Source organism: Bubalus kerabau, chromosome 17, assembly GCF_029407905.1.
Source record: "Bubalus kerabau isolate K-KA32 ecotype Philippines breed swamp buffalo chromosome 17, PCC_UOA_SB_1v2, whole genome shotgun sequence".
NCBI classification, from domain to species: Eukaryota; Metazoa; Chordata; class Mammalia; order Artiodactyla; family Bovidae; genus Bubalus; species Bubalus kerabau.
In genome coordinates, this window is record NC_073640.1 from 21,021,433 (window position 1) to 21,588,482 (window position 567,050).

The 567,050-nt window shown below is 49.6% G+C and overlaps 1 protein-coding gene and 1 long non-coding RNA gene across 3 annotated transcripts; both read right to left on the reverse strand.

Moving 5' to 3' along the window:
- Positions 1-81,192: 81,192 nt before the first annotated feature.
- Positions 81,193-427,231, reverse strand: ZNF423 (zinc finger protein 423). Of its 2 annotated transcripts, XM_055554096.1 has the most exons (8): positions 426,862-427,231; positions 369,408-369,467; positions 319,687-319,887; positions 227,429-230,643; positions 217,144-217,228; positions 114,679-114,810; positions 112,916-113,031; positions 81,193-81,889 (listed from the first exon to the last, which is right to left on the reverse strand). In XM_055554096.1, exons 1-8 carry the CDS (start codon positions 426,899-426,901, stop codon positions 81,860-81,862), a joined length of 3,879 nt encoding a protein of 1,292 aa, XP_055410071.1. In that variant the 5' UTR covers positions 426,902-427,231; the 3' UTR covers positions 81,193-81,859. The 2 variants fall into 2 exon arrangements, with proteins under 2 accessions (XP_055410071.1, XP_055410072.1); XM_055554097.1 differs by lacking the exons at positions 319,687-319,887; positions 369,408-369,467; positions 426,862-427,231 and adding an exon at positions 252,772-252,992.
- Positions 427,232-512,622: 85,391 nt separating this feature from the next.
- LOC129631986 (uncharacterized) lies at positions 512,623-547,041 on the reverse strand. The gene is made up of 3 exons (XR_008704252.1): positions 546,970-547,041; positions 544,821-544,976; positions 512,623-512,827 (listed from the first exon to the last, which is right to left on the reverse strand). It is a non-coding gene; the product is annotated as an uncharacterized LOC129631986 (long non-coding RNA).
- Positions 547,042-567,050: the final 20,009 nt, after the last annotated feature.

The window sequence follows — 567,050 nt, forward strand, 5'->3', positions numbered from 1 at the left end:
ACCTGGAAGCCGAGCTTGGAACTTCTAGGCTAGCACTCATCCTGGGACACCCCCAGTCCTCACAGTCGTACCTGCTCTTGCTGGAGCCGAGGAGGATGCATCATCGGATGTTCAATCACAGACCAGTTTATGCTTCCAGCCAAGGCTGCTGCACCTTGCTGTTATTGCTGTTTAGACTCTTTTTTGACCCCATGGGCTGTAGACCACCAGGCTCCTCTGTCCATGGGATTTCCCAAGCAAGAATACTGGCGTGGGTTGCCATTTCCTTCTCCAGGGGATCTTTCTAACCCAGGGATCAAACCCGAGTCTCCTGCATTGGTAGGCAGATTCTTTACCCCTGAACCACCTGGGAAGCCCCACGGTACTTTAGGAGAACATTATTTTCCAGAAAGTGAGGCAGGCGTTCTTTTATCTGTCATGATCAGTCCTCCTTCCCCTCAAGAATGTGGTTCAGGTCCAAGGCAAGGCGACGTTTATGCTTTCACCTTTCCAAGCCCCTCCAGGGTGAACCCCACCCCCACAGGCATCGAGTCTCCCCTGTAACCAGCCCAGAGGAAAGAGAACAAGTGTTTGATCCCTCAGATTCTTTGATCAAGTCTCTTTTTAAATTGTTTTAAATTTAATTTTTATTTTATATTGGGGGTATAGGGCTTCCCTGGTGGCTCAGCCAGTAAAGAATCCACCTGCAATGTGGGAGACCTGGGTTCAGTCCCTGGGTTGGGAAGATCCCCTGGAGAAGGAAATGGCTGCCCAGTCCCATATTCTGGCCTGGAGAATTCTGTGAACTGTATCATCCAGGGGGTCGCAAAGAGATGGACACGACTGAGCGACTTTCACTTTCATAGTTGATTTATCTACAGTCAAGTCTTGGTTCTACCAGGAAAAGTATTTCACTCCAGCAACCTCTGTTTCCCCATTTCTAAAATGGGGATAATACAAATATCTAAGTTATAGCCTTGCCATAGAGTTCAATAAGATCACACATATGAAGCACCTAGCCTGGTGCCAATGTGGACTAAGCACTCAAAGAGTAGCCCTTCTGCAGAAGGAAGTCCCTGCTGTGCATCTCAGCAGGACCATGGTGGTCATCATGACAAGGGAAGGTTGGCCACACAGGGCTGGGAGATGAGCAGCTGGGGAGCAGTGCCCCGGCATCGTTCCCCTTCTCCTGATAACTGCTCCCAATTTTATCAGTAAAAACCAACCCTCTGCCACTCCAGGGGAATAGTGGGCAATAGGTGAAACAAATTGGATCACTTGAGAAATATTTGTGAAGTTCTTCCCCCCACCCCAAGCCAACAGTAATGAATAGCTACTGTCTGTTGATCACTGAGGAAGGCTTTCTTATCTCTCCTTGCTCTTCTTTGGAGCTCTGCATTCAAATGGGTGTATCTTTCCTTTTCTCCTTTGCCTTTCGCTTCTCTTCTTTTCTCAGCTATTTGTAAGGCCTCCTCAGACAACCAATTTGCCTTTTTGCATTTCTTTTTCTTGGGGATGGTCTTGATCTCTGCCTCCTGTACAATGTCATGAACCTCCATCCATAGGTCTTCAGGAACTCTGTCTATCACATCTAATCCCTTGAATCTATTTGTCACTTCCACTGCCTAATCGTAAAGGATTTGACTTAGGTCATACCTGAATGGTCTAGTGGTTTTCCCTGCTTTCTTCAATTTAAGTCTGAATTTGGCAATAAAGAGTTCATGGTCTGAGCCACAGTCAGCTCCTGGTCTTGTTTTTGCTGACTGTATAGAGCTTCTCCATCTTTGGCTGCAAAGAATATAATCAATATGATTTCTGTATTGACCATCTGGTGATGTCCATGTGTAGAGTCTTCTCTTGTGTTGTTGGAAGAGGGTGTTTGCTATGGCCAGGCATTACGTGTGGCATGGTACACACGTTGCCTCCCTTAAGCACTATGCCTGATTAAGTGGAGACCATCAATTTTTTTTTAACTTTTTCTTTTGTGTTGGGATATAACCGATCAACAGTGCTGTGATAGTTTCAAGAGAACAGCGAAGGGACTTAGCCATACATATACAGGTATTCATTCTCCCCCAAACTCCTCTTCTATCCAGACTGCCACATAACTTTGAGCAGATTTCCATGTGCTCAAGATACTGTAGAACCATGTTGCTTATCCATTTTGAATATAGCAGTGTGTACATGTCCATCCCATACTCCCTAATGGTATCTTCCCCCTGGTAACCATAAGTTCATTATCTAAGTTGGTGAGTCTCTTTCTGTTTTGTAAGTAAGCTCATCTGTATCATTTCTTTTTTTATTCCACATATAAAGAATGTCATAAGATATTTCTCCTTCTCCGTCTGACTTACTTCACTCAGTATGACAATCTCTGGATCCATCCATGTTGCTGCAAATAACATTATTCCATTCTTTTTAATGGCTGAGTCATATCCCACTGTATGTACCACATCTTCTTTATCCATTCCTTTGTTGATGGACGTTTTGGTTGCTTCCAAGTCTTGGCTATGCTAGGTCAGCGCTGCAATGAACACTGGGGTGCATGTATCCTTTTGGATCATGTTTTCCTCTAGATATATGCTCAAGAGTGGGATTGCAGGGTCGTATTTTTAGTTCTTAAAGGAACCTTCATGTACTTAGTTGCTCAGTCATGTCTGACTCTTTGGAACCCCATGGACTGTAGCCCGCCAGGCTCCTCCATCCATGGGATTCTCCAGGCAAGGATATTGAAGTGTGTTGCCATGCCCTCCTCCAAAGGAATCTCCATACTGTTCTCCATAGAGGCTGTACCATCAGCAGTGTAGAAGGGTTCCCCAATGCAGACTATCATTAGCCCCATTTTCCAGACTAGAAAACAGGCTCAGAAAGAGAAGTGGCTGGCCCAAAGTTGCAGAGGTAACAGGGTGAGCTGACGGCCCCACCCAGCACTATTGCCCTCCAACCATCGGTGCTCTGTGGCCAAACAGGAGAGCCACAGAGCGGAGCAGCCCTCACCAGGTGGGCTGTGCAGCCGCCCCCCTCCTCCGCCTACCTCCAGGAGCGCTAATTCTGCCTTTACAGCTCTGACCTGCAGGAAACTCCAGGCAATAGACTCAGTCCTATCTCGCTGGTGTTCCTGGCCCCACTGAAAGCCACTGGGGCTCCCTCTGCCCATCTGACTACACAAACGACTTGCCTTCCTCCCCAGGGCGCCCGACTCCCCGAGTGGACAGAGAGAGCCTGGACCGCATCAGTTCCGGACCTCCATGACTCAGCATTGCGTAAGTGTGTGGCTCCGTGGCGCCCCTGCCCATCCTGCCCAGGCCAGGGCCCGTTTAGCCCACCCCATGCCTCTTAGAGCCCTGGTGCCATGGAGTAGGTGTGGTGTGGCTGCTGGACAAACGTCCTGAAAGCTTCACTGAGCCTTCCACCCTCCGAGTCTGCTCAACCCTGCTCAGCCACGGCACATCCTTTGGGAGCCATGGAGGGTGAACTGGCCATGGGGACAGGATACACTCACCCCACCTGCCCAGGCCCTGGTATGAGTGTGGCAGACGGGGGCTGCTTTTCAAGAGCATCAGCAGCAATGGTATCTGTCATCCCCCTCCAAATCCAGACTGCTCCAGTCGCCAGAGCTCTTTCTTACCTGCTTCTTCATTACTTTTATGCATAATTTTACAAGCTAATATTAGTAAGTGTGTGTCCTGTGCTAGGATGTGGACTAAGTGCATTCTATACACTATTCGCTCCCTCACCCCTGAGGTCAACAAGCGTGTTTAACTCTTCATTATGGAGATGTTCAACATCCCCTCCCCAGCAAAGAAGGAGAGTAATGTAATTAACCCACATTGTATTCATTTCCTAATTTGAATAGTTATCAACATTTGGCCATTTTTGCTTCATCAACTCCTATTTTTCCTTAAACTGGAATATTTTAAAGCAAATCCCAGGATGCCATGTTACCCATAAATACTTTGGCTTCTTTTTTTATTTCACCGTAACCTCAATAACACAATCACACTCAATCAAATTAACAGTAATTTCTTGTCTAATACCTAGTTCTTACTCAGTTATTCTCCAAAATGTCTTTTCACAGTCAGCAAGTATTTTTGAGCACTAACTACATGTGAGGTGCATGTGGGCAGCAAATAAGAAACAGAGTCCTCACCCTTGTGGGCTGCACAGCACGGCTGGGCAAGCAGACCACACCCTAGAGAATCCATACACACTGCCACTTCATATAGCAGCACAGACCAGGAAGGAAAATAAAGCAGGGACAAGACATGAGACACACGCATGGGCAGCGTGCCAGGCAGAGGCATGGCAGGTGCAACGGTCTTGTGCAGGAGTGAGCTCAGTGAATTCCAGGAAAGTGGCCGGAAGGACTATGGGTGGAGCCAGGGAAAGTATAAGTGAGGAGACAGGGTCTTACCAGCTGCTGTGAGTTGCTGCATGAGATGGAAATGACCGAAAGGTTTTGAAATGAGAAGGGCATCCCTTCTATTTTCTGGAAAGTATGGTCTGGTCACAGGAGAGGATGTGCACTTGGGTTCATTCCTGAAAAAGCAAGTGTTAGTCGCTCAGTCATGTCTGACTCTTTGCAACCCCATGGACTGTAGCCTGCCAGGCTCCTCTGTCCATGGAGCTCTCAAACACAGGCAACAAATTACAATGGTGTCCCCAGTCCTTGTGACTTTGTCACCAAGAGAAAGCACAGACAGCTTTCCAGTCATGCCACAGTTGTTGCAGATACATCAGAAAAGCATTTTTGCTTATCACTACTTCAAAAAGCATTGTTAGATCTGCCATATTACATAATAGGCCAACAAAAGCCCATCACTAGATAATAACTTTTAAAATATTTTCATAACTGGCTTTTAATATAATTGGCCGCCTTCGCAAGGCCATATCTTAGACTTTATGCATTTAAAAGCATCATTCTGAGACTGCCAGTGGATCCCTACCACAATAGAGGTTAAGAGCCCCACCTCCAATCGGTGCGTACAGTGCCTGATGCAAAACTGGAGTCTGAAAGGAAGGGGGAGGCGGGCGAGAATGTTGGGGTTGTGTGTGTTCCCTGTTATAAATGTAACATCCCCCCAGGCATCACTGGCTGGTCCTCTGCTCACGAAGCCCTTGGTGCCCCACGCCTCCCCTGACTAAGCATGTGCAAGCTCCCCTTCCTCCCCTTCACTCTGGGCTTTCCCTTCTATTTCTATTCTGTTAAAATTATCCGAGACTTCCTGTGCTGTTAGCTGACCCATATCCTTTTAGGAAAGTGATAGAATCTTTTTTTTTTTTTTTTTGAACCAAACTTGTAAAGAGGGAAAGGCATTTTTAACCTGATTTTACTCAGAAACTGACAGTCAGAACTTGGAATTGACTTAGTAAAGATCTCACATCAAGTAAGGACTCTCGGGGCCAGTGGTCCAGCAGGGGGAGTGGTTCTATGCACACCCCAACCACGTCCCACGGGAAGCAGAATTCGACTGGCTGCAGCCAGGGTCTAACTCAACATTCTCACGAGGGTTGGGGGTTCCAGAATGTCTGAGATGGGATCAGCCAGCCATTGTCCTCTTCTCCACTTTCACCACCAATTAATCCTCTTGCCACTGTCTGAAGATAAGACAGACACCTGGCTAAAGAGAGAGAGAGAAATTGTGTGTATGTGTGTGTGTGTGTGTGTGTGCACACACGCACACGCATGCATACACAGTAAGATGCTGCTGTTTCTAAATCATTTCCAACTCTTCAATTCAAGAAGCCGTTGAGATCTGACATCACCTTTTCTACTACTCTGGGAGCTGCCATAGCTCTTGCCACACTTTGGCCTGGACCACAATGGGCAGGGAGTCAGGCAATGAGGTTGATGGGCTGGACCAGAACAGGCAGAGTAAGACACCCTGAATCGCAGAAGCGCACCGTGGATGCTTAGGAGGAGAAGGGCAAACTTTATGAGGTGGCCTCTGAAAAGCTTTGACAATTCTATCTCTCTGAGCTCATGCTGGGGAAGTCTTCTATATTACCTAGATAATAATGTATTAAGAGAGATTTTGTATTTGGTGTATTTAATGAGCAAGCAACTCCCCAAAGACCTTTCAATAAAGCCAGTAAATTTAACAGGAGAAACGCATCAATTGACTTTGCTGTTCCAGCTAAGAGAGCTGTTGCTTTCCGCTTTTACCAACGCTGGCATGTAGTATGCTAAGAAAGCCCTGGAATCAATCTTGGAGAAGAGGGCTTAAAAAGTGGGTGCAATTAAGCAGCTAACATTCAGGTTCCACTACCCCAGCTAAAATGATGATTTTAATGTAAAAGCAATGAAGTTGATGAGAAGCCCAAGTTAGACAGCTGCCCACTTACCATCCGAATGTCCCCACTCTGAAGGGTCTCTGAGAGCAAGGTTATTCATAAAGGAAGGCCAGAGACCGAATCAAAGACTAAATACATTAAGGCATGCATGCCCCCAAACAAAGTGCTTGAGTGAAAATGACTTATGGAAAGCAATATTGTAGGTTTTGACAAGATGGGAGAGAAGATAAAATATTCATATCCATCATCTCTTCAGTGTAATTGCCTGCCACCTTGGTCCCCTAGTGGAGAGGATTGGACAGAGGATAGAGACGGAGGTGGAGGTTGATCAGGACTCTGCACTGGGGCAGAAGACACGGGTCTGGTCCTGTTTCTTTGTCATTGTTATTATTCAGTCGCAAAGTACTGTCCATCAGTTTGTGGCCCCATGGACTATAGCACACCAGGCTCCTCTGTCCTCCACTATCTCCAGAGTTTGCTCAAATTCACGTCCACTGGTTGGTGATGCTGCCTAGCCGTTTCATCCTCTGCTGCTCCCTTCTTTTGCCTTCACTGTTTCCCAGCGTCAGGATCTTTTCCAATGAGTTGGTTCTTCGCAATACTTTGGTGGCCAAAGTATAGGAGTTTCCGCTTCAGCACTTATAATGAATATGCAAGGTTGATTTCCCTTAGGATTGACTGATTTGATCTCCCTGCTGTCCAAGGGACTCTCAGGAGTCTTCTCCAGCACCACAATTAAAAAGCATCAGTTCTTTGGTGCTCAGCCTTCGTTATGGTCCAACTCTCACATCCATACATGACTACTGGAAAAACCATAGCTTTGACTATATGGACCTTTGTTGGCAAAGTGATGTCTCTGCTTTTTAATATACTGTCTAGGCTTGCCATAGCTTTCCTTCCAAAGAGGAAGTCTCTTTTAATTTCATGGATGTAGTCACCTTCTGCAGTGATTTCAGAGCCCAAGAAAATAAAATCTGTCATTGCTTCTACTTTTTTCCTCTTCTACTTGCCATGAAGTGGTGGGAACAGATGCCACAATCTAGTTTTTTGAATGTTGATTTTCAAGCTAGATTTTTCACTCTTCTCTTTCAGCCTCATCAGAGGCTCTTTAGTTCCTCTCCACTTTCTGCCAAAAGAGTGCTATCATCTGTGTATCTGAGGTTGCATTGCATCTGATTGCATCTGCAATCTTGATTCCAGCTTATGATTCATCCAGCTCAGCATTTCGTATGATGTACTCTGCATATAAGTTAAATAAGCAGGGTGACAATACACAGTCTTGTCATACTCCTTTCCCAATTTTGAACCAGTCTATTGTTCCATGTTTGGATCTAACTGTTGCTTCTTGACCTGCATACAAGTTTCTCAGGGAACAAGTAAGGTTGTCTAGTATTCCCATCTCTTTAAGAATTTCCCACAGTTTGTTGTGATCCACACAGTCAAAGGCTTTAGTGTAATCAATGAAGCAGAAGTAGATGTTTTCCTAGAACTCCCTTGCTTTCTCTATGATCCAACAAATGTTGACAATTTGATCTCTTGTCCCTTCACCTTTTCTAAACCCAGATTGTACATCTGGAAGTTCTCGGTTCACATACTGCTGATGCCTAGCTTGAAGGATTTTGAGCATAACCTTGCTAGCATGTGAAATGACTACAATTGTACAGTAGTCTGAACATTCTTTAGCATTGCCTTTCTTTGGTATTGGAATGAAAACTGACTTTTTCCAGTCCTGTAGCCATAGCTGAGTTTTCCAAATTTGCTGGTATACTGAGCACAGCACTTTAACAGCATCATCTTTTTGGACTTGAAATAGCTCAGCTGGAATTCCATTGCTTCCACTAGCTTTGTTCATAGTAATGCTTCCTAAGGCCCACTTGATCTCACACTCCAGGATGTCTGGCTCTAGGTGAGTGACCACATCATTGTGGTTATCCAGGTCAGTAAGATCTTTTTTGTAATAGTTCTTCTGTGTATTCTTGCCACCTCTTCTAAATCTGTTCTGCTTCTGTTAGGTCCTTACCATTTCTGTCCTTTATCATGCCCATCCTTGCGTGAAATGTTCCCTTGATATTCAAGTTTTCTTAAAGAGATCTCTAGTCCTTCTCATTCTATTGTTTTCCTCTATTTCTTTACATCGTTCAGTTACTCATGTCTTTACTCATAAGTAAAGTGGAGACTTAGTCAGCTGATTGCCACATCAGCTTCCAAGATCCAGTGGGAAGCTCTGGTGATTTGTGTGTGTATAAGTGTGTGTCTTTAATTAATAAACTTCATTTTTAGGGCAATTTTAGGTTCCAAGCAAACCTAAGCAGAGTCTAAAGTCCCCATACCCCCAGCACAACTTCTCCACCTGTCCATATCCCATACCAGACTGGTGTGTTGGTTCCAGTTGTTGAACCCACAGCGACACATCCGTATCACCCAAAGCCCGTCGCCCGTGGCATGTTTGTAAGTGAAATTCACTTATTCTTTCTACAAACACTTACTAAGCACCTACTACATGCTGGGCTCCTGTTCAGGTGATATAAAAAATAAAAGCAAATAAAAGGTACTTCCTACCCTTAAGTAGTTCCCATCAAGTAGACATCCCAAGAGGAAAGACTCATGAACTCTAACACAAACCTACAGATATATTGCTCATCGCTAGCAATTTCAATTATATAGAGTGTATTACTTGGGTTTTCCTACATAACAAACCACCCCCAAAGTTAGTGGCTTAAAATAATGATTTATTTAGCTCCATGATTCCATAATTTGGCACTCTGGGCTGGACTCAGCCAGGTGGGTCTTCTGATCTGGGCTGGGCTCCATCGTGTGTCTGTGGTCAGCTGCAGGTCAGCAGGGTGGAGGTTCCTGGAGGTGAACTGGCTCTTGGCTGGGGCAATGAGGAGTACGGAAGGGGGCAGCTGGACTACAGGTCTTTCATCACCCAGCAGGCTAGCCCGGGCTCGTGCACAGGTGTCTCTGGGTTCCAAGAGCAGGGAGATGGAAAGCACTTTTCAAGCCGTTGTGTCAGGTTTGCGCTTGTCCATTGATGACAGCAAGTTTCAGGGCCATTAGATTCAAGAGACAAAGAAAGACTCTCCTTGCAGGAGAAGCTATAAGATGGGCATAGATACTAAATTTTAGATGGGTATGAAGATGAAACAGGGAAGGATTTGGGGCACCTTTATGATCTGCCACATATATGCATTTGAGAGAAAACACAAAAGCAGGAGAATCAATGAAATCCCTCTCTTTTGTTCAGCATTTCTTTCCAGCCACTACCCTTCTTCACATTGGAAACTTCTCAAGTTGTTGTATGGCAGAAACAACAATCGGCACAATATTGTAAAGCAAACATCCTCCAATTTAAAAATTAACTAAATAAAGGAAACTTCTCAAAAAAGCAGTGGACACTCACTGTCTTTGCCCTGGCTGCTTCCCTGTCCTCACCGTGGTACAGACACCACCCTACCCAGCCTGACTCTATGAGGACAGTGGACAGCCTCCTGTCACCAAATTTGGACAGCGCTCTTGAGTCTTTATCACCCTGACTCTTTTGGCTGTGTTTTACAAGATGGATCTTTCGTTTCTTCTTGAAACTCTCTATTTGTGGTCAAGTGTACTTGTGGTTCAGGGTATCTGTGATTTCATTCTGGGGAGGATTATACTTCCTTGCCCTTTGGACCTCAGACTTGACCTGGGTCTGACTTTGGTCAATGAAATGTGAACAGGATTGATATCTGTCACTTTGGAGTGAAAGTTTCAGGAGACAGTACACAGTTTCAATGTCCCCTTTTGTCTCTGACTTGAGGCTGGTGATGTTAGAGGGACTGGCTATACTATCAGGCTGGGTCCTGGGAGAGGGCAGTAGCTGACCAGAGGTGATCAAGTAGCTTACACTATAAATCTGTTTGGGCAAGCCACTGAGACATGGGGCTTGCTTGTTACTGCAGCATAACATAACACATCCTGACCAATGCAGAATTCCCATGACTTCTATAGCTCCACTTTGTTTCCCACCTACCGCTCTCACTGCTCTTTCTTTCAGTCTCTTTCCCCCTCTTCCCCTGTCCACCCCAAAAATATTGGTGCCCCATTGTTCTGTGTTTAACCAATTGTTATCTCACTCTCCATGCTCCGTGATTTCACTCTCTTTCCAAAGACTCCCAGGTCCATATCTTCAGCCCAGATCTATCCCCTAAGCTTCAGTCTTCAAAGTTTAGTCATCTGCTGAGTATCCCACTGCCTGCTTCACAGATACCCCTAAACCTATCCCTTCTCCCCACTTGAGATCTCCACTTGTGGCTCTTTTGTCCACTTAGTCCTCAAGTTATCCTTGACTTCTCACTCTTCTATTGCATCCCAGCAATTGAACATTGTAGCACACTTGACGTCCCAAATCCATGCTCTCCTCCTCCCCGACTTGTCCCATTGCCACTTGCTTGGTTCTAGCCACCCAGCACTGTTCCCCAGATGTTGACCACAGCCTCCAAAAACCTTCAGTCTGGTTTTCCCACTCCCAGCTTCTGCCACCCAGCCCAGACCTTTCGGAAATGGTGTAAGAACTATCAGAATTTTACATCTGGCCATGTCAATCAGTTTATACATGGTAAGGTTTCCTGTTGCCCATATCATTATGCAAACTCCTCACCATAATATCCCATAATATCCCCTCATTCACCCCATCCTCCAACTGTACATGCTGGGACCCTTGTCCCATCACCGCATTGCCTCCATTGCTACTGCCCCTCTTTCTGAACAGTTTTTAACCAGCTCCCTCCTACCTGTGCCCTGAGTAAGTCCAACTTGCTTTCTAACACTCCATCGGATATCATCTCCTCCGAGAAGCCCTCCCTTGCCATCACCACTGCCAATACACACATACACACACACAGGTAGAGATTGGACATTCGTCCTCCACATTCCCCATGCAAATCTCCAGCATTGCACTCACCCCACTGAAGCCTACTTAAATGCCAAGTGTCCTTCTTGCCTTTCCAATCCTGAGTTTCCCCTGCCATCCTGGTATTTTCAATGTGTCTGTCATATGGCAACTAACTCACAGAGCTCATTAAATGTATGTCCGAGTAAGTGTATAACAAATAACCATTTTCTACAATGTCTGGCTTTCAACTCATCTGTGAATCCAGGTTTATGTCTGCACTTACTACTCTTTCCATACTTCAGGTTGTAGTTCCTGCAGCTGGTGAACTACTCACAGCATCCCAAATCTCGTCATAATAACTAGACCACAATACCTCTGAGCATCCTCACTTACACGACCACTGGCACATATGACCACAGACACAAAAGCCTGGAGAAGTCTGATCACACATGTGAGTCCTCCTCTGGACTGCTGGCGGGTTCTTTGTGTGCAGGTGCCCCGGTGTTGCATCCCCCATGAGTGAGTGCATGGTGCCCAGCTCCAAGTCAGGGCATGTATTTTGAGTCTTCTCCATGGGCAAATCTATGTGGCTTGTAATCCTGACAACAATCCATTGGCTATGCTGTGATTAGTCCCCTTTGACATGTCAGGAAAGGAAAGCACAGGGAGGTAACGTAGATTTCTCCAGGCCACACAGATTCTAAGTGTTTGAACTGGGATTCCAACCCAGGAGGTCTGTCTTCGGAGGCTTTGCTCTCACCCGCTTCACTGTGCACCAGTATGAGCACAGAAAATACCTGAGGACTTGAGTCGGGGATAGATTGATTGGCTACCTAGATGTAATCTGTCCCATCATTTTAGCCCAAAGCCCAGCCAGACTTTCTAAAAATTTGGCACCCCAAGATATGAGTTGTGATGAAAGGAACTAGGACTTGGGGTCAGAAGAACCAGCTCCAAGTCTTAGCTGGACTACACAGTGGTGTGATTAACTTCTCTGACCCTTGTCTCCTGACCTGTAAGATGGGCTGATGTTATAGATGCTGCAGGGGGAATTCTCAGAAAGGTGTCAGGAGTATCAGTGGTACCACATGCCCCATTCGGGGTTGCCCTGGGAGAACTTCCGCTCTCCACTTCCACTGGACGAAAGGCAGTGGCAAGTTGCCCTGACCTCACCTGAGCTTGTGACACCCAATACAATTACAAGGTAAAAGAGGAAAACAGTGACCAAGTGTTCAGAGTGCAGAGCGCTCTAAATGGCCTTGGCCGTTCTATTTCTTCCCTCAGCCAAAGTGATTGATTGTCCTGGCATCATGGGGATAACCCAGACTGGATGCCAAAGTATCTGATCGGTTCCATCAAACCAGGTGTTGGGCTGCCCAGCACCAGCCGCCGGCACTCAGGTGGTCCATTTCTCACAACTAGGTCGGGACCTGGTTGGCCAGTTGACTTCCGCTGGTAACCAGGTACAAACTGACTGTTCCACTGGAACCAGTTATTTTTGCTGTTATTTCTCCTTCAGTGACTGACTCTGTCTTGCATGAACAATTCCATGTCAAATGAAACCAGCTTCTTTCCCCAAGGAGCTCACATTCAGTGGGAAACTAAGCAAGTAAAATCTTGGCTGATGCGTAGACAGCAGAAAACATCCAGCCCAGCCTCGCCAGCTCCGACCTCTAGCTCTGACCCTCTGGTGTGTCCACTGAGCCAGGACACACCTGCTTTCTGCCCTCCCAATGTGTCCTCCTCCATCTTCCCAGAGCCTACTCCTACTCCCAAGCCCACTACCCATCAGAGCCTTCCTGGGCCCTGCAGCCTACCAAGTCCTCCTCCTCTGAACCCTTGGCACCCTTGGTTGGATCAGTCTCACAGGAGGGGACATGCACTGCCCTGTACCACAGGCTGTCCTGGATTAAAACAAGCAAACCTTTTGCATTAAGCCTAAGCCCTGCATGTGTACTGGATAATCTGGAGGCCACCTATCGCTGTGAACTTCTTGATGTCTTCCCCTCCAGTCTCTATTTCTGTAAACACAGGTGCCCGTGTGGATATTTTATTTGTGTCATGTTTCTGAACTGCTTCCCAAGTGCAGGGCTCATGACCCTGCCCCACCTTTGCACCTCCAGAGGACCTTGCCTCCAGCAGATACTCATGGTCCATTGGTGGCTATTTTCAGTGACAAGAGCTCACAGGCAGGGGACTTCTCAAGCCCAGGTTCATGACTAATCTGGGGCTCCAGATCCCTTGTGAAGGAGCTTATTTTGAGCAGGTTGCATTGGTTACCCCAGGGAGGGGCCACCCAATAGGCTGCTGAGCTTCAGCGGAATCTCACCAACCAACCAACCTGCTGCTGCTGCTGCTAAGTTGCTTCAGTCGTGTCTGACTCTTAGCGACCCCATGGACCTCAGCCTACCAGGCTCCTCCGTCCATGGGATTTTCCAGGCAAGAGTGATAACCTGAGCATCCGGACATGCCTGACCTCACACGGGAACTGGATGGTTGGTCCCTGACCACCTCCTCTTGAGGCACTCTTCTCTCACAGGGGACAAGGGAAGCTCAAAAAGGCAGGCCAAGTGAAAAGAAGGACCTTAGGTCCCCACCCAAGTAGGGTAATGGTGAAATTCACCTGGGAGTCCACCTTGCCTGTGGTCAAACCTCCTCCTCACCTTGATGTCTTACACAGCTCTTTTAGGACCAGATCTTGCTCATCTGTTTATTTTCATCCTACAGATGCTTACTCCTTGGAAGGAAAGTTATGACCAACCTAGACAGCACATTAAAAAGCAGAGACATTGCTTTGCCAACAAAGTTTCATCTAGTCAAGGCTATGGTTTTTCCAGTGGTCATGTATGAATGTGAGAGTTGGACTACAAAGAAAGCTGAGCGCAGAAGAATTGATGATTTTGAACTGTGGTGTTGGAGAAGACTCTTGAGAGTCCCTTGGACTGCAAGGAGATCAGACCAGTCCATCCTAAAGGAGATCAGTCCTGGTTGTTCATTGGAAGGACTGATGTTGAAGCTGAAATTCCAATGCTTTGGCCACCTGATGCAAAGAACTGACTCATTGGAAAAGACCCTGATGCTGGGAAAGATTGAGGGCAGGAGGAGAAAGGGATGACAGAGAATGAGATGGTTGGATGGCGTCATCGACTCGATGGACACGGGTTTGGGTGGACTCCGGGAGTTGGTGATAGACAGGGAGGCCTGGCGTGCTGTGGTTCATGGGGTCACAAAGAGTCAGACATAACTGAGTGACTGAACTGAACTGAACTGAACAAACGTTCTTGAAGTACTTACCACATGCCAGACAATTTTCTTGGCTCCAGGGACCCAGCTACAAGTAGCACAGGTAGAATCCCGCCTGCATGGTGCTTACGTTCTCACGAGAGAAGACAGGTACATACAAGTAAACGAATACGCCAAGTTCCACAAACTAGCATAAATAATAAATGGGGAGACAGGCTGGGGAATATGAAGTGGGAGTAATACAGAAGCTACTTTATTTTGTGTGGTCAGAGAAGGCCCCTCTGGAGAAGTAAAATGTGAGCTGAGGTCTAAATAATGGATAAGAAAGCTATGGTACATATACACAATGGAGTATTACTCAGCCATTAAAAAGAATACATTTGAATCAGTTCTAATGAGGTGGATGAAACTGGAGCCTATTATACAGAGTGAAGTAAGCCAGAAAGAAAAACACCAATACAGTATACTAACACATATATATGGAATTTAGAAAGATGGTAACAATAACCCTGTGTACGAGACAGCAAAAGAGACACTGATGTATAGAACAGTCTTATGGACTCTGTGGGAGAGGGAGAGGGTGGGAAGATTTGGGAGAATGGCATTGAAACATGTAAAATATCATGTATGAAACGAGTTGCCAGTCCAGGTTCGATGCACAATACTGGATGCTTGGGGCTGGTGCACTGGGACGATCCAGAGGGATGGTATGGGGAGGGAAGAGGGAGGAGGGTTTAGGATGGGGAACACATGTATACCTGTGGCGGATTCATTTTGATATTTGGCAAAACTAATACAATTATGTAAATTTTAAAAATAAAATTTAAAATAATAATAATAAGGATTAACCAAGCAAAGACTGGGGTGGAAGAAACAGCATGTGCAAAGGCCCAGAGGCTGGAACAAGCTTTGCATATTTGGGAATAGAAAGTAGGCTCCTTTGACTGGAGTGACTTGGATGAGGGGCTAGAGACTGGGTCAGTAAGTAAGGGCAGGAAGAGATATCAGAAGGTCTTATAGACATGGTAAGGACCTGGATTTTATACTGGGAAGCTTAGAACAGAACTGGAGGGTTTCTTTAACTTGGGTTTTATGAAATAACACATCTGGACCAGAGCTGAATGTGGCCCTAGGGTGAGGTCTGGATAAGATGGAAATAGAAGACAGATTGAACAGTACAGTTGGTTCTATGAATATCTTTATTTTTTTCTTAAGAATGGCACCATGGCTAGAAATCTATGGCACTGTCTTTCCAGAGCTACAAATGCCCCTAAACTCACTGTTTTCCACAGGGTCCCAATACATGGTTCCCTATTTATGCCTTCCCACAAACTTCTGTGTCACCCACCTTCACTCATCGCTGGCACAGATCTGGCCCAAAGGGCCATAGTTCATTAGACTGGTAAATCCATACAGACCAGACTTAGGGCAGGGGTTCCACAGTGAGAATACACCATCGCCCAGGACCTCATGAGGCTGTACTTTGGCAGGAGAGCAGGTACTGAGCAAATGCTCACATGCATGTATCATTTAACCTTGGAAGGGAGTGATGAAGGTGATAATGCAGCTTATCACGGGGGTCTCATGTAGATCACAGCTTGGGAAAGGAGACATCAAAGGCCAGTGGAAAGGAACTAAGAGAGGCTGAAGGAGTATGGGGGCAGGAAGGTCAGATTTCAGCAAAGAACAACACGTGTCAAGCTCAAGGGAGAGAATTTTTGAACTAGACATAATTGTTCCCTGTCTTCAAACCAGGAAGAATAAATGAATTCAAGTTCAATTTCAGATCAAACACAGAAGCCAGCACCCCTCCCACTACCATGGAGGCCCACAGATGGCCTGGGTGTCCAGGCCTGACCTCAGCATGAGCCAGTCGAGCTTCTTAGAAACATGTTTCTTTAAAGGAAAAAACGGGTTTGGGGAAGGCAGATAGCTGTCTCAACACTAAGACCACCTCGCTCAGGTTGGACACAGGAACTGTTGTTCAGACGCAGACTTCCTTCCACTCAGAAGATGGCCCTTTCTGGCCCTCAGTCTCCCCATCTTTCAAATGGACAGACAACCTGACCTACTAGGGACATTTCATGAGGACCAAGTATGGTAATAGCGTGAACACACTTTGAAAAGGCACACTTCTAACAAGCAGCCCAGCACTTGGAACCAGGAGCACATGGAAGCTATGCTGTTCTTTAACAGTGGGCTCCCAAACCCTCCTGCTGGTATTCACTGAGCAAAGAAACCCTAAGGGAAACAGAAATCATTGTAACACAGACCATCTAGGAGCATACATTTCAGAACTGGAGGAAGGTCACTTTGGGCAAATGACTCTACCTTCCTGAACCTCAGTTTCTGCATCTGTAAAATGGGATAGTAATGGTGCCTGTCCCATGAGTTATGATAAAGATTAAACAAAATTGTGCATATGGAACCTTAGCTTACAGTGAGGACTCATCCATAGTGATCACTATTATGATCTGATTCCCCCTAGATCTGACATTTCTGAGCCTGGCATAAGCCGGTCTGGTGCTAACAAAGTGCTCCTACCCCACCTCCTGCATCCCAGTGTAACAGCCATGTCAGGGATAGGGTGGGGGTTTGTGAGGGGTGGCAGAGGAGCCAAGGCAAGATGATTGCAAGGTTTTATCTTAAAGAGAACCCCCACTGTCCCTTATCTGGCTGAGCCTCACTGTGATAGCCCAGGTTCTGGGCTCCCCATGGAACCAGCCTCAGGCTAAATCTGCCGCAATAATTCCAGGAGCCGGAAATGGGAGGAAGATGTAGGCGGGGGCGGCAGCTGCGCCGGCCCTGGGGGCCCTGCTGAGGACAGTCTCAGCCGAGGCTGCAAGCGAAGCCCAGCCAAGGGAGCAGGAAGGCAAATGCAAAGACTCCAGGACTTGAGGTCTTGCTGTTTGTTACAATCAAGATAAGAAACGCAAAGGCTCTTTAAAGAGATGGCACGTGCTCTCCAGACTCGAGCAAGAGTTTCAAATACAGATGGTGCAAAGGAAGACATGAAACCTAAGGGGACGTGGGCCCGAGTTTGGGGCTTGAGGAGTGGGACTCTTCGTGTGATGAGTGTGTGTGTTGGTGTACTGGTATGTGCATGTGTGTGCATGTCTGTTCACCAGGAGGGTGTTGTATGTGGCAGCGAAAGAGAGAACTTTTCCCAAACACAGCCTTGGAAGGGGGTGCGTGCTTTATTTCAGACAAATGATAGGAGGCAAAGGGACCCGTCAGGACTCTTCACCCTTGACTTTCCCTCCTTGTTCTGTCTCCGTCTCTAGTATTTCCCTGTTGTCTGGCCCTTTCTGTGTCTCAAGGTCTTTTTTTCTCGGTTTCTTTTAGTCTGTCTCTGCCTCTCTGCTCCCCTCTCTTTGTCTGTGTCTGCGCGTGTCCCCGTCTCTCACAGTTTCTCTCCTTTGGACTACGTTTCTCCCTCCCTCCTCACATCTCTTCTCATCTCTGCCCCTAACAATCATCTTTTCCTTCATCCCAAGATAGCCTTTTCTTCCAGCCCCCCGGGCTGCTTCCTGCTCCTTTGTGCTGGGAGAGGTGCTGTCTTCCAACAGAGTGGAATCCTCGGGAGACGGGGGTTTCCGGGTCTGAATGCTTAATTTCACATTCCCGCTCCGCAAGGGCGAAGATTCCAGCCACACTGTATCCTGGCTTATCAGACATCCCCCACCCGCCCCGGAGAAACCTCTCTCCTCTCCTCCCCAGGTGAGGGCTTGGCCATTCCCCCTGAGAAGGGGGTACATTTCCACGGCCTTCTCAGTGGTTTTGCTCCCCTGAGAAGGACACGTGGAGGATGAGGCTGAGAAATTCCAGCAGAACCCTCACCCCCTCACCACCCAGAGTGAGCCTAGGCTCAGGAAGGGAGGGTCAGCTTAGATTTTCTGAGGATCCAGAAATGGCAACCCACTCCAGTATCCTTAACTGGAGAATCCTATGGATAGAAGAGCCTGGTGGGCTACAGTCCATGGGGTCACAAAGAGTCGGACATGACTGAAGGGACTTAGCATGCATGCACACGTCTTCACTCTTTATTTTGTTCTATTTTATTCTAAAAACTAGTATTGACTGGTTTCCAATTGTATTTTGTTCTGTTACAATTTGGAAAAAAAAAAATGAGAACCTAAATAAGATAGGGTAAAGATATTTGACTATTCAGGTGAATGAATACACATGTGCAAAATTCTAAGCAGTTGACAAATCTGAACAAATCTTCATTTTACAGATGAGGAAATTGTAGCACAGAGAGGTTAGACAGCTTGCCAAGGTCACACAGCCACCCAGTGTGGATTTGAACCCAGACTTCCAGCCCTGAATTCAGGCTCTTTGTGCTGTGCTCTGCCACCTCGCCTGCCCCTGGCCTGCCCTCTAGCCCACCCAGAGGGACACAGGTACCCTCTGTGCAGAGCCCTCCCTGCTCAGGATGACAGGGAAACTGACCTTGTCAGCTCCTGGAAGAGCCTTGCCTCTTACCTCCCTGGGGCTCTGGGCCTGGGTTCTGTTTCCCTCACTTTTCTGCAGGGCTCTTCCTCCTCAGCTTCTCAGGTCTTCCCTGAGCCCCTCAGTAAAGGAAACCTACCCCCTTCTCCAGCCAGGATGCCCAGGACATCACACTATTTATTTTCTTCAAATCTGATCACACTGGGGATTTCATTGCTACTTTTATATGTATTCTTGGTTACTTTCTTTCCTCTCCAGAGTAACTCCCACTATCCAGACTGTGTCAGAGCTCCAGAAAGACTGAGTAAACAAGTAAAGGCAAAAAGAGTGAGATTCTTGCTCATACAGATACAAAAAGAGATGTGGTCAGGGGTGTTGTGAGAGGAAAGGATGGCTGGGCAAGGGCATGGAAGTATAAAACCATGGGGCATACTCAGGCATGCAAATATTCTGTGCCCTATGCTTCAGGGCGTCGTCCCATCCTGAGTGCGAGGACTGGGACTGTAGACGTGCTGGAATTAAGAGCCTTGAATGCCAGGCTAAGCAGCTTGGGCTTTACCAGCAGGCAATGGGGAGTTGAAAAAGTAGCAGGATGCATGCTGTGATCTGGACAGAATAGACCTGCCAAGATGAGTGGGCAGTGAGAGGCTGGGGCAGGTCGCCCCATCTGACCTGGCTGAGGACTTTCCCTGGCAGGGGAGACCCAGGCCCTGGAGAAGAGGTGGGGGGCGGAGGAAGCCCAGGCATGTCTGTCGCCTCAGTCTGTGGGTGCGGAGAAGATGCCAGTTGGGCGCTGCAGCAGGAGCAGGACTGAGAGAGAAAGAACCTCCTGTGGTCTGAAATTGCGTCTTCTAAAAATCAACACCAATTGGGATCTTTGTTTTCTATTTTGCCCCTGCCCACTTCAGGGCAATGAGAAGCAGATTGTGTTTCCAAACACATCACGCGAAATCTGCAGTGGAAGTTGGAAGAATAACCCCAGGCTTCTTGGTCTAATTCTCAAGGTCAACTGATATCATTAGAATAACATGAACTCAATTTGAGTTACAGCAGGGAAATCATGTTAGGAATATGGGTCACTACATCACCAAGTAATGAAGCTGTTACCTCGCACGATCGCAAACGCGCTCAGAAGCCTGTCAGCGTCCTTGCCCCATGGTTCTAACAATGGGGCCAGCTCGGAACAATGGAGTCACCCACAGAAACCGAAGCCCACTGGCAGAGGGAGCCCCGGGATGGAGCCGGCCCGGCTCCAGCGCCTGCAGCCTCAGAGTCAGCCAGAAAGGCAGGGGTGTCCCGGGACAAAGGGCAAATTTCAGTCCTGTTATTTTTCCTCCAGATTTTTGAGATTTTCTTTAAAAGCCACAATGGGAAACAGGCAGAGGGAAGGGCCCTGGGGTCACAGAAGAAGCAAAACCCATTGTTCCGTCTGCCAGGGAAGACAGGTTAAGGCGAGCAACAGCCAGCACTTGCCCAGAAGTGTGGCTCCAACAGCAGCCTGTGTAGACAGTAACGTAACTCAAGTGAGGAGATGGGGGTGGCAGATCAGGTACGCGACAGTGGAGGGCTGAGGCACCCGCTCGGTAAAGGGGCCCCACTGCCCGGGCCAGCCCTCAACTGCACGTTGGACCTTGGCCTGGCTGTGAGAGATCTGCGCATGTTTCCATGAAAAGTAGAAACGGAACTGGATGGGAAGTCTCCTTGTTGGAGGATGGTGGCAAGCAACCTAAGATATTTTAGGGCTCTAGCGTCTACGCCGTAAAGCACGTCTTGTGTTGCCTGCTTATGACTTACAGGGTCCAGGGATTAAAGGCCCTGGGTTAGGAGATCTGGGTCCCCTCGAACTCCCACTATTGCAGTGAAGGAGCGGTGGCAGCTTAGCCCTGGAGCAGCCCCTGGCCAGGAGCTTGAGCCCTCACAGTGGCCGCCCCGGCGTGCCCGTGCCCCCTCCACGGCCCTCCACTCAGCCAACAGCTGTGAGGGGTGTTGGCACTCTGCTCCCTGCCGGGCCATCTCAGGGTGTCACCAGAGCTGAAGGAGACACTTCACATGTGGATGCCACCTCCCTGGGGGAGCCCACACTGAAGGGCTGATGTTGGGGGTGGTTATAGGACCTGGACTTCTCTGGGGCAACTCAGAGCATCTCTGAAGACCCACACCTGCTCCAGGGCTCCGAACAGGACCGCCAGAGGCCTTTGCTGTGACTGCATCATGGCCAGTTTCTACTTCTGCCACCTTTGTTCCCTTACACCCTCCAAGTGCTAACCCCTCAGGCTATCCCCCTCGCCAGGCTCCTCTGTCCGTGGGATTTCCCAGGCAAGAACACTGGAGGGGGTCGCCATCCCCTCCTCCAGGAGATCTTCCCAACCTAGGGATGGAACCCGTGTCTCCTGCTTGGCAGGCAGATTCCTTACCATCTGACCCAGAGCATGGGGGTACCCCTCCCCCGAAAACCCAGCCGTGATGCCCTGTTCAGCCCTCATTTCCTCACGTGTCCCATAGAGAGAATCACTCACCTTAACGTGTCCTGTGAGTTTGTAATGAATTGCTGGAGGGGGAGGTAGCTGAGTCAGGATGGCTCAGTGCATGCAGCAGGTGCTCAATAAATGCTCACTGTGCATCGTGGATTGAGCGCATAGGAGAAAGTGGTACATGCATGGCTACTGTTACTAACCTCATAGACTTTATTCCCTAAGGTAGAGCTTCTTCACCTCCCCACGACTGATATTCAGGGCCCAATCATTCTTTTTGGTAGTGGAGGAGGGGCTTGTTCTGTGTGTTGCAGGATGTTTAACAGCCTCTACCCACTAGATGCCAGTAGCAACCCCCAGTTGTGACAACCAAAAATATTTTCAGACATTACCAAACATCCCCTGAGAGGCAAAACTTCTGCCAGTAAGAGCCACTGCCCAGAACCATCAGAGTTCCTCAAGCCGCAGCTGGGGGAGACCCTAGCTCCAAAAGTTGACCAAGGGGCCTTTCCCAGGCCTTGTTTACAGGAAACAGGAAATCCCAGCCAGGGCAAGGGGTGGTACAGGACGATGGGAGGAGCCCACACAGGGCAGAGACAGTGCTTCAAGTCCCAGCAATTCATCATGCAACCCAGAAAAGGCGTCTCTTCTCCCAGCTGTAGGGTCCTCAGATGAAGAATAGAGAGGTCAGCTCATTCCTGCTGACCTCCCGGGGGCAGGGGGTATAAAAACATTTGGTTTGGTAGGTGGGAGAGCATTTTGACAAAATAAAGTACTGTGAGGAAGTACAATAAAATTGGTTCATACCAACGATCAACTTACCCTAAGAGAGGGACAGAAAGGCAGACAGAGGGGTCTTTATTTACACGGTCACCCTTCTCTTATCCCCACTGCCGCAGGAAAAGAGACGTCCCTGCTCAAATGCCCAAGAAACAAAATAAGTTAAATTCTCAGGACCTACCACGTCTTGATGATTAATAGGATTTTGAGGCAAATTTCACTTGGTAAAACTTACAGGTGATTTTGCCTTCTATGGCAACGCTCCTAATGTTGAGTAGAATGAGACTGGGCTTTTTTTTTTTTAACTCCAAAAAAGTGAATAAAAAGAACATATCAAAGAAAGTTATGCCAACTTGACAGGCCCATTCCACCAGCAGTGGGCAGCAGAAGCAGGAAAAGAAAAGTTTGCCTCTGAAACACCTGGTGGAAGCAGAGGCACACTGGCTCTGCCTTCCTCCCCTGCCTGCCCTCCATCCTTCCCTCCCTGGAACTGAAGGCAAGCAGCGAACGCCCGAAATAGCCTCGCTTCCAGCGGTGAGGCAGGAAGCCACCATCCCCATGACAGAGCGCTCTCACGCAATTGACACAGAGAGCTGACGCTGCCCTGCCATTCACTTCTGGGGGCCAGGGCGGGGAGGCTGGCAGGGGTCCACCAGGGTCCACTCCCTGGAGACATCCCAGGGAAGGCAGGGATCAGTTCTAGAACAAGGGGCTTCTCTCTACCACCAGAACCCCCCACCCTGGCTCTGCCACCCCAGACACAGGGACTCAGCTGGGTTGACCCCATACGCGGCGGAGTCTACAGATATTTCAGGGGCTATTAAATATGCTTGAGATCCAAGAAGGAAAAAGGAAAGGGTATTGATTCTAAAATATGAGAAGGAAACTGTAAGATCAAAATTACTAATAATTTCAAAAGCAAGATTCCAAAGCTCTTTTAATATTATTTTTTGTTTTGAACTTTTTATTTGTACTGGGGTGTAGCAAACGAACAGTGTTGTGGTAGTTTCAGGTAAACAGCGAAGGGACTCGGCATATCCATTCTCCTGCAAACCCTGCTCCCATCCAGGCTGCCCCATAACACTGAGCAGAGTTCCACGTGCTACAGTAGGTGCTTGTTGGTTATCCATTTTAAATACAGTCGTGTGTACATGAAATGAGACAAATGAACTTACTTCCAAAACAGAAAGAGACTCACGAACTTATAAAATACACTTACGGTGGCAGGGGCAGGGTCGGGGGCTGCTGGGGGTGCAGGGAGGGATAGTTAGGGAGTTTGGGATGGTTGTGTACACTCTTTTTAAGCAAAATCATTTTTGAAACAATTACATTCAGCGGAGTGAATTTTAATATGCTGATATGGAGGAGGGCCTCTCAGAGGTCTTAAATTGGCCCCTGAAACATATTTTTTTCACCTCCTGGGGGTGAAAATTCTCCTACCTTGTTGCATGTGAATGGGATATGGAGACACGAGGTCTCTGAGCCCACGCAGTCCTCCTCTCTCTGACTCTGCAGGATCGCCCCACAGACCCTAGGGTGCAGGCACAGTGGGAACCAGTGTTCTGGAGCTATAGAGAGTACAGACCTGAACTCCTAAGAGCATCCTGACCTGTCCCCCAAGGCATGAGAGCCTTGCCATCATCTGCCTTCCTGGGGCAAGTTTGGTGGAAGGTTCCAGATTGGGAGTTAGGAGCAGGGGTCTTGGGCCAAGCCTTGCCTCTGACTTTCTCACAGGCAAAGGATATGCAACCCTCTCTGCAGCAATGTCACACCACCCCTAGAGAAGCACAGGACAGACTGAGAGGGCCATTCGTATTAAATTAAAAATGGGAAAAGGCACATCTCTTTGTGAAAGAGACCCAGTTCTTTGTGAAAGAGGACGCTCTTCCCTCCGATTTCGGATGTAAGTCCTGGCTCCTAGTGACTCCTACTTCACTATTCCCCTCACCCGACCCAGCAAGCCCTGAACTGTGCTGGGTGTGCAGAGTCACTCAGTCACGTTTGACTCTTTTCAACCCTGTGGACTGTAGCCAGCCAGGCTCCCCTGTCCATGGGATTCTGCAGGCAAGAATACTGGAGTGGGTTGCCATTTCCTTCTCCAGGAGATGTTCCCTGACCCAGGGATCAAACCCTGCACTGGCAGGCAGATTCTTTACCACTGAGCCACCAGGGAAGCCCAAGCCCTAAACTGGGTGCTTCCCAACTCTGATACTGCAATTCTCCAGGGCTCTGGTGCCCTCCCAGAAAGCACTCATAGCCAGCCAAGGGCAAACGCCAGCACCAGAGGCGACCCCTGCCCACTGCATGCTGCTTACCCTGGTTGGCAGACAGCTCTTTTCCCAGTTGGTGGGCAGGGTTGTGTTTATTTCGCAATTAACAAAGAACAAAGATGTGGCGGGGGTGGGGCTTGTGGTTGGCTTTTGGGGACCAGAGTCCCTGCCTTGCCCCTGGTTCTTTGACTCCAGGTCTGGGGGTGGGAGGGGTGTCCACCCCCCCTCATCATTCACAGTGGTCTGCATTTCTTTGGCCAGATCATCAGCTGCAGCAGACGGGCCTATTCTCCAAGAGAGGCAAGGGGCAAAACATGACTCGAACAGACTCCAGGCCCACTCAGGTCAGGGGTGACAAGTACAGACTCCCCTATATTCATCAAGGGCGCACTGGGAGACCGAGAGACCAAGGCCGTGCAGGTCTCAGAACAGCCCCTGCTGGTTCTTTGTCGTGCCGTCTTCAGAGAGGGAACCACATCCCTGTGTTCTACGTGGAGATATGGCAGACACCCCCACTAATGAAAGCAGGGAGATTTGGGGGGCACGGGAGGTGTTGATACAACAGATAGAGCTCTGAATTACCCACAGTAAACAAAGCAAATTATATTGACTTCCACAGGAGTCTGAGATTTTGACAGCAAAGAGAGACTTATGGTAGAGTTGTTGCTGCATTTATATTTAATAAATTTAAGAGAGAGATGAAATAGACTTTAGCAAGGCTAGTGAAATATTTATAAAAGCACACCGAAGCCATGTAAGGGAGAGAGAGGGAAATAAAACAGCTCACATGTGGGATCAAATCGAGCAAGCCAGCTTTTAACCTGACAGCTCCCTCGCACTGCAGGCAGAAAGCTGCCAACGGGCCACAGATGCACCACACCTGAGCTAGCCGGGAAGCGGAGGGAGGTTTGGGGAGGGGAGGTGGGGTGGGACGGTTGTGTGTGCACAAGGCTCAGCCAGCTCCATGTGGTCCTGGGCATCTGTCACACCTGCCTTCCTGCTCAGGTGCGCCTGGCACCTTGCAATGCCAGCCAGAGCAGGTTCTCCTGCCCCTGGCCTATGTCCAGTCAAGCCCATGGCCTGGTAGGAGCATCTGAGGCCCCCAGGAGGCCTCACAGACAGATGGAGGCTGGACACCCCTGGGCTTCCATCACAGGGAGAGCGGTCTGTCTTCAAGCCATTGTCCCTGGAAGGTCTGGTTTGGGGATTATTAGACTGAGGGGAAACCAGCTAGTTTTTGCAGATTGGTCACATTTTTGAAATGTACAAGTAATATATAGTCGTGGTGGATAATCAGAAGAAAACAGATTGACAAACATGCAAACTCTATCACCCCTAATCTCCACCATGTGGGCATTTCCAGACTGGCTATGTACCATTTATCAAGGGGTGGTTTTAATATTATGTAGCTCTAACCCATGAATACTCTTTGGAAGGACTGAAGCTGAAGCTGAAGCTCTGATACTTTGGCCACCTGATGTGAAGGGCCAACTCATTGAAAAAGACCCTGATGCTGGGAAAGATTGAAGGCAAAAGGAGAAGAAGGTGACAGAGGATAAGATGGTTGGATAGTATCACCAATTCAATGAGCACGAACTTGGGTGAACTCCAGGAGATAGTGAGGGACAGGGAGGCCTGGTGTGCTGCAGTCCGTGGGGTCTCAAAGACTCAGACACGACTTGGTAACTGAACAACAGCAACAAGTTCTACTCCCCTCAGACATAATCTAGAACATACTGGCCATGGTATGTCTCATCCCCTGCTCTCAGTTTTGGGATGTTCCCTCTGCCCAGAACATTCTTCTTTTCCTATCCAAATTTAAACTCATCTTGGAGACCCATTTCAATCCTCCGGTGGGGCCTGCTGCCCTCTGGCCCAGTCTCTCCCTCTGCTGAACCCCCAAGTCCTGTTCATGTCGCCACACTGTGGTTCATTCTTAGACTGTCTTATTTCCTGGCCCTGTTGCCCGTTGACTTTTCCTGGTTTTCCATTCCCATGGAAAATCCTGCCTTATCCCTTTTTGCCTCTGTCTGCATCCCATCTGGCACCCCCAGCCCAGTGCAGGCCCAAGGCAGGCTCCAGACAGCAGCCCCAACCGAGAACCTCCCAGAACACCTTCTGACTTCAGCAGTTGAGTGGGAACAATGTCTGGATGTCTGCTCTCCCTCAGGAAATCGCATCAGTGTGAGCCACTTGCTCCAGGAGCTGCGGGCTGATTTGTAGAAATCAGGTTGTGGAAGAGCGGTTCGCCTGGTGGCCAGCCGACGCGGCAACGGAGGGCTGCTCTGGGAGTTTCCGTTCCCCATCTCGGATCTTCGCTCTGATTCTGCCACTGCTGTGGCAGGACTCGGGCTGTGCTAAACAGCGCTTGCTAAGTGCCTATGCATTCCCCCATCCCACCTGCCTTTGGATTTGAAATTGCTACAGAGAACTCTGCTAGGCCATGCCTAAGGAGTGTGTCTGCCAGTTCGCTCATTCAGCAAACTGGACTTATTACGTGAATTTTCCGCACATCAGCTTTTGTGAATCAACATAGATACCCTGACCGTCTGGGAAGGAGATTCTGAAGCAACACTGGAACCTGGTCTAGGACTCATCTCCCTGACCCCTCAGACCGTGTCCTCCAGCCTCTGGTCTCCTGACCCTGACACTTCAGCCAACAGCCTCCTTCCTCCAGGCCCTGCCTCGCCATTCTGAGCTCCAACTTCCAAGGGCAGGCTTATCTGAACATCTCCAGAGGGACTGAGAGCCACAGGAATGTGTAAGAAGCAGAAAAAGCAGGGTCATGGTGGGTCAGACCTGGAAACTGTCTGAAGCTTCCCAGAGACTCTGGAAGGAAGCACAGAATGTATTAAAAGCAGACAACAAGGGACCAAGAATCGCTTCCTGCCCCATTCTCAACTGCACTGAACCCTTCTCACTTCTTAGAAGTTCTCTCATCCTCACCTCCAGGTTTTACACAGGCGTTACACCTCTGCCTGGAGCACTTGTTCTCCTTCTTTATCCCTCACTATATCCCTTTTAAAAAACAACATTATTGAGGTATAACTTTGCTGTTGTTCCACCGCTTGGTTATGTTTGGCTCTTTGTGATCCCATGGACTATACAGCACACCAGGCTTCCCTGCCCTTCATCATCTGCCAGAGCTTGTTCAGATGCACGTCCATTGAGTCAGTAATGCCGACCATCTCATCCTTTGTCGTCCCCTTCTCCTTCTGCCTTCAATCTTTCCCAGCATTAGGGTCCTTTCTAATGAGTCGGTTCTTCGCATCAGGTGGCCAAAGTATTGGAGTTTCAGCTTCAGCATCAGTCCTTCTAATGAATATTCAGGATTGATTTCCTTTAGGATAGACTGGTTTGATCTCCTTGTGGTCCAAAGGACTCTCAACAACACAATTCAAAAGCATCAGTCCTTCAGCACTCAGCTTTCTTTATGGTCCAACTCTCACATCCATACATAACCACTGGAAAAACCATAGCTTTGACTAGACAGACTTTTGTCGGCAAAGTAATGTCTCTGCTTTTTAATATGCTCTCTAGGTCAGTCATAGCTTTTCTTCCCAGGAGAAATTGTCTTTTAAATTTCATGGCTGCAGTCACCTTCTGCAGTGATTTTGGAGCCCAAGAAAATAAAGTCTGTCGCTGTTTCCGTTGCTTCCCCATCTATATGCCACGAAGTGATGGGACCGGATGACATAATCTTGGTTTTTTTGAATGTTGAGTTTTAATGTTGAGCTTTTTTACTTTCCTCTTTCACCTTCATCAAGAGTCTCTTTAGTTCCTCTTCTCTTTCTGCCATAAGGGTGATGTCATCTGCATGTCTGAGATTATTGATATTTCTCCCAGAAATCTTGATTCCAGCTTGTGCTTCATCCAGCTTGGCATTTCACATGATGTACTCTGCATATAAGTTGAATAAGCAGGGTGACGATATACAGCCTTGATGTACTGCTCTCCCAATTTTGAACCAGTTCATTGTTCATGTCCAATTCTAGCTGTTGCTTCTTGACCTGCATAAAAATTTCTCAAGAGGCAGGTAAGATGGTCTGATATTCCCATCTCTTTAAGAATTTTCCAGTTTGTTGTGATCCACACAGTCAAAGGCTTTAGCATAGTCAATGAAGCAGAAGTACATGTTTTTCTGGAATTCTCTTGATTTTTCTATGTGCAACGGATGTTGGCAACTTGATCTTTGTTTCCTCTGCCTTTTCTAAATCCAGCTTGAACATCTGTAATTTCTTGATTCAGGTACTATTGAAGCCTAGCTTGGAGCATTTTGAGCATTACTTAGCTAGCATGTGAAGTGAGTACAGTTGTGCTGTAGTTTGAGCATTCTTTGGCATTGCCCTTCTTTGGGATTGGGTGTGTGAGTTCACTCAGTCATGTCCGACTCTTTGCAACCCCATGGACTGTAACCTACCAGGCTCCTCTGTCCATGGGATTTTTCAGGCAAGAATTGGGATTGGAGCGAGGTATAATTTAGACAGGATAAATTGTACCCATTTAAAGTGTACATTGTGCCAAGACTAAGATCTGACCCATGTATACACCACTGAAACCATGCCCATAGTCTCCATCACCATCCAAAGTTGCCTCCTGACTCTCTGACCCTTCCAACTCACCCTTGCCCCAGTACCCAGGCAACCACTGATTGGTTTTCTATCTCTGTAGATGAGTTTGCCATTTCTCGAGTTTTATATGGGCTTCCCAGGTGGCACTAGTGGTAAAGAACCCTCCTGCCAATGCAGGAGACATAGGAGATCTGGGTTTGATCCCTGGGTTGGGAAGATCCCCTGGAGGAGGGCATGGCCACTCACTGCAGTATTCTTGCCAGGAGAATCCCATAGACAGAGGAACCTGGTGGGATACAGTCCATAGGGTCACAAAGAATCTTATATACATTGAATCGTATGATATATACAATTTTATATCTGTTTTCTTTCACCTGGCAAGATTATTTTGAGGTTGTATTAGTAGCTCATTTTTTTCTATTGCTAAGGAGTATTCCAATGTATAGATACATCACATTTTGTTATCCATTCACCCAACTGGTGGCTGCCAGTCTGTTGCTATTAAACACAAAGCTGTAATGAACATTCCTGTTTAAGTTTCTGACTGGACATATGCTTTCACTCAGAGAAGGCAATGGCAACCCACTCCAGTACTCTTGCCTGGAAAATCCCATGGACGGAGGAGCCTGGTGGGCTGTAGTCCATGGGGTCGCTAAGAGTCGGACATGACTGAGGGACTTCACTTTCACTTTTCACTTTCATGCATTGAAGAAGGAAATGGCACCCCACTCCAGTACTCTGGCCTGGAGAATCCCAGGGACGGCGGAGCCTGGTGGGCTGCCGTCTATGGGGTCACACAGAGTTGGACACAACTGAAGCAACTTAGCAGCAGCAGCATGCTTTCACTTCCCCTGGTAAATCTCTAGGAGTAGAGTGGCCAGATTGTATGACAGGTATGTGTTTAAATTTTTAAGAAACTACTAAATTGTTTTTCAAGTCAACATAAAAGGGAGTTGTAGTTTTTCCTCATCTTAACCAACACTTGATATGGTCAGCCTTGTTCCTTGTAGCCATTCTGGTAGATGATTGGAGGCAGTGATTTTTTCATTTCTCTAATGGCAAATGATGCTGCACATCTTTCCATGGGCTTATTTGCCATCCATGCCTCTTTTTTGGTAAAGTTTCTGTTCAAATCATTTGTCATTTTCTACTGGTTTATTATGATTACTATTAAATTTTGAAAATTCTTTATATATTTTAGAAACAAATCCTTTATCAGATACATGATTGACCATATTTTATCAGATTCTGTTATTTGTCTTTTCATTCTTTTAATGGAACTTTTCAGAGAACAGTTTCGAAGAGCAAAATCCAATTTACCAAGTGTTTGCTTTAAGAGATCATGGCTTTGGTGCCATTTCTAAGAAATCTTTGCCAACCCAAGCTCACAAATTTTCTCCTGTGTTTTCTTCAGAAATTTATTATATAGTTAGATTTATGATTAATTTTATCTTAAACTTTGTATCCAATGAGAAGTATGAATAAGAGTTCATTTTTTTTGCATTGGATATCCAGCTGTTTCAACAGTATTTGCTGAAACAGCTATCTTTTCTCTACATTTGCGCCTTAGCCAAAAATCAGTTTTCCATGTTCTGGTTTCATCTCTTGATCGTTACATCAGTGCCACACTCTCCTGATCACTGTGGCTTTCTCGTAAGACTTGAAAGTCCCAACTTTGTCTTCTGCAAAGTTGTTTTGTCTATTCTGTGTCTTCCCTTTGCTTCTCCAAAGGAACTTTAGAATCAGCTTGATAATTTCAACAAAAAGGTCTGCAGGATTTTGAATGGGATTGCTTTGACTCTGTAGATAAATTTGGGAACATTTGACATCTTAAAAATACTGAGTCTTATGACTTGTAAACAAGGCATATCTATTTATTTAGTTTTTAAAAAATTTCTCTCAGTAATGTTCTGTGGTTTTTAGTGTATAACTATTGCACACCTTTTTGTCAGATTTATTTCTTTTTCAAATTTTTATACCACCGTAAATGACATTTTAAATTTTAATTTCATACTGTTCCTTGGTAGTATGCGCTGTGCTAAGTTGCTTCAGTAGTGTTCAACTCTTTGCAACCCTATGGACTGTAGCCTGCCAGGCTCCTCTGTGCATAGGATTCTCCAGGCAAGCGTACTGGAGTGGATAGCCGTGCCCTCCTCCAGGGAATCTTCCAGACCCAGAGATTGAACCCACATCTTTTACATCTCCTGCATTGGCAGGTGGGTTCTTTACCACTAGCGCTACCTGGGAAGCCCCTCCTTGCTAGTATACAAAAGTACAATTGGCTTTTTGTAAACTGATCTTGTTTCTTGTAACTCCACTAAACATTTTTATGAATTCTAATAGCTATTTTATAGATTCCATCAGATTTTCTATATATACAACTATGTCATTTGCAATAAAGATATTTTTACTTCTTTTTCCATAAAGGTCCCCTTGTTCTCTCTCTTCCCATCTTCCCCCTTCTTTCTTTCTTTCTTTTTCATTGTCTTTCCCCACTATTTTACTTCTAGAGCCTCCAGGACAGTATTGAATAGAAGCAGTAAGAGTAGACATCCTTGTCTTGTCCCTTCTTTTAGGAGGAAGGCCTTCAGTCTTTCATCATTAAATACGTTAGTTCTAAGTTTTTCAGGATAAAGTTCTCTTCTACTTGTAATTTGTGGAGACAGTTTATCAGGAAAGGATATTAAATATTATCAAATGTGTTTTCTGTGTCTTGTAAGGTGATCATTTTCACATCTGACCTTTATTTTGTTGGGGTAGTTTCCCTCTGTTCATAGGTTGCTGAATGTTCTTTATCAAGAAATGGTATTGAATTTTGTTAAGTAATTTTTCTGCATCAGTTGAGAGGATCATGTGGTTCTTTTCTTTCATTCTGTTAATGTGGTGTATCACATTGATCTGTTGTCACATGTTGGATCATCCTTACAATTCCAGGAATAAATCCCACTTGGTCATAATCTTTTTGATATGCTGTTGCATTTGACTTGCTAATATTTTGCTGAAGACTTCTGCATCTATGTTCATAAAGAATGTTGGTCTGTACTTTTCTTATAGTGATTGTCTGGTTTGGATGAGTTAAGAAGACCAGCCTCATAGAATGAGTTAGGAAGTGTTCCCTGTCTTCAGTATTTTAGAAAAGTTTGAGAAGTGTTGCTCTTAGTTCTTCCCTAAACATTTAGTAGAATTCACCACTGAAGCCACCAGGTCCAGGGCTTTTATTTGCCAGGAGATTTTTTTATTACTGACTTGATTTTGTTACCAGTTATAGGTCTATTCAAATTTTCTATTTCTTTCTGATTTAGTATTGGTAGGTTTGTGGTTCTAGGAATTTTTCCATCTAGATTATTCAATTTGTTAGTGTACAATTGTTCTTTCTTATAAGCTTTTCCTTATAATCCTTTTTATTTCTGTAAAGACACTTGCTCCTTAGAAAGAAAGCTATGGCAAAACTAGACAGTATATTAAAAAATAAACACATCACTTCGCCAACAAAGATCCATATAGTTAAAGCTGTGGTTTTTCCAGTAGTCATGCACAGATGTAAGAGCTGGACCGTAAAGAAGGCTGAGCACTGAAGAACTGATGCTTTCGAATTGTGGTGCTGAAGAAGACTCTTGAGAGTCCCTTGGTCTACAAGGAGATGAAACCAGTCAATCCTAAAGGAAATCAACCCTGAATATTCACTGGAAGGACTGATGCTAAAGCTGAAGCTCCAATACTGTGGCCACCTGAAGCAAAGAGCTGACTCACAGGAAAAGATCCTGATGCTGGGAAAGACTGAGGGCAAGGGGAGAAGGAGGCAACAGAGGATGAGATGGTTAGCATCACTGACTCAATGGACATGAATCTGAGCAAACTCTAGGAGATAGTGAAGGACAGGGAAGCCTGGTGTGCTACAGTCTATGGGGTTGCAAAGAATTAGACATGATTTAGCAACTGAACAATAGCTGCAACAACAAATCAGTAGTAATGTCCCATTTACATTTCTAATTTTAATAATTTGAGTCTTTTCTCTTTTTTCTTAGTCAATCAGAATAAAGCTTATCAATTTTTTTGATCTTTTCAAATAACCAACTTGTAGTTTCATTGACTTTCTCTGTTGTTTTTCTAATTACCAGTTTATTTGTTTCTGCTCTAGTCTTTATTATTTCCTTTCTTCTTCTGCTGCTGCTGCTGCTAAGTCGCTTCAGTCGTGTCCGACTCTGTGCGACCCCATAGACGGCAGCCCACCACGCCCTGCTGTCCCTGGGATTCTCCAGGCAAGAACACTGGAGTGGGTTGCCATTTCCTCCTCCAATGCATGAAAGTGAAAAGTGAAAGTGAAGTCGCTCAGTCGTGTCCGACTCTTAGAGACCCCATGGACTGCAGCCCACCAGGCTCCTCCGTCCATGGGATTTTCCAGGCAAGAGTACTGGAGTGTGCCATTGCCTTCTCCGTTTCTTCTGCTAGGTTTAGCTTATTCTTCTTTTTTTAGTTCCTTAAGGTATAAAGCTTTCTTGCTACAGTCCATGGGGTCACAGAGTCAGACATGACTTAGCGACTGAACAACAAAGGTGTAAAGCTAGGTTGCTGATTTGAGATCTTTCTCATTTTTTTAATGCAAGTGTTTGTAGTTATTCATTTCCCCCCTTAACACTGCTTTCACTGTGTTCCATAAATTGTGGAATATTGTGCTTACTTTTCATTTTTCTCTATGTACTATTTAATTTCATCTGTGATTTAATCTTTGATTCATTGGTTGCTTAAGAGAATGCTGTTTAATTTCCACAAATTTGTGGATTTTCCAGCTTTACTTCTGTTGTTGATTTCTGACTTCATCCTTGTATGCTGCTGCTGCTGCTAAGTCACTTCAGTCATGTCCGACTCTGTGTGACCCCTTAGACGGCAGCCCACCAGGCTGCCCACCAGTGGAAATGGCAATCCACTCCAGTATTCTTGCCTGGAAAATCCCATGGACATGGAGCCTGGTGGGCTATAATCTATGGGGTCACAAGAATGGAACATAACTTGGTGACTAGACCACCACCACCATCTTTAGTATAACCACCCCTGCTCTCTTTTGTTTACTATTTGTATGGAGTATTTATTTCCACTTTTTCACTTTCAACTTAGTTTCGTGATTTTGGACTTAAAGTGTGTCTCTCATAGAGTATATAATTGAATTATGTGTTTTTACCCATGCTTCCAATCTCCGCCTTTTAACTGGAGAGTTTAATTTACTCACATATAAAGTAATTACTAACAAGGGGGGACTTCTGTCGTTTTGCTTTTTGTTTTCTGGTTTGGGGGTGTTTGGGGACCCTCATTTCCTACATTACTGTTCTTTCATGCTTAGTTGATGTTTGTAAGATGTTTGGACTTCTTTCTTATTTCCTTTTGTGTATATCCTATAGCTATTCTCTTTGGGGTTACCACAGGGGTTTCATTCAGCACCTTAAAGTTTTAACACTCTAGTTGAACACTCCAGTTTGAATTCATCCCAGCTTAACTTCAGTAACACACAAAAACTCTGCTCCTTTCAACTCCATCTCTACCCCTTACGATTGCTCATGCCACAGAATTGCATCTTTAAACATTATGTGCCCCCAAACATAAACTAATAATTATTTGAAAGTTACACAGAATTATTCTTAAGTTACATAGAATACAAAATATGGAGTTATAAACCAAAGTTATGATAGTACTAGTTTGATAGTATGATAGTTTCTTAAAGGTATTAGTCTCTTAAGTCACGTATAGAAAAGTAGTCATAAAAAGTAATGCTAGTTTTTATAACTTCCCATGTATTTACCTTTATAGAGATCTTTATTTCTCCATATGGCTTCAAGTCACTGTCTAGTATCTTCTCATTACTCCTTGAAGCAATCCCTTGAGCATTTCTTATAGGGTAGGTCTAGAGAAAACAGAGGATGAGATGGCTGGATGGCATCACTGACTCAATGGACGTGAGTCTGAGTGAACTCCAGGAGTTAGTGATGGACAGGGAGGCCTGGCGTCCTGCGATTCAGGGGGTTGCAAAGAGTTGGACACAACTGAGCGACTGAACTGAACTGAACTGAGAGCAAACAAACTCCCTCACTTTTTGTTCATCTGGGAATGTCTAAATTTCTCCTTTGCTTTTGAAGGAAAGCTTAGCAGGATATAAGATTCTCACTTGACAGCTTTTCTTTTAGTGTATTGAATAGATCGGCCCACTGTTTTCTGGCCTCCAAATCTTCTGATGAGAAATCTGCTGATATTCTTATTGAAGATCCTTTGTACGTGATGATCCACCTCTTTTTTGCTTCTTTCTAGATTCTCTGCCTTTGACTTTTGAAAGTCTAAATACAGTGTGTCTTGATGTGGGTCTCTTTGAGTTCATCTTACTTTCAATTTGTTGAGCTTCCTGGATGTTCACACTCATATCTCGCATTAAACTGGGGAAGTTTTCAGCCATTATTTCTTCAAATTTTTTTTTCTGTCCCTTCTCCCTGTCTTCTATGTCTATTGATCTGTTTGATGGTGTTCTACAGGTCCTCTAGTCTCCCTTCACTTTTCTTCAATCTTTTTTTCGATTAGTTCCTCAGATTTGATCATTTCTATTTTCCTGTGTTCAAATTTGCTGATTCTTTCTTCTGCCTGCTTAAATATGCCCTTGAATTCCTCTAGTGAACTTTTAAGTTATTGTATTTTCAGCTCCAGAATTTCTTTTTGTTTCCTTTTTATATCTCTCTTTGATATTTCCACTTTGATTATACATCATTTTCTTGACTTTCACCACATCTTCCTTGAGTTCAAACTCTGTCTAGTAGCTGTAGCTGTTGTTGTTCAGTCTACTCAGTCATGTCTGACTCTCTGTGACCCCACGGACTGCAGCACTCCAGTCTTCCCTGCCCTTCACTATCTCCTGGAGTTTGCTCAGACTCATATCCATTGAGTTGGTGATGCCATCCAACTCATCCTCTGTTGCTCCCTTCTGTCTAGTAGGCCTGCCTTCCAATCTTTTTCAAGGACAGTTTTTGTTGACATAGTCTCCCTATTGAACAGATTATATTTTTCTTTTCTTTGTATGCCTTGTCATGTTTTTGTTGAAAACTGGGTATTTAAATCTAATAATGTGGTAGCTCTGGAAATCAGATTCTCTCTCTTACTCAGGTTTTGCTGAGGTTTGTTATTATTTACTTTACTGGATTTTCCTTTATTATTGTTGGCCATCTTTTTACCAATGATCAGCCTGTGGTGAAATTTAAGGTCCTCCCAGAATCAAGGTCCTTCTGAGCCTATGTCTTTCCCTAAGCACGTGTGGTCACTTTCTAATTTTCTCTGCATATGCAGCTGCTTATGAATGTCCTAGACTTTAATGTCTGGCTCCCAAAAAAGGGAAAAGGAAGAAATGAAAGTGGAAAGGGTTTTGGCCCTTTACGTCCCCTGGAAGTCACTTTAGCTGGAGGGGAAGGTGCTTATCACAACGCATGAGGGAGCAACTAAAACAGCTGCCCACCTCTTTGCATCTCTGTGATTAACTGCACCAATCAGCAGTCAATCAGAGCACAGATTTCATGTATTTGGAGGATGGGGTCTTTTATGCTCATCCTGAATCCCACAAGCTGCATTCAAGCTGCTTCAGGAATACATGCACAGCTGCATGAGGAAGAGAGATGGAGGGCTGCAACCATATGACAAACTGAAGCTGACCAAAATTAACTGCAGTTTACCACCCAAATCTTCCCTTGGAAGTTGCAAGCTTTCAATAGACCCCAGAATTCCAAAGTAATTATATCAGACAGATTCTGCCAATGTAATTATATTCTAGGTAGAGGAACAGATTTCTGGTGCTCCCTACTCCACCATATTTTCAGAATCTGTTCTCTATTTTGCCTCCATTTTTGAAAAATATTTTCATTAGGTAGAGAATTCTGAGTTGACAGTCTTTCAATGTTTTAAAGGTGTTGCTCTTATTTGCATTGTTTCTGGAGAGCAATCTGCTATAATCCTCTGTACATAATGTGTTTTTTATCTTGAGTCCTTAAAAGTTTCTTTTTAAGACTGATTTTGAACAATTTGGTTATGATGTGCCTTGGTGTAGTTTTCTTTGTGTTTCTTGTGCTTGGAGTCATTGAACATTTTTAGATTCATAGGCTTATAATTTTTATAAAATTTTAGCTACTATTCCTTCAACTGTGTTTACTGCACCCACTGTCTCCTTGCTGCTGCTAAGTTGCTAAGTCACTTCAGTCGTGTCCGACTCTGTGCGACCCCATAGACGGCAGCACACCAGGCTTCCCCATCCCTGGAATTCTCCAGGCAAGAACACTGGAGTGGGTTGCCATTTCCTTCTCCAATGCAAGAAAGTGAAAAGTGAAAGTGAAAGTGAAGTCGTGTCCGACTCTTTGCAACCCCATGGACTGCAGCCTACCAGGCTCCACCGTCCGTGGGATTTTCCAGGCAAAAGTACTGGAGTGGGGTGCCATTACCGTCTCCTTAAGGAACTTTAATTCCATGTATATTAGGCCACTGAATACTGTGTCACAACTCATTTATGCTATTTACAGTCTTTATTATTTTTTCTCTTTCTTTCATTTTGGAAAGTTTCTATTGCTCTGTCTTTAAGTTCACTGATCTTGTACCCTGCAGTGTGTACTCTCCTCCTTAATCCTGTCCAGTGTGCTTTTCAGTCTGAGTAACTGTAGTCTTCATTTCTAGTAGTTTGATCTAGGTCTTTCTCATGTCTTCCATTTCTCTAATTAACTGTTTGGACATGTGGGATGTCATCAGAACTGTTCTAATGTCCTTCCTTGATAAATCCAACACCTGTACCAGTTCTAGGTCTGTTTTGATTGAGTCACTTTTCTCTTCATCCTGGATCATATTCTCCTGCTTCTTTACATGGCTGGTAATTTGTAAATAGATGCCAAACATAATAAACTTTATCTTTTTGCATGTTGGATATTTTTTGTATTCCTAGAAATAATTTTGTGCTTTATCCTGGGCTAGGCTAGAGCACTCTTCACTCTGACCCTTTCTATGCATCTTCCCTGGGCCTCAATTACCTTCCCCACGTGCATGTGCTGACTGATGTTTTGCTAAATACTTAGGAGGGGCCCCTGCAGGTCTCCTGAGTTCTGTCTCTGTGCAAATTTCCCCTTTCAGCTTGTTTTTCCTGCAAACTCCAGCTGCCTTGGTCTCCCAGCTCTCAGCTCTGTCTTGTCAACATGAGGAGTCTACCAGTCTCCTCCAGGTTTCCCCTCCTGTGTCATATCCTGGAAACTCTCTCAAGGCAATAAGCTGGAGCAATCGTAGCGCTTTGTTCATTTGGTGCCCATCTCTCAGGGAAAACTGCCCTTCATTTCTTAATGTTCAGTGTCTTGCAAACCATTGTTTCCTGTATTTTGTCTGGTTTCTTGGTTGTTTCAGGCAGGGGGTAAATCTAGTCCATGCTACTCCATCTCAGCTGGAAGTAGAAGCTCCCTCACTAATGACAAATGAATCTTCACAACTCAGTTCAAATACCATCTCCTTCAGGCAGCCTTCTCGGATGGCCACAGACCAGGTTAAGCACTCCTGCTATGCCCCATCCCCAACCTACCCAACCCCAGCCACAATGCTTCTTAGTTCTTATCAATCTGAATTGTTATTGTTTATTTGCTCACCTCCCAGGTGGCGCTAGTGGTAAAGAACCCACCTGCCAATGTAGGAGACATAAGAGATTCGGATTAGATCCCTGGGTCAGGAAGACACCTTGGAGTAAGAAATGGCAACCCATTCCAGTCTTCTTGCCTGGAGAATCCCTTGGACAGAGGAGCCTGGTGGCCTGCAGTCCATAGAGTCGCACAGAGTCTGAAGCAACTTCAGTTCAGTTCAGTCACTCAGTCATGTCTGACTCTTTGCAACTCCATAAACTGAAGCACACCAGGCTTCCCTGTCCATCACCAACTCCCAAAGCTTGCTCAAGCTCATGTCCATCGAGTCGGTGATGCCATCCAACCATCTCATCCTCTGTCGTCCCCTTATCTTCCTGCCTTCAATCTTTCCAAGCATCAGGGTCTTTTCCAATGAGTCAGTTCTTCACATCAGGTGTCCAAAGTATTGGAGTTTCAGCTTCAGCAACTTGGCACCAGTTAGACTGTAGTTTCCTAAACATAAAAATCTATGTCTTACTAGACTTTATCTGGCACAGAACAGGTGCTTGATGAATGTTGAGATTTTTGAATGTGTCTTAGCTCCAGAAGACTGAAACACTGTGATCAGGGAGGTTCCTCTTGTGTCCAGTCAGATATGGGAGATGGGGAAGTTTCATCTAGAAAGGTGTGAATGTAAGGTACACCTATGTCCCCAGGGGCAGGGCACTTGTTCTTATCTTCAAGAAGTTAGAGTTGGTAGCCAGTTAAACAACAGTACACGAGGGGCTTCCCAGGTGGTGCTATTGGTAAAGATCCTGCCTGCTGATGCAAGAGACATAAGAGATGAGGGTTCGATCCTTGGGTTGGGAAGATCCTCATGGACAGAGGAGCCTGGCAGGCTACAGTCCATAGGATCGCAAAGAGTTGGACATGACTGAACCAACTTATCACAGCACAGCACACACCCTAGAGGCATTTCAGATGCAGAGGGAGCAGGCAGAACCAGGGACACATCTACACAAGGGCTAAGCTCCCCAAGGAAGCAGGGAGTCTGTCTCAGAATGAAATGCCTGCGCATCCTTGATGTTGTTTAGTCGCTCAGTCATGCCGACTCTTTGCAATCCCATGGACTGCAGCACGCCAGGCCTCCCTGTCCTTCAGTATCTCCTGGAACTTTCTCAAACTCATGTCCACTGAGTTGGTGACGTCATCCAACCATCTCGTCCTCTGTAGTCCCCTTCTCCTGCTGCCTTTGATCTTTCCCAGCACCAGGGTCTTTTCTGCAGCCTTGTGGTCCCTCCAAAACCCCCAGCTCCCCAAACCCTCAAGGTTCTGGAGAAGACACCATCCCACCCCAGCCCAGGCGTTAGGGAGTAAAGCAAGTTTGAAAACTAAAGGGATTTCAAGTCTGCACTTGGTGAGTGGAAAAAAAAAATCTCACTCTTTTACAAAGAATGAAAAGGCTTCCCCCACCCTCCCTTTCCTTTCCCTTCAATGATGGCATTTCCATAAGAGAAACTGCTTGATAGGCCTGTTCCCTTTAAATTATTTTCTAACGATCCAGGCAGTCGCACGCGCAGGCTGCCTCTCCTTGGCTCACCTTTCCTTTCAATTACTTTCCTTCTTAAGCTGAACAATGGCAGCGTCACGGCCCCTCCTTGCTGGGACTGCTGCAACTCAGCGCCTCTGCGGCCGGGTGCCCAGGCTGGGTTCCAGCTTTGTTCCCCTGACCAGACGGCCGCTGTTTCATCTTCCCGTCTCCCCTTTCTGTGCCATTTAAACTTTAACCTGGTAGTAACTTTGCTGCCTTGATTCCCAATTCAAAGGCTGGCAGATGAAAAGCCCTCCCCTTGGATGTGGCTTGAAAACTTCATTCCCAGTCTCTCTCTGTCTTTGAACTGCCTTGGAGCCTTTTTGCCCAAGCCGTTTTATTCTCCCTGGGCCTCAAGCTTTCAGGCCTAGGGGCTCAGGAAAGGCAGCAATAGGGGCTTCTCAGTTGGGGCCCAAGAGGACCCCAAGTGCCCAGAGTGGACAACTCCTGTGCCCCCCTGCACACACCACCTCCCCCTACCCCTGAGAGCCAGGAGTCTGGCTCAGGAGACCGTCTCTGGCCTTTCCGGGCCCAGTCCCTGCCTTCACCCAGCCCTCCCCCATCTCAGCTTCCCTTCACAAGCCCCAGACCCACAGCACTTCAAGGCTTCTAGCCCCAGGTGGGTCCTCCAGAAACTTTTTCCTTTTCAATGCCAGGCAGGCCACTTGCTGTTTCAGATATCAGGCAAGGCACAATGACAGAATTCTGCCATCACAGAAAAATTCAGGTAATCAAGACCAAATTCGACAGTGGGAAAATGAACCAGAGAGAGTGTTAGAAGTAAACCCCAAAGCAGACCTAACTTCTCCTCCTCCAAGCAGGCTCTACACATCCGGGTGGTGGCCACGTCGCTCAAGTCTCAGATGGATTTCCTTTTGTTAGATGCTCTGCGGTCTTGTTTGTCTACGAGAAAGGTTTCCCCACCACCCCTGAATCTGCTGACAGAACTAAAGAACAGTAGAGTGGGTTGAATCTTGGCCATCAAATCAGTATGTCCACATCCCTTCACTCCTGGAATCTGTTAACTGACCTCATTTGGTGAAAGGCTCTTTGCAGACATAATAAAGTTAAGGATCTTGAAATGAGGGGAGCATCCTGGATTAGTCAGGTGCGCCTAAATACCTTTTTGAGAAACACACAGAGGAGAGGAGGAGCCCATGTGATCTCAGAGGCAGAGAGTGGAGCAACATGGCCACATGTCAAGAAACATCCAGGGCCACCAGAAGTGGGAAGAGATAAGGAATGAATTGTCCCCTGGAGCCTTCGGAGGAAGCACAGCCCTGCTGACACTTTGATTCTGGACTTCTGGCCCCAAAACTGTGCAAGAATAAATTCCTGTTGTTTTAAATCACTAAGCTTCCCAAGTGGCTTAGTGGTAAAGAATCCACCTGCCAGTGCAAGGATTCACTAGAGATGCGTGTTCACTCCCTGAGTTGGGAAGATCCCCTGGAGGAGGAAATGGCAACCCACTCCAGTATTCTTACCTGGAGAATCCTATGGACAGAGGAGTCTTGGCAGGCTGCAGTCCACGGGGTCACAAAGAATGAGTTGGATGCAACTGAGCACACATGCAAAAAAAAAAAAAAGCTTATAGTAATTTGGTACAGCAGCCTCAGGAAACTGATATAAGTATGCAAAGATGTGGAAGGAAATTTTCATAGGTTTTCACCAGGGTTTGGTGCTATGGGGGAAATGTGCTGGGGGACTCTCTCTTCTTTTTCAGGGTGTGATCATCTCTACCTGCAACTCCACACAGGCAGCCTGAGGGTGATGGCAGGATAGAGGTGGAAAGGGCCTGCACAAGGCGTGGCAGGAATGGACAATGGTACAAGCTAGATTGGGATCTTAAAGGGACAATGAACCGAATCATATATCCCAATGAAAACCGGACATAGCTGGGTTTGGGGTAGACCAGAAGTCCACCTGCATGATGATTTACAGTAAAGAATCTGCCTGTAATGCAGGAGACCCAGGTTTCAATCTCTCAATTGGGAGGATCCCCTGGAGGAGGAAATGGCAACCCACTACAATATTCTTGCCTGGAGAATCCCACGGACAGAGGAACCTGGCAGGCTACAGTCCATGGGGTCGCAGAGTCAGACACAACTGAGTGACTAACATTTGAATATAATTCCTTCCTAAGGGAGAACCAGAGAGCCCAGCTTAGCCTTATAGCCAAGGCTTGAGCATGGGGCAGCGAGGGGGCCAGGATTCTAGTCTCTGGCTTGTAAGTTTTTCTCCTGACCATGCCCCACCCCCAGATTCAAGTTCCAAACTGGGATCGAGAAAAGCTGTCAACAAAAATTGGAAAAATGGTTTTTATTGAAACTCAAGTAAGACATTAGAACCAATGACAGAGAGAAGTAGAGATTGGGAGAAAAGGAAATTCTCCCCATTGCAGCTCAGGGCTAGGAGGACTCCAACATGTGGGAAGCCTTCAGCAGCTCAAGCTCAGCCCATCGGCATTGGAGACGTGGGCTGAGGGGTGGCTGTGGGGCCAGCAGATAGGATGGCCCAATTGAGGTGGTTGGACTCTGCAAAGGATCTAAGGTGTGTCCGGCTGACACCATGGTGATTAAAAAGGACCTTGGAGGCACAGAGAACAGGGCACTGGAGAGCAAGGCTTCCAGATGCAGGACCGGGTCACTCCAAACAGCTTCTCAGACAGACAACCCAAAACGTAATGGAGAGTCCTATGCCATGTGGTAACTGACAGATTGGCTCATGAGCCCACATGACACAAGCCTGAAAAGACCCCAAAATAACTGAGTGACAGTTTAACTGGGTTCTGGCAGATGCAGGTCACATCATTCATTAGCAACATCAATTCGAACCAGGGCTGGGCAGACACCCTGTGGTCCTCAGGTGTATATCAGAGTCACCTGGGAGCTTTTAAAAGAGACTCATCCCCAGGGTCCTGCCCCCACCAATGACACAGGGATTTCTGGACAGGACCAAGACTCGCATTGTTCAAAGCTGCCCAGGAGAGGCCACAGTGCAGCCAGTTGAGAACCCCTCCTTCCTGGAGCCCTCTGCCTACCCAGACAGGAAGCAGTCACTCCTCAAGTCCCGGCCTGCTTGCTGAGCCCTCCATGTTGTTCTGGGCCTGGATGGATGTGGGGAGAGACGACCCCCCCTCCCCAGGAGGCAGAAGTCACTTGAAGCCTGCTTGTGCACAAGCCCAGGAATTACTAATGGGCCTGCAGAGTCGTTAGGCAGAGGACAGAGTTTCCAGTAGTAACATCTAAACCCCATTTAATTCATTGATTTACAGATACTAGCAGATGTAAGTTCCCTCGACGCAAGAGAGTGATGGACCATAAGCACCTGTCCTCTGACCCACTCCAAGGAGACTGAGCTTTAATTTCAGGTGGAATCAGAGAGCTCTGGGCCTTGTGATGACCATTTGACAGTGATGATTACAGGCAGCCTGGAGGGCAGCTGGCCCCTTGCTCTTCTCGTGGGAGGCATCCCTCATCCGAAGGCTCCCGGGCACCCTGCAAAGATCTAAGTCTTCTTCCCCACCCAGTGCCCATGCTTCCCCACACAATAGAGGCCCAGGCATGGTGACTCTGAAAGGTCTCTGGTCCCAAGGCAGGATGGTGGCACCCAGCCCTCTGGAACAGATCTCCCCCTCTACCTGATGGGAGAAGTAGGGGTCCAGGGGTGGGGCTTGGCCCATAGCTCCAGGCCCACTTGGCAGGTCTGTAAGGAGCTGTGTGCCCACTGCAGAGATGCCTGTCTGTGGAGGTGGAGCCCACTAGCCATCTTAGAGCAGATCCCTGTTCACGAAGGGGCCTTTCAAGAGGCCCCCTTAGGAGGGCAAGCATCCAGCGAAAAGGAACCGAGGACTAGGGGAAGAGTGTGGCCACAACTTTGGGGCCTGACCAAGGCTACCCCTCCACACCCCCTGCTCCTCCATCCCCACCTCCCCCACCCCACAAGCCCCCAACTTGCATGCTGTGGACCCATTTGCCCTGGTGCCGGGGAGCCAGGGAGAAGAACTGACACTTGCTCTTGAGAGTGGCCCTGAAGCATACTGCCTTGAAACGGACAGGGCCTTGGCCATGATGCCTGGCTGGAAGGGATGCTGAGAGCCCCAAGGTGGCTCACCTCAAGAAAGTCTGGACTGATGGATGAGCTTTCACCTGTCCGGATGGTCGGGAGGGGTGGGCGTGTCAGCCTCATCATGGCCTGGACCTTCTCCTTGACCGGCTGCTGGGCTTGGAGGGTGGGCTTTGAGAAGCAGGGTGGGCATGGGGCAGGGTGGTAAGCCCAAGTGCTCGAACCAGGGAGGCCACACATAGGCAAAGGGGGCATGGAACACTCTTCTCAGATGAGTTCCTTCTACCTGTTAGGAGCTGGCACAGTGGGGGCCCCAGCCTCGGAAGGCAGGACACAGCTTCCCCCAAAACTCAGCACCCACCAGCCGAGCCTGTCCACCCAGACTGATTGGTCCTGCTGGCTCTTCTCTTCCCTCCACTGGGACCTGGGAAGACAGGTAACTTGTCCTATTTGCCAACACCTGGCATGTAACTAATGACTCGTAACATGGATTAAACAAACGAATCAACAACTTATCTGAAAGCCGTTTTCACGTGTGGATACACCTCGTTACCCACGTGTTCCCCACCCTGTGGGTTTCCCACAGCAAACACCTCCTCTCAGCTTCTAGCCCACTCCAGGGCCGTCCCACCCTCGCTGTCTGTGAGCTCAAGGATTACAAACTAATCCTAATATGTTTGCCTGCATGAAACCTAATTAGGAAGGTAAATCTGAAAAAAAGTAAAAGGTAAAACAATATAGAAACCCAAGAAGGGTGGCCCCCGGCCCACAGAGCAGAAGAGAAGGCGGTTTGGAATTCTTCATTCTCTGGTATCCTCTGCTCAGCTCAAATAAGGAGGAGACAGATCCCCTCCTTCTACCAGGCAGGGCCAATGAGAAAAGTGGAGGATAATTTGTTTAAAAAAGCACCTGAATCTGGAATCCCATACATAAGGGGCTTTCGGAGAAGGCAATGGCACCCCGCTCCAGTACTCTTGCCTGGAAAATCCCATGGACGGAGGAGCTGGTGGGCTGCAGTCCATGGTGTTGCTAAGAGTCAGACACGACTGAGTGACTTCACTTTCACTTTTCACTTTCATGCACTGGAGAAGGAAATGGCAACCCACTCCAGTGTTCTTGCCTGGAGAATCCCAGGGACGGGGGAGACTGGTGGGCTGCCGTCCATGGGGTTGCACAGAGTCGGACATGACTGAAGTGACTTAGCAGCAGCAGCAGCAAGGGGCTTTGGGTTTCCCTGTCTTCCTGCATCCAGGGCTTGGAGTTTCAGATTCATCAGAGGCTCTAGCAAATGGTTAGAAATGAAAAACCTAATTCCAAGTAGCTTAAGAAAAAAAAAAAAAGGATGGTAGTTGCACACGTGAGTGCATGTGCTTGTGTGTGTGTGTGTGTGTGTGTGTGTGTGTGTGTATGCAGATTTCAGTGACTCCGTAACTGAAAGTCCACGGATAGGTAGGACTAACTGAATACAGTGACTTAAAGAACTCTTTCCCCACATGGCCATCATATCATCCAGTCAGTCTGTCTACAAACTGTATCCCTTCCAGCAACTAGCTTCTACCCTCCCCTCTCTGTGGCCAGTGGCAGGGAGGGCATCTTTTCTAGGCTGTGGAAGGTGGTGATTGGCCTGATTGGCTTCTTTTGTGCCATGTGGGCATCCATGAGCCAGTCATATGGTCAGAAGGATTTGATGCTGCGATTGATCAGCCCTGATTCACATGTTCCATTCCTGGAGACAATGGGTAACATTCATCCCATCTAATATCCAAGGACTACAAGTGAGAGAGAGTGTGGTTCCCCAAAGGAAGATAAGCAAAAATCATAAGAATGTTTGATCCCACAAATGGGAAAAGAGGCTGCACAAGCAATGAGAGATGTCCACCATCAATTTGAATAGTGAGAAGGAGATGGAAGCCTTTAAAGTTCAATGAGCAGGACAGATAAAGACCTGGAGGTGGGAAATGAGCCACATGGGTTGGGCTGAGAGCAGAGAGGTGGGTTGATTGGAGAAGAGGGCTCCAAAATATAAATTCGGAGCTATCATGGTGTAGGTTTCACGGGCACATAAGCGGAGATGTTCCTGGGGCCCCAAAGCTGGATTTTGAAAGAAGCATCTGAATATCTTCACTTTGGGGAACACTAAAATGATGTGTCAGCTTTATGTTCTGCTTTTGGGGGTGATAAAAAGTAAGTGAAAAAAGGCGGGGAGGGGAAGGAGCAGACAAACCATCGGATGTCTGGCAAGCGACAGAGTTCTTACTGTGTGTGCATTCCCCAAAGTCACACCTACTTTGGGTTTCCTGGGGCAGCTGTGCTTACAAAACATAACCTCAGGATAGAGTGGAGAAGAGCCTTGGGCTCTAGGGCACCGGGGATTGGCTAAGTTGAGGGACAACTTTCAAGGAATGGGCTTCCAAGGACCACTCTTAATGCAATTCAGGGACGTTTATTAGGTACCTAGCATGTGCAAAAGGTTTTCCAGGTGGTGCAGTGGTATAAAGAATCCACCTGCCAATGAAGGAGACTCAAGAGATGGGGTTCCATCCCTGAGTTGGGAAGACCCCCTGGAGCGGGAAATGGCAACCTGCTCCAGTATTCTTGCCCAGAAAATTCCATAGAGAGAAGGGCCTGGCTGGCCACAGTCCATGGGGTCCCATAGAGTCAAACACAACTGAACAGCTAAGCACGCAGTGTGCAAAACATGGGCTGTATCCCATGGTGTCAGTGGACAAGAGGAACTTCATATGGCCTCTGAACTATGGGATAGTCAGGTCCATCACTGCCACGGCACATGTCATCTGACAGCATCACTTTTGCCTACAGATCTGTCTCATCTTTAATTCCTACAAGGGCGGAAATGTCCCCCATTCCTCTGGAGGTCTCCCATGCCTGACCCAGTGCCCTGTACATAATAGACACTCAATCTTTGCATCCTTTAATGAATCAGTGAATGAATGAGTTTCTCAATGATAACAGACATAATAAAGAAGATTACGATCAAGTAAAGAATTCTACAAACCCAGTGATCCTTCACTGATGGTAAGTTGTTTGTTGAGACCTGCTATGTACTTCTGCTGGAAACACAGCAGAGTGTAAGAAACAGCACTCTCTCCTGGAGCTTACGCTGCAGAGGGTATAGCCATCCCCATCTACAGATGAGAAAAGTGAGGTTCCAAGGGATTAAGGCATACGATCATGGAAGCACAGCGAGGAAAATAGGGAAGCTAGCACCTACCAAAAATTGGATTCTGTTCTGTATCTTCCTGCTTTCAAAGCCAAACCAAACCCACACTTCTTGCATCCCTGAGCAAAATAAAAACTGAATTCAATCATGCAACTATGGAAGAAGGTGTGATTACTACTTCTCTGGGTTGGAGGAAATGAAGGAAGATACCCCAGAGAAGGTGGCACTGAGCTGTCTCTTGAGGGATGGAGAAGGTTTCTGGGATGAGGAGAGGGTGTGGAGAAGGGCCCAGGGATTGGGGGCAGGGTCAGTAAAGATCCAGAATGGGGAAGGTGCAAGGTGAGGCATGCCACCTGGCTGGCACTTTGAAAGGAGCAGATGCTGAAGCAGCAGATGACGCTGGATAGAGAGCTAAGAGTCAGCTGTCTGAGGTCTGGGAGATCAAGGGCCTGCCCTCTTATAAAGGTACCATTCTTAATCCTCCATTCTGTGCCAGGCAGGCTCTGTGCCAGGCACTCCCCATGTGTCATCTGATAGCCTTACTACCTATACTGTGCTATGCTGTGCTTAGTTGCTCAGTTGTGTCCAACTCTTTGCAACCCCACGGACAGTAAGCCCACCAAGCTCCCCTGTCCATGGAGTTCTTCAGGCAAGAATATTCAAGTGTGTTGCCATGCTGTCCTCCAGAGGATCTTGTCAACCCAGGGATAGAACCCATTTCTCCTACATTGTGGGCAGATTCTTTACCGTCTGAGCCACCAGGGAAGCCCAGTAAGTACTTACTAAGTGCTTATTGCTATTATCTTAGAGTACTGTTACTTATAGTATTAATAAGTACTTACTTCTATTATCTTTGAGTACAGTTGCAATTCCCACCATACATATGGGGCAGCTAAGGTCCAAGTACCTGCCCCAGGCTGAAACTCAGGCAGCCTGTCTCCCACATGAGGTACTCTGCTGTGTAGAGAGTGGGAGTGCAGGCAAGGCAGGCGGGTGGGGGCTCTGCCTCTTTCTCCATCGCTCTGGCCCAGCTGGAGGGGGGCTGAAAAGGAGGCTGCTGCCCCAAGGCCCCCACCCCTTTCCAGCCAACGGGCAGAGCAAGGATGGGAAGTCGCCCACCCAGGGTCTGGCTCCAAACCTTCCAGAAACCTGCAAACATGAAACAATCCTAGATGAGAGGACGTTTGAAAGCCACCGTTTTTAAAATAAAAGGAAATCGCATTGTAAAAGCCCTGGCAAAGATGACAAAAAAAAGAAAAAAAACTTGTTAAGATCAAAAATGCAGCCAAACCTCAAAAAAGAGGTTTGGGATAAAGGGAGGGAGCAGGGGTTTTACCTGGGAGCTTCCAAGGGGGGCTTCTGAAGCAGGTGAGGGCGGGGCGTCCCAGCCTGAGCCCAGGCAGGCCTGCCTGTCTGGCCTCCCACCCACCCACCCCCCCCCAAGGCACCTTTTATGTCCCCCTCCCCCCAGGGCTGCGAAGCTGACAACGGAGCCCAGACGCTGGACACCCATCAAGTCTTCCAACGTGAAACTCATTTCTTTCCCTTTAAACTGAGGAAACTTGGAGTCCTTTCAAGACACAGAGAATGGCAGGGATTGGCAGGGGGCCTCCTCCCATCCTTTCCCCCCCGCTTCCCAACTCCCCCGTGCAGGAGGAGGGGCACTTGCGGCTCTGCCCGGAGAAAGTTAAATCTTCACCCAGAGGACCAAGGGCTGGCTTGGTGGGACGCCTGTGGCCAGAGTCATATCACCTGCTCCTCACAAGGGTCTTTCTTCTCCTCAGGCCCCTGGGGAGCAGAGGACAAGACAAGGCCACGAAAGCTCTAACTTAGGGAGGAATTCTCTGGGCATTTCTCAGAAATATCTTTGTCATCCCAACCAGCCAAAGAGGGAAGTTGGAAAGTTGGAAGGAAGAAGGTGGGCACCCTCTTCGAGGCCCCGCATCCAAGACTCAACTAACCTTTCAGAGTCTCCCAGCCCAGTCTGAGGGCTGGAGGGAGACAGGAGCTCCCTTGGCCTCATGCAAAGCCTTGCACCTACTCCGAGTGCTATGGGGCAAGACAGAGGGGTCCCAGAGGACACGGGATAGGAGCTCCAGTGTGTGTCTGCTGTGAGCCATTTGGGGTTCGTTGCTGGGGCTGGAGAGATGTGGCAGGATCCCCACCTCAGGGACTTGGCTACAAGCACCTACACCCTGCCCCCTGGACCACGCAGGCTGGGATTCTCATCCCGTTCCCCCCAGCCCTTGCCAGCCAGTGACCATGTGTGCATGACCACCCCTCAGCCTCCCCAGCTGGGCAGGACCAGCTCCCAGCCCTGCCTGCCATGTGCGATGATGTGAGGGTCACAGTGGGCCATTCTTGCTGGGCTCGCTGAGCCTGGGAGGGAGACTGTGAGCAATACACACTTTCAGAGAGCTGGGGGGACAGAATCGGGCAGAAAATGGGAGCTAGAGAGAGGAGATAAGCTAGAATATCAGAGAGAGACAGAGATCCGGGGAAGAGAGGGAGAGCAAGAAAGAGGGAAACAGAGACTCCCTGTGGGCCAGAGACAGAGAAACTGAGGCCAAGGCAGAGGGACACAGGAAGGGTTGGGGAGGGGAAGGATTCAGACAGAACCGCCCCCTACTCCCCACCACATGCACATAGAGACCGAGGTGCTGGCGCAAGGTGAACACACGCTCAGTGTTGTCCCTCTGCTTGTCTGCACCTGGTCAGGGAACGCTGGCTGATACTCACTGCCTCCAGGAGACAGCATGGGTCCACAGGGCCTGGACTCTGGTGAGTTTGGAAGCAGAAATAGTGCCAGCTAAGAGCACAGGCCCTGGGGTCAGATCGTCCAAGGTGGGGGGACCAGCAGAGGGCCCCTGGGCACATCCCAGAACCTCTGTCTCATCTGTGCAATGGGACTCATAACACAACCCCCCTTAAGGGATCACTGTGCGCTTCCATGAGCTCTGGGCTCAAAGCCCTCACACTGCTTAGGTCCCCTTGAGGGGTCATGGCCTTGGGCATCTGCCCTCCTCCTCGGGCCTCTCTGTCTGCTGATCTTCTCTTCATGAGGATCCCCTCCAGCTCTGGGATCCCTCTGCCTGCGCAAGGGACATAGAAGCATGCAGGTTGGCGGTAGTATCCACTCTGATGGACATCTGCCCGCTGCCAGTGATACCAAAGGCCTGGGACCCATGTTCTCCTTACTGGAGACTTCACCCACAGTAAGACCCAGGCCTAGCTCCACAGCACCAGCCTCTTAAAGTGAAAGCTGCTCAGTCATGTCCAACTCTTTGCCACTCCATGGACTGTAGCCTGTCAGGCTCTTCTGTCCATGGAATTCTCCAGGCAAGAATACTGGAGTGGGTAGCCGTTCCCTTCTCCAGGGCATCTTCCCAATCCAGGGATCGAACCCAGGTCTCCTGCATTGCAGGGAGATTCTTTAACGTCTGAGCCACCAGGGAGCCCTGCCTCATAAAAGCCAAGGAAATAAATGCTGAAACTCCTATTCCTTTCTTTAAGAAAAAGTCCTACATTAACTGCTGGGACGTGGGGGCGGTGGTGGGGCTGAATGGGGGCAGGTGGGCAGGTGGGTCTCACAAAAGCTGATGAGGTGCTTTTGCTCCTCAGGGACCACAGTGCTCCAGCCCTAAGACAGCTGTCAACCCCGTGACTCAAACCTCCTCAGACGCATGGCCGAGGAAAAGACCAAGAGGTCAGGACAGCGCAAAAGCAAGGCACGTGTTGAGGGGGCTGCAGGGGGCTGGTGACTTCAGTGTCACCCCCTCTGAGAGGCAGCCTTTCCTGTCCACGCTCCCGGGGGAGGCCCTGTCTGTGTCCTTGTTCAGCCTTTGGAAAGCATGCACGGGCTACCTACTTGGTTTTCCGTCTCCCCTGAATGACCGTGGCTGGGAACCCCAACTATTTTGTACAGTCTTGATGCTCCGTGCCTGGTACAGTGTGGGTGTTTTGCAATATTTTTTGGAAGGAAATCTCAGTTACTTCCAGTTAACAGACAAGAGGGGCTGGTGACAGATCGGAGGTGGGGTCTGGGAAGGGAGAAGGATGCGGAAGTGGGAGAGCTTTATTCTGGGCGGCAGGTCACCAAGGTCTCGGCTCTCTGTCACTGCCTGTGCAGCCTGGGAAGGTCCCCTCCCTCCCTGTGCCTCTGTGTTCCCACCTGTAGAACCAGGGGATGCACATGAATAAGGGTGAGTCACCGCCCAGGTTCCGTTCAGCTTTGGAGTTGGATGGGTGAGGCTGTCTCAGGTTCTGTATAATTGAAAATCAATATTATGTTGAACCAAACAAAACTGACATTTTCACGGATCAAAAATGGTCCAGTGTGGGTTATTTCGTATGGTTCAACCAAAAATAGTAACATTAATAATAATCGAGTGTTACAGGGACCTTAATAACAGGGTCAACCTGAGGTCCATTCAGGACAAAGACATGATGAGCTGGGTAAAAGAATCCCTAGGTTCCCTTTTAGCCCTGTCAGGGTTAAGGTATTGTGAGCCAGCCATGTGTGACACTAGTCACAAGTCACTCTCCTTCTGAGCCAAGTATAGATGGTTCAGCCACCCCGTTAGGTCCACAGGGCTGCTGCCAGGTAACAAAGGGGGACGTGCCCTGGAGACTGGAGGAGTGGTCCAAATGCATGATGGGATTATCTCCATCGAGTGCAGGGTGCTCCTAACCCCACCTCATGGGCAGGCGAAATCCTGGGGGCAGCCCAAAGAGCTGAGAAACATCCAAGGTGAACAAGGGAAGAAAGCGTGAATTTGTAGAGCAAATTCACAGACCTACATACACAGTCGCACCTGGGGACACACAAAGAAACAGAGATACACACACACGTATACACAGACACACTGACACACAGCCACGGACACACCGATACAATTGCCAGTTCATTGCGGTGAGCTGCAGGGTGTTCAGAAAGGAGAGGGAAAGCCAAAAGATGTAGAAAAGCGGTAGGCAGTGGTTGAAGGGGTGGCCTCATGGGCAGTGAGCTAATGAAGGTCAGGGTGGGGACTTCCCCAGTGGTCCAGGGTCTTGGCTCTCTGTCCCTACCTGTGCAGCCTGGGAAGGTCTGTGTTTTGTATGGATGTTTTTAAGCCCTTTGGACTGTTCCCAGAATTTGGAGGCTAAGACTCCATGCTCCCAGTGCCCGGGGCCCAGGTTCAATCCCTGGTCAGGGAACTAGATCCCACAGGCCACAACTAAGAGTTTGCGTGCCTCATCTAGAGATCTGGCATGCTGCAACTAAGATCCAGTGATGCAAATAAATAAATTAAAATGAAAACACAGGTCAGCATGACAAGAAGAGCCCAGGAGATTCCAGATCCAGGCAGAGAACCTGAGGAGAGACTGATTTGAGGGGAGCGGTGCTGAGAGGGAGGCAGCAGGGGCAGAGGTGGGGAGGACTGGGAGTGGGAAGTGGCAGGAGGGGGACTAGAAGGGCTGGAAAGAGCAGCCTGAGCATGGGGTACCCAAAACTGAGGGCCAGGCTCCATGTGGCCCTAGGCTTGCTTTCCAGTGCTGTCCTACCATCCGACACCCCTGGCCAGACTCCAAAGAGCCCCCTGGTGACTGGCGAGTCAAAAATACAAAACAGTAAAGCAAGAAATGACAAAGGAGAACAGGATTTTAATGGAAAGGGCCCCAGGGACCCCAATTTCCCCACCCTCATGGTGTATGACCTTGAGCAACTTCTTAACTTCTCTGACCCCCAGTTCCCTTACCTACAAAATAAGAATACAAATATTTCTTTTGCAGAACCCCCTCCAGCCAAAGAGCATCAAGAATGCACCCTTTGTCCAACAGAGTTGGTTTTAGGAGCCAGCTGCTATGGTGGAGAATGTACATCCCTAGGCATCTCAGGAGCTGGCCTTTACCAGAATTATTCTGGGACTTTGGCTCATGTTCAGTGATTTTTCAGGCTTTTTCTTTGGGTTGGATGTTGTTGGGAAATAGGGGAAGTTGAATGGGTATTAATGATTCTTACCTACAAGGCAGGGAGAACCAATGAAGTTACAGCTGCAATTAGCGAAGAAAGGTTTTAGCCAGGATGGGGGTCGTTTGGGCAGTTTTGTGGTTTGGATGATGCTCATCTTCTGTCTGTGTCCAGACATGATTACAGAGTGGTCCTGTCTTTGTTTTGACCCTCCATGGTCTTGCCTTGATGCTGGCGTTCTGGGGACCTGTCTGTGGCCAACAGCCCAGCTGACTGTCAGGCAGCTCTTTCTCTCCGTTCAGGAGGGTGATACTCAGAAACCTTAGGCGTGGCTTCCTCTCTGCTGGAGAGATAATGACCCGAGTCTAGCATGGTACGTGGCCTGTCCACTGAGGCTCGGAGGAGCGCAACGTGGGTAGGCGTACACCAGGCTGCTTCTAGCAGCAGTTAGGGCTTGAGCCGGGTTTTTAAGGATGAGCAAGAGTTGCCGAGGGAGGGCAGATGACTCCAGAAGCATCAGCGAGCAGAGGTTGGACTCATCCAGTGTGGTGGGCACGGTCCGTCTCTCTGCCAGAGACAGCAGCCTCCCCAGCCCCTTGGTTGACTGGCGGTCTGCCCCTCCCCCACCTCAGACACAGGATCTGGGTAGCCCCACAGGCACATGGCCGTCCCCAGCCAATCAGCGCATCCCACCTGGTGGCCGTGGGACTGTGTAGGTCAGGCCTGTGGTTGAGCCGGTCCAATCAGAGAGCATCTCAGTGCTGTCCTGGGGCTGCTGGGCATCTTTTCCAACGTTTTGGAGCCTGGAAGAATGCCATCCAGAGCTGCTTGTGGTTATTGTGTGAGCTTGAGGGAGACACTTGCACGTGAGAGGCTCGGGCCCAGGCCGAAGAGCAGGAAAGAGAAAGTGCCTGTGTGGTCGGTCACCAGCCGTTCCTGAAGCTGATCACCTCGGGACATTTCCTTCCCACGAGCTGGTAAATCCCCTCTGGGCTGAAGGCTGCTGGGATTGTGTTTCTGTCGCTTGCACCAGAACAGCCTAATTCATAGGCTGTTTACTTCAAGCATCCACACGAGACGCATTTCCCCATCCTCCTGTTTAGGGCCCCAGTTTCACAAATGGACCTTCCTCCAGCACCCGGCCCCCCACCTTCCTGCCTTCTTGGCCATCATGCTACTTTCCAGGTCTCCAGGAGAAGCAGCCCACATGGGCATTTGTGGAGATCTTTCTGGGTGCTTTTACTTTAATGCATCCTTGCAGCCATCCTGCAAGGAGGGAGAAGGAACCCATTTAATGGATGAAAAAGTAAGTGTAGGCTCACAGGTCCAAGGTCCTGTAGCCAGTTAAGTGATGAGGCCACATCCGACTGATTTCAGAGGTCTGCTCATTCCACCAGGCTCCTCTCTAATGCCAGCTTCTGATCAAGTGAATTGATCCCCAAGTTATCCACAAGGAATTGTCGAGTATCTATGATGGCCCCCAGGTTTGGGCCAGCCTCTGACACAACTCCTAGATAAAGGGGAGTAAGATTAAGAAAGAGACCAGCTTACCCACACAGGACACCTATCAGCATAACACCTGTGCCCAACCTCTGCCGTGCTGATAGCAGTGGAAGGGGAGCTTCAATAAGGCAAAACTGGGGCCTCTGCTTCACAGAGGGGCACCTGAAGATCAGGCAGGATTCGAGAAAGGGGAGAGAGGGTAAGAGTCTGGACCTCGCAGCAGAAACAGCACTGGTCTGGGAGTCAGGCACACATGGGGTCAAACCCATTGTTTCTTAGCTGTGTGGCTTAGCCTGGCTGAGCCTCAGGGAGGGTGGTTGGCCCCCTTCCTCCTGGCTGTTTATCCCTGATCCCAGCCCTACACCCAGCTGCCATTAACCTGCCAGTGGCGGGTGCCAAGTCCTCCAGGAGGCATTTGCTGGCTGATTTCCTCCCTCCACCCTGACTCAACCAACTCAGTAAGGCTTTAGGCGCTGATCTGATGAAGCAAGAACCCAACACAAGGACTGAGCTTGCAGTCCCCTGCAGACCCTCCCTCACACCTGCCCTAGACCACTCGCTGGGGTGCACAGGGGGGCGGAGCTTCTCGAGGGTGTGGTTCCTCCATCAATCCCTGAGTCTGGAGCAGGGTCTAGCTAAGAGTAAGCATTCCGTACTTCTTTGCTGAATGAAAGACTAATGACCCTCACCCCTGGCGGGAAGGGGCTCTGTAGTAAGATAAAGAGACAGAGGTGTTAGCAGATCTGCACACTGAGCTTTCCCATGAGAGGCCATTGTGAAGTGGCTTTGTGTAGATAACAGTCTTCTCTGAAGAACTTGAAGTTGCTAAAAGCAGAGAGCTGGAAAACAAGTGTCTTCAGAGGCCAGGCAGGTCCTGGAAAGGAGAGTGGGACCAGGCATTGCCAAGGCTGGGAGGGGGGGCTTTGGGCAGACAGAGACGGCCTGTCACACCTAAAGGTATTCAAACCACAAAAATTAACCAGCACTTATGCAGGGCAGTGAGAGCCATATCCAGCTTAGGGCCCCAGGAGGTGACATCTGAATCCTGTCCCCCTCCAAGCCTCGAGGGAGGCCCGCTAGGATGGAGCCTTTCATAGGCAGGGCAGCATTTCTGATGACACCCAGGGCCATCAGCAGCTTTCATGTTCCCCAAAAGCTCCCCACCTTCAGAGGAGGGATGGTCCCATGGTAAGACACGTGCACCCAGACACACACAGGTGTGAGCATGCAAGCACCTGCTCCCAAGCACAAACTAAGGGGCAGGCTCCTGGGCACCCACCCCTCTGGCCAGAGACCCCCTACTCCAGGGAGTCCTCCCTGACCACAGCCCATCACCCAGCACCCCAGATCTGCCCTCCATCCTCTGGACCTCCAACCCACCTGCATGGACTGGTGACATCCCCTCCTCTTGGGACAGGGACTGTGGGGCGGGCGGGAGGGTGTCTACAGATGACTCACCCCCATGCCCTCAGCACAGGCCTGGCACTGAGCAGTGGCTGCCAAGTGTTTACTGAATGCATGAGAGAGCATCAAGGAGCATCACAGAGGCAGTGCATTGTCCTAGTTTCAAATCCCAGCACCGCCATTGTCCAGAGGCAAGACTTGAGCAAGCTGCTTAGCGCTCTCTGCCCTCTGTCTCCTTGGGTGTGAGGTAGGGGCAACCACAGCGCCTCCCTCACCAGTCTGCTGAAAACTACATGCAGGTGAGTTGCTGCAGCGTGGCTGCAACTTGGCTCTACGTATGTAATTTCGCCACTATGGCTGCACTGGCTCCAGCTGGATGGGGAAGGAGGGAGTGAAGACAGGAAATATTTCCTGTGGCTTCTGCAGAGAGGCGCTCTGCTGGTGGGGTCAGACAGCAACCCCCCAAGTGTGCTGACCCGGCCAGCCAGGCTCCCCCAGACTCGGTATTGACCTTCACCTGTCCTGGGGCCCGTGGCCTCTTCCCTGAGCAGTGCATGTGGCGAGGATGGGCAGGACCTGCAGGCCGGATTGATTTTGAAATCTTGTCTCTTACACAGGAAAAGGTCATGTTTGCGGGTGGGCGTCCCGAGGCCTCTTTCCAGCGGGGCGCCCTGGCCGAGCCACGGGACTTCCATTAGCATTAACGGGGGGCTGTTGGCAGAAGGCTCCGGTTGGAGGTGCCGGGAGGGCCGGGTGTCTGTCATTGTGGAAATCATTCCTAATGAAGCTGCTCAGAGAAAGCTGGGCTTTAGGGAAGGTGGGGCCATGAGGGCAGATCCAGCCTCATCTGCCTGAGTGTGCCAAGAACAAGGAGGCTGGGAGGAGAGGGGCCAGTCAAAGATCTTCGGGGTCACGTTCAGCACCAGGTTCCTCCCACAAAGCCAGAAGAGAAGACTATCCATCCTTACATCCTCAGCAGGGCTGCATCCGGGGCTGCTGAAACCTGCCCGGGGCCAGGAGAAGTGGGTCAGTGGGAGAGATCAAGGTACCACTGCAGGAAGTGGGGTACGGACCTGCCCCTCTCTGCCCCCACTCTCCCCAGGGCGGGCCTGGGAGAGGGGCTCCCTGGAGACAGGTGTTCAGAACAGCCCTCTAGGACCCTTAGGCCCTTAAGTCAGGACCAGAGAACCCCCCTGGCCCTGCCCAGATCCTCACCCCTGAACACCTGACTCCCAGCTGCCCACTGGGCTTGGGGTCCATGATCAGATTCACGCCCCACAGGGACCTCACAGAGAGCTGAGTCCAGAGCTGCCAACTGGTTGCTTACAGGCTGGATCTGACCTGTCACTGAGTTTTGTTTGGCGTGAGGAGGGTTTTAAAAAAATATTTTTAAATTAGCTTCCAACACGTCAAAGTTGGAATAGTTCACATTTTAAAAGAGGGAGATTTTAGCTTTGCTTGAAACATGAGAAGCTCTGCTGCTCTGGGCCTGCATTTCCACACTGCCAGCCGGCTGCCTGCTACAGACAAGCCATGCTGCCCCTGCTCCCTCTCACGTCACTGACTCCTCTGGTGTCAGCTGCATGTGTTTCTACACTGGTGATTGGTTTCCTCGTGACTGCTGCCTGGAGTGATGGGCGCTGGAATTCATGATCCCTGCTTGTAACTGCAGTGATGGATTCAGAGAGGCTGACCCACGCCTGCCTCAGGGCCTTTGCACTTGCTGCTCCCTACACCCACGCCTGCCTCAGGGCCTTTGCACTTGCTGCTCCCTCCACCCAGAATGCCCTTCTCCAGGATGACCACCCAGCCACCCTCTCCTTTTGTTCAGATCTCTGCTCTGATGTCGGAGAAGCCATTGTGCCCACTGTCACCATTCCTCCTTTAGCTGTGACCCACTTTTTCCTTCATGGTTCTTGTTTCTTCCACACACATAATACACCCATCTGTTTATCTCCCCTTTGTCTCTACACCACTCCACCATTAAAACATCAGCTCCAAGAGAACAATGACTTTGTGATTTTATTCACTGTCTTGTCTTCAGCCACTGGGTCAAGAAGATCCCCTGGAGAAGGAAATGGCAACCCACTCCAGTACTCTTCCCTGGAGAATCCCCATGGACTGGTGGGCTACAGTCCAAGGGGTCACCCAGAGTTGGACACAACTGAGTGACTAACACTTTCACTTTCAGCCCCTGGGTAGGACTTGGTACTTGGTAGGCACGCATTTAAATGAATGAAAAGGAAAAAAATCAGACGTGAGGCAGGCCATGGAGAGCCTTGAATGCCAGTCGGAGGAGCAGGAATGGGGAAGCCTCCATGGTCTGCCTACAGGCAGCAGAGTCACGGGGTGGGGTTAACATGCTCAACGCTCTTCCCTGGGACCCGCCTTTCAGGCATTTATGTGGCCCTCAAGGGCGCTGCATTTCCATATTAGGCACATAATCTACGTAGCGAGAGCCATGATGTAGCCAGAAACTTGGGGAGGCAAAGGCCATGGCCCCTGCCCCCAGGGGGCTTCGGTATGGTTGGGAAACAGAATAAGGCAAGGACCACGACACGGGTGGGAGGGAGGGGAGAGAGGAGAGAATTCCCACTAGACTGCAACCTCTGTCAACAAAGGTCCCCTAAATCAGTCAACAAAGATTTGTTGTGCACCTACTATGTGCCAGGACCCTGATCCAGTGGAGCTCAGCCTGGTGATGGGACAGACATTTGTGCCACAAACACGTATGTGACCAAATACAAGTGGAGGGGGGCTTTGAGAAAGGAACGAGGCTTTGAGGGCCTCTGTCCTGCTCCTCACTGTTTGAGCACACGGTAGATGCTCGCATTGGTTTTCTAAATAAATGCAGGACTTTCCTGTAGAGCCGCTGAGAGGAGGGAGACCCTGCGGAACCACAGGAAGGGCACTTTAAGGAGGTGGAGGTGAGGGGTGGCAGAGTGGGAGAATGCCCCCACCCCAGGATGAGGGACTTGCCATTCCCTGCATGGGACACCACAGTGGGTGATGGGTGCTGGCCACTAGGCACAGGCAGGGGTCTCCTTGGGAGAAAAAGGAGGCCCTTTCTTCTTTTCAGGAATGTGCACTGCCCCTACCCCAACCCCAGGTGGGCCGGGAGGCACTCGGTCTGCCATTTTGATGCTCTCGGCAGGACCAGGATGCTGTAAACACCCATACGCGACTCTCCTGCAGGGTCTCTGGGTTGCCAGCAATCACGGCCATCTGCTCGCATGGCACCGGGCCCAAGCCCAGCACCCAGGGAACCGTGCCAGGCAGCGATTGGTTCGGAGGCGTGCCCCCTAAACCGGGCGGGGGGCCTCCACTTCTGAGGGGCCCTGGGGGAGCAGCAGAAGAACAAAAGACAGATTTCCCTCTCCTTAGAAAAGAAAAGATTGGTTTCACTTGAGACTTAGCACAAAACCAGGAGCAGGGGAAGAAATGGAGAAGAATCTCTGTGAGGGCCTGACTATTCACAGGCTGCCGCAGCACAGCTGATTCGCCGGGTGACAGGAGAGGCATCAAGGGTGTGCTCCATCTTTAAAACATCCTTTGAAAGTCTCAGGCACCCCATTCTCCAGCCATTCCCATGGCCTAGCCGCAGAAGGAGGAAGGCCAGTGGAGAAGCTACAGATGTTATAGCCCTGGACTGGGGGCCGGGACCTGAAATCCCACGCAGCCGGGCTATCGGGTGGCTTTGGAAAGTGCACTGAGCCTGAGTCCCCTGTAAAACAAAGGCAATGGAAGGGTTGTACAGATTAGATAAGACGGGAGACATGGTGGCATGTCTCTCGAGAGCATGGAAGGGTCGCAGCAATGGGAGGTCACTGGATGCTACGCGTGTCTTTGAACGTGTGCACACAATTGGGTGTGTCTAGTGAGCTCAGATCTATCTGCATCTCTGTGGGCAAACGTGTAGCTGATAGTGCCCCCGGGTGAGCCCATCTGTGTTTGCACGTGAGAGTCCAGGAAACCCTACCAGCCTGTCTTGGCTCCTGCCCACAAGTGTGCCTAAGAGTACACGTATGGAGGCTTGAGTGGGCCCCAGTGCACGTGTGTGACGTGAGGGAGTCGGCTCTCACCCCGGACTCGCCGCCTCTGGGAGCCAGTCCGTTGGTGGCAGTCGGGAGTCGGCTTCTAGCAAGGATTTGGACGCATGGTTCTTTTCCAGCCATGTCACCTCCGTCATGGCTTATCCTCAGCCTACCCCACCCATGGTCCAGCTGGCACACACCAGGGGCTGGCACATGTTTCAAAGTCCTCACCAGAAAGGGGCTGGCCCTGGGATAGCACGCTGGACACCCCAGCACCACCTGGACCTGGGTTGGGGGCTCAGGGGTTCTCCATACCAGGTCCTCGTCACCCAGTAGGCAACCTGCCCGGGGGGCGGGGGCTGGCTGGGTTCTGAGCCAGGTGCAGGGCAGCCGCATCTCTGTCCTCTGGAGAGGGCTGCAGAGGGGGGCACTTATCGCTCCAGAAGGGAGATGTGAACAACAGGAGGGGAGGGGAGGAGACCAAGCTGCCCCTGGGCACAGCAGCCAGCAGTCTGTCTGGTTCTTGGCATTGCAGAAGCCTGCTCCATCCTTGCCACCATGCCGGGCACCACAGCTGTCAACCCCATTCCACAGATGAGGCAGTCGAGGCTCAGAGCGGGGACCAAGATGGAACCATGATGTCATCCACACTGGATCCAAAATCTCACCTTCAGCAGATGAGCAGGCGTGACCCAAATCAGCTTTGTGGGAAAGTGCCACACGCACAGATTGTGGCTTAACTGCTGGGCCAGGTATGATTGTTAGCAAATCTGAGGAACACTGCTTTAGGAGCCAGGTTCATCCCCCAAGAAACCCATGAGGTGAGTCCTCCCATGACCTCTATTTTACCCATGAGGACACTGAGCTCACAGATGGGAAGAATGTCACACCAAGTCACACAGATAGCAAGTAATACTCATGCAGGTGGTATGAGCCACCACACAGGGCTCCTGCCTTGCAGGCTGGGGGCATCAGTGGCCCATTTAAAAGGAAAGAGAGGGAGGAAATGGGAGGCCTTCTTGCTTCCTCTCCCCAGGAGAAGTGGGCAAGTTGGCCGTTCTGCTGGACAGAGGGCCTCCCCAATGTCTGGGTACCCTTCCTCTGCCCCTAAGAGCCAGGAGGGGATTCCACCTCACTAGAGGGGAAGACAAGGGACTCCTAAGCTAAGGACACCCAAGGGTCTCCCAGGACCACCATCCCACTCTCATCCTTGTTCAAGGCCTGGCCACGTGGCCCTGCGGCCAAGGGGTCCTCTGCTGCAGGGTCCTAGGCCAGGAGGAGCATGGAGGAGAAGGGTGACGCTGAGACAGCCCTCCAGGCCCCCATCACCGGGCCCACCACAGCCGCCTCTGCCATCCCTGAGCCCGCGCTGGATTATTCAATGTAACGTTTAATTACACCGAGAGTCTAACGAACACAAGGAAAGTCAGATGTGGAACTCGCACCCCCCGCTGAGCCTCCTGGAAACTATGGGGGAAGGCAGGCTTGCTCCATATGCTGCCGTGTGGGTGTGTGTGGTGCGTGCACGTGTGTGCTCACGCACTGAGGGCCTGTCTCCATGTATGCGTGTGTGTCCAAGTGGACAGCTGGGTGTATGTGCCTGGGGTGTGTGTGTGGGTGACTGTGTCTGGGCTGTGCATGTCTGCGTGGGCCTCTGTATGTCTCTATTTGTCTGCCTTTGTCATGCTGCTAAAAGCAGTTTTGCCTCTAATGATAAACAGAGTTTTCCAGGCCCCCGGTTAAGAGAGGATTGGTCAAAATCATCATCTGACACAGCTTTGCTCTATAACATAGTCCAACAGGGGCCCCCTTGGGGCCTGCCAGTCACCTCCTGACCCCAGGAATCCCTTCTAGCCCCATCGTCCTGTACAAATCTTTGCAGGTGATCAAGGCAGGAGCAGGCTCCAACCTCTCTCCTCCTCCCACTTTCCTTCCTTCAGGGCTTCTCCCTCACAGGCCGAGACCTGGGCAGCCCTCTTTCTGGTCATTTTTCCACCATGCTCGTTCTAGAAGGTCACTTTGGATCCCAAGTTCCTCCACCGACTTCAGAGCCAGACCACCCAGGTCTGAATCTTACATCTGTCCCTCCCCACTGCTGTGTGGCCTTAGACCAGACACTTCTCCTGGCCCAGCCTGCCTTCCCACTGGTAGGGAGCCCCGACTGAGATGATGCATAGAAAGTGTGCTCTGTACTGCGCGGTGTAGCCAGGGGAGTTCTGTCGCAATAGGAAGCGGGCAGAGGAGGCACTGTGAGCCTTCTCAGGGCCGTGCCTGGGCGGCAAGATCAACTAGCGGAGAGAAGGTTGCATATTCTCCCAAACTGACCTCAGGGACTAGCCCTCGAAAAATGGCAGTCAGAAGGTGGCACCTCCAGGAGAGCAGGACCGGGCTGGGCCAAGGCCAGCTGAAAATTTTCCAGGGATCTGGGCTATACTATTTGCATAAGTTGGGGCAGGCTGCTTGGTCTGGGCCTGGCATGTGCTTCCTCTGGTTGGTCCCAGTCCAGCTTGCCCTCCCCCATTCCTCTCTTCCTGTCCCTCCACATGTTTCCCCACCAAAATGGTCTATAAGAACCAACCCACCAAGTGAAGTCCAATCTTCTTAGTTCAACAAATTCTGAAATTGTTCTTTGCTCACACCAAGGCATGTGTCACTTCAATTGTGTCCAACTCTTTGAGACCCCATGGACCATAGCCTACCAGGCTCCTCTGTCCATGGGATTCTCCAGGTAGGAATACTGGAGTAGGCTGCCATTCCCTTCTCCAGGGGACCTTACTGACCCAGGGATTGAACCCACAACTCTTACATCTCCTGCATTGACAGGTAGGTTCTTTATCACTAGTGCCACCTGGGAAGCCCCCTACCACACAGACCTATTAAACAAATGTATAATGTTCACTGCAGCACTGTTTGGAGAAGGCAATGGCATCCCACTCCAGTACTCTTCCCTGGAAAATCCCATGGACGGAAGAGCCTGGTGGGCCGCAGTCCATGGGGTCGCTAAGAGTCGGACAAGACTCAGTGACTTCACTTTCATGCATTGGAGAAGGAAATGGCAACCCACTCCAGTGTTCTTGCCTGGAGAATCCCAGGGACGGGGGAGCCTGGTGGGCTGCTGTCTATGGGGTCGCAGAGTCGGACATGACTGAAGTGACTTAGCAGCAGCAGCAGCACTGTTTATAACACAAAGACTGCAAACAACATAACTGCCCAACAACAGGGAATAGGTTCAATCAATGAGGATTTATTTATCTAACAGGAAACATTGGAGCCATTATAAAAGAAAACTATCTGAAGGGACTTCCACTTGCAGCAAGTTGGGTCAGACATTTCCCTCCCCCGTTTCTCATCCTAAGTTCAATTAAAACCCCTGGACATTTATGGTTTTTTGTGTTTTTTTTTTTTAAAGTACAGACTCAAAAAGGTGGAGAAGGCAGATTGACCAAGAACCTCAGGACCTGAAACAACACAATGGTGAAGTCACTGGGTTTACTTTCTGCTTCACATATCTCAGACTTGGAAACACCATCGGGCACAGATAGAAAAAAAATCCCCCCAACAAAAGCCTGAGTTCTCCAGCCAAAGAGTCAGTAAAGGAGCACCTTACCAAGACACAAAACTTTTCAGTTCAGTTCAGTTCAGTCGCTCAGTGGTGTCCAACTCTTTGAGACCCCATGAACTCCCGCACGCCAGGCCTCCCTGTCCTTCACCAACTCCTGGAGTTTACTCAAACTCATGTCCATCAAGTTGGTGATGCCATCCAACCATCTCATCCTCTGTCGTCCCCTTCACCTTTCAGTCTTTCCCAGCATCAGGGTCTTTTCCAATGAGTTAGTTATTTGCATCAGGTGGCCAAAGCATTGGAGTTTCAGCTTCAGCATCAGTCCTTCAAATGAATATTCAGGACTGATTTCCTTTAGGATGGACTGGTTGGATCTCCTTGCAGTTCAAGGGACTCTCAAGAGTCTTCTCCAACACCACAGTTCAAAAGCATCAATTCTTCTGTGCTCAGATTTCTTTATAGTCCAACTCTCACATCCATACGTGACTACTGGAAAAACCATAGCTTTGACTAGATGGACCTTTGTTGGCAAAGTAATGTCTCTGCTTTTGAATATGCTATCTAGGTTGGTCATAGCTTTTCTTCCAATGAGCAAGCGTTTTTTAATTTTATGGCTACAGTCACCATCTGCAGTGATTTTGGAGCCCCCAAAATAAAGTCTGTCACTGTTTGCATTGCTTTCCCATCTATTTGCCATGAAGTGATGGGACCTGATGCCATGATCTTAGTTTTTTGAATGTTGAGTTTTAAGCCAACTTTGTCACTCTCCTTCTTCTCTTTCATCAAGAGGCTCTTTAGTTCTTTGCTTTCTGCCATAAGCATGGTGTCATCTGCATATTTCAACATCTGCATGTTATTGATATTTCTCCCGGCAACCTTGATTCCAGCTGTGCTTCATCCAGCCCAGCATTTCACATGATGTACTCTGCATATAAGTTAAATAAGCAGGGTGACAATATACAGCCTTGATGTACTCCTTTCCCAATTTGGAACCAGTCTGTTGTTCCATGTCCAGTTCTAACTGTTGCTTCCTGACCTGCATATAGATTTCTAGGAGGCAGGTCAGGTGGTCTGGTATTCCCATCTCTTTCAGAATTTTCCATAGTATGTTTTGATCCACACAGTCAAAAGCTTTGGTGTAGTCAATTAAGCAGAAGTAGATGTTTTTCTGGAACTCTCTTGCTTTTTCTATGATCCAATGGATGTTAACAATTTGATCTCTGGTTCCTCTGCCTTTTCTAAATCCTGTTTGCACATCTAGAAGATCACAGTTCATGTACTGTTGAAGCCTGACTTGGAGAATTTTGAGCATTACTTTACTAGCATGTGAGATGAGTGCAATTGTGCAGTAGTTTGAACATTCTTTGGCATTGCCTTTCTTTGGGATTGGAATGAAAACTGAGCTTTTCCAGCTCTGTGGCCACTGCTGCATTCTCCAAATTTGCTGGCATATTGAGTGCAACACTTTAACGGGATCATCTTTTAGGATTTAAAATATCTCAACTGGAATTCCATCACATCCATTAACTTTGTTCATATGAGCAACTTCACTTTCACTTTTCACTTTCATGCACTGGGGAAGGAAATGGCAACCCACTCCAGTGTTCTTGCCTGGAGAATCCCAGGGACAGGGGAGCCTGGTGGGCTGCCGTCTATGGGGTCGCACAGAGTCGGACATGACTGAAGTGACTTAGCAGCAGCAGCAGCAGCATGCTTCCTAAGGCCCACTTGACTTGGCATTCCTGGATGTCTGGCTCTAGGTGAGTGATCACACCATCGTGGTTATCTGAGTCATGAAGATCTTTTTTGTATAGTTCTTCTGTGTATTCTTGCCACCTCTTTTTAATATCTTCTGCTTCTGTTAGGTCCATACCATACAAAACTTTTGTAAAATAACAATTCTACCCTAGCCGAACACTGCAGAAAAAACTGTGGCTCCACCCCCACAGTGTAGAGACCCTAACATTCCACTGTCACGAGCCGGTAATGACATTCCCCAGTGCTCACCAGCATAATGGGGAATCAGAGAAGCCAAGCTGGAAGATGGAGTTTCCATCCTTGCAGTTCAGTAACAAGTCCCTTTTCCTACTCCACTGTGCATGGGAACTTGGATTTCCACTGCCCAGCGGCAGTAGTGAGGCGCTTCACGGCCTCCCTGCCCACTGGGAAGGTTTCAGAGGAGGCCTAGTGAGAGGCAGAGCCTGTGCCTCTGTCCAGTAGTAATGAGGCCACCCACCCCTCTATGGGATCAGTGGAGACCACAATGGAGGCAGTAACAAGGCACTCCTGACACTCCCCATTCAGAGAGGTATCACTGGAAACCTGATGGGGAGGCAGAGCTCCACCTCCACCCAGCTGTAATAAAGAACCTGGGGTATCAGTGGAGACTTAGGTAACCCTCCTTAGGTATCAATGGAGACTTTGTGGGTAACTGAAATGCCACTCCTACTTAATATTAAGAAGACACTCACACCACCAGCTACCAACACAGAGGAAAAGAGCTAAAGGAGGAAGTTTATGTAATATCCAGAGTCTCATTACATAACATGAAAATGTGAAAATTTCAATAAAGAATAAGTTGTTTTACTGGGAACTAGGAGGATAACAAATAGAATGAAAAATGACAACCAATAGGTAGAAAATTGAGACGACAGATGTGTTCGCATTATCCGACAAGGATTTTAAAGCACCCATCATAACCATGCTTTAATGAGTAGTTACAAACTTGCCTGAAATTAATGGAAAAAAAGGAAAGTCTTAGTAGAGAAGTAAAAGATACAAAGATGAAACAATTGGAAATTTTAGAACTGAAAAATACAGTAAGTGAAATAAAACACCCAATGGGCTCATAAGCAGAAAGGAAGGGGCAGGAAAAAGAATCAGTGAACTGGAAGGTAGAGCAATAGAAATTAATCGATCTTAACAAACAAAAAATAAACTGGAAAAAATTAACAAAGCCTTAGGGATATATGGGACTATAACAAAACATTAGTGTCATTAGAATCCTGGGAAAAGAGGGAAAAGACGGTAGGGTCAAGAAAAGTAACTGGTTGGAAAAAAAAAAAAAAATCCCAAATTTGGCAAAATATGTAAACCTACAGATTCAAGAAGATAAGCAAACTTCAAACGGTATAAACCCAAAGAAATCCATACCAAGACATGTCATAGTCAAATTTCTAAAAACTGAAGATAATGGAAAAATCTTGAAAGCAGACAGAAACATCTTGCCTAGAGAGGGAAAACAATTTGAATAAAAGTGCATTTCTCATCAGAAATGATAAAGAAGGAAGGGGCACAACATTTTTCAAATGCTGAAAGAAAAGAACTGTCAACCCATAACCTTACAACCAGTGAAAATATTGTTCAGGAATAAAGGGGAAATTATGATATTTTTAAATGAAGGAAAACTAAGAGAATTTGTAGCCAGACAAGGTTACAAGAATGGGAACCTAAAAAGAATGGGAACAGGAAGTTTTCTAAACAAAAAAGAAATTATAAAAGAAAGAACCATGGAACATGAGGAAGGAAGGAAGGGGACATAAGCAAAAATAGGAATAAACAAAATAGCTTTTTCTTCTCCTCTTGAATTTTCTAAATTACACCTAATGATTGAAGCAAAAATTTTAATGTTGTCTGGTATGCTTGTAAATGTGTGTAAAAGAATAACTAATATACTATTATAAACAGGAGAGGGTAAAGGCATAAAAGGAGGTAAGATTTCTAAAACCGGTAAAATGACAATATCAGTAGGTTTAATAAGCTATGTATATATAATGTAATATTTAATGCTATTTTTAAAAAGCTCTGCAAGGAAATACACTCAAAAAAGACCATATACAAACTGAAATGAAATTTGAAAAAAAAATGTTCAGGGTAAGAAAGCAGTAAAAAGAAATCAGATAAATGAAAACAGGGAGATAATTACATTAAGTGTAAATGATCTACTGCATCAATTACAAGGCAGGGATTGGCAGAGTAGATGATATAACTATGTGCTACCTGTTTAAGATAAGAAACTTCAAATATAATGATATAAATAGGTTGCAAATAAAGGATGGAAAAATATATAAAGCAAATATTAATCAAAATAAAACACAAATGGCCATATCATTATTAGATAAAGTAGACTTTAGAGCAAAAAAAACTACCAGAAACGAAAAAGATATTACAGAATGATATAAGGATTTATCCACTCAGAAGACAGCAGTCCTAAACGTATATGCAAACATTAGAGCCCCAAAACATGTGTAGCGAAAACTATTTGAATTGAAAGGAAAAAATAGACACATCCACAATTACATTTGGACTCTTCAACAAGCTTCTCTGAAGAATTAAAAGAGCAACTAGACAGAAAATCAGCAAAAATATAGAAGAACTCAACCATATCATCAACCAACAGGATCTGAGACATTTATAAAACCCTCTACCCAATAATAACAGAATACACATTCTTTTAAAGCCCATGGAATTTATACCATGATAGACCATATTATGGGCCATAAAAAGAAATCAACAAATTTAAAAGAATTTAAAGTACAGAGTGTGTTCTCGCACCACAATGGAATCAAACTAGAAATTAATAACAGAAAGATAACAGAGAAATCACCAAACACTTGAAAATTCAGCAGCACTGCTAAATAATTCATGGATCAAAGAGAAAGGCTCAAGAGAAATTTTTTAAAATACATTGAATGGAATGAAAATGAAAATACAACATACATATCAAATATTTGGGAACACAGCCAGAGCAGTACCAAGAAGGAAATTTATATCACTAAATACATATATTTAGTCTCAAACCAGTAATCTAAGTTTCTATCTCAAGAACCTAGAAAAACAAGAGCAAACTAAATCCAAAGCAAGCAGAAGGAAATAATAAAGAACAGAAGTGAGTGAAATGGAAAACAGAAAAAGAACAGAAAAAAATGAAACAAAGCATAAGTTTTGGGGAAAAATCAGTAAAATTAGTGAACCTATGCTAGTAAAGTAATGCTCAAAATTCTCCAAGCCAGGCTTCAGCAATATGTGAACCATGAACTTCCTGATGTTCAAGCTGGTTTTAGAAAAGGCAGAGGAACCAGAGATCAAATTGCCAACATCTGCTAGATCATGGAAAAAGCAAGAGAGTTCCAGAAAAACATCTATTTCTGCTTTATTGACTATGCCAAAGCCTTTGACTGTGTGCATCACAAAAAACTGTGGAAAATTCTGAAAGAGATGGAAATACCAGAACACTTGATCTGCCTCTTGAGAAATTTGTATGCAGGTCAGGAAGCAACAGTTAGAACTGGACATGGAACCACAGACTGGTTCCAAATAGGAAAAGGAATATGTCAAGGCTGTATATTGTCACCCTGTTTATTTAACTTCTATGCAGAGTACATCGTGAGAAATGCTGGGCTGGAAGAAGCACAAACTGGAATCAAGATTGCCGGGAGAAATATCAATAACCTCAGATATGCAGATGACACCACCCTTATGGCAGAAAGTGAAGAGGAACTCAAAAGCCTCTTGATGAAAGTGAAAGTGGAGAGTGAAAAAGTTGGCTTAAAGCTCAACATTCAGAAAACAAAGATCATGGCATCCAGTCCCACCACTTTATGGGAAATAGATGGGGAAACAGTGGAAACAGTGTCAGACTTTATTTTTCTGGGCTCCAAAATCACTACAGATGGTGACTGCAGCCATGAAATTAAAAGACGCTTACTCCTTGGAAGGAAAGTTATGACCAACCTAGATAGCATATTCAGAAGCAGAGACATTCCTTTGCCAACAAAGGTTTGTCTAGTCAAGGCTATGGTTTTTCCTGTGGTCATGTATGGATGTGAGAGTTGGACTGTGAAGAAGGCTGAGCGCCGAAGAATTGATGCTTTTGAACTGTGGTGTTGGAGAAGACTCTTGAGAGTCCCTTGGACTGCAAGGAGATCCAACCAGTCCATTGTGAAGGAGATCAGCCCTGGGATTTCTTTGGAAGGAATGATGCTGAAGCTGAAACTCCAGTACTTTGGCCACCTCATGCGAAGAGTTAACTCATTGGAAAAGACTCTGATGCTGGGAGGGATTGGGGGCAGGAGGAGAAGGGGACGACAGAGGATGAGATGGCTGGATGGCATCACAGACTGGATGGACATGAGTCTGAGTGAACTCCGGGAGTTGGTGATGGACAGGGAGGCCTGGCGTGCTGCGATTCATGGGGTCACAAAGAGTCGGACATGACTGAGTGACTGATCTGATCTGATCTGAATAAGACTTATAAAGAAAGAAAGAGAAGACACAAGCACCAACACTTGGAATAAAATAGGGAATGTTACTACAGACCCTACAGACATCAAAAGCACAATAAGGAAATACTATGAACAACTTTACTCACATAAACTTCACAGTGAAAGTGAAAGTGAAAGTGAAGTCGCTCAGTCGTGTATGACTCTTAGCGATCCCGTGGACTATAGCCCACCAGGCCCTCCATCCATGGGATTTTCCAGGCAAGAGTACTGGAATGGGGTGCCATTGCCTTCTCCGTTAACAGCAGCTAGGCATATTATATTTACTTGGAGCTGGTATACTTGGTGACAGCCTTAGTGCCCTCGGACACGGTGTGCTTGGCCAACTCCCCAAACTTCTCAAATTAGATGAAATAAACAAACTCATTGAAAAACATAGACTGCCACAACTCACCCAACATGAAATAGATCACTTGAATAGCCTTACATACAACTTGTAAATATTGAATTTTTAACTGAATTTTTATTTGAATTTAAAATTGAATTTTTAGTTGAAAAACTCTTCCCCTCTCCTACCTGCAAAAGAATAAGATCTCTGTGTACTAACAAGGAGAGAAAGGAAGAGCATATTAATAAGGGAATTAAAAATGAGTTACAGAACAATGTGCTCAATAACATATTTTTGTGAAAGAAAAGATAGCAATATATACAAATGTATGCTTTCATGCGCATGGACTATCTCTGGAAGAAATAAGTCTGGAAGGAGTGTGTGTTGGAGGAAGGTTGATTTTTTTATGATGTTTAACTTTATTTTATATCCATCAGAATACTTTAAACATTTTTATATTATTATTTAATAACTTTTTAAGTTGAATATCCACCTGCCTTCTCTGGCTAGAGTCCAGCCTTACAGACAGATCACCAGGTTTCACGTCTAGGCTTCACCACTCACTAGCTGTTAGAACCGAGCCCTAGTTTCATTTACTGCAAAATGAGAATGAAGATAATGAGGATAACTGTCTGGGAGAATCAGGACTCTGAATTCAGCAAACAGCACCTTTGTGCCTTGCATTGTGCTGGGTGTTGTAATGGCAAGCCCAGCAGGTACCTGAGGGGAGGTCAGATGGTGGTTCTGTAGCTAAGCCCTGAAGGAGCTAAGCCCTGAAGGGGCTAAGCCCTGAAGGAGCTAGAGGACGGCTCGGCCCCAGGGGAGGGACGAATGCTATTACAGAGATGCCAGAAGGCAGCACAAACCCTCAATGCCTGGGGACAGGGCACCAGGGTGCAGGACAGAGTCAGGCGCCCTCAGGCTGCCAGAGCAGGAAGTTCGCAGGCCAAGGGCAAATCAGAACACTACCCTGTTCAAAAATCAGAAAAGTTAGGATATTTTCCACTTAATATTCTCAGGGTTGATATTCTCCACTGCTTTCTATGGGACTCTAAGAACCATTAGCTAATACAACCGTCCCCTGGGTATTTGACATGCCACCAAAGTGCTGCCAAATGTGGCCTATCCTCAGACTTTCTGCTCTCCCGCGTACAGGAATCCTTGTCCCCACTCAGAAGCCATTCTTGTGCCCTGTCCCAGGTCCCCAGCCCTCCCAAGAAATTCTCATAAACGTAGGAAGCTAAAGCCAAGATTAGCTTGGAGAGCTTCTGATTCAACGCTTTCACTTCGCAGATGAGGAAACCGAGGCCCAGGGTAGGGAAAGGACTTGACCAAAGTCACACAGGGCACTGGCAACAGACAGCAGCGAGTGTGGACTCCCAGCCTGCTGCTTGTTGCTCTGCACAGGATGCACACGGCCAGGCCCCAGTCCCTGTCTGCCTTGTGTCTCAGGGCCTGGCATCCCAGAGCTGTGAAATCCCCTCTGTTTCTGGGGATTTGTCTGTTTCACATCAGTAGCAAGATCATCCCTAAAAGGTTCAGGGACAGAAACTGGTTTCCACGTAGGTTCTTTCCCTCCAGAAGAGACTTCCAGGTGACTCTGGAGCCCCAGGCTATCTGCAGGCGTTGGGTGACCACCTGGTCTATGAGTACCTTACACGTGTCAGCAGGAACTGTGCTAAAGTCTACTATGCTATCTCCTCAAATTCTCACCACTCAAAGAGAGCCCCAATTATTTATCCCCATTTTATAGATGAGGAAACTGAGGCACAGAAAGCCTGAGGATCCAGCTGTACTGCTAGAAAGGAAAACAGACAAATCCATCCAATGAGAAGAGAGGCGGGGCTGTGATCTCCCACTTTTGCCTTCAGCCCGCCACCCCGGGGGAGGGGCGGCTAGCTTCCTTCAGCCTCCACAGGCTTTCACAGGCTCCTGGGGCAGTGACCTATTCCCCCTCCATTTGGTGCTGGAAGTTCCAGGGCCCATAGCATTCTCTCACATGCTCTCAAGAGGCCTCCAACTGGTAGCCCAATCACCAAACCTAGTCTCAAAAGTGTCTGCCCTGGCACACTTGTATTTTTTGTTTGGGGTTGCTTTTTTTTTTTTAATTAAACTTCTGAAGTAATTACCAGCACTGAAATATTGGGATTTTTCACAATAACATCTGGAGCTCCCCCTCTTGAAAGATTGGGAGATCTGACAACCAGGGTCTGCATTCTCACAGGACAAAAAGGAGCTGGACCTCCTTGAGATGGGCATGGACAGCCCCAAGATCCATTCAGCCCCGCTATGCCCAGCCTACTTCACTCATTCACCTGGACTCCTGCCCTGAGTCTGTGGCTCCTGCCGTGGGTTCTCATGCACTCATTCAACAAAAAGGAATTGAACATTTACTAGATACAAATAGTGATTTCACAGGGAGAGGAGGAAGGGAACTCTTCATTCAACTCATCCTATCAGAATCTCCAGGGGTGGCGAGGGTAGCTAGCAGGTAAATGCAGTTTGAAAAACAATTTTCTGTATTATGAGCTAATTTTATATTTGCAAAAACTTAAAAATCTGCAACCATTATACTAGTAGTAATAATAGTAGTAGTAATAGTGGAATAACTAGTGCATTCAGCAACTTTTATCTATCATTTATTCAACATCTGCTCATTTATTCAATGCTCAATATTTATGAGCAACTACTTTGTTCTGGCACTGTTCTAGGTGCTGGGGTTACAGCAGAAACAAAAAGACAAAACCAAAACTATGGCCTTTTTTTTTTTTTCTTTACCATTATAGTTTATTACAGAATACTGAGTAGAGTTCCCTGTGCTACACAGGAGGACCTTGGTGTTTACCTATTCTCTCTATACATACCAGTTTGTGTCTGCTAGCCCCAAACTCCCAATCCAACCCTCCCTCTGCCCCAGCTCCCCTTTGGCAACCACACACCTGTTCTCTATGAGTGTATTTCTATTTCAGGCATGCTAAATCAGTCACGTCCAACTCTTTGGGACCGACCCCATGGACTGTAGCCTGTCAGGCTCCTCTGTCCATGGGATTCTCCAGGCAAGAATACTGGGATGGGTTGCTGTGCCCTTCTCTAGGAGATCTTCCCAACGCAGGGATCAAACCTGCGTCCCTTACATCTCCTGTCAATGTGGGTTCTTTACCCCTAGAGCCACCTGGGAAGCCCCTTGTGTTTCATAGATAAGTTCATTTGTGTCATAGTTTAGATTCCACATAGAAGTGATAACATCCAGAAACTGTCTTCTCTGACTTACTTCCCTTAGCATGATAATCTCTAGATCCATCCATGTAGCTGCAAATGCCATTATTTCATTATTATTATTTTTTTAAATGACTGAGAACTCTACCCTCTTGAAGTTGAGGTTCTCTTAAGAGTCTTACTCCCTCCCCACAGCAGCCTGATAGACGCAAGGGTAGCACAAGCTCCAGCAGCTCCCTGGCCCTGCCTCTAAGCCCCATAGTTCAAGAGGGTGATGTGTGTGCCCCCCTCCCACCCCTAGCCCCAAGGGAAGTACAGCAGGGTCTCTGGGGTGTGGCCTCTGGGTGTGTGGAGCTTGAGATGCAGCAGGCAGGGATTTAGAAGATGGTGCAGACTCTTCTGAGAGTTCTGGAGCCTGCCATCCTGGGAATCCTTCAAGGGTGGGAGGCCAGAGGCATTGAGGATGAAGCTGGTGCCTGTAGCTTTCAAGGCTCAGAAGAGAGATGGAAAACTGGTGTGGGGTGGAGAACGGTTATCTGCTGGATGGAGGTCCTCTCTAGGCCTCCTGAGAATTCCCAGGCCCTAATACAGGGCAGTGGATCCCTCCTCCCAGGGACTTTGACCCAGGTTAGGCTGGCCTCTCAGAGGCTACCTTGTTCCTTCCCCTCAGCGTTTCCTAAGGTCATGGCCGGGCGGGCCGAGGAACAGTAGGGGACAGGCAATAAGTGGCAGGGCCTTTAAAGGACCTTTCTGTTTTCAGTTCTTTCTGGGCCTGGGGCTGGGTAGGGCCCGTGATTGGGCTTGGCGTTAAACTAGGAGCGGCCAGGGCAGGTGTAAATTATGCAAAGCTATTTCTGGAAACTTATCAGATTTCTCAAGAGAGAGAAATTAATTTGCCTGTTTGGGCAAATAACACCAATTTTTTTTTCCCTGCTTAAGGTCATTTTGTTAAAATAAAATTGATTAACGTTCTCTTTAAAGTTTAAGTAGAAACTGCTCAAACATATTTTTATGCACAGAAGCACGGTTTGCGCCCTTCAGTAATTAATAACTCCACAAATAAGTTCACACAGCACCCTGCTCGCGCTCAGCCCTGCTCAGCCCGCGGCCCAGGGCGGGCGCCGGGTGGGCGGGGCCGGCGCCGAGTCAAGCCAATCAGGGCTCAGGGGAGGGAGGCGGCGGGTGGAGCCGCGGCCTCCAACGCTCGGGTCAAAGGCTGGTCTCCCACCCCGCCCAGGCTCTCCGGGACCACCCAGGACTTGGGGACCACCCGGCCACGAGTTCTCTCCAGGCAAAGGCAGACACTGGGCGACCAACACCTGGAATCGGCTCCAGTGATGCGAGCATCAGAAGCCACCATTTCTGAGTCACTCTGTTAAAAAAAATGTTTCTGGCGGTCTGAGAAAAGGGCTCTGGAGCCTTAGAATTGGAATGTGAAGTAGCCTTGCTCTGCCTTGGTTTCCTCATATGTAAGGATATAAGAGTACCCACGTGATACTGTTGTTGTGTGCGGGTCTTAGAATAATGCCAGATAATGTTGTTTAACATCGTCATCATTTTTATCTCATTTCAACTTCACAACAGCTTTGTGAGATAAACGTTACTTGTTATTCTTCCCGTTTTACCTACCTGTGAGAACACCCATGCACAGAGAAGTTAAGTGCCTTGCGGAGGTCACACAGCTGGTGAGGTTTGAATCCAGGTCTGGCATGCACCTCGGTTTTAGACTACAAGATGTCTTCATATACATGTTTATCTTCCCCTGGACCTTTTCAATTGTCATTTATTTACTTTCTGTTTAATATCTGCATACAGTCACTAAATATTTGTCTGTTCCAGATACCGTGAAGGGTGCTGCATATACCCAGATTTACTAAGAGTCAGGCTTTGCTCTTGAAGAGATTATAGTCAGGGATGGGTGGAGGGGCAATGAAGACAGTCTGCGGTGGTAGCCATTAGTACAATTAGCCAAATCTTGTCAGTTTTTACGTCTACCAGTTACATGACAGGATTGCACTTCCTGGCTCCTGGTGATGGGGTGGGGCCATGTGAAAACTGTTGGCCAATTAATTGTGTGTTAAAGTGCTGTGTGTGTGTCTGTGTGTATGAGACTCCCAGGCAAGAGCTTTTAATTGCCAGCATGAGACCCTCCCAAGTTCTCTATTTCTCTTTGGCTTGGTTACTGACCACGTTTATGGTAGTCTGTTCTCTGAGCTTTTCCAAGTGACTGAGACTTTCCAAGTGACTACAATGAAGGATGACCAGGTCATCTGTGAGAAATAAATCATTATTGTGTTAAGCCACTATAATTTGGGGACTTTTTGTTATTGTGCCATAACATAACCTATCCTGGCTGCTACACAGTCCCAGAGACAGACAGCTATAAAAGTGTATAGATGTCTAGAAATAGACTTATACACCATCTATTATCCGAGTTGTTATTATCAGAACATTGTTCCTGTGGGAGGTCATAGTAGGTTGCCTGGAAGACAAACAGGATAATGACTAGGGTGAAATGAGTAAAGCATTTGCCTTGGGCACAAAATTTAAATGAATGGCAAAAAAAACTCAGAATAATACTTTAAATGTTTTTTAAAAATCAAAATAAATGCAAAAAGTCCACAGTAAACAAAACAGCAAAAATTTTAATAGTGACAGGATCCAATGGTGCATTTGTACACTTTTGCCTCACTTGCCCCACCTTAATCCCAGGCCTGTTGGCTGTAGTTTTTCAATTTGATTTTTTAAAAATATTGTGTTAAATATTGTTTATCTTCATTACTAAGCTTTCTGGTTCCCTTATATTTTGTACCCAAGGGAAGTGTTTTACTCGCCTCACTCAGTCTCAACCCTGAAAGTTAGACACTTGAACTGAGTTTAAAAGTAAACCAGGTGAAAAACAAGGGAAGGGCATTCTAGGAAGAGGCGCAGCATGAATGAAGGCGTGGAAGGACACAGCCAGGGGTGTACATGGCAAAGTACACCCTACGGTGTCTAACAAGACAGAGTTGTAAATGCTTGGCTTTTGTTAAGTGGTGGGAGTTTTTCTCTCTTCTGGGAAATTCAGGATGTCATGTATCTTTGCTCATACTCCTGTCAAGCCTGAGTGAACCAAAATCAACTGTAAATTGTAAAAATAGTGACTGTGAAATTGCTTTGATAACTAACAAGCAATTGGGTGGCCAGTTCTTTGAGGGTGCCTCTCTTTCCTCCAAAAGCAAGCCTAAAGTAGACCTCAGTTTGTTCATTTCCTAAGCTGTGGTCATGGATGGTACTTAATAACTACCAACAGGTTTTGCCTTGGGAGGAGAGAGGGAGGCCTTTCAGTTTTGTGGTAGACCAGTTGTATTAATGACCTTGATTCTCCATCCCTCCCTGAATCCCAGTTGCTGGGATCTTGCAGCTCTTCCCATTAGTAGGTGGGGTCTATTTCCTTGCTCCTGAGTCTAGTTTGGCCATGTGAGCAAACACCATGCACAAGCAGAGGTTTGAAGTTCTTGCACAAGTGGGCTTGCTCTGCTCTTTTCTCTGCCAATGCCGTGAGAAGAACGTACTCAAGCCACCCGGCCAGAGGATGAAACATGCAGAGCAGAGCTGAGGTGTGTCAGTCATCCCAGCAAGGCCATCCCACATTAATCAAGAGTCAGACACCCAAATCAGATCAGCCAAGCTAACAAAGCCCAGCCCATCAGCCCAACCCCATGAACTTAAGACCCAAATAGATATTGATTATAGTAGGTCACTGAGGTAGATTTCTTAGACTTCAGGTATTGTTAACTATCCCATATTCTTTCCTTGAAACTTCTAAATTTGCTGCTACTTGGAAGCCATTTATATATATATTCAATTTGTTGTATTTACAAATTGATTCAACTATAATGAAGAACCCAAATAATAATGGCTTGAATAAGAGAGAAGTTTATTTCTCTCTCAAGGTCAAGAAATCTTTTGGGAAGCAAGACAGAGTTAGTATGCATTTGACAATGTTAGAGATCCAGGCTCTTTCTATATTGTTGCTCAACCCATGTGAAGCTTCCATGTCTAGTTTACCTCATGGTTCAAAATGGCTTCTGGAGCTCCAGCTAGTGCATCAACATTCCAACCATCAAGAAAGGTAGGAGGGTGAGCTCATTTCTTCTCTTTAAGGACAATTCCTAGAATTTACATATACTACCATATTTTTACCCCATTTATAGCCCAATATAATCACCAGTAGTAATATGGCCATGTTCATCTTCTAGGACAGATAGCATATATTATTTGACTCTTCTCCTCTCCGAGGTAACGTGTGCTCAGATAAAAATCAGAGTTAATTTATTAAGCAAAAGAAGGAGAGCCAGCAGTCTTTCCTACATAGTATGTCATTTTGTTCATAATAATAATAATTATTCAATCAAATTTCCCTTCAACAAATAGAAATGGCTGCAGAGGGGAGTCAGACACCCAAGGCTAGAAGGCAAGACACCCAAATTATAGTCTCAGTTCTATGCTGAATTGTGTGACCTTGGAAAAGACTCTGAATTTCTGTGGGCTTGTTTTAATCCATCTAAAATTGAAACCTGGTATGACCTGAGATCCCTAAGGACACTTCAGCCATTTCCAGCTTGGGGTTTTTACACTCACTGCGCTCTTTTCCCAGTGCTCGTGGACGGCTGAGTTCCTTTCATTGTTCAGGCCGGAACACAAGTCACTTCCTCAGCTAGGCCTGCCTCTAATATGGGTCCCCCACGTACCTCACAGTCCAGCCTTTTCCCATCACAGTGCTTGTGAGTGTGCACTGCCGGTGTTTACTGGCATGCTCATTTATTAAATGACTGTCATGTGACTGTGAGCTCCTCGAGGGCAAGGATCGAATCACCCATCCATCCCTTTATCCCTAGCACCTTGTGCGATGCCTGGCGCACAAGAGCAGATCCGTAAGTGTCTGCTGGATGAATGAATGAAAAAAGTCTTGGTCCATTTACTGAACACTTGTAAGTGCAGACCCCACTCCTAAGAATGTACGTTTTAGAAGGGAATAAAAAAAACAAGCAGAAAGTTCAATATTAAATATACTGTGAGTTTAGAAGGAACACTCCATGACTGGGGCAACTTGAGAAGATTCTTCCTATGGTGGCTTCTCTACTGAGACCAAAACCCTTATTCACCTGCTTCCAGAAGCTCTAGGCAGGTACCTAATAGCAGGGATCGGTGGTCCCGGGGTCCTGGGCCATTTCTCAGCCTGTGCTAAATTTCTCCAGCTCATAGAGCCACTAGACTGATGATTTGCACATGTAAACCCAGCACCAGTGAAGTCAGGCCTCCAGTCACCCCACCTGTTCTCCACTGTCACGCCCTACTCCAGCACCCAAACTGCTCGCGGCTGATTCCTCACACCCTCTGCTGAAAGGGGTCCCTCCAGTGTGAGCTTCTCGAAGGCAAGCATCACATCACCCATCCATCCCTTTATACCTAGCACCTTGTGTCGGGCTTCATTGTCCTCCTAACAGTAACCGTGCCACTTCCGGCTCTTTCTCTGTGCTCAGCCCTTCTTTGCTGTAGCACCCTTTCCTATGAGCCTCCCAATGACTCTCCCAGATCCCGCAGAGCTGAGAGGTAAGGTGGCTCATCCTAGCTTTAAATCATTTGACTAGAAGAAAGTAGGGGAGGGTGGGGGCCAAAGCACAGGTTTAGAGCCCTGCACTACCCCCACCCCACACTGCCCAATGGTGACAAACACCAGTCCCAGCAAGGACCGCCCCATTCCCCCTACCAGCCCCCACCCCGCACAAAGTCACGAGGGGTTCTCTCAGCGGAAGCAGCGGGGGCAGAGCCAACCCGAGAACAATGGGGCCAGGGTGAGGGGGGAGTCGGTGGGGTTCCCTGGCTGCCTTGTCATCGCCATAAACCTCATTACCTCGCGGTCCCCTAGGCTGCCTCTCTCCTTACCCAAGGCATCCTCTGGCTTCGCTGCTGATTCCCACATGGCGTGAAAAGCTCTTAAACCCCCCGCTGTAGTTTTAATGGGGGCAGTGACTAATTTAGCCCTACGCCACCAACCGTCAAATCAAATCTTCTATTGGTACTTACTGAAGACTCACCTGGGTTCCATGGGGTTCGGGATAAATCCAGACTTGGGAGGGCCCAGAGACAGTGATCTGGCAAGCCCCGAGGACACGCTGATCCTGCCCACAGTCGCATCATTGTCCAAAAGGCAGGTTTGGCTAGGGGCTCAGGGAAGCCTACCCCAGCCCCAGGCTGTAGCCGGCCACACTTTGGGGAATACCGATGCCTACCGTGAGGTCTCCCCCTAAAATGGTCAAGTTTCCAGACGACTGAAAACTAGAGTTCACCATGTTTGGCTTCCAGGAAGTAGAAGCCCTGAAATCAAAAAGCAGCTGCTCCATTCTGTCCAATACTAGCAGAAGCCCAATCAATCTGAGATTCTCAGGCGTACAATACCTCTAGAAAAACAGCTCCACTCATGTCAGACGTTACATGTGGTGACAACACGCAGAACTCTTACAGAAGCCCCTCAATATGGGAGTCAGAAGATGCTGGGTATAATGGCTCCAAATTCCATGCCATGACTTAGTATTCATTATAATTAGGTGCAATCTGTCTGCCTGTTTCATTTCTGCTCTGCAGAGGGTAATAACCGATTTTCCTGCCCCTTGTGAAAAGTTAACAAGGAAGGGCTTCCCCATGCAGGTTCCGAAGCCCTGGCTCTGATTGACAAGTTGGCTGAGCACCAGCATGATGGAGGCATAGGAGGACAGACTTGTGGGAAGCTAAGGCTGCTGCGAGCCCTAGGGTGCCAGCAAGACCAAGAGGAAGTGAGGCAAGCAAGGCACCTAAGGGTGCGAAGTGTCAGGAGACACCCATTGTCCGGGCCCCTGAGAGCAGGCCCCCCTGAGATTTTTGCATCCTAGGTACTTCACTCGCCCCAGTAGAGTCTGGCTCCAGCCACTGGTAGCACCTTCCACATCCCACAGACCTCTGTGATTGGAAAACTGCTGCTCCTACTTGGAGCTTGCCTGGAGTCCTGGCTAGGTAAGGATGCACGTAACCAGCTGCATCCAGCATTGAGGAAAGCCAGACCCAAGGGGTAGCGATGAACGTGAGCCACCCTACTAACGTACTCAGCTTAGCCACTCACTTATCCCTGGGCATCAGTTTCCCCACCCATAAATGAGATGACCAGGGCAGTCAAAGGTGTTTCCTGCTCTGACTTCGGTGCCCCCTACTAGCTCATCTGGTCTGTGTGCATTAGGTTGCTATGCTTCTACCTTCTCAAGAGGAGCTGGGTCTAATGTGTGCAGGTTGGGTTCTATCTCTAGGTCGGGAAGATCCCCTGGAGAAGGAAATGGCAACTCACTCCAGTATTCTTGCCTGGGCAGTGGAGCCATGACGGGCAACAGCTCATGGGGTTGCAAAGACTTGGACATGACTTAGTGACTGAGTCCAAGCACACCCCATGAGCATGTGTGATCCACAGGAACATACCCTGTAGGTGACGACAGCCCCCACACAGCCCTGGGCTGGGGAGGAGAGAACCAGGCAGGCGGATGCTAATCGCATGGATTCCCTTTATTGAACTGTACTAGTTACTGCAGTCAGATTAAGTCACATTTAAAAGCAGACCATCCAGTTGCACTGAAACCGATTATATTCATTACATAGTTTTAATCACTGTCCGGTGAACTGGCAAATCCAATCAAAGCATTAGTCTTTAATTAAAAAAATTAAAAGGAAATATTCAGACAATAGCCAAGCAATCACATCACGATGCACAATTACCTAGAATTGCAATTAAAAAGTAGTTAACAGAAGGGGGGGAAAGAAAAACAAGAAAGAAAAATAAGAAGCGAAGAAAAAAAATCACACTAATCCTTTTTAAATAAAAAAAAACTATCAATATAATACATGAAGGAACAAAGGACAATCGCTTCCAAAAGCGGGTTTCTCTAACTCTAGAAATGTAGTCTGCGGCGGAAACTCTAAAAGCACACTAGCTGTAGCAGGACAATAAAAAATACTGAGCATGGAATACTTTTAATCTCTGCCATTAATATTCATTTCCAGCTGCTTATAATAGCAGCGCCTCATGGCCAAATCATTAGAGTTTTACATCTGGGTTGCAAATGACACTTTGATTGGATGTAATGTTCAAATGGCCCTCCCCACGGCGTCTCCGGCAAGCCTTCTGGAGAGAGGAGTCCTGTCGAGCGGTCCCTCACTGTGCATGCTGGCTCATCGTGTGGTTCTGCAAAGGCGAAGAAAGGAGACACGCATGAAGGCAGAAGAATGGAGAGCATGCCCGTCCCCTCCCACGCGGTGCATTTAAGCCGAGAGCCACAGAAAAGCATCTCGATTATGACAAAACAAAATGCAAGAACGAAAAAGTGCTCTGGCGACGCAGCTGCCAAGACGCCAAGTTGATTCGGGGCTTGGGGATGGGTTCCTGTTGCTGCCAACCTGGGCTCCCTGTGAATTTTTGTTTTTAGACCATTCAGGTCTTACCACGGGGACTGGCTATCCGGAGGGAGAGGGGAAAGGCTGCGCAGGCGGCGGGAATTGAAAAATCCCTGTTCACCTCTCCGTCTCCCTTTTGCTCTAATGATCAGGAGGAAATTATATCCGATCGCCTGCAGGCTTCCCCCAGATCCCCTCCACGGTCCTTCCGGGGAGATGCTCGGAGCCCGGTGGAGGGATGCAGCATGTGTGCCATGCAGCTCTTCAGCCAAGAAACGCCAGAGCGGCACTGATGTGCTCAGACAGGGGGCCGCCGCAGTGCCTATGGCGGAGGCAGGGGCCAGGTCACCCCCTACCCAAGCCGGGAGGGCCCGGGGGAGGGAGCCTGCATGTGCCGTCATATGACAGTGCTCTGGCCAGAAGGACCTTGTGTACAGTTCGAATCCGCCTGGGAATAGAGGGCCTGGGTGGAATCCTCTGGCTAAACGCTTCCGTCTCTCCATGGCCCAAGTCAGCTCTTCTCTCATGCCAGCCAGAGCAGAAAGGCAGTGTAGGTGTTTCCCCAGGAGCCAGTGGCCTGGGGCTGGGGTTGGCGTTTGGCCTCTTAAGAGCCTATCTTTTTATTTCTTTTGCAGTGGTCTGTATTCCAAATCCAGACCAATCTCATCAAAGCCTCAGGTGGTATTCAATCTCACGGCACCTGGAGAAAGGAAGCGGAATCCACCCAGGCCAGAGAAGCCCCGCCGTGGGGAGCAGCACAGGACCCCCAGCACAGGACCCCCGTACAGAAGCAGCTCCCCAAGAATGGACTGCCTCCGCAGACCTGGGCGCCCCTCCAGCGCAGCGACTCCTCCAGGGTTGGGAGCTGCTCCTGCAGTTCTGCCGATGACCACCAGGGGTCAGGCGCGGCTCTGCCTCTCTCTCCTGGGCTCCAGGACTGGACTGCGAGGGCGACCACAGGATGCCCGCAGCTTCGCGGGGAGGCCTGGGGCCACCCCCGCTTCCCAGCCCAGGGCCCCTGCGGCAGCCGCTGCCCACGGCGGGCATGGCTGCTGTCTCCTTGGTGATGTCGCCAACCCCTCCGGCAATCGCACGGCCCGGGAGAGGCAGCACCCTGGCCAGGAGAGGCAGCGCCCCGACCACACACGGCAGATGCTTGCTGACTCCAGCAGCTCGGAGCTACCAAGCCCTGCTGCCTCCCTTCTTGTGCTCCGGGGCACGGGCCACATGGCCGGACTCTGACCAGCACGGGTGCTCTGTGTGGTTGAAGGCACACCTCTTTCAGTCCCCACTGCAGGCTTACAAGGTAGGACATGGTAAAAAGGATACTGAAGCTCAGACAGGCTAAAATACACCCAGCCAGGAAGCAGGAGGGGGGTGGCAACGAATCCAAGAGAGCCGGGGGCTTGAGCGAGATGGCAGGGTTCCTACAGCACCTTTCCTCCCCATGGGCACCCAGTCTGTGGATCATCCAAACTCCTTTCCAGACACGAGCAACAACTCTGCCATCCTGGCCTGGCACCTCGGTGGGGGTGTCAGGGACCCAGAGGCGCAAGGCAGGTTGTCTGAGGCCACAGATGGGATGCGGCGGTTTCCATGGGAACGCCCACCCTCCAGCCGAGGCACCTCTCCCTGCACTTGTGCAGGGATAGCCAGCCGGTCCTGCGGGGAGCGGAGCCCACCCTACATCAAACCATCCTCCCAGCTCCCGGGCCTTTGCTCACTCAGTTCCCACCCCTTCTCTCCTCCCAACCATGCTCCTCTTGAAGTCCTCTGCTTCCCCTCCCAGGAGCCACTCAAGGCACCTCCAGCCCACCTCCCACACGTGCAAGTGCCTCCCAGGTGCCAGGCTGGCTGCCTCTGCTGAGCAGTAGACAGGGGGGGGGGGGGGATGGCATCACCTCTTCTCTCAGTCCCACCGAGTTTGGCCCAGGGCTGCTCACTGTGCTGATCGGACCCCTGGGCCCACCACGTCCAGCAGCGGCATCACAGGTGCAGCTTCCAGCAATGAATAATGTGGTGGTTTCACTCTCCCACCCTGCCAACAGCCAGTCAGTTAACAGTGCCCTGTTGCCCGGGCTCCCTGGGTGTGGTCAGGTCCTTCTTGATTTGCACGGGGTTGTGGGGGGGGGAGGGGGGCATTAAGGTAAACATGTATAGCTCTGACTTTGTTCTCAAATTTTGATTCTGAGGGTCTGATACCAAGTAGACAGTAAATATTTTTGCATCAGTGGAAGGATAAATAAATGAAGATGTGTACAGGGAGGATGCATGGTAAGGGGAGAGGACAGTCCAAAGCGGGGGCACAGCATAGAGGAAGGTATGGAGGCTGGAATAAGCCCGACCAGTGCAGGCACCAGTGGGGTGATCCCAGCACAGAGGTCATAGAGAGGACTGCCGGGAGCCCTGAATGCCCTTGAACGTGGACTCTGTTTCATAAGCAGCAGAAAACCAGATGATGTCTGATCTTCACAGACTCCTCAGGGCTACCCAGCAGCAACAAGGGAAAAGGTAGTGTCCGGGGCTCTCTGGATAATGAAGCAGCCTCTTGCCAAGATGCCAAGAGCAGGGCCGGTGTGACCCACGTGGTCCACAGCAGCTCAGCCAGGTACAGAAATCCTGGAGGTGGGAACCTACGCCTAGGACCACTGATGAGGACATTTCAGGAACAAATGCCACTTCTCAGGCGAAAACAACAGCAGCTTTCTCTCTTAAGGAGCAGGAGCTGGTGGCTTTTCCGTTAGACTCAAGGAAGAACTTCCTCAAAGAGGGTCCTGAGACAGTGGGGTGAAACTTCCTTTCCTGAAGTTCTCCAGAAACAAAAAGCCCAGGATGTCCCAGCAGATGGAAATGCTGAAACTCAATGCAGGGACGGGGCCAGGCACCAGAATTCATTCAGCACTGAGCTGTGAAGCGCCTGCTGGAGACTCTGCCCTGGGACGGGCATAGGGAAGGGAGGGGATGACTCCAGCTCGGCTCAGCCCACAATCCTGACTGCGGAAACGGGGATGTGCCAAGAGACACCCAGACTTGGGTGCAGTATGATAGCTCTGGTGGAGCCGGGTCAAGGCCGCCCAGTAATTATGGGGGTGGGGGTGCCGAGAAGCCCACATACCAGGACAAGCCGGCACCAGCTCCTCCTCAGGAAGGGCGGAGGGGTGGCGGGGACCGTCCCCAGGACTCACCAACCACTAACGCACCTGTGCGCTGAGCAGCTCCGCCGACGGCACAGTTCAATAACCCTAAAAAGCCGGGCTGCTTTCCCCCACGGCTTGGAGCTGCGGTCGGTTCCAGGGATGGGGGAGCTTCATCAAGTCTTCTTAGAGTTCCTTGCACCCGGCATGGTTCTCACAAGGGCATTTTGGCTTAATGTCTATTTCTCTGTTTATGCCTGTGCTATATTTAGCCCCTTCCGAGAAGCAAGAAAATCGTTTTTTAAAGATGCTACCGAACCGCAGAAGAACACTTTCCCGGCCTCATAAAGGCCGGGGCGAGGGCGGGGGTGGCAGCCGGCAAGGACGGGGAAGGTGCCTAGAGACGGGGGGCGTCTGGCATCCACACGGGCCTCGGTGCCTGCCAGGGAGACGCAGGTGTGGGCCGAGGAGCAGGTGAGAAAAATAAAACGGGAGAACGGGAGGGCGGTGGGTGGCCCTGGTTTGCGGCGGAGATCCATCCGCTCTGTGCGGCTCTGGTGGCGGAGGTTTCTGGAAGGGCCGGTGCCGGCTGCCTCTGCCTGGTGCCCCGACCTGTCAGCTCCCTGGGATAGAAGCGAGAGAGGGGCCGGTCGGGCCCCGGCTGGGGTCCTGGTGAACCCTGTGTCTGTGGAAGTCATCCCCAGAGGACTGTGGCCGTGGAGGATCCCTCGGTCACACCCTCACATTCATTTACATAGTTATTCATTCCTTCAACAAACCTTTTTACGAAATACCCTGCTACGTGAGAGCCGCCTTGTTTGTCACTAGGAAGTCAGCAGTAAAATAACCCGGATCCAGGGCCCAAGCCAGGGTATGGTCTGGGTAGTGAGGAAGCATCAGAATCATGGAGTCTGTGGCGGGACCGTCCTCCCCAAAGCGCAGACACACACTGGCACACGCCAGGTGGAGATTGTGGTGGGGGTCCTGTTCTGGCTTCATTGTTCCAGGAGGCATCCCTGGCTCAACACACCTCCAGGCCCCACAACAGGCATGCGTACGAATCATGTGCACACACACACATGCACACGCAGACACACACACACACACACACACACACACACACACTGGTGTGTCCCTCCCTGGTCGGGATTTCTTCTCCAGGTCGTGGTTCTGTTTTCTGTCCCTTGGTCTGAGACCCTGCTTGGTGTCCCTTTGATGCCCACCCACCGCAGAGTCAAGTAGAAAAGACTAGTGATGCTTAAACATGCTGGGTGCCTGGTGGCATGGAAAACTCTGCCTGCGAGGCAATGAGAGACTGCTCTGCACCCCCTGAGATGCACGGGCGTGGGCTGGAGAGGATTTCTCCGCACTGTTGGTCATTATGGGCTGCCCCTCCTGTGCTCCTGCCATGCTGATGACAAAGCATCTCTAAAGTCCTGGAAGGACTTTAGGACCTGGAAGGTCCTAAAAGGACCATCGCCTGGTCCTTTGCACGTGCCCCATTCGTGCTAGCCCCTGCTCGGGGGGATCGCAAGGCAGGCGGAGAGGGGCTGGCTCCTGGGTTTGAATCCTGGTTCTGCCACTTACTAGCCACGTGACCTTGACCTCTGGGGGACTTGGGGTGGAGGGAGCAGCAATAACCGACTTTGTAAGAGACTTTGTAAGGAAGGGAGGAGGCGTGTCCTCTTCTGGTCATTCACGCACCCCTTCCCACAGTCGTTCACAGAGGCCATGGACACACAGAGTTGGGGGAGCCCCAGCCTCTTCCTTGAGAGGCTCACAGCTCCACAGTGTGGCAGGGGACTGAATTCAAAGAGCCTCACTCCCAAAGTGCACAGAAGAAGTCCCAGGGCTTAGCCTCACATCCCCATGGCAGATGTAAGGCTGCAGGGACACAGCCCCGCACCCTGAGAACATCCCACCCGCCCACTCACCCAGCCCTACCTGCAGATCACAGCTGGCCTCACCTTGACCACATCACTTGCCTCTGGTTGGGGAAGAGGCTGTGGTCCGTCCCCTTTCTCCCCACCGCTGGGCCAGTCCCTGGTGGCTTCCGACCCAGTAGCTCTCACGAGGCTGGCTTTACAAAGAGCAGACTGCAGGAGCGGGGATCAAGTCCAAGAACCTGCCTTAGCCACGGGAAGATTCGTTTCCAGGAAAAAGGTAGATCCTTCGGGCTAATGCTGCAGGCCTGTTCAGGCTAAGAGAGGTTCTGGTATTGGTTCATTTAGCAAACATGGAGCCTGGCCGTGTGCAGTGGACAGAGACAGAGGAGAGACAGAGTGAGGCGTATCCTGGCCTTCTACCAGCTCATGGCTGAAGGATGGAGAGCTGATTTCTGATTGGGAGGAGTTTAACGAGAAAGCTGGCCTCCAAGCTGCCCTTTTGAGGATTGCTTAGGTTAGGATTTGCATTAGTGCGAGCGTGTGTGTGCGTGTGTGTGTGTGTGGGCATGTGCTCACTTTCCAGGGAGATGGGACCACCCAGACAAAGGCTGATGGTGTGAAGGATCCTGACAACAATCACAGCTAAGCCTCACGGCAACCCCGGGGACTAAATACTCTCTATCCCTATTTCACAGATGAGAAAACTGAGGCACAGCATGGAGGTCCCACAGCTGGTAATGGCGGTGCGGGGGCTGTACCCGTGCAGTCTGTATGCAGAGCCCACTCTTCAGCAGAGCCCTCGTCTGTCTGCAAAATGTGAAAAGTGCAGCATATGTTGGGGGAACAATGAATAATTCAGCTTGGCAGAAGCACAGGGCATGTGCCATGGAGACAAGCCTGGAAAGGAAGGCGGGGGCCTTATTGATGAGGTTCCTTGATGCCAGACGAGGCAGCTTGCCCTTAAATCTGGGCCATGGGGAGCCATCGAAGGTATTTGAGCTGTGGAGTTACACAAGAGTCAAGGAACAGGGAGCTGCACACACCTCCAGCCAGAAGGGTCCTCCGGTAGGACCTTCGTGCTCTCATCTCCCTCGGCCCTTCCCGTAACACCCCCTCCCGGCCCCTGGTACCCGCACAGTATCTTTCCCTTCGGGGAGGGTTCAGGCGCAGGCAGCCCGCCTCCCTCTCCGCTGCGCATCACCTGGGCAGCCCCTCTCTGCTAGTGAGCACTTATTTTTAGAAGCGTTTGACAATCGTCCAAGGGTCTAAGACGAACAGATGGCCTGTCTTAAAGGCTCGTATGTTCGCTAGTTTGCACTTCTGACAAACGGTAAGCACACTCGAGAGCACGCCATAAACAGAGCTGAATGAATACTCAGAACACAATTTAGCTAATGCACGTCATGAAAATTAGGAGTGAGTGATGGCCGAGGTTCCCTCTAAATGCCTGCCCGGTGACGCACTCGCTCTCCTGGGGGCCCCAGCTCTGACGTGTCTGCGCCCCACTTCCCCCGCTCCCGGCCCACCCTTCTGGCTGACAGCTGCCCGTCTGCACAGAGGGCGTGGAGAGGTTCGCTGGTGTGGAAGGGACACCATTCAGCATCAGGAGGGTCCAGAGTGAAGCTGGTGACCCGCCAGTCTAAGACAAAGCCCGAGATGTCCTACAAGGCCCAGGCAGCCCCTCCGTGCGTGGGGACGTGTGTGGGGCTTCCCTGGCCCTGCCTCCCAGACAGCCAGACGGGCTGTCGTCTGCCACTCCGGAACAGCGGGAAGTGAGCGTCGCACCCGTTTAGCTGGGGAAGTCTGTCTCTCGTGTGACTGCCTCAATTCATCCAGATCTCCTGGCATGGAGGGGGATTCCAGCTTCCGGGGAACAGTGGGGTTAGCTGCTCTCATCTCCCATGGAGGGGAGTCTGCCACTTTCTGGCAGAACCCCAAACAGGAGCAGTTTTGTGGACCTCAAGTCACCTGGGGGCATGTGAGATAGAGCTTTTGACCTTTGCTGCTGCTCGTATCCCCAAAGGAGCTGAACATCTACTTTCTTTCATCCTCTCCACTGCTCTAAGGACCTCAGGTGGGCAAGTGAGCACCCCCTCTAAACCTCTCTCTCCAGCACCCAGGACCCAAGAGCCCGAAGCAGGGAGCGTAACCAACAACCAGTCCCAGGAGCGGGAAAAATATCTTCTAGTGAAAATGTGGGAGAAAATGTTGTTGTGAAAAAGAAGAAGAAGAAGAAAAAAAAAAGCCCAATGAACTCCCAAGGGGTCAGGTTCTATACGGCTGTGCTTTGGAAATAAAACCCACTGGAGAATAGATTATTAGGAGGGAACTGAAGCCTTCTATTAGGAACTCAGCCCGTAAACAGGCTCCCATTCAGAGTCACCCAACAAAACAAGGGAGCTAATAATACCTGCCCAGAGGGCCCGCAGGCTCCTGGGAGCTGCACTTCAGCATGCAAATGGGCCCAGCTGGTCTGTTTGTGAGCACAGAATCACAGGCAAGCCACTAGACTTTTACCAACCAGCTGTGCAAGGGAAAACGAGGGTTTATGGCCGTGTCACGGGCAGAGGAAGGAGAAATCTCTCCAGGGCTGTTTACCAATCCGCCTCTCCTCGGCGACAAGCCTGACCCCCCGAGTCCAGAGTTAATGTGGCTGCCACTCTTGCTGCTTCTCGAAAGGGAGGTGGAGTCCCTCGGGGGCTGGGTACCCAGCACACTCTGGGACCAAGGGCCGAGAACCGAGGGTTTCGGCCATAACACGCCAGGTGGCCACGATTTCCCTGCGTGTGGACTCGGGCCCCTCCCAGGTGGGGACACCACGCTGGCCTGACAGTGGTCACCGGGAAGTCCACGCTAAACACAGCCTAGCGCCTGCTTGGAACGAGCTCCTGGGGTTCATCTCAAATACGAATGAGGCACGGCCCCCTGCCCCCAAAGTGTCTGAGTCGGGTGTCTGAAAGATAGGATTGCGCCCCGCGGGAGCAAGGTGGGAATCGGGTCACACAGGCCACCAGAGTGTGAGGAGAGGCGTAGGCAGCAGTGCTGACGCTCCGTTAAAAATGGCACGGGGGGACTTCCCTGGTGGCCCAGCGGTTAAGCATCCGCCTTGCAGTGCCGGGGTTGAGGGTTCGATCTCTGGTGGGGGAAGTAAGATCCCACATGCCTTGGGGCAACGAAGCCCGCGCCTCGCAACTACTGAGCCTGTGCACCAAAACTGGAGAGCCCGCCTGACGCAACGAGGAGCCCCGTGCAGCAACTAAGACCCAAGGCAGCCAGATAAAGAAAAGAAAACATATATATAAAAAAAAAAGGTGTGTGGAGAGTGGGCTCCCAAGACCACTAGAGGGAAGGGTGCTCTCCTCCTCCCTGAGAGCACGTCTGCTGGTCTTAGTGATGGTCAAAGAAGACCACACACCACGCACACGGAACACCCTATTAGTGGGCCCCAAGCTCACAGTTAGATCTTCCCTGTAGCTCAGAAGGTAAAGAACCCGCCTACAATGCAGGAGACCTGGGTTCGATCCCTGGGTCAGGAAGATCCTTTGGAGAAGGGAATGGCAATCCAGTATGCTTGCCTGCAGAATCCCATGGACAGAGGAGCCTGGCAGGCTACAGTTTGTGGGGTTGCAAAGAGCTGGACAGGACTGAGCGACTAACACTGCTACTGCTAAACTCACAGTAAGGGTTAATAAACTGAAACACAGAGGCTGATTTTGGGGAGACATGGCTGTGTGGGTAGGGCTCCCTGACCATATACAGCCACGCCCGGACTGGACCACAGCCTGCTGCTCAGGGTGCTGTGAGGTCCACCAGCAAGCCGGCCAGGTGCAAAGCTGTAAGGCACGGCAAGCACTGTGGCCTCCCAGCAACCCAAGCCTCACCGGAAAGAGCCAGCCCTCATGGGCTCCGGGCAATTGCGGTCCTGTGGGAATGCAGGCCCAGTGTGGCCAGCATGGCTGGTTCTGTAGGAAAAACTGAAAAATGGGAGATTTTTTAAAAATATATACAAAACATCTCAATGTGTAAAGCATGATCACCCAATGAAAACATGTCTGCAGGTCACATCTGGCCCCCAGGGCTGCCAGCTTGAGGCTGCTGGTATTCTGAGAGGCCCTCCCGACACCTGAGGTGTCTCCCGGTACACAGAGTGGCTGATGCCCAGGGCAGTGGGGAGGGCAGGCAGTGCTATTAGGTGGCACGTGGCCCATCATTAGGATGGAGGACAGAAGAGGAAGCTCTGCTGAGGCTGGCACAGTCCCCCAGGTCCTGGGTACCGCTGCTACATGGGTGCTTTCCAGGGGCGCAGCCTGAGGGTTTCCAGGCATGCCAGGTGGGAGCAAGTCTGGGAAACCCGCCTTCCCTAGGGTCACATTTTGAAATGCTAAAATGTCCATCTTTCCAGGCAGCCCCTCCCTCAAGCACTCTGAGAGAACAGCACCAGTTTGCCATGACCACCCGTTCAAGAGTCTTGAAGATAATCCCCCTCGTACCTCCCTTTCTTCTAAAGAAGTTGAGAATCATCCCAGTCATCACCCACCATGCCTCATGGGGAAGGAGAGGGCCGGGCATCATGGGGGGACTGCCCTTGGGGGCACTTATGAGCTCAGTATGGTATGATGGGGCTCCTCTGCCCACCCCCAAACACACACTCTCATGGATGCCCTGCACTCACACATCCAAGGAGAGGGGAAGTGGGAGATCTCTGCACGATCCCCCACTGGGTTCCAAACACACACACAGGTACCCCCAAATGAAATGTACACAGATACACACGTGTGTGCATGCATGCTGTCACTTCAGTCGTGTCTGACTCTTTGCGACCCTATGGACTGTAGCCCACAAGGCTCCTCTGTCCATGGGATTCTCCAGGCAAGAATACGGGAGTGGGTTTCCATGTCCTCCTCCAGGGGATCTTCCCGATCCAGGGATCAAGCCCACATCTCCTGTATCTCCCACACTGCAGGCAGAGTCTTTACCGCTGAGCCATCAGGGAAGCCCACAGATACACACACACTCATGGACAGCCACACACATACAGTCTCACAGATACACCAGTCACACACACATTCATGAACACCACCCAATCCCAGTGTGCTGGTGTGAACACACACACACACACACACAGACATTACACTGACAACATGCTGAAAATGGTTCAGGGTCGGTTATTGTTATTTTGGCTTTTTGTCTCCTCACATAGGTGGCTCAGATGGTAAAGAATCTGCCTGCAATGCAGGAGACTCGGCTTCAACCCCTGGGTTGGGAAGATCCGCTGGAGAAGGGAATGGCAACCCACTCCAGTATTCTTGCCTGGAGAATCCCATGGACAGAGGACTCTGGCGGGCTACAGCCCACGGGGGTCGCAGAGTCGGCCGTGGCCGAAGCGATTAACACATAGCGCAGCTGACCCGCCCTGACTCACACCACTTCGGGGACACACCTGCCAGCCCCCACTAGCCAGTGGCCCTGGTTTCCACTCTGGCTCCCTCTTCATGGCAGTGGGATGCTGGGAGAATAAAGAGCTGTGAGAGGCACGTCCCAAATTCTCTCTTCCGGGGAGCAGGGAGGCGAGATCTCTGCTTAACTCCCAGTGGGTTCCAACCACACCCAGAAGAAATCCAGGCCCTGGACCCCAGGCCTGATGGTCCTACAAGGTCTGGCGCCTGCTGGCCCTGAAGCCTCAACTGCCTTCTCCCGGCTCCCCAAGCAGGCCAAGCTCTTTCCCTGCTCAGCCCTCCTGGCAGCCACTCCACAGCCCCAAGGCTCCCTCCCGTCTCCCTAGGCTCCTCTGCCTCTGACTTGTGTGCCCTGGGAAAGCCCTTCCTGCCCACCTGATGAGAGACCCCTGTTTTGGTTCAGCTCTGCACCTGCACAGGTATCCCTCTAGCACTTTCCTCAACCTGCCACGACCAGGCTGCTTCCCTGGCCCTCCCTAGGCTGTGGGCTGCAGGCAGGGACCCTGTCTCTCCCTTCTCTGCTGGGCGGTGTCAGCTCCAAGCCTGTGTTTGCTAAAAATGCAGTAAGAACAGCCAGTGAGCGACGGTAGTGAGGCGAAGCCTCCACCGACAGGGTCAGGGAGAGGAGAAGAAGCAAGGCTGCTCCTCTTCCCCGTGTCCCCAGCCCCGCCCAGGGCATGTTATACTTTTCCCTTAGAAGTCGGGGGATCCTTTGAAGACACTGCGCTAAGTGCAACGAGCTGGTCACAGAAGGACAAAGACGGCATGACTCACTTCTATGAGGTTCCCAGAGACAGGAAGGAGGATGGTGGTTTCCAGGGGCTGCAGGAGGAGGGAGGGGAGTCACTCACTCACGGGGACACGGTTTCCGTTTGGGGAGATGGAAAAGATCTGTGGATGGTGGTGATAGTTCACAACCACGTGAAGGTACTTACTGCCACTGAACTGTCTACCTAAAAACGGTTAAGGACTTTCCTGGTAGTCCGGTGGTAAAGAATCTGCCTGCCGAAGGAGGGGACACAGGTTCGAAACCTGGTCAGGGAAGACCCACATGTCACAGAGCCACTAAGCCCATGCACCAACTATGAAGCCTGTGCTTTAGAGCCCATGCTCCAGAACAAGAGAGGCCACCGCCATCAGAAGCCCGTGAACCACAGCAAAGAGCAGTCCCCGTTCACCCACAGCAAGGAAGACCCAGCACAGCTGGAGAAAAAAAAAAGTGGTTAAAATGATAAATTTTAGGTAAGTGTATTTTATGTTGTGTGTTAGTCGCTCAGTTGTGTCCAACTCTTTGCAACCCCATGGACTGTGGCCCGCCAGGCTCCTCTGTCCATGGGATTCTCCAAGGAAAAATACTGGAGTGGGTTGCCATCTCCTTCTCCAGGGGATCTTCCCAACCCAGGGATTGAACCCATGTCCCCTGCATTGGCAGGCAGGTTCTTTACCACTAGCACCACCTGGGAAGCCCCGAGTGTATTTTACCACAATCTTTTCAGAAAATGAGTGGGGTCTTATTTTGTAAACAGGCAGATTGGGAGGGTGAGATTTTGCATTCTACAGCTAAGATGCCAGGGCCGATCCTGGGCTGTAACCCTCACCTATTTGGTTCTAGGGTTGGAGGTTGGAACTTGCATGGACTGTAGCTGTGGGATGCAGCCTGTAGAGGCCTCGGCTGGAGCTGCAGCATCTAGGGGACACATCACCGGCCAACATGGCTGCAAGACCAAGGCCTTTTCCACCCCCGTGGTGCACAGGGGTTCGTCTGCAGTGCCCTATGGCTACCACCAGTGGCCTGGCTCCAGGGGCCAGATCACAGGACAGAGTACCTTGTGAGACCTGTAGACCTTCATGCCCTGAGCCACACTGCAGACAGGCTTCCCCTGCAGTCACCGCCAAGTCCAAAGGACTGGGGCACTGACAATTTTCAAACCCTGCTGGATGGACGTGTTCCTCTGCTCCTTCAGTGAGGGAGATGGGAAGCCGAGAATGAGGTACGCCTATGGCATACTTTGCCATGTTGGGGGAAAAAGAGTGGGGGAGAATTTTTCCTTGTAATTTTTTTCTGAAATCAATCTGATGAGCAAACTCAGCTCCATAGATAGTCATCATATTTCACAAGCCCAAAAAATCAGGACAAATAGCCAACAGTTGGGACAAAATACTTGAAATCAGGACTGTTCTGGAAAATCTAGGTCACACGGTCACTAATTATACAGAACATGTATGTTCAGGTCCCTTAACTAACCCAGTGTTTTCAGGTCTTATAAATGGTATTTTAAAACTTTGATCATATCCATTTCGTCTTTCTTCCAAACTTTGGCTAACAGGAAAACTTTCCTGAATCCTCAAAATTTCTAGAAGATTAACGCCTGCAGAGGGAAAGCTATCCTGGCAGATTATTCTGAGGGTGGTCCTCCTTGGAAAGCATGGCTTATCATCCCCCGTAAATGGTTTCCAGGGCCACATGGCCCAGCCCCTCGCCGACAGACCCCCAGGCTGCAGGGCCAGAAGTTCTGAAGATGGACCTAATTTGCTGTGATGAATTGTGTGCATGCACCAGCGATCAAAACTGCAGCTGAGACCGATTATATTTAATGATCTCAAAGGTTCTTATGAAAACACTTGGGGGTATATCCTCGTCCATTTGGAGAGGATGTCCAGTCTGGCACAAAGCAGAGGGGTAAGGGTGACCTTTACTGACCTAGAAAGGCAGGGCTCCTTGGGATCTGGGCCTGCTGACAAGGTTGATGAACACTGTGGCCCAGCTTGCAAGGCCTCGTCTGCCCTTGTATACACTCAGCTTCCAACCGAACTGGGCATATCATCACTGCCCACACACAAAGTGGGTCTGCTCTTGACCTTGTAGGTCAGCCTTTTGCCTTCCCTTCCACCACCAGAACTTGCTGATTTCCATGAGGCAAACCAAGGACCATCTAGATCCCCAGTCTGTTCTGTTCCTCTCAACTCATCAGAGGGGTGTGTGTGCGTGTGTGCGAGCGTGTGTGTGTGTGGGGGGGACACGCCCAGCTCTAGGGTGAGAGGAGGGATGGAGAGCAGTTAAGCATGGAATTAAGAGTATATGAGAAAGGTGTCATGCTGCTGCTGCTGCTAAGTCACTTCACTCGTGTCCAACTCTGTGCGACCTCATAGACGGCAGCCCACCAGGCTTCGCCATCCCTGGGATTCTCTAGGCAAGAATACTGGAGTGGGTTGCCATTTCCTTCTCCAATGCATGAGAGTGAAAAGTGAAAGTGAAGTCACTCAGTCGTGTACGACTCTTCGAGACCCCATGGACTGTAGCCTAACAGGCTCCTCCGTCCATGGGATTTTCCAGGCAAGAGTACTGGAGTGGGTTGCCATTTCCTTCTCCAATGCATGAGAGTGAAAAGTGAAAGTGAAGTTGCTCAGTCGTGTATGACTCTTCGAGACCCCATGGACTGCAGCCTAACAGGCTCCTCCATCCATGGGATTTTCCAGGCAAGAGTACTGGAGTAGGGGTGCCATTGCCTTCTCCGAAACGTGTCATGAAAGCTGTGTAATTCCTAGTACTTAGCACTCAGTACTGATGGCTGGCCAGCCGGATGTGTAGCTAGATGGAAGGAGAAATGGATGGTGCATGAGTGGGTGAATGATAAATGAATGGATATATGGATGGATGAATGGATAGATGGACAAATGTGCAGATGAGTGGATGGGAGGAGAAAGAGGAGTGCAGAAACAAATAAGCGGGAAGGAGGTAGAAGGATCGGAGTTCAAACTCTGCTTTAGCCACCTAATATATGGATATGACCCAAGGCAAGTCACTTCACTTAAGTACCTATTTACTCATCTGAAAAATGGGACAAATAGCATCTACCTCATAGCCTTGTTATGAGTTTCAAATTAGGTAATATATAGAAAAGTGCTTACAATATGTGAAATGGTACACAGATGTTTAATATTATCACAGTTACTACTAATCACAAGGGTTTGCCATCGCTGTCAACATCAAAGCACGGATGAGCCCACGTTTTGGAGCTGGCAGCTTCAGAAAGGATGGGGAAACTGAGATGAGCCATAGAGGTGCAGCTACTGACCTGTGTGTCCACATCTGGATTTAGTAGGGGGCCAGTCACTGAGCTGCAGAGCAGGGAGCCCCACTTGCCTCCCTGTTCAAACACCCAAAGGCAGGTGGGTGGAAGACATCCCCTCTCCCACCTCAGGCCCCACTTCTCCCAGCTTTATTGCCCTTTCCCAGCCTCAGTTTTCAGGTCTGCAAAATGGTGAGAGTGAAGAATGCTTCTAGTGGTTCCCAGCTGTTGCGGCGCCAATGAGATATTTGCAAACTGTGAAGTGCTGCACCAGGGCCCCAAACTCAGAGCCTGGGTGGGTAATAAACCGGGTGAGGCTGACCACGTGGGGGGCGGTATTGAACGAGAGCTTACATTCCCGTGTCTAAAGAGGGCAGCTGATTGTTGCCATGCAGGACTGTGGTCCAGGGGCTGTCAGTTCTCATTTGCAGAAAAATCAAGAAATCTAGCAATTTAGTGTGGCAGTAAAGAGACAGAATCTGGGGCCGGTGGCCTCGGTCCAGCACTGACGAGCTCTGTGGCCTCGGAGTTAGTTAACTTCTCGGCGCCTCAGCTCAGTTATCTTAATAATAGAGGCATTGTGAGGATTCAATGCCTCAGTGTATGGAAGTGCTAAGAACACTGCCTGGCATGTAATAAGGACTATATTAATGTTAACCACTGTAATTATAGGAAATCTGAATTTTGAAACATAGACAACCCTTTCAGTTCAGTCCAGTCAGTCAGTCATGTCTGACTCTTTGTGACCCCATGGACTGCAGCACACCAGGCTTCCCTGTCCATCACCAGCTCCTGGAGTTTACTCAAACTCATGTCCATTGAGTTGGTGATGCCATCCAACCATCTCATCCTCTGTCATTCCCTTCTCCTCCTCTTTCAATCTTTCCCAGCATCTGGGTCTTTTCCAGTGAGTCAGTTCTTTGCATCAGGTGGCCAAAGGATTGGCGTTTCAGCGTCAGAATCAGTCCTTCCAATGAATATTCAGGACTGATTTCCTTTAGGATGGACTGTTTTGATCCCCTTACAGTCCAAGGGACTCTCAAGAGTCTTCTCCAACACCTCAGTTCAAAAGCATGAATTCTTTGGTGCTCAGCTTTCGTTACAGTCCAACTCACACATCCATACATGACCACTGGAAAAACCGTAGCTTTGACTAGACAGACCTTTGTTGGCAAAGTAATGTCTCTGCTTTTTAATATGCTGCCTAGGCTGGTCATAGCTTTTCTTCCAAGGAGCACGTGTCTTTTAATTTCATGGTGGCAGTCACCATCTGCAGTGATTTTGGAACCCAAAAAATAAAGTCTGTCACTGTTTCCATTGTTTCTCCATCTATTTCCCATGAAGTGATGGGACTAGATGCCATGATCTTCGTTTTCTGAATGTTGAGTTTTAAGCCAACTTTGTCACTCTCCTCTTTCACTTTCATCAAGAGGCTCTTTAGTTCTTCTTCACTTTCTGTCATAAGGGTGGTGTCATCTGCATATCTGAGGTTATTGATATTTGTCCCAGAAATCTTGATTCCAGCTTGTGCTTCATCCAGCCTGGCATTTAGCATGATGTACTCTGGATATAAGTCAAATAGGCAGGGTGACAATATACAGCCTTGACATACTCCTTTTCCTATTTGGAACCAATCTGCTGTTCCATGTTCAGTTCTAACTGTTGCCTCTTGATCTGCATACAGATTTCTCAGGAGGCAGGTAAGGTGGTCTGGTATTCCCATCTCTTGAAGAATTTTCCACAGTTTGTTGTGATCCACATAGTCAAAGGCTTTGGTGTAGTCAATAAAGCAGAAGTAGATCTTTTTCTGGAACTCTCTTCCTTTTTCAATAATCCAGTGGATGTTGGCAATTTCATCTCTGGTTTCTCTGCTTTTTCTAAATCCTGTTTGCACATCTAGAAGTTCACAGTTCACGTACTGTTGAAGCCTGACTTGGAGAATTTTGAGCATTACTTTGCTAGCATGTGAGATGAATGCAATTGTGCACTAGTTTGAGCATTCTTTGGCATTGCCTTTCTTTGGGATTGGAATGAAAACTGACCTTTTCCAGTCCTATGGCCACTGCTGAGTTTTCCAAATTTGCTAGCATATTGAGTGCAGCACTTTAACAGCATCATCTTTTAGGTCAACTGGAATTTTATCACCTCCACTAGTTTTGTTCGTGGTGATGCTTTCTAAGGCACACTTGACTTCACATTCCAGGATCTCTGGCTCTAGGTGAGTGATCACACCGTCTGGTTATCTGGGTCATGAAGATCTTTTTTGTATAGTTCTGTGTATTCTTGCCACCTCTTCTTAATATCCTCTGCTTCTGTTAGGTCCATACCATTTCTGTCCTTTACTGTGCCCTTTAAAGTCTCCAAAATCCCAGGGCCATGGGCTATGAGTTTTCACCCTCCACTCTGTAAAAATGTTCAACGTTACCATGATAATGACATTTCCTTCGATGTGAGGGGAGGCTGGATGGGACCCCTGTCCATCATTCTGATGAGAATGAAGGGGCTGGTATGCTCCCATTGGGAACCCCAGTCCCTCTCTCAGACAATTTCAGCATCTTGGTTCCTCCTTACCCTCTGCCATGCTTCCTACTAAAGGCATATTTTATCTATTCTAAAACCCCAGAGAGTATAAGATGCTCCCATATTTGATATATCAAAACAAGCACACAAACAAAAAAAAGACCAGTTACACTATAACACCCAAGTGAGGTATTCCAATGTAAGAGATGTTATAATGAGAAAAGCTGTGCATCTTAAAATATGTCAGTGGAATGTGGTAACAATTACCATATATTGAGTGCCTGCTATGTGCCAAAACTGGGCTGCCTGGTCTTCATACATTATCTTCACATGTCTCCATTGTCCCCATTTTACCAGGGCTCAGAAAGGCAAAGTAGGGATTTCCCTGATGGTCCAGTGGTTAGAACTCCACACTTTCACTACCAAGGGCCCGGGTTCAATCTCCAGTTGGGAAATTAAGATCCTGCAAGCCACGCATCACAACAAAAAACAAAACAAAAAATGAACAAAACGGAAAGGCAAAGCAGCTTGCTAAGATGCAGCTGGCTGAGCCCACATGGCTTGGTCCTAAGGCTCTCCTCCCGGCTCACTGTCCCCTGCCCACCCCACTCTGGTCCCTGATGCCACTGAACAGGAACATGGAACTGGACCTGCACCAGCTCTGGCCCCTACATATCACAGCACACAAGAGAATCCCCTGGCACCCCTGGACGAGCCCCAGGCGGTCCATGCTTGATTCTGCCTAAACTCCAGAAGCAGAGCTAGTGGGGCCACATTCATTATTGACACAGCAAAATTAATTTCTGCTGTCTCCTCCCTTTCACCCCACGCCCGGCCCCCGCCCTTCGCCTCTCCTGTGAGCGCTGACGCGCGGCTGCTGACTGGTGCTCCTGAAATGCCAACTTGCATTTCTCATCATTAATTTCTTTCTAAATGTCATTAGTAATTGTTCCTGCTCGACCAAAGAGCGCGATCCAGGCTTCCGCCGAGAGCACCGGTTCTCATCTTTCCGCTGGAGGGGGCTGAACAACTCCCCCACTGCCGTCAGACACCCAGACCCTGGCATCCTGGCAGGAGGCAGCCAGCCCACTCCCAACAGGTAGAGTGGACAAACCGAGGTACTGAGACAAAGCAGGCCTCATTTTTAACAAGTGTGGGGCTTTGCAACGGCAGAGAGCCTCCCACAGTATTCGGGCAGCAGTTCAACACTCAGGCGCCACAGCCAGACTGCCTGGGTTCAAATCCCACTACTGCTGACTGTGCCTCAGTCTTCCCCTCTGCAAAATGGGGGCAGCAGCATTGGCCTCAAAGGATCACCCTAAGGATAAAACAGGATGATCAGTGCAAAGGGCTCCCCGCAGTGCCTGGGGTTGTTGCTGTTTCTATTTTTCTCCACTCCTCCCCGCCCCTCGGGCTCTGCTCTGCCACCTACTAGCTCTGTGACACAGTATGAAGCCTCCCATCTGCAAAGTGGGGCAGTGACTTCACGGTCCAGGAGAGGCTGCATCGGCCCAGTGTCTGGTGAGTGATGGTGAGTCTCAGAGGGGAGGTCATATGCCAAGGTCACAGGGACCTTGAAGAAGCAGCTGAGATTCATGCCCCCTGAGCCCCAGGCCCTGTGTCTTAGAGGACGTCGAGCTGCCTCTAAGTCAATGAGGGGGCAGGGCTGTGCCCAGTGCCAACCTCTGGGGGCCTTGGACCAACACGGCACCCACTGTTCTTCGCATTTTTGTTTCTAAGAAACTGAAGGCATTTGGTCCCGGCTGGGAGAGCGCTGGTGAGGGGCTGAGCTTACAACACACACAATGGCCGCTGGCCTCAGCTCCTGGCAGCTCCCCCACGCCCATCTGTCGCCATGGCATGGTGCCCCTCGAAAGTTGGTTGGCCCCCCGCCCTAGGGCATGAATGACAGGCTCCGACGGGCAGACGGGCAGCCCGAGGCCGATTCCAAGTGCCATCTCTGCCCAGAGCCAGGCCTCCGGGGCACCCCCCTCCACCCCCGCCCAGTCCCCACCTGGGCCTCCACACACTCCATCGCTCATGCAGACAGAGCCCCGGGGCCATGAGGGCATCTGAGCACAGCCAAGCCTGACTCCTCCTGGGCCTGCCGCTCCCTCGCTCCTCTCTGCAGTGACCACGGCAACCATAGCACCCCCTCCCGGAGTAAGGCATCCACGGGCTCTAGTCACCCACTGGCGACCTCCGAGTCACCTTCTGGAACTCTGGCCTCCTGGGAGGTGAGGCCTACGCCCAGCACCCAGCACCCAGAGGCCTGCACTGCCCCAACCTCGGGGCCCAGAGCACAGTCACTAGGGCCAGCCTGCCTGTGTTCACAGCCCTGTAACTCCAGCAGCCATGTGATCAAGGGAGCCTCGGTTTACCCCTTGATGCCATGAGGGTCATAAGATGCCATACTCGAGGGGACACCGAGAGGCCTCAAAAGACTGTACGTGTGAAGAGATGGAGTCAGGCCCCCCGACAACGCTCAGGAAGTCTGCCTCGTTTTGCCTACAGTGGGGTGAGGGGCTCAGGCCTGTGTCCGGGCGTCAGAAGGACAAGGATGAGTCACTGCCCACCCCTCGGTCTTCTCCAGACGCAGATCCTAGATCTGCACACACGGCCCCTCAGGAGGCTGGGTCACCCCAAGTGGCGGCAGCGGTGACAGAGGACGGCAACGTGCAGGCAAGGCCTTGCGCCACCCAGGAGTAAAAAACCAAGAGACACAGACAGGCCTGCAGACACGGAGAGGAAGGGGCCACGCTCGGGCCTCCTGCGCTGTCACGTGGGGCCCAGCTGGGGGTTCCGCAGGGCGCGGCAGTCCTGCTCTGTGAGGCTCACACATGGCATGGCTGTTGTGATGCTGTGCTCTAGTGCGTGTATTAGACTAGGTTACCCCGCGAATGCGGAATCCGTACTCTGTCCGTCTGGCCTCATCAGTTCCCTATTTCTCTCTGGGCAGCACTTGAGAGACGTAGGCCTTTGTGTATCCCTAGACTGTGTACACACCTGGCGCATAGTAGGTGCTCAGCAAAGCTCGTGGGCTGCACTGAGCACATCCACGCATGACAGGCTGAAGGAAAGAGCCGTGAAGGAGTGAACCGAAGCCCACAGGTCACGACAGTGACAACAACGTGGCTGATGCTCAGCAAACCTGGACTCGGACCAGACCTGGGGCTGAAGGCCTTTCGGGCGCTGTCAGTACCCGCCCCACTCGCTGAGGCCCAGAGAGGGTCAGTGACTTGCTCAGGGTCACAGGGCCACTCGGTAGTGGGGCTGGGATTTGCAGCCAGGCTCTGTGGGCACCACCGCACCACATCGCCAAGGTGAATAGAAATCGGGCTGTGCTGGGCTCTGGTTTCCTGCCCTAGTGGGGAAGGCAGGGCTCATACCCTAAATGTGCTGTAATTACCGACAGGAAGCTTCATATTCTAAGTGCTCAGCAAGTGCTTTTCTGAAGAACTGTCCATCCTCACAAAACCCGAGGCAGTAGGTCCCACGCCATTGTACAGACAAGGCCACGGTACAAACCACTGTGCAAGTGAGGCCAGCAAGGGGCAAGCGTCTGCAACAGGAGACAATGGAGGAGGGGCAACCGGGGAGGGCTCCAAGGCCTGCAACAGGCATTCGCTGCCCGGGACCACGGCTGGGTGTCACTGGCACCTCCCTCTCACTCCCCTGGCCAAGCCCAGCCAGGCCCTGCTCTCTGTGTAGTGGTGGCTGGCACAGACGGGCCGTCTTTTAAAACAGGAAGGAGGAAGATGCTGCTGCTCGCGGAAAGCTCAGCCAAAGAGTCAAATGCTAAGTATATGCCTAGAGCACTTTCAGTTTTTAATTATTATTAGTTATAATTATCTGGCTAGATCTGATAGCAGCAGTGCAAAGAGGCAAGGAAACTGGCTCCTTGGTTACCCATCTTATAAGGACCAGGAATTTTAAAAATGGGCTCCTAGAATCTGCAGTTGCAGTTCTCCTTCTTTTACTCCTTTCCTTATGTGTGTTCTCTTCCCTTTGTTCCCTACTTTCCAGGAGCTAAAAACAAATATGGTGAAACATATGGTGGGTGGATGGATGGATGGATGGATGGCAGGCACAAAGAGGCTTCGCCCTCCCCAAACTCACATTAGAGTGGGAAGTCAGGTGTAGACATGCAAAGGGATCGGGGAGTTAAATGCAGGGTTGGAGAAGTCCAAGGAGGGAGAATCAGGGATGGCTTCTCAGAGAAGGGACCACTTGGACTGGGGCCTGAAGACTCAGGAGAAGGGAAGGGCATTCAAGCAGAAGGCTCAGCAGGGGCATTGCATCACAGAAGCTGAGAAAAGCACGGCCAGAAGAGTGAAGCAAGAGGGGGCCTTACTCCTCTCCAGCCTGACTGCCCTTTTCTCTGTTCCTCGGACTCCCCAAATCTGTCCATGCCTCTGAGCCTTTGCACTGGCTGTTCCCTCCCCCGGATATTCCTCCAGCTCTTCCCCCGACTGGTTCCTTCTCAACCTCCAGGACTCAGTGGATATGCCAGCCTTCCTTGACCCCCGATCTGATTTTTCAGCCATTAGTCCCTCCTCCTTGCCCCAACACACACACACACACACACACACACACTTCACTTTCTGTCCCAAAGCAGTATTTTACTTCAAAATTTGTCTTCAAAATTCTGCAATCTGGAACGACCTTGTTCACATATTTACTGACTTATCATTGGTATCTCTTGCAGAACATCAGCTTCGCGAGCATAGGGATCTATGTACCCGTTCACAGCCGCAGCCCAAGCCCCCATGATGATGACTATAACGGGTACTCAGTAAATGTCTGTGAAATGGAATGAGGGAAAAGGTCAAAGTCAGTGTTCACAAGGAGGGGTCCCCCTGGGGCTCAGACCACACCCTTGGCTCACAGACACCTCCCCCTGGCTGGGTACCAGGATTCCGTCTGGTAGGGCCCAGCTGGTCCCATCGGAAGGGCTCCAGGTTGCTAGTTAGAATACCTAGCTCTGCTTTTAATCAATTGTAATCATTTAGCTGGAAGCGGCGTGATTAGGCACACACAAGCAAACAGCGTGAGCTAATCCTTTAAATGTGCCTGCTCAACGCCAGGCTGGCCGCTTTGCTGCTGCGGGCCAGCTTGGGATGTGCTTCCTGCGGCCCCGGGCTTTTGTCGGTGACGGAGTCTAGATTCCAGGGCATGGGGCAGGCCCGCCACTCCCCAGTCCTGGCCCCATCGCAGAGGTCTGGGATGCCAGACATCCCAGCATCAGAGACCTTTCTCCGGCTCAGCCTCCTGTGACAGCACCCGGCAAAGCTGCGTGAGCGCGAAGATGCATCACAGGAAGCGTGAGAGCTGGTGAGGTTCCTCTCCCCAAACCTGGCCCCCATTCTTCCTCTCTCCCTAAGCCTGGCCTGAGCTGACTGCTCATTGCGAGAAAATTTGCAGGCTCCTGGCCTCAAGCTGCAGCCTTGCAAACACGGCTACATAGGACTGGCTCCGCAGAACAGTCCCCAGGGTGCTTCTGCTGGGGCCCACCCACGAGCAGGTTCTTCTGCATCCCCTGTTACTGCTATTTGTGCTACCTGCTTGGCCCAACTACTAAAATAGTTTCTGGGTCCCCTGACACAAGGCTTTTTATAGTTCAGCACCGCAGGCCTCATTTAAATCTATTAGCTCATATAAATGGCAATTCATTTAAACTTTGGAGGATTTCTGTTTGCCTTGGTGGCGAAGATGATTTGGCTTTGTCTGTGGCTCTGTCATGGGCAAGTGACCCTGGGCAAATCATTTAACCTCTCGGAGTCTCAGTTTCCTCATCAGTCAATGGGGAGAAGGAGAGCCTACGTCACAGGACCCCAGTGAAGCCAATCCTCGCAAAATGCTTAGAAGGGGGCCTGGCCCACACTAGGTATCCACCCAGGGGGCGGCTGTTACAACTACTTCCTGGCCAGTTCTGCAAGGAGCCTGTCCACCTGTCAGAGGCCTGCCGTGTATGGCTGTGAATCGGTGATCCCCCTTACAGACCCCCTTGGCAATAATGAAGACTGAGATGCTATGAGGCTCTCAGGACGGTGAGAAAGAGGTGCCGTCTCTGCCAGCGTCTGTGAGCAGAGAGGTGTCCGCAGGGATCAGAGACAGCTGGGCTGGGCGGGCGGAGCGCGCCCCTCCCCTCAGGTCAGCTCACCCCTGGCAAAGGGCCCACAGGGCCCCAGGCCTTCATCTGCTGAGGCCTGAGGCTGGAAACGCAAGGCCAACAGCCTTGACATTTTGGGGGTGTGCGGTTTACAGTCTTGTCTCACGTCCCCAACCAAATCTGCATGCCTCCCTCCACTGAGCCCCAGCACAGCTGAGGAAACAGTGAGGAAACAGGGTCCAGAGAAAAGGTCCGGGCCAAAGGCGCTTGGAAACATGTAGAAAGCGGGAAGTGATGGCCCTGCCTCAGGCCCCCACTCTGTGCCCTTGCCCCCTCGCCTCCCTGCTCTGCATCCAGCAACTCCCACGCCCCAGTGCCTGTGGCCTTGAGACTTGGCTGGGCATCACAGAGGAAAAGATCTAGTCTCACTTTATTCCACCTCAGACCAGAAATCATGAAATCACAGTAAAGCCCAAACAGAGGGGACCCTACCAAGTCATCTGAACCTCAAACGGCTAATGCTAACTATACAACTAGTAACACAACCATGAGTTAGCAAGAACTATTAATACCCACTTTACAGATAAAGAAACTGAGGCCCACAGCTGATAAATGATGGAGTTCAGTTCAGTAGCTCAGCTGTGTCCGACTCTTTGTGACCCCATGGACTGCAGCATGCCAGGTTTCCCTGTCCATCACCAACTCCTGGAGCTTGCTCAAATTCGTGTCTATGAAATCATTAATGCCATCCAACCATCTCATCCTCTGTCATCCCCTTCTCCTCCTCCCTTCAGTCTTTCTCAACATCAGGTCTTTTCCATTAGAGTTCTTCGCATCAGGTGGCCAAAGGATTGGAGTTTCAGCTTCAGCATCAGTCCTTCCAATGGATATTCAGGACTGATTTCCTTTAGGATGCACTGGTTGGATCTCCTTGCAGTCCAAGGGACTCTCAAGAGTCTTCTCCAGCACCACAGTTCAAAAGCATCAATTCTTTGGTGCTCAGCCTTCTTTATGGTCCAACTCTCACATCCATACATGACTACTGGAAAAACCATAGCTGTGACTAGACAGACTTTGTTGGTAAAGTAATGTCTCTGCGTTTTAATATGGTGTCTAGGTTTGTCATGGAGAAGGCAATGGCACCCCACTCTAGTACTCTCACCTGGAAAATCCCATGGATGGAGGAGCCTGGTGGGCTGCAGTCCATGGGGTCGCTAAGAGTCGGACACGACTGAGCGACTTCACTCTCACTTTTCCTTTCATGCATTGGAGAAGGAAATGGCAACCCACTCCAGTGTTCTTGCCTGGAGAATCCCAGGGATGAGAGAGCCTGGTGGGCCGCCGTCTATGGGGTCGCACAGAGTCGGACACGACTGAAGCGACTTAGCAGCAGCAGCTAGGTTTGTCATAGCTTTTCTTCCGAGGGGCAAGCATCTTTTAATTTCGTGGCTGCAGTCACCATCTCTAAGGCTTCAAATGCAGAGCCACTCTCACAAAGGCTGTGCTCCCTGCCTGCCCCCCTGCAGCATTTGAGACAAGTGCTCTGTTTGCACACCTCCACTGACAGGCACCTCAGCACCTTCCATTTATTCCACCTGTAGACAGTTTGCCCACATCGTGGGCCTCTGTGGTGTCTACCTGCCCAGCTCCCCTTCCCCTGCTGGTGCTCATTATCGGCCCCACTGGGGCCACAGTTCACCAGAGCAGGACTGGACAGCACACCTGAGCACAACCACCAGACTCCCACTCCAGGAATCTGTAACTTGTTGCCTGCACATTGGCTGTTGGCTGCAGTCACCATTTCTGGCTTAGCTGGGTGTTCCTTCTGGCTACTTGTGTAATGAAATCTGCACACTAAAGCCCCTCTGTTGAAATACCCAGGTGCGTCTGTCTCAGCAGACAGGACAGGAGGAAGTGCCGACCACCTTCCTCCACGTGTAGAGGAGCCTGGAGAGTCAGCAGTAGAGAGACAACACGCTCCAAGCCAGCAAGACGCAGAGGCAAGTCACTGCCTTGATCAAGGGCACGTGGTTCTTCGGAACAGGACCGCTGAAAACTCAATGGCGCTTTCTGCTCTTGGCATTCACAGTCACGCTCACGTCCCTACAATTTCATTCCCATCTTGCTCGAGCTAACCCCAGAGAGTGATGCTTGAATCATGATTGTCAGAGAAGAAAATCTTCATCCAGAGTCTCTGCCCACTATTGGAAGTCTGGGGGCCACCAGAAGCATGCTGAGGACCCCTCATTCCAGCAGAGCTTAAAACACTTGAAGGCAACTGTCCCCACACTCCCCCAGCAGTCCAGTCAAGCCTTCTCCTGGTGAATTATCCCTTGAAAGCTCCTTGAAGCCAGGCCGCATGCTCACAGCCTAGCACTCTGCCTGGCTGAGTGGGGCACGCGTGCTTGTGTGTGCGTTTGTGTGTTTAGATGAACCTTGTTCAGGCTTCCTCCTTTCTTTCCCCCAGCCCCAGCCCCTAGCCACTACTGGTCTGTTTTCTATTCCCATATTTTTGCCTTTTTCCACAGCATCATGTATACAGAATCACACAGTATGGAGCCTTTTGAGTCTGGCTTCTTTCACTGCCATTTGCAGTTCATACATGTTGTTATATGTAAGAGCAGATGCATTTTATTGCTGAGTAGTAGTCCACAGTATGAACAGATACCTGTCTGCTCACTTACCAGGGAAGGGATCATTGGGGTGTTCCAGTTTGTGGCCATTATAAATAAAGTTTTACATCAGTCATGTAGAGGCTTCTAGATGGGTATGTTTTCAAGTTCTCTGGGATAAACACCCAGCAGTAGCCTTGCTAGGTCACAGGTTAACTGTATGTTTAACTTTGTAAGAAACTTACAAACTATTTTGCCACATGGCTGTACCATTTTGCATTCCCCCAGCAATTTAGGAAAGTTCTGGCTGCTCCTTCATCTATGCCCTGGCTGGCACTTGTCAGTTTTTTGGTTTTGTTTTGGTCATTCTACTAGGCGTATCATGGTATTATGTCATGGTTTTCACTTGCTCATCCCTAATTACTAACCAGGGCTTCCCAGGTGACACAGAGATAAAGAATCCTCCTGCCAATGCAGGAGACGCAAGAGACACAGGTTCATTGCCTGGATTGGGAAGATCCCCTTGAATAGGAAATGGCCACCCACTCCAGTATTCTTGCCTGGAAAATTCCATGGACAGAGGAGCCTGGTGGGCTACAATCCATGGGGGTCACAAAGAGTTGGACATGACTGAGCGACTGAGCACTCACACAGTTATTAAATACTAACCATGTTGAACATCCTACATCTTTGGTGAAGTGTTGAAATTTTTTCTTTGCTGTTGTTGCTGTTGATTTCCCCCCTCATTACTGAGTTTTGAGAGTTTTTTAAAAATATGTTCCAGATACAAGTATTTTATCATATATGTGATTTGCAAATATTTTCTCCCAGCTTGTGATTTTTCAGTCTCTTAATAGTCAGTGACTCTCAAAGGCTAAATTTCTTAAATTAGGTTCAGGATATAAATCAGATATTATCTCTTCCCTGCCTGGTTCCCCATCACAGTGGGGATCGAATTCAAATGCCTTTGCTGTCCTACGAACCTTGCTGAGACCTGGCCTCCACTCCCAGCTCCCTTTACCACCCCCACCCCACTATGCTTCAGCTCCACATCACCTTCTGTCATCCCAGCAACACACCCAGCTCACAGTGGCTGCAGGGCCTTGCCACTCATGGCTCTTTTCCACACACCCTCTCTCCCTCTCACCTTCCGGGCCTCAGCTCAAATGCTACCTCCTCAGAGAGTAGCCCCTTCCTTACCACACTCACCAAGCTGTAACCAATCTCATCCCCCATTATGCTCTAGCCAATACCTGACTTTATTTTCTCCATGTCACTGACCACTGTTGGAAAGTGTCTATCAGTCCCCTCCAGAACAGAGGCCTTATGGGTGTTTCTCTGTCTCACTCACCACTGTCCTGTTGGTTTCTAGATCTAGTGTCTGTACATAACAGACCCTTCACCTCTCCACCTGCACGCTCTGAACAAATAAAGAGCAACGTAAGTTCCCTCTCATGCATCTAATCAATGAATATGCCCTGGTTTGTCCAAAGCCCTTTAAATTAATCTCGGTCTTTGGGCAAAGCCAGGTAAACTCAGAATCAAATAGGACTTGCACCTCCCTCTTTCTGGCAACTGTGTTCCTATTAATGCAACCCAAGAGAACACTCCCTTTGGAGGCAGACATTTCATTCTGTCACAGACCAAGCCTTCCAGAGCCCAAACCCACCTCTATATGCACAGCAGGAATTTTGCTCCAATAGTGAGAACAATTCTAGATTTCATATCTTCCCAAGACCTCTCAGTCCAGAGTCGCTTGTGCCTAAAAACATCAGCTGCCCTGGGTCTCTCCATAGCACTGACATGACATACAGCCTGGGGAGCCACTCAAGGCTTCAGCAAGGACCAGGCCCCGTCTTCTGTTGCACCCCCAAACCGCCACATGTCACTCCAGGGAAATAACCCATGTGTCTGCCAGCGCCAGCTTCAGTAATGATGATGAAATTTTCAATGCCTGAAAAATCCTCCTCTCAAAAAACCAGAAAATTGCTCTTTGAGTTACTTAACGAAAGCCATCATTTGCATACATTTGGCATTACTACAACACTTCCACATTTAAATGGTCTGTAATTAAAATCATTAATTGCAGAAAATAGTGACTTGTTAAGGCTATAATTTAGTGAGGTTCTCGGCATTTGAGGATCTGCCTTAAAGACCGACTGGGTGACCCAGGGAACCCCCAGCCCATACAAACTATTCTGGCGTCTGGGACGTCTGCAGCCCCAGGTGGGTGCAGTCGAAGCGAGACAAGACTTGAAACCACAGCTCCCTACATCTCTGCACCACAAAGCTGGTCTCTGGCACAGGGATGCTGATGAAGCTTGTAAAAGGCAGGACTGGGAAGTTCCTCTGGGGAAAACCTCTAAGCCAACACGTAAAACAGTCATCCCTCTTTTGGTGTTCAGGACAGTTGGGGGAACCAGAGGGCTGAATGAGCCCGAAGTTTAAGTAAATCACAGTTTATATGAGCTGGTGCATTTAAGAGAGGCCTGCCGTGTTGGGCTATGGGGCTTCCCAGGTGGCACTAGTGGTAAAGAATCTGCCTGCCAATGCAGGAGACGCAGGTTCAATCCCTGGGTGGGGAAGATCCCCTGGAGAAGGGCATGGCAACCCACTCTTGCCTGGAGAATCCCATGGACAGAGGAGCCTGGTGGGCTACAGTCCAGGGTTGCAAAGAGTCAGACACGACTGAAGCAACTTAGCATGCACGCCTGTGTTAGGCCATAAACACATGTGTGGGGACCTGGCCCCATCTTGGAAGCTGGCCAGGCAGGTAAGGCAAGTGGAGGTAGGGTACTGGGTGCTCAGCCCATGCACAAGCAAGGCTTCCCGGACACACACTGATCAGGGCTGGTACCAGCCCGCTTGGTCAAATGAGAAGAGGGGCAGTTAGCTGTTCCCCACAGGCTCAGCCCAGAGGTACACACTTAGTTTGTGGATCAATGGGGAGACAGTGGTGGGGCCCTGGGTGGGGTTGCAACCTTGCTGGTGGTCATTTGGAAGTAGAATCCCCTCTTTGGGCCTGGGTCTGTAATTCTCCCCCACACTGAGATAGGATAAAGGCTGTGTGAGTAATAGAGGATTTAGAGGAACTCAGAAGGGCTGCCCAAAGGCGGAAAAGAAATAGGCTTTCCAGCAAACCATCTGGCGCAGTTCAAGGTCAGAGGTCAGGCTTGTCAGCTCTGCCTGCCCAGCCCGGGTGCAGGGTCAGCCCATGGGAGCAGGACCTTAACTATCGGATGGCGAATCCCTCTTGTGCCCTCTGTGGGAGTATCTTCACTTTCTCTGGGCAATGGCTGTCAGGAGCCACATTGGCCTATCCGGGCCCGGCTGAGTGCAGGGGCTACAGCGTGGTGAAGTGGGCCACCCTGCGACAGGCATGGCTGCACCCCTTCAGCCCCAGAAAAGCTCCAGAAACATGATGACTCTGCCATGACCGCAGCCCTGTCCCCCTCCCCTGGGGTGGGGGTGGGAGGGTAGCTGCTGCGTGCAGGACCACCATCTGCATGAGTGTGCAGGCAGTGTGTGTAGGGCAGGCAGATACTGTGGGCCTCTGTGTGCCCTAGTCCTTGGGGGCATGAGGAAGCCAGCTCTCCTCTTACAGACACTGGGGGTTCCCTCCCTCGCTCCTTTGAAATTGGGCATGGCCACGTGATGGGCTCTGGTCAAGACAATGTGTGAATGAGATGTGAGTCATTTCCCAGTGAAGCTTTGAGAGCTGGCCTGTCAATTGTCATCTCCTCCTCTCCCTGCCTCAGTGACCACACAAACGTGATAGGAGATGGACCCACCACGGGCTGAGGTCACTGACTACTGTGAGCAGAGTCCCTCCCAGGCTATCTGCCTGGATATGTAATGTGAGCAGCAAATAAATCTTTGTTACTTGAAGACAGAGCTAGGGGATATTTGTTACTGCAGCAGAACCTAACCTGCCTCCCACCTGAAAACCGTGTTATCCCCAGTAGGCGGTATTTCCACGCATCTGTGTGTACGTGTGGTATTTCTGTAGACACCTGTGTGTTATTTCTTTTGGCGTGTGGTATGATGCTGTCGTGTGATGTTGTGCATTTGTGATGTTAACCAATGAAAATGATGTTTCTGCCTGTATAGAAATGTGCTTTGTGTGTGTGATGCTATTATATGGTGTATATATGATTTTTCTCTGTGCGTGCCTGTATGTGTGGTATTTCTGGGATGGCGTGTGGGCTCCCTAGTGTTATGAGAGTTTCTTGAAAAAAACCAGTAGGTGAGAAGGTGGTTTCACCTGGACACAGATATTGGTCCTTAAAAACCAGCAACAGGTTGGAAAGAGTCCCAGAGGACACTGAGGGAAGTGGCTGTGGGTATCCAGGAAGGGCCACCAGAGCATCTTCCCTTCCCAAGGCAGCCCTCTCAGCTACTATAGACCCTGGATGGATGGGGGGTGGGTGCTGAAGAAGCTGAGGGCTGTGTGCCACACTTGAGGGCCACATCAGCCTCGGGGACCCACGGCAAATATCCCTTTCTCTGAGTTGGGGCTCAACCCAGCATCCACTGCTCTCACTTTTCTGGCTTTCCTGGGCACACTGCAGGTTCCAAGACACCAGATCCAGCTTCTGGATGCTCACATCCCCAGGACTCAGCCATGCAAGCTACACGGGCCACCAGCTACAGACCCAACATTCAGAGGAACATCATCACGGAACACCGGTGGGGAAATGAAACCCGAGAGGGCAAGGGATTTGCCACAGAAACACACAAAGGTTAAAAGCCTCTGGCTCGAGTTCCGGGCTCAGCAGCTTCAGTCCGGCTCTGCTCAGAATGCTGGCCCAGCAAGGCCAGGAGGCCACACTCGCCACCAGCCAGCCAGGAGGGCAAGCACTGGCTCCAGACCCCCAAACACAAGTGCAGAGGGCCTGTTGCTTTTTCGGTTAGGGTGGGGCTGAGTACAAGACCCCACCATCGTGGATTCACCCCAAGACCCTCAGTGCCAGTGGGGGCCCCAAAGAGCACCAGGAGGGGTGTGTGCAGCGGGCAAGGGCACTCACCTGCAGCTCGGTCTGGAAGAAGAACTTCTGTGGGCACTGTGAGCAGTCGTAGATCTTGTCTTCCTGCCCGTGCACAGCAAAGATGTGCTGCTGCAACTTGTTGGCCTGGACGAAGACTGGACACGGACATGGACATGGACATGGTGTCAGAGGACACTGGGGACACCAGCCGGCCACCCACAGCAGCTGTCCCACACCACTCGCAAGTGGGGACCACCCAGGCATGGACACAGGGGCCAAGCAGTGGCCTATCTGGAGCATCACGGGCACCCACTGGAGAGGGCTCAAGCCAGTGAAGCTGAGCTCTGCCACTCACAGGCTGTGTAATATTGGACAAGTCACTTAACCTCTCTGGGCTTCTTTTCCTCATCTGAAAAACGAGGACCGTTCAAGTAGGCAGCTCACTGGGGTAGCTGGGAGGATCAAATGGTTTAATACTTGCAAAACACTTAGAAGATGGCCTGGCACTGAATTAGCCCAGTGAATGTCATCGTTGTCGTCGTCACCGTTTGCTGGTTACCCTCCGCGTGTGGAGCCCCTGACTACAGCACAGGCCTGTAAGGCAGGCGCTGTTAGGTATCCCCATTTGGTGGAAAACTGTGGCACCGGGAGTGCTGAGCGTCTTGTCCAAGGTCCCTCTCTGCAGGTGGCAGAACTGAGGTCCGTGTTAAATAAACTCAACACAGTGTCTGGCACAGGAAGGTGCTCAGTGGACCAGGTTCACTGTTCTTGCTGAGGCTGTCAGCATCCTCACGTCCCTACACGGTGGGGCCCGTGTCCTGGGTGGGCAGACCTGGCAGCTGGGGCCCCTTGGTGCCAGCCCCGACTCAGCTCATGGGGTGTGTTGGTAACAGATGGGTGGGGGGTTCCTGAGACTGAGGGATTGAGGGGAAGGGGCACCAGTGTGTGCCAAGACTCCTGGGAACCCCAGGGGGGTGTGAGTGTGTGGGGTCCTCCCAATAGCGGAGCCCCTTCCCGCAGGTCACGGCCCCCACCTCTCGCAGCAGGAGTCCACGAGGCGGTCCGGGCCCTGGGCACACACAGGCGGTGGCCCCGAAGCAGCTGTGTGTCTGGGAGGTGAGCCCTTCAGAGATCCCCTCCCACCAGGCGCCCTCCCCAGGGTGGGCTTCCCGCCATGGCAGACAACAGATGTCAGGGGGGAGGCAGGGGAAGGCCAGGCTCCCCCACGCACACCGGCTGCCATCTGGGCGGCAGGAGGGGGGCCCGGCAGAGCCCCTGAGACTCGCCTCGGGCCGGGGCAGCCGCTTGCCCGGGCCGGCAGCCAGTCTGGGGGCTGGGGAGTTTGGCTGGCAGAACTGCCCTTGACCCCTCCAGCCTGGAACACAGATGCAGCAGCGGCTAGGACAGGCCAGGGAGCTAGGGGGTGGGGTGGGCAGGAGGGAGGTGAAGGGAGAGCCCCACTGGTGCTGGACAGAGCTCGCAGCTCAGAAACGAGCCTGGAGCCCCCACTGCAGAAGGGCAAGGCTGGGGTGGGGGCAGAAGGCCTGGCAGCAGCAGAGTGGGAGGAGGGCTAGGAGATCACGCTGCAGAAGTGCAGAGGCTGAGAGTGTAGACAGGAGGGCCAGGTCAGCTGGGCACAGAGGAGGCACCTGTAGACATAGGGCTGTGGATCCCTTGGGGTGTCCCCCCATGAACTCCGGAGCCATGCTGTGCCAGGAACCGACACTGAAGGCCAGGGCTTGAAGGGCTGGGCTTCTGGGTCCCTTCCCTCTTCCCACCTGCTGCCCGCCCGGCATACCTACCTGTGAAGCACACGGGGCATTTGAAGGTGCCGCCCATGCCCTCAAAGCTGTGCTCGATGAGGTGACAGAGGAGCTTGGCCGGGGAGTCGAACATCTGGTTGCAGAGCTTACACTCATGGTTGATGCCTTCCTCTGCAAGAAGAACCACGGCCGGTCAGTGACCCTGTGGGCCACATCCTCCTGCTGGAGGCCATGCTGCCCCCAGGACACCCCAGGTCAGCTCTCCATGACCCACTGGAACCAGAGACCAGGGAGGGGCGCCATGGATGCTGAGACCCACCCCAGCTCCAGGTGCTCCAGCCTCCAGAGGCTGCCAGACCTGAATAGCTGGCTCTTGGATGTGTCATTTGCTATGACTTCTTGCTGGTCTAGCCATGCAGTGTGCGAGCCATGAGCAGCAGCTTGCGTCTCAGACTGTATCATAGAGGAGACGGGCCAGGATGGGATCGGCTTGGAGGAGGGAGTCCAGCTAGAATTTTTCAAAATCCAACAGACCATTTGTCGAGCACGTACTGTGTGCCAGGTACTTTGAGCTGGGGATTCTGTGGGGGAGATAAGTGGATAATGCACTTGTCCCCATTCCAGTGATGAGGAGACAGATAATAAAGATGATCAACATGTAACTCAGTGTCAAGAGGTGGGGAGGGAATGCATGGAGCTCCAGAGGTGAGGGTCAGAGCAAGGCCCTGATGTGGGTCCATGTGGGGCCACCTGGATGGTAGCAAGGGGGCGGGGACAGTAGTAACCCAGGGATGCACTTTAAGAAGGGCCTTGGTGGACATGGGAGGGCTTAGGGATTCTACTCTAAAAGGTCTGGGCAGCCACCGGAAGAAACTGAAAAACACAAGAAAGTGCTCTTCTAAACATTTTGAAACAGATGGTCTAACCAGTGCTCGCAGACAATGGGCAGACACTCCATGCTGCTTCCAGATCAGAACATGGCTCCATCCCTTCACCTGGGAGCTGCTATGACCCCAAACCTTCACTCAAAGGCGCCCAGAGAAGGGAGCGTGCCCCGAGGTCAGCAGAGCCGAGATCTGGTGCCTCTGCCCGGAACCAGCAGGATGGAGTTCAAATCCTGGCTGCTTTCTCCAGCCACATAATCTGGGCATCAGTTCACTCTCAGTAGATGGTGGCCACCTGAGTCCCCACCTCACAGGGCTGGGCAAGGATGAACGGGGCCGCACCTGTGACCAGCGTGGCCTGTTGGTCAGTGGGGGAATCGCCCCAGCTTGAGTGTCACCTCATCCAGGGTTAGAGTCTGACTCTGCCACTTACTGCATGACCTTGGGCAAGTTATGTAACCTGTCTGGGCCTCAGTTTCCTCTTTGCTAAAATAATAGCAGTTCTCCTTAACACTGCACACCTATGAGAATGGCCAAAATCCAGAAGACCGACAACAGCGAATGCTGGTGAGGAGGTAGAGCAACAGGAACGCCCATTCATTGCTGGTAAGATGCAAAATAGTATAGCATCTTTGCAAGACTGCTTGGCAGCTTCTTATAAAACTAAACATACTCTTACCATATGATAGAGTAATCTCACTCCTTAGTATTTACTGAAAGCAGCTGATAACTTAAGTTTACACAAAAACTGGTACACGGATCGTTACAGTAGCTTTATTTAATATTGCCAAACCTTGGAAGGAACCAAGATGTCCTTCAGTAGGTGAGTGGATTCATAAACTGGGACAATTCCAGACAATGGAGTATTGTGTGTGTGTGTGTGTGTGTGTGTGTGTTGGTTGCTCAGTTGTGTCTGACTTTTTGCCACCCCTTGGAGTGCAGCCCGCCAGGCTCCTCTGTTCAAGGAATTCTTCAGGCAAGAATACTGGAGTAGGTTGCCATGCCCTTCTCCAGGGGATCTTCCCAACCCAGGGATCAAACCTGGGTCACCTTCATTGCAGGCAGCTTCTTTACTGTCTAGGCTTCCCTCATAGCTCAATTGATAAAGAATCTGCCTGCAACGTGGGAGACCCCAGTTCGATCCCTGGGTTGGGAGATCCGCTGGAGAAGGGATAGGCTACCCACTCCAGTATTCTTGGGCTTCCCCTGTGGCTCAGCTGGTAAAGAATCTGCCTGCAACGCAGGAGACCTGGACTGAATTCTATCGGAGACCAAATGGATTCGATCCCTGGGTTGGGAAGGAAGGGAAAGGCTATCCACTCCAGTATTTTGGCCTGGAGAATTCTATGGACTGTTTAGTCCACGGGGTCGCAAAGAGTCGGACACGACTGAGTGACTTTCACCTTCACTTTCTTTACTATTTGAGCCACCAGGGAAGCCCGCAGTGGAATGTTATTCAGTGTTAAAAAGAAGACAGTGAGGAACCTTAAATGTATATTACTAAGTGAAAGAAGCCAATCTGAAAAACGCTACATACTGCATGATTCCAACTATTCTAGAAAAAACCATGTATGCAATAAAAAGCTCAGTGTTTACTGGGGGGTGAGTGAGTGGATGAATAGGCAGAGCACTGAGGACTTCTAGGCCAGTAAAAATATTCTGTGTGACATTATACTAATAGCTATACGCTGCCGCTAAGTTGCTTCAGTCGTGTCCGACTCTGTGCAACCCCATAGACGGCAGTCCACCAGGCTCCCCCGTCCCTGGGATTCTCCAGGCAAGAACGCTGGAGTACATGCATCCAAACCCATAAAATGTACAACACCAAGAGTGAGCCCCAGGGAAAATTATGGACTTCAGGTGACTATATTGCTTCACTTTAGGTTCACCTTTGCAAAAAAAAGTACCATCCTGGTGAGTGATGTTGATAATGGGGGAGGCTATGCATGTGGGGGGCAGTGGGATAGAAGGGATCTGTCTGTATGTTTCAACTTTATTGTAAACCTAAAACTGCTTTTTAGCGGACTTCCCTGGTGTTTCAGTGGTTGAGAGTCCTGACTGCCGTACGGAGGGACGTGGGTTCCATCCCTGGTTGGGGGACTAAGATCCCATACGCTGGGGCGCAACTAGCCCCACACACCCAAACTACTGAGCCCACACGCCTCACCATGGGTCACAACAAAAGACCCCACATGACGCAATGAAGACCCCGAGTGCCACAACTAAGACACGACACAGCCAAATAAATAACTTTTAAAAACTGCTTTTAAAAAACCTTTGAAAAAATTTCTTAAAAAAAAAAAAGTCAATCCCCGCCCCCATCAAAACAGCCTTCCTCTAACAGCTGATGTGAGAATTAAACGAGTTAATACTCCTTTAACACACGAAAAGGGGTTTTGACCGGTCTCTGGCACACAGCAAGCACTCAATAAGGTGTTTGTTGCCAAGCGTGCGGGTAAGGAGGAGAGTATTATCTGGGACAGCCAAGGACACAGGCTCCCCCTCGGGCTCCCCCTGGGAACCAGCCTCACCAAAGGTGCCAGGTGCTGCGATCTGCCCTCAAAGGCAAGAATTAGGTAGCAGAGGGGCTCTGCCAGTGGCAAGGCACAGTCACAGATGGGCTGAGGCTCCTGGCGAGTCCCTGGGTCCCCCAGGCCCTGGCAGGGGCTGGCGGGGACAGCAAGCATCCCTCTGGCCCAGCCATCCCCCACCACCCCCTCGAGGCACCCCATGGCAGAGGCAAACACACACACGTGCGTGCGCAGGTGGGCCTGCCCCACATAGCCCACTGGCTGCAATCTACTGGGTGTTTGTCGTGCCCCTGGAGCCCCGGCAACTAGGCCACATGCACCCGACAGAGACTCAAGCTGATCTTCCATTTATACCGACGGAAAAGGAATTCATTGACAAGTTTTGGGACACAGGGCAGGCTCAGCACGCTCGCCGCACAGGCCCTACGCACGTCCGCCACTTCCCTCGGGGAACTTCTCATCATAATTAGAGATGGCCTCCAGTGTGGGGGACTGCCTCAGAAGACCCCCCAGTGCACCCCGCCCCGCACAAACAATGCTTCTCAGAGCCTGGCGCAGAGTAGGGAATGAGTGAATGAGTGAATGAATGAATGAGAGATACCACCCTTATACACGCTCTCCCTTAGGATGCGGACATCGCCTGCACATTAATGAGGCAGAGGTTATGTGAAAATGATGACTTTGCAGAGGTTTTTTTTTTTTAATTGCAGTTAACTGAAGTTTAAGTTTATAACCAACTGAATCTCAGAAATCACCCTGCTTCTTGGGAAAATTTCTAGCCAAGAAAAAAATGGGTTCAGAGAATGAGACCATTTGCTGAGGTAACACAGCTAGCTAGGGGGTGGTACTCTGAACAGGATACAAAGCCCTCCCTATTCGTGCATATCCCACCTGCCCACCACCTCCAGGCAGCCTCCTGGACTATGCCAGCTCACACAGGTGGCCCTTCTTGGGCACAGGCAAGGTTCATCTGACACATCTTAAGAGTCTTCCTGATCCTGGCAACGAGGCTGCTGCTACTGCTGCTGCTAAGTCACTTCAGTCGTGTCCGACTCCGTGCGACCCCATAGACGGCAGCCCACCAGGCTGCCCCGTCCCTGGGATTCTCCAGGCAAGAACACTGGAGTGGGTTGCCATTTCCTTCTCCAGGCAATGAGGCTATGGGCACAGATAATGTCTTCTCCTCTGGTCCCCAAAGCATCAGGCTACACGTAGGCCCAAAGGAGGGGCTCAGAAAATACTCAGGGATGAGAGATGCCCTGGCCAGGGTCTCTCCCCTTGCCTGGCCAGAGTGGGTTCCCCGGGCTGAGACAGCAAAGGAGGATTTACAGTTCTCTGCTGAGTGGGGGCCTTTATCCACTTGGCTGTGAATGGAGACCTGCCCATCTGATACACAAATAGCGAGAGGACAAAGAAGGCTCCCGCAACTTATAAATCAGAGAAATCACGTCTGACAGTCACTTTCCGTTCTCTGAGCGCCGAGCAATTCATCAGCTGGTCCCCCCTGATTCCCAGACGCAGCTATAGCCTGCACCCACGTTCATAAATATGTGCACAGTCAGGCAGTCCTGGAGCTGCAAGCCGGTCCAAGGCCTGAACAGCCACCATCTGAGCAAATCGCAGCCCCAAACCAGCGCCCATGTGAGATTCCGGGATAATGAGATAAAGAGCCGGTAGACAAGTTGAGGGGGGTTGTTCCCTTTCCTCGCTCCCCATCTAACGTGCTAAAGTGTCCAACCTGGGAGACAGGAGAAGGCAGATAAAACAAACAAAAAGTACAAAGTGGGTGAAAAATAATAAAGCTTGAATGAAGTCTTCCCATAGACCTAGGAATCTCTCCCACGTTCTGATCTGTAAATCTTCCGAAGGAGAAGACCCTCTCCCCACCGGCAGGGGCTGGAGGTGCTCCCGGGGGTGTCCATTATGTGTATCTCTGCCTGTAAAACCATCCAAGAGAAGGTGGGGGGGCTGGGGGGCTGCCCTAGTTACTGTGCAAACACCCCTTTGCATGCCTGTGACCTAATACCATCCAGTCCACAGCAACAAAAATTCACTGCCACATCCCTCTCGCCCCTACCGGTGCCGGCAACCTCTCATTCCATCCCAAGTTGCGGGGTCTGCAGATAGAGGCACGCTCAGAGAGTTAACTTCCCTGAATTATATAAGATCACACAGGCTTGGCGATACCTCGGAGCAGAATGACAATGCTGTCTGGGAGCCCACGGGCCCCTTCGCCCCCGGCATGGGGCTGGAGGATTTTGTGAGTGAAGATGCACAATCGCTCCCTCTTTTTTTTTTTTTAAGAACACATGACCGACATCCATAAGAGAGACCCACGCAACTCAGGTGCATTATGCAGCCCTACTCATTTGTAAAGTGAAACACAGATTTCGCCTGCTCACCCTACTGGCTCTTGCCTCCCAGTCCCCCTAAGTCAGGGCTGGTGCAGGCAAATCTATTGATTTATTATGATTGAAAAAAAAAAAAAAAAAAAAAAGAAAAGAAAAACCCAAACTGCCAAACAAACAAGCCGGCAAGCACGAAAATCCCAGAGTCCCTCTCTCCCTTATATTTTTTTTTTCCCTCTGCTCAGGAATAATAAGTGTTAATTTTACACTTCATTTCTCAAAAAAATAATAGGATGTGCTTTTGCTTAAAACCAAGTCAGCCTGCTGGAACCTTTCAGGCTGAAAGTGTGTCAGCCCAAAAGAGGAGCGGAGGGCTTTGTGGAAGAGCATCGTGCCGAGATGATAGCTCCCTGTAATGTCCTCGGTACCGACTTTTGTCTCCAAAAGCATTTGATCCCTGGCAGACACATACTTATTTCCATACAGGTCTTGGGGGAAGCCAGGAGGAGAGAGAGCTGATTATCAGAATCCTGAAGGTGAAGCTCAGGTGGGCCCCACTGAAGTCAAAGGCAGGCCTGGGCACACACTCGGAGGCCATAATTTGCTGCCTGGGAGGGAGGGGCAGCCGGCTGCGGTGGGGAGGGGACAGGGCATTGTTCTTGGATTACAACGCACTGAGTGTGACCTGCTCCCGCCAGAGCCGTGGGCCCTGCCTGGCCCTTCTCTAAGCAGGGACCCCAGTTGGAAAAGCCACCATGAAAGCAGGAATGTTCATGCATATACCTCTCCAGGAAGAGAACCAGTGACTGCTGCCTGTTTGGACAGGGCACATAAAAAGACGTCTCCATTCAGGAAGCAGTGACGAAGGACACAAAAGTTACAACCAGAAACACTTGGGTTTGAATCCCATTTCATCACTCACTCGCTCTGTGTGTACTCGGATAAGTTCACGAACCTCTCTGAGCTTCAGCTACTTTTGCTAGAAAAGGGGAAGAATCATCCCAGGGTTTCGGGAAGGTGGCCAAGCAGGCTTGTTCTGCCACAAGACCTCTGCCCTCACTGAGACCCTCCCCCGAGACCATCTCCTCATCCCCCTCCCCTCACTGCATCCAGGGGTCTGCTCAAACGATGCCACCTCCAAGAGGCCTACCCAGACCCCCACCCCAAAACAGCACATGCAACCCATAATTTCTAACACCCTAATCACCTTGAATTTCCTTGAGAGTGCTTACCGCCATCTGGCATAGTACAGAGTTGATTGTGTGTGTTTTTTTGTTAATTCACTGACTATTTTTCACACACACACACAAAACACAGACACACACACACACACACACACACACACACACACAGAAAGAATAATATCAGCTCCACGCAGGTTACTTTGCTCACTGGTGTTACCAGTGCCTAGGACAGGGACCAGTACCTAGTAGGTGCTCAGTAAATAGGGAATTAATGACTTCCATAAGGCACTTACTACAGTGCTTAGAAAATGGGGTGGGAGGGCTGGTAAATGCCAGTTACCAGACACCGATGGTTCCCCCCAAACTCTCAGGACTGATGGCTTATAAAAGCTGCTCTTGCCTTCAGGAACTTGCTTTTTGGATCCTCCAAAGATGGCCTGGTCCAGGAGTATGGGCACCAAAGGGGTCCCTCAACGGACAGAAGAGGAAAGGAAGCTTAGAGGGCAGGGCCTTCCCAGGGAGGTGGCAGAGTGAAGCAGGGATGGGGACCCATGCTGGTCACCACAAGCAGCCCTCTCTGGTTTTAGACAATACCAAAAAGGCCACAGGACTTGAGACCTGGGACCCAGCAAGCTACTCTATGTTCCTCGATCACCCCCAAACTTCCAGTAAGAAGGAGAGCAGACAGACCCACCCTCCATGTTTCCATGATCGAGCTGGGCGGGCCCCCTCATTGGTGCCGGTGCCAGCTCCAGGTGATAGGAGCACTGGGGACTTTTCCCAGGTGAGGCGAGGAGGCAGGGCCCACAGTGACACAGTCTGGGCCAGCCCCAGGCTTTGGCATTGTCCCTGCCACAGCATCCTTGCAAACGGAAGGAGCTGCAGAGTGTGCACGGGCTGCTTGGCTGAGCTGAAATCCTCTGTCACCAGCTGGGGTAATGAACTTCACCAGACTTCAATCCCACAGCACCAGGCCCACCCCAAGGATCAGCTGCAGTAAAGACCCCTGAGGTCCTGGGGCCGAGGTTCAGTCCCATGCAGGGCACATGGTGATAAGGAAGGGGAGGGACACAGAGCCCAGCACTCAACCAGGCCAATGAGAAGGCAAGAGGAGGTCCCTGGGAGACTGACGCCACCCCCATAAATAACTAACCGGAAATAGACACCAAACAGGTAATAGAAACACGGGCTGACGGGGAATTCCATCCTTTGTTCTCTATAAAGAACAAAGACCTTTTGGCAAGAGAAGAGGGCAGGCAGATAATGATATCAGGGCAGCCAGATCAGGCTGTTTATCTATTGATGAGTCATTAAATACCACAAGAAATGAACCGAGGTAAGCCAAGGGGAAAGGGGAAGGGTGACATCTGGGCTGGGCTTGACAAGGGGCAAAGGAGGAAACAGGTCCAAGCGGGGCTCCTTCACCAGCGGCCAGGTAGAAATCCGGGACCCTGTAAGCAGGGTCATGGGCTGAACTTGGGATCCCCAGCCCCCTAGGTCCTGACTGCCCTGGAGGATCTACATCCCTGCTGGGCAAGGTGTGGTCCTGGCATCACCTGGGAGCTGGTCAGAAATGCAGAATCTCAGCCCCCACCCCCAGATGTGCAGAATGAAAACCTGCATTTTAAAAGCACCCCAATGATCTGAGTGTGCATTCAAGTTTAAGGAGCTCTGAGCTCTATGACAGGGTTTCTGAGGATGCTGACTCCTTGGAACCCTGTTGTCATGAAGCTGTAGGTTCATAAGCATCACACTGCAGCTCTCACCAGGATGGTATATTGCGGATCTCTAAAAAGGAGGAAGGTTTTCCAAAGTTGCTTTTGGTCCACGCTTTACAGAAGGCTGAGAAATCCTCAACAATGGGAAACACTTTCCTGTTATCATGACTGGGATGAAAACGATGTGGGTGAATTTGGAGGGAAGACTCTGCAGTGGGTGGGTGGCTGATAGACCCCCGGCTACCTCAGCACCCCCATGGCTGCAGATTCCCCAGTGCCAGGGTGCTCGGGGCTGCCCAGCACCTCCCATCACTCCAGAACATGCAGCCAGGGCTTGAAGGCATGAAGGCATGCCCCACCACCACTGCCCCCATTTTGGGCCCCCATTTTCTTAATTAATCCTGGAGGATGGCCTGTGCCCTTCCTCCTCCCCTCAGGAGCACCTTCCCAGGCCTCTCTGGCCAGGAGGGACCCATCCCACAGTCCCCCGTGTTTCAGAAAGGCTTATAAATGAGCTCTGGCAGCCTGAATCGGGGCCCCACGGGGGACCCGGAGCCTCTTCAAAACAGAGCCCAGACAATTAGGCAGTCTGAGTTTTGAAAGGCTTGGGATTGATGGCGTGGACAGTAAAAATATCACCTGGGGAGCTGGGTGTAGTCCTCTGAGGGTTGCCTGAGGTCAGTTGCCATGGCGACCGAGAATGAGCTCAACCTTGTAACTGACCCTTATCTTTTTTTGATCTGTGGGCCACTTGGGGCCAAGGCTTGAAATCAACTGGAAAATAATCTGGTCACATATCAGAAAGAAAACTATTTATACTTATTTACCCAGGTACCCACCAACATCCCCCTTCAACAAGGATGCTGACGCCACAATAAACCAATGTGGCATGTCCAAACGGAGGCTACTGGATGGCAGAAAAAGGAGAGGCTGAATTCCTCATCTTGGCAGAAGGAACCTCTGTCCACACGCTGGCAGGCAGACGCTGGTGGAAAGGGTTACCCTCCTTAGTGCTGCACATCATCCACGCTGGAAGCGTTGGGCCCTCTTGCCATCCAGTAAAAGTCCACCAAAGGAGTGGGACTCCGAGATTTCTCCTCTCATCTGCTACTCAGGCGTGTCATTTCAGCCTGGCTAGGTCACTAGGCTGCCTGGCTTTATTCCAGGGTCAGAAGAGGCGTGTTTCCGGCCTCAAGGCTGGACGGGAATACTGGGTAGTTGTCCATTGCTCTCTGTACCTAGGGGAGGTGTCGACATGGGGTCTGGGGAAAATAGGCTGAGGGGGGACAACTACAGGCCCTCCCTCCTCGCCCACGCCCCGGACAGACTGGCTGGCTCAGTCGCCCGTACACCCACCCCAGGGTTCCCGTGGCAAGACAGCCATCTGGCCAGGGCTCGTCTCCAGGACACTGCTATCCCACATTGCAAGAGCTCACTCACTCTCTCCTCCTCCAAAGCTCAAATCAGAAGACTCCAGATGGTTCCACTGACCGACTGCTCCCAGGAGCCAGGTCAGATGGATCTTAGCTCGGGGTCAGCTAAGCCTGAGCATGATTCTGGGTAAACTGCCCTTGAGATTTCCCATCACAGCCCACAGGACACTTGAGCTGACTTCCTCTGACCCACCCTTGTTTCATCAAGGTGCTTTTCTTTTGGGGCAGGGGGAACACAGTTGCAAATGAGGCAGCTTGGAGGATATTCCTGGCTCCTCTCAGACCCATGGGGTGACTCTGGGCTGAGCACGTTCCCTCCAGGACTTAGTCTCCCCATCTGTGAAATGGGGAGAAAGTTGCCTCCCTCACAGGGGTGCTATAAAGACTAAAGAAGGAGCAGGATTATAAGACCACTGCCAGCGCTACCTACTATCACTGCTATAGGTCTTTCCCATTCGATTTGACACTGAAACTCCACGCCCAAGGTCCTATAACACAACCCCTCTGCCAGGGTCAGTGGGGCAGAGGAATCCACCTCCACTGAATCTTTAAAGAGCCATGTCTGCTGCTGCTGCTGCTGCTAAGTCACTTCAGTCATGTCCGGCTCTGTGCAACCCCATAGACTGCAGCCCACCAGGCTCCCCTGTCCCTGGAGCACCTGGCAAATAGCAGGTATGCAGTCCATGTTACAACCACCCACAAAATGCCTCTGGGCCAATTTTCCTTGTCTCTATCCTCTTCCGCCTCCACATCACCCCCCATATTTGTGACTGCAAAGGCTGTGTTCAGACTCAAACCCTTCTGTTCAACTGTGGCTCACTGCGGCTTCCTGCTTCCAGCCATAGGAGTTCACCTCGCCATCCCTCAAATGCTCCTGCTACCAGAGTTTCATATTTCTTCCTGGTTCTTCTCCTAGTTCCTTTGTTTTAAAACTCAATGGGATATCTATGGAGGTCAAAGCGGAGCCTGAGACAAGGACATGACTCAGGTTCAGGTGACCCCCTCCTCACGGAATGGTCAGCCCTTCCTCATAGCTGGGCTCCTGCAGAGAGCTCCCCAAGGGCCCCATCGCTCCAAGTAAGAATCTCAAACAGAGCCTGGCCCAGCTGGACCGTATCCTCGATGAAAGGAGGCGCCTTCCAGGGCTAGGATCTGCTTCCAAGCTGCTAGGGAACCCAGTCCTGGATGGTTAATGAGAAAACGCACCACCTTTGTAAACTGGCTCTGCTTGCAAACTTCTTTGGCAAAAGAAAAGTCACCAACCAGGCCCTGGACAGGTCCTCCAAGAGACCAGGTGATCTCAGCTACTTTAAGGAAAAAAACTGAAGAAGTGAAAAGTGTTAGTTGTGTCCAACTCTTTGCAACCCCATGGACTGTAGCCTGCCAGGCTCCTCTGTCCATGGGATTGTCCAGGCAAGAATACTGGAGTGGGTAGCCAATCCTTTCTCCAGGGGATCTTCCTGACCCAGGGATTGAACCTGGATCTCCTGCATTGCAGGAGAATTCTTGTCACTGTCTGAGCCACCAGGGAAGGACGCTATAAGGAAAGAAAGCCAATATAACAGTGAATGATTAAATCAACCACAGACTAATGAGAACTCAAGGGAAAGAGAACTCTTGGAGTTCTAAAGAATCCAAACTTCTAGAACTTGAGACTTTAAGGGCTTGAAACATCCTATCGATGACGACATTCCATGGCCCGTCTCACACCCTGCCCCTACCTGCAAAAGACCAAGACGCTCAGAAAGTGAAGATTTGGCTACATTCCCCAGGGACCCGCTGGGTTAAAAACAAATAGCTTATTCTTCTTAACACAAAAAACACCTATTGATGTATATCCCTGATCTTCAGATTCAAGTTTTCCACAACAAGGCAACTGCTTAAAAATCCATCATGCTAATAATCCTCAGATTAATGGCCTCTAATAACATACAATTAACGTGACAGGCAGGCTGCAAAACCCTTATTGTCACCAACCCTGCCAGGGACACATGAATTACCCATGCTTCCACAACAAGGGTTTCCTCTGTGGCTGACATTGTTTTTTCCCCTACCGAGATCATTTTTAAAAAATGAACAGCAGCAATGCGTCAAAAAAACAGACAGCTACACACGTGCACACAAACCCAGGGCACCCATGCAGAAGGCAGGTATTGCCATTTTTTAAAGTTTTACATCCAGGTAGACATGGACTTGCCCCTGCAGCTCCTCATATGTAAAGCAAGAAGACCTAGTGTTCAGCCTGGAAACTGCAATTCACCACTTCCTCCCCTCTGACCATATTAGCCAGGCATCTCTCAACCTCAGCAATATCCTGGGCGAAAAAAAAAAAGTGACAAGAGTAGAAAGTAACGACTGATGGCTATTGCAAAGTTTTCAAAAGTATGCATCTGCTAGATGCGAGGTGTCTAAAACGGCCATTACTAGGCACAAGAGGCTATTTAAATCTAAAGTCACATAAAATTAAAAATTCAGTTCTGCAGTTCCAGTGCTCAGCAGCCATGTGGTCAGCGGCTACTACTGGCCAGCGCTGTGCAGATGGCAAGAGGGGCGAGGGCAGGGGCTCTCTGTCTTGTTCGACACTGTAATTCCAGAATCGACAACAGCGTGTGGCACACGGCAGAAGCTTGATAGATATTTATTGAGTTGTGATGTATGCATTCGCAAATGTTGTAAAGAATGCCTCGTCCCTTTTGCCTGACAGCGTTTATTACGATTGCCTTGCACAGCAAACGCTCCTTCTCTGACCTTCCAACTTAAACCTCCACTTGATAATTACGTGGTCAGCTTTCCTGGGACAGATAAGAAGCTAGTGAATGCAGGAACGTTTGAGATAAGAATACAGTGAACACAGGAAACTTTGAGACAGAGTCACGAGGTTTCCCTGAAGGGCACAACCCAGATAAGTGGGTAACTTTGGACCCGTAGGTTGTGAGGCGGGTCACTAACCAGGGGTCACTAGCTCATCAGAGGCCCATCTGGCATCCCACCACTGAGCAACCCACACCCCCTGCTCCCTACATCTCCCTGTGTCCCCCCAAGAGACCAGAGAATGTCAGTCGACAGAGGACACCTGAATGCCCGATACAGGGACTTCTCACCTTTACACTGGCTCAGCCCTGCTGCTCGGGGAGGAAGTGACTGCTCGAGACTGTAATCCCTAACCCAGAGCTGTGTGGTCTCCTGCTTCTGCTCCTACAGGCAGCATCCCGAAGAACCGGGTTTCTGCCGTGACCCGAGTAAAATGTAAACTGGACATTCAAAGGCCACGTGGAATAAATGATTGCATTCAAACAGACAACCCATTCTTCACCTCGTCACGTGATCCTATATCATACCATCGCTGAGCCATGCTGGGGGAGCAGTCCTGTCTTCAGTCGGGCTGAGAAGCCCCAGGAGATGGCTGAGCTCGGAGTCGCAGCCTGGCCTGCTTCTCTTAGGTGGGACTTCCCTCTGGCCCACTCTCCTCCCTGTTCCCTCTCTTCAACCATCAACACCAAAACAGCACCTTGCTGACGGCGAGCACAGCACCCCTGCCTTTCTTTCTCTCTCCAGCAGACCCAGACAGAGACTAAACGAGGCCTACTGGATCCTCCAGGCTCACATTTGACATTAACGTGGCTTTCTTCAGCTCCCAGTGCCGAGTCTCCCACACAGTTATCTGGGATGGTTTGGGGCCAGCACCCCGAGACCAGATGGGGGTCTGACATCTTTAGGCAGCTTACAAGCCACGGCCCAGCTCCCAGAGGCCGGCCAGCCTGCCTCTGCCCACCACCTAGCCGTGCCTTCCCTGGCCCACCAGGCCTCCGAAGCCCGGGGTCTGTTCCCATCCCACCCACCACCCCGAGCCCCAGAGGGCAGTTAACTGACATCGCCTGATGCCCCGCATCAGAAGAGCAGGGGACGGGGCAGGGGGCAGCCTGTGTGGGCGGAGGAGGCAGGCGAGCTGCTGAGAGGTTGGGGAGCGGGGGTGGGGGCCGCCCCCCATGCAGCCCTCCACTCTCCTCGCTGGCCCAGCAAGCGGAACAGCTGCCATTAAGCCGTGATGAGAGGCAGGCAGCCCGAGGCCCACGCACCTCGGCAGGAGAACGCCCCTCCGTACGGCTCTGGCTGGCGTCTAGCCTTTTTGCTTCTTGGAAAAGACAGCTTCATAGACACCCTCGTAAAAAAAGAAAAAAAGCACATCAACGCCTGGCAATTCACCCTTTGCTCCCCGCCCCTGCCCCAGCTCACCAGGCCTGCCCCAGTCTCTCCCCGCTTGATCCCACCCCACACACAGTGACCGGATAACCCTCCCCAGGCTCGATGGCCATCACTTCACCCCCTTCCGCGAGAGCCTGCGGTGGCTCCCTTTCTCCCCGGGGAAAGCGTGACAGCCCAGGAGACAGCCCACCTAACCAGCGCCCAACTTTCAGCCACACCCACCCCTCTGCCCCACAGGCCTCCTCACCCTTGCGGCCTGGCTCATTTCTGACTCTGCACCTTTATTCAAACAGTTCTCTGTGCTTTGTCTCTGTCCTTCCAACCACGATTTTCCAAGAGCAAGTCTACGCTGGCATTTGAGTCTCTGGTTCCACTTGCACCAAACCCCATCCATAGTTTTGTCAAATAAAAAATGGTCTTTCCAAAAATTCATTTTGCTTAAGCTAACTTGACTTCCTGTCACTTGCAACCCAAAGTTCTGGCCAATAAATTCTCTGTGGATGAAAACAGTAATTCTTTTACTTGTCGGCTTGTTTCTATTGGGCCAAACATCAGGTGCTGGATTAATGCTAATACTTCAGTTGGTTGATAGATTAGTACTGCCCCCGCCCCCAGGGCTCTGGAGGCTGCAGAGCTTGTACTGGAGCTTGCAGGCTAGGGGTTTGAGTGCTCAATGCCGTCCCAGATGTAGGAGCTCAGACACGTGGCCCTGGGCCCACAGATGCCCTCCGCGTGCCTAGGATCCAGTTCCCCAAGTATCTGCATGGTGACAGAGCAATACCCAGTCTGCCCTCTGACCCCCACCCCCACCCTAAGAAGAATGCTGTTCTTGGGGCTGGACACAGTCCTGACTTGCCAACTTGGTGCCCTCAGCCAGCACAGAGCCTGGAGAGAAGTCTAGCTTCAGAGTCAGGGTTCAAACACCCCAGCTGCCTCCTACCAGCTGTGGGGACTTGGATGATGATCAGACTTCCCTGAGCCACTGTCATCCCACCTGTGAAAGGGGGATCATCACAGTGCTGACCTCACTAGGCTGCTGTCATGGTGAACGGGCCTCGAAGCGCCAGTGTTATCATTATTATTACCACCACCACCATCGCTATTGTTGACTGTATCAGGTGCTGGGTGAGGCAATGGGGTTACAGGTCAATGAGACACGCTCTTTGACCCCCAGGTTGGCTTAGGGGTGAGGAGCTTGGGAGGTCTGGTAAAGGGACCTGGCGCACGTGATGATGCAGTCACCCAGAAACCCTGAAAACACTCCAAATCGGGTCCTAAAGAGGACCCCTGGGGTGGGGGCAGAGGAGTTCTAGGGGAGACAGATGGTTGGCGGCCTCTGTAGCTGGAGGAGCCGGCAGGAGTCAGATGTCCCACGGCCCAGCAGGCCGGTACCAGAGTCCTGGATCTTCCCCATGGGTGACATCACAGCCTCACCAACCCAGCACCCAGGATGCAGGAGCCATTCCACCAGAGGGCAGAGGCTCGGTGTGAGAACACAGGGTGCCCCTGCCATTGAAAGGCTTGGTCTGGTAAGATGACACCTCCATCCCCGCTGGGCTTGGAGACACACACACCAATCCAGAACCCATTTCCAGTTCCCACAAATTAAAGGAGATCTCAATACAGAACCTCCCACTACAGTAAAGGCCACAGCCCTAATTCCACCCACAATGTTAACCTCAGAATCTGGGAATGGGGGGAGAGACAAGAAATCCAAAGCCGATATATCTGCCTTCACCTCACCCTTTAATCACACCCTGAAGGTACAGAGGCCCAACTCTAACGACAATTTTGAAACCATAAGCTGGAGTGTAGCAAAGTACCTTGAATTCCGGTCCCAAAATCAAGAGCACGTCTCCAACAGGACAGTGCCTGGCCTGTCTGAGCCTCCCTCCGATGGCTCCCTTCTCCTAGTCCAGAGCTGAGAAAAGCAGGAAGCCCACACGCCTATGGGGGGCCATGTATGTGTCAGCGTTAATAGCTGCTGGTGCCCGACACATTCAGGTTTTGCTTTCTGGAGCCTTCAAATTTTCCCCCTCAGTTATTTTTGATCCCCAGTTGACTGAATCCATGGAACCCATAGATACGGAGGGTCAATCTAGTTTTTCTGCAATGAGCATGAACAGCTCTTGTGATAAATAGAATAAAAGCTTCTTTAATTAAAAAAATTTTAAACTATACCAATTAACAATTAAGACGACGGTGGCAATGACAGCGTCCCCTCTCTGGCCCCTGGGTGCCCATTTATGAGCTGAGGTGGGCTGGAGATTTCCACGGCCCCACTCAGGTCCTGGTCTGTGGTTTCTTCCCTCAGGGACTCAGGGCAGCAGCGCACCCTCACTCAGGCAGCTTCTCACTGCCTGCTGGTTCCTGCCTGGTCCCCGCTTCCCTGGGGGCAAATCAGACCCTCTCGGCTAGGCTTGGCTCCAAGATCTGTCAAGTGTGGAAGGCAGGCCACTTTCCAAGCTCAGGCTTTGCCATGGGGTCCTGGCAAGTCACCTATCTATGCTCCAGTCTTCCCATCTGTATAATGGGAACAGAGCCGCACAGGCATCTGCAGAGTTCTGCACACATCCCCTGGACTCTCAGGAGCACCAGCTCCTTCCCGTGGCCGTGAAGGCGCTTTGACAGGCGTGAGCGCCCCTCCATCCCCACAGAGCACATCAGGCCAAAGGTGAGCTGGCCAAAGGTGTGTTGCAGCCTCCAGGCCTCGGAGGTCAGGGCCATGTACCGGGTATGACTCACGACCACAAAACCGGAAGCCGGAAGGTGTGGGAAGACGGGAAGTGACGTTTCAAGTGTGCGAGAGACGCCGGGGCCTCCTGACCTCTCATGAGGAGGTGGCGTGTGGCGGCCCCCCACGAACGGTCAGCAATTCTTCACTGTGGCTGCCTCAGCCTGGGTCTAGGCTGGGCCCGGCCCGCAGGGGAGGCGGCAGCGCCAAAGGCTTGTCAGGCCAGATGCAGCCTGCCCATATCTGCGCCCTCCATGAGATTGAGGATGACAGGCTCCGGGGGGCCGGGACGAGCCGGGTCAGAGAAAACTTGGCAAAGAGAAGGGCGAAAGGAGCAGCTGGGCTCGCAGAGCCTTGTGCCCCACCCTCTGGAGGGCCTGGCAGGGGCCTCCCCTCAGCCCTCAACCCTCGGAGTTCCAAACGAGCCCCGTCCGAGGCCACCGTCCTATGGCCGCCCCTTCCCATCCCGCCAGCTTCCAAAGAGACAGCAGAAAGTGATCCAAAGATCCAATATTTGTATTTTGAATGCTAATTTGACAAAGAGGAGTGGGCATGGGGGAGTGTTTATAACCAGCACTCCAATAAGCCCACAAACGACGCCAGTATTTTATAAGCTTGTTAGAAACAAATCACCCCTCAGCTGATATTTACTTACTGATGAATCATAAAAGGGCTCAATACACAAAGAGGAAATCCAAAAAGAATGTCTTTCTTTGGTCGCATCTTCGGCAACAAGGCTGGAAAGTGGGCCTCGCCCAGCCTGAAACCCGCTCCCCACACTGTGTCGCCAGCCTCCCCAGGGTGGCAAAGCATTGGCACCATCTCTGTCTCTATGCCCACCCTCCCTGCCCCCCACCCATCGACTGGCCTAATCTGAGGCTCAACCCCGCGCTCCAGAGGCAGCCCCGTCCTTCTGCCGCCCCCCGCCCCCCTGCCCTCCCGAGTCCTCTGCAGGAGCAGAGCCAATCCAGCTCATTTGCATAATGATGAAGCCCTCCAGTGCGGGCTGGGTCTTAAGAGGCTCGGGAAGAAATATGCCCTGTCCTTTGGAGAGGTGCACAGAAGGCTCTGTGCAGCCCGGGAGGAATGGGGCGCCCGGCGGGTGGGCAGGGGCGGCGAGCAACCGCCGGCTCGCTCGCCAAGGACAACTCAGCTCTGTCGCCCGCTGAGCCTGTGTCCAGCTGGCCCAGCAGAGAAAGGACTGCCCAGGGCTGTAAAGCAGCAGGAAGTGAGGTTCTGAGTGCCAGCTCCAGATTCGGGCTGGACAGACCCAGGTCACAGTGACCGCCACTCACCGTCGGACTGACCTTGGGCGAGTCACTGACCTCTTGGAATCTCAGTAGGACCGGACAAGGCAGCCGGTAAAGCGCTGATGAGAAGGGGCTGGTAAAAGGCAACAACCGTCGGCCATTATTACAGTCATAATCATCACTACTCTCACCTCCGCATTACTGCGTCTATCCGTCCATTTGCTAATTCTGCAATGCCGGGTATGGCGCTGGGCAGGCCAGGAGGCACAAAGATACCCATCTCCCCTTTGCATGGCCTCAGTGACACAATCGCTCTAAGGGTCTGGAGGCAAGGGCAGTGCTTGCTCTTTGGGGGAGGCAGGGCTGGAAGGGGGCACACGGGAGCTACTGGAGGGCCAGTACAGGTCCTCCTTCTTGGTCTGGTTGTGTTCCGTTTCCAGAAATTCCTCAAGCTGTACATTTACAGTTTGTGCATTTTCCTGGATGTACATTATATCTTGATAAAGCTTTTTTGTAATGTTTTGTCTACATAGGGAGGGAGATTAGCCAGGTGTGCAGAGCACCAGGCAGGAAGGTCAGCTTCTGAGGAAGGATGGATGAAATATTTGGGATGAGAGCTGGGGCAACATCAAGAGGGAAGAGATTCCTTCTGTGAGAGGTGAGGACGACCTCAGCAGGTGTTGGGCATGGTTAGGGGTTTAATACCTTCCTGCTGAATGAGTGAGTGAGGAAATGAATGAATGACTTCTTTGCTGAAGAGGGGACCTTGCAGGAACAGGTGCTGAGATGCAGAAGCAGGGAGGGCATTCCAGGGGAGTGCCAGGGGCCCTGTGGTGGACTTCCCATTTTACAGATGAGGAAACTGGTTCTGAATGAACTACACAGGCATCATCCCAGCTTGGCCCACCCTGCGCCAGCCAGGGGAAGCCCCGCCCCCACCCCATCCACTCACTGGAAGCCCCGCCCCTACCCCACCCACTCACTGGAAGCCCCGCCCCCACCCCCCCCACTCACTGGAAGCCCCGCCCCCTACCCCATCCACTCACTGCCTCTGGTCCCTTGCGATGAGCAGCCACAGCTGGAGCAGTAGCTCAGGCTGAAATGAGTCTCCAAAGTTGCCTGTGAGCAGACACGGCTGCTTTAAATGGCAATTTTGCAGTTTGGGGTGCAAAATTCTTTTCCATGGCACACGGGGAGTGGGCAGAATGGATTTGCCCATGCTGTGTTGCAGTCCTGCAGCCCCAGCAAGCCCGCACAGACACTGGCCATGGCTGGGTTCACCGAGCCTTAGTCGCTTCAGCTCCCAGATGGGACAGGAGGCCTAATAAATATTAACATTTACTAAGGGCTGACTGTGTGCCACGCATCATGCTAACCACGTCCCATGTAGGATGAGCGGATAAGATCTGTAAGAGGAGGTAACAGGAAGTGGCACAGCCCAGGCCTTTCAGCCCTGAACTGTGTTCTTAACCGCCTGAGCTGCACTAACACTCTTACCATTATTAATGATTACCATTGGTAGAAGAGGTTATCCCTCGATAAAGGCAATTAAATTCAGTACTTAATTTCTGTTATGGCCAAAGCCTAGGGCCTGGGGTTGGGACGCTAAGCATGATAAGAACTAAACTATCTGCAAGGAGATTTAAATTGTTAAACCCATCAAGATTATTATTAATTTTTTTGTTAAGATTATTTTAAATGATCAAGCACCTGCTCAGCACATAGTAAGTCTACAGTAAATGTCTTCTAAGGAAAAAAGTTAACATTTTAAAAAAATATTTTAAAATTTTTTGGTTGTGCCAGATGGCACGTGAACTCTTAGTTGTGGCTTGTAGGATCTAGCTCCCTAACCAGGGATCGAACCCGGGGCCCCCCGCATTGGGAACACGGAGTCCTAGCCACTGGACCACCAGGGAAGACCCAGTTAACCTGTTTTTAGGGAGATCACATTTGCGTCCCTCCTGGCTATTTTCCATTCTATTTCCAAAAACCCCCTACATCCACTCAAACGGTGGCTTCCTCCACCTGCAAACGGTGATTCTTTGATGAAGAAACAGCAGTGTGTCCTTGGGTAAGTTGCTTTCCCTCTCTGAGCTCAGCATCCCCCTCTGTGAAAGAAGGTGGAATCATGTTACTCATAAAGTCCCTCTGGGTCTAGAGTACTAGGAGGCTAGGGCCAGTCCCCATCCTAACGGTAGAGGACCTTATCAGGCAGTTGCAGGATACAAACGAATAAGCATGTGAGAATTTCACTAAGAAGTTCAAGGTTCAAACTCGAGGGCACAACATCAGAAAGAGACACTCAGAGTGAACACACAGTAGCAGCCAGAGAAAGCGGCCTTGGAAGCTTGCGATGTCATTAGAAGGCACAGACTGAGATGCCAAAACCGGTAGGCAAAAAGCTGAATTTTAATGCTTTGAGAACATTCTCTGTAGTCCCCACCAATCCCTATTGTTTTATACTCCAGAGCCCAGCGTTACTGTCCTGGTCCTTGAAGGCCCTGTTAAAGAGAATTCATTCTTCAAAAGCAAAGCCCGAGGAAGGAAGGAGCATATCTGAGGCATGAATGCCCGATGCCGACAAGCTGTGTGCCCTTAGGGAAGTCACCTAAGTACTCTGAGCCTCAATTTCCTCACAGCCAATAGTGGGCACACCCCTGTATCTTTATTTGATATTCTTTCCAGGAAAAAAAAAGTCAACCATATTTCCAGCACTCCCAGCACCCTAAAGCAAATCATCAAGTTCGGGATCCCCAGTGGAAACCTGTATCAGTAAGGACAGGATAAGAAATGCCCAGTAACAAACAAGCCGCATATCACAAGGGCTGCAAATCACAAAGGTTTAGTTCTCGTTTGCCCTCCATGTCCATCGCAGGGGACTCGTCTCATGGAAACTGCTTGGGCACCACAAGACAAGACAAGAAGCACCTTTGTTTCTGACACTGAGAGTCCCTGTACCCCAAGGAAACGGAACGCTGGAGGGTTTCACCCGGGCAGGGCAAGGCTCTGGCCTGGGAGCAGTGCCGGGCACCTCCACTCACAGCTCTCTGGCCAGAATCAGCCACTCATCTCCCCACCCAAGACAAAACGGCCAGTCTGTGTGACTCCAGCACATTCCAAAGGACGCGAATGACTGCCACGTTCTCAAGCAGAGCAAGGAGGCCCAGCAGAGAGCTCCAAGAATCTCAAGACAGGACTCAGGAAGGGAAGAAAGCAAATGCAGCCTGGAAACTCACAGTAGTGACAAAGCTTCTCAGAGAACGTTCCAATCGCCCAGGGCTCAGGGTTCAGAGGAGCAAGAAATGTGCACCCTGCTTGCTGTCTCCCCTGGGTGAGCCCTGGAGTGGCAGGTGGGCCAGACAGAGACTCTCTGGGCCCCGCAGCCTCTCCTGAAGGCGGAGGGGGATGTTATCCTTCCGGCTGCTGGCTCTCCAAAGAGCGCCCAGGTAAATGCCAGGTGCTGTCCTGGGGCTTTCGGCAAAAGTCGCTCTTGATGATAATGGCTTTCAGAGGCGATGCGACTGCACGCCTGGCATCTGAACGCCGGCGATGGAGGCAGGTTTTGCATCTCTAATTAGGACGGGGATTTTTTTTTTTACCCCCACACAGAATTTACATAATTGGGAAGGAGGTTACGACATGGCCCCTCCCCACCGATTGTGTGTTTTGCTGGCCCTCCTTCCATTTTCCCTTGCACACTTCAAATCGAAGGGAGAAATGAATCGATTTGAATTTTTTGAAATTAATTATCATCCTTGCCATGGAAAATGTATCTGAGGCCTTCCATCGGGAGTTGAGAGAGGAAGAGGGGGGTGATCTCGTGCAGAGAGGAGCCCTGGGAGGTGACACACGTCCCCTTGATGCACTCCTAAAGCAAAACCCCACCCCTCCCATGACCTCGCCAGCTGGTTCTCAGAGCACCTCCCGATTGGGTCTGAGCATTCTTTAGAATTTTTTTTTAGCACCAAAATTAATGCTTTAAAATGTCACTTGCTACAGTAAAATTTATCAACATTATTATATACCATAGAAACTGCCATCCCAGACAAATGCACGACATTAAAATTTGGTCTAGAGCTCCCCAGAGGAAACGTTTGCGGCAATTTGTATAACAGTTTATATATTTATGCTATTTAATGGTACAAAGCAATAATTATGACTTCATTCACTGATAAGCAACGGCATTACATAAATCTGATGCGGATTTAGAACATGCCAGCCCTGACACCAGTGTACTAGTTGTAAATTATGTTGCCGTTAAAAAAAAAAAAAATCCAAGCAAATATGAAGGAGCAGCGGGAAACTAATAATGCATCTCCAGCTGTTCCAGTTAACCTGCAAATGTGGCCATCTGCACCTCGGGAGGAAGAGAAGGGAGAGGCGGGAGGCGGAGCAGAGAGAGAGGAAGAGCCGCCTCCTGGAAGCCCCAAGCCTGCCCCGACCTCGGACCCATGACCTTGCTCCTCCCGCAGGCAAACCCAGCCTGGATCAGGCAAAGGTCCCCAAGACCCAAGGGTCCTCCCTCTGCTCCTCTGGCGCCCACGCTCCTGTCCCCTCGCCAGAAAGTCTCGGGTGTCATCTTTCCTTTCCTGCCCTCGTAGGAGGCTGGGCTTCCAGCTCTGAGTCCTATTCACTGCAGCACCAGGCTCACCAGGCGGTTTCCTTTACAACTTTCTTTACTTCCTTTTTCTTGTCTTGTCTCTGTCTCTCTTGCTCTCTCTCTCTCTTTTTTTTTTTTTTTTTTTGAATTTTAGTACTTCTGCACAGACCCATCTTGCATTAAGAAAAGGTGGGGCAGTGGTGATGGCAGAAGGAAGTAGTTACAGTCATAGAGAAGAGTGTGCCCAGTTCACAGAGTTCCAAATGGAGCCGGGACATACAGGCTGCAACCAGCAGATGAGACGGAAATACCAAGACTGCAGGCCATGGTTCTGGGCACCCACCGCCCAGCGGGTTTCCCAGTGATGCAGCCAAGTGGGTCCAGTGCTGCCCAGGGCCCACCCCAGGCAGTCTCGGGGCTCCACTCTGGGGCAAGGACTTCTGGTCAACCCCATGTCAGCTGTGGCTCCTGGGCACTGTCCTTGGGCTCTGCTGACCATGACGACTCTCTGCCCTCCAGAGACTGGCAGAGGAGCATAGATCCTTTGATCACGGGCTGAACACTTCCCACGATTCCCTCATCTAATCCTCCTAACCACTGTGCTGGGGACTGAATTAGTCCCATTTTACAGAAACAGCCACTGAATCCAGGAGAGATTCTAGAACTCGCCCAAGATCAGCTCAGCTAGTGAACCTTGCTTATAAAACACAAGGTTTAGAAGAATGTTTGTAGGTCATATGACCTGTGTTTCAAATTTTTAAACTGCAACCCACAGCAAGAATTATATATACCATGACCTAGCCACACACTAACACATACACGGAATCGCTGCCCCCCATTAATGAAAATCAACTTAAGCTCGCTAAGTGTGATGTACTCAGGCCATTTCTTTCCTTTTGCTTTTCTTCCTCTCCTTTCCTTCCCTTCCTTTCTATTCTGTTCTGCTGCTGGACTCTGCTCCGTCTAGTTCCTCTCTTATTTTGTTGGCTGTGACCATCCAAGTTGACTCCATGATTTGCTAACGGGTTGCAGCTGACAATTTGAAAAACACTGGCTGTTTCAACTCCCTCGTTTTACTGAAGGAAAGCTGAGGCTCAGAGAAGGGAACCCATTTTGCCCGAGCCACACAAGTCTGCGACAAGTCAGAAGTCTAGCCCAGGCCTCCAGCCCTCTTTCCACCAAACGCTGTAAAGTCCACGTCATCCCAAGCCTTTCCTGGGCTCCCCAGCACCCACTTCTGGCCACAGTGAAGACAAGCAAGCTCTGGACCTGTCAGATCTCTGTTCTTAGTTGGGGACAGAGAGATCACTGTGTGTGTATGTGGTGAAACAGACGGGTCAAGGAGGCAGGGAGAGGACAGGCCCCCAAGAGGGGCTCCCAGTTCATTCAGTCAACAATTCGGGGGCAGGGCTGACCCAGTAGGTCTACCCTTGAAGGTGACAACCCACTGCCCCCCAACCAGAAGGGAAGAGTCAGGTGATAATCCACCGAGAGGGCTGGCACCCTGCCTGGCCCACCGGTATCCTCCACCAGGGGTAGTGTTCCTTCTGCTGCCTCCTACTGGAAGCCTTCCTGGCTAGGTATGTGGGGGAGCTGGCTATAGGGCTACAGACACAGAGGGAGGAGGGAGCAAGGTGATCCTTGCAGGACCACAGGCAAAACCAGCATAATCTCTCCAGGGCCTGACTCTCCCTTGGGATCATGGTGTCCCATTTCCGAGTGGGTCCCCAAAGGAAGGCCCTCAGGCTGGAAAACGAGCCAGAGGCATGGTTCAGTCCTTCTTCCTGCTCACAACTTCCTATCATTTTGGTAAAATGATTCCATAACTCAGAAAACAACATTTTTGGCTGCTCCAACTTTTGCAGATTTTCAACAATCCCAGTTCCAATGTCCGGCCATCAGCTTTCCCACCCCAAAGTTCCTAGAGCCTCTCCCTTCCTCCAACCCCAGGGACATCAGTCCCTTTGGCCAGCTGCATCTCAGAGTACAACTCTATCCGCTGCCCCGCACATCAGCTTATTCACAAGACACACTCTCAGTATTGAGGACACGGTCTTTTTATTTTTATGGTCTAAGCAGCATCAATTCCAAGAACTAGAAAAACAATCCCTCAGTGGGAACCTATTCAGCGACTCGCCCGGCAAGTCCTGCAGGCCGAGCTGGTAGCTCTGTCTTCTTAGCAGCACGAGGACAAAGGACAGTCAGGCCTGAGGGCTGGGGTCAGGCCTGCCCACACTTCAAAACACACAGCGCGCACCTGAGCTGGAATCCAGACGGCAGAATAGGTTAGGAAAAGCCGACACGTTCTCCACTGGCAGGGCGAGGAGACCCTCGGGAGCATGAGAAGCTGGGGGCGTGGGGGCAGACAGGCAGGCGGACCCCTGATTCTGGGGCAGCTGGAAGGGAGGTGCTGGGGCAGGTGGATGGACAAAGTGGCCTCTAGCTTTGGTCAGGGCACAAGGCATGGTCAGTATGACCCTCAGCCCACAGCAGTGGCTGTATTCTCTTTCAGGGGTCATATTATTTGGGAGATTTTTGTAATTAGTTGCCAACATTTAAAAAAAAAAAAAAAAGAAATGTTTGACAATATTATGAAAATCTGGAGTGTTGGTTTCTCTTGAAAACTCGGGACATCTGGGCTCCACAAGATACAATTTCCCAGGCAAGGCTGGACTCTCTGCGGGGTCACTGGAGCCCCCACTATCTCACACACCAGCTGTGTCACTTGCTTTTGTGACACTTGAACTACCAGGTGCTAAGAGGGAAAAGGAAACTGGGGTTCCAGCCCGCCCTGCGCCCCGACTAATGCCCTGTGTGACCTTGGGCCAGGTCCTGCCCATCTCTGGGCGTCAGAGAAAGCTGAGCAGTGAAGGAGGCAGAATGCAACCACTCGCTCCCTCGGTGCCCCCAGGACACAGTCTCAGGCGCCTTCAGAGGGGTGAGCCAGGTGCGGCTTCCTGGTGGGCAGCCAATCTGGGGGACGGGGCGGCCCCCGCAGCCAGCCCCACCGGGCCCGGCGCCAACCCCGAGGCGGTGCTGACGCCACTCCTCAGCAGCTTGATATGAATATTGTGTCAGAGATTGGAGATATTAAGAATGACAATGCATTATTACTGCAGCAGGGAAATCTCCTGAGTCCTAGAGATAGGATTTCGAAATCCTCAGCCAAAAATCAATAGTAATGCCCAAGAATTTATAAAAGAAGCACGTCAGTCTGCATTTGAGAAGACACACTTTCAGCTTTCTGGCTAAAAACCAAAGGGACAAGTGCAAGTATGTCATTCTGGAAGGGCAGGAAGCAAGACGCAAAAGCTGCACTCGACGTCCCAGGTGACGGAAGGCGCCCAGCAGGCTCTCATGCGGGGCCGAGAGGCCACCAGGCAATCAGAAACCCGCGGTGCCCCCCAAGGGTTCCCTGAGGCCCCTCCAAGAGGGGAGAAGGATGCAGGAGAAGCCCGCTTCCCCGATCATTCTGGGACGCGCTCAGTCCTGGAAACCAGTGTATATGGAGGAGACGAGAACAGAGAGGTTTAGCCTGGGATGCCAGGTCTATTCCGAGCTATAAAATGGGCAGAAAATAGTGGTCCCATCTTCCTCCTGGGTTTGTTACAAGATCAAAAATTAATTAAAAACAAACAAACATGCTTTAGGAAGCATTAAGACCCAACAGAAAGGGCACTGGCTCTGAAGACAGAGAAACTGGGTTAAATCCCGGCCCCACCCTGGGAAGATGATGGTAATAACACTTACCTTGCCTCATGGGGGTGTTGTAAGGTGTGCTGCCTCAATGTCCGGCACAATACTGAGTCTTGACACAGCTTCGATATTATGATCAGTATTACAAATATAAACAATTATCAAGCATTACAACATTACCATCTTACATGGTAACCACAATCACTCTTAGTAGATCAGCTGAGAGTGTTAAGTTTTTTCATAAAATATTGTCATTCACCGGTACAGGGCTCCCCAGATTACAAAATGCTTCCATTATTTTTTTTTTTTTTTCTGAGTGATGCTGACAAAATGAAGTGAGAGAGATTCCCCATTTGTCAGGACTCTGAAGCCCCCAAAAGTAATGGGACTGAACCAAGGACATGAACCAAACCAGCAAGAGGAAAGTGATGCCTCCATCCCATCTTGGAGGCAGGGAGGACCCCCAAACCCTCCAGTGACTGGCCCCCATCTCCAGTGCTCATTCCTGTTCTGCACTTCCACGTCCCCCCTCAAAACAATGACCTCTTCTCTTCTTTATTGCTGTCTCTGTAAGGGCTTCAGGTGGCACTAATGGTAAAGAACCCACCTGCCAATACAGGAGACATAAGAGACGGGGGTTCCATCCCTGGGTTGGGAAGATCCCCTGCAGGAGGGCATGGCAACCCACTCCAGTATTCTTGCCTGGAGAATCCCATGGCCAGAGGAGCCCGATGGTCTACAGTCCATGGGGTCACAAAGAATTGGATACGACTGAAGTGACTTAGCACAGAATAGCAAGATGGTAATTGGGATCTTAGATACTTCAATAAGAGTTTTATTTTCTTTGGTGTTTTCATGTTTCTTTCATATTTAATTGTTTAAAAAATTATGAGAGACCTCACGGACGCAAGGCAAACATGCTTACGTTAAAAACAGGGCAGATGCAGATATATGAGACAAGAATTTCCCCTAAAAATAGCAACAAAAACAAAATACACTGGCCATTTCATAATAGTCCTTACTGCCCACATCACAGGCCCCTCTTGCTGGAATCCCAGGCCTTGCTATGAGGCAGAAGCCACTTATTCCCAGGAAGAAACTCTCCAGCCTATGCTGGGAGCTCTTAAGGAGTTCAGGCAGAATCAGACTCACAGTGTTCCTCAGTAAGCAAAACCTGCATTTACTGAGTTCTCCCTGTTTTCCAGGTCCCAGGCCAAGCATTTTGCATGTACTATCTCATTCAATTTTAGCAATGTGCTTTTACTATCTTTCTCACTTTACAGATGCAAAGGATTAACTCACAGGTTGAGTAGCTCGCCCAAGGACTTAATGCTAACAAGTGATAGCTGTAGGATTTGAATTTAAGAAAAACCCTACGTTTAACTCCTACACTATAACATCTCACAGATTATAAATGGATATGTGGATGGATAGATGGTGGATGGACAGATGAATAGTTAACTGGATGGTAGGTAGACGGACAGACAAATGAGTGGACGATAAATGGAAGCTGAGTGAGTAAGTTGATGGATAGATAAATGTGTAGGTTAATAGGTAGATAGATGGTGCGGAGAAGGCAATGGCACCCCACTCCAGTACTCTTGCCTGAAAAATTCCATGGACAGAGGAGCCTGTTAGGCTGCAGTCCATGGGGTTGCACAGAGTCAGACACGACTGATGCGACTTAGCAGCAGCAGCAGCAGATAGATGGTGGGTGGATGGATGGATGGCTGGATGGTGGAGAAACAGATGAATGGATGGATGGAATGGGGGTGGATGGCAGATGGACACCAGTCATGCACCAGGCCAGGACTGCTTCCTTCCTTTAACCTGATGCCTCATCACAAGAAAATAAACAAGGACCCAAAGACTGCTCCCATCCAAACTTCAACAACCTGCTGCTTCCCTCTCATCTCATGTAGGAATTACCTTTACCCAACCCACCTAAGGGCTGAGTTTTCAAGCCCACCAGGCCATTGGCATCTCCCTGCCCCTGGAAGCTTTCTAGTTGTTGGGGGTAGGGGACTTAGAGGGCATTAAGGAGAAAGCAAGCCATGCACAGGGGTGGGGCAGCCGGTCCACCTTGCTCAGAATATTCACACTGAAGACTGATTGGAGGTTTGCTCATTTCTAAATATTCCCTGTGGGGTGCTCAGGGCTGGTGCACTGGGATGACCCTGAGGGAGAGGATGGGGAGGGAGGTGGGGGTGTGCTCAGGATGGGGAACACATGTATACCCATGGCTGATTCGTATCAATGTATGTCAAAAACCACTAAAATACTGTAAAGTAATTAGCCTCCAATTAAAATAATTTTTTTAAAAAACCTCCCAAAAAATAAAATAAAATAAATATTCCCTGTGGCTCTTCTCACCCTTCAAGACACAGCAGAAGTGGCATCTCTTCTCCAAAGTCCTTCTCTTCCCCAGGACAGACTCAGATGCTCCTTCTCAGCGCCCCACACACATCTTTCTCTCCTAACATCTCTCTCAATTGATGTGCTGGCTGTCCTCTTCCAAGGGATTACAAATGGGAGAGGGGAGATTTTGCCCCATCAACTCCGAGGCCCCCACGGCCCTCAACTCAGCACTCTGCACCTCGAGGGGCTCAATAACTACATGTGCAATTGACTCCAACATCCCAAATTGAGACTTTCAAGGACTCCGGCCTCCCTCCACCGCTCCTGGACATAAGTAAACAAGTCTGGTCACCAGGCTGCAGAATTAACCACCTGCAGTTACTTCTTTATCCACAAGAGAGCACAGTCTTGGAGTTCCACACAAATTCTTTTGTAAATGCCTGGTGTACTTACAGAACACTGTATAACTCAAAAATTATAATTAAAATGTCTTAGCTCCTGTATTTATAGTAACATTTAAACTACTGTGCTTTCTTGAAGTCAGTCATTTACTTGGGAACAGCACAGTTTATGGTGAACAGATCTTTGAAACAGTACCGCGGGGATCTAGGCCAGGCACATGTAACTCAATATATGTCAACAGCTGTAAAAATATTGGTGGGAGAAGCCAGGAAAAAAAGCCATGAGCCCAGATCAAGTGCCCTGTCTCTCACATCTGACTGTTTGCAGCAGCTCCCTCCTCTTCCAAATAATTGGGCCATTTTGGTGCCCGCTGTCACACAAGGCGGGCCCTCTTTGAGGCTGGATGATCAAAAAGGTTATAAATGAAAATGATTTCGATGTTGGTGGCCTGGAGAGTGACCAGGGCGTGCGCGGCGGCAGAAGGGCCTGTTCTAATCTTACCAACTGCACGCCGCCTTCGGAGAGTCTTCCTAGGGCGCGAGCAGCTCCCCAGGGCGAGGCCATGGTAAATTCCGCCTAATCCCTTCTGCATACAAATGAGCGCCTGGCAGGAGGAGTCGGCCAGACACTGCAGCCCAGCGCTTGCTCCTCCTTCCCGGGTTGGCTGTCTTAGCTGCACAAACAATTGGAGACAGTGGAGAGGTCGGTGGGCTGGGGAAACCCCAGGGCTGGGCAGACAGCACCCTGACACCATCGTCTGGCAGTGGGGACACAAGCCAGGATGTCAAAGGGCGGCATGGCCAGAGGTTGGGCCAGAGGATGGAATGAGATGTCCATCAACCTCAAGGCAGTGGGGGTGGGGGGGCGTCTCTCTTTCAGGGGCAGGGGAGCTATAAGACTATGTGGTGGTGCAGCGGGCACCCAGTCCTTCCAAAGACACTGGATTCACCAAAATGCGGGGCCTAATGTCCCAGAAGGAACACACGGGAGTCAGGGGCCTCATCTCCAACCACCAGATGAATGGAGGCCGCAAACAGGAGTTCCAGGGCAGGGCCCGAAGGGAGGATGTGCCACCCTGAAGCTTCCCTGAGCACCAGCACTCACGACCACCCAGACAGGGCCACCCTACAATGAACTAAGTCAAGGGCTGGATGCTAAATTTGAGAGAAGGGTCCCAGATCTGGGAATCTGGGAGGCCCAAAGCAGTAGAAGGGTCAATAATCAAATGGGGAGACGTCCCCGAGAGGGCATGGGGTGTGTGTCCGGTCACAGAGAAAGGGAACGGGTCAGCCAGGACCCGAGTCACACAGGGTCACTTGGCAGCGCGAGGGGCTCTTGATGTCGGTTTGCCTTCCGTAAGTGGGAAGCAAGAACTGTTCCTGAAATCAATTCCGAGCCCTGCGGCCCACTCAGAACTTGAGTGCTTAGAACTTGGGTTCTTGGATGGACCTCGGGGAGACAAAGCCCACATGTGCACTGCATTTGATCCTCACGACTGGAATGAGTTAACGTGTATACAGCACTTAAACTGCGCTTGGTTCATGGGCACCCGAGAAGTATTAACCAGTGTTGTGATGTTCACTCAGTGAGGGGAGAAAGTCTCACGGTACACTCAGGTTCACTGTCATCGCACCGAGCTGGTCTCACTCTGGGGTCCCTTCCCAACTTGGCTGGTCCCGGAAGAGAGAAGTGGGCTCAGATGGGGCCCAGGGAACACTTCCCAAGGTGGAGGGGACAGTATTCCTTTGCTTAACAGTGGATCTATCAGATTTGGGCACACACGCATATCTACACATCACACAAGTTATCAGTTGCCTAAATTTGCCTGTGGATTCACACACACACACACACACACCATCCCACATCCACGTCTTCCATGAAAACCAGCAGGAACTGCACATTTTGAGGACCCAATTAGGCTCAGTGTGTATTTGACAACCTTTCAACCTCCAAGAAGACATTTATTTTTACAACGCTCTCCAGCTGAGAAATTACTAGGTTCCCGCTCCTCCCTGAATCATCTTGGCATCAGGAGGCACCAAGGTGAACCCGGGAGTGAGGAAGGGGGACCCACTTGGTGAGGCTTGGCAGTGGCTGTCGTGACCACTTGGAAAGTGGGTCTTGAGAGCATGGACTGTCCAAGTCGGGGGACAAGTCCTGAGCTCCTTGGGAGCCTGGAGAACCCACTCCCAGCCCCGGCTGCCCACAGGATGGATAATTCTGGAGGACTACGCACGTCTTCCACTTTCCATCATCCTTCGGCCGCTTGCAGCCACCCTGGGAGGCAGGTGCGTGTCTGGGGTGGGGGTGCTGCCCATCTCATGGATAAGGAAACTGAGGCCCAGGCCAGAGAGGCCTGTGACCTGCCCTGGGACTCCACCTGGGACACTCCCACTTCCTGCTTTGCGCTGCCCAACTTGGTACTCTCTGTGTCAGGTCACCTGGAAAAGCGAGGCCAGTCGGGGAAGGAGTTTCACAGTTCGGGGACCAGGGAATGGGAACAGAGCATGGGAAACAAAAATAAAGAAGGCCTTCCTTGGTGATGAGGTAAGAGGAGCATGCGCATCGGCCCAGGTCAGACGGCTCGAGACTCCCCTGGCCTTCCAGAGAGGCCCCAGCCCACCTTGTCATTAGGTTCTGTCTGCAGACATTCTCTCATCAGTCACACCTCACCATCACCAGCTTACCTCTCTCCCAAGGGCTTCCTCTTGCCCTGTCTAAGAGACTAGGACTTCACATCCTTGTGGAAGAAAAAGAGTAGACAGTGGTATATTTTCCCATGGATGGCAGACCTTGACTCCTGGCACCGCTTACCTCTGCCAAGGTCCAGTATTTGTGCACATGAATGAGGTCTCCAGTATCAGGACCTGCGGGGCATTCCTGGGCAATGACACCAAAACCCCTGGAATTTCATGGGTATTTCATAGTAGGTCTCTCATTCACTAACATCTTCCTACACTGCATCTTCCTTCACTACTCATCTTCCTATGGGTGAAATCAAGGCACCGGTGGACCTTCCCCTGGAGTAGAGACAGTGTCTCTGATTGTAAGTTACAAGTGAACGACCATAGCTTCAACATCAGTCTCTCTCTGACCCTTGCCCCACTAAATATCATGGTGCAGTTGTCAGGGTGAAAGCTGTTCTCAGAAAAATACCACCCCATCACAGCCTTGGGATGGGGGTACCAAGGAGAACGTGTACTCTGGATGGCTCTGTCTGCACCTCCGACTCAGCTGCCTCACAAGCAGCAGGTTGGCGATCAGCAAAGTAGCAATAGGGTCGTAGCCGGGGACAACTGCCACGGTTGTGAGAGTGCTGACGTGGAGCGTCAAGCCCGCTTCTCCCCCCACCAGGGTCCCCGCGTAGGCAGGAGCTCTAAACATTTTAGGAAAACCTGGCCAATCACTGCCGTGAATCTTTACTGCCTGGACAGATTAAACCCAGACCCCAAGTGGCTTCCCCAGTTGACAATTTTTCTTTCAAAAAGGCAGAAGTTGCTGTGAGCCAAGTTCTTGCAGCCGAATTCCTGGATACAGTTTCCAACTATTCCAATCAGCCGGCTCTGCGGTGGGGCTGGGATTTCAAGCTTGCCACAGTATGAAGTCCAGTTTGGGCTATATTCCCTTCCCTCTCGCAGCGTGATGAAGGTTTCCCCGCAAAATCAAAAGGCTTACTGTCAAGTTTTCGATTGGTCTGGGCTCCGCACTATCATGTGTGTGGTGATGGGAAGGAATACGAATGCAGTGCCGGCTCTACCATGGGGCCTGGAGGCCTCGTCCGAGCCGTCCAGGGACCTTATGAAAGTGGAACGGAACTCTTTGCACGTATATTCCAACTAATGAAATTCCCCAGACGCGCCACAGTGTGCAAACCCAGTGTAAAAAAGAACAATGGCTGGATAAAAACCGAGGCAAGTCCACCAAGCATGCTGAAGACAAACCAATGCTGCTGATGCAAGGGGAGGCCAAGCCCAGAGTCTGCCCCCCCTCCACCTCTTCTTTTCTGTCTCTCTTTTCTCCTTTTGCACTTGGAAGCTAATGTAAACAAGTCACCATGTTTCTAAGGGAGGAGGGCTGCTCTTCACTTATTATATTTTATAATATATTGCAAGTTCACCCAAGAAGGCTGATGGTTTGGAAAAACACATAGGTGACACTCAGGCCCCAAACTGTTGGATGTTTTACGTCTCTTTTGTCCCTTTAAACCATGATCTGTATAGGCAGGTATATAAACCAGTGCTGTGCTGGAGCCAGCTCATATTGGCTCCTGAGAGCAGATCACGTGCTTCTCTTCCTAACCCCATGTTCAGTGAAGTCGGATTGGTGGGAGCATTCACACCACAGAAATTGGTGAACACAATTCCTTTTTTTTCAGACAGTTCATTATTAAATATTTATCAGTATATTCCATTACTGTGTGTATAGATGGATGGATAAATGGATGGGTGGATGGATGGAGATAAATACATAGACGGGCTTCCCTGGTAGCTCAGCTAGTAAAGAATCCACCTGCATTGTGGGAGACCTGGGTTCGATCCCTGGGTTGGAAAGATCCCCTGGAGAAGGGAACAGCTACCCACTCCAGTATTCTGGCCTGGAGAATTCCACAGGCTGTATAAACCATAGGGTCGAAAAGAGTCAGACACGACTGAGCGACTTTTACTTCACACATGTATATCTGTATTTTTAGATGGATAGACATATATGGGCTTCCCAGGTGGCACTAGTGGTAAAGAGTCCACCTGCCAATGCAGGGGATACAAGAGATGAGGGTTCGTTCCCTGGCTCGGGAAGATCTCCTGGAGAAGGAAATGGTGACCCACTCCACTATTCTTGCCTGCGAAATCCTATGGACAGAGGAGCCTGGCAGGCTATGGTCCATGGGGTCACAAAGAGTCAGACACAACTGAAAGACTGAGCACGCACACACACGTATGTCTATCTACAAAATGTATGCATGCATGCATATATCTATACACACGGACAGAGAAAGATTGCATGCACAGATTAACCACGAATGTCTGTTCCCCCGAATTCATAATTTCTCTTGAACTATTCTTTGAATGCAATACTAAAACCAGGGGTTCAAATGAATCTGTATGTTTTTATAATAAAAAAGAAAAACCAACCTGTTCTCCTCCAACATAATAGCAATAGCTAAACTGACTCCTTTTCGCCAGGCATTAACTTTCTCCTGACTGCAAATTTGCTGCACTTGTATTTTCTTCCATCCCCAGAATTAAACACACTTCTAATTTCTCACTTCAGGTGCATTAAGTGTGGTATAGGGCACAAATGAATAATTTTATTGGTAATAAATTTTATAATCCATGCAGCACTTGCTGAAATGGATGTGTTCTGGATGCATTCATTATTTCTCCTGATTTGAAGACCACGGGATTGCAGCCTCCCTGCTCACTGCCTCTGGTAATTGCTGCCTATTTTCTACTGGTTTGAGGCCCGACTGACAATTCAGGCACATGGCTCTGCTTTATGTGGATAAATTATAATAACCAGTTTATCCGATTATTACTTTTATTAATTTAAGAAACTATACAACATTGGTGAGTGGTTTCTGTCTCCTGCAGACAGAAGTTACCCTGCCAGCTTAATGGTGCCGTGAGGAACTGGAACATGTCGCTAAAAGGAACAGCTCAACACACTCTTCTAAAATCATGCAGATAAAAGGTGAATGGGAAAAAGCATGGTGGGGAAGTAGGCTGAGTGAGATGGAGAGAGGAGAAGCAAGGAAAAGACCAGAGAGTTCTCAGGACTTTCCTGGTGGTCCAGTGGCTAAGATTCTGCACTCCTAGTGCGGGGGGCCCAGGTTTGATGCCTGATCAAGGAACTAGATCCCACGAGCCACAGCTAAGAGCTGGTACAGTCATATATACATGAACTAAAATCACAACTACCATATAATCCAGAAGTTCCACTATAACAAACAACAGAAGAAAGACCAAAGGCTTCTCGGTTGGCTTTAAAATTGCTCGGAGAGTTAAGAACAAGGTTTTGAGATCAGACAGACCTGATTTTGGTTCCACCCAGCCCACTAGATCCATGTAATCTTAAGTCAACTCTCTGACCCTCTGTTTCCTCATCAGTAAAATGGAGCCAAAATAATACCTTCCCCTTAGGACTCAGGAGGATCAATGAGATACTGTATGTATTATACATACAGTATAATGTATGTATAATACATGATATTATACATGTTAGCATGGCAACTGCTAAGCACCCAGTGGGTTGCAGCTGTTGACCCTTTTGGGGCCTCCACACTGGAAAGGAAGCCAGGAAAGTCTTTGTATCAGGTAAGAACTATCAAAATGTACAGAGTTTGGAGAGAAGATGTCTGTGGTTGTCATGGCAACCAGGGGTGAGTTCCCCACCAAGGGAGGCATTTGAGGAAAGCTGAGTATTTGTGGAAGAGGCTCATGAATGGAGTTGTGAATGGATTCTAGGATCAAACTAGATGACTTGAGGTTCTAGGATTCTTGTCAATTTACTTTTCTAGGATTCTTGTCAACTGGAGTTTCCTGGTTGCTCAGACAGTAAAGAATCTGCCTTCAATGTGGGAGACCTGGGTTTGATCCCTGGGTTGGGAAGATCCCCTGCAGAAGGGAATGGCTACCCACTCCAGTATCCCTGCCTGGAGAATTCCATGGACAGAGGAGCCTGGTGGGCTGTACCCCATGGGGTCGCAAAGAGTCAGACACAACTGAGTGACTAACACTTTCACTTTCAAAGAGGAATTTGACCAAATTGCTCACATTCATTGAGTGCTTACAATTCATTGGATACTTATACAACCACTTGTAGTTGCCAGCATTTTACATGTTTTCTCACTTAACCTCTACAACAGCCCTATGAGAGAGATGTTCATTACCCTCATTTTATTGATAAGGACACGGGACACAAGAGGCACAAGGGAGGTTAAGCAGCCTGTCCAGGTCATGTGGGCAGCAAGAGGCAGAGTCAAAACTCAAACAAAGCGATCTGCCTCCCAGAGCCGGGTCCTGAGCCCATGAACCTGTCTGCATCACTCCCACCCATACCTGTGGACGACAGAGGATCAACCCACTGGTATTTGCCTGCACCCCAGCCTCCCCTGGCCTGCCACTGGACCCATCCATCTCACCAGCAAGGTCAACTCGGGAATCCAAGCAAACACCTGAAACCACCACATCTGCTCAGTAGCCTCGGATCACGCCCCGGACAACCCAAGCTCATCTCCCACCATCTGATGGGTGGAGGGAAAGCACGGCAGCTTTAGAAACCAGACCTCTTCCCAGCAGAGGACCATCCCAGTAGATGCGTGACACAGTGGTATTTACCAGCAGGCTCTTTACCAAGGTCTGCATTTTCCCAATAATTAAGAGCATCTGATACTTACACAAGCCCCCAACCTTTCCTGATACACACACACACAGCCAATGGCCTGCCCAAACGAGAATGCTGTCCATGTTTATCAAAAGCATGAATTCACTGGGATGTACCACATACACAAATGCAACTGGATTGTGGGCGTATCTGTCCTATTTATAATCATAATGGTAATAAGTGTTTAGTTGGATACCTTCCTTTCTTTGCAGTAAAGACTCACCTGGCCCTTGCAGTGGGAAGCATTTTGCTTTTGCAAAAATAAAAACATATCAAAAAGAAGGGGAGAAAGAGGAAGAAGGAAATGACACACAGATTCCTAACCTTGAGATTCTAAATTTTCTAATAATGGGGTGGTCTAGATGGACCCCCAAGTGGCCCACCCGGCTCCAGCCTTGAGTTAGACTCAGAGGCCAGAGCCAGACTCCTGTCAAGAGCATTTCTCTTCACAAGAGAAGACATCTCCTGTTGTTGTTCAGTCACTAAGTCATGTCCAACTCTTTGCAACCCCATGGACTGTAGCACGCCAGGCTTCCCTGTCCTTCACTATTAAAAGGCCTCAAAACTGAACTTTGAAAGCCAGGCCTCCGTGCTACAGTAAAGGGGAAACTGGTCCCAGGTGACCTGACAGCAAATGCTTCCTGGGTGAAGACGGGGCAGCCCCCAACCCCAAGAACCACCCTGTCACTTTAGCCAGGGAGCCCTGGGCGTGGAGTGGTGGCACTGAGCTCTTGGGGCCTTTTGTACATAACCCCTGGATGTCCTTACTCACCCGACTCCCGAGCCAGCTGTTTGGAGCAAGGCACAGACAGGGTTGGGACACTGAGCTCCACTCGGTGGCCCACACCTGCAGCAGCCTCTGTGCTCCTGGCCCCAGGAGCTATGGTTCTGCACAAAGTTTCTGGCCTGGGAGGGACACCCCCGCCCATCACCGCCTCCTCCTCTGTTCTAAATCCCCAGCATTCCGCCAGTCCCCCTCCCAGCTCTCCTGATTAACAGCCGGCCACCTCATTTAGAAAGCGAACTTTTCTCCGAGTTCCATCCTGTTCTTGAGGTTTCGGTTGGAAACTTGGCCTAGATGACAGCTGTGTGGGCCTCTCCCCAGCTCGACCCAGCAGGAGTTCTAATACACTTCATTCTGGGGCTGGTTGCTGCTTTTAATCTATCAGCACGGCGCCGCAGCTGCTGTAAGCTAGCTGAAAATTGTCTGCATACGGGGCGAACCGTTTGTAACCCTTTTCAGTGCAAGCGTGCACTTCAGCAGAGATGCACGGCCCGGATCTCCCATGCCTAGGAACTGTGCGGATCCAGAGAGGCTAAGGTCTTCCCCTCTCCAACAGGAACTTCCTCACCCTGAAAGCCAGCACACTTTCAGAAGCCTGAACCCATTGGCTTGGAAATTCTACCCTCCTGACTCAACTTCTTCACAAGCTTCGGCCAGAGCACCATGGAACCCGGTCACCAGGGCTGGACCCCAGGACTCCTCTGCCTGGTCCTTGGCTTTGATGCCTGGTGAGAGGAGGGGCTTTCCTCCCCAATGAAGCAGGTTCAGATTTGCGGGGGACCTCCCAAGGGCTGCGCTCCCTTAGACCCAAGGAGGCCAGGCCCAAGGAAACGCCACCGGGTTCTCAGTCTGCTGCTGCTGCCAACTGCAAAGCACCTCTCGTTGATCCCCTCAGTAGCGCCGGGCCCAGCGGGTTCCACAGACACGGCAGGGAGGCAGGAGTTGAAACACTTGCCAAATATGAATAGTTCCCATTCTTACAGAATAGCCAGTACCCGTCAGGCATTAAATACAATTTTAGATGTCCACAGGGAAAGAGAAAAAAGGGAGAGAAATAGGAAAATAAAAAGGAAAGGGGAAGGATGAGTGGGAGAGAGAGGAGGGGATGGGAAGGGTTACTAGAACAAGGAAGGTGGTCCCACCAGAAAGCACACCCACCCACCATCCCCCAACTCTGTCTCTACAGACCCCTCGGTGGTCAATGGACAAAGACCATCCCTCTCTCCATTTGCAGTGGAGACGTTCTAAGGAGCAGTCAGTCCCCAGCCCTCACCCCTAGAAATAATCGCTAAGGAGGAGACAGGCTCCCCAGCTTTGGCACCAGGCACAGAGCCCGGAGGGCATTCACAGCCCCTGCTCCCTAAGCAGGCACACAGAGAGGGAAGTCCCCTCTACCACCCAAGGACAGCCCAAGGCGGCTCCCTACTTGCTCATCGGCCATTAGATTTCTGCTCACAGAGCAGCACCCACAGGAGTCTGGGTCACCAGTCAGGGCAGTCCCCACACCCTGGGCCTGGAGCAGATGAGTGCAGATCACCCAGCCCCCCAGCCCCAGCCGGGCTCCAGCACTGGTTGGAGGAGGAGGGGCCCTTCCAGACGATGTGACTCAGAGAAGACAAGGGCTGGAGGGGGGGCGGGCAGGGGAGGTGGGTCCACCTTCCAAACTCAGTCCGGCTCAAAACCCAGTCTTCTCTCAGAACTGATACGGCAGCAGCTGTATCTCTTTCATTTGAGTAATTATCATATAATTAAGTGCATGAATTACAAGAGAGCCAAGGCATTAAATTAAAATATTTAATGCTTGTAAATCTGAAAATGATTACTGTGCTGATGCGCAGCCAGTGAGAAGTGAGGCTAATGGCTCAGCGGCCAGCACTGGGAGGTGGTGGCAGCGACCAGCTTCACCGACCAGCTTCACCTCCAAGGCGGGGTGGTGGCGGGAGGGAGGGGCAGGGGAGGGCTGGGGGGCGGAGATCGAGGGAGGGCGTGGGGGGAGGACGGGAGGGGTCAGAGATTGTGGGGGAGGCCCAGAGAAGGCTGAGTACTGAGAGGAAAGGAAGAGGCCTGGGTGGGGAGGGCTGGAGGGGAGGGAGAGGACTGGGGGGAAGGCTGATAGGGGAGAGAGGTGGGGAGGACTGAGCAGGGGGGAAGAGGGGTGATGGGAGGGAGGACTGGGCGGGGAGGATGGGGAGGACCAGGAGATGGACAGGGGAGGGCCCGGTGGGAGGCAGCAGACGAGCAGGGGCAGCCAGTCTACAGACCTCACAGCTGACTCTCCCAGCAGCGAGAAGTAGAAGCATTGGTCCTAAAATGAGGGTGACATGTCGTGAAGCCCCCCCGCAAAGGAAACGAGGAGACAGAGGGTAAGATAGAGTCAACTACCTGGGAAACGTCACAGGGTGTTTTGACGTCTCCAGGGACAGGAAAAAAATAGGACCAACCTTGATGACATCACTCAGATACACACCTCTACCTCTGGAATGTGTTCTTGCTCCAGTGGGGACAAACGAGGAAACCGAGGCACAGAAAGGAAGGGAGATTTATCCCAAGACCATGCAGCAAGTCAAAGCCTGGCTGGGACTCAGGCCAAGGCCTCTGACAACCTGAACTTCCACACCTGGGAAGCTGCAATGCGCTAGCTCACCTGGCTTCAGCTGGCTTTGATGTGACCCAGGATGGCATTAGCTGATCCTTTCATTTCCCAAACCAACCTGTCTCCCTCTTGGGAGAAAAAGGAGGTACAAAGCTCTCACAGCAATGCCCCATGATACTGACAAACAGTTCCACAAAGAGGGAACAGGGGTGAGCTTTAGGTTTCTGCCCAGAAAACACCATCCACTACCCAGACAGAGCCAGGCTAGACAGATGCCCGCAGGGTTCAAAAGGAAAAGCAAGACCTGCCATCTAAGTCACCGTTCATGGTGGCCAGACAGGAATCAGACCACTGGTGGCTTGGAGCAAAGCTCCCATTCTCATCCTGGAATGGTCTCCAGGGACAGCTAGGGAGGATGCAGAGAGTGGACATCCAGTCCAGATGCAAGAAAATCAATGCATGAGATGTCAGAAAACTAGACAGGATGAAGGGGCTGCCTCTGCCCACATGGTCTCCACCAGAATTCACCATTTCTTGACTCAGAAGATCTTTCTTTCCCTGGACCCACCCCTCTGTGGGTGGCCAGCTTCTGACCTCTCACTTGAGAGCTCTAATGACTCATGACCTGCAAGGGAGAGATGACCCTTACTCCTCTTAAAGCAAAGTTTGCTTTTATCCCCAGTTCGTGTCTATTTTCCCTTCTGGGAACAACTAGTCAGATGTCCTTCGAGGAATCGCCACCAGAGGTTGACCTTGACCCTACCCCCACCTCTACCTCCTAGCTCTGCCCTAAGTGAGCATGTGACCCAGGCCTGGCCAATCAGAATATTCCATTCTTCTGGATAAAATAATTGGTTCAGGGATGAGCATGTGACCCAGGCCTGGCCAACCAGAGCATTCCATTCTTCTGGATAAAATAATTGGTTCAGGGATGAGCATGTGACCCAGGCCTGCCCAATCAAGCCAATCTTCAGATTAAGGATAAAAGACTCTTGCCCCTGAGGTTGTTGACTTACAATGATGTAAGTCTGGAGGGACTGGTGGCCATTTTTCTCTTCCTGGTGAAGCCATGTCCTGAGAGTGGGCCCACCTGGGCCTTGAGAATTTCCCCTTTCAGGCCAGTGAGCCCATTTCCTTGGTTCCTTCTGAAGCCAGTATAAGGCAAGGTCCCAACTCTCAAGGTCCAGACAACTCAAAAAAGTCCTGACAAATGTGCTTCTCGAGCCTTCAATTCCTCCCAGAATCTGTCTCTTTCCCTCCCTCCCCCTGCCCTACAGTATCAAGTACAATGATAGACTCAACTAATGCCTGAATGAATACAACGTTCCCTGCTGAGGCAAATCCTTTGGGTTCACTGATGGTTCCCAACCACCTCCCACCCCCAGTTCTGTCCCTGATGGCCTCTCCTGAACAATGAAATTCACAACCTGCCAGAAGGTGGAAGAGCTGGTATTGGAGGTCACTCTGACTGAGCCCCTATGGGCCATAGGCCTCGTGTCCCAAAACATACAGGGAGCTCCTTGAAGGCAGGGACCTCATCACAGCCTCCTCCTGTAGTCCCCACAGATGGTCACAGGGCTTCCCATGTCCAAACCTTTGCTCTCCATGTCCCCTGTTGGAATGACCAGGGGAGTCAGACTGAAGAAAGTTTTTGCAGAATACACTCCCTCCCAAGACACTGCTCCCTCTGAGTCACTCCCCCAGCTTTTACTGTGCATACCACTGGTGAGTGATAATTTCTCCAGAACTCACTCACTCCCCTCCACCTCCACCTGCCAGCACCCCGCTTCAGGTACCATCTTTTCTGGTCTATACGACAACAGCCTCCTAACTGGGGCTATGAGCCTGTCCTGTATGAACTTTTATGGGCTTCCTGGAGAAGGGAGCTGCTAAGGGTAAGACTGCCGGTGGGGAGGGGCGGGGGGGTGGGCGGGGGGTGGCGAAGCACAATAGAGACTTTCCAGACCTGTGGACAATCCCATGAGACTGTAGATGAGAGCATGGTCGGCACAGAGCAGATGCCCAACAAGGGCAAGGTGGGAAGGCGTGCCTTCCTGAGTGCTGGCATGGCAACTAAAAAGAGAGTAGCCGTGGAGTCCCACAGGCCTGCATACAAAACCCAGCCCCCAAGTGTTCTGGTTCCCTATATGGCTTCTGCTGGGTGACATTGAGTGCCTCCATTTCAGGGTTTCCCTGGTGGCTCAGTGATAAAGAATCTGCCTGCCAATGGAGGGGACACGGGTTCAATCCCTGATCTGGGAAGGTTCCACATGCTGCAGAGCAGCTAAGCCCATGCGCCACAACTACTGAGCCTGTGCTCTAGAGCCCGGGAGTCACAGCTACTGAGCCCACAGCGCCCTAGAGCCTGTGCTCCACAACAAGAGAAGCCACGGCAGTGAGAAGCCCGTGCACCGCGACTAGAGAGTACAGCTCGCAGCAACTTGAGAAAAGCCTGAGCAGCAATGAAGACCCAGCACAGCCAATAAGTAAGTAAATAAAATCATGTTAAAAAAAAAAGTCCTCAAACCTTGACGATACAAGTAATAGTAAGCTTGTTATGACAATCAGGAAAAATGGGTGTGAAGTACCTGCTCCGGGCTTTCTATGACACACGGAGGCACCTGGTAAGAGGCAACTGCTATCATTGTCGTGGTGGCTGTGAATGTCCCCAGCCTGACAAGGGAAGTGACTACAGAAAACACCAGCAGTTTAAATGAGCCTTTCTAAACTGAAAACTTAAATACATGAAGAACAAAACCCAACATGTAATGTGTGCTTACTGTGTATCAGGTACTGTTTAAGTGCTTTCCATTTATTAAACTCACTTGATCCTAGGAGAAGAGTTGTAATTCTTATTATCCCAGTTTACAGAGAAGGACTTAAGCACAGGCCCACAGGACCCAGGTCTGTTGCAGGGGCGGCCAGGGCCGGAAGCCAGCCTGCGCGCTGCCCTTCCTCTCCTTCTGAGCTGTCTTGAGCTATGGACTGAAAGTGACAGAGAAGTGAAATACAACACGAGGCTCCTCACCCGTGCTCCCAGAAAATATGCTCGGAAGAAAGATCACTCTGAGATGCACTTGAGGCCCAGCCTTCTCAGGTGGCTCAGGCAGTAAAGAATCTGCCTACAATGTGAGACCTGGGTTTGATCCCTGGTTGGGAGGATCCCCAACCAGGCAACTCACTCCAGTATTCTTGCCTGGAGAATTCCATGGACAGGGGAGCCTGGTGGAAGACAGCCTAAGGAGTTGAAAAGAGTCAGACATGACTGAGTGACTAACACACACTTGGTAAAAATAAAAGGCCCTGAGCAATGGGACAAAATCATCCAGCCTCAATGTACCTCTATGCCATGGTGACCTTTAAAGAAAAGCTGCTGGGAACTATGCCTTTTCATTCATGATCTCATTTAATCCTCACAGCAGCCCTGTGATGTGGGTATTACTATCCCCACTTTACAGATGAGAAGGCTGAGGCTCAGAGAGGTTAAATGACTTTGCTGTGGTCACAGAGTACAAGAGAGTTGGAAATCAAAGCCTGTAATGGTTCCAGTAAATCATGCCATCTGAGTAAGGGGTTACTTGACTATTTATTCTTTTCCCTCTTTTTTTTTCAAGCTCATGGGGAGTCAAGCGAGGTGCCTGTTAATAAAGAATGAAATAGTTTGCTACAATTTGCTCCAAAACAGTATGCTTAATTACCACAAACTCTTCTCCAACCAAATCACTTAATTGAATTCAGATAGCATGTTTGATGTTATATATAATATTTTGCAAGTTAGCCCTCTTTGGGGAGTGTATCGATTGAGGAGGAAAACAGATGTTCTGGAAGATGTTTCCAGATTAGGGCTGGACCAGACGGCTGCAGAGTCGAAAGGATTATACAAGTGCAGGGGCAGTTGTGACACCAGGGGCCTGAGGCCCAGGCAGGCTTCACATTGCTTCTTATCCGAAAGCCGCACCCCCTCCGCATGCCCCGTCCCTGACCTGCACCACAACCGCGTCAGCAGCGGTTTCCAGGGCCACTGTTGTGACAGCTGAGCAAGAGGCAGGCAAGAGGGTCAGAGACACGGCTGTGCAAAGTCTCCTGGAGCTGATGGGATGAGCACAGAAGAGTTAAAAGGGCAGATACACACTCTCCCTTATCTGGAGGGGCTCTAATTGGCCAGAGCTTTCCCAGGAAGGCTCTGAGCATCCTTTAATAGTCACCCATTTGTTTATTCAACAAACATTTGCTGCTCCTTGGAAGAAAAGCTAAGACAAACCTAGACAGCATATGAAAAAGCAGAAGACATCACTTTGCCAACAAAGGTCCATATAGTCAAAGCTCTGGTTTTTCTAATACTCACGTACGGATGTGAGAGTTGGACCATAAAGAAGGCTGAGTGCCGAAGAATTGATGCTTTCCAATTGTGGTGCTGGAGAAGACTCTTGAGAGTCCCTTGGACCTCAAACTAGTCAATCCTAAAGGAAATCAAACCTTCCAATATTCGTTGGAAGGACTGATGCTGAAGCTGAAGCTCCAATAGTTTGGCCACCTGATGTGAATAGCCGACTCATTAGAAAAGACCCTGATGCTGGGAAAGATTGAGGGCAGGAGGATAAGCAGGCGACAGAGGGTAAGATGGTTGGATGTGAGCAAACTCTGGGAGATAGTGAAAGACAGCCTGGCATTCTGCAGTCCACAGGGTGGCAAAGAGTCGGACACGACTTAGTGACTGAACAACAACAGTAACTATGTGCCATTCATATATTCATTCATTAAACATTTACTGAAGATCTACTGCCTATCTTTTTATTCATTCATTCAGTAAGGAGGTATCAGAAGCCTGCAGTGTGCAGACTCTCGGTCTCTGCAGTGTGCAGAGAGTCTCGGAGGCACCTGTCCATGTGGAGTTCACAGTCCAGAAGAAAGGAAGACATTCATCACTGGATGCAATGAGATACCACCTCCGTGCAACCCGAGGGGTTGGAAGCACATGAGGGTAGAGAGAGCTGGCTAGAACAGCACCAAGCACACCATTCAGAGCAGGGAGGGCAGGTGCTAAATAGGAGGTGGGAATCCCCAAGGCAGAGGGACGGACCACCCAAAGGCCTGCCCCGGAAGAGGAGAGAGAAGGCCAGCGTGGCTGGAATGGGGACAGAGTGGGGGTGGGTTTAGAGACAAGCCGGTGTGCATGGGGCAGGGGGAGGCTGCTGACCTGGTTGGGCCTTGGGGCTGTACTGAGGGTCTCTACCTAAGGATGATGGGGAGTCACATTCAGAAGGCCTCATCAAGTCCAACATAGACAACAAGTTAGGAGTTGGGGGAACAGAATAATTACAGAAGAGCAAGGAGGATGCCAGGCTCTGTGCCAGGCGCTGGGGGTTCAGAAATGAAAAAGACCTGGCCCCTCCCACTAGAATCAGCAGTCACTCCAAACACACTAACAAGTCAGCAGGTGGTTGCATTCCTGGGAGACCAGTACCTCATGGGGCAATTTGGTTTCTGAATGTATAGTATTATTTCCTGCTTTATCTGGTCAATATTTATTTTGAAATCACAAACAACATTAAAGAGGAGGATGAACATTCTGGTTCATTCAAAAACTATTTAGTGAACACCTGCTGCTGCTGCTGCTAAGTCACTTCAGTCATGTCCGACTCTGTGCGATGCCATAGACGGCCCATCAGGCTCCCCTGTCCCTGGGATTCTCCAGGCAAGAACACTGGAGTGGGTTGCCATTTCCTTCTCCAACTATGTGCCAAGTCCTGTGTGTTCCATGGTAGAAACAACAAGGTTTAAGGCCTCTTAACCAAAGTCAGCCCCAATAGGCTTTGTAGGCCTTTCACTTGTAACATGGACTTTAGGCAAATGAAACTAACTGATGAATTTGTCCACTTCGAAAGCAGGACCTACTGTGTGTCAGGTCCCATGCAGCGAGCTGTGCTGAAGATGAGGCAGGCCTGCTGTGGCCTGTGACCTGCTTGAGCATGAGCCTTGCAAACAAGAGCCAGACACGTGATAATGTGAGACTAGAGACAACACAGAGTTCTGCAGAAGGACACCCCTCCCCAGTAGAAGGCAGAAGCAGATCTCATGAGTGAGGTGGAGCGGGGAGTGGGGGATACCAGAGCGAGGCACAGAGTGTGGGAAGGGTTTCCATGGAGGATTAAGGAGCATCGTGATGGTGAAGGCATTTTGGGCAAGGAGAACAGCATGTGCAAAAATGTGTCAAGGTGTCTGAAGACAGCAAATTACCTGCTCAGGCTGGAGCACAGGTTTGGAACCAGAGGGTCTTAAGGTTGATGAATACACTGGGAACAAGCATGGACTACAACCAATGGCAGAACGAAATTCTGGGCTTTGTGCTGCAGGCAGTGGGGAGCCGTTGGAGTCTTCTGAGTGGAGAAGTAGCACGATTCGGTGTGGCACACTTTCAGAACATCAGTCACCGCACAGAGCTAGGAGACTGAGCAGAGACCAGGGGATTTAGCGGTATCACAGCTCAGAGGGACACAGATGGGAGTGTGGATGGAGTGGGTAGCAGGAAGTCCAGCCTCCTCACAAGGCACAGTGGGGAGGACGCCTGGCACTGGAAGGGGAGGGAGAGGAGGACCCATGCAGAGCTGTGGGGGGCCTAGATCACTGTCAGGGTCGCATCTCAACAGTGTCTTGAAGAGCATGGCCAGCTCACGTGACCAGATATAAAATGATATGCAAACTTCTATGAGAATGACAGACAAGGCCTGGCACATGGTAGGCTCTTCATAAAGCTGGGAGTGTGTATGCATGGCTGTGTGCTCAGTCGTGTCCAACTCTTTGTGACCCCATGGACCACAGCCCCTCAGGCTCCTCTGTCCATGGAATTTTCCAGGGAAGAATACGGGAGGGCGTTGCCATTTCCTACTCCAGGGGATCTTCCTGACCCAGGGATCGAACCTGCAGCTCCTGCATTGGCAGGTGGATTCTTTACCACTGAGCCGTCTGGGAAGCCAAAGGGTGGGGTCAATACATGAGTGATGAAATGGAAAGATGATGAATGGGTGGGGATGGATGGATAAACAGACGAGTGAGTAGATGGCCACTTGAACACTTGGATGGATGCACGGATATGTGGAGCTTGAAGAGCTCTCAGTTCCCAAAGCCAAAGTGAAAGTGAAAGTCACTCAGTCGTGTCCGACTCTTTGTAACCCCATGGACTTTACAGTCCATGGAATTCTCCAGGCCAGAATACTGGAGTAGGTAGCTTTTCCCTTCTCCAGGGGATCTTCCCAACCCAGGGGTCAAACCTAGGTCTCCTGCATTGCAGGCAAATTCTTTACCAGCTGAGCCACAAGGGAAGCCCTGTCATGCAAAGAGGAAGGGGTTTAACACAGGGAATTAAGAGCTTTTCACAACTCTGGAAAAGCTGCAGGAAGGATGGTGGTTGGGATCTCTTTCAGGAAATCTGGAAGTACAGGGATCATAAGGAAGCTACAGACACTGATCTCAGCTGCGTTTCTGGAACCTGAAGTCCGAAATCAGGGAGCCAGGGTGAGAAGTGAAGGATGAGAGATGACAGAAGGCAGGAGGGAAGGAAGGGGGATAAGAGGCTGCATGGTGGACAGGTAGATACAGGGGTGGGTGGGTGGGTGGGTGCATGAGTGGGTAGATGGATGTGTGTGCTGACAGTAATTCCTGGCAGAACACAGCTAGTGGATGCTGGGAGACTCCAGACTGGCAAAGGTGTTCTGGGATGATAATCCTTGGGCCTCCCCCTAGCTTACTCATAACTTCCAATGCAAAGCTTGTCTCTCTGAACACTGCCCTCAGCTTTCAGAGAGACAGTCTAACAGAGAGATAGTCTAATCTGAAAGTCTAACATTCAGATTTCTGACTCTCTGAAATCAAGAGAGCAGTGTTAGTCGCTCAGTCGTGTCCGACTCTTTGCGACCCCATGGACTGTAGCCCACCAGGCTCCTCTGTCCAGGGGATTCTCCAGGCAAGAGTACTGGAGTGGGTTGCCATGCCCTCCTCCATGGTATCTTCCCAACCCAGGGATTGAACTTGGGTCTCCCACATTGCTGGCTGATTCTTTACAGTCTGAGCCACCCGGGAAGCCTGGCTGCTTACTAATTCCAGTTTTGCTCTGACTTGCAGTGAGCCTTACACCAGGCCCTTCCTCTCTCTGGACTTCTCTGTGTCACTCAGCACAACAAAGGAACAGGACTGAGTCTGGGATGCCTGCATGCCCTCTATCCTCCCCCCCCACCCTCTCTCATGTCTTATAAGCCAAGCCTCGCCAATCTACAAGGTTTCATTTGCAAGCTGAGCACTACTTGCCAGGTGACCTTGAAGGACAGTGGTTCTATAACTTTAGAAAGCACTGGAATCAGCTGGAGGATCCATCAGAACATAGATTGCTTGTCTTCACCCCAAAGTTTCCAGTTCAGTAGGTCTGGGTGGGGCCAAGATCCTGCATTTCTAGCAAATTTCCAGGTGACGCTGATGCTGCTGGTCTTGGAAACTCTTTCTGAGATGCACTTATCTAGGCATCCCTGTGGGCTACTTCCCTGACAGTCTGTGCTGAAACCTGGTAGGTATCCCACCTGGGGGCTGCTCACCCGGCCCCACGCATGGGGCCTCCTGGAGCACTGTCCCATTAGGGCACCCAGGGACAAGCTCAAGACAGGTTGAGGGGGCCGGCCACAGCCCTGCAGTCATCCCTGAGTCCATCTTCCCTCCACGGTGCTCCCGCCCAGCTCCCTCTTTCTCTCTCTCCGTCTCTCTCAGAGCCTGTGAGAGCACTGTGCCTTCTGCCGCCTGCGCGCTGCCTGCCCCTGCCGCCCTCAGAACAGCTGTGGGCTTAATTATCAAAATAACATTTTAATAGTCTCATAACTGAACTCCCTTCAAAACATGCCAGCGGAGGAGGCGGGAAGGATTCTTTTTAGCACCTCTTCCCGCCCGACTTGCTAATCGGAGGCATTTAAGCTGCCAGGAGGCCCAGATGCCCAGCCCTGCCCACAGAGCGCCTCCGCCCCACCCGTCGTGGGCGTGGCTCCCCCCACGTGGAGCACGCCCGTGGGAGTCCGAGCCAGGAGTCATCGCAGCCCCGCTGCTCCCGCCTTAGGAAAGGAAAAGCCACCGATTCCCGCAAACACAGCCATCACTCAGGAAAGTAGATCTGCTCAGAGAACTTAGGCAATTCATTTGCGATCACCAGGGGTTTTACTTGCTTTTAACACCTTTTTTTTTTTTTTTTTTTCAAATTAAAAAAAATTGCTATCACAAGCATTAACTCTGGCTTCCCCTTTCCCTGCTACTCCATGTAATAATTCTACAGGGAGTCCTAGCTGGTATTTAGCTCCTGAGTTAAGCTCCACTAAACAAGCCCAGTGCAAGAGTGGCGTCACAAATCATAGTGTTTTTTCCTTCCAGTCACCGCAGCCCCCTTCTCTCTCTCATTCTTAAAGCCAGCTAACATTGCGTTTATCCAGTGCCCACTATGCCTGGGCTGTGTGCTAAAGGGCCAAACCCACGTTATATGTTATTACATGGGATCCGTGTTCAGCAGCCCAGGTAGAAAGGCCCAACTATTAGTATGATCCCTGCTTTACTCAGGAGGATACCGAAGCCAAGAGAGGCTCTCCCCACCAGGTGCCCTGCCAGCACCAGGGAGATAGGCTGGGGAGCCAGGCGGGCATGCTTTTAGCAAGGGCACTGCCCTTCCTTGGTGTTGGCCCTGCATGAACTGTCTTCTAGGCCAGAGCTTCTCAAACTTGGTAAGTATGTGAATCGCCAGGGACTCTTAAAAACGCAGGTTCCAGTTCAGTAGGGCTGGGGTAAGGCCTAGGATGTTGTTTCTAGAACACTCCTAGGTGATCCAGATGCTACTGGTAGGGGCGAGGCTCTGGGAGGCAGGGCCCAGGGAAGGCCTAGGCCAGCGCCCCGCATCATTAGACCAGAGAAGCCAAGCGAGGCCTGAGAGTGCTGGGCCACCTCCTGCAGCTCAGTCTTGGGCTGGTGGCCCTGGCTCTCTCCTGTCCCTCGGACCATCACCCCAGGTGGTAGCCCCAACTCCCAGGAGAGAAAGAGGAGAGGGCACTATTTCAGAGACCAGTATTCTCACCCTACCCATCTGGCTTCTCAAATTCCATGCCCAGCCATAGAACAAGAAATCACCTTTGCTCTCAGAAGGAAGCTGTCAGCACCAGCCAATCCCAGGCTTGGCGCTCATCAGATTCCCTGTGGCCTGCGCTGAGCACCTACTATGAAGCAAGCCAGGCGCTGTGGGAACATGGGGCAGGATGTGGCACCTGTCCACAGGCACCGGCCGGCGGACAAGGGGGAACTGCTACCATCTAAGGTTCTCGGTGGACTCACCGTGGGGACCGGGGACATACAGGCAAGAGCACAAGCTGGGCTGGGCTAGGCACTGCCAGTCACCCTGGGCCCTGGGGGAATCAAGTCCATTTAATATTAGACACAGGGGACCCTTTATTATTTTATTTATTGTTTTATCCTGGACATGAGAGTGGGCTTCCCTTGTGGCTCGGCTCAGCTGGTAAAGAATCCACCTGCAATGCGGGAGACCTGGGTCCAATCCCTGGGTTGGGAAGATCCCCTGGAGAAGAGAAAGGCTACCCACTCCAGTATTCTGGCCTAGAGAATTCCATAGACTGTATAGTCCATGGGGTCGCAAAGAGTTGGACACTTTCACTCCTTAGGGTGGGCACATGTCACAAACTTGGGGACTCAATAGTCCATCAAGCTTCTGGCTAAAGGGACTTGGCCCATAGCAACCTCTAACCCATGGTCAGCCCTCAGTAAACTGGCCACCAGCCCATCAGAAAACCAGTTCTACTCAACACCCCCTGGAGACCACACAGATAGACTTTAAAGCAATAAGTGACTGAGAACCAAGCCACCCAGGCAGACAATGAGACCTGGGAGCAGGCCAGCTGAGAAGGCTCTCTGCCGGAGGGGCGCTTTGGGCCGTCTCCAGGGATGGGGATGATCTGTAGCCACCGCACTCATAACATCAGATCTTTATCCACTCACCACCACTCGGTGTCACACAGTTCTAAGCAGGTTCCTTACTTAGCTTGTTCAATTCTCAGGACCACCTGAAGGGGACAGTACCACCATCACCGCTGTCTGACCCCACAGAGCTTCCACGACTTGCCCACAGTCACCCGGCTGGCAGGTAGGGAGCAAAACAGAGATGCAAGCCCAGGCAGAGTCCATGTTCTCAACCATCTGGTTGTACAGAGGCCAAGGCCCCTAGAGGCCAGCATCTCCAGAAACGGAAAGGGAAGGCTGGTACCCTATGTGAGCTGTGCCGAGACCCAAGTGAAGTGGGGGTCAACGTGGGCAAGGCAGTGGTAGGGCAGTCCCACGCCTGGCAGATCGTGCAGCAGGTAAGAACAGGGGTCCAAGGCCCAGAGGTGACTGAAGGCTTGGCTGGAAGTCTTGTCAGCAGCCCCTGGCAGTCCCCAGCTGTCCTCGTTAGGGAGGGGGTTTCTTCTGTGCCCCGATGACGGCCCTGCGGTAGGAGCAGTTCTCTTTGTCCTTCCCCCATGGCGGGCAAGAGTGGCCCCTCTAAGGCATAAGGTCTCTGGTTTCTATTTGCCGGGAGAGACCCAGCTCCCAGCCACCCTGGACCAGGGCTGGTCCTGAAACTGCACTCAGATCACAGTCAAGGTCTCTACCTGCTTGGCCGGGATACGGGCCTTGCACAGACCATGGTGGGGAAGAGACAGCAGGAGAGATGGGGTCCCGACGCGGGCATTGGGAGGAACAGCATCAACATTAGGAGCTCGGGGAGGATAGGAATTATACAGACAAAGCAACAGAATCCCCAAACCCCCTGCCTCTCCGGGCAGGGAGCCGGGCATGCCATTGTCCATGGCCTGTGAAGCCACCCAGGAGGCACCAGTCCCAGCAAACAGCCCCTGGGACGGGACGGGAATCTGAATCTCTGTCTGCAAGTGACAGCCTGCCTGGGACCCCCCCACCCCCCTCAACCACAAGCCCCTATCCTCCCCCGGAGGAGGCCTCTCTCCAGCCCCAGCCAGGCTGCCCCATCTTGCTGTCTGAGCTGGGGAAGGGCCTCTTGCATTCGTGAAGCCTCTTCTTCATTTCCTCCACCTCCTCGCACGGCACTTTCCAGAACAGGATATTAAGGGAAGAGAAACCGAGGGCTTTCGGGGTTTTTCGTCTCCGCTCCAGGGAAAAACAGACACTCATCCTTGTCTGAAATTGCTTCACTCTGCGAGCCCGTGGGCCGCGGGAGCCCTCCCGCCACAGACAAGCAGAAAATAGAGTTTGTTTCTCCATCTCCCAGCCCCCTGCGCCTCTCCCCTGCCCTCCCTCCAGCTTCCTTGCTCCTCTCCGCCTGGCTCGCGGCTGGAGGAGCAGGCAGGGCAAGGTGGGGGGGCTCGTGGCTCCACGCGGCTGCCTGGTGCCAGGCAGCAGGGCAGGGGCTCCCACAGCTTGCAGCCCTGGACGGGAAGGAGAAGCAGCCAAAACCCCTCCGGCTGCCTCCCGCGCCCCGAACCACATGGCCTTCAAACAACCCTGGATCGAGGCCCTTCTCAGGAAAGCAGACCCGAGGACCTTTTGTTCCCCGAAATATTCAGGTTTTCAGGTCATTCTCTGGCCTTGCCAGGAGTGCGGTGTGCTCCTGGCTTGCACAAAATGCTCGGGTGTTAAAATATTCATCTGGCTTTGGTTGGGATGGAGGTGTCTGTATGTATGTGTGTGGGGGGGGGGTATGCGTGTGTGTGTGTGTTTCAGGGAAACAAAAGCATTGATTTTCACCTCATCCTCTGCTCCCCAGCCCACCTGGGAGAGGGTCCACCTTGATTTTGGCAACATTTGTTTAGATTCCACCATGGTTCCCAAGGATGCAGAGAGTGGGAGAGACACAGATGGATGGATTCAACCAGTTGTTGCCTCTCCAAGGGAAAGGGTGGGTAGAGTAGATGTTTTCTTGGAAGTTAATTCAACCCCAAGCTGGGCCCTGGGAATATCCTGTCCAAGCAATTAATCCCTGCCCCTCCTCCCACCCACTGCCCTACCTCTGCCATCAGCAAAAAGCCTGTCTACCTTCCAGAGGTGCACACGTGCTCCCTGAGTGGGCCCCCACCGGGACCCCTATTGGGCCACTGGACCAGACTGGGGGCCGCAGGCTGACTTAATTATCAGTCACTCCACCTCCTTCCCTTCCCTCCTCAGCCCCCATCACGGGAACCTGTCAAGCGTCCACCCCGAGGACAGGAAATCAGCTACCTACTGGCCCTGGTCTTTAACTAAAGGCTCGAGCTCAATTATCCTGCAGACCTCGGGGATCTCCAGAGTGGTGGCTGGAGGAAGGGCTGTCAGTGGGCGTGGGGGAGGGGAAGGAAGGGTCGGGCACACTGAGAGGAGCTGGGGAAACCGAGGCCAGAGAAGGAGTAGCATGGGGGCAGGGAGGCTGGGAATCCTGGAGGCCCCGCCCCATCCTTCCTGGGGGGACTGCCATGACCGGTTCCAAACTGTGCAGTGAGACGATGAACACCCTGGGGGGTCAGCCCCAGGAATCGAGAGAAGCCCCCGCCACGGGAGGACACGGGGGTCACAGGTAGAGGCTGACCAACTATAGGAACGCAGTGGCATAGAGCCATTCATGTTCATCACAAATTCCTGCCAGGCATGCACTTTACTAGCTGGTGTATCTGGCTACCTTTCAAAACGTGTCTTGAATCAGCCCCTTCATCTCGCCCCCTCGCTACTGCCATGGCCACCTTCTCTAGCCAGGACAACAGCAGGGACCACCCACCGGACCCTGAGTGTCCACTTGTCTCCCTGGTGATCTCATCTCCATCCAGCAGCCAGAACCATCTTTTTTTTACAATGTTCAAATGGGAAAATGTCATTTGTGACTTCAAGCCCTGCCCGGGTTCCTTACTGCAGAGGATAAAGTTCCTGTTCTTGACCACACCCATAAGGCCCCACACTGTCCAGCCTCTCACTTCGTTAGAGCCACAGTCCTGATCCCTCACCACCCTCCAAGCCCACACGGCAAGTTTCAGTGCCTGGAAGATGTCAAAGCATCTCCAGCCTCAGGACTTGTGTTCTTGCCCCAGCCTCTTTCACCGGGCTGGCCCCTTCTCACCCATTAAACCCCAGCGTAACTGGCATCCTCCCCAGTCTTTTCCTTCCCCACACTAATGACACATCTCTCCAATCGTGATTATATATTGACTTGTTTGTCTGTTCAGTCTTGGCTTTCTCATCCAGATAGTTGTTGTTTCATTGCTAAGTCATGTCCGGCTTTTGCCACCCCTTAGACTGTAGCCCGCCAGGCTCCTCTGTCCATGGGATTCTCCAGGCAGGAATACTGGAGTGGGTTGCCATTTCCTTCTCCAGGGGATCTTCCCCACCCAGGGATCGAACCCGCATCTTCTGATTGCCAGGCAGATTCTTTACCACTGAGCCACCTGAGAAACACCCCTATGCAGACAGTAAGCTTCATGAATGTGGGGGGAACACATTTTTTTCACTCACCAGAGCCCAGCACAATGCTTGGAGCAAAGCAGCCTCTCAGTAGATGTTTATTGGAGGAATCAGAGAATACATGGCTGTGAGTCAGCTCAAAGTGGAACTTCCATATAGCCAGAGATGAAGAAAGGTAGGGCTCTAACCATTCCAGCCGGGGAGAAGCGAACATTCTTCCACCCTGCCATGAATACCAACGTTCCCTGCTCCATCTTAATTCCTGATCACATTTGGATTCAGATATTTAAGAAGCTAGAGAAGCAAATGTTATACTGTGCCCCGAGAAAGCCCCTGAGGTTCTGCATTCAAGGATAGAAAAGTTTCACTTTCATAAAGCCTAATAAAATCTTGCTTCTACCGAGCCGGCAGCAAAGACGGTACTCAGCCTACGGGATGCTCTGGATCCTGAAACCGTGGATGCCTTGACTGTGACCGGAATACAGGAGTCCAAGGGACCTGCCAGGAGGAGGGCCTGAGGCCTGGCCGAGTCCCACACACGCACGGAGGCAGGGCCCCAGGAGTTTATAAACTGAGCAGGACTACACCCCGGCCATGATATTTATAACAATAAATGAGTCTCACAGTTGCCACAGCCCACCACAGTCCCCCTTAAAAACCATGGATGAAAAACAAACACATCTTCATCCCCGCCCAAAAACACAAAACAAAACCAAACCTAGGGGAAGACAGGCTATCTGTTCCTCCAGCCTTGCTGATGTGGGTTTACCCATTACTCCCATGTAATCAGAGAACATTAAACATTTCTAAAGTCTCCTCTTTTTTCCGTGGCTGATTAAGCAGTTGGGAGCAGAGACTTTACTGTGAAAAAAGCAAACAATTATGTGCTATCCGAGGTAAACATTACCTGAGGAATGGAGGCTAAGATGCGCAGCCCCATTGTCAGTGGGGATTATCATTATAATACTTAAAATAACATTTATAACACTTACTGAAATTACACGAACGAAGTCTGCAGAGACACAGAAATGAAATCAGCTCAATGTGTTTTTATAAGAATACTGAAATCTCTTCCCTTGGAGGGAAGTTATAGGCATTAACAATTTTTGCCGGGCCTCCATTAGCTGGTAAAATTTGAATACTGTTTCTTAGGTGAGCTCTAATCTTCTTTGAATCCTCCCAACACATTTTATCTGTAAAAAAATTGTAGTTAAAAATTTAGTTTGATGGAATGATATTTAAGTGCTTTTCCTCATCTAACTCCCTGAAAGCGCCCCAGAGAGTCGCCCTGTAATTTGTTCAAACGAAATAATATTTTCGTTTCCCCGTTTCTCTTTGTTGTCTTGTGTGATGAAAAGTAACATTTCTTTTCTTTCAATCCTATTAAGCGAGGCTCGAGGAATGCCAGCCACTCAATCCAAATGCGATCTGGCAGTCAGGCTCTCTGCTTAAAAAATGGGGCCTGCCAACCCGGGTTTCCTTCAGGAGTTGACATGTCACCGGGCGTTGGAGCCTTGCATTTCCAGAGCAATAACTGGGGTTCCCAGCAAGTGGAGTGGGTTTTTTCCTTCTCTCTCTCTTTTTCAGCTGCCACACTGGGCTCCTTGGCTCAAATATCTGGTCACTTGCACATCCTCTTGTCTCCCCGCACCCGTGCAGCTCACCATGCTCACGTTTCCTGAGCCTTCCCGACACTTGCCTTCAAACACAGAGGCTCTGGCCCTGTCTCCAACTGCAGGACTCCCTCCCTAGGCCAGTCCTTCCAGGAAGAAAGGGACATGAGATCTTGCTCTCGTTCCTTCCTGAATCCGCTGAGTCCCCTGATTCCTCTTCCCATCCTATGTGACCTCCCTCCACACTGCTGGCATCAACAAAGGCAGTTCAACTCACAAACTCCAGCACACTCTTCAAAACCAGTTATCAAATGTCACCTCCTCCCTGAAGCCCTCCCCAGCACCCAAAGGCATCCAAGCTTCTGTTACACTTTGCCAAGGCTTTGCCTCCATCCAGAAAGATGTGATTAAATAAATTATGGTGCAGCAATCTGATAAAACACTATGTATACTCTTTTATTCTTTTTTATGGCGTGAAATCAAATGAGCTGATATGGAAATGAGTCCAGAGTAAAATGCTAAATGTGACATAGGAAAGATGCATAATAACAATTATAGTTGATCCTATTTGAATAATACATGTACATATGCATAGAAAACTGGACAACACATAAAAATCAGTGAGGGTGGGGGGAGGGAGTGATTTCTGGGGAGTGGAAATTGGGGGAGGAGCAACAAAGAAGAGACAACATATATTCTTTCACACTGAGTCTTTTTTCCATGAGCAGGGATTTCTTCTCTGATTTAAAATAATAATAAAGTCCATCCATGTTAATGAAAAAGACTTAGTAGTGCCATTTTATTTTGTTTTTTGGCTGCATTTCACAGTAAGTATGTGGGATCTTGGTTCCCCAGCCAAGGATTGAACCCATGTCCCCTGCATTAGAAGTGCAGACTCTTAACCACTGGACTGCCAGGGAATTCAACAGTACCATTTTGAATTTGTAAATTTAACTCACTGGACCAAACACCATCACTTATTAAAAGTCTTATCACACAACCTTTGCAATGGACCACACTCCCTGTCTATATCTACACGCAAATGTTTCACCAACATTACAAGCACTAATTCACTAATGGAAACGCTCTAAAGATAAGAGTCTCTTAACGCCCTACTCAAAACTAAGCTCTGATGTCCACTCTCTACCCCTGGCTGGCTGGAAAACAGAAGCAAAGATGAGCCAAGAAGAACCACAGTGTGACCTCAGAGGCCATCCCTGAACTACGATCTCAGGGAACAGCAAAGGGCCTTACCTGATGGCCACAGTCAAGTTTCTGGAACATTTTGACTAACCTCATATCTTGTACGTTGCCACTCTTGGATGAAAGACTAGCTAGAACAATAGGGCCAGGAAAACTGTCAGGGCACAAACATTTAGATTCTCCAGATAAAGTTGCCATTTGATATTAGAAAAATACATTGCGATTAGTGAATTATACCCTAAATGGGAAAAAAGGCACAGTAGCACCGTTTCTGTTTTGTATGCATGTCAGTGGACCAAAATTATTGAAGACATTTAGGCACAGAAACATTAAACCTAACAATTTTATTCTTATGACAAAATTGTCTTAACAAATATGTATGTGTGTGCTTAGTTCTCAGTCGTGTCTGACTCTTTGCAACCCTATGGACTGTAGTCCACTAGGCTCCTCTGTCCATGGGGATTCTCCAGGCAAGAATACTAGAATAGGTTGCCATGCCCTCCTCCAGGGGATCTTCCCAACCCAGAGATCGAACCCAGGTCTCCCGCATTGCTGGCAGATTCTTTATAGTCTGAGCCACCAGGGAAGCCTCTTAACAAATATCCAACTTACAAAAGTGCTCACACACACTATATGCATTTCACACACACACAAACACACATGTACATACAGAGACATCTAATGCAACTCTAATGCAACTGTCCAGAGGGTGAGGTAGCTGAGGCTGGAGACTGCACCAAATCCACGCCCAGGAACACCAAGGTGGCTAGCATTGTGTGACACAGCACTAGGAAACAATCAGTAACATACAGTCATCATGTTCAGGCTTCCTGGGAACAAGAACAATTTGCCCAGGAGTTGAGGATTCAAATGATTTCTGCTACTTTGCTTTGTAAGTTAAAGGAAAATGAAAAATTTTTAAATTATGGACTAGAATAATGGGCCGGAGGAAGTTAGAGCCCGGGGTGCTGAGGGCTAAGTCCGTCCCATACCTGGCTTGTTCAGAGCAGAGACAAGGCCTAGAAGGAGGCTGGAAGGACCGTATATGAACAGGTGCATTGGCTTGCAAGCTTAGACAATCCTTTTCTTAGATACTGGATTGGAGGCACCAACACCCACATGCCCAGGAAAGTAAGACACAGGAATGCAATCATGGAAATGAGGCTGTGGATGGCTAGTGGGGGTGGGGAGGTGGGGAGGTGGCAAGAGGCCTCTGTGCAGCCTATTTCAAATAACAAAGAAGATGCCCCCTCCCCCCAGCAGCCCCCGCGTCCCTTAGTAACTAGTTGTGGGTGTCGTATGGCACAGGTCTGTTAACATCTGACATATTAGGACCTGGGTGTCTACCACAGAATGAACTCTGAGTGGTGCTATCTACTGCATAAGCCTGGGGCATCCCTGTCTCTGTCCTAAAACTATATTTTTCAAACTTGACGGAAGCGGCTGACCTTTGATTTTCTTGGACTTTTCTAGCAAATCCATACCACACCCTTCCCAACCCATTCTAAAGGAACTGCTGGGATTATCCGTATTAGTCAGCTCAGGTCGCCATAACAAAACACTTCAGACTGGGTGGCCTAAACAATAGAAATGTATTTTCTCACACTTTGGAAGCTAGACGTCCAAGATCGAGGTGCCAGCAGGGCTGGTTTCTTCGGAGGCCCCGCTCCTTGGCTTACTGATGGCCCCATCTTTCTGTGTCCTCACACGGCCCTCCCTCTGTGTGCACACATCCCTGGTGTGTCTGTGTGTCCAAATGTCCTCTTATACGGACAACAGTCATCCAGAATCAGGGCCCACCCAAACAGCCTCCTTTTAACTTGCTCACCTCTTGAAAAGCTGTCTCTAAATACAGGCACAGTCTGAAGCACTTGGGGTTGGAGCTTCAATATACAAATTTAGTGGAGCAGAAGACCTGGGTTCAATCCCTGGGCTGGGAAGATCCCCTGGAGAAGGGCATGGCAACCCACTCCAGTATTCTTGCCTGGAGAATCCCACGGACGAGGAGCCTGGTGGGCTACAGTCCAGGGGGTTGCACAGAGTCAGACATGATTGAGCAACTAACACACACAGTCAGGTCTCTGTCGTTCCAGAAGGAAGGAGGTCACCTCTTTCATCCATGTCAGCCCAACTCCCACCACTTCACCCACGAGATGTACCTTCCCCAGGCTTCTGCAGGTGGGCATCAGAAACAGCGGTGGATTTCCAGGGAAGGATGACACACATGCTACCCTCTTGCCCAAATTATCTTTTGACTGTGGCTGAAGCTACTTGCTATGGTTTTTCCAGTGGTCATGTACGGATGCGAGAGTTGGACTGTGAAGAAGGCTGAGCGCTGAAGAATTGATGCTTTTGAACTGTGGTGTTGGAGAAGACTCTTGAGAGTCCCTTGGACTGCAAGGAGATCCAACCAGTCCATTCTGAAGGAGATCAGCCCTGGGATTTCTTTGGAAGGAATGATGCTGAAGCTGAAAATCCAGTACTTTGGCCACCTCATGCAAAGAGTTGACTCATTGGAAAAGACTCTGATGCTGGGAGGGATTGGGGACAGGAGGAGAAGGGGATGACAGAGGATGAGATGGCTGGATGCCATCACTGAATCGATGGACGTGAGTCTCAGTGAACTCCGGGAATTGGTGCTGGACAGGGAGGCCTGGCGTGATGCAATTCATGGGGTCACAAAGAGTCGGACACGACTGAGCGACTGATCTGATCTGATCTGATCTGAAGCGACTTGAGAATAACCTCACCCAGCGCCCTACCAAGAGCCCCTCAGGGGACTTCCCCGGTGGTCCGTTGGATAAGAATCCGCCTTGCAATGCAGGGAACCCGGTTCGATTCCCGGTTGGGAGACTAGGACCCCACATGCCGCGGAGCAACTAAGCCCGTGTGCCACAACTAGGGAGTCCGTGCTCCACAACAAAAGGTCCTACGTGAAACAGCAAAGACCCGACACAGCCTGATAAATAAACATAACTAAACAACAAAAGAGGAGCCCCACAGGACAAACAAAGCCCACGTGGAGGAACCAGTGCAACTAGAAAGAATCTAATCGTGGTCAAAAGGACAGGGTCATGGGTGTCCCCAGATCACAGACATCAGTAGGATGGGAGGTCACTCAAGACAGAGGTAAGAACTCAGCTTCTCGGCTTCCGTTGTTTAGTCGCTCAGTCCTGTCGACTTTTTGTGACGCTATGGACTGTACCCGCCAGACTCCATGGGATTTCCCAGGCAAGAATACTGCAGTGGGTTGCCATTCCCTTCTCCAGGGGATCTTCCCGACTCAGGATTGAACCTGCATCTCCTGCATTGGCGGGTATATTCTTTACCACTGAGCCACCTGGGAAGCCCCCTGAAGGAGCAGTCAAAACCACCCCTCCCATCCCCACCCAGGTTCCCCTGAAATTCCCCATCCTCCAGACCCAGGCACCCACAGTCACCCCATCGCTCCTGAGCAGCCAGGCAGTGTTGCACAGTCAGGGGTGGGGGGGGGGGGCGACTTCGCCGTGGTTGGTTTTTAGTTGTAGGCATTTTTAAAAGTCTATTCACGTGTGAGATGCAGCCTGCCTCTGCCACGAAGGGCATGCTTCGCAATCTGAATCGGCAAATTTGTTAACTGACTGTTGAGTCTAATGTTATACCACTATTCTGCTCTCGTTAGCAACACAAATTACCGGCAATTAGCTGGCTGACTGTTCAAAGGCAGTTCAATTTCATGTATAAAGAGAACTATATAATGCTTAATGTATCTATCAAATGTAATAGCCCAAACAAAATTAATGATATGAACACAATGAGTGCTTATATGGGATAATTACAAGGTGTCTGTCAAGAGAAGCTGCCATAGCGTCAGACACACAATTCAGGCAAACAATCACCCAAGTTGTAGAGGCTGGTCTAGGTCACTCGGAGAGAGAAAAGTCATCGCACGGCCACTGTGAACCCCCAGGCTTAGCCTGCAACAGGGCAGGAAGGCCGGCCGCCACATAAGCTGTGGTTTCAAACATGGAATGAAGGAAGACCTTGGGCAAACGCCTGAGACTCCATTTCCTCATCTGTAAAATGGGAAGAAGAGCATCCGTCTCTCAAAACCCTAACCTAGCACAACACAAGCAAATCGAGAAGAAAGAGCTTTGCTGACTCTGCAGGCCTCACCCGGAGGAAGGTGGCGATTGCTGTCTCTGTCACAATTATTACGTCAGAATTTCCACAGTGAGGCCCACGTCACCGACGGAGTAGCGTGGCATGATACAAACCACACTTCCATTTAATTACCACCTTTTTTTTTCCCCCTCCGGTAACTAAACATTTTCCTCTGCTCAGTATCCCTGGAATGGCAGGGCCATTCCCAGTGTATTACTTGCATATCTATAATTAAATAATTAAGAATTGTTCAAGCCCTTCCAAACACAACAAAAGGCGATGATTATTTCAAACCCACTTTAGGAAAAGTCAAGCCCCTATTCAGCTCCATTTTTTGCTAATAGTTATGCAAGGCTGCACCGGCAGCATTCCCTCTTGCATGCCAGCACACCAATAAATTAAGATATTCCTGGCCGCATCTGCACGAGGGAAATTAGAGCATTACCTGGTCCCCGCCAGTGTGCCAGCTCGGAGCGGCAGGCGCAGCCCACGCTGGGCGACCAGCTGTCTGCGAATGTGGTGTGTGGATCACAGCTCAGAGCCAGGGGATCTCTTAGGACGCCTGCTCTAATATCACAACTGCCTCGCTGCAGGACTGTTCCCTTCACAGCACAGTATTCAAACACTTCTTCTGCCTCTTTCTTTCAGCTCCAGACCAGGGAGAATCAGGACCCGGGGCCTCTGAGCTGGTCCCCGGGTGCTGAAATGTGCATGGCTGATTTTTTTCCTGCTCGCCCTGAGCCCTTGCTGGAGAGAAGCGCGGTGAGGCACTTTGTCTTCTGAAACCCCAGCCCCAGCTGCCCAGGAGGAGGGGTGACCTCGTTCCTGGTGGGTGTAGCATCGCCAGGCACAGTGTCTTTGGCTTTGATGGGGACAGACGGCCCTTGTAGAGGCTTAAACACCAACATGATTCCAAAAGATGGTTCACACAGCACAAACTCACTGTCCCCAAAGAAGGCAAAGACCCAATTTCCCAGAAATGGATACAGGCTTCTGACCTGAGCTGCTAAGTTCAAGCATGTGTACAACTCAAGAGACCACCTTCAGCCTCCATAGTGTTCCTTTAAGTTTGAATCCCCCTCCCCACAGGGCTCCCCAGACCCTGATCATGACAGACAGGCCCCGGAAATGGTCCCTGGCTTTAGACAAACAAAAGCAAAGAATGGAGCGCCGCTGGCCTCGGGTCTCGCAAATGTGCAAGCCATCCAGGGTGCGGCCTCTTTGGCCAACAGAGCAGCAGGGCTGGACCAGAGCTGGAGCTCAGCTGGTCAGCTTACAAGCAATAGGGGTCCAACAACTGAATGGGTAGGGGTTGAAGGGATGAACAGAAGGAGCTGCTGCTGAGGCTGAGGACTGAGATGAGAGACTGAAGCTGGGGTGCGGGAGAGGGTAATGACACTCTCAAGCATCTTGAGCTGGATGGTCAGCAAGCAGCCAGCTGTGAGCATCGAACATGAAAGAGAAGGAATCTAGGGCTGGAGACCATAGATTTGAGGGTCAGATATGCATGAGGACAAAGCTCAAGGAGTAGTTAGCAGGATCCGGTGGCCTGATAGGACTACAAAAGTCATCAGCTTCCACAGTCAGGAGTCACTGGTGACCCTGGAAAAAGAGTTTCAAGTAGCATCATGCTTTCTTTAATGCCTCCAAGCTTTGTTTGCACTCACCACCTAGAATTATCTTTCTCTATTCCCTCTAGCAAACTCCTACTCATCCTTCAGAGGCCCAGTTTAAATGCCCTATTTCAAACCTCCACTGACCACTCCCTATCCTCATATATCTACTTTACTCATGCATAATTTCCCAACCCATTCATACTACTTAGGACTTTCCACATCTACTTCTCCCACTGGATTGGAAAGTCCCTTAAGTGGGGCGGAATGGGGGAGCTCTGATTGCCTTGGATCAGGGTCTCTGGCATTGAGTGCAAAGCCTGGCAGAGAACTGGCAGGTAAAGACTGCAGAAGAAATAGATTCCAAGCCCAGGTCAGAGTTTGAGATCTCACAGATCTTCCCTATGGCAGGGGTGCTACCTGAAGAGGTTGTGTCTGGTGTTGATTCTCCAAACAAAAGAGGTCAGTTACCAGAAGGCCACGGGAATCCTGCATAATGAACACCTTCCTACCCTGAGCACACCTGGCCTCTACCCAGATGGGTGGTAACCAGCTCCAACCTTGCCCACATGGGAGCTAAGCCTAACCACAAAAGGACAGAACTCCCTTAGGGTCCCATAGGGCCACGCAAAGTAAAAATGGGATTCTTCTCCCTTTTCCTATATCTGTGCACACTGGGCTACACCTTTCCCATGGTTTCATAGGTTGTTCAACTCCACCCAAGCTGGTCTCATCAGTCCTCAAATATGCTTCATCCTTCTCATTGTCTTTTCAGGTCACTCCATTCTCCGTATCCTCTTTCCTGATGAAAAAGCATACTCCAGCATTTAGTTATAAATTGCTTATAACATGAGATGTTTTCTGTAGCTCTGGCTGCATCCCAGGGGTGTCAGAAGGTTCCTACACCTTTCCAATATCTTCCTTGATCTCCAGGAGTACAGGAGTTCACTAAGTATAGTGGATAGACAAGTATCAGATAGACAGCCATCCCTCAGTATTCACCAAGGAATTGTCCCAGAACCCCTGCAGACACCAAAATCAAAGGATGCTCAAGCCCCTTATAAGATATGGCACAGTGTTTGCATGCAACCTATATACATCCTCCCTTTTACTTTAAATCATCTTTAGATTATGTAAAATATCTAATACCATGTAAACACTGTATGTGTATGTGTATGTGTTAGTCACTCAGTCGTGTCTGACTCTTTGCAACCCCATGGTCTGTAGCCTGCCATGCTCCTCTGTCTATGGGATTTCCCAGGCCAGAATACTGGAGTGGGTTGCCATTCTCTTCTCCAGGGGATCTTCCTGACCTAGGGATCGAACCTGGGTCTCCAGAATTGCAGGCAGATTCTTCACCATCTGAGCCACCAGGGAAGCCCAAATGCTATATAAATAGTTGTAAATACTAAGTGAATAGGTGGCAGTGCATGGAAAATTCAAGTTTGGCTTTTTGAAACTTTCTGGAATTTTTATTTCCAAATATCTTTGATCCACAGTTGGTTGAATCTGTGGATGTGGAAACCATGGATAAGAAGGGCCAACAAACAGGGCAAAGGCCGCCTCACAACCCATGGCAGACACAGCCAATCAAGTGCCTATCTGCTCTCTGTGATGAGTGATTCACTCAGGGCACTTGATAACTCCTGCCAATCTTACCTGGTGACTGCCCTCCATGCAAAACGGAAGGAGCGGAAATGCAGACTTCCAGGTGGCCCCAAGGAGGGACTGCCCAGAGTGCAATGTGCTCAGAAGGTGTCGCTTTCTGTGGCTCTCCCCAGCCCTCCCCTGTTGAAAGCTGACGAGGTCACAGAGAATCAGGAGAAACAAAGAGGACCACCATCCCATTTCTCAGCATTTCTACCCAGAGTCACTGCAGGACCTCCTCCAGCTCGACATTCTAGTTTTCAGCAGCTCAAAGTCCAGAGCACCAGGGGAGAGAGGACCCCATCTCCCTGGGATGTGCCCTTATCCAGGCTTCTGGCTGCCCACACAACCAAAATCAGACAAAGAGATAAAACGAAAGGTGGGGAAACTATGACGCGGTTCATTGGCTGTCTCTAATATTCATTTATAAACACTCTTTCTTCCTCCTTTGCTACTTGCTCTTCTCTGGGCTAGGAAACGCAGCTCAAGACCTGATCTGGGTATCACTTTTCAAATGCCCAAATCCCTGCAAAGGTTTAGTATCTAGCTGTGTGCATTTTGCTTCGTATTAACATGTTCAATGGAGTACTTTGATTTTTTTTTTTATCTAGACGCCAGAAGCTGGTGAATATATGCTTCATAGCTTCAGATAAACCTTTTGTTCTTCTGGGGCTGATCAGCTGGTAGAGCAGCGAGAGGGAGAAGGGGAGGGGAATTCACAGGGGCTCAGCGGTTTCAAAAAGTCAAATTACCTCTGAGCCATAGCAAGGCTGATAATTTAAATGAAAAAATATATATACAGGCTGCAGCACACAACACCGTCTCTGGTAGGACTTTTAATGAAGCCCCAGTTGTGATGACACTGAAGCCGGGAACGCTACAGTGGGATAATTACTTGGCTCCCACACAGCTGAGTTCCATAGATGCATTATTAACGGCACATTCCTCGCCATAACGAGAGCTGAACAGAGGTAAGCTCCGCAGACCTTGGCGTCCGCCATTAGCGGCCTGGCGCAAACACAAATGAGTGTTTTCACAAAAGCTTGCAAAGGTTGTGAAATTCCAGTGAATCCTGTGCTGGGAGGTGGAGATGGGGCAGGGATAGGGGGAAGGGAGGAGAGGAAATGTGTGTGTGTGTGTGTGTACACATGTATATGTACACACACACACCCCTATTTGGTCCACACAGACGTGACCAGAGATGTCACCTTTCTGTGCACAATGTACTTGGAGTAAGGCAACCTGGGAAATTATGGAGTCAGAACACATTGATTTTCCCGCAACAGATCCGGGCTGCAGCCCTGATGAAGATTTACAGAGGAAATACAATAACCTAATTCTGGCCAAGCCGCGCCCGCAGCTCTGAGTCCACCTGGCCAGGGCCCCGGGCCGGCGCCTCCTGGACTTCCGACTGGCACTGCCGGGCAGTGCCCCCTCCTCAACCCCGGCTCCATCCCTAAGACACCATGCTCACTCAGGCCACGTTCTTAGAACACGCAGGGAGAGCTGCTGCCTCAGAGTCCAAGGGTCTGCAGGAAGGGGGTAAGCCACAGACATGGGTATTCTCGCTCCCCGATCACCCCCATTGAAGTCGGGGACAAAGACGCACATGCTGTTATTCAGCGCCAGAGGGACCCTATGCACGTCCACACAGAGGCTCCCGGGCATGGGGGTGACTTAGAGGAGACTGCTGGGAAGCCGGGGCCTGGTCCTGTGCTTCCCCATGGTCTTCTCCTTGGTTGTGCTTCCCCTGGAAGCGTCTGTTTCAAGGTGACCCTGTTTCGCGAGTTAGCCCCAGCGTCCCCCGCCTGCTCACAGAACCAGGGGCCTCCCAGTAATTAACACCCGCACTTGATGAGGTCCAGCTGGCAAACTGAAGCGATGCCAGCATCCTCCACTCGACAACCTGGGCTCCTCCAGCCGGGCCCCAGCGAGGGCCCCTCCCTGCACGGCTGTTCTGGCCACCCCGTCCCCAGAGAAGGTGAAAGTCACCCATCATGCATGGATGTTCACAGGAAGTTGTTTATAATAGCGAAAAGGTAAAGTTTCAAAGGGGAATTTAAACTGTGGCACTTCTGAGAAGGGAACACCAAGTGGCCACCAAAAATGATGGTGTAGAGGTATACGTATGCTGACATGGGGTGTTATCACCATATCTCATTGGAGGAAATGGTTACAAAATAGCATGGACATGATACATCCATTTAAAACTAAACACGTGTACAAATAAATACATGGTGATTCCATTCGTATAATGGAACAAAAACAGGCACCACGGTCTCGGCTGTCTGAAGTCAGGATCATGGTTATTCTGGAAAGTGGGACTACAGGGGTCAGGAGGTGGTCTTGTGGGGTGTAGCTGACGCTGGGTCACGGATCCAGCACGGTCCGTGGTGATGGGCTCTGTCTGGGAGAATGCAGAGAGCTATACGCTTACAGCATGCGAGCTTTCCTGTGCGCGAGTGATGCATCAGTAACAAGTCATTACATATTTATTGCTATGTGTACTTCTCTGTGTAAATATCAAACTTCAATAGGTTTTTTAAAACAGTGTTTACATGTGTATGAACACAGAGTCAGGAATGGTAAACACCACGTTGTTAACAGCAGTTTTCCCTCCGGAGGTGAGGGTAAGGGTGATTGCTATCTCCCTTCTATTTATCAGCACTTTTTTTTCTTGTAAGGAAAAAAAAGGTGAGGGGAAAAAAAAAGAAAACAAAAAAGAGAGGTATGAGTTGCCCAAAATAATAAGGAACATCACCAATTAGCAAAATAAATAATAACAACCACCACAACATCCTTGTTTGCTTAACAAAGAAAAGACTCAAAAGCAGTTTGGGGCCTGTTCTGCCAGAGCCTTCTGGATGGAGGCACCCCTAGAAATACAGAGACAGAATTCTGCTGCAGAAGTCACTTGTGGAGTGAATTGTTTTTCCCTGGCCCGGCCCGGGAGCCTTGTGAACCAAAAGGTAAATAGGTGCCAGTTCCTCACTGCAAAGCTTATAATGGTCACCCACAACGCAGGAGCCGCCAAGTGTGACCGGAAGGTAGTTAGACAAAAGGCAAAGCAGGTGAGAAGTTAAGATCCATTCGGCAAAGGTCACACAGATGCACCCCCTCAACCAGGGCCCACCCATCACGGGGTTATCCCTTCCCCTCCTTGCTGATTTCAGATCATTGTCTAACAGACTGATCTCAACTCCTCTATTCCCCGGTTCATAAGCCCAATTTCCCACTGATGTTCAAAAACCAGGTGAGAAGACATAGAAGGTTAGCCAAGTTTTAAGACTAGACACAGTTTGTGGGGGAAGAAGTCGGTCATCCAGGCCAACTAATCATTTGCCCCCCGCAACCCAAGCCAGTATCCTTTAAATACCTAATCAAGATTTATTGAGGGGTGAGGGGAAGGTTGCAGTTGGAGAGTGAGAAGAAGCGGGGGACCCCTGGTAGCGGCTGCAGGCTCTCTGATACTGTCCCCAGCAATCCACTTCTGACCCCAGACTCATCTGCACACAGCAGAACAAAAGCTCTGGCGGGAGCAGCCCCCACCCCTGGGAAGTTGTTAGGGAAGCTGGTCCCTCAAGTCTGCTCAGATCTCTGTGGGCCCCTCCCTCCAAGAAGGCCCATCTGGAGAGACTTCTGGTTGGTTTGCAGCACCTCCTGCAGGTCGGCTCCCAGACTCTGCCCTGCCTCTGTGCTGGTTTCTCCCTGTGCCAAGTGGAAAAGCCAAATCGGAGCCCTAGCTCACATTCCTGGGTCACAAGGGGGCCTTGGATCTCCAAGGAGCTCCTGCCGGCATGCCGACATGCCACCTAGGCCACTTCCTTCAGAAAAGGGTGGAGATTATTTAGCAAAGCACAAGAAGAGGGGCGAACAAGAACTCTGCCAGCAGCTCAGAAGGCATCAATTTCTATCTGCGATGCCCTCCAGCATCCCTGGTGGAAGGGTGGTGATCTCATCACTGGACTCAGGCGAGGAGGGCCTCCCACAGCACCCGAGGAGCCCCCAGAGGCACCCCCCCACCTCTCCTTCAGGAGATCAGTATAAAACGTCCTAGATTACTGGGTATGGGCCAAGCTGGGAGAAGAGGAACCCACCACCCCCCACCCCCCAACCTAAGTCACTAGAAGCACAAGGTAAGCCCTTGAAAAAGCCCCTCTCCCTGCTGCCTGCCCTTAGCAGAGGGACGGGGGCCTTCAGGCAGAGGCCCTGGTATTGGCCTCCCCCAGCATGAAAAAGAGATATTTTCTGGATTAAGAACCAAAAGCAGCAGACTTCCTCTGGCAGATTGCTCTGGGTGTTCTGAGACCAGGGTCCAGTTGTCTCTCTCTTTATTAAAAATTCCACACTTCCCTTCCCTTTGGAACCTCTTCCCTGCCTCCTCTCTCCTCCCCTTCCACCAGAAAGTTTGATGCAAAGACATGTTCACACACCTGCACTAGCCCAGCCAGCAATCTCAGTGCTGGGAAGCCCCCAGGCCTCTCCCAAGGAAAGGGCTGGTTCCTCAACAGAGGGATGCTTGTCTGTCTGTCTCTCTCTCCCACACACACATACTCACAAACTTAGAAACATGCAGGTACACAGAGGGAGCTGCCTGTCACTCACTCAAGCACACACACACACAGACACACACAAAGAAATATAGACACATACACAGACAGACACATACAAAAACAGAGAATAATCCCCACAGATGCAAATACACAGAATCAACAAATACATAAGGCCACAAACATACCCACATCCAAAACACAGAAACAAACCCACAGAGAGCAAATACACTGACCCAAGAAACACACACACTAAGACACCAAAACTCATAAACTGAAGATGCAGCAGGAAACCCACAGGCATGCAAATGTACAGACTCAGATAAATACAAGCTACACACAGACCCTCAACAGCAAGTCAGACATAGAGAAACCAACAGCCAGGCTCAAAGACACACCCTCAGATAAGGCAGTCAATGTAGAAGTCTGGGAGAGCCAGGAGGTTGAAAGCAGGCTAGTTATTGTAAGACTGGACCTTGATCAGCTGTTCCATGCATACAGGCAAGACCCAGACAGGCTCTTTCAGAGCTCCTTGATGACCTCTTTCCTGTTTAGGTCCTTAAACTCCCCGTCCCAATCCGGACCATTTTCAGAGACACTTCCCATCACAGGGGCCAGTGGAGGACAGAGAGCGATGCAGGGGTGAGGTTGGGGGGCGACAGTGGGGAGAGCGGGTGGAGACTTCCTCTTGCATCTCTTGTTTGTTTTTTCTCCCAAAGACTGTACAAAAGGAGGGCTCCCTGCCACCCAGGCTCCAGATGGAGGTTCCCATGGGGCAAACCCACACCTCACTGACTACAGACAGAATGTGAGAATCAAGGTCAAATCTTCATAAACCACAAGACTAACCTGACCTCGCAGTAGCCTTGAATCCCACCTGCATCTGAATTCTGCTAAAGCACTCCAGAGCGTCTTCACGCCCTTCCTGCCCTCAGACCCCTTTAGCCTATCTGATCGGAGACTAGCAACTCTGATTCTCAGCACTCCACTGGTAGGATTCACAGCTAAGAATTCTATTTTAAAAATACAATATCTACCAATATCCCTACCCAACAATAGGCTGACAGTATTTTAATTTTTGCACTAGTCAGTTCTCAACAAATAAATGAGGGAAGGAACTCCAACACTGAACTCAGTTTCACCAATCTTGAAACATCCACTGAAAAGAGCACCAAACTTTTATACCCCACTCGCTTCCTGGAAAATAAACACATCAATTGTCTTTTTAAACCTCTATAGTATTTTGTCAATATTTTTTTTATTACAGCAGAGAATGTATAAATATTTTATTATAAACCAAAGGCCTAAAATAAACAGTTTAGTAAATAGTTATTACATTACAAGGAAAAACATCTGTGGAAACTGCTTTCCATGTAATTATTCTTGCTATTTTACATTAGCGCTCAACGTGAATTTCTTTGGCACTAATGTTTCACTTGTTCTAAATCTTCCTCCTTGTTGCTATTATTAAAATCTTAAAAAGGTGCCAAATCTTAAATGAAGAAAAAAAATGATTCACTAGAAATTATTCATATCACAGTGAGCCGCTACTAAACCTGGCAGGGGTGCAGTATTTTCGGTGAAATTAACATAAAATATACAACTGCAAATTACCCAGGAAATAGCTATGTTCTGTACGGCATGCTTTTACATTCGGAAAAAAAAAAACATGTTCTCCTTCTTGGTCTCTTCGTACAAAGCCACAAACAGCTCCATTCCGGCAAGTTTTAAAGGAAAAGTAATAGATTTGTCAAAGGAGTGAGGGCTTTGAGGACAGACTAACAAATAGCTCATGGGTGGATCAGCCTTAGGTAATTACCAGAGACAACGTCAGAAACACAGCGAAGGCAAGAAAAACAGCCTGCAGGTTTCTTTCCCCTCGATTCCAGAGAATGTATTTCCTCTCGCAGGCCTCAGCTCTTTCTCCTAAACACAAGAAAAACTGTAACACCATGTAAAATGCAAATCTCGCTGTAAATATTTTATAAAATTGTTGCATACATCCCAAAAGCTATAGGTCTTAATTGAGAGCAGGCGATTTTTCTAGTCAATATATGGAAATGGAAAATGCTAATTTGTGTTTTTCTACTTATGAAAAACCCTGGAGAACAGCAAGCACAAATGCACTCACTTTAATATTATAAATATAATTTGGCTCCCTCTTTACCATCCCCACAGCCCTGGCTTTTATCTCCCCGTGGCTGCAGGAGGAGAGATGGAGACACTTTCACAGTATCAGCCTGGGAAGACGGCCTCGGATGAAGGCAGGGGGGATGTCAGGCACTGAGCTCTGTGCACCTCCCGGGAAGGGGCAGAGAGGGGCCCCGTGCCAAGAGGCACTGCCCAGCTTTCTGTTCCCCGAGGCTGAGTGAAGGCAGGAGCCTTGGCCACGTGGTTTCTCTCTCCCCTGGTGGCCCTGCATGGGCCTCAAGCTCCCTCTGACCATCTCAGAGCTCCTTGTGGGCTAGGAGAGGCCTCTCTGAAGGCCGCCCGGGGAGCTGCCGCGATGAACAGGAGCGGCTGGCGAGATGGCCGGGGTGGGGAATGCACATCTGCAAACTCCAAAGAGAGATGAAGGTCTTTGCCAGAGATTCCCCAAGAGCCAGCCCCTCCTAGCAAAGGGACCCGTGCTCCCTCACAGGCCCACAGACCACACCTCACATGCACATCCCATCAGGAATACACCTAGATCTGCACTGGCCACATGTGCCTGCTGGAGCACTTGGAATGTGGCTTGATCCCAGCACAAACTGTACACCTGATTTCGAAAGCTTAGCATGAAAAAGCGAGTGTAAAAAACTCTCATTAACAACTTTTTAAGTTGATTTTACAGTACAATCATAATATTTTGGATATATTGGGTTAAATAAAAGTATTTTATTCCATCTGTTTCCTTTTAGCTCTTCTCAACGCAGCTTGTAAACATTTTAAAATTACACACATGGCTTGCGTCTTGTTTCCCTTGGACAGCCAGCAGCCCGTGTTGCGTTCACGCGTGTGAGCAGCTCTCTTCCACACCACGTGAGTAAGAGGTCCCCAGCTTTACAATCCGAGAGCTCTACAGTCCTCAGAGTCTGGGATGCTATGATTCCATAAATCCGTATGTCTATAGTTGTAAGAAAGCACTGTGATGCTAAGAGAGTCTATTACTACTGCTCCCCAGCATTTAACAAAGGCTTTACGACACCAATCCTCTGGCCTGGGTCTTGCCCAGTGCTTGGTCAAAAAGAGCTCAAGTATTTGGCAATCACAGCCCCCTTCCCCCACCCTCTCGGGAGGGGGAAACACAGCTCCCCTTCCCTGCTCCACGCCCCCAGGAGCCTCCCCCGCGACTCCGGCCTTCCCCAGCTCTCTCTGCCCAGAATGCAGAACAGGTCCTGTTGGGAGAGCCTGTCAATCACACACAGCTCTCACCCTGTGTGTTATCCGCCTCCTGAAAACCGTTCCTCAACTTCTCCTCAAACCTGTGCATTTGAAGAAAACAGTCAGGAAGCAGAGGGGGTGGTAAGAAGGGCACACTTGGAGCTAAGCGACCTAGGTAGAGGGGCTTCCCAGGTGGCTCAGTGGGTAAAGAATCCACCTGCAATGGAGGAGACACCGGTTTGATTCCTGGGTCAGGAAAGATCCCCTGGAGGAGGGCATGGCAACCCACTCCAGTATTCTTGCCTGTACAATCCCACAGACAGAGGAGCCTGGTGGGCTACAGTCCATGGGGTCACAAAGAGTCGGACATGACTGAAGTGACTGAGCATGCCCGAGCACGGCCTGGGCAGAACTCCAGCCTGTGCCATCCTCAGCTGTGACAGAAAGCTTTGACACATTACTGAATCTCTCCTTGCCTCAGTTTCCTGGTCTGTCAAATAGGAACAATACACCTAGTTTATAAAATTAGGAGGAGGGGGAGTTGAAATAGTTCAGGTAAGGTGCCTGGATATAGTACACACTGAGAAGGCAATGGCACCCCACTCCAGTACTTTTGCCTGGAAAATCCATGGACGGAGGAGCCTGGTAGGCTGCAGTCCATGGTGTCGCAAAGAGTCGGACACGACTGAGCAGCTTCACTTTCACTTTTCACTTTCATGCATCAGAGAAGGAAATGGCAACCCACTCCAGTGTTCTTGCCTGGAGAATCCCAGGGACGGGGGAGCCTGGTGGGCTGCCGTCTATGGGGTTGCAGAGTCGGACACGACTGAAGCGACTTAGCAGCAGCAGCAGCCACAAATAGTAGGTCTTACTATTTTCCCTGTTATTATCATTTTTTCATTTCAGAGCTGTTCCATGACTCAAAGTCCTTGGATACTTGAACCAGCATTCTTGAGGCAGAAGCAGGGGTGGGTAACTGGTTGCAAAGGCAGAGTGAGGCCTGTGCGGAGGAGAAAGTGGGGGGCACCAGGAGGACCTGACCTCAGTGAGGCCAGATTGCACCCCTGGGGAGAGGTTCCACTGCACAAAAAACTCAGGGAGGGGTGTCCAACCCTCCAGAGCCTCAGGGCCCACCCTCCTGGGTGTGCAGAGACACTCAGCAAGTTCAAAGGGAGAGGTGTTTGCTAAAGAAACCCACTGATTTACTTCCAAGCATTTTTGATCGTGTGTCGCCAGGGAAATAACCAGGGTGAGGGACAGCAATATTAGGATTCTGATGAAAATTGTTTAAAATCAGTGTGGCAACTTTTTGCTGTAAATGGTCACTTCCAGAGGGCCTTCAGATATTAGGGGGGCCATGTGAAACTGCCATTTTCTGTAGGTCAAAAATTGGATGTTCAACCTAATAGCTTTAAGACCTGAGAGCCAGGAGTCCCCCTGCAGGGAACACAAGGTCGCATTATTTTAAGGAAGCCCCAGTTTCCAAACTCTACCCTGGACACCTTGGGCTGAAAAGAAACCCCCCTGTGCACACACATAGACACACAGACACCCAGACATGCACACGCGTTAGTTCACTTGTCTCTGAACTCACCTACAGATTATGAATAAACAAACCAAGAAAGGAGGGAAGAAAAGAGGAGGGAGGAGGCCAACTCATCAGGCCCATGCAATGGCATACTTTCAGTGCACAAAGAAAAAGGCTGGGGCTCACCAGGCAGTCTTTAAAAAGCAAGTAAGCCCTTTCTCCATACACTACTCCCCATGGCAATCAGTGGACAGAAGTGCATGTCCAGGTAAAACCAACTGATAAAAGAAGAGGCTCCATCACCGAATGCTCCCTTGACAGGCCAAGCACTTGATGTTGGGTACATTAATCCTCTCATTTCACAGATGCGTAAACCGAGATCCAGAGAGGTTAAGGAACCCGCACAAAATCAGCAAATGGGTGGCAGGGCCAGATCTGAAGCCAGATCCCAAGACCTCAGAGCCACAGCTCACAAACAACACGCCAGGCTCAGGCCTGGAACTGGGGTCCCTGTCAGGGCTCATCACTCACTCTTCATACCTCACTGCCTCCACTGTCAGATGGAGACCATGGTCCTGACCTCATCCTCCTCATAGGAAGGTGGCTACAATGGCAAGACAAGACACACGCGGCATCTGGGTTTGAAAAGTTCAAGTCCATTCATTCTTCTTACCCATACATACTATGTGCTGGACTCTGGCCCAGGCACTGAACATACAGGCCAAAATGACATAGACAAGGTCCCTGGTCAACCTGGAAAGACAAATACCATGCAGACAAACACATGAGTAAGTGAGTGACTACAGATTAAGAGAAGCACTATGAAGGAAATAAGACAGAGGGTAGATTAGAGGGACAAGGTTGCAATGGGACTCAGTCCCGAGAGGTGACACCTGGATGTGAGCGCGGCAGTGGTGTAGGGAGCTAGAGAGGGACATTCCACAGAGAGGCACAGGCTGTCCGAGAACAGGACAGTCAGGTGCGGCCAGAGTGGTGTGAGCAGGAGGTGGGAGCAGAGGGTGTGGGGGCAGAGGTCGTGGGGTACACAGGACCTTGCGGGCAGAGGGTGGGCAGGTAGACCCGCACAAGCCCCCTGGAAAACTGGCTGTGTCAACTCCAGTTGAACATTTCCCCACCCACCAGCCAGCAGCTCAGGAACCTGCCAGCTATGAAAGCAAAGACGCGCATGCGTATGACCACAGAGAAGCCCTCTGCAGACAAGGCCCTCTGCGGATGGCCTCAACAGTGCTTATTCACAGCAGTACCCCCATCCAGGAACAACCCAACACCCCAACGCATAGGCCCCTGGAATGTGTTCGTACAGGGGCTTGAACACGGCAACAAAAAGGCACACACCCCCGATACGCAAACAAGATGAACCTCACAAATGTATTGTTAACAGTGAGCTACAGAAGCCAGACCCCAAAACCACACCCTGGAGGGTTCCGTTGAGGCAGGTCCAACCACCCTCAGGTGGTAGAAGTCAGAGGAGCGACTGCCCTGGGGAACTGCTGGGGGCAAGGAAGGGGGCTACTTGCTGATGTGCATGCAGGCCGGGCAGGCAAACGTAAAGGGCATGAGTGACACTCGGTATGTCCACGCCCTTGACTGTGTATAAATGAGGCCTCCATTCTAAGGGGGCAACATGGAGAGGTCGTCCCAAGGGGCAGAGACAGCAGAGCGCCTTCCCTTGGGGTGGTTTCTGCACCGGTCCTACGTCACCCATACCTCTCCACGAGGACGTGGACACCCTGCAGGAAGACAGCCACCCAAAACCAAACCAGCAGAACCAAGAGTCCCCAAACCAACCTCAGGTTTCTAAAATCTGGGTGAGTCAGACAAAATTCTGGGCAACTTCTCACCTCCGGTCTCTGAGCCAAGACAAGACGTGATTGCTCCACGGCCGTAGAGTCAAGGCCAGGCCTCTCGGAGGCCCAGCGGGCCGCCACACGCCGAGGCCCCCGCCACCCCTTCTCCAGGAGCAGGAAGGCAGCCGGCCGACGTTTATTACCCGCCGGCAGCGAGATTGACAGCGGGCCTCCTTTGCCCACACTGGGCCATTAGTGCGTAATGGCCCCAAAGGCTCCCTCGGCCACAGACCCAGGCCCGAGCTCGTGGGCTCCAAGACCAAAGATACTAATGACTACCACATTGCCGAAATAAATCATCATCGCTCAGAAGGGGCTCCGGCCGGGCTGGCGGCTTCCAAACTTCATTTTACGAACTTCCCCTTAACGTGCAGCTGCCTTGGTGAGGAGGTCCTTGCGTGGACACGCCATCGGCAAATTTCTCTGATACAGCGTTTTTATAAAGGAAGGATGGAAAGAAGAAGAATGGATGACTATTAATCTATGCAACACTGCAGGAGTCCACACTGGTGGAGATTTGAAGACTGGAGCAAAATCTCCATTGGAGATTCCCCCAGGAGTTTGACGGTCCAGAGCTGGCAGCCGGAAGTGCCCACGGAATGCATCTGGAAAGTGTGTTCCAGGGAACACTGCTCCCTGTAGACAGATGCTCCATTAAAAAGGGGACTCTATGACCGCAAGGGTGCAATTTGGCATGGCGCTTGAGCACATGGAGTCTGTAGTCAGATCACTTGGGTCCTAACCTGCCTCTGACTCTTGCTGGTTGAGTCAGAGTAGCCCTAGGCAGGCTACCTCGCCTCTTGATTTTCCCATCTATAAAATGAGAGAATAGAAGGGCCTCTCTGCCCCAAAGTTCTGGATCCCTGTCACTGACAGGGACTGGCAGACACGTGGATGGTGTTCCTGTTAAAACTTTGTGCAGTATACAACCTGCCCAACCACGCCCTGCAGACCTGAGTGCTGAGGGGTTCCTGCACTCAGTGAATCCTTCTGGGGGCTGATGTGAGAATTAAGTGGAACAGTTGATATAAAGTGCTTAAAACAGGACCTGGCACTTAAGTAAGTGCTATAGAACTGTCTATGATCACTATCATCACTGGAACCATCATCATGTTAAAACTCTGAAAGTTTTAACAGGAAGGAAGTCTGGTTAACGGAGTGGCATGCTCATTTACTCCATGCTCGCTTTAGTTATACAATGGTCAGAGTATGGTTCCTGGAAGGGGACATTACTTGCTCAAGGTCACAAAGCTCATGAGGGGAGCAATGACTAGAATCTAGGTCTCCTATCTCCCCAGCTGCTGCTCATCCCCATGGAGGCTCTGACCCCACAGCCTCCAAAGGCAGCACTCTCTACAAACATCAGTAAAACAGGGCTCTCTGTCCAGGAGCTATGAGCAGACCTGAGTCCCGGGGAGAGCTCCAGGCTTCTCTCTGGGCCTTGCTGCCCCATGAGTCCATGCTCAGACCTTGGGATCTAAAGGTGACACGCAGGAACACATAAGGGACTGGAAAGCATCCTTTCAGCCTGCCTGCCCTCTTGGAGCAGGGTGGAGCCAGGGTCTCTTTCCTTGAGACTCCTTGGGCTCTTCCCAGACCCTAAGCTGCCCTCTTCTCCAAACCCAACCTGCCCTCTTCTCCTTCCTCCACATCCCCTCCCATGGCACTCAACCCATTTCTCTGGTTGATCTGAAGATCTCACTCTGCAAACCTTAGCTTTGGTCATTGAGTACTGTTCTACCTCTCAATCAACTCTGATTCTGCCAGTGCTCAGTTATTATTATTTGAGTGGCTCTGAATTTCCAGGCCATAATACTCTCCCAACCTAGGCGCTCCAGGCTTCCTGTACTGGACTAGAGATGCTCAATCGTACTCCCTAGAGGCCTCAAATAATAGGGAGAGAGGTCATAGTCCAGTTCATCACTGCCTCTCCCAGGAAGCCCTCCCTGACTTCTCCAGGCTGCCTGTTTCAGTTTACCTTGAACACCATTCTCTCTGACAACCAGTCCTGCCAGCCTGCACTTTCCCTAACCACCCTCATCCCTGTCCCACCTCTGGGCCCTTGAAGGCAGGGTCTGATGAAGACTTGTTCATCTTTTCCCTCCCCTCCATCAGGGAGTATGGGAGGTTATCACAATGGAAGATGCCCAGAAGAGCCTCAGCAACCCAGGCTGAGGTTGGGGGCAGGGGTGTCAGAGCAGTTGTGCAGAACCAGGTGGGCCAGCTGGCAGGCCACCATGCCATCCTGCAGACCATGGCGAGCTCAGTGAGGCTCGGGTGGGTGCCATTCTCAGCAGACCCTTCCACTTCATCTAACATGGGGGCAGAAGCAGAACCCAGCAGCCCCACCCAAGTGCCCCCTGCCCAGGAAGACAGGGCCCCAAGGAGAAGGCTCCGCAGGCTAGGGTTGGACCAAATTCCTTCTCAGCGGCCATACATTTCCAGCATACAGGAATCATTCCTACCGATTCAAAACCAGGTCAGAGAAAACCGTCTCTCGTTTCCGGCAGGGGTGAGCGTTCCTCCCGGGGAAGGGCTCCGCAAAAGTCTCCAAACCGAGCACGAGAGACAAGTGGGAACCAAGCCTCATTCCCTCGGTGGCCCTGCGGCTGCCAAAATTACTGACAAACTGACCTACAAAGAGAGTTTCTATTTTATGAGCAAACCCCAAAGGTTAACAGCAGAGCCGCCGGCGGGCGATCCGCACGGAGGAGCGGAAGCTTCCCCAGCAGCGCCCGCGTGGAGCCCGGGCTCCTCAGCTTCGCGGAGAAACGTGTCTCTGAAATGCCAAGGAGAATGGGAGGAGCGAAGAAGTAGCTTCCAGAACCCTGGCTGGAGGGGAGAATCTGGGCGTGAGGACCCCAGCCCATGTTCAGGTGGCCTCTCTGTCCCAGAGCTGTGGGTCATGGCCACTGTCAAGGGCTGGTTGGGGTGACCTTTGGCAAGGCCGCCATGTGGGCCACAGTGTGAATGGTATTCCCCAGAGTTGTGCAGTATACAACCTGCACGACCATACCCTTCCAGCCTGAGTCCTGTGGGGTTCCTGCCATTCAAAGCATCTTGCTCCTATATAGTGCTGGTTTCGTGGGCACGTGACCGGTACAGTCGCCGAGGTTTGATATCCTGAGGTTGTCATCTTGAGATTCTTCATTTTTAGAAAATGAATTTAAAATTTTTTTTGAGAAAATTCGGGGCTCTGAATTTTCATTTTGCACAAGTTACAGAGCTACAGCTGGTCCTCCCTTCATGTTGGAGAGCACCAGGGCCACACCAACAGTGTGGACATAGAGAGAAAGGAAGAGCAATTATCCGGCAGATTCATTCCTGAGTAACTGATACAAAAAAGTAAGGAAATATCCAGCCTCTGTCCTTCCTCTTCCCACAAATCGTCCAAACGTGGGCCCTGCCTCTGACGCCTGCCACGAGCAAGGCCAAGGCCAGAGGTGCCCCAGTAATGGGCAAGGGCACACGGGTACTGAAAGCCTTAAAGGCTTGTGCCCTAATACAGGGAGAAGCTTTTGATAGCAAGGAACCCATCTGAGACTGAAGGCCCTTGGGTTTTTTTATATTATACTGACATCTGAGCTGCAAGAAAATCTGGTTTTTGGCAGAGGGTAAGTAACAAAAAGCAGGTCAGAGAATGAAGGCAGGAGTCAGGGCTGCTTCAGCAACCCACTGACTGGGCACCCAAGTCCCCCAACACTGACCCTCAGCCCAGACTTGAAACGTCAATTGCCACTGACATCAGATCTGCCGACAACCTGGACAGAGCATCCACTCCATCTAGAAGATGAGCCTGAGGTTCACAGAGGTCTGCAGAACCACCCAGAATCACCCACCAGGCCAGGCCCGACATACAGCTCTCCTAATTCCAGTCCTGGGGCAAGGTCTGAGGACGCACAGTGACCCACAGAGGGATAGAGCCTCTGATTTTCCCAGTGAAACCTTATACGAAACACCAGCTTACACAGAGGAAAAAAGCAGAGTTGCTCTCAATGCCTATGTCCCCCCTCTAGCCTCTCGCACCCAGGACATACCTGCATGCAAAGCCAGGGCTGCTCAGGTTGCAATCTGACACCCAGTCATCTAGCGGCCTCGTGTCTACCTTCCATCAACACTAAACACCTGTGTCACCTCAGGGGGTCCCTAAGTCTCACTCCGTTTCTGCATCCACATTAAGGCATACTGGAGCACTCAGTTCCTTTGATCACGTCAGCAGCCTCCTGGTCCTGCAATTTGAGATTATTTTCCCATCCTCAAGCCATAGAACAACAAGCAGCTATTCCCCTAAATCTGACCACCGGCACCAAGAAGCCTTGTGTATCCACCCCATCTCCGGGTGCCCAGGAAAGTGAAAGTTAGGCACTCAGTTGTGTCTGACTCTTTCTGACCCCATGGGCTGTAGCCCAACAGACTCCTCTATCCATGGGATTCTCCAGGCAAGAATACTGAAGTGGCTAGCCATCCGCTTCTCTAGGGGACCTCCCTGACCCAGGCATTGAACCTGGGTCTCCTGCATTGCAGGTGGCTTCTTCACTGTCTGAGCCACCAGGGAAGTCCCAGGAACCTTACATTAACTGGTTTGAACAAAGCAGGACCCTCCCCCTACGACTAATCCCCAGCTTCCCAGATTCCTAGGGAATAAGGCATTCTTAGTTTTCAAAAAAATTATTATTTTTATCTTGGACGCTGCGTGGCTTGATCCATGGGCCCCAGTGCCCACAACAGCCGACTCCTCTCTCACCTGGCCAAGAGTCTGGATGGTTCCAGACACAGTCCTGTTTCCAGGCACAAGCCACAGTCCCCCAGAACCCCAGCTCCAGAATTCTCATCAGGTTGAACTCACCACCAGCAGGTACAGTGTAGACCAGAATTTCCCAAACTTCTGATGATACAAATCTGGGGGATGGGGTTGGGGGTGCTTGTCAACTATGCAGCCTGCCAGGCTCCTCCCCTGGAAATTCCTACTCAAGAGGCCAGTTTGGGGGCTCCACCTGTTGAATGAATGAGTTGGGGCAATGCGAGTGGAGTGCAGACTCAGCGAGTACTTAACAGATGAGAGGAGAGACGGCCCCCGGTCATACACAGGCCTGGTTGGAGGTCACTCCAGTTTCTGGCCATCGGTGTGACCTTGGGCTAGTGTCTACCCGCCTCTAAGCCTCAGCTTCCTGATGAGTCAAATGGTCAGGTGGTTCGGAAGCTTCCAGCTCTGACCCCTTCGTGGCTTCTTCAGAACAGGGAGGCCCTCCCAGACGCTGTTTCCTAACAAAGAGAGGAGTCCAGCTTGCCCTCCCAAAACAGAATGCAGCCTGTCCCGCCTCCTTCCACTCCCCACAGTAGACCCTCGGGCCTCTCTCTGGAAGGAGTGGGGCCCAAGGGAGGGTGCACTAAGGGATCTTTAAATAATGAAGCCTCCTGCGAGCTGGGCGGGGTGCCTTCCTACAGACACTCACTCGTGACTAAGCTGCCATTCTGAAAACGGAGTCATTGTCAAGGCCAACGCGATTACTGGAGGACGTCACCCCTGATAGTAGTGGAAGCTAAACTCAAGGCTGACTGACAAGTGTCAGCTTTCAGCTCCCAGCTTAACACAAGCTGCCGGCTGTGAAACAAGGAGAGATGTGCTGATGACAAAACCTTCAGAGCTGGTCTCAAGGAAAACCAGCAGAGTGAGGAACAGAGCCTCCCGAAGGTGTTTCCTCAACCTCAACCCGGTAACGGGAGGGAGAAGGGAAACACCAGCCAAAGGCCGAACAGGGTCACAACTGCTCCCTGGAGATGCGTGAGGGCGCTGAGCGGGGTCCGAGCAGCACTCTGAGTTGGGGGAGAGGCAGAGGGCTGTGCTCACAGCTGACACGCCCCTGCTATTGTCATAGCAGCAGCACACGTGTCACAGAAGACCAGGCAGCTGCTTTGCAAGTGGTAAACAGAACAGAAACTGCAAAGGCATAAATGTGAGTAGCCTTTCTACAGGAAAGTCCCGTCACGTGGGGGTCAGCATGACAGCCATAGGAAAGGCCTCACATGGATCACCTCCTCACAGCAAACACACGGGCAGTACTCACTGCCGCTGGATAAAAGGGAGAGACGGTGGGGACACGGGCTCAGAAGTGGGGGTGTGCTCAGGGGGAAATGAGACGGGCCAAGAGAAGCTGGCTGCAGAGCAAAGAAGTAGCACACGGCTCGGATCCAGGAAACACTTGCTGTTGAGTGCAAAGGAAGAGAATGGGTACAAAATGCGTCAACAAGCAGGGCTGGGAAGCCAATGCATTAATATAACTGGTGCACTGGGACCCCCACCAACTGAATCATCCTGGGCTGTAGCCTGGTGGCCTTGACAGACCAGGAGTTTTCCTCCTGTGCTCTGGATCTAGGGAAGGGCCAAGGCTCCAGGCACAGGGGAAGATCTGTGAGCACAGGTTCAGGGCAGAAACTCTTTGCCAGCAGCTCAGGAACTATTTCAGTATTTTTAGCAACAGGACAGTGGTCCTGGTGCATACCATGTAAACATCAACCAACCCTCCCCCAGGTCCCTGGACACAGGTGCCCTGAGCTGGGTTAGGACGGGGTGAAGGGGACTTACCTGGTGGTCCAGTGACTAAGACTCTGAGCTCCCAATGCAGGGGCTCCAGGTTCAATCACCGGTCAGGGAACTAGATTAAATTAAAATCCCATGTGCCACAACTAAGATCCAGTGCAAACAAATGTTTTTTAAAAGATCTATTTAAAAAAAAAAAACACAGGGTGAGGGATGTGTTCTCACTACCGTTTTATGTATCCATTCATTAGCTTTGGGGAGCGATGTTCCTGCCTTGCAGAGATTTCCTCATGCAGAAATTGTGCAAACTCTGCAAAGGCCATTCAAACACGAGCAGGGTTCACATGGTAGGGGCTTCTGCAGGGGGTGAAGACTGCCAATAGGTCAGCAGGAAAAAGCTGGACTGCCCCAGGAGTGAGAGAGCGAGATACCTGATCCTGCAGATAGAAGCTCCAAAATATCTGACAGTGAGATGCTAAATATTTTTTTGATTGTTTTTGTTTTTTGTAAAACTGATCTTGAGGGCACGTGCTGATGCTGATAGTCGAAGCTCTTCATGCAGGTGATAGGTGAGGGGGTTGTGTGTGTCTGTGTGGGTATTTTTTAGGAGGCTATCCCTTATTACAAATCCTTTGTGATAAGTCACTCAGTGAAATGTTTTTGCAGGTCCTGTATACATGAAAGTGCCTTCTGTGGCTCACCATAGCCCTGTATGTGGAGAGCAGCCCACAGAATTCAGAGCACACGGACACAAGAAGATAACTGGGCCCAGAGTGGACAGATGACCTCACCCTCAGCATCTTCTAAAGACTCACTTTACCAGTAGAAACAATTATTCCTCCTAAAGCTATGGGTCCTTTACAGTGCTTAGTAACATGTGATAAGAATTCAACCCTAACCAAGATTCTGGGCACAGATCATCAAAACTGAAGTGGCTGCTAGAAGCCAAGTTTTTGCTAGTTTCTTGTATTTACTCCAGCTCCTAAAACTTTAAAGGAACAGGCCACGCCATGGAAAAAATCCTTTTTCCAGAGTGAAAGGGTTGGGCAGAGATGTTTTAGTCACCAAAAGGAAGAATAAGCCTGTTTCTTAATAGGTCCATAATTAATTCACACATTTGACTGTTAGGTCCAGAAATGTATTTGTGTTGACAATCTGCATTTGATCCTCCAAAAACAATGTCATGGTTTTATTTGCCTCCCCATCCCAGAAACATCACCACTTTCCAATATTCACCCAAGCGCTACAATTCCATTACAGTTTCCTGAGACCCTGCCTGGGGCAACAAGGGAGAGGACTCAGAATGCCTCCAGGTGAGAAAAGTGGGGCTTGTGCAAGAGCTGTATCCTTTGAAGGGACAGGACAACCAGATGACCAGTCAGATCTTGGTCTGACTCCCTCCCAGTTCCCACGACAGCTTCCAGCCCTCGGCTGTGCGGATTTGAGATCCTTCTACCACCCCACATGGGCAACACTGCATCACTGCGCCCCTCTCAGGCACTGGCACTGGCCCGCCTTTGCCAGCTGTGGGTTCACACCATCACTGCACTTAGGCGATACGCTCGGTAGGACCACCCCAGCTTGCCTCATCAGCTCCCAGCGAGAAGAAGAATTATTAGGGGGAAGAAAACGAGGCAAGGCCAGACACAGGAATAAGGTGTCATCAGTATCAACTTTTACATTGGGTGCTCCTAGGCTTGATTTATGACTGCCACCAATAGGTGAGTCAAGGGTCTGGCACAGCCCCTGTTCTCTCCCCTTGCAAAGGAAGAGAAGGGGAGAGAAGAAAAGGGGTCCTTGAAATGACCTTGGCCCAGGTCTGAGCTACAGACCTTCAGTCTAAGCTCCAATTTCCCCACAAGACCTTGGACCCAGCAACCTTGCATAAAAGTCACTGTGGAATAAAGCGATGTTTTCTAAATGTTCCTGAGACTCATAGTTGCCTATTCCGTTTCCAGATTTCTCCCCTGGACACAATTTTCTCTATTCCTCCAATAAGTACAAATATAAACCCTGGACATTATATATGAAAGAAACACAAGAATATTCTGTATGTTAAAGAAAAGAAGGCAGTACAGCCAGGGACCTTGGGATCCAGGAAATTACAAGGTGGTGAGTACCCTGAGTTTTCTTTTTGCTTCATGTATCTCAGAAAATTCTAAAATCCCCAGGGAAAGTCTTTAGCCAAAGGACCAGAAAAGGTATGGCCTGGCAAGACAGAAAACTTGTAGACAATAACAACTTGCTCCAGCCAAACGCACAGAAAAAGCTGTACCTTCACCCTACCCATTCAAGCAAAGGCTGAGCAGGGCATCTAGTTTTCCAGGCTTTTCAGGCTATAACAGGGCACCTAACACCCCCTCTCCATGGAACGCAGAAAAAGCCTAGTAGAGAGTCAGACTTTCATGCTTCCTGGGCAGTAACATGGCCCCTCCCCATGGTGTCACTAGAGACCATCTGGAGAACCTAGACTTTCACCTCCAGCAGTAGCAAGCTGCTACCCCCATCCTCCTGGTGTCCGCAAAAGCCAGGTGGTGAGCAGGAATAAGGCACGCTTCCCTCTACTCAAAGAGGCATCACTGGAGACCTAATAGGGAGACTAACCTGTAATTCTTCCCATTTCAATTAAAAGTCATTTGCCCCACCAAGAACCAGGATGATCTCAAACTGAGTGGAAAAAGACAATCCATACATAGTAAAACTGAGATGACTGAGATGTTACAGTTCTCTCAAGGATGAAGGAGCTGTCACAGAATATGCCAACAATTATAAACATGTGTGAAACTAATGGAAAAAGAAAGTCTCAGCAATGAAATAGTTTTGGCAAAGAAACAGAACATAAAAAGAAGCAATAAATGGAAATATTAGAAATGAAAAATGTAAAAAACAAAACTTTTCTAAAAATCACGGATGGGTTCAATATCAGAAGGGAGGAAACAGAGGAAAGAATTGGTGACCTGGAAGACAGAACAAAAAAAATCACCCAATCTGAACAAACAACAACAATCTGAACAAAAGAGAGCAAATAGATTTTTTTTTTTTTTATGAAACGAGCCTTAGAAATTGATGACATTTTAACAGGCATGTGATCAGAGTCCTAGAAGGAGAGGAATAAGGGGATAAACTGTAAAAGTAGTTGAAAAAAAAGACAAAGGAAAAAATTTGAGAGCAGAGAAAGAGAAATGCCACCTTACTATAGTGAAAAAATAATTCAACTGACAGATTTCTTATCAAAAACAAAAGAAGCCAGAAGAAAGTGGTACAATACTTTTCAAGTGCTAAAAGAAAAGAACTGGAAACCCAAAATCTATATCCAGCAAAAAATACCATTCAGGGATGAAGCAGAAATCAAGACATCCTCAGATGAAGAAAAACTAAGAAAACTGATCACCAGAAGACCTACTGTAAAAAAAAAGAAGAAAGACTAAAGGAACTCTAAATAGAAAGGAAATGATAAAGGAATTCTTGCAACTAGGAAGAAAAACACAGCAAGCAAAATTACGGTAAATATAATACTTTCTCTACCTCTTTTGAGTTTTCTAAATTATGTTTGATGTTTGAAGCAAAAATTTTAAACTATCTGCTGTGGTTCTAAATATATATAGGAGAAATATTCTAAACAGATCATAAATGGGGGAGGATAATGAAAGTTAAGTTTCTACACTTCACTTCAACTGGTAAAATGATGACATCGTAAGACTTTGCTAAGCTATGTTTATATAATGTAATGTCTAAGCAACCATTTTAAAAGTTGTACAGAAAGAAACACTACAAATTAACCAAAATGAAATTCCTGAAAATATTCAAGTAACACACAGGAAAGCAGGAAGAAGAAAACAGAAAAGAAAAGCAGAGAAAACTAACAGAAAATAAAATATAAAATGACAGGCTTAAGCTCTAACCTGTAATTAATCACATTAAATATAAATGGTCAAAATACAAACTTTAAAAAGACAAGAGTTTGGCACAATGAGGACGGGGAGTGGCCCACCTATATTCTATCTACAAGAAACTCACTTAACATATAACTATATAGTCAAGTTGAAAGTAAAAGAAATAAAATTACACTGCAAACAATCAAATGAGAGCAGAAGAGCTATATTAATATTAGATAGCCTTCAGAGCAAAAAAATAAAATACCAGAGATAGAGAAGGGCACTATACACTGATAAAGAAGTTCATCTATTAAGAAAACAAAGCAAACATAAATGTGTATGCACCAAATAATATAGTTGCAAAATATGTGAAACAAAAGTTAATAAACCTGAAAGGAGAAATAGACATATTCACAATTACAGTAGAACATTTCAACACCTCTCACTCAGTGATTCATAAATCAACTAGGTGTAAAATCAGCAAGGATAAAGAAGAAATCAACAATGCCATCAATCAACAAGATCTAACTGACATTGATTGAACATGTCACCCAAAAAACAGAAGAATATGCATTTTTTTCAAGTGCCCAGAGACAATATATCAATATTCACTATATCATAGGGCACGAAACAAATCTTAACACATTGAAAGAAAGACATACATAGTGTTTTCTCCAATCACAATGGAATCAAACCATATATCAAATAAAGATAAAAAGAAAACTTCCAAACACTTGGCAACCAAACAAGACACTTCTAAACAATCACAAGTCAAAGATGAAGCTCAAGGGAAATATTTCAAAAATTGAAATAAAATTAAACTACAGTATATTAAAATTTGTGGGACCTGGCTAAATCAATGCTAAGAGGAAAATTCATATCACCAAATACATATATTAGAAAACAGAAACAGTCTCAAATTAATAACTAAGCTTCCACCTCAAAGACCTAGAAAAATAAGAGCAAGATAAACCCAAAACAAGAAGAAATGAAATAATAAAGATAAAGGCAGAAATCATGTAATTTAGAACAGAAAACCATTATTGAAAATCAATTTTCTAAAGTTGGTTCTTTGAAAAGATCAATAAAATCAACAAATCTCTAACAAGACTGACAAAGAAATAAAGACAAAAAACACAAATTACCAATATCAGGAATGAATCTGATGGTATCATTATAGACGCTACAGACATCAAAAGGAAAACAAGAGAATAATACTACGAAAACTACATGCTTATAAACTTGACTAATTAGATAAAACAAACCAATTTTTGAAAATCACAAACTACCACAACTCAGCCAACATGAAATGTTAATAATTTGAATAGTCCTTTGACTACCAAACACTTGAAATCATAATTTAAAACAGCCTAAAAAGAAGTCTTCAGGCCCAGATTATTTTACTGGAGAATTCTAACAAATATTTAGAGAAAGATCAATACCCATTCTACATAATCACATAATTTCTTTCAGAACAAAAGGAGAACGTTCTCTATTTATTTTATAAGTCTAATACTGCCCAATACCAGAACCAGGCAGACAGAACAAACTAAAACTACAAACCAATATCCATCCCTCATAAATACAGAGAAAAAAACTTTAACAAAACATTATCAAAGATAATTCAACAACATATGTTAAAAAATTATATACCATGGTTAAGGGGGGTGTATACCAAGGATGCAATGCTATTTTCTTGGTTCAAAAACCAAGCAATATAATGCACAATATTAACAAACCAAAGAAAAAAAAAATCACATGGTCATATAGATTACTTTTAATAAATTGATAAAATTCAATACCCACTCATGATTAATAACTCATAGGAAAATAGAAATAGAGGAAAAGTTCCTTAACTCAACAGAATATCTATTTAAAAAACTTATACCTGTTCTTATATCTGATGGTAAAAGTCTGATGCTTTGGTCCTAAGCTCATAAACAAGTCAAGGATGTCCACTGTAACCACTCTTATTCAACAAATACTGGAAGTTCTAATCAGAGCAAGAAGAAGGAAACACAAAGGCACACAGATAGGGAAAGAATAAATAAAACTGTTCCTGTTTACAGATGACATGATTGTCTATATAGAAAAGCCCATGAAATCTACCAAAAACCTCTGTCAACTGAGTTGAGCAAAATCAAGGAGTACAAAATCAACATTCAAAAACTGACTGTATTTCTATATACCAGCAATGAACAAGTGAAGATTGAAGTTAAAAATATAAAATCATTTATAATCACTCAAAAATTGAAATATTTAGATGTAAATCTGTCAAAATATGTACAAGACTACAAAACAAAACTATAAAACAATAATGAAAGAAATAAAGGAAGATCCAAATAAATTGATTCACCGTGTTCATGGATTAGAAAGCTCAACATGGTGAAGATATCATTTCACCCCAAATCAAGACACAAGTTTACACAATTCTTATTAAAATTACAGCAAGAACATTTGTATATGTAGACAAGATTATTTTAAAAGTTCTGTGAAAAGGCAAAGGACCTAGGATAGCTAAAACAATTTTGAAAAAGAAAGGTGAATTCAGTCTACCTGATTTCAAGAGTTAAACAGCTCTAGTAATTAAGACTGCCACACTGACAGAAGGATAGACACACAGATCAATGGAACCTAGAAACAGATCTTCACAAATATGCCCAACTGATAATTAACAATTCAATGAAAGAATTACAGTCTTTTCTAACCACTACCACCACCTAGGAAGCTCCTTTCAAAAGATGATCCAGGCGCAGCTGGACATGGGGAGGTGTGTGGTACTCAATTCAAATTTATATAAAAATTAACTCAAAATGGATCACAGACCTAAATGCAAAACGTAAAACTTTAAAACGTTTTTGCAAAAAGTAGGAATAAAACCTTGGCGTGTTAGTGTTAGGCATAGAGCTCTTAGAGGCTTGGCAGTTGGCTCTACTGGTAAAGAACCCGCCTGCCAATGCAGGAGATGTAAGAGAAGAAGGGATCAGGAAGATCCCCTGGAGGAGGGTGTGGCAATCCATTCCAGTATTCTTGCCTGGAGAATCCCAAGGACAGAGGAGCCTGGCAAGCTAGGGTTCACTGGGTTGCAAAGAGTTGGACATGACTAAAGCTACTTAGCATGCATGCATAGAACTCAAACTGGGAACGAAAGACACAGAACCATGAAGGAAAAACTGATAATTTAGACTTCATCAAAATTTAAAGCTTTTACTTCACAAAAGATCCAGTTAAGAAGATGAAAAGACAAGCTACAGACCTAGAGGAAACCTTTGCAAACCTTACCTATCTGACAAAGGACTAGTATTTAGAATATATAAAAAACTCTAAAACGCAACTAAGAAAATGCAAACAATCCAATTAGAAAAGAGGCAAAAGATATAAAAATAAAAAATAGTGACAAACTAAATGCTGGCAAATATGTGGAGAAACTTGCTGGTGGGAATATAAAATGGAACAGCTATTCTGGGAACATTTGGCAGTTTCTTTAAAAGTAAAACATACATACAGCGTAAGTAAAACACAGGCCCAGCAACTGTATTCCTGGAATTTATCCCAAAGACGATGTAAACTTACGGCTGATTCCATTTATACAACATTCTTGAAGTGACAGAATTATGGAAGTGGAGAACAGATGAGTGACTTCTAGAGGTTAAGGAAGGAGCAGAGGCAGGATGGAAGTGGCTGTGGCTTTAAAGGGGAAGCATGAAGCATTCTTGTGGTGCTGGGAAGGTTCCGTAGCTTGAATGTACCCGTGTCAATATCCCAATTGTAATACCATCCTCTCATTTTACAAACCTACCGTTGGAGGAAACCGAATCTCTGTGTGAATTTACAATTATCTCAACCTTAAAAGCTTAATTTTGCTAGTTAAACATTTTGTAAGGATGAAAAAAGGACCATCAGCTTTAAAAGAAGGGGGTGGGTCACCACCGTTCTTCCCCAAGCTCAGAGGCTGGGGGAAACGGGATGGGCTGCCAGATAAAATACAGGATAGCTGGTTAAACTTAAATTTCACATAACAAATAACCTTTTAGTAACCCAGGCAATATTGGGGACACACTTAGACTAGAAAAGTTACTTGTTGTCTATTTGGAATTTAAATTTACCTGAGTTCATGCTAAGTCTCTTCAGTCATGTCCGACTCTATGCGACTTTAGGGACTGTAGCCTCCAAAGCTCCTCTGTCCATGAGATTCTCCAGGCAAGAATACTGGAGTGGTATTACCCTCCTCCAGGGGAATCTTCCTAACCCAGGGATGGAACCCGTGTCTCTTACGTCTCCTGCACTGGCAGGCAGGTTCTTTACCACTAGTGCTACCTGGGAAGCCCCAAATTTACCCAGCCATCCTGTATGTTTATTTGCTAATTCTGTAAAACCTAAGAGGGAAGAACACGACACAGGCATCTGGAACTGGCTAAGGGCTATAGACTGAAAGAAGTAGGGTGGACCCAGGGAGAAGCAAAGAAGACTTGAGGAGAGCGGCCAGAGCACAGGCAAAGGGGGTGCTGGGGGACCACGAAGATGCCCTGGACTGTACAGTGCCCTAAGAGAGGAAGGCAGATGCCAGCACGGGACGTCCCCAAGTTGCTGGGTTTATGGAGCGCTGGTGAACCGAGATTCTTTGTGCATGGTCCACACAGAATCCAGAGAAAGGGCGAAGAGTGGATGCGAGCATCTCCAAGTTGGAGGGAGCCTGACATGCCATGGCGGGGGTGGGGGGGGGGGGGGGGAGGGTGCCCTCCAGGCACGAGGAGCAGCACCCAATCAACCTCAGGCTGCCTGCCCCCTCGGCACCTGGGACTGCTCTCACCATGAGGCAGCCCCACCTCTTCCTCTAGGAGTTCCCCTTCCTAAGGAGAAGGGCACACGAACTAACAGGCTCAAGTGTCCAGGTCGGTGAGCAGTCATGCGTCTGATCAAAACTCAAACTACTCACAGCTCTCGCTCTCAGTCACCTCCTGGCCAGGCCATTGCCAATAGTACGTTTTTACACAGCTCCTGGACACCCCATGACCAGCCCTCATTTTCTTCATAAAACATATCATGATTTGAAATAGCTGGGATTTTTAATCCGCTTTCTTGTTTAGCAGCTGATCCCCACTGGCTTCAGGATTCCAGGGACTTTGGCTTGCTGCCACATCTCTGCATAGGGCCTGGCACAGAGTAGGTGTTCAGGAAAGAAAAAAGTGCTGAATGAATGAAGGAGTAAATGAATAAACCATTCTGATTGAAGCTACCCCTTTTGGAGCTATTCTGCAGGCAGAACCCTGCAGAACTTGATAGAGGCAGAGGGTCAGTCTTCCTCCTCTGGCCCTCAGCAACATCCTGAGCTGCAGTCCTGGCACCTGGGATTGTACGCTCAGCAGGGTCACAGAGAGGCTTAGTTTGTCCTCGCCAAACAAGGGCTCCAGCAGCATCATCATTATCTTTAATTAGTCCCTGCCACAGGGACTAATAATAATAATACTAATGTTAATAGCTATCACTTACTGAGAACTTACAAGTGCTGGGCACTTGTCATATATTTTAACTCATTTAATCCTCCAAACATCCCCCAAAAGGTAGGGGTTCGTGACCTTCTACTGTCAGTGCTGCCCCTCCTTGTGGAAAATAGACACCCTTTCTATTTTTAAGAACCCCCTCCCTCCTCCCATTGTGGGCAGAGGAGAGACAGATACTCGAACACCCCAGCATCCAAGGAGGGTGGGTGGTGCCAGTCTGACTAGTCAACCCACTTGAATCCCTGGCTACAATGACTGCCTCCTGGGCAGTTGTAGGACACCTCTGAGGCACTGAGTCCCGGTCCTGAAACCTTTTTTGATGAAGAAGCACATGACCTTCTCTGCTGGGGCTGCTGAGTGGGGAGCTGCTGGCTATCACTGGCACCAGGGGAGCCTACTTGGGAATGAAGGCAAAAAAGGGGAAGCAGAGCTGAGAGGTAAAAGAAAGTTAGACTAGTGATAACACTGTTAGAACTCCTGGATCCAACCATGCCTGAAACCCACTGTACCCCCAGACTTTTCAGTTACAGGAGCCAATAATTCTCTTTTTAATATCCAGGTCAGGAAGCAACAGTTAGAACTGGACATGGAACCACAGACTGGTTCCAAATAGGAAAAGGAGTACATCAAGGCTGTATATTGTCACCCTGCTTATTTAACTTATATGCAGAGTATATCATGAGAAACGCTGGGCTGGAAGAAGCACAAGCTGGAATCAAGATTGCCGGGAGAAATATCAATAACCTCAGATATGCAGATGACACCACCGTTATGCAGAAAGTGAAGAGGAACTAAAGAGCCGCTTGATGAAAGTGAAAGAGGAGAGTGAAAAAGTTGGCTTAAAGCTCAACATTCAGAAAACAAAGATCATGGCATCTGGTCCCATCACTTCATGGGAAATAGATGGGGAAACAGTGGAAACAGTGTCAGACTTTTTTCAGGGGGGCTCCAAAATCACTGCAGATGGTGATTGCAGCCAGGAAATTAAAAGACATTTACTCCTTGGAAGGAAAGTTATGACCAACCTAGATAGCATATTCAAAAGCAGAGACATTACTTTGCCAACAAAGGTCCATCTAGTCAAGGCTATGGTTTTTCCAGTGGTCATGTATGGATGTGAGAGTTGGACTGTGAAGAAAGCTGAGCACCGAAGAATTGATGCTTTTGAACTGTGGTGTTGAGAAAGACTTGAGAGTCTCTTGGCCTGCAAGGAGATCCACGCAGTCCATTCTGAAGGAGATCAGCCTTGGGATTTCTTTGGAGGGAATGATGCTGAAGCTGAAACTCCAATACTTTGGCCACCTCATGCGAAGAGCTGACTCACTGGAAAAGACTCTGATGCTGGGAGGGATTGGGGGCAGGAGGAGAAGGGGACAACAGAGGATGAGATGGCTGCATGGCATCACCGACTCGATGGACATGAGTTTGAGTGAACTCTGGGAGATGATGATGGACAGGGAGGCCTGGAATGCTGCGATTCATGGGGTCGCAAAGAGTCGGACATGACTGAGCGACTGAACTGAACTGAATGCTTTAGTCAGTGTGATTTGGATCTCAGATTTGTCACTGAAAGAGATCTGCCTAAACTGCTGTGTTAGTACAGGTATGTTAAGATGGGGGCATTTTATAGACACAGAACTGAAGCATACAAAGGTGGAATAACTTTAACTATGAGCTGGGAGTACTCTTAACCACTATGATTCACTGTAGAGCTCTACATTCTGTGTGTATGTGTGTGTGTGCACATCTACATGTGCACACTCTATTTCTCATTAATATATCTACAGCAGATTAAGCAAACTATTGATGTTTCATAAAGATCTTTAGGGTGAACTAAAATCAGTAACTCCCTAACAAAGCATCTCTGTTTAAAAACGCTTCCATCAGCAACCTTGGATTCTTATTCCAAGTCAGATGCACAACGCACAGTGTCTCTGGAGAATCACTTCCCTTCTCCCTACCTTGGTTTGCCCAGGGAGATGAGCTGGAAACCATACCAGAAGGGGTGTCAGCCAGTGGGGGACACCCTGACTCCTCCAGGGCAGAGATCTGCAGTCAGAAGGGGAAGCCTCCCACTTCATCCCCACTGGAGCCCGGGGACTCACAAGGCAAGGAACCTGACCTGCCACGCAGAGCCCAGTGTGAGGCCCTGGCACCTACTGGGAGCTCAGGACAGAGCAGGCCAAGCCCTGGGTTTGCAGGGTCCTTGTTTTCTACCTCACTCCAGTGAGGCTCGGCCAGAAGCAGATGCAAGGGAAATTGCTCATGTGTCAGCTGCTCCCAAGCAGCCAAATGACCATAAAGGGCATTCAACAAAGTCAACTCAATAACACAGGCGGCCAAGTCCATGGCACGGAGAGCAGAGAAGAAGGCTGTGCCCGTGGGCTGGTCCACCAAGATGGGGCCAGGGCCCCACCCCGCCAGGACTGGCTCCATTGCTGTCTCCTCTCCATCCTTCCTCTGCTCCCCACTGGCTCTCTCCTCAGCCTAGTAACACACTCTGATCTTTCCCTCTTCAAAATACAGAAGCATCCTCTGACCCCGGGGCCCCTCGGCCCGTTTCCCGCACTCCCTTCCCAGTCTGGAACCTGGGAAGTTAAGTCTACAGCACTGGTCTGCCCACCTCCCCTCCACTTATTCCTCCCCCCGTTTCCGCTGTTACTGCTCATGCTCAGGACGGTCCAGCAGACCCCCTTCAGCCTGCCTCTCTGGGCCTCTCTGTGGCCTCACGCTACTGCCCAGAAGCACTTTGTTGTCTGGGCATGGATGACCGCGTGTTCCTCATGCCCTCACTTCTCCCAGCTGCCCCACCATTTGTGCTGAGGCCTCCAAACCCCTCCTCCAGCCCAGGCCTTCTTCCTGAGCTCCCCACCCATGGGGCCAACTGCCGGCCAGATACCAGTACTCAGATCGGCCAACAGGCATCTCCTACAAGGCCCAATCGCCAACAAACTGAAGCTAACCAAGTGGGATGGGCCTCCAGTTGTAGGAGTTAAGAGGATTCCAAGCTCTGAAATTACACTGCCTGAGTTCAGATCTCGCATTGCTACCTACTGACATTGGACACATCCCCTTAATTCCCCATGTACAAAATGGGGAGAATAGCAGTGCCCCTCTCTCATAAGCCACTGTGAGGTTAAGTGTGATAACACCTGTAGATACTGAAAGCAGGGCCTGTATGTAACAAGTTGCATTAGATGTCACTGATCATTGCTGGAAGCATCTTCTTTGCCAGGCCCCAGCAGCTCTTCTTCAGGCATGGTGTCATCTTCTGCTAGGGCTTTGCTTCCCATTTCCATTCATTTCCCAAATCCTGCCAGTTTTGCCTCTTAAATGGTTCTCCAATCTATACCCTCCTAACCAATATCCTCATCTTCTCTCACCTACCCTACTCTGTACTCTGTCTTTTCTATGACTCACCCACCTCCTGCCTCAAAATTTATTCTGAAGCAACACTGAATTGTCTACAGACAACTCAAGACAATCCACCTGATGTAGATACTGAATTATCTACAGACTACATGGGCCTCTTCTCTATGAACTGCTTTATGCCATTTTCTCTGCCTGGAAGGCCCCTTCCACCTTATTTTCTGCCTTATAAGAGCCTGATTAGGTGTCACCTCCTCCTGGAAGCCTTCCTGGAATGCCCAGATTGGACAACACGCCTGTCCTTTGAGCTTCTATATCTTCGACTTTGTGACGTGATTTTACCTTATCCTTTTAAGTTATCACCTCCCTAACTTGGTTAGAGGTTCCTCACTGAGGATGTCAATCATGTTTATTGAACAGAGGTTACTATTCTGAGAAAACCTCACCTACAGGTTTCTTAAAAAAGAATAAAATCTATGAAAATGAGATGCTTGTGCTCACTCAGCTGTGTCCAGCTGTTTGTGGCCCCATGGACTGCACCCCACCAGGCTCCTCTGCCCATGGGATTCTCCAGGCAAAAATACTGGAGTGGGTTGCCGTTTCCTACTCCAGGGGATTTTCCCAACCCAGGGACTGAACGTGCACCTGTGTGCCTCCTGCACTGCAGGCAGATACTTTACCACTGTGCCACCTGAGATGAGAAAACTCACTATTTTAAAATTCAGAACTGATGGATTCTTCATGGACCAAGTACTTGATCAACAGCCTCCTTAAACTGACCAATGGGATTCAAAATCAGGGAAACTGAGTCCTCATCCAGGGGCTGTTAAGGAGGGAAGTGACTGTGCTCTACTTGGGAGATGAAGAAGGAAGAGAAAGAGGGGGAGGGGAGGGGAGGAGATGAAGGGGAGGGGGAGGGGAGAGGAGGAAAGAACTGGATTATAGGCTCTTTGCACAAGCTTGTTATCCTGACAGAACAGTCCCAGAACTTGAAACGTGATCTCTGGGGGCAGAGGGAGACAGTTTTATCACATATTAAGGTTAGACAGATGTTTTGGGTCTGGTGTTACCCGAATGAAAAGCACCAGAAAACAGCTAGCACAGCCCCACTCAGCAACATGTGTTCCCAACAGAAAGTCAACAGGAACTGTTTTTTCCTTTTCCTTTTCACGTGTTTTTCTCCTCAGTTATATTTGAGAGTTGTTGTATTTCCCTGGTGTGAGGGTGAAATGCTGATTTCCACACCAGCCTTTCCTTCCTCTCGAAAAATGCTGCAGGCCAGGTCTTCCGCAAGGCAACAGCCACAGAAAGAGGGGGTACCCTGTCTGCAAAGTGGCTTTCAGGATGTCTCCTGGGATATGCTTCTGAAGACATAGAAGGCAGAAAGCCTCTCTCCCTCTCTCCCTCCCTCTCTCTCTCTCATACACGCACGCACGCACGTGCGCGCATACCCCGAGCAGACCCCTCCCCTCCAGGTGCTATGTCAGGGAGGACAGACAAGGACCACCTGCCCAGCATGGGGGGCGTTTTGAAGGCCTGAGCAGGAGGTGGGAGAGGCTGATTTTCCAAATGCCGCCCCCCTGCCCCGCCTCATTTCTTCACAGCAAAGACCAGGCCTTAAGAGGCACCCAGGGAAAGAGGCTGACGTGACCAAGAAAATAACGTCTTCAGAATGACTAATGCCCCACCGGGACGGGCCAGCTCTGGCCTGGCTGCCTGCCAGAGGGTCCACAGCCACTTTTCAAGGACACGGAGGGCAAACATCCCTGACAAGGTTCCCCGAGGACCGTCCCTTCCCAGCCCGGCCCCTCCTCAGGGCTCCCCCCAGGGGCCCATGAAGCCCTGAGTTAGGACATCAGGGCCCAGAGGCTGAGTCACTCCCCTGGGGCCAACCTGGGTCATAGCAAGTTCGCTATTTCAAGGACAAGTTCTCAGACCCTCATCCAGCCATCAGCCCAAGAGGAACTGAGAGAGAGGTTTGCAAGCAGACAAGGAGAGGGCAGGAGGACGAGCCTCTGGGCCTCTGAGGTCCCACGTGCCCCAGGCCCCCTGGGACCGTGCACATCATGTCCTTGCACATACTTGTCTAACACACATGGGGAGACACTCATCTGTCCCCGGCCACAGGGCTGCCTGTCTCTGGGCCAGGCCCTCCACAAGCCCTCCTCAGCTCTCCCCTCAGCAGGCCCCAGGGAGCCCAAGCAGGGCCTCCTGCAGAGCCATTTTTCCAGGGGGGAGGCAATCCTTCCAGAGTGTGGGGTGAGGGTGGGAAGGGGGTCGCTGATTCGGGGGGGGGGGGTTGGGTGCAGTGAGAGGTGGAGAAGGGACAGACCCTCCAGGAGGCTGCAGATCAGAGCAGTAGACTGCTCCAAGGTTTTGATGTACTGGGGGAGGGGGTGTCTAAAACCATTTCAAAAGCTGGAGGAAGCCCAGAGAAGGGGGCCTCATTCTCTGTGGGGAGGGGGGATTTCAAAGGAGACCCTGCCACTGAACGGTTTCAAAAGACCCTCGCCTTTCTATCAGCTCCAAATCACTCCCTCGCCAGCAGCCACCAGGAGAGGGGTGCTGGGAAAATGTTACAGGAGACGCGTCCCTGGGTCATCGTTACTCCCAGGGTCTGGAGGCTGCAAAGTCACGATGCGGCCCCCCGCTATAAAAAGGCCAGTTTAGCGTCCCCCGGGGGAGGGCTCCCGCAGTCCAGGTCCCCAGGGAGTCCTGCCTCAGAACCCCTGTGCCCCGAGTTGATGAGAAGGCCACCGAGCTGAACAGCATCACGTCTATCTGCCGAGTCCCCTTGGTGCCACTAAGGGGCTTTTACCCCCGCTGGCTCCAGGCAGCCACTCTGGGCTTGGGTCATTTAGCAAGGGGAAGCTGTCCACAGGGACACTGGGCAGTTTTTACCAGCTCTGCCATGCCAGCCCCAATCCAGGGCTCCTGGGCCTGCTTCTCTTCCATTCACACCTCCTACTGTCACCCCCACCACCTTCCCCAAGCCACCAGGGCCCACAGGCCCACAGCACAAGCCAAATGGATGTCCTATGGCCTGCCTTCTCTCCCTGCCTCATTCCCTGACCCCTGGACCAGACTGGGCAGGTCTCTGTTTTTGCATAACAAGTTTATTTTTTTTTAAGGCATAGAGACAATAATAAACAAAGTAAACACTCCATCAGATCTTAACTTCTGCCAAGTATTATCTGTGTTAGAATCATTCCATTAAGTTCCAGTCTCCAGACATCTTAAATTCAATATTCGTCATCTTCATCAGAGTCTATTAATTTTCTTCTGCTGAATTTTACTGTTGTTTTCCGTTTGGTGGCTTGCTTTTTTAAGGATTTCACTAAACCTTGTTCCAATACCTTTCCACGCAGTTGACCATACCGTGCTGCCTCATTCCACGTTCTCCCCCCTGAGCCTCCCTAAAGCACCCAGCTGCTCTAGGCCACACTCTGCTCCAAAACCTTCAGTGGCTCCCTAGTGGGTAAGCCCAAGGTCACACATTCATGTGTCTACAGGAACCAGGCAGGGACATAGATGAGCAAAGTATCTCCTCAAATCACAATAGGGACTGGGAGGCCCAGGGGAGCCTGAGAACACAGAGTCCCAGTACTGCCCAGCTCGTGTGGGAATGTGGGCCCTGTCTGACACCTCTTTGGGTTTTTCAGCAGAAATCAAATAAAGCATCTGCCAAGGGGCCCCCAGATTTGGGGCTCCCAAATCAAATCCCTTAATCTGGCCTTCAAGGTCCTCCATGGTCCAGCCCCACACCACCTCCCCACCTTCACTGCCCACAAAGCTACCACATGCAATGCCTCCATCCTGGCCAGGGCGGGGTCCCCTGTCCCCAGTTACCTCCTCTGCTCCTGTCTCTGAGCTCCACTCACCCAGGGTCCTCCCCTAGATGTTGCTCCCCACCTTCTCAGCCTAACAACACCCATCCTTCAAGGACCTGCCTCCTCGTTATGATCAGCTCTCCGAGGGCCCTGTTCTCTATGACTGTCCTTCCCTGCCAAGGCTGCTGCCCCTGCCAGCGATGGCCCTAAACCAGAGAGAAAACTCCTCTTCATCCTTCAAAACCCAGGCCTTCCTGACAGACCTATTTGGACCCAGCAGCCCCTGTTCTGGGAGCATCAACCTCACTGCACAGTGCTTACCTGGACACCCATCAGCCTCTCCCGTGGGCAGAGAACCCCTAAGGGTAGAGCTGTGTCTCTCCCACCACAGGCCCTGGCAGGGGAGCCATGCACAGTGGAGAGAGCCTGGCTTTTATGGAGACCCTGGCTCTGCTATTTCCTGGCTGGAAGAACTTGGGAAAGCCATTAACCCTCCTCTGTGAGGCACAGAACTAGCAGCTACGTAAAGTAGCCGGCCTGTGGTAGGCTCAGTACACGGCAGCTGTGGGCGCCCTTACCCAGGTGATGCCCCTCCACCCCGCAGGGTGTGCACTGTGAGGGCTTCGGCGGGACGCTGGGAGGTCTCTGAGGGCACAGCCCAAGTCCCCTTCACCCTCCGTCGCCTACAGGGACCACCCCAGGTCTCCACGAGCAGCGGGTGCTTGCTGTTCCTTGATGGATGGAGATGACGAGGCCAGTGAAGGATGGACAGGTGGGGAGGGCCGGACAGAATAAGAAGAGGTACCACCCGGCACCAGAGGTGTGGCGCCAGCGGAGTCCTAGCCCGTTCCTCATGGCCATGCGCCAAGGCCCTGCCTGTGAGACTTTGTGCAGTTGCATAAACGTCTTGCCCGGACGCTTGGGCTCTGAGACCAATAGCTCGTTGCTGTCGACTCCCAGGCCCCCATCCTCCACGTGGCCTGAGAACAGCCCCACTCACGGCACTGCGCAGGCTCAGGGGAGGTGCCCTGTCCAGCCACTTCCTCCGCCGGAGCCCCGCCCCCCGCTCACACAAAGACCCTGGTGCCAATCAAGCCCCCCTCTCCCATGAGTGCCAATAAAGCCCTCGCCTCGCATCTCCCACCACTCCAGTGAGGCACCGGCCCTCGCCTTCCACCTGAGGACACTGCAGTTTCCCGGCTCTGCGCGGAAAGGATAGGTGGAAAGGAGAGAGGAGCAGGGAGAAACACCTTTGAAACCACTGTGGTCCAATTAGCCAGCCTCTCGCCCTTCGTGCTTACAAACAGGAGCACACATTAACACCTGCTACAAAAGCAAACATTTTGAGATATCTTCATCTTCACCTCCCCGACACCACCGTGAAAGCGCTCTCGGCAGCCTGTGACTGATAGGGCGGTTTCCTTCCTCTGCTTCAGCGGGGAGACTTTCAAACAGAAGAAATTAAAAAGTCAGCAGTCTCCCTGTCAGGCCGAACTCCCAGGGCCCTACCTGCCACCCCTGTGCTCCTCATGTCCCCTCATCATTGAGGGAGCCCCACCAGGCACCCAGTTAGGGTCAGCACCTTTAGGACACCTGCCTCGAGTCAATCACTGGGATGCTAGGCATCCAAACTCACTGAGCCTGGCGGGGACCCGGCCACCGGGGCCACCTTGAGCACAGCTCCACTACAGAAGGACCTTTGCTGTGGTTCTTGGTATGTACAATGCAGATGATGGCACAGACATGCAGCTCTCACAGGCTGGGGTGAGAGCAAGGCTTCATACGACCACTTTGCAAATGTATTTGTCTGTATCTACTGAAAGGGTACCCACTCACATCCTATGACTCCCCAGTCTGAGTCCAAGAATATTCCCATTAAAACTGCATGTACATGTTCACCAATGACTCGCACAAGAATGTTCACACCAGCACACTATGTAAAACAATCCCACAAGGGAAACTACCCAGATGCCCATTAGGACGTGTTTCAAGAATAGATAAACGGTGATGTGTTCACACGATAGAACAGCATCCACTAGTGAGAAGATTCAATCACAGTCAATAATATGAACAAGTAAAAGTCACCAGACACAAAGGAGCAGAGACTGTGTGATCTCATTTATATAAAATGCAAAACCACCCCAAGTGACCTCTGCTGTTAGACAACAGGATGGTGACACCCTTTTGTTGGGGGAAGGACCTGGAGAGGGTCGAGCGGGGGGCTTTCTGAGACTGGGGAATGGTCTATTTCTTTATCTGGGTGTTGGTTACCCCGGAGTGCTCTGTTTGTGAGCATCCACTGAGCTGGACATTTAAATGGACTTTTTTTTTTTAAACACCAAAAACATTTTTGTATTGGGGTATAGCAGATTAACAATGTTGTGATAGTTATAGGTGAACAGCATGAAGGGGACTTTTTTTTAACTATGGGATCAAGGGTTTTGGAAAAAAGTATTCAGTTGGTATGGCTATTGTTAAAACTTTAATGAAAAGATATCAGAGGCAGAAAAGTGGAAAGGAAGTAAGGGTCAGGATGCTCAACCCAGGACAGACCTCTCACCACTCAGACTGTGGAGGTCTTGGCAAAGGTGATCACACTTCCACCAAAGACCCAGAGCACCAAAATTCCAGAAACTCCCAAGGCCATTACTGCCAAATCCATGCCCTGGGCCAGCCCTGTGCCACCAGAAATTGCTATACCCTCTTAAAGCTGTGCCCTCCCAGCTGCCAGCGAGACCACACCCACCCACAGAAGACAAGGAAGACCTCAAAGCTTCCCTCCATCCCTTGGGCCAAGTAGGAACACAATGGGACTTTGGATGCTCCCTTTTAAAAAAGGCTGAATTTTCCAAAGTCCAAGACTGCTTGAAGAGGAATAGAAAAAGTAGCGAAATAACTTTGTAAGCATTCTGTTTTGACAATGTGCCTGAGGAACTGCCCACGTTTGGTGGGGAAATGTGAGCAGTTAAATCTATTCGATGTCATGACATACACAATTGAAGCACAACTGCCCCTGAGTGCCTGACAACTGGAAAGCACTTTGGTTTAGAAATGGAGGGAAATTTGTGCTGAGAAATGGGAGAGATTGTCAAAAGTTTGATTCTAATGTGAACGGAGTCGCGAAAAGAGGGTCCGGATGGAGAAAGTGCTCCAGCTCTGACATTTTTAGTCTCATTTGAAATGTCTCAGCAGCAGCAGCAGTGATGCCATCCTTTGAGCTAAAAGCCAGCAAAATGATGACCGGACCCGCACATTTCAGCCCCGAGGGGTGGCCGCAGCCCAGGTGGGAGGAAACGTGCTCTTACCAATCATGTGGTTGGCAACGTGGATTTGGATCTCTCTCTCATTCTCGAAGGTCATCTGGCACTTGATGCACTGGTATGTCTTTTTCTGCATGGAAACCAAAAGGAAAGGAGTTAGACAGTCAGGATGCAGAACAGAGCAGAAAGCAAAAGTTCCTGGAGGTCACAGCTCAAGACTTTCTAGAATGGCTCTGACCTGCCCCCAGGTCTCTCCAGGCCATTCTCTTCCCACCTGCCTCTGACTCCAGCTCTGCGAGTCAGCCTCGCAGAGGGAAAGGGGTGACAAGCTGCATTTGAAGGAAGCTGCTTCTCTGCTGGCCCTGGGGAAACTGAACCATCCCAAAGTGAGGGCACACAGGAAGAACCATGGAACTGAAGCTGAGGCAGGCTGATCTGCCTGAAGCATGATCAGATTCACCTACTCATCTTCCACCCATCTATGCTTGCTGCATCTACTCCACAGATCCACAGACCTGTTCATCTGTCTACCCATCACCTGTCCATCGACCTACCCTCGGTCTACCCATCGATCCATCTACACACACCCATACATTCATCTAGCTGTCCATCTACCCATCCATCCATCTACCTACCCTGCCTACCCATCCATCCATTAAACACACATACATAGGTCCATGAATCAAGGCAAATTGGAAGTGGTCAAACGTGAGATGGCAAGAGTGAATGTCAACATTCTAGGAATCAGCGAACTGAAATGGACTGGAATGGGTGAATTTAACTCAGATGACCATTATATCTACTACTGCGGGCAGGAAACCCTCAGAAGAAATGGAGTAGCTATCATGGTCAACAAAAGAGTCCAAAATGCAGTATTTGGATGCAATCTCAAAAATGACAGAATGATCTCTGTTCATTTCCAAGGCAAACCATTCAATATCACAGTAATCCAAGTCTATGCCCCAACCAGTAACGCTGAAGAAGCTGAAGTTGAACGGTTCTATGAAGACCTACAAGACCTTTTAGAACTAACACCCAAAAAAGATGTCCTTTTCATTATAGGGGACTGGAATGCAAAAGTAGAACATCAAGAAACACCTGGAGTAACAGGCAAATTTGGCCTTGGAATATGGAATGAAGCAGGGCAAAGACTAATAGAGTTTTTCTAAGAAAATGCACTGGTCATAGCCAACAGCCTCTTCCAACAACACAAGAGAAGACTCTACACATGGACATCACCAGATGGTCAACACCGAAATCAGATTGATTATATTCTTTGCAGCCAAAAATGGAGAAGCTCTATACAGTCAGCAAAAACAAGACCAGGAGCTGACTGTGGCTCAGACCATGAACTCCTTATTGCCAAATTCAGACTTAAATTGAAGAAAGTAGGGAAACCACTAGACCATTCAGATATGACCTAAATCAAATCCCTTATGATTATACAGTGGAAGTGAGAAATAGATTTAAGGGCCTAGATCTGATAGATAGAGTGCCTGATGAACTATGGAATGAGGTTCGTGACATTGTACAGGAGACAGGGATCAAGACCATCCCCATGGAAAAGAAATGCAAAAAAGCAAAATGGCTGTCTGGGGAGGCCTTACAAATAGCTGTGAAAAGAAGGGAAGCAAAAAGCAAAGGAGAAAAGGAAAGATATAAGCATCTGAATGCAGAGTTCCAAAGAATAGCAAGAAGAGATAAGAAAGCCTTCCTCGGCGATCAATGCAAAGAAATAGAGGAAAACAACAGAATGGGAAAGACTAGAGATCTCTTCAAGAAAATTAGAGATACCAAGGGGACATTTCATGCAAAGATGGGCTCGATAAAGGACAGAAATGGTATGGACCTAACAGAAGCAGAAGATATTAAGAAGAGATGGCAAGAATACACAGAAGAACTGTACAAAAAAGATCTTCACGACCCAGATAATCACGATGGTGTGATCACTCACCTAGAGCCAGACATCCTGGAATGTGAAGTCAAGTGGGCCTTAGAAAGCATCACTATGAACAAAGCTAGTGGAGGTGATGGAATTCCAGTGGAGCTCTTTCAAATCCTGAAAGATGATGCTGTGAAAGTGCTGCACTCAATATGCCAGCAAATTTGGAAAACTCAGCAGTGCCCACAGGACTGGAAAAGGTCAGTTTTCATTGCAATCCCAAAGAAAGGCAATGCAAAAGAATGCTCACACTACCGCACAATTGCACTCATCTCACACGCTAGTAAAGTAATGCTCAAAATTCTCCAAGCCAGGCTTCAGCAATATGTGAACCATGAACTTCCTGATGTTCAAGCTGGTTTTGGAAAAGGCAGAGGAACCAGAGATCAAATTGCCAACATCCGCTGGATCATGGAAAAAGCAAGAGAGTTCCAGAAAAACATCTACTTCTGCTTTATTGACTATGCCAAAGCCTTTGAGTGTGTGGATCACAATAAACTGTGGAAAATTCTGAAAGAGATGGGAATACCAGACCACCTGACCTGCCTCTTGAGAAATCTGTATTCAGGTCAGGAAGCAACAGTTAGAACTGGACATGGAACAACAGACTGGTTCCAAATAGGAAAAGGAGTACATCAAGGCTGTAAATTATCACCCTGCTTATTTAACTTATATGCAGAGTACATCATGAGAAACACTGGGCTGGAAGAAGCACAAGCTGGAATCAAGATTGCTGGGAGAAATATCAATAACCTCAGATATGCAGATGACACCACCCTTATGGCAGAAAGTGAAGAGGAACTCAAAAGCCTCTTGATGAAAGTGAAAGTGGAGAGTGAAAAAGTTGGCTTAAAGCTCAACATTCAGAAAATGAAGATCATGGCATCTGGTCCCATCACTTCATGGGAAATAGATGGGGAAACAGTGGAAACAGTGTCAGACTTTATTTTGGGGGGCTCCAAAATCACTGCAGATGGTGACTGCAGTCATGAAATTAAAAGACGCTTACTCCTTGGAAGGAAAGTTATGTCCAACCTCGATAGCATATTAAAAAGCAGAGACATTACTTTGCCAACAAAGGTCCGTCTAGTCAAGGCTATGGTTTTTCCTGTAGTCATGTATGGATTTGAAAGTTGGACTGTGAAGAAGGCTGAGCGCCGAAGAATTGATGCTTTTGAACTGTGGTGTTGGAGAAGACTCTTGAGAGTCCCTTGGACTGCAAGGAAATCCAACCAGTCCATTCTGAAGGAGATCAGCCCTAGGATTTCTTTGGAGGGAATGATGCTGAAGCTGAAACTCCAGTACTTTGGCCACCTCATGCAAAGAGTTGACTCATTGGAAAGGACTCTGATGCTGGGAGGGATTGGGGGCAGGAGGAGAAGGGGATGACAGAGGATGAGATGGCTGGATGGCATCACTGACTCGATGGACGTGAGTCTGAATGAACTCCAGGAGTTGGTGATGGACAGGGAGGCCTGGCGTGCTGCGATTCATGGGGTCACAAAGAGTTGGACACGACTGAGCGACTGAACTGAACTGAACTGAACTGACATATACTCATACACCCATTCATTTAGCTATCCATCCATCCATCTATCCATCAATCTACCCATTCTTTCACCTACCTATCCAATTTACCCATTTATCCATCTACACACACACACACACACGCATCCATGCATCCATCCATCTATGCATCCATGTCCCTTTGCATCTAATTATGTACCTGCCCTAAGAACCAAGTGGACAACCAGGGGAGACTGCTCCCATCAGTTCTGACACTCAAGGATGACTGAAGAATTACTCACCTGCCCTAGACACATAAGGCCCCACGTCATCCTAGAGCTGGCTTCCACACACAGGGAGCTATGACCAAGTACTTTTGTGGGGAAGGGGCAGAAAAATGGAGAACATAAAAAGTTTCAAAGCTTCTTGAAGACTGGTTCCAAAAAGTGGAGCTCCACAGTATGAAACCAGCCCACTGTGGACACAGATGGTGTTGTTCTTAACTGGGGGGAAGGGATGTGACTGTGGGTTTCTATGAAGGGAGAGGAATTCACAGCATCCAAGTTTTCTGAAGACCACTTTGTATCCTAGAATAATGGGGCCTCCCTTGACCTCTGGAAAAGAAGGCAAGACTGGATTCTTCATTTGAGCACTGAGGCCCATCCTTCAATGATAGGGTCAGGATGAACCACCAGGGGGCTCAGTTGTCTCAGCCCCACCTGAACTTGCCTGGTCTCACCTCTGGGACTTTGTCTATGCTGTTTCCTCCATCAGAATACCCTCTCCATCCTCAAGGTCTCTGTTCAAATGTCACCTCTTCTGAGAAGCCCTCTCTTCCCAACCCAGAGTGAGTTTAGGGTCTACCCAGGCCCCTGAGTTAGTGCTGAAACCACCTAGTTGAGCCCCAAAGAGTTTGCCGTGGCCAATTGATTTGTCTGCTTCCCACTGCACCATGAGAACCCAAGGGCCAGAATATATTCTGTTCACCTGTGAGGTCCCAGCAAAGACCAAGCGCTTTGTGAAGAATTTTTGAGCAGATGGGCAAAGTTGCAAAATAATATGTGCCAAGCCCTCTATTAGGGCAGAAGGGATAAAGAGAAGCCATCCCTTGGTAACTAGGGATCCTAGACCCCCACCACCCTGCACAGGGCCCCGCCCAGTGAGCATCTAATAAGCACCGAACTTACATCATGACTCTCAACTGCCGAGAGGCTGTTGAACAGATTTACAGAGAACCAACTGGAAGAGCTGGTGCTGGGAGCTTCAGGCTCTGAGCAGGGTCCCTGCTCAGGCTGCAGGACCCCCGCTGATGAGACCAGAGGGCCCTGCCCTAGGTGTTTCTGGAGAACTAGGCGTTCAGCATGTCCTTGGAGCAGCCATAGTGCTGGTCCCAGAAGCAGGCATTCAGCACAGACACACCCCGGGAAGATGGGTGAGTCTGGAGGTGGAGGGGACGGAACTTGGGAGTCAGTCTCACAATGGGCAGAGGAGATTTCAAGCCAGAAGAGACAGCAGGGACTGAGGACTTCTGAGGGGCACACCCCGCCACGGCTCAACTCCTGGTCTGTGCTCACAGAAAAGAAGGACCCCGAGTTTCTCCACCATCAGAATTATCCATGCCCTCACACACGTGTCCCCCACCACTCTGTCCAGCCCATGAAAGAGTCTTTGACGCTTAATGAATGATTGAATGAATGAATGAGTCAATGAACAAGTAAATGCAAGAATGAAGCACAGCGCAGGAAGCTCCATGCCAAAGAAGCCCAGAGGAGACTGCTGGACAAGGAACATAGTGCCCCGGCCTTCTGGCTAGAAGTTTCTGGAGGCCACAGCCATGGCTGGTCCAAAAATGCTGTTCCTCTTCAAGGAAGTGAGTGAAGTGGGTTCACTGGGCTTGAAAGATAAGTCACCAGGAGCCTGAGCAGGACAAGAGGGTACCCCCAAAATGTCCCCCAACCATATGGCCACCGCTTGGTGTCAGGAAAAGGAATGGACCCTGCCTTGTGGAGAAGCAGACTCCTGGGGATGCCCAAGGGAGGGGTCACAGGAACTGCTGACCAAAGGGCCTGGGCGTTCACACAAACACACAGGCCCCTGCACACACACACACACACACGACCTGTATGCACAGGCATAGACACGCGTGTGAGGACATACACATATACTTGCAAGTATCCTACACACCTCATTCCAACTCACCACCAACACACAAGACCTTCATGGATACACCCACAGGTTACACACACCAACTCGCTCCCTGTGACACGGACACATAAGTGCAACACCCTCAGAGAAGTGGAAACATCGTCATGGACCCCAAGTTCGCACAGCGTCCCCAGTGACACACCGGCTTTCAGTTCTCTCCCTGGACCCTCACAGTCACACCCACCACTCCCAAATGTACCCACAGATGCAAAAGCAGCTCATGGCACAAGGGTGTACACCAGCCCTCACAGACACGCATGTAGACACATAGGTACACACACTCACATTCACAGGCATACACACACCTGTCCACAGAAGGGCTCACCAGCACCAACACCCAGTAAGGCTCACTGCATAGTCAGTTGTCCCCACAGATGGCCCTTCCGGCCAAGCACATGAGGTCAGGGATGCCCAGGGTCCATTATGCAGCTGGTGGGGCAATGCGGTCCTCTGGGCTGGAGAGAACCGATCAGGACTCTCCCTCCTGCTGCAACCCCAGCTGGCCCTCCGTCCTCACCTCAACACCTTCTCCTGGCCTGTCTCCCTTTCTCTATCCCTGAAAGACCCCATCTTCTCTGGAGCCTCAGCTCCCACCAGGAGATGTAAGCACAGAAAGCTAGAACTTGGCATTCAAAGCGCCTCCTCTCACTTAAGCCCGTTCCGCAGGGCCCAGCCCAGGAGAACCGGAGCTGAGCCCTGGGACCTTGGCCAGGGCTGCCTCCCCTCGCGTGGCCCCGAGCAACCTCAGAGGGGCCCAGGGCAGGAAGAGCACACACCCGGGGATGTGGAGACAGGAGAGGAGCAGGAAGGAGAGGGCAGAGACAGCCACTGCTGCTGAATTCCCTGATCATGACTGCAGCCCACGCTTACTGAGCACCTACTGTGTGCAGGCACTGTTTATTCTGAATACTCACAATGACTCTGCAAGCTCCCCTTCAGGGATGGAGAAAGCAGAATTTCAAGCGCTGATAAGCAGTGGCACGGGGATTCGACCCCATGCAGGCACCCTCCAGAGCCACTGTCTGGGCTGCCTTCCTAGCTCCATGCCCCAGACCACCCCAGACAGTCTTGATCGAAAGCTGTCACCTGGACAAGCCCCTGAACCCAGCTGTCTGATTGCCCTGCAGTAAGGTGTAGCAAGTGAGCACCCAGTCTAGCCCCCCACCCTGAACAGCATGAGGCACCGTGGCGATCTGGTGAGTTGATGAGGGCCGGGGTCTGCCCACAAGGGGCTAGAGCTGGGGCGATGTTGTTATTACCCATAAATAGAGGGGGAGGCGGAAACCTCAGTGCTTCATGATCCAGCCAACAGCAGCCTCAGCCCCACGGGAACCCAGTCCTCAGAGAGCCGGTTGCTATGGATACACGCCCGAGGGTCCCAGCCTGCCAGCCCCCAAGCCCCTGTGCAGCCCCCAGAGTCTGCTCTCACACGCGTGAGTCCTGGGGGAGAGAGGGGTGGGCGAGCAGACAGCTGGGCCCCTGCCCCCAGGCGTGCCCAGGCAGGGGGCAAGGCCCCAGAGGCTATGCCTCTGCTGGGGAGGTACCCAGGCTTTGTCTAGCTCCTTTCTGCAAATGGCCCATCTGCCCAGGCCTCTGGACGTGAATGTCAGCTCCCTCCTCTCTCACAAGCCAGGGACAGGAACAGGAAGCCCGGCCAGGCTCCCTGTAAACAAGCCCCCTCAGGTTTGAAGTCCTGCACTGCCTCGCGCAGCTGCTCACCCCTGGGTATGTGGCTCCACCTTTCTAAGCCTGGGCCCCCTCTTTGCCAAAGCAAAGGTCACAGCAAAGGTCCAGGGTGTTTCCAGGAGAACAACATAAGAGTGAGTGCTCACCCAGTAGGGGCTTTACGAAGTGGTGCTAGATACCGGGCACAGAGCAAAGACTGGGAAGGAGGAGGCTACAATAGCCAAAGGCTTTGGGGGGGCTAGAGGCAGCCCCGTGACCAGCAGAGTGTGGGCAGGAATGGGGCGGGGAGCACCTGGAGCAGGACAAGCCCAGCCCTGCCACACTGTCCCGCCACCTGTGCAGTGGGCTGACCACCCCAAACCCCAACCTTGCAACCAGGATGGGCTCCAGAGGTGCTGGCTGGAGGCCTGTCAAGAGTTCAGGCTGGGGTGCCACACTCTTCCCAGGATCAACCCCCATCTCTGCCTCTTGAAATCGAGGGGCTCATAACAAACTACCTAACGGTTCCTTGCCTCCTTTTCCTCATGTGGAGAGTGAGTATTATAAGGAATAAATAGATAGAAAGTGCCTGGCACATCCTTATTCCTCAATCAGTGTGAGCTGTGATTATAAACGAGAAAATCATAAGTGATGGTTACTACGTGCCCAGCACGTCTTGACTCATTTAATCCCAGGGCAAAACATGAAGGTTAGCGCAGGAAACGGTCACAGTATTTGACACTGAGGAGGAATAGGCACCGGCTAGCCAGAGCAGGGGAGAAGGCAATGGCACCCCACTCCAGTACTCTTGCCTGGAAAATCCCATGGACGGAGGAGCCTGGCGGGCTGCAGTCCATGGGGTCGCTAAGAGTCGGACACAACTGAGCGACTTCACTTTCACTTTTCACTTTCACGCATTGGAGAAGGAAATGGAAACCCACTCCAGTGTTCTTGCCTGGAGAATCCCAGGGACGGGGGAGCCTGGCGAGCTGCCATCTATGGGGTCGCACAGAGTCGGACACGACCGAAGCGACTTAGCAGCAGCGGCCAGAGCAGATGCTGGTTAAGAAACAGAACAGCCCCCAGGTCCCTCCCAGGTGACGCTGGCTTTGGAGACAGACGCCACTGAGACTACGATTACTACCACTGTACGGTTATTACCATCACCCTCTGGCTTTACCCAGGTGGCGCTAGTGGTAAAGAACACTTCTGCCAGTGCAGGAGACAGAAGAGACCCGGGTTTGATCCCTGGGTCGGGAAGATTCCCCGGGGGAGGGTATGGCAACCCGCTCCAGTATTCTTGCCTGGAGAATCCCATAGACCAGAGGAGCCTGGTGGGCTACAGTCCATAGGATCACAAAGAGTCGTACACGACTGAGGCAACCTAGCATGCGCTGGCTTACAGGTGAGACTGAGGCCCAAAGAGGTCAAATCACAGATGGGTAGGCAGGCCCTCTGCCTCCAGGGCTGAAACTCTTCCCAGTCCACCCACACTGGCCAGCCAGTAAGCTGAGGCTTGGGGGGAAAGAGCTGGGCAGCTGTGAGTGCACTGTGCTCAGGACCCCTGAAGGGTGACCCAGTGGATCCTTACCTAGTGGCCTCGCTCAGTCAAAAGGCCTTGAGAAAGTGGTCCATCTCTGACTCTCCTTGGCTGCTAGGCACCCCAGAAATAATGGGTGCTCAGGACAAATTCAATCAATCAATCCACTCTGAAAGGAGCTCTCTGCTCCAGGCGGGCATTTGAGAGGCCTCAGGCCCCAGGTGAAAGCATGGCTCTTTTCTCATTCCGACGTTTTTCTCTGCAGCTGGGTGACCTTGGTCAGACCCTGCAGCTCGCTGGGCAGGGAAGCTGGGCAGGAGACCCCTTAAGGGCCCCACTGCGGATTCTCCCTTCAGCCTCTCCAGCCCTCCTTCTCTCTCACTCTCTCCCCACTACTCCCACCCCCAGCAAAATCCCAGAGTCCCAGGCCCCCGTCTGATCCCGCAGTGAACACCTTCGCAAACATCCCTGTCTTCCAGGGGCACCCGTGGCGGGCGGCCCTTTCCCAAAGCCCGCCTCCCTGCCAGTGGTGCCAGCAGTGGCCCTCGAGGGACAGATGCCCCTGAGATCGGCTTGGCACCTCCTCAGTCTGGAAACAGATAACACAGACTTGATGGGAGTCCCGGGCCTGCTCTGTCTGACACCAGGGGCCACACAGTCTCCAGCAGGTGCCCCATGGTCACCATTCCCAGGGCCCACATGGACCCTCTAGTAGCTCAGACTTCCCCTGCCTTGCTGAAACCCACTGGTTATAGGCGTGTGGCTCCTCTGGGTCTAGCAGCCCCAGTGCAGGGTCTGTTTCTGGCTCTGCTTGGCTGCCAGACATCCCCCAAATAAAAGGTACTCAGGACAAATGTGATCGATCAATCAGTAACTGGAAATGTTCCGAGGGCTTCCATGTACCAGCTCTAATGACAGTGTTGATAACAGTACCGGTTGATGATTACTGCTAGCATGACGGGGCCCTAAGTGCCAAGTTCCGAGTTCTTTATGTGTATGTTACCTTTACAAACTGTCAAAGGATTCCTAAATCTAAAGCCCAAACAACAGAGTGACTTGCCCAAGTAAGCACAAAAGTCAGTCCACCCCCTGATCAATGACCGAGATGACGTGACCTCCAACATGGACAGAGAACTCACTGTATCAACCCTTCACCTACACTATGCCACGGGTCCCTCACAACAATTCTATGACATTGAGACAATTATTATTCCCATTTTACAGAAGAGCACTTGGCAAATGAGACCCAGGGTGATTCATGCCATATCCCGCTGGAAGGGAGATGGCATGCACTGGGATCTGAACTCGGAGTTTACTGCGATCATCAGATGTGCTTAACCGCTGGGAGGAGAACCCTGCTTCTCGGGTCAGCGACGAGAACGGAAACGCAGAGCTCGGCAAGGGGCCTCTTGTGGGCATGCGCGGAGCCCCAGGGAGCGGGGGTGGGGCAGGCTGGGGCGGGCTGTACTTACCCGGGGCACTGGCGACGTCTGGGCGCCTTTCCGGGGCCCACTGGTCTCTGGGGTGAGGTCACGGTGGTCCACCTGCATGTGGCTCTCCAGGTCCTCCGCGCTCTCAAACTTGACGCTGCACTCGGGGCAGCGGAGGCCGGCGCAGGGCCGGTCTGCAGGCTCGGGCGGGGCCAGGCCGCCCACCTGTCCATTGGCGCTGCGGGCCATGCAGCCGGCGCAGAGGCCGTAGGGGAGCCCGTTGACGTCGAGCTTCACCAGGTCCTGCTTGCTGCGGAACTCTTTGAGGCACAGGGCACACTTGTAGAGCTTCTGCAGCCCCTGGCCGTTGGGGGAGGACGCGGCCGAGCTGCCCGCCAGCTTCTGCATGTGGAAGGTGCCGTGGATCTTGAGCTCAAGCGTGGAGGTGACCGTCTGCATGCAGACCACGCAGCGGAAGCCCGTGAGGGAGTTGCGCAGGTCGGGGTGCATCTGGCAGTGTTCGATGAACTCCTCCTCGCTCTGCAGGGGCATCTTGCAGATGCGGCAGGTGCCCGTGTCCAGGCTCTTGCTGTGGGTCACCTTGTGCTCGGTGAGCGTCAGCAGCGAGGGGAAACGCTCGCCGCAGATGGGGCACATGTAGTGCTTGGCGGGGCCCCGGTGGGTCTGCAGGTGCTCCCGGAGCCCGTTCTCTGAGAAGAAAGTCCGCGAGCACACGTTGCACTTGTGGCTGCCCTTGATGAACTCGGCCTTCTTCCGCGAGCCGTCGTCCTCGCCCGGCCGGATGTTGTGGTCCCGCAGCCGGTGGTTCTGCAGCAGCACCTCCATGGTGTAGGCCGCCCCGCAGATGTCGCAGCCGTACATGGGCTCCGACGCGTCCACGTCATCCTCACTCGCCTCGTGGCTGTTGGGTGCCTCGGGGTTCTTCAGCAGCACGCCCGGCAGGTCGGCCGGCTCGGCCTTCTTGGCGGCGGCCGGGGGCACCCCGTTGGCCGTGCCGTTCTCGGCCGCCGCGTCGAACACGCAGTGCTTCTCCCGCAGGTGCTTCTCCAGCAGGATGATGGCGTGGAAGGCCTTGCTGCAGAACTTGCAGTTGTACTTCTTGCTGTGCGTGGTGATGTGGCACTGCAGCTCCACCTCGGTGCTGAAGGTCTCCCCGCAGAAGATGCACTTGTGGGCCCTGGCCGGGTTGCCCAGGTGGCTGTGCTTGACGTGCACCTGCAGGTCGGCCTCCTTGCGGAAGTCCCAGTTGCAGGCCGTGCAGCGGAACATCTTCTTCTCGTTGCTGTGCTTCACCGCCAGATGCACCTGGATGGACACCTTGGAGTCGAAGACCTCCTGACACAGGGTGCAGTGGTAGAGCACGAAGGTGTGCATGTCCAGCAGGTGCTTCTGCAGGTCGTCCACCGAGGAGAACTGCTTGTCGCAGCTCTCGCACACGTAGTGGGTGGACGTGGTCATGTAGTGCACAGTCAGGTGCTGCAGCAGGGACTCCTGCGAGTCGAAGTCCTCCTTGCACTGGGGGCACGCCTGCTTCCGCAGCAGCAGCTCCAGGTGCAGCTTCAGGTGGGTCTGGAAGCTCTCGAAGTTGGAGAACTTGAGGTCGCACTGGTTGCACGGGTACTCGCCGTTGGAGATGGAGTTGGCGCTCGCCGAGAGCCGCTGCCGCTTCGGGGAAGACACCTCCACATCCGACGAGACCGGGCTCTGTTCCGCCTTGGACTTCTTACTGTGGGCCAGCGGGATGTTCTTGTGGTTCTCCTTGATGTGCTTGGTGAGCTTCAGGATGGAGCCGAAGATGGGCGAGTTGGTGCAGTAGGGGCAGGAGTAGACCTCCATGAAGGACTGCGTGGGCTGCACGACCGGGGACTCCAGCTTGGCGCTGCCCACACTGCAGTGGGCCTGCTGGATGTGCTCTGTGAGGGAGGACTCGGTCAGGAAGCCCATGGAGCACTGGTTGCAGAAGAAGGCGTTGTTGCCGTCGGGCGGGTTGGCGTTGGGGCCGCAGTGGGAGACCCGGATGTGCTCCTGCAGGCTGTTGATGTCGGCAAACATCTCGGGGCAGTAGTTGCAGTGGAAGGCGGAGATGCTGCCGAACTGCATTACGGGGTACGCGTGGTTCTTATGCAGCTTGCGGACGTGCTCATTGAGGTTGTAGAGGGTGGGCATGGAGTCCAGGCAGATCTGACACGTGTGGCTCTGCTGCGGCTTATCCGCGTGGATGGTCTTCAGGTGGATCTCCAGCACGGCCAGGCTGTTGAAGTCCCGCTTGGAGCAGTAGGGGCAGCTGTACACCACCTTGGACCAGCCCTGCCCGTCATCCCGCATCTTCTTCTGGCCCCGCAGCGGCTTCAAGGTGGAGTCCGGGGTGGAGCCTCGCTCCACAGAGGCGCTGGAGTCCGGTGTGGCGCTGCTCATAGAGGCCACGCTGCCCAGCACGGGGTCGGGGCTGACGCTGTGGTTGCTGGAATCGGGCTGCCGGTGGCTGTCCAGGTGGCAGTAGACACCCTCCACGGAGGAGAACTGCTCGGGGCACATGGGGCACTTGTGTTTCTGGTTGGCGTGGGCTTGGTGGATGTGGGCGAGCAGCGCGTTCTCGTCGACAAAGACCTCGGGGCAGTGGATGCACTGCAGGTCGGCCTTCTCGGAGAGCTGGGGGTGGCGGGTGAGCACGTGCTTCTCCAGCTCCTCAGTCTGGCTGAACGTGTCCTCACAGTAGTCGCACATGAAGTCGTCCTTCTTGGCCTCCTTCTCCGACTTGGCCAGGTGCTCCTTGTTCTTCTTGTGGGCCTGCATGTGGCTCTGCAGCGAGCTGGTGGAGGAGAAGCCGCGCTTGCAGACCGTGCACTTGAAGGGCTTGCTGGAGCTGTGGGTCTTCAGGTGGATCTTGAGGTGGTCGCTGCGGGAGAAGGCCGCCTCGCACTCGTGACAGTGGTACTTCTTGTCGCCCGTGTGCAGCTTGATGTGCCGGTCGCGGCTCCTTTTGTGCTTGAAGAGGCGGCTGCAGTAGGTGCACTTGAACGGCAGCTTGTCGCTGTGGATCTGCTCGTGCCTCTTCAAGTAGCTCAGGCGGATGAAGGACTTGTCGCAGAACTGGCAAGGGTACGGCAGGCCCGTGCCCCCTTCCTCCTCACCCAGGCCCAGGTCACACCCATCTCCAATCATCTGCGTGGGTGACGCAACATCCTTGCTGGAGGGAGACGAGGCCACCCAGGAGAGTTGTGGGTCGTCGTCACCATCTGCGGGGGGTGGGGGGGTGGAAGGCAGAAAGGAGATTAGAGGCAATTCCCAGGGCCGCGAGAAACAAGGACGGAGCCAGCTTTTCGACAGCTCGCGGGCTGAGGCTGTGCAGCTGGCCAACTGCTACGGGGGAGTGGGAGGAAGGAGTCTGAGGGGGCGGGCAGGAAGCGTGTGGACATGTGGACCTTCCAATCTGCCGAGGGGGTGGCAGAGGGGTGGCAGGGTTCGGAGGGGAGGTGCCTTTCCCCTCGGCAGCACCTGCCTGGGCCTCGCTGGATGTGGTACCCACCCCGCAACAGGAGCTGCGGTCTCAGCCACTTCCCTGATGGGGAGGGTGGGCAGGGGGCTGGGAAAAAAGTCACCAGACATGACCTCACAGACCATCAGGCCAAAAGGAGGTAAGTCCCATCACCTGATTCAGACATGGGGCTTGACAACCGCCTGCAGCCTGTAGCTTGGGTGGGAAACCCCACTGGGTGCAATGGGTGTGGGCAAAACTTTACAAGAAAGTAAAATGCATTTTTAGTGAATTCAGCCTTGCTACATTCCATGGGGAAGGGGGACTGATAGAGATGGGACTGCTGCTTCAGGTGCACACGGACATAAGAGGCGTGAGGACCTCAGGCCCAAGGGCACAAGCAGGGGTAGGGGACTTGGGAAGGATCCAAGGGGCTCCCAGCTAAACCATCCCAAGGGTGGTGGTCTTCTTTGTTCCCCTCCACCCCTGGATTTTCCCCACGTCCACTCAGAACCCCAGGAGATGGCCCGAAGGGGCAGTGATCAGAGCTGGGGCCAGGACCCAGATGGCCTCAGAGCTCAGAGCCTCATGGGCCCTTAAATCCACTGGGGCGGTGGGGAGTGGGGAGGTTGTGGGTGGGGCTTTGCACAAACAACCAGCGTGGCCCACCCTCCCCAGGGACAGGGGCCACCCCCGCCCCCACAAACCCCCACCCCCTTCCTTGGCTGGCCAGGCCAGCCTCAGAGGAAAACAAAACCCACTAGGGATTGGCCGTTTCTGGAAAAAACAAAGGCACACTGGACCCAGCTACTTAAACCAGTGAAGTTTCCTGAGAAGCGGCGGGGGTTGAATCGAAGCAGCCTGAGCAGGGAGTGAGTTCCGTGGCTCAGGTTTCGTGTTGGGTGGATTTTAGACTTAATAATGAATGAAAGGGACCTCAGGCTGCTACGGACAGGAGAGAGACAAATGAAAGCTCTGATTCGGCTGCACTGACCTTGCTCTTCTAACCCCGAGGAAACAGACCACTGTCCCGCCTCTCCGGCCCCCAGCCAGCCTGGTTGAGTCTTCAGAAAAGCCCTCACAGATGTAACCCAGAAATTCTTGGCTAGAGGCAGCCCAGATCCTCTAGAAGGGAAAGGCAGGGACCTCACTCCCAGGCTGGGCAAGTACCACTCACACGCCTGCACACACACACACTCACACACAGTCATACACACCATCACAAACACAACCATACAATCACGTACTGTCTCTCTCATATGCACACATGTCCATTCCTACATTATCACATCCACATACACACACAGGCTTGAACATACACACACACTCACCTGCAGACACAAACACACACACCATCATGGAGGCGCGTGGCTCAGACTGGGGGTACTGCAACCCCAGGCTCTCACAACTGCCAATCCCAAGACTTGAAAAGACAACAAGGGCTGCTGGAGGGTCTTCCAGGGCCCCTCAGAGCTGGCTCTAAGCCTGCTCCTAGGCCCCACCCCCACCCTGGTGCCCGCCTGGGGCCCTTGACTCCGGCCCCATGAAGATGTGCTTGACCCCAGCTGGCACGACTGGCAGAGCTCTGCCTGGAAGGATGCTGCTCTCCGAAGCTCCTGGCCAGAGTCCCGATCTCCCTGCAGTCTCCCCACCCCTGAAGCCCAGTCACCCAACCCAGCGTGGGGTGCCTCCCAGAATGAGGGACTCGCTCCCCTGGGGGCCTCATGTTATGGGGCCTTTGGACGGGAAGGACCCAGCACTGCTTGCTCCTTGGATTAGATGTGGCAGGAGGCACCCCAGCCCCTGCCTGGTAATTCCTGGCTCTTGCCAGCTGGCTCCTCGGGGTGCAGACAAAGGGACTCAAGGGAGGAGATGGCTGGAGCTGGGGCAGCTGGGGGACCCACTCGCCCCTGCCCCCTGGCCGGGCTCCACTGGCTTTTTATTATTTTGATGTCTCAGTTCAGACTCGTGCAAGCTGCCATGGAGCCTTTCCTGTGTGCATCACTAAGGGCTGTCTCCAGCACAGAAGTGGTGGGGACCAAGGCCCCTCCCACTGGACAGACGAGGAAACTGAGGCACAGCCACATGAGGCCCCCTCCCCGGGAAGAACAGCGCCAGGCCTGTCCACTGTCAGGGCCCTTGACACAGGTCAATCGTGCAAGACACCTGCGTAGGTGAGACTGAGAGAGGGGGCCCCATGACAAGCTCCCAAGCAGTCACTGTCTGACTCATCTTTGAGCCCCGACAGGGCCATTGGGATGGCCCACTGTCTGCATTGTGGGGAGGGGCCCCCGAGGCCCAGGAGGCGTCAAAGCTGGCTGACAAGTGGAGGATCCAGGCTCAAAAGCCAGCCGGTTCATGGGTGAGGAGCGCAAGGAAGGCACCTGACCCGAAAGACCAAGCCTGTGCACGTCTTTCATTCACATTGTCCAAGGATGAGAGCAGACACCTGCACTTGAACCCTTCTTCTGCATTCACCTGTCACCCCACGAGCGCTCCTCTAAACTCTTAAGTCAGCTCACACAGCTGAAACAGAGATGCGCTGTGAGGGGTGGATGAGAAAATTTAATGTGAAGAAGCACTCTTATTCCATTCACATGAACTATCCAGACCAGGCCCATCTGTAGAGACAGAAAGCAGATTAGTGATTGCCTGAGGCCAGAGGAGGGAGCAGGGACTGACTGCAAATGGGCAAGAGGCATCCTTCAGAGATCATGGAAATGCCTGCGAGCTGGACTGCGGTGAGGGCTGCACAGCTCTGTGAATTTACTAAACGTCACTGAACTGCTCACTTAAAACAAGGGAGTGTTACGGTATGCAAATTACACTTCAATAAAGCTGATAAACAAAAGCGCTATTTGGCCAATAATCATAATTAGCACTAATGAGTACCACTAGTGCTAATAAAATTAGCAGCTACGTTTAGTGAGCATGTCCCGAGTGCCAGCACTGTGCTAAGTGCTTCTATTATCGCAATTAATACTCTCCTTTCATCCTCCCATCGGTAACATCCCATTTTTGAGATGAGGAGGCTGAGACTCAGAGAGGTGAGGAACTTGCCTTCAGTCACACAGCCAGAAGCCCCAGCAGTGTGTGGCCAGGATCTCGGGGTCTACTCTCCCCTGCACCCCCTCATCCACCCAGTCTTTGAGAAGGAGGGTCAACCTGCCCCAGCACCACAGACCCCTGAGGTTCATCACGGGGCTGCCCAGCTGGCTTTATTTTTCTGTAAACAAGCCTCAAAACTACAGCAAAGCACATTATTTTGGGAGCAACAAACTGAGCAACTGCTGAGATTATAATCATCTGAATTGAAATAAGGCTCCTTAAACTGAAAAGGCCCAATCAGGGCAAATGGGCATGTTGACAAATAAAAGACCCAACTCAGATTGCCCTGTTCAAAGCCTTTTACTCTCACAACATTTAACCTTGGCTGCTGCCATCCGTCCCATCCCTCCAGATGCATTTTGTGTGAGGGGCACTTAGCTTACTGTTCTAGGAGCAGGCTGGAGAGAGGGCCAGGGCCAGCGCACTCAGGATGGATGCGCAGGGGAGGGGTCGGCAGAAGGGGGTCCTTACAGCAGCCAGGCTCCCCTCGTGCTGTTAGTCATCACACAAATGGAACCAGTGCAGCACATGCCCTTGGCAGACTGCAGAAAGGGAAGGGGTGCAGAGACGGGGTGAAGGCGATCCCGAGACCCCCTTCAGCTTGAACGTTTCAGAACTCAGGGAGAAGGTAGATTCAAGGAAAAGACCAGCTGTACCAGCCACCTTTTCATTTCCAAGTCAGTGCTTTGATAGATGCTACTATGTGCCAGGCATTCCTTTAACTCATTTAGTCCTCTCAATAGCCCAACGAGATGGGCACTACTCTTATTATTTCCCTGTTCATGAGAAAACTGAGGCACAGAGAGGCTGAGTAACTTACCTAAAGCCACACAGCTTGCAGGCAGGAGAGCCAGGATTCAAACCTAGTTAGTTGGTTCTGAGTCGGTGCTTTCACCCACCAGGCTGTGTGTGTGTGTGTGTGTGCTCAGTCACCCGCTTGTGTCCGACTCTTTGATCCACCATGCTACCCTGCTTCTGTCTTTTGGGAGAGGGTATGGTCACAGCAGAAGATCAAGAGGGAAACCCAGTGACTAATATCAGATCCTCGGCTTCCCCTTTTCACCTAGAGTAAGTACAGCTAAAGAAACAGAACAAAAATGAGTATAAAAATCACTTTCAAAAAGGAAATTGCAGTCATTTAAAAATGACTAATCCTCAAAAAGGGCTGATAGGAAATGGGTTATATGGGTCTTCTGCTGTCGGCTGCAGGAAGAGAACAAAAATAAGCATAAAAGTGGGGAGAAACTTCGATAAAAACTCAATTAGGTAGTAAAAAGAACATTAACTGGGCTTCAGGATATATCAGCGGAAGAAGAGGCGGGCGACCCCAAGCTCACGTGGCCACACTGGGTCAATTCTGCGGGCTGAGTCTGCAGCCTTGACAACATGGCCTCAGACACACCTGGACTGGGTGGAGTCAAGTGGCCACCACCCAGGATAGCTGGGACCCTCAGCTCCGTGCGCTTCCTGTCACAGAGAATAAAGGTCGGAGCTGCAGAAGAAGTCTGGGATGCCAGGGAGAAGTAGCTAGCCTACGAGAGTTTACAGAAAGGGGCCCTTCCTGCAGCGAGGGGCACAGGCTAGGAAGGTGGTGGGGGGAGCCGTCCATCACTGAAGCTCTGCACGAGGAATAGATGGCTCTGAAAAGAACAATGAAGGGGTTGCTGCCGTGGGCGGGAAACTGAAGACAGCTGATGCCCAGGCAGTTCCAGGTTTCTAGGACATTCCTGGAATGGGCAGTTCCATTCAGGTGAATAAAAATGCCCGCCAGGCTCCCGAGGGGAAAAAAGCTGAGCAGCCCCAGAAGTGAAGTTTCCACCAGGTCCACCAGTGCCCCCAGTACAGGGAACTGCGCTGGGGGCTGCCCTGGACGCTGCCCCATGGAGAGTCCAGGATGCACACAGAAGGTGGATTGGCGCCTGTGGGAGATGCACTGGGGCAGAGGAAAGAACACTGGACATAGAGTCCAGTGAGAGACCTGGGACAGGACAAGAGTGCCTGCCCTGATCCTTACCTCTTACCAGGTGGCAAAGCTGGCCATCCATCCCAGAACACTCCTTGACTCAACTACATGCACACACGTAGAACCAACATCAGTGCAAGGGGGAGGGGAGGCAAGAGGAAGTGAAGGGGCCATCGCTCATCTTACCTCACAGGTGGGGAGACAGAGGCCACAAGGCAGGAGCAGACAGATCCAGGGCTAAACTCACAAAAACCACTGTAGTTACTGTTTATGGAGCATTTCGTATAAACCAGACACTCTGCCAGCATTTTCTCATTTGGTTTTGACAACATCACTATGAGATAGGTGCTATTATTACATCTCCTTCTTTATAACTTGCAAACTGAGGCTCCAGGAAGGAAAGAAACGTTCTGAGCACACGGAGTTAGCAAGTAGCAAATGTACCACTACCCCCACCCCAAAGCCACTCACTAACTGTTAGACTACACTGCCTCTCCAGGCCCAGTTCAGAGCCCATCCCACTGCAGAAGCTGCTTGGTGCCAAGCACTGTAACTCAAGGAGAGCCACGAAGAGGTCTCACACTTTACAAGCTCACCTGCCACAAAGATGTGTCCCAAAGCAGGCAAAGTCAGCAGTGGATCACCAGAAGCTGGCTCTGATCTCAAGCACCAATGAATGTGGCTGCCCTCTTTTTTAAAAATATTTACTTGGCTGAGTCAGGTCTTCGTTGCAGCATGTGGGATCTTTAGTTGCATTGTGTCGGATTTAGTTCCCTCACCAGGGGCAGAACCCGGGCCCCCAGCATTGGGAGCATGGAGTCTTAGCCACTGGACCACCTGTAGTGGTCCCTGTAGCCACTGGAAGTCCCTTGTAGCTGGCCTCTTGCCTCACTTGGTGGCAGATACAGCAGGATGCTTAAACAGCCTGGGCAAAACCCAACTGTGAGATTGTAGTAGGCAGAATAATACTCCCCACTCCCCACAAAATGTTGATGTCCTAATCCCCAGAAACTATGAATATGTTATATTATATGGCAAAGGTGAATTAAGGTTGTAGATAGAATTAAGATCGCTAATTAGATGACCTTCAGATAAAGAGATTATGATGAATTATCTGGAAGGGCCCAATGTAATGACAAGGGTCCTTAATGCAGAAGAGGGAGGCAAAAGAGGAGGTCAGAGTGATACAACTGTTGGCTTTGAAGATGGAAGGGGGCCACAAGCCAAGGAATGTGGGCAGCCTCTAAAAACGGAAAAAGCATGAAAACAGATTCTCTCCAGAGCCTTCAGAAAGGAACACAGCCCTGCAATTTTAGCCCAGTGAGATCCATGCCAGACTTCTGACCTACAGAATTGTAAGATAATAATCTGTTCTTGTTTTAAGCCACTAAGTCCGTGCTAATTTGCTACAGCAACAGTAGGAAATGAAAACAGATATTGGTACCAGGAGCAGGGGGTGCTATTACAAATACCAGAAAAGTGTGGAAGTGGCTTTGGAATTGGGCAATGGGCAGTGACTAGAATTTTCAAGAGTGTGATAGAAAAATGCCTATATGGCCTTTACAAGATTAGTCATAGAAATACAGATATTAATGACTCAGAGAAGACTCAGAAGGAAGTAAGGAGTACATTTGAAAAAACCTAAGTCACCATAAAAAATACATAAATATCATGAACAGACTGATAAGAGAAACAGGAACATAAAAGGGATTGATGGTGAGGGCTTAGAAGATGAGGAACTTGATATTGGAAACTGGAAGAGAGGGATCCTTGTTATATAGAGGCAGGAAGTTTAATGGAATCACGCCCCCCCCCCTCCCACTTATGTGAAAAGCAGGACTTGTAATGGGTAAAAAATGGATATTTGGCTGAGAAGATTTCCAAACAAGTTATTGAAGGTATGGCCGGTTTCTTCTTGCTTCTTATAGTAGGGAGGAAAGAGATGGATTGAGAGAAGACGGTTAAGCAAAAAGGAACAAGGAATTGATGATTTTAGAAGTTCTCAGCTTAACCAGATTGCAAAAGGCATTATAATTAAGAGATTCACTATCAGCAAAGCATGCTCTAGAGAAAAGACTGAGAGTGTGACTATGCAGTTTGCTTGTATCTCAGAAAAAGCAAAAGGTTGGAGCACTCAGTCACACAAAAGGCTCTTTGAAGAGATTAAGAATGTGATTCACCAGACAGCATCTAGGAAATCTGAGGGCATTGCCCTGGAACCATCAGAGCAGAAGCTGAAAGTGGAGATGGGATTATCTAGAGGGAAAAAAGTCTACATAGGGACCTCTTATCCAATGGAATAGATTCCCCATGTCATACACAGGAGACCACCAAGTTTCCTGGAAAGTTACACCAGCAGAAACGCTGCCAGCCTGGACCAAAAAGGAGGTGAAAGAAGACTGTGGGACCCCCAAATTCTACAGGCAGGAAATAGGCTAATAAAATTACTTGGCTGCAAACATGTGCTACTTTTCATTTAAAAAAAAGAAAAAAAAAGATAATGCAGAGGGCAACACCAGAGTGTAGAACTTTGAGCCTACAGGGTGAGGCCATGAGCCCAGGGTGAAACCATAAGCATAGTGGATGAGATCACTGCTAAACTAGGTTCAGATTCTGGCACTAAATAACCATAGGCAAGTACATCCCCTCTTCGTGCTTTCCTTTTCCCAACTCCAGAGAGAATGAATCAGATGAACTGGTCTTCTAAGAGCCTTTGTAGCTCTAAGAGTCTGTGATCAGCTAGTGATGGCTTCCCTGGGTACAGGAATGAGGAATGGCAGATAGTAGGTATCCTAGCTCTCTGCTGGCTATCTCCCGGCTTTCCCTTAGCACGTATTTGTTGAGCCTGCTCTATATGCCTGGACCTCTAAGGGTTTACAGAAGGTTCCCAGCATTCTTAGGTTTCTCTGCTCTTGACTGCCCAGCCTCTCTGTCAATTAGTTACTATCTCAAGTTTCAACTCTCAACCAATGCTTTGCTACTTTGAAGCACTTTGAAAGAGGGGGGAAAAAAAAAAAAAACTTTCATGTAAGCAGTCAGTCTTGCATCTAGGTATTTGATTTTCCTAAAGGGACATCTGAAGGTGTGGTGTAAAGGATGGAGGCCCAACCCCTTAGAAATCAGGAGTCCACCCTGGAAAGAAGAGAGATGAGGCAGCTGGAGGGTCTCTGCTCAGAGGTAGGTTAAGGAGGCCCATGGAGGTTACCAGGAACTGACATGGCTCCAACTGAAATCGTGAATTAGAATTATGCTTTTAATAAAAATAACAGCAACTCATAGACACCCTTCTCTGCTCCAGGGAGCACAGAGTGCCTTTGTGGATATGATCTCATCATGCCCAGTGAGGCCACAGACAGGGAAATTGAGGATCATTCTTTCAGTTTGGATATAAAAAATAAGCGGGTGGGGTGGGAGGGTGGTGGTTTCATGGGTCAACAGACAGCACTGGGGTGGAGGCTGGGATGTAGAGGTCAGCAACCCCAAACTGAGGAGAACCAAGGCATTCTTGCCCTTAGGGGCTGCTTCTCCAGCTGCCCCTGGTGGGTGAAGGGTCGGGTCCTATTCTCTGACCTGCCTCTTAGGGACACTTGGCACATAGCCTTGAAAGCCTGCAGACAGCCCAACAGACTGAAAGCCATGGCTCTGCATGCCTTTTTCTAGCTGTCTCTGGGAGCTGCTGAAATGCCAACTGACAACAAATAACTGCCATCCAGACCCTTAATAAATCTTCTGGGGAATCAAAACCACCGGCGTTATTTTAGAGACTCAGTCAATATCAGGGACACACCAGCCATTGGGAGACAGCAGAGCCACGGTTTGAGAGTTCAGGCTCACTTAGGCTAAGTTGCCACTCATTAGCTGTGTGATCACAGACAAATCTCTGCACCTTTCTGAGCCCCTATTTCTTTATCCAGAAGATGGAGACAATAATACTGTCTACCTTGGGACTTCCCTGGTGTTGCAGCAGCTAAGACTCCACGTCCCCAATGCAGGGGGCCCAGGTTCGATTCCTGCTGAGAGAACTAACTCCCATACTCAGCAACTAAGAGTTTGAATGTCGCAACTGAAGCTCCCACAACTAAGAGATTCCCCATGCAGCAATTAAGACTGAAGACCGTGTGTGCCACAGCTAAGACCCAGTGCAACCAAATAAAAATACATAAATAATTTAAAAGAAAAAAACAATTTACCTTATTTTTTTTAAGTGTCTACCTTAAAAAATGTGCATATGCTGCTAAGTATTCAATAAATGTTGGCTACAGAACAAGAAGATTACCAGTGTAACTTGTACTATTTTCATTAACTAAATCCCATCAACTGTCTGGTATTTAAAATTTTACACAGCATTTTCACACCCGTTATCCCTCTGACACTGGAGCAGCTTTTCATGGCTGAGGTGGTGGTGGTGGTGGTGATTCCCATATTACAAGTAAGCAGGGTGCCACACTCCCAGGTACCCCGGAGGGAACCCAGCTTCCCACCCAGCCTGTATCCCTCTTTCACAAAGTATCTGCGTTTATACTGTGAGTTGTGTGGTCAGCTCCAAGGATGAGAAAATAGAACAGAGAGGTTAGATCACTTCCCGATGTCACAGAGCAGATGGCAAATGAAAAGGCTGGGACTGGACTCAGTCAGCTGGACTGAGAGGAATGATCACCTGAGCAGAGGGGCAGAGACCACTGTGGCTGTCCTCCTGCCAGACAGTCTGGGGACTACCTGGCCATCAGTTATTATGTAAAAATGCCAACAGTTAGAAATCAAGAACTCGAGTGTTTTAAATCACGTCCACGTTTTCTAAAAGGAGGGGGCAAAGACCTGGAGGCACGGGACCTGCGTCTGGTGCCTCCATGATGGATCAGCAATGTGGCTCCCACTTAGAACCAGATGCGCTTCCTCTGTTGTCTGTCCAGACCCACGGGGCTCTCTTCCCCATCTCAAGGTGTCCTGGCCCTGAAGGCACCTGTGTTTGCTTGGTGGCTGAGTCCAGCAGCTGGACTTTAGAGCCTCAGATTCCCAGCTCCATCAAGTTAATAAATCTCAGTTTCACAGAAGAAGAAACCAGCCTTAGTTTTCTCATCTGTAAAATGGGAATAATAACAGTCCCAATTATACAGTTACTATGCAGAGGAAATAAGTGAATATTTGTAACACATTATATAAAAGAAGGGCTTCCCAGGTGACGCTAGTGGTTAAAGAACCTGTCTGCCAGTGCAGGAGACATAAGAGATGGAGGTTCCATCCCTGGATCGGGAAGATCCCCTGGAGGAGGGCATGGCAATCCACTCCAGTATCCTTGCTTGGAGAATCCCATGGACAGAGGAGCCTGGTGGGCTACAGTCCATAAGGTCGCAAAGAGGTGGACACGACTAAAGCAACTTAGCACGTACGCATGCCCCCATATATGAGAAATGTTCTATAAAATAAAAATAGTCACGGATATTGGCTCCCTCCCAGCTCAACATAAGGTCACAGAGCAGAGAAAGGGAGAGAGAGGCGGGCAAGAGAGACAGGCAATAGCCATGAGGGTGTGGATAGCACAAGACAGTGAGCGGCCCCATCTTCCTGAGTTCTGATTAATAACCAGGAAGGTCTAAGTTAAGGACCAGCAGTTACCACCTCAGAAGGTGGTTTTCAAAGCAAAAGACACCCAACCTGCATAGAGGCCCATTGGGTCCTTGCATTCACAATCCTAGGACATCAGAGAGCAGAGAAGCCTTCAAGAGCACCCAGCCAATCCTCTCGTCATATAAACACAGAAGCTCGGGCATCAGCAGCCTTGCTGGAACTTGGACCTGGGTCTCCAGGCACATGATGGAGGGGATGGGGAATGAGGTCTGACTCCCAGGACACCCCTGCCCCCTTCACCCACTAGGCCCGCCATCCCCAAAGGACTGCTGGACATGCAGGGCAGAAAGGAGACATGCGCCTTTCCCCTTGAAGCCTCTGACCTCACAGAACACACAGCCTGCCTGGCGGCTCCATCCCTTAGATAAATTTACTTAGCACTGATATTGAAAATGCAATTGAGCTTGAGTTTTATTGCAGAAATTAAACAGACCAGGGGGGGAAAAAAGCCAGGGCTCATCAACTCACCCGAGAGCTGGCGATGATCAAACCAGCTAATGTGGAGGAGTGCTACCATCAACTCCTGCCAGGAAAGGAGGGCCTGATATTCCCCCACCAGAGGCTCCCCAAAGATGGGGCGCTTGCAGCTAGCAGAGGGGCTCTGGAGGGCTTTCCCATCAGCCCCCTGGCCAGGGCTCCCTGCACACCCCAACCTCAGCCCACCGGCTTCCCACCATCACAGGCGCAGAGACAGCACCTCTGAAGTCACCTCCATCAGCCTTTACGGAGCAACACTGCCAAGGGCCAGAGCGAAGGGCTCTCTGTTCAACTCAAGAGAAAGCGAAATGCTTTCGGGGTTGAATCACTGTTTTTCTTTACTCCCTTTGGAGATCAGCGGAGCCCACATTCGGCCGTGTTCGTGGACCTGGGACTGGAAACAGCTGCGCTCTAATTACATGTAAAGTGTACCAAAACATCCCTTTTATCACAGACTGGAAATCTGTTAGCATCTGTCTCTCCTTTGTTTCTTCCACAAGATACAAGCTTGTTTCTACATTTTTCTCACCTGTAGCGGTGATTAAAATTCATTATAAATGAAAGGAGTGAACAGAGAAACAAGTTCCTCTGTGTACCGTTCTAAACTCAAATTAGAAACAGCTGTTTGCTAATTCATGCAGCGATGTTTTGTCGTGCTCTGTGAATCAATAATAACTCACCCTATTGCTGCAGAAATTTTTGGATAATCCATACATTTAACTCAGCGTTGTGTTCTGCAGGCAGAAATGCAGAGGCAGAAACTCCCAGCTGCCTGTAAGCAGGCACAAGGGGACTCTGGTTTGCTCCCTGGAGATGTCCACACTGCCCCAGCAGACAGCCCCAAACTCAAGGGTCCCAGCAACTCTCCCCTAGACCGGGCCCTGGTAGAACCAGAAGGAAACCCCGAAACAGTCTTCTCATCTCCTCCCCTCTCCAAGAACCAGCAAAAAAAAAAAGAAAAAATCAACTCTGATTAAACACAAACCACACACATCCTCCAGCCGCCGGAGGGAACAGCAAAATTAAAAGTCTAATTGGTACCCGGAACAATTTAAAACTATTAAGTATAGGTGAGGCTTTTCTGTAAGAAAATAATCCTTTGATTAGGATTAAGTTTATTTGGATAGCATTCTTCCCGTTCCTAAGTTTTAGCTGCAGATGTCGGAGCTATAGTCTGCCAGTCCTCGAAGCTCCTGAGAAGTATTTGGGCATCTTCTCTGCCAACTTCAGAGAAGAGAGCGTGTGGCATCTGGAGCGGAGGCTCTGAAAGGGGGAGGATGTTCTTTCCACATTGTGGGGAGATAAGTGAGCAACACCTTCAGAAGCCCGTACTGCTACCAAGGCATGCCCAGCTTGCTCAGCAGGTGCTCCTCTAAGACACTGCCTCCAGGAAGCCTTCCCTGACTCCCTCTGCCACCATCAGTGCCCCTCCCTGACCCTGGGGATACTTCCATGAGGCCACTTTTCACCCTGAATTGTGGATCTGACATCACTGTTATTTTGAGGTTTTGTGGCGCCTGTGTCTCCTGTGTCCTTTCAGGTCTGAGGCACAGTCACACTGAGCCAGTTTTTGAACCTCAGGCTCGTATCACCTCCCACTCCCCACGGCCTAGTCCCACTCTGCAGCCACCAACCTCAAAGCCCTCCGTGAGTGCCAGGCACAGTGCCAAGATCCTCATAAGCTTTATCTCCTTAAATGCCCACCTCCATCCTACATGGTGGTGCCCACCATCATTTCCCCATTTTCCAGAGCAGACATCTGAGACTCAGAGAGGGGAAGGGCCCTGAGTTTCACAGCAGTTAGTGGGAGGAGCCTAGAATGACTCCCTATTTCTCCAGAAAGCCATCAAAACCACCTCCTGTCATCAGAGAGCAGGCCTCACCCAGCCCAGCCTCCAAGCCCTTGTTCAGGCCATGGTGCTCACCAAAGATGTCCCTCTATCAGCCACCTAAACCAACCTGTTACTCAGCACCCAGCTCCCTCACCTCCCAGCATATCCCAGGGGGCGGGGGTAATGGTCTCCCTCATGGGTATGGTCAGGCACTCATTTTGAGGTTCATCTGAGCCTAAGGAGACAGTAGGTCGATGCGTCCAGGCGAGGGGGTGGGTATGTCTGCCTGGAGCAGCTCACGCTCATTTGTGGGGCTCTAGGGAGCTTGGCCCTGGGGGAAGCCAGTGGACGCCAGACAGCTCACTCCCGGGCAGCATCAGGGACATGTGAGCAGGAGGGGGGTGCCATGCTGGGAGGAGTGCACGTGTGTGTGCTCAGTCGTGTCTGTCTCTGCGACCCCAAGGACTGTAGCCTGCCAGGCTCCTCTGTCCATGGGATTATCCCGGCAAGAGTACTAGACTGGGGTGCCATTTCCTCATCTAGAGATGCTGGGAGGTGGAGGCACTCAAGTTGGGCTTCGAGGATGGAGGAGGCCCTCCGCCGACCCGTGTTCCCTCAAACATGGGCTGTGCACCACGGTTAGAACCTATGATGATTTCAGGGGCAGCCTAACACTGATCCACAAAGTGAGAAAGTCCGTGCCCCTTCAATTCCTTTTCAACCATCAGGCCGAGGAGAAGGCCTCCAACTTGGTGCTGTGTCTTTAATTTCTCTCTAACGTTCCAACAAAGAAAGAACAGACCCCAAGGCTCAGGGTTTTCAGAATGCCACAACTTCTGGCAGGAATAACTTAAACGTAGGCTTTTCTTTGGGTCTGTTTCCAATTTACTTTTAAGGTTCCTGCCTACTTACAGCAAATGATACTGACTTTCCATTTGCAGAATTAAGTAAATGAATTAAAGTATGAAAAGAGGACTTAAAACTACTAGGTAAATCATAGCACCAGTGATACTCAAGTGTTGCAAAAGTCATGGCAGAGGGATTCAATAGAATAAAGCCTGGGCCACCCAGTGTAGAAGTGAGCTTAGAGGGACTCCCCTGGCGGTCCAGTGGTTAAGACTTGACCCTCCAATGCAGGGGGTGTGAGTTCGATCCCTGGTTGGGAAGCTAAGATTCCACATGGCTCATGGCCAAAAACACAAAACATAAAACAGAAGCAGTAGTATAACAGATTCAACAGACTTTTAAAATGTTCCACATCAAAAAAAAAGAAGTGAGTGTGGATGCTGGAAAACTCAGAAACAGCAGGCTGAAGTCTGCATGGTCACTCCTGGGCTCTGCCCCCAAAATGATTTTGCAGCCCAGCTGTTCCAGGAAGTAGACACGAGAGACAGTGCCAGGTAGGGCCTGGGAGCCGAGGTTCAGAAACAGCAGTCCTAGGAGCCTGCTGCCACACCTGGCCCATTCGGCAGCTTCCCCACCTCAGGCCTTGCCCCTATCCCCAGAGACAGGGCTCAACTCTAGCTCACAGCATGCAGGGCAGGTGCTGGGGGAGGTCACAGGCAGGGCATCTGGGCGGGGCCTTAGCCAGGTTCAGCAGGTCTTGGGGCTCCCCAAGGGAGGCCCCCGGGGAGAATCAGAGCTCATCCACACAGAAGCCACGGCCTCCCCCCACGTCGGCCTGGGTCCAGGCAGAATGCAATTAAACCAGGCCTAGGCCTCTCCTGGGGCCTTGACCAGCACCTAGGTTCTGGGGCTGGTTGTAGCCCCAAGCAGCTGGGTGACCTTGAGGCAAATCTTTGGCCCCCAGGCTCTCCCCACCTCAACTATAGAATGCAGCTTGTACCTTGACTTTCTCACTGGAGGTGTGGACAGAGGAAGTGCTCCATGAGGGTAAAGAATGTGAACAAAATGACCAGATTCATGTTACAATTTTCACAAAACCCAGTATCAGAGAAAACCACATGGAGCCCCTAACCTCAAACTTGAAGCCTCTAACCCAGAGTTTAGAGACACGGAGAAAAACGATTAACAAGTATATTTCATATACATTCTATATGTGCCTCCAACACATGGATATTAAATGACATTTATTGTGCACGAGACATTTCCTGTTTGCTCAATTGCCACATGTTGTCCCATTTAATATTCACAACCATCTGACCAGTTAGCACCAGTCCCCATTCTGTAGATGAGAAAGCTGAGGCTTACAGAGGTTAATTAGCACGTCCAGATCTTATGGGTTAGAAATGGCCAAGCTGGGCTTTGAATGTGGGTTACCTGACCTCAAAGTCTGAGCTGTTCATCACCCTGAGATGCTGTGTGTGAATCACCAGATGCCAGGGAAGGAAACTGAGTGGGCAGCCCCACCCCTACCACGGAGGCAGCATCACGTAGAACCCAGGCTGGATGCCCACCCAAGAACCCTGGGAGGATGTCAAGGTCATGTCCTCATTTTCAGCTCAGACACCTCTTGGCAAGGGATGTGTTCCTCTGGCTCAGGGGGTCAGATCTCCACAGACAAGGCAGGCACACTGTCTGACCTTGAAGCCCGCATCTGCTGCTTTTCAGCTCAGTCAAATCCCTCCAAGGCCCAACTTGACAGTGCCCCCAACACCTGGAGAACTGAGGAGCCTCCCACTGCTGGGGGGACAGTGGTTCCCCCAAAACACTCACTCTCTCTGCCCCATGACGTGCCCTGCAGCAATTCTGCCAGACAGTCACAGCATGGTCCCACCTTACAGAAGAGGACCCTGGGGATGGGGAGCCAAAGGGGCCTCCATGGCAGGCACTCCAGGTGAGGACATCACAGCCCGTAGCTCGGTTTAGCCACAGCTGCGGTGGATGTGCTGAGCCCCAAGGCCTGAGGCCTCACCTCCATCATCATGGGTATGATGTTTTGTAAAGTCCATTAAAAGACATACATAATTACCTTTATCAAAATTGCATGAACTGGGACTTCCCTGGTGGACCAATGGTTGAGAATCTGTCTTGCAATGCAGGAGACATGGGTTTGATCCCCAGTCGGGCCACTAAGATACCACACGCCACAGAGCAACAAAGCCTGTGCACTGCGACTACTGAGCCCATGCACCGCGCCACAGAAAAGATCTCACATGATGCAACAAAGATCCCACATACCTCGGCTAAGACCCAACACAGTCTAAATCAATAAATTTGTTTTTAAATTGCACAAACCATGGGACTTCCCTGATGGCCCAGTGGTTAAGACACCAAACTTCCGATGCAGGGGTTGCAGGTTTGACCCCTGGTCAGGGAACTAAGATCCCGCACGCTGCACGGCATGGCCAAAAAAAAATTTTTAGTAAAGTAGAAATTGCTTGAACCGTCTAGAATCGGGCTGCTAATCCCTCAAAGTATCTCAGGCATCCGTTGTGAGCCCCTGCTCTGGCCTACACTTTGGGCAGGGCTTGCAGGGCTTGGTGTGTCCCTTGCTCCCCTCCAGGCTCTGAGCTTGTTGGGAACACTGGAGCTATGTGCCCAGCACAGTGCCTGGCCAAAAGTGGGCAGGGGAGAAGAGGTGGGCTGGGCCGCACGGCAGGGGAAGAACCCGAGGATCCCCCCACGATGTGCCAGGGCCAGCAACACAGCCACTCTGCGGGCCCTACTCACCCTTTATACTCATCCAAAGCTACGACTCAGCAGAGAAAATTTCAATTTTCCCTGGATTTTCATGTTCCAGCCTCCAGAAAAATTGCCACTATGGGCTTTGTTGCCTAGCTGTCAGCCCTAGATACTAAGGCCGCCCCAGCCCCGCCTAGAGAGGGAGGAGATTAGAGCAGCTTAGCAGGCCTGGGGAAGGGGAAGGCGCAGAGGCAGAGGCAGCAGCAAGGGAGGCGGTCACCTGGCCCAGACCACAGTGACGTGGAGGAGCCCTACATGGCTGAGCTGGCATGACGGGATCCCCCCTGGAGCAGCTGTGGCCAGGGGCAGTCCCCTGATTTGACTTCCAAGTGACAACAAGGCAACTGATGTCCCAGGCATCACCACTGGGGCATGTCATCCCCTAGTCTCTCCTCGGCATCACTGACCCTTCCCTGGGCACCCTACCCCCGGCCCCCACCTTTGCTGTCTCAGCCTGAATGGCCTCCACCTCCTTACGCTGTAACCAGGTCCTCATCTTACCCTGCATTGTGACTGCTGTCCTAAAAAGACTTGAAAAATCATCATTAACTGTATTTACTGAGCACTTACTATATGCCAGGCTTTTTTTTATTTAATTATATTATTAGGCATAAATGTTTTGCATGTCTTAATCCTTTTAAGCCACTCGTAAACTGGCGACCCACTCCAGTACTCTTGCCTGGAAAATCCCATGGACAGAGGAGCCTGGTGGGCTGCAGTCCAGGGGGTCGCTAAGAGTCAGACACGACTGAGCGACTTCACTTTCACTTTTCACTTTCATGCATTGGAGAAGGAAATGGCAACCCACTCCAGTGTTCTTGCCTGGAGAATCCCAGGAACGGGGGAGCCTGGCGAGCTGCCATCTATGGGGTCGCACAGAGTCGGACACGACTGAAGCAACTTAGCAGCAGCAGCAGCAGCACTGTTACCAAAAACACATTTGACAGATAAGAAACCTGAGACTCACAGGCTGAAATAGACCTTTGGGGGCACCCAGCCACCACCCATTGTGCACACAGGGACACTGAGAACCCTGAGGTCTGAAGGAGGGACTTGCCCCAAGAATGAATCCAGCAGAGCCTGGAGGATGTGGCTGCCTGACTCACCGGAAGCCCCGCACGCCAACACACACACCTTAGAGGAGACTAAGAAAGCCAATGTAATGTAAAAGGGTAAGCCGAGAAAGTCCACCCACTGAAAGTGATGGATCATCCAGGAGCCTTGGCGCAATGTGCCACCCATGACATCCTGCCCACAGGGTGTCTGGGAAGAGGAGACACTGCCCCCAGTTCAGCATACCTGAGGGTGAGGGTGCTATGCCCACGGCCGGCTGGGGGCCACTGTCCCCAGCAGGGATGGCTACCATCTCATCTCAGTGCTGGGCACAAAGTAGGCCCTTGACAGTTGCTGAATCTTCCCTGAGTGAACGAGGGACAAATGAATGTTTCAGCCAGGTCATTCATCAGTGCTGGGTGCAGGGCTGTGAACGAGCTGTGTATTCCTTACGCCTCCATTCACATTCCATCTAAACAGCACTTCAGCTGTCCTTGTTCACCGTCTTCCAAGAATGTTATTCTTTGGTTATTCTGTAAGGGTCTCCCCACAGGTACTCTTGCCTTAGAACTGCCTAGAGACAACTCTGAGAAGCCCCAAATTTGTGGATCCCTGGGAGTCCCCACAAGATGCCTGCCAATACCTATATGCTGGATGATTGAATAAATGAGTGAATGAATGAAAGGGTACATTTCAGGTCTTGTCCTAGAGGAAGCAATTGGTAACTGGCATGAATGACTGAGTGGATGGAAGAATGCATGAAGGGATGGAAGGATGGAGGGACGGAATGCTGAAGCCCCGGGGCTTGGTCTAAAGAACGCCTTCCTATCCATGGCATGAATGAGAGAATGAATGGATGGATGGATGACAAAGCGAATCACAAAGAAGGTGCCAGGAGCCACTCAAGGAAGCCCCCATCTGATGGAGGCCCAGGGGTTGGCGGGTAGAGGCTGCAGCTGGCAGCTGAGGGGTTAATGAGCTTGACCACTTGCTTGGCCACCTGAGCCCAGAGGGTCACCCCGCAGAGCCTGTCCTGTGTCACCAGGTCCCAGGGGTGTTCACATATTGTGACAGAATGCAACTAGTTCAGTCTTCAGTGCAGCCTTCATTTGTCAGAGAGGAAGAAAGGACATGTAGGGTGGGAAAGAGGGTGGCAGGGACAGAGGCAGAGATCAGCGACCCAGCCTCAGTCCGAGCCCCTGAAAAAGCCACATTCAAACCAAGGCGACACTGGGAGTGGACAGGAGGGGAGAGTCGGAGGTGGGTGGGTACGGGCCTTCTATTTATTCAGACTAGAGCAGAACAAATGAATAGATTTAATAAAATAATGAGCAAAGAGTCCAAGCTCTTAAAGGTACAGCCTCAGCAGTGTGATCTGGGGTGGGCTGAAAGGTTTGTATTTTTGTCTGGTAAAACTAGGCAAGTGAGTATCTTTGCACACAGCACACCAGGGCTGAGAGAGAGAGAGAGAGAGAGAGAGAGAGTGTATGTGTGTCTCCAAAACTCACCTCAAATCTCCCTACTGACCACCCACAAATGAGCATGCCCTCCCACGAGGCACACACAGCCAAGTGGCCCCCTTGTAAATTTTTCTGGGAGGAAGTCAGGCCAGCCAAGCGCACACGGCTATCACACCTTCTTGGCCACCGCTGCCCTGCGTTTCTCCTTCCCCTGCCCAAACAGGAACTGATCACTTCCTGTTCATCTTAGGACACTCCTTGCATTCATTCATTCCTTCTCCGGATACTTACTGACATCTACTCCATCCGTGCCAGGCTGTCTCCAAGCGCGGGGGCAGCAAACACGCTGGCCAAGGGAGCCTGGTTCCAGGGGCCTCAGGAGCTTGTCCAGGACGGCTCTTGAGCCAGAGAGCTCGGTTCCCAGCCCGGCTCCACCCCTGACCAGCTGTGGTGACCTGGGATCTGTTACTGAACCTCTCTAAGCCCCACCAAGGGGGAAAGTAGACAGAGAACACCTTCTGCCTCCTCTGGCTGTGGTGAGGATTAAATCGGATAATCCAGGTTAAGCAACTCTGGCCCAGCGCCGGGCACACGGGAAATAATGCTCAGTGAATGTATCACTGTGTCGTTTCCAGATCGGAGGCAGCAAGAGCGGAGGCTGCTGGGCAGACCCCTGGTTAACCGCAGGGCTCCCCACCCACGGTGGGTCATACCGCCCACTCTTAGTTTACCCTTCCCATGAGCATTTTTTACAATTTTCCAAATCCTCATACGCCACCCCAGGGTAGGAGCCGCTAACCACGTGTGATAGAGACAGCAGACCCCGCTGTCCTACCCCTGAGCCCATCACAGAACCCAAACACAGAAGGGCCCTCAGGGGGATCCAGTTCACTCCCCACCGGCACTTCCATGCCCTCTGCCAGGTTTGGTTCCTTCCAGTGATGGGGAACTCATTCCCTTCTGAGCTTCCTTAGCAAAGAGAAATGATGTCACCACGAGCCCACAGAGAGGGCTTGCTGACCACCTCTTGGGGACAGGAACAACAGGATCCCCGACTCCCACCGTCCTCTGAGAGGAGACAGAATCGGTCCCCCGTCACGTGGCAGGCATTTTTAAAACAACATTGTAATTTACATGCATCTATTCCCTCAACAAATGTCACCAAGTGTCCACTCTGCAGCCCTGTTCCAGGCTCCGGGGACAGGGTAGCGAGCACCACAGTCTTCGCCTGCAGTGGAATAAGAGGAGGCTGACGATAAAGCAGTAAATCCAACTGTAGTAAGTCAGGCGGCACAACAAAGAAAATACGGAGCAGCGTAAGGACAGAGAATGCGGGAATGGGTGGGGTGCTGCTCCAGAGAGGCGACGACACGGTGACACTTGAGCACAGACCTGGAGCAAGCAAGGAAGCGCGCCAGGGGACGTGGAGGAAGCGCATTCCGGGAGGGGGCATTAGCACGTGCAACAGCTCTGAATCCTGACCGAGCTGCCTTGGGCACGTTCCAAACCTCCATCTTCCTGGATGCTAACACGAGGCTCACAGCGAAGGCACTTGTCTGCCTTCAGAGATCGCAGACCTAGCTATCCTTCCCACAGAGACCCACAGTCCAACTCGAGCACCGACTCACTGTGGGACCCGACGCTGGTCTCTCAACCTCTCTGGTCTTGGCGGCGGCAACAGCTAATCAGGGCTGAGCATCCACCCCTGAGGTCCTCCCCGGCCAGCCACTCGGTGCCACGCGCACCCACCATTCCCCTCTACCCACCGTGCCATCCTTACGCCCGCACCAGCAAAGCCACACAGGATTGGCACGCCTGCCAAAACGGCTATTAACCCAGTAGCCAATAATAACACATTATCCTATCAATTTGCTTCCAAAATGCTGTGTAACTGCAGAACCTAAGTTTGCCATTTCGGTAGCTTGGTTACAACACAGAGAGAAATGCGCTGGTTCCTTCCCACGGAGAACAAGTGGCTGGCCACAAGAAACAGCCGCTTCGCTTACCACCGAGGCCCCCTCCCACCCCGCCCCACCGGCAGGCCCCATGCCAATCCATCGGAAATCACGGTCCGGTGATCCATAGTCAGAGGCTTGTCTCGGTGTCCTCTTGGCGAGTCTCCCAATGACGGAAGAGGAGACCGATGCCTGGGAGGTGACAGTTCAAGGCCACGCTGGCCTCGTGTGTGGCAAGGTCAGGCCCAGAAGGCGGCATGTGGCCACCTCCCAGCCGCCGGCCAGGAACTAGGGCAGGAAGTGGGGCAGAGGTGAGGCCCTGGGACGGGACGGGAGCCAAGGTGCCTAGTGGCCAGCAAGCGCTCCGGCCCAAAGGGCACGCAGACCAGCGGGGATGCCGGCCAGCCTCCTCAGCAGAGACGGGGAGCCCGGAGGCCATGGGACGGACACAGAGAAGGGCAGGGGGGAAGTGAGACCGGTGCCAGACCCGGAAATCAGGGTGCTCCCAAGAGGGCCACCCCCCACCCCCACACTGCAGGACCCGACGCAGATCTGATACCCCAGCCACCAGTGCCTCTGAGGCCCTCACTTTTCTCCCCCAGTCCAGGAAAAACAGCTCCCTTCTTTCTGGGTTAGATTCCACTCTGAGCGAATGTTCAGACATTCAACTTCCCAAGGAGCCAGGAGCCTCTAAGGGGACTCTTGGCGTTCCAGTGCAGACACCAGCCTGTTTTATCCATTCTCCCCCTCCAGCCCCGCCCCTCCACTTACCTCTCCCCCCTGCTCACCGGGACATCCCAGGATAAATTGTTTGATGCCCCCGCTCCAGGCACCCAGCGGCCAGGCAGGCGAGGGCTGGAAAAGCGCTTCCCACTGCCCCGCTGGTGACCTCAGCCCCAGGACTCATCCCCACCCTCGGCCTCAGCCGGGGAAAGGATGGGCCCAGCGTGGCTGCTCCCGCCGCCTTGGCGGGGAATCCAGCTAGTGGGGAGAGGAAGGGCCTCGGGGAGGGAGTGGGGGAGGAGACAGAGGAGGCCAAAGGCTGGGCCACTCGGCCAGATGCTGACCCAGTTGAGGGCCCCAGACCCCAGGGGCACCCGGGGAAGCTCTGACTCTCCCGCCAGACCTGGGATTCCTGCAGAGATGAGGGGCAGGGACAGTCCTGCTCAAGCGTTTGTCCCTGAGGCTGGGGTTAAAGGAGGAATGCAGGGCTGCCAGGACAGGGTGGGGGACAGCCCCTCAGAGGCCCTGGGTGGGGTGGGTGGGGTGCCGTCTGCGGAAAGGAGTGCTCAGCAAATGGAAACCAGGCCCCAGAAACTGGCCCAGCCACAGCGGCTGCAAGCTCCAGGGAAAACCCTGCTGCTCACGGAAAGGTGCCCCAACCCCAGAGAAAGATGTGTTAAAAAATGAAGAAGCAGGGAGGGGGGCCAGGAGTTGAGGCAAGAGTGGGGGTGGCCGTCGGCTGAGTCCACACAAGCCCCCCTTTTCCATGCTCCGAGCACCTCCAGGGCCGGCCCATTATCCTCCAAGGCCGGCTGGCCCGCAAGTGCTGTAAAAAGCCAGGTCACGGAGCAATTTTCCTCCCTTCGCCTCCCTCTGCGGCCTTTGGTCAGGTTTCCAGCAGAGCTGGGCCAGAGCTTCGTCCTGGCCCTGGAAATCAGCATCATGCTGGGATAGGCAAGCGTGGATTCCCACCACGCTCATTTTTCAAGATTCGGCCCTCAACACTGACTCCTCAGCCCTCATCAGTGAGAAAAGAGGTCACCGGAAGGGGGAGGGCCAGACACACAGCTCCGGATGACAATTTGAAATCGGTCGGACCCCAGGGTCCTGACATCAAGAACCGGGTGTGCAGTGAGATGCTGGAGAGGGTGTGAAGAAAAGGGAACCCTCCTACACTGTTGGTGGGAATGTAAGCGGGTACAGATATGATACAAAACAGCATGGACATTCCTCAAAAAACTAAGAATACAGTTACCATATGATCCGGCAATCTTACTCCTGGGCATATATCCAGAAAACAGCTCTGATTCAAGATGCATGCACCCCAATGTCCACAGCAGCACTATTCACGACAACCAAGACACAGAAACAGCCTGAATGTCCATCAACAGAGTGGATGAAGACGACGTGGCCCACGTATATGGTGGAGTATTACTCAGCCATACAAAAGAATGAAGTAATGACATTTGCCGCAACATAGATGGACTTGGAGGTTATCACACTAAGTGAAGCAAGTCAGAAAGAGTAAGACACATATCACTTATATGCAGAGTCTAAAACAAGCAATGAATGAACTTATTTACAAAACAGAAACAGACTCACAGAAACAAACTCACAGACATAAAGAACAGATTTGTGGTGGCTGAGGGGTCAGAGGGATGGATTGAGAGTTTGGGATTCCCAGATGCACACTACTATAGAGAGAATGGATAAGCGACAAGGTCCTGCTGCATAGCACAGGGAACTATATTCCATATCCTGTGATAAACCGTAATGGGAAAGAATATGAAAAAGAACATATATATACAACCAAATCACTTTTCTGTATACCAGAAACTAACACAACACGGGAAGTCAACTATATTTCAATAAAAAATAAATTTAAAAAAAGAGCTTGGTGTGTAGTGGCATTCAGTTAGTGCGGATCTCAGCTACCCATTCATCGATTCATCTCTTCAACAGATGTTGAATATGTGTTTAGAACACTTTGGTGCTGGAGGTGTGAGGGGAGACAACGCAGGCATAGTTCCTGCCCTACGGAGTTCACAGCCTCCTGAAAGAGACAGACGTTCTCCATGTGCTGACATCTGCTATGACTGGAGAAGTCCCCGGGGGCGGTGGGAGAATGGGGACTAGGGTGCAACGAGCTTCCTAGAAAAAGCAACCTGTGCGTTGAGACCAGTAGGATGAGTAAGAATCAGCCAAGGAAAGGACGCAGGGAGGAGGACAGAGGTCCAGGCAGCAGCGCCAGCACGCGAGAAGGCCTAGCGGTGAGACTCAAGTCTTGGATCACTTCTACTAAACCTCAAGTTCCTCTCTCCCAGCCCTGGTGGGTGGCCCATCCCAGCAGCTCTGAACCCCCTCCCCACTTCCAGACCGGGGAGACCCCCACTGGCACCTCTGGCGGCTAAGCCCATATTCAAGGCCTTCTCTCCCAGCTGAAGTTCCTATTTGAAATGTTTTCACATGTTTATTTTTGAAGGGGGATGGGAAGAGAAAAGGGAGTCCTGAAGGTCTTTTACTTTTCAGAAAAAAAATTAATAAATAAATAGAGCCTCAAGAAAAGGGCATGGAAAGGTCTCTGCATCTGTAACCACTGAACAAATTAAAATTAGCTCATTTAATCAGCTCCTAATGGCCTGGCTGTCCCGAGTGGGCCCTGGAACACAGCAAACTTCACAGCAGAAACGCGCGGGCCAATGTCAGTTTATCCTACAACAAAGGGATTTTCTAAATAGCGCGATCAAAATGCAGCGAAGGTGGGGGAGAGCTGGGGAGACAGAACTCTGCCCCCCAGATCTTGGTGGGCCCCACCTCCCCACTTTGTCCCTTTGAATGGAATTGTTCTCTCGGCTTTTGTTCTAATTATCCAAACATATGTGTAACTATTCTACAAAGTGTGTTTTAGCCAGCAAAGGAGGTTAACACTTGCCCCCACCATACATTCCTGGGCCCCCCCCCAACATCTCCCTCTCCCCCATTACCTCCAGCCTCCCAGGCAGGCACAAACGCACATACAGACACACACACCTACACACACGGCAGTCACATACCCACACGGTTCTGCAAAAAGTCACACGTCACGTACAGTTCCATATACATAGTTCTATGTGTGCGGTTCTATGCATGCACAATTACGTGCACACAGTTACTCTACCACACACGCAGCCACAGCGCTCTCAGGTTCCTAACAGCTGGAGGTGGGGAGGCGCAGCTCACCAGACCCCCAGGGAGGGCCGCTGTGCACACACCTGAGGCCCAGGCTGGTAGCAAGGACTCTTATTTCCCTGGAGTGGTTTCTCCACGTAACCTGCCACCTGGGCTAAGTCATTAGGGCAACTGAGGAAGGGGAGCAAAAGGCCAGGGAAGAGGGGCCGGGGCCAAGGGGAAAAAGGGGGTGTCTGGTGCCAGGGCAAGCCTGGGCCAGCGGCCACTCCCAGACCTGGTGGGGAGGCTGGAACAAGGCTCCTCTGTCAATGCCAAGCTTATCTCCTAGCCGACTGACATGCAGCCCTGGAGCCCTGGGTGCTCAGCCCCATGGGTTATCAGTTAGTCTGGATTCAGCCCTGGCTCCACCATTCACTAGCTCTGAGCCTTCACTTCCTCCTCCATAAAACGGGAAGAAGCTCCACCCCAGGGAAACGCCATGCTGACTAAACTGGAGAGTGCAGCACAGTGCCCAGCACAGAACAAACTGCATCAACCTTTGGTGCCGCTTCCCTTATACCCAAGGGCCTGGTGACCCAGGAGGGGCTCAGACGGCGGGTTAGTGACACAACCAGAGGACAGCCAGTTGTCTCGTAGGTTTCACTGTCTTACCCAACCCCAATCCCTCGAGTGAAGGAGAGAGAATTTAAAAAGTAAATCCAAGACATTAAACAGGGTGTAGTGAGGAGGACACGGCAGCTCGCTCCAGTGTTCTTGCCTGGAGAACCCCATGGACAGAGAAGCCTGATGGGCTACAGCCCACGGGGTCACAAAGAGTTGGATCCGACTGAAGGGACTTAGCACGCATGCAAGGAGTAAATGACCAGGACGATGGGAGTCTGGGAAGGTTCTGACTTGAACAGCAGCAACCTGGGTCTGTGCCAACGTTATCCTCAAGTCACAGAAACAGAAACTGGGCTCTCTGTGGCAAGTGGCTTGCAAACAAGTCTGCCTGGATCAAGGCCGCCTCCCTGCCCCTTCCTGTGGCAACAGTTTCTGCAGAGTCTGCTCTCCAAACTGCAAAGTCCACCCAGAGGACCCATGGAGGAAACCGACACCTGAGGACCATCTCCAGTGAGCAGCTCTTGGGACAGGAGGATCAGGCCACTCAACCCACCCCAGACCCAGGAGGGCAGCCCTTCCCCACAGTGGCTCATGAAGGCCTCAATACCCCTGGACCTCCCGTGTCAAGGAGAGGTCAGGAACTGCCCTTGCCTATGTCACAGACTTGGAAACTGAGCCCCAGAAATAGTGCAGGTGGGAGACTCAAGCTGCCACAGCTCCCAGGTGACTCCCAATGGGAGCTGAGTCATCCTAGGCTGGGACTCCTACCCTCCTTCCTGGCCCAGCCCTCACCCAGGCAGCTCCTGAGACCTGTTCTATAGGACCCCCAAGGAGTGTTCAGAAAATGGACCTCGACGTGGGTCCAGCCAGCAGGTTCCACTGCGTTGGTAGTGGCTGTGACCAGTCCTATAGAAATCCCCATCTCCATCTGACTGGCAGAGCCCAGGCCCAGGAGACTCAGAACCACCTGAGGGAGCCTCAGCATGGGCAGCAAAACCTGGGAAACAAGCTCTGGTGTCACCAAGCCTACAGATCCCACATCCTGCAGGCTCCCCCAGCCCTGCCCCCATCAAGCCCCAGGCCACCCAGGAGACAAGAAGCATGGGCAGTAGAGGTCAAATGCATGGGCTTGGGTTGAAGCTTGGCCCTGTCACATGCGTGCTGTGTGACCTAGGGAAAGTGATCTCCCCTCTCTGAGCCACAAATCTCAACTGTAAAATGAAGACAGTGAAAAGGGATGCCTCCCTCCCAGACTTGATGATGGAAGGGGATGCTGTCTGGAAAGTGTCTAGCTCAGCGTCTGCCCCCAGGCCCAGTTGGTAGCCCTTAGTAAGCTCAGGGAGTGTGGTAGGGGGAGAAAAAAGCTCAGGGAATGTGGTAGGGGGGAAAAAAGGAGGGCCTCAAATCCGACTCATCTCCTCCATGGGCATCCACAGAGCCCTAGGCCATCACACACAATGGGCAGGATAAGGGGCACCCTTCCTCTTTCAGATTCAGCAGGACAGGTGTCCCCAAAGACTCAGGCTCACACTGCCCTCCAGGGTCCCTGAACCAAGCCCAGCAGGCAGCTAATGAGGCGGCCCAAAGAGTGCAGCCCAGCCAGACTGACGCAGGAGGGTGGACCCAGAGGCCCCTCAGAGAGCCCCGGGTTTCACTCTCTTACGATAAGGACTCAGAAGAAAACCACAAGGGAAAAAAAAAGGGTTGGCAGTCTTGCCCCCACCTGCCGCCGTGTCACACCACACGCCACGGCCCGGCTGGTCTTGCCTCCTGCTTCTGGGCCATGTGGCCCCCCGCCCCCGCCCTGAGCCCCTGTTTCCACTCTCTGGGGCTCTGGTCACTCGCAGGGCTGCAGTGAGGGTCAGAGGAGAACGGAGTCCGTGTGCTGCTGCTGCTGCTGCTAAGTCGCTTCAGTCGTGTCTGACTCCGTGTGACCCCATAGCCGGCAGCCCACCAGGCTCCTCTGTCCACAGGATTCTCTAGGCAAGAACACTGGAGTGGGTTGCCATTTCCTTCTCCAGAACCCTGTGTGGATGCTCTGTAAACTGCCACCAGCGGGCCCACAGGTGGGATCACCGGCGAGGAGTGCGTGAGAGGCCAAGGGCAGGCACGACCTGCCCACCCCTCCTACACCTGGGCTGTGGCCACAGGAGAAGCGCTAGGACGGGGTGCTCCCTCCAGGGCCCCAAATGCAGGCAGCATGCAGTCACGGGCTGCTCAGCTGTCTGCCTCCATCCTGGCCAGCGCAGAGAGAAGCAGCCACCCAACATGGCACACGGCACACAGTAGGCAACTGGTCAGGGTTTTCCTAACATCTAACGCTCGGACAACCTGCTTCTGCAAAAGAGACCAGTGCAGATGCCCACAAGGGCTCCCCGCAAAGACAGAACACGGAATCTGCGCTCATCCACACTCAGACATCAGAGCCCACGGGCCACGCGGCCCAGGAAGGATGGGGTGGGGGTGTCTGCCCACTCACAGGCCGCCAGGGATGCTCCTCTCTGCCCAGCTCCCTCTCTGCCCAGCAGAGAGGCTCAGATGAAAGAAACCATCCAGCCAGGGGGACGAGACCCTGGGCCCTGAATTCCAGGCCTGTCTCACTCTGCCCGCCGTGCCGTCGGCGACAACGGCCCTCCTTTCTCTGAGACTCGGTTTCCCTGAGTGCTCCAGCTCCCCCTGCCTCAAAAGCCGTGAAACTCCGGTGACACAGCACACTGCCTCGCTCCCAGCCAAGTAGGCTACAATTAATCTGAAGCAGGAATTTTCCTAATTGCTGGGTTTTACAACCCAAACAGAAGAGATAAAGTACAGCTAGTTGACAACACTGGCTTGAGGCAAGACAGTTAAAGCATCTTTTGTGTTTGGGAGGAGGGGGAGCTCTTTGAAACGCTGGTGTGGTGTGAATGGATTGCACCTGGAGGACCAAGCTGAGGCACTGCCCCATGAGAAAAATGTTCAATTCCCTTAGGGAGTCAGGCCAGAAACCCTGGAGGGGGGAAGGCAGGGGCAAGCATCTCAAAGGACCTCGTCTTATCAGGGAGTAAAAGAGAAATGTGTAAATAAAGGGAGGTTCACCTCCAATTTTCCTAATTGCCTTCCTTCACAGGCACATGCTGTTCCACACCCCGCAGCCCCTTCGGAAGGTGGTGTCAGAGCCAATAGGATTCCCACGACTAGGAAGGCCGAGCATCCTCATTAGCCACGCCGGGCCGCTTGGGGGGCACCGGAGAAATGGTGTCAGCAGGCACCAGGCAATGCCCCTCCAACAGGAGGATGGCTGCCCCCCAGGGGAGGCGGAGGACAATGTGTGAAGGGGTTCCTTCAGGCCCAGGATCTTTCAGGGAGCTACAGAACTGGCAGCAGCCACCTCCGAAACAGACACAAACCACGGGCAGGGAATCCAGCGGCCAGCCCCTGGAGCCAGCAAGAGCCAGCCCTTCCTGCGTGTCCCAAACACAAATCAACCTGCCACGGGGCATGCCACCTCCTACCCGAGTGCACCAGTCGTGCTGTGAGGGACAGAGGTCGGGCAGCGCTGTTCTGTTGATGAGGTTGAAGGACAGCTCTGCCCAGTGCTGACTGAGCAGGATTCTGTGAGTGAAGCCCCGTATATCTTGCACGTGCTGGTCCACAATCCCCTACCCGAAACCCTCGAAGCCAGACGTGTTCCAGAATCCAGACCTCTTCAGGTTCTAGAAAAGTAACAGACTGTCTTTCCTTGGTATCTGGGAACACCTCAGAAGCAACTGAGCACACTGATATTTCTGCAGCAAAACATAATTCACCACCATAAATTAAACTCTATAATTTAATGGCTCACATCAGCCAGGTCAAATCTTGCTGCCAATTGAGAGGTTGTTGTTGTTGATGTTCCGTCGCTAAGTCGTGTCTGACTCTTTGTTACCCCATCTACACCAGGCTTCCCTGTCCTTCACTATCTCCAGGAGTTTGCTCAAACTCATGTCCATCGAGTCAGTGATGCCATCCAACACCTCATCCCCTATCGTCCCCTTCTCCTCCTGTTTTCAATCTTTCCCAGCATCAGCGACTTTTCCAATGAGTCAGCTCTTAGTATCAGGTGGCCAACATATTGGAGCTTCAGCTTCAGTATGAGTCCTTCCAATGAAGATTCAGGGTTGATTTCCTTTAGGATCGACTGGTTTGATCTCCTTGCTATCCAAGGGACTCTCAAGAGTCTTCTCCAGCACCACCATTCAAAAGCATCAATTCCTCAGTGTTTAGCCTTCTTTATGGTCCAACTCTAATATCCATACATGACTACTGGAAAAACCATAGCTTTGACTAGATGGACCAAAACTTCTGGTTTCAGGCTTTCTGGAATTCAGAATAGTGAATAAGGGATTCAGGACCTATACTATATAGTCCGGAATTCTCTGGGCCAGAATACTAGAGTAGGTAGCCATTCCCTTCTTTAGGGGATCTTCCCAACCCAGGGATTGAACCCAGGTCTCCAGCATTGCAGGCGGATTCTTTACCAGCTGTCTTTAATCTTCCTAGGGACACTATAGGGGAGAATCCGCTGCCATTCCTCCTTTCCAGAAGAGAAAAGTGAAGCATAGGGAAGTTAAGAGTAATTTCCCCACAGTGACAGCACGTAAGTAGGGGAGCCAGCCGCCTAGCCTGAGGGTCTGTGCTCTCCACCCCAGGAAGTCCTGACCAAAGTACTGAATCGCAGTTTAAAAGCTTCCTGAAAAAAAAAAAACACTCAAGCATATGTGAACGTCCCCATTCGACCCCACTACGTGTGCGGTATTTGGGCTACCCCACCAGGAGGCACCCTACCTGGAGGCTACCGAGACCCTGAGGGCATCCCACACCTGCCAGGGTCCTTGCTGGAGCCCAGAAGCCCAAGGTAGGTTTCCACCAGCAGGTGAGACTCCCCACCCCGCCCTGGTGCCCAGGTAATTACTCCCACGTGACACATTCTGCACAGATCATTTTACCCACAGCAAACATGCTAAACACATCTCCTGTCTAGGAGAAATGGGTCACACGGTAATCCCATTTGACAGAGACCAGGGTTTCTGGGTCCAGAAGATCCCCTGGAGGAGGAAATGGCAACCCACTCCAGTGTTCTTGCCTGGAGAATCCCATGGACAGAGGAGCCTGGTGGGTTACAGTCCACGGTGTCGAAAAGAGTCGGACACGACTGAAGCAACTGAGCATAGAAAAGTACAAGGACTTCCAGCTGGATTCCCAGAGGGCAGAGACCCCATCTCTTCAAAAGATGTGCGAGCCCCACAACTCTCCAGGTAGAGCCCTGGTTGTCTCTGGCTTCTCTTCCTTGGCGATTTTTTTCAGCTGCTGGGAAAGATTGCTGTATAAGCAAAATCCTGATGCCCTATTACCAAATAATTACATGATAATTTCGTAGGCATTAAGACACTCCCACCGGCGCAAGCCGTGGTGTCCAGCCCGAACAGAAGCCGCCCCGGACAGCGAGTGCTTGTTAAAGAGAACTCCAGCGTTGAGAAAGACCCCCAGCTGCAGTGCTGGCCCGTTCTTTCTGTGCTCTGATTTCTAATTAAAAATTAAAGCAGGCACCTTTCTTCAGAAATCCAATTAGAGAGAAGCATCAAACTGATGGGCCAAAGCAAGCACATGTGTGCAAATACACATGGGGACACGCGTGTGTACTCGCACATGCACGTGCAGGCACCAACTCCTTCCTGCCTCAGCAGCAAATCCCAATCCAGTCTTCCGTTCAGTCAGCACGGATGGTGGTAGTGGTGGCGGTGTAGTCGCCAAGTCATGTCCAACTCTTGCGACCCCGTGGCTGTAGCTGCCTGGCTCCTCTGTCCATGGGATTCTCCAGGCATGAGGACTCACCAGTTTCTGGGCACAGCACGTGACCAAGAGGAAACAACCCCGAGCCCGTGCCTTCAGGAGCTTATTCTTTAAAGGAGACTGAGGAAAGGGCACGAGACAAGGCAGACCACAGCGGACCATAAAAAGGGTGTCGTTAGGCGGAAGTCAGGTCTGGCTGGCCGATCACGGACGCCACCATGGGGCAGACCAGACCTCACACTGGGTCTTAATTTATGGGGGAAAAATAAAAAGCCAAGGGGCAGGTAGACAGAACATTCTGGGCAGAGGAAATAACAAGGGCAAGAAAGACAGCTGGCACGAGAATGGAAGTTATTCCAATAGATGGATGGATAGTTAAAGACATAGATAAAAGGTAGATGTCAATATTACCTACTACATGCACTTTTATCTTATGTAAATTGAGCTATGGATTCAGCAAAAGGACAGAAATAGCCTGTGATTCCATGTTATCTGAGAGCAGGCACCCAGGAAGGGTCAAGTTGAACGTAACTTTGCTCTTCCATCCATCAGCCTATGTCCCATCAGCCTCTCCTACCACGGGCGCCTCAATCAGAGTGCCCACAGGACTTTCAGTGTGTATACAACCAGTGCACAGAGTGCTCTTGGCTGGGTTGTTGCTGTTTAAGTAGCTCAGTCGTGTCTGACTCCTTCCTGACCCTATGGATTGCAGCCCACCAGGCTCCTCTGTCCATGAGATTCTCCAGGCAAGAATACTGGAGTGGGTTGCCATGCCCTCCTCCAGGGGATCTTCCCGACCCAGGGGTCCAACCTGTGTTTCCTGCTTGGCAGGCAGATTCTTTACCGCTGAGTCACCAGGGAAGCCCACCTGGGTGGGTAGCAGCCCAATTTATGTCTCCAACATGCGTCAGTGGTCCTGCCATGTGTATATGACTTGCTGCCGAAGTGCAGACAGAGCACTGCTCCACTTTACAAGTAAGGACAGCAAGGTTCGGAGAGCTGATGCCACTCTGCTGCAATCACAGAGGGGCAGAGCCTACGTCTGACCCCAGGCAGTGTGGCCCCAGAGTCCAACCTCGGGACCACTAGACAGAGAGCAACATGAATAAAGTGGTATTTCAACAGATTCATCAGTCAACAGCCCGTGAGTGGGATGGGGCAAAGAGAAAGCAGAGACCAGACACCCAGGGAAGCCAACGCAACAGCCCAGCCTGGAGGTGCTAAGGGGTAGACTCTAAGAATGAGGCCTCAGAACAGACCGATGGCAAAGACAGGGGTATCTAGGGGTGGCGGGAGGTCTAGCATCTAAGTGAAGAGATTTTCTTCAATAAACTACAATCTCTGAGCTACTGGTGACCAAGTTTTCTTAGGAAGGAATCGCCCCAGTCCTTCCCCACCAGTCACCACCAGCCCTTCCCAACTTCTCTCTTGATGGGAGAAAACACTACCATCCCAAGAAATCCTGAGAATATCCTTCCCCCCACCCACATGGACAGGATGGTGGATAGACAGCTTAGAACTGCTCAAGGCAGAGGGGGAGGCGCATACACCTGTGGTGTGAGCATTCATCTTCCCCTGAAATGATGCCCTGCACTTCCTCATGCCAACATTACAGGACTGTGGGAAGAGTGCTAGAAGCAAGAGTCAACCTTTCCAGCGGATCTACTAACATGCTGTGTGACCCTGGAGACATCACTCAACCTCTCTGAGCCTCGGTTGCCTTTATCTACTGAGTCACACACACAATAAACATGCACACATGTCCCATTATGTTCCAGGTGCTGGGTTGGGAGTTGAGACAGGACAGTCTGTCCTACACGACTCATGGGGCCAAAGCCCGCCCTGGATACAATGCCAGGAGTTGCATGTCCCCACCCATGTGCTGGAATGACTGCCCTGGTCATCTGTGATTAGGTGGGGGTGGGGAGGAGTCTTGGGAATTCTAGAAAGTTCAGCCACTCCCAGAATCCCCTATCTGCTGGGCCCATGCCCAGCACCAGGGGCAGCCTGCCGCCCTACCACTCCATGGCTCCATCAGCCGGGACCGGTCACGTAGGAGCTCGGGAGCCTGGCTGCCACGGCCTCCGCCACCACGGCTGCCACCGCCCCGCCCCCTCCTGCCAGCTGCCTTTGCGCCTGCTGCCGCCTCTGCTCATTTCCAGGCAAATGTTCTAGTTAATTAAAACACACCCAAGTGCTCACACGCACATGAAGCCAAGCTACAAAATCTGCTCTACCCAACTGCAGCTTCTTTTCTCCAGCCTGGGATCCACACCGGCAAGGGAGGTTTCCAAAGCTGCCGTTATTGGCACCAAGGTTTCGCTTGTACAGTCCTACTGGGCACACAGGCTTATATACAAGGCATGTGCAGGCGCACTTGTGTCCACGCACACACACACATTCATTCTTGCTCCTTACACGCATGTATGCAGGGTGTGACACACATATACCTATGTACACAGGTGTGCACATGCTCACACATACATGCACACACCCACAGGGCTCCCTCCTCCAGGAAGTCTTCTCCAGCTACACTGACCCTCCAACTCATAACATCAGCCACAATTAATACATGAACACTCAGAGCAGGAGGGGATGCATGAACTGATAGATGACTCAACTGATCCTCGTTGCCTCCAGCCCCATTTGGGTGCTCGCTGGATCAGTAGAATAGACTGAATTCCCAGGGAAAGAGGATCCAGGAGGGTATAATCTCTTGCATTTTCACCTACGCTGCGGAGCTCTGCCAGGCACTAACCAGGACCCATGGACACACGTATGAGTACACCTGTGATGTGTACGGCCCATGTCACCAGAAAACTCACCTTCCCAGATCTGGACATCCAAACCAACCAGGAGCTGGTGAGAGAGAGATCTGACCTCAAGGCCAGGAGATGGAAAGCAGCTCCCTTCAATGGTTGAACTCCAAGAAAGGCAGCAGAGTGTCTGGTGGTCCATGGGACTTCCTAGCATTCTGGGCCTAACATGGGTCCACAGCCATCAGAAGGCAGGTGACTCTACCTGATAAAACAGCCAGGATGAAACAGCTAGCTATCTGCCCCAGCACACATTTCTAGCATACTCCAAGTCCACCAAGATCACCTTGCTGGTAGGAACCAGGAACAATCACATTCTTGATGAGGGTTTGACAGTCATGCAAGAATTCAGTCACTTAGAGCCCTGGATGAGGCCTGGCAAGGATTTCTGTTCAAGGAGAAGGGGGCAGCTGTGTTGGGTACCTCAAACTGCATCACATGGACAACAGGTCATCTAATTCATGCCATGGGACTGGCAAAGCTCTCTGCAGAGAGTACAGACATAGCTTTTGAAAGGGTATTTGGAAAGGAGTGAAGACAGTAGCCCAGCAGACATCTCAGTCACCCACTCAAACTATGGTCCCAGACCAACAGCTCAGCATTGCCTGGGAGTTTATGAGTAGGGCAGCATTCCAGGCCCCATCTAGACCTGCTGAATCAGAACCTGCATTTTACAACATTCCATGAAATTAAAAGATGCTTGCTCCTTGAAAGAAAAGCTATGACAAACCTAGACAGCATATTAAAAAGCAGAGACATCACTTTGCCAACAAAGGTTCATCTAGTCGAAGCTATCGTTTCTCCAGTAGTCATGTGGGGATGTGAGAGTTGGACCATAAGGAAGGCTATGTGTGTGTGCTTAGTTGCTCCGTCGTGTTTGACTCTTTGAGACACCATGGACTGTAGCCCATGAGGCTCCTCTGTCCGTGGGGATTCTCCAGGCAAGAATACTGAAGCAGGTTGCCATGCCCTCCTCCGGGGGATCTTCCCAACCCAGAGATCAAACCCAGGTCTGCTTCACTGCAGGCTGAGCACCAAAGAATTGATGGTTTCGAACTGTGGTGCTGGAGAAGACTCTTGAGAGTCCCTTGGACTGCAAGGAGATAAAACCAGTCAATCCTAAAGGAAATCAACCCTGACTATTCATTGGAAGGACTGATGCTGAAGCTGAGGCTCCAATACTTTGGCCACCTGATGTGAAGAGCCAACTCACTGGAAAAGACCCTGATGCTGGCAAACACTGAGGACAGGAGGAGAAGGGATGAGATGGTTGGATGGCATCACCCAACAAAGGATGAGATGGTTGGATGGCATCATCAACTCAATAGACATGAGTTTGAGCAAACTCCAGGAGATAGTGAGGTACACGGAAGCCTGATATGCTGCAGACTATGAGGTCGTAAAGGGTTAGACATGATTGAGCACCTGAACAAAAACAACAATTAGTAATTGTGATTATCTAAAAGCGAAATGAAAATATAGTTCTTTCTTTAAATTTATGTGTTCAAACAGCTATTAAGTTCTCAGGACATAAGTACTTGTTATTTGCACCTGACTCTTTGAACAAAGGGAACTATTAAGTAATTCTTTTGGCTTAGAGGTACCCTGAAAAAAAAATCACAGACGCTAAGGTATTATGATCCAAGAAAGCTGGGAACCTCTGAACTCTGTATAGGGTGTGGTCTGGGTGACAGGGACACAACAGGGAAGAAGGCAAAGTCCTGCCCTTTTAGGACTGACAGTCTGGTGGGAGAGATGGACAGTAAGGGGACAGGTAATCAAATCATCCTATAAGATGTTAGGAATCAGTAATGAACAAAAAAGTAAAGCAGAGTGAAGTAACGTGCATAAGCCCTGCTCTCCAGCTCTGTCCTCTCCCTGTCATCATGTCCCCATGCCAGACACCTTTCCTCTCTCTCCTCTCATGCCTACACAGCTCGTCACCAAGTCCTGTCCATCCTGCATTCAGCCGGGTCTCAAATCTACCCACCAGCCTCCCCAGTTTGCTCCCATCACTTGAGTCCAAGCCACTGTGGCTGGCTGGTTGTTCAGTTGTTGCTTGGTTGGTTTGGACCACCTCATTGACCCCTAACAGGATTCCCCGTGTCTAGTCCAATCCAGATACAGATCTTTGCAGAGCACAGGTCCACTCACATTGCTGCCCTGCTTAAAATCCCCTTGAGACCTTCCCACTGCTCCAAGCAACTCACAACTTCTCCAGCCTTGGAATCAGATTGGACCTGCCATCCTCATTTGTTTTCCCATATTGCTTTTCACACAGAACCTGCTATTTATCCACAGCAACCACCAAAAGCCCAGCTTTGCAAAGATGTGAAGTCATCAACAGGAATACAGAGCAATCTAATGTTGAAATGGTGGACAACCTCAAGCTAGTAGCTCATATCATGTGCAGTAGATGCTGAGTACTGCTGTGTTCCCCTTGAAAATTTAAAATATACCACAGAGCTCTGACAGATTAGCTCTGCCTTGGCCCACAAGTTGGGGAGATCAATTTGCTGAATGAATGGATGGATGAATAAATGAACAAGGAGCATTAGGAGAATCTGAGACACAAAATTGAATCCTCACTCCATACGAATGTTCACAGATCCCTGTGAATACTGGTTGAAGGATGCCATCCCCAGCTGCTTTAGAGCCCACTGGGTCTCCCTCTGGGTCTCAAATCTGCCCAGTAATATTCAGGTAAAGAACCATCAGTATACAGGTCAGGAGCCGTCAATATGCAGGTCTGGATCCATCTTCATTTGTAAAAGCACAAACTTTAAGCCAGACAAGTGCCAGTGTCTGTCAAGGCTAGTGGAGAGAAATAATTTTCTAAGAAATGTTCATGTGCCTCAGCTCCAAGGAACCAAGGAACCCCAGAGTTGGGACAACAGGCCTATCCAGTAAGAAGACCAAAAGGCTTCCCAGATTTTGAGAGTCAGGGGTTCAGGCCTCAGGAGAGCAACACAGAAAAACCACATGGGGGACTCAGTACAAGCGGGAAGGGAAGCAAGCGATGAAGGGTGGGTTTGGGGAAACGGCCAAAGCACAAAAGGCCTTCTTTGTCTTAAGCATCGGCAGCAGCTGCGCTGGTCTGGGGAAAATGAAACCCACCAGCATCCAGACTAAGCTGCTTCCAAGTTTGAGTGGGAAAAGAGACATGGTTCTCTTTCGGCACCTTCTTTCCCCCTGGGCAGCAAAGCTTTGGTTCCTGGATGCTTTTGAGGGTGGGGAGAGAAGAGAAAAACTCATGTGTGTATTAACACTGTCAAGATCACGTCAGCGACAGGCTTCCTAAAGCAAACGGTGCAGATTTACAAACCTTGGCGTTGGAAGGACTGACGGACAGGGAGATTAAATGGCAGAGTGTGTGCAGCAAAGCAGAGGCTAATGAGACCTCAGACCAGATTGTTTCACCACAAATGTCAGGGACTTCAAAGTGACGGCTCCCGGCCCGTTGTGCAGTGAGAGAAGCCCACGGGCACATCCAACCCCGCGGCCTCTGCCACCACCCGCAAGCGCCTGCTTGCCGCTCCTGGAGGCTGTGAGGGTTGTGAGCTGGGCTTCCAGCCTCCACACCGTCTCATCTTCCAATATTAGAATTCTTTCCAGGACTTCCCTGGTGGTCCAGTGGTTAAGACTCCACGCACCCAATGCAGGGGATCCAGGTTCGCTCCCTGGTCAGGGAACTAAATCCCACTCACAGCAACTAAAGGGTTCACATGTCCAGCTAAAGACTCTACATGCCACAACTAAGACCCCAGGGCAGTCAAATAAACAAACATTAAAAGAAAGAATTCTTTCCACGCCCTACCCAGCACCCCCTTGGCACGCTCCATCTCTGCTCATGGCTGTCTCCTCCCTTCCTCCCCAGCCCCCTCCATCCCCCTCCTGTTTCTCAAGGTAGGGACCCCCTTGTCCCCCATCTCCGCTTCCTCTTCCCTGTCTGCTTGCTCTCATCCTATCCTCTCTTCCTCACCCTCAGAGGGTCTGTCCCGCCTCCCCTGCCTGCTTCCCCCTCATTCCCTCCTCCTGAGCCTCTTTCTCTCCATCCCCCCTTTCCATCCCACTCCTCAGGCCCCTCTCTCCACCAGGGAGAAAGGAGCCAGGGAACGGGCGGAGCTGCTGGGGCTTGCAGGAGCTCACGGGGCTGGCCGAGCATATCCCACCCCACCTGCTCGGGGGAAGAAGGGTGAACCCATGCACAGAAGGCCCAGCCACGGGGAAGAGCCCTTGGGCTGCCAGAGCCTCCCAGGCCATACGTGCCAAGCCAGGGTCTGGAGCAATCGCAAGGCCTGAGGACCCCCCCCCGCCCCTCCCTCTGGAGAACTGCCCCGGCCTGGGGTCCCAGGAGGGGCCTCGCATCTGGCCGGAACAGAACCTCTGACAGATGGGATGTCGCCGAGCACGGCAGGAGGGCCTGAGAGATGGGAGGAGAGAGCCAAGCTTGTGGAGGAGCTGAGCTGCCCAAAGCCACAGGGGTCAGTCTTGGAAACCGGGAACCCAAGGGAGGGTGGCAAGGTTAAAATCTTAACTCCATCACCTCCTCCTGGCTGTGTGATCTTGGACAAATGAGAATTTCTCTGGGCCTTAGTTTCCTCATCTGGAAAATGGGCATGAGGTCCCAATACCCACCTCACAGGGCTGTGGTGATGATGAAAGGGGATGTGGCCTGTTGTAATCACTGATGATTACAGCTGAGCCCCGTGTTGGTGCCTCTGAGAAGGACTTCAGCACAGTGGCCATCTAGGAAATGAACCCCCCCAGGACCCCCACCCGACTCTGAGCTCCCCCTCTCACCCAGGAAAGGGAGGGTCATAGCTGAGAAGCATCGTACCCAGCAGTTTGTCCACCTGCTTCTGACACTCCAGGCTACAGAGCTTTAGTCCCCAGAGGACCAGAGCATCGCCCTGGCCATCCATCTGTATTCTTCTCCAATTATAACCCTGTGGACGGGAGCAGAGGCGTGCCTGGCGCCTGCCACTCACTTTGCCCTCTGACCTCTCGCTCAGTAGTACCTACTGAGCTCTCTCGTGTGCCACCCCTGGGCAGTGAGTGCTGGCCATGGCCGAGAAGGCCCCGCGTGGAGCTGACCATGTCATTCGGGACACAAGACAATGTGAGAAAATTACACCAAGTGTAAAACCTGTTTCACTTATTTCACACTTATTTTAAAGATGGGATGAGAGCCACAAGGAAGAACTTCGCATAAGTAGTATATTCTTATACTTAATACTCATTCTTCACATGAGGACATTCCTTCTTTGTAGCCGCAAATTTTGACATGTCAGTGGTGCGTGAAATGGACCTCACCTTTAGACAGGTGAACTGATACCCAAGGGATGAAGGGCCATGTTCACTCACAGCCACCCAGTGGCAACCCAGGGCTAGAACTCAGTTCTCCTGACCCCACATTCAGAATTCTTTCCTCTCTGCCCAGGCACAAAGACAAGGGTCTGCAGAGGGAGACCAGACCAGGGTCCACAAAGAAGAGAGGCCTCCTGGGAAATTCCAGTGTGCCAGGCATGACGTCAGCACTTTCTCCACACCTCGGGCTGGGCCCTCACATGGTCCTTAGGAGCACATGCTATATGGACCACGGACTCTGGAGGCTGGTCAGGCCATGAACTCACTGCGCAAAGAAGCAGAATGTGTTAGAGTCCCTCTGGTTCTAATCCTGCAAACACACGTGTGCATGAATACGGACCCAGAGAACGGATGTAAACAGGGAGATAAGAGTGTTTTGGAAAAAATATCCTTGTTACCCAAATTCTAACTACTGTCTCTGCCTCATCTATTGAGTTCTCAGGTTGTCAAACTACAATAACAGGGCCAGACCTATCAGGGATATTTAGATTCTCCAGTCACCATGGGGAAGATCAAGGGGACATTTCTAAACTATTATGAGGAAGTTCATGCCATTAATTAGCCCACAGGTTGGATGGTGAGAGAACAGGGCATAAATGAAAACACCCCAGGCTGTGAGGAAAACCATCTGATATAGTGGTGCATACGCCTCCCCGTCACCAGCTCAGACCTGGCCACGGCTCTCTTGGAAAGCCTGCTTTCAGGATGAGGATGAAGAAAGGGGAAGCTGAGTCCTCCAAAGTGCTGGTCAGGGGGTGAATGGTCCCGTGACATTAGGGTCCTCGACCCCAAGGAGCAAATCTAGGGGAGCCACTGCAGATTGACAGCAGAAATCCAGCTCATGAGGACTATGGAGCCCCCTTGGGAGCTCTGTCTTCCCAGAATTCCCGGCTATTCGAAAGTCCTTCCCAACCTGAGCCTCCTCAAGGCCCCTCCACGCAGGCTAGGCAGGAAGCACTCCCACCCCCCCCCCCAGCTGCAAGCGGGAGCTACCGAGGACTGGGGTCATAAATGAGCAGGCCCTGTCATGCAGGGGAGTCTGAGGGCTGGCCGCCAGGCTGTGCACACACCAGGCAAAGCAGATCTGCATGCAGCCTGGATGGCAGGAGGAAACAGACAGCCCTCCCGCGTCAGCCGAAAAGGCAGAGGCACACACGCCATTCCCACAGCTGCTGGCTGTCCCCTGTCTCAGAGGCCTAGCCAGGCGGGCCAAGAGGATTTGCAAGGGAACAACCACACTGGACAGGCCGCCTCCATCTGGGCAGGACGCAAGCCCCAGGGCTGGCAGGGGGCCTCCGGAAGGCAGCAAAGAGGGAGCCCAGGGCAAAATCTTCAAGGGCCAGGCAGCACCCAACCCCAACATGTGTTAACTGCTTTGGAGTCTCACGAACATGTCCCCTCATCACAGGCGACGTGTGTGACAGGACTGGGTGGGCCTAGCTGGGGTTGGCTCAGGGGACGCCCTGTTCTCTCGCAGGGCGGGGTTTTGGGGTCGAGAGGCCGACAGGCTGGGGCTCCTCGCACTCAAGCCCCACTGTCCCCACCAGCTTTGCCCAGGCCCCTGCCCAGCCCAGTGCTGTCAAAACAGGGGAAGGATCTGGTCTTCCTCCAGGCCTCCGCACTCTCTGCTCACCCCGGTGCCCAAGCCAGAAACCATGGATCACCCTGGACCCCACACTCCCTGGCTGCCATAGCTTAATCCATTTCCTGGTCCTGTCAATTTCACCGTCTAGGACACCCCCTTCTCTCCACTCCCACCATCTGCACCATCACCTCGGCTTCCCCAACCAGCCCACACCCACCCCCCTCAGAGCAATTCAGAGAGTGAAGCTGACGATGCCAAGACCCCCTGCCCCAGCTCCACCTTGGCCCATGAGGCCCCATAGGGCCTGATCCCCACAGTCCACTCCCATGCTCACCACGCTCCCAAGACCGCCTGATGACAGTCCACCAGCTCGCCAAACATCCCCTCCCTCCAGGACTTTGAACCTTCTCTCTGGACTGTATCTCCTGTTATTCCTATTCCTCACTCCACCCTCATTTTCAGCATCGATTATTGGGAAAAGCTTTTGCTTCTCTCTCATGCCTCCCACTCTTCCTTCTGGATGTGTATGGGCCCCTAATGATATATGTAGTCACGTGGGGACTTGTCAATTGTCCTGCTCCCCACGAGGGACACCCACCACTTGGCACAGAGCCTGGCACACAGGAGGCACCCAGTGAATACCTTGCGAAGCATTCAGCGTGTGAAAACCCTGCTACTGGAGCCTGGAGTAGACAGGCAGGAAGGCCAGCCTCGGACCCTCCCAGGAATGAACCGTCAGCACCAGCCAAAGTATGAGGCGGTTCTCGTAGGAACCTGTCCCCCTGCTGGCAGGGTGGGCCCACACCCTCATGAACGCTAGGCACCCAGTGGAGTGACACTTGGCCTCAGATATCACGTGCAGAACTCTCCCAGCCCCGAAGAACTCATCGCCAGGAAGGCCCCTACATCCTCCTGGAAGCTGGGTGCTCTCGGGCCACTGCCCTTCCCAGTCTGCCCTGGACTCTCCAGCCTGACCTGCTGGCCCCCACCTTGCTCTGGCAGCCTGGGGACCAGCCACCCTCTCACTCCTTCCAAGCACAGGCCTTCCCCAGCTCCCAGCCTTTGCCAGCACTGTCCTCTGACCAAGAAAGCCTTCTTCCTCTCATCTCTTCTGAGAGACTTCCCATCAAGACCTGACTTTCCGGCTTCTCGTGGAAATCTGGAAGCATGGGCCACACCAGATCCAGCCTCCAGCAAGGCAGCCAGCGACAGGAACTGGGAAGCAGCCGTTCCCCTTCACAGGCACATGATCTCCATCACCCAGCCCCACCCGGCCTCCTCACCTGCCCGACCCTCAGCATCATCATCTGAGCTTGTGGTTCCGGCACCAGCCACACACATCCCCCTCACAGGCCTGGATCACAGGCTTCTTATCACCAAGGCCTCGTCTTCTCATCTCTGTCCATGCCACAGGGCTCTTGCTGGGAACCCTCCGAGTGTGCTCAGGAGATGAGCAGGAAAGGATGTGCAAACAGGCCAGACTCGACACCCAGCCTCTGCCTCCCACCTCCCGTCCTCTGGCCAGACGTCTCCATTTTATCTCGGCTACCTGAGCTACCAGCTCATATACCTCCTCCTGGGGTTCCTCTCTTATAGTTTATTAACATCCACCAATAAACAGTGGGCAGGCCTCCCACACCGCCACCAGGCGAAGCCGGGCCCTGCGGGCTAAGCCTCCCTTGTCCTGCTCACTCTCAGCACATCTTTGGCCATAAGGGAACAATTAGGAAAAACTCCCTTCAGGTTATATTTAGAAAGGGGTGGAGGGGGAAAGGCTTCCTCTAGTAATTTTCATTCAGTTGCACACGACTGCCTGTCCCCACCTACCCGCAGGCCAGCGCCACGGGGGCAGGCAACCGCCTCTCCCCGAGCATGGGTTAAAATCAAGCCCAGCCTCTGCCCAGCCCTGATTATGCCCACGTTTAAAAATAAGATGTGAAAGATGCATTATGTAAGACCTGTAACACTCTCCTGCCCACCTCCGACTCTGGAATCAAAGATCATCATTTCTGCCATCAAAAAAGAATGAAAGAAAGGCAGGAACAATGAAAATAGCCGCCCAACATGAGCCAGATCAAAGACATGGGCACAGAAAATGAGGAGCCAGGGGGGCCTTTAATTACTGCCTGCATCCTCCGAGTCGTGTGGCGAGAGGGGAGAAGAGAAGTTTTGAAGGCCACCAGGTTCCGTCCTGCTGCGGCTCCTGTTTCCACCGCCAGCACCAGTTCCCGACAAACTCGAGCCTTTCATTTTCCTCTCTTTTTTCCCTCCTTTTTCTCTGCCCCCCACATGCCAGACAGGACTCCCAGACTCCCCAGTGCTTGCCGTCCACCAGCAGCGAGAGCTCAAAGGGGCTCCTCGGAGACCCCAGGAGGGGATTCGGCCCCCACCTCGGAAGGCTGGAAGCCAGGTGGGCCCAGCCCCCAGCAGCAGAGAGGCTCATGGAGGGACCCGCGGTGGGCCGTCACTGCAGACCACACCGACTTTTTTTTTTTTTTGCAAGTCTCCCTGGTTGAGAGGGGAAAAAAAACTCTTCAAATTCACATTGGGCAGGGCTCCGTGGGGCAGCAGATCAAACCTGAGGACCGGCTGTTTGAGCTCAGCGGCAGAAAAAAGGATTGCCCAGGGACTGAGCTTAAGTAGAAGCTGGATTAAACTTCAAAAGCAAACTCCCCCTTTTTTTACACAGCAGACAGTCATGGCTAATATTGCAATATGGACTCTGAAAATGCATTACAAATAACTTACTCTGGACCCAGACTTGGGCCTTTTGTATCAGGGGGAGGAGTCAGGGAGGTAATTGCCACAGAAAAGACACATGGGAGCCCGCCCTCTTGCTTGGTGGAGGGAAGTCCACCAGTTTGGGGCCCAGGAGGCCGACAGCAGGTCTCCATTCCGAAGACACCTTGCTGGCCAGTCAGGCGGCTCCCCCGGAGGCTGAATGAGGCTTGGGTCTTCCCTAGGTATGAGAATCCAGGTATATTTCATAGATGAAAAAATGCCTGGACGGGGTGGCAAAAGCAATGACGCTCTTAAAGCCTGTACTCAAACAATGGGGTGTAATTGTGTTCTTCACGAGATCAATGCCTGACTCACTGAAAGAGAAAAAACTTACAAACTCACAGGTGATGCAGATGGAAGCAGAAGACAAGTGTAAGTTGTAGGATTTTTTTTTTCTTTCAACACCTTCAGGGTAGCCCTGTGGCTCCCAGAGGGTCGGGAGCTTGACCATGGCTGCGCTACAGACATCAGGATGAGCCTGAGCTGGCCCTCACTGGGCTCCTGCAGCCAGCACCCCAGGGACCTCAAGAGATCCTGGCTGAGAACACAGACACAAGAGGAGGACCTGGAGGCCTGGGTGCGGGACTAGGGGCATTTGCTCCTGTTCGTCAGGACAGGGGTCCCAGCTGGTGCTGTACAACAAAGAATTTGGGCAAGGACATGCTGCTTCCCTAGAGAATTTTCCTACAGTGTTTTCAGAAATATCCAATGTTCCCTTCCCTAGGATGACTCCTCCTTGTGACCTGCAGGGGTTCAGAGCTGCCCACTGTATCAGAGAGATAAGAGAAGACCTGGTCCTTCTCCCTTCACTCGAGAATGCCCTGGAAGAGGCCAGAAGACCCTAAGAGTGAGCAAACTGCCTGTGGCACTCGGCAGGGGTCCCAAAGGCTTGTGGCACCATGGCTGACATCTTTACATAACTTGACAAAGGGCAGCAACAGGCTGGGGTGCTGCTGGAGGATGTGGCCAGCTGGAGATGAGTCTGTGCAGAGCAGCTGGGCGGTGTCCTTCCCTAGACAGAAAACCGGGGTGGGTCCTCCCTTACAGTGGCCACATCTCTGGACCCCATAAGGCCCCACAGGCTCCTGGGGCAGCGACTCAGCTCTGACACAAGGTGGCTCAACAGTTAAAGGTCCGTGGGTGGCACCTCGCTGGGGTCCACCCAGGAACTGCAGCCCGGACTGTTTTGCGCAGCTCCATCCACCATCCACCATCCACCAGGAAGGTTCCCTTTTCTCCACACCCTGCCCCACTCCCTCTGGTCCCTCTGGGGTGCCCTATTCCAGGCTAAGAAAAAAACAGAACCACCATTCAGTGGCTGCAGCCCCGGAGTGCTAAGCGGTGTGCTGGCCCTTCACACTCATGACCCCTCTGAATCTCCCATCACCACGCACGTGAGTCTTCAATGGCCCCATTTCACAGAAGGATACACTAAGGCTCACAAATAGGTTCATTGCCAAAGATCACAGACTTTGGGCAGAGAGAGAACCTGAGCCCAGCACTGAAGAGACCCATTGATCTGCTTTCCTTTCCACGGTGTGATGTCGTCTCCCAAAGATTCCTCAGAGCTCCCACTCCATCACCATTAATAAGAGCTGTAATGATAATAATAAATAGCTCTCGTGAAAATGCAGTCCAGAGAGGTTCTGGAGGAGGCAGCAATGAGGCCCTGTTGGTTTAAGCAGATGAGTTATTCATGCCCCCAAACAGAACTCTAGGCAGCGCCCAGCCATCCCCAGCATGGGCACACAGACCACGGCACTAAACATCCTTCCCAGCAAGAACAAGGCTCTGTGGAGAGGGAGATGGAGGCTGTAACACAAGGGGGCCCAAAGAGAGGGCCTCTTCCTTCCTGCCAGAGCACAGGACCTGTCAGCCATCAGCTTTCAAATAAGGAAAATGGAAAAGCGAGGGAGCTCCTCCCCCGCTACTCCCCACAGCCCAAGACTGAGTTGTGTGCCAGGCCCAGACCTGGGGAAAACCCAGCAGAACTGCAACCAGCTGTGGCCCAGGAGAGCAGCCAGAGGGGTGGGTGGGGGCAGACTCCCCAGCACTGCTCGGCTGGAGAGGGCAGCGGAGGGGGGAGGAGGGGACTGCAGAGAAGGGCCAGGAGGTCTGCGGGCAAACATAATGAACTCCTGCTAACCAATTCCTGTCTTGCCAGATGCAGCCACTGGGGAGTGTGTGCAGACAGGAGGGGCCACCTCCCCTCGAAGCCAACGGCTCCAGCCTGAGACCCAGGTATCTGACCAGGGTCATTGATTACTTCCTTCTCGGAAGCAGGCCCGCTGCTGTTGACTCTGGGCCTCTGGTCACCAGGAGGGGGTCTGCAGTGGCGGCTCCTTAGTGGGGAGGGATTTGCTCAGACCAGGACAGAGGTGTCCTTCAGAAAGAAGTGTGAACATGGCCCATAAAGATGTCCTCTGGGTCAGTACATGCATATATAGAGTCTGTACTACAAAGATATACTCTAGTCTTACCAGGGCCCTCGCCTTCTCGGCAATTTCTGAATTCTGAAATTTCTAACCATACAAAGAGCTGGGAAGACACTTGAGTCTCTGCAAACGTTCTCTCCACAGGAGAGTACAACTTGGTGGCCAAGAGTTGATTCTGTGGTCAGACACACGTGGTTTCCCACCTGGTTGGGTGTGCTTGAGCCAGTTACTGACCATCTCTGGGCCTCAGTTTCTTGATGGGTAAAAATAAAGGATCCCCAAAGTACATATCCAACAGAGAGGTTGAGGGTATTACAACATGACACATCTGAGAAGGGGTCAGAGGGGCATCTGAGAAGGGGTCGGCAGGGTGGCTGGCACAAGGTAAGGGGCTTTGGGATGATTTTCAGCTTGAAGCCAGGCACGGAATAATTGCTTCGTTTCTCCTGATGCTAAAGAAACGGTCCTGCTGCCCCACTGCCCCATTTCTTATGCAGAACACTTCACGAGTGAGCAGCCCCACCCACAAGCTGGAAGGGAGAAAATGAGAGGCTTTCTTTTTCCCCATCCTCCCTCCTTCAGAACCCAGGCAGGCACCTCTGGAGCACAGAGCTGCGGGAAGCGATCCAGCGAGGCCACAGTGGAACCAGACCTAAGACCTCACAAGGAAGCAAGCCCCAGAGGGCCAGCAAACCGGATCCACTGGATCCAGTGGTGCCCACCAAGAACTGGCACCTGGAAACTCCCTCCAGAGCAGAGAAGGCCTGAAGCCACCCAATCCATCTTGCTGGCAGCAAGCACAGAAATTGAAGGGATTAGCCTCACAGGGAAGAAGGCTCCAGAAAGGGACAAGGAGGGGGCTGAGCACTGGTATACAACCACCGACAGGTGGGTAGATGCCCACCCACTGGCAACCTACGAGATAAAAGGCTACTTTCAGATTTTTAGCACATTTCCGCGTCTACTTTCTTTATGCAATCTCTCTGTAGAAAATATTATTGTCTGTGCTGTTTAGATGGGAAACGAAGAATTATTAAAGATACCTCACCCCTGTGTCCATAGCCTAGCACTGTGCCTGGCACATAGCAAGTGCTTAGTAACTATCTCCTGAATAAATGAGCCAAAAATTATCATAGAATACCTCAGTGAGCTCCCTTATGGAACAGAGACTATGATTTATTCACTTATCTGAGTGCAAAAGACTTAATGAATAAGTGAGTGAATGAATGAAACGGTAATGGTGGTGGTGGTGGTTTAGTCACTAAGCCTTGTCCAACTCTTGAGACCCCAAGAACTATAGCCCACTGGGTTTCTCTGTTCATGGAATTCTCCAGGCAAAAAAATACTGGAGTGTGTTGCCATTTCCTTCTTGAGGGGATCTTCCTGACCCAGGGATCGAACTTACATCTCCTGCATTAGCAGGCAGATTCTTTACAGCTAAGCCACCAGGGAAGCTGCAAACAATAATAGCTAACACTTATTTAAGTGCTTATTATGTGCCAAGCATTGCTCTGAGTGCCTTCTATGTGTTAACTCATATGATTCTCATAACAACCCTGTGAGACATATGTACTATTGTTGGTTCCACTTCAAAGATGAGGAACAGAAACCTAGAGAGGTAAGTAATTTGCCCAATGTCACATAATATGTAAGAAGCAGAACTGTGATTAGAATCCAGGCAGTGGGGCTCCAGAGCATGTGTGATGCCTGAGCAAAGTTCAAAGGGTGCTTCCTGATGCTGAAGCTAAAGTTCCAATACTCTGACCACCTGATGCAAAGAGCCATCTTAGTGGATAAGACCCTGAGGCTGGGAAAGATTGAGGGCAGGAGGAGAAGCGGGCAACAGAGGATGAGACGGTTGGATGTCACCATCGACTCAATGGACATGAGTTTGAGCAAACTCCAGGAGATAGCGAAGGACAGAGAAGCCTGGCACGCTGCAGTCCATGGGGTCACAAAAAGTCAAACGCGACTGAGCAGCTGAACAACAACAACGATTGAGGTGGAGTGCTCCAGGCTTTTTAGCCTGTCCAGCACCCGTGCCCACCTTCCGTAAGAAAACCCTATCTCCCTTGAGCAAACACCCTTCTGTGTGATTCAGATTCCCCAGTCCTGGCCAAATAGATGGCATTCCCCCAGTCACAGAGACTGGTTTACAGATGGACACGTCACCAATCTGGGCCAATCAGAGCAAGCCCTGAGACTTTCTTACACTGCAGGAAAGAGACGCTCCACCTCAGCAAGGAGGATTTGAGTGTAGAGCCCTGAGGGGAGGGGGATTAACTTGCCCCCTCTTAGGAAGAGCCTGGCTGAGAATGAAGCCAAGAGGAAAGCAGAGATGGGAAGAGATGAGAGGGGGAACCCTTAAAGCTCCAGCCATGCCTGAAGGGTTATCCCCAAGCCAGTCTGAGATGTGCCTCCATGCCTTGTGACCAAGGCCATGGTTCGGTTCAGTGTCCCCATTTTGTAAATGACGGTTCAGAACAGGTCGATTACTTGGTCAGGCTCACAGTCAGTTAGTATCAAGGCCAAGGCTATAGCCAAGTTTCATGGGCACCCCTCTGCCGGTGTCCACTGCATTGCTTCTTCATCTCTAACATGGGAATTCTGCCCTGTTCATTTCCGTGCCCATTGTGAGCACAGGGAAGAAGGATGCTTAATATATGATGAATGGAAAGCAGGGAAGGAGGGAGGTGACTAAGGAGGGAAGTGGGGGTGGTGACTAAGCCCCTGGAGGGTCAGCACCATCTCACCCAGCTCGGCATCACCACATGCCTGGCAGAGTAGTTCCAATGAGTGGAACAGCGAGTGCCCGTCACAAAGTATGAGTCTTCACTCTGCCAAATGGCTATGGAGGGGTCCTACTAAAGCTGACCGCAAGGGACGTTTTCAATAGGATTTGATTTGCAAAACGCCCAACGGCACACGTGGTTTTGTACCTCCAGCCACTTCTCAGAGCACTTTTTTGCCCATGTGGTAAAAATAACCAATCTCTGTTTCTCTGCAGATGGGAGGACAAGCTGTGCTGCCAGGCACTGAGAGGTCCTCTGATGTGCCTTTTCGTCCTGTCTCTCTACACCCCGTGGGTTCCCAAGGGTTAAATGCCCTACACCTTCCTCTCCCACAAGGGGTAACCCCATGCAGGACTCACGCTGGCCTCGAGGGAAGGGAGAGTGCTCCCTTACCCCTAGCCTCATCCTTCCAGGACAGACTCTGATGCCTTCTGGCCAGGGCAGGTACCCGGGGTCACTGCAAACATAAAAGCAACCATGCAGCCAATTTTAGGTCATTCCTAAGAGCCATGTTGGGTAGTGTTAGTAGGGCCTTGGGAAACCCTTGAGAGTATTTCAAAGATACAAAATACGGCCCAGTATCAAGTGAGGAAGTGGGTCTCCACAATTAGGCTGCTGCTGCTGCTGCTAAGTCACCTCAGTCGTGTCCGACTCTGTGTGACCCCCAGACGGAAGCCCACCAGGCTCCCCCGTCCCTGGGATTCTCCAGGCAAGAACATTGGAGTAGGTTGCCATTGCCTTCTCCAGTGCATGAAAGTGAAAAGTGAAAGTGAAGTTGCTCAGTCATGTCTGACTCTTAGTGACCCCACGGACTGCAGCCCACCAGGCTCCTCGGTCCATGGGATTTTCCAGGCAAGAGTACTGGAGTGAGGTGCCATTGCCTTCTCTGCCACAATTAGGCAAAACCTAGCAAAACACACCCACACCTCCTCACACCCCCACACCTGCTGAAGACAGGGGTGTACGGCCCTCAGAGACATCTCTGGCTCCTATACCCATATGCCACTCACCTGCAGCTAATACCCCTACCCTTCCCCTCCCTGGATCCCTTCCCCAAATCTATACAGGCAGTTTGGACTAATCATTCCTCAGCAACCCTATAGAGTTTTACTTTATTTGATCATGAAGCAAAAGAGCAGGCTCTGGAGTCAGGACAGTCGGGACCAGAATCCAGACCGGACAACCTTCACAAGAGCACCAGCCCCCGTTGCTTGCATGCTCCAGGCCCTTGACGGGGATTGCAATGCATCCTCCCAAAACTCCCATGAGGTAGGTACTACTATTAGCCTCATTTTCCAGATGAGGAAACTGAGGAATGGAGATGTCCAGCAAATTAACAAAAGTCAGAGTCTGATGAGGTACTCAATGGAATCAGTCCTAAAGGAAATAAACCCTGAATATTCATTGGAAGGACTGATGCTGAAGCTCCAGTACTTTGGCCACCTGATGCGAAGAGCCAACTCATTGGGGGAGACACTGATGCTGGGAAAGATGGCGGGCAGGAGGAGAAAGGGGTGACAGAGGATGAGATGGTTGGATGGCATCACCGACTCAATGGACATGAGTTTGAGTAAGCTCTGGGAGATAGCGAAGGGCAGGGAAGCCTGGTGCGCTGCGGTCCATGAGGTAGCAAAGAGTCGGGCATGACTGAATGGCTGAACAACATTAGAGTCTGCAAGTGGAAGTACTGGGTGATCTTGGGCAGGCTTGCTTTATTTATTTAATATATAATAAATATATAATACATAATAAATATAACAAAACATATTATATTCATTATTATATTATTTATCCTCTTGGGATTCTCAGTGTACTCATCTGTAAAATGGGACCGAACGCCCAACTCTTAGTGTCACTGTGAGAATTTAGAGAGAGTAGGAAAAGAGCTACGAGCTGTGCCCCAGAAACTCTTCTTTCTCTTGCTTCCTCCCACTTGAAAGACAGAGGTGCTCATACCTGCTTACATTCCCACCTGGCCAGATAGATAGAAAAGTCACTGGGGGCAGGGTGGGTGGGGGACACTCTCTGAATTCAGTAACATATGTCCTCGTACAAGGGATATTATTATTATTACTGACTTGAAAGACACTGATTTAAATAACTGGGCCATATTGAGCTCCAGCTCCAAACAAAGACAGTGAAACAAGGCTGCCAGAGAAAGACCCCATACCAAGGGCTCCCCACAGCGCCAGATTCCAAAAACCTGACTCCATTGGCCACATTCTCAAGGTGTTTTTCCACCTCTGGTGGTGGCTTTGGGAGCAGGAGGCCCAGGCCTGCCCGGCCAGGCTGGCCTCTCCCTTCTGCCCCTTTGAAGTGCCCAGCATGGGGTGAGCTGGAAAGAAACCCTGGGCTGCTGAGGCCGGTCGTGGAGGCACCTACCCGCCCCCACCCAGACCCCTCCCCTTCCTCGTGCAGCCTGACTGGGCCTTTGTTGCCAGAGCCCGGGCAGGGGACAGCCCAGGACCCGGCCTCATTATGTGCCTGACCTCAGGCAAGCCCCCTCCCCCCAGGGTGGAAGGTTAACGTGGCTGCCTGCCATGCAGGCCTGGGCCTCCGGGAGGCCTCCTTCCAGGGACAAAGGACCGGCCCCCTTCCTCCTCTCCAGGCCCCAAAACAGCTGCTGGCCTGCAGAGCCCATTCAGGAGGGGAGTTGAGGGGCCTGGAGGCGCGCGGTCCCAGGCTTTGATGGCTTAGAAGTCACCAGGGGGCCTCCTTTCCAAACCTCCTTCCTCCCACTCTGTGGGGAAGACAAAGCCCAGGGGAGCTGCCCGGGGCCAATGCAGGAATGCTGGCCGTCAGTCCTGGCAGGGTGGTGGGGGAGGCCGGGCCCCCTGCACCTTTCTTTCTCTGACTGCTTCCAGGAGGGCCAAAGTCAGTCCCTCAGCAAGGCAGGCTGGTATAGGCCTGACCAGGGGTGGGAATCAAATCAGAAGGTCTTCAGTCCTGTCCCACTGGGCCCCTCTGCCACCTGGCTTCTGGAATAAAATCCACGTCCCCTGGTCAGAGATGGGCTGGCAGCAGGGCGTGCATGCTCAGTCGCTTCAGTCACGTCCGATTCTTTGTGACCCCATGGACCGTAGCCCACCAGGCTCCTCTGTCCATGGGATTCTCCAGGCAAGAACACTGGAGTGGGTTGCCATTCCCTTTTCCAGGCGATCTTCCCAACCCAGGGATCGAACCCTCATCTCTTGTGTCTCCTGCACTGCCGGCAGGCTCTTTACCACTAGCTTCACCTGGGAAGCCCAGGAGCAGAGCAGCTCTCAGAAAGAGGGAAGGCCAGAAAATGTGGGAGACAAAAGCCCCTCTAACTTACAGCATCACCCTTAACACCAAGTACTTACTGAGTAGCATCTTGGGGTACATGCCAGGTACCAGGTGGGCTTACCCGCTTCCTTCTCTGATTTCCAGGTGTATCCCTTGCACACTGGACTGACACACCATTTTATTGTGCACTGATTTTAATTTCAAAAGACTCCAGGGTAAATTTTTGGAGTGTTTCTTTTTTTTATTTTGCTTAAGATCCTAGAGCCACACAGGGGCTCCCTGGGGCACTGTGGGCCTCGCCCGGGCCATGCAGAGGTGTGGGTGCAGTTCAGAGTTGTGCGTTCACGCGTATCTCTGCAAGCAGGTTGTGTCCCAGTGTGCACACAACAAAAGGCCGGCTGAACGCCTCACCCACGGAGCAGGCTGGCAGCAGGAACCCGCAGCAATAGCCTGGTTGGCCCATTGTTGGGAAGGGCTGCCTTTCAAGGCACAAAAAAGGTACAGAGGGGCAGGACGACACGCACGGGAGAGGCAGGCACATCTGTAAGCTGCAAAAACTGCTGTCCCATTATCGGTGCCGACTCCCGGCAGCAACGTGCAGGAGGGGGGTGTGTGTGTGTGTGTGTGCGCGCGCGTGCACGGCTGGCCCGACTCACATTGTCCTGTCCAGCCAGGAGAAGCAGCGCGCGGCACTCTTACAAAGACATTGATTTTCCTCCTTTCCTTTCCAGAGCAAGATCAGATGAGCTCCCGGAGTGACACATCCTTAACTTTTCAGTGGGGTTTTCTTTTCCAACTTGTTTGCTTGTAACATATTATTTTAAAACCGGGTCTCTAATTGCGTCTCTTCTCCACTGCATCGCCCTGGCTCCCACCCCCCTCCCCAAAGCTAGGAGGGCACGGGCTGATTATCTGAGCGAGCAGGCTGCTCACGGGGGCATCCTGGGCTCTGAGAATGCCAGGGGGGGTTAGAAATGGGAGGGGAGGGGGGAATTAATTGCCAAGAAAACACAAGGCTGTGCTGTGACTTTGATTCCATCAATTACCATTATCTTTCTCCACAGGTCCGCCAAGCATCCCCCGGAACCGGCCCCGTGTTTAACTTTCTTTGGCAGTCCTGATACCCCGTCAGATTTCTGGCGGTGCCACGCCGCCCGCCTGGGCTCCTTCTGGGCCCTTATCAGCCTCTCCCAGTCAGTCTGGCCCGGCACAGCTGTTCCAGGCCCTCAGCCCCTCACTTTATCTGCTCGCACAGACCTCTGCCTGGCAAGCGGTGGGCCCGGCGCCTGCTCCACATTCCCCAGGAAGCCGGCTGGGAACGCAGCCGCCCTGCTCCCAGAATCCTCTGGGAGTTCATTACCAGCCAGGGTACCCCAGCCCGGCAGCCAAGGTGCGGGCCGCGCCGCCCAGCCTCACCGCCGGCATCATTAAAACTCCAACCTTCTGAAGAGAAGAAAGAACAAAACCACAAATTTAGATTAATAAAGCATTTGTTGATTCTACAGCAATTTAGCAGGCCCCTAAGAAACCCACCAGAGACCCGCGGAGCTCCAGTAATTTTCTGTTATATTATCTTTCTTGTAAAATACTTCCCCAGACAGAGTTCCCAAAGGGGCTCAAATATCACTGTGACTAACCAAAATCAATGTGCACTCACCTATTGACATTTTTACATAGTTTTTGGATTTAGTATCCAGCCGAAAACACAATCAACTCCTCTGCCAAGGAACCGACAGGCACTTAGCTAGTCAGCTATTAGTGTTACAAAGGAAAAAATGCAGGCACCCAGGGGAGCAGGGCGAGGAGGCACTGACGTCAGGGGGTAATTGGGTGTCTGAGAGAAATTGCCAGCGGCTGGCCGGCTCCCCCGGGGCCGCACAAAGCTGAGCTGTAACTCTAATAAAGGAGAGGAAATTCTAGAAAAGGGGGCTTTGCTACAAAGGAACCCGGGCAGACAAAAATAGCCCTTTGGAAATAAATAAATAAATATGGCCAAAGCATATAGATCTAAAAAATAAAATAAATCACTGCACAGAGGAGGCTTTCTGGCCTCCCTTCCCTGGACATCTGTCAGGGGCTCACAGACTCCGCCTCCTTCCCTCCCCAACCCTTCCTTTCTGGAACCACGGGGACTGTAGCGCTGGAAGGAGGTTTGCCACTTATTTTGGCAAACAGGGTGGGTTTTCTAAAGAGCCTAAGTTTGCAACCTCCTCTTTCCCAAAGGCAGTGTCTGTGACGTTGGCTTTAAGGCTTTGAGGCATACAAGAAGATCGCATTTCTATTGTTCTGTTTGGGGTTTTGTGTTGTTGTTGTTTTTTTTAACAGTTTCGGTTTGGGGTTATTTGAGAAAGGGGATGCTGTTATAATGCCACCCTCATTCAATGAAAATTTTACAGATTCTTGCCACATGGGCCAGGCCTCCCCTGGAAAATGTCTGTGTTCTTGGGAAGCGGGTTTAATTTTCTTCCTGTATGGATCTCCCACCCACAGCCAGGGCTTCTCAGTCCTGAGGGCAGAGGCTGTGGAAGCATCCGAGCAGACGTCACTGCCTCCCCCAAAAGGAGGCCAAAGTCCCCTCGAGGAAGGAGGACAGAAAAAATGGCGGCTCTCACCCTATAGCTTGAGAACCAGGCCCCAGGCAAGGATATGACCTCCCTTGGGACTCTGGAGCCCTCAGAAGACCCGCGGAGGGGGCTGGAGAGGATGATCTGAGGCCCAGAGGCTGCTGGGAAATTCAGGCCTCCCTGGTCAGGCGGGACAGGGTGGTGGCTTAGGGAAAGAGATGGCAAGAATGGGATTCCCAGGGTCAGATTCTATTTCATCGCTTTGAAAGAAAAAGAAAAAATAGGCCCAGGATTTTAAAAAAAAGAAGAAGAAAGAAAAAAGCAGAAGGCACTCCAACCCAAAGCCACTTGGAAATTGGTCTGAACAAAGGTCTTCAGCTAAAAATGTCAAATCAGCGCCACAGGGCTCCTTGCCCTCTAGTCTCCAGGCCCCTGCTGAAGCCCATGGGGCCTGCTGGGAGGAGAAAAGGCCCCTCCTGGGGTCTGCCCGAGGCTGAGATCCCACAGCCCCACCCCATAAAGACTCCGCAGGAGCCACCAGAGCTTCCTGGCTACGGCTTGGGGCCGCCTGGGATACAGGGGCCCAGTTCCTTTCCTCGCCGCCCACCCAGGGTTGGCACAGAGAAGGAAAATCCAACTAAAGAAAAACAGGGGGGATCCTACAACGGACAGCCCCAGGGAGGAAAGCAGAGCTCAGGAATGCGCCAGCCAGAGCCCTGATACCAAATCATAAACCTTGAATCAGTGATGCAATTGCTTAATTAATCAGCCCGCTCAGGGTGGGTGCAGAGGATCCGTGTGAGTTTCTGACCCAACCAGCTCCTGACGGGCAAACCCCCCTCCTCGGGCCCCTCTGCCAGACCCACGGGACCACAGATGGTTGAGCACCGTCTGGGAGTCTCACCGAGGGGGGAAAAATGTGAGTTCCCCAGTCCCCTGTGTGATCCAGTCACTCTGGCAGAAAGGAGGGAGGAGGGAAGGGGGAGGAGGGAGGTGGGAGGAGAGTGGAGGGTGGAGAGAGGAGGGAGGGTCTTATCGGCAACTTAGAATTTCTTGGCCTTGGCTGTTGCAAGTTAGCACTCTCAATGTTATTTTCTTATCCCAGTCAATGAGACTGTAATAGAAATACAGAGAGCAAGGGACCTCTTTTCAGCAAGCCAGTGAGTGCCAGATTTAGAAGGGAAAAGAGGCAGCTTAAATTAACCCTAAGGCTTAACATGTTGAAGTCTTATAACTTTTAAAAAACAGTACCAAAGCTGATAGAAGAGGCTGGGAACAAGTCACATGCAGAAGCTGGTGTGGGTGTGTGTGGGTGTGGGCATGTGGGTGTGTGGGTGGGTGTGTTGGGGGACAGGAGGGCACCCCTGTGTGTTTTCAAGGCTTCAGCAACAAAATGCAAAAAAGTAGTAGGCAACCTCAATATTGCCTGTTCTGATGGCCCCAACTGGGAGCGAGGGTTTGAAACCAGTTTGCACGAGGTTGGACTGTCTCCAAGGTTGATTTTCTCATCTTTAATGCACAGAGAGAAGAGGAGGGGAGGGGAGGGGAGGGGGGCAGGCGGGCCAACATCTCAAACCGACCCCAAACGGTTAATGATAATGAGCCGGAGCGCGACAGGAGTTTAACAGCTCTGAGGAAGAGGGGAGACCCGGGAGAGGGCATGACGGCAGAGGTGTGTTCAATTACCAAAAAGAAAAATAATTTCTTTTTTAAACAATACCCCCTCGACACTGGGTGTTTAAAGAGAATATATTCCAGCCCCTAAAATATCAAAGTGCGATTTAAAAATAGAAAAGTCATTTCCCCCCTTCCCTGTTGCAGATTTTACTGTAGCGTTCTAGAAGGCAGATTAAATGAAGGAAGCTCAAACACACTCAATTTTGTCCTTTAGCAAATTCTTCTCTTTCACTCTTGCATGAAGAAAAAAAATCTCCCCACAGAGTTTTTCTCTTCTTCCTGGTGTGGATCTGGGCCCCTGCAGTGCCCTGTGTAATTTCCAGTTCCTCAGAATTCAGGTATTAATAAAGACCCCATGGGGACTTCCAACAATATAACCCTACATTTTGAGGCATTATGAAAGGAAACCCCCAGGGGTCTGTGGCTCAAATTTCTGAAATGTAGGCATTGTAAAAGGCACCCCAGGGGATGCCCGCAATAGAAATCTGCTGAATTCAAAGCATTTTGGAAGTCCTGGTGGGAGTCATTACTCCCACTGGAAGCTTTTTACAAAACATGTGTTGCTGACATGTTGACAGATTGCTCAGTGAAGTGTTTAGGTGCATGCACAAGGCGGGCCTTTGGAGACGCTCGGCGCTGCCAGCGAGTCTCCCAACGCTGGAACCGGTACCATCCATATTTCATAACAGGGGAGGCCGTGGCAGCCGGGGACCGGAGGAGTGTTCTCCGAACCGGCAGCCAGCCTCGCACCCCTCCGCCAAGGAGCCACTTCGAGCGGGCCGGCCCCGTCCTCGCCTCTGGAAGCCAGTCTGTGCAGCACAGCTGTGACGGCCCTTGTCTCCCTGCCAAGGGCTTTACTGAAGGAATCTTGAGGCGACCTCACTGATCACTGCGAGGCGTCGGGCCGACCAAACCGAGGAGGCGGCGGGGCGGGGGTGGGGGGCCGGCGGGGACCCACACCTCCGGCCCCCAGCCCTCCAGGAGCGGCTGTGCGCAGTGGCGGCGGGCAAGGGGGTTTGAACTGGGGCGCACTGGTCTTGACAGCGTTAAGCTTGGGAAAGTGATCTGTGACTTTAATAAGGCAGAGGGGCTCACAGGAATTAGCTGCCTAGGTGATGGGGGCCCGGAGATGGATGGAAATGTATTCATGGCCTGGTGGGCCAAGGGCCAGGCAGGGGCCCTGGGGAGGTCGGCTCACCCACAGCCCCGCGCTCCAGGGCTCCCCTCTGCACAAGAGTTTCTCAGCCACTCCAGGAGTGAGTGCCGAGCAGGCCTGACTGTGCACACACACACACACACACACACGCCATGGCAGAATAATGCACCATATGCCCATGTTCATAAAATTTTAAAGGTAAAAGCAGATGTAATTTGATCAGTGTGTACATGTGTTGATAGGAACACACACACCAACACACATGCACGCACATTCCAGAAGGCAGGGCCTTTTCCTTGTGCCATGGCTCTGCTTTTGCCTCCAGGACCTCCCCACATGCGCGCCAGGGTGAGCCGCAGCCTGCTTCACCACGCCATGGCCGCTGGAACACACAAAGAAATCTCCTCGAGAAATTTCATGGCTTTAAAAAAAAAAATTATTCTCTTTGAACCGTACTACCTATTACGTTGTCAGCTTGGGAGTTTCCTTTATTGAATTTTCGTAGAGCATGTTAAGGAATAAAGATTTCTACTTGGCACAACGGCATTTAGAATCAGGGGTGTGGAGGGTCATGGGGAGCGGCGACTGTATGTCCAGCCCAGCCTTGTCCCTCTCGGGACTCCACCTCCAAACTGGAAACTGACCTTCCAAGTTGGCTTGTAGTTCCCATAAACATCTTCTCACCCTGGTGGCCCTTCTAGTCTTTTTCCTCTCTTCAAAAGTAAATTGCATTTCAATGGACAAATGGCTTTTCCAAGAGAAGGGTGCAAGATTCCATTCTCTCAAGCCCTTTCAGGGACTTCTGGGGACAAAGGCTCCAGAGAGGTGCCTGGCAGGGGAGCCTGGGCGCCCAGGTGTCAATCCTGGGGGAAGCCCATGTGGTGGGGGAGTGGGATGGGGGGCGGTGGGAAGCTGGGGATAAGGCTCTGTGACTTAATGCAGTCCTTCCCACCAGCAGTCCTGGTGAGAAATCTTAATGCTTCTGGAGCAGGCTGGCCCCCTGAAGCTGCTTGAACGTGGTGGGGGGGCGGGGAGGGCACGTTGTCTATCTATCAGCTTCTATGTGCCCAACCCTGCATCACGCAGGACATAATGGATAATCAGGAACCACATGTCGAGTGAAGAAATGGGTGGATGATAAGCACAGACTGCAAATCGACCCCATAGGTACACTCTCTCGTTGGTTCAGTTCCAAGGCAGGAAGAACAAGGATTCCCCACAGAGCTGACCTGATAGAAGAGGCTGGACACAGGCCCCAGGCATCAGTTGGGCAGCTGCATTTGTCCTGATGCCTGGCTATGATGTGCCAAGAGGGAGACTGCTTGGGTAGGGGAGTGACCTGAAGAACTAAGGAAGGGGAGAGAAACCTATGGTAGAAACCCTTCCAGGACCTCACCCTTTGGCCCCCACATGAGAAGTGAAGTTGCTCAGTCGTGTAGGACTCTTTGCAATCTCATTGAGTGTAGCCTACCAGGCTCCTCCGTCCATGGCATTTTCCAGGCAAAAGTATTGGAGTGGGTTGCCATTTCCTTCTCCAGGGGATCTTCCCGACCCGTGGATGGAAACCAGGTCTCCTGTATTGCAGGCAGATGCTTTACCTCTGAGCCACCAGGGAAGAAATGCTGTTGGACACCACAACTCCATGTAAAGCTCCCACTAAGCGTGCCAGGCCTGCAATTCGAGATCCCATCTGGAGTCCCCCACCCACCAACCCCCTAGTCCTGACCCTGGATAACAGGAATCTGTGTTTACATCTGAATACAGTAACCAGTTTGCCCCAGTTTGTCTGGGACAGTCCCAACCTTAGCACTGAAAATCCTACCTTCCAGGAAGTCCCTCAGTCCCCCAGTCCCCCGCAGGCCAGGCCAATTGGTCACCCCTGTATACACCACACCCTCTAAACTGTGGGGTCCATGAGGGTAGACTCTGATACAAAATAGGTGTGCAATAAACATTTGCTTAACCCCTGCATGAATGAATCAAGGCTTTTGTTCCCGGGTTCCAATAGGTCTGAGGGAGTATGAAGGTTTGTGCCCCATCACTCATGGCAAAGCTCCAGTCCCAGCCAACCGCTCCTCAGACACACACACCAGGCACAAAGACAGCAGCCACCCTGCCTGCACTGGGGGCCTTTAAACATGGCTGCCAGAGCTGGAAGCCAGCTTGCAGAAACCTCCACCCCACCATGGAGTCCCTCCTGCTTACCAGCAGCAGCAGCCCCTTGACCCCCTAGAGCTTTCCAGGTCCCCCCTAGCCTGCAAGCCACATATGAGCAGGCACCCATGCTACTCCTGACTTCTAGGTAGCCTTCCTATCTACCCTCTCCCATCCCACCTCTCTAGCCTCTTCTCCACCTGAGCCTGTGGACTTGACTTTTAAAGGTCAAACAAGAGCTGATGGGTTGTGGGGTCTCCTTTCTGGGAGAGTTGAGAGGGTATTCAGAGTAAGAAGAAAGTGGCCTCAGATACAGGCTTAGCTCTGGCATTGTCAGGAGAGAAGTGAAAATGCATGAGGGTACATGCATTCCAGGAACACTTTCCATGAGCCCTCCAGTCAAAGTCAGGCGCCTGGGCAAACAAAAGTGAAATTTCAAGGTCGGACTTCCCTGGTGGTCCAGTGGTTGGAGGTCCACCTGCCCATGCAGGGAACACGGGTTCAATTCCTGCTCCAGGAAGACGCCACGTGCTGTGGGGCAAGTAGGCCCATGAGCCACGATTACTGAGCCTGAGCTCTAGAGCCCACGAGCCCCAACTACTGAAGCCTGAGCACCCTAGAGTCTGCAACAAGAGAAGGCACTGCAGTGAGAAGCCCATTCGCTACAACTACACTGCCCATGTGCAGCGGTGAAGACCCAGTGAGGCCATATATAATTTTTTTTTTTTTTAAGACAGGTTCCCTTCCCTTCCCAAGGCAGATGTGGGGATTGCTGGGCTGGGTGTGTCCAGCATAGCCACAGGGGACCGTAACACACCTGAGCACAGCAAGATAACGGAACACCACCAAGCCGGTTAAAGGGTTCTTTGGGACGATCCTTAGCAGCACGAGTGTTTATAATCTGTAGTGGGGTGGAGGAAGCAGACTGAAGAACAAAAATCAGGAAGGATGAAAGCCAGCATGACTGTACTGGATTTCTGAATTACGGGTGAATTTGACTCTCTTATTTTGGCTTGTCTTTATTTCATAGATGCACTACAACAAATCTGTCTCACAAGCATGAAATAAGAAAAATGTATTTTAAAAACAAAGGAGTAAGCCAAGTGCTCCTGGGAGCCCCAGGGGAGCAGCCAGACCATGTGTGCTGAGAGGTCAGGGAAGACTTCCGGGGAGGCGGGATGGATGGGTCTGGCTTTGCCAAGGAGGCACACTGGAGCATGGTATTTCAGGCAGAGAATGGCCTGGGCAAGGACACCAAGACTTCAAGGACAACGACAAGGTGGACAGTGGAGAGGCAGGCTAGAAAGGAAGGACAGACTCCACCACAAATGGCCACTTGAGTAAAGAGGTGAATTTTGGCCTCATGGGCACTGGAGGCTGGAGTCCCCTGGACCTCTGACCCATCACCATGGTCCATCAAACATGAGGCCACCGTTTGCCTCTGAAGATCCGGTTTGCATCAAAAAAGCAGAGCCTTCCTAAGAACGGTGGGGCTGCAGTCTCAAATGAGGTGGAGGCTTCAAGTTCTCACCTCCAAAGCCAGTCACTGTCACAACGTCCTGCCAAGCAGACACTGGAACCAGTCCCGTTCCATCCTACAGGCACTGAGCCTCCGTCCCATGTTCTAAAGGGACTCCCCATGTGGTGAGGGCCCGGGCCCTGTCTCAGCTGCCTCCATGTTCCTAACAGAGCAGGTGTGATCAGTCCCAGGGCCCCACACCCTGGAGGCAGGCTTCCAGCTGCTGGAGGGACAGCTGCCACTGAACCAGGTGTCAGAAGAAAATTAAAACAAATGACCCTGCCACATTTGTTATCATCCATTCATAAAAAATACAAGAGCAGAATGGAAGAAAAATAGGTCAGTTCAAAGAAATTTACAGGGACTTAGAAATCCAAACATCTCCCCCGAAGGTCTTTGGACTCTATCTGGCTTCTGAGAATGAACTCTGTTCGTTTCCAAGGCAAACCATTCAATATCATAGTAATCCAAGTCTATGGCCCAACCAGTAATGCTGAAGAAGCTGAATTTGAACAGTACTATGAAGACCTACAAGACCTTCTAGAACTAATACCCAAAAAAGATGTTCTTTTCATTATAGGGGACTGGAATGAAAAAATAGTAAGTCAAGAGACACCTAGAGTAACAGGCAAATTTGGCCTCAGAGTACAGAAGGAAGCAGGGCAAAGGCTAACAGAGTTTTGCCCTGAGAACACACTGCTCATAGCAAACACCCTCTTCCAACAATACTAGAGATGACTCTACACATGGACGTCACCAGATGGTCAATACCGAAATCAGACGGATTATATTCTTCACAGCCAAAGATGGAGAAGCTCTATACAGTCAGCAAAAACAAGACCGGGAGCTGACTGTGGCTCAGATCATGAACTCCTTATTGCCAAATTCAGACTTAACTTGAAGAAAATAAGGAAAACCACTAGACCATTCAGGTATGACCTAAATCAAATCCCTTATGATTATACAGTGGAAGTGAGAAATAGATTCAAGAGATTAGATCTCATAGAGTGCCTGAAGAACTATGGATGGAGGTTTGTGACATTGTACAGGAGGAAGGGATCAAGACCATCCCCAAGAAAAAGAAACGCAAAAAGGCAAAATGGTTGTCTAAGGAAGCCTTATAAATAGCTGAGAAAAGAAGAAAAGCTAAAGGCAAAGGAGAAAAGGAAAAGATACACCCATTTAATGCAGAGTTCCAAGGAATAGAAAGGAGAGATAAGAAAGTCTTCCTCAGTAAACAATGCAAAGAAATAGAATAGGAAAGACTAGAGATCTCTTCAAGAAAATTAGAGATACCAAGGGAACATTGCATGCAAAGATGGGCAAAATAAAGAACAAAAATGGTATGGACCTAACAGAAACAGAAGATATTAAGAAGAGGTGGCAAGAATACACAGAAGAACTATACAAAAAAGATATTCATGACCCAGATAACCACAATGGTGTGATCACTCACCTAGAGCCAGACATCTTGGAATGCAAAGTTAAGTGGGCCTTAGAAAGCATCACTACAAACAAAGCTAGTGGAGGTGATGGAATTCCAGTTAAGCTATTTCAAATCCTAAAAGATGGTGCTGTTAAGTGCTGCACTCAATATGCCAACAAATTTGGAAAACTCAGAAGTGGCCACAGAACTGGAAAAGGTCAGTTTTCATTACAATACCAAAGAAAGGCAATGGCAAAGAATGCTCAAACTACCACACAATTGCACTCATCTCACACGCTAGGTCAGTTTTCATTCCAATCCCAAAGAAAGGCAATGCCAAGGAATGTTCAAACTACCACACAACTGCATTCATCTCACACACTAGCAAAGTAATGCTCAAAATCCTCCAAGCCAGGCTTCAATAATACATGAACTGTGAAATTCCAGATGTTCAAGCTGGATTTAGAAAAGGCAGAGGAACCAGAGATCAAATTGCCAACATCTGCTGGATTATCGAAAAAGCAAAAGAGTTCCAGAAAAACATCTACTTCTGCTTTATTGTCTACACCAAAGCCTTTGACTGTGTGGATCACAATAAACTGTGGAAATTTCTTCAAGGGATGGGAATACCAGACCACCTGATCTGACTCCTGAGAAATCTGTAAGCAGGTCAAGAAGCAATAGTTAAAACCAGACATGGAACAGCAGACTGGTTCCAAACTGGGAAAAGAGTACATCAAGGCTGTATAAGCAGGGTTATTTAACTGCTTATACAGTTAAATATAACTGTATTTACACTTGTTATATTTAACAAGTATAAATTTAACTTGCTTATTTAACTTATATGCAGAGTACATCATGCGAAATGCTGGGCTGGATGAAGCACAAGCTGGAATCAAGATTTCCAGGAGAAATATCAATAACCTCAGATATGCAGATGACACCACCCTTATGACAGAAAGTGAAGAAGAACTAAAGAGCCTCTTGATAAAAGTGAAAGAGGAGAGTGAAAAAGTTGGCTTAAAACTCAACATTCAGAAAACTAAGATCATGGCATCCGGTCCCATCACTTCATGGCAAATAAATGGGGAAACAATGGAAACAGTGACAGACTTTATTTTGGGGGGCTCCAAAAATCACTGCAGATGGTGACTGAATCCATGAAATGAAAAGACACTTGCTCCTTGGAAGAAAAGCTATGACCAACCTAGACAGCATATTAAAAAGCAGAGACATTACTTTGCCAACAAAGGTCCGTCTAGTCAAGGCTATGGTTTTTCCAGTAGTCATGTATGGATGTGAGAGTTGGACTATAAAGAAAGCTGAGCACTGAAAAATTGATGCTTTTGAACTGTGGTGTTGGAGAAGACTCTTGAGAGTCCCTTGGACTGCAAGGAGATCAAACCAGTCAATCCTAAAGGAAATCAGTCCTTAATATTCATTGGAAAGCTGAAGCTCCAATACTTTGGCCACCTCATGCAAAGAACTGAGTCTTTGGAAAAGACCCTAAGGCTGGGAAAGTTTGAAGGCAGGAGGAGAAGGGAACAACAGAGGATGAGATGGTTGGATGGCATCACCAAATCGATGGACATGAGTCTGAGTAAGCTCCGGGAGTTGGTGATGTACAGGGAAGCCTGGCATGCTACAGTCCATGGGGTCCCAAAAAGTCAGACACAACTGGGTGACTGAACTGGCTTCTGAGGCCAGGTCTGCCAAGCCCAGAAGGGAAGAGGGAGTCCAGCCATGCAGAGAGAGTGGGGTTACGGCCTGGACACCAAGGAGGCAATGACACCTTCAAACCTCACGGCACAGGTGGCCCCAGGCCACATGACTTCAGGTCCCCAAAGGAAAACTCATCATCAAAACACAAATGAGCCACAGATGAATCCAATTTCCACAGAGCAGCCTCAGTGATCTATTAAAAACAAATATCTGATCATGTCATCCTCCAGTTCGTCCCTTCCAATGGCTTCTCACAAGTCTTTGGATAAAATCTCCACTCCTTCCCATGCCGTCCAAGGCCCTGCACAATCGAGCCGCCGAAGACCCGAAACTATAAAGTATCAAGAAGTCTTGAAAAACTGATTCATTTGTGCATCTTTTAATGCTTTTAAAAAAATACCCCACATCGAATTCTTGTAGAAAAAAAATGTTTTTCTCAAGTAGGAGTAGCCCTGCCCTACCTACTGATACCCTAAGAACTTAGATGAAATACAGTTCAGATCTCAGCCCCAATGTCACCGCCTCCAGGAAGCCCTCTGCAGCAGTCCACCTCTGCCAGCACCAACACAAAGACAAGATGCAGACGCCTCCATCAGTACTTTCACAGCACCCCTAGAAGTCCCTGCCACCGCTGTGATTTTTTTCATTTCTGTATGATTCTCGCATTAACATTATCCCCCAGCACACCATCGGCACCACCAAGGGAATAACACCTGCCCTGCTCAGCAGTGTGTCCCTGTCTTAGCCGAGTGCCCAGAACATAGCAGGTACTCAAGAAATAGTTGTTGAAGGAACGAGTAGACTAATAATTGCATGAATGAATCAGGGACGACAGTTCACACTATGCACCCAATCGTCAGCCAAAAGGAGGCGTCAGTGAGCTCCTGGGAGGAACCGATTCCCCTGTGAACTTAAACAGGTCTTTCAGCAAACATTTACAAGATGCCTACTATGTGCCAAGCCCTGAAGACATAAGGATAAACAAGACAGGCCTTATCTTCCAACAGCTCAACCCAGAAAAAACAAACACATCAAAAACCCAAATGCTCACTATTTGCAGAAACATGGATGGATCCAGAAATTATCATACTAAGTGAAGCAGACTAGACAGAGAAAGACAAATATCATATGATCACTTATATGTGGAATCCAGAAAATGAAACAAATGACTTTATTCACAAAATAGAAACAGACTCACAGACAAAACAAATTTATGGTTACCAAATGGGAAATAGGGGGAGGGGTAAATTAGGAGTTTGGGATTAGCAAATACACACTACTATATATAAAACAGATAGACAACAGGATCGAACCCAGGACTCCCGCATTATAGGTGGATTCTTTATCATCTGAGCCACCACGGAGGCCCTCTGTATAGCACAAGGAACTACTCTGATATCGTGTAACAATTTACAATGGGAAAGAATCTGAAAAATAATATAAATATGTATGTATAACTGAGTCACTCTGCTCTACTGAAGCTATCCCAACATTGTAAATCAACTGATGTACAATGGTACTGTAAATCTGATGCTGACGCTGGAGCTCCAGTCCTTTGGCCACCTGACGTGCAGAGCTGACTCACCGGAAAAGACCCTGATTCTGGGAAAGACTGAAAGCAGGAGGAGAAGGGGGCGACAGAGCATGAGATGGTTGGATGGCATCACTGACTCGATGGACATGAATTTGAGCAAACTCCAGGAGATAGTGAAGGACATGGAAGCCTGATGTGCTACAGTCCTTGGGGTTGCAAAGAGTCAGACACGACTTAGTGACTGAAAAACAACAAATTGTAAGTGACTATATTTCAGTTATCGGAGAAGGCAATGGCACCCCACTCCAGGACTCTTGCCTGGAAACTCCCATGGACAGAGGAGCTTGGTAGGCTGCAGTCCATGGGGTCGCTAAGGGTCGGACATGACTGAGTGACTTCATTTTCACTTTTCACTTTCATGCATTAGAAAAGGAAATGGCAACCCACTCCAGTGCTCTTGCCTGGAGAATCCCAGGGACGGGGGAGCCTGGGCTCCCGTCTCCACTGGGGAGACATGGGCTGCCGTCTATGGGGTCGCACAGAGTTGGACATGACTGAAGCGACTTAGCAGCAGCAGCAGCATACTTCAATTATAGAGAACAAATATTTGGATACTAAGGGGGAAAGGCAGGCAGTGTGAGGAATTGGGAGACTGAGACTGACACATAAACACTATTGATACTGTATATAAAATAGATAACTAATGAGAACATTACTGTATAGCACAGGGAACTCTACTCAATGCTCTGTGGTGACCTAAATCGGAAGAAGTCCAAAAAGGAGGGGATATAGGTATATTACAGCCAATTCATATTGCTATACAGTAGAAATTTTTTAAATAATTGCAAAGCAGCTATACTCCAGTAAAAATTAATTTAAAAAAAATGTAAGCGCTCAGCTGCTGTTTCATCCATTCCATCCAGCAGAGTCTCAGAGTGTTGGGGAAAAGCCAAGGAAACAGACATGAACCTTGGAATGCTGCATCACTTCCAGGTCCTGTTTCCCCACGCTCTCCCACGAGGTCAGGATGCGGCCACCCTCAGCGGCGCCCGCACTGCCCAGTGCGGTGGGGGCACACCACTTGGTTCCCTTTCCTTGAAACAGGGGGGGACGATTAGAACTTGTGTCCAGGTTGTTACCTCCTTCTTACAACACACACTGATCCAAGCTCTTACTCCGTGCCAGGCATGGTGCCAGCCACGGGGGACACGGAGATCAGGCCATGGTCCCTGCCCGCAACAAGGGCCGAGTCCAGCTCAGTGGCTCACTGAGGCACAGCACTGCCTGGCCTTCCAGTGCTGCAAGAATCAGAGAGGTTGCTACTGGCATCTAGTGGGCATGGCCAGGGGAGCTGACTGTCCCGCAAAGCAAGGGACAGTCCCCCAGAATGAAGAATTATCCTACTCTAACTGCCTCCCTGAGGTTGGAAATCCTAGTACAAATCTTTTGGTTTTGTTTTTTATATATGTAATTTTATTTATTTGTTTATTTTTAGCTGTGCCCAGTCTTGGTTGCTGCATGGGTTTTTCTCTAGTTGTGGGAGTGTGGGCTGTTCTCTAGTTGCAGAGCACAGGCTTCTCATTGGGGTGGCTTCTCTTATTGGGGAGCACAGCCTCTAGGGCACTTGGGTTTCAGTAGCTGCGACACATGGGCTCAACAGTTTTGACTCCTGGCTCTAGGGCACAAGCTCAAACCCCATGGCATGTAGAATCTTCCTAGATCGGGGATGAAATCCATGTCTCCTGCATTGGCAGGCAGGTTGCTTACCACTGGGCCACCAAGGAAGCCCACTAGCACAAATCTACCAGCTATAAACAAAGCAACAAACCCTGCCTTGACTTGTACACAGTTGCTGGAGAGCAGGGTGCCAAAAGTGCAAAGTAAGATAACCGAAGGTCCTAAGGATTGAGATCTGCCACATGTGCACAGCTTTGGCCCCTAGAAAGACCCAGCTCCCATCAAACCTCTCCATCTGTGCTCCCAAGGACCTCTTTGCCTCTAGAGATTGCTTAGTGGTCCTAAAGTTCTTGCTACTCAAAGTATGGTCCCCAGATAGCAGTATTTCCATACCCTGGGAGCTTGTAATGAAGCAGAACCTTGGCCCCTCCCAGACCTGCTAAATTATAACCTACATTTTTGCCAGATCCCAAGTGATCCATATGCATTTGAAAGTTTGAAAAGCACTGCCTGAGGCCATTCCAGGACAACTTTCCAGCACTTTCTGTTCAGAAATCCCCAGGCAGCAGTTGGCAGGAAGGCTCCATCTACCTCTAGCACCTCTAAGCCCTGGACACATGTCTCCTGCAACCCTGGTAGCAGTAGACAGAACATCTTCCTGGAGAGCAGGCCAGGTGTCCCAGGACAGGTAGGGGCTCTTTTCTCCCTGCTCAAAGGCAGGAAAACAAGAGTGGGAACCCCCATCACAGCTCAAACACATGTCAGCCTTAAGGGGTCCACTTGGGAGAGATTCCTATTTATGCCCCAAGTTAGTCAAGGGGTGGCTCATGTCAGCACAAAGGCATTCTTTTTGTTATTCCTGAGAGGCTTGCCAGCCAGAAAGGACCCGGGAATAAGTTAAAATGAAGGCCGAAATGGATGTGAGGGTTGGACCATTAAGAAAGCTGAGCACCAAAGAATTGATGCTTTTGAACTATGGTGTTGGAGAGGACTCTTGAGAATCCCCTGGACAGCAAGGAGATCAAACCAGTCAATCCCAAAGGAGATCAGTCCTGAAAATTCATTGGAAGGACTGATGCTGAAGCTGAAGCTCCAATACTTTGGGCCCCCCAATGTGAAGAACATTGGAAAAGACCCTGATGCTTGGAATGATTGAAGGCAGGAGGAAAAGGGGGCGACAGAGGACGAGATGGTTGGATGACACCACCAACCTGATGGACATGAGTTTGAGCAAGCTCTGGGAGCTGGTGATGGACAGGGAAGTCTGGCATGCTGCAGTCCATGGGGTCGCAAAGAGCGGGACACTGAACTGGAATGAATGAATGACTGAACTGGAACTGGAACTCCCAAGTAGATTCTAAGCTTCCGGGGAGGCAGGACTATGACTCTCTTGTACAGACACCTCAAGCCCCCAGATTGATGTGGCACAGTATGTGGCACCCAGGAAGTACTGGGTGATGGTTGTGAATGGAATGAGAGAGGGTGGGAGGGCATGAGATGGGGCGGGGTGCGATGGGACAGAATAGAATGAAATGGAAGGAAGTTTGGAGCCAGCAATGCTCCCTTCTCTCTACCGACCATGGAAAAATGCTCCCACAGGGAGACATATATAAGAATGTTTACTACAGCAAACAACCTAAATGCCCATCCTAAATTGGAAACAACCATGGTACATCCATGCTATGCAGTGCCACATGGCATTTAATAAAGAATAAAGGAGATCTACACACCAGTCTGGAAAACCCTCCAAGGCATAGTACTACGTGAAAAAACCCAGCAAGTTGCAGGATGATAGATCCAATATGGTATCATTTATTTTTTTAATCAAAAATCAATACAACATTGTTTCTATGGATACACATACACTATATTTCACTGAATCTAAGGAACCATAGGTCATAAAACGCACCACTATTTTATGTTCCACTAAGAAAGCAAAACAAAAAACACTGTCAATTAAACCATGACAAGCCACGAATGGTAAGATTCATCTCGATTTCAGAGATGTTAAAGTGTGTCTCAGAATCCCTGAAATACGGTATAATGTAAATCTGCAGTAGACAGTCTGGAAGCATGCAAGTCGCAATGGTGACCGCAATTAACCTAGGGGTAGGGGACAGGAAGAAGGAGATCTGGTCTTACCAGTATCTTTGTAATTTTCACAAATAGAATACATTTATGTGTTAGTGATATTTAATAATGTCCAATTTTTTTTTTTGGCGACCCTATGGACTGTAGCCCTTCAGGCTCCTCTGTCCATGAGATTCTCTAGGCAAGAATATTGGAGTGGGTTGCCGTTTCCTCCTCCAGGAGATCTTCTCACTCCAGGGATCGAACCCGTGTCTCTGAAGCCTCCTGCACTGGCAGTCGGGTTCTTCACCACTAGTGCCACCCTGGAAGCCCTAATAATGTCTACATTTTTTTTTTTTTTTAATAAAAAGTGACAGAAAGCGTCCTCCACCCCTGACAAAGGTGGAGCAATGCTAACAGTGCTAGACCAGTGCATGAGTCATCGGAGAAACAGGGACTTTCCACAGTGATAAGTCAGGGCAGGGCTGGGGTGGAAAAGTGACGGTGAGGCTGCGAAGCTTTGTGGAGAGACGGAAGTGCTCATGAAATGTCCAGTGGGGAAAGTGTCATGGAAAAAGGAAACAACAGGAAGACGACTGGATTTGGGGACAGGAACGATTCATCATCTATGCACACCCTAAGATAAGGACTACTTGGGGGCTGGGGTTGTCCCCCAGAATGGCTCCTTCATCTTGCCCTGGCTGCTTTTCTGCAAAAGCAGTTTGGAAAGTCATAACGCCATCCTGAATGCATCACTCACAAGGGATCTCCTTGGACTCAAGCTTCTAATTCCGCCTTAATATCCAATTCTGTGTGTCAGGGAGAGCTGAACCTCGGCCTGCAGCAGCCGCGTCACCTCGCCCTGCACACAAATAAAAATAGCTTTGGTGCTCAGAGCCTAGGTTTCTTTGCCTTATCCTCTGGGGTCCTGGGAGCAGAGCAGCCGGCGGATGGAAACCACGTGCGATATAAATACATAATGAACAAAGAGGCTCCTCTGAAGCATCCTTGACCTTCCTGCTTTCCTTGACTTCTCCCCTGCCATTGTCCCCAGTGAAGCCATAAATGGAATGGCACTGTCAAGGGCGGTGATGGCCACAAGAGTGCCCTCCTTGCCAATTTCTCCAATACTTAAGAAGCAAATGGCGTCGATCGTAATGATAACCTATTCAATTCTCTATCTGTGCAAAGAACAAAGTTTTGGCAGCTAGGGACATGATTGGAATAGCTACACCGGGAGCCGGGAGCCAGGCCTTGGGTCTGACAAATCTGCTCCTCTGTTCCCAGGATCCGTGGCATCACAGGGCATCACAATGCTGATGCCCTTTGCAGCACCACGTCCTGCAAAAAGGGAAAACCAGAAGCTGAACCCCCCCACAGCAACCAGCCAAGGCCCCAGGCTCCAAGACAAACACGTTGCTCAAAATCCCCCAAGCAACACACAGGACATTTTCCCTTTTTACAAAATGGGGGTACTCTTTGAAATACGGCCATTCAGCAGCATATAAGTCAGCCCCTATCAGGAGTAATGCAAAGCATGCTAGTTATCAGGCCTCCAAACCCACCCTCCCACTCCTCCACCAGCTCTGTGCCTCAGAAGCATGACCAACAGCCTCCTCTGCCTCCTGTTAGGTTCAGGCTGGGAGAGGGCAGAGTCGGGCCATGGGCACTCCTCTACAGGGCAGCCCTGTCCTTCAGCCTCTCTCTCCACGTCCTGGCAAACGCTCCTCCCCTCGTCCCATTAGGTTCTCTGAGGTCGTTGGGATGTCCTCAATGTTCCTGATGCTGGCTGGTTTCCCTTCACCCTGCTCAGCTCCGTGCACGCTAAAGCTGTTCCAGTCATGTCCGACTCTTTGCAACCCTATGGACCGTAGCCCATCTGGCTCCTCTGTCTATGGAACTCTCCAGGCAAGAATACTAGAGTGAGTTGCCATGCCCTCCTCCAAGGGATATTCCCAATCCAGGGATCAAACTCGAATTTCTTAATGTCTCCTGCATTGCAGGCCGGTTCTTTACCACTAGCACCACCTGGGAAGCCTGCCCAGCTCCATAACAGCCCTTTATTAGATGCTCCTCAATCACCCTGTTTGAGCGTGCCATCTGTTTTCTGTGGGGACCCTGACTAAGGTGGTATCCTTTAAACAATTTTTAAGTAACTATGTCAACAAGATGTTTGTTAAGACTGTGATAAAAAGACCTCAAAGGGAGCAGTGTAGAATACGGCATCAACGAGGGTGACGAGGAATTTTAAAAATCATTGATGAGACAAGCAGCGCACGGCAAAGGCAGTCCGAGTCCTTCCTTATTTCCCCCGCAAGCCGAGGTCCCCAGCCCCAACCCTCTGTGACCTGGCCACCCAGGTGTCAGTGGCCACTGCCCTTCTCCCTACTACTCTGTCACTCCTTCCACAGGGCACAACCCCACAGGAGATGACCTTTCTAAAACCTCCGTCCAGGCCTCCTACTTGTCACTCCACTGGGGCTCCTCAAATCCCATCCCCAGGAGCCCAGGGACTTTCCCACCCTCTGCACACCTACTCTCCCCCTGGGAGACAGTGGGCTCCCAGGGCAGGAACCCAGCTGTACTTATCCACCCCCCGGTGTGCGGGTGTGCACCCCAGGCCATCATTATGTATTTATCTACCTACTTCATCATTATCTATCTCCCCTGCAGAATGAAAGCTTCCTGCAGGCAGGAAGCCGCTACGTCCCTGACACCAGGGCCTGGCACGTAGTAGGGACTTAACCACAGCCTGAAGGTCCAACATGCGAAATGTCCCTTTCTTCTGGATGACCAGAAGGCCCCCTCTGGCTTGTTCTATGGTCCCAGGAAGCAGGTGGAAGAAGTTTCCAGGGCAGGAAGGGAAGGGGTAGGGAGGTATGGCTTGGTGGTGTTTGAGGGGAAGGAGGCTCCTCTCCAGACCAGAGGAGACTACCCTCAAGAATTCCCGGTCCTCAGCCACTCAAGGGAGTGACCAATGGCACAACGTGGCACCGCCTGAGCTGCTTCCAACAAAGCAACAACGTCAGTAAATATTTCCTGAGCACCTACTATGTGCCAGCCCTGTGTAACGTCAGAGACAGATACAGGCACCAGAAAGGCAGAGCAGGTCGCTACTCTCATGGGGGTCACCGTCTACTAACAGTAGCAGAGACACTAATCCTAAAGCACGTCAGAAGGAAAATCTGAAATACCAAGAACTGCCTTGAAGGATATCAAACGGGATGATTCAATAGAGAGTGAAAGAGACCAACTTTAGCTGGGGGCCTCAGGTGTCAAAGACGACCACCCTGGGTAGGTGATGTTGGAGCTGAGGCCCAAAAGAAAGTTAAAGAACCTCCAGGGGGCGGGGAAAGTGATGCAACGGCCCTGTGGTAGGAAAGGGCGTAGCCTGTTCACGGCTGGAGAGGAAGGGCACGGCTGGGAGAGGTAGGGCCAGGTCTGCAGGATGGGTTCTTTCCAAGCGCGGCAGGAGAGGGGCACAGTTCGCAGCCGCCCTGGAGACAGATGTGCGGAAGAGGCTGGGAGGCCACAGGCGGATGCCATTCATCTAGACCTGCCCCTCGGATTCCTTCTCCCCATCTCCTCACCGCTCAGTCCCCACCTGCTCGCACAGGGGTCACTCCGGCCTGGACAGATCTGGCCTTATCACCCTGTCGTTCAACAGAGCTGACACGCACAGCCAACCACTCAGCGAGGCCAAGACTTCCAGCGCCCGCGGGGGTGGGGTGGGGCCAGGGCACGTGTACCCCCTACAGCCAGACGCCCCCCACCTGCTCAGCTGCCTCGCAGCCTCGGTCTTCCCAGATGCTCCCCCCAGAGCAATGATGTCATTTCCAAAGGCAGCCAAATTCTAGCCAGTCAGCTCCAAAATAAAACTGTTTAACACAAAATGAAGCATTTTATAATCCCCTGTACATTTTTTCCCCTGAGCTGGCACATACAGTGTTTAAAAACACTGCCAAAATGCTCAACCAATAGCTGAGCTTTATTCTAGACCAGTGCCAGAGTTAAACTTCAGATTTCCTTGCTCTTTTCCTGTTCCGAAGCCCTGCATCCCCCTGAGCCTCTGCTGCAGCACCCCTGCGGCTTCTCCCACTCCCCACTATGCCAGCTACATGTAGGGGGGTCGGGGGGAGTGGTCTGAACCTGAGTAGAGAAAGGCTGGTCTCCCGCTGGCCGCTCTCCGTGAACCGCAGGCCCCAGCCAGCAGGAGGTAAATTTGGTTGCCTTCTCATTTTGTTGGGGATGTTCTCTATTTTTCTGTGTTAGGGTGTCATTTTAAGGATGCCAGTCATAGGATCATGGGCTTTGGAGGGACCTGAAATATAGATCAGTGCCAGCCCCTTTTCTCCTGCCATCCACCCCCCTGACATCATCCAATGTGTTCATCTTCAGGCTGTTAAAGGCTCTTGCCATCAGGAAGTTGCTCATTATACGCGGACCAGAATGGGTGTCCCGTGGCTTCTTGCATTGGTCCTGGTTCTGTCCCTTGGAGTACCAAGATTGATGAAGAGAGAGATCAGGCTGTGTCATTCCCCACTGCTATGGTGCACAGCTTGGACCAGAGCTCCCACTAGGTAGCCCTCTCCATTAGTGCATCTTATCCAGAGGTGACAGTAAAAACAACCACTGGCCACCATCACAGGGAGAGACACCAGCTGGACTAGTGGCACTGGCCAAGCTCTCCCTATCCCTGAGGTCAGGTCACCTCGTCTGGGATCTTAGTTGCCAAGGATTAAATGATTCAAGCTGCTTCCCTTTTGGGGCTGCTTCTGCCTGATGGCATCCAGTTCTCCATCTTATGCTGGCAGCACCCTGATTTCCTCTGGAGAACATCTCTGGGTCTGCCATTCAGAGCACTTGACTTGCCCTGAGCCAAAAGCCAACACAGCATTCATCAGAACCAGAAGATACAAGAAGATGAGGTCCCAAGGCTTTTGCCAGAGTTCCTAGATTCAGCCATACCTGAAGCTATCCCTGTGTTTGAAATGTCTATTTCCAAGAGTAAATAAATCCCCTTACTTGGTTTAAGCAAATTAGGGTTTGATTTTCTGACACTGGCCACCAAGAATGCTAACTGCCCAACTTGCAAGCGTGACTTTGAGGCCTCCCCTTCTCCCTCTTCCCCTGCATCCCTCTCCAATCATGGTCTTTCCAGCCACACGTGGGACAGAGCAGTCACCTCCTCATCCTGCTTTGCTGACACAGCCTCTGAGCACGCTAACGGCTCCCCTCTCACACTCCTCACACCACCATGAACCACAAAGGGCGCCAACAGGTTCTTGGAACATAATAACTACAAACCGTCAGTTTAAGAATCTCCTGGCCAAAGTCAGTGAGAGCTAGGTGTTATAAAATGTAAGCTCCAGGGACGTCCCTGGGGATCCAGTGGTTGAGAATCTGCCTTCCAATGCAGGGGGTGTGAGTTCGATCCCTGGTCAGAGAACTATTAATAAGATCCCACATGTCTTGGGTCAACTCAGTCCACACGCCATAACTAGAGCGTTGACATGCCGAAACTCCTGAGCCCACACACTCCAGAGCCTGTGCTCTGCAACAAAGAGAAGCCCACACACCGAAACTAGAGGAAGCCCAGGCACCACCAGGAAGAGTCTGCGCACCACAATGCAGACCCAGTGCAGCTCCCCCAAAAACTTAATAAAATGACCCCCCAAAATATACGCTCCAGATGGGCAGGAGTGAGTGTCTGCTTCACTCACTACTCTATCCCCCCCCATCTAGACGCGTTCCTGGCTCATAGTAGGTGCTTTAAAAAATTCCTCAATGAATGAATGAGCATGTGCCAGGGCTGCTAAGGTTCTAAGGAACATATTTTTCCTCTGAGCGGTAGTTCGCTTTGTTCTTTGGGGTCCCTGGAGTCATAAACTAAGGGACGTGGACTAAGCCATCAATAGTTTTCAGCTACAATAAAGGACTCTCGTAGAACAATTCCCCTCTAGTTGTCTCTTTTACCCCAAAACCAGGTCAGGATTCAGCTGGAGGCTATTCCCATCTTCACCCACAGGCACTTCTCAAAGCTTTCAATCTCAAATTGGAGGAAACGGAGTTGATGACTCGGGGAACGCAATTTTCAGATCTTTATGCCCAACAGGAGCTGGAATTAGCACCAGCACTTCCAGGAGAAAAGCACGGGGTCTCTCCCAGGGCTCTGGTCTTTGTGTATCCTGCCTATCGGTAATAAAGGTGGCAGGAGGGGGCAAGGCGTGCTAGGCTGACGACACTGTGGATCTTGATGCGACAGGAAAAGCTGTGACTCTTGACAAAAGCGCCACATAACTGGCCCTGAGTTTGCTCAATAACACTGAGATTTGGGGCTGTACATGTACACGTTGGGAGAAAAAACAAACTGAAATACCTACACAAAATACCTTGATACTGTGACTCTGGAATACTTTGGCTGCACCCTCCTTCCCCCTGACGCTGGCAGTCGATGTGACTTTTGGTAATGCTGGGTTTCCCGGGTGAGGCTGTAGCGGGACACAGCACGGCAGACTGATTTCATGACCGCCTCCTCACACCATCTAACTCAGCCACCGGCGGTCCAACCTCTCTCCAGCCTGGCCCTGGCCTGCACATGGAGTCCAGGAGGCCCAGCAGCCAGCGAATGCCACCAGGGCGCGACTTGCCTCTATCCCAGAGTTCCATCCCCAAAGGACCAAGAGGGAGAGGTCTGGGTGAGCTGGCTTCTGTGGGGACCTCCAGAGTAGGGGCACAACTTCCTCAAAGTTTGTCACAGTTCAAGAGCCAAACTCACTCCACATGAAGCAAAGAAAACATCTAGTCCAAACAAATTTTGAATTTTGTGAGTCTGGCATGCATGCATGTTCAGTCATGTCCAACTTTTTGTGACCCGATGGGCTTTTTTGAGCCCACTGAAAAAGCTTTTGAGTTTTTTGAGCCCACCAGGCTCCTCTGTCCATGGGATTTCCCAGGCAAGAATACTGGAGTGGGTTGTCATTTCCTTCTCCAGGGGATCTTCCCCACCCAGGGGTTGAACCTCGTCTCCTGCATTGGAAGGCGGGTTCTTTACCACTGCGCCACCTGGAAGAGAACTCAGCTTACTGTGGGATAGCCCCAAAGATAGCCAGTGAGCCAGGCAGGAACTGCAGGAAGGGCCACATGTCAGAGAACACATGGGTGACCAGGAGCCAGCCCCTAGGGCTGCACCGCCTCCTAGGAACTATCACATACCCCCTGGAGCCACCAGCCAAGCCACCACCTCCCCATGCGACCCTGGACAAGTGTCCGTCATTAAGGGGTGCCCAATTAGGACTTTCAGGCTGCCCAGGGCTTCTGAAGAGCTACCCTGGGGCTTCCAGGAGACTGAAGGGGCCAGGACAGGGGATGCTAGGCAAGTAGGCGGAGCTCAGAATCTCCCCAACTCCTGTAAGCATCACAGCTTAGTTGTGGCATGCAGGATCTTTTGGTTACGGAATGTGAACTCAATTGTGGCATGTGGGGGATCTAGTCCCCTGATCAGGGATCGAACCTAGTGCCCTTATATTGGGAGTGCAGAGCCTTAGCCACTGGACCACCAGGGAAGACCCTCTCCTCAACTCTTTAGCACAGCGCCGTGCATCTACCAGCCTTATATACTGGTTGTTTTTGACTATACTGCTTGTGTTTGAGTACACAGGGTTAAAAATAAGGTTCGAAACCACTGAGCAGTTGGTCTTTGAGGAATCTGCCTCCCTAAAACTCCGGGATGAGATGACTAGATGCTATCAAAAGCCGAGTGGATGGACTTGGTCATAGGTAGCTGTCAATCTGGTATTTGATTAGACTATTTCATTCCCTCATATGTGCCTGCATATATTCCCTTCTGCTAGTAAAGACATCCATGCTTCCTGGGGAACCTCTTCAAAGCGCTCAGTACAGAGGTCTGGATGAAGCTGACCCCCGAAACTCCCACCCGGGGCCTGGCTAATAGGCATGTCTGTCTCCCCAAGTGACTCCAGAGGTGAACCTTGGTCATGGGGAATAGCCAGCAGTGCACTTCAGGACCGTGTCCTGGCAATTTGAAAGAGGCTACTCTTTCTCCTGGTGAGGCTGAGTCAGGAGAGTGGAAGCCCACAGGCTCTGGGGCCCCTCTGCGGCTGCACACGGAGTGACGGGGTTTGTGGGCACAGCCCCGGGCATGTCAAGACGAACATGCTTGAAGCCGGCCTTACTTCTCAGTTCCTTCAGCCAGTGAATCTGCTTTTCTCCGCCTGTCAGTTTGAACTGAGTCTTTATGCAGACAGCATGTTAACCGAGGACCTACTATGTGCCAGGCAGCCAAAAGGACCATGGTGACTTCACCTTCCAGCTAGATTACACATTCTTTGTTGATATGAACTTCCTATCTCTCTCTCATACACACACACACTGCCCTGGCAATACAGTAGGTATGGCATCACTACTTGATGACGTGACATGTACTCCCTGGAATAATCTAAGCTGCAATGGATGACGACAGGCCAGACCCAGACAGATCAGGAATACATATGCAACCGGCCTGAGGGTCATGGAGTTTTTTTTCTCCTCCCAAGACCTTGACATCCTGCTGGGTGTACATCCTGGGCCCAACGACAGGAAGCCAATGGAAGCTTTGGCTGATGCCAGGAAAGGTGCATAAGCCAAGGGTCCAGCCTGGGAGGAACAGCCCAGTCTTCCCCACTCCCCCAGTGCAGCTCCAGGGTCTACACACAGAGGCTCAGCCCAAAGAGGTTTGTAGCAGAAACACCCCAGTGTCAGCCACCACACCCGGATTCCACTCTGGCCCACCTGTGGGCACCTTGATCCACCAAACCATCACAGTGATCAAGCTGACTACGTGGGAAAAAAGGAAAAGACTCCCTCCCCTTTGCAGAGTCCTCCGAAACCTCAGGACATACACAGAGACACTTATTTTCCCATGAAAACCAAAAGAAATGTCGATTCTTCCCACCTCTGCATTCTTCCCTGCCTTCTGCATTGTCGGATTTGGTGTCTAATTCTGGAGAGACCTGCAGACCCAACCACGCGAGAGCCATGCTTGCTCTACATAATCGAAGCCAGGGGGACACGTTCTGTAAACCTGCAGGCTTCACGGGAGGTGGATGATCGCACTGGCGTCTGGAAAACCACGTCCCTCCATGTCGTCGCCAGGAGCCAGGGACAGCTGTCCAGAGACAGCCACAGCCGCAGGCAGCCTGCCGCCTCCCCAGGCACCCTTCTAAGGGAACTAGGGGGCCAGGGGGCAGGCAATTTAGGGAAGGTTCCACCCTCGCCGACAGCCAGCCAGACCCAGGCTGGCCAGTCACCCACCTCCCCAAATAGCAGTGCGCCAGGAGGCAGACACACACAGCATCTTGCCTAAGTGTCGCGAGAGTGACATCTCTAGACATGGAAACCCCTTTTAAAGGCACTGGGGAAGGCCACTCTTTCAAGGGCACCTATGGTACTTCATCTTACAAGTCAAAAAATGCTTTTGTGAAATGAGTGCCTTCTCTAATGAGTTAATTTTTATTCAAATAAGCAGTTCCCACATTCCACCCCCATCAGCACCCAGAAGGGTCCCTACACATAGTATTGGATTGGCCAAAAAGTTGTCCTGTTTTTTCCATAAGATGTTAGGAAAAACTCAAATGAAGTTTTTGGCCAACCCAATATATGCCAGACCACCTTACCTCCCTTCTGAGAAATCCGTGCGCAGATCAAGAAGCAATAGTTAGAACCAGACATGGAACAATGGACTGGTTCAAAATTGGGAAAGGGGTATGTCAAGGCTGTATATTGTTGCCCTGCTTACTTAACTTATATGCAGAGTACATCATGTGAAAAGCCAGGCTGGATGAAGCACAAGCTGGAATCAAGATTGCCGGGAGAAATATCAATAACCCCACATATGCAAATAACACCACCCTAATGGCAAAAAGCAAAGAGGAACTAAAGAGCCTCTTGATGATGGTACAAGAGGAGAGTGAAAAAGCTGGCTTAAAACTCAACATTCAAAAAACTAAGATCATGGCATCCAGTCCCATCATTTCAAAGCAAACACATGGGGAAACAATGGAAACCATAACAGACTTTATTTTCTTGGGCTCCCAAATCACTGCAGATGGTGACTGCAGCCATGAAATTAAAAGACGCTTACTCCTTGGGAAAAAAAGCTATGACAAACCTAGACAGTGCATTAGAAAGCAGAGACATCACTTTGCTGACAGAGGTCCATACAGTCAAAACTATGGTTTTTCCAGTAGTCATGTACAGATTTGAGAGTTGGACCATAAAGAAAGTTGAGCACCAAAGAATTGATGCTTTCAAACTGTGGTGCTGGAGAAGACTCTTGAGAGTCCCTTGGACTGCAAGGAGAGCAAACCAGTCAATCCTAAAAGAGATCAACCCTGAATATTCACTGGAAGGACTGATTCTGAAGCTGAAGCTCCAATACTTTGGTCACCTGATGCAAAGAGCTGACTCACTGGAAAAGACTCTGATGCTAGGAAAGATTGAGGGCAGGAGAAGCAGGTGACGGAGGATGAAATGGTTGGATGGCATCACTGACTTGATGGACATGAGTTTAAGCAAACTCCAGGAGATGGTGATGGACAGGGAAGCCTGGTGTGCTGCAGTCCATGGGGTCACAAAGACTCAGACATGACTAAGTGACTGAACAACTACAATATGTGCTCAATAAATATTTGCTGAATGAATAAATCAACTCTTCCTTCTCTAACTCCCCCTTCTGATGACATATTAGCTGAAGACCTACTACGTCCCAGCACGCTTCCTGGAACCTTTATTTTTGCTATCTGATACCTCAGAATCCTTCCTTCATGCAACCTGTACCGTCTACATCTTACCTCAAGGGGGCTGTAGCCTCCTTGAGGACAAGCTCAACAAACATTTACTGAGCACCTACTATGTGGTCTAGCCAGGGGCCAAGGCAACCCTGGGGACAGAGAGAACAGGGCCCAAGCCTGGGCATCAAGGACACACTAGCGTGAAGGGCTGGCAAACATTTTGGTCTTTGCCAATCGGATGGGTTAAGAGTGGTATTTTCCTGTGGTTTAAATGTACAGTTTTCTTACTATAAAGGTAGTTCTGAATCTTCTGACTGTTTAAGATCCCATTCAACTTTCTTTCTCTGGTTCCATTTCTGTTCTGGGCACATGGGAGATACTCAAAATACCTAATGAGCAGTGTGTTGCCAACCAATCTGAGTGCGTGCTGGCTTTGGGTAGACTGGCCCTTGCCCCCTTTGCGGTTGATTTATTGGGTATTTTCTTAGTGTTGGTAGGAGCACCTCACACATTAAGGGAAAATATCTTTTGCCTGTGATATATATCTTTGATTTATTGCAGTTTTGGCAATGCAGAAGTGTTTTATTTTTGTGTAGTCAAACATTTCTGTCCTTTGTTTTATGGCTTTTGGGTTTAGGGTTATATTTAGAAAAGGCTTCCCCATTCTGACAATCTTTTTTTAAAAAAAAAAAACTCATGTTTTCTTTCAGTGTTTTTGAGTTTTCTTTTCCTGTTTAGATTTCTGATCCATTTGGGATTTGTTTTGGCATTAGGATGCAGGAGGGATCCAATGTCCTTTTTCAGGATGGCCACCATGCCCTCCCAACCCCACTGACTGGCCCATCCATCTTCCTCTGCTGACGTGCAATAACACCTTTCTCGTGTGCCTAATCTCCAGCTCCACTTGGGTCCATTCCTGGTCTTTTTTTCATTCCTCTGGTCTGTCCCACACTACTTAGAATCCTACCGCTTCAGAACATGTTTTAAAATCATATCTAGTTACCAGCCCCTCTTGTTAGGCCTCTTTGTCCAAACTGTCTTTCCTATCCTTGCATGCCCATTTGTTTTTCTATTTTTTGACCACACGACATGCAGGATCTTAGTTCCTGGACCAGGGATCAAACCTGTGTCCCCTGCAGTGGAAGTACGATGTCTTAACGACTGGACCGCCAGGCAAGTTCCACCTCATGAACTTTAGAATCAGCTTGTCCATGTCTAAACAAAGCTTATTTTTACTTTCACTGGCTAACATTAATAGATTAATTTCACAGAAATTGATGTATTTATGATATCAAATCCTTCCATTCAAGAACAAGGTCTGCCTTTTCACTTAATTAAGACTCTTCTGTGTCCCCCAGTAGCTGATTCTGTTTCCTCGCTCCGAACACTTGAATGAGATGCCCTGTGGGTTCGTTCCTGGTCCTAAACATTGTAAGCCGGACTCTTTTTGCTCTGTGTTTTGTGACCGGATGCTGTTCGTGTGCAGGAAAGCTCTTCAGGTGGGGGTATTCTTTGTGCTCCAGCCCCCAGGCCTTTTGCTCTGCGTGATGCCGGCTGACACCGAGGCGCTGTGCACACCCCCACGGGCAGAAGGAACCTGTGCCCTGCACCTGTGTACTTGGCACTGCATCGCCCAGCGGCTGGCCTGCGCCCACTCCGTTTTGCCCAAATGGAACCAGTGCAAGGGGTGCTGCAAGCAATAAGGCAGGGAGGGGCCCCACCCATGCTGTCGGAGCAAGAAAGGGCCTGAGCCAGCACACAAAGGCGAGCTCTGGCCAGCCGGTGGACAGGAACGAGGCTGGCAAAGGTGGCCAGCCTCCACGCAGCCCCAGTCCTGTAATTAGGGCCCACAGGTCACTCTGGCCACAGCTGAACAAACCAGGGTGTAATTAACTTTCCACCCGGCTTTTTACACAGCAGCATTTCACCTTTGCCAGAAAGGGAGGGTCTGCCTTTCCAAAAGGGCTGAGGAAACACTCCTTGGTCCCAATCCCCAGGAAAGGGGGGTAGCTGGGGGTAGAGGCAGGGAGCAGTGAAATTAACCCACAGGGAGCACATTTTTTGCTGTTGCTATTTGAACAAATCCCTCTCTCTTATTTTTTCTGAAGTTGAGCATTCAAAAGGGCTGTGTCGTCTGGAATTCAGTTAGAAACTGCTCACTGTCTGTGTTCCCACCACGAAGTGTTCAGACCTCAAATCTTAGCTCAGCTCTGTAACCTTGAGCAAGATCCCCCTAGCTTCGAGCCTCAGTCGTCCAATGGGTACAGTGGAGAGGAACGATGAAAAACAAGACCTCCCTGCAGGAACTGTTGTGAGGATGAGGTGAGATAGGCCCTGCACTCAGCAAGCATCTATTAAGCACCACTGTGGACCAGGCACCAGGCTAGGACATAAGAGGGAATGAAACAGACATGACTCTTGTCTTCACGAAGCCTGACAGTAGCGGGGGAGATGGGTGGGAAACACATTGAAAAGAATCAGAATAATTCTAGAATCTGGTGAGTGCTGGGGGCTGAATGGGGCAGGGGCTGCAGAGAGAGCAGGTGGCGGGAGGTCTAGGGGCCACATTCCAGGGTGAGTCCCATAGGGCCTGACATGTGACAGGTGCTCAATATATGAAGAGTGTCAGGACTGAAGCCCCTGAGAGCTCCCAGAGAGCAGCAGGAACCCCATGTATTTCAAGGCGTCCACCTGGTCCTAAAAGGCAATTTCTGTTCTGTGGAGCAAGTGCCTGGAGCCCAGAGTGAAAAGCCTCAGTTTCTAGAGAGACTCCATCCTCCGCTCCCCACCTATAATGAAACCCCAAATGATGCCAGAGGAGCCTCTGGCAAGCCGCAAAAGCCACCGGGTGCTCTAGTCCTGGGGACCCACCTGTCCTGAGACGGACACACAGCACAGCCCTACTCCTGACACGGTTGGAGAAGGCAGATCTAAAGCACTGCACCGTGTAGATCCAGCACCCAGATGTCCTTGGGCAGTCAACCTAATTAATTTGGACTGATGAGCGGTTAGTCTGAGTCACAGAGTATCGGGATAGTTTCTCTATCAGAAAGCAGTGAAACGTTCCACCTGAATCCAGACTGAAGGTCCGTGGGTGACCTGCTTCAATGAGCATATAAAAAACTGGAATCAGCCCCCAGGATAAATCAAACCCCTCATGCCTGCTTCCACGGTGCCCCAGGAAGTTCTTAGAGATACTTTCTAAGGCACTTGATATCCTCCTGGTTCCTAAAAAATGATGGAAATCACCCCCCTTCAACCATTTATAGGGCCCAGAAATGCTTGGTCAACACTGTAGAAATGGCATAACGTAAACTTCAGCTCACTCCCGGTTCCCCATGTTATTCGCTGTGGTGGGACCGAAATTAATGGGGACTTTCTATCATCAGTTCAGACGGCCACCCAACACTCTAGCCATTTCCACACTCGGTGCCCACAAAGGATACTCCATCAGTAACAGTCAAGTCCATCATACATTGAGTCAGCCTCTATCTACTCTGCTGCAAAAATCCTCACCTACTGGCACACTGGTCTACATTTTTACAGTATATGGACCCAGTACCAGCAAGCCAGCTTCACAAGAAGGGCTCCCCAGAAAGGATAATGCAGAAGACCACATGGCAACGTAGGAATCCGTTCAGAAAATGTTCAGTAACAAATGCCAAATATAAGGTGGTAAGTGCCCACAACTCCAAGCATGTAAACATTTGTTATCCTGTGGGCAGGGACTAGAGGGGAACAAAGAGAAATCAGACAGCTGTTGGGGGTGGGAGCATTGGCAGAGAGGACCAGATCTTTGCTTGTTTCACTTCGTGTCCTAAAGATGCAATGTCTGTTGGCTTGTGGGTTTAAAGTCGGTTTCTCTGCAAACACAAAGCAGGGAGAGGGAGAGGGAGAAAGAGGGAGAGAGAAATACAAACAGGTCTCGATGGAGTTGCCTTCGGTTCTGGAAGTCCACAGTTCAGCAAGCCCTGCTGGACGCAGCACTGCCTCTCCTGCTGAGGAACGAGAAACCCCTGGAAGCCAGGGTTCCTCGGTGCAGACAGTTCTGGCTCCAGGGTTGAGGATCTGGGAGCTTCCTGGTGAATGCCATCACCACCATTCTGGTAGGAGGCTCCCCTTCCATGAGGAGCATCCCCACCCCCAGAAACTGTCCAGACCTCACACCACTCTCCTGGAGTCTGATGGAACAAGGCCGTGCCCCCACACCCACCCCACCGCCACAGCAAGAGCCCAGAGCTCACTCTGCCAGAGCAGTTCAAAGAAGGACCACATTCAAGGAACCTAAAACACGACAGAAACGAACCTTCCATGAAACAGAAACAGAATCATGGGCCTAGGGAAGAGATTCACGGTTGCCAAGGTAGGAGCCGAGAGACGGATGGATTGGGAGTTTGGGATTACCAGATGCCAACTCGTGCATAGAGAATACATAAACAATAAGGTCCTACTTGACAGTATAGGGAACTTATACTCAATATCCCACGGTAAACCATACTGGAAAAGAATGCACATATAGGTATAACTGAGTCACCTTGCTAGAGCAGTAATTAACACAACATTGTAAATCAACTATACTTCAGTAAAAAATTAATAATAATAATAGAAAGGGCCACACTCAAGATGAACCCCACAAACACTGCCCCCTGAGCTGGGCTTTCCAGGTACCCTGGCTGGGGAGGGTTGTGCTGCCTCCGCATTCCAGGAGGACAGACAGCCCTCTGCAGGAAAGCTTCTTGTTCACACCCGAAGCCGGATTCCAATGGACAGGTGCGCTGCCCTCAGGCCCCAGATCCTCAACAGCAGGGAAGCTCCACCTTCTCTCAAAACAAGACTCATCTGTTCCCTCAGAAGCGTCTGTGGAGCACCCAGAGCCCCCCAGGCCTCACAGAGCAGGGTCCTCTCTGAAATCCTTGTCTGAAACGGTCTTCATTGGGCTGAAAAGTGTCCACCTTTCCCTCCAGAGTCTGCTCCACGGGGCAGCGATGCCCACCTGCACTGTCCCTAGTACTGCGACCAGGTGACCAAGGATGAGTGTCCAGCAGAGATCCCTGAGGCTGGCCTAGGAGGGCCTGCTGTTGCATTTTTGTACCAGTTCCAAAGTTTTAAAGCAGAAGCCAATTTTTGAAGATGTTAAACTAACTCAATGTATAAAACAAACTTTTTAAGGTAATAGCTCTGTCTGGAGTGGGTTTCAGAGCCCTTCAGTCAGACAGCCCCAGAGACACCTCTGAGGCCGCAGTTTGAAAAAGTGAAGTCGCTCAGTCGTGTCCGACTCTTTGTGACCCCATGGACTGTAGCCTACCAGGCTCCTCTGTCCATGGGATTTTCCAGGCAATAGTACCGGAATGGATTGCCATTTCCTTCTGCAGGGGATTGTCCCAACCCAGGGATCCAACCTGGGTCTCCTGCATTGTAGACAGACACTTTACCGTTTGAGCCACCAGGGAAGTCCCACCACACAATCTAAGGATGTTTGGAGGCATCCTAGGTAGGGACCTGTTTTGAATAAGTGAAAGTGAAAGTCGCTCAGTCGTGTCTGACTCCCTGTAACCCCATGGACTGTATAGTCCAAGCAATTCTCCAGGCCAGAATACTGGAGTGGGTAGCCTTTCCCTTCTCCAGGGGATCTTCCCAATCCAAGGATCGAACCCGGGTCTCCCGCACTACAGGTGGATTCTCTACAAGCAGAGCCACCAGGGAAGCCCAAGAATACGAGCCTGGGTAGCCTATTCTTCTCCAGGGGATCTTCCTGACCCAGGAATGGAACCAGGGTCTCCTGCACTGCAGGCAGATTCTTTACCAACTGAGCTATCAGGGAAGCCCTGTTTTGAATAATATGCACACAATTCCCAATAGTGTATCCTGTCCCTGAGTAGTCCTAAGAACTGGGGGAAATAACTCCTCACGTCTCTCTTCCATGTTCGGGGGACTTGCCCAGGCTGGGTCACGCCTTTACTGGGTGGTAATGAATTTCTCAGGGATGCTATTAGGCGAGGTTGTTTCCTGTACTCTTTCAAGGAATCTCTGACTCCTGTCCAATGCTCCAGGGTTTGGGGGTATTCCTGGTTCCCATGTCCCAGTGGAGGTCGTTAGTGGGGTCCTGCCAGGAAGCAGGCAGAGGAGCTGGTGGATAAAGATGCATCGATAAAGATGGCTGGAGACCCTGCAAATGGGGCTGCCGTGATTTCAGCCAAAGTCTGAGGCTGTGAAGAAAAGAGGCCGCCACTGGGAAGACAGTCGTGCCCAGGACCAAAGGACAAATAGCTACCATTTAAAATTTCCAATACAGACTCCCACATATAGCCCCAAAGCCTCCCAATCTCCCTTCTCCAGCCAGAAGCAACACCATTCTCAAAAGGGTGGTAACAGATGTAAGAATCTCCTTGATGCTGAAGAACTGGAGGAAGGAACAGCCTGGGTAGTGCCAGGAATGGCACCTCATTCCAAGAGCTACAGACACCCAACAAAGCATCACTCCACGGTGGAACTGAGAAGCCCTGCTTTAACAATAGCACGGGAGCAGTGTGATAGTACATAAAGAGAACAGCTTTTAATTAGAAGATCGATTAGCTGATTGTTTTCAAAATATGTACCAATAGTTCACTCTCTTACAGTTAAGATTTCACTTCAGTTCATAGCTAATCAAGAACTACATCAGCATCGACTGTTGTCTCAAGGAGAATGAGAGTCTGTAGCCCACAATGCTGAGGAGGTCCTGATTCCATCACCAAACTGCTATGTGACCCGGGTTAAGTAATCACCTTTCTGTCTCAGTGCCTCAATATTTTCCCCCAGGAAATAAGACGACTGGAAAAGCCAACCGCATAAATCCCTTCCAATTCTGATTCTGAGCACCTAAGTTGGCCATCTCCTCTGCCAATGATGGAAACATTAACAAATTCCAAAATGACTGGGGTTTGGTTTGCTGATTCCCAAACAGTTCAAAACTTTGAGTCTCTCTGGGTCCATTGTTTTTGATATCGATTCCCTTTAGAGGTTGAGAATGAGGACTTGGCTCATCCAGGGCTGTGTGGGTACAGATGTCACTAGAGGAAAAGTCATAGCAAAGTTCCCCAAACACTTGGCTATCAAACTTCCAAGACAGCCTGACAGGTAGAGGAAATAAGACTTTGAGTCCCAACCTATCTCCTACCAGCAAATTTCCCTCCCCAAACAGGTGTCAGGCCCTCCTTGCAGTATTGGTTGGAGATTTAGGTCCTATCCCCACAAACCAGCACCCAAGGGGCTGCATCAACAATCACAATACAAGGAAGTGTCTCAGGATAGCTATGTAAGGAATACGGATGCTCTGACCTCCTTGCGCAAAGCCTGGAATGATGTCAACCCTAACGGGATAGCATGGCTGCCACACTCCAGGGAATACACATGCCCCCATTCCCCTACCCCTCACACCCTATATACCCCAGACACACGGACACACTTGACTCGTGAAGTCTTAAATTGCTCCTAGAAACTGTGGCCTTGTCCACCTTCTCTGAGGCAGATGGTAAACAGAACACAGGGCCATCGTCAGGTCTAGCAAAAACTGCTCCCAGCCACCCTTCTCCTACCCAGAGAAGCAGAGGCCAAGTGCAGAGGCAGAACTGGGTCCCTTTCTGCAGGCATACTTCTTGGCTTCTGAAATTCTCCTCATCCCATCATTAGCCCTGCCTCAGAGTTCACTCCTTCACGCAGCTTTCCACACTTAAGCTGCTTAACTTTGCACTAATAACCTCTTAATTGCTGGGTTTCCAAAAGGCCTTCCAGAAATCCAGGGTGCAGACCCACCCACTTATGGGTCACGGACCACAGACGGCAGTTTCGGGGAGCAAGGACAGGGTACCTCCACCTAACTCCTGCTTGCCGCAAAGCTGTTGCTTTTATTTTTAATTTTATTGAAGAGGGTACCCAAGACACCACAATAAAATGACATTAACTGTAAAATTACATTATTAATTCTTTAATCTCACTTGAGGTTTCAAGCTGTTGCTATGTCCAATTACCCGTATAACCACCTGTCAGAATCCCAGTGCTATTTAACATTACCTCCAGGACAGCGGTGGGCCCGATGGTCCGTCAGGTCTGCCAGAGACTCAAAGTCCTGCTGACAGTGATCGCAGGTGTAAATTGACTCATCCTCCACGTCTTCATCGTCCTCATTCCTCTCCTCTTGACTTGTCACGCTGTTCCTGTCTTCCAGCGCACGGCTGGTTTTTCGATCACACTCCGGCTCTCCTTCTAGGCCTCCTGCCAACAGGAAGAATACAGTCCATGTCAGCTGACGGGGTCTGGGGAAAGCATTGTAAAAGAAATCGCCCCGCATTTATGAAGATACATTTAATTACTCTACCTCCCAGGGTCCATTATCCTTGACACCTCTCAGTATATTAATATATGGGTTTTTGTAGCATGTGGTGCCATAATTCTCAGCTAGCTTATTTAATTCTTGGTGCAAATCTTCCAGAGGGATTTCCTGTCATCTTCCCTCTGTGCGTGGATACTGGGGGTCGTGACCCATCAGGGAGGTGAAAATGCCTTAGCATTTTGTCTCCTAAAAACTCAATTCTCTCACATACCTCTCCAGTGTTTTGATCAGCTATTCCTAATGCACAAGCTTTAAGTTTCCCCGAAAGCCCTGTGGTTTAGAGCTGAGAGATCTCTTAGCCAGACTAACCCTCCACACAACATGCCTGTCAATGTGGTGAGAGGCTGGCTCAGTTCTTTGTAAAGATGTCCTGATTCTGGAATCAAAGAAGCGCATGTGTTTACAGGACCAAGGACAGTCAAATCGCTCCTTAAAAGGCACCTGAGCCCTCACTTGCACCCCAGTATCAGCCTAGAGAGTGAGAACCAGCCTTGGAATCATTTGACCAACTTCTTTAAAATAAAATACCAATTCTATGCTTGCTACTGCTGCTGCTACTGCTAAGTCGCTTCAGTCGTGTCCGACTCTGTGCGACCCCATAGACGGCAGCCCACCAGGCTCTGCCGTTCCTGGGATTTTCTAGGCAAGAGTACTGGAGTGGCTTGCCATTGCCTTCTCTGATTCTATGCTTAGCACCATGCAAACCAGTAGATAAACTGTACAGAAAACTGAACTCATGATTAATGATCATGATAACAATGCTTTGGGTTTGCATAGCATTCTGTGCATTTTCAAAGTCACAAATACACACATGTAGCCCCATTTCAGTCTTACACATCCCAGAGCTAAAGAGGGCTCAAGTGATCACCTGGCTCCACTCTGCCACCGCCCCTCCCCTGCAGAGAGGGATAGCTTTGTTATTCCCCTTTCACAGGTAAGGCACCTGGCCTCCAGCCAGGGGGCTGTAACATCCCTAGCCCCCGACAGATGTTGACCTTGACATCCTGACTCCTGCCCCATGCACTTCCCCACAGAGCAGACTCGATCTGAGAGATAAACAGGGCCCAACAAGAACTTGTAAACTGAAGTGCAAAAAAATCCATGGCAAATATTACATACAAAATATATCAGTCATCCCAATAAATGTCAGTGGATTAAAACTGCCCATTAAAATACAGAGACTTGGAACCAAAAATCAAAGTGCCTGTCATCTCTTCCCACAGTCTGTTCTGGGCAACAGATCAACCTGTGCAGAAACTAGGGCTTATTTAAACTAGAGAGAGAAATCTCTACTACATGTAAAGATATTGATGCAAACATATACTTATATGCAGAGGTGTGTGTATGTGTGTGTGCATGTATGTATGTGTGCATGAGTGTGTGTGTATAGTGCCCATAACATCACAGTTACAGAAAAAGCCTTCTGCACACAGCCTTTAAACCCCCAAGGATTGGTCGCCAAAGGAAGATAGAGGAACAAAGCAAAAAATGCATTCGATTTGAGGTAGAAGCCACAGTTCTACAAATATTTCAATTTAGAAATAGATAATGTTATAAGGGCTCCGTTTCTCCCGTCCGCACAGAACGCACACTTCCAAGCACCCGACATCGAGAACCTACAAACACAAATCAGCTCATTGGAGAGCCAGCTGCCGCCTTCCGTGGCGGGGAACGTGGCGTGACACGCCGCTTGGAGCTGCGCGGAGGCAGTAAAAATCAATGTTTCTATTTGTGGCCCATCAAAACATCTCTCTTCTTACCAATTAAGGGATGTACAATTTTTAGGTTCTTTTATTATCAGAACACGCCAACTCCCGGCAATACAAAAATCCCATTAAAAGCCAGGCAGCATATTTATCTCAGGAAATCTGATCTGCTGCTGCGGCGACCGCAAGAAATAGAAAGCAAAGAAATGAGAAATATCATTTGGAGCCTTCAATATTATAAGTCATCACACAGCCATGGTTAAACAGTCAAGCACCCGTCTCTGAAATTCCTAGTTTACAGTCTCTTCCTTTAACAGAAAAAAATGTTCTGAAGGGGGAAAAAAAGAACCATAATTCCCACTTTATCTACTACACCAAGTCTCCAGATAATAAGTTACATTCAGCAGCACGCCGGTGCTACTTTACTTAACACACAGTTTAATAGACAAATTTAAATTATCCCCTTGTTATATTTTTTTTGCCATATTTACTTGGCAGCACTTTCCATAATAGCTCATCTAATCCACAACTGGAACCACAAACATTACAATGCATTTGATCTCTTTAAATCTGGTACATCCTGTTGACTCAGGAGCAGATAAATCAGAATGTCAACTCGTGGGTTTTTATAAGGCAAAAACCCATAAAGTCATCCAAGAGTATAAATCTGTTTTAAGGAACTGTCACCTCCCCGCCACTGTGTCCTAGATGGGAAGGCAAGGTGGCTGCATGGGAAGGGACAGGAGACGGGAGGTGAGCGACATGGGGACCTCAAACACAGCCTGAAGTACTGTTAGAAGCAGGACTTCCCTGGAGACCCAGTCCCCGGGGGCCCCTCTGCTGCGTCAACAGAATCAAGACCTCGAGAGCAGGAAGCCCTCCATCCTGCTCGAAGGTTTACTCTGTAAGGCAATCTCGTGTGACCCAGCCTCTGAGCCTCACAATCGGGAAAAATGGTGTTATTTTTCCAGCTTTCCTCAGAAAACTGAGGCTCTGAGAGGCCACCCAGAGCCACATAAGAGACTGAACCTACAAGTTCTGACGTGGAGTCACTCGCCCTCCTCCGGGCCTGGACCCCAGACACCCAAGGCCAGGAGACGAGAGCGCTGAGGGTGCCAGTGCCCCTGGGGCACCCTCTGGGTCTCTTCTTTCCAGGCCCACCCTCAGCAGCTGCTCAGAGAGCCCCTGGGGCCATCAGGAGCAGACCTGCCCTGCTCCCCTGGCCCGGCTCTGGCTCCTCGGGGGCAGCCCTGCTGGCCCATGTCCCTCCCTCATCCAGCCAGAGGCCCCCGAGGGTCCTCACTGAGAGCGCACAGGGGACGCAGGGCCCAGCAGCCGCCACCAGCCCTCCGGAGCCCCCACCCCAAGGGCTGCCTCGGGTTTCCATCGTGGAAACCTTGAGCCTAAACTACAGTTGACCCCAGGTCCCTGCAACCACCAGGGCCCCCAAAGCAAGGTCAGTACAGCTCATTTCTTTGCCCATCCCCACCCGGAGCTGAGGACTTCCCAAAAATGGGCCGCTGGGCCTTTCCCTGCAGCCTCACCCAAGTTCTCTAGGGGACAGCCAAGGAAGGCCTAAACTAAACAATTTCCAACAGGGCCCTCTCCCCAGGGCCACAAGCTTGGGACAGAAAACAGAATCGGCACCATGCAGGCCGCCTTTCCGTCCATTGCCAGAGTTCCCGACCTGCCGGGCCACACACTGCACCTCAGCTAACTCACAAGCGGGGTGTTTTCTTGTGCACACACCACCATCTTTCTGCCCAGGGGTCCACCCACAGCAGTGAGCATTACCAGCCGACCTGGTGCCCTATGAACTGGGCACCATCACAAACCATCTTCCAGCTGAGGAAATTGGGACTCTGGGAGATGATGATGCTTCACCAAGGCCACAGGGGCAGATTTCAAAGACAGCTGTTATTGTTGTTGTTCAGTCACTAAGTCACATTCAACTCTTTGCGACACCATGGACTTTCCAATGAGTCAGTTCTTCACATCAGGTCGCCAAACTATTGGAGCTTCAGCTTCAGCATCAGTCCTTCCAGTGAATATTCAGGGTTGGCTTGATCTCCGTGCTATCCAAGAGACTCTCAAGAGTCTTCTCCAGCTGTGCCTGACTCTTAACCACTCCACTACATGGTCTCCCCACAGCATAGCCTCAGTGGAAAAGTGAGTCTCAAGTGTCAAGGAACCGTCCTACCCTCCAAGAGTCACCTGCAGGGTCCTGTTCGCGGCCCCCAAGGCCCAGCAAAGGTTCTGGTTGTTTCCAATTGTTTCAACAGCCACATAGACCTTTGTTCCATCCCTTAACTTCAAGTGTATTTAGCCAAGGGCTAACTCTTTACCCACCTCACTCCCCGCGGGCCTGAGTATCAAGGCCACCCAGATCCCCATCATCTGTTCCCGAAGGTCCCCTTTCCTTCCCTGTCAGCACACTTAGCTCCAACTTCTCTCACGGGCTGATTTTTCACTCTCCACCTCCCACGGCAGCTGCACTTGTCCTAGACGGCAGCAACGACTCCCATCCCATGTGCTACTACGGAGGAAGACCTTGCCCTCTCCCATCAAAAAGAGGGACCCGGGGCTTCCCTGGTGACTCAGTGGGCAAGAATCCACCTGCCAATGCAGGGGACATGGCTTCAATCCCTGATCCGGGAAGACCCCACATGCCACGGAACAACTAAGCCCGTGGACCGCAACTACTGAGCCTGTACTCTAGAGCCCAGGAGTCACAATTACCAAAGCCCACGTGCCCTAGAGCCCATGTTCCGCAACAAGAGAAGCCCCCGCAATGAGAAACCCATGCACCTCAACTAGAGACGAGCCCCTACTCGCCGCAACTACAGAAAAGTCCATGCAGCACTTAGCACAGCCGAAAATAAATAAATAAAAGTTAAAAAAAGCAGCAGCGGGATCGATGTCCCCTCCACAATTCCCCTCTGGCCCGGCTGGCCTTGGTGGCTCTTCCAAATGCTAGAATGCCACAGAAACTAGAATGCAGCCTCCCCTGGGTCCCCTGAGAACCCAGCTGCCCTACTATGAGAAGCCGAAGCTTCATGAAGAAAGGGTGGGCGCTCCAGGCTGCCAGCACCCCCTGCCAGTCCCGGAAATGAAGCATCTTGGACACCTAGCCCAGACAAGCCTTCAGAAGGCAGCAGCCCGAAGAGCCACATGACTACAATCATATAACATATAACATAATATATAACATAACATATAACATATAACAACTGTACGAAGTGAAAGCACCAGCCAAGCCCAGTCACCCAGAGAACTGTGTGCAGTAATAACTGTTGCTTTAGGTCATTGAGTTTGGGGGTACCTTGTGACATAGCCATTGATAGCTGCAACATGTCCCCATAAGCTCATGAGGGCAGGAGCTCTGTCTGTTTCGCTAGGTACTATCTCCCCATCTCCTAGTACAGACACATAGTAGGCACTCAGTAAATGGTGAATGAATGAATGAATTGATTTCAAAGAAACAAGACTCTGAATGTCAACATGGATAGAAGCAAGGGAAGAGGAAGTGGTTACAGGGCTGTTTATTGTGTGGTAAGTATTGAGTTCAACCATATGAAGTTGCCATCTTTGTGGGTCAAAAATGCCAAATATTGGCAATCTCAAATGGTTCAACCTAACATATGATGGGACCAATCTGTTCTGCCAACTTCTTCAAAGCAGGAGGAAGATGGTACACCTACACAGGTTAATCCCTCTACACCACACCAGTCCCTGAGTCCAAGATATGGGCTTGGGGAACCTTCTATGAGCAAAGAGCGGCAGTAACAAAACACTCCATCTTTGCTGCCTATGATGAGAGAATAGTGCATTTCCCCACCCAAGCCAGGTGCTGCCTCCCCTGGCACCCTGAGTGATGATGGTCACCTCAGGTACCTTCTACCTTCGCATCCTCCCATCCCATCATCACAGTAAGCCTATGGGGGAGATACAGTTGATATCTCCCCTCTCCAGAGGGGGAAGCCAAGGCTCAGGACCACACACAATCACGTACACTGGGAAGGGCAGAGCCTGGAATCGAACTCAGGTCTTCTGCCTATAATCTTGACTCTTAACCACTACACGGGAGGGCAAAAAAGAGAATGCCTGCGAAAGTGCTGAGCATGGGACAGCTAGCTGAGTCCACTGCCAGAAAAAGGGAAAGGGGAGAGGCCCCGGGAGGGGCAGGCTGCCCACAGGCTGCCAGGTCTGGGAACAGGACTTTTCCTACCTTCTCAGCCAGGCTTCTCGAGCTCATGAGTCAGGACTGTCAGGGCCTCAGCGCTCCCCAGGGCCAGCTGAGAGAGGCTCAGCCTGAGAACACCCGTGAGGGTCTCTTCCCTCTGGCCCCAGTCCCTGCCAGCACGAGAGTCAGAAAGAACCTCAGCAACAATGCTGCCTCTTCTCCTTCCTGGGACCGACTGCAGGGAACAACCCACCATCAAGGGTCCTGGGCACCCTGAAAGCCAACCAGGGGCCACTGAGGGTCCCGCCTCAGGGGTCCCAGGGCCGAGGACCCACCCAATGGAGGCGGAAGGCCAGGAGCAGCCCCCACATGCCCAGGATACAGAAAACAAGGGAAGACGATGAAAGCCATGAGACACTCCAGAAACTACAATCACACCCGTTCATCTCTGCTCTCCTTCATTCACCTGAGACGCGTTGATTAGGCACCTACTGTGGGTCAGGCATAACAAACATGTATTTGCAACAACATACAGTCTCTTTCATCTCAGTGGCTTCAAAGCCATATAAGGCCTGGCACAGAAAAGATAGTTAATCAACATGAGGTGGGTGAAAGAGTGCCCAGTGAAGAAATGGAATGCCCCAGGGGAGGTATAGGTGGTTAAGTGCTGCAGCCTGGGCTGGGGTCACTCAGCACCCTGGGTTCCAGTCTTAACTCTAGGACCACCCACTTCAGCCCATGAGTGACTCTGACTCCGTCACTTGTCCCATCCAAGGCTGAGTCCCTATGTGTCAACGAGCCTGATCGTGATGGACACGGTCCTCTCCTGCTTCACAAGGTGGAGATGAACGAACGGCCATTGATTTGAGAAAACTTGCGCCTACAGCTACACACAGATACAGGTAAGCCAAGAGCCCTGCAGGGTTCTGAGGAGCTCAGGGGAGGCTGGAGCAGGAGCAGATGGGCAGAGGAAGATGTGGGCAAAACTGCAAGACAAGGGTGCCAGGGAGGGGCAAAGAGGGGTGTGAGGGCCAGGATGGTGCCCCATGAGAGTGGGAGGCGGAGAGTCATCCCTGGAGGCCAGCCTCCCCATCTCCTACCCGAATCAGACCTGGACAGGAGACCACACCACCCATCTCTGTGGAAATCAGCAGACGGTGAATTCTAGGCATGTCCAGGGCTTGACGAGAAAACCCAACTGCATAGGGAGCACCAGGAGCACAAGTGCAGAGGAATCAGCAGGGCAGAGGCAACCATGCTGTTCCTGCAGAAAGATGGTTATGAAGCAACGACACACACGAGCAGCAGAGAGCTGGAGTCATGTTCCAGGGCCCGATGGGATGATAGAAAAACAACAGAAAGAATTCCAGACTTTGGAGCCAGCATTTCTGGGTTCAAATCCACAGGCATCACTTCATAGCTGGGAGACCTTGGATAAGTCACTTGCCCTCTGAGAAAAATTTTAATAACGTTACTGTTTTAACGAGATAGTATATACAAAGCCTGGCACCCGGCTCACAAGGAAGCTTGCGAAAACAGTAGCCACAGTTACTGTCTTATTTTGCTGTCATCATTCAAACACAGGCAGCATCATTGCTCAGACAGGAGGGTGGAGACACCATGCCACACGAGACTCTGGAAGGAGACCTCACAGGCTCCTGAGGGTGGAGAATGTCAGGGTACATGCCCCATGGAAGACACAAAAATGTCCAAAAGAATCCACTGCACCAGGAGAGGGAAGTTCTGGCCTTGAGTCCAGGCTCCCCTGCTCCACGCTGTGTGACCCTGAGTAAATGACAAGCCCACCTCCTCCAGGAAAGAGCGTGACCTCTGCCGAGGGTCTGCCCCGGGGGCAGGCAACGAGTATGTGTTTACAATTCACACGCCCGCTTGTCCTGCGCTCTCCCCCTGTACACCGTTCAGGAGCCTCCAGACAGACTTCACAGTCCAGGCAGGTGTCTACCACTTCCAAAGTGTTTATCCTGGAGCAACATTTTCCTTTAATAGCAAACACAGGCTCCGTCCTAACAGCCCATTATGTTTCCTACAAACAGTTTCCCCGGCAGCACGTTTCCTGAGGGCCAGCGTGGGAGGAAGCACTTTTGGAACCTGGGCAAGAGGTCAAACCCCTGGCTGAACCTCAGCTCGGGGCTCGGGCCCGGCTTGTAGAGAAGGACACGTCTCCGTGAACACTTTCTCACGCACGCCTGGGCGGGTGGGACGAAGAAATGGAGGAACTGGGCTGGGGCTGGGCAAGGAGCCTGCCAACCCCAATTAGACACTCTGCTTGTGCATCCGCTGCTGGCCCCAAATTCCACAAGGCAGCCGCTATTTATCTTCAGGTTTAAAATATTTGCAGTGCAGGCAGCAGGGTAACATTTAACACTCAGCCTAAAGGGTCCCCTTGACAGCAGAGCTGTAGGCAAATATTTTAACACATAATTTGCTGTCCAAGTTCCACTTCTTAAATAAGGAAGCAACTTCCACAGGCTGTCTTAGGGATTCGGGGGGAGTGCCTATCACTCCCTTCTCAGTGTTGATGGCTCTGCGGATGGGCTTTCAAAGCCACGGTCAGTCAGACACTGAACCTGAGGCTGCACCACACAAGCCTTGCCAGAATGGTCCATCCTGGCTGATGATGCCAGATTGGGTACAGGGCCCCCCTCTCCACAGGCCTGTAGTTGACCAGGAAAATGACAAGAACCTTCCAGAGAACGTCTCTCTAGTGGACAGGAATTCTAGAAGCCAAGGCCAAAGTGTGATGGCAAAATGTAATAGCACTCACTTTTGTCAGACCAGGCCTTCCGATTAATTTGCATCCTTCACCCCTTGACCCATGTCCCCATAAGGGAGATATAACATTAGACCTTTTTTATAGAGGGCAAAACCAAGGCTCAGATGGCTCAGACAGCTCACTCTGTCACTCAGATTATGAGTGGGCCTAAGCTCACAACTCCAAGGCCCCCACCTTTACACAAACGAGTAAAATGGGCTGAGGGAGTCTACGGGGAGACTATACACCCACCCAAGGAGGTGGTCCCTGCTCAAATCATCTACAGAATCACCATACAGAAAAGTGAGGCTCGGTACAGACATTATTTGTTCTTTTTTAAAAGAAAAACAATTAAGAAATCCATATTTTTTGTGACGTTTCTGGACTTTTGAATGTTGACTTCAAATTTTAAGAAATCAGGTGTGGACGAAACAATAGGCCTTGGAGGGCTGGAGGTAACCTGGGTGGGGGCGGTGGGGGGGGTCTTTGCCATGGGACACACCCAGCAAGAGTCTCTGGGGCCCCTTACCCAGACAGGCAGTTTAGCTGTGCAATAATGAAAGTGCCCCTTTCTTTGGAGATTTAGGGCTGGGTTCAAGTTCCTCCCTGCATGACTCTGGTTGCTTATACTTCTAGACCTTGGTTTCCTTGCCTAAAAATGAAGAAGATATCACTCCCTGAGGTTCTGATTGGAAAAGCTTCCTCTGAGGACTGTCATTCAGGTGACCTTGCCCCAGGTCTCTGCCACCCAAGCCATGGTGAGCAATAAGGTCCCCCCAGACTGGAGCCATTATCAGACACAAATCCTCCACATCTCAGTCAGTCAACAAACATTCTTCTGAGCACCTACTATGTGCTAGCCACTGCTCCAGGCACGGTAGATACACCAAAGAACAAAGCGAAGTTGCTCATGCTACTGAGGCTGACATTGGTTACGAGCACCTTGCCGTGTGTGGGCACATCCTGCTGAACAAAAGCATGATTCTCCCCTCCCAAGTGCCTAGCTCAAGCCATAAAGGCAGAGAGAGATGGCAGCTTTCTCCGCGCCCGGCTCCCAACTACGATGGGTAACGAAGGAGCGGAAAGAAAAGATGATGGATGGGAGGGAGGGAAAGCGGGAGGAGGGGAGAGAAGCAAACACCCCCACCAAAAAGGAAAAAAAAAAATTATATTTTTCTAGTCAGTCCTGAACAGTGTCGCTCCTCCAAGCCTCACAATCTTAATAAAACTGATCTCGCCGCATGCAGTAATGAAGAACAGTCGGACAAAGCCACCCTGGAACCATGAAAATTGTACACTGTTACCGCCTTGTGACCTCCTGAGGCTGTGACCACACTGCCCTCTCCTTGCTGTCATGTTTTGTCTCCAACGGCCGCTGGGAAGGAGAAGATGGAGAAGCGAACCAGAGGTAGGCAGGGGAGGGCAGCCGTGGGGCGGCGTGGAGAGCTCGATAAATCCAGCTAATCTGTGGCCAGCGCTGAGGCCTGGCGCTCCTAATTGCCCCTGGTCCAGGAGCAGCACTCAGGGTGAGGATGCTGGGGCGCAAATCACCCCCAGAGGGCCATGGCAGAAAGAGGAGCCCTGTGGGGGTGGAGAAGGGGGCCGGGGACCAAAGCATACCCACAGGCAGGGCTGAGTAAGAGTGGCTCAGGGCCAAAGGCGAACGCAAACAGTGCAGATGAAGGCCACAGTCCCCAGCCCATGCCAGGGTCGCTCGGGACACCGGCAGGTCCCACCCTCTCTGGCCTCATGGCTCCATCTGCCCATGAAGGCATGGGCCATGGAGCAGCTACTTTTAAAGCAGGGCACCTTAGTGACTCCTTGCTGGACCAGGGGCAGACCCAAGGGCAGAATGCCAAGGGTCACCTCCACACCAAGGAAGCCCTCCTCTGCTGTGGACCCTGGGGTACCACTGAGCAAGAAGTGGGCAAAAGTCCACCCTCACAACTCCTCTTCACTGCCCAGGGCTCAGCCCAAGGAATCTTCACCCCACAGGGTTGGCCCCACATGGCGTTCTGGGTGCTCGCCAGGCACCCCCTTTTCTCGCTCTTACCATAGCAGCCCTGGTCCTTCTCTCAGAGAACATCCCACTGTCCGAGTGCCAGTGAGCCGGCTCCGTGCAGGCAGGATCAGCATCGGTTTTGCTCATCCGGCTCCCTTCCCCCACCGAGCCCTCAGTATAGAGCCTGGCACACAACAGGTGCTCAATAAATGTCTGTGAGCCCAGCAGTTTGAAACGGCCCTTCCCGCCCTAGCACTTAAAGGTCCAGCCATGGGTCTGGACATCTCTGGGCAATCTGGAGACAGTGGGAACAAAGACAGGAAGCCGGCCCAGGGCTCTGGGAGTGGGAAGGACTCGCTGCCCTTGGTCCTCAGGAGCCGCTGCTGGAACCCTGCAGCCCAGGGTCTCCCGGTCCAGCCGCCTCCCGCACCCAGGGCCTGGGAGGCCAGGAGCCCAGGAGCCTCCAGCCACAGCGGAGAAGCTGTGCAGAGCCTTTAAAAATTAGCAGTCACCGGGGCATGGAGACGGCCTGGTGTGTGGTGCGTCCCGGGGAACACTGAAGTGGCGTCTGGAGAGAAGGGAGCATGTCTGATGGAGTGGTTTCACCGCGTTGTGGCTGCTAAGGGAGAAGCCGGGGGCCGGGGGGGGCCACAGCCAGCTCCCCAAAAGCGGCTTCCACAGAGCGCCCCCACCCCGCCGGAGCGCGGAGGCCCCGCCCCCTGCAAGACCCTTCACTCCACTTCACTGCATCTGCCCGCGTTAGCCCGCCTGCTTTCTGCCCACTTCCCTCCAGCCTCCGGGAGGGTGCCCAGTCCCACAAGTGGACTCTGAGGCATCCCGGAAGCCTCCAGAAATCTAGACCTGTGCGCAGCTGACAGGACAAAGCCAATAGCCTACACAGAGCATTGGAGGGACTTCAGAGAAAGCCCCGCCATCCCTCAGGCGGGAGCCCCCTCCCCGGGGATGGATTTAAGCGGCGAGTGGGCCGGATCTACACCCGCCAATCAGAGCAAGGGCTGCATGGAGCCCAGGAGGAGCGCAGACCTGGAGAGGATTAGCCACAGATCAAAGGTCAAGTGGGCAGCGCAAAGGAAACTTCCAGACCCACCCCAGGGGCCCGGTGGCCTCCTCGGATGGCCAATATCCGCGTGATCTATATGCGCACGCACACCCACACTCCGCACGGCCACCACCCCCGGCTCATCCTCAAACCGTCACTTAACTCGGATTTCAAACTGCTCGCGATGTTCTTTAGTCAACATGAAGCAGAAACCTTTTATTAAATGCTGCTAATTTTTTATTGATCACACTGTGAATCATTTCATTTTCCATTACCACAAACGTCTCCTTTCAGCGCTCCACGATTACGCTTCTTTATTCAGTCTCAAGCAACCTGTCACTTTTAATCAGGTTGCTGGTTTCAGTATTGCTCAAAAATTAGAAAGTGGGATCTCTGTATCATGACTGCTTTTGTTTAAAAAAAAAAAAAAGGTTTCCATACAGGAAGGGTTATTATACTTGGAATAAATATCCATGAGTCAAATTCAAATGAAATTCCTCCCTGACTCTAACCAATTTTAGCATTTGCTTTTATAATTTTTTTAGGTTTATTTTCACGGAAAGACTATTCATAATTATTGCTCGTACTCTCCCCAAACACTTATGTTACTAAAGTGTGAAATGTCTTCTAACACAAAGACAGATCTCTGGGAAGTAATTACAGAAATGCATTCAGGGGCAATAATTCTATATTAGCTGTCAGCAGCAGACATCCTCTGAAAGGCACTTGTTATGAAGGAATTATTTGTGTAACCATTGAAGGCATGGCAGGCAAGCCCACACTGAAAGGCTGCGCCCGACCAGAAGCTTGGGCTCCCTCATCAAGGGTCAAATTAAGTTTAAATCATTACCTTGAAGCCAAGCAAACGCGTACCTGACTGTCTATTGTGGAGACGTTTTTTGAGACGCACTCAAGCGCAACGTGGTCTTCCCAGACCCAGCGTGGTGCAATTACCCTGAGTCTCAAAAGGATTCTGCCAGGAGCCTGTCACAATAGGGAGAGAGGAGGTGGCAGGGTGTCTGTTAAATGCTAACTCATGTCACCAAACAGAATTCTCAAGAATAATAAATTGCCGAGTGCCTCACAGCTGACCCCCTCACGTTAAGAAGAGCCCAGAATATTATCAGGAAAGTGTAAGAATTTGCATCGAAGGCAGGAAAGGACTCTCTGTGGGGAGTCCACAGGGATGAAGCTGAGGACAAGGACCCAGTGGAGTATCTCCTCCCATCACTGAAGTTACAACTGGGGTCTGGGTGGCGAACGCAGATCCCTCTAGGGTGGAGAAGTAAGGAGGGCTCATGGATGCAGCATTGGAGGGGACCAAGGAGGAGCCTACACTGTTGTTTGGGCTTTACCCCCAACTCTTGGCATGACCTTGGGCCAGTCCAGTCACCTCCCTTCTCTGAGCCTCAGTTTCCCCATCTGTAACACCATCCTGCATCAACACTGTGTGGAGCGTATTAACTGAGTGACTAGAAACAAAGAAGCTGCAGCCTTACCCCCGTCCTGTTCAGGGCCTGGTTCTCCCACCTGTGAAATGGCGAGACTGAGCCTGGAGCCACTAAAGGAGCCACCTGACCTCTGAGTGTGGGGATAAAGAGTGGGGAGGAGAGCAGAGTGTCTTCCCAGTTTGCTGGGTCCCACAGACACCTCGGGGGATTGCTGAGACCCTGGAATCTCAGCTTCCCCATCTTTAAAAAGGAAACACTGAAGATCACTGCCCTGGGCTGTGCTCAGAAATCAAAGTGTGAAATACAAACCGAGGCTTCTTCAATCTGCTTGCCCACTGTCGCTGCCAAAGAGACAGGTGCTTTCTAAGAAAACTCAGGACAAAAGGCAAAGGAACTACCTTCCCCTAACACCATGGGGCCAAGCTACCCTGGGCAGTGCCGACAGTTAGCTCTCCTGCCCCCAGCCATAGCACCCTGATCTTCCATGGGGCCAACCCTCCCTAACGCCCACTCTGAGGCTCACTTGGGGCTGGCCTCGCCTCCAAGCTCCATCCAAGGATGGACGTGTGACCCAAGTGGGGCTACTGAGACACAGTTCAAGACATTTTCTGGAACCACTGGGAGAGCAGTTACCTGCAGTGTTAGAATGGGGGCAAGCAGAGCTGAGAGATGGAGAGAGAGGGAGCAAATGGTGTTTGAGACATGCCCTGTGACCCAGTCATTTCACATCAAGGTTTTACCTGCTAGAAAACTGTACCTGAGAGTTAACTGTGAGAATATCCACCCCAGAATTCTTTGTAATAGCCACACACACACACACAAACACACACAAAATCAGACCACATCTACATTTCCATGAATAAGAGATGAATAGATAAACAGTGGTACATTCACAGAGTGGACACCATGCAGCAATTAAAACCAATAAAACAGAGCTACACATATCAACAAGGATTAATCTCCCAAACATAACAGAGACAGAGATAGAACGCAAGTTGCAAAAGATAAACTGTGGTGATACAATAAAATACGACATTTTAGAATATCTATAGAACATTTACAGAACATCTAAAACATGTATAGCAATAGTATCGATATACCATCCATATGTTTTTCAAGAAGAAAGACAAATACAGAAATGATAAATGCCAGGCCCTGGGGGGAGAAAGAGAAAGATGACTGGGGGCTTCACTGGGTGAACAGAGCTCAGTTTCTCTTGCTGAAGGGTACTTGAGTGGTCATTATTCTCTTTTATGTATCTGAACTATTTCATGATAGAAAAAACTATCGTTGAGCCACTAAAAATGTTTAAAAGAGGAGATAGTGAATGAATTGGGGAGTCACAAGGAAGCACTGAATTTTAGATGGAGAAGCCTTCAGAGAAAGGACAGGAAAGCCCAGTTTTTTAGAATTTAAGACTCAAGGTACTGTTCCAAGGCCACGTGGTAAATTGGTGGCAGAGCCAGGGCTAGTCCTCAGGTCCCCAGATTCTACCTCATCCCTGGGCTCCGCCCCCTTCATCCAATGTGACAGGGGTGGAGAGGGAGGAGAGAAAGGAGTTTCTGGCTTGAGAAAATAAATGGTACCCCACGACTTGGTACCGGAGCAGGAATTTCTGTTTTGTTCGCTGCAGAATCCCCAGCAATTAGAACAGTGTCTGGCACATATTAGGTACACAGTAACAACCATATGTGCCAGATGGATGGATAAATGGATGAATACAAACTGAGATGAACCGAAGTCATGTACATCCACTCCTTAGAGCAGACCCTCCTGGACAGAATCCCTTTGCTGTACCACACCACGGCAATCGTTTTTAAGCAAATGCTGATTTTCCATCTTCGTGTCTTAAAAAAAAAAAATCAATGCTTCAACTCTGACTTCTCACCAATTTTCTGACCCTCCCGTAGGCAGGCTGAGATTGTGAGTCACGGCTGAGTCTGGAAAACCACCTTGGAGAGATGAGAATGAAAACCAGTCTAATTTAAGGAGGAGCCAGGTACTGCCTAAAATGCATCCCTTCCCCACCCCCCCTTCCATGAATGCACATTGAATGGAAAAAATTACTCAAACTCTCTCTGCTGGAGAGCGTCTGATGGCTGGGCCGACCAAAAGGAACCGGTTGCTAAGAAATCACACCGGGCGACGTCAGATGATCACTTGCTACAGGCAAGATATGGCCAGGGTCACAGTCCAAAACAGTTTCTGGAAATCTTTCCAGCAAAAATCCCCTTTTCTGCACAGGGAGGGCAGGAAAAGGAGCCATCTTGTTGGGGACCTTTTGTGACACCTACCCTATGAGGTACGGACTTGGCGGCCTCAGTTACAGATAAGGAAACGGAGACACAGAGAGGGCGAGGTCACACAGCCAGAGGGTGACAGAGCAGGGATCCCAGTTTCCAAGAAGCTCCTGCTGAGCACAGATCTGCTTCCCAGCATGCCGGGTCTGGGCTCCTCTGGGTTCACTCCTCTGGTGCACAAATTGCTGAACACAGAAGCCCAAGCCACTTGGCTCCAACACCACGCTCCGAGATGCCATCCCATCTCCGCCACATTAAATAAAGAGACGAGGACTTCCCTGGTGATCCAGTGGTAAAGAATCCACCTGCCAGGGCAGGAGACCCGAGTTGAATCCCTGGTCCAGGAAGATCCCACATGCCAAAGGGCAACTAAGCCCATGCGCCACGACTACTGAGTCCGAATTCTAGAGCCTGTGCTCTGAAAGAAGAGAAGCCACTGCAGTGAGAAGCCCGGGGACCGCAACTAGAGAATAGCCCCACTCGCCACAACTAGAGAGAGCAGGAGCGCAGCAACAAAGACCCAGAGCAGCGAAGAATAAATACATAAAATTAACTTTAAAATAAATAAAGAGATGAGGCAGGTGCAATGTCACCTCCTTCCCAAGCCAAGGTACTACCCCAGAAGGGCAGCCAGTAGCAACAAGATCCACTAAAGGCAGGGGGCCCAGGGACTGAGGTCCCATGGGAGACCCCAACTACAAAGGGCACAGGGGCCCCGGGTGGAGGCAAGAAAGACTGAGGCCGGCCCAGAAATGCCCAAGCTGGGTGCTCTGCCCGTATTTCCAATAGAAATCCACAGTGCCTGCCCGGGGGACTGATGCTGGCCACGGGTCAGACCAGCCAGTGGTCCCACCTACCTTTCTCCCTGGGTCTGTTTCTATGTTTCTGAATATCTTTCTTTTCCACAAAATGAGCTTTTACTATTATCTCTGAGCACAAAAATAACTGCGATGAGGGTCACACAGAAAAGTACAAGGAAAATAGTAAAAATCACCTGAAATCTCACACACAGACGTTTGCGCTGTGACCACTTTGATGAACAAGATTGTGTATTTCCGTACTCACGCAGCAATCATTTTATAAGAGTGGGATCTTGAGCCAAACGCCCACTTGGAACCTTTTTGCACTTTGTGCCGAGATCCTCTCTTCCAGGGACCACTTCTTTGAATCTGCCTCTACAGCTTTGTCTAGAGGGAAATCTCACAGTCCCCAGCTTCTCGTTACGTGGAAACAGGTCCCGGTAAAGAAGTGGGGAGAGGTGGGCTTATTTTGTCTTGGAAAATTTCCTTGCTCTGAAAATGGGTTTAGCCTGAAGTCTTCGGGTTAACAGCAGAGTTTCTGGAGATGCGGGTCAAAGGGCCACCTGGGCCAGCATCGCCTGGAGGGGGATCCCAGATGATATACCAGCCACCCCTCTCTGAATATGAGGCCTGGAAATCTGTGCTTAACAAGCCTCTCTATGCCGCCCCTAGATACTGTCCTAATGTCTTTTAAATAGAATGGAACTAATATTGATTCGCTAACACAGTCTTTCAATCACCACACTAGACCAAAGGCTGACCAGGACTCTTAAGAAAAAGAACTTGCTTCGTGCACCAACACCGAGGCTGAGAGTCAGGGGTGCTCCCAGCGCCCAGCCCTCCTCTCTCCTCACCATCTAGGCCCACCACTACCCGCCGTACCTGTGCAGAGGAGAGAGGCTGTGCGCTGGCGAGTTTGGGCAGCTGACCTTGAAAGGAACGACGCCCTCAGCCTGTAAGCCTGTGTTGTGGCCCACGAGCCCCGTCTCTGGGTGTCACTCATATGTGTGCCCACACATACACACTCGTACACACTGACCATCATACTCCTGCCCAGGAGGGGTGGAGTCGGCGCCTCTTCCTACACCCACTGATCCCAGGGAAAGTCTAGGAAATTCCCATTCTGGGAATTCTCAGTTGGCGGCTTCCTTTCTTCTCTTTACCAAATAGAAAGAGGAGATTTTTCCCTTCCTCGTCACAAAATCAGGATGCTTCCTGGGTTTCATCACTAATGGCTAAGCATGGGACCCAAGTCATTCCCACCCTCCAAAGGCCAAGCCACAAGGGCTTCCAGGAAGGCCCTCATTCTTCTGCCCTTGGAGGAGCCCAGGTGGGGAAGTGAGCTGGATGCTTCTGGGAAACAGGCCCCCTGGGAGACACCTTCCCCTCTGTGTGCCAGCAGCCGGCTCTGAATCACAGAAGACGGTCACAGGAAGGAGGGTCAAGGCCCCCAGGGTGGCCTCATACTTCTTTCCAGAAGAGAGACACAGGGGCATTTAAGACACATCCACTTATTTCCAAAACACTTACCAAGATCCACGACACGCCAGGGACTGTCCTAGGACACAGCGGGAACAGAGGCGGGCAGACCCTCTTGGGGAGTTTACCCTCTCATCAGGGAGAAAGACAGCAGATACACAGAGAAACAAAGTCAGGACTTTGAAGGAAATAAAACAGGTGATGGGGCAGGGACTAGAGGAGGCCAGTTTTAGCCAGGGTGGCAGGGAGGGCCCCTCTGCAGGGGACATGAGTTGAGCTCTGGAGGACCAGAAGGAACCAGCCCATCGACACGTGGAAAAGGGCAAGGAGAGTGAGCACCAAGGATTCTGATGAAGCATCGGGTCCATTTCAAGAAGCAAGAGGACGTCAGTGGACCTACAGTGGAAGCAGGCAGCTCAGCGTTGGGCCTGAGGAAGGCACAGGACAGCCATCAAATCCTAACTCAGACCAAGACTGGAAGGAGCCCAGAGTCAGTGTGAGTCCCTTGATTCAAAGCAAACGTGAGAAATCCAGAGTGGATTCAGATTGAATGAAGGTGATCGTGTACAAATTCAAGATCCTGTGAGAGCCTCTGGACTTTAATTCAACGTGGTCAGATGTTACTGACGAGCACTTCAAACATCAGAGGGCCATGTCAACAGCATGCAAAGTGCCATGGCTGGGACACAGGCTATGAGGTCAGATCTGAGTTTGAATCCCACCACTGCCAGACAAGTCTTCTGATTTATCAAAGATGAAATCATTAATATATTCAAAACCATGCTGGTTCTTCCAAGTGTCAGACCCTGCACACATGGCCTCTGCTTACCAACACAAAGACAGAATGGGCCTCAACAGCCCAACTGTGCCAGACAGGAGGGTGGAGGGGGGTGCCCAACCTTGAGCTTTTCAACCACTGACTCAGCCCTGGAAAGATAAAAGTGCCAAGGTGCCACCCAAGAAGGGCAGTGAACAGGCTTCTGCCCCTCCTCAAGGGCAAGGGTCTTCGCCGAGACCCCACAGCAAGGAGGGAGCAAATTAAGAGCAGCAGGCTCATTGTGGGACTCCTTGTCTTGCCCCCTCAAGCGATCCTAGCCCATATCAGGATGCTCGCCTCCACATCGGGCACCTGGAGAAGAAAGGCGGACTGTGTGACAGTGTCAGCCCCCCTGCCCATGATTCATCAGCCCAGGAATCTAACAACTGCAGCCATGGTGGGGGTGATCTAGCCCAGGAAAGCCTTTAAAACAGATGACCTGGTGCATCACCCAGCGTCCACCCAGCCAACAACTGCACACGTGGGGGACCACATCGCTGGCCCCTCCTGACCCTGCCCTACTGGGCTCGGGCCTGGTGGGCATCCAGCAGCCCTGAATCAGGAGCTGCAATGCTTGCTCCTGTCCACACAGCTTGTGCTGGCCTTCTCAGTACCTGCACCAGCTGCTTGACAGATCCAAGGGCCTGGGAGTCCCCGCTAGAACCAGTCCCCACTCTGACAGTGGCACCATCATCAGAGAACTCTAGCCAGGGATATCAATCCAAGCATCTCATCCTTTAAAAAAAAGAGGGGGGGAAGCAGAGCAGGAAAGCTGTCCCCAGACCACTCAAGAGGAGCATACAGAAGAGCAGGCTTGTTCTGGGAGATCACAAGGCACAGAACCCGAGCCCGTGGGGCTGACCAGGGGGAGAAAGAAACCGGCACTGGTTCATCGCGAGGACTGGGAGCATGGGCTTGACCTTCAACAAGCTGGAGATGTACCCCGCTTCATAGCTCATAAGCTGTGTGACCACAGGCTAATTATTTAACCTCTCTGAACCTCCCTGTCCAACAAGACAGTGACACGGCACCCCTCACCCCTCACCCTATCTACTTTTAGTTCATGGTTACTCACTCGAACTAAGTAAACTAAACAGGTTCACTTAGTAAGCACTCAATACACATGACGGCTGGGGCTGCCACTAGGCTCTAGGCTGCTTTGTAAGGAGGTGAGCCTCCCATTCCTGGAGGCATTCAAGCAGAGCCCGGAAGAAAACATGCTGGGGACAACTGACAGCAAGAGGGGCTTATATGATGGGAGCTTCTGGGCTCCCCCCCCATACCAAGAGCTGCTGGATCTGTCCTCTGCTGGGTGCCTGGGTGGCGGCGGGGAGCGCAGTAGCTCCCATCACTGCTGGACGGCCAAGGACAGACGTGGTCTCTGAGGCCGGACACGTGTGCCTGGAATTCGGAGAGCTGCCTTGATTTCGAAGTCACTCGAGATTTATTAACTACCACAAAGCGCAGCCCCTACAATGCTTAATGAGAAACGTAATCATTATGGGGGGCTGGGGCCAGGCAGGCAGGGGTTGCAAGGGAAGAAAAAACTTTTTTGCCAACATTGTGAGTTGAGTGCCAGGCGAAATGGACTGAAATCCTCCCTCAAAGGCCCCCCTGGGCAGGGCACTTCCTGCAGACAATTGGAACTCAGCCTGTTGGGCTCGACTTCCTTTGTGTTAACTAATTTCTGACTCGGGGTTTTCGGCTATTTATTTCTAGAACAATACCGCCCACTGCAACAGCCGTCCAGTGCGGCAATCTTCTTGGCGGCGGGGACAGTGTGGTCTCCGCTGCTTTGCTCCGAGGTGGTGGGTGAGGGGTGTGAAAAGTCATCTCAAAGAGGTGGGGGAAAGTGGTCAAGCCTTGTCCTCCCAGAGTGTAAAGTTCATTCTCAGCTCTCTAGGGCCAGAATGTAAGAAAGGATCCCAGAGGGGTCTTGCAGCCCCAAGATTTCAGGACAGGCCAGAGACAATGGAGGGAAAAAGAAAGTCCAGCCCCCTGGAAGGACCTCTTCCTCCATTCGGTAATTAACCGAGGTTCCCAGAACCTTTCCGCCAGCAAGCAAGGCACTCGCAGTCTTTTCCCTTTCTGTAATCTTTTTCTAATTTGCGTTGCCGCTTCCTGCTTCCTCCAAGCCACCTTAATTGGAAACTCTTTCGTTCACACGGAAAGTTCCTCTCTGCTCTCTGAGGACACCTATCGAGGGTGGAACCAGGCTCTTCATAAAAATTCTTAGCAGACGTGGCTAATAATGACCCTCTTACGCTAATGAAAAAAACACACACATGCACACATTGTGACTGCTGTAATTAAGCCTGTGACGAGTTGAGTTGGAGGGAAATTAGATTTATTTACATGCTGCTCTGTTGCTGATGAAGCACTAGCTATCCGGAAGACTTCTAATTAACCCTCGTTTAGAGGCTGTGCTCTCTGTGCCTCCTTCCCTCTCCACACCCTTTAGTAAATTGCATTTGGTTAAAAATAATAATAATAATAATTAGCCATTCTTAAGAGTTCATTCTCTCCCGTAACTCTCTTTGATCCTCGAGCTGTGTTGCCCAGATGCTGACAGTAATAAAATGCCTGCAAGATTTCAGTGCTGGGCTGTAGTCACCTCAATTTATCAGGCAACGAGTGTTACAGGAGAGCCTGCACCCAGCCAGGTCCTGTTTGGGTACCCCGTGGATCAGAAGTGGAGCCAGAGACAGGCCTGCCTCGGAAGAGGTTAGGAGGATCGCAAAGGAGGAACCCGGGGAACATTTGAGGTGGAAGAAACAGTGAGGCTAAGAGTGGGTAAGGGAGGGAAGAAGTGGATGCATCATTTAAGCAAGGTCCAGGCAGAGTCCACAGAGGCGGCTGGAGGATTTGCAGACTAGACCTGCAGCCTATAGCTGACGGCTCCCTCTGCCTTGTGTGGTATGGGCAGCTGTGTGTGGGAAGGTAAGAGGCCGGAAACGCCAGGGCTAGAAGCACGCAGGTCCAGGACGAGGCATGCACGTCTGCAAGGCCTAGGTTCTCAGACCCTGGTTTCCAGGAATCCGCTTGCATCAGACAAGGGCATCCACCACCATTACCAGAGTCCCTCAGGTCCAAGAGGCCACCAAATGCCTGACACCTATGAACTCAGTGGTAGCTTTCTTGGGAGGAGGGAGAATCACTGAATTAGACATACACATGGATATTAATCGGAGAAGGCAATGGCACCCCACTCCAGTACTCTTGCCTGGAAAATCCCATGGACAGAGGAGCCTGGTAGGCTGCAGCCCATGGGGTCGTGAAGAGTCGGACACGACTGAGCGACTTCACTTTCACTTTTCACTTTCATGCATTGGAGAAGGAAATGGCAACCCACTCCAGTGTTCTTGCCTGGAGAATCCCAGGAACGGGGGAGCCTGGTGGGCTGCTGTCTATGGGGTCGCACAGAGTTGGACACGAATGAAGTGACTTAGCAGCAGCAGCAGCATGGATATTAATATGCCCCTCCAACTTCAGAAATGTTAGACAATGATAAAATGCACGTCTTAGAATCAAAGCATTTTGATAATCAAGTGTTCAGAAGACAGCCTTGCAGGAGGCCAGATACTACCTGAAATAAGCAGAAGTAGGCAAGCTCCCTACTCCCCACCCCCATACCCCACCAATGGCCAAGGCAAGTCACAGCCGTCTCTGGGTACAGCCATATCCCAGGGTCATCTTCCCCTCCAGCTGTATAACCCTGCCCATCTCTTCGGAGACCACTTCATCCACCTCAGAGACTACTTCATCCAACCCAGCTGTTACCTGGTCAACACCACGCCCTCAGGCATCCCTCCTGAGAGCTTTCCAGGGCCAGCTGGCACACCTCCAGGGAAAGGAGGTGGTTGGGGCAGTCACCACCTCCCAGGGCACTGCCGGGCAATGGAATGTGATGATGGAGGGAAGGGGGCACGGATGGGTTGGGAACACAGGGACAACATCCATCCTGAGTTTGGATACTTGTGAGCACCTCTGACAGATGGGGAGTGGTGGGGGTAGGCATGAACGTGCTTCGGAGCCCTCATCCATGTAGCTGTTCAGTTTCTCAAGTTTTCTTCTAAAGCATATGAGACCTGCCTTCCCTGGTGGTCCAATGGCTAAGACTCTGGGCTCCCAATGCAGAGGGCCCGGGTTCGATCCCTGGTTGGGGAACTAGATTCCACATGCCATAACTAAGACCTGGCACAATCAAACAGACAAAAATAAGTAAATAAATATTTTTAAAATAAACTTTAAAAAACATTGAGACTTTTTAAAAGCCTAAGTCCAGCCAAAAGACAGCACAGCTCTAGGCTCCAGAGTAAGGTAGAGGACAATTCTCATTCCATGTCGCCAACACACAACAAAATTATCTTGTGCTTGGGTATTTTGTTTTTCTTCTCTAAAGTATTTGCCATACTGTACAATGACCGTTATTTCTTTCCTCTTAGACTGTGTAACAACAGGCAAGGGGCACATGGCCTGTTGAGGGACCAAATCCAGCCCCTCAGCATCCTCAGTGCCAAAGACAAAACCGACTCCCCATCAATAGGGTCAACAAACAAGGCCAAGAATTTCTAGTCTCAAAAATCACATTTTCCTTGAAGGGTTTGTGATGCTTACCATTCACTCAGCTTACTGACTTGCTACATTAACACCTCCCACATTCTCCTTCTACTTACCCTCAGGAGTTCATGAATTTGCAGCCAAGGGAGCCTTTATGAGATGTTCGCGCACTCACTGTCAAAAACATGCCGGCTCCGTAAGTGTCTGTGAAATGAACAGCTCCAGCTCCTGGTCAGAGGATGGCTTTGTCATCCACCTGCTTGAGCTAAGTTTCTAGGACATGAGGAAGCCCTACATGCTGAGGACTGCGTGGCCCACATCAAAAGCTGAGTGAGTGAGTGAAAGGTGCTCAGTCGTGTCTGACTCTTTGTGACCCCATGGACTATACAGTCCATGGAATTCTCCAGGCCAGAATACTGAACTGGGTAGCCATTCCTTTCTGCAGGGGATCTGTTCAACCCAGGGATCGAACCCAGGTCTCCCGCATTGCAGGCAGATTCTATACCAGCTGAGCCACCAGGGAAGCCCAGGAATACTGGAGTGGGCAGCCTATCCCTTCTCCAGCAGATCTTCCTGACCCAGGAATCGAACTGGGGTCTCCTGCATTGCAGGCGGATTCTTTACCAGCTGAGCTACCAAGGAAGCCCACTGTTTAATTAACCATTATTTTTAAATCACCTTAGCCCAATCCCATAGAACTCATGCCTGTAAATTCTAGAACTCAACACAGTTCTGCAAGTTATGTCTCTTGGGAACTCAAACCAAGCCAGACGTGTGACCACCTGCCTCAGAGTCCCTCCTTGGAGGGAGTGTTGAGGAGCCTGACACAGCAGGAAAAGCCCCCTTGCCATTAATTTTAATGAAGAATGGTCTCAAAGACACACACCTGCGCACCCTGGACACCCCAACAGCAAACTCGGGTTCACCTGCTGCAGCAGGTGTGAGGAGATTAATTCCCAAAATGCTCAGAAGAGAAAATATGTTACAAATGACAAGTCAAGGAAAGATTGATGGATGACTCCTCACTCAGAACAGTTCACCAGCTCCTCCCCTCCACAACGTTAGTCATTCCAGCCGTCATCACCCTGGTACAGGACTGGGTCACCTCCTCCCCTAAAGATCCCCTAAAGACCACAAACTTTGGTGGCTTGTGTAGCCACTCATCAAACCCTCAGGGGACAGCTGCTAGGCGGTAGGCACTAGAATGTTATTCTGGCTCCACCTTCACCTGCCAGTGGTGGAAAATGATTTATCCAGGAGCCAAACATTAGAAGGATCCACTTCAGGGGCTTGTTTTAAAGGATGCTTAAAATAAGCATCCTTTCAAAAAACATTACACCCTCATATTCCTTAAAGAATGGCACTCCAAGTCTAAATTGTAGTGGCAGGGGGTACACACTTAGGTGATCCTAAATCCTAAAGGAAATCAACCTTTAGGAAATCAATCCTAAAGGAAATCAACCCTGAATATTCATTGGAAGGACTGATGCTGAACCTGAAGCTCCAATACTCTGGCCACCTGATGAGAGGAGCCAACTCATCAGAAAAGACCCTGATGCTGGGAAAGATTGAGGGCAGGAGGAGAAGCAGACGACAGAGGATGAGATGGTTGGGTAGCATCACCAACTCAATAGACATGAGTCTGAGAAAACTCCAGGAGATGGTGAAGGACAGGAAAGCCTGGTGCACTGCAGTCCATGGGGTCAAAAAGAGTCAGACATGACTTAGTGACTAAACCACAACAATTCCTTAAAGAATGACACTCCAAGTCTAAATTGCAGCAGTAGGCAGTGCACACTGAGGTGACAACATTAAAGAAATGGGAATGATGGCCATAAAAGTCAGGTGAATGCTTACTTTTAGAAGGAGGAGGGGGCTGTGTCTGGGATGGAGAACACAGATGGGGGGTTTCAATGATGTCTCACCTTATAAGAATTTGCTAAGTTGTACATTTGCTTTGTGATTGCCCTCAGCTGGTAAAGAATCCGCCTGCAATGCGGGAGACCTGGGTTCGATCCCTGGGTTGGGAAGATCCTCTGGAGAAGGGAAAGGCTACCCACTCCAGTATTCTGGCCTGGAGAATTCCATGGACTGTATAGTCCACGGGGTCGCAAAGAGTCGGACACGACTTCCACATTTGTTTTGCGAGGTGTCTGTGTTTCATTTTACAATAAGATAGGCTCAAAAATGAAAAAGGCAAGCTTGAGATATGCCTTGGAGGTGATGCAACCCAAGGACCAGCAGATGGCTGGAGGGTAACAAGAAGGCATCCTCGGGTCGACTTACAGGGGGATCACTGCAAATTCGCCACCAGCGTGTGGCGTGTGAGAGGCCTCAGTTCAGAGTAAGCTTTGCTGGGCACTGGCTGTTTTCAGGCTTGGAACTGCAGTTTCACAAACACGCACACCTCTGCTATAGCAAACCTGCCTGTTTTCACTGTGCTCGTTTGAAGTTAAGATCCCCAAACTCGGTAAGTATGTTGGTCTGGAAAGAATGAGGGGCCAAACATCTCCTTCACGTCTCCCTTTAGGCTTCAGGGCTCCCCGAGGGAAGGTGCCCTGCCTGCCTAGGAGGGGCTGGGAGCCTTGCCCTTTAGCCCTGTTCTCTTCACTGTGCTGAGTCTATAAAGACAGATTTCTGGCAGCGACACCCCACTGGGCTGTTAGCTCTGTAAGGGCCTGGATCACTCTGAGTTGCTTGCACTGTAACCCCCCGCCGGGGTCTGGTGTTAGCTGAATGAATGAATGAATGAATAAGTCAGGCTTCCCACAAGAGCTTTCCCCCCTATTACATTCCAGAGATCAGGAACCACACCTGCCTTACTTACCATGGACACATCAGTGTCTAAGCCAGGACTCAGCACACAGAAGGTCCCAATTATAAAATAAATGAAAGAAAAAAAAAAACTGTTCTAGGGATGGAGGATACAAAGTTGACCAAGACATGACATGGTCCTTCCATCAAGGACCTCCTCATCTAGCAAAGAGAGGCACAAACCAGACCATGTGATAAAGGCAACGGCCAAAAATAAACGGAGGGTGAGAGGAGGGGGAAATCAGAAAGGGCTTCTCAGAAGACAGGACATGGAGCTGATTCTCAAAGGAAAAGCCAGAAAGGTTCCCCCCTGGGAGGCCGGCAGCACCTCTGAGGAAGTGTCCAGGGTCTCCCCAAAGAATCTGCCTTGTCTGCTGATTCCACCAGGAGTCACATCCCCAAATCCTCACATCATGCCAGGATCACCACCTCCCCTCCAAAACGCGCGCGCACACCCCAAGAAGGCGCTTGGCCTCCCCAATGCAGCGTGACCTAGGCCAAGTTATTAACTTCTCTGAGGCCTTTCCTCAACGGTGAAAGGGAGACGATGACAATAGGGCCTGAATTACAGAGCTACCAGAGGATAACAGACCATAAACCATGGCAAGAGCTCAGCGCAGTGCTGGCTACTGTCACCTCGAAAAGCTTCCTTCTGACTGCCATCGTTATAGCTAAAGAGGGCAGAGGCAAAGCCAAGTGTGTCCCCAGCTTGCTCACGCTTCATCAACAAGCGCCTTGGGTGTGCACACAGACCTCCTTTGATCTTGTTCAAAGGCAGCGTCTGACTCAGCAGGTCTGGGGAGGGCCCCAAGATGCTGACATTTCAAACCAGCTGATGAGTGATGCCGGTCCGTGGAGCACACTTTTGAGTAGCAAGCAGTTAGTCCAACACCTGGTCTCCTCCCTTGTAAAGTGGAATCGATAACAACCAATGCACAGAGTAGTCACTCAGATTAAATGGGGCAACGCGGGTTCAGAAACCCCTGGCGCTCAGCTGGGCACGTGGAGGACGCTAAGAAGATGATCCCCCCTCCTATCCTCCCATGACTGGCTAATTCCAAACAGTATTCATCGGGACACAACCCCCACCCGGAAGCACTGAAACAGTGTTCAAATAAGGCTTAATGAGATGAATGAATGGAGAAACCCCTGTTGAAAAACCACTCAGCAACGGAGTTGAGATCCAGAAGCAGAGCCTCGGGGCCCTGACCCCTGGAGGGGCAGTGCTGGTACGGTTATGGCAGGACAGCCCCGTGAATCAAAACCTCCACCCAGCCCTGCCCGCCACGGAAGCGACTCCCACTGAGAACACCGCCTGAGCAGCATCCCTCCCGCGTCTCCCCCCACCTTGGCTGTGGGAGGCACACAGGTGCCAGGACAGGATTCCCCACTTGCCAGCCTGTGCCCAGCCCTTCAGAGGTACACAGACGCCCCGCACGCCTTCCCAACACTGAGGCCATCCTGGCATCTGGGCCAGAGAACCGGGGCTCATAGGAGGCGGGCAATTCACCCAAGGTCAGGACAGGAAGGAAGAGAAAAGATGGGCGTACTGGATCCCATGCTAGAACAATTTCCTGGCCTAAGGTCTGAACCCTACTTTCCAAGAGTGGTAGGGAGCAGTGAAGGGCTCGCCGCCTCCTCCCCTGTGACACAGGATGTTAACAGGACAGGCCGGGTCCCCCAGTACCCTCCGCCCTCAGGAACTTCACCCTTGGTGTGAAAGCCTGGCTGAGTCCAACCCAGCAGTGGATCTTGGAATATAGACCCTAATAAACTCATGGGGAAATGAATTAAGTCAAGAGCCCACAGCCTCCACATCTCTGAAATGAAGATGTTTTATTTTTAATGTCCCCTTTTTATTGAAACAACTTAGATGCAGTATGTGCTCAAATCTTAAGCAAACTGGGTGGCATATTTTTACAGAAGACCTTCCCAAGTCCCCGCAGACTGCACACCCCCCTGCCAGCCATGCCCCAAGGCCAGTGACTGCCTGACCTCGGTCACCAGACACCGCGCTGCCCAGTTCTGGACGCCACATAACGCGCGCATGCAGCACGCTCCTTTTGTGTCTGGCTCCTCTCACTCCGTGTTGTGTCTGGGCCATTCATCCAATACCCGGGGACGGCGGTCGGCTATGTGTTCTCATTGCCGGGGCCATACTTTTCAGTTTGGCTTTCTTAAAGGTCAGGTCCAGTCCTGTCCTTTCTCTCCGCGGTCGGTGTCACTAAGGGCAGACCTTAGACCACAGGGCAGCTCATCCCAGTATTTCTGTCCTGCCACTTGTCCTTGTCCAGTTGCCGCTTTGAGGTTTAAAGCATCTCCACGACCACAAATGGCAAGCACACTTGGCTGAGCAGAGAGCTCCCTCTCTCCTCCGAGCACCACGGGCGCTGAGACGGTCTGCCTTAGTGCGACGGGGAGGGTGGGAAGGCGCTGTGTCTGAGGGTCATCCGCTCCTGGGGCCAGGTGGTGGCGGGTAGGAGGCTGGGCCAGAGCTGGGAGGGTTGGGGAGAGCGCTCCACTCCACGCAGGGAACCTCACCGTCCCCGCGCCCCTGAGAGCCACACCCAACGAGCCTCTTGCCACTGGCGTCCTTTATCCAGGTGAGAGACAAGAAAGGTCCATGCCCTCCACATTCCTTCTCAGAGCGTTAGGGGTGGGTGTTGTAACGTGGTAAAGCCACTTGGCAGGTTTTCCAAAAAAATTAAGCAACCCACGTCTCTATTGACTGATAAATGGATAAACAAAATGTGGAGTATACATACAAAAGAATATTAGTCAGCCTTAAAAAAGAAGGAAATTCTGACACGTGCTACAACTTCGATGACCGTGAGGACATGCCAGGTGACACAATCTGGACACAAAAGGACAAAAACTGTTCAAGAGTTTCAGTTTGGGAAGGTGAAAAGAATTTTGGAGATGGATGGCATGACGATTACACAACAGTGTGAATCCTCCTCATGTCACGTGTTGCCTGGACACACGACACCTGGACACTCGACCATGGCTAAGACAGTAAATTGTATGTCGTGTATATTTTATCATAACTTTTTTTGGAAAAAAGTAAAATCCTGAAAAAAGGCAGGCTGATGCAAGAAAAAGGAAAACAATTCATGGTATTAATATGAGAAAAAAATTCAGTTTCAGGCAACTACCATTAAATAAAACAATGAGACTGTTTTATATTTTTTAAAAAATAAAGTGAGAGCTTGCAGCCACAGTACGATTAAAGTGGCAACAAGATGTAGAACTGTGTATAATCTCCAACCAGAGAAAAGAAGACAGTAAAAAAAAAAAAACTTCTCTGTCTTGCCCCCAACATCACTGCCACCGAAAACAAGATGTGTGGTAGGCAAGAAAACACACGCGATTTCATCAGACAGAGCAAGTTCTGATCAGAAGCAGGGGGAGACTCTCCCCTGGACGTGTGGGTCCACACTTTTCTCAAGTCTTGGAACCTTCAGAGCAAGTTCCAGGCTCCAAAGGACTCTCCTTCCTCTGGCTTCTTGTAAAGATGAGGTTCTGCACAGCGGAGGGTCCAGGAAACTCAAAAACAGCCAGTCTCCAACTCAGGATCAGTCTGGAACCGACACACAGATCCCAAGGCTTCTGAAGAAGAAAAGCCCCAGCGGCCAGCACCGCTCACCACACCACACCTCCCGAGCGCTCAGGCTCACTGCAGGCTCTCTCCCCTCACACATCACAGCAGTGTGAGCAGAGACACTGGCTACATTTCACAGACAAGGACACTGATGCTCACAGAAGGCGAATGGCTCCGCTAGGCTCCCAAGCAGGAGGCAAAGCTTATGTACATGTTGATGACCCGGCAGAGTCCAGAGCCCAACTCTTTTTTTCTTTTTTAATTTATTGTTCTTTTTAAAATTCTTTTAAATTGGAGGATAACTCCTTCACAATGTTGTCTCGGTTTCTGCCATCCATCAGTACAAATCAACCATAGGTATACAAACTCCTTCTTGAACCTCCCTCCCACTCCCCACCACATCCTGCCCCTCTAGGTTGTCACAGAGCACCGGGCTGAGCTCCCTGTGCCATACAACAAATTTCCATTGAGTATCCATTTTACATATATGTATATGTTTCAAGGCTACTCTCCCAATCCGCCCCACCGTCTCCTTCCCCTACTTCCCACAGTGAAGTGAAGTGAAGTGAAGTGAAAGTCGCTCAGTTGTGTCCGACTCTTTGCGACCCATGGACTAGTCCACGGAATTCTCCAGGCCAGAATACTGGAGTGGGTAGCCTTTCCCTTCTCCAGGGATCTTCCCAACCCAGGAATCGAACCGGGGTCTCCCGCATTGCAGGCGGATTCTTTACCAGCTGAGCCACAAGGGAAGCTCACAAGTGTTCTCTATGTCTGTGTCTCTACTGTTGCCCTGCAAATAGGTTCATCCATAGCATTTTTCATAGATTCCATATATATGCATTAATATACAATATTCGTCTTTCTCTTTTTAACTTACTTCACTCTGTATAACAGGCAGAGCCCAGTTCTTAACCATCAGGCTATGGCGCCCTTCTGAGACATGCAAACAACCTAAGGGACTCCATAGCCCAAGTCTCCACTGACAAATGAATGAGCAAACAAAATGTGTGGCCTGGCCAGGGCTGAACCAGGTACACAAAGCATAAACCTTCCTTTAGCAATAATCTCATTGATTCACAAAGAGAGTTTAGAGTTTTCAAAATCAAAGAATCTTTTTGCTCCAACAGACCACGAAGGTAGATAAGAGAGTTTTCATTGTCATCCACAGTTGATAAGAAAGGAAATTTAGAGGAATGATCAGAAAGGGCCATGGGCAGCTAAAAGTCACACAGCAAGCTCCCATCAAGTTAGACCTAGCATCCAACCAGGCTTCATTTCTCGACCCCAGAGACAGTCAGACCGCACTAAGCCTTCTGGAATGTGCCCCCAGATATAACATTCCAGCGGCCCTGGGCTACAGAAGAAATTCTCTGGAGTACATGCAGCCTTCCTGCCAAGCCACCACACAATGCCTGCCTGCCAGCCTGACATTCGGGCCTCCGTTTTTTATTGCTAATTAATTTGGATGGAGACGTCTTTAAAACGAGACTTAACGTCGGGTCCTCCCCACTGTCTGTGAACCAATTTCATTACAACAGAAACCGTGTTGCCAAAATGAGAAATCCCCTCCTTTTCAGGCCTGTGCCCTTGAAGGCATCTTATTAGAAAAGACCATTTCTTAATTAACATTTTTGATCTTTAATCCATTACACATCCCTCTAATCCTGTACGGAGGTGCGGCTGGCCCACTTCCGCGGGCTGGCTCTGGGCTGCGCAAGGCTGGCAATTTCAGCGCTGAGGGCTCGCTCACAGCTGGACTCCGCCGTGGACAGTCTGCCGCTCCCAGACACCACCTCTGGTCCAGCCGTGGGTACATTTCCCGAGCGGGAGGCAGGAAGGGGGGGCTCGGTGCTGACACCCCCAGATGGGCCAGTCTGCAGACGAGAGTTCATTTCATTAACCCCTGAACCCCATCTCTGCTCGCCCCAGAATGGTTTCAAGCAAAGGCTGTTTTTAGCAGCTCTGGCTCCCACCAAGTGTGAGAGTCGCGAGGCGGGTCTTCCTTCCCATTTGCACAAATCGCAAGCAACTTGACCACATCTGTAAGAAGATTTGGTCCCCGAAAGGTCACAGGACCCCGCTCTGTAAAGCTCTGAACCTGCCCAGGGATTCCATCTTCATTGTGTGGTGAGGACCCAGCCTCTCCTGGGTTTCCTCCCACCTCCCTGACCACTCATCTCTCTCCTCCATCTCTCCTCCTCACCCCAGCCTTCAATACTGATGCCTCCTGGACACAGATCTCAACTCTTTCACTCAGTCCAGGCTCACGCTGCTAGTAGGCGCATCCATTCCAGGGTTAGGTACTAATGACACACTCATGACACCCAAATGCACCCCTGGAATCATCCTCCCCAGATCGCAGGACCACACACATTCAATCGCTCATCAATATCTATGAGGCATCTCAAACTTAAGGCCACCGTCTAACTCTTGAGCCCACGGCCACCATCTGGACCCCAGCGGCTCTTCCCAGGACTGCCATCACAGGGAAGGGCCCCTCTGGCCATCCCGCCACTCAGCCAAAAACCTTGGAGTTGTCCATGGGTCCCCTTCTTTTCTCATCCCCAACATCCAACTCAGGACCAAATTCTGTTGGACCTTCTCCAAAAGAAATTCCAAGTCTGAATTCTTCACCTCCTGCCCCTGGTCTCAGTCCCTCCGTCTCTCAACAGAATGGGTATGAAGTAAGCTTCACTGCCCACACAGCAGTGGGCCCCTCCCCAGCTCCCCTTCAACTCAGAATAAAACCCACGTGGCTTCCCTCTGTGAGCTGCTGCTGCCTGCCTCCCTTCTCAGCTCCCCAACCTCACTCCATGCCCCGCTGCCCCTGGTTCTCTCTATTCCAGCCACAGTGATGCTATTTCCCGTCTCTGTCTTTCAATGAGCCCAGCTCACTCCCATGAAGAACAGCGGCTAGAACACTGCTCCTACCCACTCCGCATGGCCCATGCCCCCTTTGCTCAAACACCCCCTCCTCGGCAGAGGCCTCTGCTCCCCATCACCCCCATCATCTCTAACTGGCCACCCTGCTGGTCCCCTTCCAACAGAAATACAGAACACATGATCTATTTACTGGTTTATGTACTGTGCCTGCGTCATCTCCCCCACTAGACCCACAGCAGGAACTTCGTTGGCCCTGTTCACCACCTAGAACAGTCCTGACACTTAGTAGGTGCTCAGTGACATTTATGACGGATGGAGTGCAGCCTGTTGGGACCTTGCCAGCGGTGACTCAGCTGCTGAGCTGAGTCATTCGGCTGGTGACTTGTGAGCTGGCCCGGCTCACAGCCATCACTGGCCATCAAGAGGTCCTGCAACACCAGCACTGAGGTTCTTTCAGCAGCAACAGAGATGGTGGTTAGACATTCAGTGGAACTTCCTGGTGAAGTATGTTCTGAGAAACTGTCCATCAGCGAATAAAGCCCAACTTGAGCCTCATGCTGGATTACTAGGGGTGGGAGGGAGAGATGTCAGAGGAGGTGGAGTAATGGAGGAGATGGAGCCTCTGAACAGCTAAGGGAAAGGGACAGGCTGTCATGTGGTCCTTCAGAGACTGCAAAGGGCAGGACGGGAGTTCACAGAAAGAGCAGGCCCCCGGGAGACATGTGCAAAGGCTTCACAGAGGATGGGCAATGGGCTGGGCCTTGAAGGGCTTGCAGCTTTGGGGTAGGTGATGAGGAGGGCATTGCAGGATGGGGACACAGCCCAAGCCAGGGCACAGGGCTGGAAATGAGGACACAGGACTCAAACCTCTATTCAATTATATGTAAGAGAACGTATCTGGGATTGTGGAGTCCTCCACCTGCCTCGACTCTCCCAGCAAAATGCTCCAGTGAGATCCTCCGTGGGACCACCTGCCTCAGGGTACCACAACCACCCAGGCTGCTGAGGGCCCCTGAACGCGGCCAGCCACAGAGCTGGGCCTGCAGCGAGGAGCTCTGGACTCCCAGTCTAGTGCTCCTGCCGTTCAGCACTCCCCAAGTTCCCCCTTCATCTGCATCCCCAAACCTTGACCTGAACCCTGGAGGCCATTGTGCTGCAGACCACGAGGACAAGAGCCCATCCCCCATAGCAGCAGGGGGCCAAGATGCCCAGCACCCCCCTGCCCTCTCCCAGGCCAGAGATGGAGGGTACCGACTGGCTGTGGAGGAGCAGGGGGTCAATCTCTCCCTGACACCAGACAAGTTACCTTTAGGGAAACTTTTGTCAGGGCCCAAGCAAGCATTTCCCAGCCGGTCAGGCCCCAGGACACAGTCTGGGATGGTGCTCGGGGAGGACCAAAGACAACACCCGTGATGGAGACAACTCAGCACCCGGGTCCATCCTCCACCCTCACCTTGTGGTCCCTTCCCAAACCTGTGGGTCAGATTCAGGCCCATCCCTGGCCCCTGGATGGTGTCTCAGCTTGGGGGTGGGCTGAGGAGGGGAAAGGGGGTGCCAGGCTCTAAAGTCAGCCTATGAGGTGAAAATGCCATCTGCCCTGAGATGCAGATGCCATGACATGGGATACGCACAAGGATGCTGGCCAGGAAGGGCTTGGCTCCTGGGTCAGGCGTGAGACCTGAAGACACCCATCTTAAAGCAACAGGGTCACAGCCACGTGCCCCGCAAGGGGCCAGGCAGACCCTCACCTGCATCCCAGACTCACCTACAGAGCCCCCCACTGATGCAATCGCCAGCTCTCTTTAAATTGTTACTGCCCTCTTTTCCTGATAAATGAGCATATAATGTGGGAGATCCCCTGGAGGGGGGCATAGCAACCCACTCCTGGATTCCTTCCTGGAGAATCCCATGGAGAGAGGAGCCCGGCGGGCTACAGTCCACAGGGTCACAGAGTCGGACATGACTGAAGCGACTCAGCACGTACAAAGTGGGAGAATTGAGCTAGTAATGATCTGAACCCATGCACAGACTGCTGTCGGCTCTGCCACAAACTTGCTGTGTGACACTGGGCAAGACCCCTAGCCTCTCTGAGGTTCAGTTTTCACATAGGGGAATAGGAATGATACCAATACCAATGTCAAAGCACTGCTTCAAAGATTCAGTGAGATGATACCTGTGGAAATGCCTGCTTGAGGGAGTCCAGGGGGCGGAGTGACAAGTACAGGGGACCTCGGAGACAGAGAGAGCCAAGTTTGAATCCTGACCAGCCACTTACCAATCGGCTACTGGATCTCTCCAGGAAGACGAGAAGGCACGGATGCGCATACACTCGAGGCCCCCAGGAACCACAGGGACACAGGGCTGTCAGCCCCCAAGCAGATCACACTGTGTGAGGCTGCGACCCCACCTGGGCTGTGCCTTCGCTGAGGGGTGGGTCCCAAGCAGCCGGGCCCCAGATCCCACCGGGTCCCCAAGCTCTGCGGCTTCACAGGAGTCGGGGGCTCAGGCTGGAGTCCCAGGCTGGCTGCCTCTCTGTTCTTTCTCTCCACATTTGGGGAAGGCATTTCCTCCTTCCCGGGGCCTGCGGGTCAGGTTTCCACCCAGATGGAAAGTCCCACCCAGGGGCCCCCAAAGGAGAGCTCACCATGGAAACTCCACGGGGCGCCCGCCAGACACAGGGGCGAGTGGCCACTGGCAGACCTTCCCGGGGCCAGGCCCACCACCCTGCCAGCTGGGAAGGGAGGGGGCAGAGGGGGTTGCAGTTGGACTTTCTCCATCTCGGGCACAGAACACGGTTCACAGTTTACGTGCAAAGCAAAGAGCGGCTGAGTGTGAGCATGTCTCGGTATGTGTGTGTGCATTTGGGCGTGTGTGTCTATGGACAGATCCTGCCATAGCAGCCCCAGCCGTGTGCCCTCTTAGCCTTTCTGAGCCTCATTCTCCCTGGCTGTGTCCCTCCTGAAGGCTGGGCTCTGCTCAGATAAGTAAATACAGTAATCTGGCAAAAAGTGAACAAGGGGTGGGCTCTGCTGGTTGAAAAGCCCTCAGGCCCCACATGCTAACCACAGTCTGATGCTAATCCGAGCTGAGAAGGTGGGGACCCAGTGGGCGAGGTGTATCCTGGGCTTTGACCTCAAAACATAAACAGAGCTTCCCAAAATGTGTTCCAAGACTCCCTGAGCTAGGGATACGTGTTCCTCAAAAATGGAAGAGGAGTTGCTGAGGTTAAAATTTTTAAAAAAAGAAAAAGAAGAAGGGCTTCCCTGGTGGTCCATGGTTAAGATTCCGCCTGCGATTGTAGAGGACACAAGTTCGACCCCTAGTCTGGAAAGACCCCAGTAGGCCACAACTACTGAGCCTACGCACCCTGGAGCCGTGCTCTGCAACAAGAGAGGTCAATGCAAGGAGAAGCCTGTGCACCGCAACAAAGAGCAGCCCCCCCCCGCCGCTCGCTGCAACTGGAGAAAGCCCGCCAGCACCAATAAAGACCCAGTGCAGCCATAAACAAACACAAATAACAGAAAAGAAGCCGACTCCCGGATATAGAGAACAAATTAGTGGTTACGGGGGGAGAGGGAAGGATGGAGGGGCAATATAGGGGTAGGGGATTAGGAAGTTTAAACTATTAAGTGTACAAAAGCTACACGGATATCTTATACAGCATGGGGGACACGGCAATATTTTATAATAGTTATAAATGGAATAGAACTTTTAAAAAATTATGAATCACTATATATTATGCACCTACAGTTTTCCAGGTGGCACAGTGGTAAAGAATCTGCCTGCCAATACAGGAGATGCAAGAGACCTGGGTTTGAACCGTGGGTTGGGAAGATCCCCTGGAGCAGGAAATGGCAACTCACTCCAGTATTCTTGCCTGGAAAATCCCATGGAGAGAGGAGCCTGGTGGGCTCCAAGGAGTTGGACACGACTGAGCACACACACACACATGCATATTGTACACCTACCCTATATAATATTGTACAGCAATTATACTTCAATTAAAAAAAAAATCTGATGAGTCTTCCCCAAGATTGAGAGCAACCACTTGCAGACCAAGGGCTCTGCCTTAAAGGAAGCCGCTTGATTGCACTTAACCAGGCACTTAGGAAGGTAACCTGAGCAGCTGCGTAGGACGCAGCCAGCTGAGATGCCCCGTCTCTGCTGCATGCCCTCCAGGCTGTACTGCACGTAACTCCACGGCTGTGCTGTGCACTTAGGCCCGGAGCATTTTCCAGGGTCAATTTAAGAAAGAAATCGAGGAAAGATGTTTCTGTATTGTGTGCCAAATTGTTATTGAGACAGAGCTATTGTTTGTTCAATGATTAATGAGGATCCACGCAGTAAATTCCTCAGCATTTAGTGCCAGGGATAAATGTCCTCAGTCCCAAGTACTTGAATGAGACAGAGGCGTCTACTTCATCCTATTTCTCTTTTGGCCTCAGCTGCCAGGAAGCTCACCGGCAGTGACCCTGACCCTTGGCTGCTGACATAATTAGTTCTTTCATCGATTACTAACTGCCCAATGACACCTGGGCACTTCATCTTGTTTCATTAATAATCACCAGAACTGGTGGGCTTCCCTGGTGGCCCAGTGATTGAGACTCCACTCTCTCAATTCAGGGGTCACAGGTTCAATCCTTGGTCAGGAACCTAAGATCCTCAAGCCCCATGCCACACAGTGTGACAAAAACTTCATAGACTAATTAAAAATAAAGTACATATGATAACTAACTCCTGTTTGAGGACTACCCTGGGGGCCCAGTGGTTAAGACTCTGCTCTTCCAATGCAGGGGACACGGGTTCAACTCTTAGTCAGGGAACTAAGATCCCACACGCCATGCAGCACAGCCGAATAAAACACAATCACCAGAGCTGGTGTTTATTGGATGCTTGCTGTGTGCCAGGCACTGTGTGAACACACAGCTTTGCCCTCACTCATTCGTATAACAACGTCAAAAGGTAGGGCTTCAGTCTCCCCACTTTACAGATCAGGAAACTGAGCCCTGGGGAATAACTGAGTCAAGCCCATACTCACAGCTAAGAAGCCAAGAGTAGCGCCATGCGTGTTCAGCTGCCCCCAGTCTCCTCATTCTAGAATATGAGCCTGGAGGGCAGGTCACCACTGCGTGTCTGTGGCCGAAGACCCCTGATGATTAGGTGATGAACACATTGGAGGTAAAGCCAGGATTGATGCAAAGGTCTGTTTGCTTCAACCCCATGCAAAACTCCTCTTTCTGGCCTTGAGGGCTGGTAAACCTCACCTTAACCCTAATACTAAATCGACTACTTAACCTTAACCCTAACACTAAATCTAAGCTTCCTTCTAACACAATCCCAGATGAACTCAGCATTAACCAACCCAGTGTTCCCAGCCCCACCCATCCTCAGTTCTGTGGGGCCAGCACTGTGACCACAAAGGCTAGGGGGCAGATGGTGGAGCACGTGGGGTCTGCAGCAGGGACAGGGCAGCGGGAATGGGCTCGGGTTTCCCGTCTGGGGAAGTCTGGGCAGACACGAGCGGCGTTGGCCTCCAAGCAGGCCCGAGCAGAGGATGGCACGGCGGGCAGGCCACGCTAGCCCGGCTCACAGCAGCAGCTCCTCTGGCCTGAGAGAGCCAGCCCAGCGGGTGGGGAGGAGATGCCCAGCCCCGCTTCCTGCCCACTGCGGCTGGCCAGGAGCCCCGCAGCCAGCACAGGAAATAACAGGGGCCCCCAGAGGCCGCCCAGCCAGGCCCTGCTCCGAGGCCGCCCAGGGAGGGAAGGAGGCCATTGTCGGCCTTTGTTGCAGTTTCCCCAGCCTAGCCCGGACTCCGGGAGGCCCCTGGGAGCTAACAAAGCTTCCCCCAACCCGCAGCTGTCCAGCCTCCCCCAGCCCAACCCTGGGGACAGGCCCACCCGGCCCTGGGCTCTTAAAGCGGCAGGTGCAGAGTGGAAATGAAGTCATGTCCAAGTTAGGGGTGGGGTGCACGTGGGCCAGAGCGGGCTGGGCCAGGCATGCGGACAGATGGCCACTGGGGTCTCTGTCTGCACCCGGGTCTGCCCGGCGCCGGGCCCAACAGCAGGGGTGTGGATCGTTGGTCGGAAAGAATGTCTGAAGCCCTGAGTGTACAACAAAGGAAAAGCAGAGTGAGAGTAAGGGGGTGACCTGGACATCTCGGGAGCCTCCTCGGGTGGGGAGAACTGTCCTTGTCCTTGAAGAGAGATCCCGGAAGCAGCTCTTTCTGCTCATCTGCAAGCCTAGGGGTGTGGATGGGTGTGTGGTGCCTGTGTGTGCATGTCTGGGTATGTGCTCATGTTTGGAAGTGTGTGCATATGTGCCCTGTGTATGTGCGTGTGAGCATTCATATACAGGGGTGTGCACATTTGCACTGAGTGCATGTGTGTGCGTGTGAGGGATGGAGGAACATGTGAGTGTCTGTATATGTGCACTGTATGTGTGTGTGTGCATTGTGTGGGGAAGTGGGCATGTACGTGTGTCTAGAATGTGTAGGCACAGTGTGCTTAGGTTTGTGAACAAGTGTATATGAGTGTGTGTGCATGCAGGTAAAATGACTTGTCACTGTTACACATCACTGTGGAAGAGCATTCCTGGCTTGTGTCCATCAGCAGTCATCACCCCCACACTGACCCCGGAAGTGTGTGTCACCACTGTGACCTCTAGGGTTCTTAGCACATCCTTGGGGATGTCCCCCCCACAAGGATGCCTTACATCTCCACTGGGTCCTGGTCACTGTGAAGTAGCACCTCCAGAGGAACAGACCCTGGACTCAGACAAAACCAACCCAGATTCAAATCCTGCCCTGGCCCGGATCAGCTGTGAAAGCCTGCACCCGTCTCTCAACCTCTCTGAGCCTCAGCTGCTCATCCGTGAGATGGGCATGATACTACTTCCTACCACCTGTGGTTAAGAGGGTTAAATGAAAGACGCATGTCAGGTACATGGCCGCTGCCTGGCCCCAGCAAATGCTCACTAGATGGTTGGGTTTTTTCATGGTTATTGTTATTACAGTTGCTTATAATTATGGTTATTGAGAATACAATGGTGAGCAAAGCAGGCACTACCCTTGCCTCCACAATCGCATTTAGCCCAGAGAAATAGAACAGCAGAAGCAAAAGTGTCTCCTTTTTACTCAATTCAGTATCAGTCTGATGTGCTAACTACTTCTAAGTACAGCCAGCAGCCATCCGTGGAAGCAACCAAGCACAACAACAAAAGAGGAGTCATCTATCAGTGTGGGCAAAGTAATGGGTTTGTTGAACCAGACAGGCATCAGTTAGCCAGGCTCAACCTAACACACACGGAACAAGAGAGAGAGAGGGAGAGAGAGCCTACGCACGTACCCACATATGCCTCACGCTCAAGAATTTTAAGAGAGGATCAGCAGAGAGGACAACCGCCTAACCCCTGCGGGCCTCCCACAGCCTACAACAGGACTGCAACTGACGCGGTGCTAAACATACCCATCCCAGAAGCTAGGCCCTGCAGAGTGCCTACCCAGGAAGCCAGGACCAGCCAGGCTGCACGATTGGGCTGACCTTGGCCATTGCCTGCCGGGCACCGACCCATGGCCGCACGGTGGGTGCATCAAGCCCCACCCAGGGAAGGAGCTTGATCATACGATCGCCTCAGAGCCTCTGGCTTTCAGACCCTGCCCACTACCCCTCTGCCAACCCCAACCCCACCCGGGCCTTCTCCACAGGGGAAACAGGCAGCACCCCACTCCAAGGTCAGCGTGAGAAAGGATGGTCCCTTGAGAGCTCAGTCCCATCCCAACCCTGCATGGGGGTGAAGGCGTGAGTACCCTGCCCACTGCGGTGACGCCTAGAGACTGCCGATCGAGACAAGGAAAAGGAGGAAGGGAGGGGCCTGTCGGAGCCTTCTGTGGCCCACACAGATCAAGGCTCGGAGCTAAGCTCCAAGCCAAGCTTCCCTCGACGTGCTGTCAATATATTACAGAGTAAGAGGGGAGAGCGCCAGCTGCCACCCTTGGGGGCTATGGCTAAGCTCCATGCATCCCCTCATATCGTCCTCACAATGGTCCCAGGAAGCAGGATAAGCATCCCCACTTCAGATGAGCACATGGACAGCACAGAGAGGCTGAGTAACTTACGCAAGGTCACACAAGTAGTGTCTTCAGCCTCAAACCCAATTCTTGCTCTTAACAAAGGGAACAACAATCTGGCCCTGTGCTGCCAAGGGAAAACGCAGAGGAAGAGGCAGAAGTGAAGTTCTCCACCTTGGCAAACATTGGCTCGGTGGCTGTCAGTGACCAAGACAGGGCCCAGCTCTGGGAGCATAGAGAATCAGACATGGTCGCTGCCTGAGGGAGTGAGCAGAACAGCAAGGGAACCAGGCACATACAGGAGGAACGTCGTTACCAAGCAGACAGCAATGAGGACCAGGATGAAGGCAGCTCCCAGGACTCAGGGGCAGGCACAGTAATTATGGCAGGGCAATCGTGGTGGCCTCCTGGAGGAGGCGTCATGTGGACTGAGCTTTGAAGGAGGAGCTCCGTAGGCAGAGGGCCCCCGCCAGAACAAGAGTCAAGGGGAGTGGGTGAAAGGGCTTAACTCATCAAACCCTCTAAACCCTCACTACTCCAGGTAGTGGGTGGACCATCAATACCACTCTGGAGCTGGCTTAGAATGCAGAATCTCAGACCCCTCCCAGAACGGCTGAGTCAGCATCTGCGTTTTAACAAGATCACCAAATTTGCCTACATGGTCAAGTTTGAGCAGGGCCAATGTAAACCACGCCTGGAAACCACGGTGAGACCTCCCCCAAATCCCGAGGAACAATGTCATCATCACTCCCGGGGCCCACACCCACATACATGCCCGACTGTGGCCCTGGTGTACAGCCAGGCTTCAAGTCACCAAAATAACTGCTGATTTCCAACATCCATCAGTGGGGGCCCAGACCCTAGGGAGCACCCAAGGTTGGATAAAGTAGGACCAACCCCTCCGTCAGAACAGCCCTCATCATTGGTGCCTGTGAAAAATTCCAGAGCCCCAGGAGAGGCGAGGGCAGATACACTGGGCTCGTGGAGTGGACAGTCCCCAGTCAGCAGGGCTGGGAGCTTGCAACTTCACTGCAGAGAGCAAGGGTACAATGGCAGAGCAGCTGCTGTACGCCAGCCTGTGGGTACAGGATGAATAACACTGAGGCTCTGCCTCCAAGGAAGCTCCAAGTCCACCCTTGGAGGTGAACTCAGCAAGACAAACCCCCCTCCAGCGAAGCCATCAGTCAGGCCATGGGGGAGAGAAAAAAAGAGTCAGAAGAGAGAGAGAGAGAGAGACACACACACACACACACACACACACACTCCCTTGCACGTACCCCGGGCACCAGCATACACGTGTACACACATGTGCATGGCAGACGTGGCACAGAGGAAGCAATGTACAGTGCAGCCCAGCGGGGCCCCTGGCTGGTCCAGAGCCAGAGGAAAGGGTGGGCAGGAAATACCACATCCCCTCGGAGAGCTGGGCCAAGTCAGCCCCAAGGGCCTGGGACGCAGCACAGAGGGGTACAGAGGCCACAGAGCCCCCAAGAGTCTGAGTCAGGGCCAAGACCCCTGGGCACACTCGCACACACACCACACACACACACACAAGTGCATGCCTCCATGTGCACTCGGGGCACAGATGCCCTACCTCGTGGACTGCTCACCATGGTAACAGAGTGGCCACCTCTCAGCTCCAGTCACCACCTGAAGGTCTCCGAGGCCTCCTGAGCTGGGGGAGGCAGCGCTAACAAAGGCCCGCCTGGCCGGGGGTCCACAGTACAGACCAGTCGGCGCATGCCTGCCGCGCTCCCCCGGTGAGCTCAGGGCCACCGCATCTTCCTACCCCGCCTGCCTGGCTCCACTCAGCTCAACTCCCCACAGACGCCCCAGCAGAGCTAATGAGAAACTCCCCAGCTGGCCCCATATAAAAACGCATTTCATAAGTCTTTAAAATGCTAGGAAATTCTCCATCTATTTAGGACTTTCCTGCTCCTTTAAAATGTCCCCTGGTCCTTGTGGAGGAAATGACTGGGTTGGGGGCTCAAGCGCAGGAGGTGGGCAGAGGCAGCCGAGCCAGCCCGGAGTCAGGGGCATCTGGTAGCTTCCTTCATCAGCCCCAGGAACGCGGGAAGGGGGTAAGGATACCGTCACCGATGAGCCAGGGTAAGGCAGTCACTCAGGAGAAAATTCAGGGTGAATTTTCTCTTTCCCAGGGTGAATTTCCTGGGAAAAACCCTGGGACAGAGGAGAGGAGAGAGGGAGACAGTCTCTCCAGCCTTGATCTGAGGATTGAAGAAGTCAAAAAGTCCTGGGAGCCCCTAAGAACAACTCCAAAGGGTGACCACCGACACAAAGGCATTGGTAAGAGCGTTGTTCACGAGTTCAAAACTGAATGCGGTTCAAGTGTCCAGCGGGGGGGGGCAGTTGAGGCAATGACTGCTCATCCTCCCAGAGACCCCGATGTGGTGACTGAGGGCAGGGTGTGTGGATCGAGAGGTCTCCAAGAAGCTCGGGGCTCACGGGGGCTCCACGGAGCCCACCGGTGCATTCAGCCTGCACTTCACCTTGAGAGAAGGGATGGAGCTGGAAAGCGGGCCAAGAGAAATGTAAACAGCAAGCGAGCAGGAGCACAGAGTGGTGGGTGGAGTCTCCGTGAAGTAGTTGAAATAATAAATATGTGCTCTAGGACAACACCGGCGGGGTGGGAAGGAAGCCCCGAGAAGGTTCAGAGGAGAAGGCTGGGCTGCACCGAGGGGCCTGGACTCCCTGAAGAGAAAGGCCGGGTCTTCCAGACATTTCTGTCAAGTTCACTGGTGGAAATGTGGAGGTGAAGGACCGCAGCGGGTGAGAAGGCTGCCACCTCTGACCGTGATGGGGGCACTGACCACTCCCCCACCCCGCAGCTAACCGGAGTCAGATTAAAGGAAAGGCTTCCCTCTGCCAAGGGGCCCCCAGGCACCGGACACCCAGATGCCACTCTAATCTTCCCCCCTCTGAGCAGGTCTCTGAGCCTGCAGCCCTAACACAGACCCACCACCCCACCGCAAACTGCACACACACCCAACACGCAGGGGGGCCTAGAGGCAGGCGGGCTGGGGTCAGGCAGTGGGAGTCTCTATGGACAGCGTGACCCACAGTGTTTTCCAGATCTGGCCTTTGAAGATGGGAAGTGTGCTCAAGGCCTTCTAAACAGGCACCTCCTCTCCCTTCCGGCAGCGATCCAGGAGGCCTGGCCCTCGTAAGACTCCCACCTGACCCAGGAGGGACCTGCGCACTGAGCTGACCCTAGCCCTGAGCCTCTGGTTCCCCTCTGACACAAAGAGCCTGGACCAACATTCTCACAGGCAGACCTACCATTTACAATTTAGGTGCCACAGTAATGCTGGAGCTGTGTGTGTGTGCACGCACGCTCAGCCGTGTCCAACTCTTTGCGACCCCATGGACTATATAGCCCACCAGGCTCCTCTGTCCATGGGATTTCCCAGGCAAGAATACTGGAGTGGGTTGCCGTTTCCTCCTCCAGGGCATCTTCCCAACCCAGGGATCAATCCTGCATCTCTTGCATCTCCTGCACTGGCAGGGCGGATTCTTTAACCAACTGCGCCACCTGTCTGGGTTCAAATCCCGGCTCTGCCACTTCCTGGCTGTGTGACCCAAGTCACTAGCGTCCGTGTGCCTCGGTTTCTGTATGTGAAAGGCACCAAGAAGGAGAACTGGCTCCTAGAAGCGACTCATGCATGGGAGTGATGGTTTCGTTAACCAGGACGATGAGACCTACAACAGGGCAGGAAGGCCTGAAACTCTGATCACACCAGCAAGGTCTCAGGCTGCTGGGCCACTCACACACAATCGATTATACTGTTTCCCTCCAACAGCAAGTGTGTGTGTCACGGTGCCAGACGTGAAGCTGACTCACCTGTCCAGGCATTGACAGTGAGTGTTTGTCAACAAATGAACTGTTTTCCATCACCAGACTGCCCCTGACCCTCCTCGCGCTCCATCCCCAGCTTGGTCCAGGGCAGCCATGCTGGAAGGAAGCCCAGCCTGCCCTGAAACCTGGTCCAGGGAGGCAGCAGGTTCTGGTGAGGCAGTTCCACAGAGGTGAGCCCCTTCGTCTCCCAGCTCAGACTTAGTGACCGGCAGAAGGGAGGCAAAGCGGAGCGTGGTTGGGTTGGTTCCCTGAAACCCCCCACTGTAGGCTACTATCATCCTGGTGCCTGCCACTCAGATGGTTCATTCCAAAGGGCCTGGGGGAAGAGAGAAGAAGCACTGAGGGAGAAAGGACCTCCCCACTGAGCTGGGCTGGAGGCAGACGGTGGGGCGCAGAGAGGCCTGGAAAGTGGCCCCTGGGTAGAGACGCACTTGGCAACCTTCTAATGGTGGCCGGAATGAAATCAGCTGGCAGAGGGTCATTCTTTGGCCTGAGCAGTGTTTTTTCAAATATACCGATTGACCAAAATGAGATAGCATTTCACATCTAGGAAAGCTAGAATCCACAAAAAAAGGAAAATTACACATATTAATGAGGATGTGGAAACATTGGAACCCTCATCTCTCAATATGAGCTGCTTTAAAAAGACTTGAGTTGCTAATTTTTTAATCTAAGAACACCACATAAAAATCCAGCCCTCTGGCTTCTCTTTTTAAAACTCAGAGGACGTGGGGATTCTGGGCCCAGGTGCCCTGTCAACAATCAGCTGGCACTGAGGTATGGCTGTCCGGGTGGCAAGGCCTGGGGTGCAGTGCACAGCGCCGCCTCCCTGCCACCTGCCCGCTCACCTGTGCCACCAGCCTGCCCCAGGTGAGCCTTTGAGCTTGGGATCCTTGTGGGCTTTCACAAAGGACCCTCACAGTTCCCTAAGGAATTTGAACTCACAGCCTGGCAAGGTAGGAAGACAAGCTTGCGAGTAATCTATGACCTTGCCCCTGAAATCACGAGCGCAATGCTCTGTGCCTTTGGGAAGAGAATCTACACTTCCTTCCACTGGATGCTTGGGGCTTCCCAGGTGGCACTAGTGGTAAAGAACCCGCCTGCCAATGCGGGAGACACGAGAGACAAGGGTTCAATCCTTGGGTCGGGAAGATCCCCTGGAGGAGGGCATGGCAACCCACTCCAGTATTCTTGCCTGGAGAATCCTATGGACAGAAGAGCTTGGTAGGCTACAGTCTACAGGGTCACACAGAGTCGGACACGACTGAAGTGACTTAGCACACACACAAGATACTATCCCTTCATCCCCCTTTTTATGGATCAGAAAAAAACAGGATGCAATGGGAAATGAGTTAAAACCCCACACCCACCAGGCACCGCCATACCTCAGCTCTAAACATTTCTCCTTCCCCCAGGTTCTGCCACCAGCAGCCCCATCTTTGCCAGCGGAGAGGCAAGGGCAGGCCCCCTCCTCCCATGACGCCCTGGCCAGAAGGGAGAACTGCAGGGAGACTGCTCGCCGCCCTGCCAGGCGGGGCTCTCCATCACTGTCAGGGCCCTGACTCAAGGGCACAGACAGAGCAGGTCAGGTTGCTCCTGGGGGTGGTGGCCACCAGGTCCCCACAGGCAGCAGAGGCCACTGTGCCTCCTGCTTCTTTATTGCAGCTCTCCATCATGCTCCCAGAGCCAGGAAAAGCGGGCGAGGGGACGCCGGCACCCTGGGGAGAGGAGGCGGAGCTGCCCGGTGTCCACGGCTCTGCACTCCCAGTAAGATGCCCTCTGCCTCCCTCTTTGCCTCACCCTGCGTTCCTCCGGTCTGATGAGCCAAAAGGCCCTCCATGGCCACCCTTGGGCCCTCTGCCTCCAGGGACCACTGTAGAGCCCCCATGAGGCCTCAGGTCTCTGCTCAGCTATCTACCTCCCAGTGGCGGGCAGCATGGAGGTTACACCCCAGGCTCTGGTGGCAGGAGGACTCAGGTTCGAGTCCCTGCTCCACAGCAACCTGGCTGGGGACGGCGGATCTGCGACCGCACCGTTCCAAGCCTCCTTCCCTCATCCACCAAATGAGGACAGCAGTTCTCAGTGATGGTGCCAAGGGTGGCTTGGGGAGGCTTTGCTCCCCCATAATCTTCTTTGGCACCTGCCCCCATTCTCTGATGCAGCCAAGTGACATTTTCTCAGCTTAACGAGAAGCGTTATTCTAAAGCAGCTTCAGCCAGGCCTTTGGCCCCATCCTCTACCAGATGGCAGCCCCGAACCAGCCCATGGAGAAACTGTGGACTTGCTGCTGGAAATACCACCCAGCTCCCAGGGTTGTCATGATAGCTCAGGGAGACCCTGGGGGGTAAAACACGTTTGCTCCGTGTCCTGGCACAGACCAAGTATGTGCTCACCAAAAGCCAGGCCACACGTCCAGGACTGCCTCTGCCACCAGCCTCATCCTACCACCAGGGACTTGCACCATCTCACAAGTCTCGTGCTCAGGGAATACAAGCTGACTTTAATAGCCCGAGTCCAACAGGATTGGGAAGGAAAATCTATCACGTGCATGCACTGTCAAAAAGAAATAATCAGAATCAGGCCAAAGGAAACAGAACAATCCATTGCCCGGCTGTGGATTATCCAATGCCCAGGATGCTTGGCCCTCCCTTTCCCACCTCCGAGCGGATGATCGAAAGCTGACAGGCACCAGGGAGTCCCTGAGGGCCGGAGGGACTCATGAGGAGTCGAGCACCTCCTCCTGCCTGCGCATGTAGGGTGCGCTCAGCTCTTGGCTGGAAACTTGCAAGCTGCACGACCTTCACCACTCCTGAGAGTGCCCGAAGGCCCTAAGGCTGGCGGTTCCACTGTAGCATCAGAGCGTTGTGGACCCCAGGCCTGCACACAGCCCTTGGCATCGCCCCTGCTTTCTACAGGAGATACACCCGGGCCCTGACACCCCCTGCACAGAGCTCCACGCCCACCACACCGTCGGCGCCCTCCCGCATGCTGCTGCTGTCCTGGTCTGTCCTCGTTGCCGCTCGCACCACTGGGAACACAGCCGGGAGGGAGGCCCTTATACGGACACGACCAGGCTGGGCGCTTTTCTGGTGCGGGGTTTTGGAGCACAGCGGGGACCCTCATCAGAGCTGGCTGCAAGCCTGAGCACGTGCACCCCCACATCCGTCAGGACGCCTGGATGAGACGTGGAGTTTCACAACCTCGCTGTGTTCCTCCGACCGTGGGGAATGCATCTCGTCCGCACAGAAAGAGACAGGGCACGGGCCACCCAGCACCTCCCCCTATCCTGCCTAAAGTGTGGCCCCCAAGGCCTGTCCTAACTCAGAGCTCTCCTCCTGAGAACCTGAAAACCTCCCCACCCTGGCTTCATACCCAGCCCCTGCCCTGGAGGGGGCCCCTGCCACCAAGGACCAGGCACCTGCAGACACCACAGTGCCCAAACCTGAGCCAGCCAGGACCCAATCAGGACTGTTCAGACTTTCCAAGCAGCACAGCTCCCACTACAGAGAGCCCTGGACCAGGAGTCCAGGAACCTGGTTTCAGGTACTGGCTCCCCACTTGCCTTCAGCTCAGTCTGTACCAGCATTCCCCAGATTTCAGTCACCTGGGAACCATCTTCATGATTTTTTCCTGAATCCAAGCATTATTACTTAAAAACTTTATCAACACAATTTTCTCACTTAAATGACTTCAACATCATCTTAAATCACACGCAGCCATAAAATCACAAATTCGATGTGTAACCGTTCAAGTGTTAAGCGTTGGTACGCCTGATGCCTAACACCTCGTTTCTGCAATGACTGACCCAGAGCATACCTCCCTCTTTGCCTCAATTTCCACACCTAAAAGACAAGGAGGCTGAACTAAATGGCTCCCTCGCAGGTCTTCTCAGGCCCAAGGTTCTCCCCCGTGGAACTGGAGACAGATGGCCAGGATCCTGGGACAGGGGACAAGGCGGGAGAGTCTGGGGCCTGCTGGACCGGGAACAAGGGCCCTGCTGTCAACAGAGGCTGACAACTTGCACAGCAAATGGGAGAGTGGTGCCCTCCCTTCCGGAGCTCCCAAGGACCCCAAGCCAGCTGCAACCCCAAGCTCCAGGGGCAGCTCCAGATTCTAGAATTTTATAGGGAGATAAACCTCATTCATCCACCTCTTTCTATAGCTGGGGAAACTGAGGCACCGGAAGGCACTTAGGCAAGGGCAGAACTGAGCGGGAAAACCCAAGGCCCCTGACGGCCTAGTCACCCCCATCACCCTCCAAAGGCCATGCTAAGTCACTTCAGTCATGTCCAACTCTGTGCGACCCCATAGACGGCAGCCCACCAGGCTCCCCCGTCCCTGGGTTTCTCCAGGCAAGAACACTGGAGCGGGTTGCCATTTCCTTCTCCAATGCATGAAAGTGAAAAGTGAAAGTGAAGTCGCTCAGTCATGTCCAACTCTTAGCGACCCCATGGATTGCAGCCTAATAGGCTACTCCGTCCATGGGATTTTCCAAGCAAGAGTTACTGGAGTGGGGTGCCATTGCCTTCTCCGTCCAAAGGCCATGCCCCCCGCAATTCTAACCGCTCCTTCTTACCTCCCCCTGGAGGTGTGGGCTCGGGTCTGCCCACCCGAGAATGCGATGCGGCCACTTCCAGGAAAGCAAATAAAGGAATTCTGATTTCGATTGGAGTTTAAAGGTCCTATTAGAGTGGCTTTTATGCAATTAGGCTGGAATGAATGTGCAGCGATGCCCATGGCAGGGAGCTTCAGAGCCTGTGTAGTGGGGGTGCGGTGGCCCAACTGAGTATGCCCACAAGAGGGGAACATGGCCCCCAGGGGAATAAGGGCATATTAGTCTCTGTATGTAATAGATTTTATTGACCATATGGAACTGATATAAAAATTACGTTGCACGGGGTAATCTGGACTGGAGACAGGAATGTGACAGGAAGAATATGACTTCCATAACCAGCTGGGTGGCTTTCTGAATTTCCTGAGCCAGCCCCCCAGGACCCCCACCAAGTTTCCCGCTGGCCCCTGGGCATTTACCTGATGCTGTCACGGAGGAATCCCAGGCCAGCGAGAAGTCCGAGGCCTCCCCCTCTTCAACTGAAAGAGAGAACAGAGACGGGCCTGTGAGTTTTGAAGTTGTGCAAACAGGTCATTGGTGCTGGGGGGCGGCGGTGGGGGGGCGTGGTATGTGCAGGACACAGGGCAAAGAGGAAGAATCCTTTGGGGTAGTCCCTAGGGAGTCCCTATGATACCCATGATCAAGGGTGAAAGGATCAAGTCTACAAAGAGACTTTTGTTGGTTTCACAGAGATGTAAAATACTCAGAACAAAACCTAAACAGCAAATAAGTGCCGTATCTGTACGGTTCCCCCATCCTTGTGCCCCCAGCAGACATCACAAATCAATCACAGCACTGCCTCGAATCAGATGCAGAGTCAGATTCTTTCTCTACACAGAGCTACAGGCCATTACTGTCTATAATCAGAGTATCCACTTGAGATAAAGCCATGTGGCCCTCACAGAAGTAGAGTGAAGACCCAGACCTCTCCCTGGTCCTCCAGACACTGACCTCCTACCAAGAGCCCCTCAGATCACCACTGAGATGTGAAGGCTTTCTCGATTATTCCAAGAAACAAACAAGACACTCTCAGAGGTTGGCACAGCGTGGGGTGCTATCCTCTACACTGAGCGCTGACAGACAGACCTCAGGACACGCTGGAGGCGATTCTCCCGTGGTCGGCAGTCCTGGGCCAGCGACGCCACAGTGCAACTCACCTCTCCACTCTACCCCAAGCCCACAGAACCGAGCTGGGGAGGGACGGGGTGTCCCCGCCACCCCACGTCCTGCTGCGTGAGATGAGGCGGGTGGAGGTGGTGGCCACGCACTAGGAGAACACGGGAGAAATTCTATACAGCATAATAAAACTCTCATCCTGGAATTAATCCCAGTCTGGGGCATGTAATAATATTAAAGCTGGGTTATAGACTTTGTAAAATGGAACTCTGTTTAAGCCAAAAATGTGCATACGCAGTATTTTTCAGATTTAACGGGCTCTGAAGTTCTGCACACGTGTGTGCCGAAGCCACCACGTACCCCCCAGTTCTCTCTGCAATGTCGCTGTCTCTCCGCGGGCACACACGGTGAGCCAGGCCCTGCACCCAGGGTGTTTACTCCCGGTCATCAGACTTTGAGAGGTGACAGGACAGGCCTGAGGTCCTACGCTAGAAAGAGTCCGTACAGAGTTGGGGCCGAAACCCATGGCTGTCCATCTCGAAGGCTGCTGGTGTGTCCACCTGAGACACAGAGGACCCTATCCAGAATCCTAGCAACTGGGGGCTAGAGAGCAGCAGCCCACCCCGCCCTTCAGAAGGCAGGGACACAGCATGCAGGGCAGTTGGCCTGGGGGAGAAACAAGCAGGCTGGCTTACAGTCAGACGCTGGGTTCAAATCCCAGTCCTGCCTCGAACTAGCTGTATACATGTGTGCACACTAAGTCGTTTCAGTCATATCTGACTCTTTGCGACCCTATGAACTGTAGCCCGCCAGGCTCTTCTGTCCCTGGGATTTTTCCAGGCCAGAATACTGCAGTGGGTTGCCATTTCCTCCTCCAAGGGATCTTCCTGACCCAGGGATCAAACCCGCATCTCGTATGTCTCCTGCATTGGCAGGTGGATTCTTTACCATTCGCGCCACCTGGGAAGCCCCTAGCTGTATGACCATGAGTAAACTGTTTACTCTCTAGGCTTCAGTTCTCCCATCTCAAAAACACAGGCAAAAATGGTACCTAAGCCACAGATTATTGGGAAGATTCCATGGGATGATGGTTGTCATCCACTGGAACAGAGACTCAAGCACTCAGGTGGGTTTATTGCCTAGACTAGAACAACTCTTGGAATTAACAAGTCCAGCCCAGCATGGCCCCGCCTCTGTTTTATCCTCTACCCCTGATCTTTCCCCCTCCCCACAGAGCCTCGCAGGACAGGTTTTCTTTTAACCTTTAGAAACAGCTTGCCCAGGAGGGCACATCCACGTCACTGAGCAGAGGCCAAGGATTGCTAACCAAGAGCCCTCTTTCCCAGGTTTGCATCCTAAGAGGAGAAATCAGCATCTGAGACACTGAAATGCAGAGATGATCTGGATTGGGATCTGGGTTGTTTGACTTAGCCAGTTACAGCTGGGGTGGGGTTTTCAAACATGCAGCTTTGTAAATATGAATTAAGACCTTGAGTCAGACAAAACTGATATTACTCACTAGGCTGATTGCAGCCAAATAGCCTCCGAAACACAGGCGGATAACACTAGAACGATCAGAAGCAGGCCGTGCATGAAAGGAGCAGCAGCTTTCATGGCTACACCTAAAAATCAGTTTCTTTCACATTTCACTGTTTACTCACTTTAAAATGGAATATAGGTATTGCTTCTATTAAGAGGTTGCTGCCAATGTGTAAGGTCACCATGGTACCATTTCATAGAACACTTTCAACAAGACCTGCCTTGGGTCCCTAGACCTTGTCAACCACAAACTCCAAGACTTGAATGCAAGGTTCCCAGTTCTCCCTTTGCCCTCAACGTACTCCCAGTATCAGGGCAAAAGACCCCACGTTTGGGCAACTCAGTGTTCCTTGGTTGGGAAGTGTGACTTCCCAAGTCACTGAACTGGAGGGTGTCCCCAAGATGCCCAGTCCCTCCCTCCCTAAGATCTGACTTCCACCTTCATGGGAAGGAGAAGGAGAAAACACCTGCTCTTTTGGAGCTCTTGGGAGGACTCAAGCTTCTGTTTCTGGGGACAATAAGCCTGCAGAGGTGGGAAGAGGGGGAGAGCAGACCAATGCCCTGGCTGGGGAGTTTCAAAGTGGCAAACGTCATTACGGACAAACAGCCGCATCACACACCAGCACCCCCAGAACTACACCCCTCTCAGCGAGGAAGCCCACAGGCCAACTCGCCTAGTGACATGGGCACGAACGCGCTTTCTGAAAACTGCTGGCCCACATCTTTTTGAAGGTATAAATACACTGTCATTTATAGATTCTTGATGAGAAGAAGGAACGCCCAACTCCACCACCACCATCACGCAGCCCTGCACTAGCCGACACTGAACGTGAGAAGGTTCTCCTCCCCTCCAGCTGGCCTTTTCTGCCCAGGCAGGTCTCTTCAACAACAAGATAACTGGCAGGGGCAGCAGGCACAGAGGAAGGAAGGCCTGCCCTACAGCTGGAGCCAGGCACTTGCTGGGGGAGTGGGGCGGGGAGGCTGAGCCATCCCCAAAGCGGAGTTCCACTAGAGAAGCACAATGAACACGGAGGGGTAAGCATCACAGAGAAAATTTGATCAGCTCAACGTCCAGTACAGACAACACCCAGAGGGGCTGCCCAGCCGGTGAGGGGAGCTTGGCGCTTTCTGGGGACTTCCGCAGACTCCAGACTCTAACTTTTTAATTTATAAGATACTTGGCATCACTGAGGCCAAAACACACACCCCCAGCCTTGCCCAGTCTTGAGGGAAACACAGGGAGACCCACTCCTGTGGGTGATGGGCATCTGCAAGCATGGGGCGGGCCATGTAAGGCCAGTGGGTACACAAAGGGAGTGGAGGAGGGGGGACAAGTGTGTAAACATGGGGAGGGGGCCCACAGTAAGTGTGAACACACAGGCCGGGGGTGCAGCTGCAAGTGTGTACACACGGGGGGGACACATGCAAAGTCTGCCTGCAAGGCACAGAGGTATAGGGCTTATGCTCACATGGAAGAGGACACAGAGCATTCACTGTGGTTCCTGGAGTGTGTTAAGAAAGATTCTGAGGCTGTCTCAAGGCTTCTGAGGAATCAAAATTCCGTGTTCTCTCTCTGCTCTAGGGTCACAAGTTGCAGATGGCTGACTACCCCGTGGGTGTATACACCTGTGAGCCCCACCAGACGCTGTCTCCCCAGCTCAGCAGCAGGTTCGTAAGTGACCACAGCCCCCCTACTCTGGGAGCACCCGCAGCCTGCCCTCTGTGCACCTTGATGACCGTCGATGAGATGCCAGTGAGACCCAAAGCCTGTGTGTTCAGCCTCTGGACTTCAGGAAGCCAGCAGCAGGGGCAGGTGGTGCTAAGGGCACGTGTTCCTGGCCTGGGAAGAGGGTGCTCTCCCCAGGGCTCCCCGTTACCTTGAAGATGCGGAAGAGATGGGGAAGGGGAAAGAAAGGGAGGCAGGGGGCCGTGGGGAGGGCTGGCAACAACCTGGCCGAGGGCAGTGCTGTGGGACTGCTCAAAATCAGGCCGGGTCTGGGCGGACAGACAAGGTGCAGGGAAGAGGCAAGAACGTTCAAGTGTGAGAACCGAGGCAGGCAGTGTCAGGAGTGAACAACAGTGACAAACAGAGCGGGCATTGAGCCGAGGGCCAGAGAGGCCTCCAGCAGGGCCAGCAGAGCCCAGGAGGCCCCCTCCCCTTCCCCAGACCCACACTAGGCCAGCTGCTCAGCCTGTCTTTGAGAATCTGAGAAGGCCCTGTCCCTGGCTGTAAGTTTCTGGATATGTACACAGCTGGGCACTTTTCTGGGGAAAGGATCCATAGTTTTCATCACAAAGATCTAAAACAACCGCCCCTCCCCTGCCAAAAAGATTTTATTTGAGGAGGCTTCTCAGCTGGCCTCACCTCTGGCTAGTGTTCTCAGGGTCTTAAGCGACCACTCCATGCTTTCTGGCTTTGGGCCCAGGGCCATCTTAACCTTAGGGAAGGGTGGGCCCACCCTGGCCTGACAAAGACTCCCTAGAGGCGTCCCTGCCCAGCGGAGGTGCAGAGCCCGGCAAGGAGCACATGGCTGCCTCTGCTCATCCCTAGGGAGACCCTCTTACCCACACCAGGCCAGGGCCCAGGAAAGTAAAGGACACACTGAGAGCCCAGACTCTCCTTATCAAGCATAAACTGCAGCATCACTCCTGCCTTGATACCAAACAAACTCAACAAACAAAAAAGTGAAAAGCAGAAAAGACCACTGTATATGGAGGGACGAGCTGCGCACCGCACAAGCGGCCCAGCAGAGGTGGGGAGAGAGGGTTGAACTTAGCCCGCAGTCTGTCCACTAAGCAGTGTGTCCTGGTGCAGAGCTATGAATGCCCAGAGGAGGCGGGACCCCTTGCTTTTACACAAAGGCATGCTGCTGCTGCTGCTGCTGCTGCTGCTAAGTCACTTCAGTCGTGTCCGACTCTGTGCGGCCCCATAGACGGCAGCCCACCAGGCTCCCCCATCCCTGGGATTCTCCAGGCAAGAACACTAGAGTGGGTTGCCACTTCCTTCTCCAATGCATGAAAGTGAAAAGTGAAAGTGAAGTTGCTCAGTCGTGTCTGACTCTTAGCAACCCCATGGACTGCAGCCTACCAGGCTCCTCCATCCATGGGATTTTCCAGGCAAGAGTACTGGAGAGGGGTGCCATCGCCTTCTCCACACAAAGGCACAGCTGGCCTTTTTTCTAATTCACACAGATGTGCTGTAGAGCATAGCCCATGGCCAGCTCTGGCATGAGGCTTGGGGCCAAATGACCATGGTTGGGGGCAAGCAAATCCAGCCAGTAGGCCCACACTCTCCCAGGTTCCTCTCCAGTGGGGATGGGGATGGGGAGGGGCTGGGGGTGGGGGTGGGGGCGTCACGGAATGGAATAGTATAGGCTCCTTGTAGCCAAAGCTAAAGCCACCTGAGCCCACAACACCAGCCCCCTCACGAAGGTCAGACCCTCAGAGGAGCCCAGATCTCATGACAGGGTCACATCACAAACCCATTTATTTAACTTCATGATTCCCTGGCCACTTCCTGAAAAGAGAAGAAACTAACACTTCAAATGGTGCCATGGTCCTCCATGAGCACTCACACAGAGCAGGGCGCAAGGAGGGCTGAGACTCTATGTACCACACCCCGGCCACCTGAGCACCTCACCACCAGGAGGACAGGTCTAGGACTCAAGGCAATCTCTTTCTGCTCTAAAGGCAGAAAAGGAAGAGGAATTAAAGAGGCTCTTGATGAAGGTGAAAGAGGAGAATGAAAAAGCTGGCTTAAAACTCAACATTCAAAAAACTAAGATCATCACATCCAGTCCCATCATTTCATGGCAAATAGATGGGGAAAAAGTGGAAAACATGGCAGATTTTATTTTGGGGGGTTCCAAAATCACTAGACAGTGAAATTAAGACACTTGCTCCTTGAAAGAAAAGCTATGACCAACCTAGACAGCTTATTAAAAAGCAGAGGTATCACTTTGCCGACAAAGGTCCATATAATCAAAGCTATGGTTTTTCCAGTAGTCATGTATGGATGTGAGACCTGGACCATAAAGAAGGACAAGTGCCAAAGAATTGATGCTTTGGAACTGTGGTGCTGGAGAAGACTCTTGAGAGTCCCTTGGACAGCAAGGAGAGCAAACCAGTCAATCAGAGAAAATCAACCCTGAATATTCATTGGAGGGACTGATGCTGAAGCTTCAGTACTTTGGCCACCTGCTGCAAAAAGCCAACTCATTGGAAAAGACCCTGATGCTGGGAAAGATTGAAGACAGGAGGAGAAGGGGGTGACAGAGGATGAGATGGTTGGATGGCATCATCAGCTCAAAGGACATGCTGCTGCTGCTGCTAAGTCATTTCAGTCATGTCCAATTCTGTGCAACCCCATACACGGCAGCCTACCAGGCTCCCCTGTCCCTGGGATTCTCAAGGTAAGAACACTGGAGTGGGTTGCCATTTCCTTCTCCAATGCATGAAAGTGAAAAGTGAAAATAAAGTCACTCAGTCATGTCCAACTCTTAGCAACCCCACGGACTGCAGCCTACCAGGCTCCTCCGTCCATGGGATTTTACAGGCAAGAGTACTGGAGTGGGTTGCCATTGCCTGCTCCGCTCAAAGGACATAAGTTTGTGCAAACTCCGGGAGACACTGAAGGATAGGGAAACCTGAAATGCTGCAGTCCATGGGGTCGCAAAGAGTCAGACACAACTGAATGACTGAACAACAGCAAAGCAAAGAAATATATTGGATTGGCCAAAAAGTTGATTCATGTTTTTGGTACAATCTTATGGGAAAACCCAAAAGAACCTTTTGGCCAATCCAATATAAACCTGGGGGAATCTAAAGCAGCTCCACTTGGCCCCACCCAGCCCTACTTTGGATCCTGCCTGTAGGCCCAGGGCTTCAAGCCTCTTGCCCAAGCTCCCAGGGTCATCCTGACCACCAGCTACATAACCACCACTGTCCACCTCCTCAAGACCCTCTCCCTGACACCCTGGCCCTGGCCTTCAGTGAGCCTCATCATGCAGCAGCGGTTTGCCAAAGACAGATGCCTTAGGATCAAATCCCCATCTGGCACGGACTGATATGTGACATCGGCAGATGAAGGAACCTCTCTGTGCATAATCTACCTGCAAGGTAGCATAAAATAAGAAGGTTTTAAGAAAGCACACGGTCCTGAGCCCAATATCAAGGTGCCCGGCAAAGAAAAATGACTATATAGCATAATGTGCTGTTTTCAGTGTATTCTCAGTCCCATTAGGGAGACCCCCCACCTCTCCTCTTCCTCCCATCTGCCAGCTCCTTTGACACAAGAGGCAATGTATCAGCGACACTAGGAACAACAATCACTTATGCTCTTCATGCACATTTCCATGTTTATGTTTAATCTTCCCGATGGCCGGACAAAGGGTGATGGTGTCCATCTCAAAGGGGAAACCAGGGCCTAAATGATTTTTCTAAAAACTGAGCTAAATTATACAAGCAATGGAAGTAGAGCTCAGATTTGCAGCCAAATCTCACGTGGCCCCAAAGCTTGCACACTACCGCCAACCCACCTGCCTCTCAGCCTGTGCTGAATACACGGTAATTGACGGCCTGAGCTTCCCAGGCCTTCTGTGCCCTCTCAGAAAAGTCACAGCTGATGGGGAAAGGTGGGGTTGAAATGACTCCTCTTTTGGAACCCTCCAGAGACCAGCCTGAGTGTGCCAGCCTAGGGCAGACTCCCCTGCTCCCCAGGGCCTGGATTCTGCCTCAGTCTTGGTTCCCCATTCCTAAGGCAGGGGTAATAAAATTCCATTTGTTGTGAAGACAAAGTGAAATAACACACGTGAAGAGCTTAGTCTGGTGCCTGGCATACAGCAAGAACACTGAAAAGGACTATCGTGTCTGTGCCCCCAGCAAGTCCACTCAGGGTGGGGAGTTTCCTGTAAATTCCCTGTGGGGTCCCGCCTGCTGCCTAAACACTTGGAGGGCCCCAGGCCCCCCAGGATGCCCTCATATTGAATCCCGCCTCTCCCTGAGGTTAGTGTCCCTGTTCGTATATATATATTTCATTTCATACAGTCTCCCCTGCACAGACTCGTTAACCAGAAACACACAGCATATAAATGTGAATTTATGACGGGGTCTGGCTCCCACATCCTGTTTCAGTGGCCAGCCTGGCTTCTCACCCACCAGCTGTCCAGCTCTGATGGAAGGTGACCGAGCCGAGCACACACTCTGCCATGCACGGAGGGGCCGTGACAACATCCCACACAAAGGGTGCGTGGAAGCAGCCTGTTGAGTACTAGGGACATGAAGGTGGGCACTAAGGCCCCCGGGTCAGGGAACATCAGCCTAGCGTCCCTGCCCCCCCAGATAGCACCCGCCCAGATCTATTCGCTGTTTAGTGTGGGGAAAAAAGAGAGAGTAGACCAGAGTTCCACTCTCTAGCCTTGTTTCCACTTGCATTTAAAAAGAAGCACCATAAAGTAAGAGACTATGTTTTTTATGACCCCTTAACAACTTCTTCTCTGTGCTAACATACTATAAATAAACATCAGTATCTTGTTACACTTGTGGTTTATCTTTGACACAAGCAAAGAGGAAACTGAGTCTGCCATTGAAAACTGGTGTGTGTGTGCATGTGCATGTGGGTATGCGTGTGTGCGTTAGTGTTTTCATTTCATTTTCAACACACAGACCATCTTTTTCTTCATACCAAAAGCCCCAAGCCTTCCCCAGGAATGAACTGTAAGGACCATTTCCAAACACGCTGTAATTCCATAGGGATGTCCCAGGGGTAGGGGCAATCATAACTCTTTACAGTTTAAGAAGTCGATGCTTTTCGTAAGTCTGATTTGGGAGCGGGGTATTTCATTAGCACAGATGTGGCCCCCAGCTCAGCCCCACTGCCCACCCACCATGGTCATAACACACGTGGAGGCCTCCAGGAGGTCCTGAGCACCTCCATCTGGCAGCTGGTCTCCCCAAGACAGGCCTCACATCATCCAAACCTGCCCAAGGTTCCCGAGGGGATGAGCATCTCGGGGTAGGGTGGGAGCTTCTCCAGCTCCCTGAGGTCCCCAGGACTGGCAGGGCCTCCCCAGACCTCCCCCAGGAGCTTGGCCGGTTCACACTCCTCAAGCAAGTGTGGCAGACGCTGTTCTCCACATCAACTTCCTCCTTCTACTTAAATACCTTATCTTCTAACCTCCTTCTAAGCAGTGCTACTCACGAAATCACACATTCTGGTGTGGTAGTAACAAATTTTCTAATAGCTATTAGAACAAACATATAAAGTAACATTTTCCTAAGAGTAGAATAAATATATACAGAATGAAGGGAAAACAAACAAAAAAAAAATGTCATTCCCCTATCAACCACCTGTATCGCCACAGGACTCAGGGATGTGGAAGGTCACATCTGGGGAAAACAGGTTTGGATGGTGCTAGGTGACCTCTGATAAAGCAATGAATGGGCGGGGGGCATACCGCTTCACGTCCTCCCACCCCAAAACTGCATCACAGCTGTCCTATACAGACTCTCCAGAAATCCACCCAGCCCATTTAAGTTCACTTAAGGGTAGTGCTGAGCAGAGGAAGGCCGTTGTTGTTGTTGTTGTTGTTTAGTTGCCAAGTTGTATCCGACTCTTTGCGATACCATGGACTATAGCCCAGCAGCCGCCTCTGTCCATGGGATTTCCAGGCAAGAATACTGGAGTGGGTTGCCATTCCCTTCTCCAGGGCATCTTCCCAAGTCAGGGACCGAACCTATGTCTCCTGCATTGGCAGGCAGATTCTTTACCACTGAGTGACCAGGGAAGCCAGAGGATGGAAGGAGACATGCCAACTACAAACCCCCACCGCCCAAGGTGGAGCTCATGGGCCCACCAGTGCCTTGAGCGGGAGATGGAAAATCTGGGCAAGTCAGTAGCTTCCCAAGTGTGCCTGCATGCACCTCCTTGCATGAGGCAGGGCCCGAGCACAGGGGCCTCACCAGCCTGGGACCACTGCCCAGTGCAAGCACCTGGCTGAGCCGGGGGGCAACCAGCCTCAGGAAGTCGCAGCAGGGAGCCCCACCAAAGGCAAGGCCCCAGAAAGGGCCAGTGAGACTGCAAGGGATGTAGCTGAAGGCAGGCGGCCCGCAGCCCCCAGGCCCTGAGGCTGGTAAAGAGCCCTGGAAGGAAGCGCGGCGCTGGGGAGGGGGTGCACTGAGCCCTTCCTACCCCCAACCACATCTGTCTCATCCCACAGTCCTGAGAGGCCCGAAGCCTGCCAGATGTGGGCCGCCCATGGGGACCGAGTTCATTTTCCCCGCGTCCTATGATAATACTTGGCTGTGTTTATTTAACTTTTTGCTTTGGATGGAGAGGAGATGGGGCCAGGAAAATCAGTTTGGCTCCCTTGGATCAAAACATCACAGCCCACACATCATGCGAGGACACCCACACAGAGAAGCTCCCCCTGCACCATCCAAAAAAACACATCTGGGCCGCTGCTGGCAGGGGCTGGCCCCGGGCTCTCGGAAGGCTGCTCAGTGCAGAGCAGGGCGGCTGAGCTGCTATACACACCCGGCTTGGCCAGCCAGGGCCAGGCGCCCCGCAGCATCCATTGTCGCACTCGCAACCAGGCCCAAAGGCTCAGAGAGCTTTCAGGTAACCCGCGGTGCAGCTCCTGGGGAGGGGAACCAAAATTCACAGCCAGGCCCCTCCCTGCCCCCAGGCCTTGAGGAAGGTGAGAGAAAGATGGAGGACGACAGGAAGAAAGGAATGTCCTCAAGGAAGGCTCGCGAGGGCCCAGGTGCCCGTCCTGCACCTGCATGTACAGACGTGGCCGCAGACCTTTGTACATGCCCTGGCTCCTGGGGGACCTCCGGGATGGTTCACACACCCGTGCCCCCTGCTCTTGCGGACTGCTTTCAGGGCCACTACCAAGGCCCATGGCCCCTGAAGCATCTCCCAAGGCTGGCAGTATGGTCCAGTAGCCTGCAGCAGGACTGGCCACCGGGGGCCCACCGCAGGGCAAACACAGGAGCTCCCCCGCTGCCCATCAGGCAGGCTCAGCCATGCAGCTGAAGGATTGAGGCCTTCCCTCAGGCCTCCTCTCACATTCGCCCCCAGCCGACAGCCCACCCCACTTTCTCTTTCACCCTCAGCTCCTTCCCTTGCTGAGAAGGGGCACCCACATAGCAAAGTCCTTCCTGGGCCCCACCTCCTGCAAACAGCACTCCTTGCCCCCTGGAGAGGAACATCCTGAAGACCCATCCACCCATCACGGGAAGAGGCCCACAGACACCCTGGGCAGCCAGGGCCACGTGGGCAGGGGGTCCTGGGGACCTGCAGACTAGCCTGGAAGCCGGGGCATGACCCTTGCTCACAGGCTCCTCTCCCCACTGTGGATGGCCACTGAGGGGATTCCGTAACACGGAGCTCAGCGCAGAACCCTGGTCCTGCCCTGCCACACCCTGCTCTCTGGTCTGGGTGCCTCCGTCTGCACTCTTCTTCACGCCTCTGCAAGGAAGTTCATCACTGTATTTCCCTGTCGGGAAACTCCAAGAGCTGAGAGCACAGGCTTTGTAATCGGGCAGACCTAGGCTCCAAGGCCTGGTTCCAACACTAACGAGCCGGGCGAAACCAGGCAGTGGTTTACTGCCATCCTTGGGTTTCTCTAGGTCAAATGGGGTGACACGAATATCAAGCCCTAGGAAGTACTGCGAGGCAAGGAGATGATGCGGGAGGATGCAGAGCACAGCATCAGTAAAAGCCCGTAAATGGTGCCCACCCAGGGGCACTGGTAGTGACCGTCTTAGCTCAAGAGGCCAGCCAAGGTCCCCGCAGGAGCGTTCACATGGACATTTACTGCATTCGACACACATTCTCAGCCAGAAGGAATCATATCTGCTTCTGGGGGATGGGCAACAGTGTGTCGCGTGTCACAGAAGAGAAAGGTGAGGTCGGAGGGGTGAAGAGCCTGCAGGTCACACTTGGGTATCCCCCAGCCTAGTCCAGACTCCAAGGCTGGGCTCTTTCCACAGTCCTGCCAGATCACCCTTGCTGTTAGCATGGCCCACTGTGCTAGTCACTGCTGATCATGCACTCCAGTTTAGGGGTGTGTGGGGGACAGTGGCAGCACCCTAAGAAGCTAAAGCAGTCGGTACTTCCTTACCGGTACCGGAACGGAGAACTGGGCAGCAGTCATCTCACTATAAGGCTTAAAAGTGTCCACAAGCACACTGAAGACCTGGGACAGGTGGAGAGCAGGCGCCCTCATCGGGGCGCCCAGGCACCAGGCAGGAGGCTAAGCACGTTGAGGGCATTTGTTTGTTTACTCTTCACAGCCCCTTCATCCCAATCACCATGAGAAAACTGAGGCTTGAGAATCATAAATGACTTGTTCAGAGTCATGCAGGCTTGAGAACCGTAAATGACTTGTTCACGGTCACGCAGCTGCAGACTGGGGAAGCCAGTCACCCAGCTCTGCCATTCCAGTCCTCACCACTCTCGCTGTCGCGCTCATCACCTTCAGAACAACCTTCAGCGTCCTCTGCCTGCGTCCACCACCACCCCCTCCTGCCAGCCCCTCTGCCCGCAGGGACCCTTTCCCAGCTCACACAGCCGTGCTCCAGCGCATGCATCTGCAGGCCCTCCTGCCTCCAGGCCATTGCTACTGGTGCAGCCATCACCTAGAACGCCCCTCTCCATGTTGGAGGCCCCACCTGATCTCCACTATCCATTGCAGACCCCTGCATAAGTAGATCCCCTCCCCCCCACCCCTCCTCCTCCCTTTTCAGTGCCCCACTCAGCTGGGGTCCCTGAGCACGTGAGGCAGCCCTGGGCTGTGAGCTCCTCCAAGCCAGGACCCCACCCTACCTCCTTCTCTAGCCAGGGAGCACTTGTTACCGCTGGTTAAAGTGAATTCATCCCAAGCCCTGGCTTTTTAACTTTTTTAATTCCCCAGATTGTAGAGGGGGGGAAAATTTTTAAACACAGGTGGGCACACAAAGCAATATAAAACTGTCCCTTGATGCCCCCTTGGACATGCCCCAGGTATTCTGGAGTGGCTGGCCTAATGGAACACTTTCTATGCATTACGTTTTCTTTTTCTTTAAACAAAAGTGGGATCCCAGTCATGTCGTTATGGCACCCGGGTGTGCAGGGCAGCTCTGGAAAGCCGGCCAAAAGAAATCCATGGGCCCAGGGAGAGGTGGCCAAGGAGGGGTACCAGGGTGATGGGGGGTCTTGAAACCACGTCTTAGGAGGGAAAGCAAAGGAATGGACGTGTTCAGCCCAGAGGGGCAGGCTCAGGGGGACACCAGAGCTGTCTTCAGGCATCTGAAGGGCTGTCATGGGGAAGAGGGACAGAGCTTGCTATGTGGCCTCAAGGGGTCAAACCGGGACCAACCAGTAGAAGTCACTACCGGGAGATTTCAAGGAGGAATAGATAGGATTCCCTCAGCAGAGGCTGCAAGGGAAGGTCCACTCGGGAGGTAGTGAGGCTGCTGGCGTAGGAGGGGGTCAAGCAGATAGGGAGACAGCAGGGAAATTCAAGGCTCAGCTAGAAGAAGTTACAGTTGACCTTGACAGGCTTCTCTAGACCAGAATCTCAAATGGCCTCAGGAGGACCAGAGGTGAATATGGAGGGGGAAGGGAGAGAGAGTTGGGCTGTCAGTGACCCACCCCGCAGCCAGTCAAAGCTGCCACCCAGAGTATGCTCAGTAGTTCCGATCTTCTGACTTTTCTGAGAAAGCCAGAGGTCTGAATATTTATATGAATCATTGCAACTTTTAAACAAGCCCAGTAAATTTCTTCACTGACTCGCATCACTGACTCAATGGACATGAACTTGAGCAAACTCTGGGAGATAGCAGAGGACAGGGAAGCCTAGATCACAAAGAGTCAGACACGACTTGGCGACTGAACAACTGTAAGCTTGTCACAGGCCAGACAGCATCTTTGCCCTGCATGCTGGAGACCCCTGGACTAACAGGGAACTCACAGGGCACATGAGGCAGCTGAAAGGGAAGGGCCTCAAAGAGCAGCCATCCTCGCAGGGACAGAATGGGTTAAGGCATGGTTTGGCTCTCTGCTTCACTCCAGGGCTGCAGCTGGCCTCCAAGCCCCCCTGGAGGCTCTGTCAGCTGCCCAGCCCCCGTCCAAACTGCCTGCCTTTGCCACCGAGCCTGGAACCCCAGATCTGGGAACAGGACAGCTGCCCTGGGGCTGGCTGGCCACAGCCAGCCAGGGAGAGATTACGTTCCCCAGGCCCCGCTGAGAACCATTTGCTCATCTGGGATGGATGCCACAGGGGCAGAGAAGCAGACCCTTGTGCCCACTCTCCTCTCCCTCTCCCCCTACAGCTCCTGGCCTGCGGAAAGGGTGAAGACCTCCAGAGGCACAATCACCGAAACGGTGACAAGTATGATTGTTCACTGAGCGTGAACACCAACAACCGGACTGGGTGTTTACACATGATGGGGGTTCATATAACCCTCGCAGGCTTAATCCTCACAGTCACCCTGCGGGGAAGCTTTTAACCATCCTCACTTCACAAGCGAGGAAACCTTGGATAGGTCAAGACACTCACCCATGGTCACACAGCCAACAAGTGGCAGAGCTAGGATTCAAACCTGGTTTATCCAACTCTCTAAAACCCCACATGACACCACTGGGCTCCCAGGCATCCACATACTCTCTCCACCTGGTTATGCTCCATGGGGTCCAGGTCCCTGGGGCCTGACTGGCTACAGGAAGGGAGAGGACAGAGTCAGTGTACCAGCATAGAGTGGGATGTGCTAGACTGAGATGTTGAGCTGCAAGTCCTAGAGGGGCATCCACAGCAGATGAACAGTGTCTTGTAAGAAATGGGGGGTGGGGGTGGGGCTGGGGTTAAGGCTAGCAGCTCCAGCTTCTGGACAAGACCCCCATGGCCCCAGGGGTAACCTCAGGACTGGTCCCATCACTGTTCCTGGAATTGAGCACCCCAGTGATTCTGACGTCACCCCAAGTTCAGAGCCTTGGGTCCAGCACAATGTTCTTGAAGCACAGCAATAATACCTGGGAAATCTCAAGTTGGATGGGCTGGTTTCTTTTTTTCAAAAACACATTAAAATAAATACACAGGTATTCAAACCTAAAATGTTTGTGCTACCCTTGGGAAGAGCCGTGGGGGCCGGGAGCAGGCTCTAGGAAGCTAGCTGGGTTTCTTCTTCATCTGATGCTGGTTACACAGATACACTCAGTTGATGAAACTTCCCTGAGCTGAACCCTTATGACTGGTACGTGAAACTTTAACAATAAAAATGTACGTGCATGTGTTAGTCACTCAGTTGTGTGCAACTCTTTGCGACCCGATGGACTGTAGCCTGCCAGCATCCTCTGTCTATGGAGTGCATAGCCATTCCCTTCTCCAGGGGATCTTCCCAACCCAGGGATCGAACCTGGGGCTCCTGAACGCAGGTAGATTCTTTACCTTCTGAGTCACCACAGCTGCAGGTTAACAATAAAAAGCGAACTTAAAAAGCACTGAGGAAGCGCTAAGTTAACCAATTTGAAATCACGTCTAACAGACTGGAAAAAGAGAGGAGAGAGAACACACATTATTCATACGTGTGCACGTACATGGAACTGCTTTGGAACGAGGCACAAGAATCGAGTAACACCAGCGGCCTCTAGGGAGGGGAAGTGGATGGTTGGAGGTGTATTTCATTTTGTGCCTTGTGCGTTTATTCGCAATTTTTTTTTAATGTTTATATGTATTCTACTTTAAAGTCCCCTGCCGTACCACCAGGGGTACCCAAGGTGCATTTTGGGAAGCAGTGCTATGTCAGCCCCTCTTGGTCCCCTCCCAGGTCTGGCCCTACTAGGCTGAGGGACTTTGGGGAAACTCCTGTGCTTTTTGGCACCCGTGTCCCCATGGGCACTGCCACACGGGGTTTCCCAGGGGGTCCCTCCCAATCCTGGTGCCCTGGATGTCATCACTGGATGAATCCGACTCCATGGCCCAAAGCTAGCCTAATGGGCAACTGCCTCCTCCACCTTCAGCCCTCCCTGACCCTTATCCCAGACTTCAGGACCTTCCAAGACAGTGACAACCCACCAGGGCCACATGAAAAGTCAGGCAGGGTGTTGCCCACCAGGTACCCACCACCCCAACCTCTGATTCAGCACCCTCCTTGTGCCCTAAGGAACCATCTCTCATCCACTTGGACCTTGATGGATCGTCAGTCAAAATGTTCTGCTCCCCCGGGCACAGCCAGGCTAGATGCTCAGACCTTCCCAGAGATGGATCCTTGAGCAAAGTAACACAGGAGATAGAACCGGCGGGGGCTCTTTGACTGCAGGGGCAGCTCCCTGAAGACAACAGCCATTCCATCTAGCTCCTCTCATCTCCGAAGCTACCCTGTCTGGGTCCTGTTTCTCCTCCTATTCATTCCATCAGCTCTCCCCTGTTGTTGCTGTTCAGTCACTAACTCGTTGTCCGATTCTTTGCAACCCCATGGACTGCAGCACGCCAGACTTCCTTGTCCATCACCAACTCCCAGAGCTTGTTCGAACTCATGTCCATTGAGTCGGTGATGCCATCCAACCATCTCATCCTCTGCCGCCCTCTTCTCCTTTTGCCTTCAATCTTTCCTCAGGTGTCAGGGTCTTTTCCAATGAGTCGGCTCTTCCCATCAGGTGGCCGAAGTATTGGAGCTTCAGCTTCAGCATCAGTCCCTCCAATGAATATTCAGGGTTGATTTCCTTTAGGATGGACTGGTTGGATCGCCTTGAAGTCCAAGGAACTTTCAGGAGTCTTCTCCAGCACCATAGATCAAAAGCATCAATTCTTCAGCACTCAGCCTTTTTTAAGGTCTCCCTTATCCTCCCGTCAAACTTCATCCTAGCCTGAGTTGTCCAGAGCTCATTTTTGTCCTGTGTGACCACTGAACCCTGATGGACAGGAAAGTCATACAGTAGCTGAGATCATCGGGGTGGTCCCACCAACATCCCCCACCCAGAAACCCACCCTGAACAGAACAAGAGCTCTCTAGGCAGGAACCAGGGCTCCACACCCGTTCCCCCCACCTAAACTCCTCGTAAAGTCCAGAGGAGTCCTCACTCGGGCTTCCCGGGAAGAAGCTGCAGGAAGCAAACACCTCCTCACTCAAGGACATCAGCAGGGTAAGCTGAACCCCCACTTCCTCCTGGAAACCCCAGAGGAGGCAGGAAGCAACACGGCCAGGAAAGGCGTGCAGCTGTGCCCAGGGTCTAGTTAAAGGCTGCCAGGGGCCAAGAGCCGGGGCAGAGAAGGCCCTGGACCATGGTCACAGCCTGGCACTCGGCAGCTGTGAGACCTCAGGCCAGGCCAGTAACACAACGCTTTGAAGCACCACCTGGAACCTGGACGTGACCAATCCTCGAGGGGTAAATGAAGGGCCGGGCACGCCGTGAGCGCCACTAAGTCATACTTACTTCAGTCAACATGGTGTAGGGTCTGAAGGGCAAACACGACACAGCAGGGAGGCCCTCTCTCGAGTGGGCGGACTGAGGCTCAGACAGGAAACATGCCTGGTCCTGAGAACTTCCCGAATCTCCCTGCAAACCTCTGCATTTCCCCTAAACAACCAAATTAACTGGCCTGGCTATACAATTTGATTCAGACAGTTTTGTAAGCCAATACTGTAAAAAATTTAATTTTTTTAAAAATACACACACACAAAGAGCTCACAGGTCCAGTACCCCATTTCTCCACCCGCTTTGAACCCAGGAGCATGGCCCCAGATGGGGGGGTCTGAGGAAGGGAAGCCAGGCACGTGAGCTGGGAGGCAGGAGGAGACCAGACTTCCCTGGGAGTGTGGACGGCCAGACAGAAGGGACGGGAGGGGGCTGGGCCTCTTACGAAGCGGCCACAGAGCACGGGCTTCCCTTCTGCAGCCCAGCATCCTTCTGCGCACATGCAAGCCCCCTTCCCGAGCCACTGCACGTGGGGCAGCATGCTGTCAGGGCCTCAGGGTCTGGAATGAAACAAATCCAGGCCCACAGCTGGGTGACCTTCGGCAAGTTACCCAACCTCTCTGAACCTGTTTCCTCATCTGCAAAATGAGGACCGAAGAGCACCTACCTCAGGGGGAGAATAACGCTGCTTAGTAAAGGTAGCCATTATTTTTCTTAATTAATTTTTATTGGAGTACAGTTGATTTACAATGTTGTGTGAGTCTCTGCTGTACAGCAGAGTGAATCAGTTATACATATCCATATATCCACTTTTTTAGGTTATATTCCCATATAGATATTATCAACAAAACTATTAATATTATTATGTTTCTTGCCCTGACACCTGCAACTACTCCTGGAAAAGGAAAAAAATAAGAAGTCCCTGGGCAGCAACTGGACAGAGACAGATTCTGACAAACGGGCAGAACCAGAAGCACTCTGGGGTTTCCCAAACTTTGCTGAGCAGTGGGGCTCCCTGACCTTTCCATGAGAAGGCTAATGCATAACCCTAATTCATAAAAGGGGAAAGAGAACTAGGGGCCCAGCATCCTCCTTCTCAGCCTCCGTCTGGCTAGTCATCCAGGAACAGTGAGAGACTACGATCCAAGCTAACATCCCATTGGACAGACGGGGAAGCTGAGGCACAGGGAGGTGGTGCAACGAGGGCAAAGCCACACAGCCAACAGGAAACAGGGCTGGAGCAGGCGCTGTCACCGCGGCAGCTCATTTAACCCTCGGAGTGCTGGCAATGCTTGAGGCCTCCAGGGCCAGACAGATAACAGACAGGGGTGAGGAGGGCTGGTCGTGACACAACAGGAAGCGATGGGAACCGTGGCCTTCCACAGCCTCATGGAAACAGGCAGAGCCAGCCGATCCCTGCTGTGCAGGAACCAGGGCCAATGAGACCACATCTTTGGATTACTCTGAACAAACGCTATAAATCTGGATCGTTGTACAAATGTTTCTGAATTTTAAGTGTCACATTCTATTTCCCAACAAAGTTGCAGCCTGAGCAGCCAATAAGCAAAATACTCTGGCCCTGGATATGGTCCTTGGATAACCAGTTTGCAGCCTCCATTCTGGTATTTCAGCACAGGTCCTGAGGATGATTGTTGGCACTGAGTCGAAATGACATGAGAGGTGCTTGGAGGGTATCTTCCCCTACAAATCAGTGTCACACCCGGGTGGCTAAAATTCTACCATTAGCTGTTCATTCCTTTGAGTCAACAGGGCTTTCCCAGGATAGTCTTCTAAAGAAGAATCCAAGTGTTTGTCTAGAGGAGGGACCTAAGCCAACATTTCAGTTCCGGAAAAACAGAAATTAATAATCATCACAACAACAATAAAAACAATAGTAATAATGAACTGAAACTGAGCAATAACTATGCTCAAGGCACTTTCCCCTGTACTGGGGGACACAGCTGTCTGGAAAGGTTTCTGAGAGCGAAGAAAAGCACAGGTCTATTTCAGATAAGGAGCTGCTAAGTGTGAAAGTCACTCAGTCGTGTCCGACTCTCTGTGACCCCATGGACTGTAGCTCACCAGACTCCTGTCCATGGGGTTCTCCAGGCCAGAATACTGGAGTGGGTAGCCGTTTAAGGTCCCCTCCAGAATATCACCCCAAGCCGAGATCAGACACTTGGTATCTTTCCAAAAGAGAAGCATCCACCACATTTGCCGTCTCAAAATAAGTCTGGCATCTTCCAGGGACAAAACTTTCAGCTGCCAAATAGCTGGGGCACGGCCGAGGCTCTGGCCACCTGACGTTCTGCGGGGAAGGGGGTGTGCATGGAGTCCTGGCAGCAGGGAGGGGAGGGCAGAGGGAGGCAGGAGCAAGTTTATCTCGACACTTTTCCCTAAAATGCTGATCTTAGGTCTAGACAACAGAAAAGACGCTGCTAAAATTACTAGGAAGTCTTTCCCCAAAAGGCATTTGGGTACATCTGATTTTAAAACACACTTGCAGAGGTCCACTCTCTCGGCTGGCCCCTCCTAGGCCTCCAGATGAGGACTCTGGGAAGGGTCTCCAAGATTATCAACTCCATAAAGAGACGAGGAGGCCAGGAGAGGATCTCCCAGGAGGCAGAGCAGAAATTGGAACATGGCTCCCCAATAACAACCCGGGGTTTGGACCCCACAGTCACAGGGACCACCATGTGACTTAGGCTGAATGAGAAGAGCTAAGTAGAGACACGCCGGCAAGGAGGAGGATTCTCAAGCTGAGCTGTGATCTTCAAGGTAGGAGAATTGGAGAAAGGGTAGTTCAAGAGCAAGAGAAAATAAAATAAAAAGAAGACCACCAGGCCATCCACCTATTCCAGTAGCTGTTACCTGCACAGGAAGTTATAATCCATCTGTCCTCTAACCCTATTAGGTAAGTAAGTAGCAAAGGATGGTTATCTCCATTTTTATCAAGGTTCAGAGAGGTTAAGACACTAATCCAAGATCACACAGCTGGCAGTACCAGGTCCTCTATCCGCCAACGTCTCTAACTATAGTTCCCAAACCTCCCTTCTCTGTGCTCCAACACACTGGCCATCCCAGTGTGCATCCAACGTGCCAAACTCTCTTGGGGATGACAAGCTGTGCACTATTAACAATACCACTAACACCCTTCCCCATGGCCAACCCACCGTCTTCACCAAGTTCCTCACAGTTCACTCTCAGCTCTACCACCCCTTTCCCTGGCAAGTCTGTGAAAGTCACCAAGTCATGTCCAACTCTTTGCAACCCCATGGACTATACAGTCCATGGAATTCTCCAGCCCAAAATACTGGAGTGGGTAGCCATTCCCTTCTCCAGGGGATCTTCCCAACCCAGGGATTGAACCCAGGTCTCCTGCATTGCAGGCAGATCCTTTACCAGCTGAGCCACCAGGGAAACCCTTCCCTGGGAATCCTTCTATCAATGTGAAATCCAATCTCCTTATCCCTTGACATACCTTCTGCTGAGTCGCATTGTAGCTTCACACCCACGGTCACCGTCCCTGTTCAACAAAGCTGCATAAAAGTCATCTGGAGGCACTGTTCAATCTCAGAGTCCTGGGCTCCACGCACAGAGATTTCTGATGCAGCAGCTCTGGGCTGAGGCCTGAGAGTCTGTGTTTCTAACAAGTTACCAGGAAACGTTGCTGCCAATCCTGTGCTATCCAATCCAGCAGCCACGAGCCTGCAGTGGCTATTTAAAATTAAAATTAATCAAAACTAAATAAAATTTAAAATAGTAGTTTTTCACCCACACTGGGCACAAGTGCTCCATAACCACACATGGCTTGTGGCTACCATATTGGACAGCACAGACCTAGAACATTCCCTGCATCACCGAAAGTTCTATAGCACAGACACCAAAGAGCACATACTTCTGTTAACCATAGGCTCATCTGTGTGAGGCTTTGATTACTGTCATCTCTTCCACAGGACTGTACCTTCCATGAGGACTTGGCCTAATATTAGATGAATGACGGATGGATGGATAGATTGTTGGTGAGGACTCTGGAAAGGGCAGGAACAACGCTGGGGGGCAGGCTCCCATTACACTTTGCCACCCTTGATTATCCTGCTAATGCTAAGTCATTTCAGTCGTGTCTGACTCTGTGTGACCCCGTAGACGGCAGCCCACCAGGCTCCCCCGTCCCTGGGATTCTCCAGGCAAGAACACTGGAGTGGGTTGCCATTTCCTTCTCCAATGCATGAAAGTGAAAAGTGAAAGTGAAGTCGCTCAGTCGTGTCGGACTCTTAGCGACCCCATGGACTGCAGCCTACCAGGCTCCTCCGTCCATGGGATTTTCCAGGCAAGAGTACTGGAGCGGGGTGCCATTGCCTTCTCCGATTATCCTGGTGGAGCATAAACCCTCTACTCCATCCCATAGCCCGTGTCCCCAGATATGAGCAGCAGAAGACTGGCCCCCAAGGTGCCAGATGACCATGCCTAACCAAGAGCAAAGCTGTGTCAGAAAAGAAAGTCAGCTCTTAGCGGCCCTTACTATTTTGAGTTCCTGGATGCCTAGCAAACATGCGCTGACAACCTGCCTTTAATAGCCCCAGTTCTGAGTGTCTTAAAGACATTTCCAACTAAGTAACCCAAATAAATTTAGCAACTTTTTTTTATAAGGAGAAATAATTAAAGAACAGATGGTGTTGCTTACTTTGAAATTTTTGCTCTAAAATAGATTTTGTGTGCACCTTGGTTGGAGTTCAACTTCTCCCCCCTCTCCTCCGTGTGTCAGAAAAGGAGATCAGCTCACTAATTACCTGGCTGTCTTTTCCCTACAAGATCCCAATTTAAGAATCTCGTTTCATTCTAAGAAAATTAATTCAAAATGCCAAATAATTTAAAAATGTATTAAGATTCCCCTTAGACTAGAAAGCAAAAAGGAGCTTTCATTTGTCTGCTAAAAATCACCTTGGGTAGTTGAAGAGAAGTTTAGCTCTTAAGACTTGATCCCCAGAATTGAGCTTTTGGCAAAGCTATTGGTTCCATATGTCCACAAAATGTTCCATTTAAAATATATGTGCTTTTAAATTGGTCTCTGACCATTTCTCTGCCATGGTCTCTAACCACTCCACGCATTTTCCCAACCCTTGGAGCCTTGTTCTCCTCGGAAGCTAGACGCTTTTATTTGCATTGGAGGTAACCTATTTCCAACATGCCAAAACCTGTTCACTTTCAAAGCCACTTTTGGAGATTTTATAGCCTGAAATGGAATAAAATTTAAATTTAATAAAATTTGAGACCGAACCACCCCCCCCCCAAAAATGAACTGGTTTAAAAGCCAGCTACCCAGACGTTGAAGAAAATATTCTGAGAAAGCCCCACAGGGCGGAGGGGGAGAAAACCAGACCATCGACAGCCTGCCAAATGTCATTTGGGGCTGGTTTTAGAGGAGAACCAGAGCTGGGGATGCAATGCAATTATTTAAATCCAGAAAGAAAAATGTTTGCTCCGAAATTTGGCAGCAGCTGATTGCCTCTGATTCTTCTTGTTTTCAACTGATTCCATGCATGAGTAGGGGAAGTTTCCAGCCCAGAAGGGCACATCCGACAAGGCTGTCACACCTGGCCTGGAGCTGCAGCAAGTTGAAAGGTCCGGGTATTTTTTTATCGGATGAACTGAGTTTCACGCTAAAGCATGGCGGGGTAACGGACCACATTTTTCTTTAACTCACAGGTTGTAACGAGAGGGGATTTTCTCCCTTCCTTTGTTTCTCTCCTCTCTGCCTTTGTCCCTGGCTGGCAGCCCCCCTCTGCCCCTGCCGCACTCTCTCTCTCTTTCCCTCCCCCTGGCTGCCGGTGTGTGAAGCCCTCGTCTGGCTGTCACTCAGGCCCCTTTGTGGGCTCCACAGGCCTCAGGGTATTACAACCCCCCACAGCCCCAGGCCCTCTGCAGCCTCAGAGGCTGTGCTCAAAGAAGGCTGCACTCAAAGCCAGGCGGCTGGCCCCGAGTTTGCTTTGACACCCACAAAAGGGCACTGGAGGGTGCGCCAAGTGTCTTCGGATGGTTCTCTCCCTACCCCAGAGATGGTCCCATGGGATAAACCCATCAGCATCACATCTCCCTGGCTGGCCAGCTGATAAATTAATCCCAACAAGAGTGTGGGCAGAAACTCTGTGGTTTGGGGGCCAGCACTCGATACACAAGAATTGTGGGTGCATTTGGGCTGAAAGGTGACTCGTTTGCCTAAGTCTCTCCTGCAGGAATTTTTGAAGACAAGTTAGTTCAGGCCAAGAGGCTGCTGCTGTCTCATCTTCTCTCCTGCAAAAGGCATGGCCCCTTGCTAGGCCCCCCATCGGATCAGGAGGGATGAGACCCACATTGTTAGCGAGCACAGCTTTTCTAGCACCTTTCATCTCCCTGCTTCCTCTGCCCCCACCCCTCAGCCCACAGCTCTCCCTTGCTCTCCTTTCTTCTTGGTTATCCATCACTTATCCCCATCTTTCATTGTTTATGGGGTCGGAGCCCTCCTTCTCCAGGAAGTCTGCCTGGGAGATAACAGTAGGATTGCTCACTGCAGGCTAGTAAGCCTGTTCCATCCCCTAGCCTCCTCAAAGCAACCTTCTGAGATAAAATACTACTGCTACCCCCATTTAGCAGATGAGAAAACTGAGGCTCAGACAGGTGAAATGACTTGTCCGGCTAGTCATATGCAAAGCCAGGATTTAACTACTTTTCCAGGAATGTGAATGGAACCTCAATCTCTCTGGATGGCCGACACTACGGACCCTCTGCCAGCAAGGCCTTGCCCTGGGGTGTGGCCCAGAAGAAGGGATCAGCCTCACTGAGTCATCCCCACGCTCTCATCAGGCCACCCTGGTGACTAATGACTCGGCAAAGCAGAGAGGCCCGGTGGGGGATAAGGCCTGTGATTGACCTTGAACTTAAGAGGCTCCAAGCTTGGACCAGCATTGTTAATGGGCCGGGAGTAACCTGAGCCAGCCCTTGGATGGAAGCTCTGGGCACTAGGGCTGGCCGGCCTGCCGGCGGCTGGCAGCACCACCTGGATAAGAGCCTCACTTCTCCATTTCACCGGCCTCTGTTCAGCGCAACCTTTTCTCAGACAACAAAGCAGCTCCCGTTTATCAAGCGCTGTCTGAGTGCCAGCGCTCTGCCAAGCACTTTACAAACATTATCTTGTTTAATCTTCACTACTGTGCAGAAAAACCATGTTAATGCGGACTTCTAGGCAAGGAAACTGAGGCCAGGAAGGACAAGGGCACACGGCTAGTGAGCCCGGAGCTGGCTGGCATTTGAAAAGGCCTCCGTTCTTAGCTGCAGTCCCATGCCCCCTCTAGAAAGAGATTACGGCTGATTTTGTTATCTTCCTTTCATTTTAATAGATTTTCACGGCACACTGCATCAGATCAAAGAGAAACAAAGTTGCAACTTGATAAGAAAAGAAAAGCGGAGGAAAAAAAGATTTGGAAGAATGCGAATATCATTTTCTTTGATGAGAACACTTCACACACATACAAGCACATGTGCATATACACACACATACACACACAGTAGTAACCTTAATCTGCTGTTTATTTGGGATTTCATGATTGTTCAAAGTCTCAAAGGTTCATTTTGGTCCTCTAGGGCATAGATCATCAGTTTCAAATTGGACAAACGGACTCAGACACAAGGGCTTCTCCGGCGGCTCAGCGGTAAAGAATCCACCTGGCAAAGCAGGAGACGCAGGTGATGCAGGTTCGATCCCTGGGTCTGGAAGATCCCCTGGAGGAGGGCATGGCCACCCGCTCCAGTATTCTTGCTTGGAGAATCCCATGGACAGAGGAGTCTGATGGACTGCAGTTCACAGGGCAACAAAGAGACTGAAGCAAATGAGCACGCGTGCACGCACCCAGACACAAGTTCTTTCCTATCCTGTGTCTAAGCTACCCAAGAGGCTTCTGAGCCCACAGCAAGGCACCGTAGGCCCCGACCCAACACTATACAGGCTTCTGCACATGTTTCTAGCACTGGTCCTGGAGGTGGGGACTAGAGCTCCCCTTTCCTAGACGAGGACCCTGCACCTCCCAGGGGTTGGGGACCACGCCCACTGTCATCAGCTTACAGGTGGCAGAGCCAGGTTCCTAACCAGGTCAGCCTGCTTCCAAAGCGCTTCTAACTGGCTTCCAATGTCCACTCACTTCAATCCTAAAGGACGGAGGCTGCAAGGTGGTCCTGGGAGCATCTGCAGAGATGTCCACCAGCACTCGAGTGATGGGAGAGCATCACTGAAGTCCTCAGCCCTGGTCAGCTCTCCAGGAGGCAGGAGCACTGGGCTCAGGGAGAAACCTGGGAGGCTCACCCAAACCCTTCTAGTCATCTGATCTTACTTTTTTTACAGAATAGGAGGAGCTTTTCTGGGTCTCCTCCACAGAAGGAAACCTGAGCCCTTGCTGCCTCTCCCTGGACCCCGTCTCTCCAGCAGACACTGAGTCGCCTAGAAAAGGACTGTGTTCTAGGTGCCCATTGCAGAGGCCATGAAACTCGCCAGGCAGGCACCCTCACCCACCAGCAGCCGCCCTCCTCGCCGATGGGAAAGAAACTCATGGGTGGGTTTTTAAGGCTCGAAATAAAGTTTAAATATTACGTGGAAATTACTGAACAAATCAAATCACTGTTAAGTGGATGTCATGGGCTTCCTCTAGACAATACGTTTAATGAAGATTATTGTCCTCCTGGTTATAGTTTTAGATTTGCATTTTATTATCAGAGAACCACTTATGCATTACTCGAGGATTTTCATTAGGTAAATAAATTTTTATGTGGATTTCATTATATTCCCTTGGCTGAAATCCTGATCACTTAACAGCAAGAATGCTGCTCCAACATCCTGTGTGTCAATCAGGATGTAACTGTTTCCTCTGGTTGTTGAAAGTACTTTTTAAAAAATCTGGTGTTGATGGCAAGAGGAAAAGGGAGAGGGTCAGAACTCAGGGTAGAGTCTGTGTCCAAGTTCTTTCACTGAAATGTACACACACACACAACTAACGAGGAATTTTCTGTTTAAAGAGATATGTGAATGTATCAAGATATGTGTATGATACATATAAATTTCATATATATATATGTATCTTATATACAATTTCTTTCTGGTGTCCACACTGTTTCTGTTTTTTCTGTTTCTCCACCCTGCTTTGGCCTCTCCAACATGAACTGATGCTATAGCCCTGAGACTAATAGGTATGGAGAAGACACGACTGAAGCGACTTAGCAGCAGCAGCAGCAGTCCTGGAGAAATAAAGTTGAAAGAAACAAGCTTGGGAGGAGGCAGGAAGGAAGGCGGTGGGGGTAGACATTCCTGGAACCGCAGCCATCAGCAGGAAAAAAAAATCTTTTCTAAGAAGTCTAATATGAAGCAATTAAGCTAATTGGAATCTAGATTGTACCGGGTGCCTCCGGAAACTTGAGACCAGGGGAATCTCCTTGCTGGAAAAAAAAAAATCACACCAGGATATGAATGAATGAGGGAGTGAATGAATGAAGCAGCTACAAACTGACCCTCACATCCAAGTCTAATTCACTCAGCCCCTGAGACACAGAGGGCTACAGGTATCCCTCTTCTAAGGCCCGACAGGGTTTTAGAAGAATTTGCTAGTAATAAAAGCTCTGCTTATTAAAAAGGGCTGCCACATGCCAAGGGCTGGGCTGAACGGATATGCGTGAAGGCATCCACCGCTGATCCACCCAGCCCACAGGACCGAGAGAGAACCTTCTAAGGTGCCTCTCCTGAGAGTACAGAGCAGAGAGGCAGCACCTCGACATGGCCCAGGGAAGAAGGGCAGCAGGGGCCACATGGTAAGCCTGGGGATAGCGGGGGAGCCAGGCTCCTTGCCATAAGGATGCCCCGAATGCCTTCACATGGGTTTCCATGCAGATGGCCTTGTGAAGCCTGGAACCCAACTCCTGCCTAGAATTAGGATTCAAATGTTGAGGTCCCATTATCAGCTCTGATTATCTGTGTGATTTGGGGAAAGTCAATAACCTCCCTGATTCTCAGTTTATTACCAATAATAATAATCACAACAACTTCATAGAGATTATTTCAAAATTACAAGAAAACTGACACAGACTGAAAGAAAAGACTTGTAAATGATCATGCATGTTCAGTCACTTAAGTTGAATCCAGGTCTTTGCGACTCCTTGGACTGTAGCCCACCAGGTTCCTCTGCCCATGGGGTTTTCCAAGCAAGAATACTGGAGAAGGTAGCCACTCCCTTCTCCAGGGGATCTTCCCGACCGAGGGATCGAACCCCAGTTTCTCGCAAAGCAAGCAGATTCTTTACCGTCTGAGTTACCATGAAAGCCCTTGCAAATTATATATCCAGGATATATGGAAAACTCCAAAATCTCGACAACAAAAAAAAATCTGATTCAAAAATAAATAAAAAACTTCAATAGATGTTTGTTCAAAGAAGACCTACAAATGGTCAATAATACATGAAAAGATGTTTAACATCACTAATCATTAGGGAAATGCACATCAAAGCTACAATGAGACACCACCTCATACAAGAGGATGGCTACTATCAAAAAAAGTTAGAAAAGACAACAGAAAATAACAAGTGTCAAGGATGTGAAGAAAATGGGACTCTTGCCCATTGTTGGTGGGAATATAAAATGGTGTAGCCACTACAGAAAAATTAAAAGTAGAATCACCATATAATTCAGCAGTTTTATTTCTGGGTATATAGTCAAAAGAACTGAAAGAAGGGTGCGAAACAGACACACACACACCCATGTTTATAGCAGCATTGTTCACAACAGCCCAGAGATGGAAATAACCTAGTGTGTACTGACAGATGAATGGGTCAACAAAGTAACAGTGTATCTACGCAGTGGATGCTACATCACGGATGTACCTTGAGGACACTGTGCTAAAATCAAATACTGTATGATTCCACTTTTTTCTCTTTTCTTTTGGCCAAGCCATACGGCTTGTGGGACCCTCAACCGGGGATGGAACCCTCACCTCCTGCCATGGATGCAGGCAGCCTTAACCACAGGACCACCAGGGCAGTCCCCAGTATGATTCCATTTTTCTATGAGGTACTGAGAGTAGTCAAATCCATAGAGGCAGAAACGAAAATAGTAGTTACCAGGGGCTGAAGGAAGAGGCAAGTGGGGAGTTATTGTTTAACGTGTTGAGAACTTCAGTTTTACAAGATGAAAAATTATGGAGATGGAGAGTGGAGAAGGCTGCACAACAACATGAACACACTTAATACCCTGAACTGTGCACTCAAAAATGGTCTAAAGAGTCAGTTTTATGTTCTCTTTGTTTTTTTTTCTTTGTGCGTGTGTGTGTCTGTTTTATCCACAGTAAAACATTGGCAAAAATAAGAGAACTGAGCAAAAACTACTTATGTCTTGCACCTAGGACCTAGTAAGGACTCAAAAAAAGTTCACTGTTACCACTGAAAGTTTGTGTCTACACAAAACCATCAGCCCTCCAGAGGCTTCCTTTGCAACCGTTTTTTCAGCTGTCAAAAACCACCTAAAAAACTACCTGGACTCCAATTTCAAGTTTTTTAAGAGCACAAAAAAAACTCCTCAATCTTCCATCTCAAAATAGTCACCTGTGATACTAAGCAGGGGTCTGACTGAGCATTTCTCAACAACCTTCGCAAAGGCTGGGAGGAAAGAAGCTAGAGGAGATGATAAAATGAGAAGGCATGAAAGGAGCATCCCACACGTGAAACAGTGACCCCCTGCAAAGGGATATTTGGGGGGATTTTATTTTCTTCTCTATATTTTTGTATATTATTCACACCATCTGCGATAGAGCAAGTGTGACAAAATGTTGAAGTCTTTTTCATCTTATGAAGTAAAGGAAAAGCAGTTCAGAAGTATCTTCTTCTGGGACTTCCCTGGAATGGTCCAATGGTTAAACTCTGCCGTCCAATTCAGCGGGAGCAGGTTCGATCCCTGGTCCGGGAACTAAGATTGCACATGCCAAGAGGTGCAGCCAAAAAGTTTTTTTAAAAAGTGTCTTCTTGCATATAATAAAAGACTGGATTACATTTCCCTGCCCCTCAATCAGCTGTCCAACGTCATCACCCACTTCTCCCCATCACCTGCTCAGCTCCAGGCACCCGGGCCTTCTCACCTTTCTCAGACACCCAAGCACTCTTCTGCACGGGGCTTTTGCACATGCTGCTCCCACTACCCAGAAAGTCTGCACCTCCTTCATGTCTTCACTCACAGTCACCTCTTCAGGGAGGCAGACCTTCCTTGACTCAACTGAAAACCACACCCACCAAGTCGGGCTCCCATCCCGCTCCCCCTTCACTCTCTCCTGAGCCCTGATCACTAACACACCACACAATGGGTGCTCACTTACCATGTTCACTACCCCCCTGCCACCACCAACAACCAGACATGGGCTCCAGGAGGGCACAGATGTTGGTTGGCTGTCACACCCAGAGCCCTACTGTGGCTCTGGGTCAGGTGCCCAGGTGCCTAGCAATAATCGACGGGAGGAGTGAATGAAAGAAGGAATGAATGAGGTTGACTTTAAGTCATCCCGACCCCCTTATTAAAGCAGCCCCAAGGCTCTCTTTTGCCCACACTGTCTTAGTAACCCAAGCACAAACTACTGAAAGAGCTTGACTCTTCTCTGATTCAGACTTTTCACTAATTCAGAGTGGCCTCCTGCCCACAGACTTTAACAAGAACACCACAAGATGGCCCATCTCCAGGGTCCTGACCCCACATTCCAAGTCCGGGGCATTTTTCTTGAAGAGCATTTATCACTCAATCAAGCCACCCACCCTGCCAACACTGCTGAACACCACTTACAAGAGGCTCGGCCATCCCTGCTTCAAATCTCACTTGTCCTCAAATATCTCCTGTTTATCTTGGGAACGGCCTACATGAATAGTCCGTTTGTTGGAAGAACATAATATTTTCCTTGGCTTTTAGGCAACAGTCTGGCAAATGAGCTTTCCCCGTGTAACTTTCTGATGGCTTTATGCGAGCAGTTAATTAGAATTATACAGACATGTTTATAGAAGTTTAAATGAAGCATAGTTCGAGTTTGTGAAAATATATATAATTACTCACACCGACACTTCCCACTGAAAAAGAAAAGGCAACATAAGCAAGATCCCTAAAAGCAACAGCAGGCGCTAGGAAAGCCTCCGCCGTCTTCAATGGCTCCACTTTGCGGGCCTCGGGGAGACCAAGCTCCGGCAGGGAACCTGCAGCCCCACCACCTAATACTTTGCTCATTAGGCTCAAACTGCAGCCAACGCATTCCCCAAAGGGTCCCTGGGGTGGGCGCCGGGCCCCAGGCAAGGCCCGCGTGGACCCGTGTACACACACGCTGGGTCTCGCCTGCACACAGAAGCAAGGCTATGATTTGCTGTATGACCAGCCATGGAGAAGAGGTCTGCAGCTGCAGGCAGGTTCTTTCTCTGCCCTGCAGGAGAGACCTCAGCCTAAAGCTCTGAGTGATGTCTCTGGCAGTCTGAGGACCCAAATGAGGAAGAGCTTCAAGCGCATCCAAACTGTCCCACCCACCACCTTTGGGTCAAGACCCCTGCTGTGCCCTCACCCAAACCTCAGTGTTGGCCAACCTAGCCAGGGATTGCCCTCTTCTCTCCCCCTGCCCAGTCGTATGGTAACACATCATGGGAGTGTCCCCTAGAATCCACTTCATCTGAGTCAAAGGTCAACCTAATTATTTGGGTCAAAAAATTCCTCAAAAGTATTCAGATTCCCTGTCTTTAAACTTCAAAGAACTACAGCCAACCATCTCCACCTTTGACTTGTCCAAAGTAATGAGCTGGCTCCCATGCCAGCCTTACAATTTAACATCAGCAAGACTAATAACTAAATGGCTTTGCCAGGAATGGGATGGACCCAATAGGCCCCTGCAAAGGGGCCAGCTCCTCAGTCTCACAGGTGAGGGAGCTCCCAGCCACAAAATATAACCCCCTTTGCCTCCTTGGGGCAAAGCCATGAGTCCTCGGGACACATGTGGGCAAGGGTCAGATCCAGACATCCAGACATGCATCCATGCTGCCCACTGGCTTCAGCCACTGGGCCAAGCATCTACACAGGCGTCAGCAGCCTGGCCACTGTAAAGAGAAAATGGTCCACAGACTCATGGAGATATTTTGTCTCTCCTCTTCCTCAAAGAGCCAAGAACACAGGAAGGAATTTGGAGTCCAAGGGAGAGGGATACAGAAACAGATGAGGCAGAGGAAAGAGACGGGGGATTCCGGTAGGTCCTCCATCCAGTGCATATTTACTAAATGCCTGCTCCATGCCAGGCTCTTGCTAAATCCCTCCTCCTCCCCACTGGTCCTTCTCCTGAAGCCTAGGGACACAGAGTGGACAAGTCAAACTCAGTCCCTGTCTCAAATAGAGCTGAGAGTCCAGTGCAAAAGGAAGACCATAAACAAGTAAACACAAAAATAAATTCCTATTGAGACTAACATGACAATTTAAAAAAAAATAGAGATCAAGAGCAGTGGACCCAGTTTGGGAGATAAGTAGTCAGGAAAGGCGGCACTGCACTGAGTCCAGAAGGATGAGAATGAACCAATCAGACAAGAAAGAGGGGCAAGTGATTCCATCAGAGGGAAAGACAAAGGAATGATGTAGTCCTAGAACAGGAAGTGGGGAAAGAGGGACTAGGAAGATCAGGATATGGGAGAGGGCCATAATGAGATGAGGGAGGTATTCCAGAACCTTGCATGGAAAGAGACACAGGCGTTGGCACAGGCCTCCTGGAGACTGCTTGTCCCCAGACAGCACTGGGTACCTCCCCACATCCATTTCTTTCTTGTTGACTATCTCCAGAAGTCACTAAATCTAAGGAAAGCTGGGGCTCTCATGAGCCCCAGGAGTGATGCTCTATACTCTAGCCTGTGTGGGTCTAGGATCTGCAGGGGAGGCCATTCTTACCAATGAGACACAAGGGAGGGACCAGAAGGCCATTTAGGAAAAGTATGCTTCCTCTAAAGACAGACCTGTGTAAGGGAGCTTCTCTCTTCTGGTTTTGGGACATTGATGAGTGAGGGTGTGATGTCTGGCACCAATGCAGCCATTTCTTCACCATGAGGAGACATCTGTAGGCAAGAGCCAATATATTAAGCAGGACAGAACATAAAGACAGAAGGCACCTGAGTTACTGCTGACAGTGTTCAATGCCTCACAAAGCACTCTGAAGCCACACTCTCTCCAGACTTCAGGTATAAGTATAAGATACTACATCCTCTTTATGCTTGAGCTGTTTTGAACCTGGATTTCAGGTCTTCCATCCCAACTGATAGGATTCCTCTTCAGCCAGCCAGTTCTATCAAAACAGAATGTCTGGCTTAGCTGTTTGCTCTTTCTCTTTCCAGAAGACCCTACAGGTTTCTCCGTGCTACTCCCTGCCTCAAACAGTTAGAGGTACAAGCCTCTCTCCAAAGGAAATTTACAACCTCAGGATCTTGGGGGGAAATTCTGTTCAGAGCAGTGAAATGATCAAAAATAGAAAAGTGAAGAAAGCATCATGCTTAATGACACCATCTAATAATAGTTTAAAAAAAGAAAAACCTCACCATGCCCAAGTCCATGTTCCTGCTCTAATCAGTAGAGGTTGTGTGTGTGCGTACTCAGTCATGTCTGACTCTTTGCGACCTCATGGACTGTAGCCCGTCAGGCTCCTCTTCCCATGAGACTTTTCAGGCAAGAATACTGGAGTGGGTTGCCATTTCCTCCTCCAGGGGATCTTCCTGCACAGGAATTGAACCCGTGTTTCCATGGTCTCCTGCACTGGCAGGCAGATTCTTTACCACTGAGCCACCTGGGAAGTCTCAGTAGATGTAACAATAAGATCTTAGGTCATTTTTTCCTTGTAATACTCCCATGTGTGTACACACACACATACATACATATATACTATATATGTACATATATCTACTACCTACATATATATGTATTACTATATATGTATATATATATCTACTATCTACATATATACTATATGTGTGTGTGTGTATATATATATATAGATAGATATATAGATATATAGATAGGTAGATAGATATTAAGAGAGTAGGCTCTAGAGCCAGGAGGCCTGGGTTCAAATCTCAGCTCCTCCATTCAACAGCTGTGTAACCTTGGGCCTCAGAGCCTTAGTTTGCTCATCTATAAAATGGGGATAACATCACTACCACTTAAAGCTACTGTGAGGATAACATGAGATACTATATAAAGGACACCAGACCTTTATATAGGACCGACAGGTATAGTTTTCAACCAGGGCTGTACATGATGAAGGCCTGGAGGTACAATGGGATTTACAGGAGCTACTTTCTAACCGGTGCTCAAGATACCCAGGCTAAGGGACAGAGTTCTGCAGAATGAAGAAGTTGCTGGCATTAATGTTTCGCCCACTTTCTCTGTTACTTCTGACTTTTCCTCCTACAATGTGAAGGGGCTTCAGAAAGGCTACCAGATAGCTGAGGGCTCTGCTGGGTCATCTGGGGGGTGGGGAGCAGGCACCATTCCTTAGCTCTAAAACCAACTCCAGCCCAGATCCTTTGTCAAACCATCTGCAACTGTACAGGTGTTATTCTGGGCCCACCCAACACGAGTAGATTGAAAATGTATTAGAATCAGCTAAGAAGTTATTCGGTCCAAGCCTGCTGACCAAGCTGGGCGATGCTGCTTGAGTCTAAAAAACAGCGTGAGATCATGAAACGCCTGTCTTCTGGGGGCAGTAGGCTCTAAAGGGAGCTGCTGAAGAGGAGGCCAGGAATGTTCTGAGCAAAGGCAAGCTCCTGGGAATAAGGGTGTGACCTCCCAAAGTGGCTCCTTTTCCAGATCTCTGCCCCTGGCCAATACGGACATCAGGAGGCCTGGAACCCAGAGCCCCTGGGGCAGAGCCAGGGGGCCCAGGGGAAGCTCCTCAAATAGGCCAAGGCTGAGCAGACATCTCATAACAGATCAGCAGGGGCCTACAGAGCATTTCAGTGAAACACAGGAGCCTCAAGCTTGCAGGACACTGAGAGGACAGACCCACTGCGATCAGGATCCCTAATCCCCAAGGGCCGGCAGGCACGTAAATGGGTGATGTGAGCAGAGGGGCTGTGATGAATATACCCCACCTGTTGGAGCAGCCTCCACCCCCACCACCACCAGGACTGTCACTAAGCAGGACAGCGGGCCTAGCAGTCCCAAGTCTACCCCAGCTATTATGAGAGAGAAGCAAGAAATCTGAATGAATGCTTCTGTGAAATCTCCACATTTTTCAATGTTGGTTTATTTCTTTTAGACACAGCACAACCCAATCAAAACATATCTGTGGGCAACACTGGGCCTCAGGCCACCAGAATGCAACCTTAATCAAAAAGGCAGAAAGAATATAACATTAAAGGAGCAGATACTGGAGTCTGGACATTTCCTTGCGCTCACCTCGGCCCCCCTCCCTCCCTTGCCCCTCCCCTGAATGGGCTCCACAAGTTCCACCCACCAGGCAATGCCCACAGCCCTAGAAACACCTCTCCAGCAAGAAAATCCTCTTCCTGAAGCCTGGGTTTCCTCCCTGAACCGGATGGATGGATTTCCATGTGGGAAGAAAAAGGCCTGCGCAGGCACCCAGCTCCAGACCCCAGTATTTATACAGTTTCATAAACTGCAAGTGATTATTTTGTTTCATAAGAACAATCACTATGCAAATGAAACCTCCAGCTAATACAAACAAGGCTGTTAAATTCACTTGCCAATGTTTATGAAAAGAAACTCGGTGCAGCCCTGACCAAGCTCGCTAAGAAAATGTTTAATCACAAGATACATTTAAGTGAGGAAATTAGGCAAATAAGAATAGATATCCTGACTTTGCTCCCAGAGCCCCACCACCACCACCCACCCCCTCCTCTGTTTAGCAAGACAATGAAATGAAAAGATTCCCAGAGGAGGGACAGATGTCAAGACTCAAGGAGGAAAAGGCAAAAAAATGCAGAGATTAGAGAAGCACGGGTCCCAAATTTGAACAGCACCCTGCAGGGTCTGCCACCCCATTTTTCACATTTGTGTTTTTCAGTGGGGCCATGGGAAAGGAGGAGGGGCAGGGTGCAGGGGGATCCGCAAGGCTGGGCCGGTGGTCAAGCAGGGCGGGCATGCGGAAATTCCTGCTGGCTCATGGCTCCTACAGTTGGCAGCGCTGGAAGCCAGGACACATTCTGTGCAGGGAGCGATCCCACATGGGGCCAGGCCCCTGGACCACAGAACGACGACTCAGGATGGAGTGAGATCCCAGCTGGCGGGCATCCTGGGGCCTTGGCTTCCCACAGCCTGCTGCAGGGCAGGGGGTAGGCCTGGGGACCCAGGCAACACCGGAGCAGGATGAAATGATGGGACGGGGCTCGGGCAGGACCCCTGGAGGAGGATCTCAAGTCCTTAGACTGCCATGCAAGAGTCCCAGAAAGAGTTAACAGCCCTAGTATCAGCATGGATTTTAAAATGTCAGGGCAATGAAAACTCATCTCATCAGGCTTACCTGGGCTCTGACCCCTGTGGTTCCACCATGGACAGCCTGTGTGACTTTAAGCAAGTTACTTTCCCTTTCTGTAAAACAGCTGCCTTATCTCTAAAACAGAGTGTAGGAAAACATGCCCCATGATATCATTGTAACAACATTGTGTGCATTCATTCGCTTCAGTCGTGTCTGACTCCTTGCAACCCCCCCAGGCTCCTCTGTCCGTGGGGTTTTCCAGGCAAGAATACTGGAGTGGGTTGCCATGCCCTTCTGAAATCATAAACATAAAATGCTTAGCCAGGTCCTTGGAGCATAGTAAATGCTCAATAAAGGTTAGCTACCTGGTCCAAATCCTTTGTCCCATAGAGGAGGCCCAGAGAAGGTTGGTGGCTTTCCCCACCTCACACAGATCAACAGCAGACAGGGAACTTGACCCCCAGCTCCAGTTTCTCCAGCAGAGATTTTAGAAGAATGAGGAGGCTAGGACCTGGCGCTGCCCCAGGGCCCCTCTGGGAAGTGCGCTCAGCAAGGAGGCGGTGGTAGGAGGGACCTCTGGAGCAACAGCTCCCTGGGGTTGGGGGAAACCGGAGCCCGGCCCTGGCAGGGCCTCCCAGGGGCCCGGGGCAGGGGCAGCTGTCCAGAACTATCTGTCCAGGGAGGGGGCAGGGAGCTGCCACTCGGAGCACGCTGTGTGCCAGTCCCTGGGGCTGGGCCGGCTCAGCCTGCTGGCTCCATCCACAGCCCGCCCCAAGGGATGCCGGGGGAGGCAGCCAGGATCAGAGCCGCCGGCTGCGTGCTCCCCTCCCCCAGCAACAGGGGACTAAAGTGGGTCAAGGAGGAAGGAGGGGGCCCAGGAGGCCTGGGGGAGGGGCCCGAGGAGCTCAGGAGGCACCCAGAGGGAGGCGACCAGGGGAGGATGCCTGGAAAAGCAGAACCGTGTGTGTGGTGGGCCTTGGGGGCGGGCAGGGCAGAGCTGCCAAGGGTTTGGGGGTTCTCGAAATCACCTCAGAATTAACTCCAAGGGGCCTTAGCCCAGGTTCCTACTCCCCTAAAGATCCTTCCTTTGCCCCCTCCCCTTGGTCTCAAGGGCTCCATTTTCCACGTAATCCCCCGGCCTTTGCCAGAGCCCCACCCCCAACCAGCTCCCCAGACTGGGGGTCTGTAAGGAGCCCTCTTACAAGGCTCTCCATCAGTCCTGGCCTCCTAGCTCAGACCTGAAGGTGGGCCCAGCTTGGCCCAGCAGTCCAGCCAGGAGGGGCAGCCTGGGGAGAAGCAATCCAGCGGAGCCCACCCTTAGAAGCCCAGCAGGATTGTGGCGTTATCAGGTCAAGTCAGGCCCCGGTCACCAGGGAGAAGAGTGAGAGTGGGCCCCACCACCCGCCCCCCAGGGTGCTCTTCGGGAGCCTGGTGCAAAATGAAAGGGAGGGAGACAGGAAATGCCAGGCAGGGCTGGTCCCAGCTTGGAGGGGAGGCCGGGCTTTGGGCCCCTCTGAGGTAGGGGTTGGGGGCCACAGCCCAACTCTGGGAGGCACAGGCTCTAGTCAGCCTCCACCCCAGGCTGGCCCTGGCCCAATCATCGGCTTCTCTCCCGGCTCCTCCACCCTGCGTGGCCTTAAAAAAAAAAAGGAAACAACCACCCAGGCAACTCGATATGGCCCAGAAACCTCCAGGGTCCCTGGGTTCCAGGAAGCCTGCGCAGGAGGAGGTGGAGGGCAGGGAATGCAGAGGGTCGGTGCCCAGAGAGAGGGACTTCAGAAGGGAGGGCAAGCTTGCTTGCTCCTGGGCCTCTTGGCTACGATGGGTATCCGCTAAAGGGCTGCCTGGAAACCCACCCCTAGAGGGGCTCCTGCCCTGGGTTCAAACCCAAGCTCTGGGGAAAATGTTGGTGGGGAGGAAGATGCAGGCCCACCAGCCATGTCCTGCCTGGGCTTACAGGGCAGTTTGAGTGGAACCAGAGAGAGGTCCAGAGGACAGGGCCCTTTAAATCTTTGAGTTCCCTCGGCAAGGCCATCCATGCCAAACCACCACATCCCAGATTTCTGGGCTGGGCCAGCTGGACTCTTGGGGCCTGGGGATGGGTGGGGGACAGCAGAAGGAAGGACTCCCCACCCTGAATGTGGCAAGTAAGCACCTCCCACCCGACAGAACAGAGGGTCAGTCTGGCTGTGCAGTTCCGACGAAACCAGGAAGCAGGTACAGCCCTGTCCACCAGCCAGCCACCCTGAGTGTTCCCAGGGGCTGGCCCCATCCTCCCGCCCCAGCCTGTGCAAGCTGCTTTTCCCCGGGCTGAACTTGAGGAGAAGGCCCAGGCAGGCAGGAGTGGGAGAGGAGAGTGGGGGAGTGTGGACTTGGCCACCAGCTGGGTGTTACCAGCCTCAGAGTTCATCACTGTTTATGGGTCTGTCTCCCAGCCCGGCTCCTGGGGGAGAGTATGGAAGGAAGGCGGCTCTGGGAGTGATGAGGGCGGGCACCTGGTGTCGGGCAGCCAGGCTATGACACAAAATCTCGAAGCTCAGGCTGACCCACCATGCGTCCTCACCTGTAGGATGGCAAGTGTAATGGGACCAGGCTCACAGGGCTATTGAGGGTATTCATGAGAAAACATGTATAAAGCGCTCAGCAAACACCAAGCCTCAGTAAATATTATCCCCTCCTGCCAGACCTCTGTCCATAGAACAGAGCACACTTGAAACTCTCCTAACAAAAGTCAGACAGGGTGAAATGCACAGAGAGGTCTGAGGCCAGGTCTAACCTTACACCAAGCTCAGACCCGGAACATACAGCAGGCCTGCACTCCCAGGGCAAGCCAGAACAACAGATATTTTGAGGCAGTGAAGGCACAAAATTCAGAATAAAGCCCATTCAGTTATCCAATTCAGACCGAACTGCGGATGCAGTAGGTGCGTGAAGGCAGCTATCTTCTACTGGCCTGGCTGGAGGCCAGAAGGATGGGGACAGCTCAGGGACTTGGGTGCCAGCGACGAAGCATCAGTACGTACCTCCACTTCCAGCCCCAAGTCTGTGCAGAGGACATAGGCTCTAATATTAGAGATAGGGCCTGGGGGTAAGGACCCCTGTTTGTGGGACATGGGGATCTTGGAAATCAGTAGCCTAATAACTACTGCCACAGATGTGTAGTGTGAGCCAAGGCCAGGTCACAGGCTTCCCTGGATCACCCTTCCTCATCTGGCAAATCAGGAGGCGCCCCTCCCACCTCCTCCCTGGGTACTTGGAGGTGCCCATGAGACCCTCTAGAGCCACTCTATGCTCAAAGGTCGTGCATACCTCCAGGGATTTCAAGCTCAGGGTCCAGGGGCCTGCCAGGGGACTCCCCAGAAAGGACCTACAGGCCACCCCACCTGCAGAGTGAGTGTAACTGCTCACTCTTTATTGTCAGTATCACTACCCTGCCTCCAACTAAACTGCAAGCTCCCTGAAGGCAAAGACCCAGCCCTTTTCACTTGGCACTGAGCACCCAACAATAAGATCTAGCCCAGAATCAGAAACACACATCCAGGGAATGAATGAAGTCAGAAAGTACCCATTCAGTAAGTGAAAGAGTGAGTGAAACCCAGAATCAGTACATGTGCTTGTAGAGGTTGTGTCTGTAATTTCCTGAACATATATAAGTAAACTCAGAATTGCACTCTCACGCCCGTAATCCCCACATATGCGCCCCCGCGATGGAGTCTGGGGCCTTGCGTGCAAGTCCTGTTCGTCCCAGCTGTGAGACACTGAGCAATTAGTTTTGCCACCGTGTGCCTCAGTTTCCTCCTCTGTGAAAGGGAGATAATCACAGTACCTACCTCACAGGGCTGCTCTGAAGTTAAAAGTGAAGTGCTCAAAAGCAATCGAGGACACTTATTTATTTATTGTATATATACATCCAAGGACTGGCCCTACAGCGATCGACTGCCCTCTCCCGGCCCCGCCCCAAAGCCGCGAGCCAATCAGCGCCCCAGTCGGTACCGATGCCCCCGCCCCGCAACCCTCCAAGGCGCACATCTGGCCAGCGGGGGCCGCAGCCCACCCACCGGTGGCACCCGGCTGTGGGCTAGACGCCGCCGCCTGCTGCCCGCCCCCCGCTCTGGGCCGGGGACTCAGGAGTCCTGGGGGCGCCAGCTGGGCCTGGCCAGGCCCAGACTCTGAGGGGCGGGCGGCGGGGGCGGCCCGCGGTGCGGAACAAGCCCCGGCCCCACCCGGGCAGCGCGAGCGAGCGCCGCAGCCCGCGCCTTCCCAGCCAGCCCCCCGCCGCGGCCGCTTTGTGCCCAAACCTGGGCCTGAGTTATTGCGCCGCAGCCATGGAGCCCTCCCGGGCGGGGGGCGGCCCGACGCGTTCCCAGGACGGCCGCCTCAAAGGGGTCCCCGGGCCGCCCCGCGGGGCGGGCAGACGAGGGCCCGGGAAGGGGCCGCGTTCCCAAGCGCCTGGCCGGCTGGCGAGGCTCGCCGAGCGGGACGGGCCCCGAGGTCCCTCCCTCATGCCCCCTCCCCATCTGTTCTCCTGCCTCCGTCCCCCCCCACCCCCACCCCTGGATCTCCTGGCCCTCCCCCACAGACCCGACCTCTTTCTCCTTCGCTACTCTCCATTTCCAATTCCCCTTCTCTCATCTCCCGGGACCTAAGTCACACCGGGCAGGTCTGTAGACAAACGCCAGGAGGGAGGGTGCTCGAGGCCCCCAGATCCCACCTCCCTTCCTAGAAGAGTCTGCCCTGCCCACCCCACCAGCCTGGGGTCACAACCTTGGCTTGGAAAAGGGTTGGGCCTCTGAGGCAATGGGCTGTGGGAGCCTCTTGGCCTCATTTTCCCATCTGTCAGATGGGGATGGGAATGTGGGTACAGTGCCAGGCACTGGGGACCCGGCAGTGACCAGGACAGGCAGAGGCTCTGCCAGGTGGTGCTTGCAGCCAGGCAGCCAGCGGGGTGAGGACCCTCCAAGGCCTCCGTGGTGACTTGGGCAGGGTTACACTGAGACAGGACTCCGTGGTTCAGAAGCTCCTAGAGGGGAGAGAGGGAGGCAGAAGCCACCCTTGCTCAGAAACAGCCCCATCACACTGACTCACCACTCAGAGAAGCATCTCTCTGAGGTCTGACTGTGCCATAGAAACCACAGAGGGCTAGGCCAGTGGGGTGCCCTGCCAGCTTTCACCCTCTCTGGGAAAGTGGTCCAGGGAAGGACCACACCCCTACACATCCCTCAGCCCTTCCAAAGCACCAGCTGCAAGGCTTCCAGCTTGCCGTCCCCCTCCATCACCATGGGCTCAAGTGTCACCTCCCAGATGGCCCTGTCTGGACAGCCTTCCTCACCACTCCCTGCCTATCCCAGGACCTGCTTTGTTTCCCAGAACTTGTTATTGACTCATGGACTTGTCAGTGGCCTCTCGTCTGTCCGCTGTTGTGGCTTCAAGCACCACAAAGAGTGGCTGGTGCATGGTAGGTGCTCACTAAACGTGCGTTAGGTGAATAAATGAACGAATGAATGAGCAAACTAGTAAACGAGAGCAGACCTTCGAAGCCTAGAAACCCAAACTGGACCCAGGTCACGCGATCCCAGGACAAGTGAACAAGCAAGTTTGAAAGTCAGCAACTATTAACAGGTCTGAGAGAATCCCACGTTAATATTTTAAAACTCTGAGAAGCCCTGAAAGTGTTTAAAACGTGTAACTCTGTTTAATGCAGTGGTTGCCAAATGTGTTTGGCCAGAAAAAATAGTTTTTATTCTTTTGGTGGAACATCAACGAAATCCTGGAATACATTTTGGGAAACAAGAATATAAACTCATTTCTCACACTCACAACCAGGATTTTACAGATGTCAACTGAATCTTAGCAAGGAGAAAGAACTTGCCTCTTTTTTTCAGCAAAGTCAAGTCTAGCACAGTGCTTGGCATATAATAATAGGTGCTCCAAAAGTATTCCAGTGAATGGATATAAACTAAATTCATGAGCAAAGTCTGTCATCGATGTGCATTTTCTCTATCCCTGTGCTGATGGTCTAAACCATGCAAGCAACAACAAGAATCTCTTCACTGTGGAGGCTGGGGCTCACACACACACATCCATGCGCATGCATACATGTGTGCATACATGTACACACATGTGCAGACTCACATATGTGCACACACACACATACCCACTGGCACACATACAGACACATGCACACCCACTCTGGGGCATATGCCAGCCCACACAGTCCCCTTCCATGTGTCTGGCCAGTGCACCCCTTTAGAAAGGCAACTGTCCTTGGTGAGGTGGGGTGAATGAGGCATACAGAAACCTCATTCACAACCCGTTGGCACCTCCAGGGGACAGATTAAAAGCATGGTGTTTCCCGCACATGTTCTCTGGCACTGCATTCAAAGCACACATACAGGTGAGAGAGAGAATGGCTAAGTTAGGCCGCTCCAGAGTGTGAGTCCAACCGCAACCATCCGGATGGCCATTTCAGTTTTACAAAGCTCCTTCTCACACCTTTCTTGGGAGGGGAGCCCCCATTTCATAAACATGAAGCTGAGGCTCACATGGTGAAGAAGTGGGTGGGATAAGAAGTGGAAGTCAAGGTCCGCCAGCTCAGAATCCCCCCACACTCCCCACAGCTTGGAGGTCCAGGTGGTTTCCAAGAAAGACCCTGGCCTGGTCAGTGACACCCTGGTCAGTGACAGCAGCAAGATCTCCCCAGCTCATCCTTGTCCTGCCCCTGGGCACAATTCTGCCACAAGGTCATTGTATGACCCTGAATATCTGATTCACCCTCTCTGGGAAAGTCTGACCATTCACATGACAAGGGAGTTCAGCTGATGCTTCTCTAAATCTGTTATGTCTTGTGATTAAAAAAAAAAAATAGCCTAAGGCCCCCAACTGAGTGGTGAGAAGTGAGTGTTGAGATGAGATACTGCCTGAAAAGTACATAGCCCAGTGCCTGCATACAAGGGGGGCTCATGAAACGGGAGCTGCTCTGGGTGTTGTAATTCTATCTTTCTGGGCCCAAATCAAACAGTATCCCCTCTTCCAGGTCTTGCCTCATTCCTCCTGTCAAAGGAACTCCTCCAGCCTCTCTTGGCCTTCAACCTGCACCTCTGTCTTGGGCTGCCCTGTCGGGTCCTGTGGTTGGTTAGGGTTCTGTGTCCAGTCTAGATTGTGAGCTCCCTGACAGCATGGCCTCTACCCGGTTCATCTCTACAGCCTCCCTGGAGCCCAGGCTAACATACTCACCAGGGTAAGACACTCGGGATATGGATGGATGGATGGATGGATGGAAAGGGAAGAAAGGAAAGTTAAGGAGAAGAGGGGAGGAGAGAAGAGGATGGAAGGATTACGGGTGGAGAAGTGATGAGTGACAGATGAATGGAGGGAAAATGGATGGATGATAAGATGGGTGGGTGGATGGGACAGAGGAATGGAAAGGAAGAAAAGGAATGGGAGAGGAGGATGGATGGATGACAAGATGGATAGATGATGAATGGAGAATGGATGGAAGACAGATGAGTAGATGGATGTTTGATGGAAGAAAGAAGAGACACAACTACAGGACTAGTAGACAGAAAGAAAAGCTCACTCCCCCCCTCCCCCACCATGCTCCACATTCAGAGTGCTGTCAGTTTCCCTTCCTAAAGAAATAAGAAGTATCCTATAAAGATAAGAAAAATGGTCAACTTCACTGGTAATCAACAAATTAAAACAACAGGCTATTTCTTGCCTGCCAGATTGGCAAAAAGGAAAAGTGGGGAAAATAAGGAGAAGGAGAGCGAAAGAAGAAGAAAAAAGGGACCTATAATATGTGGGCAAGGATTAGGAGAAACATGTATTCACACACTAGTACAGAAGGTACATCCTTTGTGGAGAGCAATTTAGAAATATCCTTCAAAATTTACAAGTGACTACTCTTCGACCTAACAAGTCCAATTCTAGGAATCTAGCCTAAGAAACACAAAGATTTATAAACAAGAATGTTACCTGCATCCTTGCTTATAACAGTGAAAAACTAAACATCCATCAATAGAGGACTAAGAACCCACCCTACAGCATTATGGCTGTTGAAGTGGAACAGTCTGCAACACTAACATGATGATGTCTCCTAGACTAATGGTTCTTAACTCTGGCTGCACACCCAAAGTACCCTAGAAGCTTAAAAAAAAAAAACAGCTGGGGGACCATCCTCGGAAAGTTTGACTTATTTCGTCTATGGTGGGTCCCAGGTAATGTTATTTCTTCAAGTGTCTAAGATGATTCTAATGTGCAACCAAGACTGAAAACTCACTGCTTCATGAAAACAACAAATAACAGAAAGCATAGCCAACCAGTATATGATACTATCTAAGTTTAAAATTGTATATCCATCGGTGCATATACGTATGTTTTCACGTAAATTCACCACAGAAGAGGTCTGGGAGGAAAGAGAACTGTGGATAACAGTGCTCATCTCTGGGGGAGGAGGGGGTTAATTTATTTTTGAAGATGTGTAAATCAGTTATTAAAGGTGTGGGTATTGACAGCCCACAAGGAGCAGAACACGGATGGATGGGGAGCAGGACAGACCTCCTGTGCCTTCACTCGTGACCCTCTCTCCTTCCCAGGGTCCAGGGACTCCTCCAGCCCATGGAGAAAGCATGAGTTTCACTGTTGTCTTTTTGGGGATCCTTGGGCAGTTATAAGGTAATGGTTACTGACTCAGGCCCTGGGCTAATCCCAGCTCTGCCCGCCTCCAGCCATGTGACTCTGGGCAAGGGACTTCTGGGCCTCAGCTTGTGCATCTGTGAAATGGAGATAAATCAGGGAACCAGTAGGGGGACAGGTGGAAGGAGCTGAAGGCAGGGCCTGGCACAGGTGAGTGCCTGGCCACGATTGCCCCTCCGCACCCTCCCCAGCATCAGGCCAGCCTTGCTGGTGGCTCTGATGGGCATATGTAGGGCCTGGACATTCTCCAGCCACGTTGCTCCCTGGCTTAGGAGGAGCACCAGACAGCCTACTCCAAGGATGCCTGGCAAAGGCCCTGGGGCCAAAAGAGCGAGGGACACCTCAGGCCGAACTGTCAGACATGTGAAAAGATATTGACATCACAGTCAAGCCCTTGACATGTCTTCTCTTATCCAACGTTCCCTTCAATCCACCAAAGGACCCGGGGAGCAAGGAAAGATCCAGATGCCCTGATGGAGGATCCCCTAGATCTGCCTCTTCAGACTTCTCACCTTGTGGACAGGTCACTTTAAAAAGTACGTTGAAAAGGGGCTTCCCTGGTGGTCCCGTGGTTAAGACTCTGCCTGCGATGCAGAGGACACTGGTTCAGTCCCTGATCCAGGGAGACTCCATATGTAGAAGCAAGTAAGCCCATGCACTACAGCTACTGAGCCCGCATGCTCCAGAGCCTGTGCTCCGCAGCAAGAGATGCCACTGCAAGGAGAAACCCGCGCTTGGCAACTAGAGAGCAGCCCACGCTCACTGCAAGTAAAGACAGCCCTCGCACAACAACCAAGACCCAGCACAGTCAACAATTAAATATATAGCTTTTTTAAAACGCATTAAAAAAAAATACCATGAAAAGACCTAAAAATATCTTTCTAGTTTGTATTATTTTAAAGCCAAAGCATCTTGTGCTTTCCCACTCTTATGTTCCAGGGATTAAAATCTTAAACCATGTAAGACAGATAGCTAGCCCCACCAGTTCCATTCCATTTCACAGATGGGAAAACTGAGGCCCACAGAGGGCACTGTCCTGCCCAAGATCACAGAGCATGCTTCCTCCAAACCACAACCCTCCTGTGCGAGAGAAATAAGTCAATCTTAACACAGACCTTCAGTGATACAGGGGTCTTTCTTTTTCATGCTGCTTTATTTTATTGGCAGTTTTCCCTGCAAACATATCCTGTTTTCCTCCTTCCTTCTCCCAACCCATCCCTCATTCCTAGTGCTACCTGGGGACAAACCGTCCCCGAAAGATGCTGAAGAACCCGAGGGCCACTTAGTGGAGATGGGACCGCAGAGTCCTGGCCAGCACTGAGCTGGGTCAAATATGTCCACTTTGAAGCCCCCTTAGGATTGTGGCAGGAAGAGGGAAGAGGGAGTAGTTTATTCAGTTAAAAGTTCTGTTGTATTTAAAGTTAGTATGAAAATCTCATATTGCTTTTATTCTTTGAAAACAGTGGTTTACAAACTAGCACAATGATTGCCACAGTGGCTACAATCTCACAGGAGGAGAGCACTACATACCCACCCACCCTTGGGCTAAGGGTGAAGGGGGAGAATAGGCAGAGAGCATCCCAGCCCCAGGGGGGTGTGAGGGCTCCCAGTCCTCCAGGAGGAGCATCTCCAGAGGAGGGGAAGGAGGCAGGAGAGACCACCAGAGATGCCAGCCGGGAGCCGAAGTCACCCATCAAGAGATTGCTTTTCAGTCCCTCCGTCGTGTCTGACTCTTTGCCACCCCATGGACTGCAGCACGCCAGACTTCCCTGTCCTTCACCATCTCCCCGAGCTTGCTCAAACTCGTGTCCATTGGATTGATGATGGCATCCAACCATCTTATCCCTTGTGGCCCCCTTGTCCTCCTGCCCTCAATCTTTCCCACCATCAGGGTCTTTCTTTTCCAGTGAGACGGTTCTTCCCATGAGGTGGCCAAAGTATCAGAGCTTCAGCTTCAGCATCAATCCTTCCAATGAATATTCAGGGTTGATTTCCTTTAGGATTGACTGGTTTGATCTCCCTGCTGTTCAAGGGACTCTCAGCCTTCTCCAGCACCACAATTCAAAAGCATCAATTCTTTGGTGCTCAGCCTTCTTTACATAGAGATGGACTGTGACATGTTCCTGTGAGTTTACCCACTCACTCACTAACTCATTCATTTAGGAATTCATCTAGTCTTTAACCAGTCATTTGTTCACAATTCACTCATTCACCTGTCTACTCATTCATTCATTCCTTCAATAGCTTACACAGTTACTCATTCACCTAACAAATCTATTTAAACACGAGGACCCAGAAGCCCAAGACAAGGTCATCTGCAGTCATCTGTAAGTGAGCATGGTCTCCCGGAAGCCCACCAGGCTGACTGCATCCCATGCAAAGATACTCTCCCCCTGGGCCAGTAGACCAAGGCCAGCTTTGCTGACTCTTAACAGGGCTGCCCTGGGGACTGGAGCTTTGAGCTACTCCCTGTGGCCCCAAGAGAAAGACCCAGGACCATTGCACCTAAATTACAGGAGGCGGACTGCAGCTTCATAGAAAGAGAAACATGGGAAATTCAAGCTGAAAAGGCACAAGTTGTGCCATAGAGGTAGTGAGCTCCCAGAGACTGAAATGTGTGAGTCCAGGCTGGATGGAACTCAGGATGCCACAAACACACGGGAAGGCTGAAGGAAGTGGCCTCTGAGGTTCCTCTTCAACCTGGGATTTTCAAGATTCTGAGAAGTTCAAAGGCAAAAATAGTAAAGGTCTGAATCTTTGCATCACATGTGCCAGGCCCCTGGCTGTCCCTCTCTCCCTGAGGAGACAGGGCATCTGCAGAGCGGCCTGAGCACTGAGAATGTGTGCTCTGCTCCTGCTTCCCCAGGGAACCCAGCACTCACTGCAGCCTCAACCCCAGGCGACCGGAGCCTGCCGCCTGTCTTCATCCCCCCCACCCTGGGAGCCTGGTCTCCTCCCTCACCCTCTCCTTGGGGATTCTCTGGAGCTGGTGATTGTCTCTCCTCTTCCCAGGTTCAGACCTGCAGCCTCATGGGGCTAGGGACAAAGCAATAGCTCAAGTTCAGAAACCAGAAGTATGCTGTACGTTACTGGCAGCTATGGGGTCCTGCCAGCCACCCCCAGGCCAAGGGGGTACACCCAGGCCTGATGTACCAGCCCCTACCATGCCAGCTCCTTTATCCAGCCATGCCCTGCTTCCTAACCCAGCCCAGATGGCCATCACTCTGCCTCAGGCAGGTAAAATTCAGTGCAACAGGAGTTAGGTGAACAGTATGTTTTATTTAATTAGGATCAACAGAAGAGATAAACCTCACAGCAGGACAGGGAATGACAACGCTGCAAAAAAATAATTCATGCCCAGGTAATGAAAGGGCAGATTTCAATTACAGGAAAAAGTGGGGGAGGAAAGGTGGCTGGCACCTCAGGGAGAACAATATAAGAGTCTGTAGCACCCAAGCCGGCGGGTCAGAGGCAGTAGGCGCTCGAGGACTGCAAACCAAGGCAACTAAGTGGCCATTACAACAGCTATCCCTCCCCTGCGCCATCGCAGACAAACCAGCCTGAAGTGTGTAGGCTGCTAAGTCAGAGGGGCTGTCTGGGTCCTGGCAGGCAAGTGTGGGGGCCACAGGCCAACCTCACACCTGCCAGGCTCAGTCTCCAGAGGAATGGTGCCCCCAAGGACAGAGAACGCATGTTCTCATCCTGAGAGTCGTCACCAGATCCCTCAACAGCTCCGAAGCACCCCCTCTTGCCCGGATCTCAGCCCTGATGGAGCCCTGATGTGCGCTTTGAGCACACCAGTCTCCCCTCTCTTACTGGAGCAAGGGAAAACATCACCAGTTCTCCAAGTCACTGCATCTTCGGAGCCTCTGTTTCTCCTCTCTCCCTGGAAAACGGACACCTTGAATTGATGGCCTCCTCGGAGGGTGATGGGCTAAGATCCCCCCAACCCACCACCACCACCTGCTTGTCGGCTAAAAATGAATGTTAATGATGGCTGCACAATGATGTGAATGTACTTAAAGTCACAGAGTCTGACAGTTAAAAATGTTAAGATGGTAAATTTTACATTACGTATGTGTGTGTGTCAGAGAAGGCAATGGCACCCCACTCCAGTACTCTTGCCTGGAAAATCCCATGGGCGGAGGAGCCTGGTAGGCTGCAGTCCATGGGGTCACTAAGAGTTGGACACGACTGAGCGACTTCACTTTCACTTTTCACTTTCATGCATTGGAGAAGGAAATGGCAACCCACTCCAGTGTTCTTGCCTGGAGAATCTCAGGGACGGGGGAGCCTGGTGGGCTGCCGTCTATGGGGTCGCACAGACTCGGACACAACTGAAGTGACTTAGCAGCAGCAGCAGCACATGTGTGTGTTAGTCACTCAGTCATGTCTGACTCTTTGCAACCCCCAGGCTCCTCTGTCCAAGGAAGTCTCCAAGCAAAAATACTGGAGTGGGTTGCCATGACCTCCTCCAGGGGATCTTCCCAACCCAGGTATCAAACCTGAGTCTCCAGCAGTACAGGCAAATTCTTTCCCATCTGAGTCACCAGGCATCTTACCTCAATTTTTTTAAGGGAAGAAAATGAAAAGTGGTTAGTCCCTACCCCAGACCAGCTAGACGAGCATCTCTAGGCTCTGAAAGTGGGAATCTACAATTTTAACCAGCTTTACAGTTGGTAAAGAATTCTCCTGCCAATTCAGGAGACACAAGAGATGTGGTTTCGCTTCCTGGGTCAGGAAGATCTCCTGCAGAAGGAAATGGCAACCCACTCCAGTGTTCTTGCCTGGAAAATTCCATGGACAGAGGAGCCTGGTGGGCCACAGGGGGTTGCCTGTGGGGCAACCATGGGGTTGCAAAGAGTCAGACACGACTGCGCGTGCACACGCGCGCACACACACACACACACACTCTCCAGGTGACGGTAATGAACCCAGGATCCTCTAACCTGTAGGAATCCACTGTCTTCCTACACCCAGCCTCCCTCACCTTTTCCAGCATAAAGCCTTGAATTATCTCAATAAACATCTCTTGCACAAATGAGCATTCAAACTAATGAATTCTCCCAAGTTTCATAGCCCCAGGAAATAAGTTTATTTACATGCTCTCCCTCCAAAACCAAGGCTCCCGCACCTCAGACAACATAACTGGTACAGCTGATGCTCTCACCCCCCAACTCTGGCCTCAGGTGACGTCAGCCCCAACACCCCCATTAGCTGCGAGAGGGAAATTACTGCTAAATTAGTGAGCCCATCTACAGAGCCCCATTTTATATCCCAATTCAGAAGATGACATGAACATCTGCTTTCACTTCAAGACATTAATTTTCAATTATTGGAGAAAAACAAAATTAGTCCTGACAAATTGCTGGCGAACACAGTCTCCTGTCTGGCGGTTCATAATAACAACTTTGGGGGCCCACAATTAGAGTCCTCGGCCGGAGTTTCCCGATGCGCCCCTGTCATCTGGAGTCAGTGGTGAGTCCTGTCCACTCTCAGGTAGTTGCCTCGTTGGCGGCCAAGTTCAGAGAGCCGGTTTGCTCTTCCTGAAGAAGGCAGGAGTGGCGTTAGGGGGAGTGTAAATAAAAACCTCCACCCTGAACACTTTTAGCTTTGGACATGTCAAGCCTGCCTCCCTTTCAGCAGCAGAATTTCACACAGGGAGAAAATCACTCCTGAGTTCAAGGGTACCCAGAGTAAAGGCACCTTGGAGAGCCTTATAATTCGCATTTGCCATCTGTAATGGAAGAAGGGTGAGTTACAAGGTTCTCTTACGAGATAAAGATGTCATCCAGGATTCTACGTCCAAAACTCACCAGCCCTGGCCTGTGAGATCAGAATATTTATTATAAATCTTCTGCAGCAAAAAACTATTTGCTGGGGGGCAGAAGGGGTGCTCCCAAAAGCCCAGGAACTTGGTTCAACCTGGGTCAGGAAAAAAAGAAAAAAAAAACAGAATTTGCTAAACTTAAGGACCCCAAAGGCTTCCCCCGTGGCTCAATGGTAAGAATCCGCCTGCCATGCAGGAGACTCAGGTTTGGTCCCTGGATCAGGAAGATGCCCTGGAGAAGGAAATGGTAACCCACTCCAGTATTCTTGCCTGGGAAATCCCAAGGACAGAGGAGCCTGGCAGGCTACAGTTCATGAGGTCACAGAGTCGGACATGAACTTAGAGAATAAGTATACTCACACACTCAGCGCAAGGACCCTAAATCCAGAGCAACCCACTTGATAAGGGATTATCAATACCGTAATCTCATTTGATGGGCTTTTTATGTATCTTGGCTGCTGTAGTCACTATATCAATAAGAAGCCACCGAAATGTGAATGAGCGGAAGAATTCAGAGATAATGATGTGGCAATCTTAGAATCTGACTTGTCACAGCTGAAACCAGAATGTGTTTGCCTAGCTAATGCGTTCTGACTCTTGAGGGGCAGAGGGGGTGGTCACCAGAGGGAAGCAGGTCAAAAAGAGAGAGAGAAAGAAAACAAGACAATGACAACAACCACACAGGAAAATTATATCTTTAAGAAGAGAATGAAAAGACATTGCTACTTCCAAAGTCAACTCTGTAACTGAGCTCCGACATTGTGTAATTGACTTTGCAAGTAGAACAACAGCAACGTAACAAAGAAAATGTCAGTGTTTTCACAGCACTAATCTATAACGCTGGGAGGCCCTCCCGCTGTCAGCCAGGGCTGACAATACAATAGCTTTCAAAGGGATATTACCATCATGCTTTTATTCCCGACATCAATCAAGACAAAGAGAATCCTTTTCACAAGACATTAAAAATCAAACCTTTGTGCAAGAAGATAGGTAAGACAGCATTCTCCTTAAAGACAGCCACACGGAGCAATCAGCTAATTGGCGCTCCTTGAAAGAGATAAAGTATTTTTATTTACTGAGCGTACAATCGGCTGCCACCGATCCCCGCAGGTAAGCGATGAATCAAAAGTTTCCATCAGCATTTCCCTCACTGCCCCCCCCCACCTCTCCCACAGTCAGGGGGAGCTGACAATACCAAAACTTCAAGCAGAATATAACCAATCCAGACTTAATTAGTCCATTTTGGGTGTAAAACTACTCTGATTACCGACTAACATGCTTATACACAAAATGCCCTTTCGAACTGACAGGAATTTGCAGAAATTGTCCGATTCACCAATCAAGGTGTATCAAGGCTTTCCCCAGCTACTCACGGTAACAGGGAGCCCACTAACAGTTTTCAAGGTATTCTGTTGTAATTACCTGGACCCAGAGATAAGAAAGGAACCCCGATATCTATTGCAAACATTTTCAAGATGTGAAGATAATATTCTTCACAAATACCAAAGGTCCAGGAAAGGTAAGTCCATCTTAACTTCGGACAAAGAGTTAACTAAACCCACCCATCCACCTCAGTTTAAACAAAGAAAAAAAAAAAAAAAAAAATAGGGCCATGAGGACAGAGAGCCCTCCTCAAGACAGTTTAGATGCCTGCAAAAAGAAGTTAGTGACACCTACAGAGACCTGCAGGTCCAGGAGCAGGGAGTTAAGAGGTGTTAGCGTTTGCAAGGGTTCGTTATCTACCCCCTCTCCAAGCCACTGAAGTCACAGCCACCATGCCAAGGGGTCCAAGATACCATGTCCCATATCTCTTCAGGGCTTGACAGAGCCACTGCGGTCTAGGGGACACCAGGCCCCTAGGAAGGGGAGAGAGAACTCACTCCGTTTCCAGCAAGAGGTCCCTCTGGAACTTGGAGCCAAAGTGTTCTGTTGACTTTTCCCTCTGGTACCCAACCGACCATCTGCCAAAAATACGCAAGTGAGTCCAATCACTCAGAGACAGAAATGTTACTCTATACGTGTCTGCAGCAAAAGAGAGCGTGTTTACTTTTCAGACAGAACGGGACACCGCTGTTGGTTTTTAAACACTGTCTGAACAACAGGTGCTCTTCATTTTACTGCAAAATGGGCTGAAATGTCAAACGAAGAGGGAACTGGCCCCAACACCGCCTTGAAGAATCCGTCCTCCTACCACCATGACCTAAATCAGCCTTTTTTCCAAGAGCCAGGCAGCTGTCTGCAGCAGTGGCGGGTTTCTTTGGTTTACACATCCAAATGAACAGTTAAGAGAAATCAATGCATCTAATTGCCAGACTATTAAATCCTACATCAGGGGAAGAATTCCACAGCCACCAGCTTAAGAGTTGGCTACCGATATAGCAATTATTGCAACTTTCTATTAGACTGAACCAGACCTGCAGCTTTAGTCTCCAGCTAGGAATGCTATGTCAGACGCTGCACTCGAGTTTCCTCCTCCCATGGTTTTGCCTCCTCCTCCTCTGTTACCATGCTGTAGCAGGCCACCACAGTGCCAGGCTGGTTTTACCCAGTTTCTTCACAACTGTAAAGTCACCGGCATCTTGCACCTTTCATGCAATGCACACTCGGCACCTTATGGTTAAACATTTAGCAGGACCCTCCTGTCCAAGACACAGAGTTAAACTGTATTGCTTATTAAGTTTTTGCATGAAAGAAGTGGAAGAATCTAAATGGCAATTACACCATATAAAGGATGTTTTCTAGACTAAGACAGGTCCCTCCAAAGCTGGAAGTTAGTGATCTCACTGAGGAGGGGGGAATTAAATATTAGGATTAAAAGTTAGCTGCCCCAATCCACATAGAAAGCTAAAGAACCTATAAAGCATTTGTTTTGCCCTTCCTACAAGATCATGTACATTTAGCCAAACAAATCTCGACAATTTACACTTGTATGTGGTCTTGGCTGAATCAAGAAACCTGTAACCTCAGAATGCCTCTATTTATTACAACTCAATTATTTCCATGGAAACACAAGCAGTGTCGAACTACACTGTTCCCAAGTCCTTAGACCACCAAATTTATAAGATGGACTTTGGAGAAGCTACAGGCTGGCAGGAGCGGAAGATAGACCAGGGGAGGCGAGAACAGAGAAGTCACTGGGGGTCGTTTTAGGATGTCAGGGTTGGGGGTGTGTGGACACAGCCTGAGTGCTAATTAATATTAAGAACTGTAATTAAGAGGCAGTTGCTCAATGGAGAAAAATCAACAGCATTACCAATTATTCAAAAGTTTTAAGCCAGAGCCTGGGAAAAAAAAAGATGTGTTAATTTTCCATATAAATGGAGAGGCTGTTCTGTGGATCTGAAGAGGCAGTATGGGTACAGGGAGACAGGTTAACAAACCACCTGATATCATCAGCCGAAATAACATCAGTGAGATGCGATGGGAACAGCCCTGGAGAATGAGGCCAAAATTATCAAAGAGAACAAATCATCTCACAACAGCCACACCACACCACCAGGAAACAGAAAAGGAGAGAATGGTGTCGGAGGGGAAAATCGGTCAGAAAATGTGACTTTTGTAACATTCATAGGTTTTATGGTATGTATGGGTTTTTTTTAAATCACAAGGTTTTTGAAAACCAATGAGGCTATTCCCCCCACTGCCCTACTGCCCGGCCCCCTTCCCTATTTTTTGGGTGTGCTCCCTGGGTTTTCCAAAGAAGGACAAACATCCCGAGGGGGATAAGTGACCCCACTCCAGAAGGGGGGCTGTGTCTGTGAGTGGGAAGTGAAACCCCCCCACCAAGGCCTGTTTGATTTTCAAAGCAGCAATGCCGTGCTTTCAAATCATACTTTCTGAGCATCCATTAGAAACTGTTATATTTCTGTCTTTCCTTCCTGCTATGGGCTTTCACATTTCCGAGATCAATTACAAACTATACCGTCAAGCGACTTTCACAGCAGAATGCGCGGGCTAGGGTAGTCCACAATGCCTCTACTTTAACCCTGACACACAGCAATGGAGGCAAAATAAAATCAAATACAATTTAAAAGGCACCACTGTTCCTTAAGAAGCATCTTTAAGGGTGAAGACCTTGTCATTTTAAACACTTGGTATGGAGCTGTCCACACTCAAGCATACACTTTTGAATATTGCTTTGGGGGGGAGAGGGGAGGCAGTTCTTGAAAAGCAATAAATCCTTCATGTGCTGTAACTCTTATCTATTCAAATTATCTTCTCTCTTAATTCCTCCCTGAATACGTGGCTGCATCTCCACCCTGTTCACCCCAATAAACTCAATAAATGGCGAAATGGTGAGAGGCACGAGTTGGAGCTGCTTTTGGAAAATGCAAAGAACTGAGGGAAGAAACAGGATCTCAGACTCCAGTGCTGTGTGGTTGATATTTACAATGCTTCTCAAAATGCCTACCCTGGCCTTGTTCCCACTTTGCTGTCTTCCCCACCACCAACTAGGTCAAGAATCTGCCGGCCAAGCAGGAGACGCAGGTTCAATCCCTGGGTCGGGAAGATCCCCTGGAGAAGGAAATGACAACCTGCTCCAGTATTCTTGCCTGGAAAAACCCATAGACAGAGGAGCCTGGCGGGCTACAGTCCATGGGGTGGCAAAAGAGTAGGACATGACTTAGTGACTAAACAACAAAACAACAATCAGCTTGAATTCTCTGCTATATACGTTCATATATATATATATACATCGAGAGAAACATTCATTACAAATCACATCCAAGCTCATTTCATGAACGTTTGCAGTCTGATTCTTGAGTCTTTCTCAGAGATACACAGAGTGGTTTTAGAATTAGGTTCCAGCAACTCTGAAACACCCACCCATCTGCTCCCAGCAAATTGCTCTACCTTTGCCTTCTGAAATAAGGAGGTATGGAGGCTTGGGTTTGGGTTAGAGGTGGAAAAGTTCTGCATCTTCCTCTGTGAAAAATCTGCTTCAATACACAGATTTAATTCAAAATCAACTGCCCAGGTTAGATAGAAATCCCTTTTCCAACAAGACTCCAATTGTACATTTTCTTCTGGGCCACCTTAAGTGGCTCTTGAAGGAGTGAGCAGTGAGCCAGGGAAAGAGAAAAGAAATCAAATATTATTTCAGGCCGAGAACCCTTCTATTCAGCACAAGGACAAACATCTACCGTCTTCCTATCCCGCTCTTGAGGTCTCTCTCTTCTGGTTTCAACCAGAACACCCTGTAGACCCTCCAGTTCTGTGGAACAGGTCTGGCTATCCAGGAGTAGGATGCCTGCCAGGGTGAGGGGAACAAGACCAACTTCTCTCAAGGAAAGAGAGGAAAAGAGAGCAGCCAGATTGCTGAGTTCGGACTGAGCTGGCCCGCGTCTCACATGACAAGGAGAATCTCTGTTGAGTGCCCGCGATCTCCTGGGACTGTGGAAGGAGAGCAATGGCGGGTGTCCTACGACCCTCCTTGCCAGATTCAGTCCCAGCCATTCCAGCCTGGAGCAAGGCTGGCAGGAAGGGAGCAGAGGCCCCTGCGCCTTCCCGCGCAGGCCTCCAGGAAATGAACTTTTCAGAGCAGAACTGGGCTCGGGCCAGAGGTCATCAAGGGAGTTGGGAGAGGACAAGAGCCTCGGGACTTTTGGCTCCAGAGATGTAGCGGCTCTCATCCTGTCCTTCCTCTATCATCTCCCAGCGCGGGCGGGAGGCCGGACACCCACCCTGGGGCACTGGAATCGGGACAAAGCAGCAGGCGAGGCCTGGAGAGGCCAGCGGGTGGGGAAAGAAGGGCAGGGGAGGAGCTCAGTTGCCCTCACGCGGCATCTCCCCGGGGGCCTCTGCTCTCCAGGGGGCCCACTTGGGCCGCAGGCGCTCGGTAGAAATAGAAAGCGAGGCAAGGACACGAAGAGGTGTGTGTGTGTGTGTGTGTGTGTGTGTGTGTGTGTGTGTGTGTGTGTGTACGCGCGCGCGCGCGCGCGTGTGTGTGTGTCCTCAAAAGTGTGCATTCTGGGGATCCGATTCGAGAAGCCGGCCTAGGTGTCGAGAATGTAGGTGCCCAGGGTCGCGTCCCGGGAGCTTCGGCGGAGGGGCGCGCGCGGCAGCCGCTGCGCTCCCCTGGGGACCCGCGTCCCGCCGGCGCTGCGCAGACAATGAACTCCTGGCGGAGGCTCCCGGCCCGGTTGGCCTCGGTGGAGGAGGCAGGAAGTGTGGGGGCCCGGGCCGGGAGGGTGGCCTGGGCAGCGGGCAGGGAGGGGGCCCCCGGCGGCCAGGGCGGGGACCCGGGGCGCGCGCAAGCAACGCCCGACGATCACGGCGTCCCGGGGCGACAAGGCGTGGACAGAGGAAAGGCGGCAAGGCCCCGGGCCCAGCGAGAGCGGCCTCGGAGCTACCGGCCTCCTGGGCGCCGGTCCTCACCGCCTCTTCCTTCCTCCCGCCGCCCGCCCGCCGCCGCCGCCGCCGCCGCCGCCGCCGCCGAGATTCGCAATCCCCGCCAAGTCGGGCCCGCACCCCTTGATTGGCCACGCGGGCCCGGGGCCCGCACGGAGGGAGCAGCGAGGGCCCCTCGGCTGAGCCCCCAGGCCCGGGTCCCCCGCGGGCGGCGGCGCCGGGCCCGGGGAGGGTCCGGGCGGCTAGGGTGTCCGCGATGTGCCCCCTCCGCCGCCTCCGCCTCCCGCTCGCGGCTTCCTCCTCCCCCTCCTCTTCCTCCTCCTCCGCCTCCGCCTCCTCTGCCGCCTCCTCCTCCTCTCCGCTCGCTCGCTTGGGTCCCCGGCCGCCCGCCCGCTCGCCGGTCCCTCCTCCCTCACTCCCTCCCTCCTCGCTCGCTCGCGCCTCCGCCGGGCCTCGCTCGCTCACCTTTCACCGAGCGCGGCTTCGCCTGCTTCCGCCTGGACATGTCCGGGGCTCCCGGCGCTCCGTCGCCCTCCGCGGCCGGCTCCCCCCGCCGCCCCCTGCCGCTCCGGGCTGCCCTTCTCCCCCTTCTCCTCCTCCTGCCTCTCGGAAACTTTTTTTTTTGCAGCCGGGTCGGCAGCTGTGGGGAGCGGATCGCAGGTCCGGGGCGGCCTCCCTGGGGGGGGCGGCCCGGACCGGCCGAGGCCGCTCCGGGGCGGGGGGAGGCCCGGGGGGCGCGCCGGGGCCCTGCCTGTTGCAATGCGGCAGCCGGGGGCTCTCGGTCCCAGCGGCGGTCCCAGCGGCGCGGGGAGTCCGGAGGCCACTCGGCCGAGCCGAGTTATGCAAAAAAAAAAAAAAAAAAAAAAGCCGCCCCCCTCCTCCTCCCCACCCCCCGCCGGCCCCCGGCCCCTGCGGCCCCCTCCCTCCCTCCCCCACCCCACCGCCACCCTCACCCTCCTCCTCCTTCTCCTCCTCCGCCCCTTGCCGGATTTTTGTGCAAAGTTTGCAGGCGTCCGGCTACGCAGCCCGGTGCGGAGCTCACAATGAACCCATCTGAGGAGGGGGGACGGGGCTGGAATCGAGGGGGTCTCAGGAGGGGAGGATACCGAGAGGCGGTCTGGAGCGCGGAAGCTCAGTACCCCCCGGAAAGAAAAAAAAAAAGCCTTCAAATTATCCCCTGCCGCCCAAAAAAATAATAATAAATATTAATGGTTTTAAAATGCCCAAACGCCGGGTTTGGAGATTATGATGGATGGGGACGGGGATCCCTCAACTCAGCCTACTTGGGGGGCTCTAAACGGCCGCAGCCGCTCGGAAGCCGCAGCTCGGGGCCCCTGGCTCACGCCCCCTTCTCTGGCTCTCGGCTCGGTCCGGCGCCGGCCCCCCGGAGGAGGAAGGGGCGCGCGGGGGCGCTCAGGCGGCGGCAAGCAGGCGCGCCCGTGCCCCGGGCATCGCTCAGCCCGTGCGCCGGGCCGCCGCTGCCTGCCCTCGGGCTGCGGTGCTCAGCGCGAGGCGCGCAGCCGATCCCCAGGCCGGTGCCAATTCGCCGGCCCCGCTAGCTGCCTCCATGGACCAGGGGCTCGGAGAGGCGGGAGGCGGCGGCCGCGGCGGCGGAGGAGGAGGACGAGCAGGCGGCGGCCGGGCTCCCGTCCTCCCGGGCAGCGGCGGCGGCGGCTGCGCCCCGGCTCCTCCGCGCTCCAGCCGGCGCCGGCCCGCCCGCCAGCCTCCCTTGCGCTCCTGTCTTCTTTGTGGTCGCTGGCTCTCCTCCTCCCGATCCGGCTGCTGGGGCTGCACTGCAGAGACACATAATAAAGCCAGGCTTGGCTGGAAATGTAGCCGGGTCCCAGCAGGAGGATGTGAGGAGCGGAGTCCCGGCGGGGGAGCGCTCTGATCCCGTGGGGCGCCCCGCACTGCTCCGGCTCGGATCAGACGGAGAGAGGGCCAACAGCACCGAGCGATGGACAGCACTGGAAATACAGCTCTGGCCGCCCGCAAAACCCGGACCGCGGCGGCGGCGGCGGCAGGCACGGCGCGGGCGCGGGCGCGGGCACCGCACCCGTACGCGGGGCCCCAACTCCGGCGCTGGCGGCCCCGGGAAAGAGAAGGAGGGAACAGATACAGGGCCCACGCGTGCTGTCAAGCTCGCCAAGATACCTTTGCATCACAAACTGCAAAAAGTGAAGAAACTGGGGGGAAGGGAACACACTGGGGTGAATTGCCCTGGCACTGCCAGCTCTGCAAATTGTACCCCACGCATATGCATTATCCCTGAACCTGATTTTTCCTTCTTGGATTCTGCCCATCATTCGGTGTTTGAAGACCATTCCTGCCCCATATCCAAAAACTCTTACTCTACTGGGCTAAATCTTTTTCACCCCAACACCTGAATCTGTAGAGTTCCGCGTCTGGTTGCACGCTTCTTCGCTAATACTGTAAAGAAACACCTTAGCCCCGAAATATTGCAGTAGCACTTCCTCCTCCTGAGATTGACAAATAGACCAGCTCCTACTTGACACAAAGTTTTTGCCCCAGCCACTAGGGGGCGCCTCGGGTCCTAGCAGCTATTGAATAGGTCGAGGCTTGGGTCTTGGAGCCTCCAGGGGAAGAGCTCAGATTTAGGAAGTCTTCTCCAGGAGGCTCCCCTAAACCTTTTCCTAGCCTCCTCCGTCCCCCACAAGCTGCAGGAGGCCAGGTTCAGGGTGGGTAAAAGGACCCGACATCTCCCGCCCGCCCACCCCGCCCTTCCTTGGGCGAGTGGCGCCACCTTGGGCCGGCGAGCCCCAGAGCTGGGAGAGCGGAGCGAGTGCGCGGCGCGGCGCTGAGGGTTATCAATCTCGCGGATCGATAAGTTGCCACTTGGAGAGGGGAGGGCTGTGTCCCCTCGGAGACGAGTTACCCAGGGCAACCTTTCACGGAAGAACCTGCTGCCCGCCGAAAGCCGCGCCGGGGCCGGCCGGGCAACGGCGCCCGCCCCAAGCAGGGCGCCTGCGCCCCGCAGTTTCCCAGCCCGCCCGCCAGCCGGGCCCGCGCCCCCCTCGGCGAGCTTCGAAGTCCCGCTCAGCCCCGCTCGCCTCTCTGGGCCTCCGGGTCCCGACCCCATGCTGGGCTGATAGCAGAGATAGATGCCACCCCCGCCTCCCCAGCGGCTAGGGGGCTAGCTGGGATGGGCCTTGAGGCAGGATCCGGGGAGAAAACCAAGCTAGCGCGCTCAAGGCCGTCTCCGAGGTAGAGCCGGGCGACCAGCGAAACGCGACGCCTCCGAGGCATACACCCTGCCACCAGGAGACCCACAGCGAGTGTCCCGAGAGGGGCCAGGGCAGAGCCGTCCCCTGACTGGGACTCAGGCCCTGAGAGCCGCCCCTCCCTCCATGAGGGCTGCCTCCCCCGCCCCGGGTCGCTGCCTCCCCAGCTCCTGCGTCCTAGAGCGTCCAGCATCTCTGGGCCTTCCCAGAGGGGAACGGGAGCCGCCTCCCGCAGCCCAGGGACGGCCGGGGTGAGGAGGAGAAGAGGTGCCAAGGGCCACAGCTAGGGCAGAGGCCGCGAGGCGCCTGGGCAGGAGCCAGGAAGGAGGGGCCGAAGCAGCAGCTCCCCACCCCCGCCGGCGCCTGGGATCGCGGCCCGCGGAGAGAGGCTGACAGGCGGCAGATGGCACACGCTGGGGGAGGGGGGCGATTGGCCGCGGCTCCGGGGTGCCCCCGCCGCGGGCTGCCTCTCCTAGGGGGAGGGGGCGGAGAACAGCCCCCGGCTCGCCCTCCCGGGCTCTCTGGGGGGCTGGAGACTGCGGATCGTGCCCAGCCGGGAGCCGGGAGAGGGGAGGGGGTGGACAAAAGGAACGCGCGGTGGAGAAGGGGCTGCTGGAGGAAAGGAGGGGTCACCGGGCAGGGAGGACTGGCTGGAGACCCGCGGCGCTGCCCTTTTTCCACCCTGGGGAACCGCGGAAGGTCCAGAGGGCAGAGGCAAGGGTAACAGGATGCAGGGGGGGGCGGGGGGGGGCGGGGGGGGCGGTGCGGGCAGGCGATAGTCTATCCACGAGGGCACTAATGCACAAGGGATCCTGGAGACGTACACAAAGTTTTTTGATCACCGTCCCCAGCGTCGCCGTCACGCACGTTCGCGTCCCGACGCCCACCCCCACCCAAGACCTGGCTGCCTTCTCCCAGCTCAGTGGCAGTCAGGGTGCCAAGGGAGCCCCACCTCGTCCCTGCCTCACCCGGCCCGCTTTCTGAGCAGCTTGTTTCATTTTTTAACTCCTTCCAGAAATAATGATGTTTTAAGGAAAATTCCAGAGCAGCAAAACTCCGGGAGCTCCTACTGAAAGGGTTTCAAGGGGCACTGAGCTAAGGGCAGGGCCAGCTGCCTGCCGCCTGGGCTCTGCTCCTCATCAGCCTTGGAGACCTGAGAGCAGAAAAAGGTCATTTTCAGGTGATGTTTTGTGTCCCACCTGCCTAACTTCCTACAGGGGATCCAGGAGTCTGGGCCCCTCGTGCCATGAGAAAGTCCCCCTATGCCTTCTTCTTCTTCCTCATCTGCCAAGGGGCAGCTGTTTCTGCCCGACCCAAAGAAGAGGCTGGGAAAAACCCTTTGTAAACCGTAGGAGCTGCCATCATAAATGTAAGAGAAAATACAAATTAACCTTTTTGAAAACAGGTAAGACCTTGCTCAGAGCTTTCCTGATAGCTCAGCTGGTAAAGACTCCACCTGAAATGTAGGAGACCCCAGTTTGATTCCTGAGTCGAGAAGATCCCCTGGAGAAGTGATAGGCTATAATATTCTTGACTCTGGTGGCTCAGATGGTAAAGAATCCGCCTGCAATGTAGGAGACCTGGGTTCTTTCCCTGGGTTGGGAAGATCCCCTGGAGGAGAGCATGGCAACCCAATCCAGTATCCTTTCCTGGAGAATTCCCATGGACAGAGGAGCCTGGTGGGCTACAGTCCATGGAGTCGCAAAAAGTCAGACACAACTGAGTGACTAAGCATAGCACAGCACAGCACAACACAACACAAGACCTTGCTCACATAAACGGGCAACTTCACCAGAGAACAGGGCACCTCTCACCCAAGGTGCTACCTTTTCCCCTCCAATTCAGCTTGCTTCTAATGATGTATCCCCAGACACACAGCAAATGAGTTTCCTCCTTGAGCTTCAAAAAGCAGCAAGCATACTCCAGAACAGTCTGGTGAATGCAGAAGGGGCTATGGGTGACAAAAAACAAGGTAAGACAATAAAGTAACATGAGATAGGGTTCGTTTTGACCTCTACACTGGTATCCTTGAGAAGTCTCCAGAGTTGTTCTAGAGTTACTTTGCAATAAGTGACCAAATGACCGAATTCTCCCACTACACACACACACATACACACACTTAAATGACACCTGAATGTATACAATTTGGAATTTGTGATCTTTGTTTTCTTTTGTTTGCTAGCTTTTTTGTTTGTTTGGTTTTGGCTGTTCTGGATCTTCCTTGGGGGCGCACAGGCTCTTCTGTACGGCCCGTGGGCTTTTTCTTGTCGCAGCACACAGTCTCTCTAGAGCGTGGGCTCAGTAGTTGCAGTGCTCCAACTAGGTTGCCCCGCAGCATGTGGAATCTCAGTTCCCCAACCAGGGACCCAATCCATGTTCCCTGCTTTGGAAGGCAGATTCTTAACCACTGGACCACAGGGAAGTCCCTGTTTACCGTTTTAATAACTTGAGAATCACACTCTCCACTGGAAAAATTTGCATCAGCCTGTAAGAAGCATTCATTTTGGAGAGAGAAGATGAACCCCTAGTTTCCCCCCAGGAAATAAGTTCATTCCTCTGTTGTTGGTTTATTCAACCATCATTTATTCATTGCATGCCTACTGTGTGCCCAAACTGAGGATAAGACAGTGAACAAGAAGGACCACAGTCTCTCCCTGCTGGGTCTTGTTCTCTGATGCGGAGGCTGCCTTTTTAATAAATGGCCACATAAATAATTATTTAATTACCATTTTGAACAATCCTGAGAAGGAAAACTATAGAGCAAATGAGGCCAAAAATCAGAGGGTCCCGGTGGTGATCTGGCCAAGAGCCTGGAGGAGGAGGAAGAAATCAGGGAAAAGGACAGAGAACAGAGTTCCTGGTGGGGTGAACAGTGCGTTAAGGGCCGGATGTGGAAAGGAACTGAGTGATTCCAAGGAAAAGTTGTCACAGTTCAGAGCTAAGGGCCCAAGGAAACAGGGGTTGCCAGGCTTAGTAGCCAATCTGATCCATCTTCTAGTCCAGTCTCATTACCTCCAGGGAGACCTCGAGAAGGGACCCTGTGCCTCCATTTTCTCATCTGAAAAATGAGACTACAGAGAATGTGAATCTCATGGGGTTGTCCCGAAGATTTCTTGTTGGTTAAGTGTTGCTGGTCTGGCCATCGTGACCAAGGGAAGGTCACGAGGCTTCTTTCCTTTCCCTTCCAGTCTCTCCCCTTTACCAGTCCTCAAGTTCAAAAATATTTGTAGAGAGAGAAGCCAATTACACAAGTTCCCTCCTTGTACCGACAAGTGCCTCCTTCCCTGGGCTGCTGGTTTCTAAAAGTTTTCTAGCATCTTTAGGTCTACAGAGAAGGCTCTGTGTTCAAGAGAATTTGATTGTTCCTTTTTGTCTTTTGCATTTTTGTTTCATGATAATGACCCACTACTTGTGGAACCCAGGTTTTCCTGGGCACTCCTGTCCTGGGGATACCCAGGAAGCAATGACTATGCCCCATAGTTGAACCTGTCAGGATTGTCAGATTGAATCTGTCACCTTGACTATGAACTGTGACTATGAACCACTACCCACTAGTCAGGTGTTCCTGCCTCCACAGCTGGCTTTGCAACATTGAGGAGTCCTTGGTCTGGAAGGACCAAGGCTTGGTCTGGAAGCTTCTGAGACTTCAGAACAGAGTAAGTCAAAATAGAAAGAGTCCTTTTCTCTGCTCTTAGTTCTCAGCCTGGTGTTTTGGGGAGGGAAATCCCTACAGATGCTCCTGAAATTCCCCAAGGGTCCCCAGTGTCCCCCGCCCATGACCACAATTCAAAGTGGCCAGCGGCAGGCCCAGACATCTGTGTCCCTGGAGCTGAGGGAGTAGAGGGCCAAAAACAATAAGTCGGGTGTGGGAACCTCCTTGTCTTCTCCAGTTTCTGTTCAGCTGGGAAAGCCATTTCTATTTTATCATTATTATTATAATTATTTAATTCTTCAAGTGTCAGCAGTCTTTGCAGAGAACACCCACAAGGCGGCAAAGAAACCAACTTGACATGAGGGTCCCCATGGACTCACGCCCTAGTAAAGCTTGACGTTCCTGACCCGGCCCTGAGACCTCCACCCAGACGACTTCTGATTGCCCCAGGGTGTGGCACATGCAAACCTGTGGTCACTCTCAAAATGCTTCTTTTCCAATGTTTTTGTGATTCACTTTGATTAAAAAAAAAAAGCAATCCAGTGTATGATGAATGTGATAAATGTCCAGCTTTCTAAGCTTGACCAAGAGTGGTTATATCAGGCAGGGGCACATTTCAGAACTAATCACAAGGCCTTTGGCTGTCGGTAGCTCCATCAGCCACCAATGTTTTACTAATTAGCAAACAGGATGTCCAAAAAAGTGATAGACTTAGAAACGGGCTTTCATTGGTGGAATTCAAGGCATTCAAGGTACAGTTGAGCACAGTGTTCTAGAGACGCTCCCCAGCTTGCCTGCACAGGGAGAATGAATCTGGTGAGGCTGGGGTAATCTGTCCCCTTAGGGGAAACCCCTTCTCTCCTCCCAGCCCCCAAGGCTCCATCCTTTCAGGGTCCTGGGTCTCACCATCAGAAATAATGTCTCACTGCAGGGTACCCAGCAGAGGATACAGCATCCTGCCTGTCAGTGAGATGGGGCTTGTTCAGAGCATATCTCTCATATCAGAAGTGGTTAGAGGGCCTGTTTTGTCTTGGGGTGATCCTGCTTTCGCAACTTTCACAAGGCAGAATTTGGCCAGAGACTTGTGCTCACCATCACCTGGCAGAGATAGGTAAGAATAGCAAACGCTGGGGCTTCCCTGGTGGCTCAGTGGTAAAGAATCCACCTGCCAGTGTAAGAGATACAGATTTGATCCCTGGTCTGGGAAGATTCCCACATGCTGTGGAGCAACTAAGCCCGTGTGCCATTGCTACTAAGCCTGTGCTCTGGAGTCTGGGAGCCACAACTACTGAAGCCCAAGAGCCTTAGAGCCTGTGCTCTGCAACGAGAAGCCACCACAATGGGAAGCCCGAGCACAACAACTAGAGAGGAGCTCCCCTCAGCACCTGCCGCAACTGAAGAGAAGACCGTGCTACAACGAGGATCTGCACAGCCAGGAGCAAACACAACTTTCAGAACAAGAAAAACAAATGCTCACCCACTTCCAATCCCTTTTGTGACCACTATTATTTACAAAGAAGAGCTAACAGTGTGCAGGACCAAACTCACTAAGATAATTTTGGGTAAAAAAAAAAAAAAGACAATATTGGGTTGTTTCCTGTGCACGTACCCTTTTCCCTCCCATCCACCAGCATCATGAAAAAAACCTATTAGGTGTCCAGGCCTAAAAGAAACACCATGGAGATTTCAGAAGAGCATCAGCAATGTGTGGTCCCTGCTCTGTGCCAAGTCACTTCAGTCATGTCCGACTCTGCAACCCTACCAACTGTAGCCCGCCAGGCTCCTCTGTCCACGGGATTCTCCAGGCAAGAATACTGGGGTGGGTTGCCATTTCCTTCTCCAGGGGATCTTCCCAACCCAGGGATTGAACCCATGTCTCTTATGTCTCCTGAATTGGCAGGCGGGTTCTTTACCACTAGCACCACCTGGGAAGCCCTTGGCCCCTGCATTGGGCATACCCAATTAAGAACCCAAAGCCCAAGTAGGAAGGGGGGAAGTGAGATCATCAGGGCTAAGGCTGCCCTGCTCCCCATTATGTTTCTGGTGCCCCACAAATGCTCAGAACTTAGGACACTGGGAGGAAAACTCAATTTGTGCAGCATACAGAAGAGGTACCCACTATATCTCTGTGCAATCAACCATTTTCACATGGTTCATTGGCTGGACAACGGAGACCAATTGGTAAAAACCTTTGCCTACCCAGTTAGGTCAAATTGAAAGCTATTTCAGGGCAGATCCCCGGGTTTTGACAAGAATCTCCTTCACGCCACAGTGCCCACTTCATGCCCAGTGAATGGTGGTGACTGGAGAAGGAAGATGACCCCAGAAGCCAGAGGCAGACTCTAAGACACACCGGGCCACTGCAACCATAGAGGCTGGTCTCAGAGAAAGGGCTCAGCCTCTCGAGCCAGACAGACCTTGATTTGAATCCCAGGGTAAAGCAATCAAGAGAGTAATGCCAATATGGCATAGGTAGTTGTGAGCCGTAAGACAATCTCACTGTTGACCTGCCTCACCCATGTGTGGAGGGCATGAAATGAGCAGTGCCAGCACGTGCCTGGCATACAGCACGGGGCACAGTTGGTGCTTGAGAAATGTTACATTTTGACTGTGGTTCTCCTTCAGTGAGGGTGATGACTGTGGCCCTGCTGAGGGGTGGTGGGCTGATGGGGAGGAGAGCTCACTGGTGAGGCTGGGGATCAGCAAAGGCCAGAAAAGAGCGCTGCTCAGACAGCCTGCCTAAGAGGAGCTCTCTTATATCCGCCGGTTTCCTAAATTCATTCCCAGGTCCTTTCGTACTGTACAGGCTTAATAAACGTCAGCTTTGTCAATGCTGTGTACGCTCAGTCGCTCAGTCATGTCCAACTCTTTGCGACCCCATGGACTGTAGTCCACCAGGCTCCTCCAGGAGCCTGGCAAGAATCCTGGAGTGGGTTGGGATTTCCCAGGCAAGAATACTGGAGTGGGTTGCCATTTCCTCCTCCAGGGCATCTTCCCAAGCCAGGGCTGAACCAGCGTCTCCTGCATCTGCTGCAGTGGCAGGCGGATTCTTTACCACTGAGCCATCTGGGAAGCACAGCTACAGTTAGGACAGGCAAAGCACACACAATAGCTGCTCAGTACGTTTAGGTTCTCTGGGTGGCCTCAAACAAACCCTCTCTCTGCCTCAGTCTCCCCATTTGTAAAATGTCTCTGGTTCTCTGACTAGATGAAGACGCAAGTCTCGGTGTACTCCCTCCCTTGGCCCCACCAGCACCAGACCAGACAGCAAAGGCAGAAGGGGCAGAGGAAATGCAGAGAGAGACCACGAAGAGAGCTGATGGGGCTTAGGCTGGAAGCAGAGGGAGGCTTTGCCGGGAGCCCAGCGGACCTGGCCTGGGGCAGTATTTCCCAGCGTCTGCTGTCGCCTCCTCTGAGTGCCCCAGCCCCATCCTGGTCGTTCACATTGGGACATGCCAGGGCCTGGCTTCCCAGGGGCCAGAGGGAGCTCCCGCAGGGGACTTCAAAAGCCCAAATGCCTTTCAGAAAGGAACTAAAACTTTCTGCTTAACCAAAGCCTCCACAGGAGAAGAACAGCCTAGCCCTTTTCTTTTTAAGTCTCTTTATTTTCCAGCCGGCTGGCCTGGTCATTCTCTCTCTCTCTCGCTCTCTCTTTTTTTTTTTTTTTTTTTCTATTATAAACGGTCCCAGCTGCAACACACAGGGAAAAAAAACCATCTCCCAGGCCTGGGCAGGGGCCGGTTACAGCCGCAGCCGCCTGGCTGGCCTCCTGCGGCAGACAAAGGCGGCTCCAGCCTCCGGCACCCACTGGGAGAGGCACTGGAGCCCCCAGCCTGAGCCAAGGCCACAGCAGGAGCGAGGGGAGGATTCGGGAAGCTTCTGCCAGCACTCCAAACCTTCTCCTGCCCCGGGGAGAAGAGCTGCCATCCGGCCAAGCCAAGGACTTCTGGAGAGCCTGTTCATTAGGGCAGAAAATGAAGGATGGGGCCCCCTTCAACAGTCCCAGAATTCAGGGCTTTAGAATGGGAAGGGCCCTGTGAGATGATCTAGTCCAACCACCCGGCTGGAAAGATGGGGAAACTGATGTCTGGATGGGAATAGACTTGCCCAAGGTTATATTCCCAAGTAATGACAGAGCTGGCCTGAAACCAAGGCCCCCAGTTCCGACTTAGGTAGTGAAGAAATGTTCGTTGGGGTGGAGGGTTGGGGGTGGGGATGGGAGGGTGGTCACATGAGGAGCCTTAATATCCTGAGGTTACCAGATGGGGTAGGGGTGTCCTTTCATGGACAACCCCAAAACAGATGACCTGGTTTGGCCTCTCTGCTCCTCTGCCTCCCAGCAAGTTATTTCATTCCTCTGTGCCTCTGTTTCCCCATTTATGAAAAACAGGGTTATGCCGGTACCTACCTGGTAGGGCTGCCTACAAGAGAATTAAAGGGGCTACTATGTAAAGCGCTTAGAAGAGTACTCAGAAAAGTCTGCTTCAATTACTTGTAAACGTAAAGATTCATTTTCTTCACCCAATGAAAATTTGTTTGCAACCTCTGGGGTCTGCTCCGTGATGGGCTCTGGACCACATGCTGGGGAATCAGCAGAAAGGCAAGGCAGAAAGGTCTCTGAGCTGTGGAAACATCCAGTCCAGGGGAGGTAAGAGGACTGATCACTGCGGGTTGTCTTGCCCAGGTCCCCTGACCCAGCACACCCCAGTTCCTCTGTTCTCCAGGGTTAGAGCAAAACTGACAGGCAGATGAGGCCAGGAGACTGGAGAGCCCAAGGGGATCTGAGAAGACCCTTGCAAAGAGGTGAGACGCTAACCACACAGCTTTGTGTGCCTCTGTTCATGAATGTTGACGAGTTGTAAGTATTTTAATTATGTTTTTAAGTGAGATGGGGCCCGAGATGGACAGTTTGTGACTTCCTTTGCCTGGTGGGTCTGATACATCCTCAGAAGAGCCCCTGGCCCCTGCTGCCTCCCAGGTACCATGGAGGCAGAGGTGACGCACAAGCAAGAGGGAGCCCTGGTCCCCATAGTGGGGTGGGAGGGGAGGGTGGACAAACTCTCCTCCTCTCTGACCTCCAAACCCCACAGATTTCCCACAAACTTGGCCTCAGATCAAAGGAGCGGGGCCATGGGGGTGAGGGTTCAGAAGCATTCTCCCCTTGGCCTAAGGTAGGAATAAGCTACCCCCCTTGCCACACCTTTCCTCGAGTGACCCACTCCCAAGGCCCAGCCGGGACATCCTGCAGAGAGCTCTTCTTTCAGTGCCCATGTTGATGCCCACACGCTGGGATTATCTCCCTTTACAGGTGAGAACAGAGGCTCAGAGAGGCTGTGTCACTCACTGGTCTAAGGTCACATGGCCCTTAAGGGACAGAGCCAGGATGGAAATCCAGGTGGACTTTCTTCCAAAGCTGGAAGCTTTCCATTGCACGGTCAGTTAATTTCAGTTTCTACACCTTGCCTGAAGCGGAGTGTTGATGTGTTGATTTTAGATAGATAGATGTTTAGAAAGACATAGATAGGCAGATACAGAGATAAAGATGGTATCTGGGAACTGCAGACAATTGTATCAGGTGTCAAGTTTGTGGAGAGGGATTGAATGTGTTAGTCACTCAGTGGTGTCCTATTCTTTGTGATCCCATAGACTGTAGCTTTCCAGGCTCCTCAGGAATACTCCAGGCAAGAAGACTGTAGGTTGCCTTCTCTCCTTCCCCTAAACCATCATCAACTTCTAAATCCTTTTGTTTTAATTTTTAACTAGGGAAAATTCCAAACAAGCAGAAAATAATATAGGAGATATCCATATGCCCCCAATACTTGTTATAAAATTCACCGCTTTGGAGAGGGGACGGTCTTTTGATAGGGACAACTGATGTTTGTGCAATCTTACTCAAATGTAGCTTGAAGTCAGATGTCCTACGTACCCTCTGCCCTCTCCAACTAGACCTTCTTGAATGGATGGATGCTTGCGTACTCAGTCGTGTCCAACTCTTTGCGACCCTATGGAGTGTAGTCTGCCAGGTTCCTCTATCCATGGGATTTCCCAGGCAAAAATGCTGGAATGGGTTGTTATTTCCCATACCAGGGGATCTTCCTGACCCAGGGATCGAACCCGCATCTTCTGTGTCTCCTGCATGGCAGGCAGATTCTTTACCCACTGAACTGTCAGGTAAGCCCTTAACTAGACTCAAGTCCCTCTTATTTAAAAATGCTGCTACATGGTCAAGGGGGCTCCCTGGGTAACCAGCAGGGCTGGACAAGCTTCCATTATATAGGTATTCACACTTCAGGAGGGCAGCTCCAGGGGCTTTAGCTGAAATATGGGATCTTGAAGACCTCAGCACCATCTGACCCCAGGGGAGGGACCTTGTGAACAGGCAGTGGAGGTGGCAAGGGCTACATTTTGCAAGGATGCCATCTGAAGCTCAAGACCAAAGCTCTGCTCTCTTTTTCCCTTCCCTCTCCCTGCTTGCCTGCTGCTTGCATTGGAAGAGTGGGTGCAGAAAGGAAGGGGCGCCTTCAGAGGGAGGGGCTGGGAGGCCAGAGTGAAAGTGAATGTCGCTCAGTCTTGTCCAACTCTTTACCATTCCATGGACTGTAGCCCACCAGGCTCCTCTGTCCATGGGATTTCCCAGGCAAGAATACTGGAGTGGGCAGCCATTCCCTTCTCCAGGGGCTCTTCCTGACCCAGGAATCGAACTGGGGTCTTCTGCATTGCAGGTAGATTCTTTACCAGCTGAGCCATCAGGGAAGCCCTGGGAGGGCAAAGCTCCTGACGAGAGGAAAGGGGCCAGGTTGTGCCCAACCACCCAGGGAGAGGGCTGCAGGGCCCTGGGAGGCCAGCTGCTCTACCTGCGCTCCACTGGGGCCTCAGGGTGCTGGTGGGCTCCTGCAGGGAGGGAGCAGAGACAGCCAGCAGGGCATCTGGGAGTTGAAAGGGAGTGATCTCAGGTCACCTTGGGGATGACAGGCAAGTTGGCATATCCAGGCATGATGAACAGCCTCCCGATCATGGAGGTCTGTCCACCGGGTCAGGTGGTAGACTCTGGCTCTTGTGTTTGGGCGTCTTTCAACATCCAGAAATACGCACAGAAAGACACACACCCCTGGGGGACTTTCCTCATGCCAATGTATCTGTCAAGCCAATCCCAAGGTTTGGGGAAATCTAAAGCTAGGAATGCTTCCTTTTCTCTTAGGCAGGTCCTTGGCCTCACTTGGGCTTGCAGCAAAGCCACAGAGTGGAAGTAGTGGGATGAAAACCCCAGCAACAACAATGTATTTGTTTTTGTTTAATGTGTCTTTCCCACTTGATTATTAGCTCCATCAGGACAAGGACCTTCTGTATCTTCTTCACTGCCTGTCCTAAAGCAAGTGCCTAAAGCAAGCCTAGAACAGCCTGCTGCTGCTGCTGCTAAGTCGCTTCAGTCATGTCCCACTCTGTGCGACCCCTTAGATGGCAGCCCACCAGGCTCCACCGTCCCTGGGATTCTCCAGGCAAGAACACTGGACTGGGTTGCCATTTCTTTCTCCAATGCGTGAAAGTGAAAAGTGAAAGTGAAAAGTGAAAGCAAAGTCACTCAGTCGTGTCAGCGACCCCATGGACCACAGCCTACCAGGCTCCTCCATCCATGGGATTCTCCAGGCAAGAGTACTGGACTAGAACAGCCTAGGCACTAAAATACTTACTTTGGGTAAACAATGCAATTTTACCCTCCCAGAATACTTACTAAAATACTTACTCTGGGTAAAGAATGCAATTTTACCCTCCCAGAAGTCAGGGGTGGGTAGACAGTTGTTCTCTTTTCCTAACCGGCGCAACTTTTAGCCAGTTTCCCAGAGAAGAAGGACGTCCCATCTTATCTCTCTTCTGAGGCTCTGTTGAAACCCCTGAACTTCCCACACCCCAGACAAATTAACTGCCCAGCTTGGAACTGGGGATAATGTTGCTATTACATGATCATAAAGACTGAATAAGAAACACTATAATTGAAACTACAAAATTCCAGAAAGAAAATTACCCACAGACCCACCCAAGATTAAAGCAATGTTTTCTTTTGTCTACAACACAAGCTTCTCATTGTCCATGTACAAATTAGCTTTCACAGATTTACAATTGTAGCCTATAGAAACATTAAGTCACATATTTTCCATCAACATTAGCCAGTGTATACTCTCCTGGTTTTGCTGTTGACCAAGTTAATTTCTCCTTTATTATCTACCTCTTTCTAGTCTCCACTTCCAAAGCTGGTAGTCTGGTGTGTAGCCTTCAGAAGGATGCTCCATGCTTACAGGTCATATGCAAACACAAAGTACTTACATGCGAAGAGGCAGGACTGCTGTTAGCATCAAAATGTGCATCACATCATAAACACGGAACATTTGTGCACCTCTGGATCTCCTTACTTAACCATATACCATGGAAGTCCTCCAGGGCACTTAGAACAAAGCCAACTCATCCTTTTTCACAATCACATAATATTCCACGTGTAAACATATCACAGTTTAACCTTTCATCTTGGAAGTAAATGTTTCCAGGTTTTTATCACTTCAAAAAACATAAGTATCCTTGTATATTTATCCTTAGGTCCCAGGATGGAATCTCAGGAGTCTGGTTGCTGGACAGAGGCTATGGTTTTTGTTTTGTTTATGAATCAGAGCTAAGTGACATCACCCATTTTTAATTTTGCTCATCTGATGGGCATTAAAAGGCATTTCATGTGGCTCTTACTCGCATTTTTCTGAAACCAGATACAAACTTCTATGCATGTTTTTGGCTGTTTTGGTTTCCTTGTCTGTAAAATGTCTGGGTGTACCCTTACACTCTTCAAGGAGCTCTGTGACCTCGCACATATCTCAGTGCATCATAATTATTTATGTTCCAGAATGCTGTGAGCTCCGCCTGGAAAGATCTGTGTCTTATTCCTAGCAACAACACCAGCGTCGAGCACACAGCAGGACTTCAGGAAACACCAGATGAAGGAAGGAGCCTCTACCAGCTGCGGGAGACTCTATTATGCAGCCCTCAAGCCCAATCACCTCGGCAGCCTGGTGTGTCCTCCCAAGATGCGGACCTGTATGTGTTCCTATCCTGGGTTATTTGTCTGTTTCTCAGAGCTGACTGATAGGAACTTTTCACTTGGACTTTTGAAGAGCCCCTTGGCAAAGCCAAGTGGAATCTCATCCTGAGTGCTCCCAAAGAGCCTGGCTGTATCCTTGCTCCTCTTTCCCCCAGGGGACGAAGGTCCATCCCCCTCCCTCCTCCACCCCCACAACACCTCTGCCATGGAGCACCTGGCCCAGGAGCATCAAATTCTTCTCCTCAGGAAGCCATTGTCACACTTCTGTCTGCTGTGAGTGAGTGGATCAGAGTGGGAAGGAAGGTATGGGCCCCCCCGCACACCACCGGCCCCAGGACCTGCTCACATAGTTTGGCAACATAAAAAGAGTCCACTTGAAGCAGGTGTGTGCGTGACTTACCTAAAGGAAAGCTATTGTGGGCAGCCAGTCTGATTCTTTGTTTCCCCTTGAGAAGGGTGGACGAAGGAAATCTGCCCGCCTTTGATCTCCAAAAGAAACATCTGCTTAAATTAGTGGGGACCCCCAGGTCCAGTTTAGGAATGTTGAAGTCACACCCCATTTTTGCCTGAGGCCAAACTCATTCATGCAACTTATTGTGCAACTGTTATGTCCCAGGCACTGGGGGACTAAAGATCAAACAAGCAAAACTCTCTGCACCCGTGGCACTGACAATTGTCACAACTACTTAACTACTTCGTAGCGTGAAAGCAGCCGCCGACAGTATGAAAAGGGCGTGGCTGTGCTCCAATACAGCTTTATTTATGGACGCTGAATTTGAATCCCATGGCATTTTCATGCATCTTGAAATATTAATCTTCTTTTGTCCCCATCCCCTGCACCCCTATTTAAAAATATACAAACCATTCTGAGCTTGAGGGAGGGCATGTAAAAACAGGTGGTGCCAACCCCTATTCTAAATAATAAACGCTGAAACTCACACAGCAAATGTAAGTGCCAGGACTGTTCTCGTGTTTACGTAAATTAACTCATTTCATTCTCATAATAACCCTGGAAGGTCTGTCACTGCCATTGACTCTGCTAAACAGAAAAAAAGAGGCGCATAGTAGGGGGGGCTGTTGTACAACTGTGGGGTCAGGATTTGAATCCAGAATCCACAGTGGATGCCCTTCTGCACTATTCTTTACCTCCTCTTGCAAACCCTCAACAAACTAATATGCAGTTGTCTATATACCTACTATGCGTACAAAGAAAGGTATGGCCGCTAAATGTACAATAAAGGAATGAAACGCTAAAGTTCATGAGACAGGTGTTAGCATCCCCACTTGGAGGGGATGTCATCGACTTGAGGGTCTCACTCTTTCCCCTTTGTTTCTTCCCTTTGCCCACATTCCCCTGCAAACACCCCCCACCCGCCCTGCTCCTCAGCCTTCTCCATGTACTGGCCACATTTCAACTTGGATTCCACAGCCAGAGTGATGCTGGCATCGTTTCCCAGCTACTTGAGGGGGTAAGATTCAGAGTTAAACAGCCCCAGGAGAGAGACGGACTAGGGAGCTTAGGGTCCCGAGAAAGCCTTTTGGGGGACGGATATGGAAGGGTGAGGGGATTGGTGGACCTCAAAAAGAACCTTTTCCTTCATGCAGGGAAACCTCAGTCTACCCCAACAAAGAGAGAGCCTCCGCCGCCAGGTCTTTACGGAGGAGGGGGAAGCAGGTGAGTATTCCGTGATTCTCAGCGCGTGGGGGAAATGCTTCTGGCATTAAACAAAGCCTTTTTATATTTAAACTGCCAGCCCAGGATTTTCAGAGAAGTTTCCCCAAGTGTGACTGAGGGTGTGTGCACACAAAAAAATAATACACCGACGGATAAACACAGTTGGAGGCAGAAACACGTGCCCACGTGCAAAAACCCCAGCTAGGTCTAAACACTGCCACGACCGCCACGAGCCACGTGCCCCTCGGCTGCAGCGCGCGGAGGACGCTTTTGCACGCCCGGCTGCAGGGCGGGCCTAGGGAGTCGGTTCCACCAGGAATTCCAGAGCCACGGGGGGTGGGAGGAGAAGGAAGCCGCCGCCGCAGGGGAGGAGGCGGGGAGAGGAGGGGCGCCCCAGAGAGCTGGGAGAGCAGGGCAAGGGGCCAGGGGGCCGGGTGGATAGAGGTCGCGGAGGAGGGGCTGGAGATGGAGGCCCCGGCCCCCCACTGAGGGGCCGCCCAGCTGGTGGGGTTGGGGAGGGAAGGCCTGGCAGCGGGAGGCCAGAGCCAGATCCCAGGGTCGGGGGGCAAACGCAGCGGGCGGGGACCGAGAGGGGGCTGCGCGGGGGGAGGGGAGGGGTCTAGGTGCAGCCTGGCCGGCGCGGGGCTGGGACCGCTGCTCAGGGTCGCTGGGAGCCGAGCCCCAGAGACCTGATCATACGCTTCTGGGCAGGCGGCTGGAGATGCAAGGAGCGACAACCAGTGGTCACTGGACGGGCGCCGCCCCCCGTAGCTTGACCGTGGGCGGTGACTCCGCAGGACCTTAAGTTCCTTTCTTTCTCCCTGGGGTCGGAGAAATCAACCCACGGAGACCTCGCTGGCTGGGTTCACTGGGATACAAGGGCTCACCACCCTCATAAACCAGGAGACTTGCCTAGGATGTTTTTGTTTGTTTTAATGCTAGTCCCTTAAGCTGGGAATCTGGTTCCTTTGGTTTAGGGGAGCACAGAAGTGCAAAAGTCGAGCCCTAGTTTAAAAAGAGACTGGAAAAGCCTGATTAGAGTTTGGTCTTGGAGACAATCTTTGTAATCTCCACACCCTGACTATGAACCCAGCTCTTCTCTCTGTTACTTGCCTATCTGTCCAGCCCCTGAGGGCATCTCCCACCCTACTCTTGGGGGTCAGATACCCTTCTGTCCTAAGGTCCAAAACTAGCTCTGATCCTCCCAGCCCATGTCTCTCTGAGGGAATCACACTACCCGACCCTCAGTTTTCTCATCAGTCAAATGGGCAGATTATCTCTACTCTTTGAGACTGCCGGAGGATTCCCTAGGGCAGTGCCTACCCTCCACACACTTGGAAGCTTGGACTTCCATGCTTCACCCCCAAATCAGTTTGAGTGAACTTGGGTATTCACAACAAAAAGAGAGCTTTGGCCAACACATTATGATACCTAGCTCTGGGAATTTCTCCCCAGACTCCACTGGTAGCCAGAGGTGGGGCTGGGACCCCAGTCCCACAGCCTCCAACTCTGGGCAACCTTCCATCGTCTCAGCAGATGAACTTGTTTTCCAAGGCTAGTTTCAAGGTACTATGTCGAAAGCAGCTACCAATTGCTTTTTCACCCTACACGCCATCTATGTGCCAAGACCTTTCCACGAATGAATCCTTTCTACCTTGTCCACAAGCCCCATTGGTCCGATCTCTAAGCAGAGGCTCAGCGGTGATGTGATGTAACTTACCCAGGTCGCCAGCCGGCCACGGCAAGACAGGACTCAGCCCTTCATCTGGTGCCTGTTGCGCACTGGGGTGCCCCACCCCAGACCTTAAATCAGAATCTCTGGGAGGAGGGGGAGGAGGGTCAGCTTTTTCCTAATCCTCAGGTGATTTTGGTGTATAACGCAGATGAACCACAGCACTAAATGTCAGAAGATTTTCCAGTCCGAAGTTAGCAAGCTGGAGTCCCTGGCATGTTTTCTTTGGCCCCCACAGTGTTTCATAAACTTTTGAATTCATTGCTAGCAGGTAAAAATCAGGAAATTTTACACCAAAATCCAGATTCTTCACTTCTCCAACCATTGGAGAACTAGACCACGTAGAATGCATGTATACAAGGCAGCCAGAGATATAGTTGACTGGAGCAGAGAGACAGCATGGAGCTGCTTCAGGCCTGGCACAAGCGCCCAGTTCACCAGGGCCCCATCCACTCCATCACACCAGCTATGTTCCCTCTCTGACTTCACTCATTGCACTGATGGGGAACCGGATGTCAGAGGGGCAGGGGATTGTCTGGATACCCACAGGTCAGGCTCAAGAGACAGAGCTGGGACTAGAAAGAAACCAGGTCTCCCAGCTTTCAGTCCTGTGCTCATCCCTGACCCCACACACAGTCTTGAGTCATTTTCAGACGAGGCCACTGTGGGTGTGAAAGACACCCCTTAATCCTTTGGAAGCAGAAGTGATGTGTTTGTACATCCGCCTGGGAAGGCCTTGCTCTGAGCACCCTCAGCCAGGTGCCTATTTCATGACTCAAAAGCTTGCAGGATAACAGTGTAACTCAGAGACTCCAGCAAATGAGTCCGCTTCTACATAGATCATTTAAATATCCTGATAATAGCAGGTAGGTACATTGCAAGCTGGATTCAGCTACCTGTTGGGAACTGTCAGGGGTCTGAGTGGAAATCCCTAAGTGGAAGGTAATGTTATGGGGTGGGAGCTGGGGCAGAGGAAACAGAGGCCTGGGTGAAGATGGAGAGTCTGATTCATGTTCTCAGCCGCTTAGAATGAGGGAGTAGGCAGAGGTCTCCTCTCCCATCCTACAGAAGGGCAAACGGAGGCTGGAACTGACTTAGAAAGCAGCAGGTGAGAGCTAGAGACACCTTGGGACCTGAACACTTTCAGGGTGGCAGGTGAGTTTCATCTCATGTGCCATCCATGAATGATTGGTACTGCTGCCCAAGGCATGGGGTCTCCAGGTGGGCCCATGGAGGAATTGGGGCCCTCTACAGGATTTTAGAGGGAAAAGACCAGCTGAGGCCAGAGAGCTCGTTCGTGCAGGCTGTGAGAAGGGCCAAGACTGGTGAAGAACCATCCCAGCTCTTCAGGCCAAAGATGATGGTGCTAGGACAAAGATAGGGTGTGCAAGAAGACCCAGGGACCCCCTCACCCCAGCCCAGGCCAGGTTACAGGGATCTGAGGGTGGTCAGCTTAGATTGATGTCTTCTATCTTTCCATGTCATCCTGGGAGCAGCTTAACCCTGTCTTGGTCCTCAGCTCTCCTTCAAGGAAAAATAAAGGCACAGCCTTCAAAATGCCCAAGGCCAAGGTGGGTGAGGAGGCAAGAGGCACACAAAGAGCCCAGGCCTATTACAGTCTGTGACCTAGAGAACCAGGTCCCACTTGCAGGCCTTGGGGCTGGAAGGCTGGCAGGGGACCCTCCAAGCAGGCCAGATTTCCTCAATTTTCTCAGCTCTGCTATAAACCACTGCACCTCACCTATCTGGAGCTAGTGTCCTGTGTTTTCATATCCTGAGCTCCCTCAGGGCTCACCAGCTCACTATCCATGGTGGCTGCAATCGCTGACCATGACATCCTTTGTTTATTGATATGGCAAGATATACCCCATTTCTCAGAACACGGAGGCCCCCATTTTAATTGTACACTACAGGCTATTTCAATTTGGAGAACTCAGCAGTGGCCACAGGACTGGAAAAGGTCAGTTTTCATTCCAATCCCAAAGAAAGGCAATGCCAAAGAATGCTCAAACTACCGCACAATTGCACTCATCTCACACGCTAGTAAAGTAACGCTTAAAATTCTCCAAGCCAGGCTTCAGCAATACATGAACCGTGAACTTCCAGATGTTCAAGCTGGTTTTAGAAAAGGCAGAGGAACCAGAGATCAAATTGCCAACATCCACTGGATCATGGAAAAAGCAAGAGAGTTCCAGAAAAACATCTATTTCGGCTTTACTGACTATGCCAAAGCCTTTGACTGTGTGGATCACAATAAACTGTGGAAAATTCTGAAAGAGATGGGCATACCAGACCACCCGACCTGCCTCTTGAGAAACCTGTATGCAGGTCAGGAAGCAACAGTTAGAACTGGACATGGAACAACAGACTGGTTCCAAATAGGAAAAGGAGTACATCAAGGCTGTATATTGTCACCCTCTTTATTTAATTTCTATGCAGAGTACATCATGAGAAACGCTGGGCTGAAGGAAGCACAAGCTGGAATCAAGATTGCTGGGAGAAATATCAATAACCTCAGATATGCAGATGACACCACCCTTAGGACAGAAAGTGAAGAAGAACTAAAGAGCCTCTTGATGAAAGTGAAAGAGGAGAGTGAAAAAGTTGGCCTAAAGCTCGACATTCAGAAAACGAAGATCATGGCATCTGGTCCCATCACTTCATGGCAAATAGATGGGGCAACAGTGGAAACAGTGTCAGACTTTATTTTTTGGAGTTCCAAAATCACTGCAGATGGTGATTGCAGCCATGAAATTAAAAGACGCTTACTCCTTGGAAGGAAAGTTATGACCAACCTCGATAGCATATTAAAAAGCAGAGACATTACTTTGCCAACAAAGGTCCATGTAGTCAAGGCTATGGTTTTTCCTGTGGTCATGTATGGATGTGAGAGTTGGACTGTGAAGAAAGCTGAGTGCTGAAGAATTGATGCTTTTGAACTGTGGTGTTGGAGAAGACTCTTGAGAGTCCCTTGGACTGCAAGGAGATCCAACCAGTCCATCCTAAAGGAGATCAGTCCTGGGTGTTCATTGGAAAGACTGATATTGAAGCTGAAACTCCAATACTTTGGCCACCTGATGTGAAGAGCTGACTCATTTGAAAAGATCCTGATGGTGGGAAAGATTGAGGGCAGGAGGAGAAGGGGACAACAGAGGATGAGATGGCTGGATGGCATCACTGACTCAATGGACATGGGTTTGGGTGGACTCCGGGAGTTGGTGATGGACAGGGAGGCCTGGCGTGCTGCGGTTCATGGGGTTGCAAGGAGTCAGACACGACTGAGCGACTGAACTGAACTGAACAGGGCTTCCTAGGTGGTGCTGGTGGTAAAGAACCTCCCTGCCAATGCAGGAGACATAAGAGATGCTGGTTAGATCCCTGGGTCTGGAAGAATCCCTAGAGAAGGAAATGGTACCCTACTCCAGTATTCTTGCCTAGAAAATTCCATGGACAGAGAAGCCTGGCAGGGCTGCAATCCATGGTGTCGTAGAGAGTTGGACATGACTGGGCGACTGAATAAGCACCATAAACCACTGCACTGAGAGCAGAGGTTACAGTTAGGCCCCGTGGAGGATGCAGGAAATGTGTTCTGGACCACCCTTAACAGGCAAAGAGACAGATCAAGGTCACCTCTTGAGTTTCTAGACACAGATCTCTCCAGCAAGGGCCACAGACCCCCTGATAGGTCCCTTGAAGCCCTCCTTGTCCTACCGGTCTCTGGGCTCTGAGGTCAGGTTGACTCCTGGCTGGTACAGACCCATGCCCAGGACAGTAGACCACTCAGAGTCAAGAGGCTCTGTCCCCTCCCGGACCCCAGGCACAGTGTCACCTTCTTCTGGGACTGCCTGGTATGTGAGCCAGAGGTTGCGATACAGGAAGAACAGGGCGCTCCTCCCAGCCCTGCTGCTTCCCTGCTGTGTGTCATTGGGCAGGTTGCTCTCAACCTCACTGCCCCTGCCCCACCCGCTACACAGAGCTGCAGTGACGAGCAAGGAGAAACGATCCGGAGACCTTAGGCTGAGTGCAACCTGAGCCTGGTTCCCAAATATCCGCAGAGGCCTGTATTCAGAGCCGTGGTGCTCCTGCACACGAGACAAGGCCCGGCCCCAAAGACAGGCTCAGTGTGTGGCAGAGAAGGCAAACCCCAAACAGATGGTTTTCATAGTGTGCGAGCGTACTTCCGGTAGTATGGCAGATTGAGTCGCACAGGTGGCCATTGTGCGCTCTGGGCTGCAGACGGGGTAGGAAGGGAGGCAGCCGCAGAGTAGAGTTTGCTCAGTCACTTGTGTGATACCATATAACTAACATGTGACCATATAACTACCACATGACCCAGCAACCCCACTTTTGGGCACATACCCTGAGAAAACCATAATTCAAAACGACACATGTACCCCAGTGTTCATTGCAGCACTATTTACAATGGCCAGGACATGGAAGCAACCTAAATGTCCCTCGACAGATGAATGCAGAAAGATGATGATGTGCATTTATTCAATGGAATACTGCTCAGCCATAAAAATAAATGACTGGGTCATTTGTAGAGATGTGGATGAACCTAGAGTCTGTCACACAGAGTGAAGTAAGTCAGAAAGAGAAAAGATATTGTATATTGACACGTCTATGTGAAGTCTGGGGAAATGGTATAAATGACCCTATTTGCAGGGCAGGAATAGAGACGCAGATGTAGAGAATGGACTTGTGTCACAGAGGAGGAGGAGGAGGATGGGACACACTCGGAGATTAGGACCAACATATACACACTACCGTGTGTGAAACAGATCACTAGTGGGAAGCTGCTGTGTAGCACAGGGAGCTCAGCTCGGTGCTCGGGGTGGGGTGGGGGCGTGGGAGGGAGGCACAAGAGAGAAAGGATGTATGTATACTGACAGCTAATTCACGTTATTTTACAGCAGAAACCAACACAACCATACAATGCAATTATACTCCAATTAAAAAAAAAAATCTTGGCCCCCACCCCCACTTGCCAGCTGTGCAACCTTGGGCAAGTTACCACCTCTCCAAACCTCCATTTATGGCACCCCACTCCAGTACTCTTGCCTGGAAAATCCCATGGACAGAGGAGCCTGGAAGGCTGCAGTCCATGGGGTCGCTGAGGGTCAGACACGACTGAGCGACTTCACTTTCACTTTTCACTTTCATGCATTGGAGAAGGAAATGGCAACCCACTCCAGTGTTCTTGCCTGGAGAATCCCAGGGACGGGGGAGCCTGCTGGGCTGCCGTTTATGGGGTCGCACAGAGTCAGACACGACTGAAGTGACTTAGCTTAAAATGAAAAAAAACACAATAATAGCCAACATTTAATCGGCACCAACTATGTTGCAGGAGCTAAATCAGTTATTAAAATGACCGTGGGATGTACTATTCCAGCATCAGTGGACAGACAAGGAAACTAAAGCCCAGAGAGACAAGGCGATCTACTTGAGATCACACTGCTGGTAGGTGGCAGAGCCAGGCTGCTCCCACAAGGGTCCCTGATCTGTGCCTTCCCGGGTTAGTGAGGAGTAAGAGTGATGACACGTGGCTCTGTCTTGGCACCATGCCTGGCACACAGCAACTCATAGTACATGGTCACTGCCATTAATGCCATGATGGTGGGTACCTCAGTATGCTAGGGCTGCTGTAACTAAGTACCAGGGACTTCACGATTTAAACAACAGAAATGTATTTTCTCACAGTTGCAGAGGCCAGAAATCTAAGGTCAAGGTGTCAGCAGGGCCGGTTCTTTCTGAGGTCTGTGTCCTCGGATTGTAGATTGTCTGTCTTCTCCATGAATCTTCGCCTTGTCTCCCCTCTGCATGTGACTGTGCTCAGATTTCCTTTTTATTATGATATCTTTTTAACTTAATTGCCTCTTTAACATTCCATCTCCAAGTACAGTCCCTTTCTGATGTACTGAGGGTCAGCACTTCAACATATGCAATTTAAGGGGACACAGTTCAGCCCATTTCAGTAGGACATATGGGGGATCTGTTCCCATGGCAGGGGCAGAGAAGGGTGGGGCTGGAGTAGAGGTGGTGGCTGCCCAGATGGCCCCTGGCCCTGTGTGGCTGGCCCTCAGCTCCCTGGAGCCCTGGTCAGTGGTAGGAGGGCCAGGGCAGGCTTGGGCCCTGGACATGGTGTCAGGGGTCCCAGCTTGAGGATGGAGCCTCCAGGGTAGGGTCCCCTCCGCCAGGCTTCACACACTCAGCCTTTCACATGGGAGTTGGTGGCCCAGCACCGTGGATGGCACTCTCCAGACCCTGCCCTGAGAAGGGCATCATCTTCAGGGCCAGAAAGAGCATCTGGGCCCCAATTACCACCTGGACAGCTCATCAGTCCTCCCTGCCCCTGCCCAGATGGACTGTGGACCAAGAACTTACTCACAGGCCAGGATGCTTCCTCCAACTCTTGCCCTTCCTCAAGGCTTTTCTTTTTTTTTAAGGCTTTTAAATTTTATTTATTCATTTATCTGCGCTGAGTTTTCGTTGCTGCGCAGACTTTCCTCTAGTGGTGGTGAGCGGGGGCCACTCTAGTTGCGCTGTGTGGGCTTCTCACTTTGGTGGCGTCTCTTGCTGTGGAGCACAGACTCTAGGTGCAAGGGCTTCAGTAGTTGCGGCTGCTGGGCCCTGGAGCACAGGCTCAGTAGCTGTGGGTCACGGGCTTAGTTGTTCCACGGTGTGTGGCATCCTCTCAGACCAGGGGTGAAACCCAGGTCTCCTGCGTTGGCAGGCCAATTGTTTACCACTGTGCCACCAGGGAAGCCCCTCAAGGCCTTCTTAAACTTCCTTGGGAATCATGCCTGCCAGAGACAATGACACTTTTAAAAAGATTCCCTAAGCTCCCTCACTCCAGGATTTAGGGCTTTCCAGCATCATCCAGCTTTGCACTTGGCTGGGTTTGGCCAGGTCTGGACCATGGGATGACTGTAGCCCATGGTGTTGGCCTTAATGCCTCCAGGAGGCAAATCCTGAAGCTATGATCACAGCTAAGTTCGGATTCATTCTGGGTGAGGGGGCTTCCCATGGGCTGTCAACTCCCCTCTCTTTCCCCAAAGATGTCCCCTTCTCTCCAGCTTGTCACCACTCTGGTGCCAGCCACCATCTCCCTCACCTGAACAGTTAGTTCCCTTCCTAGGTGATTGTTGTTGTTCAGTCGCTAAATTGTGTCCAACTCTTTGCAACCCCATGGACTGCAGCATGCCTGGCTTCCCTGTCCTTCACTATCTCCCGGAGTTTGCACCAACTCATGGCTATTGAGTCAATGATACTATCTAACATCTCATCCTCTGCCACCCACTTCTCTTGCCCTCAATCTTTCCCAGCATCAGGGTCTTTTCCAATGAATTGGTTCTTTGCATCAGGTGGCCAAAGTACTGGAGTTCAGCTTCAGCATCAGTTCTTCCAATGAATATTCAGGGTCGATTTCTTTTACAATTGACTGGTTTGATCTCCTTGCTGTCCAAGGGATTCTCAAAAATCTCCAGCACCACAGTCAAAAGCTTCAATTCTTTGGTGCTCAGCCTTCTTTACAGTCCAACTCTCACATCTGTACATGACTACTGGAAAAACCATAGCTTTGACTAGATGGATCTTTGTTGGCAAAGTGATGTCTCTGCTTTTTAACACTCTGTCTAGGTTTGTCATAGCTTTTCTTCCAAGGAATAAGCATCTTTTAATTTCATGGCACCAGTCACCATCTGCAGTGATTTTGGAGCCCAAGAAAATAAAGCCTGTCACGCTTTCCACTGTTTCCCTCCTAGGTGGTCTCCTGCTTTGCTCCCCTGCAACCCTAAGCCACAAGACAGCCAGAGCCGCTTTCATGCACTTAAATCTGATGATTATCCACTTAAATGTCATTCGGAAAGTCCAGTTCCTTCCTTATCATATGCTGACCCTGGCTTCTTTCTCCCCACCAGGTCTTTGCCTTTGGCCCTGTTTGCCTAGAATGCTGGGTGCTAACCGCCCTCACTTGCTGTCAAGTCCCATGGGCTCCCGCAAGCCCTCCTCCTCTGAGGGCTTTGAATCTCTGTGTTGTCTGAGGTCCTGCTGCATGACTGACCCTGGGCCAGCAGGCCCACACTCCCAGCATCCTCTGCAGCTAGGGCCTGGGTCTGTCTGGTTCAGGTGGTGGAGGATGCCTGCCTCCTGCATTCACCTTAGGCCTGCAAAGAACTTGGAAATAATTTGACCTGCCAGGATATCTCTGAGCTTCAGGATCTCCCTCCTCCCAGCTGACCCTCCGACAGTGTGACCTTGGGAATGTTTCAGCCAGAGCCTGGGGCTGAGCTTGGTTGGGGTGGGGGCTGAGCAGATGAATACTCTGCCAGGGCTCTGTGTTCTCTGATAAGCTCAGTCTGCCCCAGCTGCCCCTGGGGCAGCTCCTCGCTGGTCTCCCAGGGCTCAGACACACCTTCCAAATGGTCACAACCACTGTATCAGTTTCCTATGGCTGCTGCAACAGATCAGCACAAACTTAGTGGCTTAAAACAACAAAGATGTATTTTCTTATGGATTTAGAGGTCAAAGTCTGCAAGAGGGTTAAGTCATTGGGGCAGAATCGAGGTGTTACCAGGGCCATGCTCATCCTGAAAGCTCCAGGGGAGAATCTGCTTCCTTGTCTTTTATCTACATTCCTTGGCTTGTGGCCCCTTCTTCCACCTTCAAATCCAGCAGCACAGCATCTTCTCTTCAGATTTCTGACTGTGACCGCTTCTTTTGCCTCCCTCTTCCACTCTTAGGACCCTTGTGATTGTATTGGGGCCACCCTGATAACCAAGGATTATCTCTTTATTTTAAGGTCAGCGTGCCAAGGGGCATGCGGGATCTTCCCCTACCAGGGACTAAACCCGTGCCCCCTGCAGTGGAAGCTCGGAGTCAACCCCTGAGCCACCACAGAAGTCCACAGCTGACAGCAACCTTAATTTCATCTGCAAACTTAATTCCACCCCTGCCATTTTACATACCATCATCACAGCTTCTACAGATTGGACATAGACAAGTTTTTTGGGGGGTTGGGGAGGGCATTATTCTGCCTACCAAAGGGAAAAGCATCATAGTCCAGTTAGAGAGAACTCACAGGTGGCAGTTCAGTGCGCTGGCCCTGGAGGCAACCACCTGGGTTCAAGTTCACCACTTACCAGCCAAGTGACCTTGGGCAAGTCACTTCACTTTTCTGAACTTGAGTCTCCTCATCCAAGTGGGGGGTGACGTGAGCCCAAATAATGGGATACTACCCAGCAATGAAAAGGAATGGACTGTCAATACACACAGCAAGGTGGATGAATCGCAAGATTATTACAGGTGAACGAAACCAGATGGAAAAAGTACATACTGCATGATTTGCATAACATTCAAGAAAATGCAAATGAATGTAGTGACAGGAAGCAGATCAGTGGCTACTTGTGGATAGAGGGAAGCAGGGACGGGCAGGAGGGAGGGATTACCAGTGGGCATAAGGACACGTTTGGGAGAGATGAGTATGCTCCCTGTCTTGATGGTGTGTGGATGTGAGTGTGTGGAATGCAAAATATCACATTATATACTTTAAAAGGCATGGTTTATCGTAGGTCAACTAATCCTCAATAAAGCTGTCAAATGGGAGATGATTATAGTGTCTCCTCATAAGGTGGTAGTGCAGAGTAAATGAGTTAATTCACAAAAAACCATAGAACAACATTTGGCACGTAGCAAGTACTCAAAAAGCCTTAGCCAGCATCATCACTAATGTTGTTGTCATGGTTAAACAGCAGTGCTTTTCCACCCAGGCTGCCTGTTAGAATCACCTGAAAAGTATTCTTAAAGCTGTGATACCTGGGCCTCCCCTACACAGAGTATGATTCAGCTGATTTGGGGTGGGGCCTGGGGCTGGACATTTTTAGAGCTCCCCAGGTGATTATTGAGGATTTGAACAAGTCAGGACTTTTCTTCACTATACCAATATTTATCTAGTCCCACAATGTGGAAATTATGCCAATATTTTCCAGGTAGTTCTGCCATGCAGGCCAACTCCTGTGGAGAAAGAGCTCTGGCTTCTTCATTCATTCATTCATTCAGCAAATGTAACCTATTACACTGTACACCCCTGACCAGATGCTGGGGAGATAAATGTGGACCCAAGCTCCTGCCCTCCAGGATGCCTGGTCTAATGATAGAGATGGATACGGGTGAGAAAACAGAAGAAAGGGCAGGGAGGAATCAGAGAAGACTTCACAGAGGAGGTGACATTTTTTTCAGGGTCTTAAAGAATGTGCAGGAGTTGGCTAAAGGGAAAAAAAGAGCATTATGTAGGTATCGATTATCTATTCATTGCTGTGTAACAAATTATGCCAAAATTTAACCACTTAAAACAACCATTTTATTATGTTCATAGCAGGTTTGGAATTCAGTTAGGGCAAGGTGTCTCTGCTCCTCAGTGTCTGAGGTCCTCAGCGGGAAAACTTGAGGCTGGAGCAATTCAGACGAGCACCCTGAAATTGTCTGGTCTCGCTTACTCATTTACCTGGCAAGGGCCAGGATGATTCAAAGGCCAGGACTGCCAGCCACAGTGCCTGCACATGGTCTGTCTATGCAATTTAGCCTTCTTCATATTATGGCCACTTCAGGGTAGTCATACTTGAAGGTATAATAAGGAGTATTCTATTGGAAAAGATAGAAGCTGCATCACCTCAGGAGTCACAAACCATCACTCCCACTTCATTCTACTGGTTGAAGCAGCCTTAAGCCCACCTTGATTCAAGAGGAAGAGCCATGGACCCTGGCTCTTGATGGAAGGGCCTGTTTTAGAACTGCTCTGGTGTGTTCAGGGAGCAATAATGATAACGATGATGCTAATGTCATATAGACATACTGAGCAGTCATGATGCTCTAAGGACCATTCCAAACTCTCTTCATGCATTAACTCAGAGTTCTTCCGCCCCAAGGCATATCATTACTCATGTTTTCCAGGTGGAGAAACGTGCAAGTCATAAAGCTGGCAACAGGAGAGCTGAGATGTGGACCCAGGCAGACTGGCTACAGTGCTCAAGCCCTAACCACTACACACACTGCCTCCCATCAGCAAAAGCAGTGTGGCTGGACCTGTGATGCCTGCAGGGAGGGCCTGGAGCTGCATCTGGAGAGGAAGAGGCACCAGAGCCTGCAGGGCCTTGCCAGATGCACAGAAGAGTCTGGGGTTCACACTAATAATAGTGTGGAGCCACTGAAGGTCTAAAGCAGGAAAATGGGACTTCTCAGGTGGCGCTAGTGGTAAAGAACCCACGTGCCAGTGCAGGAGACACAAGCAACACGGGTTCAATCCCTGGGTTGGGAAGATCCCCTGGAGGAGGGCATGGCAACCCACTCCATTACTGTTGCCTGGAGAATCGCATAGACAGAGGAGCCTGGCAGGCTACAGTCCATAGGGTCTCAAAGTGTCAGACACAACTGAAGTGACTTAGCAATATGCACACAAGCAGGAAAATAACATGACCAGATCTGTGTCACAGAATGGTCCCTCCAGAGACTGATAGAGAACGGATTGGAGGAGGTAAAGCCACAGATGGGAGATGAATCAGCAAGTTAGTGCAAGGGGTCAGATGAAGGCTTGTGGGGAGAACAGGGAATGGTTGCAAGGAGAAGTCAAGGAGTGTCAGTCCACAGCCATTCAATATCATGATTTTGAAGAGTAATCAAGCAACTTGGGAAAATTCTTACAATATGTAATTTTAAGCTTTGTTTAGAATAAAGAGAATTCAAAATCGTATAAGAATATGACTCCAGTGTGTTTAAGGGCACCTGTCTACTGTGCTATTGACTCTGTTTGCCCCTCTATGGATACTCTTCACCCTTCTCCCTGCCTAAATCCGGAGTCTAACAACTATAGCCTGCCTCACCGCAGCGCCCCACCCTCTGATTTCCTGAGGTTTAGCCAAAGAGGGGGCACCAGGGGAGATCAGAGGGTGGGAGAAGAGAGAGGCCAGGGTATTTATTTCTCTGGCTCCCTCTCTGTGTCTCTACGGTTCTGAAAATGGCTCAGTTGAAGGGCACAGCTCCTGGCAGCCCCCCACCCACTGCTCCAGCACTTGGGGGTCCTGGTAACTCCACTCCTTCTCCCACCTGATAGTTCAACTATAGAGAGAAAAGCCTTCACGGAAGTGCCCCAAACCATAAAATTATTTTGGTGGTAGGACTGGAGGTGTTTTCCCTACTTTCTACTTTTCTATATTCCCTTAACTATTTGCAGTAAACCAGTGTTTTATAATTTTTAAAAAAGTTAACCAATGGGATTTGAGGCTGGTCAGATGCAGAAGGACAAATGTGGCAGGAAAGCATGTGCAGTGATTTGAAAACATGTCCATTAGCCCTTGACATTCCTCCCCGCTAAAGGTGCAGGCTAACTCATGCCCCTTGAGTACAGCTGTCCTGAGTGGCTTGCTTCCAATGAATCGAATACAGTTAGAGGGATGGTGTATGTCTAGGTCTATAAAAGGCATCACAGCTGTCTCCTGGGCCCCCTTGGAGCACTGACTCTGGGTGAAGCCAGTTGTCATGTCATGAGGACACTCAAGAAGGCTTTTGGAGAAAGTCACAGTGAGAAACTGAGGCCCCCTGCCAACAGCCATGCGTGTGAGCACCATGGAAGCAAATCCTCCCGCTCCAGTTAAACCTTCAGGCGACTGCAGTCCTGTCCAGCATCTTGATTGCAACCTCAAGGGAGATGCTGATCCAAAACCACCCAGTCAAGCCACTCAGCTTCCTGACCCGCCCAAATATGTGTGAGATGGTAAATATTCATTGTGTTAAAATGGTGCTAAGTTTTTAGGGTGATCTGTTACACAGCACTGGATAACTAATACAGCATTAGAACAGTTCGCTGAGTGCCAGCTTGGGCTTCCCTGGTGGCTCAGGTGGTAAAGAATTCACCTGCAATGTGGGAGACCTGGGTTGGGAAGATCCCCTGGAGAAGGGAACAGCTACCCACTCCAGTATTCTGGCCTGGAGAATTTCAAGGGCTGTTCCATGGGGTCGCAAAAAGTCGGACACGACTGAACGACCTTCATTTTCACTGTTTCACTTTCTGGAGGCCAGCTTGGATATTAGCAGAGCGAGACACAAGCTAGGGAGCTGTCATGGAGGAAGAAGGTAATCTCCATCTGGCGGCTGTTGAGCTCGATGGTCTTGGAGCCCATGTGCACCAGGCCTAAAGTTTGGGGAGGAAGATCTAGATAGAGGAGAAAGATATAGAATCGTCAGAAGAGGAGGTGAAAGAAGAAACTTCAGGAGTGGGAAAGGTCACCCAAGATGAATGTGTAGAGTGGAGAGGGTAGAGGGCTAGGTGGGGGTAGGTTGAGGAGAAGATGACCACAGGAGGGGTATCCCAAGGTGGGGTCTGAGGAGCAACCATCAGAGAGCTGGGAGGAGACCAGGGGAGAAAGCAGCCTTTGGAAGGCCAAGAAACAAGGAGAGCTTTCCAGGCTCCAAAAAACCGAAAGAGGACTGTGATGGAGCCCTAGGCAACCTTACTGGGAGAGAGCAGTCTTCCAGCTACAGTCCTGAGTCCCTCCAGCTGAGGGTTTTCAGGTTCCTACAGGGTTGGGACCAGTGCAGCTCCATCCTGGCCAAGCTTGTTCATTCAAGTCCTCCAAGCTTGGGACACCAGTCACCAAGAGCTGGTGCGTGGGGTTGGGGTGGAGAGGCCCTCATGTCTGCAGTTCCTAGGGCTTACTTGGCTGGCAGTGGATTTTTTTTTTTTTTTTTCATTTCTTTTGAGAGCTTGCTTAGTTTCCCCTTCCTTCCCCCTGTCGGGGGACCAAAGTGTAGAGAAACCCACCTCTGAATGTACACTCAACCAAAACACATTCACCAGTCTGTGCTTTCAGATGGGAGGTTCCTCTTAAGATCCTGAGTCTTCTCCAGTAATTTCAGTGGCAGCGGCTTCAAGGGGAGGAAGAGACTCCTTAAACACCCTACACAGCGTCCATGTGGGACTCACTCCACTTCCCGGGGTTCTCAAAGCCCAATTTAATCCAAGCTTATTAACACATAACATTTTAATTTGCCTTTTCAATATGCTCTGCACCGTATAAGCGTAACAAATTTAATAACATCAGAAGTAAGGATTTCGTATGTTAATTACAATGTTTCCATTTCTTTGAGAAGCTCTAGCCAGTTGCGGTAACCCCTGTGGAAAACAGTCGGCTGGAAATCGAGGCAATTTCTGGTCCTCTCTGCAACCGACCCCCACCCAAATTGCTATATTGAAAGCAATCAAAAAGGAAAAATGGGTTTCCCGGTTATGGAAAATGAGCTGAAATCTAATGTTTTCCAGTGTCTTAGGTTGTGTTCCTCCAGACACAGAGGCTTTGACAAAGGTTCTGGCGTGTTATTTACTTGCAAGGTGGTCTCAGGAAGTACCCATGGAAGAGGGGATGGAGACAGGGAGGGGACAGCAACCAGCAAAGAGTGTGTTTATCAAGTCTGTTACCACTGAGTGCAACTGAGGCTCAGGCCTGCTGGGGAGCCCTGGGAGCCAGTGTGGACCATGCACCACCCCAGGGTTGTCCCACCCAAAGACTTTATCTGCCAATACTCTCAATCATTGGGTAAAAGCTATTTCCAGGGCTATTTATCCTCTGGCACTTGCAGCCTGCACTGTGGGTGGCAAAATGGGCTCTAGCACCCAGAGAAAGCCGGCAGGTTAAGGAATGCAGGGGCTGGCAGCTGGAGGTCAGGCTGAGATGCAGTGAGAAGGTAAAGATGACAGAACATGGGCAGGGGCAGGTGGTGATGATGTAACCAGGCTCCAGGAGCCCAGGAGGAGCCCTAAATCTCAGCACAAGTTGGTGGAAACATGAGTTCCAGATGCTGCTGATTGTTGAAGGAACACAGCTCTGGCTTCTCCTGGCCCCAGACCTAAAGCAATCAGTGAGCATCTGTAAGGCACCAGGCACTCGCTAGACCTGGATGGACATAGAGACTATCAAAGGGAAGTAAGTCAGACAGAGAAAGATATACAGCATAAGATATCACTTATGGTGTGTGTGCTCAGTCATGTCTGACTCTTTGTGACTCCGTGGACTGTAGCCCACCAGGCTCCTCTGCCCATGGGATTTTCTTTGCAAGAATACTAGAGTGGGTTGCCATTTCAGTGGGTTGTCTGGGAGATCTCCAGGGGATCTCCCAGACCCAGGGATCAAACCTGTGTCTTCTGTGTCTCCTGCATTGCGGGCAGATTCTTTACTTCTGAGTCACCAGGGAAGTCATGATATTACTTATATGTGGTATCTAATACAAAATGGTACAAATGAACTTATTCACAAAACGGAAACTGACTCATAGATCTTGAAATCAAACTTATGGTTGCTAAGTCACTTCAGTAGTGTCCGACTCTGTGGGACCCCATAGATGGCAGCCCACCAGGCTCCCCTGTCCCTGGGATTCTCCAGGCAAGAACACTGGAATGGGTTGCCATTTCCTTCTCCAATCCATGAAAGGAAAAGTGAAAGTGAAGTCACTCAGTCGTGCCCGACTCTTAGTGACCCCATGGACTGCAGCGCACCAGGCTCCTCCATCCATGGGATTTTCCAGGCGAGAGTACTGGAGTGGGTTGCCATTGCTTTCTCCAGCAAACTTATGGTTACCAAAGGGGAAACGTAGAGGAAGTGATAAGTTAGGAAATTTGGGACTAACATTTATATATTACTATATACAAAATAGAAAACAAGGACAGACTCTATAGCAAAGGGAACTCAGTATTCTGTAATGACCTATATGGGAAAAGAATGGATATGTATGTATGTATGACTGATTCACTTGGCTGTACAGCTGAAACTAACAAAACTCTGTAAATCAACTATACTCCAATACAAACTTTTTAAAAAAGTAAGCCAACCCAGAATGTCCATCAACAGATGTATGGATAAACAAACGTGGTATATTTGTACAACAGAGTAGTAGTTGTCCATAGAGAGGTTAAATACATGCTACAGCATGGATGAACCTTGAAAATATGCCAAGTGAAACAAGGCAGGGACTTCCCAGTGGCTCAGACTCCAAGCTCTGGGGTTTGATCCCTGGTCAGGGAACTAGATCCCACATGCTGCAACTAAATATCTCACATGCCACAACGAAGACCCAGTACAGTCAAATAAATAAATAATTTTTTTTAAAAGCCAGACACAAAACAAATATTATGTGACGCCAGTTATATGAGGTACCTAGAATAGGAAAATTCATGAGTCAGAAAGCAGAATAGAAGTTACCAGGGGCAGGGGGAGGATTACTGCATGATGAATACAGAGTTTCAGTTTGGGATGGTGGAAAAGTTCTAGAGGTGGATTGTGGTGATGTTGCACAACTTAATTCCCCTGAATTGTACACTTAAAATGTTTTAAAATGGTAAACTTTGTTACAGATACGTTTTTGTTGTTCAGTTGGTCAGACCTGTCCAACTCTTTGCAACCCCCTGGACTGCAGCATGCCAGGCTTCCCTGTCCTTCACTATGTCCTGGAGTTTGCTCAAGTTCATGTCCATTGAGTCGGTAAAGCTATCTAACCATCTCATTCTCTGCTTCCCCTTTTCCTTTTGCCTTCAATCTTTCCCAGCATCAGGGTCTTTTCAAATGAGTCAGCTCTTCACATCAGGTAGCCAAAGTATTGGAGCTTCAGCTTCAGCATCAGTCTTTCCAATAAATATCCAGGGTTGGTTTCCTTTAGGATTGACTGGTTTAATCTCCTTGCAGTCCAAGGGACTCTCAAGAGTCTTCTCCAACAACAACAAAAAAAAGAGTCTTCTCCAAAACCACAGTTCAAAAGCATCAATTCATTGGCACTCAGCCTTCTTTATGGTCCAACTCACATCCATACACGACTACTGGAAAAATCATAGTTTTGACTATTGGGATTTTTGTCAGCAAAGACATATCTTTGCTTTTTAATACACTGCCTTGGTTTTTCATAGCTTTTCTTCCAAGGAGAAGGAGTCTTTTAATTTCATGGCTGCAGTCACCGTCCACACTGATTTTGAAGCTCAAGAAAATCAAATCTGTTACTGTTTCCACTTTTTCCCCTTCTATTTACCATGAAGTGATGAGACCAGATGCCATGATCTTTTTTTCTGAGTGTTGAGCTTTAAGCCAGTTTTTTTACTTTCCTCTTTTACCCTCCTCAAGAGGCTCTTTAGTTTCTCTTCGCTTTCTGCCGTTAGCACAGTATCATCAGCAAATCTCAATATGTCAGCAGGTTTGGAAAGCTCAGCAGTGGCCACAAGACTGCAAAAGGTCAGTTTTCATTCTAATCTCAAAGAAGGGCTGTGCCAAACAATGCTCAGCTACTGTACAAGTGTGCTCATTTCACATGCTAGTAAGGTTATGCTCAAAATACTTCAAGCTAGACTTCAGCAGTGTATGAATTGAGAACTTCCAGATGTACAAGCTGGGTTTAGAAAAGGTGGAAGAACCAGAAATCAAATTGCCAACATCCATTGGATCGTAGAGAAAGTGAAGGAATTCCAGAAAAACATCTACTTCTGTTTCATTGACTATGCTAAAGCCTTTGTGCAGATCACTACTAACTGTGGAAAATTCTTAAAGAGATAGGGATACCAGACCACCTTATCTGTCTCCTGAGAAACCTGTATGCAGGTCAAGAAGCAACAGTTAGAACCTTATATGGAACAACTGACTGGTTCATAATTGGGAAAGGAGTATGACAAGGCTGTATATTGTCATCCTATTTATTTAACTTATATGCAAAGTATATCATGTGAAACACTGGGCTGGTTGAATCTCAAAATGGAATCAAGGTTGTTGGGAGAAATATCAGCAACCTCAGATATGCAGATGATACCACTCTAATGGCTACATATATGTTATCACAGTTAAAAAAAAATACTGAGTCAATTAAAATGTTGATCTAAATTATCATGTAAGCAAGAGCACACCCTCGTCAATAGGAGATAGAGAAACCGTCAGGTGAGTTTAGGGGAAAAGTGATGGGATGCCCACCTGGAAGCAGAGCCATGAAGTTGGCCAAAGGGAGGAAGGGAGGAAAGACAATCGGGGAGGGGGCAAGGAAGCTGTGAAGAGAGCTAGATGGGACTGAGCAAGCAAAGCTAAGCTAGCTCCCCACTCTCCTGGTTATAAACTGCTTTACTTTGGGTGTCCCCCCAATTCCCCAAGGAGATCCCAAGAGGAGATTCCAGCTTATTTGGGAGACAATGCCTCAAGAAGCATTTAGTGGAGTAGGGAAGGGAGGGCAGCCTTGGAAGGGCACACTATTATGCCCTGACCACCGGGGGCATCTGCAGGGACCCCTGGAGGCAGCGTGAATGGTCCTTCTACCTGGGAGTCCAAGAGGCCTCACACTGCTTCTGGTAGTACAACCTTAGTATTCCTACCGGCTGGCCTGGCACCCTGAGCCATGCAGTAAATACCCATCAAGCAAATGAATGAAGCACCCACATATGAGGCACCCCTGAGTCAAGCATTTTAAGAGCATTCTCTCATTAGATCTCACAATCACCCTAGGAGTCAGGACTTCTTACTTTTTTTTAAACAGGGTTGCTGTTATTATTCCAATGTTATGGATGAAGCAAGTGAGGCTTGGGCTAAGTAACTTGCTGCAGCAGACACTTCGGTATTCCACCATTACCTCCCAGAGCTATTTTAGGGCCCAAAGTTTTGGACTTCTGACTGCTGGCACTTCCATCTCTTTGCCTGAGGTCACCCATGCTGACTCTGTCTATGCACAGGTGGACCTGAGTGCTGCAGAGTTAGTGCCCCTATGAGCAGCCCTCAACCAAGGGTGATGTGAGGTGGTGTATGAATACCCCAGCTCCACCGCCCACTCAGGCACACACTGTACACTGACCCCCAGGGTGCCCCAGAGGGGATGAGCTCCTGTTTCTTAAAAAGCCCACACTTTTTGAAAAAAAATTATTTGGCTGTGCCAGGTCTTAGTTTTGGCAAATGGGATCTAGTTCCCTGACTAGGGATCAAACCTGGGCCCTCTGCATTGGGAGCACAGAGTCTTAGCCACTGGACTGCCAGGGAAGTCCCACAAATAGTAAATTAAAATTCAGGGTGAACCCCAGTTGCAAATGATTCTTCAGGTGGCACTTTTGTTAAAGACTGAAGTGGAAACCCAAGCCTTGCTCAGAGCACCCGGAGAGACTCCAGGGTCCCCAGGGAGTCCCCCCAATCCATCTTCCACCCTAACAGGTCTCACCCGAGCCCCTTGCACCTCCAAATGGTTCCCCTCGAAGCTTCCAGAACAGTGTTCTCCAAATGCAGAGCTGATCACATCACTCCCTTGCTAAACCTTTCCAATGACTCCGACACTTAGAATCCAGGTCAATCTGCATCCTCAGCCTGCCAGGCACAGTGTGATGGGGCCCCACTGACCTCACCTTGCAGGTGTCCCCTGACCACCATACTCCTATCCTGCGACCACCCCCTGGTCCTGGAACTCCTCCACCACTTCCTGCCTTGGGTCTTTGCCCTTGCCTGGGGACCCGGTGCACCCACCCACTTTCATATTCCCCCACCTCATCCCTTGCTGTAAAACCATTCTGATTCACCGTCACCACGGTCCTGATCACTTCTGGAAGACGCGTCACTTGTCTGTTATTCACCTGCTCCCTGGCTGTCAGCTCCTTGCAATCAAAGACCCTGTCCCCCTGTCCAGCACTGTTCTTCCGGTGCCGGGCACCTGGCTGGCCCAGTCCGTGCTTGGTAAAACCTTACTGAGTGAATGAATGAGTGATTGCACCTGAGACCACCAGGAGGAGATGGGAGAAGCAGAGGAAAGTGCTGGGGGTGGGGGAGGGGCAATTGCCCCTTGAAAATCCAAATAACCAAGCCTGTGTTTAGGGGGCCCTGCAACTGTTCCTGGCAGGTCCTTCTGCTCTTTGCAGCTAATCGCATAGTTCCTTTCCTACCCAGGCCTCTCAGAGCCCAGGGGAGGCCCCACCCTCCAAGAGTGAGGGGAGAGTGGGGGCCTGGCAACGGGGCCCAGGAGCTTCAGCTCCTCCAGGCTTCCTCCAGGCTTCTCACAGTCCCCAGGGTCTCTGGTGGCCTCTGCTCAGCAACCTGGGCCCCAGCGGGGAGGGAACAGATCCCTGAGCAAAAGGACTGGAAACAGAGGCTCCGGGGTCAAGGGCCCTCCTGGGAAGGGACCCTGAGGGACTTGTGGCTTGCTTGGGAGTTGCCAGGCTCCAATCACCCACAGCCCCCTTCCCCAGGGCCTGCACCCATGGGAGACAGGACCCGGAGACGTGGCAGGCCAGGTCCTCCGGGGAAGCCTCTGGCCACTGGAAAGTTGCTAGGAAAAGTTTACCTGTGCTCTCTCTCTCTCCCCCTAGGTTGCTCTGGGCCTCCAGGGCACCACAGCTCTGGGGGACACAGGGACGCTGGTCCTGGGAGGCCTAATGCCTGGCTAACCTCACTCTTTCCGAGGTAGGTCCCCAGAGCCAGGAGCTCAGGGACAGTTAGACTCTGGGCCTAAGAGCTCAGATATCACAGGGTCCAGGCCCTAATTTCCAGCTTGACCACATCTAACCTGCCCAGAGCAGTATTTTATGACTGAGAGTCAGGAAGTGCCTTCTTAAGTCTGACGGCTGTCTCTCCGGCTTTCATGTAAAAGCCTATCCTGAGAACACAGCATCCAAAGGAAAGATCATAAAGACCAGACTTTCAAAGACCCAGCATTTGGAGAAAAGGAAGTTTCAGGAGACCAAGCAGGAGCTGTCCTCTTTCTTTCTCATCTTTCTACAGGAGCAAGACTGAGAGGGAAATGTGAGCCTGGGCTCTGGAGTCAGGGAGTTATGGGTAACCAGTCCCACTCTGCCCCTTGCCCTGTGTGAACTCTGGAAGGGGCAGGAGCTCTCTGAACCTGCTGGCCCCATCTCGAACACGGTGGAGTCCAGGTACCCACCCCCATCTCAAGGGTAGGATCACCCGAGATGAGGCCTGAACACCGAGCCTAGTCGTAGCTGCTACTCACACCATTAGCACGTCCTGCAAGGCTCCCCAGGTCTCCTCCTCTGAACCTGCAGACCTGGAACGTACATATTCTCCCCTGTTAGATTGGAAGGTATGGAGCCTGCGGCGAGCCAGAGCACCAGCCTCCCCCAGGACTGGGTGCTGATTCATTCAGCAAACACCCCTGCAGCCTGCAGCCTGGGTACCAAAGCTGGAAGCCACGCCCCACCGGCAAGCCGCTTACAGCCAAGGGGCCACCAGCAAGTCACCAGGTCACCCTGTGAGTAATGCTAAGAAAGGAGTATGGGGGGTGGGGAGGGGGCTGCCCGCAGGAACCCAGTGAGATGGTGTCAGGGAGGAGGAGGAGGTGCTGGGGCCAAGTCTAAGGATCAAAGAGACCCTCACAAGACCCAGGAGGACCCTTGGGCTGAAGGACCCTGGTGGCTTCTGTCCCCAGGCCCACTTTATGTCATTTATTTATTTCATTCTTTATTATTTCACTTAATTTTAAAAACTGGTAAGGCTTACTGTTTCACATGACCCTATCTTTGGTGTATGGCCCAATGAAGGTTATACACGTGCACCTCCATGTCGTGACCTCCCAGGCATAGATGACATAGGACACCCAGCCCCTGGCAGGCCCCTCATGCTGCTCCTGGTCTGCACCTCCAGCCTCAGCTTCTGATTTCTGTCCCCACCAATGATGAAGGCTCCCTTTTGTTACATGCCCTTTTTTTCTTTTTGGCCACATCATACAGTTTGCGGGATCTCAGGTCCCCGACCAGGAACTGAGCCCAAGCCATAGCAGTGAAAGCACCAAATCCTAACTATTAGACCGCCAGGGAACTCCCTATAGTATGTATTTTGTAATACCCCTTTTACTCCCCTCAAATTAAAGCCTAACCTAAGCTCTACCCTAAATTAAGAAGAAAAATAAAATATAACGTCAGTATTAGAGTAGGAAATGGCAACGCACTCCAGTATTCTTGCCTGGATAATTCCATGGACAGAGAAGCCTGGTGGGCTATAGTCTATGGGGTCACAAAGAGCTGGACATGACTGAGTGAGCATAACATCAGCGCATGTATTTATAATAAAGCAGCAAGTACAGTGGGACAGGATGTAACTGTTCCCATAGGAATATCCCAAATATAAACCTTCCCAAGGGGGCACGCAGGTCCCATCAAGATCTGGGGCCCAAGATCTTCAGAGCTACAGGGACTAGAAACATTCAGGCATCTCCCCACTGGAGTAAGAAGGAACTCCAAGCTGGTCATAAGCAAAGTCACAGAGTCAGTTACTGGCAGAGCCAGGGCAGAACTGGGATCTGAGGGACAGTGTCACGCAGGGATCAACAGCACAAACTGCAGAGTCAGACGTGAGATTTCAGTCCTCAAACAGTTTAGTTGTCTCCTTGGTAACAGAGGGGCTTACAAGGATTAAATGAGATGATACACGCAAGGTGCTCAAGCTTAGCACAGATGCTCACATTTCTTCATTCAACAGTATCCACAGTGTACTTACTATGTTCCGGGCACTGGGCTGGGTAGGAGAGGTGACAAAGACGGGAAATCTTCAGGAAGCCTACACAATACACAGACAACCAAATACATACATAAGGATCCGGTAGAAGGTGACATATGATAAGCAGATTTTAAAGTAAGAATTAATTTAGGATTTCTTAGATTGAGGGGCTCAAAGAAGTCCTCTCTGAGGAGGAGGCGCTTGCACTGAGATAGGACAGGATGCAACCGAGGCAAAAATGGGAGGAAACAGTGTTCTAGGTGGAGTAGCAGCAAGTGCAAAGGCCCTGGGGCGGCGCCTGGCTTGAGTTCTAGGAAAGGAAAGAGGGTATAGACAGTAAGAATGTTAAGATATGAAGTTGGCCGGGAACACAGAGTCGGAGCATATAGGACCTTGCAGACTTGTACGCTGGTGGCAAGGGAAGCCCGTAGAAGGTTGGCACCAGAGATAGAGCATAACCTGATTTACATTTTTAAATGTAAATCTTACCCACTGGCTGCCATGTGGTGGAAGAATTGAGAGGACAAAAGTAGAAGGAAGGAGAGGTGAGGAGGCCACAGTGGGTGTCCAGGAGAGAGGTGCTGGAGGCCTTTGTCTGGGAAGTGGTGGGTGGACAGATGGACTGATGTAGGTTGCACATAACTCAGTCAACAGCAGGGTGGTCAATATTTCCAACCAATCCTCTTCTTTCTGTGCATTCAACAAACATTATCCTAGTGCATTCCAATACAGCCTCGCTTATTCCACGCAGTCATGATTTATTCAGGACCTACTGTGTGCAAGGCTCGGCACTATGCTGACTGAAAGGAGGTGGCAGAGGAAGCAGCAGTCCCTTCCACCCCAGCCTGCTTGCAGAAACCAGAGAAGCAGAGCCCTGAGTCCAGGGCGGCTATGACTCCCAGCCTCTCCTCTGCCTGCAGCTCTCTCATTACTCAAGCTGAGCTTCCTCCTTCTGTTACACCATAGGGCTCCCCCAAACCATGACCACCACTGCCTCCAGAAGTCCCTCCAATCAGTGGTTCATGGTCATTCTGCCCCTCAACCCAGCAAGGATGCTGCAGGACACACTGCTTCCTCTGCGGCCCCCAGGCCTCCATCCACCATCTTGGCAGTGGCCTGGGAGGAGCCTGGGGGTCTCCTTCCTCTTGGGCAGACAGGGATCAATACTTCTTTTCTTTCTGCCTTCGCCTGGAGGCTTGCAGGATCTTTCGTTTCCTGACCAGGGATCAAACCTGTGCCCCCAGCAGTGGAAGGGCAGAGTCTTAACCACCGGACTGCTTGGGAAGTCTCTGAGTGCTTTTATTTATTTTTTTTATCATATATTAATATGTAACAGGGGCTTCCCTGTGGCTCAGCTGGTAAAGCATACACCTGCAATGCGGGAGATCTGGGTTCAATCCCTGGGTTGGGAAGATCCCCTAGAGAAGGGAAAGGCTACCAATACTTTGGCCACCTGATGCGAAGAACTGACTCTTTGGAAAAGACCCTGATGCTGGGAAAGATTGAAGGCGGGAGGAGAAGGGGACAACAGAGGATGAGATGGTTGGATGGCATCACTGACTCAATGGACAGGAGTTTGAATAATCTCCAGGAGTTGGTGAAGGACAGGGAAGCCTGGAGTGCTGCTGTCCATGGGGTCGCAAAGAGTCGAACATGACTGAGTGTGAACTGAACTGAACTGAATACATAAGATTATTTTTAAAACTTTTTATTTTGTATTGCTGATTAACAAGCAATCTGATAGTTTCAGGTAAACAGCAAAGGGACTCAGCCATACATATATGTGTATCCATTCTGCCCCAAACTCCCCTCTTCTCCAGGCTGCCACATAATGCTGAGCAGAGTTCCATGTGTATGCAGTAGGTCCTTGTTAGTCATCCGTTTTAAATACAGCAGTGTGTACACGTCCATCCCAGTCTCCTTAACTATCTTCCCCCCGACCTTCCCTCCAACTCCCAGCAACCAAAGTTCGTTCTCTAAGTCTGCCTGAGTACTTTTAATAAAACAAGAACAGTAGCTCTTGTGGAACTTCTCGTAGAGTAGAGCAGACTTGTCAGAGAGGCAGCAGGCGAACCCAGCCCCAGTTCCTTCCAGATTGTAGTCCCTGTATCTGTAATAACAGAAGCACCCCATCGATTGCATGAAGTCTGGCTACCCACTTAACGTTCACAGCTCTGCCCCCATTTTACAGATGGGGAAATCAAGACCTGGATTCTCACCACCACCTGTTACAAGAGACCTGGTCTTACACTGCCCCCATGCGGACAGCCAGTTCTCTGAATTCGACCACCAACAGTCTCTCCCGGGGTGTTGTTCCAGACTCGGGTTCCAGGAGAGGATTCTGACTCTCTGGATCCCCTCTCCCTTTCCACACACCTCCCCACCACAGTGTGACGGGCAGAGCCCATGTGTGAGTCATTCCTCACACATCTGTGAAGCAACGCCCTGCAGTCCAGTCACAAACACCGCTTCGCAATCCATCTAGAATTCCACCACTTGCCACCACGCTGTCCCCTGGCTCGGCTGCCATCGCCTCTCACATGAATTGCGGCCGTGCCTCCCAAGTGTCTCCCAGCTTCTGCCCTTGACCTGTACTGTCTAGAGCAGCACTGTCCAGTAGAAACAGAATATGAGCCATGTATGGAATTTTACCTTTTCTAGTAGCCACAGTTTAAAAGGTGAAATGGAATAAATTGTAGTAATACATATTTTAGGCTGATATATTCAAAATATTATTGTTTCAACGTATAATCAATGTGTTCAAAGACTTAATGAGACAGTTTCTCTCTTGCATGGTAAGTCTTCACCATCCAGAATCAGATGGGCCACGTGTCAAGCACTTGACAGCCTGTGTCCAGTAGCTTCAATGGTGGACAGCAGTGCTAATCTCAGCACAGCAGCCAGGGCAGTCCTTTAAAAAGCAAGCCAATGCAGGGACTCCCTGGTCCAGTGGTTAAGAGTCTGCCTGCCAATGCAGGGGACACAGGTGTGATCCCTGGCCTGGGAAGATCGCACATGGCCACGGAACAACTAAACCTGTGTTCCCCAACTTCTGAGCCCACTAGAACCTGTGCTCCGCATCAAGAGAAGCCACTGCAGTGAGGAGCCCGTGCACCTCAACTAGAGGGTAGTCTCCACTCTCTGCAACTAGAGAAAGGCTGTGCACAGCAGTGAAGACCCAGCATGCCAAAATAAATAAATAAATATTAATTAATTAAAAAAAACTTTACAAAGTAAGCACACATTACTCCTCTGTTTGCAACCCCATAATGGCTCCCACTTCTTTCAGAGCCAACTCAATGTCCTCAGAAGGGTGAGCAGGCCTGCACAGAGCCCCTTCCTCCTGGGCATCCCCTAGGACCCTTGAACACACTTTTTTTCTTCTACCTGGAACACTTCCACCCAGACAGCCACATGGCTTGCTTCCCAGCCTCCTTCTAATCTTTGCTCAAATGTCACGGTCTCAAGGAGGCCTGCCCCCACCCTCTCCTTCCTGTCTCATCCCCAATCTAGTTTTTCTCCAAAGCACTTATTACCTTCTAATATACTGTATAGTGTTCTTATTTACTGTGTTCATTATCTCTGTCTCCCTTGTTAAAATGTCAGCTCAAGTTGGGGAGGAATGCTTGTCTTTTGCTCACAGACCTATGTACTCAGAGCCTGGCACCTGGCAGGCACTTAGCTAATCGTGTTTGGTTGGATGGGTGGACAAGTAGATGGGTGGATGGGTGGATGGGTGGATGGATGGATGGATGGATGGATACAGATCAGTTACACACCAGGCAGCTGGAGTGGGTGAAAGCCATTATTCACGTGGCCCTGCCCGCCGGGAGAACTGGGCAGCCTCTTGCTTCGTCTTGCTGCAGCAGGCCCCTCTGGCTCTGCTGGGCGCAGTCGCCACCTTTCCTGCAGGGTCCCAGAGGCAATGAGAGGGGCCACAAGAGTGGGATGCTGCTTGGGCCACCCTCTGGAAGTTTATTTCCTCAGGTCATTTTCTCGTAGTCTGAGAGATTTTAAAATAGTCATGATTTAAAAACAGAAAATCTCCCAGTCTGCTCAATTAATGCTCACAGTTCATTGTTTGTAATTGCACATAAAATTTTATAACGGGAAATTACAAGAACTCTCTTTGAAGACTTCCCCTAAGGAACGGATTTGGGAAGAAAAATCCCATTTCTGCTTTCAAGGGATAGGTCCTATTAGCAGAGCTCTGAAACCTCCCCAAGAGATGAGCTTATGGGGACAGAAGGGAGGTGCAGAAAGAGCAGGAGCCTTGGGGTAGGATCCGGCTCTATGGCTGAAGCAGCAGCCCGCAGGGCTAAGCACTCCACACAGTCATCCTCAGCTCAAGCCCTGTGGGCTACAAAGGAAGGTGCTCATTTTTACAGGCTTAGAGGGATTCTGACCTGCACCCGCCAAAGGGAGGCCATGCAGCTTTTGCTTCCCACCCACCAGGTGGCGCTAGTGATAAAGAATCCCCCTGCCAATTCAGGAGACTTAAGAGACATGGGTTCAATCCCTGGGTCAGGAAGATCCCCTGGAGAAGGAAATGGCAACCCTTTCTAGTATTCTTGCCTTGAGAATCCTATGGACAGAGGAGCCTGGCGAGCTATATTCCATGGGGTCGCAAAGAGTTGGACACAGCTGAGCATCTGAGCATACACACACAATGACCACAATTGCAGGCCACAGAGGGTCTCCTAATGGGTCTACGCAGGGTCACAGACATCAACCGGCAGGAATAAATAAAGACCATTCTATTGTATAAGGCCATCCAATCACTCCCAGACCACCCCTGCAGGACGCAGGAATTGACTGTTATTTCTAAACACTATGATCGTCTTCTGAAAAACATGATTACATTGTGTGATATTTTTTCAATGAGTTAAAAGTGTTAGCTTTTTCAATGCAAAAAATGTTAAATATGCCACCATTTAAAAAACCCTATTTGAGTATTTCTTTACTTGTTTTGAGGGCTTCCCAGATGGCTCAGTGGTAAAGAACCTGCCTGCCAAGGCAGGAGACATAAGAGACAGGTTTGACCCATGGGTCGGGAAAGTCCCCTGGAGGAGGGCAGCGCAACCCACTCCAGTATTCTTGCCTAGAGAATCCCATGGACAGAGGAGCCTGGTGGGCTACAGTCCATGGGGTTGCAAAGAGTCAGACACGACTGAAATGACTTAGCACGTACTACTTGTTTTCATCTATCTGGAGACCAAAATGACAGTGCCTGCATCTCTTTGGACTTGCAGAGGGCCCAGGTGCAGAGTCCAAGCCTGAGCAGAGTCCTGTATCCTCAGAGACTTCCTGTGGCCCAGTCCCCACGCTGAGCCTGTTTCCCTCCCAGCTCTGACATGCTCAGATTCTCACTGCTGCCTGATGATGCCCTGGGAATGATGAAGGGGACACCCCAGGGCTCACGTGGAGCCCACCCAGTGGATGACACCCCTTCACAGTGATCTCTCCTCCCAGGGTCTTGCCAGTCCTGCTCCTGCACTGCTGGGCTACATGTCACTCTACATATGGATGCTCTGGGCCAGCCTGGGTCCAGCAGACATTTCCACGGTCTCCAGGCAAGCAGCCAGGCCTCACCCCCACCTGACACTTGAAAGGCAGCTGTGCCAGCGCCCCCTTCCCTGCTGCTGTGCCTCCTTCTCAGAGAACCCTCGTTCCAACACCCCTTCTCTCGAAAGGCTCCTCTGGATCAGACATCCGGATATGCCACTTTTCTCTCATTCTTTAAATAACTACTGAGCACCTACTAAGTGCAGGCTATGAGGCTACAACAGGAAACAGATTAGGTCTCTGCCCTCGTGGAGCTTAACTGCTGGGGTGATACACACAAGAGCAACATAAGCAAACAAGATGATTCTAGAGGGACACGAGCGCTATGAAAACACGGGCCTGCACGTCTGTGCAGGGAAATCGGTGATGATGGCCGGCCTGCTATACCCCTTCCCACCACTGCCCTCTATAAAGAGGCATTCCTATCAAAAAAAAAGAAAAAAGCGCCCTTTCCCTCTTGAAATCTGTTCTCTGCCCCTCTAACTTACCCTCTTCATTAGTCACAAGAAGAGGTATTTCACTTTCCCATTAACTCCATTCTTCCATTAATCCCATTCTTAATAAAATGATAGTGCAGGCCCAATAATAAAGGGCCACTGACATTGGCTTCAGGCCAGAGAGGCAAAAGGGAGCAGTAGGGTCTGCAGCAAATTAGGACGTCCGCCTCTGTCTTGGAGGCCCAGTGGCTGCTTTTTAATTGCAACCCATTGATGCCAGCACAAGGCATGTAACCAGATGTTCCAATAGAGCCAGGCATCCTGAATATATGAGAAATCTCCCAATTTCTCAATGTTGGCAACCAATTCAGATGTTTTACAGTCATTGCTGAGGCCAAGGAGAACACATCTATAGACAGAATCAGATCAGAGTCACTCAACACAAGAAGGGCAGACACATCCTTCCAGAGTACAGAAAGAAGCATGGGTTCCCTGGGGCCTAGCAGGGAAGACTTAAGCTGGAAGCCAAGAGTGAAGACAGAGAATATTGTTGGTGAGATGGGGTATTGGGAGATGAAGACCAGCTGAGCAAAGGCCTGGTAGCCAGATTGTGTGTGTGGTGGCCACGCGGGCCAGCTGGCCATTGGTGCGCCTGGGACAGCCACTGACAGCCCCAAAGAACTGACTCCAAAGATGGTCCCAGGCATCCAGAATGGATTCTGCCAAGCTTTTGCCTTCCCTGGGAAGGTTCCTGGGAGGGTTCCTGAATCTTTAGGTTTCAGGAGTAAAAGCCTCATAGACTTTTGCTAAATCCTTAGCCAAGCCCCTCCTTCCTCCACCAGAAACCCAGGCAGTCCTTCCCTCTGATAATCTCCATAGCTCACTCATAAATTATGAGCACATTCATTTGCATGTCAGAAGCTCGGCCAAGAAATTAGATAAAATTGATCCGCCACAATTTATTCTCTCTATTTTTCCAAGAAATGGCCTCCCTCCTATGTTTTATTCATGGAGACACCCAGCTCTCTCTTTTATCTCCAACCCTCAGTAACATTTTCAATTTACTCAATTTATAGCTGCAAGACGCCCTTGGGTCGGGCAGAAGGGAGGCCACCCAGAATGGGCTGCCGCTCTCTGGGCGGCTTGCACCGCGCCGGGGTCGTCTCAGCCAGGCGGACGCTCTGAGGCGAGACGGAATGTGGTTCCAGCAAGATCCTCGGCCCAGCCCGGGGCTCGGGAGAAAGGCTCCAGGGGGCAGCCTGCAAAGACGGCTCTGAGCACTAATGAGGGGCCTCTGCTCTGAGGTGAGCCGCGGGGGGAGCCTGGGTCCCGGCTGAACTGGGAGGAGCTTCCAGCAGCTGCTCTTGCCTGGGAGAGGAAGGGCCACCTTCAGCCTGACACAGGGGTCGTCTGTTGGGGAGAGAGACATGCCTGCCTCTGTCAGTTCCCCCACCCCTCCCTTTTCTTCCACAAGCAAAGGGAGACGCCATCTCAAACAAAGGAGAAGTTGAAAAACGATATTTCCACATCTTCCATCTCTCCTTTAGAGCACGGGAATTCTGGGAAGCCTGTGGATTTGGTTTGGCTTTTTATTTCAGAGCCATTTTTCTCTCTGAGAGGCACAAGTTCAAGTGAGTTCACATCTGCTAAGTCTCTTCAGACGTGTCCAACTCTTTGCGACCCCATGGACTGTAGTTTGCCGGGCTTCTTTGTCCACGGGATTTTCCAGGCAAGAATACTGGAGTGGGCTGCCGTGCCTTCCTCTAGGAAATCTTCTGGACCCAGGGATCGAACCAGTGTCTCTTAGGTCTCCTGCATTGGCAGGTGGGTTCTTTAGCACTAGTACCACCTGGGAAGCCCAATTACATCTACCAGGGTGATTTCCATGGTCTGCTTGCTGTCCGCACAGAGGCATCTGAAATCTGTCCAGTGACCCACCTGGGTCTTCCTAAGCAGCGGTGGCTAACTCATGTGCTGCTATGGCCATGCAGGTATCTCGGGGACCGCAACAAACAGGAGAAGGGTTCTTTCTAGAGGGCAGTTGATTCTCTAACCAGCTGTTGCCACAATGATCTAAATCAGCCCTGGTGTTGCCAGAGTGTCAAACGCTTCAGGAGACTCCAGAATTCCAGATCACATGTGAATTCTCCATTCAACCACAGAATTTTTTTTTCTTTTTTAGCACTCTGTTGCCAAAACAATTCATAACCGTGAGACCATCCACTCTAGACTGCTGGCTCCTGAGGGATAAGGACCATGTCTTATCTCTTTTATGGTTCAGCTCCGCCCTTTGTCAGGCATACTCTAGCTGCCCAATAAATGTGTTGACCTAAGATGTAGATCAAATTCCTTGTGGCCAAAGCTACCCTTTACTTTCTCCATCATCCATTCTTCCTTTTCTCTTTAAAGTTATCAGATCTTGATTTTTTTTAGCTGATCGTATTGTTTCCTGGCATAAAAGATACAATTCTCAGCTCCCCTTGCAGCCAGAGATTATGCTTCAATGAGAAGTAACCATTGAGTGAAATTTCTGAGAAGGAGGTTTAAAAGGAACTGATAAAGCTGAGAGGAGCCCTTTTCATTCTTCTGCATTTCTACCTTCCTGTGATCCTAATCATGGCAGCTGGAACTCTGGCAGCCATCCTGGAACGTGTTCTTGAGGATAGAAGCCAATGCTGAGGTTGATGGGGCTCAAAAGAGAAGGAGCTTGGGGTCAGTGATGGTGATAGAGCTGCTGCTGCTGCTGCTCAGTCGCTTCAGTCATGCCCAACTCTGTTCGACCCTATGGACTGTAGCCCGCCAGGCTCCTCTGTCCATGGGATTCTCCCAACAAGAATACTGGAGTGGGTTGCCATGCCTTCCTCCAGGGGATCTTCCCAACCCAGGGACCAAACCCAGATCTCCTGCACTGCAGGCAGATTCTTTATTGCTGAGCCACCAGGGAAGCCTGATAGAGCTGCCTACCCCAGGGCTAACTACATTTAGACTTGTTTTACAAGACAGAAATGAGCTTTATCTTCCTTAAGCCACTGTTATTTTGAAGTTTTCTATTATATAATCTGAACCTAATGTTTACATACCCTCATTCAAGTCTTGACTGTTCAGCTCTATATCTACCATTTCTCTTTTGGGGAAAGAAAGAGAGAATCTAATTCATTAGATTTACACTTTCCAAGTAAATCCATGGAATGGACCGAAGGAAAGGAGACTAAGAATGGTGTGTCTGGGATCCTTCTGGGTTCTTTGTTCACAGGAGGTCCAGGGAAGCAACTGTCTTTGGTGGGAATGCTATGGTGACCTTGACTGACTATTGACCAACCACGTGTGGTTTAGGTATACACCTACATGGGGACAGTGGAGAAGGAAATGGCAACTCACTCCAGTATCCTTTCCTGCTGAATTTCACGTACAGAGGAGCCTGGTAGGCTATAGCCCGTGGAGTCACAATGAGTCGGATATGACTGAGCGACTTACACTACTACACTCCATGGGGGCAGTAGCGTAGACCAAATGGCCCTGGATGGTCAGATTTGGTAAGGATGGAAGGACAGTTGTTGAAGGAGACTGTCTTCATATGTGGTATTCCCCAAAGCCTAGGACAGAAGCCATTGCATGTGTCCCTTTCCCCAATGGGATAATCAGTGTCTGCAGAGGAAACTGGCCCCGTCATGGATCACGGCCTTGTCCCAGTGAAGGGGCTTATGTAACTTGGTGAAGCTATGAGCCATGCCATGCAGGGCCACCCAAGATGGAAGTCATAGTGAAGAGTTGTGACAAAACTTGACCCACTGGAGAAGGAAATGGCAATCCACTCCAGTATTCTTGCCTGGCGAACCTCACAGATAGTATGAAAAGGCAAAAAGATATGACATTGGAAGATGAGACCAGGTCAGAGAGTGTCCAAAATGCTACTGGGGAAGAGCAGAGGACAATTACTAATAGCTCCAAAAAAAATGAAGTGACTGGGCCAAAGCAGAAATGATGCTCAGTTGTGAATGTGTCTGGTGGTGAAAGTAAAATCCAATGCTGTAAAGAACAGTATTACATAGGATTCTGGAATGTGAGGCCCATGAATCAAGGTAAATTGGACATGGTAAAGTAGGAGATGGCAAGAGTAAACATCAGCATCTTAGGAATTAGTGAACTAAAATGGACGGGAATGGGTGAATTTAATTTAGATGACCATTATATCTGCTACTGTGGCCAAGAATCCTTTAGAAGGAATGGAGTAACCCATAGAGTCAACAAAAGAGTCCAAAATGCAGTTCTTGGGTGCAATCTCAAAAATGACAGAATGATGCTTGTTCTTTTCCAAAGCAAACCATTCAACATCACAGTAATTCAAGTTTTGCCCCAACCACCAGTGTTGAAGAAGCTGAAGCTGACCAGTTCTATGAAGACCTACAAGATCTTCTAGAACTAACACCAAAAAAAGATGTCCTTTTCATCATAGGGGACTGGAATGCAAAAGTAGGAAGTCAAGGGATACCTGGAGTAACAGGCCAGTTTGGCCTTGGATAACAAAATGAAGCAGGGCAAAGGCTAACACTTTTGTCAAGAGAACACACTGGTCATAGCACATACTCTTTTCCAACAACACAAGAGATGATTCTACACATGATTATATTCTTGATTATATTCTATGGAGCCAAAGATGGAGAAGCTCTATACAGTCAGCAAAAACAAGACCTGGAGTTGACTGTGGCTCAGATCATGATGGAGAAGGCAATGGCACCCCACTCCAGTACTCTTGCCTGGAAAATCCCATGGATGGGGGAGCCTGGTGGGCTGCAGTCCATGGGGCTGCAAAGAGTCGGATGTGACTGAGCGACTTTACTTACACTTTCACTTTCATGCATTGGAGAAGGAAATGACAACCCACTCCAGTGTTCTTGCCTGGAGAATCCCAGGGACGGGGGAGCCTGGTGGGCTGCTGTCTATGGGGTCGCACAGAGTCGGACACAACTGAAGTGACTTAGCAGCAGCAGCGGCAGCAGCAGCAGATCATGAACTCCTAATTGCCAAATTCAGGCTTAACTTGAAGAAAGTGTGGAAACCACTAGACCATTCAAGTATGACCTAAATCAGATCTATTATGACTATACAGTGGAGATGATGAATAGATTTAAGGGATTATATCCGGTAGACAGAATGCCTGAAGAACTATGGACAGAGGTTCATAACCTTGCATAGGAGGCAGTGACCAAAAGCATCCACAAGAAAAAGAAATGTAAGAAGGCAAAGTGGTTCTCTGTGGAGGTTTTACAAACATTAATAGCCAAGGAAAGAAGAGAAGCAAAAGGCAAGGGAGAAAGGGAAAGATATAACCAACTGAATGCAGAGTTCTAGAGAACAGCGAGGAGAGATAAGAAGGCCTTCTTAAATGAGCAGTGCAAAGAAATAGAGGAAAACAGTAGAATGGGAAAGACTAGAGCTCTCTTCAAGAAAATTGGAGATACCAAGGGAATATTTCATGCAAGGATGGGCACAATGAAGGACAGAAATGGTATGGAGCTAATAGAAACAGAAGATATTATGAAAAAGTGGCAAGAATACACAGAAGAACTACATAAAAAAGGTCTTAATGACCCAGATAACCATGATGGTGTGATTACTCACCTAGAGCCAGACATCCTGGAATCTGAAGTCAAGTGAGCCTTAGGAAGCATTACTACAAACAAAGCTAGTGGAGGTGATGGAATTGCAGCTAAGCTATTTCAAGTCCTAAAAGATGATGCTGTTAAAGTATGCACTCAGTATGCATACTGATTATGTCACTTAGCATGTCAGCAAATTTGGAAAACTCATCAGTGGCCACAGAATTGGAAAAGGTCACTTTTCATTTCAATCCTGAAGAAAGGCAATGCCAAAGAATGTTCAAACTACGGTACAATTGTGCTCATTTCATGTGAGCAAGGTAATGCTCAAAATCCTTCAAGCTAGGCTTCAATAGTACATGAACCAAGAACTTCCAGATGTACAAGTTGGATTCAGAAAAGGTAGAGGAACCAGAGATCATATTGCCAACATTTGTTGGGTCATAGTTTTTCTACGGTAATTCCAGAAAAACACCTACTTCTGCTTCCTTGACTATGTGAAAACCTTTGACTGTGTGGATCACAACAAACTGTGGAAAATTCTTGAAGAGATGGGAATACCAGACCACCTTACCTGCCTCCTGAGAAACCTGTATGCTGGTCAAGATGCAACAGTTAGAACCTGACATGGAACAACAGACTAGTTTAAAATTGGGAAAGGAGTACATCAAGGCTATATATTGTCACCTTTATTTAATTTATATGCAGAGTACACCATGCAAAACGCCAGGCTGGATGAAGCTCAAGTTGGAACCAAGACAGCCAGGAGATATATCAACAACCTGAGATATGCAGATGACACCACTCTAATGGTAGAAAGTGAAGAGGAACTAAAGAGCCTCTTGATGAGGGTGAAAGATGAGAGTGAAAAAGCTGGCTTAAAACTCAACATTCAGAAAACTAAGATCATGGCATCTGGTCCCACCACTTCATGGCAAATAGATGGGGAAACAATGGAAACAATGACAGATTTTATTTTCTTGGGCTCCAAAATCACTGTGGATGGTGATGACAGCCACTAAATTAAAAGACGCTTGCTCCTTGGAAGAAAAGCTATGACAAACCTATTAAAAAGCAGAGACATCTCTTTGCCAACAAAGGTCCATCTAGTCAAAGCTATGGTTTTCCCAGTAGTCATGTATGGATGTGAGCACTGGACCATAAAGAAGATTGAGAGCCAAAGAACTGATGCTTTTGAATTGTGGTGCTGGAGAGGACACTTGAGAGTCCCTTAGACAGCAAGGAGATCAAACCAGTCAATCCTAAAGAAAATCAACTCTGAATATTCATTGGAAGGACTGATGCTGAAGCTCCCATACCTTGGCCACCTGGTGTGGAGAGTCAACTCATTGGAAAAGACTCATGCTGGGAAAGATTGAGGGCAGGAGGAGAAGGGGGAGACAGGATGAGACGGTTGGATGGCATCACTAACTCAATGGATATGAGTTTGAGCAACCTCAGGAGACAGTGAAGGACAGAGGAGCCCGACATGCTGCAGTTCATGGGGTCACAAAGAGTCAGACACGACTTAGCTTAGTCAGACCGAACAACAGCAATACAGATAGCCTATCAAATATTAGCCGTATACCCTGAAAGTGGCCTCCACTGGATCTTAATGGGGACTAGAAACCATTATAGACTCTCTGTCCAGCTCTCTCCCAGTCCCTAGTGGTAAGGGCTCTTGAATGGTGACCATCTGGTTGAGTTTACTGCACTGCACCATGGGGTGAGGCCACACTCCCTGTAGCAAGGCAGTTCTACTTTGATGAGCCCCGCCTCGCTGTCAATCAACTGTGGAAGAGGCGGGGCCCAGGGAGGCACCAGAAACAGCCTGGCGGTGGCTGGCTGGAACAGGGCCACAGCTGGGAGGGCGGTACCTGTTCCAGAAGACTGGGAAGTGGTGGGACAGAGCCCCTGTGGAATCACTCATGAACCGGGCACCCTCATCAGGAGTTTCCAAAGGAGAGGGAATCTCAGGGCATGACAGGCTCTATAGGGTTCAGCAGCCCTGACCCACCCTCCCCTCAGTGTGGATTCTTGGGAATCCAGAAGTTTCTTCACCCAGGGTGCTGGTAGAGTCCTCATAGATGTTCTCTAGGCTAATGGCTGGATGCCTGTAAAACTCAGTTTTGTAGGTGGTTCAGCTCATGTCACAGACAGGTGGCAAAATAAGGTTTGGGCAGTGGAAGAAGAATCATGAATAGTCAGCAAAGTTAAAACCATTGTTACAGGTCCTAGTCTCCCCCGGGCCCTAACCTCCCCTTCCTTGTGGTTTAATCAGGGACAAAAGCATAGACTTTCCAGGTTAAGAGGGTTGCTGTGTAGGTCCCGGACATAACACCTGAGTCTCCCTGACGCTTTCCACTCTCCAAGCGCTTCCACACGGACTGACATTGTTTGTGGCACTCAGTTGTCTGAAGGTATAGCGAACTGGCTCACAGAGCAAGAGGCATCCACAAAGAGGGTTTTTTTCAATAAATAATACCTGCTGCTGCTGTAATTATTATTCTTCACACTATAGTGTAAGGTTTCCCTTCCTCTCCTCCCAGCTCTCAAGGATCTGCCTCAGACAACATGAGCAGAACCCGTTCTGTTTCTTCTTCCTCTCCTATCCACCTTGCCCCTTCCTTTCCCCTCCGCTAGCTTTCCCCTACCTTTCTTCCCTCCACTTGCCCTTTCCTTTTCCCCCCAAGCCTGGGTGCTCAGTTGTGGCCAACTCTTTGCGACCCCATGGACTGTAACCTGCCAGGCTCCTCTGTCCATGGGATTCTCCAGGCAAGAATACTGGAGTGGTTTGCCATTTCCTCCTCCAGGAGATCTTCCCAACCCAGAGATCGGACTGCGTCTCCTAAGTCTCCTGTATTGGCAAGATTCCTTACCACTGAGCTACCTGGGCAGCCCTTCCTTTTCCCTCCAGATTGCACCTTTTCTACCCCTCCTTAGCATCCCCCTGCCCCCTGCCCACCACTTTGTCCCTCCCACCGGCCCTGCTTTGGCACCTTGGAGGGGCAGGAAGCTCATGGTATAGTTTTGTGGGCTGGAAGCAAAGCCCACACGTTAAGGGGCATGCACCAAAAAGGAGGAGGCCGCTTTCTGAACATGGACATTGAAAAGCTTCTAGGAGTGGAACTAACGTGAAACAAAGCCAAGCCCAGAAAGTGCGCATGCGCGTGTGTCCCTTCTCTCTGCGTACACACTCAAGAAGTTGAGCGGCTGCCTCTGGGGAGAGGAAAGGAGAAGTAGGGGGCCCAGGGAAGGAAGGAAACGTACTCTGTATCTTAGAGCCTTTTGCAGTGTTTGAAAATTTTCGTCATGTGAAGTTCCTCCGTGTTTAAAATATTGGGTTGGCCAAAAAGTTCGTTCAGGTTTTTCCGCAAGCTGATCGATTCACTTTCAAAGTGTTTTACCTACCCCTCCCCCAATCTCATTTAACCCTCCCTGCGGGCAGGTGTAGTTATCCCCACTTAGGAAAGAAGGCTGAGTCCCACAGAGGCACAGTGACTGGCCCAGGGCACTCAGCACCAGCCTCCTTGCTTTCAATCCGGAAGAGATTCCAGAGTCAGTGTGGCAGTTCCCTCAAGGGTGAGTGAGGCCCTTTCTGGCCGGCTTCCCCGGCTGCCAGCAGCCTGGCCTGCAGGCGCCCTCCGGTCTGGGCATCTGGGGCCGTGAAGCTGAGCTGGAGACAGCGGCGCTCCTAGGAGGCTCCACGTCAGATCCTACTGACGGGGCTCGGCGGCGAGGCCTCAACCTGTCCGCCAGCCCTGTTCCTAGCGCAGCGCACTGCCTGTAAAATACATTCTTAAAACGCCTGTCGTATTTTATCTGATGCTCAAAATTGATTTTCTTTTTGGATGACACGCAATATGAACCGGCCGCTCGATGATCTCTTTATCAGCCATAGACTCCGGGGTGACACTCATCCTACACGAGTGGACGCTGCGAGCAGGCCCAGATGCGGGGTTCCAGGAAACCTCCAAATCTAGTTAGAGTGCGGAACCAGGGAACGGCGCAGAGGGTTTCCTAAATGCTCACAGAGGCCTGTGGGACCGTCACATTGAACAATTCATGCAAGACAGGCAACGCAAAGCCCCCAAAGCAAATAAGTATGTGAATTGAGAGGCTACTATAAGCTGGGGTCTACACTTGGTACTGTCATGGGGTCCCCTCCTTTACTTTGCATAACAGTCAGTGAGGATGTGCTTTCATATACTTCTTTTGATTGCCAGAATGAAACCGGGACAAGCCATGTGGTGGATGGGGTTGCGGGGGGCGGATAGCAGGGGGACGGACAGGACATCGTGGAGCGACAAGGGAGATAAGGGAGGGGGAACTTACTAGTTTCTTCAACAACTATTTAGTGAGCCTATGATATGTCAGGCCCCACTCTGAGTGCTGTGGATGCAACAGAGAACAAAATGGAAAAGAAAAAAAAAATCCTCCCTGGGATGTTGGGCCCTTTAAACAGTGATGAGAGGAAGCTTCAGCAAGGAGATACCATCAGAGCTGAAGGACAAAGGGGTGGGCTTGGGAGAACCAGGAGTATGAGGCCTGGGGATGGGGTGGCCCAAGGCTGTATGTATTGGCCGTGTGTGTGTGTGTGTGTGTGCACATGCGTGCTAAGTTCCTTCAGTTCCCTTCAGTTGTGTCCAGCTCTTCACGACCATAGGGCCCATAGCCTGCCAGGCTCCTGTGTCCACGGGGTTCCCCAGGCAAGAATACTGGAGTGAGTTGCCATTGCCTTCTCCAGGGGAGCTTCCCAACCCAGGGATGGAACGCACATCCCTGATGTCTCCTGCACTGGTAGGCAGGTTCTTTAGCACTAGTGCCACCTGGGAAGCCTGTATTGGCCCCAAGTCACAGCAAAAATCACCAGCCCACGACTGGCTGTCCTGTGTCAAGTGCCCAGCCTGGTTCCATCAGCAGTGGTCAGGGGTCCTGTGGCCTCTGGGTGGAGCCGATTCATTGGGAGGAGTTGTGGATTCCCCAGCCATCCCTGCCAAGAAATAGCAATTCTACTGTAAGAACCCTCCCAGGGCTTAGCCTCAATACTTCCCTGTCAAATAGGACCCACAGAAATATTTCAGTTGCCTTGATGATGTGCTGTTTTAACTGAGCCAATTTTTAAAATGGGAAATCTTCTAAAACAACTCATTTTTTATCATTTTCTTGAAAACAATCATCAGATCTAAAACACTGGCACCTTGTTTTTCTGCCAATTACCAGTGGCCTGGAGTAACTATCCTTCAGGTGGGGCTCTCCCTAGTCCACACAAGGGACTCCTTTATGCTGCTGCCTGTCCCCTGCAGCCATCTGCCTTGCAACATTGATCTAACAGTTTGTCCAGGGTCACAAGCTTCCCAGGTGATACTAGTGGTAAAGAACTCACCTGGCAATGCAAGAGACTTGACCCCTGGGTCAGGAAGATCCCCTAGAGGAGGGTATGGCAACCCACTCCAGTATTCCTCCCTGGAGAATCCCATGGACAGAGGAGCCTGGCAACTGAGTCATGGGCCAAATACCACATGCCAAGTCTAGAGGCCTCACAGAGGGACCCAGGCTGTGTCTTAAAGGGACACCTTTCCATCTGGCCAGTGGGCTTCCAAGAAGAGGCTGGAGGTGGGGGTTTCAGAGGAATGGTGGGGCTGGGACCTCTGCCTTCCCAGGCAGGTGGGCTCAGGGACAGAGGGCTGAGGAGGGTGGAGTGGGTGGAGCCTGAGAAGCAGAGTCTTAGTCAGGCTCTGGACCCTTGGTGGCAGCTGTTCCCAGCCTGGGAATTTGCAGGAAGCCAAATGGGCTCAATTCCTGCAGAAGGCCCCAGGTCTGTGTTAAACGAGGAAGGTGCATTTCTGGGGAGGGAAAGGAACAAGTCATGGCAGGTAGGAGGCCTCAGGTACAGTTCAGATGGCCATCTGTGTGTACCTGGCATTAGAGACCAGCCCCAGCTTCAGCGAGCCTCTCCTTGAGGGAGCAGATGCTGTGGGCTCGTAGCTGCCCCTCATTCCTCCTGCACTTCTTCAGAAAAGGCATTTGTGGAGCACCTACTATGTGTCTGGCACTGAGCTAGGCTGCAGGACTCAGAAGGTAGCCCGTGACCAGTCGTGACACAAACTAATGATGAGATTTATGACAGCACAGAGCTCAGAGAACAGGACTTGAGGGGCCCAGTGGTCAGGGAAGGCCTCTCAGAAGACACATACTGAAGCTGATACTTGAAGGATGGAGAGGAGCTGGCCACACACAGAAGAGGAGGGGCCAGGCGGAGGCAGAGCAAAGCATGATGGTCCAAAGGTTAGGGGTCAAGGCACTAGAAGCAGCAGGTGACCAGAGGCAGGAAAAGTGGACGGGGCTTCCCAGAGGCAGGTAACCGCCTGGACTGTGTCCTGAGGCAGCCGGGGTCATGCAAAGGCTTCAAGCAGCAGATCAGCCTGGTGGGACTAGTGCTGGGAAAAGACTATTCTGCTGCAAGGGGAGGATGGGACAGGGTCAGGACACTGGGTGCAGAAACAGGTCCAGGACTCCGATGTTCGGGCCACCGCCTGGGGCAGCGTGTGCAGTGGGGGTATGAGAATATCAGGTGCCCGACCCTCCCCCACAGCTCCAGCGACACTGCAGGGCGGGTCACAGCGGATGAGTCTGGGTGGTGAGGTTTTTCTTAATGCTATTGTGAAAATCCATCTTCACCCCGGGAGATCAAGTGCCCTTCAAAGGCCCACGCTGGAGCTCGCCTTAATCTGGGCAGACACCATCTCGCGACTGCATGTCCAGCCTGTGTCACTTTAAAATTCTCTTTGTTTGAGCCATCTGAGAGCTGGGGGTGGTGGTGGGGCTGCCTGGCTCAGGGAATCCACAAAGGACCCAATCGGGGTGGGGACTGAGGTCTGGGAGGCTGGCTGCAGGCCCAAGGAGAACCTATCACTGAAGTCAGGCCCAGGAGGAAAACCTCACACACCCCTCAGCCCTTCACTGACGGTGATGGCGGCGGATCTGTATGCCAGGCGGCAGATCTGTATGCCAGGCATCAGCGAGCAGGAGGGGCACCCCCATCGTCCAGCACTGCCCACCTCGAGCCACAGTACACAAGGGCCTTTCAGAGGTTTGCCTCTGTACCTTCCTCTCAGCACAGCGTGGTGGCTCTGGAGGTGTCTGAGGCCTGAAGGGTTTCCCTGAGAAGTGGCCAGTCCTAAGGGTGGCTTAAGTGAAAAAAAAGTGTTAGTCGCTCAGTCGTGTCTGACTTTTTGCAATCCCCATGGACTGCAGCCTGGCGGGCTCCTTTGTCCATGGAATTCTCCAGGTAAGAATACTGGAGTGGGTAACCGTTCCCTTCTCCAGGGGATCTTCCTGACTCAGGGATTGAGCCCAGGTCTCCTGCACTGCAGGCAGACGCTTTACCCTCTGAGCCACCAGGGAAGCCCATGGGTTGCTTTAACCCACCCCAAATCTCCACCAGCCCTTCCAGCCACCAATCAATCAGGTAAAGATGGTGTGTCTGTTTTCACTGCAAGCCAAGCCCACAGCCCCAGCTTCCAGCCAGACTGCCAACCCCCAGTCTGTCTGGCTGCCCTGGTCAGTGACCTGATGCAAATCACAGACCTGGGATGGGGTCCTTGGAGCCAGACCACACCTGAAGTTTTCAGGGAGCCAGGCCCAGTCTATGGGGACCCAGTTTGTCCTGAAGTGGTGGCTGCCTGACACCTCCAACCCCTCCCACCTGCCTCCTCAGAGATCCATTGTGTCCCGGCTTCAGAAGTCACAGTCTGCCCCCTTCTGGTGGCTGGAAATTCTCAGGAAGCCACCGACTGGCAGGAACTCCAGCACAGAAGATGGGGGTGAAGGTGTTAGGCTAAATCCATCTTGGCATGGCCTCCTGGGTACCCCTCGCAAGCCCTGACTGAAGGCGGCCCATCCTCCCTTCCATGCCAAGGCCACAAATGCATGCCTTTGACCTTCCCTCCAAACGCCATTATGCAAGGGTCACAGGAACAGGATGGAGAGAAGGACATTCTCTATTTTGAAACTTGTGTCCCATTATCAGGCCACGCTGCCTTCAGTGACCTATAAATACAAATGTTTAAAGGAATGCTTAATTACCCTGGAACAGTTAAATTCACTGTTATGTGTGTATTAAGAGCATTTGTTTGTTAAACCTATTCATATTATGTATACAACAATGGTAGAAATGTGTTTTCATGCTTCCTAATTTTTCAACATAGGAAGCTTCAAAACTGGAAATGGCCTGGCCTTGCATGCTGCTCAGGACCAGATACCAACCGTGACGTGAGGATGGAGGAACTTCATCTCAAGGAGGTCTGGAGCCTGGCACAGGTTCAGAGCTGCCACTGCATTTGCAGAGATAGCAGAGCCTAAAAGCTAAGCCGAAAGGCTCTGTCGTCAGTGGATCTGGGTTCAAGAGCAGCCTTCTCCACTGACCAGCGGTGTGATACTGGGCAAGTGACCTCACCTCACTCTGCCTCCATTTCCCCATCTCTAAAATGGGGCTAATAACACAGCCTTCTTGATCCAATAGCAGAATGGAATATGTGAAATTGCACACGTACGGTATGGAGGACAAAGCCAGTGCCCAAGGAACAGGGGGCTGTCTTAGCCCTACTTGCCGGCCTCAGGATCCACTCCAGTGTTCTTGCCTGGAGAATCCCAGGGATGGGGGAGCCTGGTGGGCTGACGTCTGTGGGGTCACACAGAGTCGGACATGACTGAAGTGACTTAGCAGCAGCAGCCGGCCTCAGGAGTACTGTCACTGACACTCCAGGGCACAGCCATGACTTTCCTGCCCTGGGCAGAGGCAGCTAGCATTCAAAAAGGCCCAAGCAAATCCCTGAATAACTGCAGTGCCATGATGCCTTCCTTTATTTTTGGACTCCAAGTCCAGTGCTCTTTCCTTGTCCCAAGCCTGCTCGTGTCCAGATTTCCAGGTGACCCTGTCTCCTGTTGGGCTGCACTCCTATCTCCATTCAGCTCCATCCTGCTTTCCTTTCTCCATTCAGCTCACTAAGCACCTGGTAAATGGCAGGCAGGATGCTAGAGCCTACAGGGGAAGGAGGGCCAGACTGGCTCCAGCTCCCTGGGACTCACATTCTCCTGGAGAAGATGGACGGATGCCCAACAGCTGCACATCACGCAGGTGCTGCTCAGAGCTACCACAGGGCAGGGCACGGGCAGGTGACTGAGCTCAGAGGGCTTTATAGGTCAGCCCCAGGTATGAGTTTTAGGGAGCTTGGAGGGAGACTCAGTCTAGAAAAGAGTGAAATTCATAGACCAGATTCTTTCCTCAGATTCTGGAGTTTGTCTTTCCGGAATGAGGTCTGCTGTCTATAACCCTCTGCACTGGATGTCCGTTGAGGCTCTTGCACTTTTAACTGACAAACATCACTCAAACTGGATTAAATATAAAAGGGGATTCATTGGCTTATGTCACCGGAAATGCTGTGTTTTCAGCACAGTATGACCCAGGGCTTCAGACAACCTTGTCACACCCCAGTTTCTCTCCCACTTCCTGTCTGTGCTCTCCTCTGTGTGGTATCTTCTTCTCAGGCAGACTCCCAGCCTCTGCCTCGGGTGCCTGTCTCCCAATCCCAGCTCGAGGATGGCATTTGACAACCCCACCAGAAAGGGCACACTTGTGGGGGCCCAAGGAAGTTCTTTTTTTTTTTTTAATTTTATTTTATTTTTAAACTTTACATAACTGTATTAGTTTTGCCAAATATCAAAATGAATCCGCCACAGGTATACATGTGTTCCCCATCCTGAACCCTCCTCCCTCCTCCCTCCCCATTCCATCCCTCTGGGTCGTCCCAGTGCACCAGCCCCAAGCATCCAGTATCGTGCATCGAACCTGGACTGGCAACTCGTTTCATACATGATATTTTACATGTTTCAATGCCATTCTCCCAAATCTTCCCACCCTCTCCCTCTCCCACAGAGTCCATAAGACTGTTCTATACATCAGTGTCTCTTTTGCTGTCTCGTACACAGGGTTATTGTTACCATCTTTCTAAATTCCATATATATGCGTTAGTATACTGTATTGGTGTTTCTCTTTCTGGCTTACTTCACTCTGTATAATAGGCTCCAGTTTCATCCACCTCATTAGAACTGATTCAAATGTATTCTTTTTAATGGCTGAGTAATACTCCATTGTGTATATGTACCACAGCTTTCTTATCCATTCATCTGCTGATGGACATCTAGGTTGCTTCCATGTCCTGGCTATTATAAACAGTGCTGCGATGAACATTGGGGTACACGTGTCTCTTTCCCTTCTGGTTTCCTCAGTGTGTATGCCCAGCAGTGGGATTGCTGGATCATAAGGCAGGTCTATTTCCAGTTTTTTAAGGAATCTCCACACTGTTCTCCATAGTGGCTGTACTAGTTTGCATTCCCACCAACAGTGTAAGAGGGTTCCCTTTTCTCCACACCCTCTCCAGCATTTATTACTTGTAGACTTATGGATCGCAGCCATTCTGACTGGTGTGAAATGGTACCTCATAGTGGTTTTGATTTGCATTTCTCTGATAATGAGTGATGTTGAGCATCTTTTCATGTGTTTGTTAGCCATCTGTATGTCTTCTTTGGAGAAATGTCTATTTAGTTCTTTGGCCCATTTTTTGATTGGGTCATTTATTTTTCTGGAGTTGAGCTGTAGGAGTTGCTTGTATATTCTCGAGATTAGTTGTTTGTCAGTTGCTTCATTTGCTATTATCTTCTCCCATTCTGAAGGCTGTCTTTTCACCTTGCTAATAGTTTCCTTTGATGTGCAGAAGCTTTTAAGGTTAATTAGGTCCCATTTGTTTATTTTTGCTTTGATTTCCAATATTCTGGGAGGTGGGTCATAGAGGATCCTGCTGTGATGTATGTCAGAGAGTGTTTTGCCTATGTTCTCCTCTAGGAGTTTTATAGTTTCTGGTCTTACGTTTAGATCTTTAGTCCATTTTGAGTTTATTTTTGTGTATGGTGTTAGAAAGTGTTCTAGTTTCATTCTTTTACAAGTGGTTGACCAGAGTTCCCAGCACCACTTGTTAAAGAGATTGTCTTTAATCCATTGTATATTCTTGCCTCCTTTGTCAAAGATAAAGTGTCCATATGTGCGTGGATTTATCTCTGGGCTTTCTATTTTGTTCCATTGATCTATATTTCTGTCTTTGTGCCAGTACCATACTGTCTTGATAACTGTGGCTTTGTAGTAGAGCCTGAAGTCAGGTAGGTTGATTCCTCCAGTTCCATTCTTCTTTCTCAAGATCGCTTTGGCTATTCGAGGTTTTTTGTATTTCCATACAAATTGTGAAATTATTTGTTCTAGCTCTGTGAAGAATGCTGTTGGTAGCTTGATAGGGATTGCATTGAATCTATAGATTGCTTTGGGTAGTATACTCATTTTCACTATATTGATTCTTCCAATCCATGAACATGGTATATTTCTCCATCTGTTAGTGTCCTCTTTGATTTCTTTCACCAGTGTTTTATAGTTTTCTATATATAGGTCTTTAGATTCTTTAGGTAGATATATTCCTAAGTATTTTATTCTTTCCGTTGCAATGGTGAATGGAATTGTTTCCTTAATTTCTCTTTCTGTTTTCTCATTATTAGTGTATAGGAATGCAAGGGATTTCTGTGTGTTGATTTTATATCCTGCAACTTTACTATAGTCATTGATTAGTTCTAGTAATTTTCTGGTGGAGTCTTTAGGGTTTTCTATGTAGAGGATCATGTCATCTGCAAACAGTGAGAGCTTTACTTCTTCTTTTCCAATTTGGATTCCTTTTATTTCTTTTTCTGTTCTGATTGCTGTGGCCAAAACTTCCAAAACTATGTTGAATAGTAATGGTGAAAGTGGGCACCCTTGTCTTGTTCCTGACTTTAGAGGAAATGCTTTCAATTTTTCACCATTGAGGATAATGTTTGCTGTGGGTTTGTCATATATAGCTTTGATTATGTTGAGGTATGTTCCTTCTATTCCTGCTTTCTGGAGAGTTTTTATCATAAATGGATGTTGCATTTTGTCAAAGGCTTTCTCTGCATCTATTGAGATAATCATATGGTTTTTATTTTTCAATTTGTTAATGTGGTGTATTACATTGATTGATTTGCGGATATTGAAGAATCCTTGCATCCCTGGGATAAAGCCCACTTGGTCATGGTGTATGATCTTTTTAATGTGTTGTTGGATTCTGATTGCTAGAATTTTGTTAAGGATCCAAGGAAGTTCTAACAAAAGTCCTGAGGTAGACTCTTATTGGACCAGCTGGAGAGCCAGGCCCATCCTTGAACCAATCACAGAGGCCAAGCCAGTGGGATATGCTGATTGGTCAAGCTAAAGTCACATCACCACCTCTGCCACCCTGGAGAAGTCTGTCCTTTGGGCTGAGAGTTGGGAAAGAATAGTGCTTCAAAGAGATATCAAGACACTGTGAGCTAATGATCACCCCAGGTGAAAACAACAGGTATTTACTACAAAAAAAATGGATGTTTTTGACAGCCTCAGGTGTTTTGGGGGGAGGGGTTTCGTTGGTTTTGATTCTTTTCTGTCTGGAAGCTGCTATTTTATGCCAAACAGATACAGAGAAACTGTGGGCCTGTGGACTGGATACTCCTCTGGGCCCTGTCTTGGCTGCTAGAAAAAGACCCAGCGTGGAGAGGAGCTGCCATTGCTGACTCTCCAGCCCCAGAACACCAGGCTCTTGCCTCATGCAGATCTGGGCAGCCCTGACACCCACAGCTCCCCAAACTGCCGAGGTCTTAGCTCCCAGCACCGCCCCCTTTCCTGATGACCTGAGACCACCAAGCCCCAACATAGATACATCTTCTATGCCAAGAGTAGTTCAGGGCGTATTATGTTTCTAGGAAAAAGAATGATCTAAGGTACATATTGTCTTTCAAGATACTGTAAATATATTGAATTTTTATAATAATTGTGCACTTTCATAGGGTGATGGGTCTTTCCCTCCTCAGACCCTTCTCTCCCAACAAAATATCTCACTAGGTAGATGAGGAGCAAAGTAGGGTATAATTTTTTTAAGTGATTGTTCTGATTGTCTATGTAGAAAATCAAAAGAATTGACAAGGGAAAAAAAAGACCTCCTGGAACCAATAAACAATTATAGCAAGATTGTAGAAAATAAGATTAATATACTAGCTAATTGCTTTCCTCTAGTGGCAATGAAGAAGTGGAATTTGAAATTAAAAACACAACACCATTTACATTAGCTATTCCCCCCAAAAGAAATTCCTTGATATGAATCTAACACAATATGTATAAGATCTATATGAAGAGATCTAGGAAACTCTGATGAAAGAAATCAAAAAAGTACTAAGTGGGGAGATGATTCCATGTTCATAGACAGAAAGACTAGTATTGTTCAGATGCCAGTTCTTCAAAACTTGGTCCACATGTTCAATACAATCTCAGTCAAATCCTAGCAAGAAATGTTGTGGATATCAACAAACTGACCCTAAAGTTTATACAAAGAGGCAAAAGTCCCAGAATACCCAACTCAGTATCAAAGGAAGAAGAATAAAATTGGAGGCCTGACACTGCTCAACTTGAAGATATACTACAAGACAACAGTAATCAAGACAGTGTTAACTGCAAAAGAATAGACACACAGGTCCACGGAACAGAATAGAGAGCCCAGAAATAGAGTCACATAAATATAGTCAACTGCGCTTTGATGCAGGAGCAATATAGTGAAGAAAAGACATCTTTTCAACAAATGGTTCTGGAACAACCAGATATCCACATGCAAAAAAAAGTTGATTGAAACACATACAGTACTCAGATCAAGATCTTCCTTATACCATTCACAAAAATTAACTCAAAATGGAACACAGACTTAAATGTAAAATGCAGACCATAAAACTTCCAGAGAAAAACATAAGAGAAAATCTTAGTGACCTTGGGTACGGCAATGATTTTTTAGATTACAACACCAATTCATGGAAGAAATAATTCATAAACTGAATTCATTAAAAACTTATGCTCTAAAAAAGACAATGTTATGTGAATAAGAAAACAAGCCACGGAGAGGGAGAAATATTTGTAAATGACACAGCCAATAAAGGACTGTTATCTAATATATACAAAAAACTCTTAAAACTCAAAAACAAGAAAATAAACAACTCAATTAAAAAATGAGCCAAAGAACTTAGCAGACACCTCACTGAAAAAATATACAAATGGGAAATAAATATATGAAAAGGTATCTATCAAATGTCCTGGTTTTAAACTGTATTACAAAGTTATAGAAGTCAAATCAGTGTGGTACTTCCATAAAAGCAGACATATAGACATTATATGCCTATAAAATGTCTTTTAGACATTTATACATATAGACATTATCTGTCCGGTCCAATGGAATAGACTTTGGAACCCCAGAATAATTCCGTGCACATAATGATATTTGACAAAGGAACCAAGAATAATCAATGGAAAAAGGATGGTCTCTTCAATAAATGGTGTTTAGAAAACTGGATGTTGGGGTGCCATCGCCTTCTCCAAGAAAACTGGATAGTCACATGCAAAAAGAAAGAAATCAGACTCATGTATTATATCCCTCACAAAAAATTAACTCAGAATGGATTAAAGACTTGTAGACTATGTAAGACCTAAACTCTTAAAATTCCTAGAAGGAAACATAGAGAAAAAAAATGCTTTGTAAGTGGATAAAAAATCTATCTGCAACCCAGGACACATAGGAGATGTGGGTTTGATCCCTTGGTTGGGAAGATCCCCTGTAGAAGGAAATGACAACCCACTCCTTTATGCTTGCCTGAAAAATCCCATGGACAGAGGAGCCTGGCAAGCTACAGTCCACAGGGTCACAAAGAGTCAGACATGACTGAGCAACTAAGCACAACACAGCAGCCTTATTGTGGTAATCATTTCACAATATACACATGTATCAAATCATCACATTGTTTATATTAAATTTACACACATTATCTACCAATTGTATCTCAGTAAATCTGGGGGGAAAAGAAAGATGCTCTACATCATATGTCATCATATGATGAGAAATAAGCCAGTGAGATACCACAGAACACTGGTTGGAATGGCCAAAAAACAGTGTGGAACAGGAACTCCCATTCATTGCTGGTGGAAATATAAAGTGGGATAAAAAACCACGCACAAATACTTCTATTTGTATTTGCCAAAACTTGAAGCAACCAAAATGTCCTTCAGCAGGTAAATGAACAAATCAACATCCAATGGAATATTATTTAGCAATAATAAGAAATGAGCTATCAAACCATGGAAAGACATGAAGGAAACTTAATGGATATGACTGGGTGAAAGAGATCAATCTGAAAAGACTATACATATTATATGATTACAATGATATGACATTGTAGAAAAAGCAAAACCATGGAGACAATGAAAGGATTAAGGGGTACCAGGAGGGAGGTATGAACAGGCTTAGCACAGATGACTTTTAGGGCAGTGGTAATATATTCTAATATCCTATAGAATAATAATATTCTATATTGGTGGATAATATTATATTGGTGGATACATGTCCTAACACATTTGTCCAAACTCATATAATCTACAACATCAAGAGTGAACCGTAATGTAAACTATGGACTTTGGGTGATAATTGGATGTCCTTGTAGCTCTATTAATTAACAAATGTACCACTCTGGTTCAGGATTTTGATAGAGGATGGGCTGTATTATGTGGGGGCAGGGGGTATGTGGGAAATGTACCTTCTGCTCAATTTTGCTAGGAAGCTAAAACTGCTCTGAAAAATAAAGTCTATTAAACAACAACAACCATCATTTGTGGAATCTATCCCGGTTATGGAATTTGACTGGGCTCCACTAGGCAGTTCTCCTACAGAGAACTACTCTGTAGTCCCCTGCTCGGCAGCAGTCAGATAGGGACTGGGGCCGGAGTCACTGCCTCAGCTTCTTCACTCGGGTTTGATGCCTTAGGTTCGCTGGGACTTCAGCAGGTGCTGTCAGCCCACACATCTCCATGTGGCCTCTGCACGCGTCCTGGGCTTTCTTGAAGCACAGCAGCTGGGTTCCATGCGTAAATAGGCCCAGACAGGGAGGGAAGAAGGACGGTATGGAAGCCGGTGGAAGCTTCATGACCTACCTCCAGAAGGCATGGAGAGTGTCCAGGTCATGTTACAAGAGGGCACAGAGGATGGGAGACAGTCATGGTTTTCTTTAGAAAACACAGTCTGTCCCACTGACCTGTCTTCTGGTGTGGCCGAGCCCAAGGTGCCAACTGGGACGTGGTCCTGGGTTTGTTTCCCATCTCTTCCCAGGAGCTGTGCACCTCCTGTCTTCCTGACGCTGGCCCAGGTGCTTCAGGTCATTAGCCCTGCTCCCCAGGAACACCCCAAGGACAGCAGGATGAATTCCCCTTTCCAGATGTGAAAACTGGAGCGTGCCCCAGGTCTCACTGCTCGGGCTGTGTGCTGAGAGGAAAGATGGGTGCCTGAGCCCAAGGCCTCCGCTCCTGACTGCTGGGCTGCTCTTTGCCTCATTTACTCTGAGCAGAAGCTGGCCACCCACACGACCCCTTGATCCCCCTGCACTACTTCCCCTGGCCCATGTGCCCCCTTCAGTCTTCCCTGGGCTCTCCGATATCCTCGCTCGGTCTGCATCCAGGGCCTGGTACCCTCAGCCCCTTGCTCAGAGCCGGAGGTCGCATTGAGATTAGTTTATGGTCTCCCTCTCATGCTGTGAGTTCATCTGTCCCGTGCCTCAGTTCATGTGTGGAGGCCCTGTGGTCCTCCCACTTCCTCACGGTCAGCTGCTATGTCCTCCCAAAGGCTCCTCTGCGATGATGACAGGTGGCCAGGCCCATGATACATGGTAAGCCTGCGGTAGCCGTCTGCAGGCCGCCATGTCCTCACGCTGGACTAACTTCAGGGGACAAGGACAGGTCCTGTTTCCTTATGCATCCCCTGGCATGCAGGGGCACTCATCTACTGAATGAATGAACTAACGAATGAATGGACAAGATCTTAGAAGTGAAGCCAGTCTGCCTACCAAGGGAGCTGAGTTGCTGCCACATCTCCAGCAGATCCTTCCAGTTGGGTCCAAACCTGCCTCTGCCTCCTTCAAGGCTTGAAATTTTGGACCTGGTGCAGCTGCCTCCCTCCCCTCCCCTCCTCGTTTCCCCCTTCCTCACCCCCATTGCCGTCCCCACTTGGGCACAGTGCAGCCACACACTGGTCGAGTGGAAGTCACCTTGTAGCTTGGATTCTAACAGTTTGCATTTGTTCCTTAGGCATGCATAGAACGAGTACTTTAAAATATAAAAAGAAAAAATTAAAAAAATCACAGGATGAAATCTACCCATATCGCTCTGAGATAATTACTATGAACATTTCTCTATATTTTTCTTTCAACACTTTCCAAAGCATGCATATTTTACACAGTGGCAATCATACTGCCTATGAACGTTGCAACCTTTCTTTTCAAATCCTATCATTAAGTTTTCCTCAATAAATTCCATTTTAACCTGTGTTTTAGTGGCTGCATAATATTCCGTCTTATGAAAAAAGCCACAATTTAAGCTATTCTTCCAGAGCTGGTCATTTGTTTGCTTCTCACTTTTTCACATGATGCTGTGAGGAAGTTATGGGCTTTAGCAGTCTTTGCCCATCCACCATTCACCCTTCTTTTGGCAGGAGCACCGCCAAGTATTCTCCAGGAAGCCCCTCCTTCCTCAGAATACGGTCCAGGTGGAGACAGCCTTATTCCCCAGCTCTGGGAGAGGGCACGTGACCAAGGCTCAACCAATCAGCTTCTGCCATCCCTCTGGCAACAGGGCTGGTCTAGGACAAGCATGTAGCCCAGTCAGAATCAGAGACTCAATTCTAGGACAGATGTGACCTCTGTGAAGAGACAGGTCTTCTGGTCTTGTCCTCTGGTGTCCTGGTAGGTTAAGATGGAAGCCTGGGGCTGCTGGTATGTATCTTGCCACCAAGGAAATAGCGAAGAGCAGCAAGTCATCCCATAGATCCAACTATGCCTAATGCTGAACTCCTTGACTTTTTTTTTTAACTATTTTGTATTGAGGGTAGAGCTGCTTAACACACAATATTGTGATCGTTTCAGGTGAACAGTGAAGAGACTCAACCATACCTATACATGTATCCATTCTCCCCCAATCTCCCTTCCCATCCAGGCCGCCGCATAACATTGAGCAGAATTGCACACGCTATACAGTAGAACTTTGTTGGTTATCCATTTTAAACAAAGCCGTGTGTACATGTCCATCCCAAACTCCCCAACGATCCCTTCCCATTCTTGAAAGCTGTGAGACTGTTTCTGTTTCGTAAGTCATGAATTCCTTGACTTTTTATATGACATGAGCTAATACATTCCCATGTTTGCTTCATTCAGTTTGAATCAGGTTTCCGACCTTAAGTCCTATTACCAGTTTATCAGACACATTTTCATCGACAGTGCAAATTCTTCTTTTCCTTAAAAGACAGACCCAAAAGTAGAAATTGTGGATCAAAGTAGAATGTTTTTAAAGCTGCTAATATGTCCTAATAGGAAGTCTATGACTATCGATCCTCCCTTACCAGGTAGGGAGAGATGCCACACTGGTCTCCCAGCATGCCCCCTGTGTGTTTGGAAACAAAACCAGGCTGAACACTGCTGCTGAAAGAGGCTCTGGCAAAAAAAAATAAATAAAAAACTTGGTGTCCAACTCCCCAGTATGCAGGTGATGATGCAGTGTAGACAGACACGTGGGGCTGGGAGAGGAGGGAGCAGGCAGTCCTGGGGGCTGCTTCCAGGTGGATGCTGAAGCAATGCCTGTATCATGGGTGGAGTAAGAGAGACTTGAAAGGCAGGCGGGGTAAACACCAGGAAGTGACGGTCCCCCAAACTAGTCACCAAGTCACTCTGTGCTACAGCCACAACTCGCAGCCTTGCAACGTGGTTATTTCTCCCCTGCTAACCCCTCCTGCTTGAGTTTTCAGAGTGGTCCAGACTCCTTTTCTCCCTGGAATGGAAAGCCTCAGATGGATTCTCAATGAGCAAGGACATTTATTTCCAGGGAAATTCTAGATTCAGTAGTCATTCAGTCACATTCATCTGGAAGGAAAGGATGCCAGGAAAGGTTGAAACGTGATTCAGGACCATCTGAACTACCCGCAAGAATCAGGGGAAGGCTGAGCCTGCCTACTTCTGTGTCCATTTTGAAAAGAAAAGCCTGGGACATGTGATGCCCGCTGCTTCCCCAGGCCCATGGCTGGCGGCAGGTGGCTTCTTCCTGGTGTGCCACCATTCAGCAGGTGCCTGTCGGTTTTATAACTGCACTCTTCCCTCAAAAGATGGGCCATGAGCCCCACAAAGATCCCTTTGCTGGTTACTGTTTGCCCCCTGCACACAGCCTGCTCTGTGCCAGCAGTGAACACACTGCACTGTCTGGATTTCCAACTGCCCAACCAACATTCCTGGGTGGTGTAGTGTGGAGCACATATGTGGGGGCTGGGTCGGGGGGCCCGGGCCACTTCTGGCTCTGGCAGGGGCTGCCTCCCTCTGTTCAAGGCCACAGCTCCCAGCCACCCCTCTCCCTTGTCTCCTGCTTTTTCTGAGCTCCACTAACTCCTCTGCCTCTCCAGGTCCCTCCTGGCCCAGTGGTGGCAACATCTTCACATTTTTCATAATACCCGTGAACCTCACCATCCTTTGCTGGATTCTCACACCTCTGGAACTGTCCCCTCGTTCATCTCTCTTCAGTTAAAACCCTCTGAACATGCCATGTGTGTCCTGACATCAAATGTGCCAGGATTCTCACAAGCAGAAGTCATAGTCTTAATCAGCTTGCCAAAGCAGGGGACACTGGTTCGATTCCTGGTCCGGGAAAATTCCACATGCCTGGGAGCAACTAAGCCCATGCACAGCAACCACTGAGCCTGCATGCTACAGCTACTGAAGCCCGTGTGCCTAGAGCCTGTGCTCCACAACAAGAGAAGCCACCGCAATGAGAAGCTCATGCACCACGACGAAGAGTAATCCCCACTTACCGCAGCTAGAGAAAGCTGGCTCACAGCAACGAAGACCAAGCACAACCAAAAATAAGTCAGAGTCTTAGAGATGATGTAAACCTTACTTGTGGCTCAAATGGGAAAATCAAAAACCAGAAGGAAAGGGACTGGCCCTCAGACACACAGGAGAGCTTACAGGCAAAGCCAAAGTGAGACATGAGCCTGGGACGCCCCCCCAGGGTCCCCCACTCATGGGGGTCACACAGCAGGGTTTGCAGTTTGGTTACTTATGAACTGTGTGGTCTTGCCCAAGTGACCTAACCTCTATGAAGAGATAACATGTTCCCACTTCAGAGGGCAACTGGGATGATGAAATGAAATGACATGCATGAGCACTTAATGCAGTTTATACACATGCCTAGGAGCCGTCACCGACTCACGAGTTTGGTATTGAGGTCTGTCGGTGGCAGGGTGAGAGTGACCAGCATGGGCTGCCTCTCTTGGCAAAACAACGGATGACTTAAAAAACCAAATAGATAAGCAGGACAATGAAGACGCATAAACCAGGCAGCTTGCTGCTGTGGAAAAACAGCACAGGCTCAGAGAAGGCCTTCCTCCCCTCTCCTCTTCCAGATCTCTCCATGACTACGAACTCTACAAGGTCAGGGAGCACTGTTCAGGCAGAGCCTGAGTGCCCTCACTGAGGGACTTCACATATGCATGCTAGCTCCTCTTTGAAGGTACTACATGGAAATGTATATATTTAAAAGTTAGCACCCCTGTCAACCCCACCTCTAGGAATTTATTACCCGGAAGACCAGCAAGAGTACAGACTAGAGAAAACATACAGACACACAAATGCACATTCTTATAATGAAATACTGCACAACCACCACCAACAGTAGCTGGATCCACTTTAATTCGCATGCAGAGTAACTTGTCAAGTGAAGAACTAGATGATGAAATAATAGCAAGCACTTGTTCTGTGGCAGGGGCTATTCTGAGCTCTTGACCCAGAGCAATTCATTTCACTTTCTTATTACAACTTTATGAGGTGGGCACTTTTACTGCTCCCATCTTGTAAATGAGGAAACTGAGGTGAGGAGAGCTAAAGTGACTCAGCAAGGTCACACCACTGATACGTGGTGGAACCAGACTCAGATCCCAGGTAGTGAGGCTCCAGAGTCCCGTTTTTTCACTTGCTTCCCAATGTGAATGACATGATGCCATCCACAGCAGAGCAGAAAGGACCTTAAAGGATACTTAGCTATTCACACTGATTATGGGATTAAGTGCTAATTTTCTACATGAATGACACTTGCTAAATCTATCTATTCTCCTTTTGGTGTTTACAAAATATCTACTCTCTTTGGTTGACTCGAGAATTCTATTTCTCAGAATTTATCCTCAGGAAATTATAAAAAAAGATGCCAACAAAGATGCATCAATAAAGATGTTTATCACAAGATAATTATAACAACAGAAAATTAAAACCAAGGTAAATGTCCAACAAGGGATTGGTTAAATAAAATGCTCTACCTACATATGGTAAAGCGATAAATACTGACCTGGTGAGATGTTTATGCTCTACTGAGAAATGAATGAATCAGTAAGCCACATTTGTAAAATAAAGCCATAAATGTGCAGAAGGAAAGTGTGGAAGGGAACATAAGAAAGAGGCGCCGGCAACCACCTCAGGGCTTGAAATCATACCTTTTTATTTGTGATCTTTCTGAATCTTCCAACTTTCCTGCCTTGAATGTGTATCACTCCTATACTAGTAAGAAATGTTATTTTTATAAAATGGTTGTCACTCTCACCCTGCTCAAGTATCAGATCTGAGACAACAGAATCCCCCGGGGGTTACAGTTCCCTGCATTGTAATTCTCAGGAGAGATGGTGCAGGGTTCCACCAGCAAAAACTCCCACGAAATGAATCTCTATCTAACAGCCAGCCTCTGCCAGAGGAGTATTAGGAACAGTCAAGATGCAGAGAGCCGCTAAGATGCCTTCTTAAGGGAGCCGCTCCTCATCTCTCCTGCCGCCGGCACGCCAGCCAGGCAGCCCCCTGTTAGTCGGACAGACAGTGCGGGGAGTGTAAAAGGTCAATCAAATAAGGATGTGCAATTCAAACATTTACTTTTCAAACATCTTCAGAAAGTTTATCATACACAAACAAGCACAGGAGAGAGAAGAGGGTTCAAGTTCAAGACAATTCATTTGCCCAGCGGCCCCGGGGAACATGAGCATCATAGAGTGAGTGGGCCACAGAGGCGGCGGGGCGGTTCCCCTTGGCAGCCAAATAGTATGGCTGGCAGGACAGACTCGGAGGCTTTGGAGGCTTGGCTATGAAAAGTACTGTGGAGGGACGTACCCCGTGGCGCAGTGGATAAGAATCTGCCTGCCAATGCAGGAGACACGGGTTCGATCCCTGCTCAGGGAACATCCTGCATGCCGGGGAGCAATTAGACTCCAGCACCACAAGTACTGAGCCTGCCTGTCTAGCACCTGTGTTCTGCAATAAGAGAAGCTACCACAATGAGAAGCCTGCACCCCACTCCCCGCAACTACAGAAAGTCCTTGCAAAAGCAAAGAAGGCCTGGCAGGGCCAAAAACTGAAAAAAAAAAGGAAAAAACAAAAAAGTACTGCGAATCAGAGTAACCAGAGACATCACAGGAAAGGTTACGATGCCAAGTGAGCACAAGAGTAGCCTACAGTGAGAAAATAATTCAAGAAAAATTTCAGAACAGTCTGTAAGCAACTTATTCGGTATCTTCCAACAAACACCCTGATGCTATAGCCAAGTGAGGCAGATTTTAAGGAAAACGGCAAAATAGCATGCCTGCAATGCTTCGTGGGAATTTTAATGGACAGTTGTGATTTTTTTGTTTTTTACAAAACATTTACCCAGAAAGGGAAGAAAACTACCCTCGATCTCAGTATGGAGCAGAGAAATAAGGAAATGTTAGTTGAGCATCTAGTATACATGTGACAGGATGCCAGACAATCACTCAGAGCAGCAAGTCTCCCAGCTCCTTAGGACGCATGATGAAATATATTGGAAAAGAGAGCTCAAAGGCTCCTGGGCTTAAGTGAAATCCTGTGTTCTGCAGCAAGGTTCTGTGGGGCCTGCCGGGCCTTCTTTGCTTTTGCGAGGACTTTCTGTAGTTGCGGCGAGTGGGGTGCAGGCTTCTCATTGTGGTAGCTTCTCCTGTTGCAGAACAGGCGCTAGAACCTGTGTGTGCAGAACACAGTTGTCACAGCTGTGACAAGTGTGTATTAGGCGCCTCTTGGGTTCCAGGCACAAAAAGGCAGAGGGCACAGTCCTGTCAGCTGGGGGCTCATAGTCACTGTGCCGGGGAGGCTGACAGGTAGACCCTGGGTAGCGTCTATGAGATAAACGTCGTCATTGAGGGACAGAAACTAGAGAGGAAAGGTCACCTCAGGCAAAGTCTGAGGCTTCCAGGAGGATAGGAAACTGAGCTGAGTCTGAGTGGGTACCCTAAGGACGGGGATCAGGGAGGAAGCCATAGCACAGGACTCACATGGGCAGAGGTAAGCACTGAGGCTCAAGAGATGAACATGAGCCTGACGTTGGAGGTCCCTGGAAGCTGGATGGAGGAGGACGTGCCCAGTCCATGGCCCAGTGCTTCTCAAAGCGGCAAACTCTCTCTCTCTATCACACACAGGGTATGAGAAACACACTGCAAGCACAATTAAAACCCCATCACTTTGGGTACTCTGTCACCAAAGGAAACTAAACAGAAATGCAGGCCCTGGAGTCATCCAACAGGATCAGTGAAAAGCAGTGATTCGATAATCCCATGTAAGCTTACATTTTAAACGTCTTGAAGGTTATCACTAAAACTGAAACACAGGATCGAAATATCCTTGTGGAATTCACCATCAACTTGATACAATTTTGAAGACTCCCAGGGGTCTGTGTCCCTACTCTGAAAACACTCCTGTAGGCAAGGAAAGGTTTTAAGTATGTATTTGGGGTGCAGAAGAGCACAAGGGTGACTGAATTAGATTTACACAGTCTCCACGGTCTCAGTGTTACAGAAAATGATGCTAAGTGTTATATAAGATGTTACGTGTTCTAGAAAATGATGCTGACACAAGCCAAGAGGGTCTGGCCTGAGGGCGCCAGTGAAGGGATAGCTGCAGGGGCCAGGCAAACAGCGATGCAGACCTGCGAGGCAGTAAGGATGAGCAAGAGAAGAGGCCCTTCCTGGACATCCTCTACGCTCAAGGCCAGGAGCTCTAGAGACCCTCAGGAGAGTGGGTCCCTACCCGCCTAGAACTTGGAGCCTAGTTGGAGACGCAAGAGATGAGTCTTACCAAAGAATAGATTTAATACTAATAAATCATTCAAAAAACAACCTAAATGGTCATCAGTGGGCAAATGGATAAAGAAAATGTAGTAGACACACACACAGGGCTTCCCTGGTGGCTCAGATGGTAAAGAATCTGCCTGCAATGTGGGAGATCCAGGTTCAGTCCCTGGGTTGGGAAGATCCCCTGGAGAAGGGAATGGCTTCCCACTTCAGTATTCCTGCCTGGAGAATTCCATGGACATAGGAGCCTGGTGAGCTACAGTCCACACATACACAAAGAAAACGTGTGTATAATACACACACACACACACACACACACACATATATATATGCACACACACACATTTCTTTCCCTTTGAAAAGCAGGAAATCTTGCCATTTGCTACCACATGCATGAACTTGCTAAGTAAAATAAGTCAAATACATAAGAATATACTTATTGAGAAATCTAAAACAGTCCTATTTGTGGAAGTAGAAAGCAGAACGGTGGTTACCAGGGGCTATGGGATGTGGGGGATCAGGGAGATGCTGGTCAAAAGGTACATCATTTCATTTATGCAGGGTGAAGAATTCCTGAAGATCTCTGCACAGCATAGTGCCTATACCTAATACTGCATTGTATGCTTACTTTAAGAAGTTTAAGAGGGTAGATCTTATGTTTCATGCTCACATCAAAAGGGGAAAAAGAGGGAAGGAGGAAACTTCTAGAGTTAATGAATAAGTTCAGAGTATTATGTATGGTGATGGTTTCATGGCTGTATACTTATCTTCAAACTTATTAAAACACATACATTATTTTTTTTTCTTTAGCATATTTTTTCATCAGAACCCATTGTAAAATATACATGTCTCTCCAAAGGCTACTTTTGCCATCCAGCTGGACTTTTTCCTTATTTTCACAGGAATATTTTCACTTTGTTCAATATTTTTTCACTGAATTACAATAAAAATATTATTTACCTCTAATTTAAAAAATAAATCAGGAAAGAGCAAGGAGATATTAGGAGTACTCTTTATTTCTTTTTGGTTTCTTAACACAAATCAGCTTTTTTTTCTATAAGTCAATCATACCTCAATACACACATGCAGAAATGAAGAAATCAATAAAAATATGGAATTCCTTGGCATTCAGTGGTTGAAACTCCACACTTTCACTGTGTTCTATCCCTGGTCAGGGAACAAAGACCCCACATGCTGTGGCCAAATAAATATGAACAAAACTTTAGAAGTCCATCAGAAAAAGTAGGATTCTATTAAAGGCAGATGTAGCCCAGGTGACTAACCCCCACAGGAAAGACTTCAAGGCAAGATGGAACTTAAGACTTTAAAGCAAGAGGAGCAAACAGGAACACACCATCCATGGGATGTGGTGGAAACCAAAGAGATGAGTTCTGCCTGGCGAGGCAAGGGGCTGCTGGTGGTGGGAGCAGAGACCTCCCTGGGGCTGGCACAACCACCACCAGCTCACAAACCCAGAGCCTGAGCAGGGCTACAGGCTTCCCTAGTCTCGTCTACCACCAGGGTCCAAGAGATAGCAACATTGTGGACCCTGTACAAATTTTCCAAATCTCAGTCATTGATATATGACTGTCACCATTTTTGTCGGTTCCTTGTATCTCTCATACTGTTATTTGCTTCCTATTTTTCTTTAAATTGACTCCCTTGTTAATTTTAAATAAATTTATTTTAAAGGGAAACTTTACATGACCTCAAGTGGAAAGCCAGTGTCACTCACTAGAAAAGGAAAGTACCTGGAAAACTAAGTATCAGTTCAGTTCAGTTCAGTCGCTCAGTCGTGTCCGACTCTTTGCAACCCCATGAACTGCAGCACGCCAGGCCTCTCTGCTGCTGCTGCTGCTGCTGCTAAGTCGCTTCAGTCATGTCCGACTCTGTGCGACCCCATAGACGGCAGCCCACCAGGCTCCCCCATCCCTGGGATTCTCCAGGCAAGAACACTGGAGTGGGTTGCCATTTCCTTCTCCAATGCAGAAAAGTGAAAGTGAAGTCGTTCAGTCGTGTCCAACTCTTTGCAACCCCGTGGACTGCAGCCTACCAGGCTCCTCCATCCATGGGATTTTCCATCACCAACTCCCAGAGTTCACTCGGACTCTCGTCCATCGAGTCAGTGATGCCATCCAGCCATCTCATCCTCTGTCGTCCCCTTCTCCTCCTGCCCCCAATCCCTCCCAGCATCAGGGTCTTTTCCAATGAGTCAGCTCTTCGCATGAGGTGGCCAAAGTACTTTAGCATCATTCCTTCCAAAGAACACCCAGGACTGATCTCCTTTAGAATGGACTGGTTGGACTGAAGGATTTCCTACAAAACAAGAGACCTATACTCTTTAAAAGGAAAGGAAACCAAAGAGACATGATAAGCGAGTACCTTGTGTGATCCTTCACACAAGGTTTAAAGTTGTTTAAGGATGATACTGGGACAACTGTACATATGTATACACAGGTAATAGCATGGTATCCATATCAAATTTCCTAATTTTGACAATTTCACTCTGGTTAAGAGAATAAAACTCTTATTTCTTTTTAAAAAAAAAAACTATTTTTGGTTATGCTGTCTTTGTTGCTGTGCAGGCTTTTTCTCTAGCTGTGGAGAGTGAGGGCCACTCATCCTTGCAGTGAGCTGGGTCCTCGTTGAGGTAGCTTCTCTTGTTCCAGAGCACAGGCTTCAGTAGTCGCAGCACGTGGGCTCAGTAGTTGCGGTTCCTGGGCTCTAGAGCACAGGCTCAGTAGTGGCAGTGCGTGGGCTTAGCTGCTCCACGCATGTGGGATCTTCCTGGACCAGGGGTCAAACCCATGCCTCCTGCATTGGCAGGTGGATTCTTTACCACTGAGACACCAGAGAGGCTCTAAAATCCTCATCCTCGGGTGGTGAGTGCTGGATATCTAGGTGTGAAGGGCACTCACTGCAGCTTACTCTCAAATGCCTAGATTTTTTTAAACAAATGAATTCAGACATATTCAGATGTATGTATTAATTATACACAGAGTGAAAGAGACATAAAGCAAATGAGGCGGAATGTCAGTGATGGATGAATGCGCATGAAAGTTGTATGGGAATTTACTGGAATCTTATTCTTCTGTAGGTTGTAATTTTTAATGAGAACTGTTATAAAAGATATACCAAGAACATCACCCCACGTGGACATGCAACCCTGGCAAGCTTGGGGGAGTTGCTCAGTGAATGTCTTCTGCCAGATGAACTATTATAAATGTCCATCAATGGCGGAATGGATAAAGATGTGGTACACACACACACGCAAAATGGAATATTACTTGGCCATAAGGTAGAATGAAATAATGCCATTTGCAGCAACATGGATGGACCTAGAAATTGTCATACTGAGTGATGTAAGTCAGAGAGAGATAAATATCTCATGATATCACTTACATGTGGAATCTAAAAAAAGGGTACAAATGAACTTATCTACAAAACGGAAATAGAGCTACAGATATAGAAAACAAACTTATGGCTACCACCACAGGGTGAGAGGGGAGAGAGAAATTAGGAGAGTGGGATTGACAAAGACATACTACTATATATAAAATATATAACTATTAATAATAAGGACATACGTATAGCACAGGGAACTCTACTCAATATTCTGTAATGGCCTATATGGGAAAACAGTATAGAAAAGATTGGATATATGTATATGTAGAGCTGGTTCACTTTGATGTACACCTGAAACTATCACAACCTTGCAAATCAGCTATACCCCAATACAAAATTTTTGTGTGTGTGGCATTAGGAAGTGTTCTAATTTCATTCTTTTATACTTAGCTGTCCAATTTTCCCAGCACCACTTATTGAAGAGACTGCTGTTGCCCCATTGTATATTCTTGCCTCCTTTGTTGAAGGTAAGGTGCTAGTAGGCAAGTGGGCTTATCTCTGGGCCTTCTATCTTGTTCCATGGGTCTGCATTTCTGCTTTTGTACCAGTACTATACAGTATTGATGACTGTAGCTTTGTAGTATAGTCTGAAATCAGGAAGGTTGATTCCTCCAGCTCCATTCTTCTTTCTCAAGATTGCTTTGGCTATTCAAGGTCTTTCATGCTTCCATATGCAAATTTTTTTTTTTTAAAAAAAAGCAAATTCTAAAAGAACATTAAAAAAAATGTGTCCACATGCCCCTCAAACAACAGTGGTCCACACATCACACTGGGGAAACCAGTGTCAAAGGACAAGAGTGAGCCACGAAGAATGACTCACAGAGACAAGCCACAGGCAAGTGTGAACCCATCACAGGCCAAAAGGCTTTCGATGTCCATACCTTCCAGCAAAGAAAAAGACAGAAGTACAGCCCACAGGGATTCCTGCCCCAGGTGACTGCCGAGAGGAAAGAGCTGTAAGAAAGGGGTTGTGCAGAAGGCACGCTGTTCACAGTAGGGCAGGGAGTGTGGAGAAAGGATGCTGCTGTTCTTTTTACTAACACCAACATTCCAACCCGAGTCGTGGCCAAAGACAGTATGAAGCTAAGTGAGCACAGCTTTGGCAGACAGAAACTGCTGCTCTGGGTGGGGGGAGGATGAACAGACTTTCACAGCAAGAAAAGAGGGATGTGAGCACCCAATCAGGAGGGCTGGACAAGATGTGGAGAGATGCGGGCTTCATTCCCACATTTTCTCACTCCAAAGGAGAATCTTTGGAGAGATTCAAGTCTCTCCTGTAAATTCCTGACCTGTAATTCACAGTAACTCACTGTTCTAATAATGACCACCACCATGGTTTGTGAGACTGATCAGTATTTATTATAATATGAAATAAAATGCTAATTATTGCAGTGAGATGCCTTCTGTTACACACGTCATGACTTCAGAGAGACTAATGAGACATAATACACATCTTTGACATGATGGATGGGACTTCCCTGGTGGTCCAGTGGTCAAGACCTTGCCTTCCAATGCAGGGGGTATAGGTTTGATCACTGGTTGGAGAGCTAAGATCCTGCATACTTTGTGGCCAAAAAGCCAGAACATAAACAACAGAAGCAATAATATAACAACTTAAATAAAGACTTTAAAAGAGTCCACATCAAAAAAATCTTTTAAAAAATTAATTTAAAAAGTGATGGAATACAATCCTGTGTTAAGTGTCCAAAGTTCTTTTTCATGCCATACCAACTCCTCCTGACCACACAGGAACACGGTGGGGTTAAGCTGATTTGCAAGAAGAGGATATTGAACTGAGAGCTGATGCATCTTGCCCAAGATCATTCTGGAAACACTCAAGTGGTCCTGATTCCACGGCGGGCTTATTCCACCTCCTGAGCTGCCCAGTGGACTGACTAATGGACCAGTCTTAGGGTTTCCTATGATAGAAGCCAGAACTTTCCCATCTCATCAGAGACGGGTGCAGACTTGGGAGTCTGTACATGGAGAATGGCTGTACGTTAACAAGGCAGAAGGAAGCCAGTCTCCCCTCCTGTCCTCCCAGCATTCACAAAGTAGCACAGTGAGTTCGTTCTACTGGGAACCCAGCTGCAAAACCTTCAGAGACCGAAGGAAGTCACAGTTCACCTTGGTCTGTCACCAGCCCTCCCCTGGGATTTTGGCCACCTGATTCGAAGAGCCAACTCATTGGAAAAGACCCTGATGCTGGGACAGATTGAAGGCAGGAGGAGAAAGGGACGAAAGAGGGCGAGATGGTTGGATGGCATCAGCGACTCAATGGACACGAGCCTGAGCAAACTCAGGGAGATAGTAAAAGATGGGGAGGCCTGGCGTGCTGCAGTCCATGGGGTTGCAAAGACTCGGACACGACTGAGCAACTGAACAACTCCCCTGGGACAGGGTTCTAAGTAGGAGAAGCCGTCCCTCCTCTGAATGCAGAAATCAGGGTGAGGTTTGGGGTGATGACCCTCCAACAATGGTTCTAACATACCCATTTTTTTCAGGACAGAAAAGCCACCTCCTCAACTACTTTAGAAGGTTTATTACTTTCCTCTGGCTAGATTCTGAATGATAAATACTTTCTGCCTAAGAGATATTTGGTTAAAAGGAAAGAGCATGACATTTTAGGGTTGAAGGAGAGAAACAGAGAAAACCCTGTGAATAGGAGAGATCCCTTCTGAAAGTCTATGTTTTTGAATGACATGGAAGCAACTGGCTACTAAGGTGGAGCTAGGCAGAACTGCCCACTTGTCCACTGTAATTTAAGAGCTGTCTCATATAAAAAGGTAGATCAATTATTGCCTAACTACTATGCAGGTCAGGAAGCAACAGTTAGAACTGGACATGGAACAACAGACTGGTTCCAAATAGGAAAAGGAGTACGTCAAGGCTGTATATTGTCACCCTGCTTATTTAACTCATATGCAGAGTACATCATGAGAAACGCTGGACTGGAAGAAACACAAGCTGGAATCAAGATTGCCGGGAGAAATCTCAATAACCTCAGATATGCAGATGACACCACCCTTATGGCAGAAAGTGAAGAGGAACTCAAAAGCCTCTTGATGAAAGTGAAAGTGGAGAGTGAAAAAGTTGGTTTAAAGCTCAACATTCAGAAGACGAAGATCATGGCATCCAGTCCCATCATTTCATGGGAAATAGATGGGGAAACAGTGGAAACAGTGTCAGACTTTATATTTCTGGGCTCCAAAATCACTGCAGATGGTGACTGCAGCCATGAAATTAAAAGATGCTTACTCCTTGGAAGGAAAGTTATGACCAACCTAGATAGCATATTCAAAAGCAGAGACATTACTTTGCCAACAAAGGTTCGTCTAGTCAAGGCTATGGTTTTTCCTGTGGTCATGTATGGATGTGAGAGTTGGACTGTGAAGAAGGCTGAGCGCTGAAGAATTGATGCTTTTGAACTGTGGTGTTGGAGAAGACCCTTGAGAGTCCCTTGGACTGCAAGGAGATCCAACCAGTCCATTCTGAAGGAGATCAGCCCTGGGATTTCTTTGGAAGGAATGATGCTAAAGCTGAAACTCCAGTACTTTGGCCACCTCATGAGAAGAGTTGACTCATTGGAAAAGACTCTGATGCTGGGAGGGATTGGGGGCAGGAGGAGAAGGGGACGACAGAGGATGAGATGGCTGGATGGCATCACTGACTCGATGGACATGAGTCTCAGTGAACTCCGGGAGTTGGTAATGGACAGGGAGGCCTGGCGTGCTGCGATTCATGGGGTCGCGAAGAGTCAGACACGACTGAGCGACTGAACTGAACTGAACTGAACTATTTCTTCACAGAGAAAAAAATTGTAACAATTCCAGCTCAGGCCCCCTGTGGCAGCGGTGCTCGTAACCACCCGCTGAGGTGGGTAGAATCTAAGATGCCCACCAGGATTCCTGCCCCCTGGTGCACATGCTTTCCATAATCACCTCTCTTTGAATGAGGGTGAGACCAATTAATATTAAAAGGAAGGGCTTCCCTGGTGGTCCAGTTAAGACTCCATGCTCCCAATGCAGGAGGCTCAGGTTCCACCCCTGCTCAAAGAACCAGATCCTGCATGCTGCAACTAAGGCCTGGCACAGCCAAATTTTGAAGAAAAAAAAAAGTGTTAGCTTAAAAAAATATTAAAGGGAGATCACTTTAAATTCATCAAAAGGGAAATTATCCTAGACAGGTGGGCCTGACCTAACCAATGCAGTTTAGTCACTCAGTCATGTCCTTTTCTTTGAAACCCCATGGACTGCAGCAGGTCAGGCCTCCCTATCCATCACCAACTCCTGGAGCTTACTCAAACTCATGTCCATCGCGTTGGTGATGCCATCCAACCGTCTCATCCTCTATCATCCCTTTCTCCTCCCATCTTCAATCTTTCCCAGCATCAGGGTCTTTTCAAATGAGTCAGTTCTTTGCATCAGGTGGCCAAAATATTGGAGTTTTAGCTTCAGCATCAGTCCTTCCAATGATTATTCAGGACTGATTTCCTTTAGGACGGACTGGTTGGGTCTCCTTGCAGTCCAAGGGACTCTCAAGAGTCTTCTCCAACACCACAGTTCAAAAGCATTAATTCTTCGGCACTCAGCTTTCTTTAGAGTCCAATTTTCACATCCATACATGACTACTGGAAAGACCATAGCTTTGACTAGATCTAACCAGGAAAGCCTTTAAAAGACAAGCATCAGACTCTCCCAGCCTGGAAGAAAAAAGACACTCACATTACAAAAAGAGCGGGTCTGCATGACAAGGACCTGAGGATGGCCCCCAGGAGCTGAGAGGCGTCTCCGACTGATAGCTAGTGTGCAAATGGGGCCCTCAGTCACAGAACCACACAGAAATTAATTAACCAACAACCAGTGAGCTAGGAAGAGCAATCTGAGCTTCAAATGAAACCCCAGCCCCTGCCCACATATTGCTTTTCAGGCTAGTGACACTGAGGACCCAGCTAAGCTGTACCCAGACTCCTGAAACCACAGACACTGTGAGATAATAAATGTGTTTTATTTATTTATTTATCTATAAGCTGGTTGTTTCCAGCTGCTAAGTTAGTGGCCATTTGTTACACAGCAACAGGAAACAAATATACCCATGTAATGATGGATCTTGAATGCTCTGGACACAGACTCCAGCCAGCTTCTTGTCTAGGCGCACATAGCAGCTCAGACAGATCAGCTTTGTACCCAAGGGATGTGGGAAAAAAGTCATAGGCTAACCTGGAAAATAAAAATATATTTAGCAAACTACAGGAAAAAAAGTATTAGGAAGTTTAATCTAGCAAACCTCTTCTTTATCTAAAATCCATGTAGTATAAATCAGTGCCTATTTTAAGATATTAAATGTCTTGCTACATGCCAGAAAGCACACCTGATTGAACCTCCTTTCCAAATGCTAGCCTATCATGCTAATTTATGATCTAAAGACCAACATGAGTGTGTAAAATACTTCCATTCATAAAATTTGAAACGTAAGTTTTCTTTACATTCCTGATAGCAAAGACACACTTTTGTTATTTCTTATTTTGGGGGGGGGGGTATGGAAGGAGGTTTGGCTGCGCCACTTGGCATGTGGGATCTTGGTTCCCTGACCAAGGATCCAGCCTGTGCTGCCTGCATGGGGAGTACAGAGCCTTACCACTGAGCTGCCAGGGAAGTCCTTGTTATTTCTTATGAGTAACAACTAGCAATATTTGAAATTAGCTTCTAAAATAGAGTTACTCTATAACATAAGAGCAAACCAACTTACATCAAAATAAATTCTATTTTGCTTAAGCAGCAAAAGATTAAGAATGACCTAAAATGTCTATCAATAAGATCTGATGAAATAAATTAATACACATCTATACTCCAGAATTGGAGAAGGCGATGGCACCCCACTCCAGTACTTTTGCCTGGAAAATCTCATGGGTGGAGGAGCCTGGTAGGCTGCAGTCTATGGGGTCGCTAAGAGTCAGACACGACTGAGTGACTTCACTTTCACTTTTCACTTTCATGCATTGGAGAAGGAAATGGCAACCCACTCCAGTGTTCTTGCCTGGAGAATCCCAGGGACGGTGGAGCCTGATGGGCTGCCGTCTCGGGTCGCACAGAGTCGGACACGACTGAAGCGACTTAGCAGCAGCATACTCCAGAATGGGCTTCCCAGGTGACTCGGTGGTATAAAGAATCCTCCTGCCAAAGCAGGACACAAGGGATTCAGGTTCGATCCTGAGGAGGAAAGATCCCCTGGAGAAGGAAATGGCAACCCACTCTAGTATTCTTGCCTGGGAAATCCCATGGACAGAGGAGTCTGGCGGGCTGTAGTCCATGGGCTCGCAAGAGTTGAATGTGACTAAACAGTAAAACTCCAGAATAATCTGCAATTGTTAAAAACAGGTAGTAATATACCCAATCAAGATACAATCATTTCTAAGACATAATGGAAAAAATATTAAAGAACTAGAATAGCATTTACAGCATGTTACCACTTGTATGTAAATTTATATACACTTGCCTATGGATAAAGAAACAAGAAACTGTTAAGCTAAGAAATAGAAATGGAAGAACTACTTTTTACTGTTTACCTTTTCTCTTGAATTTTGTACCATGTGTATCTATCGTCTGCTTTAAAAAAGACTAATTTTTTAAAAAGAGGAAATAAGCCAATACCAGAAAAATCCATGCTTTTAAAAAATATACAAACTGTCTTCAAAACCTTAACACAAGTTACTGTTGTAATCTTCTTCTACTAAATTATTTAGATAACTATAAGAAAATAAAAAGTCTTTCCCCTGTAGATGCTAGTGATTCATTCAACAACGCCGAGCGTCTCTAGAAAGTTTATGTATATTTATGTGCAGGGGAGGCTCCAGCGCCCTCGGGGAGTCTCTCTAAGGCAGAAGAAGGGCTCAGTGACTAATGTTCAGCCAACACCAGCACCTGAGGCTACACCCGCAGGATGGATGCGAGGGCTCCACACGGATGAGTGTCTCAACCTCCCGGCCCTCGGCAACCTGGCATGTGGCCACTGAGTAGGGCTCCTACCTCACTTCACGTCATCCGTTTGGTAGGACAGGACACTACACAGTACTAGAGAAAACCGAAGAGCTCACTGTCAGATGTCAGGGTTCACAGTGTGCAGGAAAAGACCTACCAGGTCATCCAGTCTAGGGAGATGCGGACACGCATGCGTGCTCACATGCATGTTCACTTGTGTCCAACTCTGTGCGCCCCCACAGACTGTAGCCCACCAGGCTCCTCTGTCCATGGGATTCTCCTGGCAAGAATACTGGGGTGAATTGCCATTTACTTCTCCAGGGGATCTTCCTGACTTGGGGATAGAACCCGTGTCTCCTGCATTGGCATATGGATTCTTTCTCACTGAGTCACCTGGGAAGCCCCAATCTAGGGAGATACCTTGAGACAAAGGGAAATAGGGTTGTTGTTGTTTTTTTTTTAAGTTTTGGAAGGGTACATATACAGAGGTGATAGATGTCATGAAGACACAAGAGAGAGAATGTCATGTGATGACGGAGGCAGAGATGAGAATGATGGAACCCCAAGGATGCTGCCAAAGGCCAGAAGCCAGAAGAATCAAGGAAGGACTCTCTCCTCCATGTTTCAGAGGAAGCATAGCCCTGTGAAGCCTGATATCAGACTTCTGGCCTCCCAAATTGTGAGATGATTTCTTTTGTTTTAAGTCACCCAATTTGTGCTGCTTTTTTATGGCAAACCTAAGAAACTAACACACTGACCAAAAAGTCTTTGAAGTTTTCACTAACACATTCCCTAGATGGGTAAACGAGGAGCGTGCCTTCTGATATATTGCAATATGAAACCCCACCACCTATGAAACATCCTTTCCAAAATTGCAGAGCCTGAATCTAATCAAGCCTCTAGACCGAACTTCTAGCATTCAGAAAATACAGGGAACAGAAGAACAGGTAAGTGACACCAAGAGAAAACAGACAAATCTACAATGTAGGATGGTCTATGAGACAGCTGTCTTGAATTCAAATTTAGTATCAGTAGCAGGGGGAAAAAAGGAGGTAAAAAGACTGCTCTAGATTAAAAGAAACTAAAGACACATAAAAACCAAATGCAATGGATAAACCTTAATTAAATCCTGATTTTTTAAAAGGGCCATAAAAGGATCCCTGGGACAAAAAAGTTGGAGTAATTATATTCATATCACACAAAATAGACTTTAAAATAAAGATTATAATAAAAGACAAAGAAGAACATTGCATAATGAAAAGGGATCATTCAGAAAGAAGGAAGACATTTATAAATGTAAATGAACCCAACATAGGAGCCACAAGAAATACAAAGCAAAAGCATTCTTGGGACAACTGGAAATTCAAATATAAGAACCAGATATTACAGATTGTAGAATTGGTACTAATTTTTAAGGTGTGATAGCAGTATCATAATTATATAAGAGAATGTCTTTATTCTTAGGAGATGCATGTTGAAGTATTTAAAGATGGGCTATCATGAACTCGACATCTTATTAATATTTTTATGGTTGAGGAAAAGTTTTATTTATACAGCATATATATATGTTTTTAAAATGGCAGAATGCTAACAATGACTGAATCTAGTTATAGAATACGTGGGTGTCCATTATACTATTCATTCACAATTTTATACATAATAAAATATTTCATAATAAAAAATTAGAGCATAATAAAATTAAAAGGGGCCTCAATGCAATGAGGTAGCTAGAACAAGTTCCTGAAACAAAAAAATACATTAGTAGAAAAACTGGTTAAATATGAATAAAATCTGTAACATAGTTAATATTATTGTACTAACGGCAATTTCCTAGTAAATGCGCATGGTTCTATAAGACGTTAAGGGGAAGTTGGATAAAGGGAACTCCCTGTACTATCTTTGCAAATTTTCAATAAATCTAAAATTACTCCAAAATAAAAATGTTTTTGTGTTTGTTTTTTGGAAAGGGGGTTGGGACTTCCCTGGCAGTCCAGAGGTTAAGACTCCATGCTTGCACTGCAGAGGGCACAGGTTTGATCCCTGGTCAGGGAGCTGAGACCTGCCATGCCTGAGCAGTGCAGAAAAAAAAAAAAAGTTAAAATGGGGGCAACCAGTATATAGGTGGCTTAGTGGTAAAGAGTCTGTCTGCCAATGAAGGAGACACAGAAAACACAGGTTCAATTCCTGAGTCAGGAAGATCCCCTGGAGGAGGAAATGGCAACCCACTCCAGTATTCTTGCCTGGGAAATCCCATGGACAGAGGAGCTTGGAGGGCTACATGTGGTTGCAGAGTCAGACACGACTGAGCACACAGACACACACACATACACACACACACACACTCCACTTGACCAGAGTCCTGCAGTCACACCCACCTTTGCAGGATAGATCGGATTAACCAAGTTGCAACATCAGCAGACGTCCGTGCAGTTCTTAACAGCCTAAAGTATTTTCAGTTGTATTATCTCATTGAATCCTGGTGACAGCCCTCATTTTGTAAAGGAGGACCAGTAAACACATAGCCCACCTCACTGAATCGTAAACACTTTTCACCTGAAGGTCCCTCTCTAATAGGAGATTCACACCCACCTTGGCCCAGGTACCCAGATATTTGATTTCCTCCAAGGTCAGCCCTTCCATTGGGCCCCTGGGTCTTCACCTGAGACCCACATTAATGGTAGTACCTAGCAGAAATTTAGTGACACTATTTTGTGTTCTTTTTCATTATGATTTGTTGTTGTTGTTTAGTTGCTCAGTCGTGTCCAACTCTTTGTGAACCCATGGACTGTAGCACACCAGGGTTCCCTGTCCTTCACCAGCTCCTGGAGTTTGCCCAAGTTCATGTCCACTGAGTCAGTGATGCCATCCAGCCATCTTGTCCTCTGTCATCCCCTTCCCCTCTCGCCTTCAATCTTTCCCAGCATCAGGGTCTTTTCAAATGAGTCAGCTCTTTGCATCAAGTGGCCAAAGTATTGAAGCTTTGGCTTCAGCATCAGCCCTTTCAATGAATATTCATGGTTGATTTCCTTTAGAATTGACTGGTTTGAACTCCTAGCTTCTCAGGGACTCTTCTCCAGTTAAAAAGGACGAGTCTTCTCCAGTTAAAAAGCATCAATTCTTTATGGTCCAACTGTCAAATCCATATACAATTACTACAAAAACCATGGATTTGACTGTATGGACCTTTGTTGGCAAAGTAATGTCTCTGCTTTTCAATATGCTATCTAGGTTGGTCATATCTTTTCTTCCAAGGAGCAAGTGTCTTTTAATTTCATGGCTGCAGTCACCATCTGCAGTGATTTTGGAGCCCAGAAAAATAAAGTCTGTCACTGTTTCCATTATTTCCCCATCTATTTGCCATGAAGTGATAGGACCAGATGCCATGATCTTCGTTTTTTGAATGTTGAGTTTTAAGCCAGCTTTTTCACTCTTCTCTTTCACCTTCATCAAGAGGCTCTTTAGTTCCTCTTCACTTTCTGCCATAAAGGTGGTGTCATTTGCATATCTGAGGATATTAATATTTCTCCTGGCAATCTTGAATCCACCTTGTGCTTCATCCAGCCCAGCATTTCAGATGATGAGCTCTGCATATAAGTTAAGTAAGCAGGGTGACTATATACAGCCTTGATGTACTCCTTTCCCAATTTTGAACCAGTCTGTTGTTACATGTCCAGTTCAAACTGTTGCTTCTTGATCTGCATACAGATTTCTCTGGAGGCAAGCAAGGTGGTCTGGTATTCCCATCTCTTTCAGAATCATTATGATTACCTTCTATTTTATAGCAATTTACTATGATATCCATTCACGGTAGAGATATAGTATTTCCCTTTTTAAGGACATTTGCAGCTTTTTAAAAGGGGAGGAAGAAAAAGACTAAGAAATAATAGATTTTTACTTGGTAAAAATACAACACACTTTCTTAGCTATTTCTATATCTTCTTGGTACCTCTGACAGCCCAGAACTATGCTGACCATTACACAGTAGCAACCAGCCACATGTGACTATCATGCAATTACTATAGTATCGTCATTTAAATGAATTAAAATTAAGTAAGATTAAAAATTCAGTGAGTCAATCACACTGTCCCCATTTCAAGTGCTTGGTAGTCACATGTGGCAATGGCTACCATGTTGGACAATGCAGCTACAGAACACTCCTCCCATCACAGAAAGTTCTACTGGTCAGCGTGGACCTGGAACGCCACTCATGGCTCACCTGGCTACTCGTCCGGCAGTGGTGCTAAAAGGCATGGTTTCTCCCCAAGTAGTGGTCACTTGGCAGGCTGGGGAGAGGGGCATCCCAAAGGAGGAGGCCCCCAGAATTGGGGAAGGGGAAACAGACCTTTTGTGCTCAGTCGCTCAGTTGTGTCTGACTCTTTGAGACCCCACAGGGACTGTGGCCTGTCAGGCTCCTCTGCCCATGGGATTCTCCAGGCAAGACTATTGGAATGGGTTGCCATTTCCTCTTCCAGAGGATCATCCCAACCCAGGGATTGAACCCACATTTCCTGTGTCTTCTGCTGCATTGCAGGTAGATTCTTTACCTGCTGAGCCTTGGGGTTGACCAATCCTGCAGAGAACAAAACCCAAAACATAAAGGGGAAGATGCCTGATGAACCCACTTTGTGGCTACAAACCTTGGTCAAAGATCTCTAAAAGTCTTACCTGTATTAAAACTTAAAGCAGCTCACTCAAGAGAAATAGCACCCAGTGAGCTACAGAGTGCCTCCTGTGGTCTTCTGCAGATGTAATATCATTAAAACTACGACAGCAGACACTGCAGTTCCTCTAAGCTGTCCTACTTCCTCAGGAAAATTCTCATGGAAGCAAGAAAGCTACCGCTCCACTGAAGCCCTGCAGGGAAGCACTGACCTGCAGCAGAAGGAGACCTCCCAGCCTCTCACCTATCAAAGGGGCCTTGGCAGCAACCAGGTCAGGAGGGCCTGGGAACCATCTCTTTCCAGGGGTTGGAAGGAGTGGAGGCAGGTTGCCCATGATGGGGGTATGAAGTAATGAGGAATGATTTGCCTTGAAATGAGGAATGATCACTGCCAGCCAAAGGATTTGGCATCTCAAAGCCTGGAAAAATGAAGAAAACAAATGGAAGGCAAACACCTGCTGCAGAGGCCAGCGAGCTGCACAGGGAACAGCTCGGGCAACTCTAGGAAGACCTTCACATCTTCGGACTTCAAAGTTTCTACGCTCAAAATGCAGGATGTTAGCTGGACTTGCTGAGATGAGCACCACACAATACACACAAATATTGAACCATCACCTTGTTCAGCTGAAACGAATCAATGTTAAGGGTCAAATCTCAAGTAAAATTAAGACAAACTGCTCAGAAAGAAACAAAACTGTTACATTTTAAGCTTATGAGTTCCCTCCCCACCCTGAGAAAGTGAGTTCAAAAAAACACATTCTGCATTTAAAATATGAATAAAATAATAATAATAAAATATATTCTTTGAATATGAATAATGAAAATATTAATAAAAATATGAATAAAATAAAAAATAAGAATAACAATTTGTTTAAAGCTTTTTTAACACGGTCCTGTAACTTCAGCTACTTTTCCCTACAAGGGACAAGTGAGTATTATTTTCTTCTCATCTACTTAACTCAAAACAAGCAATCTGAAAAGTCACTGCTTCAAGGACTTGGCTTATAGCTGAAGTGCTTTTAAAATCAATGAGGAACTGCTTCTTCACATTCACCATACACTTCAAGGCACTCTTCAAAATGTCTCAATTAACAAACTTAGAATCAGAAAAATAAACAGAGAATTGAAACTATCTCCTATGCGCCCATCTATATAAAGAGGCCATCCCATTTATGTATTATACTCTGGTTCGAAAGAAAATGTAGCTTCAGAAGAAGCATTTTAGCCTATAAAGGTTAAACATTAAAATAGTGTATTCCCATCTGGGACATGTTTGAATCAGATATCATTGTATTACAGAGGTATATTCTCTTAATTGAATGAAAAATTCTTACTTTTCTTTCATACATAGATTCGTAGAAAAGAAATTTTGGGGGAGACTCACAGACTTAGAAAATGAACTTATGGTTGCCAGGAAGAAGGGACAGTTAAGGAGTTTGGGATGGTCATGCACACACTGCTATATTTAAAATGGATAACCAACAAGGATCTATTGTATAGCACACGGAACTCTGCTCAATGTTACGTGGCAGCCTGGATGGAAGGGAGGTTTGGGGAGAATGGATACATGTGGATGTGTGGCTGAGTCTCTTCACTGTTCACCTGAAACTCAACATTGTTAATCAGCTATACCCCAATACAAAGTAAAAAGTTCAAAAAATTAATTAATTAAATAGAGAAGAAAAGGGACAGGGCCAAATACCTTCCACTTGTCCTTTCCTGGTCTCCAGGTAGTCGATGAGTAGGTCCAGCTCATTCCTGTACAAATATTTGCCCTCATTCAACAGGAAGAGAAGATGCTGAATGCCCAAAGGGACAGTGTAGCTGGTAAGGCACTCCTGGGCCATAATGTCATTTACCAGATGTCCAGCCCTCAGAGAAATGCCAGTGTGCTCCTGCTGCTCCCATTTAGTGAAAAATCTCCTGTATCCTTCAGCCATCAGCACCAGGGCATTCTCCAAAGGCATATGACGTGCACCAGGGAGAAGAAGAGCCTGCGTGTGCTGTGTGCTTAAGTCACTTCAGTCGTGTCCAAGTCTTTGCGACCCCATGGACTGTAGCCTGCCAGGCTCCTTTGTCCATGGAATTTTCCAGGAAAGAACACTGGAGTGGGTTGCCATGCCCTTCTCCAGGGGATCTTCCTGACCCAAGGATCAAACCCACGTCTCATTTCTCCTGCATTGCCAGGAGGTTCTTTACCACTAGCCACCAAGAAGAGCCTGCTTTACATCAAATGGGTGCCCTAGTTTCTTTTAAAACACATTTACACATTTAAAACACATTTAAAAGACAAAGGGAAAAGCAATCAGAAAAGAACATAGTTAACCTAACGATATACTGTTGAAACTGTTTCAGCTTTCAGTACAGATGTGACTATCTACTGGTTCAAGAGACTGGGACCCTCAACAGCAGGTGCCCTGTTGGATTTCAAAATCAAACAGTACATTCTGTTACAAAGAGACAGAATGTGACAGCTCGGTTTACTGTTTGAATGCAAACGCTTACTTCATAATTGGGTAGTTTCATGCTAAGCTAATGAGAGAGAGACACAGAGACAGTGAGAGCAAGGAAGGGAGAGCTAGGAAGCGGGGCTGGGGAACAGAGGGAGAGAGAAAGAAAGAGAAAGAATGAGAGATGGGAGAGGCAGGAAGGGAGGAACAGGTGGCCTGCAAGTCAATGGGAATTCCTATGGTTAAACAAACCTAGCCTAAAATTAAGACAGGATGCAACTGAAACCATCACTGGCCACTTGAAAAGCTAAGTAAGAAACAAAACGACAACAAAAGCCCTAAAGGTGAAGGTTTGCATTTGGTTTCAGCAGTCAGGGTATATGACTTGAGTGTGATTCACAAGAATCAACCAGGCCCTGAGAACGGCAGGCTTTAGACAGTAGAGTAGGGTGGGAAAAAAAAGAGTGAGGCAGGGGCTACTGTTTTTCATTATGAACCTTTTAGTGTCTATCTTTTAACTTTGTAAAAGCAATAGAGAAAAGGCAGACAGACAGACACACTGTGCAGGACTTCCAGGCTCTGTCACCGTAAGACGCTGCTGCTGCTGCTGCTAAGTCGCTTCAGTCGTGTCCAACTCTGTGCGACCCCAGAAACGGCAGCCCACCAGGCTCCCCCGTCCCTGGGATTCTCCAGGCAAGAACACTGGACTGGGTTGCCATTGCCTTCTCCAATGCAGGAAAGTGAAAAGTGAAAGTGAAGTCACTCAGTTATGTCCGAGTACCGCAATCCTTTACCTGGCTCCAGTCTTCAGCTCAAGTCTATGAGAGCTTAAACAGTACTGAAAGCCCTTCCAGGTCAGATCAGCAGAGCTCCAACTACTACATAAAAAATAAATTCTAGACACCAAGAATAGCTTTCATGAACTGAACTTCCTGGCTGTAGTCAATGCAAGGTATCTTCTGATCTCTCCCAAGCTGATCTACAGAGAGTAAGACTGAATAAAAGTTTAATTTTAAGTGGGAGGCCCCTACCCTATCTTGCCATATATCACTGGCTTCTGAACAAATTTAGGACCCAAGGGACACCACGGAGCTAAAGTGGAGATTATGGTACTTGGCTAAATCTTAAACTATGTTTATTAAAATTACATTTAGGAAGCAATATGAACATATATTTCTCTTCAGGTGTGAAGTTTCATTGTTTGACTATTTTAAATATTTGTCTCGGTGCAAAAGCAGCTGCACACACTTTTGAATAATGGCTGCATGTAAGGTGGGAAGCAAGCTGCTGGCCATAAAAGCATTGTTAGAGAGAGCCCAGCCAAGACAAATCTTGCTAAAATAGATGGAGCTTATAGGAGGAAACAACGTGCTCTATTTACCTATGATCTGAGTGCAGGAATTAAATTCATGGATAAGAAATGAAACACTTATCTGTTCATACTATTCTGGACATGAAAAAGAAACTTATCTTCTGAATTTCTTACATGTCAAAAAATAGATTATGCTTTTTTTGAAGGAGTGCTGGAGTTTTTTTTTTTAAGCATTTTAGTATTCAACAAATTATTCAATCTACCTGAGTGATAATCTTCTAAACGATCTTGCAGGAACATAACATGCAAATAACCACATATGATTAGACTTTTGCACAACCTGTTCAAGTTACACTGTTCCCTACCCTAGCCCAGGAGATTGGGATTTGTGATTTTTGAAAATATGCATTTTCGAGACTTCCCTGATGGTCCAATGGTTTAGACTTCACCTTCTAATGCAGGAGCTGTTTGTTCGTTCCCTGGTCAGGAAGCTAAGATCCCATACGCCTCACAACCCACCGAAAAACCAGAACATAAAAACAACAGAAGCAAGATTGTAACAAAGACTTTAAAAATGGTCCATACCAAAATTTTTTTCTAAAAACTTATTAAAACTTGAATTTTCTTTTACATTTTCAGAACTTATATATGACACAAATATGGTTTAGTCTTACTGTTTCTTTAAAATGAATTAGACATTTCCTATGATTAGAAAAGGGGCTTCCCAGGTGGTGCTAGTGGTAAAAAATAAAAACCACCTGCCAGTGCAGGAGACATAAGAGGTGTGGTTTCCATGCCTGGGTCGGGAAGATCCCCTGGAGGAGGCCATGGCAACCCACTCCAATATTCTTGCCTGGAGAATCCCAGGGCCAGAGGAGCCTAGAGGGCTACAGTCCAGGCGGTCACAAAGAATCCGACATGACTGAAGTGACTTAGCACACATGCACACATGCTTAGAAAAATTGCAATTTCATACTCTTGAGTAAGAACTGGCTAGGCGGTTGTGTGTGGCTACAAAGAGGCAAAGCAAATGGAATGGGCCTCCCCCCAAAGACAGGAAGCAAGTGTTCTTCACTACCGTCTTTTCACATCCAATATTATGGCTGGATTATAGACCATCAGTCCTACACAGGCCTCTCTGCAGGCTCCAGGAGCTATAAGCAGTATATAAGTTCAGCTACTAGTGTTCCACGAGGTCTCTGTCCAAAGCAAATTTCTCCTGACTCAGCAACGAAAACCCTACACTGCTAAGGAGACTTGAGCGGGGACTGATGATCCAGGGCCTGCAGGAGAAGTGGGCCTGGTTGTTGCTCACCTGAACAGAGAAAAGAAGCAGGGTTGGCCTGACATCCTACAGACCTCCTGGCACAGGAGGAACTCAACACATCAGGACTGAACAGAAAATTTCCAAGAGCATCTGAAAAGACGAGAGGACCAGAAAACCCATGGTTCTCTGGGGCATGGCTCTAGGCAAGCTACTAAGGACCTTCACAAGCCGACCCCCTCCTCTCTTTTTAAAAATTTATTTATTTATATATATTTTTAAAAATCGTCAATGGGTATGCTGTTTTTAAATTTATATATTTTTGGTTGCCCTGGGTCTTTGGTGCTGCACACAGGTTTTCTCTAGTTTCAGAGAGCAGGGGCTGCTCTTTGCTGCAGCGCGCTGGCTTCTCATTGCCTTGGCTTCTCTTGCTGCGGGGCACAGGCTCCAGGCAGGTGGGCCTCAGTAGTTGCGGCTCACAGGCTCAGCAGTTGCAGCTCACGGGCTCTAGAGGGCGGGCTCACTAGTTGTGGTTCATGGGTTTAGTTGCTCTGCATCATGTGGAATCCTCCCGGACCAGGGATCGAACCCATGTCTCCTGGGTTGGCAGGCAGATTCCTATGCACTTTGCCATCAGGGAAGTTGCTCCTCCTCTCTTGAGGTAGCAGTTCTGACCAGGAGGGAGAGGCGGAGTGTAGTTCAAGATGTGTGCATCTGCTGAAGTCTGGGTATTTTAAGGGGAAAGAGTTCATTTCTGTGGACTCACATGAACCTAAGAATAGTTAAATGTTTGAGATGTCCTAGATGGGCTTCCCTGGTGGCTCAGACAGTAAAGCGTCTGCCTACAATGCAGGAGACCCGGGTTCAATCCCTGGGTCGGGAAGATCCCCTGGAGAAGGCAATGGCACCCCACTCCAGTACTCTTGCCTGGAAAATCCCATGGACCGAGGAGCCTGGTGGGCTACAGTCCATAGGGTCACAAAGAGTCAGACACGACTGAGCGACTTCACTTTCACTTTTCACTTTCAGAGAAAGCAAAGTTGGCAAGAAAGGTAGTGTAAGAGAATGAAGGCGACAATGAACAGAGGGTCTTATTATCACCAAGTGTAGAAAAGGTGATGGGGGGACCTGGTCAAAGTTCTACATAAGAGAACTGAATGGATTACATAATATTTTGGTTGAATATTTTTGATTCTTACATAATAAGCAGTAAAGACGATTCAAGTTTCAATTGTCTCTAGTCACCAAAGAGTACTCTGTGATAACTGTCCAAGTCACTTCTTCCAAACTGGGTTCAGTTTAGTTACTGACAAATGTGAACCTTCAAAGCGAACCAGCATACAAAGAAAAAATATTACATTTTAAAAGCAGGATCTATTTTAAGCAATTGTTCTATATTGAGCTAGACTTACTTTTGACAGACTCATGAAGCATAATGATGGTGCAAGGGAAAAGTTTTATATTAGACCGTTTGACAAGAATACAAAATGGGGATCCATCATCTTTAACTTCTGGAGTGCCCGAGTGAGGCCTGACTCAAAGGCAAGGTGAATCATTTCCACCATGAGGCCATGATCCTACAACCGATGACCCATGACTATTACATATTCCCTTAAAAAAAATACATACACACACAGACACACACACCCATAAATGCAAGAAAAATGTGAGTTACTTTCAATCAAGCAACTGAAAAAAAATCTGTCACAAAGCAATTGTTCCCTTTGATGCATCACAGATTTAACTAAGTGAGGGGATAGATACTATATTTTTACTGTATTTAGGTAAGTGAAGTGGAAGATGTATTTTTCTAAAAATCATGCATGCCCTACAACTTGTTTTCATTCCCAGACACAATGAAAACATTCTCAGTTCAGTTCAGTCACTCAGTCGTGTCTGACTCTTTGCGACCCCATGAACCGCAGCACACCAGGCCTCCCTGTCCATTACCGACTCCTGGAGTTCATTCAAACTCATGTCCATCGAGTCGGTGATGCCATCCAACCAGCTCATCCTCTGTCACCCCCTTCTCCTCCTGCCTTCAATCTTTCCCACCATCAGGGTCTTTTCAAATGAGTCAACTCTTCACATCAGGTGGCCAAAGTATTATTGGAGTTTCAGCTTCAACATCAGTCCTTCCAATAAACACTCAGGACTGGTCTCCTTTAGGATGGACTGGTTGGATCTCCTTGCAGTCCAAGGGACTCTCAGGAGTCTTCTCCAACACCACAGTTCAAAAGCATCAATTCTTTGGCGCTCAGCTTTCTTCACAGTCCAACTCTCACATCCACACATGACCACTGGAAAAACCATAGCCTTGACTAGATGGATCTTTGTTGGCAAAGTAATATCTCTGCTTTTGAATATGCTATCTAGGTTGGTCATAACTTTCCTTTCAAGGAGTAAGCACATTCTAGGGTGTGTTATTCATCTGATAGAAGATCAGTTAAGAGGACTGGAGGCAACCCCAACCAAAAGAAAACTCATTTTTTTAAAATGTAGTGCCCTCATTTGGTTGGTTATGTACATAATTTTATAAAGAAAGCAGAATATGTTAAAACCTTATTTTTGTGTGGGAAGCATCATGAATGTGGGAGGCATTTTTCAAAATGGAATCATTCACGTGTTATTTGATGTTGTTCGATCGTTCAGCAGTGTCCGACTCTTTGTGACCGCATGGACTGCAGCATGCCAGGCTTCCCTGTCCTTCACCATCTCCCAGACTTTGCTCAAATTCATATCCATTGAGTCAGTGATACCATCCAACCATCTCATCCTCTGTCACCCACTTCTCCTCCTGCCTTCGATCTTTCCCAGCATCAGGGTCTTTTCCAGTGAGTTGGCTCTTCCCATCAGGTGGCCACAGTATTCATCAAAATTACTTAAATTGAAATTTAAAGACCATGAGAGAAATTTTTAAACTGTTTTAAAAAACAGATAGGACTTTTATCTTCAGAAAAATGAGAGACTTCTCATTCACAGTTAGTTCCTGGGAAAGACCAGTACTTGTTGAGGTTATTACCACTTGGACAATTACTTGCTAAAGAATAAATGGATGATACTGCAGTTAACCATCTCACCCAACATCAACTATCATCCCAGAACTAACCTTGGATCAAAACCCAGCCATTGGAGCTTCCCTGGTGGTCTAGTGGTTATGAGTTCATCTGCCGATACAGGAGACACAGGTTCGATCCCACCTACCATGCATGGAGTATGTGCCACTACTGAGCCCCTGAGCCGCAACTACAGAAGCCTGCACGCCCCAGGGCCAATGCTGCACAATGAGAGAAGCCCCCACAGTGAGAAGTCTGCCCACCACACCAAAGAACAGCCTGGCCCAGGCAGCACAACCGGAGAAGAGCCCATGCAGCAACGAAGACCCAGCACAGCCCCAAATCAATCAATCTTAAAAAACAAAAACCAAAAAACCCAGGGTCATCTCATCACCCACTTCCTTAGCCTTGGTCCTCAAGTCCTGAAGAATCTGTCCTAGACCTCTCCCTTGGGTTTCTGCTTCCATTCCTGCCGAAAACTTTCTGAGAGCCTGCAATGGCCTCCTACCACACCCTCTAGCCCTGATTCTGTTTCCCACTCCAATCCATCCTACACGTCAATCTGAGTATTACTCTCAAAAATGCCACAGTAACTGTTAAGCATCCTAAACTTCTCACACTTGCTTCCCAAGTCCTGGCAAGAGGGGGCTCCATCCTATCATAAGAGGTCTTGTAACCCACTGCGCTTCAAACATCTTGTTTCTCTTCCCAAATTTAAAGTCTTGTGATCTCAGGACAACCAACTCCTCTCACACTTTTCCCAGCTGTGCCTTCCCTGCCATTCTGTCTGCTAGACTCTTAGCGGTCCTCACCTCAAGGGCCCAGCTCAAATTATTCCCTGAAATCTTGATTCAACTCATTGGCCCCATAAAGGTAATACTCTTCCTGTATGTATATTCTGCTTAGAGTATAGGCTATCTTCTGCTTGTTATTTATACAGGTATTATCTTATTAGACTACATGTGGTCCAAATAGGGATTGTTATTTAATTATCTTTAGGTTTCTCTCTGTGCCCAGCACAGAGCTTTACACAGAACAGCACATAAAACGTGCATTTTGTAAATGAAAAAGTAACATCATGGCAAGGAAAATGCTTTTCTGGCAATTTAGGAGAGTATGGATGATTTCGGGTTTCCCTGGTGGCCCAGACGGTAAAGAGTCTGCCCACAATGCAGGAGTCCCGAATTCGATCCCTGGGTCCGGAAGATCCCCTGGAAAAGGAAATGGCAACCCACTTCAGTATTCTTGCCTGGCGGGCTACAGTCCATAGGATCGCAAAGAGACAGACATCACTGAGTGGCTACATGTTCTTTTTTTCCATTCAAGAGGAAAACAAGGAAAACATGACATAGATCATATTCACAGAGTAACAGCCCATGAGTCAAAATTAGAGTGACAGCCCATGAGTCAAAATTATCACACACAAAAAACTATCACAAAAATAATTCACATTTAGATGACACAATTTGAAAATTAATTACTGCTTTGGAACATAAAGGAATGAATGAGCCAACTAATTGATCACTACACATCTTCCTGACACTGAAGAGACGAGCAGGCCAGCTGAACGGCCTAGTTCACAAGTTCCCTGGGAGAGGCAGACCCCATAGGGCAAGAGCTCCTCAACTGCATCTACCAGTGTCTGACTCCACGGCTAGGTGCCAGGCAGAGGAGTGACCTCCACTCCAGATGGAACAGGGAGAAGAGCACTCCCCGGGACTCCTCCTCCCCATAGAACTCTGCCCTCAAATTAATACTGGAGATGGGAAGGTGGCAAGAATACCAGGGTGGGGAACATCGCACAGCAGCTGGAGTTTTAGCAATTCTAAAAGAAGCGCAAGATGCCACAAGACGGGTGTGATTCTTGCTACAAGTTTTGAGAAAGCTAAATGCAGTCCAAGATTAATGTAGTTTCCCTGGCTGATGCAGAGTATGGTAGTAAAGTTGCCAAATGCTGAGGGAAAACAAAGCTACGAGGCATGCTGAGTCTTTACTGCCTCTGGGTTCAAAATCAGTTTAAATTACTACATGATCAAATTAATCCAGGGCATGCCTGGTCGTCTTTCAATTATTAAAGGGAAATTCCATAATTTTTCTAATGTAAAGGGAACTGGCCTTTCCCACCCTCTGCACGCTATGACTGACCTCATTTCTTCCACTGTGCTGTCTCCCAAGGTCCAACCTGAATACCCTCCAAATGAAACGATTTTGCTTTCACAAACTCAGAGAAAAGATGCTACCAACAAATAGATATCTGTAGAGGAGATATCACAGAATAAAAATTCTGAGGCAAATCTAAATTGCATGTTTTCTTTCTTTTCTTTTTTTTTATTCTTTCTTTCTTCTAGCACCAGGGCTGCATTTTTGTTTGTTTGCTTTTTAAATATTTATTTATTTACTTATTTATTTGACTGCATCACTTCTTAGTTGCAACACATGGGATCCCTGTTGTATCAGGTGGATTCTCTAGGTGCGGTGCCTGGACTCCTGAGCACATGGGCTCTGGCAGTTGCAACACACTGGCTCAGCTGCTTCTCGGCACATGGGATCCAAGTTTCCCAACCAAACCCACGTCCCCTGCATCACAATGCAGATTCTCAACCACTCAACCACCAGGGAAGTCTCATAAATTGCATATTTTCATATTTAAAAAAGTAGGAAAACCAATGCTGCCTTAATTGATGGGTTATGTTTTGTGTACACCTGGGCTCCTGTTCAGGAATTATCAGTTCTCATCATGCCTGGATCTTCCCTCTCAGTACCTACCTAACCTGGAGTAACCATACACACCTCCAGCCAACGAGTCTACGAGCCAGACTCTCTGCCAAGCACCATGAAACTCAACATAATCCAGAGATACAGTTATCTTCGCATATTAAGTCTCCATCTGCCCTCAAGTGCCAGCCAATGGTGTGCAGGATCAGGGCCCTGCAGGAGCCCAGAGTACAAGCTGGACACTGACCAGGCTGCAGCTGTGCTTAAGCGGCCCTTGTGAGTCAGGCAGGCGGAGAAGAGAGAACAGCACCCCATGTTGAAACCAAAACAGCACAAAGGCTAAGAGGAAGTCAACATGCAGTTAAGAAATGAGAGGACCCAAACCTCCCTGGTGGTACAGTGGATAAGAATCCGCCTGCCAATGCAGGGGACACAGGTTCGATCCCCAGTCCAGGAAGATTCCACAGGTGGCAGAGCAAGTAATCATGCACACTACAACTACTGAGCCAGGGCACCTAGAGCCTGTGCTCCATGACGAGAGGGGCCACAGCAATGAGAAGCCTGTGCACCCCAGTGAAGGGTAGTTCCTACTCACGGCAACTAGAGAAAGCCCACACAGCAAGGAAGACCCAGTGCAGCCAAAAATTAATAACTAATTTTTAAAAAGAAAAAGAAACAAGAGAACCCTTCTCTAAAGATCAGTGAAAGCAATTTTTTAGCACACTACACTAGACAGTGACCGGGGCAGGGGTTTGTCTGTTATGTTCATCCAAATATCCTCAGAGCCTAGATCTGTGCCTGGCACATGGGCCCCAACCTTAAAAATAGCTTTGTTTTTTTTTTCTGATTATAAAATTAATAGATGCTCACTGTAGAAAACTCAGGCAATACAGAAAAACTGAATAAGACCGTCATCTTCAGAAATCTCCCCATCTACTGAATGCCTCTACCACCGGCTCAGTAAACCCAATAGCATAATTCTCATAATTCCTAACTCGGGGTTCTAGCAAAGCATTTCGAGAATTTCAACTCTCAGCAACTTATGTACGTAAGGCTGAAGGCTTCGTTATTTGGTTTTACACAACCTCATTTGACACACTAAAAAGAAATAAATCTACCTCTGCTCTTTGTCGACAGAAACAATAATTAGCAACCTGAAGACCACTCTTGGTCATGTTCTTTCTGAATCACTTGATAATAGAGCTGGAAAAACCACCCTTTCAGAACATTCCTGCCACTGGCATCATCTGGAATATATTGATATATTCATGCTTTTTGCAAGGCCAAAAGCAATGCACAGGTGAACATAAACTCTCCAAAAGAAAGGTCTTCAGGGTTTCTTGCTGCTGCTGCTGCTGCTAAGTTGCTTCAGTTGTGGTTTCTTACCAAAGTGTAAATGAAAGACAGCATGTCTACCAAGAATAGACAAGGAAAACAGAAGATTCTCAACAAGGCTCTTACCTAATAGCACATGGCTATCTTCATTCCCTTTGGAATAATCAGCCACCTTGTGTCATTATTCTTCAATGCTGTTGGATGCATGAAAATATAATACTTTGTGCAAACACAGCCTCCCTCTATAAGTGTCCCCAAAAGCCAAAAAGTAAATACCAGATCACCAAGCAAAATATTTGTTGCTGTTTAGCCCTAAGTCATTTCTGACTCCTTTGTGACCCCATGGACTATAGCCCACCAGGCTCCTCTCTCCTTGGGATTCTCCAGCAAGAATACTGCAGCAGGTTGCCATTGCCTTCTCCAAGGGATATTCCCAAACCAGGGACCAAACCCGCGTCTCCTGAGTCTCCTGCATTGGGAGGTGGGTTCTTTACCACTGAGCCACCTGGGAAATCCAAGCAGAACAGACAGGCACCTAAATAAAGACTGTGTCTACTCAGAGGTAAAACAACACTCAATAATCTGTTCTCATTTTAGAATTCTATTAATATTATTTTCTGGGATTTTCTGCCCTTTTCATTTCTTCTCATCTGTTACAACAAAAAGTACTAAATGGAGCCATTGATCTTTGTCACGGAAGACTCAGATATAGGCAGACAGTGTGATTCACACTTTAAGGTGTTTATTCTAAAGGATATAAGATCATTTTATCTGAAGTGTTCATCTCTTGAAGAAGGGGCAGCTATCTCTGAAGGCGCTCATTGGATATGGGTGCACAGTGAATCAGCGAGATCTGCTCATATTACTCCTGAACACTCTACAGCTCCTGTGAGCAAGCTGTGGTCCCTTGCTAAAGGCATGCAAGAGTGCACAGATGCTGGATAATCCATCAGCCATCTAAAGTGGTCCCCTTTGCTGTGATTTAATAAGAAAGGGGGCGTTCGATGCACGATGCCCCCTAAATCAGGCATTTTTACTGCAGCTCCCCAACATCCAGGTGCCGATGTTTCTGTCCACAAGGAACGTCCTGCCAGGGAGAGAACCACCTGGGCAGGCAGCAATTAGCTCTTTTCTCACCAGAGGCCTCGGTCTGCATGGCAGAGCGGCACAGAACCCCTCAGTCAGACCGTGACTACTCAGCAAGCTGCCAACCAGCGTCGATCCCTTTGCTCTTCCCCTGGACGATGTTCATTCGGGTTCTTGTCCACACCCGACCTCCTGACAGAGCAGAGTTCTGGCTCCAGATTTTCAGATGCAAAGCTTTGCCTGAGTCCATGCCTACCCTACTGCCCCAAGAATCCTGAGCTACACCAGCAGGCTTCCCACCCCGCAGCAGACTCCATCTTTGCTGTCTCTGACAATAGCTGCCTCTGATTCCACAGGCCATTCCTTAGGCTGTCTGCTCTCTCCAGCCTTTGCTACACTGTGCTCTTGCTGGCTTTCTCTCAAACTTAATATACTTACTTTCTTTTAATGAAGTGGCATGTAAACACCCTCCCCCACTCCCCTAAGTAATTAGAGGGGATTTGGAGGCGCCCCAGAAGCGGGCTCATCCAGGAAAGGTGGTGTATTGGTGAAATTGTAACTGCATGGATTTGAATCTCAGCTCCTTCACTCACTAAGCAGGGAAGCCTGAACACAGTATTAATACTTAATGGTGTTACGCCTCAGTTTCCTCACCTGTGAAATGGGGATATTTGGAGACCCTGCCCCTAAGTGTTGCTATGAAGATTACATGAGTTAATACAGGTAATTCCCATATAATAGTGCCTGATGCAGAGTAGGCCCTCGATAGATGTAAGCCCTTATTATCCACCTCTGCCTTTAGGTTTCTGTCAGGCCCAAGGCTAAGAAAATCTCTCCTTCAGAGGAGCATGTAACAGCGTAAGCATTCTAAGTCTCCTTTTCAGGAAATGCTGCCTGAGAGAAGCTAACCTTCATTAATAGTCACTCCTGAATTCTATACTTCCAAGCACTTCTGCAGTTGAGGAAAGCATTTTTCAATTTTGAATTATTAATCTAATCTGACACAAATCTCATCTTTAATGCAGGCAAGAGAGAAGCCCTGTCAAGGTTCATACATTCAAAAATCAATTCAAATACAGTTCAAGGAAGTCTGCTTTTACCAAAACTACAGAGGTAGATCCAGGCCAGGAATCCTGAGCTGCCATGTTGATTTACCCATTTTGTTTCTTAGAAGAACTCCACTGTTCTGTGTAGTAAGGCAGAGTAAACTAAATAAGGTAAGCTTCAGAACTGGTCGACTTACTTTGGGATACTACACCGTGGTCAAAAACAATGAGGATGAATAATCCTCCACGACATGGTGTTAAGTGAAGGACGTTCCAGAACAGTATACTAGTGTGAGCCATGTAAGCTACAGGCAAGCAGAAAACGATTGGGAGAGTTCTGAAAAGGGATTTTCACTTTTTATTACCAGACACTTTTACATCTATTTACCCATTTCTTGGGTTTAAAAAAAAAATTAAGTGACTTTTAGTTCTATACCAGGCTCTGGAGTATTGATCTGTCTCATAATAGAACAAATCGGTATTTTTTGAGCACATACCTAGGGCTGGATGGTAGCAGAGAGACTGTGTGGAGGCGTGTGAGGGGAGAGTCTTAGAAGAGATGGAGGGCCTCTCTACTGAAAACCCACCAGGTGGGTCACCCACGTGGAACTGACGGACCCACCCACAAAGAAAAGGCCTCGGGGCTGAGTCCCTTCAGGCTGTACATCTGTTTTAGTTCCTAGAGCCCAAAGGTCTATGAAAAGGTAAAAGTTAATGCAGAATGGCTTAATATGATCAAGTTGACGTGAGGGACTTCCCAAAAAGCAAATATTAATAACATCAATTTGAACAAACACATAAGTCTGCACAGTAAGACCACATCTAAATTATTACTAAAGCTTTTAGCAAATTGAGCCACAACAATAAAATTTTACCTTAGCATGTCTTCACCCTCCTTTAAGTAGCCCTCTTGGGGAGAATAAGAAGTCGGCAGAAAAGGTTTATACATTTTACTGCTAAAAAACCAACAAAGACAAAATTACACTTAAGAAGAAATTATTTCCCATCGTCCTCACATTGGTTTCCACAGTTCTGGTACACTCAAAGGTGATTAAGTCTTCAGTTCAGCTGGGTTTTAAAAACTCGAACAATGGTTTTTCTCCAGATTTTTTTTTTTTCAGAACCCCTACTTTATTTTGTAATGCCTTTTTCTATTTTTGTCTAGTTTGTTTGCAGAATTGACAACGGAAGGCTCGGTTCTGTCACAAGAAAAGACCATTTGAAACTCACTGACAGCAAGGAATCGGCACAATGAATCCGATTTGCCCCACTGAGCCGAACTAAACCTCAGAGTAAGTATGCAAGGCTGGTGTCGTTCGGCAATTATGAAAAATAATAATAACGATAAATCACTGTTGTGTTTTTTTAAAGCTTTTCTATGCCAGATGCTCCATCAATAGCACCGTAAATTTTTGTGGATTATCTGACACCTTTAATGTATCTGACACTAACTCCACAATGGAGCTTATGAAAGAAAATTCCTAAATGACTCATGTGTATCAACTGCAAGTATTAAACATCCTCAATTAAGACTTCTCTTATAAATACTTACACTCCAAACACATTTTGACATACAGTGACACCTCCCTCCTCATTCGAAGTTGTGTGGTTAACGAATAACATAGGTCCAAAACTGAGACAAAAATAAAAGGCAAAACCTAAGAAGAAAGTGCCTGCTGCAAATCATTTAGCTGGAAGCACCAAGGAACAAAACAAGATTAACTGTTATCAATTCGGACTGAGAGGGTTAAAGAGTTACTAGAAAGATTTCTGTTTCCAGAAAGGATAAGGAGCGCAGATGCTCCGCTCGACCCTTTCCCCGACGATCCTAGCCAAGTTTGAAGGCCATGAGAAGGAATAAGCAGATGGTTCAATGTGAGTAAGTCAAAAGGAAGTTGCATTTGCCTTATTCGGCTTCCTAGCAACTAGACTGAATGTTGCCAAGAAAGCCAGCCGGCTCTGAGGAGAAACACTGCAGGATACTTGGAACCCAGCGGTCGGGCAGGGGAGAGAAGGCCTCCAGATACCCCCACCTGGCAAAACGAATTCCGTGCCTGCCGACACCCACACCCCCCACCTCCCCAGGTCCTTCATTCCCCTCGAGGTTCTCGCTCTGGCCTACCTGGCCCAGCTAATGCCCACCACCCAACCACACAGAGCTCGTCTCAGGACCACCTTTCAAACTCCAGTAACCTCAGATGAGCAGTTTGGCCCAGCCATCAAACAGCAACTTCCACTTCTCCATGGGAGGGAAGGCTTCACGCTCTCCTCATGCAACTTGGCCAGCTGGACAAAGGATTTCACAGGCCAAAAGGCCGGGGCTCAAACACTGCAGGCCAAGCACTGAGAAAGGAGGGCACACACATCGGCGAGGATCCCGGAGGCCTGAGAAACATCCCTCCTTCCATGCAGATATACACTCAGGCAGGAATTGCCTTTGTGGGAGAACATAAATATGCACATGAAGTACATCCCCCTTATAACTCAAATGGCCAAAGGAAGGCTTGCGCATTACTAAGTGTTGGAAGGTCACCCTGAGCCATGGCAATGCCTCTGTGTTTTGCCACGTTCTCCGTGGCCTCCGTCTAACTGGTGGCACCCATTAAACTTCAGGTCCTCTCCTACTCACTTCATGAGCAGCAAATTAACCACTATCAAATAGAAAATGGAACTTAAAAATACAGCCAAGGAAGTGAATACCGTTTCCCAGATGTTCCCAGAAAATGTTTTCAATGCATTATATCTAAGCCTTACCACAACCATACAATCTGGGTAATATCAACCTTTCCACACACACTTTTTAGAAACAGATGAGGAAGGAAGTACCTGGCTATCCAGTGGTTAAGAATGGGTGCTCTCACTGCCAGGGGCAGGGTTTAAAAAAAAACCACATGAGGAAACTGAAGCTCCAGTCATACGACTTGCTGCACAGCTAAGCTATAAAGCCTAAATCCAAATCCATGTGTGTCTGACTCAAAAACCATGTTCCTTTTATTATCTCACAGTTGAGAAACTCGAAGGTTAACCCAGGAAGTCTGCAAGTAAAAAAGTTAGGAAAAGTAATGAAAGAAGGATGAGTAAAAGGAATAAAGATATCATTATTAAGTCATCTTATATTTTTATGGACACTAAATTCACATACACAGAAAAGTTTCTCATTTAAGAACATAAGGAGTAGGACGGAGAAGGCTGCACAGTGCTGGGACGCCTCTCCTGGCCGTTTACAGCAGGTGAAGAGTCTTCCTCCACACATCTAAGCAAGAGCAATTCAAACTTCAAACCTCAAGCCTAATGTGGAGAAATGAGAACTCTCGTATGCTGCTGGTGGGAACATAAAATGGTATAATCACCTCAGAAAATGATTTGGTAGTTTCCTAAAAAGTAAAACCACACCAGGCCAGTCCACACCTAAATTTTTAATCAATAAAAATGAAAGCAAATGTCCACGCAAAGACTTATACACAACTGTTCTCAGCAGCTGTATTTGTAACAGCCAAAACCTGGAAATATCCATCAAATATCCATGTAAATGAAAAATACAAACTGTAGTGTATCCATATGTCTTAGCCTGCTCAGGCTGCCATAACAAAATATCGTAATCTGGGTGGCTAAAACAACAGAAATTTATTTGATCAAAGTTCTGGAAGTTCAAAGTCTGGGATCAGGATGTCAGCACGGTTGAGTTCTGGTGAGCCTCTCCTCCTGGCTTGCAGATGGTCACCTTCTTGCTGTGTCTTCACATGGCCTTCCTGGGTGCATGCACATGGAGATAAATGTCTCTCTCTCTGTTCCTCTACTTATAAGGCCAGCAATCCTATTGGATTAGGACCCCATCCTTTTGATCTCATTTAGCCTTTAATCACATCTTAAAAGCCCTGTCTGTCTCAGAATGCAGTCACGTTGGGGGTTAAGGCTTCAACATATGAATTATAGAGGATACAATCCAGGCCACAGCACTATAAAATAGAGAACTACCCAACAATAAAGAAACAAAGTACTACCACACACCACAACTAGAGAGCCTGCGTGCTGCAACTATTGAGCCTATGTACTCCAGGGCCCATGTGCCGCAACTGGAAAGTCCACGCACTACAACGAAAGATTCCACATGATGCAACTAAGACCCAATGCAGACAAATAAATAAATATGTTTTAAAAAAAGAAAGTACTGATCTACCTGACATGGAAGAATCTCAAAATAATTATCTTGAATGAAATCAGAAACTTCTGCTCCAAAAAAATATACAGTAGTCTTCTCTTGTCTACAGGAGATACATTCCAAGACTCGCTGTGGATGCCTGAAACCTCAGATTGCACCAACCCCTATATATACCATGTTTTTCCTAAATATATAATCTATGTTTAATTTATAAATTAGACACAGAGATTACAATAGTAATAATACAGATTAATTATAACACACTCCAATGAAAACTATGTGAAAGTGACCTTTTTCTTGAAATATCTTATTGTACTGTACTCCCCTTCTTGTGATGATGTGAGATGATAATATGTCTGCATGATGAGATAAAGTGAGGTGGATGACGTAGGCCTTGTAACATAGCATCAGGCTACCCCTGACCTTCTGATAAGTAAAAATGAGAATAATCTGCTTTTGTTGATTCTGGCTAATGGAGGTGCGAGATATTGATGGTTGGGGATCCCAGGGAACACAGAGTATGACAGTGAGAGATTTCATCACACTACTAAGAATGGCACATAATTTAAAATTTATGCATGGTTTATTTCTGGAATTTTCCAGAAATATTTCCACTTAATACTTTTGAACTGTGATTGACTATAGGTAGCTGAAGCCACAGAAAGGAAAACTTCAGATAAGGGGAGACTACTACATTCTGTACAATTCAATTTAAATAATTTATATAAATTATATATAATAATATACAAATTTATATAAAGTCCAAACTAATCTATAATAATAAAAGTGAAAAATCAGTTGGTGCATGGAGAAAGGGGAAAACAAGGAGGAGTGAGGCAACTTTGGAAAGTAATAGGTGTATTCATTATCTTTATCGTGCTGGTCTGACATCCATATGTCAAAACTCAAATTGTACATTTTAAATATGTGCAGTATAGTATTACATAACAATATTATACATCAATAAAACAGGAAAAATCCAAGCCTCTTTATTGCTTCATTTTTTTTTTTTCTTCTTTAACATCAATAGGTTTCAATGTGTTTCAGGTCTTAATGCCAGTCAGAAATCATGTAGATTCTGATGTCTTTACACAGAGAGCACCTTATGCATCGATGAAGACAGAGTCTGTCAAAACACTTCCCTCCCAATTTCAAATTAGAAGTACATGTCACTCCCAAGGCCTCTAGAAATGCTAGTACAATTATTTTTAACTTTTTACTGTTGTATCTCAATTACTCAACTTATTAGACAGCTGATCTATTAAGTTCTCAGCATAGGACCCACTGGGAATAAATTTTAAAATTAAAAAGATTTTTAAGAATCTACTCTTGGAAGTTCCATCATAATTTCAAATTTCACTGAAAACAATTTGAATTTTAACACTCCTCTAGAGAAATTTCAATCAAGCTGCTAGAAATAGAAGAGAGTACCTAGTAACATGGCACTGTTAAAAGGACCAACAAGTCATTGGTTCCTTCCATGACACTCTAAAAAGCAGGGTCAGTGTACAGCTAAACCGTGTTATCATGCAAGTTATCAATCACGCCCAACTGATTTGAAAATCAGTTCACAAAAAAACATCCACACAAATGTTTATAGCAGCTTTATTCATAACTGCCCCAAAACTGGATGTGACCAAGAGGCCCTTCAATAGGTGAATAAAAAAACTGGTACGTTCATACAAATACTTTTAAGCAATGGAGAAATTAGCTATCAAGCCACAAAAAGACTTTGAGGAATCTTAAATGCATATTGCTAAGTCAAAGCAGCCAATCTAAACAGGCTCCATAACGTACAATTCCAATTATTAAGACATTCTGGAAAAGGCAAAACTGTAGAGATAGGGAAAGGATGGGAGGTTGCCAGGGGCTTGACAGGAAGGAAAGGAGTTGAGTAGGTGAAGCACAGAGTTTTTTCCAGGCAGTGAAATTATTCTGCAAGATACATGACACTTAATGCATTTGTCAAAACCCACAGAATACAGGATAAAGAGTGAACCTTAACGTATGCAAATTTTGCATTTAGGAAGTCAGGAGGATCCGGGATAGAGTACAGAATGTGACAAAACACTTACAAACTGTACTTCAAATGTATGAAACAACTTTGCTGATGGGAGAGAGGGAAAAGATATGGGCTTACTCGGTAGAATTTTGTACAAAAACGGGTAGGAGAGGATTTGGCCCTAAAGCTGTAGTTTTCCAACCCCTGCTCGAAAGCCTAACGATGCCCTCAAGTGGTAGCTTTCAAAGCCTGTGAAAAGCAGGCCACTGTGATGTGGGATCTCTGCCACGGGGAAGCAGGCCAGGTCCACGGCTCCGCCTGCATCTGGCCCCGAGTTGATGCCAAAGTCCTGACCAGGACTTAGAAGGTTCCTGAGGCCCAGCCCCCTCCCCAGCTTGCGTCCACCACCTGTCTGACCTGTTCTCCACAGGCTCCGCCAACGGCAGCCAGCATGCCTCCTACCTGTTCTCTCGCGCAGGGCCTTGCCCCTTGCTGTTTCCCCTGTCTTGAACACACCCCCCCCGAAACCCATGCGGGCAGCTCCCTCGGTCCCATCCAGACCTCTGTCCGCTGTCCCCTTCTCTGCAGGGCCCGCCTTCACCTTCCGCATTATCTGTACTCCCTGCCCCTCTGATTTGGTTTATTTTTCTTCTTGTCACTCATCAACATCTGCTATCACACATACACACACCTTTTTAAAATAAACTTCATACTTTTAGAACAGTTGTAGATTTTCAGAAAAACTGTAAAGAGGGTACCTATATAAGATAGCTCCTATATAACTCATACCTAGTTTCTCCTATTACTAACATCTTACACTTGTATGGCACATCTGTCAAAACGAATGAACCATTATTATGAAATAAGGGCTTCCTCAGTGGAAGAGAATCTGCCTGCCAATGCAGGAGACACAAGAGGCGCGGGTTCGATCCCTGGATCAGGAAGATCCTCTGGAAAAGGAAATGGCAACCCACTTCAGTATTCTTGCCTGGAGAATCCCATGGACATAGGAGCCTGGCAGGCTACAGTCCATGAGGTCGCAAATGACTGAATGTGACTATGCGACTGAACAACAACAAATGCCACATAAAACCACAACATAGCCTATTCCGTCAGCTACTGCCTGGTTATCAGGATATAAAAAGTTGAAAGTGAAGTCGCTCAGTCTTGTCCAACTCTTTGTGAACCAATGGACTGCAGCCTACCAGGCTCCTCTGTCCATGGGATTTTCCAGGCAAGAGTACTCGAGTGGGTTGCTATTTCCTTCTCCAGGAGTTATCAGCATATGATTACAGGGAAATCTGACTAATAAAACTGTCTGCAAGATGAGAAGCATTGCTAAGCAACTGCACAGAAATGCTGGGGCTTAATGGTCACCAAGCAATCCCATGTCTGTGTGTTTCCCAACTCTCTGGGATCCCATGGACTGTAGCCTGCCAGGTTCCTCTGTCCATGGGATCACCAAGGCAAGAATACTGAAGGGGGTTGCCATTTTCCCCTCCAGGGGATCTTCCCAACACAGGGATCGAACCTGCATCTCTAAGACTGGCAGTCGGATTCTGTCCCACTGCACCAACTGGGAAGCTCCTCAATCAATTCCATAATAATTTATACCTTTCACCTCCCAAGGGCTAGGTAATTAATGTATTCTATTGAAATGATGAAAGAAAATATATGACCAAAGAACAAATACAGCATATTAAATACAACATATTAAATACAACATATTAAAGCAAATACTCTCTTAGATACACAGAAGTATTCTCTGCCAAACCTATATTCTGAGATAATTCAGAAACTTCAAGCAAGTCAAGCTGATAGACTTAAGGAAATTTTTACTTATGCGTTTTTATTCTATCTGGTTCCAAACCATTAGGGATTCCACCTAGGAAAGGTGATTCCCATATGGTGGCATTTCGTTATCCAGTATTATTGGGGTACAAGATGGTTCACACACACATACATACAGTGCCAAAACTTTTCATTTTAAGCTTTTTCTAGTGGGCCTTTCTAAAACATACCAGACCCATCTCATCCTTCTTAACAGCTGAAATGTACGTGCTAAGTTGTTTCAGTCGTGCCCTACTCTTTGCGACCCTATGAACTGTATGCCCACCAGGCTCCTCTGTCCTTGAGGTTCTCCAGGCAAGAATATTGGAGTGGGTTGCCATGCCCTCCTCCAGGGGATCTTCCCTACCCAAGGATCAAACCCGCATTTCTAATGCCTCCTGTATTGGCAAGCAGGCAGGTTCTTTATCACTAGCGTCACCTGGGAACCCCAACAGCTGAAATAGTCTTTGATTATTTATCTGCCTTATTGACTATTTAAGGTCAATTATCACCATCAGCTACTTTTTTTTTTTTTTTCAAGTGTAAGACTTACAATTTTCCTTTTTAAAAAATGTTATTTCTTTATTTTTGGCTGCACTGGGTCTTCATTGCTGCACGTGGGCTTTCTCCAGTTGCAGTGGGTGGGGGCTACTCTTCATCGTGTGAGAGGCCTTGTCACTGCAGTGGCTTCTCTCACTGTGGAGCTCGTGTTCCAGGCACACAGGCTCAGTAGCTGTAGCTCCCTGGCTCTAGAGTGTGGGCTCAGGAGTTGCAGTGCTCAGGCTTAGCTGCTTCATGGCACGTGGGATCTTCTGGACCAGGGATCAGACTCATGTCCCCTGGATTGGCAGGTGGATTCTTAACCACTGGGCCACCAGGAAAGTCCCCAATTTTTCTTTTTTATATCTGGAATTAAGGATCTTTCTTACAACTAATATGTAAATTTAATGTTGTATATTTTCGTCTTAAAAGCTACTATGATAAATGATTTTTCTCTCCAATTGGAACTGTATCTCAGAATAGAATAAACAAACAGTTTATAAGGGGTATTACAGAATTCGTACAGTTAATAAATGAGAGAATAATAGAATTGGTTATCAACATCTTATAACAGCCAATGAATTAATGGACCTAGACAAAGATAAATAGTTGCTAACAATATAAACAGCAAAACCACTAGGCACTGAGTACTTCTCAAAAGTGAACATCACCTATGGAATTATATTGCCAAAAAAGAACCCAAATCATTCCACACCTCTAGACTTGCATGCAACATACATGAAATACAAGAGGCAGAAAGACAGGCTAAATGACACCACAGGATACAACTGGCGAACTCTAGGCTGTAGGAAACTCTAGAGGACAGAGGATCTGCTTCAACAATAACAAAATACTTTTTTAAAAATTGAGGGAACTAAAACGAAGTTCATGGCATCCAGTCCCATCACTTCATGGGAAATAGATGGGGAAACAGTGGAAACAGTGTCAGACTTTATTTTTCTGGGCTCCAAAACCACTGCAGATGGTGACTGCAGCCATGAAATTAAAAGACGCTTACTCATTGGAAGGAAAGTTATGACCAACGTAGATAGCATATTCAAAAGCAGAGACATTACTTTGCCAACAAAGGTCCGTCTAGTCAAGGCTATGGTTTTTCCAGGAGTCATGTATGGATGTGAGAGTTGGACTGTGAAGAAAGCTGAGCGCCGAAGAATTGATGCTTTTGAACTGTGGTGTTGGAGAAGACTCTTGAGAGTCCCTTGGACTGCAAGGAGATCCAATCAGTCAATCCTAAAGGAAATCAGTTCTGAATATTCATTGGAAGGACTGATGCTGACGCTGAAACTCCAGTACTTTGGCCACCTCATGTGAAGAGTTGACTCATTGGAAAAGACTCTGATGCTGGGAGGGATTGGGGGCAGGAGGAAAAGGGGACAACAGAGGATGAGATGGCTGGATGGCATCACTGACTCGATGGACATGATTTTGAGTGAACTCCGGGAGATGGTGATGGACAGGGAGGCCTGGTGTGCTGCGATTCACGGGGTTGCAAAGAGTTGGACACGACTGAGCGATTGAACTGACTGACTGACTGATAGATTTAAGAAGGCTTAAGAGAAATCAACCACTACAGAAAATTCTACCCAGCAGTAGCAGAACATACATTTTTCAAGTGCACATTGAACAGTCTCAAGAATAAACCATATTAGATCACAAAATAAGTCTTAATAAATTTAAAGACATTGAAATCATAGTAATTCTGATAACAGTGGAATAAAACATCAATAACAGAAGGAAAACTGGAAAATCCACAAACATGTAGAAATATACACTTCTGAACAACCAGAGATCAAAGAAGGATTCACAAAGAAAAATAGAATGTATCTTGAGGCAAATGAAAATATAACTTACAAAAACTTTTCAGATACATTATGGTTGCTAAGAGAAACAATTATAGCTGTAAATGCATTTAAAAAGATTTTAAATCAACAACCAAACTTTACAGCTTAAGGAACTAGAAAAAAAAAAAAAGAACAAATAGCCTGAAGCTAGCAGAATGAAGGAAATAATAAACAGTAGATCAGAGATAAATAAAATAAGGACTTGAAAATTTAATGAAACCAAGAGCTGGTTCCTCAAAAAGGTCAACAAAACTGACAAACCCTTAGCTGGATTTTAAAAGGAGAAAGAGAGATAATACACAAAAAAACCTAAAATCAAATATGAAAGGCACATTGCTACTAGTTTCATACAAATAAAAAATCTGCGTACTATGAATAATTATACACCACAAACTCGATAATCTACATGAAAGGAATTAACTCCTGGAAACATATAACCTACCAAGACTGAATCATAAACAAAGAAATCTGAATTGACCTGTAGCTAAGCAGTAAGGAGACTGAATCAGTAATTTAAAACCTCCACAAAGAACAACCTGTGACCAGATGGCTTCACTGGTGAATTCCACCAAATTTCTCCTCATTGACTCTATAAGACCAGCATTACCCTAGTACCAAAGTCATACAAAGACACTACAAGGAAAAAAAAAAAAAACTACAGACCAATGTCCTTTATGAATATTGATGCAAAACTCCTCAACAAAATATGAACAAACAGAATTCAGCAGCACATTAAAAGAATTATACACCATACCCAAGTGGGATTCATTCCTTCAATATAAGGATGGGTCAACACAGGAAAATATTACACCACAGTAACAGAATGAAGGAAAAATCCACATGATCATCTCAACTGATACAAAAAGCATTTGACAAAATTCAACACACTTTCATGATTAAAAAAAAAAAAAAACCACCCACAAAATGGAAATAGAAGAAAACTACCTCAATCTTTGCTGACAATGGTCCATATAGCCAAAACTATCATTTTTCCAGCAGTCATGTACAGATGTGAGAGGTGGACCATAAAGAAGGCTGAGCACCGAAGAACTGATGCTTTTGAACTGTGGCGCTGGAAAACACTCTTGAGAGTCCCTTGGACTGCAAAAGAAATCAAACCAGTCAATCCTAAAAGAAATCAATTCTGAATATCCATTGCAAGGACTGATGCTGAAGCTGAAGCTCCAATTCTTTGGCCACCTGATGCAAAGAGCCGACTCACTAGAAAAGACCATGATACTGGGAAAGACTGAGGGCAAGAGAAGAAGGGGGTGACAGAGGTTGAGATGGTTTGATGGCATCATTGACTCAATGGACATGAGTTTGAGAAAACTCAGGGAGATAGTGAAGGACAGGGAAGCCTGGCGTTCTGCTGTTCATGGGGTCACAAAGAATCAGACACAACTTAGCGACTGAACAACATCAACAACCTAAACAAAACAAAAGCTATAAATGAAAGTCCCACAGCTAACATCATGTTCAGTCGTAAGACTGTAAACTTTTCCTCTAAGATCAGGAACAAGACAAATATGCCCATTTTCATCACTTCTATTCAACACAGTCTGAGAAGTCCTAGCCACAGCAATTGGACAATAAAAAGAAAAGAAGGCAACAAATTTGATGAGAAGAAGTAAAATTATGTTTGTTGATGGCATCACCTTAAACACAGAAAACCTCATAAGTATTGAACAACAACAACAAAAAAAACCTGTTAGAATTAATAAACAAATTCAGCTAAGTTTCAGGGTATAAAATCAACTTGCAAAAGAAAAAAAAGTTGCACTTCTATATACTAACAATGAACGATGTGAAAAGATAAGAATACAATCCCATTGAAAATAACATCAAAAAGAATACTCAGGAGTAAATTTAAAGAGGTAGAAGACTCGTAATGCTGAAAATGACACCTCCCCCTAGAAGTTACTGGTATGTACTCAAAAGTAAGAGCAGGGGATTCCATCATTCTCAACACCGAGGGCAGTATTTGAAAGCCAACACTGAACTGTGGGTGGCCTCATGTCTCATTTCTCCATCACAAAAGAGCTATAGCAGGAGGCATTTATCTTGCAAAACAACTGGTCTTGGCCTCTACTTTCCTGGGACTGGGAAAAAACTGAAATACAAAGATGACCCAAAAGAGTAAACGCCAGTTTGGGGCTTTCAAGATCCAGTTCCTACATGAGTAATATTGACCTGAACTGATTTTCCCCAGCACTGAGCTCCCAAACAAGACTCAACCCTGCTATCTTTGTTCAAATGCCTCTTTCAGACCTAGGGCAGAACTGTCTTGACTGCTCTTGTAGCCCAGCCAGCGCTGGCTTCAGACTCCACGCAGATATCAACCTAGATCAAGGGATACAAGGTGAACAAAGATAAGAGCACTGCCCTGGGAAAAATTCATTAACAAACATTAAGCAGTGAAAAGAGTAATTAAATCACAGAAGCAAAATCACAACTGTGAGGTAATGAACAAGGAAGCAGAGGCATGAGGCTAGGGGTGAAACAGGAGGACATCTCCTGAAAACTCTATCCATATTAACTTCTTTAAATATCAAAAAGCCCTACCGGTAAGTTCTGTTACTATTCTATTTTAGGTATGAAAAAATGGAGGCATAGAGAGGTAAAGGAACTCAACTAGGGTCACACAGCTCAAGTGATCCATCCAGGTTGGTGTCCTTGCCAAATTTGCTGCCTCAAATGTGGGAGAAAGGAATGAATGGAGACAGCCACAACAGGTTAGTAGGAGGAATTCTGCTAAAGAGGTAAAGAGGCAGCAGGATGAGGAAAGGCTGATTCAGACAGCACCAGCCTGCACCAGGTAAGGGCTCGCCAAGGCATGAAGTCAAGAGGACCAGCCAGGAGTGTAAAAGGAGGCGCTGCTGGAGCTTCCAAGTTCGCTCCAAGGCAACGCGTCGTGCCCATCGACCCACTTCCCAGATGGGGAAACTGAGGCCACCAAGGAGCGGAAAACCGAGGTTCTGAGGCACTAGCCCCGCTTGGGCCTCTCTGAGCTCCTATCCTCGAGGCACTGGGATGCTGGGGCTGGGCTGCAGTGGGGCCGGGCCAGACCTGCCTGCCCTCGGAGGCCGCTGACCTGGCCATAGTGTGCTTCAAGGCTCCCTCAAGCAGCCTCAACGCGCTGCGTCCCTCCAGCTTCTCCGCTCCCACCTTGCCCCGCCCGCCTGCGGCCCCGCCCACCGGAACCTCCCTGGGGCAGCAAAGGGACCAACAGTGCCCCTGCCGGTGGGGAGGCGCAGGCCACGCACTGCTTTGTCCAGTTTTTTCCACTTCCTGTGACTATTCCTCTTTCTTCTTCGTGTTACTTTTTCCTTTCCCTGCTTTCTGCCACCTTTTCCCCTCCCTCCTTTTCTTTTGTTTCCTTTGTCTTTCATTTTTTTCAACCAGATAGTTGTTCTTCCATTCATTCTTTCATTCAGCCAGTATCTGTGTGCCAGAAACTCTTCAAAACATTGGGGGATAAGGCAGAGAAGAACATTTATTCTAGTAGAGGAAGACGGCTTTCAATCATTTTTACCACCACCTACAGTTGCAATACATTTTACATCACTTTTCAGTAAACACAGACACATACATATGCACATACATGAAACTGAAACTCATTTCACAAAAAACAGTACTTACCTTGTAGACTGTCAGCATCTCCAAAGATGACCAGGAAACCTGCTATCAAGCAAAGCTAACTTTGCTAGACTTGTTGCAGTGACGGAGTACATGATCTTGAAAATCTGAGTAGGGGGTGGTGAGAAAAGGAAACTTAAAGAGTTGGGGTCTATACTTAGGTAGTTCAAAGCAGGTCTTTCAAGAAAGGAATCAATTGAGATGGGGGAAATATCATGACATAGTATGACACCATTTTAGGATTGACGAACACAACAAAGCAAAGGTCTGAAAGCAAGTTTCAATAAGTAAAATCGCTGTTCAATAGGCAAGCTGTTTTCCCAGACGACCAACCCTGATGGAGGTCCTGATGGCAGAGCCCATCCAGCAAATGGTCCAGATAAATAGGCTTGGATGAAATCCCTAAAGTTATTTATTGGTTTACAGCCTTATCTTGCTGAGCATGGATTCAATTTTGCTGTATTCTGAGGTGAAAGCAATAGTAGAGAGAACCCAGACGCAAGAGAATGGGATGCAGACTGGCCTCTTGATGTAAGGAATGTCAAAGATTTTGTGACCATCCTCAATCCCCCATACTTGGGTTATTTGGAAAAGAAGGAGTTCTTTTCTTCTGAGCTGAAGAAAAAAAGAGGGATCGGGCAGGCTGCATGGATTGCTAGGGCATTGCAGTTAAACTTTCCTTCTGGCACAGACACCTAAATGTGACTTTTGGTGCATGTTCTACCCTGAACATTTTTTCCCTTTCTGTCAATCACATCAGAAAGGGTATTGCTGGTATTGCTCAGACTGGTATTGCTCAGGTCTATAGTTACACTGACTGTCAAAGAAGTCATTAGGTCTTTTATTTAAAAACTGTTGTTCTTGTCTCTGAAAGGGATGTTTTACTTGTTTTGGCTATGGAATGAGGAATAATGGGGAGCAACAAAGCAACATGAAAATACAGTGAGATGCTTTTTTTGGGCGGGAGGTGGTATTGGCTATTGAGCAAGCTACTTGTAGCCAGCGATTAATATCATATCCAGAAATTACCACACACACACACACACTCACACAAACTCATAAACCTAGGAGAGGGGGAAAGGTTAACATAAAAGCAATTCTTTGGGGCTTCCCTGGTGGCTTAGTGGTAAAGAAACCACCTGTCAGTGCAGGAAACATGAGTTTGACCCCTGGTCTGAGAAGATCCCACATGCAATGGAGCAACTAAGCCTGTGTGCTGCAACTGTTGAGCCTGTGCTCTAGAGCCTGGGAACCACAACTACTGAGCCCATGTGCTGCAACTGTTGGAGCGCCTGTGCTCTAGAGACTGTGCTCTGCAAGAAGAGAAGCCACTGCAAAGGGACACCCCTGCATTACACCAAAGGGTAACCCCTGATCGCCACAACTAGAGAAAGTTCACAGGCAGCAATAAAGACCCACCATAGCCAAGTGACAGTCACTCAGTTGTGTCTGACTCTGCAACCCCATGGACTGTAGCCCACCAGGCTCCTCGGCCCATGGAATTTTCTAGGCAGGAATACTGGAGTGGATTTCCATTTCCTATTCCAGGCCAATAAATAAATAAATAAATTTCAAAAAGTAATAATTTCCATCTTTATATTACTGAACAGTATGTGGGCAGAGAATGAAAGCAGAATGACAAGAATAAGCCAAAGACTTAAAGAGCAAAAGAAGGAAGACAAGGTGAGGTTCTGACCCACATTTTGTGTGGAAGCTACCTTTCCTCCATTTCCTCCGCTTGCTCTGATGGTCACAGAGAGCTATGTTTCTTCACATATTGTTTGTCTTTAGAGAAATCTGAGGCTTCTCAGATGGTTGTCTAGTTAACAAATGCTAATGAATGGATCAAAAAAATGGGGTATATATATACAGTGGAATATTACTCACTCTTAAAAAGGAAGGAGATTCTGATGTATGCTACAAAATGAATGAACCTTGAGTTTGTTGTGCTGAGTGAAATGATCAGTCACAAAAGGACCAATACTCTGTGAGTGCATTCATAAGAGGAGCCTAGAGTCAAAACCATAGAGGTAGAAGGTAAAATGGTGGTTGCTAGGAACTGGGGGAAAGTGAGTTACTATTTAATAGGTACAGAGTTTCAGTTTGGCAAGACGAGAAGTTTGCACAACAATGAGAATGTCCTTAAATGGGCCAGAACTACACAGCTAAAGATGGTCAAAATAGTAAATTCCATGTGTAGTTTAATACAATTTAAAATCCATTAAAAACAAACAAACAAATAGGGTGTTAAAGAATCTATCCCTGATATTTTCAGTGGTTTCACCTTTCTTACTTGTGTGTCAGGATATGACTCCAATCAACTATCACAAGATATTGGCTCCAGAACTTGTCAAACACCTGCAGCTTTACAAAACCCCTCTGAATCCCTGCGCAATAAAGGATTTGTTAGGCCACCCTCCGAGCCTTCCACTGTAACTTTTCCATCCAATTTTTTGCAGCCCGGCTTCTGACTAATGAATGAATCAATTGGTATAAATTGTGGATTCTATCTTCCTAGAACTATTCTAAATTCATCTGTAAGATCTTTTTCCTTTTTAAAACTTTAACCTTTTATTCCTTTAGCACTCCAAATACAAGAGAATATACATGCTTTCAGTGAGAGCTTTTTTAAATTTTTTGTAAAATATGCATAAAATTTACCACCTCAATCAGTTTAGAGGTATTAAAAGTACATTCAAAAAATAAAAAGTAAATGAAGAAAAAATAATTTAAAATTTTAAAAAACAAAAAGAGAAAAAAATACATTTATATTATTATGCAACCATCACTACCATTCATCACCATAACTCTTTCTACTTTCTACCTCTATGATTTTGACTCCTCTAGGTATTTCAATGGAGAAGGCAATGGCAACCCACTCCAGTACTCTTGCCTGGCAAATCCCATGGATGGAGGAGCCTGGTAGGCTGCAGTCCATGAGGTCGCTAGGGGTCGGACACAACTGAGCGACTTCACTTTCACCTTTCACTTTCATGCATTGGAGAAGGAAATGGCAACCCACTCCAGTGTTCTTTCCTGGAGAATCCCAGGGGCGGGGGAGCCTGGTGGGCTGCCGTCTATGGGATTGCACAAAGTCGGACATGACTGAAGCGACTTAGCAGCAGCAGCAACAGCAGGTATTTCAAACAACTGGAATCATACAATGTTTATCCTTCTGTGACTGGCATATTTGACTTAGTAATGTCCTCAAAGTTCATCCATGTTTTAGCATGTGTCATAATTCCCTTCCTTTTTAAGGCTGAATAATATTCCGCTGTGTTATAGACTGAACGTTCATGTCTCTCCCAAATTCATATATTGTATTCACATATTGAAGCCCTGACCCCAACTGTGGGTGTATTTGGAGGAAGGTCTTTTAAGGAGGTAACTGAGTTTAAATGAGATTATAAGGATGGGGCCCTGTTCCTATAGGATTAGTGTCCTTATGAGAAGAGAGATCAGAGAGTCCTCCCTCCCTCCCTCTTTCTCTCTCTCTCTCACCTCTACCCACCTTACCCACCCATCTTCCCCCTAGTGCCTCCCTGTGCAAACAAACACCTGTGTGCATGCGCACAGACACACACCCAGGAACAGCCATAGGAGGACACAGTGAGAAGGCAGCTGTCTACAATCCAAGCAGAGCCCTCATCAGGAACTGAATCAGCTTGAGCCTTGATCAGCCCTGTAGGCCAGTGTATAAGAGCAGATTAATCAGACAGATATCTATCCTCTTTCCTTGGAAGTTCCTCTTATTGACTTGCAGTAAAAAGTGATGAGAACAGACCATAGTAATGCAATAACATTGTTAGTAACAAGGAAAGTTTCTGCCAAGGAGAAAGGTTTCACACAAGATCTAGTAAGTTATGGTTCTATTAATGATTTTAAAAAAGAAAAGTCTACATGTGTATAGATGTGTTAAGATATTTGCCAAACTAGCAATAAATAGTGGTTACCCTTGAGATGAGAAGTAAGTTTGAAGACGGGATGGTAAAAGGAAACTTAAATTTCTTGTATTTCTGTATCATTTGAATCTTCAACCACTAGAATGCATTCTACATTATATTAATGATGTAATTTTTAAAAGTTGTAACCAAAAAGGCCGATTACTACCTTTTTAAAATCTGGCCCTTTTTTACTCCTAATGCCCTTTATTGCTATGTATGGCATGGAAGTCCTTCCCTCCCTTCCTCTCTTCTTCCCTTTCTTCCTTTAACAAACATTTATTGAGTATCTATTATGTGCTAAACAATACACCAGATGCCTTGGTGAACCAGAGCCAAGGTTCCTCAGGGGAGTTGCAGGCTGGTAGGGGAACCAGACATTAGGCAAACACATACATAAATGAACTAAGCAACTGTCAAGAGTTGGATGGGAAAAGAACAGGGCACTCTCTCTGCCTGTAAAAGGGCATAATTGGATGACTCTGTGTAGGATTTTCAAAAAATAAGTCTCTTTGCAAGAGATAGATTTGAGCTGAATGATAGATAGGCAGAGGGTGGGACCTTTAGGTACAAAGGCTTTGTAGCAGAGGGTAAACACTGACGGTGATTGTAACTTCCCTAAGGTAATAAACAAGAGGGACTGGCCAGAAGCCCATGAGACTGTCCAGTTCTGCGTGAGGGGGCTAGTTTTATAACAAAATTGAGTAGTCAGGGCCAGGTTGTGCATATGCAGGTAAGGAATTCAGGCTTTCTTTTAAGGGCAGGGGAAAGGTCATTATCAAGTTATAAGCAGAAAAGGGAGGAGATCTAATATACATTTTAAAAAACTCTCTCTTAAACCTACAGCATGGAAAAAAGACAAATCATTAAAGAAGTTCCAGAAATAAACCTGCACATGTACAGTCAATTAATTTATGACAGAGAAGCCAAGAGTATACAGTGGAGAAAGAATAGTACGTGAAAAGGTGGTCAGCGTCACTCATCATCAGGGAAATGCAAAACAAAACTACAACGAGATATCACCTCATGCCTGTTAGGATGCCTACTATTGAAAAGACAGGAGGTAAGTATTGACAATTATGTGGAGAAAAGGGAACCCAGGTGCACTGTTGCTAGAATGTAGCCACTATGGAAAACAGTATGCAGGTTCCTCAAAAAATTAAAAATAGAACTATCTATGATCCAGCAATTCCATTTCTGGGTACTTATGCAAAGAAAATGAAATCATTCAGAAAAGATACCTGCACCCTCACGTTCAATGCAGCATTATTTACAATAGCCAAGACATGGAAACAAACTAAATGTCCAATGATGGATGACTAGCTAAATAAAATGCGAATGATACACGTATATAATGCAATATTATTCAGCCACAAAAAAGATGGAAATCCTGCCATTTGTGAGAACATGTATGGAGCTTGAGGTCATTATGTTAAGCGAAATGTCAAACACAAGAAGACAGATACTGAATGATCCTTAAAAAAAAAACTTTTTATTTTATACTGGAGTATAGTTGATTAACAATGTTGTGTTAGTTTCAGGTGTACAGCAGAGGTGATTCAGTTATACACATACACATATTCTTTTTCAAATTCCTCTCTACATATTATTACTGAGCAGAGTTCCCTGTGCTATACAGTAGAGACTGAATGAACTGTTCTATGAAGACCTGCAAGACCTTTTAGAACTAACACCCAAAAAAGATGTCTTTTTCATTATAGGGGACTGGAATGCATAAGTAGGAAGTCAAGAAACATCTGGAGTAACAGGAAAATTGGCCTTGGAGTACAGAATGAAGCAGGGCAAAGGCTAGTAGAGTTTTGCCAAGAGAACACACTGGTCATAGCAAACACCCTCTTCCAACAACACAAGAGAAGACTCTACACATGGACATCAGGAGATGGTCAACACTGAAATCAGATTGATTATATCCTTTGCAGCCAAAGATGGCGAAGCTCTATCAGTTCAGTTCAGTTCAGTCGCTCAATCGTGTCTGACTCTTTGCGACCCCATGAATCGCAGTACGCCACGCCTCCCTGTCCATCACCAACTCCCGGAGTTCGCTCAAACTCATGTCCATCCAGTCAGTGATGCCATCCAGCCATCTCATCCTCTGTCGTCCCCTTTTCCTCCTGCCCCCAATCCCTCCCAGCATCAGAGTCTTTTCCAATGAATCAACTCTTCGCATGAGGTGGCCAAAGTACTGGAGTTTCAGCTTTAGCATCAGTCCTTCCAAAGAACACCCAGGACTGATCTCCTTTAGAATGGACTGGTTGGATCTCCTTGCAGCCCAAGGGACTCTCAAGAGTCTTCTCCAACACCACGGTTCAAAAACATCAATTCTTTGGTGCTCAGCTTTCTTCACAGTCCAATTTTCACATCCATACATGACTACTGGAAAAACCATAGCCTTGACTAGATGAACCTTTGTCGGCAAAGTAATGTCTCTGCTTTTGAATATGCTATCTAGGTTAGTCATAACTTTCCTGTCTATACAGTCTGCAAAAACAAGACTGGGAGCTGACTGTGGCTCAGATCATGAACTCCTTATTGCCAAATTCACACTTAAATTGAAGAAAGTTGGGAAAAACCACTAGACCATTCAGGTATGACCTAAATCAAATCCCTTATGATTATACAGTGAAAGTGAGAAATAGATTTAAGGGACTAGATTTGATAGACAGAATGCCTGATGAACTACGGACGGAGGTTCGTGACATTGTACAGGAGACAGAGATCAAGACCATCCCCATGGAAAAGAAATGCAAAAAAGCAAAATGGCTGTCTGAGGAGGCCTTACAAATAGCTATGAAAAGAAGAGAACCAAAAAGCAAAGGAGAAAAGGAAAGATATTCCCATCTGAGTGCAGAGTTTCAAAGAATAGCAAGGAGAGATAAGGAACCCTTCCTCATGATCAATGCAAAGAAATAGAGGAAAACAACAGAATGGGAAAGACTAGAGATCTCTTCAAGAAAATTAGAGATACCAAGGGAACATTTCATGCAAAAATGGGCTTGATACAGGACAGAAATGGTATAGACCTAACAGAAGCAGAAGATATTAAGAAGAGGTGGCAAGAATACACAGAAGAACTGTACAAAAAAGATCTTCACGACCCAGATAATCACGATGATGTGATCACTCGCCTAGAGCCAGACATCCTGGAATGTGAAGTCAAGTGGGCCTTAGAAAGCATCACTATGAACAAAGTTAGTGGAGGTGATAGAATTCCAGTTGAGCTATTTCAAATCCTGGAAGATGATGCTGTGAAAGTGCTGCACTCAATATGCCAGCAAATTTGGAAAACTGGAAAAGGTCAGTTTTCATTCCAATCCCAAAGAAAGGCAATGCCAAAGAATGCTCAAACTACTGCACAATTGCACTCATCTCATACGCTAGTAAAGTAATGTTTAAAATTCTCCAAGCCACAGGTATACATGTGGCGGATTCATTTTGATATTTGGCAAATCTAATACAGTTATGTAAAGTTTAAAAATAAAATAAAATTAAAAAAAAAATCAATAAATTAAATTAATAAATGACTATTATTTCTGAAAAAAAAAAAAAAAAAAAAAAAATTCTCCAAGCCAGGCTTCAGCAATACGTGAACCGTGAACTTCCAGATGTTCAAGCTGGATTTAGAAAAGGCAGAGGAACCAGAGATCAAATTGCCAACATCCGCGGGATCATCAAAAAAGCAAGAGAGTTCCAGAAAAACATCTATTTCTGCTTTATTGACTATGCCACTTTGTGTGGATCACAATGAACTGTGGAAAATTCTGAAAGAGATGGGAATACCAGATCACCTGTCCTGCCTCTTGAGAAACCTATATGCAGGTTAGGAAGCAACAGTTAGAACTGGACATGGAACAACAGACTGGTTCCAAATAGGAAAAGGAGCACGTCAAGCCTGTATATTGTCACCCTGCTTATTTAACTCATATGCAGAGTACATCATGAGAAATGCTGGGCTGGAAGAAGCACAAGCTGGAATCAAGATTGCCAGTAGAAATATCAATAACCTCAGATATGCAGATGACACCTTATGCCAGAAAGTGAAGAGGAATTAAAAAGCCTCTTGATGAAAGTGAAAGTGGAGAGTGAAAAAGTTGGCTTAAAGCTCAACATTCAGAAAATGAAGATCATGGCATCTGGTCCCATCACTTCATGGGAAATAGATGGGGAAACAGTGGAAACAGTGTCAGATTTTATTTTTCTGGGCTCCAAAATCACTGCAGATGGTGACTGCAGCCATGAAATTAAAAGACGCTTATTCCTTGGAAAGAAAGTTATGACCAACCTAGATAGCATATTCAAAAGCTGAGACATTACTTTGCCAACAAAGGTCCGTCTAGTCAAGGCTATGGTTTTTCCAGTAGTCATGTATGGATGTGAGAGTTGAACTGTGAAGAAAGCTGAGTCAAAGAATTGATGCTTTTGAACTGTGGTGTTGGGGAAGACTCTTGAGAGTCCCTTGGGCTGCAAGGAGATCCAACCAGTCCATCCTAAAAGAGATCAGTCCTGGGTGTTCATTGGAAGGACTGATGTTGAAGCTGAAACTCCAATACTTTGGCCACCTGATGCGAAGAGTTAACTCATTGGAAAAGACCCTGATGCTGGAAAGATTGAGGGCAGAAGGAGAAGGGGACGACAGAGGATGAGATGGCTGGATGGCATCACCGACTCGATGGACATGAGTTTGGGTAAACTCTGGGAGTTGGTGATGGACAGGGAGGCCTGGCGTGCTGCGGTTCATGGGGTCAGACACGACTGAGCGAGTGAACTGAACTTCTGAAGTTCTGACTACCTTGTTTTTGTTGCAAAAATGCTTATATATCCTGGCAGTCCTTCAAAGGTATCTGAAAGGCAGTTCTGGGCTGAAGTCCTCAGAAAACCTGCCAAATTAAGCATAATTCTCAACCCTTAAGTTGTGTATTTTTTTAAGGTGACATTGTATATTTGAAAGCTGCTAAGAGAGTAAATCTTAAAATGCTTTCATCACAAGAAAAGGAGTTTTGTAACTATATATGGTGATGGATGCTAACTAAACTTACTGTGGTAACCACTTCACAATAGATACATATGTCAAATTTTTATACTGTACACCTAAAACTAATACAATGTTATGTGTCAATTATATCTCATTTCTTTAAAGGATAACTATATGATGCTATTGATGGGATAGTCAATATCATCAAGATGTCAACTCTCCTCAAAACAATTTCTAATGGAAAAAGAATCTAAAAGAGAGTAAATGGGCTCACAAGGTTTTTTGTGACCATGGTTCATAACCTCCACACATGGTCCTTTATGTTTTTGTATGAATCAAATATTTTGTCATTTTAAAAGGGGAATGGGTCTCTTGAGCAGCAATAATAAGAATGGCCAAGGGTGGGGGGCTGCAGAGTGGAAGTGGGGAGGAGGAGCAGATGGGAACCGTCACAAGTGTCCCGCTAGGAAATGATGGCATAAGTCGAAAAGGTGGATTCAAGAGGTGTTTTAGACGTAGGAGAGACTTGCTGATGGGTTACGCAGAAGGATGAGGAGGAAGGGAATCAGTAATGCCTGGCCAATGGAACAGAGTCCAGAAACAGACCTTCATGGTCATAGAAACTTGATGAATGACAGTGCTGCCCAAGTAGATTGACAGGGAAATAACAAGCTATTCAGTAAATGGTGCTAGTAGTCCCTATGAAAATGGAGAGAAATTCATTATATCTTCGAACAAGCTAAAGACATCAGTGTAAAAGGCAAAACTTGAGAACCATTAGAAGAAAAAGTGAATGGATTTAAGATACGTTTTGAAGAGTGGAAAGGAGGGTGGGGAGAAAGGGCATGAATAGTTATTTTTAGCTAAAATAACAGGGTGGATAATTTAAAAAAAAAAGATTAATAATAGCTTCCCCGGTGGCTCAGACGGTGAAGAATTTGTCTGCAAGGCAGGAAACCTGAGTTCGATCCCTGGGTTGGGAAGATCTCCTGGAGAAGGGAATGGCAACCCACTCCAGTATTCTTGCCTGGAGAATTCCATGGAGAGAGGAGCTTGGTGGCTACAGTCTATGGGGTCACAAAGAGTTGGGCACAACTGAGTGACTAACACACAGTTGTATAGCACTTACTAGGTAGAGGTGAGCACTCTTCTAAGCATTTTACATACTTTATCCCACCCAATCCTCACACCAATTCTGAAAGAGAGCTTCTCTGACTGTTGATATTTATTGGGAAGCACAGGAAGTTCAGATAACTTACTTGAGACACAGTATTGATCAGCTGTGGAGACTCTGTCCTTGGAACAGTGACAAACCTAATGTGTCCAGGTTGCACCCCTGAAGTACGATGTGAAGAAGGTAGAATTCTCAGGCATTTCAACCTCTGCCAGGTCTCCTGGGATTCCCAGGCCCCACTTCCATTAACTCCCTCAGAGAAGGTGTGCATGTCAATGAAAGGTAGTGAAAAGGTGAGTGTCCTATAATAAGCTCCAGAAAGCTGCTATCCAAGGCTCCCCACTCTCCAAATGCATAACCACTCCTTGGATGCTGGAACTTGGCTTCATTAGTTCTTTTTTTTGGCAACTAAATAATTTATCAAATATGTATTATGTGACATCAGCATGCATTTTTATTGTGGTACATGCTAAGTCACTTCAGTCATGTCCAATTCATTGCGATTCTATGTACTGTAGCCCGCCAGGTTCCTCTGTCCATGGGATTCTCCAGCAAGAATACTGGAGTGGGTTGCCATGTCCTCCTCCAGGGGATCTTCCCGACCCAGGGATCAAACCCATGTCTCTTATGTCTCCTGCACTGGCAGGAGGTAAAATGAACATATTTACTAGAAAGATTGATTCTGAAGCTGAAGCGCCAATACTTTGGCCACCGTGACTCATTAGAAGACCCTGATGCTGGGAAAGATTGAGGGCAGGATAAGAAGAGGGCGACAGAATGAAAAGGTTGGATGGCATCACTGACTCAGTGGACATGAGTCTGAGCAAACTCCAGGAGATAGTGAAGGACAGGGAAGCTGGCACTCTGCAGTCCATGCTGTCACAAAGAGTCAGACACAACTGAGTGACTGAACAACAACAAAAATAAACATAACACAAATATCACCCTTTGCCATTTTTAAGTGTACAATTCAGTGGCATTAGATACATTCATGTAGCTGGCAACCATGAAGCTTCATTCATGCTCAACACACATCTTGAGCTCTTGACAGGCACCAGGCACTGTTCTAGGCACTTAAGGATGTAAAACGGATTTTCACCTTTTTTTTTCCTGCCATGCTGGCATCTAGGATCTTAGTTCCCTGACCCAGGATAGAGCCCAGGACACCTGCATTGAAAGTGTGGAGTCGTAACCACTGGACCACTGTTGAAGGAAAGGGGACCCCTTCCAGGGCTCGAAAGGAGGATCTTGTCTAACACTCAGAAATGTCTCTAAGGAGACACATGGCTTTGTCCCGTGTTGACAAAGCAAGAGACTTTATTGGGAAGGGGCACCCGGGAGGAGAGGAGCAGGGTAAGGGAACCCAGGAGGACTGCTCTGCCATGTGGTCAGCTGTCTCGTGTTTTATGGCGATGGGATTAGTTTCCAGGTTGTCTTTGGCCAGTCATTCTGACTCAGGGTCCTTCCTGGTGGTGCACGCATCTCTCAGCCAAGATGGCTGCCAGCGAGAGGGATTCTGGGAGGCGCTAGGACACATGGTGTCTCCTTTTGACCTTTCCTGAACTCTTCCGGTTGGTGGTGGCTTATTAGTTCCATGTTCCTTACTAGGATCTCCTGTGGAAAAATAACTCATGCAGATGTTTACTATGTTGCCTGGCCAGGGTGGATAGTTTCAGTCAGTGTGTTTCCCCTAACACCAAGGAAGTCCCTGGGATATATTTTGGAAGTAAGGTGGCAGAACTTGATGGGTGGGATAAAGGGTGTGGGGAGTGGAAAGGGCTCCAGGATGACCCCCAGGTTCTTGGCTGAGCAACTGGTGGACGCTGAGTCATTGACTGCTGTGGTGAAGACGGGTAAACAGCAGGTTTGGGGCTGAGTCCCTGTGAGTGCACATCCTCTGAGTGGTCTCCACCTCCTGGACTGACAAAGTGAGGGAGGGAGGCTCTAGAGAACAAGGATGCCCAGTTCCCTCTCCCTTGGGCCTTCCTTCTCCTCCCCTCTCTCACGGCTGCTCTAAAGCCCTAAAGCCCACTGTACAAAGGAAAGGCCCACTCCCCACCCTCCAGAATTACAATGGGGCCTGGCCCTGGCACTGGTAAGCCTGGGGTGTGGGTGGCAGGAACAGTCAGGGTATCTTATTTGAAATAGAACACCTTTGAAGCCTTTTAAACCAAGGCACGTTAAACCCATCCTATGCCCTTGGCTTTCTCGTCTTGTTCAGATTTCTGTTAAGAGTGAAACACTGTTTGGACACAAGCAATTTGGGCTCCTGTTGATTTTTCTCAGGGATTTACAGCTGAAGAGGGTAGGAAAGTCTCTGACAGAAATGAAGAGTGATTTCGCTGATTGTTTTGACAATAAGGACTGATTTGGCCAATTACAGTAAATGATGAAGAGTGTCTAGAAATTAAATGAGCTCAATCAGCATCTTCCAGCTTTTCATGAAAATATATTTATCGTAGAGGATAAAAGTGTTTTTATTTTTCAAGAAAAATATTAGCAAAGCTGTGTTTAAATTACCAGCACTGCCATTTTCCCAATTGTTTCTGACCATATTGGGTTATACAAGTTGTCTCCAAGTGAAGGAGAACCAGGTAAAATTAGTTCTCCTTTGATAAGTTTTGGTAAAGCCTTTTTGATATATATTCCAGGAACTGAGGAGGTGACAGGGTCTAAGGACAGAGTAAGAAATCCTTTTACAAAAGAGGAAAATCCCACAGAACTGAGAACCTAATCCAGTGAGAGAATAAGAAAAATACTTTTTGATAATAACCTATTATATGATTTTAAATTAAAAAAAAACTTGGTAAAATATACATGTGATTACCATCCTAGCCATTTTTAAGGCTGTGGTTTGGTGGCACTAAGTACATTCATATTGCTGTGCTTCCATTACCTCTATCCATCTCCAGAACTTTCTTCACCTTGTAAAACTGAAAATTTGTGTGCATTAAGCATTCACTCCCCAGCCCACTCTCCCAGCCCCTGACAACCACTATTCTGCTTTCTGTCTCCGTGATCTTGAGTACTCTAGTTGCCTCACATTAAGTGAAATCATACAGTATTAGTCTTTTGCTGCTGCTAAGTCGCTTCAGTCGTGTCTGACTCTGTGCAACCCCATAGACGGCAGCCCACCAGGCTCCGCTATCCCTGGGATTCTCCAGGCAAGAATACTGGAGTGGGTTGTCATTTCCTTCTCCAATGCATGAAAGTGAAAAGTGAAAAGTGAAGTCATTCAGTCGTGTCTGACTCTTAGCGACCCAATGGACTGCAGCCTACCAGGCTCTTCCGTCCATGGGATTTTCCAGGCAAGAGTACTGGAGTGGGCTGCCGTTGCCTTCTCCTAGTCCTTTAGTGGCTGGCTTATTTCACTCAGCATAACATCCTCAACCTTGATCCATGTTATAGCATGTGTCAGAATTTCCTTACTTTTTAAAGCTGAATAACATTCCATGTATATACAAATACCACGTTTTGCTTATCCCTTCATTCATCAGTGGAAATGTTCCTCCTTTTCCGCTATTGTGAATAATGCTGCTATGGAACGTGGGTGCACAAACATCTCTCTGAGACCCTGCTTTAAATGCTTTTGGGTACATATCCAGAAATGGAAGTACTGGGTCACATGGTTTTATAGTTCAATTTTTAATTTTATGAGGAATTACTATGCCGTTTTTCACAGTAGTTGCATTTTATACTTTATTTCCCACCAACACAAGTGTTCCAATTTTTCCATATCCTCACCAACACTTTTTAACATTAACCATCCTAATTGCTTTATCACATGATCTTGGCAGATGACCCAAAAGGACTTTAAAGAACTGAGTAACACTGATTTTACAAAATTCCTTCCATGCCCATCCACTTCTTTCTGTGAAAAAGATTTTCCAGTGCTTCAGTTCAGTTCAATTCAGTCACTCAGTTGTGTGAATTGACTCCTTGCAACCCCATGGACTGCAGCACGCCAGGCTTCCCTGTCCTTCACCAACTCCCAGTGCTTGCTCAAACTCATGTCTATCGAGTCGGTGATGCCAGCTGACCATCTCATCCTCTGTCGTCCCCTTCTCCTCCTGCCCTCAATCTTTCCCAGCAGCAGGGTCTTTTCCAATGAGTCAGTTCTTTAGATCAGGTGGCCAGAGTATTGGAGTTTCAGTGTCAGTGTCAGTCCTTCCAATGAATATTCAGAACTGATTTCCTTTAGGATTGACTGATTGGATCTCCTTGCAGTCCAAGGGACTCTCAAGAGTCTTCTCCAACACCACAGTTCAAAAGTATCAATTCTTCGGCACTTAGCTTTCTTTGTAGTCCAACTCTCACAACCATACATGACTACTGGAAAAACCATAGCTTTGACTAGATGGACCTTTTTTGGCAAAGTAATGTCTCTGCTTTCAATATGCTGTCTAGGTTGGTCATAACTTTTCTTCCAAGGAGCAAGTGTCTTTTAATTTAATGGCTGCAGTCACCATCTGCAGTGATTTTAGAGTTCAAAAAACTACAGTCTCTCACTGTTTCCATTGTTTCCCCTTCTATTTGCCATGAAGTCATGGGACTAGATGCCATGATCTTACTTTTCTGAATGTTGAGTTTTAAGCCAACTTTTTCACTCTCTTCTTTCACTTTCATCAAGAGGTTCTTTGTTCTTTAGTTCTTCACTTTCTGCCATAATGGTGGTGTCATCTGCATATCTGAGATTATTGATATTTCTCCCCAGCAATCTTGATTCCAGCTTGTGCTTCATCCAGCCAGGCATTTTGCATGATGTACTCTGCATAGAAGTTAAATAAGCAGGGTGATAATATACAGCCTTGACGTACTCCTTTCCCGATTTGGAACCAGTCTGCTGTTCCATGTCCAGTTCTACCTGTTGCTTCTTGACCTGCATACAGATTTCTCAGGAGGCAGGTCAGATGGTCTGGTATTCCCATCTCTTTCATAATTTTCCACAGTTTATTGTGATTCACACAGTCAAAGGCTTTGGCATAGTCAATAAAGCAGAAATAGATGTTTTTCTGCAACTCTCTTGTTTTTTCAATGATCCAACAGATGTTGGCAATTTGATCTCTGGTTCCTCTGCCTCTTCTAAATCTAGCTTGAACATCTGGAAGTTCATGGTTCATGTACTGTTGAAGCCTGGCTTGGAGAATTTTGAGCATTACTTTGCTAGTGTGTGAGATGAATGCAATTGCTTGGGAGTTTGAACATTCTTTGGCATTGCCTTTCTTTGGGATTGGAATGAAAACTGACCTTTTCCAGTCTTGTGGCCACTGCTGAGTTTTCCAAATTTGCTGGCATATTGAGTGCAACACTTTCACAGCATCATCTTTTAGGATTTGAAATAGCTCGACTGGAATTCCATCACCTCCACTAGTTTTGTTTGTAGTGATGCTTCCTAAAGGCCCACTTGACTTCTCATTCCAGGATGTCTGTCTCTAGGTGGGTGATCACACCATCATGGTTAGCTGGGTCATGAAGATCTTTTTTGTATAGCTCTTCTGTATATTCTTGCCACCTCTTCTTAGTATCTTCTACTTCTCCAGGGGATCTTTCCAACCCAGGGATCTAATCCAGGTCTCCCACATTGCAGGTAGATTCTTTACCAGCTGAACCACAAGGGAAGCCCAAGAATACTGAAGTGGGTAGCCTATTCCTTCTCCAGTGGATCTTCCCGACCTGGGAATTGAACCATGGTCTCCTGCTTTACAGGCAGATTCTTTACCAACTGAACTGTGAGGGAAGCTCTTTTCAGTGCGTAGATGTATAATAATGAAAAAATAAGAATAAAATTGCTATTGGTACAGCCATTTTAGAAAATAGTATAGAGATTTAATTTTAAAAATTTAAAATAGGGAATTCCCAGATGCTCCTGTGGTTAGGGCTCTGTACTTTCACTGCTGTGGCCTGGGTTCAATCCCTGGTCAGGGAACCAAGATCCCACCAGCTGAGCAGCATGGCCAAAAAAAATAAAAACAAAATACTATCATTTGATCTAGAAAGAAACCCCACTTCTAGGGATATATCTGAAGGAAATGAAATCAGTATATCAAAGAGCTATCTGCACCCCCAAGTTCATCATAGCGTTATTCAAAATAGCCAACATGTGGAAACAATCTACCTAAGTGTCTGTTGGTGGTTGAATGGATAAAGAAAACGTGAGCTACACACACACACACACACAGAGGAATACTATTTGACTATATAAAAGATTGAAATCTTGACACAAATCTTGTTTGTGACAGCATAGATGAGCCTTGAGGATATAATTCTAAATGAGCTAGACATGGAAACTACTGTGTTATCTTATTTAAATGTTTGATCTAAAGAAGTTGAACTCATAGAAGCAGAAAGTAGAACGGTGGTTGTAGGCGCTGAGGGATGGGGGAAATGGGCGAATGTTGGTGAAAAGGTGTAAATTCTTAGTTATAAGATGAATAGTTCTAGAAATGTACAGCACAGTGACTGTAGTTAATAATAATAAACTATAACTAAAGAGCCTCTTGATGAAAGTGAAAGAGGAGAGTGAAAAAGTTGGCTTAAAGCTCAACATTCAGAAAACAAAGATCATGGCATCCGGTCCCATCACTTCATGGCAAATAGATGGGGAAACAGTAGAAACAGTGTCAGACTTTATTTTTCTGGGCTCCAAAATCACTGCAGATGGTGATTGCAGCCATGAAATTACAAGATGCTTACTCCTTGGAAGGAAAGTTATGACCAACCTAGATAGCATATTCAAAAGCAGAGACATTACTTTGCCAACAAAGGTTCGTCTAGTCAAGGCTATGGTTTTTCCTGTGGTCATGTATGGATGTGAGAGTTGGACTGTGAAGAAGGCTGAGCGCCGGAGAATTGATGCTTTTGAACTGTGGTGTTGGAGAAGACTCTTGAGAGTCCCTTGGACTGCAAGGAGATCCAACCTGTCCATCCTGAAGAAGATCAGTCCTGGGTGTTCATTGGAAGGACTGAAGCTGAAGCTGAAACGCCAGTACTTTGGCCACCTCATGAGAAGAGTTGACTCATTGGAAAAGACTCTGATGCTGGGAGGGATTGGGGGCAGGAGGAGAAGGGGATGACAGAGAATGAGATGGCTGGATGGCATCACTGACTCGATGGACATGAGTCTGAGTGAACTCCGGGAGTTGGTGATGGACAGGGAGGCCTGACGTGCTGCGATTCATGGCGTCGCAAAGAGTCGGACACGACTGAGCGACTGAAATGAACTGAACTGAACTGTACAGTAGGTCCTTGTCAGTTATCCATTTCAAATACAGCAATGTGTTCTCTCAAACTCCCAAACTCCCTAACTATCCCTCCCCGTAACCCTTCTCCCTAGTAAACCATAAGTTCATTGTCTAAGTCTGACGTCAAACCAACTTTGCATTCATGGGATAAATCACACTTCACCTTGTTGTATACTCCTTTTTATATGTTGCTGGATCTGATTTGCTAATTCTTTAAAGAATTTTTATGTCCATATTCATAACAGATATTCATGTATTTTTAAAGGGATGATGATGGGTGTCAAATTGCCATGGTATTTTGATTCCATTGAATACCTTTAAAAGAGTCACATAAGAGTTTACTTCCAAATGTCAATATTTACAATACTAGAAAATACATGTTTTACAAGGATTCAAGTCCATGATGAAAATCTCAGATGTAGCTTCTGAAACATGTGAGGAGGCATACAATTTGTCAAAATTATTTTAGAAGGTGTCGCCATGGAGATGGCAGGAAGATCCCTGTTGTAGTCACTCCAAGGGGCCATTGGAAGTTCCTGAGGACAACGTGTGATCTTTTAGTATTTTACAAATCACTATTTGGCAAAAGGGTGGGAACAGGAGGCTGGTAAGAGGCCACAGCTGTAAATCCAGGCTATACGGTGGCTTGGATTAGAGTGGGAGCTGCAGAGGTGGTGAGAAGTGATTAAATTTTAAATCGATGTGGATGGTAGAGCCAAGAGGATTTGCTATGGAATCTGATCCACCGTGTGGAGAGAGAGAGGGAGAGAGAGTCAAGGATAATCCCAGCGAAAGCGTTTGGAGCTAATCAACTCATCTGCCTATTTCTAAACTCAACCCTAAACTGGATTTGATAACACCTTTTGGTTCATATTGCTGCTGTGGGGTTTAAGGAGGTTTACATACTCCTGAACTATAAAAGATGTAGCACCAGAGCTCCAGGAAAATAGAACAAACTTTAGTTATTGTATTGGCTATTGTATTGGCTTCATCCCTGGGGGATGAAGATCCCCCAGATCTTCATCTTATCACTGATGTTTTAAGGGTCTTCAGTGTTCTTTTGCTTTTACACTAAACACTCTCTTTTACACAGGGCAGAAGACCCTAGAGGAAGACCTTTGCATTCTCGGCTTATATCCCAGTGTCTGAAACATGTATTCCTTAAATATTTGTTAACTATCTTCTTGACAAATCTCATTAATATAATGTTTCTACAAATCTATATCCTTCGGTCTTCCCATTACTTTAGGTTCAAAATTTTTTAGCCTGACGATGAGTCCCTATTTTCCTCTCTTCCTCCCCTCACTGTTCCCCAGGCCCCTGTGATCCATACATGCAGGTGCCAATAACAGGATAAAAATATACACCCTTTCAAAGGCATGTTCAATGTGTTTTGTTTTTTTTTTTTTTTTTTTGTTTCTATCAGGATTTTTTTTTTTTTTTTTAATTTTATTTTATTTTTAAACTTTACATAACTGTATTAGATTTGCCAAATATCAAAATGAATCCGCCACAGGTATACATGTGTTCCCCATCCTGAACCCTCCTCCCTCCTCCCTCCCCATTCCATCCCTCTGGGTCGTCCCAGTGCACCAGCCCCAAGCATCCAGTATCGTGCATCGAACCTGGACTGGCAACTCATTTCATACATGATATTTACATGTTTCAATGCCATTCTCCCAAATCTTCCCACCCTCTCCCTCTCCCACAGAGTCCATAAGACTGTTCTATACATCAGTGTCTCTTTTGCTGTCTCGTACACAGGGTTATTGTTACCATCTTTCTAAATTCCATATATATGCGTTAGTATACTGTATTGGTGTTTTTCTTTCTGGCTTACTTCACTCTGTATAATAGGCTCCAGTTTCATCCACCTCATTAGAACTGATTCAAATGTATTCTTTTTAATGGCTGAATAATACTCCATTGTGTATATGTACCACAGCTTTCTTATCCATTCATCTGCTGATGGACATCTAGGTTGCTTCCATGTCCTGGCTATTATAAACAGTGCTGCGATGAACATTGGGGTACTCGTGTCTCTTTCCCTTCTGGTTTTCTCAGTGTGTATGCCCAGCAGTGGGATTGCTGGATCATAAGGCATGTCTATTTCCAGTTTTTTAAGGAATCTCCACACTGTTCTCCATAGTGGCTGCACTAGTTTGCATTCCCACCAACAGTGGAAGAGGG

Bases quoted from the DNA above. Each gene is read 5' to 3' on its own strand.
- ZNF423 (XM_055554096.1), bottom strand. From the start codon at position 426,901: ATGTCCAGGCGGAAGCAGGCGAAGCCGCGCTCGGTGAAAG. The intron at 319,888-369,407 runs GTAAATGCCCAG...TCCTGTTGGCAG, and splicing joins TTCCTCCGTGACAGCATCAG to GAGGCCTAGAAGGAGAGCCG. The intron at 114,811-217,143 runs GTAAGAGCACGT...TTCTTCTTGCAG, and splicing joins CGTTGCCAACCACATGATTG to AGGAAGGCATCAACCATGAG.